Here is a 576,716-nt window from a genome sequence, read left to right as displayed (position 1 = left end):
ATAACATCTAAAGAGATAGCATATATTAAAGTGCTTTGTTTATCGCAAATAGTAATGAAGCATTTCCTTGATTCTGAAACAGTATCAGAGAAAATATGATTGAGTTAATATGTTTCTTAAGGGGGAAAAAGATAAATTGCATACCTGATTTCTTAAGATAAGTATCGATTATTAAATTTTCAGAATGAAAAGAAAAATATATTTTTTTGATAATTGAGGAAATAAGTAGTTATAGCCGCCAATTAAATTATCTTCTTGAAGAACAGGAATTTGTTTTACTCATCTTTGAATTCTCATCATTTATCTTTGGTCTTCATACAGCAGAGACTTAAAAATGAAATAAATATAGTGAATGGAAATAGTTTCACACTGTCTAACACTGACACCAAAACAATACTCTACTATGGCTCAAATAAACACACAATATGATCCATATCCTGATGTTTCTACTGTCCAGGAACCATGGAGAACTGTGGTAAATCACTCTGGTGCCCCAATTTGTCAGCATATACTAGTTACATAACACATCCTGTAAATGCAGATTAGTCATCCTGAATTCTTTTTTTTTTATATATTTTTATTTATTTATTCATGAGCGAGTGTGTGTGAGAGAGGGAGAGAGAGGGAGGGCTGGGGAGGGAGAAGCAGGCTCTCTGCAGGGAGCCTGACGTGGGACTGGATCCCCAATCTCCAGGATCAGGCCCTGGGCTGAAGGCAGCGCCAAACCGCTGGGCCTCCTGGGCTGCCCAGTCATCCTGAATTCTAATGTGTTTTCTAAATAATTTTTATTTCTGATTTCTGGGTGAGATCAGCTGCTTCTATAGAAATGTATCTAATATGAATTAGATCAAATACAGTTTTAATTTTTCACTCTAACCTGTTGATTCAAGATTACTATCACTAGTACTGTAAGAGATATAATGTATATACAATATTGATCAGAAGGAGAATGTGTATTATTGGTGTGGGGAAAGAATCAGTGTTAATGAGTAGAAAAAATCAAATATGAAATAATGTATGAAATTGGGAGAATGTGTTAAGGTTACCAAGACCTTGTAATAAAGAAACAAAATAAGCAGTGCAAGAACTGCAGCAACTGTACATTATTATAATAACATGGGATGAGAATGCAAGCAGGGTTTTCATAAGCATTTATTTAGATTCTAGATAATGTGATGCTGTCACACCTGGTTGCCATGGCAATAGGGTTCCTACCACATAGTAATAGTATTATAAGGAAAACCACATGCAAATTTAGTAAGTAATATTTAGAGATAAATCTATGTGCTGTCCTACTTCTATCATGGGGAAAAATCTGGAGGGAAACCTGACATGGGGGATGCCTGGGTGGCTCAGTGGTTGAGCGTCTGTCTTTGGCTCAGGGCATGATCCCAGGTCTAGGGATTGAGTCCCGCTTTGGGCTCCCTGTGAGCAACCTGCTTCTCCTTCTGCCTATGTCTCTGCCTCTCTGTGTGTGTCTTTCATGAATAAATTTTTTAAAAAATTTTTAAAGAAGAAGAAAAAAGAAATCTGACATGGATTATTGTAAGAAAAGAGTAGGATATGATGGTATTAATCTGAAATATTTATAAAAGATTAGGAAATTAGGTTTAGTTTTACGGAGGAGTCTCTTGCTATGGCACAACCTGTTTCTCCTACTCACAGTAGTCAAGGTCATTGCAGATAATTAAGAATGTAGCTGCAGATCCATTGTGTGTAACCAATTCTATCAACTGACAACAATGCTTAGAAGGAAACATAGACTTAATCACAAAAATACAATGTCCTTATGATCTGTGCCAACTGGCATGTAATCAGAGCAACAGTATTAGATGCTTACTAAAATTGCACTCCTACTCCTAAACTCCAGGAGAATTGCGTGCACCAGAAGGAATGTGTGGAGAGCGTAGGAAGCAATCAGTTTTGAGGATTTGCATAAAATTAGGACATTTTGAACAACATTATCATATATATGCTATCCTCATTTTTTTTTTTTAGGTTAGAATTTATTTATTTATTTATTTATTTATTTATTTATTTTAATTTATTTTTTATTGGTGTTCAATTTACTAACATACAGAATAACCCCCAGTGCCCGTCACCCATTCACTCCCACCCCCCGCCCTTCTCCCCTTCCACCACCCTAGTTCGTTTCCCAGAGTTAGCAGGCTTTACGTTCTGTCTCCCTTTCTGATATTTCTGATATTTCCCACACATTTCTTCTCCCTTCCCTTATATTCCCTTTCACTATTATTTATATTCCCCAAATGAATGAGAACATATAATGTTTATCCTTCTCCGACTGACTTACTTCACTCAGCATAATACCCTCCAGTTCCATCCACGTTGAAGCAAATGGTGGGTATTTGTCATTTCTAATAGCTGAGTAATATTCCATTGTATACATAAACCACATCTTCTTTATCCATTCATCTTTCGTTGGACACCGAGGCTCCTTCCACAGTTTGGCTATCGTGGCCATTGCTGCTATAAACATCAGGGTGCAGGTGTCCCGGCGTTTCATTGCATCTGTATCTTTGGGGTAAATCCCCAACAGTGCAATTGCTGGGTCGTAGGGCAGGTCTATTTTTAACTGTTTGAGGAACCTCCACACAGTTTTCCAGAGTGGCTGCACCAGTTCACATTCCCACCAACAGTGTATGAGGGTTCCCTTTTCTCCGCATCCTCTCCAACATTTGTTGTTTCCTGCCTTGTTAATTTTCCCCATTCTCACTGGTATGAGGTGGTATCTCATTGTGGTTTTGATTTGTATTTCCCTGATGGCAAGTGATGCAGAGCATTTTCTCATGTGCATGTTGGCCATGTCTATGTCTTCCTCTGTGAGATTTCTGTTCATGTCTTTTGCCCATTTCATGATTGGATTGTTTGTTTCTTTGGTGTTGAGTTTAAGAAGTTCTTTATAGATCTTGGAAACTAGCCCTTTATCTGATACGTCATTTGCAAATATCTTCTCCCATTCTGTAGGTTGTCTTTTAGTTTTGTTGACTGTATCCTTTGCTGTGCAAAAGCTTCTTATCTTGATGAAGTCCCAATAGTTCATTTTTGCTTTTGTTTCTTTTGCCTTCGTGGATGTATCTTGCAAGAAGTTACTATGGCCGAGTTCAAAAAGGGTGTTGCCTGTGTTCTTCTCTAGGATTTGGATGGAATCTTGTCTCACATTTAGATCTTTCATCCATTTTGAGTTTATCTTTGTGTATGGTGAAAGAGAGTGGTCTAGTTTCATTCTCCTGCATGTGGATGTCCAATTTTCCCAGCACCATTTATTGAAGAGACTGTCTTTCTTCCAATGGATAGTCTTTCCTCCTTTATCGAATATTAGTTGCCCATAAAGTTGAGGGTCCACTTCTGGATTCTCTATTCTGTTCCACTGATCTATGTGTCTGTTTTTGTGCCAGTACCACACTGTCTTGATGACCACAGCTTTGTAGTACAACCTGAAATCTGGCATTGTGATGCCCCCAGATATGGTTTTCTTTTTTAAAATTCCCCTGGCTATTCGGGGTCTTTTCTGATTCCACACAAATCTTAAAATAATTTGTTCTAACTCTCTGAAGAAAGTCCATGGTATTTTGATAGGGATTGCATTAAACGTGTATATTGCCCTGGGTAACATTGACATTTTCACAATATTAATTCTGCCAATCCATGAGCATGGAATATTTTTCCATCTCTTTGTGTCTTCCTCAATTTCTTTCAGAAGTGTTCTATAGTTTTGAGGGTATAGATCCTTTACCTCTTTGGTTAGGTTTATTCCTAGGTATCTTATGCTTTTGGGTGCAATTGTAAATGGGATTGACTCCTTAATTTCTCTTTCTTCAGTCTCATTGTTAGTGTATAGAAATGCCACTGACTTCTGGGCATTGATTTTGTATCCTGCCACGCTACCGAATTGCTGTATGAGTTCTAGCAATCTTGGGGTGGAGACTTTTGGGTTTTCTATGTAGAGTATCATGTCATCGGCGAAGAGGGAGAGTTTGACTTCTTCTTTGCCAATTTGAATGCCTTTAATGTCTTTTTGTTGTCTGATTGCTGAGGCTAGGTCCAGTACTATGTTGAACAGCAGTGGTGAGAGTGGACATCCCTGTCTTGTTCCTGATCTTAGGGGAAAGGCTCCCAGTGCTTCCCCATTGAGAATGATATTTGCTGTGGGCTTTTCATAGATGGCTTTTAAGATGTCGAGGAATGTTCCCTCTATCCTTACACTCTGAAGAGTTTTGATCAGGAATGGATGCTGTATTTTGTCAAATGCTTTCTCTGCATCCAATGAGAGGATCATATGGTTCTTGGTTTTTCTCTTGCTGATATGATGAATCACACTGATTGTTTTACGGGTGTTGAACCAGCCTTGTGTCCCAGGGATACATCCTACTTGGTCATGGTGAATAATTTTCTTAATGTATTGTTGGATCCTATTGGCCAGTATCTTGTTGAGAATTTTTGCATCCATGTTCATCAGGGATATTGGTCTGTAATTCTCCTTTTTGGTGGGGCTTTGTCTGGTTTTGGAATTAAGGTGATGCTGGCCTCATAGAACGAATTTGGAAGTACTCCATCTCTTTCTATCTTTCCAAACAGCTTTAGGAGAATAGGTATGGTTTCTTCTTTAAACGTTTGATAAAATTCCCCTGGGAAGCCATCTGGCTCTGGACTCTTGTGTCTTGGGAGGTTTTTGATGACTGCTTCAATTTCCTCCCTGGTTATTGGTCTGTTCAGGTTTTCTATTTCTTCCTGTTCCAGTTTTGGTAGTTTGTGGCTTTCCAGGAATGCATCCATTTCTTCTAGATTGCCTAATTTATTGGCGTATAGCTGTTCATAATATGTTTTTAAAATCGTTTGTATTTCCTTGGTGTTGGTAGTGATCTCTCCTTTCTCATTCATGATTTTATTAATTTGAGTCTTCTCTCTCTTCTTTTTAATAAGGCTCGCTAATGGTTTATCTATCTTATTAATTCTTTCAAAGAACCAACTCCTGGTTCTGTTGATCTGTTCCACAGTTCTTCTGGTCTCGATTTCGTTGAGTTCTGCTCGAATCTTTATTAACTCCCTTCTTCTCTTGGGTGTAGGATCTATTTGCTGTTTTTTCTCTAGCTCCTTTATGTGTAAGGTTAGCTTTTGTATTTGAGTTCTTTCCAGTTTTTGAATGGATGCTTGTATTGCGATGTATTTCCCCCTTAGGACTGCTTTTGCTGCATCCCAAAGATTTTGAACGGTTGTATCTTCATTCTCATTAGTTTCCATGAATCTTTTTAATTCTTCCTTAATTTCCTGGTTGACCCTTTTATCTTTTAGCAGGATGGTCCTTAACCTGCTATCCTCATTTAATGCTTAGATGTATTCAGTGATACTCTGAAGTCATGGTATGTTTTTCTGTCCTAGGTATTTGGATTATACATCTTAAGATATAATATACTCTTCTGAATTGAGATGTCCAGTTCATACTCATTAAGTGTCACACAATAATTTAAAAGCACTCTAAGTCAAATATTTCAAGATGTCAACAACTACAGTAGAGAAGTGCTTATGTGTCTTTCACATATCAAGTGGAATAAGCATGGGCTTGGAACTCAGGTAATCCTCCCTGGAGTCACTCTTTTCAGTGGAATGACTTTTACTTTTTTATTCCTGAATAATGCCATCATTGTCTTCCTTATCTCATTGCCAATTTTAATTTAAAAATTATAGATATTAAGGCATTTTACATTTTGAAAACATTGTTGTGAGTGTGGCATTCTAACCATTATGTGGTATATTTTGCTTTTCTCTCCTGAGTGGATGTGCAGGACTTATGAGAGGAAGAATAGGAGATATACTTAATTGGGTTCCAGGCAACAGTGTTGTGACACCCAATGTGGGACTTGAACTCATGACCCTGAAGACAAGACCTGAGCTGAGATCAAGAGTCAGATACTTAACCAACTGAGCCACTCAGGCACCCTCATTTTTATAAAGGAGCTAAACAAACTCCTGACCAAGAATGTGGGGGTGGGGGTGGGGTGTGTGTGTGTATCATATATGTGTAGTAAAGAAACTGACAACTCGTTGATAGGGTAGGTGAAGATCACATTTTGAGAAGCAACACATTAGATCTTTGATACAGTCATGTTAGTAGTTCCCTGTTCCCATATGCAGCAAGAAAGACAATCATAAGTACAGCCCTACAATCACATGACAGTACTCAGTTGCAAAGCGCTCATCCTGGGGATTCAGAATGCTTACAATACTCTTTTACTTAGTGTAAATGTCAAAAATGAAAATAAACAAGTAAATCCTTACAGAAAATTCTGAGGCACCTCAGAAAAAAGATCCATAGATGAAGAAAGATTACAAGACCCAGCTAAGCTTTCATGTTCTTGCATTGTTTAACTCTTAATGTAATGTTAGGACCAGCATGAAAGTCAAACTAGAGGATCCAGACCCTCGATTCCCTAGTAATATCAATAATAACAAGATCCAGAATATGGCAGAGACATTTGCACCCAATTATGGTATCTTATTAAAATTCTTTTCTTTTATACATGTATACAACAGAGAGAGGAAGAAGGGAAAGTGCATCAATTACAAAAAACAAAAGTATGTTCTTGAAAGTAACGAATACTCTCTCAAGTGTGGGACCATGTATAATAATTTATGTTTGTGATTGCAAGATACTTGACTTAACCTTTGAATTTCATTATTTAATCACATCTGTATGTAGGATAAAAATTCAAATTCATTGGAAAATTTTAGATGTGTACAACATTTATTATGTCTCTTAGCTAATCTTTCAAGTAGCTCATTAAAATTATGTTTGTATTGGAGGGAATAAAATCACAAGTCAGAAGAAAATACTGATTTATCCTAATCATGTATTTACACAGCCAATCTATCCCCCCCAAAAATGCTCATTGGTATGTTTTCACATATCCCCCCAAAATTGGACAATTATAAAGTCACTGTAAAATGCCTCTTCCTATAAAGAACTAGAAAACACAACAATGAGTTAGTGCTGTAAGGTTGGCCTAACCCATCTAGCCCTAAGAGCCAAGATCTTTTCTGGTTTGCTTCAGAACTCAAAAACTGAAAGGATAGCAGAAATTCACAATCCAACCTTCCAGTATTACTTTTTTTGTTTCTAATCATATTTCTTCAGACTCCGATTGCCCCACTGTGATCTTACCACTAAAATGAACAAGTCTTATTCCTTTTTTTTTTTTTATTTGTATTTATTCATGATAGTCACACACAGAGAGGAGAGAGAGAGAGAGAGAGAGAGGCAGAGACATAAGCAGAGGGAGAAGCAGGCTCCATGCAGGGAGCCCGATGTGGGATTTGATCCCGGGTCTCCAGGATCATGCCCTGGGCCAAAGGCAGGCGCTAAACCGCTGCGCCACCCAGGGATCCCGTCTTATTCCTTTTTTTCCCTATTCATAAACACTCTCTAAAGTCTTCCACTGTCAAAACCCCGACAGCCTGCAGAGGTTCACAACAGTTCTTTTTCTGACTTGGATCACCGTCTTTACTTCCCTGAACCCATTTTTATTTTTTAGCTGTAAAGTGAACATTCTCTCTATTATCTTTTAATTTTGAAAGCACTTGTGTTCATCACAGGTCCTGAACACAAATCTAAGAGCTCTGTTGCTTAACAGTATATATTTTATAAAACATATCTAAATAATAGGTCTTACAATGCTTATGAAAAAAGTGACCCTCGATTCTTTCAGTAGCTCATGATATTGAGCCATGTAAGCTCATTTGCTATGTTTATTAACACATCATATGTCAAACTCATGGGAATATGCATATATATGTGTGTGTGCTTGAGTGTACGTCTGAAGTGCATAAGCCTAAATGTATATGCATACATATGCACATGTGTAATATAGGTAGTGTGTCATTGATTTTAAAGCATTTTCATATCAATGTCGTATCATCATTATTATTACTATATTACAGATAAGGAAACCAAGACTCACAGTAATTAATATTTTGCCTAAGGTCACAAAAGCTGTAAATGACAGAGACTGAGACTCATTTGGAATGACTCCAAATCTGCACATTTTTTTCTACAATATTTTTGTCTCTCCTAAACAATCCTGTAAGAACCGCTTTAGATTTTCCCATCTCATTGGTGGGTTTTATATCCATCTGATCCTATTGTTTTCTGATACTGGGGCTCTAGTCCAAGAACTAATTACCTCATCTCTTTGATAATCATCTTTTAAGGTTAATTGACTCCACCTCACTTCCGTGTTTTTACATAGCTGTCAGTTAAAATTGTTTTAATGTCCTTGCTTGCTAATTCTAACAGCTGTTGACAGTTTTGGGTGCATTCCAATTGATTGATTCTTCTTCTCACAATAGGTCATGTTTTTGTATGCCTGACAATCTTTGAATGGATACCAGAAGTTGTGAATTTTACATTTTAGGTGCTGAATATTTTTTGTATTCTTAAAAACACTCTTCAGCTTCATTCTAGGGTGTAGTTAAGTTGCTCTGGGATGGTTTGACTATCTCAGGTCTTGCTTTTATGATATGTTAAGGGAAGGTTCCTGCAGTCCCCAGTCTAGAGCTAATTAATCTCTCTGTAATTGCCTCAAATGGTTCTTTCCCTTGCCCCCAGGCCTTAGCCAGACTGGAAAATTTCATAATTCACAGGGCAGTGGGTAGAATTCTTAAAAGGCAGTTTCTCAATATTAGGGAATGATTAGCTATAGACTACTAAGTGCTACTCTGGTCAAACTGTTCTTCCATTAGTCAGTGTAAAAGAGGTTTAAATTTCCCTATTTCATATTGATTCATTGATTAACCCTAAATTTTATATTAGTCTTACTTCCTTCAAGCACATTTCCTTCTTATTCCTCATCAAACTTTAGATTTTTCATCTGTAAAACAAGAAAAATAATACTCATACACACAGTCATTGTGAAGGAAAAAAATATGAGACAAAGCATATGAAGCCTTTAACCCTTTCCTGGCATGGAGCACTCATAGATTTTAGCCATTGTTATTATTACTGAGTGCAGCTGGAATTCTTGTATGACTTTAAGGTTAAGTAGAATCTAATTTTGCACCCTCCTCCCTACCTAATTTATTAGTTTTGGTCTTATAATCAAATTCTCTAGTTTCAATTCTTCATTCTATTTGTGATTTATAAACACCCCCATGACTTCCAACCCTCTGCCTTATTTCTCCCATTATTACTGGAGCTTGGAAGTTCTCATAATGTCCATCCATTTAGATCCTTCTAACCCTTTGTACCTGGCTCGAGTCACTATCTCCAAACCCTCTCTGATCTCTCCAATTCTCATGATCCCATCTCCTTTAAATTCCTACATAGGCCATGTGACATGATTTAGCAATTAATTTGAAAGTATTTTTCACCACTGACTTTTCACCAAACAGACATATTCCTTAGTAGTTATTTTATTAACCTTTTCCCCCCATAACTATCACCCTGCTTCTCACAAGTGATTAGCAATACTTAGTAATTTATTCATTGATATTTTTCACAGAGAATTGTTTTAATATTATTTTAATCTTTTTTCACTTTTCAAAATATAGAAAAATTTACATTTAAGAAAGAGATATTCAGATTTGCATAGCCTACATATCATATTGCATACTCTGTTGCCAATATGTATAAAATTATTTTACAACAGGGCTAATAGCATAAGCATATTACATGGGTCACTTATAGTTAATATAGTTCTTTCTCATTATTCACAGATTTTGTTTTTGTGAATTAGCCTCTTCATTAAAACTTATTTGTAACCTCCAAATCCATACTCATGGCATTTTCACAGTCTTTCATGGACACACATAGAGTAGGAAATAATCTGAGTCACCCAAACACACACATTCCCAACTGAGATCGAACAAGGAGACATTTGCAACAACATGGATGAAACTTGAGGGCATTATACTAAGTGAAATAACTAAAAAAGAAAAAATAAATAAATACTATATGATTTTACTTATATGTGGAATCTAAAAACAAAAACACCAGCTCATGGAGAATACACTGTTGGTAATCCAAGGCAAGTTGGAGGAGAAGGGGTGAGTAAAATGGGTGAAGAAGCAAAATCAGTCAGAGAAAGACAAATACCATACAATTTCACTCACATGTGGAATTTTTTAAAGAATATTTATTTATTCATGAGAGACAGAGAGAGAGAGAGAGAGGCAGAGACATAGGCAGAGGGAGAAGTAGGCTCCATGCAGGGAGCCTGATGTAGGACTGATCCCCGGATTCCAGGATCATGCCCTGAGTGGAAGACTGACACTTAACTGCTGAGCCATCCAGGCGTCCCTCATACATGGCATTTAAGAAACAAAACAGATGAACACGGTGGTGGTGGGGGGAGAGAGGCAAAACATAAAACAGACTCTTAACTATATAGAACAAATTGAGAGATGCTGGAGGGGAGGTGGGCTGTGGGATGGGTGAAATTGGTGGTGGGGATGAAGGAGGGCACCTGTCATGATGAGCACCAAGTGATGTATAAAATTGTTGAATCACCATACTGTACACCTGACACTAATAAAATACTGTATGTTAACTAATTATAATTAAAATAAAAACTAAAAAAAAAACAACAACACAGCAAACAAACAAGAGGGTCAAAAAATCAAAACAAAACAAGGAAACATGGCTTTCTTGGTTCAGCTCTCACACTGAAAACAGGTGTCCTTTTCAGTCTATTCAGTATTGTTTTTTTTTTTTTTTTTTTTTTGCATTTTCGTGCTTTCTGTTGGGGCTTTCTCTGTTTAAGCTGGCTCCTGAACATAGGGCTAAAGTGCCCTCTAGTGTTCCTAAGCATGAGAAAGCTGTGATGTGCCCTGTGGGGAAAATAGGCACATTAGATAAGCTTTATTCAGACATGAGTTAAATGTTGTCATCCCTAAGTTCAATATTAATGAACCAACAATTTATATTGAATAAGATACTTTCAAAAAAAAACACACATAAAATAGGTAATATTGATCAGTTAATGAAAGTATTGTAACCAGATGCCCACAGGAACCTAACCCTGTATTTCTTCTAGGAGCAATGGTATAGTATTGGCTAATTTAGAATTTGCAGTGACTGTATAGAACAAATTTATTGTGAAAAATGAGAACTGACTGTAGTTAGCGTCTTACCTTTACATTAAAGAAAATGTATAACAAAAAGAAAAGAAAATGTATGAAACTACCTCAGTGAAAGAAATGGAAGGAAAAGGCACTGACCTAAGTAACCGTAAAATGTGTGAAGTCCCTGAGAGTGAAGGCAAAGAAACTTCACCTAACCGTACTCTAGTTGATTAAGTTGTTTCCCATGGCATATGGGTTAAGACTTGAGATCCTGCTATTCATGTATATTGCAAGTAAAAAAATAAGTAAATGTATGGCAGATGAGGGAACCAGGTATCTCACAGTAGGAGTGGAAATTTATAAATATGCAAGAGAGGAGGTTAGAATGAACCATGTAGTAATGGATTAGGGTTGGAGACATTAGTATAAACTCATGTTTAGTTTAATAGAGTTAATGATGGTCACATTTAGAAATATTTATAAATATATGTATATACATGGGTTAGCATACACATATATATTTCCTTGCTTTGACAGCTGAGAAGGCCTGATACCCCAGTAGGAGCATAACTAGAGGCCAGATCCTAATACTCTTCTCCAGCAAAAAGGAACTAGCTTCCTAGGATAAGTGATTGGTTCTAAGAGATATATTTTCCCAGAAAAGAAAATATACCATAAGGATTTATAGAATCTTAGGGATCCAGAAAGTGAGGAGGTTTTCAATAAAAAAAAAAAAAAAAAAAAAAAAAAAACAACTGATAGGAATATGTCGAAGGGGCATTGGAGCCAACTAAAAGAGCTCCCAGTGGCCAAAGCTTAAACAACTTGAACAAAGAAATTAATGAAATAAAGTAATATTGGATTGTAGCCCAAAGTACAAAATAAATATACATGAATCCATACAAACATAAATGACTGAATAAGAAGATGAAGGAGAAGAGATAAATCTCCTTTACCTAAAAATTCCAAATAATTTAGATATTCTGTCTACAAGGAGAGGGAGCATAAATGTCTACTCTCTAAGTGTAAGTGGTGCATAGTGACTTCCTTCGAAAGAGTTTAGTAAAGGAAAATGGGGGGAAAATAACCCTACAGGGGAGGAAAACTGACCGTCACCACCTCAGCCAGTCAATATCAGCCATGACTAATCATGCTGATAGTATATTCTCATGCCACAGTGTGATAGAAATAGCACTGTACCTCTGTGCTCTTCCTCCCAAATACAACCCCATCTACTCATGAGATAATTTTCAGTAGAGAGATGTCCTACAAAATACTTGACCAGTACTCCTCAAAACCATCAAGGTCATCAAAAACAAGGAAAATATGAGAAGCTGTCACAGCTAACAAGAGCTTAAGGAGACATGGCAACTAAAAGTAACATGGCGTCTGTGCAGAAACAAAACTGAGGACACCGTAAGCCACAAACACGGCCAAATGTCCTCTTTTCCTAACATGAGTGATTGTTGATTCTTAACTAATCACGGCTTTAGTCTTTATCCTTTCCCTCTATCTCCTAGATTGAAAAAAAAAAAAGTCTTTAATGTACTCAAGCCTATATTTAGCCTACTTTCTGCCAGAACCCAAAGCAGAGCAAGCCTCCTGCTTTCTTAATAAACCTTCCTTCAATTTATTTAACAGAAATCAACCAGTCTCTTCTTAAACTTCCTCGGTGAGATGTCCTATCATCACCCACATTGTTCCTTACTGTAATACTAAGAAACCAAATTTTGTTTGACTATAGCTATGTTCCTGGAGGCCATGGTCTGGTGGGCATTGACCAAATGAGACACACGAGGGCCAGGGCCATAACACAAGATTACAGGCTGTGTTACGCAGTTTCAGCTTAATCCTGTAAGCAAAGGGGAGACTGACAGAAGAATTTTATAGGTGGAATAATATGCCTGAGGCTGCATTTAAATTGTCACGATTAACACATAAACAATGATTGGGAGCCATAAAAGAGTGTACCACCATCCAAGCCTGGATCGAAGGACAAAGTAAGAATGGAGGGGAAAGTGATGGATTGGAAAAATGTTTAGTAGGCAAAATCTATAGTCTGTAGTAATTGGTAGTGAGAATACAGTGGGAATAAACCCTCAGTCAAGGATATTGATTACTGGTTGACCACATTATTATCTCACAATTGATTGTCTCTATAGAGGTGCCCACACTGCAGACTGGTATAGGAATGGCAGCAAGAGAACAGAATGGATAAGGCACTCACGATTAATGATTTGGATTCAAATACAGGGCAGATGGCTGTTTCCACACTTAAAATTCTACCATGGTAATATAGTACCAGTGTTCTTAGATTAGAGGCATTTTGAATTCAAGGGATGTACAGTATATGCTTGATCAAAAGGGACAAAAATAAAAAACTGTATATTTGATTTTTTTTGCTTACAAGAAAGACCAAGAGTTGACAGTCTCCCTGAGAAAACAAAAATGCCCTCTGATGAAATAAAGATAACCTCAGAATATTATCAGTTCCACCTGAATGAAAACTTCACAAGGGCAGGCAGTGTGCCTGTCATGTCTATCATGCTATTCTTAACACTCATCATCATTCCCCCTGGTATATAATAAGTGCTCAGGGATTAGTTAATTAGTAGAGAACATGGCCCTAACAGAGCCCAACGACACCAAGGACTGGTTGTAGAAAGAGCTCTTTAACAAAGCAGCAGCATGGACGACTGGGTGGTTCAGCAGTTGAGTGTCTGCCTCTGGCTCAGGTCTTGATCCCAGGGTCCTGGGATCGAGTCCCGCATCGGGCTCCCTGCATGGAACCTGCTTCTCCCTCTGCCTGTGTCTCTGCCTCTCTCTCTGTATCTCTCATGAATAAATAAACAAAATCTTTAAAAAGAAAAACAGAGCAGCACATGAAATAGAAAGCTACCTGCAGACCTAAAACATGAAAGTCAGAGAGCAGCAGCAGAAGAACCAGGTTGAGCGAGCACAACAATTTATGCTAAAAGGGAGTGTTCTTACCTTGGGTTCCCAGGCAGAAGAGATGCAAGGCTGCAACAGCTCAGAGAAGAGTAAGGAGAGGAGATCTGTGTCTATAGATTTTTGGTGAGGATAATAGAGTCATCATACAGGGTACAGTACTGGGCACTGGGTGTTGAGTGAGCTGCAATAATTTCTCCATCCAAAACAGGTGTGGCCAGGAAGGTGAGGCATTATTGGCTGGGATGTGTTCACACTGTCATTCCATCCCTAATCTAGATTCTGGCAAATACGATGAGATTATGTAAAACACAGGACGGAGAAATCTGAGAGAGCCCTTTACAAAATCATAGGGCAAATGGAGAGACAATGACAGTGGAGTAAGAGGAAAAGCAATGACACCCAAAGTTAAGAAAGTCCAGTTGGAATAACAGCCAGGACTCAGTGAAAATGGAGTGCTGGTCAAAATTAAACCCAAGCAGTTCTGTGTAAGTATTCCTCTATATCTAATGTAACTGCCAAATACATACATTTTTCATTTATCTGTAATATAAATAACCTTCGATTAACTTAAAAGTGAAAACATGTGGTTAAAGTCTTAAAAAATACTTTTCATTTTAATAAGAAATATCTAAATTTGAATAGACTCTAGCCAGGGCAACCTCAGAAGTCCAAGCAATAAATGTATATGGTGCATCTCCTCCTCCCAAACCCACAAACTATCTTACATAATGAAAAATTATACACACGTATTCTAAAATAAGTTCGCTGAGGCTGACTTTTTATTCTTTCCCTCCTTCCCTCTCTTTCTCTTCTGTGCATCACTTTGTGACTCTTTTTCTGCTGATCCTAAAATGTGTTTGGTCTGTCAGCATGATATCTCTCCACTGACTTGCTAACTGCTAGACTACAAAGGCAGAGGTGAGTTTTCCTTAATGCTTTTTTCTTTCTTTCCTTTTCTTTCTTTCTTTCTTTCTTTCTTTCTTTCTTTCTTTCTTTCTTTCTTTCTTTCTTTCTTCTTTCTTTCTTTCTTTCTTTCTTTCTTTCTTTTCTTTTTCTCTTTCTTTCTTTCTTTCTTTCTTTCTTCCTTTCTTTTTCTTTCTTCTTTCTTTCTCTTTCTTTCTTTCTTTCTTTCTTTCTTTCTTTCTTTCTTTCTTTCTTTCTTTTTTCTTTCTTTCTTTCTTTCTTTCTTTCTTTCTTTCTTTCTTTCTCTCTTTCTTTCTTTTTTTTGACACTCACCATGCAGAGAGGACAAACAAGACTGGATTCCCAAAAATTAGTTATAATGAAATTTAATATGTAAAATGATATAAAATAAAATGACAATTTTGGGAGGTGCCTGGGTGGCCCAGTCAGTTAAGCTTCTGCCTTTGGCTCAGGTCATGATCCCAGGGTCCTGGGATCAACCCCAGATGGTTGGACTCTCTGCTCAGAAGGGAGTCTGCTTCTCCCTCTCCCTCTGCCTACTGCTCCTCTGCTAGTGCTCTCTCTGTCAAATAAATAAATAAAATCTTTTTAAAAAAATGACAGTTTTTGTAGATAATTAAGAAAGCTACAATTTCAGTCAGCAACCAATTAGCTGACCACTAAGCAAAGAGTGCTTGATTTTTAATCTGGTAGGACATTTCTGTTTTCACATGGACATCATCTGGCATATTTAGAGACCCATGGCTTACGCAAAATAAACTGGAGCTGCTTCCCAGCAACATCATTTTAAATGAATGTAATGTGTCCAAAAATTTAACATTATTAAACACTCTACTAATTTGTCTGTTAGGTTTTTTGCATCAGTTTAATTTTTTCTCTAGCCCAAGTCAGTCCATGCCTTTCCTTACAAAAGTTTACTAAATATTGCTTATTTGTTGCATGGCTGCAAGTGAAATGTAATCCTTTGAAACAAACAAAAAACAAAGAAAAACCAAAATAAGCAAAAGGTTTATCTGAGAACAAAAAATTCCTTCATCGGAACTAATGAAAGCTCATGTTACCATGAATATGATAATTTTTTATCATAGAATACTTTGAAATAGAATTTTCAAAGTGATAGATGTAGAAGAATCAACAGGATACATGACTGTGGGTGGCAGGCTCTTCGTAGTGCCAGGCTAAATCTTTTCCTGATGTGCGTGTGTGAATGCAGCCGTGTGTACATATTGGCGTGAACTTCCATCCAATGTGCTGGAGGGTAAGTAAAGGTTAGCAGTTATTAGACATTTTCAACTAAAGAAATGGAGGCATGGTGACAGTTCACAAAAATCTAAATTAAGTATGGATCTCATTGACTGTTTTGCTAAAAACTTTATACTTACACATGGTACTACATGCCATCTATTATAGGCAAATACAGGAATTGTGCATTTCTGTAGAGTATTTAATTTTGGCAAGACCATAGATCCACTGAGAATTTGATAAAAATCTATGGATACCATCCCTAGAAATTTACAGTTAAACCTGACTCTAGCATGGACTTTCAAAGAGTTCATATAGGAAGAAGCCATTGTACATACCCCAATTTCCATCAATCTCATACTTTAAAATCCGTTTCTAAAAAATGTGTTGATGGCAAGTGGGATAATAGGGAAAGCCCTCTGACCAGGGCAATGAAAAGAGTAGATCCTTCCAGACCTAGACTGTAGGGAAACAACGCTGTGTTGACTCTTCTCTAAGAGAAATACTGTAGGACAAGTGGAATGAGGGGAACCAAGCCATGAATATGCTGATTGCGCTGCAGAGGGAGTTTACCTCTCAAGCCATTTAGTTAATTGGATGTTAACTGAGAGAGATATTTTAATGACTTCTACTCAGTATAATTAACAATGAGAGACATTCTAAATCAGGCTCTGAGAGAAAAGAAAAAAAAAAAAAAAACTTGGAAGGAAAAATAAAAAAGATAACATTTTTTGAATAAGGTGAAGAAAACTGAAAAGAATGCTGGCCGACCTTATCAGAAATAAAGGATTTGCGCAGTCCAGTGTCGTTAATAAAACCAAAATTACGAATGAACGTAACTTGAAACATTAGCATGCATATTCTTTCTGAGATGGGGAAGAAGATACTTGATAGTTTTAAAATGATAGGAGGAAATTTACCATTCTGCAGAGCTAGTTTTGGCTGGAGACCCTAATCGAAAAGAATATAGATAGCCTTGCCTAGTTAATAAACCATTAATGGAAAAGAGTAGCGAATAGCTTAACTGACCTTCTGGATCTTGTCAGGATCCTGTCAAGGAGGTGACAGTAGAAGAGTGACAGAGAATCAGTGACTAAATGACAATGGCTGGTGAGACTGATGTTAATGAAATACATCTTTGAGAAACTGATACAGAACAGATGTGCTTAGAGTTTTTAAGCAACACTTGGAATTCTATTGCGCTATTTGCTCATCTGCAGTTGTCAGTATGTCCAGGTGCTTGCAAATCTAGCAAGGAGAGAAAGAGCAACGTGTATGCGCATGGAGGGTGAGGGTCCCTCCCATCTGCCCTGCTCTCCATCACCCACATTACCTCCCTCCAAAACCGGAAAGCCTCTGTGGACCTTACTAGTGAATAGTATGTCATTTTTGCCACACTTGCCAATGCTGTCACTTGATCAGTGTCCTAAGCATATCCTTATTTTGGTGTTTTATTTTAACAATTTTTTAAATTTATTTATTTGAGAAAGAAAGAGAGAGTGCTCATGCGTCCTATGAGTAAGGAGGGGTTTAAGGGGAGGGAGAAAGAACCTGAAGTAGACTTGACTCATTTTAAAGTAGATAGACAGGGTCTATCTCATGACCCTGAGATCACAACTGGAGCTGAAATCAAGGGTCAGAGACGTAACTGACTGAGCCAGACACCCTTTCTATTTTGGTGTTGAACATTTCTAGGTGCAGATACCCCCTGAGTTCATACAAATATATACATAGTATTGAGTGATAGAATTCCTTTATTATTTCATTTATGTAAATTGTATTGTTTTTATTTTGTTACTATTTTTATATTATGTCAAATATATAATTATAATATATAACATATATACAACATAATTACGTTATAATACATATAAACAGCAAAGATTTGGCAAAAGTTATATTGCAGGATGGCTTGATCACAGCGAAGTTTAAAATTTTGGTAGTCAAAATAATTAAGTGCTCAGCATTACAGACTAACTAACTGTTTTTTCCCTCCAAATTCATATGTTTAGCCCCTGATCCCCAGTGTGATGGCATAAGACTAGGGCACCTTTGACAGGTAATAGGTCATAATGGTGAAGCCCTCATGTGGGATTAGGGCTTTTTAAGAAGAGAAGGAAACAGATTTTGTTCTTTCTCCCCCCACATGAGGGTACAGTAAGGCTTTCATCTGTAACCAGAAAGAGACCCTGTACCAGAACCTGACCATGCTGGCAGGAAGTCTAGTGACTGTATGTCTGGAAGTCTAGACACTTCTAGCCTCCAATACTGTAAAAAAAAAAAAAAAAAATTTCCATTGTTTAATCCACCAGCCTGGATTTCTGCTATTGCCACTCACACTGACTAAGAAACTCAGATGAAAGTCAAGAAGTAAAAAGATACTGTGGTGTCACTGAAATGGCCTTCTCAAAGACAGATGTAGTTCGAGCATTTCTTAGTGCTCTTATTGTGTTATGAAGGGCTCTAAGACCTTCTTTCAGGTCTTATTGACTCTTCCTTGTAAACAATTCTAACTTTTGGGTTTTTAACAATTTTTAAAACTGTTGCTTTTAGATATCAGTCTTAGAGCTCAGCCTAGATACCTGCATATAGTAACCACTACGTTTGCTGAATTATAATAAACAATCTCATTATTTCCCATGCTATAAGAAATCAATGTTTTGTATTTCTTACTCATGTTGATAACTTTCCTTCACCAGTAAGACCTATTCAAGTCCATTAATCACCAAGGGGCTGGAGAGAGGCTAACAGGGTGTTCCCAAAGCTGGTGCTAGTTTTAGGTGAGGCATCAGGAAGGATGCCAGTCAGCCCCTGTGTGACATCTGCAAATCCACAACAGTCCCAGCACCAAAACCACATTTACTACCAAGTCTTCTCCCAAGCCTCATGGGCCATTTAATTCTACCCACAACTGTTTGGTCACTTGTCAGAATTGCAGCCACTTCTTTTTCTTAACTCGTCCTTCTCTTGTACCATACAGTTTGCTCTCTCCTCTGATATTTTCTATCCCCACCCAACACAAATCTGCCCTCAGAATATAAAGTCAGCAAATTTCCCTCACATCTTCATTTCTTTTCACAGAATGTTCCCATTCCCCAGTCCTTGTGGGTACCTACATTCTCCTCCAGGACCTAGCACTCCTAGGATTTTCTAAGGCCTGATACTCCAACCTCAGTTCCCACTGTCTCAGCACATGGAGAGGAAAGAAAACAAGAGCAGATGAATCAGAACTCTCACAGTATCATTCTTCATTTTCCAATCTCATAGGGAAACTCCCCATCTTTTACCCCTGGTACCCAGCTATATCAGCTTCTACCCACTGTTAGCAACCAGGTAGAAAATTCTACTTTATTTTTTGAGACTTTTGTTCTTAGTTCAAAGTCTTCACCTACATTATAATTCTATTCATTGTAATCACTGACCCATCAATAGATTTCCTTCTATTTGAGTTCCCAAGGTCATAGATACAGCATATAAAAGATTAGATGTCTCAAAAAATTCTATGTGTGGAAAGGTAGAAAGCAAGTTATCTATTAGTTTTCTCTTCCATATGCTTCCTTGATTTCTCTTGTCCTTTCCAATAATTTTAGATCTTTCAACCATTTATGTGATTTTCTCTTAACACCATGTACTTTGTCCACATTTTTGTAAGGAGTAGCAAGCAAAACTAGCCCTTATGTCCTGAAGCTTTCCTTCCTTCCTTCCATCTTTCCTAAACTATTGCAAAAGAGAACTTAAGGCAACTGATAATAATATTAAGTTTAATGACATAAGATTAAAGAAGCAAAGTATTTGTGGCAGTGGAAAATTAGAGTTTGAGTATTAAACAGGAATTGTAATAGAACAAAACCTTTTGTACAAATTTTTAAAATGAGATCAGTAGTAAAAGCAAATGGAGAAGAATAATCTCCAATAATCCCCCATTCATTTATATAAATATGAATTCCCCAGACAATTTATGAAAAATGAAGGGTCCTTGGAGATAATGAGGCAGTAGGCCTTTGATGGGTCTCACAAATCTGCAGTTTTGTTTTGTTTGTTTGCCACCTATACCCAAAATGGTTATTAGCAATTGATCCTTGAACCCCGAATTAAAAAACACTGATCCAACATAATAAATAGGCTGCTTATTCTTTGGGAAAACTTTCACAAATTTATTTCTCACACACAGTTTTGAATAAAAATTGGCTGCAGAGAACATAAAATCATCATTTCTGATAAGTTTCTGGAGAACCAACATTCTTTTTGATTGATTAATACTGAAATCAATGGAAAAAATAAAGCTTTCCTCTTTTTAGTCATATTTTACAATAAAATGAAATACCTAATCAAAATAGGTACCTGGAAAGAAAAAGATTTTAGAGTGAGGGCAAAACTTTTTTCAGAAAACAACTTGGATTATCCCAAAACAAAACAAATGATTCTAAAAAAATTGTCTATGAATTTAAAAAAAAAAAAAAAGGTGGATGAAATGATGGAATCTCTCAAATTTCAGCAGCTTCTTTGCAAAGATTTTTAGCCAGGACAACTCATAGAAAAGGTGTCACTAACTATCCATAAAAAATGTATGTTTAAATACACATATATAGTTAGTATATATAGTTTTATATATATTATATCTTTCATAATAATATATCCAAATCATATACATACATTAAAAATAATTATATATAAAATTTAATAAAAAAATTTAAATCCCAACAGTATTTTGATAACATTTAAAGAAAAAGGGAAATAAAATCTGATTCATCTCTCATTTATGAAATAAATTGGCCTGCTTATGTTGTTGCCTTAAACGCTGATGCATTTCAGTTGCGATCATCTTGGTTTTAGAATTGTTGACATGAAAACATTCTCATATTTTCCTGACAGTTACATATACCAGACTATATTAACATGTTCAATATCACTGCCCATTTGTTTTCTGTTTGTTTCATTCCTTTTTCTTCTTAACCATCCTTATTCTTCTCATTGTGTGCAGGATTCTCCTTACACTTTGGCCATCTGAACAAATGCCAAAAACATTTAAATTGCCTGTGCCCTCAGCTTAGCTCTGCCATCACTATAACCATCAAACTAGGTATTTTTAAGAGGAGCTTGCTCCTGTTATCCATTGCCACATACAAACATCCCCAAACTTTGTGACAGTAACTGATATAATAAGCTCTCACAAATTAGATGCCACAGTGGGGGTGGCTTGTCATTGTTACAGTCAGATGCCTTAGGGAGGGGAAGGATGACCAATGGCTGAGGGCAAGAATCAGACAGAGGCTTTTTCTCTCACCTGTCCTGTACTGGGCCACGGTCACCCAAAACACCTGCACTCGCAGCAAGGTTACCTCAGAGATGTTTGACTTGTTCCATGGTGGTTCAGGGTTCTAGGGATGAGTGTTCCAGCAAACAGGGTAGAAGCTGTAAAGTCCCTATGACCTAGCTTTGGGACTTTACAAAGTGTCACTTCTTTAAAACCACAGTGCAATATAACAGGTTAACTATGTGCCGGGAGAAAAACAAATCATGTCTAAAGATAAGGGAGGTGGAAAAAATGGATACAATAGTAATAGCTAAGGATGCCTGGATGGCTCAGCAGTTGAGCATCTGCCTTCAGCCCAGGGTGGGATCCTGGGGTTCTGGAATCAAGTCCCACATCAGGCTCCCTGCATGGAGCCTGTTTCTCCCTCTGCCTGTGTCTCTGCCCCTCTCTCTGTGTCTCTCCTGAATAAAAAAAAATCTAAAAAAAAAATTAAAAAGAAGAAAAATAATTAAGTCTTGTACATATTTTAGGTTTTATTTTTATAAAGTACTTAAAATACACAGGCAAGTATGTATAATAATAAACTGCAAAATAATGTATATAATAATGTCTAGTCTCTGCCCAGCAGGGAGCCTGATGTGGGGTTGGAACCCGGGACCCTGAGACACTTAACCAAATGAACCACCCAGGTGCCCCCAGAGACACTTTTTAAAATCCTAGAACAGAATAGAGTTGAAGCATCCTGTATAAATTTCTTAATCGCATTTGTCTTCTTACCTCCCCAGAATTAACAACTACAACTGATTTGGAGTCTATTACTACATATTTCCAAATGCTATTATTATACAAATATATAGCCATAAAAATACATAGTAATTCTTTGTAGTGTTTTAAACTTTCTATACACAAAAACAGATTGAGCAATTGCTCTGTACCAGATGCTGTTCTAAATATTTTACATTTTTAATTTAGGTAAGATAATAATTTCCTATGGACAGAAAACACCACACACACACACCCTTTTATTCTACCGAGGAGAAAAATAAATCAGGCAAAGACACATTTGCAAACAACTGTGAAGGTCTGAGATTTTATCCCACTTACAGGCCAATAAGTTAGGCTGCCGAAGATTCGGGGATACTCGCAGAAGACAGGAGACTCTTAGGTCAAATGAAATATAATTTATTGCTCATAGCAACAGCAGGAGCCAGAGTATCAACATTTATTGCTCTGGCTCCCCAAACCCACTTACCACAGGGCTTCAGCAGGAGGGTTAGATGAGATCTGCACATGCAGTGGATTGCTTTATAGAAGAGGGACAGCAAGCTTAGGGGACCTTTAATAATGTGTTGTAAGCATGCCTGTTCTTTGCTCCAGCAGGAGACACTACCTCTATCTTCAAAGAGTGTTTACCATACAAATATTCTTGAAAAGATAATTGTAAACAAAGTGTGGTCAGTGCTTCACTCACAAGACCTGCAGAAATGTATGACCCATGGAGATTTGTTTCACAGCAAGATAAAGTAACTTGCTCAAGGCACATGACTATAAGGATTATTAAAGAGTTTGAAACAAGCAAGTGACTCCAGAACCCATGCCCCTAACTGTTGTGTTATCCAACATCTTCACCGGCAGATAAGAATTTCTGCTTCTCATTAATTAGAAGGATTAATGTCCTTCTAATTTCTTGAAGGACATTAATATGTCCTTTTTAAAAAAATCTTCTATGGGTGTGAAATGATACGCTGATTGGTAAAATTAGTGATGAGTTTGAGCATAATGTGTTTATTGGTCATTTAGTTTACTGTAAATTGTTTATAGCTTTTGCAATTGACTGCTATTAGCTTTTTTCTTTTTTTTTTAGATTTTATTTATTTATTTATTTATTTATTTATTTATTTATCCATGAGGGACACACAGAGAGAGGCAGAGACATAGGGAGAGGAGAAGCAGACTCCCTGTGGGGAGCTCAATGCAGGCGGGATCATGACCCGAGCCAAAGGCAGATGCTCAACCACTGAGCCAACCAGTTGTCCCTCTATTTTTTTTTTCCCCTTTGATTTATAGAAACTTTTGTAAATTCTGGATTACAGAACCTCATTGGTCATGTGCTTTGGAAATATTTTTTCATCTGTAGCGTGTCCTTTTATTTATAGGATCTTATATTGCATAAATACAAATAAATATGAAAAAACTTTTTATTTTAGGCAAATAATCAGTGTTTTCCTCTGTGACTTGTGCTTTCTCTTTTTATACAAATCACTTTAAAGAAATATTTTATTTCATTAGGTCTATAAACTTATAGATATTTCTTATAACTATTTAAAATTTTTGCTTTCCAAAAGTAGGTCTTCAGTCCTTAGTGATCTCTGTAAGGGATAACTGTTCTGTTATGTATATTAAATATTTACTTTAAATTATTCAAAGTTTTACACACCATGAATGACATCTTATCTCTGTTAGCAGCTGTCAGTCTTAGCTCAAAAATAGAAAAGAAGAAAAAGAAAAAGGACCTCTAGGATAACCTCTAAGCCTCAAACAGAGTTTCTAAACATATTTTTTGAGCTATTAAGACTTATATCCCCAGGGGAGTAGTAAGCATGATTATACAGTAAGAAGAGTAACTGGAAAGTTAGATAAAAGTAAATAGTTACAATGTAGAGTTTTAGGATTCTTGTTGTACCTATAGGGCAATCTTTTAAAACAAACAAGAAAATAAAGCTAATTCATTTAAAACCCATTCACATGTCAAAATAAGTGTGAGAGTTCTAGTGTGATACTGATTGCAAATGTCATAGTTTTTCTATACTCATGCTGTTTAATCACTTCATCAAAAGAAATTAATACTCAACAGCAATTATATGTCTAAAAAACTGAAAATTTATCTATCACCAAATCTTTTCACTTTCTTTTCCCCTCACAAATTTTCAGCTAGAGAAGACAGCGTGGCACATGCTAACCTTTTCATTTTGATTTGTTTGGACTTGACTCTTAATCTAACATTTCAGAAATGCATGCTATTCTTTTTTTCTTACAAGCTAATCATCTACATTGAATATAAGTGCTTATAAAACAGTGGGCATCAACTAATTACAGACCGATCTGGCTATATATGACATAATTTATTCCTGCACTTTTTCTCTTATGGAGTAGCATACTAACTTCAGCTTTTGCTTTTTAGAAGGAAAGAAAAACAGTGACCGTCACATAAAACACCATCATATAAAACAACCTGAAATTGGAACCATTATGCTTGAGATGTTTTGCTTTTTCAAATGTAAGAATAGCAGTAAAAATATACAGCCTTATTAGTTTGAGTCTGGAAAATCTATACCTAGCTGTACAGATTAAAGGTGGCTTTAATTTTTATATTCATACATTTTTTTACTATTTTTCTAGATTTTATACAGTTATTTATATTATTTCAGTAAGAGTGGTAATATTCATAGAGAAAGTACATTTAGTTTGAAAAATAAATGTTGATTAATTGATTTACCATCTATGGAGATATATGTGGAGAGAGATAACATTCAATAGTGATGTGATTTAACATAGAAAAAAATAACAGTTGCCCTAAATTAATCTACAAATTCCATACTGTCACAGTTCAAATTTCAGCTGGAAAACATATTGCTCCATATAAAATACATGCAAAAAAGTCTATAAAAAGTGAATTCAACCCAAAAATAAAAAATGAAAAGAGTAACAGAGATACATTCTTTATACTAGATAGTAAGCCATAATGGAAAGACCAAGTGATAGAGATATTAGAGAATACCACAGAAAGAAACAAATGGAATTTTTATTTTTTAGAAAAGGAAAAAAATAAAAAAAAGGAAAGGAAAAAATAGTAGAAGGACTTCACTTAAGAGTAGATCAGGTTTATTTAAAAAGATCTCCAAAGCACAGAATCTAGGGCAAAAGAAAAAGATTTGATATTATCAAAATTAAGGATTTCTGTTCAACCATAAAGTTTAAAAAGACACTAAAAATAAGAGAAAATATTTTCAACATCTAAAAATGGTGAGATTAATATCTAAAAAATACCACTCCCTCCTCCCTCCAAGAAATACCCAAGAGAATTATAGGAAATTAGTAGAAAATAGGAGTAGAAAGATAAATAGAAATTTCACAGAACAACTAAACAGGGAGCAAAGTAAGTAAAGAGATCTTAAATCTCATCCATCATCAGAGTAATAAACAGTAAACAATGAAAAAGTATATTATGTCTATAAAGTAGAAAATTAATATTATCTAGTGTTGGCAACAATACAGATGGTCAATAATCCCTGTGCAGTAAAAATAGACACATAGAAAATGGAACAGAATAGAAAACCCAGATATAAACTCACAAGTACTTCATCAACTAACCTTCAACAAAGCAGGAAAGAATATCCAATGGAAAAAAGACAGTCTCTTCAGCAAATGATGTTGGGAAAACTGGACAGCCACATGCAGAAGAATGAAACTGGACCAGTTTCATACGGCACACACAAAAATAAATTCAAAATGGATTAAAGACCTAAATATGAGACCTGAAACTATAAAAAATCCTAGAAGAGAATGCTGGCAGTAACTTCTTTGACATTGGCTGTAGCAACTTTTTTCTAGATTTATCTCCTGAGGCAAGGGAAACAAAAGCAAAAATAAACTATTGGGACTTCATCAAAATAAAGAGCTTCTGTGTAACGAAGGAAACAATCAACAAAATTAGGTGGCAACCTTTGGAATAGGAGAAAATATTTGCAAATAACATATCTGGTAAAGGGTTAGTACCCCAAATATATAAAGAACTTATAAAACTCAACGCCCAAAAAACAAATAATCCAATTAAAAAATAATTAGAAGACATGAACTGACATTTCTCTAAAGAAGACATACAGATGGCCAACAGACATGTGAAAAGATCCTCTGCATCATTTACCATAGGGAAATGCAAAACAAAACAATGAAATATCACCTCACACCTGTCAGAATGATTAAAATCAACAACACGAGAAACAACGGGTGTTGGTGAGGATGTGGAGCAAAAGGAATCCTCTTGCCCTGTTGGTGAAAATGCAAACTAGTGCAGTCACTATGGAAAATAGTATGGAGGTTTTTCAAAAAGTTAAAAATAGAACTACCCTACAATTCAGCAATCACACTACTATTTACCCAAAGAATAAAAAACACTAATTCAAAGGAATTTCTGCATCCCTATGCTTATAGCAGCACTATCTACAATAGCCAAGACATGGGAGCTGCCCAGGTGTCCAATGATTAGTGAATGGATAAAGATGTGAGATATACATATATATACATATATATACATATATACATATATATACCTATACATATATATAGACATATACACATATGTGTACATACATAATGGAAAATTATTCAACCACATAAAAGAATGTAATCTCGCCATTTGAAATGACATGGATATAGCTGAGAGTAAAATAAGTTAGAGGAAAGCAAATAGTATATGATTTCACTCATATAAGGAATTTAAGAAACAATACAAATGAGCAAAGGGAAAAAAAATGAGAGCGAGAAGACAGAACTCTTAATAATAGAGAACAAACTGATGGTTACCAGAGGGGAGGTGGATGGGGGAATGGGTGAAATAGGTGACGAGGATTAAGAAGGGCATTTGCTGTGATGAGCGCTGGGTGTTGTATAGAAGTAGTGAATCACCATATTGTACACCTGAAACTAATATTACACTATGCATTAACTAACTGGAATTAAAATAAAAACTTTTAACAAGAAGAATTCCTGGGCAGTAACTGAGGGTATAAATTGGTATAGATATTCTGCAAGGCAATGTGGAAGATTATACTGAAATTAAATGTAAGTGCATCCTAAGACTCTGAGGTATATATTGTGTGTACACAACCAAAGAATCTTCTTCCTAGGATCGGGATGGGAACCTGTGCTGTGAGGATTTATTCCAATAGTCCATCCGGTGGATGTAGCCTGAGATGATTTACTATAGCTTGAGCATGGCACTGACCCCAGCCAAGGCATTAAACATTTGACTTAATGATGTTGCTTTGTAACCATGAGACTGAAGACGTCTGGAGTAACTTAGTTCACCAGCATTGTTATTGGTATTAGAGAGATTTAAGGATTTGAACAGAGTCTCCGTGAAGTATTCCCTTGGAGAGCTTTGCGGTTAAATCTGATTAGGTAGTTGCTTTATTCATCTCTTATTGACTGGATTGTATTATCATGGTTTATATTTCTGTTTGTTGCAAAGAAGAGCTCATGAATGCTCTATTCCATGTGTTTGTATATACTGTGAAATATGTCTATCACCAAGAACTTTTGTAGGATTAGTTCCACTGCCTTCTCACATTGAATGTTGTTGCAGAGATTTTTCTTCTTTTTATGTGATTTGTTTTTTGGCCCGCATACCCCTGTAGAAATCTTTAAAGTCCGTAAAAATCAACAAGGTATATGTATCAGTGCTGAATGCACCTCAGTCAACTGTTTATAATACCTAATAGGAGAAAAGGCTTTTTTTTTTTTTCCGTAAACTTTAATCCACTTTCCAATATTTCCTTTGGAGACTAGTTATGCTTACTCCAATCTTCTTTTTCTTCCACAATTATTATTTCCTCCATTTCATTTTGCTTAATTTTCTCATGTCTATACTGAGTGTCCCTGTTTTCAGCATTGTTCATTCTTTATTCAGATTCCAAATTGACTCTATGATTCTGTTTTTCCATTTATTCTAACATATTCCAGGTCATTTTTCATCTCTTTCTAGGCCTTGATCCTCTTCTTTTAGTCTTTATCGCCAGATTTCTGGTAGGCAGGCCCTGAAGAACATAAGGGTGGAAATCCATTGTAAGTATCTGGTGTCCATTTGGACTGGTCACCAACCCCTGTTAATTGCTTGCCATCCTTCTCATTTGCTTGGTTTAAAAATTATCCTGGTGCATGACTTTCATCTCTGTTTTGGTTGTCATGTTCATCTCCTTTTTTTGTTTGTTTCAGTTTTTCTTAGGTCCATGGCTAGTTGTTTTGTGGTTATTGGTCATTTTGTAGTGCAGGTTTCTCAAGTCATTTTTTGGTTGACAGTATTGGAGAAAATGGTAAGTTGACCTGGTTGTTAGTAAGACCTTATACGTTACAAGTCCTATATACCATGATCTAATATTCACTTCTACTTAGAGGACAACTTTTTAGCATTGGAACTGATTAATACCTACACCTAGTTTTCTGCCTTCAACCTGCCAAGTTGATAAGGAAGTTTCCTTCCTAAACCTCTTTCCCTGTGCTGTCCTCTGATATGACAGTGTTAACTGGAGAACTCCCACATGCTTACCATGGACGATGGAGAAAGCAACTATTTTGAATCTGTTCCATATTGTTTATCATTCTGACCATGTACTGATATTATATTTAATTCTCTTCTTAATTTCAAGAAACATGACCTGAGTAGGAGGGCTAAGGTTCCTGTTAGGGATACCTATTTTTTCTGCCTAAGTAGCATCCATTTCCCATTCTTCTAAGATTGTGTACTGCTAAAAGATACATTCAAGTCCTGACCTGCTTGTACATGCCTTATTTGAAATAGGGTCTTGGCAGATGTAATCAAGGCAAAATTAAGTCATCAGACTAAGGTGGCTCCTAATCCAATATGACCAATGTCCTATAAGATACAAAGAGATGCAGACTGAGACATACAGAGATAATACCATGTTATGACAGAGGCAAATATTGGAGTGATGTGTATATAAGTTAAGGAACACCAAAGAATGCCAGGAGCACTGAAAGCTAAGAGAAAGGCAGGGAACAGATCTTCTCCTAGTGTCTTCAGAGAGATTTTGAACTTCTAGTCTCAATAACTGCAAGGTAATAAATTACCACTTTTTAAAGTTACCTAGCTTGGTGATTTTTTATGCTATCCCTAGGAAATTAATACAGAGAGCAACATGCTAACTGGACAACTACCAACCTGCTATTCACATGCAACTTTTATGGTTTAAAAACTGTCTATGCTTCCTTTGCTTGGCAATTCATCAAGAATAGGAAACTATTCCATGAATTATTTTATAAATAATTATTAGAAAGAAATGTATATTATTTATACATATTAGATTGAAGATAGTGACCAAAATGTTATTTACAATAAATCCATAGAGCAGTCCCATCATGAAACTCTTAATCTTGGGGCCATGAGTTTGAGCCCTATATTGGTAAAGATGACTTAAAAATAAAATCTTAAAAATAATTAAAAAAGAAAAACAAAAAATAAAATCCATTGAGACATAAGCTTGTATTTCATTCATTATTGCTAGGTGACTTTATATTCTATTTCACTGCCATTTATTACTTAAAATATTTCCATGCAAATTTGGTTGCATAATTCTTTTGTTTTCAAAAACATTAAATGTTTTCTTAAGCAGACGTTATTATATAAACTTGTTCCAACTAAAGAAGAATTTGGAGAAAGGATATAGGAAATTCACACAGAACCCAAGAACAAGAAGTAAAACTGGGCTTTCCATAGGAAGAGACCCAGGAAGTAGAAAAACAATAACTACAACATATTTTCTTTTAATTTCCCTCTTAATTTTTCCTGTGAGGTTGAATGTTCTATCACTCCTGCTTTCCTTGCTTCCCTGCTTCACTCTTGCACATTAGAGTTCTCTGCTTATTCAGTCATTTGCACACTGTTTTTAGTGGCCACCCCAAAACTGCCATCTCAACTCCTGAGTCTGCTTGAACTTAACAGGCTTTTTCCAGAACTTTGAACTCAGTATCTATGCTCTAAATCAAAATTCCTGGTAGAGAGAAACTGATAGGATCGGTGTAAGTTAGGGATGCCTGGGTGGCTCAGCTGTTGGGCACTTGCCTTTGACTCAGGGCATGATCCCAGAGTCCTGGGATCAAGTCCCACATTGGGCCCCCTGCATGGAGCCTGCTTGTCCCTCTGCTTGTGTCTCTGCCTCTCTCTCCATGACTCTCGTAAATAAATACATAAAATTCTAAAAAAAAAAAAAAAAAAAAAAGAATTGGTGTAAGTTAGATACCAATCTCTGATCGTACAAACTATGGTCAAAGGCCTGAGTTTATATGGAACATAGGGCTGTGAACTCTAAGATTATGGGAAATATAGGGTCTTTAAGAAAGGAGCGTGAGAACAAGAAAGGAATGTTCAGTATTTCTAACACAAAATCTTCTTTTTTAAAAATGATTTATTTATTAATGAGAAAGAGAGCAAGCATGCAAGCAGAAAAAGGGGCAGAGGAAGAGGGAGAGAGAGAATCCTCAAGCAGATTCCCCACACAAAGCAGAGCTCATCTCAGGACCCTGAGATCATGATGTTGAGGGCTGATATCAAGAGTTGGCCACTTAACTAATTTAGTCACCCAGGCACCTCTACCACAAAATCTTAAAGCTTTATAGATTTCAAAGGTGATTGCTTTATTAAAAGCTCATTATGATAAACTTATTCTACTTTTTATTTTTTTCATTTTAATTTTTAAAAAAATTAGTTTCAAATTTGATTTAAGTATCAAAATCTAGGTAATGCTTCATAACTGTTTGAATTGGTAACTATAGTCATGCAACATAGTTAAAAAAAAAGTAAATGTGATTTGAAACTAGAAAATCTTAAGACCAAGCCCACTGTGACTCCTCAGTCACAACATCCTGGGCAAGTCATGCAAACTCTTTCACCCTCACATTGTTATCTATAAAATGCAGATAAAAATAAAAATATATATATACTTAAGTGGTAAATGTGAAGACCAAAAAAAGGTTCGTGTATAGGTAAGGACCTCAAAAAAGTGTAAGTGCTAAAAAAGCTGAAAACAATGTCATGTTACTTTGTTGGAACTCCCATAACAATATACATATAGCTCTGTATTTGATGCTTGGATGCCACCTGTCCATTGACCAATGCCTATCTCTGTTATAACGGTCTTTCTCCTACTATCATGTACTAAATTGTTTTAGTTGCATGTAACAACAATAACAACAAAAGATTCTTGCTAAGTGAAAGCATGTAAAGGAACTATATTTAAATAAAAACTTAAAAAATATATAGGATCCAAGTCTTAACCAAGTACCAGGATGAGCAGGACCCACGCTGGCACTGGGGACCTTGGCAGGTTCAAGGAACTTCCACTGGAGAGTACGTACTATGGCCATATACACTTGAGACTATCACTCTGTTCAATAGTTCCACATTTCTTCAAGAGAAAACTGGATTTACCTATGTTGGCTAAAATGTCTAACTCAAGCCTGTCAGCATCCCATGATCAAAAAAATATATAGTTCTTGAGGCTCCATCTTGATACTGATAGCAGGTTCAATAAGGCAAAATTAGTATGAGATAGGGCATCATCACAAGAAATATCTGCTATAATTGAACGGCAAATGCTTTTATCAATCAGTTATATAAATGCTATTTTCCCCATAGCCAATGCTCATTTTTTCTATCTTGAATTTTGATTTAACATGGATAATTTGCCTGCATATGTAGGTAAAACCATATCTTTTCCCCCTGATTCTATATGTTCTCTCATCACTGTATCTTTTTGTAGATACAGTGCATGGTTTAATTCTATTGTATATTTATTGATCACATTTTTTTTTTGTCTCAGCCTACACATGCCTGCTCCAACTCAAGTTCAAGCAACAAACCAAGCACTAAGAAATGTCTCTGAAACCCAAATTCAAATTCCTGGGAGAGCTGAGAAAGATTCTGATTTGATCCAACCTGGTCGCAATGTCTATTCAGCTATGACTGGGAGACAAGTCACAATGCCAGCTACCTACTCAGCAGTGCTGCTGGAGCTGTCCTAGGGTGGGTGGATGGGGGGTCAGAGTAGGAGTTGCAGGTGATTATTTTCCTTTAAGAAAGGAATGAGCTGGGCAGACACACAGAAGGTATAGATGATTAGCTCTAACCCATCCATTGAATACCAGAAATATTTATAGACATCTTCATCTGTATATACCATGAACACTTTAAATAGAGTATATCCAAGAGTGAGTTCATCATCTGTAGCTCAACCTCTGGTCCTCCATATTTGTACTGAATGCATTGCCATTCTTCTGATTTGTCCCCCCTTTTTTTTTTACACTATGACAATCTATTTTAACTTATTGTCTCTATTAACCCAATCACCACTTCCAATCATTTAACAGGTAAGTCATTTTTACATATACAGTGCCTCTCAATTCTGTTTGCTCCTTCATTTACCTATTGATACCACTCTGTTTCAGATTCTTATTACCCAACCAGTATATGCAACATTATATGTAAAGAAAAAAATCTTTGTCTCCAGTATCTGTTCTTTACATCCTATCCACAAACTGATGTCAGAAAAAGTTATTCCCCAAAGATCAGCCTCTAGCTCAGAAATATTCAATGTTTGAAGAATTCCAAAGGCAATATTTAAAATAATACCTGGAATGTGTTCCTATCTGACTTCTTTGATCCCAAACTGCCTCCTCTCCATGTAGGAAAAATATGACCTTTAATGCATTCTCTGTTCTGATGACTTATCAACGCATGTAGGACTTCCTCTAGATAAACTGGACCTCTTCTCTTTCTTGCTACCACTATTTTGCTCATATCATTGTTTTACCAGAGAATTCTAGCTTGCTATCCAGACTGATCAGAATTTTATGGATCAGTTTAGAAAAAAAAAAAAAAAAAAACAAGATAAGCAACAAACAAAAACAAACAAATGAAACTCCTTTGCTTAAATATCCCTTTTCTTGTACCCTCCTTACCACAAAATATGGAAATAATCTTTTTTAAAAAATCATCTATCTTAATATAAACAGTCAGTACAAATTTTCTGTATCTTTCCTATATTACATGTCACATTCTGATATTGATATGTTTCCAATGTTTTTCATCATACTTTTCCCTCCTCTCCATCAAAAGAGAGAGAGAGAGAGAGAAAAGAAAGGAGGGAAGAAAAGAGAAAAAGAGGTAGGATTATAAACTCCTTGAAGAAATTCTTTGAGGGCTCTGAGTCATTTTTCCTTTCCTCCAGACCACCAAAATACACAGAGAGTATAAATAAGGGTCCTTATAATATTAAGATGGAATAGTGTTCAGGAGCGCCCACAGATTATTTGAACCCTGCTTTGGCTCTCTCTCTCATAAAGAATTCATACATGCAATGCATAATAGAGAAAATAAGTTCCTACCCTCCAATAGAAAAACAAACAAACAAACAAAACAAAACAAAAAACAGAGCCAGGGCCTCATTTGGATACAAGATTGCATTTTCAAAAGCCAAATGACACTATAGTCATAACTAAAAAGCAAGTCAGTGATTGTGACCTAATTTGGATTCTTTACTCTGATCACTTATTTCTGCAACTTCCCTTTTCTCTACATATTAGCAGGTGAGTGTCAGACACACAATAAAGAGAGGCAGGGAAGCTGAGGTTCAGAAGTGCTCCCATCTCTCACCCATAGGACATAGTTTCCTCCATTTCTGGTAAGATTTAATAAATATTAAGAGCTAAAAATTAATTTGGAATTCAGATGATATAATTTGTAGCCTTCTAGTGGTAATCATTCTATATATCATCTAATATATATATGTATATATATATATATGATTATCCTAAGAAATTTTTCAAAAATCAAATATTTTGACCATAGATTTTTTACCTTCAAGATCCTCTATGACCTAGTGCCTGGTTTCCTCTGAAACCAAATTTTCTGTCATAAATACAGTGGCGTATATGGGAAATAAAAAAATTTATGGAAATTGAAATGTTGAAATTTACTCCTTTTATCAATAACTAAAACATAATACAAAAAAAATATGTTACAGGTTTACTAAACACTCTAAATGTCCTAATTTCCCAAAGGACATGTGGTAACTTTCAACTTGTTCTATTTTTTTCTTTTGTGCAGTGTAAATTATATGAAAATAGCAAATTGCATGATTTTTTTTTTACTTATGGATGAAAAAAATAGCACTAGCTTAGAAAAATCCCTGGAGGCTTTGTTGGACCATTCTTCTATGAGGAGTGACAATTATTCTGCTTTTGGCAGATGCTATCTCATGCTGAGGGAATACAAGTACAGTAATAAAAAAAATCCTATGAAGAATGGCACAGAGATATTGTTTTAGTATATTCAGTGTTAAGGATATTTTACTTTGAAACATTTGGGGTTTGAAAAAATCATACAGTGGTAACATATATTAGAACTCACCTTGCACAGGCAATATATCTGATGTGCAATATAAAATCCTATTGCTAAACTCTAACAGAATGGCTGAAAAAAATAGAAATATCTTCTTCAGATATCTATCTGTAAGGTTAACCCCACTGTGGGATATTAATCCATTTTTATAATTAAACTAAAATAACAGTTTTATGTACATTATTCATGGTTGAAAAGTCTGCCAATGCAATATCACTCTCAGCAAATGTTTTGTTTCTCATACTCATGTGGCCAAAAACTTGGCATTAAGAATACTTAATAAAGTCACTTTGTTATATTTTAATCCTAGTGATCCTGATCTGCCAAGAGAATTAAAGTGTTCCTGAGGAAATAAAGCCTCCCTATAAGCCTTGAAATTAAGTTTCTGTTTCAATGTTTATAATCTAAAAGTCATAAGGGGTAGTTAAATGTATATAAGACAGCAGGTCAGAAAGAAAACGTAGGCTGTCTACATATAATCACTGACTAAGTTGTTTTGATCCAAACCTTTATTTTTGGCAAACAACCACCTACACAAGAAGAATAAAATAATAATCAACCACTGAAGAAGCAAATAGCTTCTAACATCGACTAGGGAGGAAGTTGGCATGTGGAGGAAAATAAAACAAAATTTTACCATGGAACAGAGTGAGCAACCATAGACAAAAGGTCTTAGCATAATTTGGAGTCAGCTTTAAATACTGCAATGAACCTAGAAAATCACATTTTCCCACCTAAAGTCATTTGTAGTACTCATTCCAGGAACACAGATTTTTATGAGGGCATTTTCTGATAGCATTTTTATAGATGACATTAGAAGAGGCAGTTAGGATAGTTAAAGCTCCTGAATGTGTACAGACTTTTGAAATATCAAGTAAAACAAACACAATAATTCACCACCACAACAAAAATAACACTTTTCTAGCCATTCGAGGTGAGACATTATAAGAAGAGACATTATAAGAAGACAAAAAATTAAGTAACAGTATTATTATGATGACCTCACCACAAAAACATTCTAAGGTACTTCTAGGATGTTTATTTATTCAGCATATTTATTAAGCTCCTACTAAGTTCCAGGCACAGTAGATACAGCAATGAATAAACTAAGTAAACATCTCTGCTCTCAGATATCTTAGGATCTAGCAAAGAAGATCAAATTAGACAAGTATAATCAAGCAATTCATTATTTATTTTATCACTATGAAACATATCATGAAGGAATATAGGATGCTCTCAAAGTACATTATGGATTTTGAGTCTTGGGAGAAATCTTTGGGGCAGGTCTCCAAAGTGGTTTCCAAAGATATTCATCATCTCTTTGACTTCCCACCTGACATTTATCCTCATTGACCATCTACTCAGCTGACAGCTCTTGGTGTTTTGGCTTCACTGTGGTGATGTGTGAGATGAGAGTTCTCATGTATGGGGGTGATGATTCAGAAGATCAGAGAGGTCAGATATTAATGATACTAGAGAAGACTTCTATCTTTCTGTGACTCTATTACTTCATTTTGAATCTTTGCTATTTCCTGATACTTCTCTATTACCATATTTTCCGCAACCAGTAGCAATCACCTATTGAGTTGTTTTCATCATCTTCTCATGATGATATGAGAATACATGTCTTATGACATTTTCAATGAGTTGGATGCCATTATTGCTATATTAACACAAAAATACTAAGACTCAGAACTCATTACTTGAATGAGCAAGCAAAATCCATCAAAGACTTAGGTGATGATGTAGCCAACCTATGCAAGCTGTGTGCTCCCAAATCTGCCATTGCAGTACCTCTTTGACAAACACACTTTGGGAAACAGTGATAATGAGAGCCAAGCCTTAGGCTATCTTCCCAAAGCTGCAAGAGTGACTTCCCTGGTCACCAAGGCAATGCACGCATGTTGGAGTCATCTTTACCTTTTCTGTAAGTTGTACCAAAACACCTACTTAGCTTCTTTCACTAGTACCATTTCCTTCAAATAAAGAAATTTGGTACTCCCCAACCTCACCAATAATATTCAGAGAAGTTAAGCCTAAATGAGTTGTCATGCAAGATGAATTGCTACTGTACATCCGTCAGCAGTAAATACATCCTGAGGTATATTGTGCTGGGACCAAGTCCGAGAAAAGTGGAGGATAGATGTGCTCCATCCTTTTTTTGTCTGTTGCAATTTTGGCATTCTATTTTAAGTGTCTAGATCTTATGCCTAAAGCAGAATTTTTTGTGCATAAACATTGTGTATTACATATCTGGGCAAATGAGCTATTTTCAGGCTCTTCTATGGACCAGGACTAGGACTAGTCTTCAGAAGCTCTATAATTTTCCAAAAAGGCTAATACTGGGAAGCAAACAATGAGAATCTAATCCTTTTTTCCCAGCCAAGATGTCAGTTTTGTTATAGATTATACGTAAGAAGGAAAATAGAGAATCACCTTGGGTGTTTTTATTTGACTTGTTCATACTTTCCTGGGAATTTAGTATCTGATTAAGACAATCTTTAAAAAAAAGACAATCTTGGGATCCCTGGGTGGCGCAGCGGTTTGGCGCCTGCCTTTGGCCCAGGGCGCGATCCTGGAGACCCGGGATCGATTCCCACGTCGGGCTCCCGGTGCATGGAGCCTGCTTCTCCCTCTGCCTGTGTCTCTGCCTCTCTCTCCCTCTGTGACTATCATAAATAAATAAAAATTAAAAAAAATATATTTAAAAAAAAGACAATCTTTTAGTGAATTGGACATATTTCAGTGAACTGGTTTCATAATGTGAATTCACACATTATAAATTATTATTTTAGTCAGCACCGCAGTATCTCAAGTTAAGGAACACTTTCAGTTTTTAAGAGTCCTTACCCAAGCGGAAGGATCCTATTTACTTCTGTTATGAAAATTCCAGTGCCCAAATTAGGCTGTGCAACTAAGCAGAACAGTCCCCCCTCCCCACCCCCTGCCGACCCCCAGTCAGACATGAACCTTCCTTACAAGTTGAAGAAACTCAGCAGTTCTCCAGCCTGGCTGCACATAGTCACATAAGATAAAAAGATGTCTTTTTCTTACCTTCAGATATTATGAATTATTTGACTCATGTGGAGCCCAGACATTGGTTTTGTTTTTTGAAACCACTTCTCAAAGTGATTCTAATGTCTATCCAGGGTTGAAAATCAATGAGCTCTGTTGGCAGAATAAAAATAGAGTAATCTCATCAAACTTAAATCTAAGTAAACTTGAAGAGAGAAAGAGGAGAACATTTTAGTGCTTCATTGTGGCCACAGCAGAGTTGATGGTAGAGGCAGTGATAGAGTGGTTGCAGGTTTGTTTGTATGTGTTTTTGAAGAGAGGCTGCTGAGAATCACATAGCTAGACTGTCTGTGGGTAGATGAGATGGGTGTTGTACCTTCAGTGGATAAACATGATTAGAAATGCATTTCTATGAGAAAAAAAGGGGCTTCTGAGTTTAAATTAATCCAGTGGTGAGTTTTAGAGAAAATATACAAGGGCCAGTTTACTAAATTTGCGTGTAAAACTCAGGATGTCAGTGCAACAAAAGATGGGACAGCTCCAGTGTGAGCACAGGACATGAAAAGCCGTCCAATTAGATTAGTATTGCCACTTTCTCTTTTGCTGTGTGTGTTCCTCACAATAATAATGATTTACTGACTAATCAGAGGCCATTATTTAAATAGCATTCATTTTCTCAACAAAGGTGAAAATGGGCATATTTCTTGTCTTTCTCTCAATGTCTAATGGTGAATGCTTCTGTTAGTAAATTATCACAGAAGGGATGAAGCAAGATAGAATAATAAAACCCTTCCTGGTTTACTTTGAATCAAGGTTCACAGTTTTGGGACAATCAGCTGAAATGCCCACATATTCTCTGCCTTTTGCTTTTTAGTTCATTTTTTTCCGTGTGATTTTGTGCTGAGGAGACTGTTTTACTGTGATTATTTACCTTTGACCAGGATACTTAACCTCACACAATGTAGATTTTCCATTGCTATAATTATGAGCTTACACAGTACAGATTTTCCATCTCCTTTGGCTAGTATATCTTCTGGAATACAACAATGATTTCACTTTCCTTCCCACACAAATTTATATCTTATTTTTATTTAAATCACATACTGCTTTATTTTTACCTAAACCACAAAATCAGATAAGGTAAGGTGGATTATGTAGGGAAAGTGCTGCTTATGGAAGTGGTTACATTATCACTGATGCAAGCAAATTCAGAGAATATATATTAGGCTTCTGCTACATGTCAGGTATTATGGGATCAGTGGCTCTCAAACTTTCCTGTATATCAGAATCAGCTAGTAGACTTCTTAATACACAGATCACTGGGTCCCACTTCCACAGTTTTTGAATTAGTGGGTATGAGATGGGCACAAGAATTTGTATAAAATACTATATGATGGTACTGCAAATCTATCCCCTATTTCATGTTCAGTATCAGAAATGGCCATGGTAGGAGTATTTATACCACATATACCCCCAAAACCTACAAATCAGTGATTCTCCTTCTTCCTCCCTCTTTTTTCTATGACACACTTTTGAAACACTCATCAGCATACCACTGAGGACATTGGTTTTGGTTAGCTAGCCCCCTTCTGGTTCATGTATTTAATTAGTGTTGAGAATCAATTCTTTATGGGGAAGTTCTAGTAAGGAAGACAGATGAAAACATAGTACTTGGTGTGGTAATATATGGTGTCATTTATTGTCAGGGGGAATGAGAAGGAGTGATTGAGTCTCTTTGGGGGAAAGAACTAATGGAGGAACCATGGTTTGAGCTTGGATTTGAATGCCATATAAGACTAAAACCAGAAAGCCAGCAAAAAGCATTTAAAGAGAAAAAGGACATTTCTGTTGAGAACAAAGCCAGCAAAAAGCATTTAAAGAGAAAAAGGACATTTCTGTTGAGAACAATGACAAGAACATGTCTGGGGAACATATTAATTTTGGATTAATTTCATTAAAGCCAATATACATTATTGAAATCAGAGCACGTACTTAATCTGTCTGACTGGACTTACAGGCCCCACAAGGGTAAGGATTTTGCCTGCCATCGTATATCCAGCCCTGATACAGTATCTGATACACAGTAGGTACATAATAAATGTTTATGTATAAATAAAAGGACAACTAAATAGCATAAAAGTGAAATACAGGGGAGGCATTATTTACAGGGACTGGATCTATAATATGAAATTAAGTCCTGCTGGATAAGCAGTTTACAGTTACATAGGAAAAAAGAGTTGGTAGTTAACCATGCCTAAGAAGGAACAAAGATTTGTGGAAAAAAACAAATGAACAATGATTGGTGGAGAAAAGATAGGAACCATGCTATCTTAAGACACCACAAAATCTGGAAATTTTTAGGGAAAAAAAATGTAAAGACCAATGAAATTATATTTGTTATACATTTTTAAAATGTAAAATACTTATTGGGCCTTACTATTTAGGTGACAAATGCAGCTGTTAGAAGCAGATATCATTAACCCATGAGGGGAGATTACTACAAATCCCATGAACATCAAGAAGATGATACAGAAATACTACAAACAACTCTCTGCCCCTAAATTTGACAGCCTAGATGAAATGAACCAAATCTTTGAAAGACACAATATGTCAAAACTCACATGAGAATCAACAATTTGAAAAACCCTGCATTTACTAAGGATATCAAATCAATTATTAAGCCTTGCAAAACAGAAAACATCAAGCCCAAATGGGTTCACTGGTAAATTATACCAAATATTTAAAGAAGAAAGTATACCAATTTTTGCAACCTCTTCTGAAATATAGAAGCAAAATGAATACTTAACCCATCTCTGAGGTTAAGAATTACCTTAATACCAGCACCAGATAAATGTTGTTTACTACAGACCAGTATGTCCCCGTGAGCATGAAAATCCTCAACAAAATCTTAGCAAATTGAATTCAACAATGTATAAAAAAGGATTAATACCATGACCATATTGGATGTATCCCAGGTATGCAAAGCTGGTTCAACATTCAAAAGCCAATTAATGTAATCCATCACATCAAGAGGCAAAAAATCTGGTAGCTTATAATGCTTAATGGTGAGAAGCTCTTAGCTTTCCTAGTAAGATTAAGAGAAAACCAAGGATATCCCCTCTTCACTGTTTTTCTACATCATACCGAAGTTCTAGTTAATGCAGTAGACAGAAAAGGAAAGAAAACATATACAGATTGAGAAAGAAGAAATCAAATGACATAATTGTTTATGAAGAAAATCTAAAAAAAAATTACCAGAAAATCTTCCTTGAATAAGAGAATAGCAAAGTTGCAGGATACAAATATTGCACAAAACTCAATCACTATCTTATATTTTCAGAGCCAATTAAATCTAATCTTAAATGTTTCAAGAGAACTAAAAAAAAAAAATTAAATGTATTAATTTTAAAGTATTTTTATGCCAAAATTATATAAGTATTCAATGAAAACAAAAAAAAATCACAGGCTAATCTCACTTATGAGAATAAATGCAAAATTCCAAACATAATATTGATAAATTGAATTTAATAATTCAATAACAATATTGAATTAATAATATTTCTGTTATGGCTAAACTGAGCTTATCTTGGGATTTTAATGATAATATAACACTACAAAATCAATCAAATAATTGATCATATTAAATGATTATGGGAGAATAGCCTCATAATCAGCTCAACATTTAAAATTGCTGAAAATTACTGTCCACTTATGGTTTTTTAAAGATTTTTTTTTAGCAATCTAAAAGTTGACAATTTTTTTTAAATAAAAAACCTAAACCTCTCATACTTACTGGTGAAATGTTAGGAGAATTTACTTTAAAATAAAAAATATATATAGATATTCCCTATCACTTCTCTTAATATTGTGCTAAAAACTTGACAAATGAGAGAAGTAGTATTGAGGATTAGTATGGTGTTCAATAAATGATGTTACAGTAATCGGTTATCTACAGGAAAGTGTAAAATTGGTTTACTACTACCACCAAACTTGAAACAGAAGTTTAGGTAAATAAGAGTAAACATAATTTTTAAAAAAGTATATAAAAATAAAATATTTCTTCACAATTATATATAGAATACTATAAAATATCTTAATGAACTTGGAGTAAAAATGGATGTTAAACAAGTCATAGAAAGCATATCACAAAAAACGATTAATAAACTCAACTGCCTTGCCATTGAATATTTTATGCATGCACATACAAATAATAGGTATCATGACAAGACAAACCACATTCTACTAGTGTGAAAAATATAGATTAAAAACATAATGACAGATGGTAGTTACATTTGTGGGGAGCATAACAAAGTATAGAGAAGTTGAATCACTAGGCTGTACACCTGAAACTAATGTGACATCGTGTATCAAATATACACAAGTAACTTTTTAAAAAAACCACAGTGAGATGACTTTTCTTATTTATCCAATTGTTAACAAGTTATAATTGGGATAATTCCTAAAATTTTTGATAAAAGAACTGAAATTCTCATTCGCAGCTGATAGTACTACAAGCAGTGTTAAAATCACTTTGGAGATTACAGAAACATTATCTAGTAAAAAGAAGTTGCTTATATCTTATGACTCATAATTTTTACTTCTGGATGAATTGCATAGAAAAATCCTTGTAGAGAAATAGACAAGATTTCATAATGATGTCCATGGTAGGAATGCACAGTACTGAAAAATTAGAAATGATTTAAAGGTCCATCAACAGAATTATGTTGTCATCAAATGACAGGATACCATACAACAGTTAAAATGAATAAACTAAAGTTACTTATATATCAACATAGAAAAATATCATTTACTAAGCAAAAAAACAGAGTGCAGAAAATATATACACTTGTTATCAAATTTTAAACATTACAAAATTATATTATGATTTAGTAACACATACCTATGAAAGTTAAAATAAAAAGGTCATCATGATAAACACAAACATTAAATTTATCTGTGCAGAAAAAAAACCCGGAATTAGGGAAATAAATTTATAAACTTTTTTTAAATGTAGAAATTAAATTCTTAAATTATTTTCATTTTGCATCATCTGGGGACAGGTACATACTTTTATTAAAAAAACTACATTTAGAAATTTATCTACGTCTACCTTCATGTCATACATGGCCTTGCCAATACTATAGGAACACCTAATGTCCATATGTCCATAGGTAAATTAAATAAGGCCATGAGTTCATTAATCCTCTTGTTATAGAGAATTGTTATCTGTCTCCTTCCTCTTGAATCTGGACAGGTTCTGCATCTGCATTTTATAACAGAATACATCAGAAGTGATGTGAATCCAGTTTTGGAGTTTTGCTCTGAAGAGATGGGCAGCTTTTCCTTTCTGTCCCTGGGAGCCCTGAGCAGCCTTCTGAGAAAGCTGACTGTGCTGGGAGCACATACAGGTACTCTGGCTCACAGTTTCAGCTGGACTCAGCCATCCAATGGTCTCTGCCAAGAAACTAGGCTTGTCAGTGAAGCCATCTGGGACCTTCCAGCCCAGCCATTCATCAGCTAGGTACATAAAGTGACCTTAGTAAACTTCATAGAGAGCAGAAAAATCATGCGTCTAATACCTACAGGAATTCCTGACTCTAAAATTGTGCTAAAATAAAATGGTTGTTTCAAGTTATAACATTTGGGAGTAGTTCAATAGATAACTGAAGGAAATCCTTTGAAAATGCTTCTAAACTCTGTTTTAAACTTTGGTTAAGCCATAGACAAACAGTTTTTCTAGTGTCCTCCAGATGATCCTTTCATGCCAAAAAGCAAGGCATTATTTTGAATTTTTTAAATAGGAATTACTTGCTAGAAAACATTTTCTCTCTCATTTTATTTTGCCTATATTCTATCCACGAGTCATTGACAACCATGTTAATTTATCCTGTGTCTGCCATATAGGTTCCAGTTATTGTATTTCTGTGCTTCACCTCACACGTTTCCATTATTTAGCATAGGCTGAACTATTTTAATAAATCCTGAAAGCATTTTTGGGAACAAATGGGAATTCTAAGGTTGATATGCCATGTAAAGGGACTAGCAAATGCAAAGCCCCTAAATAGAAACAAGTTCAATGTGAAGAACAAATGAAATGCAAAAAGCACATGGGTTTGTGGTAAAAGAAGAGAGACATGTAGGACACATAGCCCACTGAGTATGTTAAGTAGTTTGCATTTTATTAAAAGCAATGGAGAATCTTTGGAGGGTTTAAAGCACGAGCATGATATTGATGTTTTGTTTTATAAGAATCCCTTTGGCATCTGAGGAGGACGGATTTGAAGAGGATCCAACATCCCCTATTTCCTCGTTGCCAGCCCTGGTTCCTAGAGCTGGATCTGGTTCTCATTTTGCTCAGCCTCATCTTCATTGGACTCTCTGATGATCTCACCATGCCTGTAAGGCTCTAATCATCTTCTTTATCCTCATAAGGCTGGGCACTCACACTGCTACTTTAGTATATTATGCTTGATTATAAATAGGGCTAGAACAGAATAGCGATATTCTGATGTTCATCTGATCCCGCTCTGAAGCACCACTTCAATATTTATCTTGTGTTATGTTCTAATCTTCCTGCTGAGAGTGAATAATTTTCCAAATCCTCAAATCTAGCTGCACACAAGCAGACCTTATAACATTATTCCATATAATCCACATTTGGTTCCTAAAACTATTAGTTCTAGGCAAGGACATACTACTTCATTATTATCCCAAACAATTGGTAGGATCAACTAGATGTATGCACCTTGACCTTTGTGCTGAAGCCAAAGTTTATGGGATGTCATTTTATTTAGGATATTAGTGAAATTTTTACCTCTAAGGGAAAAAAAGTAAAATTTAAAGATTCTATAAAGTTTAAAGATTAGTTATCAGTTTCAAATAAAAATTGATTTAAAAATTAATTTTGAGGGGCATGTGGATGGCTCAGTGGTTGAGCATCTATCTACCTTTGGCTCAGGTCATGATCCTGGGGTATTGGGATCAAGTCCCACACTGGGCTCCCCACAGAGAGTCTGCCTCTCCCTCTGTTTATGTTTCTGTCTCTCTCTGTGTGTCTCATGAATAAACAAAATCTTAAAAAAATAATAATTTTGAAAAATAAAACCCAAAGTTGTGAAATCATAATGAGTAAGGTATGTTTTCAAATATAAACAAGTTTGTGTGTGTACATATGCCTATACATATATACCAATAAACACATTAATTTCCTAAAATTATCTTCCTTTTTATGTAATGGAGTAGTTTGCTGAAACACACGTGTGCACACACACACACAATAATAAGGTTTTCTGAAAATTTTTTGGAATCAATAAAGGCATGTGCTTCCATTGACTGGATGACTGAAGTTTGTGTGCTTATTGGGACTTGAATAGGTAGATAGGATAGATCACCTTACATTTAAGGGAAAGAACTTAGAAATGTCATAAGTAATCCCACTGTCTAGGAAATGGTATAATATGGCTTCATTTTATAAGAAGATTATTAAGATTAAGAGAAATTTGCTGAATCCCTAGTCAGGAAGAAAGAATAGGAGAGCTAGGTCTATGAGGGGTCAGAATCTAGAGATTACCTAACTTCATGCTCCTGAACCAGTGTGCAGCCTGGGAGATGACCATGAAAGATAATCAAATAATCTGACCACTGAGGGCTACAATCTTAAGAAGATACAAATGGGACTGTCCAGCACAGAGGAGGGGAAATGTCCTCTCACTAGGAGCCACAGGAGCCAATGCTGGCCTCTGGAAAAGGAGAACATCATCATAGTAGTGGTCACTCATGGTTTTTATACTGTGTTGGCAAATCTTCCACAAGGACTCGGGTCACTGAGGAAAGAAATGGTCACAATAAACTGATTAGATTCCAGCTACACTCTTCTTGAGCATGGATTTTAGTCTGATACTTTTCAGACCATGAAAAACTCCAATACTACCCAGCAATTTAAAAGAGAAAAATAGCCTTAAGTGAGAATTACTGAATATCCTGAGGATGAGGCAGTGGGAAGTCAAAAAGGTTGTTTGAAAAAATTAAATGTCTGTGACCAGATTTGTTTGTTGATTTGGTAAAGCAGTTTATGTAAGTTATATCAGAAGAAAAGTTCTGAATAGAAGAAGGAGAAGGAGAAGGTGAGGAGAAGGAGAAGAAGAGAAAGAGAGAGAAAGAGAAAGAGAAAGAGTAAGAGAAAGACAGGAAGGAAGGAAGGAAGGAAGGAAGGAAGGAAGGAAGAGGGAGGAGGAGAAAAAGAGAAAAACGCAACATTCTATAAGGCCTAAATATATCCCTTGTATAAAGCAATTAGTAAGAAATAGCTTAAAGTGCTATAGATAAAAGGCAACTTCCTAAGGAAAAATATTATTATTTAAAGATTCATGTTATAATAAGAACAAATGAACACAAATATGCTTTATTCTTTCTCTCTAACCTCCATTATTATATGTCATCTTGCCTCCTGAACTGTGAAGCTAATACATGAAATATATTTTTAGAACTAACATGTAGAATGCTTTAAATTCACCCAGAAAAATAGTGAATTTTATTCATCAGCAGAACAAGTTGATATTTGTCGCTCTATATTCAAAGTATACTATAGCTTCTTGTCATTAGTAGAAACAAACCACTCAAATTATAAAATTCACATTTTTATTTATTTTTTATTTTTTTATCTTTTATTTATGATAGTCACAGAGAGAGAGAGAGAGAGAGGCAGAGACACAGGCAGAGGGAGAAGCAGGCTCCATGCACCGGGAGCCTGACGTGGGATTCAGTCCCGGGTCTCCAGGATTGCGCCCTGGGCCAAAGGCAGGTGCTAAACTGCTGCGCCACCCAGGGATCCCAAATTCACATTTTTAAAGTGCTTACCAGTGCCAGTTACTATTTAAGTGCTTTCATGAATTACTTTATTCCTTACACACAAATGCACAAGTCCATGATTATCCCATTTGAGGTGATATTAAGTTACTGTACATCTAGTAATTATCAAGAGCAGGATATGAACTCAGCCAGGCTGTCTCCAGGTCACACATGTGTAACTATTCACCTGTGCTACCTTTTGTTAAATAATATCAGATATCTAAAGAGAGTCAAAATGGGCAATCTTGCACTATCTTTATGGACACTGGGTTTTTGTGAAGAATTTGTTTCAGCTTCATGGTTTACAATAATTCTAGAGTAGAAATTATATTGTTTACTACTAAGTTAAGGACAAAAATTTCATAACTGTAATATAAGCAACGTCTATAAGACCTCCCTCACCATCAAGGTTAATCAATAGCCTAAATTATCCTAGCTCCTGAAAGTTTTTCACACGAATTCACCATTTTCCATTCCTAATCCCTCTAATTCAAACCTTTAAAATCTCTTGCCTTGACATTGCAGCCAAATTTAATAGTCCCCAATTTTCTAACATTCATATTTCATCACACTAATTTTATCTAAAATTACTTAACATTTTCCCATTTGATGCAGAATAATCTCATAACAACTCAGAGTGATGTTCAGTTGTCTACAGTTGATTCTCTTTATTCATAAAAATGTTCTTTCTATAAAGTTGCCTCAAACACTGAATTACCGAATGAGGAACTTTTGCTCCTAGTGGAAATATAGGGCTGTGTTCCTACAAGCCTCTGGTAACATCTTTATTGTCATAACTTTATTCTATGCCTGTTCTGGTTTGAAGAAATCTTGTTTAATATAGGTTTCTTAGAACTAAATAATTGAATGGCCTTGAAATGATTAAAGCTAGGGGCTTTGGAAGCCACTTGCCTTATATCTATTTGTTCTCTAATGTCCTTGTAAAACAAGACACTCTCATGCTCATCAACCTACTCTTCTACAGAACTATTTTCCTGCATTACATTCAGCAGGTTTACAGGATGAGAGCTGAAACAAGAAGGCAGAACTTTGTCTTGTTTGTCCTCAGCTGGGAACATGTGCATCCAGCAACTCAAATTTTTCACTGCTCTGCTCATGACTGCAAGTGACTGTGTAAGCATTGCAAGGATTGATTTTGGGGTTACAAATAAATTTTAGCAACCAGGTGAATACTTAAATATAGATTCTGCAAACAATGAGGATCAACTGTATCTCTATTTACAGCCTTCAATCTCACTAAAGCTTTGGTCTTCACCTATAATATCTTTAGCTTTTGCTAATTTTTAAAATTTATTTATTCATGAGAGACACAGAGAGAGAGGCAGAGACATAGGCAGAGGGAGAACCAGCTTCCCTGTGGGGAGCCCAATGTGGGACTCCATCTCAGGACCCTGGGATCCCACCTTGAGCTGAAGGCAGATGCTCAACCACTGAGCCACTCAGATGTCCTTAGCACTAACTACATTTGAATCACTCTTTCAAATTCTTCATTGTTGAATCTTTTTTAAAGATATATTCATTGTCCTAATTGCCTTTATCTGACTTAATGTGCATCAAGTTCCACACTTCAAAGGCTCAGTTCATTAATAATTCAGCCTCAATTCTCTGTTTAGGCTTTTTCTTCCTAAGAGATTCTTTCAGCATTTTTTTTTTTTTTGATCACTCTGGTAGGCAGAATAATGCCCTCCCACCAAAGATGTCTATGCTTTAATCTCTGAGACCTGTGAATATGTTACCTACACAACAAGAAGGATTTTGCTAATGCAATTATGATCATAGACCTAAAATGAGTAGGGTACTGGATTATATGAGTTGGCCACAAGGGTCCTTAAAATAGAAGAGGAAGACAGAGGGGTGGTCAGAGAAATTTGAGGCTAGAAAAAGAGGAAGGAGAAATGCAACACATAAGAGAGACTTGATCTGCCATTGCTGTTTTTGAAGACAGAGGAAGAGTCACAAGCCAAGGAATATAGCAGCCTATGGATGCTGGGAACAGCCCAGAGCTGACAGCTTCAAGATGAGAACCTTAGTCCTACAAACACAGAAACTGAATTGTGCCAACAACCTAAAGAGTAAGAAATATATTTACCTTAGAGACTCCAGAAAAAAAAAAAAAAAAAGCAATTCTGCAGACACCTTGATTTTAGTCTGTGGAGACACATCCCAGATTCCTGACCTAGCGTCCTATAAAATAATTATATTGGGAAAAAGACATTGCAGCATATGTGATCATTTTGTGAGTTTATCTTCTACTTAGTAAATAGTTTTTTTAAGAAAGAAAAGCTGTTATTAAGAAACTCTATATACTGCTTACATTTTAGCTATTTTAATACTTGATTCAACTCATAGTTCACATCTATACTGTGTTGTAGTATGTTCCAGATGAGTAAGCTAAATCTCCACCCTAAGAGGAACTTACTGTTCAGTGAAAATCCCAATTACTAAGATGAAACATTTGTGGTTTTCCTAAGAACAGCTGGTCATCCAGTTAGTTCCAAGTATAGGGTATGGAAAGAAGAGATAAATCTTAACATCTTATTTGAAATTTCATTATTAATGACCAGAATAAGAGAAATATGCATTTAACTTGCATTTAGCAAGGAATGGAGATACAGAGATACTGTTGCTTTGTTGTTTTTGTTTGTTTGCGGGGAGGGGAGGTTGTTTTTTTTTTTTCTTTTTTTTTTTCCTGAGGACACAGTGGTATAATCAAATCTTACTTTGGGAGAATTAATCAGGAAGTTAGTATAAAAGATAAAAGATATACTGCCAAAACAGAAGGAGATTATAAGAATAAATCCTAGGAATTTATTGAAATAGTTCAGGGCATATGTGGTGGGAATTTTAACAGGAATGGAAAAATGAATCTAATAACAAAATTGCACAGAAGTTAGATAGACAAAACTTGCTGATAAATTTGATAGGAGAGTGAAAGGAATAGATAATTAAAGCGAAATTTCCTGATTATGAATATGAATGACATAAACATTAGTGACATTTCCAACAGAAATTTGGAAGTCATAAGATTAATGTGTTTTTAAAAAGGAAAAATGATCAGTTTGCCTTTGGGCCCAATACCAACTATCTGAATGAGAATAAAATAATTTACCTAAATATTTGGATGTTTTCACTCTTATAAAGTGTGGACCTAGTGTTCCTACATGTGGTTACTTTATGATGTAGCATTAACACTAAGCTTTAGGTATATGACAACATGACCTTGGTTACTCAGATTCATCCTCTAAATACTTAGCCAAATAATTTATCAGGACTGAGACACTAAATGAGATTGCTAATTGAATCTGCAGATATCTTAACATAGACGCTAATGCTTAATGGTTTTGACAGTGAACATGTTTAAACTGTCTAGGAAAAATAATATTGTAAGACATTTTAGGAAAGTGACAGCTGTAGTGAAAAAGGCTGCAAGTATTTATACAGCATGACATCCAGTACCCTAAATGTGCCTAAATGGGCAACAATCTTGATGACATGAGTCGATCCCAATCTGCCAAGACTGACAGTGCACACATACTGGATTGGCTGTTGAATTTGTGATTTGATAACTACAGAGTTACACTGTTTTGTGAGAGGATCATAGCTATCGAAACTCACAATGAGGCTTGACATTGCTTTATCTGGTCACATATAAATAATGTTCTGTAACTTTTTAGGATAATAACTTTTTTATAGTTTGGAAATATAGAATATCAGAAAACTGACATTTCAAGTTAAATTTATTCTTTTTTCTTGATACTGTCATTTCTCTCTAATTTAAAAAAAAATGAGATTGAAGTCCTAATATATGAGAAATAAAAAGGCAGGCAGCATTTTCTTTGGCTAATCTGTTTTCAGTTTTGAGAGAACTGCCTCATGCCAAAAAGAGGCATAGAAAGGCAGCAGGCAATCTCTCAAACATTCCAAATTGCTCCTAAATTAGAATACTTTTATGATTGCTTTGATGTATTATTTTATATTTGCTTGACCCCTGGGGTGGACATTTACTTGAGTGCAAGAAAGATAGCATCATCATCAACTAAAGTATGTTTCTCAACAGGGGAAAGAAATCAAAGCCTTTCCTTTCCTTAATCATTAATTTCTAGTTTACTTCTGCTGATGCTATTTGTTTATGTGAAAATCTGAAAAATAAAAGTAAGAATTCAAATGCTTACTGTTCATTAGATGGACACTGTCACGATGGATTACAGAATGCACTGCAATGTAAAGTAATAATTCTGATTCAAGTGCTATTTAATAATATTTAAATAATCAAATGGATATAAATCTTTTTAAACTTGAAGATGCAACTATATGAAGATATTGGCTATATTTTATAGGTTAGTGCTAACTGGAAACAAGAAATATTGTTTTTATAAGTACTTCTTAATTCATTGTTCAGTGTATCTCAAATCTACATCACACTTGAGAATGCCTTACCATAGGTAGGGACATACAGCCTAAAAATTAAAATTAAGTCTTATTCTATGGACATATTTTCCGTTTTGAGTTATCATTGCAAAAGAGAAATTTTGTTTTTATGACTCAAAAGATAGTTCATCAATTTTTAGGATATAAACAGCATGATTTTATTAATTTTCTGTTAAGACAATATTCTTAAACCCCAGCTTGAAAATATAAGCTTAATCATTGCCTAAAAATCTAGTGCTCACATTAAGCCAATATGGAAAATCCAAGTCATCATTCTGGAGAGTGGGTGGGAGAGAAATCAGCATGATATGAGGCCCATTAGTATTCCAGGAGTATTCTATTTTCAGTTCATGAAAATTATGGCCTAAAATGTTTACTGTTGAAGAGGCACTTTGTTAAGTTATATGAAGCATTCAAATTAAAAGATTCACTCTCAAGAACTAACACAGGGCACAAGCTCCCAATGTGTGCAGTATTAGATAACAGTGAAAGAGTTAATATGATTGTTATTTTAATTCAGCCCAGCCAAGTCAGCAATAAATATCAAAAGCCTTAAAAATTTGTAACCCCACGGATCACTCTCTCTCTAAAATAAAAAATAAAATAAAATAAAATAAAATAAAATAAAATAAAATAAAATAATAAAATAAAATAAATAGAAACAACACTTTGTATAACTTTTGATCTAATCCTTTCATTCTAAGAATTTCTCTTGAAGATATAAGGGTTTAACTGAACAAAAATTTAGAAAAACTTTTTTCATAAGAATGTTGTTCACCCTGGCAAATAATCTGAAAAATCTAATATAGAACTCTAGAGTACTGATTAAATATGTATGTAATAGCCACAAAATGAAATGCTAACCTATATAAAATGAAAAAATTATGTTACATAAGAAAGTTAAAAAAATATTGTTAAGTTGAAAATACCAGGTTTTTTACTTTTAGATATGAATGGATTGCTAGAGATAGGTAGAGGGAGAAAGACAAAATATAGATACATAGATGATAGGAAGACAGATATATAGACAGATTATTAAAATGTTGACAATGAATATCTCTGGGTAGTGGTAACAACATACCTGATTTTCCTTTTTCCTTCTTTACTTTTGTACCTGTGGCTTTGAATTTTTTTTGCCAGGAGCATGTATTTAATTTCTAACAAGGAAAAGGCAATTCTTAAAAAAGAAATAAACATTATAATTGAGTCAACCTAGACATTACATGAAAATGTCATGCACGGTAAATTTTTTAATTAACTGCTCTGAGATATATTCCTCATGATTCTATACTAAAAATAATAATATGAGTTTAGTTGCTCACAGAGGAGTGATTGGTATCTGAGTACGTAGAAAACTGGGAAATACATTCTAAATTGGATGGAATTCTACTATAAAATGACAGAGATTGAAAGGACACAGGTTTATTTCATAATAGTGAGCAAAGTAGTGGCGTATGGTGGAAGTTCAATCAGATAAGAAGACTGTGGCCATTTATGGAGGGTCCTAAATGCCTGACTGGAGACATAGGTTTTATCAAACAGAATATGGTCCCTCTCTATTCTCTACAACCTCAGCCTACATCACTTTCCTCATTAACCCACTCTTTTTACCTAGATTTACCTCCTTTCTGCTCTCTGTCTCAACCCTATCCTACCTCAGGGTTTTATGCCACCTGCTCATCTCTGTCTCTGAAATTTCCTTCCCCTTGATCATCGCATGGCTGGCTGGCTCGTTTAGGCACTCAAATCTCAGCTGGCACTTCCCCTCCACTAAGGAAGCCTGGACTGACTTTCCACTTTAACTAGTCATACACCACCACAGAGCACTTATTAGTAACTGTATTTCATGTGTTTACTCTCTCTCTTTGGAATGTAGTCTCCTTGCAAACAGAAAATTTGTCATGTTGTTTGCTACTATATCCCCCAGGACCTAGAGAAGTGTCCATAAAATATCTTTTGGGTAAAGAAATGAATAAATAAACACTGATATGTCCCTGACTGAGGGAATTAAGAGATATTTCCAAAACAGAACTCAGAAAGATAACAGTACCTAAATCAACCCTAAGAGTTAAGTTTATAGACCTCAAAAAGATAATCCATATTATTTTTACATTGCTATACTATTTTTCTAGATTCCCTTAAATATGTTATGAATATTATTAGTTCAACATTTAATTATCTCTTTTTTCACTTAAATTGTAAATTATTGCGAAGTAAGCATTCAAACTGTGTCCATTTCTCAATACCACAAACACTCTCCCCATCCCCAACACACATACCCCATATACACAATACCAAGATACCAGAAATAGGAGTAAATAGCATTTGTTCCTAGACATTCAGGGACAAAAGGCTATCAAAATAATGAAGGTCAATCATACATAACCAACACATAAAATTAAATCTGAAAAATACTCTGAAAAATACGTATATTTTAGGATCAGCTTGCAAAAATATTACATGAAAAATTGCCAGATTAATTTCCAAGCATATTCAGAAGATAATTATATCAATAATTAGTAGATTTAAATTTTATGTGAATGAATCTTAAAAATAACTCACAAACCTAGTTAAAATGATCAATGTCAGACAATGTCAAAGACATTTTCGTTTTCCAAGTATGAAGCATGAGCTCTGGGCTCATGTTAGATATTTTTGATGCTTGAGCTATAAACAACCAACATTATGCTTTTTGTATGCTGTATTTATTCACTGCCTGACAAAGGCAGAAGTCAGACCACTGAAGAATTATACGTTTATAGAAGAATTTCTATCAAGCCATCACTTTTGTCCTCCTGCAATATCTTATTTTCTAGAACATGATTAGAATCCTTTCAATTCTAAAAGGATTCCCTCAGAGACATTGTTCTGAGAAATTATTATTATACCTGACAAAAAGTTATGCATCTCTGGAAATATACAGAACACTGTATTAACATATTTTAGGGCCATATTTATTCTTTGTATATATAATTAATTAAGATGATAAAGTGTTATTAGTGTTATTGAATTAGAATATTTAGATCTAAAGGTACTACTAAAAAAGCATTCTAAATCATCTTTTTTTGCCATTAATAACATGTTCCAATTTTCCTGATATTATATGTATATATACTTATATATTATACATGGAAGCAAAATGATGCAGAAATTGGTAAGTTTCTAAATGGCAATAATAACTCAATTTAAAAAAAAAGTATATCTATGAATTTGCCTATTCTTTATACCTCATTCAGAAAGTATAATAGCGGTTACTAGTGCTCTGAGGAGAGAAGTAAAAAGTAGTTCTTGTTTAATGGGTACCACGCATCTATTTGGGGTGAAGAAAAGTTTTGGAAATGGATAGTGGTGACAGTTGCACAACACTGTGAATGCAGTAATGCTGCTGAATTGCACACCTCAAAATGGGAACAATGGTAAATTTTATATTATGTGTATTTTGCCACAATAAAAAAGAAAAGAGCAAAAGTCTATTTTGTGTTGAGCAATATTTACAAGGATAGAGAGGCAAACCTGAAAACAGAAGGGACCTCAGGCATCATCCAGCCCCTCACTGTCTCCTTAACAGTAAGAACAAAAGGCCCAAGTTGATTTTCTGAAATTCAGACAGTAGCAAAATTCAGTCTGAATTCAATTACATCCCAATCCACCTCCTCTTCAATAAACGACACGATCAACCAGATGAGTATCTCAGCAACACCACACACTGAACACATTAGAAACTGAACAAATAATCATTTCTCCAAATCAGCTCTTTATTCAGTATTCTCAAATTTGACTAAAGACACCCTCCTCTCCTGAAGCACGTATTGCCTCCCACAGCCAATGACCCACAAGTCCTATCCCTTGAATCTTCTCCAAGTCTCTGTACTTTTGCCACTTAGTTTTCTTTTCCTGACCCTGCCTAAAGTCACAAGGCTGCATTTGTTCCTCACCTCCTGACATTAGGAAGACAACTGACATCTGGCCTTCTTAGATTACATCATTATTTGACATGACATGAAACATACTGTATTCTTCCTATTTTATTCCAAAGTCATTTTCTTTCTTTGCCTATGGAAATCTTACACATTCTTTGAACCTAGCTGTAACACTCCAAACACTTTTTCTTCTCATATTTTTATGCAAAAATTGTTGACTGAATGCCAAGCATGCTACACCATGTTAGGTTCCAGGAGATCCAACGGTAAGCCAGACGGATCAACCAATCCTCTCCTTATGTACTTTATAGACATGTAAAACAGACTAATACTAATCAAACACTGGTAAACAACTCAAGTATTCTCTCAATTAAAGCAAGTGTTAGATGCTAAGTTTCAAGCAAAACTCAGTCATGAGGATAAACCTAAGATTCTGGATCTTATGTGGGAGGCAGACATTCATGTGAGTATGCAAAGCTTGAGAAAGCCTACAAACTCATCATTCCCAAGATGAACCAGACCAACTCTCTTAGGAATGACTAGCAACAGCTTCCATGGTAGAACAATCTCATACAGAGCTTCCACTTCTCCACTCATCACTGGGAAGGGTCACGGCATGCTAAGGACTGAATGAATGTTGGTGTCCTCTGAAAATTCATGTTGAGGCCCTAATCCTCAGTGTGACAGTATTTGGAGGTGGAGCCTTTAGAAGTAATTAGAGTTAGTTTAGTCATGAGGTGGAGTCCTCATGGTGGGATTAATGTCCTTATAAAAAGAAAAAAGAGACATGAGAACACTGTCTCCACCGTGTGTAAAGGCAGCCAGAAGGCACCCATCTCCAAGTCAGGACTAGACACTCAGCAGACACCGAATCTTCCTGGCACTTTACTCTTAGACTTCACAGCCTCAAGAACTGTGAAAAACAAATATTTATTGTTTAAGCAATTCAATCTGTGGTATCTTGCTATAGCCACTCGAACAAACTAAGACAGTGACAAAAAATTAATAAATAAAAATAAAATAATAAAATAAATAAAATAAAATAAAAACCTTAAGAAAAGCCTATTATACACAGATTTAAAACACTGAGAAATCTAAGTGGTCACAGTTTAAAAATCATATTTTAGCTGTCACAAAATTTCCAGTTGCTTGAGTATGTGCACTGGGAGAGAAATACATGCCACATTTAATCATTTATGTAAACTAGATCTTTTAACTTATTTCTCAGAATGAGAAAGCACGTGTGGCATAACTTTTTCTTCACATTTTAAACACATATTACCATATGATTTAGGGAAATTATGGTGAGCAGAATCTACTCCATTTTATAATGTAAGTATGATAATTGAGGTACAAAATTAATGTATAAACAAAAGATATAAAACTTCCAGTTACAAAATAAATAAGTTGTGGTATGTAACTTATAGCCTGGTGCTATAGCTAAAATACTGTATTGCATATTCGAAAGTTTCTAAAAGTGTAGATTTTAAAAGTTCTCATCATAAGAAAAATTATTTTTTAGCTATGTGTGGTGACAGATACTGACTAGATTTATTGTGGTGATCATTTTGTGATATATGCAAAGATTGAATCATTATGTTATATGCCAAAAACTAATAGTATTGTATGTCAGTTATATGTCAGTTATACCGCAGGTGTAGTAGGGTGGCTCAGTCAGTTGAGTACCCAACCCTTGGTTTGGCTCAGGTCATGATCTCAGGGTTGTGAGTTCAAGCCTCACGTGGGGGGCTCTGAGCCCTATGTCAGACTCCATGCTTGAGGCAGAGTCTGCTTGAGATGCTTTCCCTTCCCCTCTGCCCTGCCCCCTGCTCTTGCTCTCATTCTCTAAAATAAATAAATAAATAAATAAATAAATAAATAAATAAATAATTTAATAAGAATTATACCTTAATAAAATGTTTCAAATGACTTCATATGAAACTTGAGTCTGAAGACACTGAAGTCAAGATAAAATTTTAAGAAGCTGTTCAAATCTATTTGAGTGTTTATTTTTAAAAATCTTGATTGGGATCCCTGGGTGGCGCAGCGGTTTGGCGCCTGCCTTTGGCCCAGGGCGCGATCCTGGAGACCCGGGATCGAATCCCACGTCGGGCTCCCGGTGCATGGAGCCTGCTTCTCCCTCTGCCTGTGTCTCTGCCTCTCTCTCTCTCTCTCTCTCTGTGACTATCATAAATAAATAAAAAAATTTAAAATAAATAAATAAATAAATAAATAAATAAATAAATAAATAAAAATCTTGATTAATTCATTCATTATAGAAGTATCTGTTTGAAATAGATTCATAATAAGTATTTCAATTATCAAGAGTATGATGAAATATTTTTTTCCTTTCCTTAGTAAAGCAAAAAAGAATCAAATTATTAGGAAAATGAGAAAGAAAATAGAATGATCCCATTCTGTTAAAAAGGGGATACAGAAGAAAGTGAAATTTCCAGGATCAGCTTAAATTCTGAGAAGAAGAAAAAAAAAAAAAAAGCCACCTATAGTTTCTAAATTTCTAGAAGTTTTTACAATTCCTTGGATTGCCATGTTTGTTACCTCTGGCAGCTTGCCGGAAAAGATTTGTTGTAAATTCTAAAATGGAAAAGGATTGTGAATGGGCTAAGGGTAGGTATCAACCCAGAAACTCACTCTTCCCACCCTCCTCTACATGGCCAGGTCCTGGAAGCCTTCCAGCTGAATTCCTCATACACAAGGCTTCCAAGGTTTCAACGGCATTCTGCCGATAAGAAGCAATAGCTGGAGAATGAATAGAGGATAAAAGGAAAGGAGATGCCACTTTTTCTGCTTCTAATTCCTGGAGCAGCATCAGGGAGCAATTGTGTGCTAGGAGAGGTGTCTATGAGTCCCAATAGAGTGGGGATGGGCAAGACAATGGTAGCAGTAGGTTACTGAGATTGCCCACAGAGGACTGAAGGTCCCAGCAGCATAAGCAGCAAACAGCATTGTCAGTGGGACTGGGGGGTCCTGGCTCCCTGCCCTGCACTGGGGATACCAGCTCCATAGCAGCAAGGGCAGTAACATCACTCTAGGAGCCTCAGCGACAAGTGTAATTGCAGGCTCTGGATTACACTACCGTTCCCTCTTGCAATCTGCTTTACTAATCAATTTCCTATATTAAATGTCTAAATTTATCAATATGATTAACTTCCCAACGTCCCTCTATTCAATATGTTTGTTTCAGCTGTTGGCAGTGGCTTTAACAATAATTGGTTGGTTGACTAGGACCTGGACTTGAAACTGATTTATATCAAATGAGCGTGAGATGCCTGAACTTGCCAATTAGGATACAGAGGAAAACTCCAAAGCATAAGGACATGTGCATATTGGAGAACACAATTGTATTATGTGCGACCCACCCACCAGCCACCCTGCCATCATCTCTCAAACTTGAGATGTACACTAATGGAGGGGGAATTCCTACATTCTTACAAATTTCCATGGTTGTTCTCTGCAGGTCAGAGATAAAGGTGGGAGCCATTACCACTGAAATGTGAATTTCCTGGCTGGTAGAGGCCCCGTGGCAGCACCTTACTCCTGAGCCAGGGTAGTCACAGTCACTATAAAAGTAGTCAGAATATTTTGACCCGCAGACATCTTTAGCTATGGTTAATTTATTAATAGAAATAAAATAAAGGTCATCCTTCTAAATAATTCATCAATATGTAAGCACAGGGAAACACTAGGACTTGTGAGCACCATCATCACAATGAAGAGTCCCACCTCCTCACCACGTTTCCATCTGGAGCTAGGTCACAGACCATGGATCCTTTGGATGAAAGAGAGGCCAGGTCTACTTAAAGAAGGACCCTAAAAGGCCATGGCAGGAATGTTCTATAAATCTTCCTTAAATGTTCCCTGATGGGATCCCTTTGGCCATTTATCAGGGAAGCTAGATACACACACCAGGAAAAAAAAACAAAGCAAAACAAAACACAGACCATTCAGAGATTGAAAGACAGTGATAGTGATTTTATTTCATCTAGGGACCCAAAATACCGTCGGGATCAATTGGTTAAAGTTGAGGCTTATGGGAATTAGGTGATAAATGGAGTCATGACCTGAGTCTATCTCTCAAAGAACCCAATGGATTTGACAATGCAACTTTGGGTAATTTCCCAAGTTCCTGAAAGCATAATTGAAATAAATGAGCCAGTGGAAACCCTTAGAACTTCTGCTCTCTACCAAAACTATAACCAAAGGCAATAACATACAAAGGGAGGATAAGTGGGATGCCCGAGCCATATAAGAAAATGCATTAAAGAGAACTGGACCTTGAGACCCTTATCCCTACCCTTATCTCTATCTTAGAGATGGAAACTAGACTCACAGGAAATAAGAGATTGTCAGTCATATGGAGAAAGTAGCACAGGCTAAATTAATGAGACCTGTAAGAACAAAGGTAAGCCCAGTCTGCTGGTGAAAGAACAAGAAGTGGATCTATGGATGTGGCTGGAAGGAGATCATGGGAGGTTCTCCCACAGGCAGACCTACTTCATTATTAGCTTTAAACATCAACATAGTCTCCATAGACAATTCTCCAAATAGCTACTTTAACAACATTTGACAAAAGTGATAAGTCTATTTTGCCAAAAGCCCCTCTTGGGCAATATTTTATTTCCATTACTACTACAATATTTTATTTCCATTACTGTTTTTTCCTCTATTTTTCCTCAAGCTGCATTTAATTTCCTTGAATAAGCTCATTGTGGTCACTGCAAAGACAATCCCATGACATTAACAAATGAAAATAGCATAAAAGGACATATGTCTTGTTAGCTGCATTCCCTCAAAAGACTTCAGGGCCTAAGATAGAACCCAGAGTATTATTTTGATTAGATGAAAACCACTCAGAGGAGAAAACCAATTTTAAAATGTCGCTCAAGCCATCCCTGTTGGTTTCAACTGCCCAGAAATTCAGTTGTATAAAGTTGTGGCATATAGTTTTGCATCCCATAGTGCTGATGTCATAAGCATCAGTCAATACATAAGCATCAGTCAATACATCAACAAACAACAACAACATTCCAATTACTTCAATGATATCAGTAAATATTGTGAAATAATAAATTATTGCATCTACAGTGTAGCATTTAGTTGTAATATGTTGTCTAATTACACCAGATTTAAACATTTATTGATGGTTTTAATACTAAGTACATTTTACATATATATTGATATATAAGTACATTTTACATATATATAGATAGATATATGATATATATATCATAAGCCTTTTATAGTATATCTTTGGCTGCTTAATATCAAAAATCAAAATAAATTTCCTGTTGGACTTATGCAGAATCTTCAAAGAATTAGATAGGGAAATAAAAATTCAGAAAGAAAGCTACAAGTTCAACCAACTACATAAAACGTGAACTCCTTGGATAATGATAATGAAACACTTCAGGAAGTTTAAAGTGTATATTATAATATGTGTATACATATAGCTACTTCATCTCTGTTGAGTTTTTCTTCTTGCTCAAAATTGAAATATATTATTACAGAAAATATCTGGACCCTTGAAAACGATGAAGCGTTTAATGAATCATTTAAAATATATAATAAAATTTGCTATTAATTCTTAAATATATATTATTGATCATATACTTATTATTGATATATATATTTTGGTACTAACTTTACAAGCATCTTATATAATAGCCTGTCTAATCATAACAACCCGATGAGGCAAGTATTATTTTCATATTTTTACAACTAATGTTTTAAGCCTGAGAAAAATATAGGAGACTTAAGTAACTTGCTTGAGAAATCTCCATAGAAGAGACATATATGGACTCATTTCTTCAAAAGTGCTGTTTATACAAGTTTGTACAATTACTTCCTTTTTCACCTTTAAATTCTGAAACACATACATACACACAAAGTGTTGCACGAACCATTTCATATATTTCTACACACGTTTTTAAATCTCCTTGAAATGTATCTCCCATAATTAATTACATTATTAACTATTCATAGGTCATTAACATATAGTTCAGATAGATGATTTCTTTAAAGCAATAGTTCCTGAGTATAGCTATTAAAATATGTGCATTATCCAATTTAAATATCTCATACAATGCTGCATGTTAACAATTACTCCTTTGTTAAGTAGAACTAAAAATAGTCAATTACTAAAACTTTTAGTTTTAATATACTGAAGTATATTAATATATTCTGGAATTTACTAGGATGGCAACAGTGAATCCTGTGATATTTTGTACCTTGTTTGTACCTTGTACAGGTACAAAATACCACAAAATATTTCTTAAATAAAGACTCCTCACTTTAAGTAGAATTATGGCTCAAACACATGTCATATACAAAAAGTCAATAACACAGGTATAGTTCATTATAGTCCTTTTTGGAGGATTTGAGATTTTGATTAGCAGCTACAAAATGGAACAGAAGTTTTTAATATATTCATGAAATGAAACTATACCTCTATTAATACCACTACCACCACCTATTTCTTGTCTTCTCTCCATTACATATTTTCTATCTTAATCATTTTTGGGAAGACACATAAGCATGCAGACAAAAAAAAAAAAAGAGTTTGGTCAATGACATCATCAAATTGGAAACATTTTCTTGACATAAAAGAAAACCTGAAATAAATTCAGGTGACAAGAGACATCTAACAAAAGATATTCTCTGGAATTCACATATAGATATGATGTTGGTTCAAGACCTGCCAAGTTGATCTGGGAAATGACGTTTATGAATTGTCAGGTATCTCCTTCTTATCCCCATTTTTGTGCGTGTGTTTTGTTTTGTTTTTGTTTTTACTGACTGATTGGATTATTTTAGAAGGCCTCTGTTAGTGCTCTTTTCCCTTCTGCTTTGGCCAGGGTATAGAAACAGAACTGGCTGACTTAAGATAACCAACTCGTCACAACCACACCCAGTTTGCAAGTAGAATATTTTTATTACTTTATGAGAACAAATGCCTTATCAGGAAACAGATCATCTGGAAAACGCTCCTTGAAATACTGCTGGGATGTCTTTTAATTTTTTTTTATTTTTCTTATTTTTTAAAGATTTTATTTACTTATTCATGAGAGACACAGAGAGGGAGAGAGAGGCAGAGACACAGGCAGAGGGAGAAGCAGGCTCCATTCAGGGAGCCCAACGTGGGACTCGATCCCGGGTCTCCAGGATCAGGCCCTGGGCTGAAGGCAGCACTAAACCGCTGAGCCACCTGGGCTGCCCTGGGATGTCTTTTAAAGAAAAGTTTCCTGCTCTGTTACTTCCAGCCACTATTGTGTTCATCAGCAGGCTAGATTTTAAGTCTCTTAAAAGATGACCTCATAAGAAATGAATTAAAATTTTAGAACACATTTAAAATCATAAACACCTTGAACTCTACATATGACACAAAGTAATATTACTTCACTAGAGCAGTATATAAGAAATATAATTTTAATATACTACATAAATATTAAATTACTGTCAATAATAAGCTTATCAGATCTGAACTTGCTGCTTTGTTATGCATAGGCTGCTGTTTTATTGCTTTGATTGCTTTTCCAAAGATGATCTTCACATAAATGATAATATCAAGTGCCATTAGTTACAAGCAGCACATAATAAATAAATACTCATTATACTGCATGAATATCTGTCATTACCCTTTGTTAAGCTATTAGCAGTGTATAGTCCCTTGTCACCAGAGTATGTTTCTACTGTTCATCACAGGGGCAGTTTCAAACTGTGCATTCTCAGTGGGTGTTGTGATAGTGGAAGCTTCTCAGCTCTGTGGCAGGATAAGGTTTACTGCATAGTGGCAGGGAATGAAAGAAGTTTGGTTAGTCAAGATCTGCCCTTGCAGCTTGTCAGCTGTTATATTTGAAAATAGGGTGCTTCAGATCAGGTGCTGAATGTCACATGGGCTTGGGACACATAATTAATGAAAAAAAATCAATGGCCAGTTGTTTTTGAAATGTCAGGGAGAACTAAGAAAATATCTGAAATGTCAAAATGCACTTGAAATAGGATATAGTGATCCAAAGGCACTGAAGTAATTTAGGGTTTCATACACAAAAGCCCTGAAGCAGGGCAGTGGAAGTCCTTCAGCAATCTGTAGGTCTGTAGTCTATGAACTACTGCATTTGGTTCAATACCAAAAAATTCTTAAGGAAATGGAAAGGCTTTAAAAGAGAAGAGGCAGAAATAATCACAGTGGAATGACCAGCAGTCTGGAATAAGACAAGAAAGAAAGTAATTATGCCTGAAACAATAAAACTCCTGGAAGAAATCATAGGTGGTGAGTTGTTTAACATCTTGGCAATGATTTTTTTTTGGATTTGACACCAAAAGCAAAGGCAACAAAAGCAAAAATAAACAAGAGAGACTATATCAAATCAAAAAGCTTCTGAACAGGCAAAGAAAAACAAGGACAAGATAAAAGGTCAGCCTACTGAGTGGTAGAAAATATTTGCAAACCATATAATTGATAAGGAGTTAATATCCAAAATATATAAAGAACTCATGCAACTTAACAGCAAGAAAATAAACAAGCCAATTTTAAAAATGGGCAACAGATCTGAATAGATACTTTCTAAAGAAAACATACAGATGGCCAACAAGCACATGAAAAGATTCTCAATATCACTCATCTTCAGGGAAATGCAGATCAAAACCACAATGAGGGATCACCTCACATCTGTCAGAATGGCTATTATCAAAAAGATAAGAAATAAAACATGTTGGTGAGGATGTGGAGAAACAAGTGTTCTGCATTCATTGGTGGGAACATAAATTGGTGCAGTCACTGGAAAACAGTATAGAGGCTCCTCAAAAAGTTAGAAATAGAACTACCAGATGGTCCAGCAATTCTACTTCTGGTATTTATCCAAAAAAAAAAAAAAAAAAAAAAAAAAAAACAAAAACCCAAAACATAACAATAACTCAAAAAGATATATGCACCTCCATGTTCATTACAGCATTATTAATAACCACAAAAAGCAACCTAAATGCCCACCGATGAGTGAATGAATAAAGAAAATGTTATTATGTATATGACCAACATTTATAAACAATTTCATCAAACTCAAACGTTGGAGTCTGGGTGGATTTACAGCTTAGCTACCTGGTCCTCCTAAGATTCCTCCAGAAGAGTTTCCCAGCAACTCAGAGAATCCTGTTCATTCCAGACCCTCAATTGCAATTGCCAGAATTTTCTTTCTTGTATTGCTTTTCTTCAATGAAATCATCGACTTTATGAAATGGGCAAAAGACATAAGCAGAAATCTCACAGAGGAAGACATAGACATGGCCAACATGCACATGAGAAAATGCTCTGTATCACTTGCCATCAGGGAAATACAAATCAAAACCACAATGAGATACCACCTCACACCAGTGAGAATGGGGCAAATTAACAAGGCAGGAAACCACAAATGTTGGAGAGGATGCGGAGAAAAGGGAACCCTCTTACACTGTTGGTGGGAATGTGAACTGGTGCAGCCACTCTGGAAAACTGTGTGGAGGTTCCTCAAAGAGTTAAAAATAGACCTGCCCTACGACCCAGCAATTGCACTATTGGGGATTTACCCCAAAGATACAGATGCAATGAAACGCCAGGACACCTGCACCCCGATGTTTCTAGCAGCAATGGCCACAATAGCCAAACTGTGGAAGGAGCCTCGGTGTCCAATGAAAGATGAATGGATAAAGAAGATGTGGTCTATGTATACAATGGAATATTCCTCAGCCATTAGAAATGACAAATACCCACCATTTGCTTCAACGTGGATGGAACTGGAGGGTATTATGCTGAGTGAAATAAGTCAATCAGAGAAGGACAAACATATGTTCTCATTCATTTGGGGAATATAAATAATAGTGAAAGGGAATAGAAGGGAAGGGAGAAGAAATGTGTGGGAAATATCAGAAAGGGAGACAGAACGTAAAGACTGCTAACTCTGGGAAATGAACTAGGGGTGGTAGAAGGGGAGGAGGGAGGGGTGGGTGTGAATGGGTGACGGGCACTGGGGGTTATTCTGTATGTTGGTAAATTGAACACCAATAAAAAATAAATTAAAAAAATAAAAATAAAATAAAATAATAAAAAAAAAGAAATCATCGACTTTAACCTAAAACACAGCACATCTGGCATATCAGCTTCAACTGGAAGCTGATTTTTGTACCCGAACCCCAACAGTCTCAGAGTGCAAGCAACCAGTAGAAATGGCTTCATATAGAAGTTTCATATAGTTGTTTTCATCTTGAATCATCTGCTTCCAGTCAGGCACCCCTACAAAGGAGCGTACTGGTGACCTCAATGTTCTTATAAGCTACAAGGAGTAACCAAGAAATAATGGTAAACATCCCAGCCTGACATTTTTCTAAATCCCCTCAATTCCTTTCCCTAAGAAGTTGTGTGTTCTAGATTCTAAAATTTTGTGTTCACTGTTTTTCTTTTACAAATCCATGAACAAACAGCTTTATTCCTGGAAAAAAGGGATTCTACATGCCTTCTTCCCAGACATGACACTTTAACAAGTCTTGCAAATTCTCTAGACCCCATTGCTTGCAACCACATTCAGAGCTAATTTTTTTTTTCGAGCACAGAATCTTTGAATATAAGGAACAAAACTCCCTCTAAACTTTGATGAAATGAAAGCTAAGGTTTTTGTGTGTGTGAAAGCAGATATCTAAGACAATCGGAAAAGTATGGAAATGCCAAGCCTGCTGCAAATTGAACTTAATAGGAACATCATTGAAAAGTGAGAGCAATCCTGTCCATGCTCAGGAAGAAGGCCACATGGTGTCTTGTCACATTAGTGTGTGTCTATGTGTGTTTACTGCTTTGGAGTGTCTGTCCCCCCTCCCTCCACCCCCCACCTCCACCCCGCCCCCGTGGACTAGCTCACTTAGCTTTTTTTGTTTTGCAAATGCTCTGTGGCCTTCTGGACCGAGCTCCTGCTGCTTACTCTAGTCTCCGAATCTAGCTCTCATTTGCTGAAGACATGATGGGATGGTGAGATCAATCTGCTGGGATGACAGATTTACTCAGGGTAGCCCAAACATGGACTCCTCTTATGTCAGCTTTCCACTTTGAATCAATCTGCTACAATAAATCTTGTTTGTTTGTCTTAACAGGGCTTGGAAACTTAAGGAAGGGTGATATATTTTGCCAGAGAAAGTTGCTGAAAGTCACCATCAAAGACCAGACAGAGGATGAGGGAATCCAAAGGTCAAGACAGCTCTGATTTATCACTTTGTTCACCTGTTTATGAACTATTCATTTGAATGACAAATTCTACAGTTAATAATAAGAGTTTGAAGAAATCTAGTCTCACCCTGTTCCACATGAAAGTGTCTTCCCTTTAAACAGTGGTGCTTCGGGACAATTTGTGGAAGGCCATGGCTATCCTTTTTATTCCTCTCATAAACTGCTATTGGCACTCATCCATAAATCTAATTTCTTCTTTAATATATTTTACATGTTTAGCCTGATAATATTCCTTCTCAGTTTTCTTTCTTTCCAGCAATATAATTCAAGCATAGATAAACCACGGAGTCCCTGGAGGGCGTTTTCTATTTGGTTTCCAATTTTGTTGCTGATGAGAGAGGACTGGCCTTTAATTGAGCAATTTATTAATTTTACAAGATTAGTTTCTTTCTCTATTTCCTGGCCAGCCCCTTTTTTTTTAAAAAAGAAAAAAATTTATTTATTCATGAGAGACACACACAGAGAGAGGCAGAGACATAGGCAGAGGGAGAAGCAGGCTCCCTGCAGGGAGCCCAATGTGGGACTCCATCTCGGGTCTCCACGATCATTCTCTGAGCTGAAGGCAGTTGCTCAACTGTTGAGCCACCCGGGTGTCTCTGGCCAGGCTTTTAAAAATGAATCCAATAGAAAGAAATTTCTACTATTCCAAATTCTTGGTGAAATGCCCTTAGTACATATTAAATTCTACTATTTAATCTGGGATGATTAAATTTATGTATCAAGTTAAGTGGACCATAGGGTGCCTAGGTATTTGGCTAAATACTATTTAGGATGCATGTGTGAGGGTGCTTCTAGATGAGATTAACATTTGAACTGGTAGACTCAGTAAAGCAGATGGCCCTCTCCAGTGTGGGTGGGTACTATCCAATCCATTGAGGGCTTAAAAGAAACAAATAAACTGAAGGAATGGGGAATAGGCCCTTTTCGCCTGAATAGTTGAGCTCAGACATTGATGATCTCCTAGCCTCAGACCAGTATTTACGCCATTAGCAACACTGGTCCTTAAACCTTTGGAGTCAGATTGAATTACACCATCCGTTTCACTGGGCCTCCACCTTGCACATGGCAGATCCTGGGACTTTTCAGCCTTTATAATCATGTGAGTCAACAAATCAATTGATAGATTAATATATATATATATACATATATATATATATATATCATATAATTATATGATATATATGTGTGTGTGTATATATATATATATATATATATATATATATATCTCCTATTGGATTCTACTTCTCTGAAAATCCTTTACTAATACAATATCATTACAAGCCAAACACAATGGTAGCATAAAGAAATTAAAATTAAAATCATGGAGAGTTGGTGAAGACACCATGGAAGAGACAGTTTGGAGTTATACCACTAAGAATGTGGAGGGCTTCAAGAGACAGGAAAGGTGGAAAATGGGCCTTTGAGACATAGGTGATAGAAAAAAAATGAAGGTAAGGGTAGAGAAAAGTCTAATGTGTATAGAGCGCAGTTCATCAAAATGGAAGAAAATATGAAAAGATTAGAGGGGTACACAATGGGAGTAAACACTAAAAAGAAGATGGAATGCCTGTCAATGAGGTTATAAATGACAATTGTAAAGAAAAACAAATAATTGCCATTTACTAATTAGTTACTATGTCACTACTATTTGCTATGTAATTGGTATCTAAAGCTTTTATTTAATTCTCAAGTATGAAAATACAAGTATCATTATCCCTGCTTTGCAGAAGACTGAGGGCCTTACTAATAAGCAGTAGATGTGGGATATTAACACTGGCTAATTTGATTATAAAACACTGCTAAATTCTGTAATTTTATAAGAATAATTAGAACTATTCTACTTGTGATATAATAGTCACCTTTTATTTGCATTTTAATGTATCTTTCACTATCCGCTTACTCAAAGAGAGCTTCTTTAATAATCCAGGAAGGAAATAATCCATGATTTTATTTTTATGGACCCTCGAAACATAAAAAAAAAATATATATATGTATTCAAAATGAAGCCAAATAACAAGCAAGTCAGGTTTAGGGAAAGAGCCAGGAGCACTTTTTAAGGACTTGCCCTCGTGGGCCTGTGCACAGGGGTGTGTGCATAGTCCATGCAGAGACACTCAGAACACACACATCATCACTGCCTTTACCCAAAAAGTGGCATCAAATCAAGTCATTTACTCCCATCGCTGCAAAGGGATATAGGGAGCTGATGAAATGATGAAATAGGGCCAAGGATGACAACATTCTAGACAGTTTAGAAAAAGACAGTGGGTTACAGAATTTTTTTTTAATGCACACAGATTTTACTACGGCAGTTCACTTTTTTATAATTCAAGTAGAATAATCAAATTAAAGTAATAACCTATCTCATCTAGAATGGTTCAGGGCAGACATCATCAGACCAGAGCAAGTCTTATCAGTGAAAGTTCTCTTTGACTACTGGCTTAGGAAGAATGTCAAATATAGTGAGATCTGTGATAAAATGCAGGAAAGAACATCACTAAAACACTGAATAGTTTTTGGGGTGCCTGGTGGCCTCAGTTGATAGAGCACAGGACTCTTGATCTCAGGGTTGGGAGTTTAAGTCCCATGATGGGTATAGAGCTTACTAAACAAAAAACAAACAAACAAACAAAAAAAACAAAAAACCCAAAACAGAATAGTTTCTCCCAGGGGCTAAGTTTTCTATTTATCTGACATCACAATCAAATTTAAATTGAAATTATGAGTATACAAGCACAGACTCACTCAACTTGCTTATCTTCCATTATAATCTCAAGATCATAACAATACACTTATTTTGACTATTAACACTCATTTACTAGCCTTTGTTATGTATGACGAAACTCTGTATGTATCTCTGTCCTATGTACACACACACGTGGGTTTTTTTTCTAGAAATAACCACATTTTTGTTTTAGCGGACCTATACTGATGTATTTTTTTTCCAGTCCAACACCCCTATTCCTTTGGGAAGCTTCTCCTCCTCGTTTTTACTCGAATCCCATAAGCAACCCTTCCTCTATTTCAGATGTTAGCCTTATCGAAATGGTGACCCACATAGAAGGACACTTTTTACCTTGGCAACATTTTTTGTTGCTCCCATGGAGAATCGATACAGCTAGCATTTTTATTGGAATCAGACTGCTATGGTCTAATCTTGGCTCTGTCACTTATTACATATGTGACTTTAATCTCTCTGTGTCTCAACTCCCTCAAGGGAGGAATAGGAAGGAGAGATAATAATAGTGTACCGTCTTAGAGTTTTTATGAGGACTAATGAGCTAATGTTTCTAACACTTGAAGTATAGTATGTAATATGCTGTATAAATATTTGTTAAATAAACACGGGTTTAAAATCATGCAAAAGTATTCAGTATTCTACTCAGAATGGATGTGTGGGAAGAAAAGTGTTTTTTGTTGTTGTTGTTTTTTTTTTTTTTTACTATAGTTGCTAAGCTAAGTCGAAATGGAGATGAAGGGAATAGAGAGGTGTCTTGGTCTGTTCAGGCTGCTGTAACGAAATAGCCCAGGTTTCTATAACAGACTGAGAGCTTGTAAACAAAGACATTTCTCTCTCGTGTTTCTGGAGCCTGGAAGTCATAGCTTGGGGTAACTGTACCATCAGGTTTAGGTCTGGGGAGGCTGACTTCCTAATTCTTAGAAGGCATCTTTTCAGGGGAGCATTGTCAGGCAGCTTTTATAAGGGGCAATGACACTATTCAGGAGGACTCTGTTCTGATGACCCAGTTGCCTCCCAAAGGCCCCACCTCTTAGGATTACCTTGGGGGTTAGGGGTGAATTCAACACATGAATTTGGGGGACACCCAAACATTCAGACCATAGCAAGAGATACACTTAAGGAGTCAGAAACCTTCTTTGTTACTACATGCAGAAACTGAGAAATGAAGTCAGTAACACAATTGGCAGCAGAATCAAACCATGCAGAAAGACAATATACTAAAAATACTACGAGTCCTTGCGCCTAAATGTGGCTAATAATAGCATGACCCTTAGAATTCTTAAAGAAGTCAATAAATTCCTCCTTTTAATTTTTTTTTTCTTTTCCTAAAGCTTTTTTGTAATGGGTTTCTGTTGCTTATCACCAAGGACTCCCAATAAAAACCTTAAGATTTCAAAATGTCTTTAAAGGAATTTTTGTAAGTCTACTCGTGTCCTTTAAAGAACCACCTCAACTTATGACTGTCAAAAGAAACACTTGATTTATTTTAGCCTCCAAATAAGTCCCTACTACCACTTGCTAATATATCTTCAGAATTTCATTTGGTTGAATATCAAGCCATTTCAGTTTTTTCACAGCTAAACTTTATTTCCTCTTAAATATTTATTGAGCAAGAATCAATTTCAGTCTGCTAATTAGTTTGCTACCATGTCTTCTTGTCACCATAGCTCAAATCACAATATATTAAAGAGGTGTTAATTGTCTAATGCTATTACTATGTTGCACCAGAGCCCATATGCCAGGAAAACAAGTGGTTTTATGAGGGTTATCTAAAAGAACTTGGAATAGACCATATTATTTTTCTCTAATCCCAGAAGCAACCCTTCCTCTATTTCAGATGTTAGCCTTATCGAAATGGTGACCCAAATAGAAGGACACTTTTACCCTGGCAACATTTTTTCTTGCTCCCATGGAGAATCGATACAGCTAGCATTTTTATTGGAGTCAGTTTAGTTTATAAAGTTTATATAAACTATATTGCTTGGGAAAATGATCTTAAATGTGAACGATCTCAATGAGGTTTAAGAAAAAAAGTGAGAAATAAATAAATAAATAAATCCTAATATTTTATAATTGAAATCATTTATAAGAAGAAACAAGAGATATTCAAAGGGTAAAGAATATCAAGTCCAAAAAATATAAGGTTCAAATCCTGGCTCACGTTTGGGAAATTTACTTAACCTCTTTGATCCATATTTTCTCATTCCTAAAATGAGTGAATATAATGTCTATCACTCAGGTCTGTAATGGGATTTGTATAATGTGTGAAATCACATAGCATCATGCCAGGCACAAAACAGTAATATTAGCAATAAGAAAGGAACAATTAAATATATGAACAAAGATTATGAAGATTCTCAACATTATTGCGCAGATACGTGTTGTTGCACTATAGACATTTCTGGATGAGAATGCATTTGTAATGCAAAGAATTAGTTACTTACAAAACCATGGAAAGGACAAGAGAATCAAGGATCAGTGAAAAATTTTCAGAGGAAAAGAAAGTTTCAGGAATTACAATAAAGCATCCCTGATACCTCAGTTGTCTGTAGCACCAAAGCAGGAATGTTGCTACGAGTTTCTTTGATTCCTTCCTGTTTATAGAAAAATGTTTGTTTGCTCAAGACACTATACTTCCATCAGTTGTAAAATGACCATAATACAAAGATTTTGTTAGAATAGTAAATTTAATTATACCTGCTAAATTTCTTTAATTACATCTGCTAATTACAAGTTGTAATGAAGCGCATGTCCATCTGCCATATAAAGGCTGATCCCTTAGAACTCCCCGTATGCAGTATATAACAGGACTGTAACTGGCTTAACTTATTTCCCTCTTTATGAGACTATAGTTTTTACTTCTCTAATAAATAAGAACTATTACACTATAATAATAGTGTCAAGCACCAAGAGGCTCTATTTCTTCACTACTTCATCCTAACTAGTAAAATGGGAATTTTATAATAATTTTGCATATGATTTTAATTCTCAATTCTATATTTTGCATTTATGAATTCACAAGGGCTCATGACTTTTTTCTTCCACTTATTTCTTTATTCCTATATTGAGATCTGTGTTCTAACTCATTTTTAGCTTGGTGAGACACTTTTTTTTTTTTGAGAGAGAGTTTTCCTCATATTGGATACTCATGTGATATAGTCTCTAGATGGCTATATATCTGCAAATATATATGTTTGGCCTTAACAGCTGAATGTTATCTTGACTGATTTCTGATTATTATTTTTTCGATGACCTATGTGTGATACAGATGAGAACTACAACCCCTTCCTGATTCCTTTCTTCTCCTTTTAAGCTACATTATTTTGTTGTAGAAGATCATGTGATTTCTGTTTATTCCCCTAGTCTAACATTATTTTAGGATATACTTTTATATTACTTTTCTAGTCAGTCTTGCCTAAAACTTAGTGCAGATTTTCAATCTGCTTTTCCAGTCTGTTCAGTTTTTATTCTGTTATATTTTAACTAGTGTCCCAAGCTCAATTATTCCTATTTCTCCTTCCTTAGCAAGTTATTTCCAAATTTATTCTAGATCTTCCAATTCTTATTTTTTTCTCTCATAATCTCCATCACTGTTTTTGCTCTGTATTTTGAGATACTTCTCCCACCTTCCTTGACCACATATTCAAATTTCAAGAGTGAATATCCTCATCATTTTATCCACTGGATCTTAAATCTAAAAATTGATTCTTTTTATGTGGGTTAATTTTTGTTCATATTGGTATTAGTTCCCTTCAAAATGTCATTTTGTTGAATTCTATCTTTTGATAATTAAGTTGTTCTGATAATATGTGAAATTCTCATTCATTCTCATTCTCTCCCTTTGTCTCTGTGTCTCTCTCATCTTCTAGGGCACACATCTTCGTGCTGTGCTTCTTCTGTTGCTTATTCATCACTTTGTTTAACTTGGTATAGGACCAATAGTTGTGATGGTTTACATGGTGGCAATATTGTTAGTATACTATATCATTAGTATTATTCATGACAACCTGTCCTGTTGAGTGTACAGTAGATAGGCATGTTTCCAGGCTTCAATGAAGAAACAACCAGGAAAAGTTCAGGTTGTCCCTGACATCTGGTAATATCAAGAGATCCCACTGGAACTGGATCCCACTGGTCATTAAGCCATTTTATGGCTTAAAAATGGCACCTGATTTTCATAGGGCAAGCTTTCTCCATGAATCCCTGATAGGTAGACACTTCTAACAGAAATCAGAAGAATGATAGATTATATGAGGGCAGACTGACCTAAAGGAAATATGAGACAAATTTATGGTATGAAGGAAATGTCCTATATCTTGACTATAGGATATATACATTTCTCAAAACTCATGAAATTTTACCCCTAATGTCTGTGGATAATGCCATAAATAAATTCTCACTTGAAATATATATATATTTTTTGAAGACACTAGAAGAAAACTCTTTTTTGTTTATTTCTAGCCATCCTATCCATCCCTCTGTGTATGAACACTACCGATGCCTTGAATGCATTGAATGTTTTTTTTTTTTATGAGCACTTGGGATTTTTAAAAATTTATTTTTCATGGTTGTGTGTGTTTGTGTGTGAGAAAGATACAGAGACAGAGGTAAGACAAAAAGAGAAAGAATCTTAAACTTCTTTTTCAGTTTGAAGTGAATTGACAAAAGTATGTCTTTTTTTGAGGGCCTTTATTTGATAAGGCATATCATTCAGGGGCTCCCCCTTCCCTGAATGCATACTTGCTTGTGTTAGCAGCTTTCTTTTTATACATAATATTTTTCTCTTCTAAAATTTTCATTTTTTAACATCTTCCTTGTCAATGGGAAGGAAAGTGGCCTATTTCAGATACTCTTTTAAGAATTGCTTCTGAATTGTGCTGCCTCACATTTTTCCTGGCATTTTATAGAATTCATTAACATGAATTGGCTGTCTCCTTACATCACTGTGGCTTATATTTGTAGACACAACTTGTTCATATTGTAGATAAAACTGTATTTTAACCAAGAAAAATAAATGTGCAAAGAAACCAATTTCTGATTAGAGGCCCCAGGAACTGTTTAGCTATAATGTGATTACTTTGTTCTAAAACTTTTGACCTCAGAGTATCTTGTTAGGACATAAGATGAAGTAACAATAATAATAAAGTTTATACTTTGTTGGCTTATGTTTATTTTTGTTTTGTATTTATCCTGGCTTTGGAAAAATTCTTACTTCTTACTGTCATTTTGAGTGTGAATAAATTTTGTATTTATGAAAGACAAACTTCTCTTTATGGCCACGAACACTTTCTCAAAATGATGAGCATCCAAAAAGGCTCTGACAGACTCATATCTTTGATTTGAATGATTTAAGAGTTTTTTTCCTAGATCAGAAATTATAAATAGTTTAAATAGTTGATAAGGCAATCTATTTTTGTGTCAATTTCCCATTAAAGATTCACTCTAACTACAACATTTTAGTTGGAAACATTTAGATGAAAAACTCTAAGGAAGTCATTGGCAAATGATGCTGATAAGTTTTCAAATATTGATTCAACTATTTATCCACAATCTGCTCCTACTCATTTAAAAGAAAGGAGAATGCTTTGCACCTTACAAAATCTCTCTCCATTTTACTAACTTCCATTAGTAAAATATTATTGTCTTCTGCAAATGCTGTGTAGCACTACAGGCCAAAAGCTAAGAGTATGAAAGCATTACCATAGAAAAGCTGATGCTATATTTATCACAGAGATTATACAGAAGTCAAGTGTAGTGGTGTTGGGTCTAAATAGATTTTTTTTAAATCTGTTTTTCACTTCTCTGTTAGCATTATAATGTTATAAGAAAAAAAGGACTCTGACAGCTACATTATGGATTTATGCAAATTACTTACCACAAACTAAGAAAAATAACAGATACCTTTTTTTTGTTTGTTTGTTTGTTTTTTTTTTGTTTTGTTTTTTTTTATTGGTGTTCAATTTACTAACATACAGAATAACACCCAGTGCCCGTCACCCATTCACTCCCACCCCCCGCCCTCCTCCCCTTCTACCACCCCTAGTTCGTTTCCCAGAGTTAGCAGTCTTTACGTTCTGTCTCCCTTTCTGATATTTCCCACAAATTTCTTCTCCCTTCCCTTATTTTCCCTTTCACTATTATTTATTCTCCCCAAATGAATGAGAACATATAATGTTTGTCCTTCTCCGACTGACTTACTTCACTCAGCAACAGATACCTTTATACAAGGGGAAAATGTTCCTAAACAGGTGCACTAGAATTCTTTCATGACTGTCAAAAACCAAGCCCTATGAACTCTTTCTTGAATCAATTTAGAATAATTTCCTCCAAATATAGAAGTCTTCATTTAGACTATAACTCATAGTGGCTTTCTAAATGTCAAGTAAACATTCTTTATTATATTTCCTATCTGATTGTATGCAAACAATTAACTGAAAAGAAATTTCTTCCATAGTGTGTTTCAAAAATTTTTAGTGTTAGCTATTTAACAATATTTGAGTTTTATTTGTTTTGTCCCTTCAATCACTATTTATGTTATCCCACACTCATGTATTTAAAAAAAAGTTAATATCTACTTCTGATTTATTGCCTTCCTTTTCAGAATGCTCCCTGGTCTCATATGATACAGAATAAATTAGATTTCATTGATTTCCGTTGTAATCATAGCTATTGTGAAGCCTTCATCATTACATCTGTCATTTGCTTTCTATTCCCTCGTAGGTAAATAATGACAATATTTCCAATTGTTTTTTTTTTTCTTCATAACTTCTCAACAAAGGGTAACCTTGTGCTTTTTGATAGGCCTATTCGCTTCTCAACTTGTTTAACCAATCCTTTAAAAGTTAATTTAAATAAACTTGACTGTTACATTCAAGATTAAACATACTCTATCCAGGATTTTGACTGCTTTTTCATTCTGTCAGTGAGATTGAAGATTGATCACTGCTCATTAAAAACTGATAGTAGAAACATGAATATTTGAGATTGTGCTATATGGATTTTCCTTCTCCAGAAAGTAAGAGCCCAACAAGTACTTTATAGTATCAAAAAGAAAGCCTAAATTTAAAGTAGGTATGGAGAAAGCTGGCTTAATTCAAGGGGAGAATATGTAAATTTAACAATTATTTAATTAATTACATCTTACATTGTTAGATAGGTAATGTGACTGGAAACCTACTTTAGTTTCCTATCATATATATTTAAATTAACAAAATAGTTTTCAGAAACTGAACTGTTAAATCCTAAAAACAAATCAAATGTTAAGAAATTAAGAATCCAAGTTTTAAAAGATCCTATGAATGTCCTTAGTGTATAAGACTATTTGTTTAACCCTCTAAAACTTCTCAGTATGTTTTGTAGGAAAAAAAAAAATCTATCATTTGTACTAATATAGAAGACAGTACTGTCATGCACATTATTTTCCAGTAGAAAGATCCTCCAAATCAAATTAGTGAATGAAGCCAGATATTTGAAAACTAATTTGGACAAAAATGAAATAGTACCTAGTCTATTACTATTAATTGCAACTGATGTTTTAATATCTTTTCTTTTCAGTTGTGACTTTATTTTATAATAGTTGCTTGTAAAAAAAAATAAGTGAATATTTAGAGAAGTATAAGTACAGATGACTAAGAAATGTGTTGTTAAATGTTCAACATTGGGATCCCTGGGTGGCGCAGCGGTTTGGCGCCTGCCTTTGGCCCAGGGCGCGATCCTGGAGATCCAGGATCGAATCCCACGTCAGGCTCCCGGTGCATGGAGCCTGCTTCTCCCTCTGCCTATGCCTCTGCCTCTCTCTCTCTCTCTCTGTGACTATCATAAATAAATTAAAAAAAAAAAATTAAAAAAAAAATGTTCAACATTAATAGTATTAAGTCAAGACAACCAAAATTCACTTTTCTCTTAGCAAATTAATAAATCATTGTAAATATCAATTTCTCATATACATTGTTGTGGGAGGGTATGTACATCATTACAGACCTGAAGGACAGTATGGACTATCATGTAATATACATCAAAGTCCGTTACAATGTGCACATGAGGCAATCTCACTTCTAGAAATTTATGTCAAGGAAATAATAGTCATAGCATTTTTGTTTCTTACAGTAAAATATGGAGTCATATTTTTAAAAATCTGCCAATCGGTTTATTAAACTGTGGTACATGCACAAAATCAAAAACAGTGTAGCCATTAAATATGAAAAATATTTAATTATATTGAAAGATGTTCATATATTAAAAATTAAATACAAAACAATCAGCAACACAGTATGAAACTGGGCAGAAAGAGTTAACATAGCAGGTACCTGTTATTCTTTGAAAGGCTTATATATATATAAAGTTGTCTCTTGACTGACATCTGAGAATTTATATTTCAGGAGAGTTACCAACACCATTAATGGTGAAAAAGTGTTCATTGTACATAAACTATGCAAAAAATAAGGTTTATACTGAACACCTGCTTTTCTTCTGGGAATCTGAAATTTGGTTATATGCCCACAGAGGGTACCTATGTGATCAACATCCAATAAAAACCCTGGGAACTGAGTCTGTTACACACTTGCCTGATTGGCAACCTCTCACATGTGCTATCACAATTCACCATTGAAGAAATTCAGTATGCTTTACAGGACTCTACTAGGCAGGATTCTTGAAGCTTGCACTTGGATTCTCCAGATTTTCCCTATATGCCATTTCCCTTTGCTGATTTTGCTTTGTATCCTTTCATTGAAATAATCATAGTCTTGAGCATGACCATATGTTGAGTCATCAGAGTTCTAGTGAGTTATCAAATGTGGGGGTGGTTGGTATCACTTCCACTGAAATATATATTTTTGAATATATAAATACTTACAAATGAATAAGGAAAACAAAATATACTAATTATATGAGTGGTGAATCATAATTTTTCTTAGTCTTCAGTCTTGCTATCTTGTCTACAAAGGGTTTGTCTTACTCTTGTAATAATTTTTAGGAAATACATGGTAATTTAAATGATTGAATTATTTCTTTCTTATTCTCAGAATTAAAATAACAACCCTAGAATAAAGACAACAACTGCTTATATTTACAAAAAAAAAGTACTAAATAAAATAAAATGAGAACCGAAAGACAAATCTAATATTTCTGTAAGTTACAATATAATTGGAAGTAACAAAATGGATGGTAGATACTAAATATGTAGAAACAAGGTCTGGAGTAACTTTCATTATTGTGACAAACACCTAAGATACTATTAATTTCATCATTGCTTTCATAACGTGTCATGATATTCCAGTATATACAAAATTATCATACCATTAGCTTGCTACTTACCACGTTCTCAAACCAAACTAAATTTCGAACAAAAGCCAACCTACTTTTGTGTTCAGCACCTAGAATATTTTGTTTTGCAGCATGCATTTTACATTTTTATAATTTAGCTTCCTCAGGGCACTAGTTTTCTCAACAAGAGTAATGTCTGTTGAGGTTTGAAATGTTACTGATTTGTGTAATTGTGATTTACTCATCTTCCTATATGTAAGGTATACAATGTAGCAAAACCTTAGGAAATAATTAAATGGACACACAACTGAGATTAACAAATATTGGTTAATTTATTTCTAATGAAAACTGCAGAATAAAAAAAATAAAATACTGTGTTTAATTTATTTACAACAAGCTGCTAGTCTATATGGATATTGATTTCTCCAACATGTCACCTAACAAGAAAATACAATTGTTTCCATTTCAAGTGAATAAGCTGTAGTACTAAAGTCTATATTTTTGTTCTTTGGCCAAGAATTCAGAAATTTCAAGTCATTAAAATATTTCACCTACAAATTTTGTTGTTGTTATTTTTGTGTATCAAAATAAGGGAGTTAGGGAACGCAGGTTTAAATTTAATTTAATTTGGCTCTCGGTGCAAGTGGGAAAAATATGCGAATGTGTATGTTCAGAGATATAGAAAGATTCTCAAAAATTTAAGAGCTCAAATTTTAAAAGTCCTCATTAATGCAGATCTTTTCCTTTGTAAAATGATTGCATAATGCTTCAGATATCACGAAGTAGAAATTTAGGAAAGAGAACATTCCAGTTAGGCATCTATATTTCATAATTAAAAAAATTAAATAAAATCTGACTATATTTATCCTTTCTTTAACTAGAGGATTGCATTCTTTTTCAAATATCCATGCATAACTAACCTGAATGAGCTACTTTGCATTTCAAAGTATGACTTTTTGCATGTTAAAATGCAGTTCTTATCTGGTACATAGTCAAAAGATTACCATTGTTACTGTTATTTATTTGAGGTTGTTAAGGTTTTCTGGTTTTGATGGGATACTTGGAGGGGAAACTAGAGAGAATGTTTTCCTTTGTTTAGAGCTGTCATTGAGGTTTCCTACCCCATTTCACTTAATAGAAATTTCTGGGGCACTCTATTGTTTAAGGTCTCTGGCGAAATCACACACTCTTCAGTGTTTGACTGTTTATTCGGTTTGGCTGCCACTGTGGGAACAATTTAGACTGCTTGAAGAATGTGCTCAAAATAATGAGAATGATTGACAGCTGAGTGAGATTAAAAATCCCATAAAAGTAAAAGAAAGGTGAAACGTAGTTTTCTTATAACTGTAGACTTCCTTTTTTTTCTTTTTCTTTTTTTCTTTATTTTGAACTGTTATATACTGAATTCTCATTTAGTTATTAATCAGAGAGATTCTCACTTTAGGTAAGAATAGCCAAATTTCAAAGAAACATTTATGTCTTCTTATCCTTGTTTTAATAGCTAAGTATTGATGGTTTTTTATTCTAATACTAATGCACCAAATAGTTTTTTTATCAATTTCTTTCTAAAAATGCTATATATACATTTCAACAAATAAATCTTATATTTTCCAGATAATTTATTGTTCTTCAACATCCTTTATCTTTTTATTGGTAACAGGATTTCACAATGAGGCTTCTAGAATTTTTATATTATGATTTAGTCTGATGTTAAAGAAGAATCCAGATCTCTTTCACTATTATAGAGGTTCTATCCCCAATATCCCACCCCCTCAAAAATATGCAACAATAAATCACAGTGAAGCATGGTGAAAATAATTTGTCCACACTTCATAATAAAGCCAGGACAACATGGGATTATGAAGGATAATTGTGCCTAAGTTCCAGCTAAATTTATAAAATAGTTTTTTTTTACCAAATTTTGTCTTCTAACAACATGTTTCCTTTGGAAATATTGTTAAGAATAAATAAAGGTACTTAAAAATAATATTTAGGTGTTAAATCTCCAGAACCAATTTAATAAATCTCTCATCTCTCCTTTCACTGTTTCCCACTTCTTAAGTCATATCTGCTCTCTATAGGAGGGCAACATGTTCTGAGCTGAAGTTCCCTTCTAACCAACTGCATGGCTGTGAATGATCATAACTCCCAACACCAAAAAGACAGCCCTCAATCTCTATGTCGTCCTTTGGAAAGGACCAAAGTAAACATGGCCGTGTCAAAAAAATCCAAAAGTCAAGATAATTTTTGAGTACTGTCACTTTTTGACCTGGAAAGAGACAATAAGTCACTGATTCTTCCTAGCTCATACATCTTCAGAACTACTTTAAATCAAATTAAAGGAAATTAATGTTAGACTTACTGATTAATACAACGTTTGAATCAAGTTTTATAAAATTCTTAAGGACAGACAACTTAAAAAAATATTTTATTTATTTATTTGAGAGATACAGAAATAGCAACAGAGATAGAGAGAATATGGGTGGGGAGAAGAGAGAGAAGCAGGCTCCCCATGGACCAGGGAGCCCAACTCAGGGCTTGAGGACCCTAAGATCATGACTTGAGCCAAAGCCAGATGCTTAACTGACTGAGCCACCCAGGCACCCCAACACAGAACAACTTTTATGAAGAATTTTTAAGACATCTGTCCATATTACAGGTGAGATATGCCAATCTTCAAATAAAATAAATGTCCCATATGAACCTGCAGTTTATTTCTAAGCTGAGTTTTGGAGAGACAAAGCTTTCCAAACATATATATCAAGACTTCTATATGAATTTACAAGTTAGATTATGGCATCTAAATTTGATGTGTTCAAGAAATGGAAAAAACATGAGGAAAAATCCCAAAATAAGTTGAACCTTCTACCTGAACAAAAGCAATGACTAGGAGAGTCTGGCATACATATTTACATAAGTAGGGGGAAAAAAAACTGTTACTATGCCCTTGGATTGGTAACGTAAGCATACGTGTTTTTGAATGAACTGACAAGTTAAGATTTTCATCGGTCCCAATATATTAATTTCAAAATATATAATACCGTTTATGACAGCAAAAGATAAAAATCAAGTAGATTTTAAAAAATGCTCTAACTAGGAGAAATCAAGAAAATGACCCCACTTAAAGTTGCACAAAAGTAAAATAAATATACAGGAATAAATTTAACCAAGGAGATAAAAGACCTATACTCTGAAAAAACTAAACATTGATGAATGACATTAAAGATAATACCAACACTTGGAAAGATATTCCATGCTCATGGACTGGAAGAAGAAATATTATTAAAATAAACATACTAGCAAAAGAAATCTACAGATTTAATGCAATCTCTATCAAAATACCAACAGTATTTTTCATAGAACTAGAACAAATAATACTAAAATTTGTATGGAACCACAAAAAAAAATTCTGAATAGTGAAAGCAATCTTGAAAAGCAAGAACAAGGTGGGAGGTATCACAATCCCAGATTTCAAAATATACTACAAACCTATATTAATTAAAATAGTAGTGTATTGGCAAAAAAATAAAAATAAACACAAAGACCAGTGGAACTGAACAGACAGCCCAGAAATAAACCCATGATTATATGGTCAGTTAATCAATGACAAAGAAGGTAAGAATACACAATGGGGCAAGGACAGTCTCCTGGGAAAATTGGACAACTACAATGCAAAAGAATGAAACTTCTTTACACCGAATGGATTAAATACCTAAATTTGAGATGTGAAACCATAAATTCCTAGAAGAAAACATAGGGATTATTATTTTTTTTTTTTTACATTGGCCATAGCAGTATTTTTCTAGATATTTCTACTAGGGCAAGGAAAACAAAAGCAAACTAATCTAGTGGACTATACCAAAATAAAAAGCTCTTTAACAGTGAAGGAAACCATTAACAAAGTGGCAAGGGGACCTACTGAATGGGAAAAGATATTTGCAAATGATATGTCCAATGAGGGGTTAATATCCAACATATATAAAGAACTCATAAAACTTAATAGTAAACAAAAACAAAAAGAAAACAAAAAAACATCCCAATAATCCAATTAAAAAATGGGCAGAAGACATGTACAGACATTTTTCCAAAGAAGACATACAGATGATCAATAGACCCATGAAAAGATGCTCACTATCACTAATCAGGAAAATGCAAATCAAAACCACAATGAGATATCACCTCTTAACTATCAGAATGGCTAAAATAAAAACAATAAGAAATAACAAGTGTTGGTGAGAATATGGAAAAAAAGTAATCTTCATGCAATGTTGTGGGAATGCAAACTGGTATAGTCATTGTGGAAAATAACATGAAGGTTCCTCAAAAAATGAAAACAGAAATACCATATAGTCCAGTAAGTCTACTACTGGGAATTTAGCCAAAGAAAACAAAAACACTAATTCAAAAAGATATATGGACCCCTATGTTTATTGCAGTATTATTTACGATAGCCAAGATATGGAAGGAATCCAAGTGTCCATCCATAGATGAATGGATAAAGAAGATATGGTATATATGTACAATGGAATATTACTCGGTCATCAAAAAGAATGAAATCTTGCCATTTGCAACCATGTGAATGGAGCTAAAGTGTATTATGCTTAAGTGAAATAAGTCAAAGAAAGACAAATGCCATATGATTTCACTTATATGTGGAATTTAAGAAACAAAGCTGAGGAACACAGGGAAAAAAGTGGAGTGGGGAAACCAGGAATCAGACTCTTAACTATAGAGAACAAACTGAAGGCTTCTGGAGGGGAGGTGGGCCAGGGGATGGGTGGGTTAAATAGGCGAGGAGGATTAAGGAGGGCACTTGCTGTGGTGAGCACCGCGTGTTATACGTAAGCGATGAATACACTAATTCTATACCTGAAACTAGTACTACACTCTATGTTAACTACAATTTAAATAAAAACTTGAAGAAAAAAAAGTAAAAATGAGATCTTGACATTTGCCATAAGGATGGACCTACAGTGTATAATGCTAAGTGAAATAAGTCAGTCAGAGAAAGATAAATACCATATGATTTCACCCATATGTGGAATTTAAGAAACAATAAATGAATGGGGAAAAAAGAGACAAACAAAACCATAATTTCAAATACAGAGAACGAACTAATGGTTTCCAGAGGGAGGTTAGGGACAGGGGTTGAAATAAAAGAGATTAAGAATATACTTATGGCGATGAGTGCTGAGAAATGTATAGAATTGTTGAATCATTATACTGTATACCTGAAACTAATATAACACCATATGCTAGTTATACCTCAATTAAAAAAAAATCCAGTGGCTCAAAGTCCTCCTTTATTCATATGTATATGCAGAAACCTGAAAATCATTCTTTAACTTGTCCCTCTCTGTGATAGTCCTAATTAATCCTAAACTCTGACAATTCTCTCTAAATTTCTTCTGAAATCCAGTACATTTTTCCCATTCCTAGTAGTCTTATTCTAGTTTAAAGTATGATACTCTCTTATCTGTTTTACAGCATCAGACAGTCTCTCTCTTTGATTCCACATTTTTTACTTTACAGTTCATGTCCCACACCACACTAGATCAGCGTTCTTACAAACATATACCCAGTCTTCTCCATCCATTTAGGATGTAGAAAGCAGCAAAGAATGTTACTCCTACTGTAACACTAAGAAAAAGTTGGATACACAAGATTACAATTTTATTGAGCCAATCAGAGAATTAGAATCATAAAGCAACTAGTAATCTGAATTTCAAGGGGAGAAAACCCTTTGAGGAGAAACAGGACGGTGAGCAGAGCTAACATACAAGAGGGTAAGAAGAAACTAAGCAATATGTTCAAGATCAAATCTGGGTTAATTTTTAGTCTAGAATACCCTGGAGCCCCAGACACAAGGAGAATTCTTGTACTTTTGTAACATCTTTTCCTTGGGCTTCCACTGAATGCTCAGAAGAAAGATTAAGGACAGGGAACAAAGATCAGAGTGAGCCTACCTTCCTGATACAGGCACATTGGAGAATATCAGTCGGCAAGAAGGACATGGTTGATGGTAAGGACATGGTAAGATGTAAACTTTGGGGTGGGGGACAGCAAACCCTTTGTTGGTCTTCCTATCAAATTTAACTTCTTTCAATTGCTTGCATGTCCCATATGGTCTCTTACGGTAAGACTTTTGTAGATGCCATTTCCTCTGCCTGGGAGATTCTTACCCACTCTTTTTTCCTGGGTAATTCGTTTGTTAATTCTTTAAATATAGACTTAATTTTGATGGTACTTTCCATTAGCTAAGTCTTCAGTGCCTAACCCCATCGTTCTGTAGGGGAAAAAAGCTAACTTCCCCCTACCCTTCTAGGTTCTTGGCTGAAACCCTCTTGTAGTAAAAAGAGTAGCAGGAGACAAACAAATTTAACTATGTGTTTACTAGAGAGTCGCACAAGATATGAGATTCAAAGAAAAAAACAAAGTAGGAAGCTTTTATACATTTAATGTTTTTTTAAAAAGATTTTATTTATTTATTCATGAGAGACACAGAGAAAGAGGCAAAGACATAGGCAGAGGAAGAAGCAGGCTCCCCTTAGGGAGCCAGATGAGGGACTCGATCCCAGGACCCCAGGATCATGACCTGAGCCAAAGGCAGACGCCCAACTGCTGGGCCACACAGGCATCCCACATTTTATGTTTTATACATTTATACATTGAGCTTTTATACATTTAATATAATTAAACAGAAATTAAGAAATTTGTGAAGAATTGTTGACAAGACAAAGGGGTTTAGGTTAGGGATAGTAAAATGAAATAAGGTTTATACAGCCTTTTTGCTTCTAAATTCTCACTTTCTGGTGATAAGGATGTCTTCTATACTCCTGGTACAGGGAAGCCTGGCCTATAAGATTTATCTCATACATTCAGGAGGACAAAGATGGGTCAGACTACTCTTCTTGTACTGGCTATTTCTCAAGCACCTTTAATGCAAAATAATCAATATTCCAACATGACATAAGTTGAGGTGACATTTTTCAAACCCCTATATTTCCTATGCAAAGATTTAATTGTGTGACTCGGATACTTAATTTATCATACTACTTTATACACAGTGCCATGTTTACTCATATTGACTGTTCCTTCTGGACTCTAAGCTTCCTGAAAACAGAGACCATCTCCATCTTGCACAAATTTGTATAACTAGGACCCAGCACAGAAAAAAAATGTTGAATGTGTACTACTACTGAATAAATAAAAAGCCAATACAGTTTTTTGTGGAAAAATTACATGCATATACTCTAATGTTACACACATTGTGTTCTTGCTGAGCCTTATATCTAGCTACAATGACTTTATTTTCTACATCATTTCTGGGCTTTTGCAGAGTCTTAAAACATACCCTGCCTATTAAGTGTATTTTGTAATAAAAAATACTGTATTTTAAAATAAATATTCAGCAATAACCCTTCTGAAGTCTTTAATTGCCAACCTAAATAGCAAGCAAACATAAATCCTGGCTATAGACATTGGTACCCCTGTTTCCCACGAAGACTTTCATTTATGATGGCAGCTTACATTGGAGAATGCTAGCCAACAGTTGAGGACACATATTTGATCAAATGTATTAGCAAAAACAAATATTGAAGAAGAAATGCAAGGCATTTTAAATTGGGAAGAGAAATTAACTACCAACTTGAAAAACTGAAATAGTCGAATTTCATCTATCATCATAGTTGTATTATGTTTAATGAACTATATCTATAAAATAAAAATTGATGATTCTTTCCAAGATAAAGCACATTTAACAGCCTACCCTTAATACTTTTTAAAAGTATAACAAATTACAGATCCTTGGGATTGGGGCCTGGAGAGGGCAGATATATGTATTTTTATACTTTTATTGTGACATATAACCCATCTTAAGAGAAAAGTGAAAGATTATACATACATTTGATATATTCCAGTATTAATTTGATTAGTTTCTTTTTCTACATCTATTCAAATGAGTCAGTAGAATATAAATATTGTTTTCTTTAACTGTCTGTGCTAGTTTAATCATTGTTGTTAATCTTTCTACCATGTTTCTTTTCCTGTTGCTACTGCACAATAGGATGAAATGTAGAACATATCTAACAACTCCAAGTACTTTTTGCAGTAACCCCTTAGGTGATGTCCTTATTTTGGTTAGAAGAACAACTATTTAGAGACTCTCTGAGTTCCAGGATCAAAATGGAGGGCAAAGCTCTAAGTTAGAAGCATCTTCCTTATGACTCAAATAATCTTTCCTACTTTCCTAGTTTCTTACTAGAAGTCCTACTGATATCTGAAAATTGAAGAGACTACTGACATTTAAAGTGTCAAGCTTTATTGACAGATAAAGATATGAATGACATGACAGATATGAATAAGAAAGCTTGTTTCATAACAGATCAGTCTTCCAACTCACCGAAGTCTACATTTACTAATTATGTTACCTTTAATATTATTGATCAATTTTTTTCAGTATTTCATTTGTAACCAAGTCAACTTAAACATTGCTATAGCCAAGATTGTTTATAATATAAGAGCAGCTAGTTGATACAAAATTGGTCTTTTTAAGGTCTTTATAGCCTCCCCAAAATTACTCGAATTATTTCTTATATGGGAGCATACATGCTTTTTGTTTTATTACAATTTCATTTCACATTCAGATGATAGCTTTGATCTTGAAAGAATTCTAGCATTGCTGTTTGCTGAGATTCAACTTATACTTTATCCTTTGGACAATATTATTTCCTTCAAAAAATTTTTTAGTTTCCTATTCCTCATGTTAATTATCAACAGAGGACAATTTTCAAGACAAAAGGCTTTATAGGTTTTTCATTTTAAGAGAAACATTTGTGTTTTAAAAAAAATAAATCAGAGTGCTGGCCATATTAACTGCAAAAAGACTGTTAACATTTCTGAAACTTATATCAACCTGGAGGCTATTCAGCATATGGAGATGGTCCATTCTTCCATTTATATTAAGGTATTTGATAGCAAATATAAAGTTTAATGTCTTGAGAGCATTTTTTACTTAGAGTAAAAAAGACTAATAATAAAATCATATACCCAATGTTGGTAGAATTAAATAAAACACCTTTTTTAAATTTTTTTAAGATTTTATTTATCAGAGAGCACACATGCAAGAGAGAGAGAGCACATGTGCGAGAGAGAATGTGCGAGAGAGAGAGCAGGAGCAGGGGCAGAAGCAGAGGGAGAAGCAGCAGCAGACTCTCCAATGAGCAGGGAGCCTGCTGCAGGGCTCCATTCCCGGACCCTGGGATCATGACCTGAGCTGCTTAACCGATGGAGCCACCCAGGTGCCCCATTAAACACTAATTTAAAAAAAATAGTCATAGAATTAGACTGTTTTTATAAAAATATCTCCAACTTTAATATGATAATATGACAATGGTTTGCTTTTTAATTTGGCTTTGTGCTGTCCTTTACTGTTCTCAAGAACTTGAATACAGGCTTGTCTTTGATAGTTATCAAGAAAATGTCTCAAAGATTACTGTTTAAGATGTTTTTCAAAATGTCCCTAGTTAAAACAAAAGGACAACAAAAAAAGTAGAAATGACAGCTTGATGTTCTATGTATATCACTTCTTCATATCTTCAATGACAGAATGAATCAGTTTATTTACTAGTGCAGAGCATTCTTTTCCATACTTCAAGGTCAAGTGCATTTTTGTAAACGAAAAATATGTTTCTCATGCTGCATCACTTTGAATTAGTAGCAATAAAATCTTCAGAAAAGAATATGTTGTCTCTTACTTGTGGAGAAAATGATCAACTAACAAGAAAATGTCAATGGAGACAAAATGCTAAAGCTAAATAGGGTAAAAGAAAAGTTGCTAAAGCATCTCTAATTTGTTGTCAACATACATCTGCATGGTTGAGATCTGTGATATGGAGGCATCTCACACTTCCCATAATGACATTTATATACTTTAGTAACCAACACATATAAAGTAAAATGAATTTTTTTAAAGAGATATTCATTGCATTGTGGGCAGGTATAAATAAGAGACATTAGGAGTTTATGAAATATATTCTTTAAATAGAGTCCTTAATTATCCTTTTCTACCTCCTTGGTGGCCCTCAGACCTAAATTCCTAGAGCTTTACATAACCATACTATTACAGGTACTTTGAGAGTCCTTCTCTGGAGTATGTATTTATCCCTGGGTCCAGACATTTATCTTTCTAGCCACATAGATTTTATATAGTTCATTCCATCTGTTTCATCATTTTATGTACTCTTTTTTTTTTTTTTAATTTTCATGGCACTTTGAGAAACCCTGCTATAACCTTCGTGAGATGACCCCCTCTTGCTTGAATCCTGCTTTCACCCCTCTGTAAATTCATGCTGGATGTATGCCTTCCACAGGGACTTTCCTCTTCTCATGCCTTCTTTTCTCTGACTTCTCCCCAACTCTTGCCTCTACCTCATAGACTTCATTTATTTCTGAATCATCAAACAGAATGAGATTAAACTTAGTGGATCTATTCAGAGGTAGGCCAGTTCAAGGTAGATTTCTTAATTTGTCTGCAATCTCTGTCGCTCAGTTTTGGGAAACTGTTTACTTTTCTCCATTCCAGGGGCCACAGAATTAATGAGTCTTCAATGGTGGTACTAGATTATAATACCATTTTTGATATATTTTATACTATATTCTTTTCATTTTGATGCATTTGCTCATCTTTTTAATAATGGAAATCATATTTTATTATTTAGGAATTATGAATCATTTCAGAAAAAGTGATAACAGTTTGGGCAGATTAAGGACTCCAAATTTCAATTTTCCAAGATTTCAAGTTATATAAGTAATTTTAAAGAAGAAAAAAGCAAAAAAAAAGAACTTGAAAATATTAAGTATTATAATATTGTCACAGATATAATAAACACTATTCTTTTTTTCTGAGTAGTCTTTCATTTGCACTATTCAAATTAGTCTTTTATATTCCTGGTCAAAGAGAGTGCATTTACTGATCTTGAAAAAGTTTATTCAATTATCATATAATTTACTAATTATCCACTCTTTACCAGAAACTAATTAATTTTAATAGCACTCTATTGGGATCCCTGGGTGGCGCAGCGGTTTGGCACCTGCTTTTGGCCCAGGGTGCGATCCTGGAGACCCAGGATTGAATCCCACATCGGGCTCCCGGTGCATGGAGCCTGCTTCTCCCTCTGCCTGTGTCTCTGCCTCTCTCTCTCTCTCTCTCTCTCTCTCTGTGACTATCATAAATAAATAAAAATTAAAAAAAGAAAATAATTAAAAAAAATAGCACTCTACCATACAGGAACTAGCCATTTTGTCTCTTTACATAAAAGAAGTTCAATATTCAGAAAATTCAGTAGCTAAAGATATCAAGACTTCTTAAAGGCATTATGTATAACTAGAAACAGAGAAAATTTCATAAAATACACTGAGGTAAATTTCTCAAATTTTAAAGAATTTTCAGATACACAATGGCTGATTGAAAGCAACAGTAAGCTCAACTTTTGCAAATACATTTCAATTCTGAATGTAAATCACTTGCTACACATTTTTCAAGTGGATGAAGTTTTGTAGTGGGAAATTTATCTTTATTACAAGATAGAGCAGTGATTTCAAACCCACCTATGAGGAGTTCCAACAGCAAAGCAGATGGTGTCATTAAAACCTGCTTGTATGGGAGTTGTACTCTGTGTTGCAATCAGTGCAGACATGTATTTGTATTCCAAACAACATTTTTTTTCAAAGGTACTTTGAAATTTATTTGGCAGATGACTACTGCCAATAATAAAAGAGGGAAGCAGATCGATAACACTGCTCCTAAGAGGAGGTATGCTTACAGGAAAAAGAGCACAGTTTGAAGGAGACCCCTGAGTTCAAATCCCCAAATGGCCATCAATGGGTTATGTGATAGGCAATTATTTAATCTTCCCTTTTCTTAGATTTTCCATATTCTTAGAATATGAGCCATAAAAATGAACTCACTAAGTATGTAAGAGGATTATATGAAGTGCCATATGAAGTGCTTGACAACTAATTCATTTCTAATGCCTATTAGTTTTCTTCCTTTCAAGATCCATTTCTAAAGATATTAACTTAGATCATAAAGAAAAGATAAATATGAAAGTTACAAAGACATCAAAATATCACTTCTGGATACATTTTATGTGGGATGAGAAATATTGCAGAAACTTCATGTGCGGCACAAAACAATTTCTCTTCAATTTGGAAAGACAAAGGAAGAATCTGAAGAGATGTAGACTCCAGTCAACTGAAGTGAAGCAGGATATATGGTAACACTACTGTAACAATTCTACCCCCAATCATCCATTTTTAAAAGTGTACACTGTGATAAGGCGATTTTAGACAACATCATAAAGAAAAGAAACATATATTGGAATGTGCACATTTTTTAAGTTTCTTAAAAATTCATTTAAATGCCCAAATAATAATGGACCTATCAGCTGCTTTCTCATGCTGATACCTTCTCTTCCTTTTTATTTATTTTTTTTTTTTTCTAAGATTTTATTTGTTCGTGAAGGACACAGAGAGAGAGAGAGAGAGAGAGAGGCAGAGACATAGCAGAGGGAGAAGCAGGCTCCATGCAGGGAGCCCAACGTGGGACTCCATCCCTGGTCTCCAGGATCAGGCCCTGGACTGAAGGTGGCGCTAAACCGCTGAGCCACCCGGGCTGCCCTTCTCTTCCTTTTTAAAGTATTTATTTATTTTTCCAGCTTTATTGAAGTATGATTGACAGCAAAGAAAAATTATATATGCTTAGGCTGTACACCTTAAAAGAAATCATACTGATATCTTTATCTATGGCTACACAATTTTCAGTTGAAGATTCTCATGCTGGCTATAAGAAAATCTAACTTTCCTCATCTGTTCTCTTGATATACTGTAAGTTATATTCTTTATTAAAAAAAAAATGTATTTGGGGCCCACCTGATACTTCCTATTGAAGACTGTGTTCCAAGGAAGGAAACAGTAATGCCCCAAACTCCACTTGTAGAGGCCAAGCAGTAGAGCGTCATAGTCATGAATTTAGACCCTATGGTTCCTATACCTGGATTGAAGTCCTGGATCTGCTACTTCTGAGCTGCCTAATTTATAGAAGTTACTCTGCCTCATGTTTTACTTTCTCAATTTTCTCATCTGTAAGATGAGGATCATTACAGTGTCTACCATCAGGAGAGCTATGAGGATTAAATAAATGTGTTTAAAAACATTGACTAGTTTTTTGGAATGAAACCAAGTATTTCGTTAATGTTAGCTATGGTTATTAATATTATTATTTACTATGAGTGAATGTATGAAAAAAGACTCAAAATGAATGAGTAGCTCATTTAAGATACAACATACAAACATTGGAGCTTGAATATTGTATTGATTTTTTTTTTTTTTTACTGCAGTATAAAAAATCACCACAAATTAGTGGCTTGAAACAACACATAAGTATTGCTTCATATATCTGTACTTCATATAGATAACAGAAATATGGGGGGAGGGGTCCTGATTTCCAGATACAGGTTATCTAGGTTCCTGCTAAGGGCTGCAAAAGGCTACAACTGACATGTCAAAAAAAAAAAACAAAAAACAAAAAACAAAAAACAAAAAACTCAGTCCCATACTGTAGCTAAGCATTCTTTTATAAGCCTCTGTAGTTGTGGACAGAATTCAGTGTCTCGTGCTGTAGAACTGAGGCTCCAGTACGCTTGCTTGCTGGTAGTCTCTCAGCAAGGAGGTGCCACCCACTGTTATTTCTCACAATTCCACTTTAGTATTGGTCATCTCTGACACTAAGTGCCTGAGTGTCAATCCTGGCACAGTCATTTCTAGCTGGGCAAGTTACTTAACATCTTCACATCTCAAATTTCCTATAAAATGGGGATGATAATAGTACTTTCTACCCAAAGCTGTTGTGAGGATTAAATTAATTATTATATGTAAAGCACATAAAACCCAGGGTAATTATAAGTGTTGACTATTATTATCATCCTAGTTAATTTTGATAATCATTTACTTATAGTCAATAATTAGAAAAGCCCAGTTCAAAAAAAAGAGAGAGAGAACATTGGGAAAATGGTAAATAGCTAAAACTTTCTCCAGAGAACATCTTTTCTTTTTTCTTTTTTAAATGCATTGGATAAAATAGTTTGTTGTTCTCAAGGAATTATAATTTAAGCAGCATGTGTGGTATATTACTCATAGCTGGCTACCTAATATCCATTGTCACCCATATATCTTTATTTTGCTGGGAGCATCAATGTATCAAGCTCCAGGAGTTGTATTAAGATTGTTTTAAGACATTCATTGTCCTATTTTTTGCTTCTTCAGCACTCCTTGCTGCTGGGGTTCCCATGGGATTCAGTTCTAGGCAATGAGATGAAGGCAGAAGCCTGCCAAGAGATTTCTAGGAAAGGTTTTACTTTCCTGCTAAGTAACAACAGCAGCTCTGGCACTGACTTTTCCCCTTATGCCTGGAGATGTAGCAGCCACCTTGACAAGAAATAAAATGCTGACTCATATGATAATGGAACAGAGGGGCAGCAGCATGACTCCTTAAGCTATTGCAGGAATGCCAGTAACCAACCAAACTCTCTCTAGTTTTCTTACTCTAAGAAATAAATAAACACCAATTGTAAGAGACACTTGAAGTGTCTTTTCAGTCTAGCCCAGTGATGTTAGATTTTCACTGATTTTTGTCTTTTTTGACCGCAGGCTTGTTTTTTTGTTTTTGTTTTTGTTTTGTTTTGTTTTGCCTTTTTTTTAAATTTCAAGTCATTCACTCAAGCTTTCTTTCATATATTATAAATATTGTATTAGTTTGTATCTACTTAAAGGCAGTGGGAACCACTACTGAAAGGGTTTTTTTATATGAATGATTAAGACAATAGATGGGTGAAAATAAGAGTTTGCCTTGCATTAAATTATTGTCTTCTATGTATACAATGGAATATTATTCAGCCATTAGAAACGACAACTACCCACCATTTGCTTTGATGTGGATGGAACTGGAGGGTATTATGCTGAGTGAAATAAGTCAATCAGAGAAGGACAAACATTATATGGTCTATTTCATTCGGGGAATATAAAAAATTAGTGAAAGGGAATAAAGGGGAGAGGAGAAAAAAATGAGTGGGAAATATCAGAAAGGGAGACAGAATATGAGAGACTCCTAACTCTGGGAAACAAACTAGGTGGTAGAAAGGGAAGTGGGTGGGGGGTGGGGGTGACTGGGTGATGGGCACTGAGGGGGGCACTTGATGGGATGAGCACTGGGTGTTATTCTATATGTTGGCAAATTGAACACCAAAAAAAATAAATTTATAAAAAAATTAAAAATAAATAAATAAATAAATTACTGTCTTCTTTGACTTGACTAAATCTACTATTTGCTTTAACTTGGAACAGATACAGCCTTGAAATAAACTTCAGAATCCCTTTATCAAATTCTCTGTGATGATGGAAATCTTGCATCTAGTTTTTTCAAAGATTTTATTTATTTATTTATTTGAGAGAGTGAGAGAGAGCATGAGTGGGAGGAGGAGCAGAGGGAGAGGAAGGAGCAGACACTCCACTGAGCAGGGAGTCCACTCTTGGCTTGATCCCAGGACTCCAGGATCATGGTCAGATGGAGTTGAAGACAGATACTTAAGGGAGTGAGCCACCCAGGTGTCCTGCAATTTTGCATTTATAAGAATAAAACCACCCACCTCCCCCTAAAAAAAAAAAAAAGAAAAAAAAAAGAAAAAAAAGAGATGTTGAAAAGAGAGAAGTCAATATTAAAAAAAAAAACAAAAAAAAAAAACACCGACTCAGTGCTCTGGAATCTTATATGTTCTCTTTACCTATCATAAACTATAAGACCTTACAACCCACTTCCTGACCTCACCTCTACTCCCACCAGTGTCTATCATTCAAATTGACCCCTTCTGCCTTCTTTTAAGTACTACTGCCTGTTTCAAATTATTTTGTTATTTCTCTTTCCTTTTTTTGTTTTGTTTTGTTTTGGTTTGGTTTACTGGTTTGTCTCCCCTCCTCACAACTGAAATATCAGCTCTATTACAGCACAGACTTTTCCTTATGAAAACTCAAATCTAAAAACCTAGATATATTCCCTAAATATTGGAGACAGTAAATAAGTGATGAGCGAATTAAGAATATTAGAAAGATGAATGAATGATAGACAAATGTCCTTACTGAGAGCTGAATATCTTATGCTTAATGAGCATCAAATGAATGTTAAAGAAAAAAATAGGAAAACATTCGTATACTCATGCTGTTGAAATACTGCAAATTCATTTGCAGTCCAGTGCAGGTTTTCTCCAGGATCAGAATCATTTCTACAGTATCATTAGTTTCCATTATAAATATGCAGCTAATTTATTAGTAGAATCACAACAGCATTTTACTATTTCTTTTTTTTTACTTTTTTTTTTGCATTTTACTATTTCTAAACCTCAATTTTATAGGAACTAGGAGTCAATGCTAACTCCTCATAAAACAAAGGCTTAGGTTGAATTAGTAAAAATACTACGCTATGAAAATCATAGAGTGTCTGTAGCTTTTTCCAATTCTGAACCATCTTCAGAGTTGTACCTTCAGTTACCAGCTGCAACTGTAGATGAAACAACATTCTAAAACCAGGGAAAAGAAACCTCATATGATAGGTTTTAAGTCTCCTGGTTTCTTTCTCTTATCATTTTTGTACGTCTTAATGAATCTTCCTTTGATTTTTTAAAACTCACACAAATGCATTGTTTAAATGCACACATAACTTCTTACACATATGGATGCAAATTTAACACTTTTCTGTTGTCTTTGTGCTTACAACTTCTTAATTTACTTGGCAGCATATCCTAGAGCCCTAACTCATTGAGCAGTTCCACTATACGGCTTCACCCCTTTTTGATGATCATTCAGGATGTGTTCAGATATTGCTATATCACAAAGCTATAATGAACATGTGTGTGCATACATCTGTGAAAATTGCACAATGGATGTCAGGGAAATTCAAATGAATATTAAAAAACTCCCACAACATTTGTTACACCACAGTACATTTTGTCGACAATGCATGAAAGAGCCTGTTTTTCTACAACCTCTCCACCACTGTATATAGTTGAAATTTTTTCTGACAGGCTGAAAAGTGGGAAATACTATTTAATTGCTGTTTTAATTTGCATGGCTTACAATATGAAGTAGCTCAATAGGAGGGACTTTGACATCTTCTGATCTACTTATAAACCATTAGTATATGTCCCTCCATATATTGCCAGTCCATGCTCCTCCTTCTTATCTTCCTCCCTTCCTTTACATGGATTTGGTATTTATATTATTGGTTGGTAATTGATTGTGAATTAGCCCTTGTCATAACTAATATAAATTATATTTAATTATTATCTATTTTTATTTAAGTTTTTTGTCATCTGGAGGACTTTACATTTAAGACAGTAAAATTTGTCATTCTACACCTTTTGACATCTAGGTAATCTGTCTTAAATAGTGTGGTGAAATAATATCTTCAAATGTTGATATTTTTAATTCTCTTTTCTCACTGCCATGTTTAAGACCATATTCCTAGTCAGCCAGAATCATCTACATAATGCAGATAAGTCTTTTGGGTAGACATAGAAAAAGAAAGAAAGTTAAATGTTCAGGCCCCTCACCCCATGAGTTCTTCCACATTAAAAGGGAAGCAGCAAAGGGAACCTAGAGTAGATCTTGTGTCACTATAATAAATTGGAGAGGAAATGAAGGGAGCTGTAAACACCATCTGCTCCTAACATGGTCTTAAGGAGGCATGGATCTTACAGTCTTCACAAAATCGAACTTGAAATGTATCACAGACCTAAATGTAAAATGCCAAACTATAAAACTCCAAGAAGATAACATAGGAGAAAACCTAGATGACTCTGGATATAGTGATGCCTTTTTAGATAAAGCTTCAAAGACATCATCCATGAAAGAAATAATTGATCAGCTGGACTTCATTAAAATTAAAAACTTCTGCTCTGCAAAAGACAATACTGAGATAGTGAGGAGAAAAGCCACACACTGGGAGAAAATGTTTGCAAAAGACACATCTGACAAAAGACTGTCATTAAAAACATATAGAGAACTGTTAAAACTCAACAGTAAGAAATCAAGCAACTCAATTAAAAAAAATAGGCCAAGGACCTTAACAGACCAAAAAATACACAGATGGCAAATAAGCATGTGAACAGATGCTCCACATCGTGTCTCATCAGGGAAAGGCAAGTTAAAGCAGCAAAGTACCACTAGACACCTATGAGAATGGCCAAAATTCAAAATACTATAATACAAAATACCAACAAAGATGTGGAGCAATAGGAACTCTCATTCATTGCTAGTGGGAATGCAGTGTGGTACAGCCACATTGAAAGACAGCTTGGCAGCTTCTTATGAAACTACACATACTCTTACCATATGATCTAGCAATTGTGCTCCTTAGTCTTTATTCACAGGAATTGAAAATACACGTCCACCCAAAAATGTGCACATGGATGTTTACACCAACTTTATTCAGAATCATCAACATTTGGAAGCAACCAAGATGTCTCTCAGTAGGTGAATGGATAAATAAACTATAGTACATCCAAACAATGGAATATTTTCAGTGCTAAAAAAAAAATGAGCTATCGAGCAATGAAAAGACATGGAACAAATTTAAATGCATATTGCTAAGTGAAAGAAGCCAATCTGAAAAGGCTGAATACTCTATGATTCTAATTCTGTGACATTCTGGAAAAGGCAAAACTATGGAAACACTGGAAAGATAGTGATTGGCAAGAGTTCGGGAAAAGAGGCATGGATAAGTAGCAGAAGCACAGAGGATTTTTAGGGCAGTGAAAATACTCTGTAGGATATCGTGATGAATACATGTTATGATACATTTATCCAAATCCTTAAAATATACGCTACCAATAGTAAACCTTACCTAAATTATGGACTCAGGATGATCATGATGTATCGGTATAGGCTTGTCCTCGGTAACAGATACATCATTTCTGATAAGTGATGCTGACAATGGGGGAGGCCAGGCTAGTGTATCAAAAATCTCTCACCTCCTCTCAATTTTGTTGGGAACGTAAAACTTCTCTAAAAAAATAGTCTTAAAAAAAAAAAAAAAAAAAAAAAGAACCAGAAGAGGAAGGCAAAAGAGAAAGCCAGAGAAACTGGAGCATGGGAAGCATTCAAGACCTTTGAAGATGAAGGAGTCTATGTACGAGGATTCTCCAAGGGCCAAAGGAAGCCGTGATCAAAGCCCACAAGGAAACAGGGACTTCAGTCCTACAGCTGCAAGCAACTTAATAAGCTGAATGTTTTTAGAGGTAGATTCTTCCTTAGAGCCACCAGATCAAAGCCTAGGCCAGCCAGCACCTTGATTTAGGTTTCATGAGCCCTGAACAGAAAGTTCAGCCATACCATTCCAAACTTCTGACTTATAAAACTATTAGATTAAAAAAAAAAAAAAAAAAAAAAAAACAGGTGTTGATTTCAGTCACCAAATTTGTGTTCATTTGTTATTCAGTAGTACAAAATCAACACACAGCTCCTGGCAATTTCAAAATAAATAATGTATACGTATACAATATACACGTAAATGTGAGCCTTCTAACATACTTGTCTAGCAGTTCCTTGACCTTCTCTCTTTCAATGACCTTGATCTCCAGTTCACCTTAGCCACTCATAATCCATGGTCATGCACTATAATTACCACACTGATTTTTTTTTATGAATTTAAATTAATGATCCCACTCTGTGACCTCCTAGTTTATGAATTTATTTTCTCTAATATCTTGACTGTAACAATCATTTGATTATACCCAGCTAACAATCTATTGATATCAACCCGTCCTTTCTTTGTAATTCTTCTTCCTTGTATACTACTTTCTTTTTGGAATCTTCTATTCCTTGATGAAGCATTCTAATCACTCCTTGAAAAACATCTTCGACTCAATTTCTTTTTTTTGTTTGTTTGTTTGTTTCTTTGTACTCACTTAAATGAGAACCATGGGTTAAAGACAGCTCTCCCCCAGTACGTGGCCGCACCTGAGTATCTGAGCATGGTTAGAGAAAAATGCCACAGTGATGCTGCTTCTAGATTATGATCACTTGCCCCTAGTGGTCCCTCAATGCTATGAGCAAACCTACTGCACTGTCTATTCTAGTTCTCTCACTCTCAAATTCTTAGACTAAGGGACATCTTTTTTGTTTTTTCTTTTTAAATCCTAAACAGTTTAAGACTATTGTGTCCTACTCAACTATTTTTAGGATTGCATTTAAATTTTTTCCATCACATTTAAATTGTTGGGATCTTATTAATAGGAAAGGAAAATATTAAATAATTTGTTAGATAAATGAGGAGTGCTTTTACATGGGAAAAATCCTTTATATATGATATGATAATATTAAAAATTGAATAAAGCACAAAGACAGTGAAAGAGAGCACATAAAATTTTGCCTGTGGATTTTATCAAATGTATCCCATTTTCCCCAAGTTTGAGTCTTACAAAACACTGCTGTTATAGATAAACATTCAGTGCTACTAATTCATCTTGTTTTATTTTTCTGAATTTCAGAGGATACCACCATGGGCCAAAATATTCCCATTTCTAATAATAATAAACTCCATACCATTTCTTGTCGATCAATGACCCATTTTCTAATCTCACTCCGCTTCATCATCTAGGTAAGTAGCAATTCCATCCATCTAGTTTTTCAAGTCAAAATCCTTAGAGCCATCCTTGCCTTACTTTTCTTACTCCACATTAAATTCATCAGCATGTCCAACTGACTCTACCTTCAAAATATATCCAGAATTAGACTATGTGTCTGTCTCTGCTGCTATAATTCTTATTCAAGGCATTATCTCTTGCCTGGACTTTCACAGGTTTTCAACATGGTTGAAACCTCCATCCCTCTGGTCGAAACCTCCATCCCTCTGTCCCTGTCCACCTTCATTCATTCTCCACACAGCGGCCAGAGTGAAACCATTAAAATGTCAAACTCTTTCACTCCTTTGTTCAAGGACCTCCAAAGACTTCCCATCTCAGTGAGAGTATAAGCCAACATTTTCTTTTTATGACTTATTAGGCCCATATGACCTACAACCCACCCAGCCACCCCAACTTCCATTCTCACCACATCTCATCATGTTCCCTTTCTCATTCAAGTTCAAGGTCATATTTGCTGCTTCTCAAATAGGCCAAGCACAGTCTTGCCTTGGGGCTTAGGCCTTTACATTTGTTTTTTTGTTGTTGTTGTTGTTGTTGTTGTTGTTTTTCCCTGCTTGTATTGCCCTTCCTCCCAGACACCCATAAGGCTTCAAATTTCATCTACTTCCCACCTTATCCAAATGACACTGTATGACAGAACTGTATTAAATATGGTAACTGTGTAGTCAAAACACATTCCTGAATTTTTCCTTTACTCACACACGATACTTCACCGTTGACAATTCTGGTCAACAAACATGTGAGGTTTTCACACACCAAGCAATCCTCCATGCCATCAGCTATATGCCCCCAAATTTAACTCAATTCTGACAGATTCTGAGCAGATTTCCTCTTTTCCACTTCAGATGTCAACTGCAGGTCACAGATGGTCAACTTCCAGCCACTTCCCTCTCCAATTCATTCTCTGTGTTGCTGCCTATATTATGTATCTACAAATTTGAATCTGAGTTTTCCTCAAATACACGTACCTTCCTCTTGTCTAGAGAACAGCCCTGGAAACCAGCCTATCTTTTTAGCTGGACAGATCATCTTACTTCTGACCAACTCTAAGTTGGGGTTTCCAGGACCCCTCTCCTTGGTTTTAATAATGTGTAGAATGGTACATGAACTCAGGAAAATACTTACTTATATTTACCAGTCTATTATAAAAGTATATGATAAAGGACACAGATGGACATCCAGATAGAAGAGATGGGGTATGCAGATCTTCTATACCTTCACCAGGTACCCCATCCTCCTGGTGTTTCAGCAACCCTGAAGCTCTCCAAATTCTATACTTTTGGGATTTTTTTGGAGGTGTCATCACATAGGCATCATGGATCATTAACTCCATTTCCAGCCTCTTTCCTCTTCCTGGAAGATGGGATGGAGGTTCCAAGCTCTTAATCATGGCTTGTTTTATCTGATGACCAGCCCCATTCAGGGGCTATTTAGGAGTCGCCTTATTAGAGCAAAAGATGGTCCTATCACCCAGGAAATTCCAAGGGATTCAGGAGTCCTGTACCAGGAGCTGGGGTCAAAGACCAAATATTATAACAAAAGATGATCTTAATATTCTTTTCACTTAGGAAACTACAAGGGTTTTAGGAGTTCTATGCCAGGAATTAGGAACAGAGACCAGCATATATTTTTTCTACTTTTTACAATAACACATTTCAACATTTGGAGAAAGTAGATCCATCATCCTTCTCCTTTTATATTATTATACATGTTTATTTTTTCATATGAACATTTTTTTGCATATGAGCTTTAGAGTTCTATTGTTACCTTCATAGGTATCACACTGGGTCTCAAGATTAATTGATAAATTAAAAATATGCTGTTATCCCAAGAAAGAATAAAGCTCTTATTTTGATGAGTTCAAGTTATTTTACTGTCCTTCAGTAAAGCGTCATCATTACATTCATATACATTTGGTTAATGCCTTATTCAGCTTACATCTAGGTGTTTTACTTTTGTGGTTGTTGTTGGAAACACGCTTATTTCTCCTATTGTATACTTTGGATAATAATAACTCATAGGTAGGAAAACATTTTTGTTTTCTTTACTTTAGTTCAAAAGCCACAACTTCATGGATCTTTTTTTTTAATTTCAATTGCAAATTTTAGAGTTTCAAGGTATCGAATTGTTTAATCTGCTATTATTAGTATTTTCTGTTTCATATAAAGTTTAAAGCCTCTCATTTTTTTTTTTCCTTCTTACTTCATTGGCTAGTACTTCAGGAACAAAGTTAACTAATCAAAGTAGTAGAAATCTTCCTAGGTGATTATTGATGATAGTGGGAATGAATGCCTCTTGTGTTGCACAACTAACTTGACTGTAGCTTTTGTTGAGTGCACAGTTTTATTATGGTAAGAATTATATATAGATATAAATATAGATATATATATCTTCATATATATATATATATATATTTACCTATATAATTTCTATTTGGTTAAGAGACCTGTTATTACTATTGGATAAGGATGTAAAACTATATGAAGTGAGTCTTCAACATTTAGGGCAGGAAGACACATTTTTTTTCTATTTAACTTATTAGCTTGTTGAATTACCAAAAGTTTATTTTTTAAAAGATTTTATTTATTTATTTGAGAGAGAAAGCATAAGAGAGAGAGATATCACAAGCAGGAGAGAGGGCTGGAGGGAGAAGCTGATTCCCCACTAAGCAAGGAGCCCGACGCGGGGCTCAGTCCCAGGACCCTGGGATCATGACCTGAACCGAAGGCAGACGCTTATCCCATTGAGCCAGCCAGGTGCCCTCCAAAAGCTCTTAATATAAGTCAATCCCTTTATGGAATAAGTTTAACTGAAGTAGACTACATATCGCTTGGTTATATTTTAGATTCAATAATAGGTCTCAATTTAATAGCGACCTATTTTGGACTCAATGATATTAATTTCATTCTGCTTTTGTCTATAATAGATTTTTACTAAATATTTAATTAAATAATTTCTTTTTTATATGCTCTTGCATCTTTTTCCCCCTAAGAGCAGAGTATTACATCTGCTCCTTGTATATCTAATGGCTAACTATATAATTTTTAATAAATTTTATAGTGCTTCTTTAGGGTGAACAAATAATGCTGAGTTGGTTTCCAGTTATGAACTAGTTCCCACATGAATATTTATTGAAAGCCCCTGATGAAGATGCCTCTTAATAAGGTAGAAACATGACATACTCCCCTGTTTCAGGCAGCGTCCTCCTCAGCTCACATTAGCATTTACTCAATAGACTCAAGAACAGAGGGCCTATGTTAAGAGAAATGGAGGCTATGCATCAGCTCGGTGACATGAACCCTTCTGACCAAGTTAGACTCTCTGCAACTATTGCTGGTGAGCCTATTTTGCCAGTGCCGTAACATACTATGGACTACTATATCTTAGGCACCAGCTAGCTATTTTGGTAGCATATGGATTGCATTTGATCCCTTTCAACACAAAAGGATTAATTCCTTCCCCTCACTGGAATATAGACTTACTTAGGATTTGAATTTGCTACTCTTACTCATTATGTGTCTGTATACATCATCTCTCCATTTACTAAATGCTGTGGTATCCCACATGGCATTACTTCTTTCATCGATAGTATCTTTAGACAAAAATAGAAAAGTTTACACACTGATGAAAATGTCTTACAATGCCAACTACTGACAATATGCGATACATACTCTGAACCCATGACCTATATATGGTACTATTTTCCCCATAAATTGAACACCTGAATTTGTAAATTGAGAGTTCATCACATCTCATTACTTAAACCAAATGATTCTTTCATCAAAAATAAATTTCTTCCCAATGATTCCAGACCCTGCAAACTTGGTTGTGGTAAACAACAGAACACCCCCTCTAAAAAGGTATAAAACCATGCACATATTACATGCAATTGATTATTATTTTCTTTCTTCTTTTCTTATCAACTTGTAGTATGTAGGGGGAATGTTAATTAATTAACTTTACAGATTAACACATAGATTGAAAAATATTAATAATGGAACAAACTTGAGCCAGAAAATAAATGGACATCAACCAGAGATTCTAAACTTGGAGATGTCCACAGAAAATCCTGATAATTTGAGTATCTCCCATTAGGAATGGTTTCAGCACATTTTGCACACAGCACATATAAAGAAAAGTCCCATTATGTTAGATGGGAGATTTTCCCTTTTTTGAAGTAAAAGAACAGGGCAAACATATATGTGCATGTTCTTAAACTTATTTACGTATACACACAGGACAAAGAGTTTAAAAGAAACAGAAACATGCTATGTGTTTACTTAGCATACAAACAACCTTCCTAATTTGTGAAATTCCACCACTGTGTATGGTTGATGGCAGTCAGGAAGTCAAGAAGGCAGATGACTTCTCTACTCTGGAGTGGAGAATATGGAAACATGAACTAGGATGTGCCACTTATGAGTCTTACCTTGAGGAAGCAATGCACAGCCAGATGTTAATCGTGGTGGCAACAAAAACGTCAAGAGTTCAGCAGTGTGTTCCTGTAATAGAAACAAGTGAAAATGAGTGTACTATAATGGAGGCAGCAACAGTAGCATCCTAACCAGTTGTTTCTTATCTGCAAAGCCCATTCTGGCTCAAGCTCATTATCTACACAGAGGCTCCCGCATTCCTACTGATTCTTTTAGATACCATATATCTTTCCAATCATTTCTGTTACTTGTGACCAAGAAGGTTAACTGGTAAAATAGGTAAGAAGTGCTGTGTATGTTACATTTATTACAGCACCCAAATAAGACAGAAGAGTTGGAGGGAAAGAGATGGAAGGATGGAGGGAGAGACAGAAATAAAAAGAGAAAGTGAGGTGGAGGAGAAAGAGGAAAAACATATTCTTTCCCTTCTAAATATAAAGAAATAATCTTGCAGTGCTAAACATCTATCCCAGCATTTAAAATAGTATAGAGATTCCTCAAAAAGTTAAAAATAGAACTACCCTATGATGCAAGAATTGCCCTACTAGATATTTACCTAAAAGATACAAAAATACAGATTTGAAGGAAAACATGTACCCCGATGTTTATAGCAGCATTATCAACAATATCCATATTATGGAAAGAGCTGAAATGCCCACCTACTGATGAAGAAAGAAGATGTGGTATATATAGATATATACAATGGAATATTACTCAGCCATCAAAAGAATGAAATCTTGCTATTTCCAATGACATGGATGGACTAGAATTTATTATGCTAAGTGAAACAAGTTACAGAAAGACAAACACCATATGATTTTGCTCATATGTGGAATTTAAGAAACAAAACAGATGAATATAGGAGAAGAGAGAGGAAGCAACCAGAAGAGAGTCTTAACTACAGAGAACCAACTGAGGGTTCTGGAGGGGAAGTAAGCAGGAGAATGGGTTAAATAGGTGATGGGGATTAAGGAGGGCACTTAATGTGATGAATCACTAAATTCTACTCCTGAAACCAATGTTACACAATATGTTAGTTAGATAGTGAAATAAAAACTTGTAACAAACAAGTAAAAAGAAGTAGTGGCATTTCATCAGCAGTTTTTAGGAGCAAGGAAGAATACAGTAGAGGTAAAGTAAAAGTAAACAACATTAATGTATTCCTTAGAAATCATAGAATAATTGAGAAATAAAGAATGAGCTATCAAATAAATCTGAATGCTGAGTGAAGTAAGTCAATCGGAGCAGGACAATCATCACATGGTTTCACTCATAGGGAATATAAAAAATAGTGAAAGGGATTATAAGGGAAAGGAAGGAAAATGAGTGAGAAAAATTAGAGAGAGTGACAAAACATGAGAGACTCCTAACTCTGGGAAATGAACAAAGGGTAGTGGAAGGGGAGGCAGCCAGTGGGGGGGGGGTATAGGTTAACTGGGTGATGGGCACTGAGGAGGGCACTTGATGGGATGAGCACTGGGTATTATACTATATGTTGGCAAATCGAATTTCAATAAAAAAATAAAAATTTAAAATTTAAAAATCCGGATGGGTCAAACTCTTCTAGTAAAATGCAATCATTTATTTATGCAGTAAAAAAATAGAGAGTATTAAGGATTATAAAAACACCAGGAAGCAAAAATTTCAAAGTAAAGAGATAGTTGAAATACATATACCACTTTTACAGATGGCATTTTTGGATATGTAGCCAATAAAACTAGAAGTAAAATACTTAGAAATTCTTTTTTTTTCCTAAATAATACCTAGATCAAAATAAAAATAGAACTGAAATCTCCAACCATACACAATGTAATTAAAAGCAGAATAGTTCACCCTAAAGCTTATGTTATATAACTAAGGAAACTATATAGGAATGAATGCTATAATTAAAGTGTAAAAAGGTGAAAGGAGAGTAGGTGGGTGGGAGGGAATGAGGAAGGAAAAACAATCTTCATTTAATGCAAAGAAATTAGGATAAAAAAATACACTCTAAGAAAGAAGAAGACTGAACTGTAGTTTTTAAATGAACAGAAAAAAAAGGAAAAAAATACCAAAAAAGGGAAAATATTACTAAAATAAAGTGTTGGGTCTTTCAAAGAAGAGTAAAATGGATCTAAATACTTCTATAAAGACTGACTGGGGACAAAGGAAAGAATGCAGATTGTACATGAAAAACAAGAAAATATAAAAACATGAGCAAATTCAAAGTACAACTCAGAAAAAAAAAACTTTGAAAGACTAAGGGAAATGATTTATTTTCTAATAAAATATAATATACTGAAAATCATGTTTTTAAGGTGAAAGAAAAAACCATTCAACAGATGCCTGGCCATACATACATGCTATTGGAGAAGAAATTCTAATGAGGCTAATCTTGTGTAATTGTATGTATGTGGAGAAAGGCAGGCTGGCCAGAGCCCTGCCTCACCAGCCATGATGTCAATACCAAAGACCATGCAGGCATCACTCATGGTCCCCAGAGCTCAGGAGAACACCATTTGTGGCCACTGCTGGGGATGACGAACAGTCCCTGGGCAATTCTGAGTAGTAAAGCATCCTTTGCAGTATGCATGCCCAATCTCTCCCAGGTGATAAGAACAGCAAGTGAGATGGAGAGAGGAGAGCTACAACGTGCAGAGTGGACACTGATGCTGTGGAGACATGATACAAGCCTGAGGTGGGGCAACAGGACAACAGATAGGGATGGAGACTCAGGGACAGACAGGAGAAATATTTTAAAGATAGAACTAACAATAGCAGGTGACAGATTGGATGGTGTAGTTAAGTGACATAAAGGCTTCTAGAATTGGTTCCAGTTCTAGGTCATGCACAGCTGGGAGGCATGCTAGATAAGGAGAACAGAAAAAAGAAAGAAGAAAAGAAGAAGAAGAAAGAAGAAGAAAGAAGGAAGAAGGAAGAAAAGAAGAAGAAGAAGAAGAAGAAGAAGAAGAAGAAGAAGAAGAAAAGAAGAAGAAGAAGAAGAAGAGAAGGAGGAGGAGGAGGAGGAGGAGGAGGAGGAGGAGGAGGAGATTTATAGCAGGCGGTGGGAAGGGTGTGAGAAATGAACAAAGGGGCAAAACCCACTTATCTCATGTTCACCCCTGAAAATTAGGTGTATCTTTCTGAGCCATTATATAATATAATATAGTGAGTGTTTGCTATGGTGAACCAGCTCCGAGCACAGATATGCAAACACAAAGTGAAGAGTTGGGAATTACCAATGCAAACTATTCTAGAGCAAAAGAGTTTAAAAAGTGCAGTTTGTACTGTGAAAAGTAGCAGCTTATAGTCTTCAAAATTAAGTTTATCTAAAAGCTACAGAAAACTAAAAATGAACACTGGTTTAAAAAATACAGAAATTCATTTACTCCTTACATAACCAGAGCAGTCTTGTCTGAGTTTAGCAATCCCATGTTTGTCCAGGACCACAGCATTTTTTAGCTTGTCCCATCATCCCCAACAGCTTCTACTTTGTTGTCCACACTAGTCCATTGCCAGTCTATATGTCTATTTCCTGACTCAAAGAGATAGGAACAGAAAGGCATGTGTCTTTCCTTTAGGCATACTTTTCAAAAGTTATCCACACCATTTCTCTTGAATCTCTTATATTCCATGGACACTTGGTCTTGTTTAACTAAAAGGAAGCCTGAGTAACCTAGTTTCTATTTTCAGTAGCCACATGCCCACACCAAATTAAAAGGTGGTATTTTTACATAAGAAATAGAGATGGGATTTTGGTGTAGAACCACACAATCAATAATAAAAAAAATATTTACATTCTGGGGTGCCTGAGTGGTGCAGTTGGTTAGTTAAGCTTCCGACCCTTGGTTTTGGCTCAGATTTGATCTCAGGGTGGTGACATCAAACCCTGCATGAAGCTCCCTGGTCAGTGGGGAGTCAGCTTGAGAGTCTCTCTTTCTCCTCCACTTTCCCTTCTCCCCTTCTCTCTCTCTCTCTCTCAACTAAAAATAAATAAATATTTTTAAAACATGTTTTACAATCTAATATATGGATAAATAACATTATGCCTTGCTAGTGTGATAGAAACTCTTCAGGAATGCTATCTTTGCATAGAAATATTTAGATCTAGATTTCTTGAGTTGACTAATTCACTTTATTCCTGTAATACCAATTATTGGTTTTCCACCTTCATGACTCCCTGTTTTATAAAGACACTGGCATAGAAGTGATGCTTTTAGATTTTCTTGGCATCTTTTTAGTTCCTATCTATGAATAATAGATGTATCAAAGCCTTTTATTGCTTGTTGTGCTGTACTGCAAATTTGAGCAAAGGATTTAAATGACAATCACACAGGTTCTAAGAGCATAGGCAGAAAATCTGTAACCAAAGACATGGCAAATGAAATAAAGGAGGACTTTGAAGGCCAACGGCACAAAGCCAAGAAACGGAAAAGCATAAATCAAGCTTCTGGAAGAGGAGAAAATATAAGAGTTTTCTCTTAAGGAAGAAAAATATAAGAAATAATATATTGGAGAAGTTAGAAAACATAAGAACGATCCTCAAAACCCAAATTATGTCATTAAAGTAGGGTTTTAACTGCACCAAATCCTCTCTAATCAAAATAGTTTTAGTAATTTTATATAATATATGAACATAAGCCTAGAAATACCTCTGGAGATAATGGAGCTAGGTCTAAAAATGTCCCGGCTAATCATTCTGCCAATCTCTTAGGTTAATTGATTTGTTTTATTGCCCAGACAACTTAGTCAAAATAGTCCCATCAGACTGATCATATATGAATTTTGGAATACTTCAATCGATACCCACCAAGCCCCTGGGGGTGAAATAAAGAGATAAAATACTAAGATTAGTTCTTTTAGGCTTAATTCTCCCACAACTTTCTTGATTCTACATATCTCTTTATTCCAAGCACGTGAAATTTAAAAAGAACATTGCTCGATGAATCCTGGCTTCCTGTGGAACTAAATAAAGGAATGATTCATTATCATTAACATTTATTTTGGAGATAGTGATATCAGTTTAATTAGATTTTCACATGTAAAAATGAGTGATACATAATGCAAGTAGTATTTACTTCAAGAAAAACGTAATATATCCAAATATATTTTTCAACATCTAAAAGTTGCAATTCAGGAAGAAGTCTCTTGCATAGACACAATAATTATAATTCCTCCTTTTGAAAAGAAAATTATAAATAAGACTAGAAACAACATTTAATTAAAATCAGAGATTTTCTCCAATAAAATTTCCAAGAAGAAGAAAACATATAATTTGGACACACATTTTAAAAAACAGCTGCAGAAACAGGCTTCAACAATGAAGTTTCTTGACTGGAGAGTATCTATATAAAAAGACCAAAATGAAACAAGAAGGTGACCAGGGGGAAAATGAGTTGGGGTCAGCAGATCTTGCCCTCTACCTAGTGGAGCACACGGTACCTAAATTCAGCATCTTCACATTTACCGCACACAACTCTATCATTCTTTGATACTGATGAGAATTGCTTTGACCTTTGAGAAGTCTTGTATTTTGTACATTGACGCTGTGAGACATGTTTACAGAACTGCAGATGTCAATATTTCCCACATTATGAGCTAAGCAAGCTTCTAAAGAAATATTTGATACATACTCTGATATTTCCTAGCCACACACACAAAAATAAAGAGTCAGAATTACATGTACATGCTAAAAGATGATAAAGGGTAGAGAAACTTTATGCCAGAGAAAAGTACATAACAAAATTCAAACATGACCACATTTTTAAAGATGAGATTAAGGTGGAGATATAAAGTTTGTGTCAAAATATGCCATAAGAAATAAAGAAATTAATAGCTATAATCCTATTTTAGGTGCTATTTTTTTTTAAAGGTCAATTTTTCAATTGGCATATTAAGCCTTCACTTCATTGAAGGGCCTCAGGCCCTAAAACTATCTTCATTTTGGAGGTCTCTAAAAATATCTTTATTTTGTTCTGGTGTAAGTCTTAAGATTTGATTAAATTAATAAACCTATTTTTTTTTTCTGAACAAAACATATTTGTAAGTGATAAATAAGAAACTTATATTTGTGGGGGCAATGAAGAATCACTGTTCAACAGTTTAAACAAATAATCCATAAAGAGCATGTATTCACATTTTGATTAATTACTGGCAAAGATAATTTACTAATATTTTCTCATGTCACATAATTACTGCCCAGCTTGGATGATGTTCGTACTATAATGCAGATTACTCATGAACCCTGACATTCATGGATTTAACATTTGTAATTTCAGCAATTCCCAAGGGAATCAGTGATCCATAGCTTATAGCAATTTAAAATTTTGCTGACATACCCATTTATATGTGCTAATTGTGAGCGGAAATGGCACTGGAACTAGAAAAGTCCTGGGTAAAAGTCATAAGTGAGGATCAATTGAATCATTTCAGAATCACTCAATCATGTCCTTTTGCTTAACCTTATTTAAAGTTCACATCTTAATAGACCCACAAGGCAATGATTTTTGTAATAACTAATTAATATGTAACCATATCATCTACACTGAAGTTTGGTTTATCCTTTTTTGACTTATGACTAAAGTAAACAGTTCCACATGTATGATCAGCAATAGTATATTTTACATTAGTATCAATGCAATGTTATTAATTACATTAATCAGTGTAATATTAATACAATGCAATGTTAATATTTCAATACCAAGCCCTGCCTAATTCAACAAATTCCATAGATGGAATATCCTAAATCATGTGTCCCTTAAAAGTTAATGCTAAAAAAATAAATTCACATTTACATGCATAATTTTATATAGGCTACATCTGTGAACTAAGTAGTAGAAGCTATCTCTTGTGTGAATTCCACGGTAAAAGAGTGCATTCAACTAGAAAAATAGTTACTGAAGCCAGGTATGAGATTTTACATATCCAGGAGACTAAGAGACCTTTGAATTCAATAAAATGCAGTGATGTTGGAATCAAACTGCCAGGGTCTGAGTCCTGGCTCCTCCATTTTCAGAACTTCGGCAAGTTATATCTTAGCATAGTATTGTTTTTTTTCCCCCTTCAGTTACTATATAATCTCATCTAATCAACTGACAAGAACTGATTTACTTTCTTATTATGAGGCAAATAAGAAAATTATATTTTAGAGACAGTTCTAGCCAGAATAAGAGAAAATAGAAACAGAGATAGGTAGGAGAGAAAGGGAGGCTGAAACAGAGACAATGACAGATGACAGATCATTAGACAGGTAGATCAAGGGGTACCCAGGTGGCTCAGTGGTTGAGTGTCTGCCTTTGGCTCAGGTCATGATCCCGGGGTCCTGAGATCAATTCCTGTATTCCTTTCTTGCAGGAAGCCTGCTTTTCCCTCTGCCTATCTCTCTACCTCTCTCTGTGTGTCTCTCATGAATAAATAAATAAAATATTTTTAAAAGTCAGTAGGTAGGTATATAGACAGATACAGATGATAGATGGACAGAAAGACAGATGAAACATAGATGATACAGTTTTTGTTAACATTCCAGTTAGGAGGTAATGCAAATTTTGTGAGGAAAGAGCCCTAAGAATAAAGAATAGGTTAATTTAATGAAAATAGTATTGATAAATTGAAAATTGGCCCCAAAACTGAAATGCTTAATGTGGAAGTTTCTCCAGCATAAGCATATAATTTATAAGCTTAGTTCTGTTTCTGATTTGTACATAGTCGCACTATGATATTAGTTGCCTAATTATATTGGCTCTGCACTTAGAAATATAAATAGCTATGATTCAATAAACTATTCCTTCAACTATAGAAAGTGAAATTCAGTGTGGGAGATCTCTCTTCATGTCTGTCCCTCCTTTCCTCTCTCCTTTTATTTATTTATTATTTCTGTGTATGACTTCCATTTAATAGCCTAGCAGCATCTGAAAAACAATTTAAACTAATATTTACTTAGAAATGTAACACTGCTTCAACTATTCCCAAGGCTCTGGACTTTTGAAAAGGTTATGAATAGTGTCATCTTTAACTTTAAAAATAGGAATTAAAATACTAATATTTTGAATGACTTATAGTAGTCTTGAATGACTTACAGTAACTTTGCGTACAAGATAAAAACAGAAAGAAAATCTTAAGTCCTTCCGAACCTGAAAGATAATAAAATATCTAGGGAAGTATTTCCTTTCCTAGCCTTTTCTCCCTTTATGACTTCCTTTTATTTTTTTAATTATTTTATTTTATTTTTAAAGATTTTTATTTATTTATTTATGAGAGACAGAGACAGAGAGAGAGAAGCAGAGACACAGTCAGAGGGAGAAGCAGGCTTCATGCAGGGAGCCCAACCTGGGACTTGATCCCAGGTTTCCAGGATCAGGCCCTGGGCTGAAGGTGGTGCTAAACAGCTGAGCCACCCAGGCTTCCCTATAATTTCCTTTTAAGTTGAGGAGTGCCTGCATGACACAATAAAATCCTCTGCTTCAAAGTCTGTCCCTAGAACACTGTTTCCAGTTCTGCAATTGCACTTACTACATTTCATAGTCTGTCTAGGTGCCTTTGTCTCCCTCATCATCATGCTGTCAAATCCTAAAAGATGTTGACTGTAAGTTCATCATGCTTGTGACTCCCATTCTCAACCTCACATTTCCTACCATATAGGTGCTCGAAATATTTTTAATAAATGAAGAGAAAAATTATTAAGGCATATGAGTAGACTTCATGAGTCTTTGATCATAAAGATACCAACAACTGCAAAACAAGTATAAAACACAGTTGAGAAACAGGATGCTTTGACCAATGAACTAAATATTTAATATTGGAACTAGTCTATACCAAATGGTAATGCAAAAGGATTAGCTTACTTTCAAGTAATGAAGATGAGGGATGAACATACAACTTGAGCTCATGGTTCCTCATGATAACTCTTTCATAGCATTTAAATACTCAGAACTCCATAAGAAGTCTTCTCCCTCTTCTACTCTCTACTCCTTCGTGAAGGATTTCCTGAATTTGAAGGATGCTCAAGAGAGATTGACAGAAGAAAATACTTGGAATGTGGAAGACTTAAAACTCTTTCTTTTCATTCCCTTCAGCCTATACTTTCCCTTCTGCTATAAAACAATAGCTTCATTATGAGGGAAAAAAGAGTGGGCAGTTTTTAGTTTTTTCAAGGATGAGAACAATTAAAATGTTGCTTAAAGCTGTCTCCCTGACAACTTCATGTCATGGATTTGAGGGAGTTCTGACTTCAACAAAAGCTCAGAAACCAATAAGTTTTTTTCTTTCTTTCTTTCTTTCTTTCTTTCTTTCTTTCTTTCTTTCTTTCTTTCTTTCTTCTTCTTCTTTTTTTTTTTTTGTCTTTCTCAGAGCATTCAATCAATCAATAATGGACAATCCTGAACTGAATAATTCCCTTTTTCAATTAGGATAAAAATTCTAAACCATTATGCTCTTAAAAGTTGTAAGACAGGGATGCCTGGGTGGCTCAGTGGTTTGGCGCCTGCCTTCTTCCCAGGGAGTGATTCCAGAGTCCCAGGATCTAGTCCCCTCATTGGGCTCCCTGCAGGGAGCCTGCTTCTCCCTCTGCCTGTATCTCTGACCCTCTCTCTCTCTTTCTCTTGCTCTTTCTGTGTCTCTCATGAATAAATAAATAACTTACAGGGATCCCCAATATTTAAGAAATGTTTTAAACACTAACATACACACTTAAAGTAGGAGAAAGGAAAGAAAAATGCATAATAAAAATATATGAGGAGTAAGTTGTGAAATCATGAAATGATCATATGTTTACTTATAGACAAAGCAGGAAGATAAAATTTAGTTTCTATGTTCTTTTTAAAAACTCTCAGGATGCCTGGGTGGCTCAGCGGTTGAGCGTCTGCCTTTGGCCCAGGGCGTCATCCGGGAGACGCGGGATCGAGTCCCACATCGGGCTCCCTGCGAGAAGCCTGCTCCTCCCTCTGCCTGTCTCTCTCTCTCTCTCTCTCTCTCTGTGTCTCTCATGAATAAATAAATAAAATCTTAAAAAATAAATAAAGTAAAAACTCTCGAATATATACCAATTAAATTCTCAGCATTAAAATTAAATACATTAACTTTATACTTTGTTTACCTTTGATTTAAAAATAACAACAGTGTATAGAAAATATCTTAAAATCGATGAATAAAAACTAATTATGTAAAATTCAAGTAATATGGCTTTTGATAGCAGATTTTTAGAAGGGACACTGGGCATTTTATGAGACATTTTTATACTAGTGTAAGTGGTTTACTATTTAAAAAACAAGAGATCACAAGTTTTTTAAAGTAATTTTTAAAATAGACATTGCCAACCACAGTCACAGATATCAAGGGAAAGTCACTATGTCACGAAGCATTCGTTCTTCTACAAATCAAGATGAAAGCATTAAGGCAGTAGAGTCCTTAAAACTGTAAAGTGTAAGTCATTTAATTTATCAAACCTGTATCTACTTTCCCAGACTCAATATTGTAGGACCACAACACTCCAATTTGAATTGATATAGCTAAAAATAATTAGTGAACTTACAACTTTTTCTGTGATAGCCATAAGAAGGGAGGGTTCCTGAACAAAAAAAAAAAAAAAAAGAAAAAAGAAACTTCTAGAAAGATATTTAACTACTGTAAAAATGAGAGAAGGGGAGTTGATCAGTGAAAGTTTCTCAGATGAAAGGTAGTTTCCTTCTGCTCTATATATCTCTGTAGGCCTAACTACTCCATTAAAAACAAAAAAGGAAAACTAAAATTTATTTTGTTTTTATAATTTTAAGTCTGTGAGCTCTAGAGGCATTTTTTTTCTTTTAAAAATTCCTCATCAAAATATAAACTCCCTCTGGAATGGCCATTACCCTAATACTTTTTTTCCCTTAAAGCCAAATGTGGCCTCCAAAGTTTTGTAAACACAGCACCCCAAGGAACTACAACTAAATGCTGATCGTTGCCATCTACTTGTTTGTGATCTGTGTCTTATAGCATTTTCAGTTAACAAGATAGCATGAAAATTAACATTTTGCCCACAGAAGTAGGATGGGATATAGACTAGACAAAGGAAGCAAGAATCCATTGGAAGGCAGAATAGGATCTCATATGAATTTCTACAGACTCAATGACTTGACCTAGGGCCCTTGGCTGAGTCCATACTAGAGATGACCATTTATCACTGGATGCTCTGACAATAAATCTACCTCCATAGGTATGAAAAAGAGGACATGTTGCCAGGACAAAAACACACAACGTAGGGCCGGACTCCAGGATGAGAAGTTCTAGATGAGAAGATTGGTGATGTATAAATGAAGTCTTCTTAATGCATTAGCATGTCCCAATCCACAGCAAAAGTAGAATTTCCTTTTGCTTTGTCAACTGCAAAACCTTGGATTTGTAGCTCCCCAGTCTGAAACAGCTATTGAATTTAAGGGTATTAGAATTAATGAGGTTTTAAGCAGTCAACACATGGCCTTTGTGAAATAAAAAGATGTTTATAACTGAGAAAGTAATGGACTATGGTTGAAGTGGCTAGACCACCCAATTCATCTCATTAAGGAGCACACACTAGAATTCAGTCAGGAAGTCTAATTGAAAAGAGAAAATGATGTGTTCCTCCCTTAAGCTACTAATGTCATCTGCAATACTGTGTTTTCATGGTTCTCAACATTTTAAGGTGGATAGTTTATGTTTTAAAAGTGAATCAATAGTCTGTTACTCAGTTTTGCCCAATTCGGTTTATCTTCTACATACACACGTAAGTAAAGTGTTGTTCAATGAACTGAGGTAAATAGAGTGGTTGATTGATTTCCCCATTTTGTGGTGATACATATAGGTGTTTAGGGATAGATGCTAATTCTATGAAAAGCTGAATTGGCTAAAATGAAAAATAGCTTTAGTAAAATACAGAAGCAAATGCAGTCAACAGCCCACTACAGCAGTATTTTTCACACATCTTTTGACTACTTAGTTCAGTTAAATTCATGATCCATAAAGCACAGAGCAATAAAATCCGTTTCTTGTTCTTGTGTTGAATTAAAATATTATCAACCGTGCTTGAAATAAACCACTGTTTCTGTAAAGACGGCGCAAGCCCAGTTAAAAGACTAAATAACTACAGGCATTTTTCCATTTTATCAGGCAATCAATGGAGACAGTATTTTCAATCTTCTTTTAAAATTCTTCAAAATAATAAAAAGGGGATTTTGTCATCAATACCACTATTCTGATCAAATGCCACCTGGAAATGTCTAGAGACATTTCCATACTCATTCACATAATGCTTCTCATATCTATTTGCTTTCTGAGGATATGTTGATCCATAGATTTAACATAGGAAAATGCTAATTTGGGATTAGTGTTAGCATGTTAACAATTTTCTCTCCTAACTTATATGAAAGTAATTGTTCTTTAAAATAAACTTAATATATACTAAAAGACACTTTAATGAAATATAGTAACTACAGAATTATATTTTGCCTAATTCACCTTCCTCTATACATATTAAATACCCACGTAGATCAAAATGAAAATGAATTGGTAAACACTTATGTAACTGTTTATCATAGAGTATTAGGACTTCACTTTTTAAATTATACTTTCTCAGCTATATCTTATCTTAAAAAGCTATCGCTAGAGGGTCATCAAAAATTATGAATTTAGCAAAACATTAGAAGATGTTCCCAAATTCATTTAACACCTACTATAATATTTTGAAAATTTATTTGGGGGCTCTAAATGGAAATATGACAAGAAATTTAAATTTGTTTGGGGGCTTTAATGGAAATATGACAAGAAAATTATTAATTCCATGTCAGTTTAATGTAGCTTCTCCAAAAAATTAAAAATTTATATTCAAATAAATAACTATTAGTGTTACTCTACAATTGATATTTGGTGTGGTGATGTATATGCAATGGACTATTTTCATTGGCATTTCAAGGATGAGACAACTAGAAACAAGTTGATGAACAATTCATCACAAAGACTGAAGGTCAGATATCAATGGAATATGGTGATCAGGTGGCCCTTAAGTTTCTCAAGCCACAATTCACAAAGGTGAAAGCAGTTCCTCTTTTAGTCCCTTTGTGGGGATCTGCCAGGTAAAGAGCCCCATTTCTAACTTCAAGCTTCTTTTCAGAAGAAAAAATGGTATAATAACAATGCGATTTGACATTATTGAGCACAAGCTATTTGCTAGATGCTATTCAAAATGTCTATTGACTCAAGTACTCCACGGCCCTATAGGCAGGTGATAATATGATACTTATTTTACAAATGAAAAGAATAGAGTAGATCATTCACAATAGGACTAATAAACTGTCTAGTAACAGAGGTAGAATACAGTGCAAGGGCCCTAGTTTTTATCTAAGCTATGAATATTAATGAAACTCAGATGTGCCTCACTTTGGTGAGCTGGTTGCTTCAGAAATTCTTTGTATTAAAAGCGAGAATTATCTTGAGAAAGGACTATTCCTGAAGAAATAGGGACCCTGTTTTAACCAACCTGAGCTAGACACAAAGTGTAGGCATTAGGAGGTAATGGACACACAATTCTGATCATATCAAAAAATCTGTTATTCAGATTTGTCTCCTGGTCCAGCCCCAGTGAATATGGAGGCTTACAGAGACAGGTTATAGCTACACTCAACTGACAGAATGAATTGTTTCTCTAGAAACTCTGTAAGGCCTTGGGATGCTGTAGGTGAGCATAGTACAACTAAAGTATGTGATATAGAAATAATACACAGCAGGAAGTTTAGTCACTTAACTTCAGAAACAGCACTTCTCTAAGAACTTTAGATCACTCTGAATTTTCCAGTCTAAATTACCTGTGAGGGTTTTTATTTTGTCTATTATATCCTGAGAAAATGCGAGATGTGGCTGCTAAACTTACCCATCTAAATCCCCAATTCATTACCCCCATCCAAAAGAAATATGAGAAGGAAATTTTTTAAATAAAAAAATTTAAAAAAATCTATGAGACAGTGTGCTATATACACTTAGCAAAGTGACCAAGCAATCCAATTCCCAAATGTTACCCTAGATAAATGAAAACTTACATTGAGGACAGCCCAGGTGGCTCAGAGGTTTAGCACCGCCTTCAGCCCAGGGTATGATCCTGGGGACCCGGGATCGAGTCCCACATCGGGCTCCCTGCATGGAGCCTGCTTCTCCCTCTGCCTGTGTCTCTGTCTGTCTGTCTCTCTCTCTCTCTCTCTCATGAATAAATAAATAAAATCTTAAAAAAAAAGAAAACTTACATTGACACAAAAAACATACATGAACATTCATAGCAACTCTATCAATAAACATCAAAAAGTGAAATAGCCCAAATGTCCTTCAACAGGTGAACTGGAATATAAACACTGGTGTATCCATTCCGTGGAATATTACTCAGAATAATATTACTCAGAATAAAAAAGAATAAATCAGTGATACATAAAGTTTCAATGAATCTCAAAGGCATTATATGTAGTAAAATAAACTAATCTCAAAAAGTTACATGCTGAATAATATATTTATCTGACATTCTCCAAAGACAATACCATTGTGATAGAGAAGAGATCAGTGGTTGTCAAGGGTTATGGTGGTGGTGGGGTTGGGGGGAGTGCCCCTAAAGGATAGCATGAGAGAATTTTTTGAATTAATAGAACCATTCTGCACCCTGATTATAGTGGTGGTTAGACAAATATAAATGTGTTAAAAATTCATAGAACCAAACACCAAAGAAAAACTGCTAATTTTACTAAACAATACCTTTAAAAATTATGAGCAAACAAAAATACCCATCGATGACCTCAACATCTAGTATCGATACCAACATGTGGTATCAATAAACTATTTCAATTTAGATAAGTGTTTTTAAAAAGCTGAAAATTAGCAAGAATTGCAAACTACACATCTCAGCATCAGCGACCGGCTGCAAGTCAATCTCATATTAAGAACAGAGTAGAAGGGCAGCCCGGGTGGCTCTGGCCCAGGGCAGGATCCTGGAGACCCGTGATCAAGTCCCATGTCAGGCTCCCTGTATGGAGCCTGCTTCTCCCTCTGCCTCTCTCTTTCTCTCTGTCTCTCATGAATAAATTAATAAAATCTTTAAGAGTAGAAAATAGATGTAACTACTAAGACTTCTATTTTAGAACACCTTCTATTTTAGTTCAGCTCAGCAAATAAAGTGTTGAGTTCCTAGTGCATAGGCAAGTCCTGGGTGGCAGTAGAAATACTTTCACAAAAAAACCTCACTAAGTTTAGTGGAAATTTCACTAAATTAGTGGATTCAGTTAGGTTACTAGGACAACACATGGTTCAGCAGATGCAACAGTTATAAGTTGTCTATAAAGATTTTGTGTTCTTTGGCTGAATCCCATTGTGAGGCACTAGGATGAGTGTGGTATTTTTATTCTTCTCTTTGTTTATTTGGCTCCCCTGTCCTATTAGACGGAGCAACTTTAAAGCCAAAGACCATGCATGCTGTAGACCTTTATGCTTGACCCTGCTCTGTACATTACACATAGAAGATGTTCATAAGTGACTACAGAATTTAAAGTGGGTAGGAAAGAGTTTCATTATAGGTTTTCTTTCTTCCACTGAAAGCAGGCATTTTGCTTTTAAAAAACAAAACAAAACAAAAAAACAAAAAACCTCATTCTATAAAGCCATCTACATATTTTCATTTTTAGAGAAATCAAATTGTAAAAACAAGATTTACTTGTTGATAACCCTAGGAAACTGCCTTTGATGAATTTCACAGCTTCTTAAACTGCTTTGGAAAGTCTCATGTAATTATATCTGGATAAGCATAGAGTAGGATGGGTTTCCATTTAAAAAAGATTCAAGGAGAGCCTACAAGTGTTTTGTGTACATGTGTGCTCGTTTTTATCACTTCAAATCTATTCTTACCCTTAACCCTCTATTTCTGTGGCAGAGATCATGATTTAGCTCATCTGTTCCCTTTCTTTCTTCATCTTATTCCTAACCCCCCCTCCCCATCCCTGGAAGAAAATTTAAGTTATTCTCCAGTTACAATAATTACAATTATTGTTGGTATAATCTCCAACCTAGTGGGATATTAAACTACAATCAAGTGCTCCTGATCTCTTCTTAAGCAAATCCTAAACGATCCATTTACATTGACAAACAGAATCACTGCTTCCAATAGCACCTTCCCCCCACCCCGCCCCAATCTGGGTGCCATTTTAAAAGAAAGCACTTCCTTAAGTCATGTACCTGTAGTTTCCTCACTTGCTTTACCAACTCCTCAAAAAGGCAATGAAGGAGAAGGCATCAGGAGCCTAGAAATCTTTATTTGTTAGATGGACAGGGAGGACTTCCAGTTTGATGGGTGCACTTTCAGGCAGACCAGAAAGAAGCAAAGTTAATGGAGTCCCAAATCCTTCATGATTTCACAGATGCTAAGCATGTCTTGTTCTATATTAAGGTCAATGGCAGTGGCTTTAGTACACCTTTGGCTGTCTGAGTTGAGAAAGAAACACTTGGCAAACTAATTGCTTTTTAATTTTCTGTAAGGACTAAAAATATGCACTAATGTGATTTTTTAACCAAAAGCAGGTCTCCAGTGTTCATCAATCACTCTTTAAATAAGGGCAGCTTTTTTTCTCGCTATCCTAATCCGGTAAGAATTCAAGACAGCATCCTTTAAACTAGAGAAGCTTGGCTCCCTGTGGTTCTATTAATTCATGTCCCTCATTTGGGCATTAACATGAAAGAGGCCACCAGCTGACCCCATGATATCCCTGGCACTAACACTTCAGTGGAGTGTAAATGGAAGGTAACTACTTATCCATGAGCAAAAGTGAAGTGATGAATTGAGTAAAAGGATGATGGATGGACTAACAGGCCAGACAGGCAGTGCTTAGAAATGGCTTTGAACTAGAGTGGCTGAAAAATATTCTCTTGTTTTTCACCCTTCCTTGCTTCAAAGCTTTAATTCATCACTCTTTATCTCCAGCAAAATAAAACAGAATGTACCATGCCATAGCCAGTAATTTGATAGAAAAGACTGTGCAGACCACAAAAGATTTAGAAAAAAACATCATGCAGTCCCTGCCATCCCTCCACCTTTTCCCGGGGTCTCGAGGACCTGTGCCATGATAACAGTTGACTAATGCACAAAAGCTATTTTCTGGGGACGAGGTGTGCTTGCTCGGAGCAGCTTACCACTGGAGTGGCTTTCTCTGTGTTTCAGAGAGGGAGCTTTCAGTTTTTCCATCAAAAGGTCTTGCAGTTTGAACTGTTTCCACACAAAGCCTCTGCTTTCAGAGCAGTTTTCTGTCAGCTACAGGTACTAACCAATTTACTTCACAGGTCACAATAGACAAATAATTGCAAATAATTTTTTTCTTTTTTTTCTTGTCTAAAAAGCAAAGAGGAGGTGATAAACATCCCCTTATTAGCACTTCATCATCACTGCTTGAGATTAATTTCACACACTTTTCTCCGATTTCCAATTGTCCTAACCACATATTTTATTTTCTGAATTTTGATGCTTTGCCGTCTTGGAGCCTCACTAACCCCGAAGAGACCATCCCACTCAGGGTTAGCCATCTTTTTAGGGACAGTAAATAATTTGTGAGCACACCTTTTATATTCAGACCAGTCAATCTAAAGCCCATACAGTTAACCCCCAGCTACTAGGACCTCACTTCAGGCTGCTATCCACCTGTTCTAATCACCCCAGGGCCAGGTAGCAGACAACCAGCTTTGTGCCCCAGAGCCTGCTGCAATTACTGAAATGAATTAATCCTAAACCTTTTTACCTTGTCTTGCTGGTTGTTTCCTGAGGAAACTACAGGAAAGACTCTTGTGACAGGGCATCTGGGTGGCTTAGTGGTTGGGCATTTGCCTTTGGCCCAGGTTGTGATCCTGGGATCTTGGGGTCCTGGGATTGAGTCCCACATCAGGCTCCTTGCATGGAGCCTGTTTCTCTCTCTGCCTGTGTCTCTGCCTCTCTCTGTGTCTCTCATGAATAAATAAATAAAAATCTTAAAAAAAAATAAAGGCTCTTGTGTCTATTTTTTCTTGCTTTCTCTGCCTGATGGCCAATTCCAGTGCCCCTTTATATGGCTCCCTTGTGTGGTATGCCATGCCTCCTACTTCTTGGGAACTGATAAACTTTCTTCTCAACTTCAGGGTCTGTGTATCTTACCATTCCTGATAAAAACGTATCCTGAATACCATTAAAAGATTAGTTAAACCTTGTACATTTTTCTTGCCTTTCTTATTCTTGAAAGACGATTATCAATCAAATGTTTTCTAAGTGTAACCATCATTAAGTCAACCATTCAAATCAATTAATTTAAATTACCAAGACTCATACATTAGTGAGATGCTTTGGTGGAAAAGCCACCACATTCATAATTGTCTTCCTGTTTTAAATGCATCTCTACTCTTTTGTTAATCTCTATTACTTAACCACTAATGCTTCAGTGTCCTAATTTGTAAAATCACATCACTTATTCTATCATTCAATACATTCATATGAGATGTATATTACATGTCAAGAAATGTGTTGCAGTTACAAAGATGACATAGCTGTGCCCTTTAAAGAACTGGGAGAGCTGAAAAGAGAGGAATTCACTTTAGAATTATCAGTGAAGTACATAGAGAAGGGAATGTAAATGAATCTGCATTGAGTGGAGAAGAGCAGTTATTCAATACAGCTACAAAGATACCAGAACTTGAACCATCATGGGATTTACTTAGAATAGTGAAGGTTCTAGAGTGGCTGGAATAACTGTCATGGAGGCTAGAAAGGTAGGTTGTGACTGAGTAAAGAGTCTTACCTTGTGGCACTAAGGGGTCAAAGCAGGAGAGTATTATAATTAGATTTCTATTTTAGATTGATAATGTTGTTAGCAACTTGAAGGGTTGATTAGAGGAGAAATAAACCAAAAGGATTGATGTGGTTTGGTAAACTATCACTATCGTCCAACTGGGAAATGTTGGAATGTTAACCCTAGATAGGGCACAGAGAAAAAAAGAAATAGTTTGAAATTATATTTAGAAGATTAAATCAAGGGGTGTCTGGGTGGCTTAGTTGGTTAAGCATCTGCCTTTGGCTCCGGCAATGATCTCACAGTCCTGGGATCAAGCCCCACGTGGGGGGTCTGCTTCTCCCTCCCTTTCTGCCCCTCTCTCCTGCTTGTGCTTACTTTCTCTCAAATAAGTTTTTTTTTTTTAATCACTTAAAAAAAGAAGATTAAGTTAAAAAAAGAATAAGGATAATTTAATATGGGAAGTGAGAAGAGGAAAGTCTAAAAGATTTCCCACGGCTCTTACATAGATAAGTGGTAATACTATTAATGAGATGAAGAACAAAGAAAAAGTTGAAGCGCAACTCTACAGATTCCATCTTTTCATGCTAAACAAGTTATATTAACTAAAAGACTATTAGAAATTTCAACTATACTGAAATCTTGGTATAGGCCAAAAATATCTTTTGGAAACTAGTATAAAAAGGAATAATTTCAGAAAACACAAGGTATGTATTGCATTTTAAATTTACACGAAAAATTATAATTGCTCTTCAAAAATTACTTGTAACAAAAGATAAAATCTATTCAATAATCATTTTGAAATGCTTTTAGATAAGATACTAATTTTAAACCAAACTTTTAGATTATACTGCCTTATATTTTTATCTGCTCAAGTTTCAATAATAAAAATTATTGAGTCACACTCAGTCCACATTACTTCACCAACACCTCCCACAACTCAATTACTTTTAGAAAGTACATTCAAAGGCAGGTTTAACACTCATATAAACAATTATATAACATTTTTGAGTCCCTAAATGTTAATATTATAAAGAATTCTAACCCACTAATTGTCAAATATCTGAATGACTATTTATGCCAAAATTGAAAGTAAATAGCAGGTATATATGGGAGTATATGATACTCACATCTCATCCCTACCAAATAAAATGAAACAAAATGCACTGCCTAAAACACGTTTTATCCCAAGAAGCTCTGAAAAATCAAAAGTATAACCTCAGAATCATAGATGATATCAGAAATATTATAGCACATCATTGAATACTGGAAACAGTTTGTTTTAATATGATTATATAGACTTTATAGATAACTGCCATCAATTGCTTGTAGTACAGACAGCATCTTTTTATAGGGAATGATCTTATAAGGAAAAATAAATTCTTTAGGAAACAAAATTCCAATATGGAAAAGTGACCTATCAGCTGAATGCCAGTGACTCTTTAGTAGGAGCCACTGGATCAGTGTCAGAGAAAAATCACACACAGCACACCTCAGAGCTCTGCAAGCCTGGAGACAATGGCGAATGTACCTCAGTAATATCAACACACACACATACATGCACGCATACACACACTACTCTTTATTAAGAAAATATGTAGTATTGTATATAAGACACAGAATTTGAAATAAGCTTACTCTTTAACACTCTGAAAAGAAAAATGGATGTATAGTTTCTTTAGAAAATGAGTAAATAGTTATCAAATACATGAGTCTAGGCTTATATCATGCCTAGAATTTTTGTTTCTTTGTTTATCTAAAAATTAAGTTGTCAAAAGGCCAAAGGTATTTATATTTCAATTTAGGAAAGCTTCACATAATATATTCCAGGGAAAAATCTTTTTTCTAACAGATCATTTTCAATGTATTTTATATGAAAAAATTCTTAAAATTTGAAGGTATATTACTGTGTTTTATCCTATTTTCATACTCCACTTTGTATTTTTAATGGCATAAAACTCTTTTCTATGATGGAGTCTAATATACTGTTCTATTTTTTTTAAAGATTTCACGTTAAAGGCTTACCATACTACTCTCGTCTAAAACCAACGAGTTAATAAGTCATGGTGTGCATGTGTTCGTGTGTGTGTGTGTGTGTGTGTGTGTGTGTGTCTTTAAGAAGTATTTTAGAATGGCTAAAGTAAAAAAAACAAAAAACAAACAAAAAAACAAAAACACCGACAAGCCAAGTGTTGGCAAGGATGCGGAGCAACTAAACTCTAATATCTTGCTTAGGGGGTGTGAAATGATTCAGCCAGCCAGGAAAACAGTTTAGCAGTTTCTGGAAGAAGTTAAACATACAACTACCATAAACACAGACACCCTGCTCTTGGGTATTTACCTTAGAGAAATAGAAGCATATTTCCATATAAAACCTATACGTGAATGATTATAGCAGCCCCATTAATAACTACTAAACACTGGAAATGACCCTGATGTCCTTTTCTGAGTAAACTGATAAACACATTGTGGTACATCCACACAATGGAATCCCATTAAGCAATGAAAATAAATTAACTATTGATAAATGCAACAATTTGGATGAATCTCAAATGCATTACACTAAGTGGAAGAATTCAGTCTCAAAAGGTTACATACTGTAAGAGTACATTTCTATAACACTCTTAAAAACTATAATGATGGGATGCAGATTAGTGGTTGTCAGAGATGAAGGGGGTGATGACAAAGGGGTAGCATAAGACTGTTCTTTGCGGTGATCTAATGTTCTGTGCCTAACTGTGCTGGTAGTTATATGACTCTATCCACAGGTTAAATTCATAGAACTGTATGTTTAAAAAATCAATTTTACTGAATGATACTATTAAAATCAAAAATAGAACAAAATAATGAAGGGAACATGATCCCTTTTCTTTTCTGTGAACAAAAATCAAAACTTCTCTGCTCCCTTCCATTCTTTAAAGAGAAAATACCTAATGAGAACAGCGGGATAAGACTCTCTAACTACATCTTCATTCTTATATATTTATATGAATATATTATTTTTCAGAAAAAAAATTATGACATTTCACTCCCTCAAATTGAGCATTCACAATTTTCTCTTGGTTATTATTTCCACAGTTCTTATCTTTCCATTATTAATTAAAATAATACCTATAAAAACAGTCCCAAAGGGGAAAATATTTTATGTATAATTAAGGAGATACACCCTACTTATGATTTATACAACATACTAAGTGAAAAGCCCTGGATTTCAGTTCACGTGGGCTTTCAGAATTATGTTGTTGAAGCAGGTACTTTATATGCAAATATTTTTCAAAGATCAATCTTCTGTCTCACAGATTATAAACTGTCATATTTCACTCAGTTTGAATCTGGCATATGTTAAAGTATTCCCTGTCGTGCTTTTATCGTCACGAACAGTAAACTATTCAAAGCTCAGAGGAATGGAACTAACAGCATGTTTATGGAGTTTCATCAAAAACAGTTAGAGAGAATACAAATTAGTTAATTCATCAGTTTCATATGTCGGGGTAATTGACTCTACTTTTGGAACCTACAACCATAAGATTTTGAAAGGCTAAATACAATGGTTTGGGAAAGGTGTGATACAAGATTTGCTCATTTCATTTTACAATAAATGGTGATGCTGACAAATTGCACGTCATAATTTTGTCCCTAAGACTTGGGTCTCTAAAAAGCTGAGCTACTTTGCTTTGTGTTTTAATGACTATCAGCTAGTGAATAAAAGGGAAATGTTACAGTTTTATTCTATGTCATTTAATGTCTAGTCCTTGTGCCTAGCAAATAAATTCAAAATCATTATCCCTAATTCCATCAGTAGCTACTTTAGAGAACTCCAACCAATATGTCCTACTTCCTTCATCAAAATTGTATTTAACTATTCAGAGATGGAGGTTTTCTTTTTTGTTTGGTGTATGTAGAAACAGAAATCATTTTAAAATAATGAACTACCACAGAATCTGCATAATCAGATCACTTTTTAAAAATCTAAACAAGAAAACTATTTTACATCAGACAGTAAAATATTATTTAGGACAAAGCATATCCTCCAGTAAGAAACTATGGCTGTTCCTTACTTTAATTTTAAATGTCACTGAATATTCTAAGAAAGGGAATCTTTTGTTTTTTTCAAAGTTTTTTTTTTTTAATTCTAGTTAGTTAACATACAGTGTAATGTTGGTTTCAGGAGTAGAATTTAGTGATTCATCACTTACATATGCACGCAGTGCTCATCATAACAAGTGCCCTCCTTAATACCCAGCACCCATTTAGCCCATTCCCCACCTACAACCCTCCAACACCCCTTAGTTTGTTCTCCATCATTAAGAGCCCTAAGAGTGGGAATTTTAAAGTGCACCTAATTCAGTCCCAAAATGAGCTGCAGAGGAAAAAAGCTATTATCTGTTTTGTACAGTAGTCTTTTTTTAACTGTCTAGCAATTATATATTGCATAAATTAATTAACCACCTCATTTTACAAATGAAGACAACCTAGCCTCAATAAAATAAAGAGAACAGGTTATGGTAGATGGGGTTTCTAACAATGGTCACAACAGTATTTCCTATGACATAATGCTCATTTGCAAAGTGCCTTTGCCAGTCCCCTATCAAGAAACAGAGTCTAGTTCCTCTCCCATTAGACCTAGATTGATCTTGTGGTTTGTTTTGTCTGATAGGACACAGTCAAAATGACGTTTTGCAACTTCTGAGCCTGGGCCTAAAAAGCTTTGCAATTTTGTTTCTGCTGTTTAGAATGTTTGATACTAGGAGCTGCCCAAGTAAGGAAGCCCCAGGCAGGCCACATAGAAAAAAGCCACATAGAGAGAAAGGACCTGTTCCGCCTCCAACACCATCCTTGCTGAGGCACCTGACAAGCAAAGCCATACTGGTTATTCAGGCCCAGCTTCCATGTTACTACAACCACTTGAGAGATTGGTGCAGTGGAAAAACCCACCCACATTCTCCCTGAATGTTAGCAAAGACAGTGGCCGCTGCTTTAAACACTAAGTTTTGAAATAGATAGCAACAGAATACTAAAGCATAAATCACATACTTAGTTTTGGTGGAATCAGGAACCAAGGCTTTTTTCCCCCCTCTGCAAATCCAAAACATAGTATTCTAACATTTGCTTTTTGGTTGACAAGATTTATATCTCTAGTCTTAATTTTAAAAATAATGGATAGGACACAATACGGGCAGTTTATTTCTAGAGTTAATCTTAATTATCTGTGACTTATTAAAAAGAAACACAATAATACTTCCAGAACACTTAACAAGTTGTGATACTTGAATAATTAGCACCTGTACACATAATAAAGATTCTAAAACTAGAATCAAAATGTGGGCACAAGGAATTCCAAATACTTTTAAGATTAAATACATTTATATTTTCCAGTACATATGATGAAAATAGGAAAAAGTGCCCGAAGCATTGCCTCTGGATAAAGAAAGAGGGCTGCCAATTCCCATAAATTTAAAATAAGTTGAAATCCAAACAACTTTGCTGAACAAATTTTCTACAGCTCAGCATTCTTTGTGAAGCAGAACATTATCAGTCTGTAAGTTTCAGCAATTCAATCTTTTCAAATGGTTTATAAGTAAATATATTATTAGTGTGCTGAAGTTACAAAATTTGAGCAGTAAGTTATAAAAGTTGGATATGAAATACGAAGAAATGAAATTAAGGACCCCAAAACCTTCCATGTTTGATTGTAAACATGATCCAAAGTTTTCATCAACCATAAAAACCTAACTGATTAAAACAATTTCATTCACATTTATGCATATTTTTAAGAATGTATGAGTATTTATTAACCAGAATGTTATGTTCAGTGCTAGAAACTCTAAAGCAAAGGAAGAAAGAAAGGAATGGAGGGAGGAAAGGGAGACAAGGAGGAAGTGCTGGATTATTTCATCGAGAAATTTACAGTAGAAATAGAAAGTTCAATGTGAAAAGGAACAAATGTAAGAACACAAACTTCCATAACTACAATCTCAAATGCACAATCTGTGAACGGTTTTTATACCGCCCCTCTGCACTTCCCTTCTCCTGTGAATATAGCTCTTTCTAATTCTGTGAGTCACATTCAATCCTCAACCCTATAGAAATGAGGACTCCTAGAGTAATGCCCCACTAGAATGCAAATTAATTATTGTAGTACTTAGATGACCCGAGCTCTGTGAAACATGTGACAGTGGTATGGCACATTGTCTCAATTCCCTTTGCTAGCTCGCCTTCATTATTTTACCAATTTTAGTCTAACCTAGGGTTCACCTCACCTTATATAGGTAGAAGGATTTTTGTAAACCTAAAATTTGTTGTCTAGTAAGGACTGCCAGCTTAGACATCAAATAACAAAAGGTAGTCAAGTTCCACATGAGTTTCATCAATATGTTAAGTTCTAAAAAGGAAATTATGTCCGCAGCAGGCTTTAAATCATTCAATTCAACATTAGGTGTTCTTAATCTTGCTTTGAAGTCCATTTGTTCCCAGTTTCAATGACAGAAATGGAGAGGGGCAAATTGGGATTCACCTGAAATGTACATAGGCTCCTGGCGCCTCCACTCCATCTGCCCCATTGCAGGTCTTAAGTTGTCTCTGATTTGTCAAATATGTGTGTCTTGATAACAGCTTTAAAGTATTTCATATATCAAAACAGAGATTTTTATTGATGCACATATGACAAGGAATGGGAGCCCTCAGATACCTGAGCCCCTCAAGAGTGTATGCTTTTCATTCTTGACAGTCTTTCTGAGTAATTGTATCTATTTCCATTCTGATGACTTAACAAACCTACATGCTCAGCCCAGATCTTTCCTCTAAGGCCCAGACAGGTATATCCAGTATCCTATTTTATATGACCACTTTCTGGATGCACAGCAGCCTCTAAATTAGCATTTATATAAAAGAATTTATTGTATCCATCATCCAAACCATTTCTTGTCCTTGCTAGCTTATCTTGGCTAATGCACCATCTGGTTATCTAAGCAGAAATATCTAGGTATCATCTTTGGGCTCCTCTCCTCCCTCAAGCATTGAATCCACTAAGTTACAAAATCCTATTTTACCTGAAAGAATACTTGTACAAAAAGGACCCTTCTCACCTCGCATACTAAAATAGATACTTAACTTTATCCCCTGACTGTTTCTTCTATCCTCGATCCATTTTCCTCTATTCCACAGGGTAGTATTTTGAATACACAAATGTGATCGTGGTACCTTAGTGATTAAATCCTTCAAGACTGCCATTTCAATTACAAGATACACTCAAACCCCATTTCAAGTCATAAAGGTCCTTGTCTACCCTATTAGTCTCATTGTATGTTTTCCCCATTCCTAACCTAATAATTCAATCATACCACAGCATCTGCAGTTCCCTGATATGTCTTCTCTGCTCATTAGTATCTGCTATTTCTTCTGTCTAGAAATATATATCTCATTTATTAGCCTGTTAAATACCCCATTCTTCACAAGCCTGTGGGCACTCCTTTCTATAAAGTCTTCACTAAATTTCACACACCTCAACTCCCACATCCACCCACAATGGATAGATTGCTATTGTCCTCATATCATACAAATAACAAAAAAATTTGCTTCAATATCTGGCTTCCCTATTAGGCTCTAGACTCCGTCTGAAAAACCATGTTCACTCTTGATCTTTAGTACCTGACAAGTGTCTTTCATGTGCTAGGAACACAGCAATTACTTGAAAAATACTTAAATGAACAAATGCACAAAATAATCATTAGTATGATCTTCAGGTATTTTCTTAGGCTAACTTTCTCGGTCTGTAAGAATAGAAGATAATGTGTAAATCCCTGAAAGCTCAACTCTATGAACTATGAAAGCAAAGAAGAACAAAGACAATGCATAAAATGCAAAGTTTGGGGACCAGAGAATATCAGTGCTATAGAAATGTTTCCCAAAGGAGCTGGAAGACTTATAGAAGAGCAAGTATTTAAGCTTAGTCTTGATGGATACATCATATATGGACAATAGAGAGGAGGGCAGAGTGTGAATATTTCACATGAGAACAAAATGAGTAAAATGATTGAAGTCAAATCCAGAGCAATGCTTGTTGGAAGCTGCCTGGACCAATCAATGATTGGGCATCTTTGTGAGGTTGTGGGACATAACATAGAATAGACAAAGTGAGGCTATTCGAATATTTTATCCCCTTAGAAGGTACCAGTTATCATCATCAGGATATTTAAAAATAATTCGCTACAAAATTGGAGTAATTAAAAGAAATAACTAGATCTTGAATTTCTAATAATGATCATACTTTTCAAAATGACCTGTCAAGGCTGATACAGTTTTTTACAATTAAACAGTGAATCTATTTATTGACTTTCATTCTAACACACAAAAAGTATCTGCATGCCTTGCTACAATCTTTCATGTTCCATCCCTTGTAGTTCTGAGAACAATCATTCAAGGTTCCAGTAAAAACTTATTTTTTTAACTATTCCTTGAATTTAACTTTTTCATTCCTCTTAACTTTGGTTATGTTCTGTGCCTTCCCTAAAATACTCGTATCTATTTTCTATTTTACAAATCCCTATTCATGTATCAAGACAAAATGCAAAGGTCGTCTCTTCCATGAGTTTCTCCCATAATACAAGCCAGAACCTAGGGTTAAAAAGCAACTTTTAACTCCTATGGTAGTAATCATGCAAAATCTTTATTGCTATCATATAGCTTTCTATCTAGGCTCCAGAAGCACCAAACTTGGCCTTATATATCTTGACCTAAAGAACTTTGAGGAATTTCTGGCAAATAGAATGAGCTCATTAAAGGTTAAGATAATTAATAAATATTGGTCAGATAATATTATATTGAGAGCTTTCAATTGCCAATAATCTAATAATTTTATTTATGTTTTCATATATAGTATCCTGTTAAAAAATACCTGACAAAAAGAACAAAAATTTTTTGCTTCTCAAGTAAATCAATATTTTTTTTTGAGAGAGAGGGAGAGAGCACACATTCAAGTAGGGCAGGAGGTGGTGAGGGGCAGAGGGAAGGAGAGAGAGAGAGAATCTTAAGCATCCCTATGCAGGGATGCAGGGCTTGATCTCAAGACCCTGAGGTCATGTCCTGAGCTGAAATCAAGAGTTGGCCACTTAACCAACTGAGCCATATAGGCACCCCAAGAAAACAACAGTAGTATAGGAAAAGTAGTAGTAAAAAAGATACTTTCATATGCTGCTAATGGAAGTATAAATCCCTGAAAGCAGTTTGGCAATATTTATGAAAATTTGAATCAGTAAAAATTGCTTCTAGCAACATTTCTTAAGGAAAAGTTAAAAAATCATTAAGAAAATACACATTTAAAAGATAAAATATTATGTAATCATTGTATTTGTGTTTTCAAATATAATATAAAAATTGGGCAAAATTATCTTTAATACTTATTTTGAAATCTTGCTTCTCCCTCATACTAGCTAAATAATTTTGGCCAAGTTTCTTATATTCTCCATGCTGTAATTTTCACATCTACACATTGAGCATAATAATAGTATTTCCTAGGGTTCCTGTGAGAAATAATGAGAGAAAAAAATGTGAAAAAAATCAGAATTAGTGGTCACCAATGTAATTTATTATACCAATGACAATAACAATGATGGAAGTGGCTCATAAAAAAACAAATCAGGACTTATTTTAGCAGAAATGCCTATAATCCCAAGATGAAGCATTTCATTTTGATACAGTTGAACTGCTAGGATGGCATTTGATAATGAACTGTAGATTCAGAGACATAGAGAACAACATTTTCTTTATACGTATTTTTGGTAAAAATACAGAATCCTATTTTTGGTTATCATTATTCTGGGTATAGTAGTGCTGGATCTCACGGATTTCATTATTAGGATGGATATTTTAGAGTTTCTTTTCAGATATTTAAAAATACTTTATTTTTGACAAGATAATTTTACCACCTTGCTAACTAATCATCTCAGAGCCTACACAATTATTTACATTGTGCCATTAATGTCCCATTTCTTTTTTAAAGCTCAGGCAATCATTGTGACAGTAACAAGTCAGGATTTTATAATTATTTGAGCTGCCTGTCTCCTTTGTTCTTCCTTAAAAGAGATGTCACTCAAATCCACGTCTGATTGGTACTTCCCAAAGAACAAGGAGGAAAATTTGCACTTGTCATGAAGTCATTTATAATGATGTTAGAAAAGAAAAGATTGAAACATTTATAAATTTCTTCAGAGGTACTTGCTATGCAAATGTGCTGAGTGGGATGTTTTTAAGAAAAAAAAAAAACTTCTTTAAAATCTTATCTGTTTGAGGATCATTTTAAGACCCCAATTAATTGTAGGGAGAGTGTTAGAAGTCACGTGACGACTGCAAATAATTTTAATGTGACTGCTATATTTCAATCATTTTTATGCCAAAACATTTACTTTGAAAGTATTTAGAATGAGATTCCCCATCCAGTTAAAATTGTAACTTTAACAAAATAAAGATTAAATCAATATATAATTATCTTTGGGAAAGGGATAAAAATGTGCAGGAATAGAGAATAATGAAGCATGATTTATCTAAAATCACAGAAGCACAAAGAGAAACTTAAGCAATGATGAACCATTTTCATTGTTGACTAGATTTATCTCTTTTGTTCTATATATGCAAGTGCATGTGGTATTTGGACAGGTAGTGGACATATGTGTGAAATTCCCATAGAATATATATGCATATATCTATATGGATAATCCTTGCAAGCACATACTTCTTGTGGTACCTCTAACAAATAAATTCTGTGGGGTATTATTTGTGTATTACTGTTAATCTCAAACCATGTAGCTTGTTTTATAAATCATTAGCACTTGCTTCTATGTGAAATCTATTTCTCTCAGTTCTTTTTGTGTAACGTGAGAAGATACTAGATATACTCTATGCAGGCACAGAGTGAAAATGTAATCTTTGTGTGACTCAAACATGGAGTCTTTGAAGTGACAAATAATTCTGGTTCTTGCCAGTTGAAGCACCAACCACTCTTTAAAAGAAAATTATTTAAGTTGGAAAGAAAATAAAAGGCCTTCTTTCCAAAGTTCTTATGACCTGGGAAGCTTTCCCAGGCTTGTGGATGAAGATTTAGATGGTAACATGAAAATTGGACTTTGAGAAAATTCCAAAAACTTATACAAACTGGATGATCTTTGTATAAATCACTTTTCCTAACTGAGTTACTTTTTTACTGCCTCTGCCCTGAGAGTTACAAAATGATGGTGTGTTGCTGGTCTCTATGTTTTAGCTCTACAACCTTCTGAAGACCGTAAAGGGACAGAAGAAGGTCCTTGTCCAAAGACAATGTACCGTTTGTAACTAACTTAAAGGAAATCACCAAAAAGGATGAAATTATTTGTGCCTGGTTAAGGATATAGTGCAGGTTGTTGGTACAATGGAGAGATGAAGAGGGTTTCCGAGGCCTGAAAATGCAGAGAAGAGAGAGAAAAGGTGAATGTGGCATTCACTGATAAAAGTGGGGCTGCCTTATCCTTCCCAGCTGGAAAACACCATGATTAATGGAAAATTAAAAAAAAAAAAAAAAAAACAGAATATAGAAAATCAGTCAATGAACCAATAGGAGAATCCAAAAAGAACAATAAACAGATGCTTAGGAAAGATGATTTTGAATAAAAGCAAACAAAACCTTAGAACTAGAACAACAGCAAAAAGATCTAATGACTTCTGTAATCATAAATGGAAATTAAAACAATAACTTAGTCTGGGACTGGAATAAAATCAAATACAATAAAAACCTTGGTAAAATAAGTTAATATAAATAATAACTACTATATACTAAGTGCATAGTGTACTCCAGGCACTGCACTAAGACTCTACATAGAATTTTCTGAAACTAGCAACTTGAATTTAGGAATCTCCTCAGTCATTCCCAGTTGGATTCAAACAAGCAAAGCTCCAAAAGAAGAAGGCATAATTTGGATCATTTCTAGAGAATAGACAGACCTGGCAAATATGTTGTGCAAGATTTTGGAGGACATGGGGGCAAAATCTGGAGTTCTGTTTTATCCTCAACACAAAGTCTTTCTGCCTGGTAAGTTGTAGGCAATTAATTCACCTAACAGTGTTACCCACAAAATCAAATCCATTTCTCCTCAGGTCAGTTATATTGGCAATTCTAAAGAAAAACAAAAACAACTTAAGATATGAGAAGCTCCTAAGGGGAATCATCCCACCCAGTTTGAAGGTAAATAATAATAATAATAATAATAATAATAATAATAATAATAATAATAGAATAGCCTTGAATAACAGATTTTTTGCAAGTTTTAATTTAAAAAAATAAAAACCAGAAAGTAACATAAAATTTTTAAAAATACTTTATTTGAGAGAGAGAGAGAGAGAGCATGAGCAGGGAGGAGAGAGAGAAGCAAGTTCCCCACGAATAGGGAGCCCCATACAGCAGGGCTAGATACTAGGACCCTGGGATCATGACCTGAGCCAAAGGCAGATGCTTAATAGACTGAGCCACCCAGGCATCCCAAAATATTTTTAATATCCTAAACATACAAGAATATAGTACTAAAAAAAGAAAGACATATTGTATTTAAGACAAATACACCACCAAATATGATTTATTTTAGGAAATAAATTATAGAAGGATTTAGCCTTTTGCCCTTAATAAAATACATAAACACTATGGAACAAAAACTGAAACATAAAACAGAGTACTGAGATCAAAAGAGCTGAACCTACCTACCTAAAGGCAGGTAGATGTTAAGAAGTAATAGAAACATACCAGAAGAAAATATATAACAAAATATAAATGTGAATGTATTTATGTAAAGATAAGGTTCTCAGGCATATTCAAGAGTAAATTCTTCAGGAAAAAAAGTGGAATAAACTGGAATGAATATATACATACATAGATACATACACACATATACACATAATTATTTTCACTGATGAGGAGATGTTTGATAAAGTCAAAAACTACTCTTTATTTTAAAACAATTAATAAAGTAGGAATAGAAACAAAATCTATAAACATCCAAACTCAGTATCATGTCTCATGAAAAAATAATATTCTCACTCAGATTAAGAAAACGAAAATCAAGGCCACATTCATTGCCTTCTTTAACATTGTCCCAAACGTTATCAGCCATTGTAACTAGAGAAAGAAATATGATGTGTAAAAATTAAAAAGGTAAGGAGCTCCTGGGCAGCTCAGTAGGTTAAGCAGACAACTCTTGATTTCAGCTTAGGTCATGATCTCAGGGTCATGTCATGGGTTTGAGCCATAGCAATTGGACAACAAAAAGAAATCAAAGACCCATTTATAGATTACAAACCTGAAAACTCTGAAAATCAAGTGGAAAAACTACTGACAGCAAAGTAATTCAGTGAAATAATGGAATACAACATTAATATGAAGAAATCAATATCTTTTACATTTAGAAGAAAAAAGAAAATACAGCATTTTCTTTAGCAATAACTATAAATAATGAAAATTAAAATATACTGGACAAATGCATCAAGAAATATATAGAATTTTATTAGATTTTTTAAAAAACTATAAAGAATACACAAAAGAATTAACAAATGCCCTTTGATTTGGGTTCTTTTGTGGTTGTGTACAATTTTAAGATTATTTGTTCTGGTTCTGTATGAAATACTCTTGGTATATTGATAGTGATTGCGTTAAATCTGATTGATTTGGGAAGTATGGACATTTTGACAATATTTGTTCTTCCATTTAATGATCATGGAATCTTTCTATTTGTGTCATCTTTGACTTCTTTCATCAGTGTTTTAGAAATATAGGTCTTTCAATTCCCTCATTAGGTTTATTCCTAAGTATTTTATTATTCTTGGTGTAATTGTAAATAGGATTGTTTTATTAATTTCTCTTTCTGCTACTTCGTTATTAGTGGATAGAAATGACCTGGATTTCTGTACATTGATTTTTTTATCCTACAACCTTACTGAATTTTTTTTTTAATTTTTTTTTAATTTTTTTTTAATTTTTATTTATTTATGATAGTCACAGAGAGAGAGAGAGAGAGAGAGGCAGAGACATAGGCAGAGGGAGAAGCAGGCTCCATGCACCGGGAGCCCGACGTGGGATTCGATCCCGGGTCTCCAGGATCGCGCCCTGGGCCAAAGGCAGGCGCCAAACCGCTGCGCCACCCAGGGATCCCAGCCTTACTGAATTCACTTATCTGTTCTAGTAGCTTTTTGGTGGAGTCTTTCAAGTTTTCTATATGTAGTATTTCATCACTTGCAAAATACCAAAAGTTTTACTTCTTTCTTACCAATCTGGATGCCTTTGATTTCTTTTTGTTGTCCAATCGCTGTGGCTAGGACTCCCAGTACTATGCTGAATACCAATAGTGACAGTGAACATCATTGTCTTATTCCTAATCTTAGAGGAAAGGCTCTCAGTTTTTCACCATTGAGAATGATGTTAGCTGTGGGTTTTTCATATATGGTTTTTATTATGTTGAGGTATATTCCCCCTAAACTTATTTTGCTGAGGATTTTTATCATAAATAGATGTTGTACTTTATCAAATGCTTTTTCAGTATCTATTGCAATGATCATATGGTTTTATGCTTTCTCTTGATATGATCATGCTAATTGATTTGAACCACACTTGCATGCTGGTAGTCAATTCCACTTGATTGTGGTGAATGATTTTTTTTAATGTATTGTCGGATTCAGTTTACTAATATAGTAGATTTTTGCATCTATGTTCTTCAGAGAAATTGGCTTATAGTTCTCTTTATTGTAGTGTCTTTATCTGGTTTTGGTATCAGAGTAATACTGGCCTCATGGAATGAACTTGGAAGTTTTCCTTCCTTTTCTACTTTTTGTGAGAGTTTGAGAAGAATAGATATTAATTCTTCTTCAAACATTTGGTAGACTTCATCTCTAGTACCATCTGGTCCTAGACTCTTGTTTATTGGGAATTTTTTGATTACTGATTCAATTTCATTGCTACTAACCAATCTGTTCAAATTTTCTGTTCCTTCCTGATTCAGTTTTGGGAGGTTATATGTTAGGGACTTATCCATTTCTTCTAGGTTGTCCTATTATATGTAATAGGTTGCATATAATTTTTCATGATATTCTTTTATAATTCTTTGTATTTCTATGGTGTCAGTTTTTTTTACTCCCCTTTCATTTTTTATTTTGTTTACTTGAGTCCTCTCTCTCTCTCTCTCTCTCTCTCTATTTTAATGAGTCTGGCTAAAGGCTTATCAATTTTGTTCATCTTTTAAAAAAAAACAGTTCCTGGTTTGATCTGTTCCACTTGTCTTTTTAGTTTCTATTTTGTTTATTTTTTCTCTAATCTTTATTATTTCCTTCTACTGCCTTTAGGTTTTGTATCTTATTTTTCTACCTCCTTTAGTTATAAAGTTTGGTTGATTTTTTGAGATCTATCTTGCTTCTTGAGGTAGACCTATACTGTTATACACTTCCCTCTTAGAACCACTATTGCTGCATCCCAAAGATTTTGATCTGTTGTGTTTTTATTCTCATTTGCCTCCATGTATTTTTTTTTATTTCCTCTGATTTCTTGGTTGATGCATTCATTGTTCAGTAGCATGTCATCTAACCTCCATATTTTTGTGCTCTTTCCAGATTTTTTTCTTGTGATTCATTTCTAGTTTCATAGCATAATGGCCAGAGAAGATGCATGATATGACTTCAATCGTTTTGAATGTGTTGAGACTTGTTTTGTGGCCTAATATATGATCTATTCTGGAAAATATTGTGTGTATATTTGAAAAGAATGTGTATTCTTCTGTTTTAGGATGGAATTTTCTGTTTACATTGATTAGATCCATGTGGTAAAATGCATCACTCACAGCTATTGTTTCTTTGTTTATTTTCTGTTGGGATAATCTATCCATTGATATAAGTGGTTAAAGTCCCCTACTAATTTAACCGCATCACTATTGATTACTTCCCTCTTCTGCGTCAGAATCTACATATTTGGGTGCTCTATGTTGGGTGAATAAGTATTTATAATTGTATCTTTTTGGATTGTTCCCTTATGATTATATAGTAGTCTGCTTTGTTTCTTTTTACAGTCTTTGTTTTAAAGTCTATTTTGTCCAATATAAATATTGCTATCCCAACTTTCTTTTCACTTTCATTTTCAATATGCATGTGTCTTTAGATCTGAAATGAGTCTCTTGTAGGTAGCATATAAATAGGTCTTTGTTTTTTTAACCATTTGGTCGTCTGCCTTTTTATAGAGAGTTTTAGCCCATTTACAATGAAAGTAATTATTGATAGATATCTACTGATTGCCATTTTATCACTCACTTTATGATAGTTTTTGTAGTTCTTCTCTATTCCTTTTGTCTCTTGCTCTCTTCTCACATTTTGCAGGCTTTCTTTAGTGATATACTTAGATTCCTTTCTCTTCATTCTTTTGCAAATCTGTTACCAGTTTTCTATTTGTGCTATAAAACCCAAAGTCTGCTCCTGGGCCACTGGTGGGACAGCAGTTGGACTAGTATGTGGTTATCTTTTTCTCTCTCTGAGGGAGGATTCACTTTGGAGTGGTGCTGGCCCCTGTTGGGGCTTCTTGCATACCGCTAATCTTATGGCACAACTTTGGATAGCTCTGGCCAAGGGCATGGAGGGGGCAGTTCTGCAGAAGTTGTTGGAGGGAAGCTGGATTGTGCAGGAAAACTCCGGCCCAGACCTGGATGGAAAGGTTGGAGCTGCAGAAGAGTGTGAGGGTAGGGCATGCTATTAACAAGCTAAGTGGAGAGTGCGTGTGATGTTCTGCTTCCTGTGGGTGTTCATGTATCTAAGCTGTGGGGTGACAGGGGATGGAAATGGCATGAACCAGCTCTTCTTTCTTGGAGAAGTCTCCCAAAGACCCCTGTCCTTCTAGTACATGCTCTGAGATTAATAAATAAATCTCCTTCCATATACCTTCAGCATTTTTCAAATTGCTACTTCTATACTGTATCTCCACAGAGCTATTTGTGCTATCACTTAAGGGCAGAGTCTCTGCCCTCCCAAGCTCCTCCAGAGCTGAGCCTGTTGATTTTTAAAACTCACTCCTTGTTAGGCCCTTTTGGTTTTCAAAGCCAAATGTTATTGGGATTCGTCTTCCTCATGTGGGTGCCTTTGTCTGGAGTGTCTGGTGTGGGGTCTGGTCTGCTCCCCTCTATGAACCTCCCATGTTCTTCTCTCCCACAGACAGTCCCACATGTCTGTTTGGCTCCTGACCACATCTCTGCCCTTTCCACCCTCTATGATGTGGTCTCTACATTTAGCTGTGGGGACCCTGTTCTGTCAGTCTTCAGGTCATTTTCTAGGTCATTCACATTGTTGTGGATATTGTTATCTAGTTGTATTTGTGAAATGAGTGAGCTTAAGATCCTCCAGCTCTGCCATTTTCCTTGGAAGTCCTTGCCCATTTAATTTGCTATTTTGTTAGAAAACACATTATTTCTGAGAGCATTTAAGATGATTGCCATAACACAAAGATAATGTAAATGTCTTTGTAAATGTTTTATGGCTTAGGCTCTAATAGTAAACAGGTCAACAAAATCACAATGAGACAGTGAGATAGCTATCATTTCATACCTATTTGTATGGGTGAAATAAAACAAAACACAATACAATGTTGGCAAGAATGTGGAAAAACCAGAATCTTTGTGTACTTCTGGTGGGATTGTAAAATTCTACAGTCACTATGGAAGATACTATGGTGAATCTTCAAAAAAAATAAATAAACAAAATTAGTATGTGAGGCGGATGAGGTAAGATGATGGAAGGGTAGGGGTCCTTGATTCATCTGGTCCCTACACTTACCTAGATAACTTTCAAAACATCCTGAACACCTATGAATTCAACCTGATATGTAAAGAAAGTATAACTGAAATGCTACAGAGATAAAAGTGATCACCTTTGATAAGGTAGGAAGGCAGAGAAGAGGAAAGGGGGGAAGGGGATCCCCAGAAAACTGTGGCAAGAAAGCAACACAGTGGATAGTTGGGAACTTTAGAAATCTATGCCTGAAAGAGTCTTCCTTGACTGAAAAGTGTTCAGTGGAGAAATAGGGAAGAATTGCAGGAGGGGCAGTGAAGTCTCAATATTTCTAGAGACACAGTAAAAATGCCTGGAAGAAAGCTCATCACAAACCTCCATTGGATGGTGATCAAGGGCTGAAACACTGCAACCCTCCCAGGGCATCTCGGAGAAGCTGGTCAGGTACACAGGTGGGCATCAGAGCTCTCCTTACCCTAGAGACCAGCAACAGACAGAGGCAGGCTGTCCCCCATTCCCTTTGGAAGAGGCAGATCCCAGGAGTGTGGGTCCAGCAGCACAGGACCCTCAGATAGCACCCCAGTGGACAAAGCCAACTATCTCCCTTCCCCCTGGGAAAGATGGAAACAGGGAGGGCATGGATCAGTGAGAACTCTCCTGCTGCTGGCCACCCTTCAATTTGTGTAGATCATTGCCCCTGTGCCTGCCCCTAGGAGGATCTAGGCCAGTGTGCACTGAGAGACTGCGATTGGGTACTCATGGGGAGCTCTTGGCTCCAGGGCTGGAGATCTGGCTGCCACCATTTTTTTTTTTCTTTTCACCTTTCATCTGGGAGAGGCATGACCTCTAGGGAACAAAGGCCTCACAGGATAAACAGCTCACATGAGCCCGGCCACATGGCAAGGTGCGGGACATCCCCACACAGGAATAGACACCTGAGAATCAGCACAGCAGACCCCCCACTCCCAAAAGTACTGCTGGAAGAATAAAGGAAGAGCAAGTTTACCAACCAAGCAGCACTGGAAAGCTCCAGGACTGAGGGAAAACAGTATATAGAACTTAAAGTTTTTTCCTTGCAATTCCTTTATCCTTCCAGTTAAAATTTTCCAATATTTTTCTCTTTTCCTACCTGAACTACAATATTTTACCATCTCTTTGTTTTTAAGCTTTTTCCTTTTGGCTTTCATATTTCTACAATTACATGTCTTAGATATATTATTCATTTTTGGGTTCCTTTCAATGTATTCAATTTAATTCTGGTAGATATATGAGTTATGGCCTTTTGTTTTTTGTTTTTTTTTTTGTCTATTTATTATTTTTACATTTTTAAATTTAAATTCGATTTGCCAACATATAGTATAACACTCAGTGCTCATCCTATCAAGTGCCCTCCTCACTGTGTCTTGTTTTCATTTATAATGGTAGAAATTAGTACCTTCTAACACACAGCCCAAAATATACGCCAGAACAAAGTGGAACACCATGTTGGTTCATTCTGTGAGACTATATTCTCTCTCTACCTCCACATACTTCCCACTTTTTCTTTTATATTTATCATTTTTTAAGTTTGTTTTTCACTTTTGTGGTCCTTTTGTTTTACTTTCTGGTCTCTGACCTCTTCAGAATTGTCTAGGGTGTATTTTACTTACATTGTGGTTGATATTTTTTACTCTGCTCTATCATACAGCCATTCTGCCCTGGACAAAATGATTAAGAGGAAGAGTTCACCACAAAATAAAGCACCAGAAGTAATACTTTCTGCCCCAGGTCTGCTAGATATGGATTTAAGTACAATGTCACAGCTACAATTCAGAAGTACAATTACAAAATTACTAGTGGCTCTGGAAAAAAAGCATAAAGGACTCTAGAGATTCTCTTATTGCAGAATTGAGATCTAATCAGGCCAAAATTAAAAATGCTTTAACTGAGATGCATTCTAAACTGAATGCTCTAACTGCTAGGGTTAATGAGGTAAAAGACAGTGAGTGACAAAAGACAGTTGATGGAAAGGAAAGAAGCTGAGGAAAAAAAGAAAAAAAAAATTTAGAACCCACGAGGAACGTCTTCAGGAAATAAATGATAGCTTGAGAAGGAATAATATTCATCTTATCGAGATTCCAGAAGATAGAGGGAGAGAGGACCACAAAGTACATTTGAACAAATCATAGCTGAGAACTTCCCTAATCTGGAGAAGGAAACAGGCATTCAGATGCAAGAGATAGAGAAGACCCCCCCAACCCCAAAAATCAACAAAAACTGATCAACACTCTGACATATAATAGTGAATCTTGCAAATTTCAAAGATAAAGAGAAAATTTTAAAAGCAGCTCAAGACAAGAGATTCTTAACTTATTTGAGGAGAACTATCAGATTAATAGCAGACCTCTCCACAGAGACCTGGCAGGCCAGAAAGGGCTGGCATGATATATTCAGGATACTAAATGAGAAAAACATTCAGCAAGGTTGTCATTCAGAATAGAAGGAAAGATAAAGAACTTCCAGAATAGACAGAAACTGAAAGAATATGTGACCACCAAACCATCTCCACAAGAAATATTAAGGGGGACCCTATAAGAAAAGGAGGGAGCCCAAAGAAACAATCTGAAAAAATAGAGACTGTATAGGTAATACTATGACACTAAATTCATATCATTCAATAGTTACTCTGAATATGAATGGGCTAAATGATCCCATCAAAAGATGCAGGGTAGAGAACTGGATAAAAAAGCAAGACACATCTGTGTGCTGTCTACAAGAGAATCATTTTAGACCTAAGGACACCTCCAGACTGAAAATGCAGGAGTGAAGAACCATTTACCATTCAAATGGTCCTCAATAGAAAGCTAGGGTAGCAGTCCTCATATCAGATAAACTAGATTTTATACCAAAGACTGTAATGAGAGATGAAGAGGGACACTATATCATACTTAAAGAGTCTATTCAAAAAGAAGACCTAACAATTATGAATATTTATGCCCCTGATGTGGGAATAGCCAAGTATATCAATAAATTAATAACCAAAGTAAAGAATACATAAATAATAATACATCAATAGTAGGAGACTTTGACATTGCACTCTCAGCAAAAGACAGATCTTCTAATCAGAACATCACCAAAGAAACGAGGGTCTTGAATGATACATTGGACCAAATGGATTTCACAGATATATACAGAACATCTCATCCTAATGCAACTAAATACATATTCTTCTGAAGTGCACATGGAACTTTCTCCAGAATAGACCACATATGGGGTCACAAATCAAGTCTCAACTGGTACCCAAAGATTGGGATTATCCCCTGCATATTTTCAGACCACAATGCTTTGAAACTAGAACTCAATCACAAGAAGAAACTCTGAAGGAACTAAAATGCTTGGAGGTTAAAGAGTATCCTATTAAAAGATGTATGGGTCAATCAGGAAAATAGAGAAAAATTTAAAAGATTCATGGAAACTAAGGAAAATGAAAGTACAACTGTTCAAAACTTTGAGATACAGCTAAGGTGATCCTAAGAGGGAAATACATGGCAATACAAGCTTCCCTCAAAAAATTGAAAAAATCTCAAATACACAAGCTAACTTTGCACCTAAAGGAACTAGAGAAAGAACAGCAAATAAAGCCTAAATCAATTAGAAGAAAAGAGATAATAAAGATTAGAGCAGAACTCAATGAAATAGAGACCAGAAGAACTGTAGAACAGATCAATGAAACCAGGAGCTGGTTCTCTGAAAGAATTAATAAGATAGATAAACCTCTAGCCAGTCTTATTAAAAAGAAAAGAGAAAAGACTCAAATTAATAAAATCATGAACAAAAGAGGAGAGATCACAACCAATACCAAGGAAATACAATTTTAAAAACGTATTATAAACAACTATATGACAACAAATTAGACAACCTGGAAGAAATCGATGCATTTCTGGAAACGTACAAGTTACCAAAACTGAAACAGGAAGAAATAGAAAACCTGAACAGACCAATAACCAGCAAGGAAATTGAAGCAGTCAAAAACCTCCCAAGGCACAAAAGTCCAGGACCAGATGGCTTCCCAGGAGAATTCTACCAAACATTTAAAGAAGAAATAATACCTATTCTACTAAACTGCTTCAAAGGGTAGAAATGGAGGGAATACTTCTGAATTTGTTCTATGAGACCAGTATTACCTTGATCTCAAAACTCCACCAAAAATAATTACAGACCAATATCCCTGATGAGCATGGATGCAAAAATTCTCACCAAGATACTAGTCAATAGGATCCAACAGTACATTAAAAGGATTATTCACCATGACCAAGTGGGATTTATCCTCATGAAGCAAGGGTGGTTCAACATTCGTAAAACAATCAATATGATAGATCACATCAATAAGAGAAAAGACAATAACCATATGATCCTCTCAATAGATGTAGAGAAAGCATTTGACAAAATACTCCATCCATTCCTGACTAAAACTCTTGAAAGTGTAGGGATAGAGGGAATATATCTCAATATCATGAAAGCTGTTTATGAAAAGCCCACAGTGAATATCATTCTCAATGGGGAGAAATTGAGAGCCTTTCCTGTAAGATCAGAAACATGACAGGGATGTCCACTCTCACCACTGTTATTCTACGTAGTACTAGAAGTCCTTGCCTCAGCAATCAGACAACAAAAAGAAATAAGCATTCAAATTGGCAAAGAAGTCAAACTCTCCTTCTTCACAGATAACATGATACTATATGTAGAAAATCCGAAAGACTCCACCCCAAGATTGCTAGAACTCATACAGCAATTCGGCAGTGTGGTAGGGTACAAAATCAATGCCCTGAAATCAGTGGCATTTTTATACACTAACAATGAGAGAGAAAAAAGAGAAATTAAGGAATCAATCCCATTCACAACTGCACCCAAAATCATAAGATACCTAGAAATAAACCTAACCGAAGAGGTAAAGGATCTATACTCTAAAAACTACAGAACATTTATGAAAGAAATCAAGGAAGATGTAAAGAGATGGAAAAATATTCCATGCTCATGGATTAGAAGAATAAATATAGTGAAAATATTTATGCTACCCAGAGCAATTTATACATTCAATGCAATACCTATCAAAATATCAGGGACTTTCTCACAGAGTTGGAAAAAAAAAATCTTAAGATTTATATGGAACCAGAAAAGACCCTGAATAGCCAGAGGAATGTTGAAAAAGGAAACCAAAGCTGGGGGCATCATAATGCCTGACTTCAAGCTGTATTACAAAGCTGTGATCATCAAGACAATGTGGTACTGGCACAAAAATAGACACACAGATCAATGGAACAGAATAGAGAATCCAGAAGTGGACCCTCAACTCCATGATCAACTTATCTATGATAAACCAGAAAGACTATCCAGTGGAACAAGGACAGTCTGTTCACCAAATGGTATTGGGAAAATTGGACAGCAACATGCAGAAGAATGAAACTGGACCATTCTCTTACACCATACACAAAGATAAACTCAAAATGGATGAAAGATCTAAATGTGAGACAAGAATCCATCAAAACCCTAGAGGAGAACACAGGCAACAATCTTTTTGAACTTAGCCACAGGAACTTCTTACAAGACACATCTATGAAGGCAAAGGAAACAAAAGCAAAAATGAACTATTGGGACTTCATCAAGATAAAAAGCTTCTGCACAGCAAAAGAAACAGTCAACAAAACTAAAAGACAACCTACAGAATGGGAGAAGATATTCACAAATGACCAATCAGACAAAGGGCTAGTATCCAAGATGTATAAAGAATTTATCAAACTCAACACCCAAGAAACAAACAATCCAGTCATGAAATGGGCAGAAGACATGAACAGACATTTCTCCAAAGAAGACCTACACATGGCCAACAGGCACATGAAAAAATGCTCCACATCACCTGCCATCAGGGAAAAAAAAATCAAAACCACAATGAGAAACCACCTCACACCATTGAGAATGGCTAAAATTAGCAAGATAGTAAACAACAAATGTTGGAGAGGATGTGGAGAGAGGGGAACCCTCCTATACTGTTGGTGGGAATGCAAGCTGGTGAATCCACTCTGTAAAATAGTGTGGAAGTTCCTCAAGAATTAAAAAAAGAGCTATCCTATGACCTATCAATTGCACTACTGGATATTTACTCAAACATACTGAAGTAGTGAAACACTGGGACACCTGCACCCCAATGCTCATAGCAGCAATTTCCATCCACAATAGCCAAACTGTGGAAGGAACCACGATGTCCTTCAACAGATGAATGGATAAAAAAGACAGGAAAATATATATATCACTGAATATTACTCAGCCATCAGAAAAGATGAGTACCTGCTTGGACATGGATGCAACTGGAGGGCATTAGGTTGAGTGAAATAAGTCAACTAGAGAAGGACAATTCTCATATGGTTTTATTCATACGTGGAATATAAAAAATAGTGAAAGAGACTATAACAGAAAGGAGGGAAACTGAGTGGGGAAAAATTAGAGAGGAAGACAAACTATGAGAGACTCCTAACTCTGGGAAACAAACAAAGGGATGTTGAAGGAAGGTGGGCAGGGGATTGGGGTGCCTGGGTGACAGGCACTAAGGAGGGCACTTGATGGGATGAGCACTGCATGTTATACTATATGTTGGCAAATTGAATTTAAATACAAAATTTTTTTAAAGAATTATCATGAAATTAAGCAATTCTACTTTTGGGTAGATAGCCAAAAGAAGTTAAACAAGGACTTGAACATATATCTATACACCAATGTTCACAACAGCATTATTCACAACAATCGAAATATGGAAGTAACCAGATGTCCATAGACAGATGAATAGATATACATACAGTAGAATATCATTCTTCTTTAAAAAGAGGAAATTCTGACTCATGGTACAACAGGATTCACATTAATGATATTTGGCCAAGGGAAATAAACAAAAAGACGAATGCTGTATGATTTCACTTAATATGAAATACCTTGTGTAGTCAATTCCTAGAAACAAAGTAGAGTGGTGGTTTTCAGGGTTGAGAAACGGGGGCACAAGGAATTGTTAAAGGAGTAGAGAGTTTCCACTTTGCAAGATGAAAGAGTTCTGGTGATTGGTTACACAACCATGTGAATGTACTTAATATCACAAACTACACACTTAAAAATGGTTAAAATTGTAAATTTTATGTATGGATGTTTCATCATAAAGGATAGAATCAAAGGCCAAAATCTTTAGTTACAAAATCAAGTGACAACCTCTCTAAACAGTTCATAAAGAAGTAAGGCCACTTACTGGGCTCTGTTCTACAGTCCCCTAAATCCTCCTTTTCTGTCTCCTTTATACCGGCATCTTAAAACACTTCTCCCTAGCTCCATTACTCCACAACAGATCACTTTGAATTTTGGGTAATAGAAAGTACTGTTGTCTCTAGTCAACTGCAGGCATGTTTCCTCATCTCACCCTTTCCATCCCCTTTTCCTTAAAGTTTAACAATTCTTGTTAATTTTACCCTTGGTAAATGGGCAACCCTGGAAATTTTTGACACTATGTCACCTAGTATTCAAGTATATCTGAATTTATATCATGTTTTTACACTCTGGATTAGATTTCTAGGATCTCAACACTTGTCTAGAGCTTGACTGAATTTTTTTATGCACCTACCTAATGTGACTTTTACTTCTTGTGAACAGAACAGTGGTTGATGAGTTCATGATTCTAGCTCCCTTCACTTCCAGTTTGTTTCATGGTCTGCCTGACTGGGCAGTGCTTTTTAACAGGCTTCCAGGATCCTAAAGTCAGGAGCATCTAGAATTGGAGTAGGTACAAGCCAAAGAAAAGGATATCTCTTATATGGCAAAAACAAAAGAAAAGAGTTTTTATCAAGTTTTAATATGAAATAATACTGGTAAGTAAGGTACAGTGAGATTCCTTTTTGTACTCTAATAACCACTACAATTTTTGCTCAAAGATTTCATTCATCTATGAGTCACTAGTGCAGAAAAGTGAATTAATTTAAATTAGAGAAAATAGGTCTTTCAACTTCCTACATCATAAAGCCAAATCTGTCATTTATTCATAACAGTAATCTTTAATCTAAGCAATTATCTTTTAACGTTTACTCAAATAAAAGTGCCAGAAGTTGAAAACAGAATGGTTAATACCTGAGCCTTGATGTTAAGTCTATCCTTGCAGATTCCTGAGGATGACCACCTGGAGACAAGTAAGAGCAAAGCCCTCAGGTTAGGGATGGCCAACAGTCTGACAGCAGGTGGTCCTCCTAGCCCTTGTGGGGAAGGGATGCTGAGACTCAGCAGGGAAGGGAAGGCAGAAAAACAGGCAGGTCTGAAATGAAGACCACATGGAAATAATTAACCAGCTGGGCAGCTGTGTCACAGTTAGAAACCAGAGAGTGCTCAGGAAATGAAAAATATAAAACAATACAAAATAATTACTTTTTTTTTTTTTTTGTAAGGTTAAATTGAGACCTCAGGTATCAAAAAAACACAGGAGCTAAGAGAAGATTCTATGGTTGACTGAGAAAATCAAAGTGATTGAGTATATGAAGAAAGGCCCCTTTGAGGCATTTCCGTGTTTCTCTTAACCTAAAACAAACTTACTCCTATTCCTTAGATGCCATTTGAATCCTGATTAAATGACATTTCTGGAGCAGGAACAGATCCACACAATAATTCTCATTTGCCAGGGTCACTTGCAAACAGTCTAACAGTCTTCTTTTTTTCTTTTTCTAATGCTGACTTAAAAAAAAAATAAGTAAAGTAAAATAAATTAAACCCTAGGAGGCAAATTCTTCCTTATGGGAAATAATTGATAGAAATTTCTCAGAAGATAGAGCTTGTGAAAAGCAAAATAAAACAAGAAGCATTTAACATTATGATTCTGAAATCACACTGCCTAGGTCCAAATTCTAGCTCTATCCCTTACTAGTATGTGTGTGACCTTGTACCATTGACTCGTCTTCTCTGGTCTTCAGTTTCTTATTTATAAAATAGTGATGATGTCTATGCTGTAATAAGGTCATTGTGAGGTTAGAGCAAATATATGTGAAGCACTTAAACTAGTACCTAGTAGATAAGAAAGCATTATGCTTTTGGTATCAGAAAGGTTTTTAAAAAGAACAAAAAGTTTAAAAAAAAAAACAAAACAATTAGAACCAAAGAAGGAAGGAAAAAAGAAATACTATCATTTTCTTGGGTGTTCCCATGGTTAATTTTACAAATCATAATTAGACATTAAACAAAAAATCAATAATGTATTATTCAAACAGGAGAATGGAAAAGGAATAGGTACTTATATAAGTGAATTAAATCCTCATTATTACAGAAAATAGTTATTAACTAAAGTTGGTAAATGCCAAATATGTGAAAGTAATACTAAAAGAAACAACTAAAATAACCAAAAGTCTGGAAACTGGAACTTAATGGCAGGAAGGTACTCCTTGATGTTTTAACCAGACGCATGTGCCACTTTGATAAACTATACGTATGTATTTAGTACTATGTATGCATAAACTAGTAAAAATGTATACATTATTGACATACACAAATTTTAACTGTGTTTCAAAAAAACAAGTGTTTAAACATGTGGAATCACACTAAAATTTGGTCTGCTATATCACAGTGTATAATTTTTTTTTTTTTTTAATTGGTGTTCAATTTACTAACATACAGAATAACACCCAGTGCCCGTCACCCATTCACTCCCACCCCCCGCCCTCCTCCCCTTCTACCACCCCTAGTTCGTTTCCCAGAGTTAGCAGTCTTTATGTTCTGTCTCCCTTTCTGATATTTCCCACACATTTCTTCTCCCTTCCCTTATTTTCCCTTTCACTATTATTTATATTCCCCAAATGAATGAGAACATATAATGTTTGTCCTTCTCCGACTGACTTACTTCACTCAGCATAATACCCTCCAGTTCCATCCACGTTGAAGCAAATGGTGGGTATTTGTCATTTCTAATAGCTGAGTAATATTCCATTGTATACATAAACCACATCTTCTTTATCCATTCATCTTTCGTTGGACACCGAGGCTCCTTCCACAGTTTGGCTATCGTGGCCATTGCTGCTAGAAACATCGGGGTGCAGGTGTCCCAGCGTTTCATTGCATTTGTATCTTTGGGGTAAATCCCCAACAGTGCAATTGCTGGGTCGTAGGGCAGGTATACTTTTAACTGTTTGAGGAACCTCCACACAGTTTTCCACAGTGGCTGCACCAGTTCACATTCCCACCAACAGTGTAAGAGGGTTCCCTTTTCTCCACATCCTCTCCAACATTTGTTGTTTCCTGCCTTGTTAATTTTTCCCATTCTCACTGGTGTGAGGTGGTATCTCATTGTGGTTTTGATTTGTATTTCCCTGATGGCAAGTGATGCAGAGCATTTTCTCATGTGCATGTTGGCCATGTCTATGTCTTCTTCTGTGAGATTTCTGTTCATGTCTTTTGCCCATTTCATGATTGGATTGTTTGTTTCTTTGCTGTTGAGTTTAAGAAGTTCTTTATAGATCTTGGAAACTAGCCCTTTATCTGATATGTCATTTGCAAATATCTTCTCCCATTCTGTAGGTTGTCTTTGAGTTTTGTTGACTGTATCCTTTGCTGTGCAAAAGCTTCTTATCTTGATGAAGTCCCAATAGTTCATTTTTGCTTTTGTTTCTTTTGCCTTCGTGGATGTATCTTGCAAGAAGTTACTATGGCCGAGTTCAAAAAGGGTGTTGCCTGTGTTCTTCCCTAGGATTTTGATGGAATCTTGTCTCACATTTAGATCTTTCATCCATTTTGAGTTTATCTTTGTGTATGGTGAAAGAGAGTGGTCTAGTTTCATTCTTCTGCATGTGGATGTCCAATTTTCCCAGCACCATTTATTGAAGAGACTGTCTTTCTTCCAATGGATAGTCTTTCCTCCTTTATCGAATATTAGTTGCCCATAAAGTTCAGGGTCCACTTCTGGATTCTCTATTCTGTTCCACTGATCTATGTGTCTGTTTTTGTGCCAGTACCACACTGTCTTGATGACCACAGCTTTGTAGTACAACCTGAAATCTGGCATTGTGATGCCCCCAGATATGGTTTTCTTTTTTAAAATTCCCCTGGCTATTCGGGGTCTTTTCTGATTCCACACAAATCTTAAAATAATTTGTTCTAACTCTCTGAAGAAAGTCCATGGTATTTTGATAGGGATTGCATTAAACGTGTATATTGCCCTGGGTAACATTGACATTTTCACAATATTAATTCTGCCAATCCATGAGCATGGAATATTTTTCCATCTCTTTGTGTCTTCCTCAATTTCTTTCAGAAGTGTTCTATAGTTTTGAGGGTATAGATCCTTTACATCTTTGGTGAGGTTTATTCCTAGGTATCTTATGCTTTTGGGTGCAATTGTAAATGGGATTGACTCCTTAATTTCTCTTTCTTCAGTCTCATTGTTAGTGTATAGAAATGCCACTGACTTCTGGGCATTGATTTTGTATCCTGCCACGCTACCGAATTGCTGTATGAGTTCTAGCAATCTTGGGGTGGAGACTTTTGGGTTTTCTATGTAGAGTATCATGTCATCGGCGAAGAGGGAGAGTTTGACTTCTTCTTTGCCAATTTGAATGCCTTTAATGTCTTTTTGTTGTCTGATTGCTGAGGCTAGGACTTCCAGTACTATGTTGAATAGCAGTGGTGAGAGTGGACATCCCTGTCTTGTTCCTGATCTTAGGGGAAAGGCTCCCAGTGCTTCCCCATTGAGAATGATATTTGCTGTGGGCTTTTCATAGATGGCTTTTAAGATGTCGAGGAATGTTCCCTCTATCCCTACACTCTGAAGAGTTTTGATCAGGAATGGATGCTGTATTTTATCAAATGCTTTCTCTGCATCCAATGAGAGGATCATATGGTTCTTGGTTTTTCTCTTGCTGATATGATGAATCACATTGATTGTTTTACGGGTGTTGAACCAGCCTTGTGTCCCAGGGATAAATCCTACTTGGTCATGGTGAATAATTTTCTTAATGTACTGTTGGATCCTATTGGCCAGTATCTTGTTGAGAATTTTTGCATCCATGTTCATCAGGGATATTGGTCTGTAATTCTCCTTTTTGGCGGGGTCTTTGTCTGGCTTTGGAATTAAGGTGATGCTGGCTTCATAGAACGAATTTGGAAGTACTCCATCTCTTTCTATCTTTCCAAACAGCTTTAGGAGAATAGGTATGATTTCTTCTTTAAACGTTTGATAAAATTCTCCTGGGAAGCCATCTGGCCCTGGACTCTTGTGTCTTGGGAGGTTTTTGATGACTGCTTCAATTTCCTCCCTGGTTATTGGCCTGTTCAGGTTTTCTATTTCTTCCTGTTCCAGTTTTGGTAGTTTGTGGCTTTCCAGGAATGCGTCCATTTCTTCTAGATTGCCTAATTTATTGGCGTATAGCTGTTCATAATAGGTTTTTAAAATCGTTTGTATTTCCTTGGTGTTGGTAGTGATCTCTCCTTTCTCATTCATGATTTTATTAATTTGAGTCTTCTCTCTCTTCTTTTTAATAAGGTTGGCTAATGGTTTATCTATCTTATTAATTCTTTCAAAGAACCAACTCCTGGTTCTGTTGATCTGTTCCACAGTTCTTCTGGTCTCGATTTCGTTGAGTTCTGCTCGAATCTTTATTAACTCCCTTCTTCTCTTGGGTGTAGGATCTATTTGCTGTTTTTTCTCTAGCTCCTTTATGTGTAAGGTTAGCTTTTGTATTTGAGTTCTTTCCAGTTTTTGAATGGATGCTTGTATTGCGATGTATTTCCCCCTTAGGACTGCTTTTGCTGCATCCCAAAGATTTTGAACGGTTGTATCTTCATTCTCATTAGTTTCCATGAATCTTTTTAATTCTTCCTTAATTTCCTGGTTGACCCTTTTATCTTTTAGCAGGATGGTCCTTAACCTCCATGTGTTTGAGGTCCTTCCAAACTTCTTGTTGTGATTTAGTTCTAATTTCAAGGCATTATGGTCCGAGAATATGCAGGGGACAATCCCAATCTTTTGGTATCGGTTCAGACCCGATTTGTGACCCAATATGTGGTCTATTCTGGAGAAAGTTCCATGTGCGCTTGAGAAGAATGTGTATTCAGTTGAGTTTGGATGTAAAGTTCTGTAGATATCTGTGAAATCCATCTGGTCCAGTGTATCATTTAAAGCTCTCGTTTCTTTGGAGATGTTTTGCTTAGAAGACCTATCGAGTATAGAAAGAGCTAGATTGAAGTCACCAAGTATAAGTGTATTATTATCTAAGTATTTCTTCACTTTGGTTAATAATTGATTTATATATTTGGCAGCTCCCACATTTGGAGCATATATATTGAGGATTGTTAAGTCCTCTTGTTGAATAGATCCTTTAAGTATGATATAGTGTCCCTCTTCATCTCTCACTACAGTCTTTGGGGTAAATTTTAGTTTATCTGATATAAGGATGGCTACCCCTGCTTTCTTTTGAGGACCATTCGAATGGTAAATGGTTCTCCAACCTTTTATTTTCAGGCTGTAGGTGTCCTTCTGTCTAAAATGAGTCTCTTGTAGACAGCAAATAGATGGGTCCTGCTTTTTTATCCAGTCTGAAACCCTGCGCCTTTTGATGGGGTCATTAAGCCCGTTCACATTCAGAGTTACTATTGAGAGATATGAGTTTAGTGTCATCATGATATCTATTCAGTCTTTGTTTTTGTGGACTGTTCCACTGAACTTCTTCTTAAAGGGGAATTTTAAGAGGCCCCCTTAAAATTTCTTGCAGAGCTGGTTTGGAGGTCACATATTCTTTTAGTTGCTGCCTGTCTTGGAAGCTCTTTATCTCTCCTTCCATTTTGAATGAGAGCCTTGCTGGATAAAGTATTCTTGGTTGCATGTTCTTTTCATTTAGGACCCTGAATATATCCTGCCAGCCCTTTCTGGCCTGCCAGGTCTCTGTGGAGAGGTCTGCTGTTACCCTAATACTCCTCCCCATAAAAGTCAGGGATTTCTTGTCTCTTGCTGCTTTAAGGATCTTCTCCTTATCTTTGGAATTTGCAAGCTTCACAATTAAATGTCGAGGTGTTGAACGGTTTTTATTGATTTTAGGGGGGGATCTCTCTATTTCCTGGATCTGAATGCCTGTTTCCCTTCCCAGATTAGGAAAGTTTTCAGCTAGAATTTGTTCAAATACATATTCTGGCCCTCTGTCCCTTTCGGCGCCCTCGGGAACCCCAATTAAACGTAGGTTTTTCTTCCTCAGGCTGTCGTTTATTTCCCTTAATCTATCTTCATGGTCTTTTGTTTGTCTCTTTTTTCCTCAGTTTCCCTCTTTGCTGTCAACTTGTCTTCTATGTCACTCACTCGTTCTTCCACCTCGTTAACCCTCGTCGTTAGGACTTCTAGTTTGGATTGCATCTCATTCAATTGATTTTTAATTTCTGCCTGATTAGCTCTAAATTCTGCAGTCATGAAGTCTCTTGAGTCCTTTATACTTTTTTCTAGAGCCACCAGTAGCTGTATAATAGTGCTTCTGAATTGGCTTTCTGACATTGAATTGTAATCCAGATTTTGTAACTCTGTGGGAGAGAGGACTGTTTCTGATTCTTTCTTCTGAGGTGAGGTTTTCCTTCTAGTCATTTTGCTCAGTGCAGAGTGGCCAAAAGCAAGTTGTATTGGGAAAAAGAGAAAAAGAGAGGAGAGAAAGAAGGAAAGAAAAGAGAAAGAGAAAAAAAAAGGGAAGAAAAAGAAAAAAAAAACGAAAAAAAAAAAAAAAGAAGAAAAAGAGAAAGAAAAAGAAAGGAGAAAAAAAGGGGGTGGGGGAAGGAAACAAATCAAAAAGCAAAACAAAACAAAAACAAAAACAAACAAACAAACAAAAAAAGAACCACCGGGGAGTATCTTCTGATTCTGTGTACTTTAAGTCCCTTGGCTTCTCCTGGAAGTTGTCCGTCTAGCTGGTCTTCTGGGGGAGGGGCCTGTTGTGCTGATTTTCAGGTGTGAGCAGTTGGGGGAGCTGCTGTGCCCCTGCCTGGTGCAGGGCTCGGTGGGGGTTGTTTACCCCGTGAGGCCGCAGGAGGAACAGCCCCAGTGGCGGGGCAGCTCTGGAAACCTGGATTCAGCTCCGGCAGGAACTCCGTCTGCAGGGCCTGGAGGCTCCGGGCGGGGCCGCTGATCTGCTCAGCTGGGGCAGGAGCGTCCTCGCTGTCCTGGGCCCTCCCGGCCTCTGCCTGTCCCGGGGGAGGCGGGATCCTGGGCTGTGTCCCGGCGCCCTGTGCTCCGGAGCCTGCGCTGGTGGACTCGCGCTCCCGGGCCGCGCAACCCCCTCCGCGGAGCTGCCGCCCGAGCCCCTCCGAGCTGCTCCTGGAACCGCGCAGCCCCCTCCGCACGGAGCCTCTTCCTCTGCCCGAGCCCCTCCGAGCTGCTCCCGGGGCCGCGCAGCCCCCTCCGCGGAGCCGCCCCCGAGCCCCTTCAGCTGCTCCGGGTCCCGCCGTGCGCGCTGCAGCCCTTAGGGAGCTCGGCGCACTCTCCTGGGCGCGCAGTTGCTGTTACTGTCCCGGGGAGCCCGAGGGCATCCCCGCCCTCCTGGGTCCTGCTCCACCTCCCCGCGAGCCCCTTTCCCCCGGGAAGGTCGGTGCAGCTCCTGCGTCTCCGGGACGGGGCTCTCCTGTCCTGGGGACACTCGCCCCGGCCTCAGCCCGGCTCCTCGCGGGGCCCCTCCCCCTTGGAGGCCTTTGTTCCTTTATTTCTTTTTCCCCGTCTTCCTACCTTGATAGAAGCGCGAACTCTTCTCACTGTAGCGTTCCAGCTGGTCTCTCTTTAAATCTCAGGCCGAATTCATAGATTTTCAGGATAATTTGAAGGTTTTCTAGGTAGTTTGGTGGAGGCAGGTGATTTGGAGACCCTACTCCTCCGCCATCTTGCTCCTCCCCCCTAGGGTTAGTCACAGTGTATAATTTGCATAAAATTTAAAAGGCTAGAAACAGAGGCATCTGGCTTAAAGTATCATGAACCATTATGCCCTAAGTTGTTTTTAAAAGCAGCTAACTGGAACACATAATTTAAATGATGAACAAATTTGGCTTGGGGACCAAAGTCACATCGTGGTCAATTTCTACTGGAATGTGGACTAGTTACCATCACTTCCTAGCTGCTTCTGAGAGTTTCTGCCACAATGAAAATTGGAGACAGGTGAAATTTTTCTCTATTTCTTTCTTTTTAAAAGGATTTTACGTATTTATTCATAAGAGACAGAGAGAGAGAGAGAGAGAGAGAGAGAGAGAGAGGCAGAGACACAGGCAGAGGGAGAAGCAGGCTCCATGCCGGGAGCTGGATCCCGGGACTCTGCAATCATGCTCCTAGTCAAAAGCAGACGCTCAACCACTGAGCCACCCAGGCATCCCCTCTCTATTTCTCATTGAAGACAACAACATGTGGAAAATATTCCTTCCTTTACTGCCATATATTAGAGAGAAAGCGTCACTTCACAGCCACACTGCTGTTCAAGAATTGCCCTCTCTTCACATATTTGAATTTCTTGGCACTTTCGCTCTCCCTCTCCCTCTCTACCCCCATTATCTTTAAATAAGTGCTTTTTTTTTTTTTCAGACAATTAAGTCATTCTCAATGCCCTGCTTAAAAAAGAAAGAGAACTAGCCATGTGACCTTGAGCAAGTTTGAATTATCTGAACAGCAATTTTCTCACTTCTGAGATAAAAGGGGGTGAAATTAGATCCCCAAGGGCCCTTCTACAAATTGAGTCTAGGATTTCTCACATTTTACCCAATAGGAATATCTTTTCTTGCCAGGGAATGTTACACTCTTCTTCATCAGGTATTACATAGATAATAATGGTGCTGACACAGCCAGACATAACATGGTCTACTAACTTGGTTCTCTTCCACTTTGATGAGTATACAAATTGATAATCATATTTACAGTGGACTTCTGCATCCTTCAAGTAACCTGGGGAGTCCTCTCAGACACCAAACATTAGTAGAAACCACACCTCCTCTTAGTTGAACTTTTAGTTTCATTATTAATAAAGCCTGAGGAAAGTTTCCCATTTGTACTAGAAACGGATAGAGAAAAGGGGAGACAAGTGAAAGCAAATATAATTCAAATGCAAAAAGGTGAAAATAATAATTGTTCTTACAATACTATGAAAATTCTCTGTTGCTCATAATTTTTTAACTGCAAAGCAATATGAGTATTGATTTATTTAAATTATCCAGCTATATTCAAGAAATACTTTTCTCTGAGACAAATTCTATACTTTTACAGTGTCATTCTTTCTTCTACTTCTTTGTCTATAACTTTAATTTTTTTATGATTTTTTTGCTGGAATTTGAGAAATTTCACTTCTTAACATTTTGGAGCAGATTGTATTACTTTTTTATTTTTTTTTTTAAAGAATATGAATGAAGACTATGTTAATTAGAATGCTGGCATTTTAGTGAAAACGAAGTCACCCAAGTAATTTGAGGAAACACAAGAAAGAAATAATCCAGCATTTAAACAAACCACAGATCAGTGAGTCTGAGCCTCCTGTTATTAATTTTTTGGTAAATGTTTGAAATCATAACTTCATTAAAAATTAAAAGGTGATTTTATTCATGTAATTATTCTCTAAGCAAATAAATTAATTCCCCTTTCTCTAATTACCTTTCAACTGCTTCCAATAATACTTTTCCCTATAATAATTGGCCACAAAACATCCAACTTTCTTACAAAGCATACATGCAGTCAAAACTAATGATCCTGAAACAATTTTCCAAATTTGGAAGACTCAATTGCCTAATCATTTATCAATTGCATACAGATCTACAACATATAAATTTTTGCGTGTTTCATGGGGTTTTGTGTTTCTATGCAAGTATTCTTGGTGGGAGATAAAATGGAAGTGATTTTGGTTTGAAGTTATACATTCTTAAATTTGATTCACAGCGCACTATTTTATTAGCTGAAGTATTATTGTTGTAAGGAAAAAAGAAATAGGAACACCAATAGATTTACATGTTCAGTTCCCCATCTCTTGCTTTTCTGAGAATAATACCTTTTCCATATGGATGAAGGAAGAGCAGTCATGTTTGTACAAAGTGACATGATTGTACCCAGGGCCACAGTTTTACTGGTTCAGGAAGGGTGAGGAAGGCAAGCTGAACCTATCAAAGCCCTTTCTTAGAAACCGGAATTGGGAATGTGATATCAGCTACCATCCCTCAACCTTCTATATATATAAACAGCCTCTTTTAGCTTATCAGCCCAGACATATAACTCCTATTTTCCTTTTGTCCTCTAAAGGATCCAATCACAAAAATGCATTAGAGGAAGTGTTCATTTTGCTTAAGACCTGTTATAAGGAAGATGTTAAAGAACATTTATTTCACACCAAACACAGCTAACAAATTAAAAACTACTCAAGAAGTACTTCTGATCTCCAAAGCCCTTTTTGCTGAATGGTTTTGTTTTCTTCTGACCCTCCTTTACTTTGGACTCTATCTCATAATCTTCTTTAAATTCTTCTCTTTTCTAATATGTGAAATAATGCAGCTTTGTTCTAGTTTCTACTCCTAAACTGTAGATCCAAGTTCAATTCCAGGTGTAGCAAAACAAAGGTATACACGCTTGTCTGGACATGCTCTCTAAAGAAAATACTAGTATCATTGTTTATTACATGGGCATAGCCTCTGGGGTCCTTCTTCCCCTACTTTGTCAACATATATGTTTCCCAAGAAAATTTTAGAGGATAAAATATCCATGTATTTATATCATTTAGTATACATGGAAGGTTTTGCAGCTAAAAGGCATGACTTAATGGGCCAGGTAGAGAAGCAAAATCTCTTATTTCCTTTGTGAAAATGGTAGTAGGAGCACAATAGAGGACGAGGAGGCAGTAATGAGGAATTGGGGCAGAGACAGATAAAGGGAACCAATCATGGGTGACATTTCCCTTTTGTCATGACAGTAGTCTTCTTTAATTCAGAGACATTGGAAAAGGAATCCTATGTAGTAGCTGATCAACAAAAGCTAACTCTCAGGCTGATCTCCATGTTCTATTTCCTTCCATAGACCTAAATACTAGAACGTTTCCTTATAAAGCTTTCTCCACCCATATTTTCCACTGAAGTTCCTCTTTTCTTGTTCTCTTTTCACTGCCCTTAAAGTAAGAACAAAAATCCTATATTTTCAAGAGTTCTATAATAAAATGAAAATTAAAAAAAAAAGATACAAGAGTAGCAAACAGGAAGAAGCAAACTTTTACAAAACTTACCAAAATCTAACAGCAGTTATTTCACATGTTGCTAAACACTTTTCTTATGTGGTGGTGCCACTGCCTTGATTCTTTCCAAGGAGTATCAGCAGTTTATTTACTGTTGTGTTCACATTTTCATTGGAAATGTCAACACAGTGGATTCATTCATTCATTCATTCATTCATTCCAAAAATAACTTGACATGTAGATATCCTCAAAGGGTCTTAGGAACCCACTAAGACCCCTAACTTTGACAAATGCTAAACCCTGAATTTCTCTTCTCCTCCAGCTTGAAGTACAAACCTGTGAAACATAAGGCTGAGGGTTTTTGCACATGACGATCCATAACATATACAGTCCAGATTATATAAAATGTTTTCTTATAAGAAAATATAGATTCTGAAGTCATTGCAATTAGCCTGACTAAAATGTCATTTTAGTTGTCTAAAATTTTCATACCCTAAAGTTGTATATAGTTCTATGAGTACTTTGATAAATAACACAAGCATAAGTTTAAATTATATTTAAGTATCTTAGGTAAGTACAAACCCCAAGGATATCACAAATAATTTATAAAATTTAAAAGAAAACAAAGAATTTTGTAGCAATTCAAGATTTGGTACCCACTCATTTCATAAAAGCTAGTATGATAAATATTTGGAAAGTTCTATTCATTCTTGCAAATAGAATTACAATAAGAATTGCAACTGAAGAAAGAACTATTTTAATGGTGCAACACTATGTATATATAACCTCCTTGGTAGGTGGCTTTTACTTTAACTATATGTATTATAATTTATTTATATCAATTTCTATATTTCTCCAAGATAACAGCATAGAAATAAAATTGAGTTACTCAAGATCATTTTCAGCACCCATTTAAACATGTTCAGAAGTGTTGCTGAATATTTAAGTGAAGTATCTTCAGAAGGCCCACAATTATTCATAAGCCAATACTACTTTCCCAATAGTGAATTTTTTCCTTGAGAATGCACAGAGACAAATTTTCTACTTTTTGACTTCATCAAAGTCTCATTGAATGAATGAATATCTAATGTACCAGAATACAATACACTGAATAAAATTGTCTCTACAACTATAAGTATAAAACTCTGGCAAAAATCTTACCTGACTCTAAAAAGCTCAGTTCCCATGAAATGCAAAAATCTAAATAGTATACTACTTGTCTATTTTTAAGATCATTTAAGAGTTGATATGTCTTCTTTTAGTTCACAGAATCAATATACCTACTCTAACTTATAAGGCTTTCTCAGGATCTGGCTCTTCTGCTTCCTAAAAATGTAATACTGAAAAATTATTTAACCTGAGTCTTAATAGTCTCACTTCTAAAATACTGTAAGCTCATAAGATTGAAGTTAGTTTTGTACAGGCTCTTGTATTTGAAGAAAAAAATAACTCTACAGCAAAAGTAAACCTATGGCAATAAATACAGTCATAACAGCTACTATTTTAATTATAGCATAGTATTGGGCTCTAAACTAGGTTCTATTTTGAGATAAACACATTTTAAAGGAATTTATATATGCGGTAAATGATCTACCAGAACACGGGTGGGTAAACTACAGCCCTCGGGGCAAATTTAATCTGCCTGTTTTTAGAAATAAACCTTTATAGAAGCACAGACACACTCATTTGTTTGCTTGTTGTCTGTGGCTGCTTTTGTTTTACCAGGGCAGAATTGAGTAGGTGCAGCAGAAATCATATGGCCTACAAAGCCTAAATCTTAAGACTACAATTGTTATCAAATCATTTTTCTAAGAATTAAGTTGAAGTTATTTCTTTCACTAATACCTTTACATTAATACCACAGGAACCAGATCAAGTGGGACTATGGATAAAACCCAAGAAACCAGAACTTTTAAGCTATTATAGATAATACAGCACAGTGTTTCTCAAAATGTGTCCTGCCTGCCAGTATCAGAATCAGTCAGAAAAAAAAAAAAAAAAAATCAGTCAGAAATCTTGTAAAAAATATTCCAATGTGGTACTTTAGGACATTTCTTAAGCAGATATCAAAGAAAGCCTCCAATGACTGGCACCTTGACACTCCAAGTATGATCTATGGACCAGCAACATCAATATCACCTATAACTCATTACAAATGCAGCAACTCAAGCTCTACAGACTGAATCAGAATGTGCATTTTTAAAATACCCCTAGTATGCATAATAAATTTTGAAAAGCCATGATTTGAAACATAAAATTTTATATTCAATATCTACCTGGAGCAGTCAGGCAAAAATAAAAGCACTTGAAAAGTCTCAGTGAAAAGATTTACCACAACAGTTACCAAAATTAGGGTCACATGATACAAGAGGGTAATCCTGGCTGGCAAATTTTGGTTTATTCCTAATCTTAACCAAAATCTCTATTTATGAGAAATATGCAGAATATGAATTGCAACGGGACCACTGTTTCTGGGGGTTTGCAACTGACCTAAACACAGAGTGATGGTTGTCACCACTGGGATTCATGAAACAGAATTCAGAAGGAGCTTGTATTTGGGCAAGTCTCATGTACGGAAGAGCTACAATTGTATATTCACAAAAGTAAACATTAGGATATAAAAAGTGACTTTAATATACATCAACAAAAGAAAGAGGAAAACACCTTACCTCATACCAATTCGACCTGGCAAGTACTATTTGTTATTTTCTTTTTTCTTTAACAAACAAAGATTTATTTCTTATAGTTCTGGAAGCTAGAAGTCCAAGATCAGGTGGCACCACAACCAAGTTCTAGTGAAGGCAGGGAGCCTACCAACTTCTCCTGGTATCCTAGGGTAGTAGAAGAGGCTAAGAGGCTCTCCGGGGGGCCTTTTTTTTTTTTTTTAAGAACACTAATCCCATTCATGAGGGATCCACTTTCATGACCTAATTACCTTTCGAAGGCCCTACCTCCTAAGATCATCACCTTGGGTATTAGGTTTTTAATACATGTAGCGGGGGGGGGGGGGGCAAAAACTTTCAGGCCATAGTAATCATCAACTTGGAGATCGCCTCTTCTTTGATTTTTAAACATTAGGATAAAAGCTGTCCTGCCCGCAGTCTGTTTGTAAACACTTTCTCAGTTATCTTCAAAATAAAATACCTTCTGGCTGGGAAATAAAAAAAATGCATCCTTTTGTTCAGCCTGGCAAAGCTTTATGGAGAGATAGTTCAATACTATTCAGAGTTTCATCTAGTTTCTTTTATTTCTGAAGGAGATTTATTATTGAAATTTTTTATCACTTGAGGAAATCTGAAACTTTCTGCTCTCTACTTCCATCAGTTTGGGGAGAATGTTTTTTATTTCCTACTTCAATGTATTTATTTTATCTAAATCAGGACACACAGTAGTAGTATAGCAATGTTATGAGGTTTTATTTTAAAAAGACCTTCTCCTGGTCCAGGTAACCCTTACCCAGACACTTTCGACTCTTACTCGAGAATTACTCATTTACCTTGATTTTCACATCTATATTAACTTTTATAAATTTCAAGATTATTAAGTAGTTAGCATTTCATAACTATACATCCCACATAACTAACACAGTATTTTTATTACAATCTGTACAAATGCTGTTTAGAATAAAAATAAAGAATGTCTGGCAGGCTAAATGTTACATGCAATTAGTTTCATAAATTAATTATATACAAAATCAGAGAATAAAATCAGTTTTGTTCCTTAATTAACAAGTTTTCCTGATTATTTTAGCTATTGATTTTCAATTTAATTATAGTTAAACTAAATCTTCAGTAAATTAAAGCTAGGACCAATTAGTACTTCCAATTCTGGCACTGTGGATAAATACTATTTTTTTCTTTTTTTGCCATAAGCACTAAAAAGAGAAATGATTTGAAGCCATATATTTTTAATATTACTTTGCCTCTAATTAAAAGCAGTTAATTAATATTTCTAATTAAATTCATTTATTAATATATAGTTTACTGGTTATTTTGTTTTCCTTAACAGAACCTTTCTAAATCTCAGAACTTACATTTAGCTCATGCAAACTGGATTGTAACTTTGGCCAGGAAATATTCTCTTCTTTAATGTCGAGCTACTATGGTTGTATGTGAACTACAGGAAAAATTTTCCAAGCAAAATCTTATGCAGAATCTCAGCAAAAAGGGCTTAATAAGGCAGTGTTGCTCTTTTTCATGTATGTGTATGTGTATGGTGGGGAATGATCCATCTATAAATCACTCTAATGTCTCCCCCCCAATGCCTAGAGATGCCCCTAAAGAACCTCAAAGGATAAAGTGAGCATATTGGAGCCCTATCATCTGTTAGGTTCTATGCATTTCTGTATTCCCAGCAGCATAAGATTCCTTGACTATGAGGATGTCTGGATGGCTCAGTGGATGAGCATCTGCCTTTGGCTCAGGGCATGATCTCGGGGTCCCGGGATCAAGTCTCACACCAGGCTCCCCACAAGGAGCCTGCGTCTCCCTCTGCCTATGCCTCTGCCTCTCTCTGTGTATTTCTCATGAATAAATAAATAAAATCTTTAAAAAAAAAAAAAAAGATTCCTTGACTACAGAAAGGAGAAAACAAATCTTCCCCTTGGAATGGAGAGCATGTATATATTTAGACTTCATTTTTTACCAAAAAGAAGCAATGTAAATTCCAAGTTCCCATTTATGTAATGGATATGACATGAGTAAATGTAAATTTAACCTAATTCCTTGTGGATATGGATAACTAGAGTGTGGGAGAGAAGAATTATAGATAAGAACAAATAAAAATAAGCCTATCCTAGTTATGTATGACAAGTATGCTAGTTGGATCTGTGTCAAGAGAAGACTATTGCCATTCATCTGACTGTCAGGAGTAAAAATGTGGAGAACTGATCTCTTGAACAGAGCTCAGTTGCATTGATCAATATAGGAAAAACATGGGTTGGTACATGAAACTGTCATGTAGTTTTATGGGGCTTGTAAATTTTTAGCATAATTGGCCATCCCTCTCATTCAAACTGGACCTCACCCTCCTTGCCCAGTGGAAAGGGAAGGCCCCTCAGAAATACAAAGAGAACTAAAAAGTATTACTCCTGGAATTTCAACATCCAAGAGACAGGTCCTGGCATAAAGAACAGAACAGAAAGAATAATTTGCTAACCAGATCTCCGCCCCTACCATAAAATGAAGCAATAAAATTATCTCTTTGGAGCAGAGTGTGACAGTATTTACTTATAAAGAAAGAGTTACATGTGATTATGAGAGAGTTCTGGTATATCCAGAACACCAGGGTTTGTATCTTTATTCTTTGGGTGTGTTTGTTGTGGGGAGCCAGATTAGAACAGCTTTATGTGAGGCGTTCAGGTAATGGTCTCAGAAATCCAGGGGATCCTGGTGAGCCAGAAGCAAGACATACTTCTGAGCTAAACTCAGAAATTAGCAGGAAAAGGAAAGTATTGTCATGGTTGGAGCAAGAGGATTCTACAGCAAAGAATGATGCTTACATGCCTCCTCCAGCCTATGACTGGATTGGCAAAGTACCATTTCTGAAAATGTCAGTGCAGAGATGTAAACAACTTAGGACCAACCAGTCAGGGTGAGCAGGAAATGGTGAGTCCAGATACTGATAAAGGACTAGATATTGTCTTCTCAGATCTGTGACATTAGGTGTGACTCTACTGAACCCAGAAGCCACTGAAGAAAAGGAGGGAAGACGAAATCCTAAAATGGATTTAAATCCAAGATAATAAGACTGAGGAAAATCATTTAAATGATTATGTGACCAGATCAAGTTTTCTGTATAGAAGCTGGAAATAGAAATTAATCCCAGTTATAAGATAAACAAGAAAGGTTACATTTTTGCATGCCCGAGTGTATGGTAGTAAATGTATCCTAATTTATCAGTAAAACAATCTTAACCCTCTGATATCTTTTTTCACTCCTCAGTTGGAGAGACAGCCTAGAGCTCCAGACCTAGTACCTCTTTGATCCACAAAATAGTGACAGTAACCTGTGACTGAGCGCTGAATGAGACTACTCTGCTCATCTATTTGTTATTGGCACGCACATTATTTTGTGTCCAGTGGAGGCATCTGAGATTTGAGTCAGGTCTGAGCCTGTATCTTGTAAGTCAGAAATTACTTCTTTTAAGGCCCCCACTCACCTGCATAGGCACAGAGATTTAGGGCATCAAGATCTTGCTTCTTGACCTTGGGAAGTAGGATACTGTCAGGTCAGGAAGCTCACTACCTCGGTTGCATGCAAAACTGGGAGAGGTGGTCTATGTGGATCAGTCCACAAATCCTCCTCTGCCTTTACTTTTTTTTTTTTTTTTTAAGATTTTATTTATTCATGATAGAGAGAGAGAAAGAGAGGCAGAGACACAGGCAGAGGGAGAAGCAGGCTCCATGCAGGGATCCCGTCGTGGGACTCGATCCCTGGTCTCCAGGACCACACCCTGGGCTGCAAGCGGCGCTAAACCTCTGAGCCACCCGGGCTGCCCTGGCCTATGCCTTTAAAATTTATTTTATTGTTCTTAATTTCTGAATAACAAAAGTCCTCCTATCCCATTATTCTTCATATTTTATCCCAGGGATATCCCAAGGGATAAACTCACACCAAAGATAGGCTACTCCAGTACTTAGCAAGTCGGCAACCCTGCAAAACAAGCTTTGTTAAGGAGAAAAAAAATACAATTTCTAAACTTATCTCCAGAGACTATCGTATCTAAAAAAAAAAATTACCCTGGTGATACTATCATAGAGTTTAATAAAAGTGCTTTCTAACAAAGAGGAAGAGGAGAATATAGCTCACATTTATAGGCCTAAGGAGTTATGAGAACATGAGAAATAGAAATGGATCAAGGAAATTGGAAGCCAAGGATTTTGACAACACCTCTGTTTTAGGGGACAGGTTAAGTTTCTATAATGGAGACACTTCAAAATAAAATAGGAACAGATGTCTCATTCACATAATAACTATTAAATGTGAGTCACCCAAAGGGGCTGGGGTAGCCCTTCTGGGCTGACTAAATGGCTTCCACCTTTGGATCTGAAATGACTGCTCCAAGTGTCATCACTTCCCAGCTCATGGGAGGGGGGAGAGAGATAAGGAAGGGTAAGCTAACTATCACCCAGAAGTTCCACAAGTCATTATCACTCACTTACCATTGTTCAGAATGTAGTCTGCATAGCCACAGAGAGCCGCAAGGGAACTGAAAAATGATTTGACTTTGTTACCACATGCCCAATAAATCTCTCCTCTTTTAGAAAAAGGTGAGTATGGCTTTTGTGGAACAGATAACAAAACGGCAGTCTCTCTATCCCTCTCTCTCTCTTCCTCACTCTCCCATACACACACAAGCACATGCGTGTGCGCATGCTCACACACACACGTCAAATGAAATTTCTAGAAATATGGATATTTTAATAGGATGACCAACTGGTCCCAGTTTATGGAGACTTTTCTCTCACAAAACCCATCCCGGGAAAGTCACCCATCCTGGGAACCCCCTGAGTCCCTCAGCAAACTGGATCATTTGGGATCCTATTGATATTAATAACGATTTCCATAAAAGCAATATATAATATTAGAAATGACTCCTGGCCCACTCCACCCTATAACTTTTATAATCCGTTAGTATTTATTTTAAATGTATTTCAGGGTGCTTAGAGTCTAACAATTCTTTCGACTTGGAAATAAAAATCGCTGATGCAATTTATTGAAAGATTGAAAGGAAGCAAGGAATACCCGGAATAGTCTCCAAGAGAACATATTAAACATACTTCAGGGAACATTACTAAGAAATTCATTAAATTTAAATGTTCCCTAAGCCAATTTTTTATTCATTTATCAATTATTTATCTCCACTGAAAACATAAAATATAATAATAAATACTAATATAGGAGTGAGGGTGCTCATGTTACAACTTCAGTTAGCAGAATCATGGAAGCCCACATTCACATTGTTGCCTAGCATCTTAATTTTGAGTTATCTACTCTGCAATTATCTCTTGTAAAAAAAAATTCAGTTGTAATTAGCGTGGTAGAACCCAGAGGAGAGGGCAGCCCAGTGGCCCAGTGGTTGGTTTAGCACCACCTTCGGCCCACGGCATGATCCTGGGGACCTGGGATCGAGTCCCATGTTGGGCTCCCTGCATGGAGCCTGCTTCCCCCTCTGCCTGTGTCTCTGCCTCTCTCTCTCTCTCTCTCTCTCTGTGTGTCTCTCATGAATAAATAAATAAAATCTTAAAAAAAAAAAAAAAAAAAGAACCCAGAAGAGAGATATTCATCTTTTTGGAAATAAGACCTCCAGAAAACCAGGTAGCTGAGAAGGATCACCTGAGTTACCTAAATAAATGCCTTCACAGAATTGCAATTTCACATTATACTTTTGAACTCTTTAAGAGTCTGTAAAACAAATGCTTGCAAAGAAGAGTGACCATTCTTCTCAGCCTCCACTGGACTCTTGCTTGCTTTTCCAATGGCTCCACAGGGTGCCATCACCCACCTTCATCTCTCTTTTTACTCCATACTTTTCCCTGCTTTTCTCATTTACTGTTATGATTTTAACCTCTCCTGCCCCCCCCACATGACTGACTTCCAAATCATTATATCATATCTACACTTTTGCTGAGACCTCAGTTCATATATCCCCTTGTCCAACTGCATGATAAAAATTTATTCCTGGGGTACCTGGGTGGCTCAGTCAGTTAAGCATCTGCCTTGGGCTCAGGTCATGATCCTGGGGTCCTGGGATGGAGTCCCACACTGGGGGGGGGGCAATCCCCGCTCAGCGGGGAGTCCGCGTCTCCTTCTCCCTCTGCTCCTCCTCCCCACTCATGCTCTCTCTCTCAAATAAACAAAATCTTTTTAAAAAAATTATTCCTGAAAACTCTATACATATCCTAAAACTCAATGTGCCCATATTACTCCTTCTCCTTCTTCTCCTGTATATCTACTTTTGGTTAATGTTAAAATTGTTTTTCATTCATTTGTATCCCACAATTTTAATAAGATTCTAGTTTTCACACTTACTCCTGCTATTTCTGGAATTCTTCTTCCCTATCCACCACCACTGATTGAATTTGGGTCCCTTTCATCTACTGATACGCCCAGTAATTTTACTAAAATACCCAGAAGAGTTACTCGGGGAACATGTTAAATATGCAGATTCTTGGATATTTCCACTGAGGAGCTGAGCTTGGAGACAGCTGAACTGAGCTGCTAGGTGCCAGGGTACCTGGTACCTTAGCTGATTAAGACAGGCCAAAATGAAAGTAACAATCAAGGCTTTAATCACTTACTGCAATAGTATAAACCAGAGGCAAAAGAGAAGAAACCAACTGACCACCCTCTCCACTCCATTCTGTGTTTCTTCATGGAAGAGCACCAATGGAAGGACAAGTGGATTGACACAGACATCTGGCTTCTGCAGTTTTATGGCCCAGAGGGCTTGGGAGTAGAAAAAAAGAATTGGGAGGAGAAACATATTGAGTACTGTTTCAGAGGCGAGAAAAGTGTTCTCAAGGCCTCTCTCCTCCTACTGATAAAGAAGTCTTTGCAAAAGGCACCTGGGAAGGCCGCTACCAAAGACTCTCAAAAAAGAGTCCCCCAGATGGAGGCTACGAATGTAGGTACGTGTAAGAGCATGGTCTGCCAAAGTGGGGTTGGAGGGATACCTAGTCCTGAAAGTCCTGAAATAAGTTTTGGACTTAGTTCTTGACTATAATGCTCTGGCTGTGCACCAGTGTAGGAAGGGCAATCCTCCCAGGAGGCCTGCCAGGTAAACTTTTTGTAACTGCTTGTGGTCAGGTACCTGAAAAATCACACTTCGGTTTCTGGCCAGGAGACAGATATGTCATTGCAGTAGATGATTTTGTTGTAGGCAACTTTGGTCCATATTTTGAGTGCATGGCTGAGATTTTGGAATAGATTTTTAACTGGCCTTCCTTATTTCAATTTCAGCTTTTGTCCAAATGATCCTTCACATATTTCCACAGTGAAATTATTTTAAAAATTCCATTTCAAACATGGCTTTTATTAACATAAAACTTCTGAGAAGAAATCATCACTTGCATGAAAGAGTAGAGTCTAAGGTCCTTACAAGGCATTTGAGTTGCTGCCTACAAAATACTGTCATCTTCTTCTTCTGCCTTTAACACTGAACAACACTAAATTACTGGTTTTGAGGGCAAGATCATGCTACATATTTTTTCTTTGTCTCAATTCCTAACCTACTGTGAAAATTTATATCAAGAAATATTTATTAAATTCAACTGAATCCAATTCCTCTATGAAGCATCTATTTAAAATACAGTTCATTGTAAGCAAATATGTTTACTTACAACCTAGCACAGTACATTTGTCTCTAAGTTCAGACCTACCAATATGCTTATTGATCCTGAATAGCTTTAATTTGCTCTTCTTTCACTACAGATATAACCAATAGTGCTTTTCTTTTAATATTTTTTCTTTTAACCCAGGAATTAAATTTTGTGTCAAATTTTACTAAACCTAACCCATGTTTTAATTGTATTGTGTTTGTATCTTTTAATGTGTGATGCCTCAAATGGATGTGGAAGTATGCATTACCTAAGTAATAGATAATGTAAATACACGCACACACTTCTCCTCCACCTGTTTGATTCACAGTCTTTTGAAAGCAAAATAACATTTTTGCACTTAGTTACCTAACACTACAAATAGTTTTTAAATTATATTTGCAGGGGAATAATGAATCAAGAGTGTAGGATCTTGAGTTACAATAGATACTATATGTGCTTTACAACCACAGCAGACATATTGGTCTTTAACATATCTTTTTTTTTTTAATATTTTATTTATTTATGACAGATAGAGAGAGAGAGGCAGAGACACAGGCAGAGGGAGAAGCAGGCTCCATGCACCGGGAGCCCGATGTGGGATTCGATCGTGGGTCTCCAGGATCACGCCCTGGGCCAAAGGCAGGCGCCAAACCTCTGCGCCACCCAGGGATCCCGGTCTTTAACATATCTTAATGGCACATGACTCTTGGCTTTAAACCCTAAATTAGAATGCTTGAAGTTTTCCTGATTTAATAATTCAAGATATATTTGAATATGAAATCATGAGATATAAAAAACAATACTAAAGTTCTGAGCTTAGTAGGATATAGCATAACATATTAAATATATGCCTCTGTGCTATAATCAGAACTTAAAATTTTAAAAATTCTCACTCTTTCTGCCAGCTGATATTTTTGTGCCTTCACAGAAAGTTGGGTGTGTATGTGTGTATATGTATATATGTGTGTGTATATATAAATAACATTTTAGTTATAAAAATACTTTTTTTCCTAATTTTATCAGACTCATTTCTCATTCAAATGTCTTATTAGTATTTCTCAAGCTAAGACTTGCCATAGCACAGGCTTATAAGTAAACTTACAAGTAAACTGCATTATGTTTTTACTTTTATTTATAAACAATTTTCACAAACCTGTTTTGTAATGTTTAGCACAAAGAAGGGAAGTAGAGTTTGTCTTTATCTCACACTCCACATCTAAGCCATCAGAAAATCCTACAGATTCACTTCAAGATAGATTCTGAATCTGAGCTTGGCTTACTACCTACCTGTCCTGTTAATATCCTGGCCCACTTTTGCCTGGATTCTTGCAATAGCCTTGCAAGAGCTGACTGGTCCCCTTTGTCTGCCCTGATCCCCTTGTAAAGTTCATTCTCAACAGAGAAGCCTGAGTGAGCCCTTCAAAATGGGAGTTAGAACATGTCACTCCTCTGTTCAAAATCTTCCAACAGGTCCTCACATCACTCAGAGTAAAAGCAGAAATTCTTACAGTAGATTAGAAGCCCCAGCTCAGGACGCCAGTGACCATCCCTCCCATTGCATCATCAGCCTCCACTCCTCACTCTGCTCAAGCACAATGGCCTCCCAGATGTTCTTTAGAACATAAACACTAGGTACCTCCAACTCAGGGTCTTTATACTCACTCTTTTCTCTTCCTATAATCCTCTGCCCACAATTATTTGTGCAGCTTACTTTCATCTGTGTAGAAGTTTTGCTCAAATGTCACCACAGTGAAGAATTAGCAGACTAACTTATTTAGAATTACATACTCTTTCCTTCCTACAACCTTTCCCTTTCCCCAATGTATTTTTTTCTCCATAGCATTTATCATATATGAGTGTGTATATGTAAAATTTATATACACATATTATGCATAGCTATAATATATACATAAAATTATATATTTAGTATGACTTTTATGTTTGTTGACAATCTTTTCCTACAAAGATGTAAGTTTTTACAAGGGTCAGACTTGTTGAACATTTTGTTCACTGTCAGCCTAGAATAAAATCTTGCATACAACATTCAATAAATATTTGTTGAGTAAACAAATACTTAAAACAATCAGAAAGTACATCATAGGGTTAGCAGACATCTTCTGGGGACTTGGGAAAAATAGATGGAATGTTGCTCTGTTTCCCTCCTTTGTTAGGAAAAACTCTGAAGTTGGTAATATAGAGAGATTATAATGTCCCCATGCATTATAGAATGCTCTTTAAGGATTTTTAACATAATTCTATAAACTGCTTCCTGAGATGCCACTCAGAGATTGTTACAATTGTTTTCATCATCTGAAATCATTGTAGGAGAGAATAAAGAATATTCTTACAGTAAGTAAAAAAATCAAAATTGATTCAATAGAGTTGAATTTATGAAGGTGCAATTTTAACTAGTACCTGAAAGTTTGAATTTACTTAAAGACATTTATGTGTTTCTACTTGTAAAACTTGGTACCAGTCAGAAGTTATCGATGATCTGTACCAGTGTCTTTCAACTGTGCCTCATACACACAACCCCATTATTACTCCCCAAAGATGACTCTGGGCATCAACCTAGATGCTTCAATTGGATGCTTCAACCCAGACAGCCAGGGATTTTACAAGGTAGCTTCAGTGTGACATTTCTTCCATAAACAAGTAAACAAAACCCCACAAAAATGTGTAAACAACATTAATATTTTTAGTTTAAGAAAGAATTATGAATTTAGTAGAAAAATATAGTATACTCAAGTTGTTTTCTATTTTCTTTTACTCTGAGACCAAAAATAGTCTACACACTTAGCCTATGCACTAATTAAGAGCTTATCTATGTCTCTGGGAGCAGCTCCCAAAATAGGAGACTTAATTTTTAGTATAAGTTATAAAATTTTGATACATTAATTGCTCCAAAAACATTAACAGGAAATGTGCTGATGTTCTTTACAATATCTTCCATTGTATATGCTGTACTTGTGATTAATAATTAACATAAGAACATTAATGATGGCATTATAATTTCTCAGTACAATATAGTGAATGTTTATGTTTCCAACAAACTATCATACTTCAAACCAATTTTCCAAAAAAAAAATTCTGGTTGGCATTGAATGATAAATTGTGTTTTCACATAAAGATTTTGATTAGTATATTTTAATTTATAATCTACAACTTAGTCTTCACTCACATATGACTAAGTTGCCCCAAGACTAAAAAAAAAATTAACAATAGGTCATGACATGAACACATAACATATGTATTTCACTTTATTAGAAAAAAATGAGCTCTAAAATAGATTTTGAGGGATCCCTGGGTGGCGCAGTGGTTTGGCGCCTGCCTTTGGCCCAGGGCGTGATCCTGGAGACCCGGGATCGAATCCCACATCGGGCTCCCGGTGCATGGAGCCTGCTTCTCCCTCTGCCTATGTCTCTGCCTCTCTCTCTCTGTGACTATCAGAAATAAAAAAAAATAAAAAATAAAAAAATAAAATAGATTTTGAATTTCATCTAGAAAAATATTTAAGCATACAGTTTATGAAATACATAGATTAATGCATTTGCTAATAAAATTTCATTTTTAAAACAAGACAATGAAGGGAAATATTCAATTCAAAATTGGAAAAGGTAAATCTTCTTCTGGCAAACTGAAACCAGTGATTTTCTAAGCAGAATATTAATGTGTGACTCATTGTAGTCATAAACTGAAAACTAGTTTCTTAAATGCTAAAAGGCAATTAGAATTCTTTGAATTTTATGAAATATTTGAGGATAAGTAGGAAACTGTCAATACAGAGTTAGACATTTTTAAGCAAACTGACCAACAGAAGACAAATTCTAACTGCTCAGATTCTCACATTGAAATATCTCAGTGCATTCCTCAGCTCAAGTCTCTTCTTAGCACAAATCTAATTATATTATTCTTCAAGGTTCAATAAAAGTATAAAGTGTAGCACTGCTTCTGCTTTTGCTTCCCTGAGCTCACGAAGTGGTAATGAAACGATTCAGTGAGAGAACCAAGAGCAAGAATGGTTTGGATGGCTTCTTGACTGCTGGATAGGCAGGGTCTGGCTTAGAAGGCATTTCCTTACTATTATTGTTGGTGATCTTGTGAATTTAGACTGAGGCACCATTAGAACTGGATGAAAGTTTTGAATAATAAATCTGTTAGGAAACCTAATGAATCTATGGGTGTTTACCTGAAAATATGACTATGCCTACACATCCATTCACAAAATTGTCGGTTATTCAAAGACTTCAGGACACACCATCACAGACCAAAGACCATGTTCTAGCAATTCCCACAAAATGGAAAACAGTTTCCATTCATTCATTGTAGTAATATATTTTTTACCTACGTTGAGCCACATATTGTATTATTCCAAGAGGATGAGGACAGAGAGAGAGAAAGAGAGACTGAGGAAAGAAAAGAAAAATATTTCACATGCAAAAATTTCACAGTCTATTAAGGAAGAGAGGCAATTAAACAATATGAACAGTATAATGGCAGAGAATAAAAATAAAATGAACTTCTATGGGAATGGTTTATACAGCAAACTCTGGGAAGAGAGATAAAAGATCAGCTTCATTCTATCTGTAATATGATTTTCCTGAAGGGGTCAGGGAGACTTCACAGACAAAGTGGCTTTTAGATTGAGTCTTGAAGGATGAAAAACAATTTAGCCAGGTAAATGACAGAGGGACATTATAAGCAGAAGAAACCACAAGTGACAGCTGTAAAAGGAATGGCAAGTAGTTCTAGTGATTCCATGTGAGCTAATAACTTGTCACATATGGGGAAGGATGACTAACACTAATAAAAAGGGGGTGGGCATGGGTCAGCTCATGGAGGGACTTGGGAGTCTCTATGAAGAGGTTTCCATGTACCCTGTAGCATGCCTTTAAAGGATTTAAAATGCTGAGTAAGATTTGCTTTACAGAAAAATCATCCTGGCAGAGGTGTGAAAAACAGTGCTGGGATGAGAAGCAGAATTTGTGGGAACTGAGAGAGAGAGACAGAGAGAGAGAGAGAGAGAGAGAGAGAGAGAGGATTAATGCCAGTGGCCATAGTTACCAATCTGTAATAATACAGGTAATAAAGATCCTTGCAGGCCTGGGAAATATTTACCAAAAAAGAATTAGCAGGACTTGGTAAGGACCAACAAAATTAAGTAACTTGCTCAAGGCCACACTTAATTAGGAGCAGAGATGTGTCTAGAATTAAGTTTCTTGACTCCCAGCCTGTTTCACTCTCTATAGTCCTTCATTTCTTATTGTTTGATTAATTCAAATAGAGACTTCAAATTAGGGATTGAAAATTGCCTATTAATGTTGATGACTTCCCTCAAAACCTTCCATTTTTCTTTTAAACAAGCAAATTTGGCTAAACACATTGTTATTGGTTTCCTTTTAACAAAAGTTTTATGTAATTAAACTTGATCATTATTTTCCTCCTTACAGATAAATGAAGTTCACTAATGTCAAGATTAAATTTTGCCTTCGGTTACCAGCTGAGCCAACGGTCTGCTGCATGACATGAATGTGTGAGTGAGTGTGTGTGTATGTGTGTGTCTGTGTGTGTGTTTGTGTGTGAGCAGGTATGCATTAGAATTTTGTCAATTAAATTATTTTAAGATAAAAAATTTCCCAGTGAATATAATCTCCTTCATCTATGCCTTTTTTTAAAAGATGTTATTGCTCCTACATTTCATATGGGACAACAGAACCACTAGGGTTTTGTGGGGTTTTTTAAAGAATTATACAGATATCACTGAATGTAGTTTACATATGACAGGCCCTCTTTGCTCAGATATCAGTAGGACTTTGGTTGGGAAAAGGCATCTTATTGAAAAGGGCATGTATTGAAAGGTCAAGAATTGGAAGAATCTAAAAGGCCACTGTTTATTCATTTCTTCTTTTTCTTAAAAATACAAAATTACATTCTGTCTTATTTAAAATCAAAATGTTTTTTTTTCGCTTTTTATGATAAATTGACATGTCTATTTTTGGTAAGTGAAAACAAATGAATCACTGAATTAAATTATTCTGTTGAATGAGGATATTTTTTAACTTAAGAAGAAACACACTATTTTCAAAATGTATGTCATAAAGGAATTAGAAGCCAATATAAAATCAGAACACTAATAAGAAAGGAAAGCTGTACTCTTATGGTATTTTATATATTTTTTATTTACCAAAATAATTATAGATTACTTAAACAAAAGAGTTTTCAACAGCTTCTACTCTGTGCAAAGTGCTGTGCTAGACAATGAAGAGAAAAAAATCCCTCAATCCCATGCCAGTTCTCACAGAGCTCACAGTTGTTGGAAAAACACAGTCAAAGAAACAAGACAATTGCAATAGAGTTTGATATGTGACATAATAGGGGTATTGTGCAATATCGCTTTTCAATAATTCAAGTGATGGTATGGAAATAAAATTGAAACAGACAAGAGTCTAGGCAACAATGGGTGATGATTTCTATTCTCTGTTAAAGCCATGAGTAGGATTTAATTATACTGTCATGTTGTTGTTGTTGTTGTTGTTTTTTTTTTTTAACTCAGGTCTTTTAGACTGCAGCATTTGACTCCTAGAAATCCTTATCTTTTGTAAAGAGAGCAAATCAATCTTCACCAAAGAGTAAAGGATCTAGTGATTAAGGATGGTGAACTGTACGGTGTTAGCTGCACTGCATGAATAATTGTTCCTTGTTTATTTGAACACAGCTGAAACGCCTTCTTGTAAAACTGGCTAATGATGCCTAGCCTCCTTGGTTATCTCAGGAATTTCAGTGGTTACCTTCCTGATAATTATAAATTGAGGATTACTGAATAGCTAGCCTTCTCAAAAATATTCCTGGTGGGCTTATCAACTGACAGTGGAGATATATTCTTTTTTTTAAATATCTCCAGAAGGTATCATTAAAATACAAACATCAACTGTATGATCATCCTTAATGACCCTAAGGATGAAAAGATGGGGAAATTATGATGACATGTGGAGAAAGCAAAGATAGAGAGAATGGGGGTTACACCCATCAGAGACTACTTGATCTGGCTACCAAGGTGAGACCTCTGACAGGATTATCTAGAAAGAATCTCATTTTATATTTCTGCATGTTACTTAAAGCAATAATACTCTTTCTTAAAGGAACTGGATTTGGATTTAGAAAACTTAGCTTCAGTCTTGTGCTCTATTGCTAACTAGCCAACTGGTCTACGGTGTCTATGTCATTTTGGTTGATCAGACTTCATCTTCTCAATCAGTAAATAAGGGAACATCACCAACAAACTTTCAAAGCCCCTTCCAACTCTGAGTTTTGAGTAACATGAACATTATAATGAAGAAATGGGAAAGCAAAGAGCTGTTGAAAATGGACACATGGAAGTGGGAATAGCTGCAAAGGAGCTTAAGTCATTCAAATCTGCCTAGGTCCAGGCTCTCATCAAGATGATTACTTCATTATTTCTAATAATTCCACAGAACTGTGTTTTTCCCTGTTTAATACGTATGAATACATAAGATTTATGATATATGTAATATACAATAGATATTTTAAAAATACCAGGTTAAAGTAATTATGCAAAGTCATTTCTATTCTAATTACAGAAACTTCATTTGTATTCTAATCACAGAAACTTCTGCTCTCCTGTTTCTAATCAATCCGATTTTTTTACTCATACCAGTAACTATAGATTTGTTGTTGTGGTTATTTATCTTAAATATTTTTTAAAGCTAATGCTTTTATAACACTTAAAGCTCAGACCAGAGGAGAAAAACGGAATCATGCTTATTTAAAAGAAAGAAGAACATTATGGAAGTTTTAAGATTATCACCAACTCCTAGAACTGGTTTGTCTTCATTTCGTAAAACTTCCTTTTACGTTCCATTTAATGCATTTAGGAGTAAATTATTCAGGAAGTTGATAAAGATTCATTACTTAACTACAGGGAAGTCTAAAAGAGCAGTTAGCAGCAGCTGTGTAGATTTGCTGCTCGTTTACTCCATATATAGGGCATAATGGATTTCCAGCAATTTGGGTAATGTAACATTATCTGTGTTGATTGTAGATATTACAGCAAGATATTATGCTCTTTAAGAGTGCTTTAAAATGAAACAACTACATGATGGGTAAGGAGACGGTCCCAATCTAGGAGTAAAGTTTCTTTAGAAGACCTCCAAATGCAAGCAGAAATAAGAGTTCAGAAATATCTTCCTCAAGGAGGAGGACCATGTAGTGGATTGGCAGGACCCAATGACACATTTTCCAAATAAAATACGCTACTTTCACCTCCACAAAGGATAAATGTGGAAGCAGCCAGATGTTGTGCATACCAAATTGACAGCCTGTGTTGATTTTGACTCAGAAGTAGCTATGGTGTTGGACAAGGTGGTAAACGTGGGGGAAATGTTTATATGAAGGCGTGGAAAGATGTTCATGTTGCCAAAGAATGGATAATTATCATAAGAGATGAAAATCTAGCTTAATATTTGCATTTCTTCCACCGTACAAGAGAATATGCGCTCTCATTTAAAATAAACATCAGGTGAATTTTGCAGTCTATAATGAATTTCGATTTAAGACTTAAAACATGGTGACTACAACAAAAATCTAAATTTGGGCCAATAACTACCACTGACAATTTACAGTAAATCAGCTGGGATAGCTTTGTTTTGTTTTGTTTTTTTCTTGAAAATTTTAAAATTGAGTTCTAAGGAGTGCTAATGCTTTTGTGCCAATACTAACTGACACCTACTAAGTATTTACTAAGTGCTGTTTCACAACTCTGTGAGGGAAGTACTATTATTAAATTATCCTCACAGATAAGGACACTGAGGAAGAGATTAAAGAAATTGACCAAGTACGCAGCTGGTGAGTGTCAGAGTTGAGATTAGAACCCAGGCAAACTGACTTTACAGCCACTTCCAGTAATGCCTTTGACTTCCCTCATTTGATAAGCATTCAATAAACCCCTCCAAGTTGAAGGCATGACAGTCATCAGTCATGCTGGTGTCACAAAGGAACAGGAATAAATTTTAGATAGCTCTTACTCTCAGATTGCTCACAGCAACAACACAGAAGAGCAGTACGTTACCACTGTGTCTTATGGTGGCAGATGCTGTTGTTAGCCTGTCCCCTACCAATCCCAGAGTTCATCTTCAGCGACTATCGCAGTAGTGGACATTTGCATTTGTGACAGTTACCCAAGATACAGAAACCCAGACACTACTGCTAAAGGACTCTAAAGAACAATGTCACAAGAGGAAGAAAATGTGTCTTCCTGCCTCCTAAGCTGTATCTCCTAAACTTCTCATATTCCTATTTCATGTTGGTTTTTACTCTTCTAGAGCCTCATTTGTGAGTACCATGATGTTACTGAAATAAAAATTTTCCATGAAATAACCTAAAGTTCAGAAGAATCTACTGGGAGGAAACTAAGAAGAGCTGCGGGGATTTTGCCCTACTGAAGTATGTTTTACAGTGAGGAAGAGAGCTAAGAGAAGTAGAATTCCCACTGGATTAAATACAAGTTTATAAATTAGTCTGTCACAGACCCATGGTTCCTGAAAGAAGACATGAGTTTCCTGGACCAGACACAAAGGAGTTTATTAATCACAACAACAACAACAACAAAAAATCAGTAGCAGGCATCTCAGCGTATTTCTGCTGTTTCCCTTTGCCCTGAAGTCCATGAGCAAACATAACGGGCTCAGATGAATGGCTGTGCAAGAAGAGGACTGCACTACAATTTAGGATCTCTGAGCTTAAAAACGCTGCCATTTTTTATAACAAGCACTAAAATAATCTGTTCTTTGTCCAAAATGAGCCCGAGTCCTGTGCAGGACTATGAGATGCATTCCTCTGAAGCATTTTCTTTCTTTTGCAGAATTCCCAGCTGCAGAAACCATCCAGACAAGTGACAGGATAGAAAGAATGGTCAGGATCTGGAGGGTTTGGAATACTTAACAAGACATGTAGGAACATAAGAAGCCCACAGCAGACTGCCTCCCAGTAATACTCAGGGCACATTAGATGGGAAATGTGGTTTTGTAAATGAGCCTAGATGTCTTAAAAGGGCACATGCAAAAATTTAAACAAAAATCTTAGAAGCTTTTAAACAACTTCTCTGTGATTTGGGAATGACCTGATTCTCTTTTATTCACACACACACACACACACACACACACACACACAAGGGGTTTAATATTTTATGAAATTGCAAGTGAGGGGATGCTTTTATTTGACCCTAAATTGGAACTACTGTGATCCATGCAAACATCTTTCAGGCAGCCTATTCTTTGAAGGTAATCTCACGGCTGGAGGATATTTTGTCTTAGATGGTAGAGAGACAGGGTTAGGAGTTCTGTGCCTGCCATTGTGCTCACACTCAAAAAAGCAGGTAAATGTTTCTTTTATTGCTGGTTCTCCCTACTTGGCCATGACCTGAAGAAAGTCAATTAACTTCTATGTGCCTGTACAATGAGGATAACACTACTCGGTTACACACCTCTGAATGGCACTGTAAGGAAAAACAAGATAATGGTTATAATGCATTTGCAGAAAGTTCAAAAGAAACATAGAATGAGAGTACAATGCATTCTTAAATGTGAAAAATGGTCTAATTCAAATTCTTTGACAAGCCTAGGCTAATAGAGAGAGGCATTTTTAACACTGTGCTAAACACAATTTGCTCCTGAGCATAAGTCATAAATATTCTCCATGACCATATGAAGCTTCTCAAGCTGTACTCAGCTCCCTCAAATCAATAATATAGTGCCACTCAGCCACACAAGTGCACAAAATTTGTGCTAGTAGATGAGAAAAGGCTTTCTTATCTGCCCCATCAGTGCAAGAGAAAACCGAAAACAAAGCAGTTTAATCATACTGCTCAAAACAGTTCAGTTTTTCCACTTCTCATTCAATAAGAATGGTTCTTAAGGCCCTACTGTGTATCAGGAAGAAAGCCAGGTGTTGTGCTAACATAGACAAGGAATGGAAACCTTCTTACTACAAACTTCCAGAATTTCTTAGCGCAAATAAATATTAGCAGCCTGTACTTTAGTATTTATTCTGCAGTACTCTGTACTTGCAAAGAGCCAAATCCTCCAGTGGTGGTCCAGAGCCTATTTGAGAGCTGATTAAAGATATAAAGGAATCTCAGAAAAATTCCTTTCCAAGGAAGAATACTAAACATCGTAGAAAACAAATACCTGTGAAAAACTGTCAAGAGGATCTCTAGGACTTAGTACACAGACTGTAATAAGGAATGCAAAAAAAAAAAAAAAAAAAGGAAAAAGAAAAAAGGAATGCATGGTTTCTAAACCCCCTAAATGAAAACTCCTATCATCATAGCAACCTTTGGAAGTTTTATAGGCCAGTGCTACTCCAAAACTAGTCCACAGACCTGAAGTAAATATCCTAATATTACACTATATGTTAACTAACTGGAATTTAAATGAAAACTTAAACTAGGAAAAAAAGGTCCATAGCCAGACAGCATCAAAATTGCCTGAGATCTTATTAGAAATGCAAATTATGGAGCCTCAACTCAGATCTACTAAATCAAGAGCTACTAGACCACAGGAATCCCTGTCAACAAGCTCTCTAGGTGACTACAAGTTCCCCTAAATTTCATATGCTTTGACTTAAACTATCTTGATCAATTCCAATTAGATGATAATTATTTAAACATGTAAATTTCTTTAGTGTAAGTTTACATCAACGGAATGTGCCACAAATGAAACACACAAATGAAAAAAGGCTAATGAACTCGGTCGGTTTGGTGATTTACAAGCAGTCTGTTGCAATTCTCATTTATGGTTCATATGAAGTTAGCACACAATCTCTTAACACAAGGCGCTTATAATGAGAGAAAAAGCATAGTGCATTTTCCTAGTGTTTCAGCTGCACTTAGATCTTTCTTTCCTATTCAGAACGAGCTAGAAAAGTTAGATCTTAAAAAGACATCTTAACCAGATGGTTAAAATGCCAAACAGCAATCCTGATCTTGGCTTGTTCGTAGTGCTTTCTATCACAGTAGGATGTGTTTCTCTACTAAGGGTGTAACATGTGGGAAGGGAGAGAGAGGATAAGACGTTAAAACTTCAGGATTCAATTTCTTCTAACAATGCAGAAGATTCTGATTGCTATTGAATCATCTTCTCTGTTTCCTTAGCAAATAAAATAGCCATAGTGAGTGGCTCACAACACGGCCTCTGGAGTTGGTGCCTGGGTTTCAGCATAGTTCCTCCATTACTAGTTGGGTGATCTTGTGCAAGTTACCACACTTGTCTAAGCCTCAACTGCTTCATCTTTAAGATTGTAAGGATGGTCATATTAACTTACAGGGTTGTTTATGAAGAAAATACAACTTCTAAGAATTTCGAACAGTGCTGGGCACAGAAAAGGTATAGGTATACAATTCGAAATAATTAGACTATTCTAGGTCATGCAATACAATGTTATCTCTGGTTCATTTTTAAAATTTTCCTTTTCATTTTCTAAACTTTGAATATTACTACAACTTATGTTTCTGTTCTGCCAAGGGTGGAGTGATGGTATAGACTATTTCCTTAACTGTGGTACAATTCTTCCCGTATGTGCAGAGACCTACTTTAGCTTTTATATTTCAATCCCTAAGGTAATTTTTAAAAAGCATTTAAAGAAATGTGCTACTCAATAAAATATTATAATGATTATTTACTTCAAAGATGTGTCCATAATTCATGTTCCTGCCTTCAAATCACAAATATAACTCTACCTGGACACTGAAAATGATACATTTATAAAAGATGATATACTTATCCCTTTGTCTGATCATTGTTGTCACGTGTTCAATCAAGCAAATTTTTAAGAAAGGTCAAATGAAAAGTAAGGGAGGCAAGCTGGCCCTTCAAGGGATTGGGAATGCTCTGGCAAAAATAGGTTCAGAGAGTGACAACTACAAAAAAGATGTGGTTCTCGCTTGCAGGAGATCTTTTCTCACTGCTATTGAGCTGGGCTCCTGTGTCAGCACAAGAGCCGAATATCTCACTGCAGATTATCCCACTGTGGGTTGCACTGGGTTGATACATTCAGACATTTGGTTATGGGAGGCAAAGGATGCTCACCATGTGTCACTGTAGCTGCAAGGGCCACTTACCAAACAAGGGTCACTCTCTTCCTGAATATTCTTTTCCAAAGTATGGGACAATTCTTGAAAGAGGAGCCAAATAGGACAATCCATTTTGAGGTGGAAAAAAACACACAATTGTATTTTATTTTGCAAAATGGCAGACAGTGTGTGCAAGTAGTGTGTAAATCTAATTTTGTAAATGAAATCAGTCCCTATGACTTTCATTGTGACAACAGGAATAATAATATTCCAAGGAGGGAAAAATCTTTATAACATCACAGAAGTACATACAAGTACCTAGGTCACAGGATGGGAATTAACAGAATGGAAAATAGAGTCAAGAGGCCAGATCAATGTGATTAGCTGTAGGACTTTGGGTAAAACTCAGATGATCTGAGCTTCTATCTTCACTATGTAAAATAAAAGATGAATGATTCCTGGAATTTTCTTTTTACCTACCAATGTCATAGGTTTACATAAGAATAACCTTTTCTTGGGGATCCCTGGGTGGCTCAGCAGTTTAGCACCTGCCTTTGGCCCAGGGTGTGATCCTGGAGTCCCAGTCCCTCTGTTTCTTTCTCTCTGTGTCTCTCATGAATAAATAAATAAAATCTTAAAAAAAAAAAAAAAAACTTTTCTCAATGATTTTTTAAAAACCTTAATAATCACAATAAGTGAACTAAGCAGAAAACACATAAAATTCCATCCTATATTCAAAATAATCTATAGTTGCTATAGGTATATTGGAGAAAGAAAATATGCCCACCTTTACACAGGAACATTCGGTGTTTTTGCGCTGCGTATTGAAAGAGAAAAAAAAAATATCTCTAAAGAGCAGGATCTTGGACTCTTAATTCTTCCTAGAGTTTTCTCTCTTGTTTCAGGCATCACGTAAATATCCCAGATATTGATGCTGCTCTGCTCTTAATACCAGGCAATGTATTTACATAGCTCCTAGCAATGCATTTACAATAAGGAAGTTCTTCCACTTTAATAAGCTAGGATAACATTACAGCTGAGCAGAGATTTGCACTCTGGGCAAAGCAAAGCATCCCCCAAGGAAAATTAAAGATGTAGGAAATCTGGACAAATTTTCATCATTCAACAAATATTTAAAGCATCTATTCATCAAAATGCTGGGTTCTTTGGTTGTACCAAAGAACAAGATGATTCTTTTCCTCAGTAAGCTTTTGATGTTTTGGGTAAACAGACAAGCAAGCTCACTTAAGAGGATCCCGCAGCATGTATCTTCTCTGGGGAGATTCGGATGGGCAGCAGAGAAAGTAAAGTGTATGGACTCCTGACAGTCTCTCTCTGTAAAGGGCATCACACAACATGAGGCCAAGGATGTGGAGGAGGAACAGGAAGAAGAGAGAAATAATATGGGGATCAAACATTGAAAAAGATTGGAGACTTTTAAACATTTCATGAAAGAAAACCTGTACTGTATTAGTGAACGAATTTTTTTTTTTTTAAATCTAGTTGAGAGGTTGAGCATCTGCCTTTGCCTCAGGGCGTGATCCTGGGGTTCCACAGGGAGCCTGCCTCTCCCTCTGCCTATGTCTCTGCCTCTCTCTGAGTCTCTCATGAATAAATAAATAAAATCTTTTAAAAAAATCTAGTTGAATACTTTCCTTTTACAAATAAGCTTCAGGAAGAGTCCATGAGTTTCTCATAGCTATTCAGTGAGTTATGGAGAGAATTTGATTTAGAACTCCCATTTCTAGGCATGCCTCAACCATCCACCATCTTTTTTTGTTTCATCTGAGAACAAGAAAGGGAAGGACAAGATATCTAAAAGATAAAAGCACGGCCTATTTATTTCATCAATATACAACCCACTCTTTTACTATCCTTCATTTTGTAATGGGTAGTAAAAGTCTAAAAAGTTATAAGAAGGATTTAAACTGTCATAGACAGTTGCACAGATACTCTGCTGTAGGAAATAGTAACAGCTATATGTCTGAGCCATCAATTACACAATGACTAGAACCACAGCTTTTAGTTAATCAATTAGATGATATATCTAACAGGGTAAATTCTTAACTTCACAGACTGATCAGCAATATTCATTTCCAAAAATAAAATAATGCAAAGTTGTTTAAATATATATGACCCTAGTTGAAGAAATTTACATAGCATAATAAGGAGAGCCTGTACTAAAACCCCATGAGCTCATAATCTCTTTATTTTGTGCACTGTTCCTGCGAGATGATTTTTGAGATTGCTTTCTATCAATATAGAAATGCTACAGTTACGTAATGACTTGTGAATAAGTGAGAGAATTAAAATATGTTCATCACAGTGGACAAAAAAAATTCTCACACCCAATTTAGTTTCCAGTAACAATATCATTTAAAAATAATTTCATTTATGTACTCAAACCATAATCATGAATATAAAATACCAACTCTGGATCTACACAAATGGAGATGTAGATAAAACAAAATGGTAGATAATTCAAAAGTAATTTAAATTCAATGTTTGGATTTTTTTAATTACATTTATATATGGCCAGAACAAATGTTCTTGGAAGGGACTCAAGTAATGATATCTACTGAGAAACTATATTGAGCTTTCTCATGTTAATTTGTGATTAATTCATCAATATAACATATGCGTTGTGGGGAATAGGAAACATATCTTTGGACAATTGATGCCAGTACTTGTTAAGTAGAAATGAACTGACTAAAAGCAACTTTCCTGGAAAGGGAGCAGTGTTTGCATATGATGCTTTATAATTGGTGAAATTATATATGAAGCTGAAATCTGTGAATTGGGTCATTTTAATGGAATCCTAATTGAACATATTTATGTTTTTATCCAGACATCCATTCAATAACTACGTATCAAGAACTTACTTTATGTCAGACATGATGCCAGGTGTTGGAGTATCAGGATTTGGGAATTTTCCAGTGTTCTCTGGTGCATTTTTGCCACCACAAAATGTAAAATGGAGAATATGCATATGGAGCATTTAATCTATGTACACCGTCTGGTGAAATTGGACTCATATTTTAACTGATCATACTCAGAAATGCTTTAAAAATTGCTTTTCCATAATTTTCTTGTTTGTTGTTGTTTTATCATTTTCTATTATCTGCAAAATTGTCTTAGGTTCTGCGTATGAGTTATAGCTATAGTAAATGGATTTCCAGCATTGAGGACTAGCAGGTGCAATGTCAGCAGTGGCGGGAAATAGTCTGAATGAATGAAAGAACAAACAAACTAATGTTGCAATCCTCATTTTCTGAAAAATGTGTTTTCTGTTTGTATTCCTGTTTGCACAACATTTTATTTGGTGATAGCTTATGTGTGATTTGTCTTTATATCATTATTTGAATTACATTCTTATGACATCCTTGAATGACTGCTTCATCTATCATTACTATCTTAAGAACGCCATGAAAGAAAAATTGCCATGTATCTATGCATGAGTGCTAATGAAAAGCTATCTAAAATTCTAAGTAAATCCTTTTGTTAGTGTCATAAAATACATGTCTATCTCCAGAAGCAATGGTAAGACTGTGGTCTTTGGGCCAACAGTGTACAAAAAGGTTCCCACATTTTGTGGTTTATTCTCACACATAGGAGAAACCACATTCCATATTCTTTGTTTCTCCTGTAGTTAACCTACATGAATAATATTTGAACAGAGAACCAAGGGAAACATAACTCCTTACAAAAGAGCAGAGAAAACTATTTACAAGTCTGGGTTTGAAAAGTATTCACAGTGTATCACAGCTAATGGAGAACTGAAAGTAAGCAGAAAGAATTCATGGGATGTAGACATGAACTTATTTGCCATGTTTTCACCAGACCAGCCCCTTGCACATTGCAGGCACCAGATACACACAGAAAAACAAAAGTGCAAAATTGTTATAGGTGCCAAAACTGCAACAGTCATTAATCCTCATACCCAAGTTCAGGCAATCCAGGCAAATTTCAGAGATTACAATTGTAAAGTCAATTTATTTTCTCCTTGATACCAAATAACATCCAATCACTTATTAAGACCCTCAAATGTGACAAATGAATAGAGAAGATCTCCACAAAGCAAGGAATCAAGGAGAGGATGACTGGTGCCACTTGTCAATAAACCACTAAGCACAGATTTGTTACAGAAATTTTTGCTAATTGATATTTGACTGAATGCATACTCAGTGCAAGTTGGCTGGAAAAAAAATGTGCAAAGAGCCAATCAGATTGAATCATAAGGGGCTTTTCGTGCCACCTGAAGTGAATAGGATTGGGACAATAAAGCAGTACTGCAGTCATTAATCACCTACTGCTGTAGAGAAAAAGCCCAAGGAACAGCAAGTGTAAAGTGGTAACTAAGTAAAAACATCCTGTTCAAAGAAAGAAAGAAAAAAAAAATCTTTCTCACCATGATGATTATTTTCTGATAACTATCTGGGCTTTCCTTCAGGCTAAAGGTCTACTCCATTAATGACAAAATTCTATTCTACTGAAACTATCTAGTTGTGGGGACGATTAAATTTAACTTTTTTAAAACGCCATTTAATTTGCACACATTAATTAGCATAAACGTAAGAGAATAACAATCAATTCTGAAATGTGTAGCCATACCATTTTGATAATGAAAAAAATGGGACTAATTTACAGAATTGTTACTCCTTTTTATTTTTATGCAAAGAAACTTTCAGATGCCAAATCATTCATTTTGATTTGCATCCCAAATTATCAGTCTCAAATGCAGAACCATACATACAAACAATTTGAATGTAGATTGCATACACCATTTCCTATGATAATCATCATGGGAGGCAAAATGTCGGCACTAAAAAAAGCTACCCAAACTCTTGGCAATTTTTCTCTTGAGGAAAATGCAAACAAGCATGTGAGTCACCTTAATTTCTGCTTGTAAATAGTCACTCAAGTACTTTCTTCTGAAATGGAAGTAAAGGAAAGTGATGTCATTCATCATAGTAATGTGCACTCAAAATAGCAATAACCTTAAAAATATTGGTAGGGAGGAAAATGATAAATGTTTTACACCTTACTTGGAAAAGATGTTATTGTATCTGACCTTCAAAATTCATTTAATCTACTTTATGATTAACCTGTATTTACTGAAAGTATCATTCATTTAAGGCCAAAGGAGACAGTAATTAGATGCTATCCCCTAAAATTCCAACTGAAAATTTATCTTTTGAAAATCGTGATCTTATTTTAAGAACCCAATGATTTTAAATGATTCAATGACAATACACAAGTGACTATCTGTCTATAAAAAGATAATCATACTTCATCAAACATTTGTTTTAAATAAGATATAAATCTTCATAATAGCATCATGTCACTAAAGTTTAGTCTAGATTAAGAAAGAATTAATTTGAAAAAAGGCTTACATTTATTTTAGATGATCCTCAGTGATAATTTTTATTTCATTGACAATAATGCAGAGTCATCGCATGAAAAAAAGAATTAAAGAAAGAAAAATATATATACTTATATATGACATATAATCATATAAAAGTTCTGAGTTGTTCCTTCATATTCTTCTGAAAAAACACAAAAATTGAAGTATAGGTAATAATTACTATTATAATAACACTATTACAGTATGAAGATTTTTAAACTATACATACATATACACTTATATAATTTTAACTATACATATATATGCATATTTTTAATTTCCATATAATAATGTTGTCACTATAACCCTCATATTAATCTCTGTATATCTATCTCCAAAACATTCCTCCAGATAAGAGTAAGTCTGTACATATCTACTAAATTCTTCCATTTGACCTGCCATACACTTGGGCATTTATTTATTTATTTATTTATTTATTTATTTATTTATTATTTATTTTAAAGATTTTATTTATTTATTCATGAGAGACACAGAGAGAGAGAAAGGCAGAGACACAGGCAGAGGAAGAAGCAGGCTCCATGCAGGGAGCCCAACGTGGGACTCAATCCTGGGTCTCCAGGATCACAACCTGAGTTAAAGGCAGGCGCTAAACTGCTGAGCCACCCAGGGATCCCCGACTTGGGCTTTTAAATGACATCTTGGAGACATGAAGGAGCCTTGGAAAATCAGGACAGCAATTTAATATGTTAAATATTTTAAACTAAGGAGGTACTCATGATCCCTCAAACCGGGAACATCCTTTACTGACCTCATCCTTCCAAAACCTCACCACTTCTCACTACCTCCACCATGGCCCCCTAGATTAACCGCCATCACTCCAGGCTACCGCTGCCACCTCAAAACACCTTTACCTGCATCTACCTGGTCCATCAGATCAAGAGAGTCTATTTTCCATAAAGCTTTCTTTTCACTTACCTCTCAAAACTGTGCTATTGTCCCACGTATACATGCACATATGCACATATGAAGCACTACAAAGTTCCCTCCCTAATTCATTCAGATCTCAGCATAGGGGCCATCTTGACCACTGCATCTAGAAAGTATCCTGCTATACCCACTTTCTGTCTTGTTTTTGTGGCTTATCTTCTCTCATCTGGTTTTATCTTCTCACTTATTGTCACCTAATATATTATTGATTTTCTACTTGCCAACACTTGAATGATATATCAGTGAGATAAGGGATTTCGTCTGTTTTGTTTACTACTATGTATCCAGTGCTTAGAACAGTGTCAAGCACATTATGGGTGCTCAGTAAAAATTTATTGAATGAAATAATTCCTCCTTTTGGGATTCAAATTCAGCAAGGATAGTTGAGTAGCAGAGTTCTCTTCTTTTGTGATTATAATATGGGGGCCTCTTTATTTGTGTGGACTACTGCTGCATTTCTCTCTTAGAAAAAAAATTGAAATACTAAAAACCAAAAAAAAAAAAAAAAAGGATATTACAATCTTCATGAATACTACTCAGATATAAACAGTATTCCTATACCTATATTAAAGAATAGCTTTCTAAACTTTGTTTTCCTGTGTAAATTCTGCCACTAATTTTAAGTGTATTTATAATAAAATCCTCTTAATTTGTTGTTGTTGTTTTTTTTTTTTAATTTACAGTGACCCAGGTTTATTCTCTAACTATGCAGGTTGAGGAAAGTGTTTTTTAAGCTCTAAAAGCTTCTTCCAGAAGCAAGAAAATATTTCAAAATGTTCTTAGTGCTAATCACTAGCCCCAAAATTATTCAAGTCCCAATTATATATGTACACACCTCCAAGATATTTCCCCCCTCTTCTTTCTTTTAATTTGGACCACCTTGTTCAAACGTATTTGCTAAAATAAAAAAAAAAATTAAGATGATCAGTTTCCCTACCTTAAATCTGTAATGTACAATACAAAACTATTAGGATATGTTAATTTTATTACTGTTTTAATTGAAAGACATTTTTATATAAAACTGTAATTTCTCATTAAAAAAATGTTAAAACACTAAAAAATTTCATATTGCTCTCTCTAGTGTGGCAGACTTTAAGTTAATTGCTACATACAGGATTCAAACAAAGATGGTGAGACAAGAGGATTGGTAAAATGTAATATTTTTATTCTAAGGCATAATAATCTTAAAGTGAACATAACACAATAATGAAAAGCATATACACTTAAGGTAGGAATTTACAATATCGGCTTGGCTCATCTTGTTCTCAAAATGGCCAGAGATTTTAAAAATATTTTTTTTATTTTTAGACCAAAGTCTTCTCAACATTCTTTCCAATTCTCCTGATGCTGGATGTAGCCGATTTTGTACCTGCTTAAGCTGTATGCACTCAGTCTTTGGGGAAAACGTCCCGTTCCTCTACATCCACCTCAGCCCCCTCCAGCAGCATTTGCTGTAGGCTGTGGTGCAGAGGTGATTTCTTTAGAGATTTAAAGAATGCACAGAACAGTTGAACATGAAAGTGTGACAAAAGAATAAAGAAAAAAGGGGGAGAGGATAACAAAGAACTATTTTTGTCTTTAAAAGGTCACTGTGAAATTTGTATTAAAAGCTGTGAGTGGTAGCAAATAGCCATAGAGCTCCACAGGAAAAGGCTTTACACCCGCAGAGTCTGGATCTCTACTACCTTAATGGGAACTTCACATTAGTATCACTTCTTGAGAGGCATCTTTGGGAAGTGATTTGTATTTTCCTTATCAAGTGATTTCCTGGTGCTAGGACATGATTAATGCGAAAACAGATCCAGCAATTAAAAAATTCTTTTTTTTTTTTGAAGGTGAACTCTACGTTGTAATACTAGTGAATTGTCTTTAATTACAACTAATTAATGTGAAAAAAAACCATGAATGATACACAATTCATCCCCTGATAGAATTAGGCCCCAATACCTCACCTTCCTCAGGGCTTCTTGATTTTAGAAGAAAATTTTTTTTCATTTTTTTTCCTAAAGATTTTATTTACTTATTCATGAGAGACACACAGAGAGAGGCAAAGACACAGGCAAAGGGAGAAGCAGGCCTCATGCAGGGAGCCCCATGTGGGACTCCATTCCTGGACTCCAGGATCACTCCCTGGGCCGAAGGGGGGATGCTCAACCACTGAGCCACCCAGGTGTCCTTAATCTACCTTTCAAAGAGGAGTTTTATCCTTTCAAGAGCATTGCAATTCACCATATGATGAATTATATAACCGATTCTAAGAAATATCCAGGTTTCACATTAAAATATTTGTTAAAAAATTCTTTGTATTTTATATTTCAAAGTACTATGTACTTTATTATAATTTTTTCTTTCTCTACTTAGTAGGGACAAGTATCTAATTTTGAGTGTCAATACATCATAGTGATACAGTGCACAGACTCTGGAGCTAGGTTGTCTGGGTTTGAACTCATATGCTGCCTCTATTGATTACACAAGTTTGGGCAACTTATTTCATCTCTATGGCCCTCAGTTTCTTTCACTGCAAAATGGTGATTATTAAGTACCTATCTAAAAATCATTTTTGTGAATATTTAATAAATAACTCTATGTCAGGATATAAGACATTTACTATTATTTCAGGATTATTTTTATTACTTATGTTATTATGATCATTATTTTTAACCTCCTTTTGTACTTAGTCAATACAATTTTTTGTACTTCCTCAATATATTTTTTTCTCTCTTCTACTTCATTATTTTGTGTTTTCCTTAAATTGATTTTATTTTTATTATGTTAGATGCTAAATTTATTTTAATTTTAACTTATTCTTCCTTAAAAATATCACTATTCTAGATTAAAATTTTTCCTTCTTCCATCACTAATTTGCCTATGTAGCTGAAAGTGTGATGCATAATGTTTCACTATTGATTTTTTTTTCTAACTACTGCACAATAATGATTTTTTTTTTTTCCTTTGGACCCAAGAATACATATGATGATAAAAATAATTTTACTTCAACTGGAGATGTCAGACAGGTAGATAAGACAAATAACTGGCATAATAAATAAAAAGTTGAATAATTAAAAACTAAAATAATTAAGTCACAAGAATATAAGGCATAGCATAGGCAATCTAGTCAATTACACTATAACAGGTGCCAGATGGTAGCTATACTTATAGTGAGCACAGTATGGTGTATAGAGTTTGGAAGCACTATGCTGTGCACCCAAAACTAATAGAACATTGTGTGTCAACTGTACTTCAAAATAAATAAGTAAATAAAAGTGTTTTTTAAAAAGAAAATTAATTGCTACCATTTACATGAAATATGATTTATGCTAAAAATCACAGTATGTACCTTGAAAATCCAAAAATTTTGCATGGAAAAAAATACCCTAAAGCCACGCAATAAACTAAAGAGATTTTTATAAAGAATAAGAGAATTTAGTTCAGTGCCTGGATACAAGATTAACTTGTAAAAATCAATAAACTTCCTTAACACAACTATTAACTAATTAGAGGACATAATGAAAGAAAATACTAAAGATGGATAAAATGCTTAGAAATAGCTTAAAAAATACAAGAAAGTTCTAAGAAAATTGTAAAAGCACTACTGAATAGAAGAAGAAATGAAAAGGTGTACCACATTTCTTGACTGGAAGAAACACTATCATAAAGACAGTAATCTTTTTGTCAATTAGTGAATCAAATATTTTAATAGACTCACAATAAAAATTCCATTAGGAGTTTTTATTTTCTCTAGACCAGCTGACCCTACATTTTATGTGAAAAAAATAAACAGGCAAGATTACCAGAAAGACTTTTGAGGGGTAATGAAGGGGAACTAGCCCTACCAGATATTAAAGCACATCATTAAGCTATAACCACAAATGCATTCAAGTTATGCAATATGGAGACATACACATCAAATTCAACAGAACATGATGTGCAGAAGTAAACTCAAATGTATACTTAAGTAAAACAAGGTTGGAATATCAAATCGGGTAGAAAAGATGTATTGCTTTATAACTGGTGTCCAGACATTTATAGTGTCATAGCCATTTGGAAAACTTAAATAAATTGTGAAATTTAACTCATTCCTTGAACTCAAATAAATCATATGTAGATCGAGATTCAAACCAAAAGAATAAAACCACAAAAGTTATACATTGAAATTTGAGGGATTTGGGCAACCCCAGTGGCCCAGAGGTTTGGCGCCACCTTCAGCCCAGGGTGTGATCCTGGAGACCAGGGATCAAGTCCCACATGGGACTCCCTGCATGGAGTCTGCTTCTCCCTCTGTCTCTCTCATGAATAAATAGATAAAATCTTTGAAAAAAAAAAAAAAAAGAAATTTGAGGTTTTGTTCTGTGCTTGTTTCTCTTTACAGAGAGGAATGCTTTTTCAAATATAACTCAGGTGCCAAAACTTGTAGGAAAAATCAATAATTAAACTACATAAAGGGTTTTTTATCTATGTCAAAAAAAAAGTCTACCATAAAGTTGAAAGAAGAATTTTTAAAGTAATGAAAATAATTTACCACAAAGTATTAATTTCCAAATTATACAAATGGCTTTATAAATCAAAAGGTAAAAGGCTAAAACCCAATTAAAAGGGAATAAACTGACAGCTTATAGGAAAAAGAAAAGAATCTTAAACATATACAAAGATGCTTGAGCTATTAATAACAAAAAATTAAAACTTACATTGTTACCACTTTTACCCACTATATTTTTTATTTAAATTCAATTTAAATATATTTAAACTGAAAAAATATTTTCAGATATTTGTTTTTAGATGACACCACATTATAAAAGACACAGGGAAACAGGTCTGCTTACAGATTGCTGCAGTAAATATTTATAATCTCTGTGCAGGATATTTACCAAATATCCTGATATTTATCAAATTTTAAAATATCTATAAACTTCCCCTAGAAATTAAACTTCAAGGAATTCATGCCACAGATATATTCACACAAGTACAAATGATATAACAGCAAAGATATTCATTTGACCCAATATTATTTGTAACAGCAAAGGACTGGAAATGTCTTCATCTATAATGGAAAATATGTCCATCAGCATGAGACTACATAACTTTTGATATATCACTATAAACCAAATATCACATAGCATTAAAAAGAAAGAGGCAGTTTTATAAAATAATATTCAATAAAATGAAAAAAGTAAATATAAAACTATGTCATATATTCATTGGCACATGTGAAAAATTTTATGTATATATTCTGTGTAAGCATAAAATAAATACTGAAGAATTCACAGCTAATTGTGTGCCTTAATGGTTCATGAATAAAGTCTTACTTTTAACTACTTAAAAGACAAGCATATAATATTTAAAAATGAATATAATCATTACTTTAAAAAGAAAAGCAGTGAACCAAGTCATTAATCACAAGATATACAAATGAAATTTCCAATTTATTAATTAATAATGAGGAGAATTCATTATCATTCCAGTTACTCTGTCTTCTGGCAACAAATAGAATGGATAAACTTGCGAAATTATACAGTGAAATACTGTGCAGTAATAAAAAGAATCAATTTATGAAGGTGGTGTCAGCAATATTGCAGAACCGGGAAGCTCCAGACGTCTTACCCCACAAAGACATCAACTTGACAACAACACAGGGACAAGTTCTCTTTGTTAGGAATTCAAAAACCAGTTCAGGGGCTCCTACCACCTAGGGGAGCACCAAACTAGCTACATGGAAGATAATAGTAAAATTCATGGCAATGGCTTGCAATCCATCCACCTCCCAGTTTACTGTGACACAACTGGGGAAAAACATCTCACATCCTGGCTTCTCACTGGAAAGGAAGAAAAGATTGAAATACACATCAAACCTACAGACCCTTTGAGGGCTGCCTGAGGGACTTGTTTCTGTTTTGCCTCAATCTAAGCACTGACAGAAAAGGACAACAGGTTAGGGGCTGCTAAGAATAAAGGCAATCATTTGAACAACCAAGCACTGATTCACCAGAGCTCTACCCCCTGGGCAGAACAAGGGGCAGAAAACCCCCAAGTCTCAGCTTCTGTCTAAGGAGGAAAAAAAGCTGGAGTTGCCTGAGGGACTGCTTTATAAATTCTGGCTATAAATTCTGCAGGTATCCTAGTATTCTGGAATTCTAGGGGCAACTGAAAATAAAAAAAAATAAAAAAAAAATTGAGTAGCTTTCAGCAAGTGCAAAGAACCTGCCATGCCCAGACAGACACTGAAAGGTACAAGAAATTATGAGCTGCTGATAAAATCAACTAATCAATCCCTTTAATTGGGGATTTACATGCATGAATTCAATGAAGATAGATACATCCACAGAGTTTGAGAGTCCACTCAGAATATTTAACTGACTGGTAAAGATCTTCCCCAGGTCAAGACAGTCTGTAAAGCCTGGGAGAGGTGGCTGTTTATGTGATTTTTTTTCGAAGTGTTCAGATCCTGGCACAAAATTACAGTGACACAACACAGGGAAATATGACCCAATAAAAGGAATAAAAAATTCTCTAGAAACCAATCCTAAGAAAACAGGTATATGAATTATCTGACAAGAATTCAAAATAAACATCATAAAGACACTCAATGAGCTCAAGAAACCAATGTATGAAAAAAATGAGGATATCAGCAAAGAGAAAATATTTTAAAAGAATCAAAAAAAAATTTTGGAGCTAAAGAATATAATAACTGAACTGAAAAAAAAAATCCCTGGGGTGAGGGGAGAGGGAGTTTGACCACAGATTTGACCAGGTTAAGGTTTTTTTTTTTTTTAAGATTTTATTTTTTTATTCATGAGAGACAGAGAGAGAGAGAGAGAGAGAGAGAGAGGCAGAGACGCAGGCAGAGGGAGAAGCAGGCTCCATGAGGGAGCCCGATGTGGGACTCGATCCCGGGTCTCCAGGATCTCATCCCGGGCTGAAGGCCACGCTAAACTGCTGAGCCACCGGGGCTGCCCCAGGTTAAGGAATTAACAAACTCAGAGGCAAATCATTTGAAATCATTCAGTCAGAGAAACAAAAAGAAAAAAATAAGAAAAAAGAGTTAAGAACACCAAAAGGATTTCTGAAATATTATCAACAGATGAATATATGCATTGTGGGATGACCAGAAGAAGAGAGAGAAAGGAAAAGATAACTTAATTGAATAATTAATGCTTGAAGACTTCTCAATGTGAGGAAGGAAACAGACACCTAGATTCAAGAAACCTAACTTCTATTATGATAAACCCAAAGAAGTTTACACATACAGCAAAAAGGCAATGTATGGAATGTGAGAAAATACTTGCAAATCCTGTCTCTAAGGTGGTAATATCCAAACCACAAAAGAAACCCTATAATTCAATAGCAAAAAAAACAATAACACAATCAAAAACAAGCAAAGGACTTGAATAAACATTTATCCAAAGATAACATACAAATGGCCAACAGGAATATGAAAAGCTGTGCAACATCACTAAACATCAGGGAGATGCAAATCAAAACCACAATAAGATACAACCTCATACATGTTAAGTTGGCCATTATCAAAATAACAGAAAATAACAAGTGTTGGTGAGGATGTGGAGAAATTGGAACCCTTGTGCATTGTTGGTGGAAATGTAAGATGGCATAGCCACCATGGAGAACAGTATGGAGGTTCCTCAAAAAAATGGAAACTAGGTCTACCATATGATCCAGAAATCCCATCCAGGGTCTTTAGCCAAAAGAATTGAAATTAGGATTTTTAAGTATTTGTCACCTCATGTTCACTGCAACACTATTCACAATAGCCAAGCATTGGAGAAAACTGAAATATTTATGGACAGATGAATAAAGAAAATATGGTGCATAGAATGGAATATTACTCAGCCTTTACAAAGAAGGAAATTCTATCATCTATTACGACATGGATTCTCTGAGGATGTTATACTAAGTGAAATAAGCCAGTCATGGAGGACAAGTATTATGTTTGCATATATCCAAGGTATCTAACATAGTCAAATTCCTAGAAGCAGAAAGTATAATGGTGGTTGTCAGGGGTTGGGGATGGGAAAAATGATAATGTGTCTGTAATTAACAATACTGCACTAGATACCTACAAATTGCTAGAAGGGTAGATTTCACGTTACTTATGTTTTACCACAACAAAAAATAAAAAGGATGAATTAATTCTGTACATAATAACACGGTTGAATATGATAGACATACTAAAAGCCAAATGACAAAAGAGTAAATAATATATGATTTCCATTATTTAAAGGTCAAAAATAAGTCAAGATAATTCATGGCGATAAGGTAAGAATAGTGTAATCTTTGGAAAGCAGTGACAGAGAAGGATGCATGTGGGAGCTTCTTGGTGCTGGGAGTATTCTTTAGCTTGATCTGATTGGTGTTTGCATGGGGTGTGACCAAAGTTGCAGACTTAATATTTTTGCACTTTACTGTATGCATGGTATACTTAAATAAACTTAATACAGAAGCTTTGGGAATACAATGTGCCTAAAATAAAGGGAAGTGTATCAACAGACCTTTAAGCTATTTATTTCAAATCAAAGAGCTTGACTCAGAGATGACATACCATTTATGATTTCTGTTGATGATGTACCAGTTGGAACATTCTGCTTTATGGTTTGAGTACTTTGATACAATGTCTTTTTATTTTATTTTATTTTATTTTATTTTATTTATTTTTTCAATGTCTTTTTAGTGCAAGTGAATTTCTAATCATGGAAAAAACAAACATTTAACTAAAATTTTTTTAGTTTTTGGCAGGAGGTTTGGCACCATACAAATATGCATTTGGCAATGTCCTATTTACGCAGGATCATCTGTGTCTTCAGTGACAATTCTTGGTGATGCACACTCTTTCAGATGAACCAGGGTTAGCCTGTCAGTTTCTGGCATTTTAGCATTCTCTTGACCCTACAATGTAGTTTACCAAGGACACTTGTAGCAAAAAACAGAAGAGTGGCCAGAATGTACCTTGACTCTAAACAGATCTCTCAAAACTATCCTGGATGACAATTTCATTCTTCTGAATACATATCTGAGGGGCTCCCATTCACAGAGTAATAGACGCTGATTTGTGCAGATGTATAACACGTAAGGTAAGTGGCCAACAGGAAGTCCCTATACCAGTTTTAGCTTTGAAGAAACGATCAGCTCTTGCTAGGACAAGAAAGACAAAGTGTGAGCCACACAACCAAAGGCTTCAGGTTATCAGCGTTGACAAGAAGCTCAATAATTATCCTATTTATGGTCAGTCTAAAGGTGAGAATGCTCAAAGGATAATGATCTGAAAACCTAATTATAATCTAAAACAAGCCTGTCTGAAAACAGGCTGAAAGTAAAAATCCGGATAAAAGACAAATTGCCCTTCTAGGTGAAGGTGCCTGGGAGGAGAATGAAAATCACAACTCTCTCAACAGCCAGAATTGGAAAAGAGCTCTTTTTGCATCGACACAGGGAACTAGATAGAGCATTTATCTGCTGGCATGTGTGTGAGTTCTCCAGAACAGAGACATAATATCCTAGAAGGAGTTCTATTTCCCCCAATAGGCAACCTAATGTTAGGGCACAAGCTTAAAAAGTTATAGTTTTAGGGAACACAATCATAATTTTATAATCAGATATCTAGACAGTTGGTATTATAATTTCAACATACGTGGAAAGTTTGCATCATTTTGAAAATAAAAATTTTCAGGGCACCCAGGTGGCTCCGTGGTTGAGCCTCTGCCTTTGGCTCAGGTCATGATCTTGGGGTCCTGGGATAGAGTCCCACATCAGGCTTCCTAGGCTAGGCATCTGCTTCTTTCTCCCTCTGCCTGTGTCTCTGCCTCTCTCTGTGTGTCTCTCATGATTAAATAAATAAAAACTTAAAAAAAAAAAAAAGGAGTCAGTTCAGACCAGGAGTCAGCAAACCATGGTTCACAGGCCAAATCTAGCCAACTGCTTGTTTCTGTAAATACAGTTAGTGGACAGAGCCATACACATATGTTTTTGTATTGTATTGTCGGTGGCTGCTTTCTCCCTCCCAAGGCAAGAGTTGAGTAGTTATAAGAGAGTGTATGATCCACAAAGTCTAAAATAGTAAAGGGCCCTTTATATGAAAATTTGGTAACATTTGGTAAGTCTTTCTATTGAGCAAGGGATTTAACTGTAAATGCAAGATTTCATAAGGGGCCAAGCCTACAAGTGGCCTGTACCCCTTAGGCCTATAGGCTATTGGTCATACTTCAATATCATGGCTACCTAATTATAGGCAAAACCAGGCCATGTCATATGCTCTGTGCCCAAAAAGAAAAGGGAAACAGAGCTAACATGACTCTGCCAAATATATATGAAATGAAAATAGAGAAATAGGATGTAAATTTATGTTTTCAGATACCATGTTTTCATTTATGATCCTCTTTCCCCGACAGCATCCTTATGATTTGGATGTGATCATCTCTATTGTGCAGAAAACTGAAGCTCAAGGAAGTTCAATGAATTGTGCAAAATTATAGTGAGTGGTATCGTCAAGAGAATGATTTTCCTTAACTCTAAACCGTGTCCTCAAATGAAGCTGGGGACTGCTCCTAAGAAAGGGGTGGGCACATCTCCACTGCATCTCATGGTTGTAACAGCTAGGACTTCCATTTCAATAGAGGAGATGATGAACTGCTTCAGCTCCTTACCATAGTGGACTTTTCCTTCAAGATATTTCTTTAAAAGTCTCTAAGGAAAGTATGCTTCTTGGGAGAACACAAAGATAATAAAGTTAATATTTTAAAAGAAGTATTTTAGCTTAATTTATATAAAAATGGTTAAAAGCCCGAGAAAATCCTCTCTTCTTCAGAAACTTTCCCTTCCTAAATATGATTCATTTTAATTTTCCATGAACAGAAATTCCTTGGGAATCTTCCTTCCCTTCTAGCCCAGCTAATTACTTTGAGACTGCCTTCTAGGGAAAACCTCACCTTACGAAATTCTGCTATCAACTTTTCCAATATTCTTTCAAATGTCCTAGGTTCTGTTAATACCCACCATGTGAGCTGTAAAAGGGTTCACTGCCCTCTGGGTGGTCCAGCCTGGTAGGCAGAGAAAGGCCTGGATTCTCAGTCCTCAGCTATCCCCTTGGCCGGTCACTCTTGAGTAATGTAGTGAGCCCAGGGATGGGCTTCCCAAATCTCTAGCCCAAATCTCTTGAATTTGTGAATGTTATTATCCATGGAAGAGGCTTTGCAGATGTAGTTACATTAGAGATTTTGAAATGAGAAATTCTCCTGGATTATCCAGGCAGACGCTGATTGCATCTTATGTATCCTAATGAGCGGAAGACAGATGAACACAAGCCAGATCCAGACCTTCTCTTCTACAGAGAAGGCAACACGAAGGAGGCAGGGGCTGCAGTGATGTGGTCACAAGGACCAGGAAGGCCAGCAGCCAGCAGAAGCCAGAAGAGGAAAGGAACAGATTCTCTCTGACAGCCTTCCAGGCGAACGCAGCCTTACTGACACATCTACTGATGTTTCAAGCCACCAGATTTGTGGTAATTCACTACAGCAGCCACTAATACAGGTAGTATGTCAATAATCCCAACTGGGGAACAATTGCCACTCTGTAAAGAACAGTGTAAGAGAGAAAAACATTCTCTCTCTTCAGAATGTGTCATTTATTCTTGAAAAATATATTCACTTTCTTAATCTATGCTCTCAGCCATTATTTCAATGCTTTCCTTAGTCTAGTTTCTCTTTACTACTTTGCACAATTTCTCTTTACTACGGTGAATAAAACAGCATTGTTTCTTCTATGCTACCACCTATTGTTTATACACTTTGTGCAAACCCATTCAACCGTCAAACTGGTTTTTTGAGTATTGCGTTTATTCATTCCATTTACCTTCCCCAATCTTTTATTTCTGTCCTTGCCATGTCATCTATTTTCCTTAGGCCCACTGACCAAGTTTCTAAATCTTAATTCTAAGCTTTATTTCTGAAATCCCTTAGGCTTAGAAAAGGCTTCTTCACAAAATACTCCAAATGTAAACCCCAGCCTACGTTTCTAAGGTGGTTTCTTCTAAACGAATAAAGCCAATTTCACATCTAGACAGATCGAGGTCTCCAGGTAAAACCAGAAATATCTGTGTGGGGGAGAATAAGCATTATCAAGGGTAGAAAGTTGTGGGGTTAGAAAGAATCCACCTAAACTTTTTCTCTAAATGGCATCTTAAGTTGCAATTCAGTGTCAGCATGTAGAAGACAGCATCAAGAGCCATGAGAAGATAGAAAAGAGGGGATTCGACCTCTAATCTGTCTCTCAGTTTCTCCTTTCTATCTCTCCATCGTTCTTTCACTGTGTTTTCTCCTGTCCGTGCAGCCCTTATCACAATGACTCTCCTTAGGATGAACAAAGAGAAAAACTAGGCCACTTAAAAATACAAAGATATCAGAGACGTAGAGAGAACAGGGAGGAAGGAAGGAAGCCAGGATCCAGTATTTATCTTCTATTGCTTTTTTTTTCCCCCCTTCAGTATCAGATCCACTTCTCTTCCATTAAAAAAATCACATCCCAAAGAATTAATGCTTAAATCTTAAATCTGGATCTCTAGTTATCTATATATCTACACATGCATAATGTAGACATATTTTGTTTCACAAAGTAATACACACTGTACACAATCCTGATGTAATCTGAAAAACAGAAAATGAGAGAATTTATTCATGTAAGAATTGCTACAGAAATATAAAAACAGTAAGTCCTGTGCTATTGCTATAGGTACTGAGCAAATTTAGGTCTAAACGTAGGTCAAAAAAATAAATAAATAAATAAATAAATAAATAAATAAATAAATAAATAAATAAATAAACGTAGGTCAAGAAATATGAAGGGCCTGGGATTTCAACCCTGCTTACAAACTCATGAGTTAGAACTCCACAACGTATGAAGACATACGTTGTCTTCCTACGTCAACGTAGGAAGACATAGCATAGTAAGCAGCATGAACTTCACATTAGCCCTAGTTCCTCTTGCCCCCCATGTCCCGTATAGCAATCCAGAGAGAGCTAAGCAAATGTGTGGGGTGGGTTACAATGCAGTGAGTCCTTTTGCTCATAGTTGAGGAATGTCAACCTCCCAAAGTTATAGTAGGCAGCTAGCAAACTCACCCAGAGGGAGACATTATCTTTTCTATAACAGACAAGAAAAAAAAAACCTAACCCCTGCTTCAAAGAAGACACTCTTATTCACCCAGACTGTTTGCTACAAAAACATCCTAGAAAACATAGTCCAGAACAAAGATGGTCAGGGCGCCTGCTCACAAGATACATGAAATGGGAGAGACCATGGAAAAATGTCTTCCAACTGCTTCTCTGACATAATATTGAGGGAAATACATTAGATTGTGAGATCCATAATTGAAATGTGAATTAATAAAAAGATCTTATTAAGCAAATATGCTCAGCATTTCAAACTTATTTGATATATTTCAGAGCTTCTGAGCTATAAATTTGGCTATTGGAATCTATCTTCTATTGTCTGCTGATGAAATTAAAATGAAACACACCAATTAAAAAGTAACACAAGCTAGAGAATCTGTATGTCAGTGCTAAGTTAATCCAGTCATATATGGTGCACACTTAATATGAGGGTAGTGTATTTTGTGCTACTCATCACCTTGCCCTAGTAACCTATTTTGATGTATGCATTATAAAGATAAAGGAGCTCATTATTCAGATGTAATACTCCATTCTATGACTTTTATATTTTGCCAATATTACAGAGATTTCACATTAGAATATTTAGTCTATATTAGCTGTCTCCAAGCCTGCATGGTAGCATCAGTAATGCTATCACCTTGAGGCAAGTCCAAATGCTGGTGGCTCCAATAGACTCCAACATGTCACAGGAAAAAAATGAAGGGAAATTCAATATCAAGTTCAACTGAGCCAGCAAGTAGAAAGGGATAGTATTCAGAAAAGAGAGTAATTGCTTAAACCTTAATTCAACAGTTTTTCCATTTTGTTTTCAAGTGCAGTAGGCCATTGTTTCAATTTAATCAGTGATACTTAACTATTAATATCTTGGATTCTGTTGCACTATGGTCTCATGCCTAAACATATAAAAGATATGAACAGCAAGAGCCACAAACCTACTACTTTCCACAGTGTCTACTGAAACTTTAGTTCTTGGAACCTGAAAACTGATACAAGCTATTGTCAGGTCAGGCAGCCTGGTGGCTGTTCTGACATCTAAATGGCTACACACCACTGCAAACATTTGCAGTGAAAAATTCACACTTTTACTGCACATTATTTTGTTTCTGTAAAATCAATAAAAATTCTTTACATAAAAGAAAAAAGGAACTATCTCCTTTTATTACATTTTCTATATGTATTTTGTTGCATCTTCTCTCAATCTTACATTTCTAGACATGTAAATATACATATCAGTATTCTTTTCTCTTATAGTAGTCACTTCCAATAATTTCATAATGCTCTAGCCACTGACTATATTGTGATATACTTCAATATTTCCCTGTTTTTAAACATACATATTTTTATTTTTATTACTATTATCATAATTGTAAAAAAAATTATGTAAATGACAAAGGACATCTTGTTGTATATAGCTGTTTCATTTTTTTTTTAAAGATTTTATTTATTTATTCATGAGAGACACAGAGAGAGAGAAGCAGAGACATAGGCAGAGGGAGAAGCAGGCTCCATGTAGGGAGCCTGATGTGGGACTCGATTCCGGTACTCCAGGATCACACCGTGAGCTGAAGGCAGATGCTCAAGCACTGAGCCACCCAGGTGTCCCTAGCTATTTCATTTTTACAATTATTCCTTGGGATAAAATTTCAGAGAGGAGATTACTATGTCAAAGTCAATAAAAAATATAAAATTATCAAAAGTTGCCCACTATATTTCTTCTTTTTCCTCTAGACATATCACCCATCTAATTTTTCCTAGGGTCTGTCATACATAAAGATCAAGAAAGATACAGTCTCTATTACTAGTTAGCTGGAAGAAATCATTCAAATAATGAGTTCTTGAGGAGTTTTTTCAATTTGTTGAGTTAATTTCCAGGATTGATACTTAATGCTTTATGTTAGCTATATTTGTTAAGCTCCATAAAAATACACTAAAAGGAAGTAATATAAACTGCATTTTACAGATAATGAACTTATGTCTCAGGAAGATTAGGTATCCAAGGTCATAACTAGTAAGTGGCAGAGCTAGAATTCAAACCCAGATCTGATATTCAATTACACTACACCCTTTACCAAAATATTGAAGGCACAATGCACAGCCCTTCCATGGGTGAACTTTTAGGAACTTATAAAAGAGGTATTTTTTTTGTGAGGACAGTCTTTACTAGTAAGCTTCAAATATCACCTCTACACAATCATTTTGTTTGGTGAATTATAATGCTGGGACTGTTGAAAATTTTAGTGATGAGTAAATCATACTCCAAAGAGTCTCTTACTCCAAGGTTAGCATGGCATGGACCTATTTAATTTAACTCATTCTTACATCTTTACAGATGAATCCACTTTAAAGTTTCTGCAGATTTCTTATTTAACTATATTTAAAAGCATATTTTCCCAAATTTTGTTCAGTTATATTACATAGAGCATTTCCAACTTGCCTCTTATTATCTATTCATTTTCACTTTAGCCAAAAGGGGTATTAAAGGCATGATAGTCTTTTCTATGTATACTGAACTATATTTTCTTGAAAAACTTTCCAAAAAACATTCTGGTGAGAACATATTTTAAAATATTGGTTTAATATTTACTAATTTTCTTGGAGAAGAATGCCCTGAATTTGGCTATGTATAGTCAATCTCGATGATTAGTGTATGTCAATGGCTCCAGAAGATTTAACACAAGAATGATAGAGACACAATTGTGTGACCCATACCAGTTCATCTTTAAATAATTAATAGATTTGTTTCCATGAACTCAGTCTAATTTTAGCTCCTTCTTTTCATAATTTATACCTGGTAAATCACAAGGTTTCTTCTTGCGCATCTGAATCCGGTGAGGAAAACAACAAATATGGTGCTCGTTTATTTATCTGCTCCCTTATATTCATTACTCTGCCTAAAATAAAACTCACTGAAAATCCCCTACAAAAGAGATATTAAAATGCAAAAAAAAAAATGTAATCTTAAAAATCTACCAAAAATTATATCTTAGTATTATAAATTTATAGTTAAAATTTATAACTGTAGACATTGAATAAATTCTAATCAAAATATAGAGGTCTCAGTACACAAAAATCAAGTTGTGTGGACATTATGTTTCTTACTCCTAGAAATCAACTACTTCACATATTAGGTTTGTAAACTCCTCAAGAAACAAGTTACTGTTAATATCAAATTTTTACCTCTAGGGAGTAACTTGCTCAAACATAGTCCAGAACATTATCCTAGTACCCATTTATGGCAGTATAGATTAATACCTAAAGTTTATAATAGTAGTTAAGATTTGAGGAGGACTATGTGTATTTACTTTGCAATAATCCTATGAGATTATTGTTGTTGTTATCTCCATGTTATAGTTAAAAAGAAACTGAGACAAAGAGGTTTTAATATAATTCTATGTTAAATAATAAAATGTATGATGACTCAAGACAGAATTTCCTCTTCATTCACAAAAAAATCTACTTCCATGGTGACTTTCCCAAAATCAAGTTTCAGAGAACCACTTAAAGTCAAACCTTGATGACTCTTCTACATCAAGTTCCCAGAAGGAGGGGAAGACCAGAGGATCAAAAGGGAAGCTTCTCACTGGCTCTGCCTAGAAATTGTGCTCACATTGCATTGTCCAGAACTTCATCACAAAGCCTTACCAACCTGTGAGGGAGACCAAGAAATGTGGACTTTCTGTATTCCTACAAAGAAGAGGTGGGTTTGGTGTCAGTAGTCAGTCTCAATCTCCAAAATCAATGCATGTGTAGTTAGTATGTATAATGAGTCCTTTAATCTGATTATTAAATCAATATGTGTTGAAAATTAGAAAATACAAAAGAATATAAAAGGGCATTTAAAACCATCTGGAACCATCACTTGGAGAAAATCACCACTAGCATAGTTTATGTGTCCTTATATACTATACTTTCTATTGCATATATGGATATAAATTCCATTTTTATATTTGCTTAAAGAAAATACACCAATATGAGTATATCATATCCCATTCTTTATCCCATATCATATCCATATTCTTGCTTTGGGAATAATCCCATCATATTTATCAATACATTTCTAAAATTCTATTATTTTCTTATGGTAGATTTGCTTAATTTTGAGAACTAAGTCTTACAGTATAAAAATTTTACAATTGTATGTCCCAAAGAATTTTAGAACCTCACCACCTGGAGTGACAGTTCTATCTTGCAAGTCTGTCAACAGAGAGTATTTTTCATTCTAGGTAAGCAGATTTTGCTAATTTGATAAATAAAAGAGAAAGTATAGTATTTCTTAATTAAAATATTTTATTGCTAATGAGGTAATCAAACATTTTTCAGAATGTGAAGGTTTTATGCCTATTTTTTCCTTTATATGTTTGATTCATTGTCTCAATATTGCAGGACTATAGAGTTGTAGGCTTTTAACTTTCTTGAGCCCTGAAAAATGAAAACTATGCAAATCTCAACTCTATAATATCTTAACCAACCCCACCAAAGTAATCTCAATTTCTTTAACTACAGCAGTTGGGATAACACCTGTCACCCAAATAATCATTAGACTATGGAAACAGTTCACATGAAGACTCCAACATAATACATAGCTGGCAACAAATATTATTTTCCTTTCCTTCTTAGAAAAAATGCACAAGCATACAGTCTGTTTGCCAAAAGATGACTCATATGGTTATCATCAACTTCCCACTAACACACCTATTAATAAGCTCTACCTACAAGCTCATTAGGCAGCCAGTCAAATATATTAGTTCATATAAAAAATAAAAATGAAACTAGCAATCAGTTTGGTTACCTTAATGTGACTATAAAATTATAGAATGGTCAATTTTTTTCAAAAATTAATTCATTTTAAATGAAATTATTGGGGTGCCTGGGTGGTTCAGTTAAGATGGTTAAGTTTCTGCCTTTGGCTCAGGTCATGATCTCTGGGTCCTGGGATCAAGCCCCACATCAGGCTTCCTGCTCAGCACCAATTCTGCTTCTTTCTCTGTCTCTGTCACTGTCTCTGTCTCTGTCTCACTCTGCCACTCCTCACCTCTTGTTCTCTCTCTGTCTCAAATAAATAAATAAAACCTTAAAAAATGTTAAATTACTAAACAGCACTTTCTTTACTCACTTCCAAGTTAACCTACAGCCACTCTAAAATATATTGGTAACTATCAAACTATAGATTAGACAAAATAGTAACAGGATGCTCTAATAAAACAAGTACAAATATTTGATTCTTGCCTTGACTATTTACCTACTCTGTTGTACTAGGCAATTTTCTGCTCTGAACTTTGGTTTCCTCATCTCAGTATGAGATTATACCTGTATAAAGCCTGACTTCTAAAAAAAAACTCACTTTAAAAGACTGTCATGGTCAAAGCAATATTAGTCCATCTAGAAAAATAATTTAATTTTTTTTTTAGAGACAGAGCATGCATAAGCAGGAGGAGGAGAAGAAGGGAAAGGGGAGAGGAAGAGGCAGAGACAAATCTTAAGCAGAGTCCAGTGAGTGAGGGGCCCCACGCTGGGCTCTATTTCAGGACTCTGAGATCAGGACTTGAACCAAAACAGAGTCTGACACTACTAACTATGCCACCTAGGCGTCTCTAGAAAAATAATTTTAAAACAATTAATCTCCCAGCGGCAAAAGATGGAATAAGAGGGGCAACAAAAAAGTATAATTGTAATAAAAATAAGCATATAATCTATGTTAAAATCAAGCACTTGGAGTCTTTTGATTCTCATAAGAGAGTATCAGATTTACCATCCCAGTAAAAATAACTAAAAGAGCTAGAAAAAATACATAAAACAATTCTTACAGATACTATGTAACAATCAAGGTAGGGGTACAACCTTTGAGAAAAGAGAAGCATACAAAATAAGCTCTGTGGCCATGCTGACATTTTTTTCCTGATGGCATGTCTAAATCATGACACAGGGAAATAAATCCCAACCAGGGGGTGTCTAGCTGACTAATATTTAGGGGGAAAAATGCAGAATAAATTCCCTCAAAAATATGTGAAAAACTTTCCTTTGGTCCTTGGCAACTTCTAATTACTAAGTAAGACTTGAGGAGTTCTAAAAGAACAAGAGCCACTGGGAACCAAGAGAGTTTTACAGAGATTTGAGAGGCTCCTCAGGAGTGGTATCAGTACTGACCTAAAATTTAGGTCTGAGTTAAAGGTCATAATTAACATCTTGGTCTTTTTTTTTTTTTTTTTTTTTTTAAGATTTTGTTTATTCATGAGAGACACAGAGAGAGAGAGAGAGGGAGAGGCAGAGACACAGCAGAGGGAGAAGCAGGCTCCATGCAGGGAGCCCGAAGTGGGACTCAATACTGGGTCTCCAGGATCACAATCTGGGCTGAAGGCAGCGCTAAACCACTGAGCCATCTGGGCTGCCCAACATCTTGGTCTTTTAATTCATACCATACCCTCAGAAACTCTGAGAGTAACACACCACAGGAGTAAGAATCAAGCCTCACTAAGTGTGAGGGCTAGTCCCTAGGAATAAGGGCAAAACTATACTCACTGGCTTAATAAAACCAAAAAGTGTGCCTCATTAGTATCAAGGAGATCCACTTGTAATGATTCTATTTACCAAAAAAAGCTTTATACTCTTTATAAGATAGTAACATAACCAAGAGTCTTTACTATGTATTAATCAAAATACCCACTATGTAATCAAAACTACTAGATATGTGAAGATGAAGTAAAAAAGTGATTAATAATAAAAAAATAAAATAGATAAAAAACAAGACCACAGCAGTGGTCCAGATACTGGAGTTAGTGGGAGAGAGTAACTGTTAAAAAAAACTATACAAATTTTTGCTATGGTTTGAGTGTACATGTCCCTCCCAAATTCACATGTTATAATCCAAACACCCAATGTGATAGTGTTAGGGTGGGGGGAGGGGGGCTGAAATGTGAGTAGGTCATGAGGGTGGAGCCCTAATGAATGGGATTAGGGTTCTAATCCATGGAGTTCCCTGACCCCTTGCACAGAGAAGGACAGAGAAGTCAGCAGTCAGCCAACTGGAAAAGGACTTTCACCAGACTGTGCGGGCACTCTGATCCTGGACTTTCAATTTCCAGAACTGTGAGGAATAAATGTCTGTTATTCATAAGTCATCCAATCTATAATATTTTATTATAGCAGCCCAAATGGACTAAGACCATTATTATGTTAAAGAGAATATATTTTATTTTTATTATATAGGAAAAAACACTCATTCTAAAACAGTAAGTTAAAGAATCTGAAATTAGGAGCTCATTCAGTGAGTTTAACCTCAGACTGGATTCAGCAGAAGATGATATTACTAAATTTCAGTAAAAAATATCCAACCTGGAATTCAGAGAGGGAAAAAAAAAAAGGCAAAGCATAAGTAACATGTAGGATATGTTCAGAATTCTTATGTGTGTCCATTTGAAGTCTGAAAAAGTGGGAAGAGAGAGAAAAAGTAAAAAAAAAAAAAAAACTTTATTTGAGGAAATGTAAATATGAGAATATGTATATCTTCTGAAAGATTACAAACCTCAAATTTAATGCAGTTAGCAAAAGCAAGAAGAATAGATAGGAAGAAAATCACAGTCTAGCACATCATAGGCAAAGCAAGAGATCTACTAATGTCAAGAGAGCAAAGATGAGAACAGCAGGTAATTTTTCAAAATAAGTGTGGAAGCTAGAAGACAGTGAAAAGAGATTTTTAAAGCAATGAAAGAAAAAGAAACAACACAGATTTCTGTACCTAGGCACAATTATCTGACCAAAAAATAGTGTCAAAATTAAAATATTTTCAGAAAGGAAAACTTGAAAGAATTTATTCTCAGAAGACCCGCAAAAAATGTCACAGACAATTCTTTAATGTGAAGTAAAATCATCCCAGCAGGAATGAAAAGTACTAGGTAGGGTAAATACATAACGCAAAAATATTTTAAAAAGACAAAAGACAGGATGGTATAAATGGAAGAAACTATCAAAAGTGTTTTTATATTTTGAGAATTGAAAAAGTATTACTTGACATATATGGGAGATTATATTAATAAATTATACCTCAAAAATCTGAGTACTTTACGATTTAACGAGAGAATAAGAGAATTAAGAACATCAAAAATCTTTAGATACACATACCGAGATATATACAAATTAAATATAACAGATTTTGTCGAACTAGCTAAGGAGAGGGAAGGTTATTGTTTGAGCTGGGTAATAGGTACTTGGGGGCACATGGGTCTTTTCTATCTCTGTGTAAGGAATTAATCTTTTCTGTGGCAATTTGAAAAATGGCATCGATATCACATTTGTAAAGTACACACTACTTTTCAAAATGACAGCTGTCTCCTCCATATATATATATATATATTTCTCTGTGAAAATATACATGGACTCTCCCTTATGAATATCTAATTTTTTCTCCTGTCTGTTGTATCTCTCTGCCTTTTCCAATGGAAATCCAAATGGTCTCAGAGTTTCCCAGTTTCTCCACATTTTCAAATTCTGTTCATAAAACACAATACCAAGAAGAAGCAAGGTTAGCAGAACCCCTCATAGAATGAGGACACTTGGGAGAAGAAGGAAAAGGGCAGTACTCTCTGAGGTGGAAGAAAAAAATGGAGAGAGTAGAATTGCTCGTTGTTCATTTGTTCTTAGGTTTCTTAACATACCCCCTCTAGGTTTGCTATGAAATTATGGGTTTCATATGAAGAACATCCAACACAGAACCTGGTAAGTACCAAATTCTTAACTCCTAGTGTCATCCTTCCCACTGTCACATATATTTTTCACATATATTGTTTCATCGTGTCATGTGATTACAAAATATAAATAATAGGGAGAGTTGAATCAAAGCAACAGGAAAACATACCCCAAATGTGGGCCCTCATAGGTTAATAACTCTAGACCAAGGTTATCATGTAAGTGAACAGTAAGAAGGAACATGATACTCATGCCCTGCCTGCTGACTGATGAATGAACTAAAACCATCACCCTCACTTCACTGACACCAGACTACTTGTCCTTCCCCAAACTCTCTAGGAGACTTAACAATACTTTATTTTCCCTTTTGTGGGTGTCTCTGCTGGCGCTCTGAAGGGATTTACAAAGTTTCTTTTAAGAACTTGGAAGTAAAAGAAACACCATTATCCTTGGAGGATAAAATAGTAAAAGCAATTCCACATCAAAATAAGTGGCCAAATACAATTTTCTGTGAAAAAAAAAAAAAAAATTGCATACAATAGTAAATTCTAGATCAAAGGAAAACAAGATTTTGGAGATTTGACTGTTATGTATGTATGTGCAACATTTTTGCCAAATGAAATGTTTATATATGAAATACATAGACATATATATACATATATACATGTATATATATACATGTACTCTACGTGTGTACATATCTCACATATATATATGAGATTTATTATAAGGAATTATAAGAAATTGGCCCATGTGATTGTGTGGACTGAGGAGTTCCACCGCCTGCTGTGGACTGAGAAGCTCTACAACCTGGCTGTCTGCAAGCTGGTGCCACTGGAAAGCCAGTGGTGCAGTTTGAAGGGCTGGGGCTGGAAAGCCAATGGTATTGATTCTGGTCTGAGCATGAGGACCTGAGAACCAGGTATTCCAAGGGCAGTTGAGGATCCATGTGTAGCTCATACAGTCAGGCAAAGAGCAAGTCCCCCCCTTCTTCCACCTTTTTTGTCTATTCCAGTCCTCAGTAGATTAGATGACACCCATATATACATTGGGGAAGTGGATTCAGTTTACTCAGCCTATTAAGTTAAATATTAATCTCTTCCAAAAAGCACCCTCACAGGCATACCCAGGAAAAAAAAAAAAAAAAAAGTTTAATCAGCTCTCTGGGCATCCCATGATTCACTCACAATTTTGACACAAAACTATCACAATAAACATCACATGGGTCTCAGCTTGATGTCTATCAGTGTTCACCACTGAAATCAAAACATATCTGAATATGAGGGGTGGACTTGGGAAGTCTCCCCACCAGGTGTTTCTTTGCATGAAAATGACTTCCTGGGACAAAGTGTAGGAACAGAGCTAAGCACTCAGATACTCCCAAGAGTGATGCCTCTGTCCTTGAACGAAAAATCATATTCTGATAACCATACAGTATTTGTTACTCATTATTTGTTCCAGTTTCTTATGGAGTCTCATTTAAACTCTTGGAGGAAGAGTATCTTAAGGATGAAGAGGTACATGACTCATTTCTTTGAAATTTCTTCCAAGACTTTGAGAAATAAGACAATTCACATAACAGAGTCTAACTCTGCTTAAGAGGGAGACATTCTTTTCAACACAGCTGACAGCACAGTTTTGGCACATCGCAGGCTGCAAAATAACAAAAGGGCAGCCGTTGGCCTCAACTGTACCACTGTGGGGGAATCTCAGGAAGAGATTCCTGCTGCAGGAATAGGAACCCTGCATAAAAACTGTGGGAACAAGATCCAGTACCTATGGCTTCACAGGCAGCACAGGCCACAAAAGGAGAGATTGTACATGGAGGCCAAAATAGGACAGGGGAACCTGCCAAAGGACACCTGGAAATTGTAAGAATTTGACCATGAATTCAAGAGAATATTCTGAAAAAAAAAAAAAAAAACATGAAATGCTATCTGTGTCCTTGTAGCAAAAACCCTGACAGGTTAGCTTGCTTGCTTGCTTGTTTCCATCCTTCCTTCCTTCCTTCCTTTTTTTTTTTTTTTTTTTTTTCTTGTGTAATACAAATGCCTGTCTCAAAGAAACACATCAACATATCCCCATCCTCATGACTAGGTGACGAACCAGGCCAGCCCCCCTTCCCCTACCACCCAGGCACCTTTGTTTTCCAGATATTGGCTGATTTCAATAACTGAACATTTGGCCACTTTTATTTTTCTCTTTCTGTGCATTAAGTCCCCAATCTTATGTTTAAATTAAAAAAAAAAGTGAGCCTAGGCCCCCATCATCGACCCCAAGCCCACACAGTTTTCATTCTCTCTACCTGAGACTGCTGTGTAGGCCCAACTGTGCCATGTAATTTCTAGGAGAAATTAAGTAATAAATCTTAAGTAATAAATCTTTTTTTTTTTTTTTTTAAGTTCCTGATGGTCGTTGCTGAAGGGCATACTGCAGTCATAATAAAAACCACAAGGGCTGGTCCAGCCACAACATTAGTTATCAATAGGCTGAGACTGGCACAAAACAGTCCTGTTATAGCAGAAAACCTGAGTGACATGAATTGTGAACAATAGCTAGTGAAGTTTGCCACTGGTAGGGGGCATCGCAGGAACCCAAACGTGGTAGAAGGGCCTAGACCCAGAGAACTACTTATCGCAAATCCATCTTTAGTGCACATTAGGAATGGAATGGAGAAATATGTGAATGGTGCTGTTTAAGCTTAAAAACTATAATTTCTTCTCTAATGTGGATGAGTATGGAAGAAATAAACTAAAAAATATACCCATAAGCAGAGCAAGAAGACTGATGACTCTTCTCTGTATTACTGTTATGGAAAACAGCAGGTAGAGTACAAAATAAAGTAATGGTAAATTCATGGTGCTTTCATGGTAAAGTACAAAGGCTCCGAAGCAGGCAATCCCAAGCCTAAATCTCAATTCTGCTATTCACTTAACAGTGTGGCCTTGGACAAATTATAGACCTAAATCTCTGTTTCCTGTCCCATAAAATAAAAACAATTATGCCAAACTCCTGGACAGTTGAATAAATTAAATGTAATAATATACCTAAAGTGTTTAGCACAGAGTCTGGTACACCTCAGTAATTCAATGGGTATACACATCTTTATTATCTTCATATTTCTATTTTTACACAACTACATATAAACAAGTTCTACATAAAGATATTTGTCATTGTAATAGAGGACTATTAAATTATCTGCGAAGCATTCTGTTGCTGTACATTCTGATAATACCTTTGCCTACTATATTGGTCAAGAAAAATTAACGTAAGCACACACACACAGGCTCTTACACAATTCCAAGGCTGGCAATAATGAGCAGGATCATTTCATGCCCTGTTTTGTAACTGGGCCAGCAGCTTGGATATTATTCCATGTACAATTATTTTAGCACCTCCTTAACTTCTTTATCCAATTAATTAGAATGCTAATAATGGTACTTAGTGCAAAGGGTAAAGAATCATTAGTTAATATTTGTAAGGCATTCTGAAATACTTTTAAAGGCTTTCCTAGCCTCAGGAGGAGACAACTTAATTGTGTTGACTTCTGCATTTTCTCATGCTCTTTCACTTTATTCTTCTTAGCTTTTTTGTTTCTTTGGGGTCAGCCAGTCAAGGAAGTAGCATGTTATAACTGTTTTCATTCTTTGAAGTGTCGATACCTTGCTCCTAACCATTAGCTACTGGTCACAACAGAGACAAATGGACAACTGCTTGAATTTTAGCACACAGTATGTGATGTTATAATGAATGGTAGTATCCTAAATAGGCCTGTGACTTTTACCTTAGGTGGGTAAGTAAAAAGTCAGGAATAGTATTCCCAAAGCTAAGAAGAACTTTGTCAGAAACCAGCAGTTTTACCACTATTTAAAGAGAAAAAACTATATTTTCTATTTACTAGTTTTATGCACAATCATAGCACACTGGTTCAAAAGTTCACTGGTTATCAAGAGAATTAAATATAAGTTTTGTAAGAGCAGCTTCCCTCTATCTACGTGACTTAGACTTGGGTACTTGTACAGGAAAGGATATTTTCTCAACCATGACAATTTGATTAACTCATGTTTCTTTTACTGAGGTTTTTTTTTTTTTTTTTTTTGAATGGAGCCTTTTATCCTCAGCTTCCTCCATCATTTCACGAGAGAACTTCCCTGTCTCCCACTGGATTTCAGCAGAGGTGAAAAGTGGTAACTTAAATGTATTTAAATTGACTGTCAAACATGATTTGGTAAAAATCCATTAAAATAATCTCCCAAATGCCCTGATGCATTAAACATTTGCAGGTACACGTATATTGCAGGCAGGGAATGTGTTTATCTCCATTTTACGAAGAGTCTTCAAAGGAAAAAAGGGAACCCAGAAATTGACAGCTGGTCCAGACAGGATTTCCACACATAGAGTGTATGCTTGCACAAAGCTTTTATTCTGTTTGTATAGATAATAATGTGGCTCTTTAATTAGTTCTGGAAGGCATATAGTATAAGCTGAATGTTACCTGGCAAGCATTCAAAAGATGCAAGTTTACATTTTATTTTTCTCTTCCAAGGGAATATTGTTTAAGAAATGAATTTCATATATTAGCAAAAACTATTTTCTTCATAAGATATTAAAGAATGCAACAATGAAATTTCTTTTCTGCCATTCTGTTTAATTAAAATCTAGCTGCAGAAAGCTCAAGTACATATAACTTAGAGCCAGTATGAAACTGCTAATAGGCAAGCTGAAAAGTACCAAGTAAAACAATATAGCAAGAACCACTAATAACCTAGGCTTCAGCAGGTGGGACCCATTAAAATGTTTAATTGTGTATTATGAATACCTCCCAGCATCATTATGAATATTTTCACATAATGTGATTTCTACATCTGATATCTGATAAAAGAGTTGTTGAAATAATTTTAAAAGATCACTGGTTTTATTAGACTCATTTACCAATTCTAACAAATAAAAACCAACATTCTCTAATCCTTTGAGTCTTTATGGTACCATTAAATTGCCATATCTAACAAAGGTACACAAAACTTACTGACTTTTTATATTATGCATAATACACTCAAAAATATTTATATAGCATCCAGTGTATTTGTTATAGTCTTATTAGGTCTTATAGGAGTTGCAAACATAAATATAGATTCTAATACCATCACTGACCCTTTATTAGAATATATGGCCACTAGAAGGACCCTTGAAGGGGACAAGAATTCTTGCTCCCTGACAGAGTATAATATTGTGAGTTTTAAGAAATATATAGTTGATCTTTTAGATAGCCATATATTAAGTCTTCATCCAACGTTCTTGGCATACAGCTCCCAAAGCCCTGGGAATTTCCTGAATGATAATAACAATGGGAACATCCTTTGCCATATTTGTTCTCAGTTCCTGAAAACTCTTTTTTTTTTTTTTTTAGATTTATTTATTTGAGAGAAAGAGAAATATTATGTACCCATGAGCAGAGTGTGGGGCACAAGGAATGGGAAAGAGAAAATCTCAATCTCCACTGAGTGAGGAGCCCAATGCAGACTCTATCTTATGACCCTGAGATCATGGCCTGAGCTGATATCAACAGTTAGATGCTTCACCAACTGAGCCACCCAGGTATCCTTGTATGTTTATCTTTTTTTTTTTTTTTAAAGAGCAATATAATATTCTTGGTTGTAGCTCTCTCTTCTCCAAATTCATTGCTTTTCATTACTTTCCTATTTATGTTCCTCATTTCTCAATTCTGCTGATTCCCCGGCTACTTCAGGGTGATATGATAGGACCTGGATTACTCACTGTAATGGTTAATTTTATGTGTCAACCTGACTGGTCACAGGTTTTCCAGAGTAAATATTTCTTCTGGGTGTGCCTGTGAGGGTACTTATGGCTAAGATAAGCATTTGAATCTGCAGACTCAGTGAAACAGACTGACCTCCCCAGTGTGAATGGGGGTATCTTGAGGGCCTAAATATAACAAAAGAGAGAGAAAGAAGGAATTTACCTTTTTCTGACTCTTTGCTTGAGCTGGGACATCTCATTTTCTCTTGCTCTTAGACTCAATTTGATTCTACCATCTGCTTTCCTGGTGGGACTTCTCATTCTCCATAATCATGGCAGCCAATTCCTCATAATCTCTCTCTCTCTCTCTCTCTCTCGATTCATGCACACAAAATCAGTTCTATTTCTCTGGAGAATCCTCACTAATTCACTCACATTTCAGATATGTTCACATTCAGACATGCTCTAGCTCTACAACTATAGTCACTGATCATTTTATGAACAATATTAAGTGACGCTTGGTCTTACTGAAATTCCAGAGCAACTCTCAAGTAATGTATTTCCCCATAGTAGTTTTTAGGGATCAACTAAATGAGAGGAAGGTACGTATAAAGGCCTTGTAAAACATAAGGTACGCGCACATACACATCTGCTCTAGGTAAAAATTAGAGCTTAAAAGAGCTAAGATCAATATGGCAAGAGCAATATAAAAAAGAAAAAAAGTTCCCAAATATCACTATAAATTATACACATTAATACTAAATGGGTTGCCTAGAATCCCCTAAATGCCCATTAGACAGTAAGAATTACCAAACTGGGTCTAATCTTTGATTGTAGCACTAAGAGGAGGTTGTGAGAAGTCATGCTTATTTTCTTTTGTGTCAACTATGAACTAAATATGAATATATTAAATATGACTATATTTAAATAATCATTGTAGATATTCAGCTTAGCTAACCTCCAGAGATAATTATTCCCAACTTTTCCATTAAATATGTAAAATAGCACTGAAAAAGTCTTGTCTTAAATTTACTAGAACTGCTACACTTGAAAATTGTGAAACATTTCTGGTCACATCATGGGAAATTTCTTTGCCCATCCTATAGAAAATGATTTTATAGTGACTCTTGAGGTATTTTAGGCCCAATAAACTTTTGTAGATATAAATTACATCACATTTTTTTCATCTGTGGGTGTCTTGGCTCTAAGTATGCATTGAAGTGAGGTGTGACTTTTTTAAAAAAAAAAAAAAACAGAAGAAACCTTTAAAAAATTATTTTCATGGGACATCTGGGTGGCTCAATGGTTGAGCATCTGCCTTTGGCTCAGGGCGGCTCCTGGGGTCTGGGAATCAAATCTCACATTAGGGTCCCTGTGAGGAGCCTGCTTCTCCGCCTGCCTATGTCTCCGCCTCTATGTGTCTCTCATGAATAAACAAAATCTTTTAAAAATAAAAAATAAATAAATAAAAGATTATTTCCCTTTATATTTATCCTCACATCCCTGCTTATCCCAGAAATTGCTTCCATAAAACCTTCCCTTTCTCTATTGGGAATCTCCCAACCTGACTAACCTTCTTCTTCAGAAATTCCTCCTTTTTCACCCTTGATCCTTCCTTCCTATCTTCTTTAGAAATAAATATGCAGGGTTCCTGGATGCCTCAGTCAGTTAAGAGTCTGCCTTCAGCTCAGGTCACGATTCCAGCGTCCTGGGGTTGAGCCCCTCATCAGGCTCCCTGCTCTGCTTCTTCCTCTCCCTCTGCTGCTCCACCTGCTTGTGCTTTCTTTCTCTCAAATAAATAAATAAGTTATTTTTCAAAAATAAAAAAGAAATAAACATGCAGAAAAGTTTGAAGATTAATGAATACCCATAAACCTACCTAGTAATTTACAATGGTGCTTTATACTTTCTTATTTAAAAAAAATAAGGCATTGCAGTTACTGGCAAAGCCCCCTGTCTAACTCTGACTATTCCTATTGTCTTTCTTTGCAACTGCCCATACTTTTCTCAGGAGTAAACACTACCTGCAATATGGGGATTATTATCCTTATGAAATTTTATAAGCTACCACTGACTATGTGTCTATTAATAAATAATACATAGAATTGCTTTGCATACTTTCCAACCATAAATGGTATGATGTTGATTCCATTCTGCAACCTTCTCATTTCCCTTAACAATTTATTCATCTTAAGTACTGGATCACATTCCACTATATTCACATGCCCCAAATTATTCTCATTACTTTGTTGATGAACACATAAGTCATTTCCATCTTTTCTCTATTATGCAGTTTGCTGCAGTAAGCATTCTCACTGATGTAGAGAGTTTTAGAATAGTGCCTCATGCAGCTTAGCCTTCAAATGTAACCTATCATAACAGGATGAGCTGGGAATAAGTGGCATTGGCATTAGGAATGCCGAATCTCAAGACCTACTGTATCTCTAGACCTACTGTATCAGAATATGAATTCAACAGGAGACCCCATGGTTTACATGTAAATTAAATTCTCAAAAGCACGGATTTATCCCACTCCTCACTGCAGGCTCTGCTATTACTAGTGATGCACAGCTGCCACAGTTGTTATGTATCCTTCGAATGGGTAAGAATTTCTCTATAAGCAAAAGATTTAGGATATGTGTACTTTTAATACTCCCAAATGCTGTTCTACAAAGAGAATATACCTATTTACACAGAAAATAGCAATGTTTAAGAGTCCTCAGTCTTCCACATCCTCAACAGCAATTAACATTGTCATGTTTTCAATTTTCTTTTTTTTCAATTTTCTAACAGAATTTAATTGAAATACTTTGTGGTTTTACTTCAAATTTCCCTGATCACCATAAAGTTGAACATTGGTAAGGTTTATTGGTCATTCACTTTCCTTCTTCAGTGAGATACCTGTTTATATATGTGCTCATTTTCTATTGAGATGTTTACCAGTTTTTAGAAGTTGTTTCTACGTTTGGAGTACTATGTTTTCTCTCAATGTACTAGAAATATCTTCTCCCATCAGTGGATTTTTTATTGCTCGCTTTCTTTCATTTACTTATAGCATCTACTTCTCCATTTAGAATAATACAGGGAAGTCAAATGTGCTATCATTTCCCTTTTATGCTGAGATATTTTGTTATTTTTAAAGAAATATTTCTATGTTTCAAAACCACTGCCTCAATACCTATTACTGAAAAATCCATTCTTTCTCTCATATTGCTACGCCACCTTTTCTATATGATATATCTCTGCATATGTGTGGTCTGTGTAGTCTCCTGATGCTTTCAAATACTGTTTTTCTATTCCTACACTTTTAAAACTGCCATACATTTATAACATGTAGTAATTTATGATAGGACTGGGCCATTTTTTCCTCATGACTTTGACAGGTAGAGCTTAATATATTTTAAGGCTATGTTGTTAAATGCATACAAGTTCATGCTGCCTACATCTTGTGTTTTTTTTTAATTTATTAATATATAGTCTATTTTGATTTAATTGGGTTCTATTTTAACCAATAAGATTTAAAAAATAAATAAATAACCAAAATGTTTGTTCCATGAGCTTCCTATTGGTAAGAATTTACACAATTTATCTTTTAATACAGCAAAAATATCAATCTTTTGGTATGTTTTAGTTTTAGTTTTAAAAGTATTTCTTATAAGCAGCAGATAAGTATAAAGAGCAATTATGGACATTTCTTTTAAAGGGCTAGTGTTTTCTAGGCATCCAAATTGGTAAGAAAGAATTAAAGCTGTCACAGATGGCATGATATTATACATGGAAAAACCTAAAAACACCAATACAAGTAATAAATGAACTCAGTAAAATTACAGGACACAAAACTAATGTGCAGAAACCTATTGTGTTTCTATACATTAATATCAAAGTAACAGGAAGAGAAATTAAGAAAAAAATGTCATTTAAAATTGTTCCAAAAAGCATAAAATATCTAGGACTATATTTAATCAAGGAAATAAAAGACCTATGCTCTGAAAACTATAAAATCCTGATGCAAGAAATTGAAGATGACACAAACAAATGGAAAGATACTCCATGCTCATAAACTGTAAGAATTAATACTGTTTAAATGTCCATACTGCCCAAAGCATTCTATAGATTCAGTTCAATTCCTATATCAAAATACCAATGGCATTCCCCACAGAACTATAACAAATAATACTAAAATTGTATGAAACCATGAAAGATCCCAAATAATCAAGGCAATCTTGAGAAAGAAGAACAAAGCTGGAGGTTTACAATCCCAGATTTTATGTAATACTATAAACGTATAATAATCAAACGAGTGTGTACTAATATCAAAATAGATACATAAGTCAGTGGAACAGAATAGCAACATTTTTCTAGATTTGCCTTCTCAGGCAAGAGAAACAAAAGGAAAAATAAACTATTGGGACTACATCAAAATAAAAAATGTTTGAACAGTGAAGGAAACAATCAACAAAATGAAAAGGCAACCTACTGAATGGAAGAAAATATTTGCAAATGATATATCTGATAAGGGGTTAATATCCAAAATATTAAAGAACTTATGCAACTTAACACCAAAAAAAAAAAAAAAAAAAAGGAAAAGAATCTGATTAAAAATGGGCAGAGAACCTGAATAGACATTCTTCAAAAAAAAAAAAAAGACATCCAGATAGTCAAGAGACACATGAAAAAGATATTCAACATCACAAATCATCAGGAAAAATGCAAATAATAAATCACAAAATACTGCCCTACACCTGTCAGAATGGCTAGAGTGAAAAAGGCAAAAAAACAACAGTTGCTTACAAGTATATGGAGACAAAGGAACCTTTATGCACTGTTGGTGGAAACGCAAACTGGTACAGGCACCATGGATTACAGTATGGAGTTTCCTCAAAAAAATAAAACTAGAAATACCATGCAATCCAGTAATCCCACTCTCATGTATTTACCCAAAGAAAACGAAAACATGGATTCAAAAAGGTATATACATATGTTTATTGCAGCATTATTTGTAACACCTAGGATATGGAAGCAACCCAAGTGTCCATCAATAGATGGATAAAAAGTAATTGTACATATACATACACACATATAAACACACACAATGGAATATTACTCAACCATTAAAAAGAATAAACTCTTGTCATTTGTAATGAAATGGATGGACTAGAGGGTATCGTGCTGAATAAAATAAGTCAGAAAAAGAAGTACTAAATGATGTCACTTGTGTATGGAATTTTAAAACCAAACAAAAGAAGAAAAGACCCATAAATACAGAGAAGCAGCTAGTAGTTTCCAGGGGGAGGAAGGAGGATCAAGGACAAAAATGGGAAAAGGCCAATGGGAAGTGCAGGCCTCAAGTTTTGGAATGAATAAGTGACAGGAATGAAAGGTACAGCATAAGGAATATAGTCAATGCTACTATAATAGTGTTGTGTGATGACAGATGGGAGCCACACTTGTGGTGAGTGTAGCATGATGTAGAAATGCTGAACACTATGTTGTATACTTGAAGCTAATATAAAATTGTGCATCAATTTTAATTTTTAAAAAACCTTTGTTTTCTGTCTACATTTAAATTTTTCATTATCACGATATACTTTTTATTAAAATTTAAGATTTTAGTTTAACCTTTTAAATATTAAAAAACATAATAATAAAGGATTTCTATCATCCTGATAATTGTTTTTAACTGTGATATTAAACCTTAGTCTTTCTAAGCTTAAACCTATAGTATTCTTTTTATTTTTTTTTTTTTTGTTTGTTTGTTCCTACTCTAAAATACAGTTTAGCTGGGGATAAAACTCTAAGTTTGGCAACTATTTTCCTTTAATACTTTGAAAATATTCATATTTTTTCTAGTCTCTATAGTCGTTGAAGAAATACCTAAAACCAATTTCAATAGTATTCCTTTATAAGAAATATGTCTTTCTATCTGGGAAATATTTAAAGTAATTCCATTTTATTGTCACAATTTGAAGTCTGACAATGATATGTTAAGTTGGGTGTTTATATTTTTATTTGACACGGTATCCAAAGAGTTCTTTTATACAGAGATACTAGTCATTTTTTTTTCAATTCTGGGAAAGAAAACTGCTATTTTCTCCTCAATTATTACTTCACTAATCTTATTTCTATTTTTTGCAAATAGATTCCAATCAGAGTTGTTTGGAGCCTCTCTGTTTTCCATCTCTTTTATATTCTTTCCACATTCTATTATATTTGTCTCCTTATTTTCTCTTTTACATAAATTCTTTAAAACTAATTTCCAGTTCATAAAATTTTTCTTTAATAGTGTCTAATCTAGAGTTTAATTTTTCTTTATTTATTCTTCAGTTTCCAAATACCATTAATCTTATTCTATAGACATGAATACACACACACACACATACATATATACCTATCCGTAAATGTGTGTATACAAACACACACACACACACACACACACAGACACACACATATTTTTGGCCTTTTTGTGTCTATTTTTCTACCTAAGAAAAAATAACATTGTACTTACCCTTGTGGATATTCTAAACATTTCACATTTTTTGCTCACTTTACTGTAAAATAAAATTACTTTCAACTGAAATGAATTCAAATACTAGTTATTCATTTTGTTGATAAAATCTTACTATTGGACATTTTTATGCATTTTGGAATTTGGAGTTGCAGATCCAAATTCCAATATTTATGTGAGGTTTTTTGTCTTTTACATCTTTTTATTTAATAATAATTTAGTTTTACCTCTTTCTGCAAGTCAGTTTTGTAGCTTTATTGTATAATGCTATTCTGCATTTATTTTTTCACAATACTGTACAGAATATCTCAGCTGCTGGGAGTAAAGGGAGAAGGGCTGCAGTTAGTACCTAGATGCAGATCCTCAATTGCCTATAAAGATGTAGCCCTAGCCAACAAGTCAATGCATTCTTGAGTCACCATTCTACAGGTTTCCAACCAATTCCTCAAAGTCAGTAGTCAAATTGGCTGTGGTTTGGAGTCTCAGAAATATCTCATATTAATGCTCTTTCCTCTTAAAGAGTAGGTTTCTCACCTACTTTCTTCTGGACTCAGATCCCGACAAGCCTGTGGCTTCTGTCCACTCAATTTTTTGTGATCCTGTTCTGTTTCTAGTCCATAGAAATGTTTATCTTGGTTTGTCAGTTATGTTCTTATTTTTATATTTTATCTATTGTTGCTATGTGTTTATAGTATAGAGAACTAAATCGAGTATGAACTAACTAAGCCACCTTGTACAGAAGATATGCTGTCTTGGTTTTGTTTTTTGTTTTTTGTTTTTTTTCCATTTTAAACAGGACAGTTCATAAACAAAACAACAAACAGAAGGATATTCTCTCCTTATAAGGCAAGGGGAAGGAGAGAGATATGAACACTTTCCCTTTACTATTTCTGTCCAAATACATCATATTATTAATAGGCATTATACTTCATAGAGTTGTTGTGAGAGAAAATGTGACAATGTAGAAAAAAGTCTAGCATAGGCCTGATGCAGAGTAAACCCTCAATAAAGTTAGGTCATTATTACTAATCTTTATCTTAAAAAATTATTTATTTATTCATGAGAGACACAAAGAGAGCAAGGCAGAGACATAGGCAGAGAGAGAAGCATTACTCATCTTTTTTTTTTTTCATTACTCATCTTTAAACCTGATTTGCCTATGGCTCAAAACATTATCAGTGCTTTTTACAAATAGATAACAAACATCCCACTGTCTAATAAAAACACAATTCGGGAGTTAAGAATCTTTCAAATGCTCAGTAACAATAAAAGAAAATAAAGTCACTCATTCTTCTGGTCTGGCACTTTATTACTACAGCTATTTTACAAACTGTTATTGGCAATGACTTTTCTTTCTTTCACTCACAGAAATGTAAATACTCAGCAGAATTTTAAAGATCATCTATTTGTACCCTCTCAGTTTGCAGCTAAGGTTAGTCCTCAAAGAATAAACTACTTTGGTCCAGTTTATCTGGCTAATAATTATCATAAGTCTCAAATTCTGGTTTGTTGTCCCTAATCTTCTAATTTTCTTTTTCGTTACCTTAAAAAAAAATTATACCTCTCACTAAACCCCATTGTAGACCAAGGAGCCATCTACAACAAAGATCTGGAATAGATATTTTTTATCAGACTAGCTGGATACAAAATGATACCACATTTTTCCCATTGCCCTAGTCCAAATTTCCAACTTCAGCATTAATTTCTTTTTTTTAAATTTTTATTTATTTATGATAGTCACACAGAGAGAGAGAGAGAGGCAGAGACACAGGCAGAGGGAGAAGCAGGCTCCATGCACCGGGAGCCCGACGTGGGATTCGATCCCGGGTCTCCAGGATCACGCTCTGGGCCAAAGGCAGGCGCTAAACTGCTGCGCCACCCAGGGATCCCCAGCATTAATTTCTTGTTGTATAAATGGAAAGCTTGTTTCCTACTTTTTAACTACCTTCATATTTTCACATACATTTTAAATTTCATGCTATTACGAAAAATGAAGGACAATGAAATTCCACCCAAACTTATTATGAGCCACAAATAGATCATTTTCAAGTCTTCCAGAAGTTATTACGTGCCCAATGATCAAAGTCATATTGCAAAATACTTAAATGTTATGTGAGAGGGAACCTGGAAGATGTATTTTCATTTACTAATGTCTCTCCCCTCATGTTCCAACTCTGCCTAATAAAGGAAAACCACATGGGGCACATGCTGCCAATGAATGAGTGTACAGTGGCTACCATACTATAATGGATGTGAACATACTGCATGTATCTAATATAGGTATTTTTCATTTTACATAGACCTAAATTTATTAGTCCATTTTTTAAGGCAACAGAATCTCTAATAGCTCCTTCCCCAGGAGAGCTCTTCCTGTTGACTGGCACTAATTATTATAATCATCTTACATAAAAGGCACGACACTGCTGCCATTATGCTCCCTCCTTTTCACAAACAAGCAGGTCCCGATTTTAGAACTGAGCATTCAACAGAAAACTGTCTCAAGGAAGCTCATAAAACTTCAACAAACAAAAGTGATTTGACTTTTCCTATTTCTACAGATACTATAAGATATTTTAAAGCCTAAATTTTCTCAGTTCTAAAGTCTAGAGATGTAAACAGAAAAATCTCACCTGCCCATAAGAAGTATTTACCTTCAAAGCTGAAGGATGGCTTGATGGACATCTAAAAGAGAATTTATGTAGGCACATAAATTCTAACTCTATATATCCTAAACTCTCACCCTCAGAAATCCATTCAGGTCATGGCTGAGTTTAGGAAATTGCGTAGGAAAGTGATAATGCTGTCTTTGCAATATTCAGCCTTGCTTTCTAGGGCTTTCCCTCATTTCAAGGCCCCAATTTCCTGTGAAACCAAGAATTCAATTCACAGCCCAAAACTTCTCTCCTCCAATCCCAGCAGCCATGGCTATGTAGGATTTCTTATAACTGTGGAGGAAGTGGGAATAACTCTTAAAAAATAGTCAAAAAACAAATTTTATTAGCCAGGTAACCTGGAAGAAGTTACTTTGCTTCTTAGATTCCTAACCTATGAAACATAGGTAAGACTCACTAGGTTATTATGAAGGTTTTTGTAGGTGATACATATAATCAAGTATTACAAACAGTAAAGTAGTATGACATTATGTTAGTCATGTATACATCAGTACAGGTTTTAATTAGTGCACTATCTCTGCACATTGAGTATTTTCTCTAATTATCAGTGTCCAAATTTTTTTAAGTGTCTAAGACTAACAGGGCAGTTTGGGGGCTCGGAGAGCCTTTCTTCTTGCCACGGAAATTGGCAGCTGCCTTCTACATCTGGATGTCTGACATTGTCTCTAAGCCAACTCCGGTATAAAGAACTCCACAGTTGGCAGAGCAGGATGTTTTTCGGTGTTAGGCTGATGAATTTTCATATTTACATTGTTACCTAGAACCCAGAGCTACTTGCTCTAAATCATGGAGTTGTCTAGGAATCACCACAGTTACCCTGTAAAATAGGTACATGAAATAGCGAGAATTTTTTCAACAAGTGGAGAAACCCAACTGAAACTGGCTTAAGCACATAGAAATTCCTCAGCCAAGACATAAATTGGCTTCAGGCATGGATGAACCAATGTACTCAAATGATGTCAGAAATCTGCCTTTTTCCGTCTCTTGTTTAGCTTGCCTCTGTGTTGGCTTCTTTCTCAGGAATGGTCTCCCCACGTGGCGAAATGATTGCCAAGCTTTCATCCCTTGAGATCAGCCACCCCAACAGAATGAACACTTTCATTTTCCAGCAGTTTCCAAAAAATCCCCAGGGAGAATGCACATTAAAAAGGTTTGAGAGGTCTGGCTTAGATTTGAGGCAAAATGGAATTTAAAACAGAGAATAGTTGTTATGAGAAGAATGAATAGTGGATACTGGTCAGGCAAAAACAACAGATGTCCACTACATCCCTCAGTCTCCATCATTCAAAACATCCTGGGCATAGACCACTGAAGTTTTATCCCTCTAGGGCCCACTTTGTATTTGTTTTCAAAAATCATATTTGTTGGCCAAGTATACAATTACTTTCATAGTCCATTCAGAGGACTATATTAAACAATTTATACAGCAGCAGTGTTGTGTATCATGAAGAGAAGAAACAAACCCTACAGACGGAATCTGACCTTGCCAGATCCCACAGGAAAAGAAACTCGCTTTATGTACAGCTAAGGTTGAGCTGCTGGATAATAACGTGTCATACAATTGCACGTGAACTGTGCTAAATGCCAGGTTCTACAGAAATCAGTGTGATATTTCTCCTAGAAATGAAGTCAACAATTATTTTCAAATTTAGTGCTAGTTAAAACTGATTGTTATAGAACAATTTCTTTGTACAGTTCTGGAAAGAAATGGGTTTTCTTGATAAAAATCATACTACATAAAGCCAGAGTGTCTGCTATATTTTCAAGTAATCTTCTGTGGGGAAATAACTTTCTAGAATTTAGGGAAATGCAGATTAATATAAAATCCCCAAGGTACCACTTGAAAATTCTATAACCTTGGCAAAATTTCTCCATCACCAAAGCCTCAGTGGTCTTACCTGCAAAACAGGAACATCATGTAATTGTTTGAATGTAGGAGAATAAACTAAAAGAGCTTTGAACATTTTTTATGAGCAAAGCGAAGAGATACAAAATGCAAAATAAAGCCAAGAGTATAAAAAGATCTACATACTCAAAGAAAACTTTGATGAAATAACATTTTACATAAATATTAAAACAAGGTATTATAGAGAAATACTGACTTTTATTATTCGTATGTAAATGTTTTAGAATAAAGTATTTTTCTATAAGCCAACGAGTTATCACAATGGGTTAGATGGCAAAGACTGTTTAGAATTTTTTCTAAAAATAGAATAATAAAATATATATAGACCAAAGCCAAGAATATTAGGCCTTAGTCTTGGCTTTCTCTCCAACTTTTTAGAAAACTTGAAAAGTAATTTGGATTCTATATGCTACTAAAGACAGTACTCCTTGTGTTCTCATAGGACATTCAGACAACAGGAAAATCACTGGTAATTATATAAAATTCTATAAACTAAACATAGAGGGAAAATCCATTATAAATACAAGGGAAAATTTTTTTGGTGGTGAGGGAGAGTTCCTTAGAAATCTATTTTTTTGTTAATTCCATGAGTCTTGCCAAACTAGAGATTCAAGCTTTCCCCTCAGTCCATACTTTGCCTTCTGCTCTGGAGTTCATTTATATTAAATCTAGTAAAGTGGCTAAGGACACAGACTCTGTTATCAGGTAAACCTGAATTTCAATCCCAAAGACATCACTTCTTAAGTGTGAGGCTCTAGATAGATTAAATAGACATTCTACTTCTGCTTCCTCATCTGGGAAAGGAGGATAATATTTTTATCTCCCTCACAGAATTCTTATAGGAATGAAATAAGGTAGCACATTTAAAGAGATTTTCAAAGAGCTTTCCCCCAAAATAACCTCATGATAAATGTTACATTATGGATATTATTCCTATTTATTATAAGAAGCATTATTTTAGTGCTTAGCTGAGACAGTAAGTCCAAGAAATCAATCTCATGTAGAAACTCATCATTTAGTAGCAAATGCCATCACTAAGTAGATGCAGATTTACGCAACACGGAATAAAGATAAAGTGAACCTTAACTTTCACTTCAAGGTGCAAGCTGCCCATGGATAAAATGTACATTTTTCTCCTATTGAGGAAAACAAGATCACATTTCTTAGCCACACTGAAATGCAAGAAAAATCACTAATATTTTGTTCTCCCAGCATTCACGGGTCCCATCAGTAAGCAAGCCTGGAAGGACGGACAGTCGTTTCTGTGATGAAATGTTGACCCTTCAGATCTTCTCTCCTGCCATCACCACGTACTCCTTTGAATGTTCTACCTTGTGAAGGTCTTTGTTAGAGGACTTACCACACTATCTTGCAATTTTTTTGGTTTCGTGTCTGTCTCCCTTATTTGTCAGAGAACCCTTTTAAAGGTATCTCAATGGGACTCATCTTGTGTTTCCAGAGCTTCACACGCTGCCTGGTAAATCATAGGCATGCAATAAAAGTTTATCAAATTTAATTTAATTCCTACAGGGCCTTTTCAAAGCTCCTTTAACTTATGTATGAATGATTTCTTTGGAAACATAACATTCTAGCCATTATTGCAAGCAGATATTCTCCTCCTTTAGGTGGTAAATGAGCAATGTCATCGTCTCCTACATGAAGCATGTAAACATAGGAGAAAAACACTGATTTTAAAGTCACCCTATAAAAAAAATAAAAATAAATAAATAAAGTCACCCTATATTTTTTCAAGTTGTTTTCAGGCCATGTCATTCAAGAATACAAAAAACTAATTTTACTGCTTTACTCAAACTCAAAACAGCAGGATTTTAAGTAGCCTGTGAGTCATTTGTATTAGTAAATTAGTTATCACTTTGCATATGAATGAAACTCATGGACCACCTTTTAGATCTTATCTGACACCCATGTAATCTGTTTATGGATGCATTCATCTAGATTTCTCTTTGAGCTTAATATTGTATATTAAAATATTAAATATAGTCCTTAATATATATATATATATATTTCTTAATGTGGGTTTAAAAATTTAACTTAAAAATATTTTTTTAGCATGTCCTCTAAAATTTTAACGAGGCTACACAACTATATGATCTCTCTTCATTATGCTTCTAATATTCTGGCAGAAATATTTTGTGACTCTTCACATCTGATACTGTCCTGGGATTTCCCACTTGAACTATTTTCATCACATTTTCTAAATTCTAATAAATGAAATAAAAATATGTATCCCTTTAAGCTGATGGAAAGTTAAAGCTTAAGCATTTAAGTGTGACTTTTCTTTCAACCTCAAAATAGGTCTTTTCTTCTTTGAAAAGTGATAGTTCTCTTTCCCTAATTTTAAGTGTTAGTCATTTTTAGTCTTATAGTTTTGAAAGTATTCTAACATTTTAACCCATACAATACCATTTCAGAGCTAACATGCTTCCTCTACGGGTTAGTATAAGGAAAAAGAAATAAGCCAAGGGAACAGAAAACCTGAGTTGTTTCTGCAGCCTCATTTTAGTAGCTAGATCATAACTTGCCTGCTCTCAGGACAAATTTGCCCACCCTCTGCTGCTCACTACTACAGTTCTCACTTTCTCAAGGACACCAGTGATCTTTCTTTGGGACCATCCAGTATTGGCCTATAAGACAAGAGTAAAAGCCAATTATAGTAGATCCACAGAGTCACATTCTTGTGGAAGCTATCACACATTTTCTTTATGCCAAATGTCTAATTTTACTAATTTATTTGCTACACTTCCAAAGTAGCCCTAATATGCCGGCATCATATTTAATACCCTATGAATTAAAAAATAAATAAAAATAAAAAATAAAACTCTATGAATTGCAACAACACTCACTCAGAATTTATTAAGAGAAAAATGACAAAATCTATAAGAAAATATATTTGAACAGGCATTATTCAGGCTGTAATTCATACACACTGTTCATGGACATTAGAGATCAAAGAGGCTCCAAGCTTCGGCACATGCTTATGGGGTTCTAATCTGCTTGCTTGGCCTGTTATCTTTCTGACTGCCAATGCTATGGATTCAGCCTTGCTCAGCCAAGCACCCAGCTCTTTGCTAATAATCTCTAACAACAATTATAGTTATTGTTCTAATACACACTGAGGCTATAAAGATTTGATAACTCAACACATTCATGTTACCAATGTCTACATTTTTTTAAAAGTCCACCAGGGGAAAATTTTATAAATAACACATTATTAAATTAGTTCACAAAACTGGTAATTAAAAAGAAATAATGAGCTAGATGTGTTGGAGCAGATATTCAACTTTCTTGGATTTTACATTCTTACATTCAACTACTTGCAAGTGTCTTTTAAGACCCAAGAACTATAGTAATTTATAATTTTGTTTCAGTACACATTTAACCACTTCACTGACGAGTCTGCCCAAACAAAATAGCGTGTCAATCAAACAAAAATCACATTACAAAGCATCTTCATCATGGTCTACTTGTAAGAAAGAAAATGATGTGGGCTCAAGTATTTGGTGACACTGTATAACATTGTGAGACCATAACATTGAGATTTCTTAAAGTATCTTATAATTTATCCCTTTCAAATGTAAAACATCTAAATGTTCTTTAGGTTTTGTTTGTAATCTTTTGGCTTATGGTTGGTTTTGCTAAGAGCTACATTTTGTTAATGGGATATAACATGACTATCTTCTCTTTTTAAGATTTTATTTATCTACTGGAGAGAGAGGTGACGGAGAGAGCAAGGGAGAGAGAGCAGAACAGGGAGGAGGAGCAGAAGAAAAGGAGAAACAGGCTTCCTGCTGAGCAGGGAGCCAAATGTGGGGCTCAATCCCAGGACCCTGGGCTCATGACCTGAGCCAAAGGCAGATGCTTAACCCACTGAGCCACCCAGGTGCCCCAACATGACTATCTTTTGATAATGAAAGTTTTAGATCATTGAAGTGATTATAAACATTTGATGGACACTTTTCTTCATCATGCCCAATTTGTCAACACCTAGGTTTCTCCAGATTTGGAAACCTAGAGAAATAACTTGCATACTTTTTTTGTTCAATTTATTTAAACTACATCATCATATTTTTAGCTCCCTGACTTAAAGTTGAAAATCTTATATTATGGATGAAATATGTCTGTAGTAGGAGTGGAGGAGGGAGACAGAAACACAGGTGCAAGGAGACAGATTTGAAAAAGAGAGAGAGCAAGTGAGCAAGCGAGAGCCTATCCTTTTCTTTCCAGAGTGGGGGAAAAAACACAGCTTTTTCCTCTAATAGATACAAATACTTTTTGTTTTCATTTATTTTCTTGTATATAAAATAAATCAACAGTGTCATTTTCCTAACATTCTAACATTCTGTACACACTGCTATAAAAGCAGTACAAGGTCTCCTCTGGTACTTTCTGGGAAGTTGGCTGGAGAAAGTATCACCTAATAAAAAAAGGACCAACATTTAAAGTCCCAGTGTCTAGCCTCAGCTCTGTCTCTCACTAACAAAATGATGACCACCTGAGCCTATTTTCTTATCCCAAATGCTTATCACAAAAGATTTTCAGGATGGTAAGAGAAAATAAGCCATATAAAATTTACAGAACCACTAGAAAATCTTACGAATAAGTGTTAAATGAAATTTTGTTTTTTCTTTCTCCATGTTTCATAAACACTAAGAATCATTTTTAAGAGATAATTTCTTTCTCTTTCTCCACTGCCTGCCCCCAATTTTATATTGAGATGTCTCACCAAAAAACAAAAAAACCTCTTTGTTCTCAGACAGCAGCAACTCACTGCTGTTTAGAGTTTCCAACTCCGTTTCTGACAGAGTCCAAGCGTGCGGAATACACTGATGGCTTCTTTCTTGCCCTTCCAAAGGCCTCTTTAAAATTCTCATCTTTCTTGACCTCTTCGTCGGATGTGACACTGCTAAATCCGCTGCTATTCTTGAGACGTTTTATTCCTGTGGCTTCTACCATAGCATTTCCTCCTTATATTTCCTAGTAGAGCTCTGGCTGTCTCTTTCTTTATTAACAGTTCCTCTTCCTATGCCTACCACCCAAGTCATGAGTTCCCCGTGGTTGACTCAGTCTCCTCTCTCCACTTACCTATTTGACACAAATTGGTGTTTTCTTCCCTTTTGAGATTTAAAAAGGATATACAGTATTTTTGCCTTTCCCCCCAGCTTTACTGAGGTATAATTGACAAGTAAAATGGTATATATTTCAAGTGTACAATGTGATGACTTGATATACACGTATGTTGCAAAAGGGCTCCCACAATTAACACATCCATCCCTTCACAATTATATATTTTTTTTTAATTTTTGTGGTGACAGTGCTTAAAATTTAATCTCTTAAAATTCCAAGTATGTAATACAGTATTATTAACTACAGTAACCATGATATACATTAGATCTTAAAGATGTATTCATCTTATAACTAAAAGTTTATAGGCTTTGGCCTATGTCTTTCCATTTCCTCCAGCCCCTGGCAACCATTGCTGTATTCCTCGTTTCTGTGAGTTCACTTTTTTTTTTTTTTTAAGATACCATGAAGTACATGAAGTATTTGTCAATTTTTATCCAAATTATTTTACTTAGCATAATGCCTTTCAGGTTCATCCACGTTGTCTCAAATGGCAGGATTTCCTTCTTTATTAGGATATACAGATATATCTTGATATATATAATTTATATATTTATATATATGAAATTTATATGAAATACCTGTATTTCACATATGACATTTTCTTTATCCTTTCATCTACTGACAGACACTTAGGTTGTCCACATCTTAGCTACTATGAATAATGCTCAGTGAACTTGGGAGTGCAGATATCTATTTGAGACACTGATTTCACTTTCTTTAGATATATAACCAAAAGTAGAAAAGCTGGATCATATGATAGTTCACTTTTTTTTAATTTTAGGAAGCTCCATACTGTTTTTGCATGATAGCTGTACCAATTTAACATTTCCATCAATGGTATAAAAGGGTTGTGCTTTCTCCATATCCTTGCTGACATTCATTTGCTTGCTTTCTCTCTCTCTCTCTCTCTTTTTTTTTTTTTTTTTAGTTTTCCTGTTGTTGTGATAATAGTCATCCTGCCAAGTGTGAGGTGATACCTCATCATAGTTTCGATTTGCATTTCCCTGATGAATAGTATGTTGAGCACCTTTTCATGTACTTGCTGGCCATTTGTATGTGTTTGGAAAAATGTCTATTTGGACTCTTTACCTATTTTTAAGTGAATTATTTATTTTTTGCAACTGAGTTGTACATGTTTCATATATTTTTAAATATCAATCTCTTACTGTATGTATGGTTTGTAAATATTCTCTGTCATTCCATAGGCTATCTTTCCATTTTTTTGTTTCTTTTGCTGTGCATACTTTTACTTTGTTGCCATCTTAGGTATTTATTTTTCCTTTATCACTTGTGTTTCTGATATCATTTCCAAAAAAACCTGTCAAAACCAAATTCAAGGAGATTTTCCCCTGTGTTTTCTTCTCTTACAGTTCTAGGTATTACATTTAAGTCATAATACATTTTGAATTAATTTTGTCAGTGGTATGAGACAGGTGTCTAGTTCTATTCTTTTGCATAGAAATATCCAAATTTCCCAATACCATTTATTGCAGAGACTATCAATTCCCTATGTGCATTCTTTGTGTCCTTGTCAAATATTAATTGACCATATATACATGAGGTTCTGTTCCATTTTTCCATGTGCCAATTGTTACATCAGTGCCATACTATTTTTGATAGCTATAGCTTTGTAGTGTAGTTTGAAAAAAACTCCAGCTTTGCTCTTCTTTCTCAAGATTGCTTTGGCTATTCACACTACTGAAAGGTCATCTCATGTTGCTCTGCCTACTGGCTAATCAACTATTAGTGTTTTATACACACCACAAACTCAGTATTCAAAATTACATTCATCATGCTTTCCTGGTAACACTATCATCAATCATCTTCTTCCAGACTAAATGTCTATGTTTTTCATGCTTCTGTGAGCATTTCTCATAAGTATACATTCTGTATCTCTATTTTGAGTTTGCTATTATTCCTTTTTTTGAGTTTGCCATTATTCCTAAAGCAATTATTAACTCATTGACTCAAGTTTTATTTTCTTTTAGATATTTTCTTCCTTGTGTTTTTTCCTGTCTCTTCCATGAGCCTGCTGCCGTTTGTCTATCTTAGCCTGTTTTCCTGTTATATCATCTATTTTATCACTTCATAAAATATGTTTTTAATTCATTTTCTTAAGGTATAAACTCACTCTGAAATTTACTCCTGTTTCGTGTAGTTAAAAAAAAAATTATGCTCTTCTTCTCCCTCATGAATGCTATGTCTATTTTCTTTTGTTGCCGCAACTTTGAGTAGGCTCTATGTAGGAGGAAACCATTATTCATTCTTGAATAAGAATTTATTCAGAGCTGGCATTTGCCCAAAACTAGTGTGGGTGGATTATCACTGACTCCCTTCATTGTTCACTTAAACTCATTGGAAGTTCTTCTCAGATCTAAAGCAGAGGCAATTTGAATTTTTGCAATAGCAAGGGTAGAAATGCAGTGTTCTATGGGGAGTGGAGAATGTGCTGCCACCATGAAAATTTTTGTATTAGACAGTCTCCTCTGAAAAGTTTTTATTTTCCCCAAGTTTGATTAAATTGCTTGGGCAAAAGGGTGGCCTTTCTTAGCCAGTTTTGGCTCACCTTCACCAAAAACCTACTATGGCAATACCCAACTTCTTTTCTGATTCTACTCCTTCTGACATTAAGAACAATTCTGTCTGTTGCTGCACAATAAAGATACTTTAGGGGGGATCCCTAGGCCCTGCAGATTTTCTATTCATGCAGCTATGGTCACCCTTGGGCACGTCATCCTAGAACAATAACTTTATACTGAAAAATAAAACGGGGTCCTGTGTATCTGTCCCATAGCACAAAGCTCTAAATATTTGGTGACATTTAAATGGCACATCATTTTCTAAAACTCCCTCTCTCTGTAAAAATAGATGGATAGACAGAGTTATACTGCTCTTTTCTGAACATTGTCAAACCTGTATGCCTTTTCTCTAACCAGAACACCCTCTCCTATAATGTAAGGAACTTTTATAAAGATAGTTGAATATAAGTGTCTAACTTAATCTCCTCTCCAATATAAACACAAATAGAGAGATACAAGGGATGGAAAAAATGTGCTAAAAATAGTTTTAAAAATGTGCTATAAGTGCCTTTATATACAGCGAATGCTACAATGGGCACTATACAATGAGAACTAAGCTGTCCCTTTAAACAGACACAGCCAATATTCCTGAAAACATGTCTAATCTACAGCATTTCTCTACCCAAAGCAAAACATAGAATGAAAAGACGCAATTTTCTTTTTTTTTTAAGATTATTTATTTATTTATTAGAGAGAGAGACAGAGACAGAGACAGAGACCGAAAGAGAGAAGCAGGCTCCATGCAGGGAGCCTGATGTGGGACTTGATCCCGGGTCTCCAAGATCACACCCCGGGCTGAAGGCAGCGCTAAAGCACTAAGCCACCGGGGCTACTCAATTTTCAATTCAATATAAGCTTACTTTCTAATGTGTTTATTTTAATAAGATCATAATCAACTAGAAACAAACTAAATGATCTTCCATGTTTTAAGAAATTTCTCACTCTTAATCAGTGATGGATCATGTGTTAAAAGCTTTTTTGTCTATTTCAAGATGGAAAATATCTGGCAATATTTCAGAAATAATAATGTATGATTGCTGAGAAAGTAGAAGGGAATATGAATAAGAGACAGAGAAACTGGTGTTAGCAGAGAGAAAGGAATTTAGGCATGAGTGTGGTTACACATAATTCTAATACTTGGCATCTGGATGTCTATGACATTCTAGATCAGAGAATCTCATACTTGGTTGCAACTTTGGAATTGAAGTGAGTTTTAAAAATCTATACCCATCTTGAATATGCTGATTTATTTTTTCTGGAACATGATAAGACTTTGGAATATTTTTAATTTCCTCAAGTGATTCTAATGTGCCACAAGGTTGAAAACCACTCTTTTAAGAGGTATTAAAAGAAAGATGACCACCGAGAAAAAGAGGAGGGCTGAAAACAGATTGTGAAGAAGTTTTTGAAGAAGCTAAGCAAAATGCTAGAAAGTGAGTTTCTACCTAGAGATAAAAATCAGGCAGTAGTGTATGCTCAACTAAGAGGGGGACTGACTTTGTAGTTGTGCCAATCTATTCTATTTGAGTCTTTCCCAAAGGCTCACCTACAATCTTGGAACTCAAACGTTCTTCTATCATCCCACCTGGGAACTTATTAAAAAATACAGGCCCACCCCAGGTCTCTGGAACCAGACTTTGCATTTTAACAAGATCCCAAGGTATTTTGAACTCAGATACAAAAACAATATATCTGAGTTCCTCAAGTGCCTTCTTCTGAGAGAGTAAAACAAAAGGACAGGAAGCTAAGGAATTTGGAGTGTTATCACAACTGGTCTGCATTATGAACATGAGCTGGGTAGGTGTAGGAGTGCAGAAAGGAGAGGGCAGATGGTTAGGGAGAAATGATCGGAATCAATATGCTGGAGAGTTGATATGGTGAAAGTTCAGTGAAGGCTGGAGGACTCTTGCAGGTGTTCTAACTAACAATGAAAGGATATTAAATCATGGGAATATGGGAAGATCTGGTTTTCACTTTAGGAGTTAGCTAAGGAAAACAGGTAAGGGACCACATAGTTAGTCCTGAAAGATTCCTGAAGAACAGTGAACACTCAAGGTTGATAGTCTGGTAGCTTTAGTGCAGAGACCAATATTCTCTTCAGGTTTTAGAAATTTAGTGTCTGTGGCAAGTACAACAACATCTGGTAGTTAAAAAAAAAAAAAAAACTGAAAAGGAGGAATTAGACTTTCATGGATGTGTATACATGCAAATATGTGAGCATGTGGTATGTGTGTATATGGGCAGAAACCGTCAAAAAGAGACTGCGGGCAGAAGCAAATCTTTCATAGACTGGAACTATTTTTATAGAAGTCAGCCATCTTAGCATACAAGTTTATGGTAGAGTCAGGTTTATCTGGGCCTGTGTAATTTCAGGTGCTGATAAACCAAGGATTACTTCCTGGTCTGATCCCCAGTTCTTTGATACTGAAAATACACTCTTTGGGGAGTTACAACAATGCATGAAATTGAACTTGTTTGATGCTAATGTTCCTAGGGACAGAAAGTATAGCCCCTTTAAGGACAAGTGGGCAAACCTATGGACAATGCTTGCTGTATAATTTCTGTGGAATTACTCATGCTAAATTACTATAATGACACTAGGAGAACATGGTATAGGAAAAGTAAGACTGTGGATTGTAAAAAGACAACTTGTATAGGTTATAATAAAAAGGGAAACAAATAGATGTTCCACTCTCCAGCCTTTATCTTGCATGATGTCCTACAATTTCTTGCTTATAGTTACTTTGCAATACCTTTGTTGGAGATCAGAAGCAGCCTACACAGAGTACCCTAACATGAATGACAAAGTCATAACTGGATGTCATGGCTCTCTATAATTTTAGAGTATTATAGGATGAGGAAGGACCAAGTCATATTTATACATCCTTGACCATGGACTCTCCTCTTAAGATACAATAGAAGTAAGGATAGAAGAAAACATCCCTAATTTTCTCCTCAACCTTTGAAACAGTTCCATAGAGAGAAACTTCTAAAAAGAAACTGCAACCAAAGTGTCTTTCTACTTAATGTAATCTTTAATTTAAAATACATACACATTTTGATAAAGTCCCAATAGTTTATTTTTGTTTTTGTTTCCCTTCCCTCAGAAGATATATCTAATAAGAAGCTACTATGACTTATGTCAAGAGGGCTACTTCCTAGTCTCCTCTAGGATTTTAATGGTTTCATGACTCACATTTAAGTCCTTAAACCATTTTGAATTTATTTTTGTGTATGGTGCAACAAGGTGGTCCAGTTTTCCCAACATTTGTTGAAGAGACTGTCTTTTCCCCAATGGATTTTCTTTCTTACTTTATCAAACATTAACTGACCATATAGTTGTGGGTTCATTTCTGGGTTTCTTATTCTATTCCAATGATCATTGTGTCTATTTTTAAGCCAGTATCATACTGTTTTGGTCACCACAACTTTACAATATAACTTGAAGTCCAGAATTGCACTGACACCAACTCTGCTTTTCCAACATTGCTTTGGTATCAAAAGAAAAAGCTTCTGCATAATAAAGGAAACAATCAACAAAACCAAAGGACTACCTATAGAATAGGAGAATATATTTGCAAATGATATTTTCCTCAAATATCTGATAAAGAGTTAGTATACAAATATATAAAGAATTTATAAAATACCCCAAAACCAAGTAATGTAATTAAAAATGGGCAGAAGACATGAATAAATATTTTTTCCAAAGAAGATATACAGATAGCCAATAGACACATGAAACGATCTCATCATCACTGATTATCAGGGAATTATACAGCAAAACCACAATGAGATGTCACCTCACACCTGTCAGAATGGCTAAAATCAACAGCACAAGAAACAACAGGTGTCAGTGAGGATGTGGGGAAGGGAGAAACCTCCTGCACTATTGCTGAGAATGCAAAGTGGTACAGCCACTCTGGAAAACATTATGGAGGGTCCTCAAAAAGTTAAATGATCCAGCAATTGCACTACTAAGAATTTACCCAAAGAACACAAAAATACTAATTCAAGGAATACATGCACCCCAAAGCTTATAGTAGTGTTGTCTATAGTAGCCAAACTATGGAAACAACCCAAGTGTCCATTGACTGATGAATGGCTAAAGATGTGGTATGTATGTGTGTGTGTGTGTGTGTGTGTGTGTATAACATAATATAATATAATATATTTATATATAATTTATATATTATAAATTATAATTACATTATAAATAAATTATATATTTATATACAATTTATATTATATATAATATATACAATTTATATTATATATACAAATATTAGCCATAAAAAAGAATGAAATCTTATCATTTACAATGAGATGGATGGAGCTAGAGAGTATTATGCTAAGCAAAATAAGTGAGTCAAAGAAAGACAAATACCATGTGATTTCATTTATAGGTGGAATTTAAGAAACAAAAATGAGCATAGGGAGAAAGGAGAGAGAGAGGTAAACCAAGAACCAGATTCTTAACTATAGAGAACAAACAAATGATTACCAGAGGAGGGTTGGGGGTGGGGGGAGGTTCAAAAAGATGTGGAGGTTAAGGAGTGCACTTGCTGTGATGAGCACTGGTTGTTATATGGAACTATTGGATCACTAAATTGTACACCTGAAACTAATATTATACTGCATGTTAAACTAATTGGAATTTAAATAAAAACCTAAAAATAAATCACAGAAAAAAATGATAAAATACACATACACACAAAAGGACACACACACACACACACACGTATATGAGGAAACTAGATTTTAAAAATCTAAAAAAAAAAAAAAAAAAAAAAAATCTGATTTATAGGTCTGCCTTGAACCTCTGAATGCTTCACTTACTAATTGATGATGATAACCTATATATTTTTGAGGTTCTATATCCAAATTCATCTAAAACAGTAGCCCTAAAAAATAATAATAATAAAATAAGTAAATAAATAAATAAAACTGTAGCCCTTTTCTTGATGACAATAAGCAAAAAAGAAAAAAGTTGCATGATCTGCCAAATGCACTTTTCTTAAAAGGGGCTATTAGGTTAGGGTTATAATTGTACTTGTTTATTTTAACAACTTGATTGCAAGACAACTCATGTACCATACAGTTCACCAGTTGAAATGGCACGACTCAATGGTTTTCAATATATTTGCAGAATTATGCAAATATCACTATAATTTTAGAACATTTTTATAATTCCAAAAAGAAAACCCACATAGATTAGCATCCACTTCCCATTTTCCCAAACTCCACTCCTACCTGCTAGCCCTAAATCTACTTTCTGTCTCTTTCTAATCTACTTTCTGTCTCTATAGATTGGCCTACACTGAATATTTCAAATAAATAGAATAGCATAATATATATTCTTTTGTAACCAGTTTCCTTCCCCTCATGTGTGTTTTCAAGGTTCATCAGTTTTTGTGTTCAAATTACACTCCTCTCTGTATGAATATACCACATTTCGTTTACCTACTGACGGATGGATGTTTAGGTTGTTTCCATTTGAGGGATATTATGAATCATGTTGATATAAACATTCATGTACAAATTTTTGTATAAACATGCATTTTCAGTTCTCTGAGGTGTATATCTAGGAGTGGAATTTTTAGGTCACATGGTAACTCTTTAACTTTTGAAAACTCTCAAACTGTTTTCCACAATGGTTGTGCCATTTTTACATTTCCACCAGCAATGTAAGTATATGGGTTCCAATTTCTCCACATCCTTACTGACACTTGTTATTGTCTGACTTCTTGATTCTAGACATGTAAGTTAGTAAAAAGTGGTATCTCTTTGTGGTCTTGATTTGCAATCCACTTAGGACCACTGTTCTTGAGCATCTTTTCAAGTGCTGATTGTCCACTGTATATATTCTTTGGAGAAATTGTATTCAGATTATGGGCCCATGTTTTAATTAGGCTGTCTTTATTATTCTGTTATAAAATTTATTTATTCTAGATTCTAGTACCTTATTAGATGCCTAAATTAGAAATATTTTCTCTCATTCTAGGGTTGTCATTTTCACTTTCTTGATGGTATCCTTTGAAACATATACATTTTTAATTTTAAAGATTCTCCATTCATTTTTTCATTGTCACTTGTATTTTGGTGTCACATCTATGAAGCCATGACCTATCCCAGGGTCATAAAGATTTACTATGATGTTTTCTTCACATGATTTTATAGTCTTAGCTCTTACATTTAGTTCTATAATTCATTTTGAACTACTTTGTGTACATGATATGAGGTAGGCTACAAAATGGTTATCTCAGAATCATTTTTTGAAAATATTATTTTTTCCCTACTGCAACCACGTGAGAATTTTTATCTAAAAGCAATTGACCTTGAATGTAAGAGTTTATTTTTAGATTTCCAAATCTATTCCATTGATACATGCCCCTAACTTCATATTAGTACCATACTATCTTGAATACTGTAGCTTTATAGTAAACACTGAAATCAAGAAGTATATTTGTTTTTTTTCTGAAGACTGTTTTGGCTTTTCTGTGTCTATTGCATTTCTGTATGTGTATTAAGATCAGTTTGTCAATTTCTGAATATAACAAAACAAAAGGCAGACAATATTTTAATAGGGATTGTGCTGAATCTGTAACAACATTTGGGGAATGTGTTTGTTCCTTATATATTCTGTAACAAATTACCAAAAACTTGGTGGCTTTACACTGCACAAATTCTATTCTCATAGTGTCACCAGGGTCACACTCTGGAGGCTCCTGAAAAAATCTGTTCTTTATTTCCTCCAGCTTCTGGTAGCTGTGAGCATTCTTTTACTCATTGGTCTGTCTTGAAACTCTGTATGCTTACCAATTTATGATAATAAGTTAACAGTCATCACTCCAATCTCTGCCTCTGTGGTCACAATGTACCTTCTTTCATCTGTATCAAGTCTTCTGCCTCATTCTTATAAAAACAATTGTCACTGGATTTGTAAGCCAACCTGGATAGGTCAAATCCAGGATGACCTCCTCATTTCAAAATCTTTCACATAATCACTGATGGAAAGACTCTTCTTCCAAGTAAGGTAACATTCAGAGATTTCAAGAGTTAAGAAGAGGACATGCCTCTTGAGGGGGGTCACAATTTAATGCACTACAAGAACTATGGCCATCTTAACAATATCACCTTCTAATCCATGAACACAGATGTCTTTCCAATTCTTTTTATAGTTCTGTAGTTTTAAGGGCATAAAAATTGCACTTCTTTTTAACTCATTCCTATTTTTTGCTGCTTTGAAAAATGGAATCATTTTATTTTGGGGATATTCATTTTTATATAATATCTACAAATACAAGTGATTTTGCATATTGATCTTGTGCCTTGAAATTTTGCTGAACTCATTTCGTAGTTGTAATATCTTTTTAATAAATTCTATAGAATGTTCTATAGATAAGATTGTTTTATCTGCAAACAGTGTCATCTGCAAAACTAAAACTCAATTGTTTTATTTCTTCAATTCTAATCTGGTTGCCTCTTACTTTTTGGTCTTGCCTAATTGCCCTAGCTAGAACCTTCAGTACAATGTTGAATACAAATGGCAAAAGCAGATATCCATGCCTTGTTCTTGATCTGAGAAATAAGTATTCACTGTTTTTCACCATGGACTATGATATTTAACTATGGTTTTTTCATTGATATACCCTATCAGGTTAGGAAGTTTCCTTCTATACCTAGTTTTTGTTTTGTTTTTTCTTTAAAGAGTGTTTAATTTTTTCAAATGCTTTTTCTACATCTCTTGTGATAATAAACATGAAATTTTTGTCTTTTATTGATATGGTATACTACATCAATTGATTTTTGGATGCTAACCCAGCTTGTATTCCTATGATAAATCCCACTTGGTTATATTGTATAATCTTTTTTATATAAGACTAGATTAAGCTTTCTGGTATTTTGTTAAAGATTTAAGCATCTATACAGACACTATTTGTACGTGTTCTTTCTGTAGGGGTGAATTTCTTTGTCTCACACTTTTCAAGAACTAAAGAGTTCTTTTAAAGAATCACCCTGCTTATAATTATTCTATAAATTTTCTTAATGTTTCTCAACATTTCTCATGAACCATAGTGTAGAAGACACTTACCTCCTTCTCACTCCTAAGTATGATTTAAATCATATCAGGTCACATCCTGACCATTCTTTTTCTTTATTCTTATACTGATGCTTAAAATTTCATTACAACTGCCTTCCTTAGAGTTAAGATAAAAGTCTCCAACAAGGAGGTTCCTATCCCCTGGCTATTTCGATACTGATTACTGCTTTCAGAACTGAGTTCCATAGGTTATAGTGATTCTCAGCATGAATGAGGAAAAATAGAGCTAGCAGTATTGCTCCTTTTTCCACTCAGTTCAGGTAACTTGCAGTCTCTACAACTTAACACATCTCCAGGGCTCGCAATGACTTCTCTCTCTTAGAAGCCATGCCTAGGGAATATATGCCATATCTCCTCATACAAAACTCAATGGGTAGAGGATATAAACTCATATATAAAAATAGAGATAATCTGCCATTACCTAACTATATGGCTTTAGGCAAGTTACCTATTTGACATCAGTTTCATGGAATAACTGTTAACGTTAAATAAAAGAGTATGTGTGTGTGTATGTGTGTGTATCAAGTGTCAACACTGTGCCAGAAACTTAGTTAACATGTAATAAACAGCATCCTTTTGTTATTAAAGGTGGGTGAGGATTAATGGAAAATATTTAGCAAAGTACTTAGAACATATGAAAGATTGATAACTACCCAAAATATTTTGGTATTGTTGTTGCTGTGATGATGATAATGTGTTTAAAAGTCAAAATAATCTCTCATTGCAATAACACCTAGAAATAAAGCATTAGAAAGTGCTTTGGACAATAATTTTAAAACCCAAATTTTATCTGGAGATATCTATACAGCAGGTTTTTTTTTTTTTTTTTTATACAGCAGCTTTTAAAAAAAGAGAGAAAGAAATGTAAGGTGGAGGTCAAAGAGCTCCAGCTGTTATGGAAAATGATAAAGATGGAGTGGATTACGGTCAAAAAAACAAAATCTTTCTGGTTCTATCCCTTTGCAAAATAAAATCTTCATTAAGATATAGGCAAAATGCCCAGCCTAAACCCCTAAGTAGCATCTTAACTCTTTCTGTAAACAGGAAATCCCAGGGAATAGGTTTGGACCCATGGCTACCTAACAACTTCTCAACAGTAGAGCAGCAATGCTTTTCAGAAGCAACTTCTCAACAAATAACAAAGATAGAATGAGCCCTGCATGTCCCCAAGCAAATCATTTAACTCCATTGAGCCTCATTTTTTCCATTAGCAAAATAATACTACCCCCTATCTACCTTTAACGTGTTGTCAAGATAAAGGAGTGGATTCTCCAAAGCACAGGGAGTTCCTGAGATTAAACAAGCTCAATGAACACAAAGTGCAATCACTTAATAATTTACAAGTTCTTGTGTTTTTGTTTTGATTTTGATATTGAGATCTGGAGTGATTATTTTGCAGAAACTTTTTTTCCCCTGTTCTATCTTTTCACTTATTAGGAAAGAGCTGCCTAAATGAAAGGTCTTGCTACAACTTCAGAGTCAACAGTACACATGATAGCATATCTTGGGAAATTCTCTGAAGTATCTATCATAGCTAGAGACTGAAATTTTTCTTCCTCATTTGATAGGTTTATAAGATTTGTATCCATTCAACATTTATTCAGCCTAGACTCTCTGCCAGAAAATGGACAAGCCCTGAAAATAATAAAAAGAGCAGGTCCCATCCTAGGGACAATCTAATTAGGAAAACAAATGCACAAACCCAAAGTCAAAATGTGAAATTGTTACAATTGACTATTTTCAAGTTATTATTGGAACGTGAGAGTGGAAGTGGCTAATTTGTTGTTTGTTTTGTTTTAATTGATAAGAGTCACATAGACCAATTACAGCTGCTGGAGGCTCCTTGGAGCATTTAACAACCAGCATCTGGGTAGTGGAAAAATCAAGAATATGAGCCTAGAAGTTAGAAATCCTAAACCCTGGACCGATTTCTACTTTTTTTTTTTAGTTGAGTGAACCTTAATTTCATCATCTGCAAAATGAATTGGTTTGCTATTTATGAAACTTTTCTAATATTATATTTCTTGCAAGTTTATCTTTTCCTCCATCCCCTCAGTCCTAGGTCTCCAAATCTGAAGTTAAGAGAAATGTATTATTTATTTTCTTTTTTGGTGGAAAACCAACACTATTATCAGGTAATATGGGAAGTTCATAGACCACTGTTCAGAAATTAAGATTTCAAACTGACCCTTTGTAAACCAGCAAAAACCTGCCCACATTTGTGCTTTTCTGCTTTCTGGAAGACGCTTCCACCGTGTCAAATGTTTTTATAAGGTTAAGAAACAGATTAGTGTATGTGGAATGACAGTGCCAACAACATTACAGTATGTAAATGAAGAGCCATAACAGAGCTTCCTGAAGGAAAATGATGAAGAAGTTGGCTACATCGGCTACGTATGAAAAATTGATCAACAAAATACAAAATAATGAACAGCCCTAGGATATTACCACTGCTTAAGAAAACATTATCTTTCATTTCAAAATCTCTGTCACTGACACTGAAAATACTTAAGCCTCTATGACCCTGCAGAATTTTCGAGTCGGGACTCACTAGCAGAACAGACCCCACAATAAGATAGTTCAGACTGCCAGGAAAGGGCTGGGAAACTGACAAGAAACAAACTGCCTGCTGGGTTGAGAACTGTCAAAACCTCACGCGCACACACACACACACACACACACACACACACACACATGGGTATTTTAAAGAAGCCATTATTTGAGGGTGGCAAGGGAAAAGGGGAATACTTGGGTTCCTCCTTACCCTGAACTTCAACTCTGGATTTTGGAGGAGTTAAAGGAAGCTTTATTTAGAATAATAGTTTAATCAAAGCCCACATTTCTGTGAGCTCATGTCACTCTTTCCTTGCAGCCAGCTTAGCTTCCTAGCATGCCAGGAACAAAAGCTCTGCTGGCAGAGGAACAATCCTGACACAGTGTATATGCTGCTCTTCCAAGGCATATTGTAAAACCCCACCTCCTGGACCAGGGATGCTGGTACCCCCAAACCCCACATGCCTTCACAAGCCATCAGATAAGGGCACTCCACTCCCATGGGATTTTTCCCCTCTTGTCATGGAATTATTGTGTTGCTTCTGATTTTCCTTTCAAAGATTTTTAATTGACATTTCAAGTAACATCAGACACAAACTCGGTTTGTCAGCATGGATGTGCTTTGTCTCTCCTTTTAAAAGAAAGGCTTCAAGCTCAGTAATTAAAATGCTGATTAACTTTTAAATACTGAAGTGTTTTATTCTGCTTTTGAGAGCTTCATGCTTCAAGCTGTGATTCTTTATATGGGTCTGAGGGGTGTTTCTTCTTATTTTCAAATGTGGAGTCTTGAGAAAAAGGGCAAGCAAAGCTCAGTTGAATGCACCAGGGATGTTAGGAACACAAATGAATCCCAAGGAGGAGTGTTAGTTCTGTGGAACATTAACCTTTGCAAATGCCAGTGGCTGGGAGGGTTTGGAGCACTGACCTTCAGGGATGGTGACGGGGAGAAGATATAGGGAGGAGACTGGAGAAGTAGGAAAGAGCCGAATCACAGGAATGAGCTGATTTAATCCCAAGTAATAGGAAGAGAGCCAACATTATTAAATAGAGGTCTAATCTGTTTTTTTTTTTTAGTGTTTTAAAATTGTTAATTACCTATCCATGTGTATGTGTGCATATGATAGCTGGCACACAGAATGATTATGTGCCAGATAATATTCTAAGGGCTTTACATCGTACCCTAGGAGGTGGTATGATCGCTGTCCCTCTGAGCTGAGGCACAGAAAGTTAAGTAACTTGCCCAAGGCAACACACCTTGCAAGGGGCAGAGCCGTGGTTTATACCCATGGAATATGATGGAAGCACTTGTGCTTTTTAGCCACTGTGGTATATAATACTAAATCAATGACTAGTCGGTCTAAGGTTACTGAGAGTACCCCAGGCCCACAACACAAATTCTGTTCCAAAGAATTCATATAGAATCTACTCCACTTTTTAGTCTTCTAGGTAGACAACATTAAGTACAATGAATTCCGGACTATTTTCCATTTTCCCAGTAAATGAGAGATTTCACATATTCAGGGTAAGCGTGCTCTAGTTGCCTTACTTAAATTTTCCTTGGGGTAATGATGATGACAATAACAACAAGTAACAGACATAAGGCAAAAAAACTGTTACCCTCAAATGTTTCCTTTCAGTTTTCTGCTTTAATTGACACACAGGTACTCCCTGAGGGTACTTCTTTCTTTTTGGCCATTGTCACTATCATATTCTGTCCTGGGGGTAGAAGTGGTATCTACCTGGATCCTCTAAGTCACAAATCATTCAGACAAAATTTCTTTCCTTCTCCCTCAAATCACACGTGCTATTCCTCCTGGAATCATCTAGTGACCTTCAGGAAACACCTTGCCTAGTGACTCCACCACCTTTCTACGAGCACTGGCTCCTTGTCTTCCCTCCTCACCCACATTAGATTCCATGACTCATCATCACAATCCTGCTCCTATAAATACCTCCTGTGATCCTCCCTCTCTCCATCACTCTTGACTAGCAAAACCTCTAACTAAACTCAACAATTTGCTTTTTCCGTGCCTGATTATTAAAACTAGAGAAGAGCTTCAGCACTTTAAATGTGGGACTGCCAACTTCAATTGCACTTCCAATTCCACTTGGCGCGCCTGCCCTAACCCCAGGTAAATTATTTGGAAAATTTAAAGATGCCTGGGCCCTACCCCAAAGCAATTAAACCAACCTCTAGAGTTTAGACAGAGTTTAAAGTGTCTTTGAAGTGCTCGAATGATTCTAATGTGCAAAGTTAAATCACTCTCCCCAATCTTATTTCAGACTTCTGTGAGACTCAAATAGAAGCCATTAGGTAAGAATTTCTTCACTTTTTCTACAGCAGATCCACAAAACACTGCCAATTCTATCTCCATATTATGGAGTTATGCCACAAATCTGTCCACATCTCACCATCTCCACTGCTACAAACCCGGCCCAAGCCACCATACCTGAGCTCTGGAGCTTCTCATTGCCTCCCTAATTCTATTCCCTATAAACCATTCTCCACCTATCATCTATACTATTTTTTTAAATGTTAAAAACATTCTATGACTTCTCATCTAATTTAATCCAAGCTCTTTACCAAGTCCTTCAACACTTGTGTGATTTATCCCGTTTAATTACAAAATTTTGTTCATTATATGTGTCTCCTCTCCTCTCACAGTATAATTCAGACAATAGCCTCCTTCATTCCACAAATCAGGAGACTTCCATAGCTGCTGCTTATAGCACAACCTCTAGCCTACCCTCATCCCTGCCTACACTTTTAACATGGTTAACTCCTCCTACTCATATCCAGGCTTTCCATCTAAGTATCTCTTTCATGGAGAGAACTTCTCTATTTCCCAATAAAACTTTGTTCCCTCTTCACTTCCTTTTTCATAACATCCTGAGTTTTCCTTCACAATACATCTCATTTTTTAACTATGTATATCTCAAGTTTATTTTTAGATATTTAATGGATATAAGGTCAGAAACCACAATAGAATTGGTCTCTACTACGTACAAAATGACTGGCTTAATGCTTGTCACATGGTAGAATAGCAGTCTGCTGATCTGCTATCTGCTGATCATCTGCTATATTGAAAAAGTAATTTTTAATTGCCTTGAGTTTGTTTTCTAGGGAATCTTGGGAATTGCTTGCTATAATTTTTAAAAATTAATCCAATTCCCTTATTATAATTATACTATATTATACTATTATCAAAAAATACTAGAAGTACTTAAAATTTGATTATATTATTAATCGGGTCATAAGTTGACTGTTCTTTCTTCAACAATTCATGTGTAATGTTTTCTGATACCCAGATGATAGTCTACTCTGCAATTACAAGACATCCAAGACTAAACAAACATCATTATATGTTTCCATCTGATAAAAAAAATTAACTTTACCTATTATTTTTTACTGTATCACTTTGACCAAATGAAATAGTTAAACACTAATTCAATTTTTTTCATCAGTTCAAAGGGCCATCTTCTAGATAAACCAATCTTTTTATTGACTATATTTTTTATTTAATTTACTCTCATCTGTGAATTTCATTCTATCTTCTTTGATTTGGCCTTTTATTAATTTTCAAGTTGAATGTTGAGCTCATTAATTTCTAGCCATTCTCCTTTTCAACTAGAAAAATGAAGACTATATGTATGTATGTGTGTGTGTGTGTGTGTATGTGTGTGTATATATATATATATATATATATACACATATATCCCTCTAAATCAGAGATTGGCACACTCTGCCTAGAGGCCAAATCTATCCATGTTCTATGCCCCTGAATGTAAAATGGTTTTTATATTTTTTAAAGGGTTTTAAGCACAAAATAAAAAGTATATGTGACAAAGACCACATGTAGTTCACAAACCCTAAAATATTTGTTCTCTGGGCCTTACAGAAGAAAAAAAAATCTAATCCTGATTGATAGACTGTTTTAGCTGTATCCTATAATTTTGTTATATAGTATTTCCATTATTATTTCATTGTAAATATTTCTATTTCCCATTATAATTTCATTTTGACCTATATGTTATTTAGAGGTGTATTTTTTGATATTCCAATAAGTGACATTTTGTATTTTGTTTCATTGTTTAAGCAAACTTAGTTTCTTTTTGGTAAGATCAGTTGCTTTATGACTTACCCCATGATCAACATTTTTGCATGATCTATGTGTGCTTGGAAAGAATCTCTACTTTTTAAATGTTAGTTGTATGATTGTATTCACATCCATTAGATCTAGTTATTTAATCAGTTTGCTCAAATCATCTACATCTTTACTGACATTGTGTTAATTGATCTAGTAACCACTAAAAAAGGTGAGCTCCCATAACACTGGTAAATTTGTCAATTTGTCCTTGCACTTCTAATTATTTTGCTTTATGTATCTTGAAACTATATTATCAGTTGCATATAAGTTTAATATTTCTGTATCTTTTGGTGACTTGACTAAGTAATATAGATAGACATGATTAGCAATGCTTTTGACTTCAAAATATCATATACCTATATCAATATTCATCTATGTAGTATTTTTTGGTTCATCTTTTTACATTACTTTCAAACTTACTGAATCACTATAAATGGAAGTTAATTGAACTATTATAAATATATGTAGACCTGCCAGTCTTTTAACTGGAAGGTGTATTTTATTAAATTTATTTTGATTACTGATATATTTAGATTCCTTTCTATCATCTTATTTTGCATCTTGTTTTTCTACTATTTCTGCTTAATTTTTCCTTTACTTCAAACTTAGTTTTAATTCTCATTCCATTTTTTTTTCTAGGAGAAAAGAAGTAATGCACTATAATTCCATGGAAATATTCAAATGTGTATTTGACAAAATTTATGGTTAATCAGTTTATTGATAACAAGGACACTACAGTGATTAAACTGCAATTATTTCCTTTATATGCCACAAATTGACAATAATTTACTTTGTCTTGCTTATATTCCTTCAAATTAGACAATATTAATCTCATACATATTCATTTTTGCTTAATCTAAATGTTTACCATGTCTTCCTGCTTAAGTAGTCTTTATATGGTCAATTCTCCTATTTGTAGTTTCTAAATTTGTGAATTTACCTACTTATTAAATTGTGTAACCCCAAACTTAGCCATTGTAGCACTTTTGCAGTCATTTGCACACATACACATGCTCACAACAGCAAAAAATTTGAGTAATTTAATGCATGCACTCCTAGCTGAAGTTGAACAAGGTGACAGTTCTTTTAGTTCTCATTCTATAAACATGTATCCTTTTTGTGGCCTATTTAGTGTTGTGTTTTCTCATATTTCTTGGTGATTTCACTGTTTAAGTATAACCAAGCATAGTGCTGAGGTTTTGCCTAGTATTCTTGAATACAAAGAAGCTGTGATATCTCTTCCAAAGAAAATACATATGCTAGATAAGCTTTGCTGATGCGTGAGTTATGGTGATGTTAGTCAGGAGTTCAATGTTAATGAATCAACAATATATATTAAATAAGGTATCTTTAATACTCATTAAACAGTCATAAAACTTATATCTTGATTGGCTAGCAAAAATGTTATGATCAGAGACTCAAAGAATTTTGACTATTTCCACTAGGAGAAATAGTTTAGTATTTGCTAATTCAGTGTTCACAGCAACTTAATAGAACATAACTGCAACAAATAATAAGAATCAACTGTGTTATCACTTTCCTTCCTCTGGAATACATTCTTTAGAGATATCCTAATGGGGTTCTACTGGTTGTAAATATATTCAGCTTTCATTTCTGTAAGTATATCTTTAATTTATCTTCATTCTTAAAAGATAATTTTACTAAGCAAAGAATATTAAATTGATAATTACTTTTTTTAACACACTGATAATGTTTTTCCATTGTTTTCTGCATTCCATTATTCCTACTGAGAAATCAGCTAGCAGACTAATTAATTGTTCCTTCTTAAGTAATCTCTTTTTTTTATGATTACCTTTAGACATTCTCTTTACTTTGCTGTTCTGAAATCTGTTAAGCTTTTTGATTGGTTCTTCATCAGTTCTGGAAATTGTGCATTGATTTTTTTCCCCTTTTGGATATTATATCTCCTCCATTTTCCCTTTCTGGGACATTTAAGAGATGTACATTTTCCCTTTCTGGGACATTTTAGAACTTGTCAATCTGTCTTCCACCTATCTAACATTTTCTATTTTTTTGATTGTGCTTACCGTGAATATTTTTTTTTCATTTTAGTTTTCAAATCACTAATAGTCTCTTCATCAGTGCCATCCTGAATTTTAACTATCCATTTATTTCCTAAGTTCAATTATATGTACACTTTTTTTCCAATATTAAAGTTTTATTTTATTTTATTATTTTTCTTAAGTCTGTCTTGTCCATTTTTATATGTTTGCATTTGGTTCTTCCAGGCTTCTAGACCTAAGACCAATTGCCACTAAATTTTCAGCTAAATTCATACAGTATGAATTCTTACCTTAGGCTAGAAATGCTTTGGAGTGACATTTTCTTTTCTTACTCTATTCTAAGCCAAGAATGATACAGACACAATTGAATCCATACTCCTTGCAAGGGAATTATTTCTGTAATTCATCAATTGCTTATCATATCAGAGAATCCTGATTTATGCAAGGTGAAAGGGTGTTTCTAAATCCATCTGAATAGGAAAAGGTCCTCTACGATCAACAGAGATCCTCAGGATATACATTAAACTCAGTACTTTCAGTACTCAGTACTTTTCTGAATTCAAAATTACTTATTTTTATGCTCTCCCAAAATACATTTAAAACGTCCTTAAAATATTTCATTTTGTACATCTCTTCTGCCATACAGCCAAAAAGGGGTTTCTAAATCAATGTTTCTAATAGAAACAAAAATATTTTTATTATGATTACAGTTAAAATAATGATCAAATTCTTTTAGCTGCCTTCTCAAACTAATAAAATAAAAAATAAAAAGTAGGTAGATAGATAATGTATATATTTCAACCTTACTATAATGCATTACTACATACAGGGCAATGTTGCTACAGTAAGGAAATAGTGATAATAAAAAATATGATACATATGTTATGGACTGAATTGTGTTCCCCCCAAAATAATATGTTGAAGTGCTCTCCCCTAATGTGACTATTTTTGGAGATAGGACCTTTAGGAAGAAGATAATTAAGGTTTAAAGAGGTCAGTAGGATGGGGCCCTAATCAACAGAACTGGTATCTTTCTAAAGAGAGACACCAGAAGAATCTACACAGAGAAAAGACCATGTTGAGGATGCAGTGAGAAGGTGGCCTTCTACAAGCCAGAGGAAAAGAAGCCCAGCAGAAACTGAACCTGCCAGCACCTAGATATTAGCCTCCAGTACTGTAAGAAAATAAATTGCTGTTGTTTAAACCACCCAGTCTGTGGTATTTTGATATGGTGACCCTAGCAGACTAATACTATATATGCACAGACATTTAAAAATATTAAGTTTTAAAAAGTACACATTCATAACAGAAAGATATAGTTGCAATATCATGATGACTGCCTTATAAAATTTAATGGAAGTGTTTTCCAAAACAATATAGAGCAAAGCAAAACAAAACAAAACTTCCTGATGTGAGTAAAACTCTACTGACAAGTCAAAAATGTCAATAATTGATATTATACTGCTTAACATTTTTTATGCCTCATAATAAAATGTTTCACTGACATCTCATCTAGAAAATAACAAGGATTATACCAAAAAACTAAATTTGTTCAAGCAAGAAAACATATCTTACAAGCAATGCTATTTTTAATACTTTGTCAAATACATGAAGAAAGACAGGAAGTAAAACTAAGATCATTTTCAAGTAGAAAATGGAAACAAATTTTTAAATTATTTTAACTCAAAGGACAATGAATATAAAACATATTGAGAATTGTGAGATGCCATCAAGGCAGTGCTGATAGAAAAATTTATGTATTTAAGTGCATATATAAGAAAAGAGGAAAAGCTAAAAACTCCAAGATCTAAGCTTCCATTTCAAGAAGCTAGAATAAGACAGCAAATCAAAACTTAAAAAACAGAAGAAATGAAATACATGTTAAAAGCAGAAATCAATGAAATTACTAATAGGTAATGAATATAAAATCAATGAAATTACTAATAGGTAATGAAATTACTAATAGGTAATGAATATAATGAATAAAAACTTTTAAAACCATAGTGCCTCTTTAAAAAGATTAATAAACTTTACAAACTACTAGTAAGATTAAGCAAAAAAAAAAAAAAAATGCACACAAATTACCAACTAAAGAAGACAAAGGGAACTATAGACATTAAAAGGAAGTAAACAGATATTCATAATTTTATACTAACAAATTTTCAAATTTGGACAAAATAGACAAATTCCTTTAAAAGATACAACTTAGTAAAAAATTAAATTTTTAAAAATATGGTTTAGTAAAGTAGACCAAAGATAAAACAGAAAATCAAACTACCTAGTTGAATCCATTATTTAAAACCTTCCCAAAAATATAACTCCAAGCCCACATACCCTCATCCATGAATTCTTCCTAACCGATCTAACAGAAACACTTTTATATAATAGAGAAAAGAAAGAAAGAAGAAAGAAAGAAAGAAAGAAAGAAAGAAAGAAAGAAAGAAAGAAAAGAAGAAAGAAAGAGAGAGAGAAAGAAAGAAAGAAAGAAAGAAAGAAAGAAAGGAAGAAAGAGAGAGAGAGAGAAAGAAAGAAAGAAAGAGAAAGAAAGAGAGAGAGAGAGAGAGAGAAAGAAAGAAAGAAAGAAAGAAGAAAGAAAGAAAGAAGAAAGAAAGAAAGAAAGAAAGAAAGAAAGAAAGAAAGAAAGAAAGAAAGAAATTGTCCCAATATTTTGGTAGGAACTAGCACAATCTCGATAGCAGAAGCTGATGAGGACCAAAGAAACTAGAATTATAAACCAGTCTCTCTCAAAAACATTTCTAAAACTCCTAAACAAGATATTATTAAATAGAACTCAGCAACACCTAGTAGGAATCACACAACATGTCCAAGTGAAGTTTATTCCAACATTTGGAATTACGATGTTTACAATGTAATTTTTTCTAAAATCTTAAAAATCTCTTTTTCTGAACCAACCTAAACTGTATTGATAAAAGCCAAACAAATTAAAATACCATGGCATAACAGTATTTCTGAAATATTCTCAAAGTATATTTATATAAAATTCTTAACTCAAAACTTACACTAACAACTAAAACCTAGGTCTAACTTGATGCTGCAGTTGCATTTTATCTCAAGAAACAAAAGTAGCTAATGTTATTCCCAAGAAATCTTCTATGCTTTCTCTACAATGCATCTTTTCTTATAAATCCAATGATTTACACATCATCCTTATAAATAAAATTTATAAGTGAATTACAACACTATTTTAGCCTATTGCACACAAAAAGAATGTTTGCACTTTCACATTACCTGAGAGCAATATAACTACTTTTTGTCCAGTGTTAGTAAATAATCAAAATATCATCAACTTCTTACCGTACAGCCAGAATTTCATATCTATCAAAATGACAACACCAAATTTAAACCTGCTAGCATCAGGTAGCTTATACATTTCTGCCCCTAGAAATATGCTGAGTTTATATTTCAAGCAAATATGGTATGAAATTAATTAAGCTATATGCTCAATTTCATTACTTTCAAAAAGGACTACTTCTCTAATAAAAGAAACTTCATCTCTCTTGAGTTAATTAATTAAATGATATATAATATAATCAAATTTTAGCATAGTCACTAAAATTTTCCAGTAGGTTATTTCAAAATAATATGAGTCTTCAAAATCTTACTCAAAGCAATAAATTACAGTTAAGATCAATTTAATACTATATCCCATTAAGGTTTTGAATGAACTATTATTTGCAACTTTGCAACTAACCAACTGAGGGTTTTATGGCTACATATACTGTTGTTAATCAAGTTTTATTTTCTTTATTGGTCATAATAAAGCATTAAGACTGCTCCTTAAAATGTTCATAAACCTAATTCATATTTTTCACTTGAATCATTTGTTCAATCATCTCAGGAAAGTCCCAGACACTTAAATAGATTTAAGTATCATATTTTTCTAGTTACCTAAAAAAATTAAAAGTTTAAAGTTAGGATAATGTATTATTAAGTAGAGAAAGACAATATTTGTAACCAAGATACTATATTCTTGAATACCAATAAAAATTTTGGAAAGTTATCTATCGAATGCTTACTGCCAGTCAATTCTGTACCCATGTAATTTTGCTTTATGTAGAAGGGATAAGTTAAGAGATATTTACTTGGAGAGATAAATAATTGAAGAATAAGTTCTTCAATAGTTTTTAGAGAGCATGAATTCATTTATATGGATGCTGCCATTATAAGATGTCAGAAGACATCATAAAAAAAGATTTAGGTTAAAGTCAAAGCCCTCAAAGAAAAGGTGGACTTCTTGTGAGTTCAAAAGAAAACAGTAACCAGAGGAGCACTGAGTTGACCATCAGGTAGCATATACCTGAGAGCAGAACAGTATAAAAGTGACAACAAAATTGGACAGCCATATGCAGAAGAATGAAACTAGACCATTCTCTTACACCATACACAAAGATAAACTCAGAAGGGATGAAAGATCTAAATTTGAGAGAAGAATCCATCAAAATCCTGAGGAAAACACAGGCAACACCCTTTTTGAACTTGGCCACAGCAACTTCTTGCAAGATACATCTATGAAGGCAAGGGAAACAGAAGCAAAAATGAACTATTCAGACTTCGTCAAGATAAAAAGTTTCTGCACAGCAAAAGAAACAGTCAACAAAACTAAAAGACAACCTACAGAATGGGAGAAGAAATTTGCAAATGATGTACCAGATAAGGGGCTAGTATCCAAGATCTATAAAGAACTTATTAAACTCAACAGCAAAGAAACAAACAATCCAACCATGAAATGGGCAAAAGACAGAAATTTCACAGAGAAAGACATAGACATGGCCAACAAAAACATGAGAAAATGCTCCACATCACTTGCCATCCAGGGAAATACAAATCAAAACCACAATGAGATACCACCTCATGCCAGTGAGGATGGTGAAAATTAACAAGACGGAAAACAACAAATGCTGGAGAGGATGTGGAGAGAGGGGAACCCTCTTGCACTGTTGGTGGGAATGTGAACTGGTGCAGCCACTCTGGAAAACTGTGTGGAGGTTCCTCAAAGAGTTAAAAATAGAGCTACCCCTATGGCCCAACAATTGCACTGCTGGGGATTTACCCCAAGGATACAGATGCAGTGAAATGGCAGAACACCTGCATCCCGATGTTTGTAGCAGCAATGTCCACAATAGCCAAACTGTGGAAGGAGCCTCAGTGTCCATAGAAAGATGAGTGGATAAAGAAGATGTGGTCTATGTATACAGTGGAATATTACTCAGCCATTAGAAACAACAAATACCCATTTGCTTCAACATGGATGGAACTGGAGGGTATTATGCTGAGTGAAGTAAGTCAATCGGAGAAGGACAAACATTATATGGTCTCATTCATTTGGGGGAATATAAGAAATAGTGAAAGGGAATAAAGGGGAAAGGAAAGAAAATGAGTAGGAAATATCAGAGAGGGAGACAGAACATGAGAGACACCTAACTCTGGGAAATGAACAAGGGGTGGTGGAAAGGGAGGTGGACGGGGGGATGGGGTGACAGGGTGATGGGCACTGAGGGGGGGACTTGGCGGGATGAGCACTGGATGTTATGCTATATGTTGGCAAATTGAACTCCAATAAAAAAATACAAAAAATTTAAAAAAGAAATAGAGAAAAAAAATAAGAGTGACAACAAGAGCAAGGAGAACATCAAAAGCAAAACCTAATTCAGTATCTGACAAAGATTACATGCTCATTATATATTTGCTGAATAAATGTTTGCTGAACAGATATTTGTTGAACAAGTAAATTAAAAAATAAGTCGATAAAAGTATTAAGACCATTTCTGCTTCTTAATGTATCTGGGTATGGGAGAGTAAGATTATACTCAAGAAAAGAAAAGGGTGGAAAAAAAAGACAAGAAGAAGGAAGGAAGGAAGGAAGGAAGGAAGGAAGGAAGGAAGGAAAAGAAAGTAAATCCCTCAAAGAAGAGTTTGGCATTTATTAAGTCAGGGAAATAATGGGACATTCTAAAAAGGAGACATTTAAGAATGAGAGAAAGGATTCCTCAAGAAGTTAAAAATAGAGTTATCCTACAGGCCAGCAATTACACTACTAGGTATTTACCCCAAAGATACAAATGTATTGATCCAAAGGGGCCCCTGTACCCCAATTTTTATAGCGGCAATGTCCACAATAGCCAAACTATAGAAGGAACCCAGATGTTCAGCAACAGATGAATGGATAAAGGAGATGTGGTATATATGTGCAATGGAATATTACTCAGCCATAGGAATGGATGAAATTATACCACTTACATAAACATGGGTGGAACTAGAGGATATTATGCTGAGTGAAATAAGTTAACCAGAAAAAGACAATTATATAGTTTCATTCATTTGAGGAATATAAGTGCAAAGGATCATAGGAGAAGGGAGGGAAAATGGATCGGAAAGAAATCAGAAAAGGGGACAAACCATGAGAGACTCTTAACTATGGGAAAGAAACTGAGGATTGCTGGAGGGGTGGTGGGTGGGAGGATAGGGTAACTAGGTGACAGGCACTACGGAGGTCATGTGATGTGATGAGCGCTGGGTGTTATATGCAACTGATGAATTATTGAACTCTACATCTGAAACTAATGATGTACTATATATTGGCTGACAGTATTTAAGTTTAAAAAAATGAGAGAGGAGATATAGAACAGAAGGAAAGGAGGCAGATCATCAGTGCCTAGAATAGTGACACTATTCTCAATTGATGCTCAAAAGTGCCTATTAATAGGATTAATGGAATCCAGGAGAAAATGACTATGGAAGCACAAGTACATCACTCTTCGGGGAAATATTTCATACTACATACACCCTTAACACCCTTCAAAAACAAGTATACGGTATGTTTTATGATTAATGAAACCATGTTTAGCATTTCACCACTTGTCCCCAGTACCAACTATGGTGTATGATACATGTAGGAATATGTATCAGATATGAATGAAAACAGAAGGAAAGAAGGGAAAAAGAGAGAGAGGGAATGAAGGAGGAAAATGAGATGAAGGGAGAAAGAAGGGGGAAATGATGGATAATGGGGGACAATGAGGTTTGAAAACAAAGCCAACCACTCTTTTCCTTAAATTTTATTCCATGAGGCAAATTTCCAAGAATGTAGATGCAAAACTCCTCAAAAAAATATTAGCAAGCTGAATTGAACAATGCATTAAAAGAATCATATACTAGCTACAATCGAGTAGGCTTTATTCCAGGGACGCAAGGACAGTTGAACATCTTCAAATTAATTGTGACATATTACATTAACAAAATGAGGAATAAAAATAATATCTATCTCTATAGATCCATAAAAAGCATCTGACAAAATTCAACACCCATTCATGATAAAACCTTGACAGCCTTGGTACAGAGGGATCACACTTCAAAAGAAAAGTCCATATATGACAAACCCACAGCTAACATCATACTTCCTGATCCTACAGGAAGAAGAAAAGGATTATCACTTTTGCCACTTTTATTTAACATAATCCTGGAAGTCCTAGCCAGAACAATTAGCCAAGAAAAAGAAAGAAAAGACATTCAAATTGGAAAAGAAGTAAAACTGTCATTTGCAGATAACATGATATAACACATAGAAAATCCTAAAGACTATCAAAAAACTATTAGGCCTAAAAAATAAATTCAGTAAAGTTGTAGGATACAAAATCAATTAATTAAAAATCAAGTGTGTTGGGATGCCTGGGTGGCTCAACAGTTGAGCGTCTGCCTTTGGCTCAGGGCCTGATCCGGGGTCCGGGATTGAGTCCCACATTGGGCTCCCTGCATGGAGCCTGCTTCTCCCTCTGCCTATATCTCTGCCTCTGTGTGTCTCTCATGAATAAATAAATAAAATCTTTTAAAAAATCAAGTGTGTTTCTATACACTAATAATAATACTATAGAAAGTGAATTTAAGAAAGCAATCCTATGTACAACTGTATCAAAAAGAATAAAATACCTAGAACTAGATTTAACCAAGGAGGTGAGATTTGTACACTAAAAAATATGACACTGATTAAAGAAATTAAGGAAGACACAAATAAATGGAAAGATATTCCATGTTCATGAGTTAGAAAAATCAATGTTGTTAAAATGTCCATAGTCCCCACAGTGACTTACTGATTCGATGCACTGCTTTTTAAAATTTTGATGGTATTTTTCACAGATATAGGAAAAGCAATAATAAAATTTGTGTAAAACCACAAAAGACCCCCAATAGCCAAAGCAATTGAGAGAGAGAAGAAAAAGCTAGAAGTATCACATGGCCTATTTCAAACTACACTGTAAAGCTATAGTAATCAAAACAGTGTGGTATCAGCATAAAAACAGACATAGATCATTGGAACAAAATTAAGAACTCAGAAATACACCCGTGCATATGTGATCACAATTAATTTATGACCAAAAAAGCCAAAAAATACAAGATGGGAAAATGAAACTCTGCAATAAAAGGTGCTGGGAAAACTGGACAATCATATGCAAAAGAAAAAACTGGACCACTCTTACATTATACACAAAAATCAACTCAGAGTGGATGAGAGATTTGAATGATAATCTGAAACCATGAAACTCTGGAATAAAACAAGCAGAAAGCTCCTTAACATCTGTCTTGGCAATGATTTTTTGGGTCATAACAAAAGCAAAGGCAACAAAAGCAAAAGTAAACAACTGGGAATAAACCAAGCTAAAAAGCTCTTTAAAGTAAAAGAAACCATCAACAAAATAAAAAAGGAAATCTACGGAATGGGGGGAAATGTTTGAAAACATATATATGATAAGAAGCTAACAGTCAAAATACATAAAGAATTCATACAACTCAACAGTGAAACAACAAAAATCTGGTTAAAAACCAGTCAGAGGGATCTGAATAGATATTTTTCAAAAGAATATATACAGATGGCCAAGAGTACAACAAGATACTCAACATCATTAATTATCAAGGAAATGCAAACAAAACCACAGTGAAATATTACCTCATACCTGTTCAGATGGCCCCTATCAAAAAGACATAACAAGTGCTGGCAAGCATATGTTGCAAAAGGAACCCTTGTGCACTACTGGTGAGAATGTAAATTGATTTAGTCACTATGGAAAACAGTATTAAAGTTCCTCAAAAAATCAAAATAAAAATACCCTATAATCCATCAATCCCACCTCTGGGTATATATCTGAAAGAAACAAAGTCACAATCCCAAAGAGATATCTGTACCCCTAATTCACTGCAGCATTGTTTATAGAAAGTGAGGTATGGAAATCTAAGTGTCTATCAAGGATGAATGGATAAATAATATATGTATAATATGTGGCCATGAAGAAAGGAGGAAATGCTGTCATTTACAACAACACAGATAGGCCTTGAAAGCATTATGCTAAGTGAAATAAGTCAGATAAGGAAAGACAAATTACATGATCTCAATTTTATATGAAATCTGAAAAACAAACAAACAAACAAAAAACACAACTCATTGAAACAGCATAGATTGGTGGTTACCAAAGGTGAGGTTTGGGAGAAGGGAAATGGGCGAAAGTAGCCAAAAGGTATAAACTTGCAGATATAATAAGTTCTGGAAATGTAATATACACAGCATGGTCACTACAGTTAACACCACTGTATTATATATTTGAAGATTGCTAATAAGTGGATCTTAAGTGTTCTCATAAGAAGAAAGATAATTATGTGAAGTGATGGATGTAAACTAAATTTATTATGGTAATTATTCCACAGTACCTATGTATATGAAATCAAAATGTTGTAAACCTTAAACTAAAACATTGTATGTCAGGTGTATCTCAATAAAACTGCAAGAAAAAATAGATAAACTAATTCCTTGAATCATTGTCTAGGTTTTGGCAAAACACAATCTCACCATCTTAATTCTAGACAATGCCAAGTGTAATAAGTGTGTTTTCAAGTTTCCAGATCAGTATGATTTTAAATTTTGTCCCATTTTTATCATAAAAATGATAAATTTGACAAATTTGGTATCTCAGTTAAAGTTCAGAAACTTATGATCAATATTCTAATTTAAGACCATGAATTTTGCTGAGTGAAGTAAGTCAGTCGGAGAAGGACAAACATTATATGTTCTCATTCATTTGGGGAATATAAATAATAGTGAAAGGGAATATAAGGGAAGGGAGAAGAAATGTGTGGGAAATATCAGAAAGGGAGACAGAACGTAAAGACTGCTAACTCTGGGAAACGAACTGGGGGGGGGGGTAGAAGGGGAGGAGAGTGGGGGGTGGGAGTGAATGGGTGACGGGCACTGGGGGTTATTCTGTATGTTAGTAAATTGAACACCAATAAAAAATAAATTAAAAAAAACCATGAATTTTATTAATTTTATTTATACTATATGACCTTTAAAGTTATACTGTCCTACATTTGAGAAGAACCTCAAATCATTTTCTCTCCTAAACAAAGAGACCTTCCCAACATGCTTAAGAACTAAAACTTTTGCTGAAACCCCTGAACCTCTAGGAAGCTTAGAAACCTCATAAGACAGCCTTTCCCTTTTCAGCCACTTGTTCTACTTGGCAGACCAGTCATCATCAATTACCAATTTCCTATGATAGTTCTCTCTTGCCAATCTCCTTTGAGAGATTGTAAAAGTAATGAAATACTCTTTAATTGTAAAAGTAATGAAAACCTTATTGTTTAAAAAAAATATTTAAAGAATGCAGGTAACGACACACAGATCCCTTTGATCACACAACTTAACGGTCTTTAAAATCTCATTCTTCATCTAACTTGAGACCTAAGTGCATATATCCTAATGTCTTTCTTGCTAACAAACAGTATCACTTTTCTCCCTAGAGTTTCCTAAGGACTTTTAAACTAAATCTAAAGACTTTGAAAGAAGCTCTAGCAAAGTTAACATCTATCATCTATCCATCCATTTAGTAATTTATTTTTAGAAAGTTATTTATTCAGTGACTATTTTGTTTGGGACCCTGTGAAGTATCCTAAAGATATCACACACATTCCCTGTCTTAAGAGCTTACTACTTGGTATAAGAGGCGGGTACAGAATGCTAACTTATGTGTCCCATGCAATTATCTCAGTCAAATTCAGATTTGCCACATCTGCATGTGGACAAGTCTTCCTCATTTATGTTGTTCCTAATTTATTTTGCTGGAAATATCCAAGTATAAATTTTGCTAGAAACATCCACAAGCTGAGAATGAAGCACCCCAGGGAACATCATACCATGAATCTTTAGAGCCAGAGCCAAAAAACACCACATTTCTTATTTCATATGGCATGGAAGGTTAGGGTTTTTTTGGCAGGTGGGGTGGGGGGGAGGGTCCTGCTGCAACTAAAATGCTTCCTTTCGAAAATACATCAATTATTGAATCTTAGAAATGGAAGGAACCCTGGAGATTATCTGGTCCATTTGCCCATTGCAAAAATTGCTTCTCCAACATAAGTAGTGTATTTTTGTATCTCCAGGGATAAGAAATCTACAAACTTATGAGGAAATCGTTTCCATTATTAAACGAATCTTAGTTTCTAAATTGAATGGAAATATGTTTCCATATAACTTCTATTCACTTTTCCCATTTCTAATATTTGAATCCATACACACCAAATCTGCCTCCCTTCTACTAATATTCTTCAGACTCTTAAATATGTCAGGGAAACAAAACTAGATGAATGTGTTCATGTTTTGACATAGTCAGAGTTTATTGAGCAAATATTACTGGAACTTGGGTTAAAAGATGTATGAATGGCAAACAAGTCTTGAAAGTTAATGACAGAGGTATCTCCCCTGGAGCTATTTATTTATGGTTCAAAAGGTAATAGACCCAGGGATCAGCAGCTTTTCTTCTTCCCAAAGATGATTTATATTGTTTATGTTACAGAGCAAAGCACTGTCTCATTCCTCCTCCCTCCCTTCCTCGGTCTCTGTCTCTCTCTCTCTATCCTCCCAGAGGTGAAGAATAACAGCTGTGCCATCAACCCCTAAATAAGCTCCGAGATTCATAATTCTGGAGTTCCTGTCCTCCACTGTATGTGCAGATGACATCTTTCCTCATTATGTCAGCCCATGGGGGTTTGGGAGGTAGGGAACTGATTAAAATGTGAGTAATTAAGAGTCTGTCTCTGAGCCAGAAACCTCTCATTTCCTGTCAGAATAAAATAAATAAATACAGATATAACAATTTAGCAAAAAATAGCTATTATTAAGGTTTCTCTTCTTCAGGCTGAACATCTTGAGATTCCTTAAGCCTCAAGCCAATTATCAATCTCCTCAGCACATTGATAGCTATTCTCCATTAGCATGCCAATGTCATCCATAAAACAGGTCCCTAAAATAAAATAATAACTAAAAGATAAGAAATTATGTATCAGTCTTTCTAATCCAACTTTATATGTTTTTATTAGTATATGCTAATGAGTCTTACTCTATGTCTTTGTGTTGATGAGGCATAACGTTAGTCTTTCTTAGGCTACATTAACTTGAAAACCTATCCCCAGCTTTCTGCAGTTCTGACTGTATATGTCTCCGATTATATTCCTTGGCAGTCTTGGAATCCTGCCTATAGACTACTAGAAGAGGCCCATAGCATTTTGAGTCACAGCAGTGTCTCAGGAGAGTGAAAGTAGGTCCTAACAACTGCTTTCAAGTAGTCTTCAAATATGATTACATGAAATAAACTGAATTATGAATTCAACTTTTAAGTAAAGTTATATATTTGTGCAAGGTGAACTCTTTACACTAAAGTGAATGTTAAGGTGGGAAGAGAGGTTGCTTAAGAACACTCGTCCTTATTTAACATAAGGACAATAAAGCCAAAGTAAAAGTTTGCCTAAAACCTCATAGTATGTGATAGGATGGCTTTAAACACGGATTCTTGGGCAGCCCTGGTGGCTCAGCGGTTTAGCACCCCCTTCATCCCAGGGTGTGATCCTGGGGACCTGGGATTGAGTCCCATGTTCGGCTCCCTGCATGGAGCCTGCTTTTCCCTCTGCCTGTGTCTCTGCCTCTCTTTCTGTGTGTGTGTGTGTGTGTGTGTGTGTGTGTGTGTGTCATGAATAAATAAATAAAATCTTTAAAAATATATAAAAAAATTTATAAAATAAACATGGATTCTTGAAGACTCAGAATTTGGACTGAGCACAGTATCAAAATGTTTGGCCAAATATTGCATGTAATAATCATTCTTGATAAACTTTTATTCATTTAATGTGATTATTTTTTTATGTCTCCTAGAAACACCGGAGGACATTTCGTGATCTGACACATCAGGTGCTATCTCTAACACATTTACAGCTCTGAAAGAGAGACAATTTACTCAATAGTCCTGTATTGTCTGCAGTAAAGAGAAACTTGAATAAGTAAAAAGCCATTTTTTTAAAATAGATCTCTTATTAGAAAAATGTACCCATTTGTGACATGATCTTTTGCCTACATGACCAGCATGACCCCCATATTTTCTTTCAAAAGATCTCCACTATATACTATAAACAACCTAGCCAATAAACTTTCCAGGTTAGGATTAAGCATCTTCTACAAAGCAGCTACAATCCTAGAACTCATGTTTTTAATCATTGTCCAAGTCAATTTGAAATTTCAAAGTAATTAATTCTCCTCCTTTAACAATAATTATCAGCAAGGATTAATTTATATAATTACTACAAAATAAAACACAGAGGATCACTTTTTCTTTTTCCTTTTTTTTTTCAAAGATACAGACACTCAAAGCAATGCATCTTTAGTCCTCATCCCCAAATTCCTCACACTCTATAGCCTGGCTTTATTCTAAACAAATGGAACAATTTTATTACTGTAACTGACAATATTCCTCTTAGCTTTGCCCATATTCATTATTTTGAGTCTGGTGTTCTTTTATCGAAGTTTGCATCCGGGGTTGAGCAGCTTTCCTAAGGAGAAATTTTGTGTCTGAACAGTGGGCCCCTGTCTTTAATGCCAGAGTTGACAAGGTACAAGAGTACTCAAAGGGGGTTTACCTAGCAAACGTGCGTATTGAAATTGGCAACAGTCCATACTTCAAATGCCAGCAACTCCCAGTGTGCCTTGGTCTGTCAGCTAATTTCAGCTACAAAATGATTCCTATGGTGGCTTTCTTCCATTAATTATGCTTAAGAAGCAGCTAATTGTAGGCATGGTGTTAAAAATAACTTTTTCCAAATGTTTTCAGGTTGTATTAAGGCCCCTTTGCACTTCATTGTCACTGAAAAATGGTGATACTCACGCCTTTGAGGTGCTCAGCAGTGGGTCATGTCTCTTGTCTCCCGTGGCAGCTGATCCATGCGCTCAAGTGACAAGACTGTGCAGCAAGCCCAGCCTTTCTAAGAACCATCCTGCTTGATGTCTTTCTATTTTTTCAAGATGAGGCTCTATAGAGGGAAAATATTGGGTGAGACGATTATCATTATTATTATCATTATCACCATTATCAATCTCTGAAAATCAGGCCATATGTGTTTTCCTGAGATCACTCTTGCTCCCCGAAAACAAGCCAACAAAAATAAACAAGACAAACAAAAATAAAACAGTGGCTTAGCATTCACATCAGCACTTTTAATATAGCCCAAATTAGTTTAGCTATAGCTCAAAAAACACTTCATTGTTTCAGGTTGTTAACCACAATGTCTTATAAAATGAAGCATGTTTACTGTCATTTTGCAAAAGTCATTTCTTCCTTTATGAATTTGGCAACGAAGAATTTCAAAGATACCAACGTGGGATTGTTATCGTGCACCAGCCAAAGCTGTCAGGCCTCATTACCTCCAAGACAAAAATTACAGACTAATGCATTAAATGCTTGAATAGAAACACACCGCGCACCACCTCCGTTCTGCGGTAATAGGATGACACCAGCAGCCCACAAGCTGAACTACAGCCCTCTCCCCTCCCCCCTCCGCATCGCAGTGCACAGAAGTGCAGAGATGATAAACATCCCAGTCAAAATCCAATTGCTGGATTTATTGCCAGCAGGCCCCAGCAGCGCTGCTGTTCCTGTGAATGCAGTGCATTCATTTTTAACAAACCCCATTTCAAGGGGTCTGTCATGAAGAAAACACACTTCTTATCTGGCTGAGTATTAGCATAGCAGCTCCCAGCCCCAACTTCTCTCTTAAAAAGGGAACTAGAAGTCAATTTGAGGGGTTTGTTCTGATTCTATAGAACAAATCGATTTCAGTGATTGCATAATGATGTCATCCCGACTGAAGTGGATTGATTTTTTTTTAATATTTTTAATTTTCCAGTCACTTCTTCAAAATGCACTTTTGTTTCTCTACAAGGTTCATACTTTCAGACTTTACAGATAAGTCCTTGAACACATTTTGCATCCCTAAAACAGACTGGTGAGGTCATAGTTTAAAATCCATCACGCTGACCATGACTGTGAACTTTCCCTCTTCCACCTTGTTCATCTATCGGATGCACCTGGCCAACAAAGAACTCCAAGTGAACTCCTCCTGCCTGAATGTGAGCTGTGAAGTCTAGCCTTAGCTTCCTAAATCGTTAATGTTTATGGTGGACACCTGCAAGATGGGGGCTGGCAAAAAAGAAAGTGATGGAGCTTAAATTACAACAGATAAATATGTTGATCTGCCCATGGTGCATAGAGAATCTGAGCCTCATCCTAAGCTGGAAGGAGTCATTCTCTCGTCCTGACCAGGCACATGTATAAGCATACCTCTCATATTTCTAATGTGGAAATTTCCAAAACTGTCAAACCGTGGAAAACTTGCAGGAAAGACCACTCGGGAGTAAGGTAAAATAGGAAGACACGTGGTTGGGAGTGAGACTGACCTAGATGGGAAGCGTGGCTTTAGTACTTACCAGCTGGTGACCCTGGGCAAGTTCCCTGACCTCAGTTTTCCTTTCTGTAAAATGAAAGGCAATAATGCCTACTTCATAGGGTTGTTGGGATGAGTAAGAACTATAATGTATGAAATTCACTTAAAATAGAGGGCACACTATGGGGTACCGGGGCAGTTCAGTCATTTAAGCACCTGACTCTTGATTTCAGCTCAGGCCTTGATCTCAGGGACGTGAGCTCAAGCCCTACAATGGACTCCACCATGGAGCCTACTTTTAAAAGGGGGGCTGGGCTACAATGGAAAAAAAATCAATGGTGGTTAAAGGTTATTACCTTGATTTTGAATAATTATTTTAATTCATTTATTAGGTATTTTCATTTGCCAAAATGTTATGAGCTTTATGGTTATGTCATAAAAATCCAGGCTATTATACTTTCTGAGCAATGTTTTCTAGGCAATTACCTCTCTCTCTCTCTTACCCCCCATTTTTTACAATGTTGATCAACAACATTTAATGTCTACTCAGCTGTGAACAGCTTTCAAGTATTAACTCTGAAGCTTTGGGTGAGTATGTGACATTGAATGCACATGGACATGTGGACATAGCTTCACTCTTAAGTCCACACCCCACATTCTACTCTCCCCCACCCCATAGCTCAAAAATCAATCAGACTGCAAATACTCTATTGTGCATTCATGTTTTAGTTCAATATTTTGCTTCTGCTCTCATAGTATAGTACACATTAGTGGCTTCAGAACATAAGTTAACCTAACACTTATTTTCTTAATTGAGTAACTATGATGACCAATGTAGCATATATGAGGTGCTGAAACAGGTCACCAGAACATAGCATCTTCCCTCCAGGCCAGTGCATTCATTTCAGGAGGAAATAAAATGACACCCAAATGGCTAAAATAGAAGGTGAAATGGCACAAGTGCCATGTGAGAAAAATAAAATCCCAAGGAAATTTCACATACTAAAGGGACCAGAAATGGCTTCTATGAGGTCACATGTAGCATAAGCTTTTGTGTATTCTTAGGCTTTCTTTAAGTTGAAAAATAATGGGGTGGGTTAGGGGAAGAACAGGTGCAAAAGAAAGGACAACAATTGAAGAAGAGGAATATTTATTTAGGAGGAATAATAAATGTAGTTCCTATTGTAGAGGATTCTCAAATGCTTTGGTAAACTTTGGCCCTAAAATTGTAAGCAATGGTTAAACACTAAACATGTTTGAATGAGGAAATTATGGGATTTTTTAAATTGCTTTAAAAAGATGAACCTAGTAGCAATGTGAAGGTAATATGATAATAAAAGAGAGCAAAGAGATCTTGGGACATCAGTGGCATCCTATTTCGGGAAATTATTAACAAAGGCCCAAACCATAAGCCCCTGGGTGAGCCAACATAGTTCACCTGGTACAGTACCTATTACAAAGCTTTGTTCAATTAGGTACTTATCAATTCTGAAGGGGATAGATGCATTCATGTTAAATAGCCAGGCCATCCCCTTTTTATGAACAGCAACTCCTCATCACATTCTCTTTTCCACATAGCCATGGAAAAGCCTAAGATGGCTTTACCGTAAAACACGGTATACATGTTCTTCACCTAGTTAATTTTTATAAAGATACTCTTTGGGTAAGGTAAAATAATAATTGGAAATAAATCAGAGAAATGAAGGAAATAAAGGTAATAAGTGGATAAATACCAGGGGGAAATGATTTTGCAAAGAGGGAGAACTTGCCTGTCGCCTCTGTAGTGTTAGGAAGAAGGCACTCCACCTTCCTGCATTACAGAGTTAACCATGATCAAAGAGCAGGCCCGTAACTAACTCCATTTCCAGAGTCCTGTTTCAGAGATGCCATTATAGGCCATAGGTGGCCGTGAAATAGCTCCTTTTCTTCATTCCTGGGAAAATAACTAAAATTTTCTCCTTTTATAAAGCATTTTTTTCTTCAATGGACTCAACGTGTTCTTTTAATAATTCTTTCTTTTTTAACGATTTTATTTGAGAGTGAGAGAGAGAAAGAGAGAGTGAGTGAGTGAGAGAGAGCATGAGCAGGGGAGGGAGAGGGAGAAGCAGATTCCTCTGCTGAGCAAGGGAGCCCAACACAACATGGGGCTCGATGGCGGGATGCTGGAGGACCTGAGCTGAAAGGAGAGGCTTAACTCACTGAGCCACCCAGGCACCCCTTAACAATTCTTTTAAACAGCCCTCTGAAGGAAAATATTGTGCAAGAATTATCATTCTATCTTTACATATGAGGAAAACAGAGGCAGGGAGATTGAGTGTTTTGTCTGAGGCCACATAGAAAGTCCATCTTAGAGCCAGGAACAGTCATCTTCACTGTGTCTCCAGAGCTTTGGCACAATACTATTTCATGGTGAAGTACGTTCCTTGTGAGCCATGTAAGTGACAGCAAACATTACAACGATGCTCACATTCTAGGTGCTGATAAATATACACCAATGTAATGAATGCCACAAGTGAGAACTAAGCTTTCTGAGAGGAAGGATATTAGTTTTACGCCCTCTCTCCCTCTTCTTCACATATATAACTGCTTTATAAACTTCTAGTGTAGTCTATACTTAGCCTTTAAGTTTTTATTTACTTTCTCTAGTTTCTCACCAAAGGTGAAGTCTAAACAGTATACGATTTTTCCCAATGGGATAGCATGCTTCTCGGAAACACATAATCCATTTTTTTCTTATTTTATGGCTCTCACAATGAAAAACAATACAAAAGTGTTGTAAGTTCCAGGTATGTTATTGAATGCATTCAGTTCTTATATCAGAGATGATCTAGGCTGTAAATAACAGAAAACCCAACCACCAAGGACTTAAATGATAATTATAGTTTATTTAGTAAGAAGTGTGGAGGTTAGGGATCCCTGGGTGGCGCAGTGGTTTAGCGCCTGCCTTTGGCCCAGGGCGCGATCCTGGAGACCCGGGATCGAATCCCACGACAGGCTCCCGGTGCATGGAGCCTGCTTCTCCCTCTGCCTGTGTCTCTGCCTCTCTCTCTCTCTCTCTGTGTGACTATCATAAATAAATAAAAATTAAAAAAAAAAATTAAAAAAAAAAAAAAGAAGTGTGGAGGTTAGATGAGCTCCGAAGTGATTCAGCAATATAATGCTGTCATCAAATGCTCGGGCTCCCATACTGTTGTGTTTTCAATAATGACTCTTTTTGTTACCTCACAGTGGTAAGAAGCCTGCTGTAGGTCATGCATCAAATCCTTGTTCAAGAAGGGAAGAAAAAAGTGGGAAGTGGCAGTACCAGGAAGCAACCTTTAGGTGCTTCTCTTTTATTAGGAAACAAGAATCTTTACCAGAAGCTTTCTAGAATCTTGTTTGTATCTCAGTGACTAGAACTGGATTATGAGGCCATTTTAGCTTAAAGTCAAGCCATCTTAGCTTTACAAGCAAGAGAAAGAAAAGGAGAATAGGGTGAGAACCCAGCATCAACCACAGCTCTCATGTCAATCAGTGGAGATTCGTAAAACATGGTACATGTTCTTCACCTAAGTAATTTTTATAAAGATACTCTTTGGGTAAGGTAAAATAATAATTGGAAATAAATCAGAGAAATGAAGGAAATAAAGGTAATAAATGGATAAATGCCAGGGGGAAATGATTTTGCAAAGAGGGAGAACTTTGATATGACTGGATAAACTAAAAGATATTCTTTATAAGAAAAATCCCTATATGCTTTTGAAATATGCTGTGACAATCATGCAGAGAAATTCAGCTTATCTGGGCTCACATTTGGAGTTCTTAACTTTTTACTCCTCCTTTATTGATAATATCACAGCCAGGATTATTTTACAAAGATAGTTTCACATGGCACGATTTATACCCTTTGAGGAAAACAATTCTTAACTTTCTAATCATCCCGAAAAACACTGGAAACAGTGCTCAAGTATACCTCAGAGATTCTTGATGGGTCTGCACAACTAGGGCCGCCTATAGACCTTGGGCGTCAGAAATTTTCCTCTGGCTGGCCCTAGCTAGAGAAATGACCAAACCATCAGGATTCAACAAAACTCCAATTGGCAAACATGCAAGGCAGAGCAAGAAAGCCTTTTATTTTATTTATTTATTTTTTTTAAGAAAGCCTTTTAAATGGCACCTCAAACCTGAGAACGTTAACAACTTCCAATTGCTACTGCCACTGTTGTATGCATTTTAAATAAAGGTATTTTCATTTTCAGCTATACCCTGAGGCACATCAATCCAGAGTGGCACCAAGTTATAAATTTAATAAATAAAAGAATGTTGTCCATTGTGATATCTTAATGCCAGGCATGGGAAAGGCCTTTTCTCCTCAGATTCCTGAGCTTCAGTAAATACTAAGCGTTCTCATTGGTAAAGAGAGAAGTTGGGCTGAACTGCTGGTTCTCTACACAGCTGGTGTTTACTCCCCTGAAGATAACAGGATCAGCAACAGCATGGTAAAAAACGTCTATGGAGCAATTAGAATGTGTCAACCCCTGTGCTAAAGGCATGATGCGCCTCTTCATTTACTCCTGACAATTACTCAGTGAGGCAGACAATGTTATCCCATTTTACAGATACAGAAACTGAGGGTAAGTGATATCAAGTAACTTATCTAGGATAATACATCTTAAGTCATTTGTCAGAGGGCTACCATGAGGACCAGTTATAAAATCCAATGATTTCTTTTTTAAGATTTTATTTATTTATTCATGAGAGATACACAGAGAGAGAGAGAGAGAGGGAGGGAGACACAGGCAGAGGGAGAAGCAGGCTCCATTCAGGGAGTCCAATGTGGGACTCGATCCCGGGTCTCCAGGATCATGCCCTGGACTGAAGGTGGCGCTAAACCGCTGAGCCACCGGGGCTGCTCCAGTAACTTCTTCTAAAGCCACTGCAATTCATAGCAATGCTTGGTAAGAAATCCTTCTCTTTATATTCTGGCATTCTGGGACCACTAGAAACCTCTCAACCCAGTAGATAAAAGCATTTCTAATGTAAGAGTATATTTCAGACAGTATAGTGCCATAGTGCAGATTCTTAATAGACGGTAATTAAATTGAAATGCACTGTTTAGCCGCTTGTGTACCTTTCTTTTCCAAGAAGCATTGCCTTATTAAAATAAAAGTGAATACAACAGAATGGAGCAACAAAGCGTTTCAAGTTATTGCCACCAGAAGCCTTTATATACCATCAGCCATGAGGCATATTCTCTAATAATGCAGGCCCAGTAGTTACAGGCAACCAAGTGGAGTCAAACAGTTCAGAGCTTAATTGCCTTCTAAGTTTTTACAACACCAAGAAAAGGCTTGACCCTACCAAGCAAGCTGGCAGGAAAATATGTCTTCTTAAAGCCTTCTGACCTTGAAGCAGTCATCTCAAAAAACTTCTTCCACCCATAGGCAGATACGTTTATCCATCATCTTGTGTGTGAAAGAAAATGAGTCTACAGAGACAAGTTTCACTAAAAGAATTATAGATTAAAAAAAAAAAAAAAAAAAAAACACTTGGGTGCATTTGCAGCCCATTTCTCATTTCCAAAGGAATCTCATGGGTAATGCCACAGTGAGAATATTTCCAGAGCTGAACTCCCTAACTATCTACACATCTAAGGGATAGCTGGCTTCGGAGGATTATCTGCATACCAAACAGCAATTAACACTCATTTACAAAATAGCATAGTTTCAGCAAATATGGACTCGGTTTTACCTAAATAATACTAAGTTATTAAGGTACCTATTCATTATTTTTTATAGGATTTGGTCTCTCTTGTCCTTCACCTTTAAAAAATCCTTTTAATGCTATGCCCCTCGATACCACCTTCCAAACACACACACACACACACACACACACACACACACACACACACAGATGTCTTGTGGTTAAAAGAGCAATATTTTGGAAGCTCTAGTTGCGAGATTGCTTAGGATATGATCTCTTGCCCGACACCATTTACCTGATTTTACTGTTTCCTCTTGTGTAAAAGACATAACAGGGCAGCCCGGGTGGCTCAGCAGTTTACTGCCTGCCTTCCGCCCAGGGTGTAATCCTGGAGTTCAGGGATCAAGTCCTGCATCGGGCTCTCTGCATGGAGCCTGCTTCTCCTTCTGCCTGTGTCTCTGTCTCTGTCTCTGTCTCTCTCTCTCTCTCTCTCTCTACTCTCATGAATAAATAAATAAATCTTAAAAAAAAGGACAGTAAAATCTGCATTTAATTGTCATTATGTGCAGTAGATATATTCTACAAACTTGTCACAAACACTGAATGAGCAAATACTTAACAATTACTCTTAGGGAAAATGCAGGGTTGGGTTCCTGCAAGTCTCTGGTCACATTTCCATCAGTCAATGAATATTTACCTTTGTTATGTATGTCTGTTTTAAGGAATCTTTTATAATATATATTGATTATTCATTAGCATTGAACTTATGGTCAACAGGACTGTAACTCATCTTGAAAGAAGTTTCGTAACACACATATTTTTTTCCTCTCTGTAAGGTACATCACAACCTTCTCACAGTTAGGAGCATTAGACAACACTTGAGCCTTGTGCTTGGGACCATATTAAAGGGCAAAATCACCAACAAAACATACAACACTGAAAGTAGGGACCCAAAACCCACTGGACTACAAAAGGGACATGTTTCAGTATATGAGAGCTGAAACAAGAAAGCAGGACAAAGCCTTGTTCACATACCATGCTTCAGCTGGGAACATCAGCATTGGGCAACTCAAATTTCCACTCGCTTTTGTGTGTCTGGCTTGAAGGTGCTGAGAGTATTGATTTCGGGAATGCAAATAAATTCTAGCAAATAGGTAAACACGCAAATACAGAATTGGCCAATAGCAAGGATATCCTTGGGAATATTAAAAGTTAAATTCTGTTTCTCTTAGATATAATTCTTTAGATTAAATAGAAGTCCTGGAACTTATTTGTCCTTAACATACCCAGGGAGTGTAGACCTCCTGCTCCAACTTTTGCATGACCTTAGGTGTCAGAAGATGAAGAGAAGGCAGTGCTCCAACAAAGATTCATGAAGGTGCCAATTTGCAAGAGCCCAAGGAGCCAAAGCAAGAAGGCAAAAGCTGTTTCTGAATTGTTCACGTCACACTGCTTCTAAATGACTTCCACTCATTCATTTGTTTAGCTAACAATTTAATATCACAGGAATTTGGCCAGGCAGCAGGGACACAAAGAAGGCAAGATGGCCACTCTTTTCCAGGGCTGTTCTAAGCTTTTTGGGGAATGTACACAGGCCAGACTTCTAGCTCTATCTGCTTACGTAGGAAATGGCAACACAAGCTTGTGTTTGCTTCCGTGTGTATCTTGTCAGACTAGACTGTACTCCTGGACAGATCACATTGGGAAAATGGGGTGAAGATTAAAGCAAAGTAACAACTACCCCCCATTCCCTAAGGGTTAGTAAAAGGCTATAATGCATGTGAGAGCAAGATGGAAATTGTCAAGAATATATTCAGGTTAACCCACTATTATTATTGATGATGGGAACAAAGCTTTACTTTCAGCATAAGTCACCAGCCTCGTAAGGTGGTTGTTTGTTTTCCCTGAATGAATGACTATTTTGAAGAAGCACCACAGATTGATTTTTAGAAGGCGAATGTTTTTTAAGACATGCTGAAAGCTACTGGTATGTGCTTCTCCCCTGTGGTTTAAGGATTTTCAGACCATCAATATAACTATGTAACAAAGCATTTATCATGCCTCTGCTAACAGAATGTAAGTTGAAATTCAATGCTGGTACAAATAATTTATATTCCTGGAATTGAATTTTTAACATATAAAATTAAGAAACAGCAACACAAGTTCATTTATAGATGATCTGTGTCTGAACCTACTGCATTGAAAGTTATTCCCATCTTCTCGAACTCCCTTTGTCAATGATGGTAGCGTCATCAATCATTCCAGTCAGTATGTGACAGAAAAGAGTTTTAAATCATATCTTAAAGTCAGTTTTTCATCATCCTTTTCTTAACCCTAACTATCCAATTCTCAGGAGTTGGATATTGTGCATATTTTTATCCTCATTTTTACTGTGCTCTACTATTTAATAGGCAGCAATGAACATCCTAGAAACTATCATAAATTCCATCTTTTCTGTTTGATTATATAAAAAATGTGAGTTGGTAAGAGAAGAGGTAATTGTACCATTTCTTCTTTGTTAATAGAGTGCCAGAGTATTTATAAAGGGTGTTGGCACATCAAGGCAATGGCATTTCCTACTTTTATAAATATTACAATTCTGAGTAGAAGAATTTGACCATAGTAAGATATGCATAATCATGTGACTATCACTTATCTTGGTATTACCATTAGCACAATTGTTTATCTACACATATCTTATTGATTTACTCATACTTCACTAGTAATCATTGTTTAAGTAATCTAATTTACTCATGCTTCAACTGTCCACCCAAACTAGCTAAATTAGATTCGCATGGAAAGAATAGTACCCAAACCCCCTCTTTTTAAAATTGTTCTTTAAATATCTTTTGCACATTCCAGTGAGCTGTTGCTATTATTTAGGGTGTTATTCCTCATTACTCCTGAGGAGGCCACAAGAGAAAGAACCCACTGAAGGAAATAAGATTCAGAAATAGAACACGACCCAGTCAATAAGAGTCTGGGTACAGTTCTGCACAACAAAAAAATTATCAATTTTTCTCAATTTGCAGAAAACTAATGGCAGATGTGAGAGTGGCAAATTATTACCTAGAATGTGGTTATGGGACAAAAATGATGTTGAAAAATTTTAAATAATAAATATCATCATCTAAGCAGTCTTTGATGAATATCAAATGGTGGCATAAATCTGAAATGAGCTTTTGCCTTAACAGTTGTATATTAAAATATTTTTAGAGTCTTTCTACAACCCCTAAGGTGTTTCTGTGTTTTTGCTTTTTTAAATTAACTTCAGGCATTTTTCTACATGCATAACTATAGAAAGATACTCGCACAAGACAAGGTTGATGGGTTTTCTATGGGATGTCTCTACTGAAATATAAGGTAATGTAGCCTCCTGTGGATTTTGAGACCTGGGAAATGGTCAGTTGTCAGATGAACCTGCCTAATCCTAAAGCATGCTCCCAAAGAGCCAAGACCAGTCATCCGTTCAGTGTTTAGATGCTTATTGAGGGTCTACTACTTGCTAGGTTCTGTTCTGAAATAATGCTGGTAATGGGAATCAATTTGATCATATTGCCTAATTTGAATGAAAATTCAAGTAGGATTTCATCCTGTGCCCAGTGATTAATACTGTCACATATTACTCTGTCTTTTAATTAAAGAATGGAAAGCAGAGTCACACTGAATGCTATGTGTTGGGTAACATACCAAAAGCTTTTGTTTTGTTTTGCTTTGTTTTATAAGTGACCTCATTTAATCCTCTTTTAACCCTGAAAGAAGTTCATCTAACTGTTACACATGAAAAAACTGAGTCTCAAAATGCCTGAACACATTACTCCAGTGACACGCAATCTGGAAATGGCAGAAGTAAAAACAAAATCCAGTTAATCTGAGATATTCCATACCACTCTTCTTTAGTCTTCAGAGTTATAAAGACTTTTCTATCTTCAGGAATCTAACTGTACTAAAGCAGACACCCTTAAGGAGATCATACCCCATGTTCCTATCAGGGAATAGATGCCTTCCTTTCCAGTCAGTGCTTCAGGAAAAATCTACTATCACCTGTACACTAGAATAAAAGCCAAGAATGGCATTATAGCTGGAGAAGAGATCAAGAGCCTAGAGAAAAGCAAAGAGGGAAAAAAAATTTAAAGTTCTATTTCAAGTCTTACCAAGGGCCAGCCTAGTCTATGTAATTCTTCTTTGATATTTTGTTACAGTGGATTTACCAGAAACAGATACATTCTTAAGCTACATAAACCTACAAAATCCCTAGGAGAAAAATGGGGTTTCCCCCTTTTGGGATTCTGATATATACAACTCCCAAAGTCCCTGGGAAATAATAGGTGATCTTAGTTCTTACATTTTTGTGTTTCTTTTGTTTCATTGATTGCAAATGGCTTTGAGTATAGACTCCCCAATGTGTTTTCCAAGTGTTTTTCTTCTGCATAAAACATGAAATTGTCAAGTGTGGAGGACTACACAGTTCACTGCAGCCACCAGAAGTCATTGATTCCCGAATTTATTTTTTTCCGGATTTCAAATCTATTTTTCATGCTGCTTGTCATATAGGGTTGACATGTGTCACAGGATGCTGCTACATACTGAAGTGATGCATAACCATCAGGCAAAATTTTCGAAGAATAATGCATTTTAAATGCCTCTCTATTGGATCTGATACTCAGACAATTGCCAAAAATCAACATCTAGGGAGTAATATAATATATAATAAAGATATTTCTCAACTGACTTCTAAAAGCTAATAAACAAAAATCAAAGAGAGAGACAGTCTTCAGCTTCATTATTTGCTGACTTTAAATGCATAGAATTAACAATGTTTATTAAAATGTCATTGAAAGGTTAGTCGATGATAACTTTCCATGTCTCTTCTTGATACTTAGAGTCTTGGATTTCGGATTCTCATTTAATTGTGGCACTGATTTTCTCTGAGTTATCTGCAGATCCCTTCGTTTACTAAGGATCAACTTTTCTCATCTTTTAAATCCTGCCTCTTCTCTGGAAATTATTATGAGTCAAAGGAAATGAGGACTATAAGAGGAAAGTCATTTTTATTCTATAACATGACATTTATCCAAGGATTCCTATAATAAGGTGAATATATATATTCTACATTTATAGATAAAGCAGTATCACTGTGTTAGGTCAATAGAATAACATTGATGACAAGGTAGGTGGTGGGCCTTGCCATGGTCCGTGCAGGAAATTTAGATAGATTACAGATCAAGAGAATGAAGTCACCATCTCTGCTTCACTGTGAAATATATAAAGCAAAAATATTCATCAAGCCACACTGCCTTCTATATCCTAACACATACAGATGCATGTACATACCGTTATCTGGACTCATGTCCCATAGAGAAGCAGAGTCAAAATGCTGGCACAATCTTCTCAATGATCAAGTTTCTTTGTGCAGAGTGCGCACAGTGAAGTAAGGTTGAAGTGAGTTAAATATGAATATGGTGGGAAAATACAGTATACCTGCTAACGACTTATTAGATACTATTTTTCCATATTAGTAGTATTCCTACTTGACACTTTGAGTTTTTCAGAAAGAAAGCAAGGTAATTCATCCATTCCACATGGCTTACGTGGCTGTGTATTTGGTACCCACTTATCTCTTCTGTCTCAACTCTTGTCACTTGTTCTCATTATTTTCACTGCACAATTACTCATATATTAGGTTGAACTACATGGAATTGCCAGTATTGAACCTTTTAGACTATAAAAACATAACTTTAGTTTACTAGTCTCACCATGTTACATCTCTCTGGACTCCAGCCTTTATTCAGTTAGCTCTTCTTCACTTGCTTCTCCATACCCAGCCCCTTCCTACCTTGGCTTGGCTAATTCTGACTCATCTTTTAGGCATCTATTCCTCTTTCTGTAGAAAATTTTTCATTGGAAAACAAGGAGGGGTTCCATGCTCTTCCTAATCAGAAAATACAAAGGATCTAACCTTTGCTGTTCTCACATACAGCTATCTACAGAATCCATTCTTTGAAACATAGCTCCATTGAATTGCTTTATCTGATTTATTATTCTGTTTTTGACAATTTATACCACACTAGAAATACTTGCATAGGTTGGGAATTTATTCATTTTTCATGGTAATTAAAAATTATTTTGATGACGCTCACCTTCCTCAGCCAAATAAGCAATCACAAATACCTGCAGCACATGTGTTATTCTCTAAATTGCATGAATTCCCCAACCTCCATACTTTTTGCTCACCAGCTTTTTATACAGACAATAATCTCTATTATAGTCACAGAGAAAGCTATGTTTTCACCTGATTAGTCATCAGTACAATTTCAGGTGCTGCCAGTCCCTAATCTGATTCGTACCGATATAGACTGATTATCTGTTCTGACACTAGGATGCTTCAGGGAAAGAGCTCTACAAGATGCTATTATACACCCAAATATTACTCCTACTGTAGCCTGAGCTTGAATCCTGCAAAATGGATAAAACTTCCCAAACTCAACAAAAATCTATTATAGAGGATGTTTCTAATACATTCCCAGTAGATTGACAATAGCATAGACCCGAGTTTTTATTTTTATTTCCAGGAAAAGGGATCACTATAGGATTACAGCAATCACTGAGGTAGAAGAAAAAGACAATCTAAAGGTTCTTCCAGTAAAAAAAAAAAAAAAAATAGGTAAACCTCTTGACACAACCTTTAATTATTATCAAACTAGAGCTACACTATAAAGCATAGATACAAGGAAATACTGAAATTTGGACAACAAAACCATTTGGACCACCAACATCAGTGATCATGTCAGGGTTACTTAAGGAAATTTCTGAAGAACATTTATGGATGAAAAAACTTCTAAACTTAATACAGTTATAAACAAAGCTAAAAAATATAAATAAACAAAGCACCCAGAAAAGAGTAAAATAAAGTCTTATAAACACTATCTTTTCCTGAAATATGCTCATAGACATATCAAAAGGATAAAGAAATGAACTCTAGGACTATATGTTTTACATGAAAATCAACCTGATTAAACAATCTACTGAGTGAAATGTGTTTATTTCATTTAATGACTATGTAGCAATATTTATCAAGTACCCGCTGCTCTACTGAGCACTAAGAAAACAAAATCAATTAACAGAAATTGACACTCAGAAGCTTTCAGTATAATACAGAATAAGAATAAACAAACAAAAAGGAAAATGTATCTAACAAGCACCATGATTCATAACTCTATGTATGGAAACACATGGCAAGAGATCACAAGGATATATGCCTGTAGGACCTTAGCAGAACTCACAAATTCATAGGACAGTCTTTTTTTTAATTTTTTTTATTTTTATTTATTTATGATAGTCACAGAGAGAGAGAGAGAGAGAGAGAGAGAGATAGGCAGAGGGAGAAGCAGGCTCCATGCACCGGGAGCCTGACGTGGGATTCGATCCCGGGTCTCCAGGATCGCGCCCTGGGCCAAAGGCAGGCGCTAAACTGCTGCGCCACCCAGGGATCCCCATAGGACAGTCTTAACAATATCTCTCACCACACTGATTTGGTTCCAGCAACCAACATATTCTGCCAACAGGCAAATAGTTAAGAGAACGATTTCAGCTACATTTGGCCAGGTCAGAGAGTTCAGGTATTTTCTGGTTGTTCTTGTCGCTGCTTAATGGCTTTTGATTAATTAGCCACAGAGACATACTATGGTGGACAACTATTACTTAGATTTATGCTCATAATAATTTTCTATGCCTCTTGTTTCTGAAATGTCATAGCAGTTTTCAATCTGTCCAACCCCAACAACCCCCCCACACACACTCAAAGAGTTTAAAATTAAAAGGCCTTTCATGTGGTGACAAATAACAACAATAATGATCAAATCACCTCACTATCCAGAAGAGATCATTAAAAAGGATTATTGTACTATAACATAACAAAGAAAACAGCAGGCAGAGAAAAATGAATAGAGAACTTTAGGTATATATTTTAATCAAAGTCAGGACTGATTGATTTTTTTTTTCTTTTTCTGGAAGTAAAGCTTTTGAGATGAGCTTAATTCTTACACAGAAAAACTCAGGCTGAAAAAGAGGCTTCTTAAGTCAGGAAGGAACATATCTTTGTCAGGTGGCCTTTGAACTTGTTGAGCTGAATCTATCAATAGGGTCAATTTCATTGCACCTTTTAACCAGATACAGATAGTTTTTCAATTTAAAATGAGCACCTACCTTTAACACCAAGAGCCATCAATAATGTAGAATGTGATTTTGCCCAAAGGGTGAAAAAAAGAAATTCTAAATCTTATATACTTTGAAAACCTACTTATGTCATCTACTGAGCATTTTTAGGGCTGGTTATGTGTGTACACCTTATTTTTTTCTAAAAAATAAAAATACATAAGATCATTACCTAGAGAAGAAGCAAAGCACTTGCCAACAGTACCAAAATAAAACAACGTTTCACGTGCCCGATGATCCTGATTGAAGTACTAAATTGCTACACTTTGAAAATTTAACATATGGACTTCCTCTTCCGCCAAATGGAGTCACAGGAAACAGTTTTACTTTCCTGACTCAAACTATTTAAAATCTAGAATCTTTGAAAAAATGGTTTTTAAACATTGTCCATTAGGCAGTGCAGAACTATGATTCCTGAGAGAAAGAAACAAAGCCCTATAATTGCCCAATTTACGTCCTTGAAAAAGTTTCCAAACTGTAGCAGCTGGTGGGGGACCAGAGAGAGCCTGCCTATCTCACTGAATGAGGAGACAGAGCTGGAGTCCAAGGAGGACAAAGAGTCTCCAAAGGGCAGAGAATTGGAAAGGAGAGAGCTGCACAGAGAGAAAAGTTCCAAGATCTGTCAGGCTCCCAAATCTAGTCTTAGACTGATTAATTCATGCTTGTGAGGGAACTATGTGAGGCCCAGATAAGGATCCCTAGAATAGATTAGGGATAACAATCCTCAGAGTTTACACAGGACTGGAAATAATTTGTGCTGCCACCAGCTAGAGTGACAAAATGTCTTGTAGTTCACAAGATATTATTAGGTACAGTAACCACAATGAGCTACAGAATGCTTCATTAGTGGAGAAAATCCAGATTAGACCTAACAGAGATGTGTACCCCACTCAAAATAACAGACCCAAAAGGATGAAAACTTAAGTGGGCCTCTGAACAAAGCTCATGAATATTTATCAGGATACAAAAATAGCCAGCATCCAACAAAGTAAAATTTAATTTTGATATCCAAGGGTATCCAATCAAAAATTAATAGCATGCAAAGAAGCAGGAAAATAAAACCTATAACAAGTAGAAAAATAAATTCATAGAAACAGACCCAGAAATCACATGGATGATAGAATCTGCAGACAAGAACATTCAACTGGTTATGAAACAGTTATTGAAACTATATTACATATATCTCTAGATGGTAGATGAAGATTGAGTATGTTAAGTGGAGACACACACTCAAGTCAAACTTCCAGGAATAAAAACTACAGTTTCTGAAAGGAAAAACACATAGGATTAACAGCAGATTAAACCTTGAAGAAGATTATTTAACCTTAAGATATAGGAATAGACACTATTGAAAATGAAATATAAATAGAAAAAAAGTGCAGGAGAAAAGGGAATATTATATCCTGAGCAGTGAGACAACTTCAGGCAGCCTACTATCATGCAGTTATAATCTACAAAGGAGAAGAGAGAGAAAAGTGGGAGAAAAAATATTTAAGAAATAATAGACAATTTTTTTTCCTAGTTTTATATAAACTATAAACTCACTGCTCCAAAAACCTCAACAAACCTCTAATACTTGAAACATCAAGAAAACCACCCAAGCTTAACATAATCAAATGGCTTAAAAAAGTGACAGAAAAACTTAAAAGCACACTTTTTGTACAAAGGAAGAATAACTGTGTTTCTCATTTGAAAGAATGCAATCCAAAATAAGTGAAGTAATATCTATAAAGTAGTGAAAAAAAAATATATCGCCCCAGACTTCTATACCTAGCCTTATTATTTTTCAAAAATGAAAAAAAAATGAAAGAAAAATTATTACTTTTTCAATCATCACAATGTTGGAAGAATTAATCACCAGCAGATCTGCACCTCAATTAATGTTAAAGGAAGTCCTTCTGAGTGAAAGAAAATGATACCAAATTGAAATATCGATTTATGCAAAGAAATGAAGAACACAAGAAGGAGGATAAACTCTCACTATGTAAAAGGATGCTAAAAATTGAGACCCAATATGATAGATACTAAAGACTAGACAGATTGCCATGTGCAAAATTTAGAATAGAGAAGGTCAAGAACTACCTTGGTGACTTCTACTCCCTCAGCCAGGTAAGACATGAAGTGGTCAGAGGCTTAGGAGGGAGGATTTGTTGCCAACTTCTTTTCGGAGTGTTGCCAACTAGGTTCCCACCATCTTCTTTGGTAGGGGATGTGGAGTACTTTCCCTTTATCCCAAGCTTGAGGAAAGGGATGCATCCAGAAACACTGGGAGAACTTATAGTTGGAGTCATGGAAGGATTGTCCCTATGTTACATCTGAGAAAATTTAAGTCACTTAATGCTGCAGAATAGAAATGAATGTATAGTTTTTGCTAACTCCCAAGTTTCTAAGAGCAAGGGGTATGAGGATACTTCCCACTGACTACAGGAGAGAGGGCCAGTATGACATGATCTTAGGTGCTCTCATATAGAACAACCTAGAGGATGTTCAGATGACAGTAGCCAGTACGTGGATGTGGAAGTGAACACCAGATTCCAGAAAAAGGTATGGTAAGCAACTATCTGGAAGAAAGAAGCATCTGCCCAGGTCAGGAGAATTGCAGAAAAGTGATCCTCAGTGCAGCAGTGAGAATTCATGTAAGTGCCCCAAATGTCATCCTTAACCATCTGTTAAACTAAAAGAAATGCAAAGTCACTCAGCCAAGAATCACCTTAAATTTTTTGCCTCTCTCATCAACCTTTTTCATGTTATAATTTATCAGGGTACAAAACAACAGCTATCACAGGTGGGGCAGGAGTTCTTTAGATGGGAGAAAGCAAAAATCAACCACAATCCCTCATGGAAGGCAAAAAGCCACCAGCTACAGTTCACAACACAGGCAGGGGAAGAAGATGTACTTTTGAAGAAAGATTATGTTGAATTTTCCAAAATCAACAAATACTTGTTTAAAACGAAAAGAGCTATGTTTATTAAGAAGAAAAATCATGTTTATGTCATTTTTTAAAGATTATCTTGAAATCTGTTGAGTTTTGAAAGAAAACATGCACATTATTCTATTTGTAGGTATGCAGACAATTTGCGAAGGTACACACCAGGAAATGGTAAGTAATTATTACTTCTAGAAGACCAAACGTTGAGGATAGGAGAGAGCTTTCCTTTTGTATCTTTTATACTATTGAATCTTTTTGTTTCCTCACCAGGTACCTCATGGCAGCACTGGCAATGGCTACCCAATACCTACACCCCTTCCTACCAAAGAACCCTGATTTTGTTCAGGACAGCAATGTACCTAGCCCCAAGAGATGGATCTCAAATAATCTACACTAGGTCCCCTGTGAAATGAGCTGTATTTCACTTCTGAAACAGAAAGTCACCAGTAAATACATTGTATGGCATTGACTTTTCACTTTGTCTTCTCATTCTGCCATGAATGCAGACTGATGCCTGGAGCTGGAGCAAACATCCTACACCACTGAGACACGGAAAAATAAATCACAGACTCTGATCTTGACCTTGGGGAACTAGTAAATCAAAGTTACAACCTCCCAATCTCTTGTTATCTAGGAGTGTAGGTATGTTCTTACCAGTGTTAGCAGCATCACTTGATAGCTTCTTAGAAATGCAGAAGCTCGGGCCTCACCCTAGACCTAATGAATCTGAAACAGCCTGTTGAGGAGCTCCCCAGGTGAGTCACAGATACGTCAGAGAGTGAGAATCACTGCTCTGCAAAAATATAACTTCCTACTGAAGTCGTGGTCAGGTATGATGTTAATTGGAGCTGAAATTATTTAAATCATATGGGTGTGTATTGCATTCTCAATTGAAAAAAAAGAACTATTTGAAAATATAAATTATAGTATAATAAAAAATATTTACATAAGCTTTTAAAAATGTTTAGGAGTTATTTATTTCTCTTTAGCATAGGTACAAAAGAGAAAAACAAAAAAACAAAACAAACAAACAAAAAACCTACCACAGTAAATGAGGTTTCTATTCCTTTCAGAATGAAAAAAAAAATTCAAATTCCAAATGCTAAGGACGCCTGGGTGGCTCAGCGGTTGAATGTCTGCCTCTGGCTCAGGGTGTGATCCCCGAGTTCTGGGATCAGGTCCCACATCGGGCTCCCTGCAGACAGCCTGTGTCTCCCTCTGCCTAGGTCTCTACCTCTCTATCTGTGTCTCTCATGAACAAATAAAATCTTTAAAACAGAAAGCTATGGCTTAACATTAAAAAGGCTTATCTAATTTTGCGATGATATAGATTTAGGTATATAGATACAGTCAACTTTTAAAAATTTTGTTAAATTGTTCTTGTTTACCCTAGATTTGAATTTCATCAAATGTAAGCTCTGCAATATTTTTATCAAAGTCAACTCTCTGTGTAATTTTTTTTTTCTGATGTTTCAACCCCAGATGGCGACTTAAAGCACAGGCTGAAATCACCTGCACTTGGTAAAAACTCCCACCACCAGCATTTCTTACGTCTGCTGGCTGCTCAATTGAACTTTTTAAGTGTCCTGGCTCTACTGTAAGAAAATTTGGGGTTCAAATCCCAGGACTGATTCCATTGCAACAGGACTATCAATGGTACAGCTTTCCTTCCTTCTACATTTATTTAACCCAAAGATTTGAAGTCTCAGTCACCAAAACTTTTGCACTAACAAAAATTTCACAGGGTAACTAAGAGAAGCAGAAAGAGATGACTGAATCAATCAGTTGTATTCCCATATTCTCAACATATTCACAGAATAGAAAATGAATCTATTTGATAACCCAAAAAGCTATACAGTGTATTCTATAACTATATTTTTAAATGTGCATGCAAGGTGGAAGTGGAACAAGACTCAGGGAAATAACTTATGCATGTAATCTGCATCAAATAGGTAACAGCATCACTGCCATTGAGATTTCATAACCACGTTTTACATAAAGAAGAAAGGAAAAGGATATTAAAGTGACTAAGCCTTGGTTTCACACTGATGCTGAAAATATCAGAATGATTAGAACTTCATAAAAATCCCATCAAACCGATTGTGTGTTGAAAAAGTGTGTTCTTTTTTATTTTTATTTATGACTACCTTCAATACCTACTTCCAGTGGCTATTTTTCACCAGGTAAAGTCTGAAGGATATTGTTCATCTGACAGCACTCTATTTCTCTCCACTTTCCATACATATGTATCTCTGTCTCCTACTTGCCTCTGAGCCCCATCCCCAGGATTATGCGTGGCTCCTCGTAAGTACTCCATCTTTGTTCTCTATTTAGTTCTGTGTTAGCCTCACTCTGCTTCCAGTACTCATAAAAATACAGGTGTTCTGATGTGCTTATGCTGTTCCATTTTATTCATTGGATGCCCTAGAATTTTCTTGCTTGCCTCTGAGAGACGGTTTTTAGAGATGGAAATCAGAACTGAATTGGTGGAGTTTCCTTCCACAGGGATGGGGGTGAATGGTGAAAATATGAGAACTTAAAAATACGTATATATGAGAACTTGGATTCCTTTCTGACAATTATTTCATAGATTTTGGGTAAATCTCCTAACCTCTCTGGGTTTCATGTTCTCTGTAAAGTGAGGGGTTTGCTCTAGATTCGGTGATCTTCAGAGTCCCATCATCTTCCACCTTTTAAGCCCTCTGCTTGTCCAATCTTCCAACACCAGACACAAGACTCAACACCCTCATTGCCAGGCACAGAACTAAGAAATTAAGTTTAGATGGAGCCACTCAGAGTTCATGGCTCATAACACTCAAAATCCAACTGCAAAGGCCTTTGTATCATGATTGTGTTTTAAACTACAGGTAAAAGGTAGAAGCCCAAGTACAACTTTAAATGAGTAGACACCAAACTGTCCTACCTTTAAGCTATGCTCCAATTCAGAAACAGGTTTCTCCTCCAAGATTAATTACTGCTGTCTGACACTATTACCCATTGAAATGTTCTATAAGACCACAATACCAAGAGTTTCAAAAAGTGTCACACACCAGCAGTTCCTATTACTGGAAACACGAATATGACAACTGAATATAAAGTGGGAGGGGGAAGCTGCCCCCAGGTGTTTTTCCCAGGCCTCGCTTGTACTTGCACAGGGGCTGATGAAAGCGGGCACTGACCTTGGCAGAACTACCCAGGACATCTTTCTAGTAGGTTAAGGTTTCTTCTAAAATGCTCTGGAAGGGAGGAAATAAAGAGGAATTCTGTTGTCAACAACCAAATGTGCCTCTTTGTGTCACCTTTTCAGTTTCATGACACACATATCTGCATAGCAATTGCTAGAGAAAAATCTCTTTTTTCCCATCTAATTGGATTGAATTGCTCCTAGATCTTTCTTCTAGTCCCGAAAGTGATCATAAGGGGGTGGAATATCTTAAGCTAAAAGGTAGAATTATTTAAAGTGCTCACAAACAGATTCCAATGCCACTGTAGGTGTTTCCTCCCTCCCTCCCTCCCTCTCTCTTTTTCTCTCTTTCCCCCCTCCCTCCTCCTTCTTTCCTCCTTTCTTCCCTCCTTTCTTCTTTTTTTTAAAGATTTTTTTTGAGAGAAAGATGATTAGAGAGTGAGTAAGGATGGGGATGAGGAGGAACAGAGGCAGAGAGAGACACAGAGTCCCCACTGAGCAGGGAGCCAGATGCAGGGCTAATTCCAGGACCCTGAGATCATGACCTGAGCTGAAGGGACAGGCACCTAACCGACTGAGCTACCCAGTCACCCTTCTTTTCACTTTTAATGAGTTTCCTTGGTTATATTTTTCCTTATGAACATCCAATTATTTTGTTTTCATTTTGCCTTTGGGTGCATGACTGCTCACGTGTGGCACTGAGCTGTGCTAAGGTATAAGTCAGTAGGAGCCCCTACATTAGGAGAAAATTGCTGTAGTTTTTGGAAGCCTTTACTTGGGCTATACAACCCTCGGTGTGGAGAGGAGAAAGGAAGAAAACTGCCTTGAGGCTAAACCCGTTCTTGGGAATTTGAGGAAGCCTTTCTCAGGGTGCTTCACATGGCTTTCTAGACCTTTTCTACTTTTTCCCTCTTCTTTCCCTCCCTCTTCTCCCTCTAAGAATGCCAAAAAAGAGATCATCCCTAATGAGGATATATGCAAAATGATAAGGTCTAGCTGAAAACCAATGAAGGAAATGGATAAGATCTTAAAAGGGCACATGTCATATACTCAGAGGGTGTTTCAAGGGAATGGGAAGAAAATCATTGTGGACAGGTACCAGCACTTTACATTTTTTGTCTCCCTCACCACAAATAAAACTACCATCCACAAAGGAGGAGTTCAATAAAAAAAACAAGCACAGCAATTGAGAAAGGTCAGAAAGAGACAAATTTGACAGAGGATTCTGAAATGGGTTGGAGGAGGCAACTCTTCATTTAATCTCAATATACTTCTTATACTTTATCTTCACAGAGGACTCAGGGAGGGTGCTTTGGGTAACCTGAAGGAGTACAACTCATTTATTGATCTCTAGTTGAGATGATGACCACTGTTCCCTTAACAATTTGAGAGGATATCAGGGAATAAATCCGAGGAAAACTTGAGTTTCAAGGAAACTATTATAATGTAGGGGCCAAGGGCAGCCCACTCATGACAAGTCACTTTGGCATAAAGATTATTTGGAGTTAAAGAGCAATCAAAACCCAACAGATTTAGGAAAAGCTCTTCACCTCCCCCCAGAACTACCTAAAAAGAATTTAGATCAAGAAGATGCTCCAGGAAGGAACTGTTATCATAGATTTAATTCCATTTGGAAATGAATTAGATATGGTAGACAGGTAGGAATCTAACAAGAGCTGTTTGATCAAAGTCCTCCTCCTCTGTGTCCCATAGATTCTCAGCAGCCCAGTAAACATTTGTTTACCAAACATTTACTCTTCTGCATTCTTCCTGAAGATTGCATTCCTTCTCTTTAAAGACCCAGACCCCTACCCCCATCTCCTTAATTCAGAATGACATATATACCTTATTTTGCCTGTTTTTGGAATTGCTATGTCCATGCAAACTCCTCACATATATGCTATTAAATTTGATTTTCTCCTGTTAATCTGTCTCATGTCAATCTGATTCTTCGTTTGGCTAGAAGGACCTTGAAAGGAATTCTTGCTCCTCAATAATTAATTTTATTATAGATCATGTTAATGAAATGAATACATCTTATATTCTAAGATTTAAAAAGAAACACGTAAAAAAAAAATAAAAAAATAAAAAGAAACACGTGCTTCCCTTCATTTAATTTCTCAATTATTCATTTACCATAAAATATCAGTAAGTTAAATATTTTTAAATAAAATCAAATTGCCACTTCCCTTCAGTTGAGGTTTTCATTTTAATATTTCACTAGAAAGTTTATACTTTCACTCACGGCTGCTATTAGAGCAATAGGTGAGATAATGGCATTCCAGGACAAGTAGCCTGATAGACTCTACTTTCCTTGAAAGAAATGTTGAAAGTAGCAATTTCTTTAAAGATAAAATCTATTTGTTAGCTTCTTTAAATATTCTACTCATTCTTAAGAAGAAAAATTAGTTTTTAATACAGAATAGTTTTCTTATCTCGAGCATATACATTTTCTGTATACTCTCATTAAAATCCAACATATTATCCAATACCTACTAAAAGTAAAATTAAACACACACACACACTCATGTGTAGGCCACCACATATGTACACCAGCATAGAACAAGCTGTATATGGTTAAGCTCTCTACTACCAACTAGATCATTCTTCCTTCCTCCAGATTGCAATATGGATTACTGGCCAAGACAAATTTGTCACCATTGACCATGGTGTTGGGATGGAAATGAGAAGTATTATTCACCAAATCATCAGAGATTTTATTTAGAACCATAGGTCACTAATTTCACTTACAGCCAGTGCTCATTTTTTCCTCCTCTATCTCTATTCCATATATTATATTAGTTTCTTCTCCTACTATATCCCAGCCTCCTTCTCATGAATATTTTTTATCTTCTCTTCTCCTTGAAGTATTTGGCATGTGTGTTCATAGTAGATGATTAATAAATAATGCATTGTTTACCGTGTGTGTGTGCGCGCGCGCACCAAGGCGCATTTAAGTTGAGGGTAATTTCATATAATGTGATCAGAAAACTAGAATGACCAAACCTCATTACTATATAGGCTTTTAAGAGCAGGTTTATTAGTTTAGATGTGATGCAGTAAGTGCCAGGTTGCTACTCTGAGTAATGATGCTTGGTATCAAACACACTTTGCCAAAGATGTTTCCTACAAGAGACCATACATGTATTTTTCCTTTTAAAATATTTTCAGAAACTCATGACAACAAAAGATGGTCCCTCTAATTATTTCCTTGCCCAGGAGTCAATCACCACCCTAAATTCCTAAAGCTGGTAACATCCAACCAATAACATCAATGAGAGGTCGCTACCAACCAATAGATGTTTGGGTTGCCTGTCTTGACTCTCCTACCCCCACCCCATGCACACACCTACCCTCACCACAACACCCCAGGAGGCCAACAGAGCAAATGTTCAGTCATGCATGCAGAATACTAATTCAGGGGTTTCAGTTTCTCTACCAGAAACATATCCCAATGGGATGCAAAATGACCAAAAATGAAAAGAAGCAAAAGCAATCCTGCTTTAGAGGGGCTATTCAGATAGAACTTTCTGAGGTAAGATTTTTTTTTTTTTTTACTTTGGATTCGACATACTGTTTTTATTCATTGCTCAGAAGAAAGCTTCAAAAAGAAAAGAAGAAGATACAATATGGCATGTGTGTGCCTAGGAAAGAAATTTCCTCTTAATAATAACATACCATTTCTTATAAAAACCACTGTATCAGGAAAACAAATGTTAGGGACTGTTGTATAAGAAAGAATTTGTCTGGTGTCCATCCTGAGTTCCTGGAAGGAAGCCTCTGAGCCCTTGGAATTTACATCCAAGTTCCACATTTGGGACTGTCTGAGGCTTCATCCTCTATGTCTCTTCATTAGTCCTGATCTGTATCCTTTATGATAGAACTGTCATCATAAGTATAGCACTTTCTTGAGTTCTGGGTTATTCTAGCAAATTATGGGACCTGAAGGGTTGGTGGGAGACCCTGAATTTATAGCCTAGGAACCCTGGAGCTTACAGCTCACGTCTGAAGTGAGGGGAGTTTTGTGGAGGACTGTGACATCAACCCACATGGTTTGCACTAACTCCAAGTAGTTAGTACCCAAAGGGTAAATAACAAATTGAGGGGAAAAAATATTAGAATCTTAATTATTAATTCCCATTCATGAAATATTTAATTAAGCTTTTTAAAATCATCCAGCTAAGAACATTTTAACTGGATCATTTATTCTATTTCCATGTGTCATGTCAGGTTGTATTATTCATGTAGCTTTATTTTTTATCTTCTCTTGCCTCCCCATGAAAATGGAATAAATACCTCAAACAATCTGGATTACAGTCATTTTGTGATAAGATATACTGATAAATGTGATTGTGAGCACTGACCATTTACAATAATAACAATAATACTAAAATAATAAATTGTCAGCCTGACCTAGGCCACAGAAAAGAAAGAAAAAAAATTTTAACCCATAATTCTTGATCTTCCCACTCCTCTGTTGAAAAGGAGCAATCCTCTATTTGCTTGGAAACCCTTTTCAATGGCCCTGTGATTATATTTCATTTACTCAATAAACCCAGTTTCCATTATAAAGCTACCTGAAACTAACTTCTGCATAAGTAAGCAGGTGTCAGCATTCCTAGATCTTTAGGCCACTACCTATGTGTATTATATGCACTGCCTAAAATTGGGGTGATCAATACAATTTTCATAATTCTATTGACATTTCCATAAAAGAATACAATGCCTTTCTCCCTCAATTAGTAATGATCCAAATTAACAATAACCCAAACCAAACTATAATTTTATTCCATTTTCATTATAAGTAAACATCTACACTAACTTTTCACTTAATATAATTTACCAACAATGATTAATCAGTATGTAACACAAATTTCTCTTGATGTAATTTCTCCTAATATAATCCTGTTCTCTTAATATAATTCCGATTAAAGTTTTCTTCCTGTAACAAATCTTTAACTTGTCATCTTTCAAAATCTCACCAATTCTATTTGTGTGTATATGTTCATGCACACATGAACACACACACAAACACACACACATCAGTCCTCTCTAAGCCATATACTTCTATAGCACTTGAATGTACAAGGGGTTGGGGGAGCTCAAAACAAATCTTTTAAGTTACTAATGTGACAAAGTCCCCCACACTTAATTCCAGATCCCTATAGCAACAACAACAAATAAGACAACAACAAAGGTCCTCTTTAATACCCCATATACTGGGTTTAAAATGTAATCAGAATTACCAGAATTACTGACTGATTAATTCTGGTAAGAACACTGTCACTTACCAAGGATTCCTGACAACTGACTTTCTCGTTATTGGCATTCCCTAGGCTACCCTGATTCAGAGAAGTAACCTTTACATGATAGCTAATGACTTTCTAAATATTCTTCTTTAAATATTTTAGCTATAGTACGTTCTTCATAGAACTACTCTGACTCAGTGACTCTTACGTACAAACTTCTTTTCCATCACAGTAGTAGCAAGGACTTGAAGGCAGAGGCAAGTTGTATGGTATATGTGAGACCAGGGAGTACCCAGAGACAAAAGCCAACTTTGGGAGAATGTGATTGCAAGAAAGCCTAAGGAATTATCTGTTACAGCAGAGCAATGATGGGAGACATCAAGCCCAGACAACAGCATATTCTTTCTTTTAAGCCTCAGTTTAAAAATAATTCCCATCAGTAGTCAAGAGGAAGGAACAGACATAAGTATATAAGAAACTGAAATAATATTTTGATATTTCCCTTATTTATATGCTGAAAATATTATTAGCCAACTCCCATAACATTATGCATTGCACTATCTATGGAGATGAGAGCCTTATGAGACTTTGACTCTAAAAGTCTTAGAGTGAACTACTTATGCAAAGTTTTGGAAATTCTCAGTTAAAATAAAATGAACATCAGACACATAAAAACACTAAATGGGGGATCCCTGGGTGGCTCAGCAGTTTAGTGCCTGCCTTCGGCCCAGGGCGTGATCCCAGAGTCCCGGGATCAGGTCCCACATCAGGCTCCCTACATGGAGCCTGCTTCTCCCTCTGCCTGTGTCTGCCTCTCTCTGTGTCTCTCATGAATAAATAAATAAAAATCTTTTTAAAAAAATACTAAATGAATTTGCACATAGTGGTAACATCAAAACTTTTAACTTTACCACTATGTAAAACCATTGTATACTGACTATATGAAAGCCCATAATATTGAGAAACTCTAGTTATTTGGACTGATTTACAGGCCATTCTGATTTAGGAAAAAAACTGAGATTATAAACTACCATTTTAAAGCTAGATGGTTACAATAAATACTAGGGTAAGGAAATGCTTTCTCTTCTAGGTCCCTGGAAGGCCTGTTGTAATAAATCACCAGCACAAAGTTAGTCCCAAGATCACCCTCACTTCTGACACCAACTGCAATTTCCAGTTTCCCAAGACCACCCTCAGGTTTAATAATTTTCTAGGAGGACTCAAATCATTGAAAGCTGTTATGTTCATTGTTACAGCTTATAATATGGAAGGATACAGATTAAAATCAGCCAAGAGAAGAGACAGATGGAACAGAGTCCAGAAAAGTCACACACACAGAGCTTCCAGGTGTCCTTTTCCACTGGAGTTGTGGGAAATGCTCATTTCTCCCAGCAATGATGTGTGATAACATGCATAGAGAATTGCCAACCAGGGAAGCTCTCCTGAACTCGGGTGTACAGAGTTTTTATTAGGGCTCTAACATGTAAACATGTGGCAGACCTGTAGTCTCCTATAGGGCTCATATTGTGTGACCCAAGTCCTCACAATAAATCATATTGTTAGACTATCTAGTGTGGATCCAGGACCCCACGTAAACAAAGGCACTCTCATTTAAAGACTTAGAGATCACTTCCTTTGCTGAGGGCAAAAGTCCAGAATTTTTAGGGGGATAAGGTTTATTCTTTATTACACAAGTAGGAATAATTTTTTATGGTCCAGATGTTAATCTTGCCTTAAAAAGTTTTAGAGGAAATTTAAATTGCTCCTTACTTATTTTAAGATTGATTGATTGATTGATTGATAGTATAAGTGAACAGGGGGAAAAGCAGAGGAAGAGAGAGAGGAATCTCAACCAGATGCCCTGCTGAGCACAGAGCCTGATGGGGGTTCAATCTCACACCTGAGATCACAATCAGATACTTAACCAACTAAGCCACCCACATGCTCCACTACTTATTTTTTTAAAAGCATTCTTCAGTTTTCAATTATATATACCTACTATAAATGAAGAAAAAAATTATCAAGGTATCATTCATTTTTCTATCTTATTTTTCATGTACTATAAATTAGTGACACCCATATCGAATAAGCTTATATTTTAAAATGAGATTATTATATTTATAATTCCAAACATCCCTTCAAACAGTGTATCTGTCTCCTATGGAGATAATATAATGACTGCGTAGTGAAGAGGCAGAACTATGATTTTATACTTTTTCACCAAAAAAGGAAAGATACATTGTAGAGAATGCATTTTTTTCATGCCATAAGTTTATTTACAAACATATTGAGTATGTTGTTGTTTCCCCTATTGTGGAGAATATAAAACACTCATTCTCTTAAAAGGCACTGGTGGCTCTTAATAGAATATATTATAAGAAACTATTCCATATGAATCCACATTTATCATAATGAATTTATGAATGAAATTGGATCAAAACGATAACATATTTTTACTCATATACACAAATTTGATGTTTCAATATATACTAATTCCTTTTTTTTTTTTAAATATTCCTTTTCTAGAAAAGAATGCTACATATACGAGTTCCTAATACAGCAAATCTATAGCCATGGCAACTGCTACCCCTCTCCCCCCAAAACAACTATGTATTTCTGTGCCTGCTAATAGAACATTCATTGAAAAACTAAATATAATATGAAGTAAGAGCAACTCCAATCAAAAGAAATCAAGAACCAGAGACACTGATGCATCAACTCCTTTGCCAGAATAAGCCAGAAAGGAAGTATCATTATCATTGCAACACTGTGTTCCTCATACATATTTTATGAACTAAGTTTTTCACACGCTTTAGAGGTTAGCAGTGCATTACATTTTTGTCTGCTGCTTGATTTAACAGAATGAAATGCCCTAAAGGCATTTATTAAAACCAGAGGAGGAAAAAAATGCGATTACTGTTAACCTCTGCCTATAACTTATAAAGGCTTTCATGAAACAAGTATCAAAGTGCACTCCAATCACAAAGTGAAATATGAGCTGCTCTGTCACTTAACACTCACTGAGATTTAGCATTTGCACACTAACGTTCAATAGGTTTTTATTAGCTTAAACCATGGCATCTGTGCTCCAATTTCCAACTTCCAGAGTCCAAATGCATTGATATTTTGTAATTACTAAAACTTGTAAAGGTTGATCTTTTAGCATATACTGAGTTACTTGCTTGCTTGTTCTTCTAACTGAACTTATGGAGCATCAACTATGTGCAAAGTGCTATGGAATACTGGCTCCCCAAGTATCACCAGCACCTCTCTTGAAATGACAGTTCTGAGTTCTGCTCACTGTGGTAAAGACTGACAAAGATTTCTGTGACTCAGAGGGGAAAAGACAAGGTCAGGATTAATTGAGAATTTGAAGTTTGGTTTCACTGAGTCTTTCAATGTGAGGGAATGATTAGGGTTCCTTGTAGACAGATTGTAGTATCAGTTTAGAATTGCTAGAAACAGCAGGATAAGGATTTTAAGGCCAAAGGTCTGGGAGTCTGGGGGCTTCAACAGTTGGTGCTTCCCACTGAAGAATGGCTAGGTCTTTCTGGAAGTTTCCCTTATCCAAAGACTCCTAGAATGAAAAGGTTATGCTAATGAAGGCAATAGGATAGTAAAATCACATTAAGTAGACAGTAAACAGCATCATGAGGAGATAGTTTTGTCTTTGGTGTCCTGCTAGTTGCTGAAGGAAGGACAAAACTATAATTTCCCTGTCTTTAAAGTGGAACTATAGCATAAAAAAAAATTATCTCTGGATATAACCAACTTAAACAGATATACAAGATGAAAACCGAGACCTATATAATGGTCAATTAGGCAAGGGTTTCTAATTTTCATAATACATGCATATGTATAAATGTATTCAGAGTCGAATTATATTTATTAACCAATGTCTTTGTGCTTTTAAAATAGAATCTGATTAAATCACTTTGTTTTGTACAAAGGATTATATAAATTACATAAAATGATATAATAATGATATTATTATATTTGAAATACCCTGCTCTAGAGAAATATATGAAAAAGAGAGGAAAAATTCACTGGCATTGTTGGATAAAGAAACTGGATGTTAAGGAAGAGTTTTGGAAATAAAGTGGGGAATGTATCTTTAAAAGTACAAGTAGCTAACATATAGCATGTGACACAAAAGTTTTTGACCAGAAAGAAAAAGCAGACGCCAGAGTAGGACTGAAGAATATTTGTATGTGAGAAGGAGGCAATCAGGAGATCGATGTTTTGAATTGGACAGACAGCCGTTCAAGGGGCCTAATAATGCAAAAGCTGCAACAGAAAGAAATCTTTGCAGACTCTCCCATCTGCTGAAGAAGATTCTTTCTCAGGACCACTTAGCTTATTTTTGGTGCAGAATAAGTGAATAAAATGATTGAGAAAATGGCCAACTTGTGAATGTATTTACACAAGAAAAGGAATAAAGGTATGCATACAGGAGGAAAGAAAAGATCCTAAAGGCAGGAAGAGAATTATTGATCAAGGCACAGGTGAGAGAGAGGGCAAAGGAGAAAGGAAAAATAGAGAAGGAGAGAGAATCAGAAAGAAATTGAAAGGAGCTTAGAGAGAGAGCAGCAGTGGGCTGAAGGCTCAGAAGGGTTGGTAAAGAACCACTGCCAGGATACATGTGCCAGTCGGAGAGGCCTAGTCTGGATTTTAGGCAGTTTTGCTATGTGATATGCCCCTGTGCTAACCCCAGCACATACAGGGCATGCATACCAGCACCAAGACAGGTCTTTCTTAAAGAGAGGACAGTGTCCATGCAACTGACTGTAAAGGGCAAGGCAAATCCCAATCAACTACTATTGAGCTGTTAAGGAAAATGTGATCTGCACTAAAACAAAACGCAAAATTCTCCATGGTTTGGGCAAAGAAGAGCTTCTGAAAAGGCATCGCTAGATGATAAAGCTGGGAGGGAAGGGGAAAAGAACTCATCCACTGAGTGTATGGTGGGTGTCAAACACATCATGTTTTCCATTCCATTTTACTGTTTTCTCAGGGCCACGAAGTGAGTTTCAGTCTTCCCATATTAGAGATGAGGAAACCAAGACTCCTTAGTCCCTTAGGCACAACATTATGCTACCCCAACTTGTCTCTAGTGGATGAACTTCTCATAGAGACTTTGCCCAAAGACAAAGACAGGGGAGTAGCAGTCACTCTTCCTTTGAATCTTTAATGCACTACCCTCAGTCTGTGAGAATGTGTCAACCATCTGAGTACAGTATATCTGTCTTACCTGCAAGCAACTTCTCTCGCTAAAAGCCATGAGTAGCAGATGAGAAGGGGGCAATTGGTAAACTGAAAGAGAGAAGCTTTAGTCTGGAGGGGGGAGGTCACGTCCAGTTTTAATCTCCCAGCTTCTTCCCTATACCCTCCTCCCCAGTTTCAGCCCCGCCACCCTCAGCTGGCAGCAAACACTGCAAGGCAGTGTTCATCCAGGACACTGACAACACGTCGACGCAAGGAAGAACATCTCGGGGAGGAAGAAAATGCAGAGGTCACACTGAACCACAGTTTGAAAAGAGATTGTGCTGACAAGGAGTTCTAGAAAATGAAAAACCTCACTAGTGATCACAAATCAAAAGGTATTAGGATAAGGTAGAAAGAGCATTCAATTTTCATAATGTAATACAGCCTGGGGTAAATTTGACAGAATTATATACATTAGTGGGACTTATAAATGTACTCATTATGGAGAAAAAAGTAAAGGTCACACTTTATTAAATTTAGTCATGACCCAATTTGTCATCCAGGTAAATAACACAAATAAATATACAAGTTAAGTGAAGTGCATGGCATTTGTTTTTTGTTTTTTTGTTTTTGTTTTTGTTTTAGAAAAAAATAACATACAAACACTAGAATGATCACTAATTTCTTAAGTCACCTATATAGCACTGCTTCACAATGCTTCACATGGCCTCCTATCACCTGAAGTAGGAAAAGCTGTTTAAGGAAATAAGGAAAGAGAAAAGGCAGCATGGCTAAATCATAGGAATAAAAGGAAACTGAGATTATTCCTGAAGACCTGAGAGTATTGGCAGGGATCATATTATGCAGGGTCTTGTGAGCTACTCTAAGGACGTGGGACTTTATCACAATTGTAACAGAGAGGCACTGTAGAGTTCTAAGCAAAAGAATAACAATATTAGTTTTGTCTTTTGAAAAGATCATTCTGGCTGCTTAATGAATAATGAATCACAAAGTGGTAAGAGTCTGCTCTTGGTGGAAAGCATTTAGGGGACAACCGCAGAGTGCCAGACAGCAGTGACATTGGCTTAAACTAGAAATTTGCCAAAGATGGAGAAAAAACAAGACCTGAGAAAACTGATGAGAGGTTAGAATTTCCTAGATTTGGTGGTTTCGTGGATGCATGGGGTAAGAGAGGTGCTGAGAATGAATCTCAGGCTTCTGGCAGGCGCAGTTGGATGGTCAGCGCGACAATATGCTGAGTAAGGAAATACTGACAGGAGGTCATTAGTTCCACTTTGAGGATGTTCAGTTTGAGGTACTTGAAAGGCATCCAAGTACAGCTCTAAGGTAATACACAAGATCTTGTGTTGGGGGGGGGGAGGCGGTAGACTAAATATAGGAACTTGGAAACCATCCTCATATGCACAGAAAATGAACCCATGTCAATAGATGAGAGAAGCAGGGAGACAAGAATGATAGAAAAGGTTATGGATAAGTGTGGGAAAATCTAACATTTGGACTTTGGGTAGAAGAGATTTGGGCAAATATGATTATGAAAAAGGATCCAGAGGCAGCAAGAAAAAACCAGAATCACTGAAACCACTGTGACATGTACTGTGGGTATTTTTTGCATGTTGTTTCTAATCTTTCTATCAGCTGTGTAAGATTAAAAGGAAGAAGGGATGAATGAAACCTCATAAAAATATCCACCCTGGAGAGTTAAGCCTAAGAATTTCCTATACAGTGAATTTACCTTTAAGGTACTCCATGCCACCTTACATTCCCCCCAAAGCCTGTGGACAGCACAGCACCAGTCACTACTACATTATAGAACTATGGAACCAATTCATTGCTAAAAACATTAATTTTAATAGAACAACATGATATGGACTTTTAATTAAATATACTGAAAAGAGAATGCTTCTGGGGAATTTTTTTTTTTTTTACTTTACTTTCTTTTCTCCTATTTCAAAGCTAAAAGTAATGCCTAAAACATTTAAATTATAGGGTGCCTAAGTGGCTCAGTCAGTTAAACATCTGCCTTCAGCTTAGGTCATGATCCCAAGGTCCTGGGATCAGATCAAGCCCTGTGTTGGCTCTGTGCTCAGTGGGAATCTGCTCGTACCTCTCACTCTGCGCCCCCTGCCCCTGCCCCAACTTGTGCTCCCTTTCTCTCACTTGCCTTCTCTCTACAATAAATAAAATCTTTTTAAAAAATTTAAATTGTGGTGTTTAAACATTTCAATTATTTTCCATAGGTAGATTTAATAATTTTCAAAATCTTGCTTGAGGATGAGCATAGTGAAATCTATAAAAGCATGATAATGGAAGGAAAATAAGAAAACGCCACCAGAACTAGGTGCTGTAACTCTGAGCAAGCAAAATGCTGTCTTTATATAATTAGAGAAAATAGATCTTGAGGAGTTAGGACTAGATGACAGATAATAATGAGTCTTCATCTTGGTTTATCTGTAAATCGGAAGTAATATCACCTTTATATAGGTGATAGGGTTCAGAGGGTCAAAATAAATGATATTGGTAAAACTGCAGTCGGTACCAAGCTCACAGAAAGCATTCAATAAATATTCATTCTTGGAAAATCAAATTCAAATGGAAAAAAAAAAAAAAGATTATCACACCAGCAAATAGAGAAAACAATGAATGAAGAGTTCGGTCTTTTAAAATTCAAACAAACTATGTTGGAGATCTTTGTGAAGACAATCTTATATGGTGACTAAGACCCACACCACCAACACCAGACTGCCAAATTTCAAACCCACCTCTACCACCTAACAGTGTGCAACCTGGCTAAGTAGGTCAACCTTTCCCCACCTGAATTTTCTTTTTCTTTCTTTCTTTTCTTTTTTAGATTTTATTTATTTATTCATGAGAGAGGCAGAGACATGGGCAGAGACATAGGCAGAGGGAGAAGCAGACTCCTGCAGGGAACCCAATGTGGGACTCCATCCCCAGACTCCGGGATCACGCCCTGAGCTGAAGACAAAGGCTCAACCACTGAGCCAACCAGGTGTCCCCAGTTTTCTTATTTATAAAATGTTAACAATAGTATCTATCTATTTCACTGGCTTCTTGTAAAAATTAAATGAATTAAGACGTGTAATGTAAATATATATTAATATACATAAAGCTCTAAACACATTCCTACACAGGGCAAGTGCTCAAAAAGGGTAACCTTTTATTATTTACAGATATGAAACAGTAATTCTATGGCAGGATATGAGATATTAATTTCTACCCTGGTCTTGCTGGTACAGGAGAGAAAAAATAACAAATTTTCTCTTTTACTTTCCTCTTAGAAGAACAGCTAAGCCTTCTGTCCAAGGTCTAAGTTCCTTATTATCTATGTCTTTGAGACAAGTTTTTAGCTGCCTTGAGATTCATAGGCATAACTGGAGGAAAAAAACCCACTAAGTTCTTGAATCATAAGATCAAGCACACAAATGTCCATTAACAGGTCAATCCATAAAGAAGATGTGGTATATATAGATACAATGGAATAGTAATCAGTCATAAAAAAGAATGAAATATTGCCATTTGCAACCATGCAGATGGAGCTAGAGTAATTATGCTAAGCAAAACAAGAGAAATTTAAACACAATATGAATTCTTTCATATGTGGAATTTAAGAAACAAAACAGATGAATAAAAAGGAAAGAAAAGAAAAAGAGAGGGAGGCAAAAGATAAAATAGACCCTTAACTATAGAGAACAAACTGAGGGTTCCTGGAGGGGAAGGTGGGCAGGGGGATGGGCTAAATGGGTGATGGCTACTAAGGAGGGCACCTGTGATAAGTACCAGGTGTTATAAATAAGTGACCAATCACTAAAATCTATACCTGAAACTAATATTGTATGTCAACTAACTGGGCCTTAAATAAAACATTTTATTTTTTTAAAATTTTTTTATTATTTTTTTAAATTTATTTATGATAGGCAGTGAGAGAGAGAGAGGCAGAGACACAGGCAGAGGGAGAAGCAGGCTCCAGGCACTGGGAGCCCAACGTGGGATTTGATCCCGGGTCTCCAGGATCGCGCCCTGGGCCAAAGGCAGGCGCTAAACCTAAACCACTGCACCACCCAGGGATCTCAAATAAAACATTTTAAAAAGTAAGCTAGGTGTCTCTAGAAAGAGATGAGAAAGTGCCTAATTGTGGATACCTATGAAAGAGTGATATGGCTCAGAGACCAAGATTCCTGAAGACCTGAAAAACAGAGGCAAGTCCTACAAAATCCACAGATTTATGTCCTCAACACATGCAGAAACCTGGATAGGGAGTGAGTTGCTGGAAGCTTTGGATTCTGAACAAAATAGCAAGTGTTTCCATCTAATCAAGCTTGTTGTACATCCCAACTATCCATGCCTGGTATATGTCTACGGCCAGATATGAATATATCAATGTCATACAAATTTCAGAAGGCCGATATTCAATTGTGGCAATGGTAATAAAAATAGTAATTAACGTGGCTATTGCCATTGTGGTGCCCCTAAGGCCCAAGATATCCTTACAGACTAATGAAGATAAAGAAGGAGCCAATATTAAGTAATATATAATTTCCTATCAACACTGTTGTGTGGGGACTTGAAACCAGCTTTATCTTTAAAAAAAAAATTAATGACCTTTACTGTATCTGAATTTTGTGGGTTGCATTCAACCAAATAAGAGTTCTGTTATCTGAATGTAGAGTATCTATTATGTTGATCTAGCTGAGGTTGTTCTAACCTTGTTCTAAACTAAGTAGACATTGACTGTTTTATAATCCTTTTGGAAGTTGCACCTAAGGATATAATGAGTTTAATAAAAATGGTGCAATGTCACACACTTTCTGAGAGGGCATTTCTTTTTATCTAAGTACATGACATAAAAAGGAGGAGATAACACATAACTATTAAAATAAATATGTCTTATGAGTTAAGTTGGGTATGAAAATCACTTTAAGGAACAAGGCTATAATATATATTCTGATATCTATATTGAGTTTTAAGAGACATATGGACCTTCAAATATAAAATTAACAGATAAACTCTATTTTGCACTAAGTTTTGCTAAAATTCAATAATCCAAGTCTTATTTAAAAACTTAGAATAATGCCTTCTGGAAATCTTCAAATAGTTGTAATGATTGAGAACATTTACTCTATTTGCATACTTCATATTCCCACAGGTCCATTTTAAAAAGAATATTAAGAAAAAAGTTTTCCTTATTTTCTTGTCATTTGTATTAACACAGTTTTAATGTAAAAGTAGTGATTTGGCTTCTGGGTCAAAAAGGTACATTTTAAAAGCTCCCTCTTGGGACACCTGGGTGACTCAGTGCTTGAGCATCTGCCTTTTGCTCAGGGCATGATCCTGAGGTCCTGGGATGGAGTCTCATATCTCCCTTGCAGGAAGCTGTTTCTCCCTCTGCCTATGTCTATGTCTGTCTCCCTCTCTCTTTCTCTCTCTCTCTGTCTCTCTCTCTCTGTCTCTGTCTCTCATGAATAAATAAATAAAATCTTTAAAAATAAATAAATACTCCTTCTTTCTGTATAAACCCAGAAATGATAAACAATAAAAAAAGTCTTTTGATTTTTTTTAAATACCTACCTCTGCTTAGAAGGAAAAAAGAAAAACTCCATAGTTTAAAAAAGGTTGATATATTTCCTTTAAAAAAGAGAGAGAGGGATAATGTGAGGAAACAAAGGAAAGGGGAAAATGATCAGAGAAAGGAAATAGATAGAGTGAAAAAGAGAAAGAGAGGCAAACCACAAGCATTTCACACAGCAATTGTCCCAACCCAAGGCACACCAAAGAGAAATCTTTTTTTGAAGTTGATTTCCTAAGGTATAATAATGATGTTTAGAGAAACACCTACACTGCGAAACTTGGTATTCAATGTCTACAAATTAGAGGTTTTCCATCTAAGAAAACAAAGATAAAAGAAATCTGTAGAGAGCTTAAAGGTATGCACCTCTGAAAATCCTCATAAATAAAGGCACAAGTAGCATCCACAAATTAAAATGGAAAGTTGTAAAATACTAGAGTATTAACTAAGTAGAGTCAAATATTTAAAAGGCCAACTTAGAAAGAAAGTAAATGTTTATTAACACTTTAAACAGAAAAGATATCCTAAATTGTTGAATTAACAAAACCAAAGAGTAAACAGGAAAATCAAAGAGAAAGCAGAATGATAACAAGATAAAATGCTTTAAAAATTGAGGAAATAGAGAAATAGACAATTTAAACATAATAAAACTTCAGGAAGAGTGACCAAAGAGAGTGGTGAGTAAAGAGATATGATGGCAGAAAATTTCCCAGGACCGAAAAAAAAGGCTTGAGTCCTTATTTTAAAAAGCCCCTATGTATTCAGTAAGACAATGAAGACAGACAAAATGAAATACCCAAGCACACATGCACATGCCCACATGCTTCACAAACCTCATGAAATATCAGAAGATAACGACATGCTGGAAAAGCATCATCAACAACTTCAAAAGCTAATAGTAATTTTAAGAGTATCCCAAAGGCAATGATTTAATGTATGTAGTTACAAAATGTGCACTTAGGTGTCACTCTGTAAATGATGACTTTTCACTAATATCAAATGATTGTTCTTTAACATTTATTTTACTGATGTTTTATGCCAAGTTTTCTTATGCAAATACAATATGTGACAGTTTAACTGTAAGTCTGTTGACTATTAGCAGAAAAACCAAAACTCTACAAATATATCAAAAATCGAAGTAGATGGGTGCCTGGGTGGCTCAGCTGGTTAAGCACCAACTCTTGATTTTGGGTCAGGTCATGATCTCAGGGTCCAAAGATCAAGGTCTGCATTGGGCCCAGCAGGGAGTCTGCTCACGATTTTTATCTCTCTCACTCTCCCCTGTCCCTCCCACATACACACTCTGTCTCTCTCTAAAAGAGTAAATAAATAAATCTTCTTAAAAAAATAAAGATAGAAATTAGACAAGATTTAAAACTGAATAGTAATATATAAATATCAAGACTAAAGCAACACTCAAAGGAGAATTTATAAACTTAAATGTACACACTAGGAAATCAAAAGTGCCCCCACAATTTAAAAGTTTAAAGAAAATAAAGCAAAAGAAGAAATAATAAAAAGAAGAAATAAATTAAATGGAAAAAAATACAGCCATAAACTAATAGACTAGTAGACAAACCTCTGATAAAATTAAAGCAAAAGTAAAGAAGGTGCACACAAACAATATGTACATATAAAAATATGTATTTTAACCATAATTTTATGAACTTTTCATATTAAACTTGAAAACTTAGAAAAAATAAATACCTTTCTAGAAAGCATAACTCACCAAAACAGACTTAAGGAGAAACAGAAAATGTCAAAAAAAAAAAACTTTCAAACATTACCAAAAAATCAAATTGTAGTTAAAATTCTATGTGTACATAAACTTACATGCACAATCCACCAGATTCGGATGGTTTCAGAGGTATGTAATGCAAAAGATGTAATGAACATAAAGCCAATAGATTTTATAATCTGCTACAGAGAATGAATAAATAAATTAATTAAATACCTATTTATCATTTCTCCAATTTGGTGAGGCTGATATAACCTTTATACAAAAAGACATAAGGATGGAATGTAAATAGAAATCATAAGGCAATTTGACTCATGAGCACAAAGCCAAATACACATACAGACACACACACAACCCACAACTATATGGTCAACTAATCTTCAACAAAGCAGGAAAGGATATCCAGTAGGAAAAAAAGATGGTCTTTTCAGCAAATGGTGTTGGGAAAACTGAACAGCAACATGCAAAAGAATGAAACTAGATCACTCTCTTAAACCAAATACAAAAATAAATTCAAAATGGATGAAAGACCTAAATGTGAGAGACGAAACCATTAAAATCCTAGAGAAGAGCGAAATAAACTCTTGGAATTTCATCAAACTAAAAAGCTTCTACACAGCGAAGGAAACAATCAACAGAACTGAAAGGCAATCAACTGATGGAATAAGAGAAGATATTTGCAAATGACATACCTGATAAAGGGTTAGTATCCAAAACAAATAAAGAACTTATAAAATTCAACCCCAAAAACAAATAATCCAGTTAAGAAATGGGCAGAAGACACGAATAGATATTTTTCCAAAGAAGGCATACAGATGGGCTAACAGACACATAAAAAGATATGCAACACTGTTTTTCAGGGAAATGCAAATCAAAACCAAAATAGATAAGACCTCACATCTGCCAGAATGGCTAAAATCAACAACATAAGAAACACAGGTGTTGGCAAGGATGTGGAGAAAGGGGAACCCTCTTGTACTATTGGGGGGTATGCAAACAGGTGCAGCCACTCTGAGAAACAGTATGGAGTCAAAAATAGAACTACCTTACGATCCAGCAATTGCACTACTCAAAAAGTCAAAAATAGAACTACCTTACGATCCAGCAATTGCACTACTAGGTACTTACCTGAAGAATACAAAAATAGTAATTCAAAAGGATTTACATGCACCCTGATGTTTATACCAGCTTTATCTATAATAGCCAATAATGGAAACAGCCCAAGTGTCCACTGACTGATGAGTGGATAAAGAAGAAGTGGGATATATAATATTACTGAGACATAAAAAGAAATGAAATCTTGTCATCTGCAATGACATAGATGGAGCTAAAGAGTATTATGCTAAGTGAAACAAGTCAGACAGAGAAGGAAAAATACCATATGATTTCACTCACATATGGAATTTAAAAAACAAAACAAATGAGCAAAGTGGGGGAGGGGGCAGTGGGAGAAAGAGGCAAATCAAGAAACAGACTTTTAACTATAGAGAACAAACTGATGGTTACCAGCGGGGAAGGGGGTTAGTTGGGAGGATGGGTGAAATAGGTGATAGGGATTAAGGAGGTGATTTGTGATGAGCACCGGGTGTTGTATAGACATAGTATCACTATACTGTACACCTGAAACTAATATTATACTGTATGGTATACTGGAATATAAATAAAAATTTATATATATATATATATATATATATATATATCCACAAATAATACATATTATTGCTATCAGCCCAACTGTTGTAATCTAATTGTTGTAACCCAATGGAGTTAACCCAAGAAACACAATGATAATACTATTTACAAATATTTTTAAACACACAAAATAGTAGCATTTATGGAGACATATGTATATATAATAAAAATAGACAAACTTTCATGGGAATAACACAGGACAATTTCAGGAAGGTGGTTAACCCTGGAGTGGAAGGAATTGAGAATAAAGGTGATACCACTTTCACAGTATCTAATTTATTCTTAAAGAGGAGACTTTGAAGCTAATATGGCAAAGACTAGCATTTTTAAAAAATCTTAGTAATAAAAAAAAAAAATCTTAGTAATATTCGTGGATGTGTGCTATTTACTCCAGTTTTTTATTTGCTTGGAATTTTAATAATTATCACATGCTTTTTTATTTTAAACCTGTTCACAGGCACTCAAAATTATGGGGACTGTTGAGCTCCACTGGTACAAGGTGTGTAAGAGAGTCCCAAATACCGCTCTCTGCGTGTCTGTTTCAGAGGATTCAGTTTCTCCAAACCTCCAATCTCCTGCCTGGGGGATTTATCCAGCTGCAAGCCAGCCACCTGTTTCAGCAGAATACCTCCACCTCTCCCTTTTACATGTCTGGGCCTAAAGAGTCCAGAGTACGATGCTCCTGAAAACAAATAGCCAGTGGTCTTGAGGACAGAGCTAGGCTAATCAACTTACTGTGTGGAATAGGAATGGGTATCCAGGTATTTTAATTTGTCCCTTAAGCTCTTCTAAAAATCTCGCCCTCCCCAGTTTTCATCACATCCTTCACTTCATCTTTCTAGTTCCCTGGTTCCTGAGTTTCTGAGTTATTTTGGCAGGTGAATCAACTGGCACTGGTTAGCAGCCCCCATATTTTTTTAGATTTTAGCCTCTTTCACTCTACTAACTTTCCACCCAACTGTCCACTTCGTCTCTTCAAAAAATGTGAGGCCCTACCAACACTCACCCACTGTTACCTGCTCCCTCCTTTCCCTTTGCTCTACGGACATGTAATTTCTTTTTAAAAATGTAATGACTGTTACTTTAGAGAAATTTGCAAAGGAGTAGAGATAAATATGTGTTCTCATCATTTTCAATCAAAAGTCACTTACTTCTCCAATTAAAAAAACAGCATAAAACAAATGTAGCTTTCATTTTTAATGTAAAGATTTCCCATGTAGTACTTACTAGATCCAAAGCTAAAGGAATGATCTGAGATAAACCTAATAGTAGGATATTACAACTCCGAAAAAGGTTGAAGTCCTTGCTGAAGACCAAACAGTGCTTCGAAATACTATATGCAGGTGCTTTGAAGAGGTAATTTACTCCAGTAGGCAAATTTTAAAATCTTTACAAGAAGTACTCACTTTTAAACCCATTTCCTTTCATACTATGGGAATATCAGAGTGTCTTTTCACCACGAGTTTCAAACTAGTGGCTTACACACCTAAGCAGTCGTATTAGGCTTAAGCATATAAAATCAATTTGAGGCTCAGCAGTTGAGCATCTGCCTTTGGCTCGGAGTACGATTCCAGGGTCCTGGCATCCAGTCCCACATCGAGCTTCCTGCATGGAGCCTGCATCTCTCTCTGCCTGTGTCTCTGCCTCTCTCTCTCGTTCTCTCTGTCTCTCATGAATAAATAAATAAATAAAATCTTTAAAAAAATTTTTTGAATCTATTTAAGCATGCATTTAGGTTAGGCCGACACTGGCCTGTTTGAGATAGGTCTCATATTCCCTATTTTCTCACCTCTCTTCTTGATTTATGTATTTACATTATCTCCCTGGACCCTGTAGGTAATTGGGGTTAATAATCTTTGCATGGAATTCTCAGCAAACTAAAGCCAGAGCCTCTCCCATGACCCCAACTCTTAACAAAGACAGAACAAGTGTTAGGCATCAGCGTTATAAAGAAATCTGAAATGATACCTTCCTTTCACAGACTCTAACAAAATATAAAAGAAAAAAACATGGGTTCTGTAAGTCACAACAGAGCTGCTTTTTATGAGTACCACTTTGGACATTTTCAGAGAAACACAGAGCAATCCCTAACTCCCTTTGTTCTTAATCCAGATTAGTTAATGAGTCAGCTTCAAATATTTATAAGGAAAACGCTGTATGTTTTATGTTGCTTGGGGAGTAGCCTAAGAGTTTCAGTTACAAATTGATGCTTTCACCTTGAAATGTCTGCTACCTCAACTTGCAACAGCTGGGGGGCCAGTGTTCTGAGGAAAAAAAAAAAAGCCTGGCTAACCGAGCAAAGCCTAGCGAACACCCCATCTAGAGTTTTATGACTTCTTAATGGCTTGAATCACTTGTAGGTGTTTTTAATACCTGCTGTCAGTTTGGAAATGTTTCTCACTTGGCAACTGGATAAGGACAATAAACTTGTCAAGCAGGCAACTAACTATTCAATCTATTATTAAAAACATAAAATCCAAAGAAATGGAAAAGCTGTTTAGGTCTATAGCTTCTCACTAACACTTTTCATCCATAATGTCTTTTAAAAGCACTTTCCTGAAGTTTATTCCCTTATTAAGAGAATTATCAGAGAATAAATTATGTGGTAATAATCTAGTGCTCTTTCTAAATAACAAAAAGGAGCAATAAATATGAGAAGATATTTATATTATGTGCTTTTAATAACTGCTGGTAGTCACAAACACATCATTTTAATTAAGGAAAGGCTTAGCAGAAATCAGTTATGGAAAGTATCTGTGGCTAACCCTTTTCTTTCCGGAAAAAAAATACAAAGATAAAAATAATTTTTTGCTTCTGGAGAGAATAAATTCATTGAGCACACAATTATAATTCCCAGACTCGGGTTTTATTTTGTTGCCCCTGAAATAAACTTCCAAACTCTCCTTTTCACCTACTCAGATATGTATTTTCAAAATAATTGATATCCATTGAGTAATAAAATGGTGCCTGGTGTTACTGTAAAAATTTCAATTAATAAGGCCTCTCCTTTATCATTCAGGAATAGACTTAAGATACTTGAGAGAAAATAACTCAACAGAATCCATCTGTGGATATTAATTAAGACCCCAGTTTCCAAAACCACTAGTAGGAAAACTTCCAATCTCTGGATTTTGAGAGAGTTCGATCAGATGCATTTTATCAAAATTACTTATTGCACATGGACTATTTCAATATGAACAAACACCTTATTCATTCTGACCAGTAATCCATTGGTTACCAGTAAACAGTTACTTATCTGTAACAGGTTTATTAAGGGGGGGGGGAGGTCACAGTTCAATGGATTATAAACATGAAATGATTTCATTTTTCCCATATCCACTCTAGGCGTTACAGACTTTTAGCTACTAAACTTAAGTAGTACTTTGTTTGGGCTGGAGAGTTTAATATAAGAGTGATTTGGGGGCACCTGGGTGGCTCAGTGGTTGAGCATCTGCCTTTGGCTCAGGGCATGATCCCAGGGTCCTGGAATGGAGCCTGCTTCTCCCTCTGCCTGTGTCTGTGCCTCTCATGAATGAATGAATGAATGAATGAGAGTGATTTTGAATTTAAGTGAAGCATGCACCTCCTTCCCTGTCACTGTCCTCCATACTCTCTGTGGTAGGTGGAATTCAGTTTTAAGATGGCCCCTGCATCCTCACCCCCTGGGGCACACCCATGCATAATAACCTTCCTCGGGACTGTGGCCAGGACCTGTGAATATGACTGATGCCCCTCCTGCAGGTAAATCACGATACATTGCAAAGGTGAAGGTACTTTCCAGATTCAAGGAAGGCTCCTTATCAGTTGACCTTAAGCTATTCTGAAGGACAGTATCCTGGTGGCCTTGACCTACTCATCGGTGCGCATTCAGAGTGTCTTGGCCCTTCCTGAGGCAGCAGAGATGCTTTCTGGCCGGCCTTGAAGAAGCAGACAGACGTGCTGTGAACTGCTCATGGAGAAGGGCAGCTGAGGGCCTGAATTCCACAATTGTAAGGAACTGAATTCTTCCAACGAGCTCCAGAATTGGATCCTGAGCTCCAGAGGAGAATGCAGCCTGTCTGACTCCCTGATTGCCATCTTGTGAGACCTTGAGCTGAGGACCCAGCTAAGTCATTCCCACACCTCGGATTCTCTGAAAACCATGAGATAATAAACATGCACCACTTGAAGCCACAAAATTGGTAAAGATTTATAAATCAGGCACAGAGCCCTCACCTTGATTCACACATATCCTCTTTCCCATCTTTTTTACATCCTAGAGTTTCATTAGTGATCTCAACTGTTTTGGTTACTAAAATTTAGTCCTATCCAGTTCACAGTTTTAATGTCATTATCAATTTAAAGATCCTCCTCTTACTCAGTACAAGTCATAGCTGTGACACCTGTCTGCTTGGAGTAACGTGGGTAAAGTTCTGTCTTTCCCACTCTTTCAGGGTCTAGATTTCTGTGTTGGGTTCTGTCAAGAGGAAAAGGAGACCCAGAAGTAACATTATATTGGTATATGTGGTGGGAGGTTTGATCAACTTGGTCTGATTTTACTGTCTACAGAAGTGGCACTAATGTCTTTCTCAAGGATGTTCAGCTTCACTCCAGGCCCCCTCTGTGGCTGAGGGTTCCCCCTAGAGTAGGGCAGTCAGACCTCCCCTGGTCTCCTGCCAGTAGCCTACACCCAAAATGTCTTTCCAATTTGACATAATGACTCCTTGTCACTGAACCTGTCTGAAACCCATGGTCCCTCCTCTGACCTCACTCTCTCCCTCAGGGGATACCTGCATACGTCGAGGTTCTCTTCTCTGATTTCTGAGGATTGTGGAGAACTGGAAAGGGATGAGGTTGCCCCCAGCACCTGGCATGTTATGCTACAATACCTTCAAGCCCTGCAGGAAAGCTCCTTTAATTCTCCCACCTTCGGAAATGTGTTAAGAGGGAACTAGTCTTTTTTTTTGGGGGGGGGGGAGGGGGACTAGTCTCTAAATTCATTAATGCTCTCCACTTTCAGGGAACCCATATCAGGCTCTCTCACAAAACCAAAGAACAGGACCAGGTTTGGTTTGGTCTACATAGACCTTAGTTCAGTAATCATCGCGCCAAAGAATAAAAAGAAAGATTCCTTTTTTGGATCCAAACACTGTATATTATTGGTACCTTCCATTAGAATTTAGAGTACAAGAGACTTTTCCCTCAAATTTGAGCATTAGCTAAACTTCCTGGACAATAGGAAAAGTCTCGCATCTGGTCGCATAGTTAATTTATCCAAGACAGCAAAATCAGCTATGTAAGGAGAGAAAACTATAAAGCTCTAAAGACTAAAGCGCCATCTACACTCCTCCTCCTCCCTACAAATAAATATATGCTTATTCACCATTCATAGAGCAAGCTGTCAAAAAATTTCCATCAGTTTTTCCCTCCGACAATCTTCACCAAAAATAGAAAAGATACCCAGGCTCTAGGTTTGAATTTCCATACAGAGGATTCTCAATAAACAGCAACAGTTAGACTGAGACCCATTCACAAAAAAAAAGCAAAAGCTTACTTCAGGTATTGTGGATGTACCACCTTACTGATGTCAGGGCTCGGCCCACTTTCTGACTGTGAGAACTCCTAGAAAAGTCTCTGGTATGGGATGCCTGAGTGGCTCAGCAGTTGAGCATCTGCCTTTGGCTCAGGGTGTGATCCTGGGATCCGGGATCGAATCCCACATCAGGCTCCCTGCTTGGAGCCTGCTTCTCCCTCTGCCTATGTCTCTTTTTCTATCTGTGTGTGTCTCTCGTGAATAAATAAATAAAATCTTAGGCAATAAATAAATAAATAAAAAAAATCTTTTTTTTTTTTTTTTTTTTAACAACATGATTTTTTTTAAAAGTCTCTGGTACAATCGCTTCTCGGCCTTTTGGCTAAGATCAAGTGTAAAAGTCTCTGGTACACAAGACATCTGCCCCAGTTGGATATGAAACAAACATTAACCCTGCAAAGCTGCATATCCGCTCAGGAAAGCATACATCTTCAGTGTCATCTTTTTTTAAATTTATGAACTTTATTTTCTTAGAGAAATTTTAGGTTCACAGCAAAATTTAGCAAAAAATCCAGAGAGTTTCCATATACCCTCATCTACCTCACTGACACACAACTACTGTATTACCAACATCCGCCACCGCATGTGCACGTGTTACAACTGATAAACATACACTGGCACATCATTATCACCCAAAGTCCACAATTTGCATTAGACTTTAGTCTTGGGTGTTGTAACATTCTGCAGGGTTTAACAAAAGTACAATGATATATATCCATCGTTATGGTATGGACTGTAATAGTTTAAATGCCATAAAAACCTATGTTGACACAAAAGTGCACAATGATACATAGTTTATCATAGAGTCCATTCTCGATTATGCATATTCTAGGGCTTGGACAAATATACGTCATATATCCATCATTAAAATGTACAGAATAGGGATCCCTGGGTGGCGCAGCGGTTTGGCGCCTGCCTTTGGCCCAGGGCGCGATCCTGGAGACCCGGGATCGAATCCCATGTCGGGCTACCGGTGCATGGAGCCTGCTTCTCCCTCTGCCTGTGTCTCTGCCTCTCTCTCTCTCTCTGTGTGTGACTATCATAAATAAATAAAAATTTAAAAAAATAAAAATAAAACAAAAAATAAAATGTACAGAATATTTTCACTGCCCTAAAAATCCTCTGTGCTCTAGCCATCCACCCTGCCCCCATCCCAGCAACCACTGATCTTTTTTACCATCTCCAGTTTTGCCTTTTGCAGAATGTCCTATGGCTGGATTCCTATAGTATGTAGCCTTTTCAGATTGGCTTCTTTCACTCAGCAGTATGCATTTAAGATTCCTCTACATTTTCTCATGGCTCGATAGCTCATTTCTTTCTAGTGCTGAGTAACAGTCCATTGTTTGGGTCTACCATAGTTATCCATTCACCTACTGAAGAACATCTTGGTTGCTTCCAACTTTTGGCACTTAAGAATCAAGCTACTGGAGACATCTGTGTGCAAGTCTTTGTGTGAACATAAGTTTTCAATTCATCTGGGTAAGTACCCCGGAGCAGGACTGCTAGATCTTACGGTAAGGCAATGTTAGTTTCATAACAAATTGCAAACTCTCTTCCTAAGTGGATGCACTGTGTTTTATTTCCACCAATAATGAATGAGAGTTCCCATTGTTCCACATCCTTGCCAGCATTTTGTGTCGTCAATGTTTGGAATTTTTACCATTCTAATACATATATAGTGGTATCTCATTGTTATTTTAATTTGCATTTCCCTGATGACAGATGATGTGAAGCATCTTGTCATATGCTCACATGCCATCCGTATATCCTCTTTGGTGAGGTGTCTGTGAAGCTATTTGACCCAGTTTTTAATCAGATTGTTTTCTTATCCTTGACTTCTAAGAGTTCTGTGTATATATTTTGCAAATATACATATATGTGTATATATTAGATGTATTAGATGGGTCTTTGTCATATTTTCTCTCAGTCTGTAGCATGCCTTCAAATTCTCTTGACTGCCTTTCACAGAGCAGATGTTTTTAATTTTAATAGACTAATTAATTTATCAATTCTTTCTTTCATAGATGGTGCCTTTGATATTGTATCCAAAAAGTCATTACCATACCCAAAGTCATTAGCATACCCATACCCAAGTCATTACCATGACCCAAGGTCATCTAGACCTTTTCCTGTTATCTTCTAGGAGATTTATACAGGTTGGTGGCTTTATTTGTCAATTACTAAAATAACACCTAGTACATGGTATACACTTAAATTTTTTTTTTACACTTGAATTTTTACTAAATCAATGTACTTGTTTATTTGGTATCCCTGCATGCAGTATAATAAAGAATTTGTTTTCTTGCTTTAGGTTTCTGACAAGGAATATCAAAAACCCTTACAAATTCCTAAGTGAAATGAGTCTTTGCAATGTTAAATAGGTGACTACTGTGGACCTCTAGGTAGCTTCAGGATGGAGCTGGTCACAAGAAAGACCAACCAAATAATTATAGGTTTGATTTTTTTAGCCCTCTCAACCTCCAGGGAGTGGAGGGAGACTACAGATAGAGCTTAATGCCTTGACCATTGATTTAATTAATTGTGCCTTTATAGTGAGAAACTCCGCCATACTTTTTCCTGATTGGTGATCACATGGTTATGCTGGGAGCATGAACCACTCCAATTCTTCAGATAGAAGGCATGGAAACTCAGTATTCAAGATCCTCTCCAACTCTGCTCTTTATGCGTGCCCTATTAAAACAACAACAGCAACAAATAAGTCTAGTGCTTTCCTGATTTAAGCTGTTTGAATAATCAAACTTGCTCTGGGTTGCGGGAACTCCCTAATTGGTAGTTGGTCAGAAATGTGAGTGCCTTCAGGATCCCCCAGACTGGCTTCTACAGTAAGGGCATCTGGATGAGGACTCTCTCCTTAAACCTATGGATCCTCATCATAACTGGGTCGTTCACATCAAACCCTTAATTGCATTTCCACAAGTGTGTACATGGTATTTGCCTGGTACCTACAACCAAAGCTCAGTCTCAGTCAAACTGCAAATTCTCACAATTAATGCATGCAGTAATTTTTAAACTAACTGTACGATAAAATGACAAAAAGGAGTCTAATCAGTGCATTGATTTTTTTCCATGCTGCTGAATGTTTGCCCTTCTTTACTTTTTAGCCAGTGACCTATATATATATTTGTTTCTCTGAGAAGTATCATTAAGGAAAATTTTATGGACATAAAAATAAAATTGAGATGCCAGGAACTACAGCTTTGAAATGAATTGATTAAGGTAAATCAAGCCATCATTAACAGGAGCTGAAATATATTGTCACTACATCAGTTCAAATGGGACACTCATTAATTTTATGTGTTCCATGAAGAGTATATTCAAATAACTTCTAGGTTAGAAGGGGTAAGTAAATTAGGCAAAACATTAGGCAGGCATTAGAAAAGCAGGTGATTCCTATTACACAGGTTTTTCATAAGCTGAGATAAGGATCTACAATAGCGGCAATCAATTATTTCAAAAGAAATTCAAATTCAAAAATCAATAACAGGCTTGCTTTGTGCAAGGGGAATATCTAATAGCAGCAATCAGTAACTAGGGCAACTTCTAACCTGATACATTTAGCCAAAATGATTTCAATTTCTATCTCCAAGTATGTTTTAGTGCTTCTATTCCATCTTATTACTTTGAAAATTTTCATTAGAGATTCAAGGCTTTTCAGAACTGAAAGTCACCATAGAAATCATTATGAGAGAACATCTGCTGGAGACACCTTATGAAGTTAAATTTGAATTTGGTTTAAATATGTAATAAGGGTGATTGTTATATTACACTAATCCTCTTGCTTAATGAAAGCAAAGTGAATAAATATAGGTGTTGTGTTTCACTTGTAAGTAAGGACTACAAGAATTTAGGATATTTTAGAAGTGCTGGGCAGATTTTATCTTTATCCGTCAAATATAAAATATAAAATTTGTTAGCAAATCAATAGTGCAAAGGAAGAAAATGTTTCTTCTACTGGAGAGTAAAGGACAACCACTGTTTCAATCACCACTTTAACAGCAGTGTTTACATTCAAACAATAAACTGTTAATTACAAATGATCGTTATCCATTTGTAAAAAAAAACAACTTCTCAAAGATATATATAGCCGCCACTTCCTCCTCGAAAGCCACCATCAAAATATCTCGGTGCCCTAGAACCCAACAAACCTAAATTACATTTTTAAAATAGTCTATAAATTTGATTCCTTATAAAGTTAGATTACCCTCTTGGCCACTCCAAATTAAAGGATTTTTTCAACGTGTGCAAAGAACGAACTAGCTGAAAATATCAACTACAATTCTTCCAGGGGAAGAACTTAAAGGACGCTTTTTTTGTTTTTTTCTTTTTTTACAGAATCCAGAAATGAGCCCAAACCAATTAATCCCAGTCCCAACAATATATTTAAAATTCTATATCTTTCTACCTTTTCAGTAAAGATCATTGAAAAAAAAGTTCAGAAAATCAATACATTAATAAATGATGAATACATACATTAAATAATTATAATTGCCAAATATAGATGCTACCTATTTAAAAAAGCAGATTTTTAAACTATTCTTGTGTGTAACAGGATTTCTCAACCTCAGCACTATGGACATTTTGGGCTGGATAAACGCTTTGTCATGGAAGGCTGTCCTGTGCACCATACTATGTTTAGTACCATCTCTGGTCTCTGCCTACAACATGCCAGCAATACCCACCCCTACCTCAGTTGTAACAACCAAAGATATTTGCAAACATTGCCAAATGTCCCCTGGGGGTGGGGACAGTTTGTTGAATCCCATCCTCCAGGAATTCTTCCCTGCACCCACGCCCCACCACAGCAATTCTGATTCAGCAAGTCTGAGAGATCTTCATTTTTTTTTTTTACAACCTCTCTGCATGTTTCTTATGCGGGTTTTCCCAAACCCCATTTTTGAGAGGCACTACAGTTACTTGCAAGCTACATCGTAGGGAGGGGAGAGGTATTCACAAAAGGCTGAACACTTGTTCAGTAATTTGACCTCAACAGCCTTTCTGACTGTCCAAAGCTGGGAGCCAGAGAAGAACCACAAATGTCCTCTTATTAATAAGAAACCCATGCCTCTTTTCAAGCCCCACAGAATATAGAATGTTTTCAGGAGCTCTGGATTCTCCCAACAACCCTCTGAGGGGGAGATAGGAAAGCTATTTTACAAACAGGTTTCCATAACCATTTCTATCTCATTAGGATTTATATTTCTAGTTTCTGTAATCATGAATAACAGCACAACAAAACCTAATCAACTCCTTTAACTGCATGGCACCCCTAGAGGAAACAGATTCAGGCTTGTCTTATTTAAAATTATACACCTAAAATCCACCAGAATTCAAAGCTTAGGATTTTTCATTATGTAAAAGATTTTTTTCCCATGATCCACATACCTCTTTCCTTCAGCTGGTATAACTAGATCAAACAGATCAGTTCCCTATAAATTGGGCATTACTATATGTTGGCAAATTGGACTCCAATAAAAAAGAAAATAATTAAATAAATAAATAAATAAATAAATAAATAAATAAATAAATAGGGCATTAAGTTCTATACTCTTACCTACACGTAGTACTAAAATTATATGTGAACATGTGCAAAGTTTTTTTTAATGGATTTTTGGATTTTTTTTTCCATCAAGTAATTTACAAATACAATAGTCATTTCAGTCAATGTCCCATCTTCTCTGCAAGCTGAATTATACATTTTTGTTGTTGTTTAGCAGTCATATGGCTCCTTATTCAGCTTCTGGTCAAATAAATTATCCTTTCCCATGGTCTACTATCAAACCTATCCTGCACTGTGCAACTGACTTTTATGAACTAAATACAAGAGTGCACAGTTATTGCTGTAAAATTTATCTTCTTGATTCAAACCAAATGTCCATTCTATATAAACCAAATAATCAAACTGGTGATAAGGCTAGATGTAAATTCTTGTATAAGCCTGATATAACCACTATCTTTCCTTTTAATCTTTCTCCCGACCATTATGAAGAGATATTTATACTTCTGAGATCCTCAGAGCAAGATGAAATCATAAGGACATGTCAGGTAAATGGAACAACCCCATAAATAACCAAGTGGATCAGCCCAGAGTGCATTGGCTTTCAACAGCCCACTAAATAATGTCCGACGACACGGTATTTGAGTAGCTCACTACCAGCTTTCAACCTCTCTTTTTAGGCTCACTTCACCTTGATCTTCATCCTCTATGCTATAGTATAAGCCAACAGGACTGTATCTATTAATTGAATTCACAGGATATTGTACCTCAAATCCTCTACTCACTCTCTCTCGAGTCATCCATTCATGAGATTCTAACTTTGCCTGCTAATCCTTTTTACTGTCCAACACAACTATCTCCTCCATAAAACCTACCATCATTACCACCTTCATTATACGACGTTTTTGGAAACAAATTCCTCCTACCGAATTCTCATGGTAATATATGAATATATAAGCCTTAAGGTACTCATCAATTGCTAATTCCCTATTTGTACATCACACCTACCTAATACCTAACACAATGTTTTTCACTTGGGGATTTTTTATTGGTTAGATTAAATGAATTAATATTATACCTCAAACTTGAAACTTCTATGTGAAAGCTAGAAAAAGGTGGCAGCTAAAGTTGGCACAAATTAGGAAGAGGCTTAAAAGTAAAAATAAGAGTGAATAAGAAAATATGTCAAAAAAGAAAATATTTCATAAACAATCCTGCATTGAAAAGGAATAGCAATAAAAATGTGTCTTCTAACCCAAATTTTAAAAATGAGATTAATCAGTCTAATGGGTTTCCATAACCATATCTAGATCCTTAGGATTTTAATTTCTGGTTACTGTGATCATGAATAACAACCTAACAAAAGCTAATCAACTCTTTCAACTATAGAGCATCACAAGGGGAAATGGAGTCGGATTTCAGAAAGAGCACTTCAGAAATGATGCAAAACATATAGTGGCCACAGGTGCCAAAGTAGGTTTGGGCCAAAATAAAAAATTACGTAGCAAGTCTTTGGGTCACTAATTCCTTTTAAAATGATTTGACCTGGAGTAAGCCTGGTAACCCTAACTCTACCTGCACTAGATAAAAACTACTTGGAGTAGGCAATGGATTCCCCCAAAGGACTCCAATAAAAAACAACTTAAGTTAGAGAAAAGAAAAGAAGAAGCTAAGAGCTTGAGCTACAAATTATTTATGTATTTCAATCATGACTGCTGAAATAGAATTTAAGTTGGAAAAAACTTACAAGTGAAAACTTAGATTTTTTTCCTGGAACCAATATCTTAAATTTACTTGACTTCATCAATTTAATAGAATAAAGCAATACCAAATAGATTTTAACAAACACTATTACTGCAAAAAAAAAAAAAAAAAAAAAAAAAAAAAAAAACACAAAATTTTGCTTAAGTAACTTAATCATATGTTCTTCTTAAGCAACAACCAAATGACAAAATTCCAGTATGAACAAGAGTTTCTTAAAACCTTCTACATTCACTTCAATAGAATAATATATATTTTATCAAAATTAGTTGACATAAATATGCATTACAAAATAGATATAGTAACAATTTCCCACCAACATAGTTCATTATTACACATGTCTAAATATACAAACATATATATGTGTATATATATACATATATATATATATATATATATATATACTAATGTCAATGTGATATGATATAAATAACACATGCTTGAGAGCCCAGAGATCTGATTTCAAGTTCATCATTTTGACTTTAATTCACTTTACGCCTTATGGTCACTCTACCTTTATAGAATTTATTTCAGATGTAGAAAAGACAGATGCTTGGACTACATGAACTTTGGACTATGTGGGCTTCCAGTATTAACAGTCTATGCCTTTATGATTTTGTATGATGAAGGTGTATAGTGCTGAGATAATCTACACATTAACCACAAGGCTGTTAAATCTATTCTTCTTGGTACCAGTAATTTAATAAAATAAGAAAAAAAATGATGTCCAAACAATAAAATAAGATTTCCCTACACCCTACCAGGCTTCTGGTGTTCTAGTACTCATTCTTTCAAAAGCACAAAAAATTAAGCATTTGTTTATTCATTGAACACATCATTTTGGATCATCACTTTTATGCCAGGGACTTCCTAGGCAGTGGGAATGCAGTAATAAACAATATAGACAAGCTATTATAAATATCACAGATCTTATAACTAGTAGGGGAGACAGATAATAAATAAGGTAAGATAGTTATGGAGTATGGTAAAAGGTGTGGAGGTACCTAAGATATAGCTGGATGATCAAGAAAGTCCTTTTTAAAGAGTTGAAATTTTGAGCTGACGTCTGAGAATAAGCCATAAGCCAACAATGTAAAGAGATGGGAAATGTGCATTCTCAGCAGAGCGATGTAAAGGCAAGGACAGGTCACCTAAAATGTGCCACTTGACAATACTGATGATTTTTTAAATGAAAGTTACTTAAGAGACAGCCTGTGCAGGGACTCTCAGACCCTACTCTGTCCCCCTGACTACAAGAAATAATTCTTCTTCAAGAAGAGTACCCTACTTACACTAAAGAGTAAAAAGACATCCTTATCACTAGAGGTAGGGGTGTTAAAGCCAAGAAAGTTGTATAAAGAAAGCTTGTTACTTTTTACTAATCTACTACCTCAGCCCAAATTCCACCTGGAATTCCTTGCTTATTGAAGATCCCAAAGTTAACTTTTATTTGTCCTTTCAATTCCTCACAGATTTATTGTCAGTCTACAAAGTATAAAAACTGCCTGCCTTGGTCATTTCTTTAGTCATCATTATTTGGTCTCCATGCATATGTAATAGAACTTGGCAGGTTTTTTTTTTTCCTGTTAATCTGTCTCATGTAAAATTAGTTCTTAGTCCAGCTAGAAGACTCCTGGGTATAGGAAAATTTCTTCCTCCCCTGCAGGGACCAACAGAGACAAAGGCCCAAGGAGGAGAAAGGCATGGCTGTGTTGGTCATGAGAATCCACTTTAAGAAAGAACATGGAGCACTGGTTTAAAACTTATGTAAAGGGTTATTATGAGTCATTTTTTGGATATGACAAGAAAAACAGTCTAGGCTTTTGGAGGAGTTCTTGACTCCTATTGTCATCCCACTGGCCACAACCAGTTGATCACGAAGTCGTATTAATTTAAATCATGATAACCTACATACACTAAGCGCTTAAAAGTGCCAGTCAGCCATCTAAGAGTTTTATATTTATTAACTCATTTAATCCTCACAACCTCCCTACTTTGTAGGCACATAACTATTATTATCCTCATTTTATATTTGACCCAATAAGAGATATATGGATTGAGTAACTTGCAAGAAACACAACTGGAAAGGCATAAAGCCAAGATTCTAAGCATGTCTGGCTGCAGAGCCCATATCTTTCTCCATTACATTTCACCATCCCCTAACTATCTGTCAATTCTGTATCCTCCTTACTATCCCACTGCTTTGGCTTTATTTAATTCAAGGACTCATATTCCCTGGACTGGATTCTTGCAAGGCCTCTAATTATTATCCCTAACTCCACCATCTTCCCTTCCCAGAACAATGCCTTTTCCACATTGATGCCACTGTGGCATTGAACACGTAGCTATTAGATATACAAAATGTGTCTGGGCCAAATGGAGATGGGCTCTAAGTACAGCATACACACCAGATTTCAAAGACTTAATAAGAAAAAAAAAAGAATGCAAAATATCTCCATAATTTTCCCTTTGATTACATATTACTGTGCCTTGTTGCTGAGGTCCAAATGAGCTAGCCAAATCCGCAAACGTTTCAAGCCCTCTAAAGATGATATCTGCCAGTATTTTGTGAGAAAGCCCCTAAACAAAGAAGGTAAGACACCTACAACCAAAGCACCCAAGATTCAGCATCTTGTTACTCCACACATCCTGCAACACAAATGTTGGCGTAGTCCTCTAAAGAAACAGCATACTGAGAAAAATAGGAAAGAAGCTGGAGACTATGATAAACTTTTGGTCAGGAGAATAAGTAAGGCCAAAGAAAAGCATCAGAACAGATTTCTGAGACCCTGAGGTTGTCCTTTCTGAGAGCTTCCACCTTTAAATTTGACTCTAGTCAAAAATGCGATTTTCTAAGAGTAGCAAATAAAACTAGATATTAAATAATTAAAAAATAACAACACATGAAGAGATAGAATCCAAAAAATATAAGCAGGAGACAAGAAGGGCTATTTTCTAGAGAAAACATATACATTTTAAAAAGGCTGCATTAAAGTTTTTGACCTACTACTTCTCCAGGTCTTGAATGTAGTGTTAATGTGCATACACAGGGCATGCTTTGCAGGCCCCCACTCCCTCTGTGGACAAAAGAAAGAGGCTGTTTGTATGCAGAGTGAACACATCTAGAGACACACCTGCACCCATCACCTTGGGCTCTTCTGTGTTCCTATTCACACATGCTCTTACTAACTCAGCATAGACTCTTTCCCAGGAGAAGGCCCCTATTCTCAACAACCTGCGTAAGTGTCTGAAAAATACAAGAGAGCCCCTGGGTCTCCATTCCTAAAAAATGTTTAAACTTTGAAATTATAATATTTGAATATATTGGGTTAAATAAAATATATTATTAAAATTTACTTTACTTGTGTGATAAAGATGAGAGGGAGGAAATATGCCCTGATGAGGAGCAAAATAGTGAAAGGAAGTACAGGAAGTCTGTTTCCCAAGGATAATTGGTACTGAGAAAAATCACTTAAAGTGAATCCACAGAAAATGAAAACCCAAAACTTCATAACTATTTTTAAATGTTTAATGCAGATTTTTATATTGAACAAGAATTATCAAAAATACCATTTTTTAAAAGATTTTTTACTTATTTATTCATGAGGGACACAGAGAGAGAGAGAGAGAGGCAGAGACACAGGCAGAGGGAGAAGCAGGCTCCATGCAGGAAGCCTGACGTGGGACTCGATCCTGGGTCTCCAGAATCATGCCCTGGGCTAAAGGCTGTGCTACTGCTGAGCCACCCAGGCCACCCCAAAAATACCATGTTAATTTTTATCTTGTAAAAGATAAATGTTTTAAAAGATTTATATTACAATTTAAACTACCCTGATTTCTTAAACTATGAATATACCAATGGGGCAGGGCTGATTTTGTTTAATTGATTGTACCACAGAACTTCCCTCCACATTTAACTCACATAGCATGACTATAAATAAGAGTCAGTTTCACAGATCTATTCAAGAGTTTCATTAATTTCCCTAAGGTCCTCTTTATAATATTTTCAAAATCAAACCATCCTTTTTAAAATAATTATCTTGTTCTCATCTTTGTCAATTTTTATCATATTGTTTTCTGGTTTAACTTCCAAATCCTTGCTTATCAATGGCTTTATTCTGATTTAAGTAATTTGCCAGTATTACTTGCAAGTGCTTTATCCAGTAATTCTTAAGAAAATTATAATTTTTACTTTATAATCCTGTACTTTTCATTCACTGTTGTACTGTCCTAAGTTCTAACAAGAAAGTGATCTTCGAAGATATTGGAACAATGGACCAGAGACACTAGCATTGAGCCAAAGGGGGCATTTGAGTGAGAACTAATTTTTATAATAAAGCTTATCAGTTCATACTAAATAATCTCTGGTTACAATAACTTTATTTTCCATAAAATGTTGTGATTTCAGGGATACAGAGAACAAAAATATATTTATAGGAGACATGTGCTAAGTAGAAAAGCAAAATTAAAATTATAGTCAAGACAGTACACCATTACATAGAAATATATAAGAACTCCAAATATAGAACCTAATGTATTGAGCAAAAGTCTTCATTTAGTAATTAGAAAAGTGGTCTTTCAACTTTATAGAGGGAAACTTTCTGAGGAGAAGGAAGCCTCTGAGAAGGGAAAAGAGCCAGAGAGCGTACCCTACAGCCCTACTTAAAATGAGAGTGGCTCTGTTGTTCTATGCACTAAACTAGGTCCTCTAAGCAAGAGAGTCAAAACTATGTCATTATTCTATAGGATGCACAGAAATCGGTCAAAAATTCAAATCATGTATAAGGCCTGAAGCTGAGAAAAAAAAATGTTCTGTTTTAGACTTATAAAATATCCAATCTGAGCAGACTGTGTGGGAGGGGCAACTGGGAGCATAGTTCACTGATGTCCAGATGAACATCAATATCACTAATAATGTTTTTTTTCCTTCTACAAAAGTTTTCTCTGCCTCAGGCTACGTAGGCTTCTAGCCCAAGGTGACACTGAAGTTGGAGAAGCCAGTTATAATCAGAGCTGTCAAGGATTTGCTGTTGGAGTTGACATAGCCTCAGTAACTAACCATCTTTGTAAAGAGTTATTGATAACTTTAAAAATCATAGCTAAAAATCCAATCTCAGTGTTCTTCCAGAACTCATAGTTCAACCATACTTATTCAGTATATAAAAAACAAAGAATTTATGAAATATACACAAAACAGCACATAAGTGTTTGAGAGTGAGCTATCTCTATAAACATAAGATATGTTCACTTCTCTTTGGTTGAGTCCACCTTCAGGCACTTAGCAAATGCTGACTCTGAGCCTGAAAAGTGTCAGGCACCATGCGAGGAGCTGGGCAGCATGGATGAAAAAGGTTCAGTGTCTTCTTCATACAACTCAGCAGATGTATAAACTAGTTTGAGCAGATTGCCAAGCTAGTAGAACGCACAGTTTGATTGTTGCTCTATTGATTTGGGATTGGTTTTATATTGATTTGGCAGACAAATTCTGTAGCACGGTCTGCATGACTCCCAATCCCATATGCTCTACCTTGGCATGTGCAATACCCAACCACCACCTATAGACTGAGTTGTTTCCCAATACCTGAATGAATAAAGGGCCCAATTAAATTAGTTCCCTCAAGTCAGCCTTCCATTGACTTACTGTTTCGTAAGTGCTGTTCTCCTGAGACTCACTTCCCCTCACCTCTCGTTCAGCTACCTATTCTTTGTTTCCTATCACTCAACCATCTGGACAAGCCATAGACCCCCACAATCATTCAGCAATTTGAAGTCTGTGGTCAAAGAATGCCTGCATCAGAATCACTTGGTTGCTGGGTCCCATCTAGACCAGCAGAATCAAAGTGTCAGGGGGGTAGGTAGTGAGGGAGAGAGAGAAAGAATGAATTTTAGGGTAGAATGTCAGAGTCTGAATTTCAGGAAGTGCCCTCAAGGTGATTTTTACATCTTACAGGGTTCCAAATTCTCCTGGTTTTTCTCTTACCTCAACTGTTCATCCTTCGCCAGTCTTGTTTGCTGGTTCTTTTTTTTATCTGCTGACTAGTAAGTCACTGTAAATACCACAGGACTCAGACCTTAAAATTCCTCTCTTTCTATCTACATTTATTTCCCTGAAGTCTCATGATTTTAAATACCATCTGGTTATCTCCAAATTTATAGCTCCAGCTTGGACAGCACCCTTGAAATTCAACTGCCTACTTGACATCTCCACTGAATGTCTATTAGGCATCCAACACATAACATATCAAAACTGAGTTCCTGAGCTTCATCTTCAAACATACTCCTTCTTCAGTCTTTTCCAATCTCAGCAATGGCAACCTGACAACCCAGTTACTTGAGCCCAGATTTGGTATCATCTTTTACTTCTAATTCCCTCCCTCTCCTGTACTCTCTATACTTTTCTTTGTTATATTTTCTTATCATTACAGAATTCAATATATTTTACCTATTTATTCTGCTATTTGTCACCCACAGTCACATTAGAAAGATAAAGACTCTTGTCTAATTTTTTTTCCTTATTACTACAACCTCATTTTCCAGAATAATGCTTGGTACATAGTAGGCACTCAGTAAACTTGTGTTGAATAAACAAAGCAGTGCCTACCACACAGTAGGCACTTAATATTTGGTGACAAATAATGAATTTTTATTTAATAATCCTTAAAATAAATTCCTTTGCAATCTTCCAAATTTCTGAGCAGTGTCACCATCCTGCAGTTCCAGGATTACCTCCAGACTATTTTATTTGTTTTCCAAGTCCCAGTTAGGCTACAGTGTGGAAATCTATAAAAGAGCAAATACGAACATGACCTGAGTCTACCTGCCAGGCAACAAGAGAAATAGATATTCTTTCCTATTATTGTTCCTAAGTCCATCAAATAATTGATTACCAATATTAACAAACATTATTAGCATCCTTACTACCATCATTATCAAGGTGTTAATACCTAGTTTGGAAAATTTTTGCCATAACCAATTCTGTGTGTACAGCCCAAGGGCACAATGTCTTATTAACTCCAAAAGAAGATCTATTTAAACTGGAAGATTTTTAGTCTAAGCAATAAGCTCAAAATTGATAGACCTCAGACTACATACATATTTGTTTGGCCTACAGGGTCTTTTAATTCTTTACATGCAATGCCAATATTTAAATATTAGGAGATGGCATGTAAAAATCCAAATTACCAGTTTATTCTCAACGATGGAGAGATCAGATGGTGCTGGGCCTGCATTTCTGCACAAGAGGGGAGCCTATCGATCACCTGCTCCCTCCTGACAGCTGATGCTCTCTCCAGTTGCCACAATTGCTATCCTGTTAGATTCGTCAATTCACACTGCCTTCCTGGTCTCTGTGACCACTTAAATTGGCAACTGTGACTCAAAAGTCCAGACTCTTGCAAAGAGATCTAATACTTAAGACCCAGATTGCTTAGTGTGGTGAAACAGAGAAGGAAATACAGAGGCTGAACCACTAGCTACTCCTCAGGGGGAAATCAACCAGATAAATCCTCTCTCGAGTTTGGGGCTTACAATTTTTGTAACCAAACCAAATAAAAATGCTCTCCAGTATTCTAATGATCTTTCACTGGTGACATTCTGTGAGAAAAGAAACAAAAATACTTTTGTTTTTATCCAAAGCAATGAGCGAGGACTCAAAAGGCAAGAGGATGCATCCCATTACTTTCAAAGGAGTTTGAAGGGAAAAATCCCATTTCTCTTACATTCAGCACACAGCATGCATTTGGTGACAGATGGTCATTCCAAGTGCCGTGGTCTGTCTCAGTATATAATGAAAAATATATAAACCTTCTGTTGCACAGCATAGGCGTGAGGCTTAAACACCTGTTTCAAATTATTCTGATACTATAAACATTGTTGGAAATTGGAAAGCCTTGTGTTTTAAGAAAGTGAGAGGTGCCATAGCCAACTACACTAAATTGAGTAGGCTTGGGTCCAGTGAGCATTAAAAAAAGAAAATTATGCCTGCAGCTACTGGCAACCAACTGATGGTAATAATATTACTGAGTGGGAATACAGTTAAAATCTATTGCAGTAGAAATCTTGTATATTCCCCAAGGTGTAGTTAAACTAATGCTATATGTTTTATTTTCCATCTCCTTTCTTTTCAGTGCATTACTTCTAGCATGATCCTTGGGGGATATATTTTGAGGTGGTGATGTTTTGATGCTCTAATTAATAGCAAGATTAGTGACATTCTCTACTATGATTCCTTCCTATGTCCATCAAATGATCGATTACGAATATTATGCCCAAGAAACTGAACTTCTGGAATTTCGGCTCATCTAGCAATTCCACCTAAAGAAGATATCTGAGTTTTTGTCAGTCTACAATAAAGTTGTCACTGTACTTCCCTGATTCCTTCAGGGAAACATCTGCCTACTTGAATCGCTCATAATGAAGCACTGTCGGATTACTGACGGACCGCACATCATCTAACAGCTAACCTGGAAAGATCACTTGCCAGTGGCACCTCGCCACGACAAACAGATGTTGTCTCTGTTACTCATCTGAAAAAGAGGTCAAATGTTCCCAAACCAACACATTCTGCTCTCTGCCTTGTGGGTATATATTTACTCATCTAAGAAGCTTTTCATTTTGCACTATATGAAAATCAGAGGTAGTTTTCAGTTCATTGATTGACATATTAGATCATTTTAAAAGCAGACTTATCTTGAGAGTGATTATGCAATTGAATCTGACTTCAAGATTGGAGGGCTGCAAATAGCTTGTCAGAACTCACGTCAATTGGCACTGCCTTTTACATTCATGACAGAGTTATGTGAACACTGTAATCAGTCTTGCCAAAATACATAAAAATAAATTTAATATTAATAAATAAACATTTGAAACCCACCTTATACTCAGGGTTAGATTATTATCATGGATCAAACTGAACAAATTCTTTCAATCCTGAATCACTGGGCAGATACTTGATGAAGAAATAACACTTGCTAGGCCAATAGCAATCTCAATGAGAACAGTATTTACTAAAATATATTGGGACCAAAAAACACTGCACTTGACCAGAAATACAATTTCTGGTCTTATAGACATTACTTCTAAGTAAATATAGAGATTATATTTAGGAATTAAACCTCTTTAGAGGCTTATTAGTTAAAACTTGAGCCCAGAGCAGCCTGGGTGGCTCAGCGGTTTAACACCACCTTCAGTCCAGGACCTTCAGTCCAGGACATGATCCTGGGGACCCAGGATGGAGTCCCATGTCGGGCTCCCTGCATGGAGCCTGCTTCTCCCTCTGCCTGTGTCTCTGCCTCTCTCTCTCTCTCTCTCTCTCTCTCATGAATAAATAAAATCTTAAAAAAAAATTGAGCCCATAGAGTAAACATTTGTTTCAACATTAAAGAGGAAAATACTTCCTTCTTTTTTACTCAGTTTTTTGTTTAAAAAAAATTTGTGTGTGTGGGTTTAAAAAAAAAATCAGCAATCAAAAGATGTAAAATGAAATAACAGTATTCTCCTCAGGTCCTCATTCTCACTCCTCAGAGATATGCAGTGAACACTGTGTGTCCCTCTCCAGAAATTTTCATGTCTACCTTATGAATGATACCATACTCACTGTGTGCACCTTGCTATTTTTAAGTATATATTTTGGAAAGCTTTTTATATTTTCATGTGAGGATAGATTTTCATTCTGCTTAGCTGATGTATATGCGTATTCCGTAATTTATTTAAATATTCTCTAATGGATGCTCATTTCGTTTCCGGTTTTTAGCTGCGGCAACAATGCTGTAACGAACAAAAGAGTGACTTTCTAATAGCATTTATTTAAAAATGGAATGTGTTTCTTTGAGAAATTGAGGAAATTACCCAAGTGCCTGCAAGTGAGGAGGGTCAGAAGAACTTCTAGTTTCATTATTACTTCAATCAGCCTCACTCCTAGCAAAAAAGACAGGCTTGTAAAAATTTGTCCCAAATGTTCATTTATGCCCTGTCTTTGAGGTCTCATCGTAGTCAGTTACATCTATGAATTAGGGAATTTCATGGCTATTTAAGGCAAGAGTATATGAAGGTTCATAGGGCTTCTCTCTTTGCGTGTATCCCCCTGTGTCTCTATATGTGAGCATATATGTCTGTCTCCCTCTCTCTCTTTTCTCTCTCTCTTTCCATATGTAGATAGACAGATATATAGGTAGACAGATATAGAGGAAAATATATTTATATTCACACATATTCAGATAGACTTATGTTATATTTTTATTACGCTTATAATACATATTTTTTTGTCCCAAATCCTCTTGTACATCCCTTTGATGCTGGGAAAGCCTAAAAGAAGACAAAAAGTAGTCTGGCTCACAGAATATTTGGAGATACTGAAGTTCTCAAGACATCAGGGATATGAGAGCGTGGATACGATACACCCAGCCCAGTCCCAAAATCAACATTTAATTAAAAATGTAAAAATATCTTTCTAAAAAATAAAAATTAAAAAATAAAAATAAAAATATCTTTCTTCAATTTCACGATGCCCCTTCAATTTATAAGCCTTTTGTCCAACCAAAAATTTCTGAGATTTATAGTAGAAACATTTTAAGGGGATATTGAGGAAAATTAGCTGGCCATTGTTTTTAACTCAGTGTTGTTGTTTTTTTTTTTTATAAATTTATTTTTTATTGGAGTTCAATTTGTCAACATATAGAATAACACCCAGTGCTCATCCTGTCAAGTGCCCACCTCAGTGCCCATCACCCAGTCACCCCCACCCCCCACCCCACCCCCTTCCACCACCCCTAGTTCATTTCCCAGAGTTAGGAGTTTTTCATGTTCTGTCTCCTTTTCTGATATTTCCCACTTATTTTTTCTCCTTTCCCCTTTTTAATTCAATGACTTTTGTCTTGAAAATTCCTCTCCTCATCTCTTTATATTCTTCAGGCGTCTTAGGACACTCAACTTGTGCCCCTCCCAAATTTCCAATGTCAGTGGACAAATTCATTGAAAGAAGGCACCCCTCACTCCTGTGAACTCTCCATCTACTAATCAAAGGGCAATAGCATTCCTGCATTGTAAATAAGCATTCGCTGGAGTCATCTGGTTACTATGAGCCTAAATTTGAGCTGCCTGCTAATACGCAAATGGCTTACTGAGTCATAGCAACTTTTCCTTCCCAAATGCACTACATTTAAAAGCCTTTAGAAAACATCTATAAACTTTTAAATATCAGGATAATTGATAATTTATTGTTTTGGGCCATTTTCTTTCATATATATTATGATTTTATTATATATACTTAAAATCATAAAATCTATGCTGCTACATACATCTTTTCCCACTTACTGATGGTTCCTTTAGGCAAATATCAGATGTGAATTATTTTTGGTAATCTCATAAACATTACTATTCATCTGTTTATCTTTCAGTTATTTTTCTTTACTCTCCAAACCTCTGAACTTACTTTAATATCTCCTTTTGTAATATCTGCTTGGTATTTAAGAGAGTGTAGATTCTTTGTTTTGCCTTCATCATGACCTACTGCCTGCCCTGAGTGTGAAGTAGAGCGTATCTCCTGGGATCCTGTCAGTTTCCCCCAACAAAGTGCATACCAACTGCTTAACCCAGTGACTTTGGGCTGGAGGGGAAATGAATAGGAGCTTTCATGGAAGCTAGGACTCTGAAAGAAAAAGCAAAATACCATGACACTTTGGATACACAACCCTGAGATAAAAAGTAATAAGTATATGTTGGATGATAAGTAGGATACTGCCTATTACAACCTTTCAGACCTCAGCTTATTAGCCTGACCTGCATATTAAAATCATATGTTGAGTTCTTTTCTAATTCTGATGTTAGAATATACTTCAGACTAAGTCAGATTGGTCAGACAGGAGCATTAGTAGCTCGTAAAACTGCCCCAGGTGATTCCAATGAGCAGCTACACTTGAGAACCAGTATTTTGGGGTACAGTAAAGCAGCCACCTGATATTAAAGTCTCAAACCTTTGGAGACAAAGGCTGTGCCCATGGTTAATTAATCCAGACCTTTCAATAAGGAAGGTAGAACTGCATCAGTATTGGTTGAACACTAGACTGTAACAGAATCTGAAGATACAGTGTTCCACTGGATCCTACTTAAGTCTTTGAGATAGATTTCAGGTCTCCATTTTAAGATGAAAAAGCCAAGGCTCCCATAATTCACCCAAAGCTGACCAAACTAAGATTCTACCCCAGGACCATACATGGCAATACATGATGCCTCTGCTGCACGGCAAAACAGAGGTAACACCTATCACCACCGCCAATCCTGTCTCGTTTCAGGCTCCCTGTCATTGGATTTCATATCTGGCTCCTGGAAATTCTCTAGGAAGGGAAATGAAGAAGTGAAGGAGTCCTAAATACACACAGAATTCAATTTTACTCAGAACAGCCATTCAATCAAGCAGGCTCTGTGTCTCTGACATTCTGATAACAGAAAATAATTCCTTTCTTTTGCAGGCTCCCTGGCACATCAGTACCAAGTTTCTCATGTCACGTCCACTTCAATTTCAATTTTACCCTAGGACACATGCACCTCAGCATGGTCAGCTCAGCAGCATATCAATGATGGCAAAATTTAACAGCCTTTAAAAGAGAGCTGGATGAAAAGGATTCCTAAATGCTTTTCGGTGCACCCATGAATCATCTGCTTTCAATGGAGTGATATTTTAGAATCGCCCACTCAAGTTGACACCAATTCTGAATGGCGAGGTCTCACCCTTCTTACAAAGATAAGTTCCAGTGCCATTAGTCTCTTTAATGCAGACTTAGTACCAATGAAACTATTTCTGCTGCTGCCTGGAATGGAAAGATAGAAGAGTATTTTCCTTGGAAAATACTCATTTTAAAGCTTTAGCCCCATAGTTTAACAAAGCCCAGTAAGCTCTATATCTTGACTATATCACTCTGGCTTCTTGCAGAACTGTTTTTGCAGATCTAAGATGTAAAATTACTTGTTCAATATTCAGTAAGAGCCAATCAAGATCTACCAAGAATCCATTGTCCTTTCATTATTTGTACATTGGGGAGAGAATTACAATATATTTCACAGATTTACTGTACAGGTTAAAATGAGGAATGAGAGAAATTAAGGGCAGCTTAATAAATTATATGGAATTTAGTAAAATTCGATACTTATTAGCATTAGTCCCTTAATTATTTATAAGCTACTAAAGTTCCCTTATTTAAAGAGCCTAAGAACAAATTCCATTCAGGAAAAGATTTCAGGAAAGCTTCCTCTTCTTATAAACTGGATACTCACTTTTGCTAAACAATGGAAGTTGTGCAATCTAATGCACTTCCCTCTTTATCCTAGCTACCAGAAATCTCAGTGTTGTTTCTGCTACATTGCTCTTCCTTGAATCAAATAGAGGTTATTTTATTTTTTTTATTCATTTAAGTATGTCTACCTCTCTTTTCAAAGCAATATAAGCAGCATACTACAGAAGCATGTTAATAGAAAATAATCTATACAAAATAAATACAATTTGAAAAAAAAGGAATTTCTTGTCCTCAAACTCTGAGAGAGAGAGAGCCAGTAGGGTGTTAATCTCATAGGAATTGAGCCTTGACTAGTCTGTTATGCAGATAAGATGGATAGATGATTGGGTGGCTAGATGAATACATATAGTTCCCTCTTCCTGTCTCCCCTTTGCTACTTGGCTTTTGTCTTTAATTTATCATTAAGTATTTGATTTATAATGTTAATAACTCATTGTAAACTGCCTAATTTCTTTTGTAGAAATATAATATAAAAATACAGAGATATATGCACTACAAAAGTGTTATCTCTCTCTTTCTCTCTCCTCCCTCCTTTATTTTTATTTCAACATCATTGAGTAAAAACCAAAGCCATTCCATTTGTTCAGTAAATATTACATTCCAGGCTTTATCCTGGGAAGAAGGATTACAATAGTAAAGAAGACAGGCAAAGTCTCCTGAGAATGACATTTTAGAGTAGATCTTTCCTTTCCAGTTTAGGGTACACCAATGAAGCTAGAGTTGTACCTCTCAGTCTTTGGGTGGTTAGGGTTAAGCCTGGGCAGGGGAATACTGAACTCTAGAATCACATACCCAGTTTCATAGTAGACATCATTACTTGGTGTATAGTAAGCATGTAAACCACTAGTACCTTTAACCCCATATTCCAAATGCAATCCACCCGCATTATTCAATAATTCTAGATTTGTGAATTTTCCTACTCACCAAAATTTATTCTAACACCAGAGTCAATGCTCCTAGCTTTTAACAGTCATTCATAAACATGTGCAGAGCAGTCAATATTTTCAGTTATGTGACATGAACATTCCAGGCTAAAGCTGAGCAAAGTGATAGTCTCTTTTTTCTTTAGCTCATACTGTAAACAAGTGCCATTTCTATAGTTTTAGTGCCACATCTTCCACACTTTTGCACTTTTTGTTGGTGATTCACTGTTTAATATGGCTTCTGAGCACAGTCTCATAGTGCTGCCTAATGTACTGCATTATGCTTTACAGAGGGGAGAAAAAGAATGTATTAGAAAAGCTTCATTCAGGCATTATTATAGTGCTGCTGGGCATGAGTTGAACATTATAAATCAACAATATATTTTAAATATGGTTCTTCAAACAGAAACAAATAAAATAAGGCTGTGTATTGATGGGTTGACAATGGTGTGACCAGAGGTTCACAGGAACCTAACCCTATATTTTCTTTAGGATCAGTGGGTCAGTATTCAATATGTCAGTGTTCACAGTGGCTTTACTAAACATAACTTCCATGAATAACAAAAGTCAACTGCATTGTTTCCTAGGTATGCCACCATGTAAAAAATGTTGTGAAGAATAGTTTGAAATGAAAAAGATACATGGCAGGGCATTAGGTGGCTCAGTCAGTTAAGCAGCGAACTCTTGACTTCGGCTCATGTCATGATCTCAGGGTCCTGGGAGCGAGCTTCATGTCAGGCTCTGCACTCAATGGGCAGTCTGCTTAAGGATTCTCTCTCCCTCTCCCTCTGTCTCTCTTCTTTCTCTTTTCTCTCTCTCAAATAAAGAAATAAATCTTTTTTTTTAAAGACATAAACAAGCAAATAAAAGCTTAATAAACAGGGTGGTTTCAAATATTAAATTCTATGAAGAAAATTAAGTGCAGGGGCATCTGGGTGGCTCAGTGGTCGAGCATCTCCCTTCAGCTCAAGTCATGATCCTGGGGTCCTGGGATCAAGTCCTGCATCAGGCTTCCTGTAAGGAGCCTGTTTCTCCCTCTGCCTATGTCTCTGCCTCTCTCTGTGTGTGTGTCTCTTGTGAATAAATAAATAAAATCTTAAAAAAGAAAAAGAAAATTAAGTGCAATAAAAAGAAAGAATATGACTGGGAGGAATGAGACCACTTAGGATTAAATGGTCAAAAAGGTCCTCTTGGATGCAGTAACATGTGCTGAGCCCTGAATATCCAGAAGCCAGACATGAAAAAATAGAAGCAGCAGAGGATTCCAGGCAGAGACAGTAAGCATAAAATCCTTAAGGAAAGATTAGGCTTAATGTATTCTAAGAGAAGAAAAGGCCAGTGTGGATGGAACATTGTTCAGTGGTGGGGGAGGAGGAAGGCAGCGGTTTGGGACCCTGGTAGGAAATTTGTACTTTAAACGGAAGCCATATGAAAACTCTGAGAGAGTAAATGATATGATCTAACATACATTTTTAACCTCCCTTTGGCAGTGATGTGAGGAATGAATTGCAGCCAGGCCAAGAAGAAAACAGAAAGAGCTGGTAAGAGGTGATGGGAAGATCCAGAGGAGAGATGGTGGTGGCACAAGACTATAGCCCTGGGGATGGAGTGACACAAGTTGATTCCAGATGCTGACAGCACTTGTGAAGGGCAAGCAAAAGGAGGGATTTGGGGATACATCTTAAGTAGCTTGAGCCATTTGACAGAGAGTTATACTAGAAGAAAAAGAGTTCTAGGTGAAAGAAATGAATTCTGCTGGAGAGGTCTAGAATGCAGTTTGAGAGAGGACTCTACAGAGTTCAGTAAGAAAATTAGAGGTAGAAATATCAATTTGGGCATCACTGGCATATAACTGGCATTTAAAGTCTTGGTACTGACCCAATAAACTAGCATGAGGAGCAAAGAACTGAACAACATCTGGAATAGAACAACATTAAGGACAAATATAGGAGAAGGAAAAGTCAGCAAAGAAAACCAAGAATGAATCTCCAGATGAAGCAAAAAGGAAATCAGGGCTTAAAAATAACTTTTACAAGAGTGCTAGAATGATGTAAATGTGGTTGTCTGTATTAGGAAAGTTCTAGTATAAAATAGAACGACCACTCTGTTGGCATATTACTATTCTTGTTATTATCATTATTTGCTTAATCAATAACAACTGATATTTAGCATTTGGCTCTTTTAATGTGAAATATTTGTTCTTAGATTATACAAATCTACAAAATGAAGAGTTTTTTTTCCTGCAGATAAATCATTCACTGCCGTAGGTTTCAGGAGACTTTTAACTCTCAGGCAGTGAAAAGAAACATAGCAACTAAGGTCACTCTCTAGGATGCACGGCTATGGCCCATATGCTATGTTTGGTCCCTCTACACTCAACATTCTCAATTGTTTTTGGCAGCTGAGGTTACCTATTTCTAAATTAAGCAATAAAATGCTGAAATATGGCCACAGTTACAGATGGGCCAGTACAATAAACTTAATGATAATTTTAGTGTGGGTTTTTGTTGTTGTTGTCTTTGTTGTTGTTGTTGTTGTTGCTGTTGTTATCGTCTTACAACAGAACTTAAGGAATTTTTATTCATTTTTAAATCATGTGTTTTTATAAAATATAGAAAACTAGGCTTGTTGCCACCAATTTCAGGAATAGCTCAGAGCTTGATAAAGATGAATGTAATGCCCTCACACAGCATCATTCTACTCCATGTTGAAATCAACCTGAACCTGGGCTGACTACCTTTTGAAAGGAAAATGTCCCCCACCCTGACCCTATGTGTGTACCAGCACCCTACATGATCTCACCTTGCCACCCGCCTTCACCCCACAAAAACTCAGCTTTATGTTCAGAAGCTTTGCATTCTCTTTGTTCTCATTCTTTTCATTTATATCAAGGACTGTGTCCAATTTATCTCTCTGTCCTTAGCACCCAGCAAAGTAGCTAAAAAATTACAGATTCTCAATAAATGTTAAAATTATATCCTCAGTATGCTGCTGCCCTGCTTTCTAATTTTTTTTTGTTTTAATGCAGAATCTCTAACTCTTTCAGTATCATTAGTTAATTCTCATGATTTGTGTTTTTTTTGCTTTTTAAAAACTCATCCTGTAGCATCTACTATAGACAAGACCTTTAAGTTTAAAACAAGATCTTTAGTAGCTGTTATAAAAATCCTACCTTTGAGGAATCGACAGGTTAATTATTGAAAATATAATTTGAAAATATCCAAAAGAGTGCCAAATATATATTAAAAATATCAAAGTAGTTCAAAGCAAAGAGAGATTAGCAAGTGTGAGAGTCACTGGAGAACATTTCTTAGAAAAGACAGAATTTAAGCTAAATATCAAGGCGAGGACAGAAATAAGGGCCGGGAATATCTTGCTATAATAACAAATATGAGCTAGGGTCCAGAACCAAAAATGTATGGCAAGTTTCAAGGACTAATAAGAAGAACAATTTGTGAAAGTAAAAGATCAGTGCCCAAGAAAAAAAATGAAAAAGGCAAAATGAGAAAGAGAAGTCAGGCCCTTGTCCTAGAAGATAGCTATTTTTAATACTTAGGATACTTAGGTTCAGAATCTCTTTTAAAGCAGCAGGGAGCAACTGTGAGTTTTGTAATTATTAAAGAGAAGAAAGATCAATTTGTAAGAAGGTTTTAAGATTGCTCTCAAGAAAAGAGACACTACAGAGGGCAGTGAATCCAGTGAGAATATGGGTAACATAATATAAGGATTAGGAATGGTAATGAAAACTAGCACAATATATTGACTGATTAAATATGGCTGAAGAAGAAAGACATGAAAGACAGCACTGAGGCTTCCAGCTGGGGCAGCTGGAGCAATGAGGATATTATTGACAGATATGAGGATGTCAGGACAGATCAGAGGGAAGCTGTTTTAGGAAGGGAAGAATTCAAATTTAGACTTATTGACTCTGGGGTGCTTTTAGAGCACCTCAATAAAGCTGTTAAGGAAAATAAAGTACTTTGTAGAATCATCTATCAAGAAGGTAGAGGGATAGGATTGGACATTAGAACAGAAACCTTTCCAGCCTCCATGGAAGATAAAGGCTACCATTTTTGGCTTCATATTATATCTATATATTGAGTACAGACCTGGTTTTCAGCATTTAACACGTTTATAACATTTTGAATTAATCGCTAAGATGAATCCATATGAGTTCCTTTGAATCAAAGAAAAATAGACACATTTCTGAGCTCTAAAATACCCTTAAGGACCATTATTTCAATGAATATTTACCCATAAGAACCATTTAAAACAGCTACCAATAAATGGGAAGTGTGGTTCCAGAGAGAACACTAAACTAAAGAAGACATAGGTATTTGTAGCAGTGCTCATTAGCTGTGTCTTCGTAGGCAACTCACAAGTTGCCGAGTCTTTGTTCCCTACCTGGGAAACAGCAACACAAGGCCAGATAATCTAGAACATTTCTTCTATTGCTCATTCTTGTTTCTATCAAATTCCACTGTACTAAAGCAACAATGCCATAACTTATGAAGAAAAGTATAAAAAAACAACGCAGAGAAAGTTGAGAGGCTCTTCACTTGAAGAGCTACTTGTCCATCAGGGCAATGCCTCCCTTGCATTGCTTAGGCTTGTTCAAAAAGCATTTTCTCTGTCTCTGATGACTAGTTAAGGTAATTAAAGGGCTGCTTAGATATGCAACAACATGGATGGAGGGAGAATTCTAATAGAAATGAGTATTAACATTATGTTTTAGTACATGTGCATTTAATGAGTAAAAGCCCATACATTAATTTTTCTTCTTAATGTGACTGATTCTTCCAGAGGGAACTCAATGCACTCTGTATTTTTACTGCACTGATCAGAGAGTAACCAGGAGAGGGGAACCAATATCCACTGCTACTATTTAGTGTTCCTTGTGCTTTACACAGCATAAGCTCACTGAATCCATCCAAAATCCATCCAAAATCCAAAACAGCCATCTAAGATAAATACCATTTTGATATTAGACATTTTATAACAAAAGCAGCTAAGACTGAGTTAGAGTAACTTATTCAACTGTCACTTGATTAGTACATGCGAGAAGCAAGATTTGAATGCAAATTTTATTCCAAAAACCCTTTGCTTCCTATACCTCTACCCTTACTCACACTTAAAAAACTTAATTCTAAAATGTTCCATAAGAGGCACTCATTTAGAGGGCACCATTTCAACTGCATGACCCAGAGTAAGTCACTCAACCTCACTATATCTCAGTTATAATGGGGATGATGGCAATGCCTATACCATAAGGCTATCTTGAGGGTTCTATATGTTTGTAAAAGTAAAATATTTACCTCACTGTGCCCAGTCATGCAAATACTAGCTACTATTATACCAGGCACCGACCTAGATGTTTTATAGTCATTACTTTATCTAGTGTTTATAGCCAGCTCATGAGATCAGGAATATTATTATCCCCATTTTACTGATGAGAAAACAGAAGCTCAAAGAAACCAAAGAACTGGCTGAAGATCACACCATAGTAAATAGCAAAGCTTGGATTTTCATCTGAATTCTCTGAGGTCCAAAGTCTCCATTCTTTTCTATTCCATATTTAAAACAGATGTATCAGGGCAATTAATGATAGGCACCACAAAGGAAAAAAAGAATTGCAGGGACTTAAGTAGAGGTTTGTTGCCATTGTACAGCCCAATCAGATCTGATATAAAACAGGTGTCCCTCCTCCAGTCTGAAACTATACCAAATGGAATACGTGGACTCCACAGTCGCTGTGGCCAGGGGCAAGAGAGAGAGAGAAGGTGCATAGCTACTCAATGACTCAGTCAGAGTCACACAAACACATCCAAATAAAACCCACTAGTCCAAAATAGTCACATGACCCTAATTTATTTGCAAGGGAGGCTGGGGATCTCAGGGAAACAAATAGATATTTCATAAACTTTGTCTATGTCAAACTAAACCATTGCTTAATATTTAAATTCTTTGATGTCTTCTATCAAGTAAAGAGTTTTGTGTTTTGGGGAAGCACATTACCAAATTTTAATGGCAAATATGTTATAATAGACATGTATCATTTGATCTACTCAATCAAACTTCCTTCCCTCCCTAGAAATTCTCACTAAAACAGTGAGAAAATCAATATTTGTCCAACAACAGCTTATACATGTGAGCTTCTCCAGCTGTCAGTAGCCATTGGGACTCAGCCACTCTTCATTGGGAAGGAAATGCAGGGACACAGATGTAATATAAGACAATAGACAGAAGCAGTCTGTCAATGTCTAGAGTTCTATTTCCAGTGGTTCCTGGAGCATGAGTTAATTAATATTCAGTATGGCCTTACCACGTGTTGATGATTCAGCCCTAAACAGATTGAATCAGTATCCATACTGATTGGTAAGCATCTGTTTTCTGCTACAATCTAATAGCTTTAATATTAATCCTACCTGGGGCCAATTTGCAGTCTTGGTTGGATCCCTTGACCAAACCTCATTTGCCTTTTAGTTTGAATTAGATTTCTCTTCTTTCCAAGCAAAAGTATTTAATTGATTCACTTAATAAATACTTTTTAAGCACTTACAATGGACTAAACAATACTTTAAACGTTGGGCATGGGGTGGTGCACAAAATAGACTGTTGCTATGGAACTTACAGAAAAGCATGATTTCTGTGAAAACATCATAAATCCACCAGTTTATACTATGTAAAGTGATTCCCACCTATTCTTCAGTATTTGAGATTCCAGAGTAAAATGTAGTGTTGAATAGCTGAGTGCATAACTCTCACTATATAATGACCTCAAGAAACACAGAGCTAATACTTTTATGTGGGTTTGGGTAGATAGAATTAGAGTCATGTACTGATTAAAAGAGAATAAAACAGCCATGTCACATAAAATACACACACACATAATCCCTGACTGACAAAAGCAAAACATAATATTCCATAGTTCTCTACAACACTGGCAGTAAAATGTTTATATTCCTTTTTAACAGGTAGATTGCCTGCAGTGATTATTACCAGCACTGTGCTCAAGTCCCAAGATGGGGTAGAGGTTGAGGGAGGGTGGCTCAAGAAGGGTGCCGGTCATGCGTTCTTCTCTCCCGTATTATTTCTTTTATATAATGAAGCATTAACATTTTCCTAAATAGCTGGATTAAAGTCCTCAGGAGTAAAGAATTACCTTGTGTGTCTATGAATATAAAGAAAGCCCCTAGAGATGTGAAGGTATGAAAACTCTCAAGTCAGCAGTTGAAGGATATATTAGTTCAATTAAAAGTAAAATAATGTTTTGCCACATTTAAAATATACTTAAATATCACATTTTAAAATATTATTTCTTTTATTCATTTTTTTTCTAGAAAAATCCCAGTATTTGTTTTAAGATAGAAAGCTCTGGAGGATTTAAAAATAAAAGTATGTCTTGGGCATCGAAGTGTTTTATGCAAAATACATATTTAAATTACATAAGCCTTAATGAATAAGATATGAATTCAATCTCTGTTAAATTATATGTTACTTCAAAAATTATGCTGATGATGTTAGATAAACATTTCTAAAAATAAAGTATCCAATACTCAATGAATCCTAAGTTTATGGCCCATCTCTAGGATTAATGACAGGCCAGGATTTTTACCTTCTTTTCACTCAGCCATAAAGGTTGAGTTTATAAGTTCTTATTTTTGTGCCAAGAGATTCACATTTAGAGAATTTCTTTTCACTGTGCTGGAGCATCTTGTCTTAAACTGTCATTATGCACCACTCATCACTATCAACGTCAAATGTAATAGCACCAGCTGCTCCTGCCTCAGGGAAAAATTCTCCAGCTTCAGAGTTTAGATGCTGACCATCCTATAATTTCTGTACTACTTATTAGACTGTCAGTTTGATTAGTAATGAGAATTTCCAGCTGGACTTAAATAACAATACCCCTTTATTTTGTAAGTATGGGCTGGAATGGCAGCTCCACTAGTTCTTCAGCAACTCTCTCCATCCCTGCCAGCTCTCTCCCCCATCTCTTAAATAAATCCCCCATTCACTTAGTCCAAGATGACAGCCAGAACTCCAGGCACCCTATCCTTATTCCAGGTCTCAGAGGGTCTCCCTCTTTAAGATTTTCCAAATGTCACATACCATACTTTCACCTAAAACCCAAATGCTAAAATCTTGTCACATGCCTGAGCTTGGATTGCAGAACCAGATAGGGAGTATAGACACTTACCTCACTGACAATACGCCCAACTAAAAAAAGAGGCTATTTCTAAGGAAGAAAAAAAAAGAAAAAGAGAATGGATAGTGGGAGATAGCTAGAACACCAAGCAGACGTTTGTATAAAATTTTACGCTTTTTAAAAAGCACACACTATCACATGTGAAGAAGAAAGAGCAAATATTTTTTTTCCATTTTATTGACAGAATTGGATGGAGTCCTAGGAAAAGTTGTCAGTGGGAACCTGGTTGGTAATCAGTATTATCCATATAAAGAGAAAGCTGGTCCACGGTGAAACAAAGAGGAGGGGGGAAAGGGAGCAGAGATAAAAGAGTGATAACCTTACCTTTCCTTGAGCTAATTTAATGTACTTCTGTTCTTAGCTACCAAAAAGACATTGAGCCAAATAAACTATAAGGAACACAAAAAGAGGGAGAAAAGAGCTGATATTTTCTTCCAATATTTGCTTTGTGTTAAGTATTATGTCAGTATATTTATGCCTTAAAGTGTATACAGAGACATCATCTATTGAGTCATTAGTAAGAAAAGCAATGGGTGTGTGAATGTAACCTATTTCCAAAAACAATGAAACCAATTTCTTTCATTTTGGATTCCACATCAGTACAATGAGGACAAACCCACCTGACTTGCACCAACCCCCACTAATTATTTTGTCCTATGAAAATCAACAACACTTGGGTTGTGTGGTCAAAGTAGTAATCTGCTCATTCAAACCTTATTTCCAATCAGTTTTTTCAATTGCTGTCCTCCAAGAACCTGGAAAGCTAAACATTTAATTTCACTTTCACTCAACAGTAGTCAAGTCACAGTTGGCAGTCCTGGACAGTTCTGGAAGTATAGGTCTCTTGAAAGAGCATCTTTCTTTGAATTAAAGAAAAGGGGGGGACTTTGGAAGAGAATAAGTTTTGCTTTTCTGTATTTTGACTTTCCAGAACCTTAATGCAAGGTCTACGGGCTAAGCAGCCATTTTGAAACCATAAGGAGAAAAAAATCACCAATTAAGAATGTCTAGGTAAAGAATAGAAAATACCTAGGTTCCCTGATGACACTTTGAATAGCTATGTCAACCTCTCTGACTACCTATTTTGGAATTCTTATTATATTAAAAAAAATAAAGATTTAGTATTCAAGTTACTCTTTGTCATCATCTTCTGTGTAGCTTGTGGCTACTTTCTTAAATGAACAAGGAGTTACCTGGCTCCAAAAGCTCTTCTGGCTACTATGTCAACCCCAGGATCTACTAAAATCATTGTGCTCTGTTTGTTCCAGAGACTGCTTCTCCACGTCACCTCCTCTTTCTCAGGCGACCCTCAAAGCTGCTTCTCCCTTCCCCACCACAGTGGCCACCATCAGAGTTGCCATGAGCTGATCTGTTGTTCTGGTATCAGCAGGTTTTTGCTAAAAAGAGTGATGCTCAAATACTGGTAGAAATGTGGTAGATGTGTAGAAAAACACATCTTTACCTCTTCAGAAATTGTGACATTTATTGCTGCTTTCCTCTTCTGTGTGAATCAAGTAACATAGGAAACCAGACACTTGTCTACCATAGTTTCTATGTGAGGGATACCCTTCTCTACCTCAGAAGGTAACTGCCACTTCTATGGAAACACATACACACACACACGCATATCCGCCAAGTTATTTAGAGATGCTACATCCACGTTTATTTTGAGGTCCTCTCTAAATTTAAAATCCATTGTTTAATCACACAAAAATCTTGTAGGATTTGAATTGTTATCCCTATTTTTAAAAATAACAACATACCTAAATTCAAACAGCTGGTAATTGGAGAAGATAGATTAAATGTCATATGTGACCCAAAACACTCTATTTTTCCACTTTATTTCATTTCCTCTATTGACTGGCATACTAACTAAATCTGCTTCTAACTAAATTACAATTTAAAAGAAAAAAAATAACAGGAAGAGTTAAATGACTTTTAATGCAGCAAAATAAGTGCCAAATGAGTGACACAATAAGTTACCCTAGGAACTCAGAGGAAGAATAAATGTCAAAAGGAAGATTGTTTCAATACTTAACAATCACCAATAAAATGAGTCATAATTACTTTCCTGAAGAAATTCCAGCTGTTTGTCATGGCTTATGTTGTCCTTTGAGTGGTTCTCTAGTGAGCATCACGGTCACAGAACAAACAGATTATTCAACTCTTTCCTGGCTGAGACTGATTTACAGGAGAAGATCATTCAAGCTGCAAAAACCCAAGGGAGAGCAGAGTTCCTGGACAAGTTGGAAACAGTGTGCCTCCATGATCTTTTACCTGTGGTTGTTTGCATAGCACTTATCTCAATGTGATCTGTGTTACATCTTACAACAAAAGGCTCTGAAATTTGTGGCAGCATGCTTCACAAAATGAATGACATCTATTAAATCAATGCAAATAATTAAGAATTAAACTTGCTCAGGATACAGTATATTCCAGTGTGAAAGATTGTGAACATGGTACTAGATTTGTTTCTTCATTCAATAAATGCTGTCCTTTATTTTATTATATTTAAATTCAATCATTTAACATATAGTGTATTATTAGTTTCAGAGGTATAATTCAGTTATTCATCCACTGCATAGAATCCCCAGTGCTCATTATATCACATGCCCTCCTTAATACCCATCACCCAGTTACCCCATCCCCCTGCCCACTTCCCCTCTGGCAATCCCAGTTTGTTTGCTATAAAGAATCTCTTATGGTTTGCTCCCTCTCTGATTTCATCTTCTTTTATTTTTTTCCCTCCCTTACCCTATGATCTTCTGTTTTGTTTCTTAATTTCCACAGAGTGGCTCAGTCAGTTAAATGTCTGCCTTTGGCTCAGGTCATATCAGGGTCCTGGAATAAAACCTCCTGTTAGGCTTCCTGCTCAGTGGGGAGTTTGCTTTTCCCTCTCCATCTGCCCCTCTCCATCACTCATGCTCTCTCTCAAAAAATCTTTTTTTTTTTTAAAGATTTATTTATTTTATTTATTTATGATAGACATAGAGAGAGAGAGACAGAGAGGTGCAGAGACACAGGAGGAGGGAGAAGCAGGCTCCATGCCGGGAGCCCGATGTGGGACTCGATCCCAGGACTCCAGGATCGCGCCCTGGGCCAAAGGCAGGCGCCAAACCGCTGAGCCACCCAGGGATCCCCTCTCTCAAAAAATCTTTAAAACATAAAACACTGTCTTTTACAGGAGACACTGTGCTAAGATCTGGGCATTCAGAGATAATTTCCTTTGGGGAAAAAAAAGAAAAAATGAAAAGGATGAGGAAAGAGAAATGAAGGAAAGAGGGAGGGAAAGGAGAAGGAATGGAAGAAGGGGATGAAGGAGAAAGAAGAGAGAAGGAAGGGAAAAAGAGAGAAAGGAAAGAGAAAAAGTGAGAGACAAAAATATTTCATATGAACAAATATAAATGAATGATCAACTCTATCCAGACTTTTTTATGGTGGGGAGTGAATTAATTTGTTAATTTATATTTTCAACAGACACATGAAAAGATGCTCAACATATACCTGAAATTACTATGGAACTGTATGTTAACTAACTGGAATTTAAATAAAAACTTGAACAAGAAAAAATAGATGCTCAACATCATTCATCATCAGAGAAATGCAAATCAAAACCATTTTGAGATATCACCGCATACCTGACACGATGGCTAAAATCAGTGAGACAAGAAATAACAAGCATTGGAAGAGTAGAGAGAAAAAGGAACCCTCATGAACTGTTGGTGGAAATATAAATTAGTGCAACCACTGTGGATAACAGTATGGAAGTTCCTCAAAAAGTTACAAATAGAATTACCATAAGATCCAGTAATTCCACTACTAGGTATTCACCTAAAGAAAAGAAAAGCACTATGTGAAAAGCTATATGCATCCCTATAGTTTGTTGCAGCATGATCTATAACAGCCAAGATATGGAAGCAACTCATGTCCACCAATAGATAAAGAAGATGTGTGTGTGATGGAATATTACTCAGCCATAAAAAAGAATGAGACCTTGCCATTTGTGACAACTTGGAAGGACCTAGAAGATATTATGCTAAGTGAAATAAGTCAGTCAGAAAAAGACAAATGCCATATGATTTCATTTATATGTGGAATATAAAAGGAAAAACCAATAAATAGCAAGCAGGAACAGACTAATAAATACGGAGAACTACAGTTGCCAGATGAGAGGCGTGGGAGGGGGTGGTGGGAAAATAGGTAAAGGAGAGTGGAAGATACAGGCTTCTGGTTATTAAATAAATAAGTCATAGGAATAAAAGGCTCAGCAATGGGAATATAGTCAATGGCAGTGTAATAGCAGATGATAGCTGTACATGTGGTGAATACAGCATAACATAGAGTTGTCAAATCATCATGTTGTATACCTGAAACTAATGCAACAACTATTATGTGTCAACTCTATTTCAATAAAAAATAAAGTAAAATAAAAATGTTTTAAAATTAGGCAGGATCTCACTCCTGGTGGAGTTTATGATCTAGTAAAAGGAGGACGGAGTCAAGAATGTCTTAATGAGCATGCCCCTTTTATTGGTTTTTCGTATGTTGAATCTGGTATCTAAAGCAGGTCATTTAATTGCCTGGACTTCAGTTTCTGGATATGTAAAAGTAGCAGCTTTCCCTGCCTTTCCAAACTTGCCAGATTTTTTTAAATAACAGAAGAAATGGTGTTTTTGAAATGATTTGGGGGGGATTGTAAAACATTTTACAAATAGAAATGGAATATTTTTTCCACTTGGCCATCCTTCAACCAATGGAATTTAGCATTGAACAAGAAAATTACATGCTAGAAAGGGTGAGATCAGCACTGTAAACTCACTGTCAACACCAAGAAAATCAGAGAGAATAAATGTAAAAAGCAAGCTTTTCTAGCTTCTGGCTGATGGCAGTTTATCTTCCAAGCCTTTGCCATAACATATCAAAACAAAAAACACCCATCATGACATCCATATAATAAACCATCTGCCTACTTTCCTATAGATGACTACATGAAGGTTTACCCTCAAACCTCCTAAAAATATACCCCATTAGGCTTGAAATGCGGTAGCTGTGCCAAAGCACATAGCAAAGACGATTAAATGGCACATTTCTATGATTAGACACACAAACTTCCTGGAAGATTTATCATCCTCTAGACTTAAGATTCATTGTCTCCAGATAAAACTCCATCACTTGCAAAAAAAAAAAAAAGTGATTTAAAAAAAAATTTTTTTTTAATTACCACTGTGCATATCCTGCAATTAATTTCTTATTAGATTGCCTAAACTTTGCCAGTAAAGCCTCTTCTCCTAACCCAGGAGCAAACATTCCCAGGAAGACATATAGACACGATTATCGTAAAGCACTTAAGCGGTCCCAGTGCCTCTTTCAATCATCTCAATTGAAGGCAATATTATCTCAAATACTCATATAGAAACTTAAAAAACCCAGCAATTTAATAGGTTTTATTTTAAAATTATTTCTAATTGTTAAGGACTGAAAGATTTTTTTTAAAATTTTCTATCAAATTAATAAGGGTACAGGGGGCTCAACACATGCTTTTTTCTCTTAAAATGCCACTGGGCAAGTTATTGAATCTATTGATGCTTAGTGACATCACCTATTAAATCTGATTCAGGGTGTAATTCCCATTTTTCTGAGTGACCCATCTTTCTAATTTTTCTCAGCTTCTTGCCCTCATCCACTGGTAAATTTGAAGTGGAAGCAATAATATTCAGCTTGTCAAGTAGGAGAAGAGCAGGTGGAAAGCTGGGTGGAAGACATTTTCTGAAAGAAGTCATGGGAAAGGACAAAAGGAGCATAATGCTCAGCCTGGGGTAAATAACTTTTAACTGTCAAGAAGGAGATGAAGATTAATAATATCTATCAAGGAGGAATGGAGTAACAGCAATTAAAGGTCAGAAAATATGGGGTGAGAAATGCAGATATGTAAGTAGCTTGATGCAGGAGACCGGCAAGTAGAAAAATCCTAGTTGATCTGGCTACTGAGACACTTACTCTATGTCCTTGACTTTCTTGTGATACTTCTTGCCTAAGGTGGAAAGAATAGGGAAAAAAAGAGTCAAGAGAATATAGATAAGTGGGAGAAGCAGCCACAGCAAGAAAGAGGAGAAACTTATTTTGTAATGATTAGTATTCAATTCACTTTTATTTATCTTTGTTTTGATTTATCTTTGTACTTGGGTCTACTGTGATGCTACCGATGACCCTGAGGACAATAGCTATATGTAGTCTTTACCATCCATTCAACAAATCAATACTGAATACTGAATGACTATCATATTCATAGAACTGGAATGGAATCTATTCCAAAATACGCAAGAGTGTCTTGCTCACCAAGTGTCTTAGAATCTAATAAGGAAGATATCACTTATATTCAAATAACTTCTAATTAAATGAGGATTAAAGAGCAACCAAAATGCTGTAAGAATTCAGAGGGGATGGAGCATAGCCCAGCTGAGATACTAGATGCCTGCCCCAAGGAATCAGAACTGAAACTGCATAAAGGACGGGTAAGATTTCAGTAGGTAGAAATGAATGAATAAATAAGATGAATAAAAAAAAAAAAAAAGAACGTGCAAAGGTAAAGACAAAAACTCTAAGAATTATTTGTGGAAGCAATACAGAGTAAATAAACTCCTTAAAGAAGAAATTGGAAGGTGAGATTGAAAATCAAGGTCCCTAATAAATTCCAGTTAAAATAAGAAGTCTGATTCTGATTAAGAAAATGAAGAGCTTAGCACGGGTCTAAATGTGAATTGGTGCAGATCAGTTCCTTAATTCCACTATAATTAGAACATCTCTGTAGAGTTTATTAAACACAAACCATGAAATGGACATTGCACTACACATTTAGAGAAACTAAGTATTTTCAGGACAAAGGAACATCTCATTGCTTGCACAAAATGATTTGACAATACAAACACAATTGCACCCAGTTGTCCAGTAGTAATATTGCTAAAATCTTCCAAGAATATTTTATACATTGATCTCTCACAGTAGAGAGGTGCTGATGATCTGATTTTGTAACATATGGGGTGACACCTGCCTATTCCCCTCAGTCTACACATGCAGAAATTATATAGGACATGCACATGAGACTTTAAATTCCTTGTCACCCAGTTTTGGTGTTGCAATAAATTAAAAACTGTCCTACAAACTGATTTTGAAAATGAATTTATGTAAAGATTGAGTACCGAAAGTAGTGAGGTGGATACAGCAGTAAAACATGGCAGGTATGCAGGCAGCTGCAGGAAAAATCCAGAAAACGGGTCAGATATATCTTCGCTTCCTGCACTGGGTATGGAAAGATGTGAGAAGAGGGTATGGCAAAGCCAGAGGAGGTCTATTATTGTCATATTTGCATGAAGTTATAAAAAACAGAACTAAAACAACATTGTGTTGTGGAAAGAGGCTTTGAGAGATTCTCTTGGATAAATCTGGAAACTCTTTATAATTGGGATAGACAGAATAAAAATTACCCATAAATTTTGAGGTGATTTCAGTTTCCTTCCCACATCTCATACACAGGAATACTGTGATTTTCTGAGACCATAATGAGACCCAGAAGGCACAAGTCAATAATGTAAAGTCATAATCACTCTTTACCATTTTATCATGGTCAAAGCAAAATCATGCTTAGTGAATAAGATAGATATAGGGAAACCATATAGAGATATAGCAATCGGAAGGCTATTTTGACAGTAGCATAACCTAATTTCTGAATTATTTGGGTATTACTACTTTACATTATTATTGAAAACTAACCTGTGACATCTGGTTTGCCATTGCAACATCAACATTTTACATTGATAAAAGATTTCCCAAGTCCATATATGATTTTTACAGTTATTATGAAAGGACAGTCTACTGATTTATTACTTGTGTTTAATTCTCCTTGCATTTTTCCCTTCCATTCCATTAAAAAAATAAATAGCTGGGGTTTGAACTCTGTAGTTGTCTGAAGAACAATCTCTATTCTTTTGTTTCTGAAAATAAAGGTTTTTAAAGGAAGCATGTGAAATTATCCCACCGGGAAGAAAGACAGGAAAGTACCTGAGGTGAAGACAAGTGTTACACATTAGCTCCTAGGCTAGAGAGAGGAGACTGTCTTAGAGTTTTGAAAATATCATTACCAAAGCTCTCTGCTTTCCCAGAGGTGAGAACTGGCAGTGTCTCAGAAGGAAATGCCTGTTCAACAAATCTAGGGAGTTTGGATGCCAGTTATCAAAGGCCTCAGCCTCAGCAAAGGTTGCCTTCAAGACACCCTGTGGGCTTAGATCCATGACTACAATCCACAGTGACTGAAATACCTCACTCTGCATCAGATCCTCCCAACCTTTCCAAGACCTGGAGTCTACAAGACTACTCCGGGAGGAAAAAGGCCCAGTAATGACTGAGACTGAATTTCCCATCAATCCCATGACAGCTTAATGAGAGCTTAAAAATCAGATTCTATTTTATAAACACACACAAACACACACACACACACACACACAACTATATATATAGTACTGTGATACTTCTTGTACATTTACTTCTTCGGTACAATTTGTACCCTCAAAGAGGGTACATGCATCATGTAGCACAAATGTACTACTATATTCATAACTGAATATAATAATTTTAATCTGGAGTTGTAGCACTTTGGAGCTGTAAGATTTTGAAATAGTACATTGGCATTTATCTCTCATCTAACATTTGGGAACCAAAATATTTAAAAATCTCTTTTTCCTAAAAATAATGACTTCTACTTTGCAAATTCTGCCCCATAAAAATGTATTTAGTTATGTCTTTGTTCTTTCTACTACCCATCCTCACTTGCAACAGACGGAGGCAAGAAACCCCGATTTGTCATCTTTAGCCATTCTTGGAATTAGTATTTATTATTATTCTGATAAGTCAAGGAAAAGTTCCTTTTTAAAGGCACAGTGAAATAGATTTCATTTAAGTGGTCATGGATTTCCACTAAGAAATCCACAACGCTCTGCAGAAACTACTGGGAGGAGCCAATTCAAATTTAGAAATCTATGCTGCACACTGAGACTCTTCTGGTCTAAGATCACTGTTACACGCAGCTTCATTAGTTAGTTCTACTTGGTTAGTTCCCTAGGAGATGCATTTATTTTTCCCAGGCCTTGAGCAAGTACTCTGATGCATTTGCTTATGCTATTCAAATTGACAAATGAGTTAATAGAAGAAAGACATATTGCTAGTTATTAGGAAAGAACCATTTACTCACTAACTTGCCATGAGATCTAGGCAAGATGCAATGTCCTGATCTCAGTTCTCCCCGCTATACCAAAAGTGAATATATACTAATATCCCTTCCAGATTTCATACTCAAAATCTCTGATTATATAGTAAACAAACAAACCCATCTACCATCAAAGGTTCTGCAAAAGAAGTCTTAGAAAGTGAGGATAAAGTGAAGTCTGTTCATCGTATGACATGAGAATACGTTTATTCTCCAATATGTGAGTGATCCTCCAAAGAATCTGAGGAGCTCAAGATTATTTCTATTTTTTAAATAACTTTGTTTCCCCAAGTGATACATTCACCTACATTTTTTTTATCTGAAAGTATTAAAGGATAGAAATGTGGTAGCAAAAATTATCCAAAAGTTGGAAATAAAGTAGAATAATGAGTATGGTGATTTTTTTTTTTAATATGAGAGCACTTCCTAATAATCCCATTTTATTAATTACTTTTATTCCCTTCGGGAAACATAACTTTGTATCACATACTATCTAGAAGTGGTTCACACCTAAGCATTTTACAACCCCATGAAGTCAGGAGTCAGTTTATATAAAACTGATAAGGGATGATCTTTTTCCTTTGCCTGGTAGAGATAGCAACCCCAAAGTTATGGTCGCATTGTCCTATTGGACATAAACCTTATTTCATCATTTCTTTCCTCCAAGACTATAAGTCTCCAACTATAAAACACCTTCAAATCAATTCTGGCTTTTCTGCTTGTGATCTAATTAATGAGCTAAATAAAACTTTAACCCATGCTGGTTATCTATTTGTACAAGACTATGTTTTTAACAGTTTGAAAACTGCGCTTTCAGAAGTGGGATACAGTACTGGACAGAGAAACTTCTTCCTTTAGGGAAGCACTGTCAGAGACCTCTCTAGGCCAGTTCTCTACATTTCAAAGCTCCACCTTATTAAAACAAATTTAATAGGAGGCGCTGATTACATTTCCATGTACTCCGTATCTAAGCAATTTAATTTCTCCCTCTACTTACTTCTCTTATATGTATAAATAAGTCTTTTAATTCCTGTCAGATTGGCTGTTCCTTTTCCCCTTAGCTTAAACTGAAACAAAGAGAAAATCTTGACAATTCACCCATTATAATAGTATCTCTCTGTATTTTTTTTTTTATTTAACAGAAAACAGCTTGTCTTCTTAATGGTAAAGAAGAAAGTGACAGAAAATAAATGAGTTTCTAAATTTAAAGCAAGCATTTTGTTGCCAAAGCAACCAGAATCTACAATTATACAATGCAGATAATCTCTTATCATAAGAACACAACCAAACATATGCTGGATATGAACTGATCTTAGAAATTATAATTATTGAAAGAAATTAAAAAATGACATTTTTCAGTTTACTGAAGAGTACAGTAACATCTTAAAGTGATAATCTGTTCTTATTTTTATCCTCATGAAAACTAAAACGAAATTTTTTTCACAACATGCCTTTAGACACAGAAGAGATGAATGTGAAATCATAGGATTCCCCAGAAGGCTATCACAAATACTTGAAGTGCTATCACATGGCCAAAGTTTCTATGGCATCTATGAGATTCATTGCCAATCAAGTGGACCTTGGCCTTCATTTTATTTTAAACTTTAGGTACATGAAACACATACAATAGCCACGATTCAAACAACTGGAAATACATTCATGAGTACACAAATATAACATCAAAACTATAAAGAAATTAATGACTAGCAATGACATTTTCAATTGAGATTCATCTTACACTCATTACAATTTGTTCGTGTTATGTGAGGATTGCTTTTATCGTCAGCTGTTTTTTAGCTACCTTTTCTTCAATATTTTTATTCCTTTTTAAAATAGTCCTTTTTTTTGTTTTAATGTTAAATTCAATGGACAAACTCAAGTCCACAGTTACAGAAAAACTATACTAAAAGCTATACATTCTAGTCTCTTAATGAGTCCCATAAAATTGTAAAGAACTAAGTATATTATGTTATTCATTTCAACTATTTTGAACTATTTTCCCTCCAATTCCCCTATTAGTATTAGTATCTCCTGTTGAGATATATGACTTGGCATTGGGACATTTTAGAAATTGTTCAAGATCAAAAGATTAAAGTAAAAACTCAAGTTTGTACTTGATATCAATTGTCTAATATTCATGCATCATTTTCAGGGGAAAAGTTGATATAATGGGAACTATTTTGTTTAATGTTTCTTTACAAATGATTCACTGATTATATTAAGAGTACTAACTTGTAGCTATATAGGAAAATGTTCTGGGGCACCTGGGTGGCTCAGTGATTAAGCATCTGTCTTTGGCTCAGGTCATGATCCCTGAATCCTGGGACCTAGTCCTGCATCATTCTCCCCATAGGGAACCTGCTTCTCCCTCTGCCTGTGTCTCTGCCTCTCTCAATATCTCTCATGAATAAATAAATAGAATCTTTTTTAAAAAAATTTAAAAAAGGAAAAGGTTCTGCTGTTTGATTTTATGGAAATATTTGTGAGCCTTCCAGTTGGGAAGTTAAATATACTGAATTCATGTAAGAAAGAATTTAGAAACAGCGCAAATCTCTTCTTCCTCTTTCTTTGTTTCATGAACAATGTAAGGCCAGACCAATAGATGGGGTCAAGCAACATGGACATTCACACCTGGAAAGGGAGAGGAATGCAGCCACAGTGACCTGGAGTAGGGTTAAGAGCTGAAGGCTGTGAGCAGACAATCGACCTACTCAGAGGCCCTGAGTGGGACCAATAGAGCCCAGAAAGGGCAAAGGAAGGCTTCTGCATAGGAGGGTAGCTCAACACTAAGTTTTAGAGATTAAGCAGGTGAAGAGGTTATCAAACAAGTCAGGGTGAACCAATCTGAGATGTCAGAGCCAAAACAAGGTGAGGAAAGCATTCAGTTAAAGTAGGAGGGGTAAACCGGTGGAATTATCAGAGTCCTAGCTGGATGGGGACAGCCTCCACCAGGGGCATTCCTGGAGTCAGGTAGGGAGGGCTACTGTCCAGGTGAAGGTGTGGTGGTAGAAATAGGAGATGGAATAGATATACAGTTGATCAAATAAGTTAGTATATTAAACATAATGGAAGCAAGTTTCTCATTGTTGGAAAAGACAGTTACAAATATGGAAAAGGAGAAATTCAGAATGAACTCTGTGCTATTAAAATGGAATTGGATACGTTGATTAGAACTCATGGCTTTTAATATACAATCATATATATAGAAATATAGGTGTAAATGTGTATGTATATATATATATATTTGTGTGTGTACATATATGTATATGCATTCATGTGTGTGTGTTAATTTTTCCCTGTCTAGTTCTGTGAGCAATGAGACTCCAAAAGCAACAAACAACTCAATATTTAAACACCATTTTCCACTAAAATGAAATCAGTGCTCCTTGGAAAAAAGACTGATCCTAGCTGGATTAAAAAAAAAAAAAAAAAATACAAAAGGACTACCATGTTGTGCCAAAAAGCAGGAAAGTGCTCCAACAACTAAGGGGACATATCCATAAGACCAAAAAAGTCCAATTTGAAGGAACACGCAACTGGCCAAATTAGGTCAATTTTTGCTTCAAAATACATGATGATAGTAACAGATTATAAACCATTGATTGATTAAAATAGAACTCATTCATTCATATTAACAGGTTGTTTCATAACAAAGAGAATATTTATATAGTTTCAAAGTACTTCTCTACACAATATATAATTACAAAGGGGAGAAGGGATAATTTTGCAGAGGAGAATCAAAACAGACATCACTGTAATCAAATATAAAAGTAAACATCATCAGTAATAGGACAAATGGAAATTGTGCATCCTTTGATGGATGCCGTAAGAATACAGTATCACTTCTAAAATGTTCCTGCCAAAATGTATAACCTGAATCTAATTGTCTGAAAGTCAGACAAACCCAAATTTGCAGAACATTCCATAAAATAACTGGACATACACTTCAAAAGTATCAAGGTCATGAAAGTCAAAGAAAGTCTGAGAGACTGTTCTAGAGAAAAGGAGAAGACTATAGTACAAAGTGTGATTCTGGACTGCATCATTTTCTTAGTGGGGATGATTACTGGAATTTGAACAGGGTCTGACAGCTAAGTGGCATCACATATCAATCCTAGTATGCTTATTTTGGTGGTTTTATTGCAATATGTAGGCAAATGTCTTCATAGGAAATACTAAAATCATGTCAGCAACTTAGTCAAAATGGTTCCAGAGAAAAAAGTTCCTTTGTACTGTACTCACAGCTTGTCTGAAAACTTGAGATTTTCAAGATTACCAACATTGTACTTTAAAAATTTCAAAATGAAAAAGAGCAATACCTCTTACCCTCTTTCCTTAAGTCCTCCCCCCCCACCCTATTCCCATCACCAAAATTCTAACTCTGTAGAAGTGTTGCATCTTAGCTTCATGACAGGAAAAATGCTTTAATTTTCTAGCTATGAGATTGAAGTTTAAGATTTTAAGTTAATTTCCTTTATCTTTTGATTTTTTAGTGTTATAAACTGTGTTATTTTCACATGGCCTCTTAAAACTCTTAGAAAAATGTTTTAAAAATATGGAAGCCATTGAAACAAAATATGGTACAGAGCTTCCTCGGAGAAAATGTGCACCAATACAATACTATGTTTTTATTGATCCTACAAATAGAATTTATCATAATTGACCTTCTTGCAATATTTTTAACAAACCTACTTGAAGGAAGAAATCTAATGCCAGGGTGAAAATGCTTTGAAACAGTCAACCATTTCTGTGGAATCAAGGCAACTCTCGAGACCACTATGCAAAATGCAGAAAGGGCTTGACTCATATTTGTGAAGATAGATTTATGATAAGTTGGACTTTTTTAAGCATAAAGGTTAATTAGAATTACATGCAGTTCAAAAGGTGCACCAAGATTAACTTCTTAAAACTAATTTAACATAAGGTTAGACAATCTATTATCACAATCAGTTTTTGCTGTATCATTTCTTATTAGAAAGTTAGCTTTTTTATACCATGTATTTTATAACCTGTTTTTGTGTCGATATATCTATTTTTATTATTCAATAATTGAAAACCACTATAAAAAATCTTCTAAGATTCAGGTTTTAGTTAATAAAATTAATAATTTTTTTTTATAAACTTGACCTTAAATTTTTAATAGTTTTACCTTAGAGAAAAAATTGCAACAATATTCCAAATTTCAAATTATAAGAAAAGTACATTTGTCCATTTTCAACATAAAAACTATGATGCTCACTTCCATCATTCAACATAATTACAGCATGAAAACTCTACGTACACTGAGGTGGGTCAATTCAGTTCAACATGCAGGGTGGAAATATGTGTTCTGCCCACAGCCTTTACTTACAATAAAAAGCACAACACATAAAAATAAAAATACAGGGATCCCTGAGTGGCGCAGCGGTTTAGCGCCTGACTTGGGCCCAGGGCGCGATCCTGGGGATCCAGGATCGAATCCCACGTCGGGCTCCCGGTGCATGGAGTCTGCTTCTCCCTCTGCCTGTGTCTCTGCCTCTCTCTCTCTCTCTGTGTGTGTGACTATCATAAATAAATAAAAACTTAAAAAAATAAAAATAAAAATACAATGTACAAATATTGCTATCCAAAGAGGATGCCCCATGTTGTCACAGATTGTAGAATTTTCTTTTTTAAGACTGAATAGTGTTCCACTATATGTATATGCCACATTTTTGGTGAACCTTGAGGACATTATGCAAAGTGACATAAACTCGTCACAGAAGGAGAAATATTGTGTGATTCCAGTTATACAAGGGATTTAAAATAGCCAAATTCATAGAATCAAAGCATGGAATGGGGTTTTCTCAGGGCTAAGGAGAAGGGGAAGCAGGGAGTTACTAATCAACAGGCATACAATTTCACTTAAGCAACATGAATAAGCTCTAGAGATCGGCTGTACCGACAGTCAACAGTACTGTATTATATACTTAATTTGTTAAGAGGCTAAATTTTATGTCATGTGTTCTTACTACAAGGAAAATATTTGTTTAAAAAGAGAAAAAACAATAAGCATTGTACTAATTCTATAGGTAGAATTTTTCCAAAAATATTTTTCCAAACATAACTTGCTATTTGGTATGAACAAATTTAAGTTTGTTAGGGTCCTGCTTAGATGGTAAACAAAACAAACCAGATTGGTTTTAAGCCACTCACTGCTAATATTCCAGATGTGTATGAGTGTGTGTATGTGTGTGTATGTTAGGAGGCAGAGGGAAGGGTAATTCTTCAAACACAATATTTCTGAAGTTATTTTGTTAGTGAACATGTCAAAGCTTCACCTTTTTCCCTAATATCATCGGATAGTTGATCATTCATTTGCTTATGCTGAGTATTAAAGAATGGTAGCTATTATCTATCAAGAAGTATCTGGACAAGAACTCGAGAATAAAGAACTTGCTGAAACCAAAAGTTTATAAGTGCAATAATACTGTACACAAAAGTAGTTGCCTCCCGAGTGAGTTGAGATTAACACAAACATAAAAGAATCGCCTCTTGCCAACTTTATTTGGAGCACCCAGCCAGCCATGTGTGATGGAATAAATTTTAAAGTCCAGATGATGCAAGAGATACTTGGAAAAGACGGGCCAGGGCATTCAGTTAGCTTTCAAATTTATTTCCTCACACATGGATGACCATTCAGTTTAAATGAAAACAGAGAAGCACTACTCATCTACAAATATGTCCAAGAAATGTTTGGTTTAGTTTCAGAAAATTTTGTCTTTGGCTCAACTGATTTGCCTGGCATGCTTTAAAAGAAGTACTCAGTTGTCTCAATTTTACAGCAGCAGATCAGATATTAGATCGTCTGAAATTGGATTCACATAGGACGACAGTACAACATCTGAATCTTGATTTTAAAGTGGCAGACATAGAAAAGAATTACACACCAGGAAATAGTAAAAGAAACTACAGGTCAAATTATTATTGAACAGAATCCATAAAAGCGATGAGAATAAACTAAAAATGTAGAAATTTTTATCCTAAAACTAACTAATGGTAAAAGCTAGTCTTACATGTCATGAAAATATATGCCCTAACTTCTATATGCCCTCAACTGCAACAAAGAATTTCTCTCCATTTCCACTAAAATTTATTTATTCTTTATCTCCACATAAGTTAGAAAATAAAAACATCCACAGTTTATTTAAAAAGGGAAACGAGCCTCAAAAACATGCTGCATTGAACAGAGATTGACACAGAAGAGGTGCACAAAGGGAATGAGTCTTTTAGTTAAATTGGATCAACAGAGAAATCCATTAGGAATAACACAGACCTGAAAAACAACAGCATTTTTAAATGCACTGCTTGCTTCGTAGTTCATTTGTTGTATATTAAATGTTTATTACTGTAAATAAAAGAGAAACTTCCTTTTTCCTTACCCCCAATTAAAACATAGACCAGTATGAAGAAAAAAAAAGAAATAAATGCAAAAGGAATATAGATAAAAACATGTCGTTTTTACTAATAGAGTACACAATAAAAAAAATCAAGTAAAAACAAAAACATCGATCTTCCTCTAACCACTTATCGATAGTGTGTTTCTTTGAAGTCATTTCTACATCCTTATGTTATTGAAATAGTTCTACTATAGAGTACAAATATATTTACGTCCTTTATCACTCAAGATTTCAAGCAGATTTTATTATCAATCTATTATCAATTGATAATAATCTATTATCAATTTAATGGCTACCTAATTCAAGAATGTGTGTTTAATTAGCCATATCCCTATCAATGGACATTTAGGTTAAAGAACATAATTTCTAAAATGATGAGGGAATTTTGATTCCCCAAACAAATATTACTTTGCCAATGTTGAAATGTCCCAGACAGGGCCATATACCTAGATGAAAGTACTTTACATATGTAATAGGATTAATGTGAAAATACTTGATAATATGTCATTTAATCAACAAGCACTTATCTACTACACTTCACGGTATTTTTCTAATCTAGAAATATCCTTGGAGTACTTAGAGAATAAAGCAGACTGGAGCCTACTTTCTAGGCATAGATAACCACAGGTCCATTGGGTATGAAGTGGAGTTCATTATTAGGACTCAAGGTTGTGATACAGAAGGTGCCATCACACAAATTCACTATGCACCAAGAGCATTTAGAGATAAGGTACAGACATTCCTCACATTTTCAAAATGTAGATAGAAGATTCAAGAGCTAGACTGGGAATCAAGACATCTAATATCTGGTCCCAATTTTCTATTTTTTAATTCTCTGACTACCCAAAAATCATTTGGATTCTCTGAACCACAGCTTTTTCATCTCTAAGATAAAAACAGCAATAGCTGTAAGCATTGAGAGAAGTAAAATCCAAAATATGTATGTACAAGCATACAGTAATTTATGACAGCTGGCTAATGAAAACTCAATTCAACTCTGCTTTACACATAGCAATGTAAGATTGTTGAAGGAAAGCTTAGATTATTACATCAGGCCTATGTATGAAATTCTACTCAAAATCTAATTACTAAAAACTTCTTATATGTGAACAAAGCTCCCAGATTTAAAATATGCAGATCTACTTTTAAGATCTCTATGTCCAGCTGGAAGTAGGAGAAGCTTCTGAAAGATTCTACTCTCTCTTTCGAATCATCTCCACTTTCAAAATCTGTGCCTGATCCATTTTAATGTTATCATAAAAGTTGTGTTTTTAAAAGGTACAATTATAGTCAAAGAATTTTACTTTCACTCAGCAAGGGCCTTCTCTTTATATTGAATCTGCTGGATTATGTCTATTTAATTTTTTTCTTCCTAACATCTAAATAATTTTGAATTTATATCCTCCTTTCAGGTAGAGAGAATTTCACATGTAAGACGATGCATGACTAAGGAAGCACGGCCACTAGGTTTTATCATTAATCAGTCTCTTTTGAAAACACAAGCTCCTTGATTTAGAATAGCTTATTTTGTGTCTGTTTCTGCTATTGTTTTTCTTATTTCTTATGAGCTGGACTTATGCCTTTTAAAAAAATGTTTTTGTTCCTAATGCTTCCTTAAATAGTTCTTGAAAAAAATTTAAAAAAATTTCATTTAAAAAAGAGAATCATATGGGGCATCTGGGTGGTTCAGGGGGTTAAGCATCTGACTCTTGATTTCAGCTGGGGTCATGATATTTAGGTCATGGGATCAAGCCTCATGTCAGGCTGAGCATGGAACCTGCTTAAGATTCTCTCTCCTTCTCTCTCTGCTCCTCCCCACTCACACTGTCACTCACTATCTCTAAAAAAAGAGAGAGAATTCTGAGAGTAATGATAAATATTCTGCTCAAAATAGTTATGCCCTGCAATGAGTATAAGATGGGAAATATGACTGCCATCTCTGCTTACCTTTAAAAGTATGAGCATCTCTCAGAACAGAGGGCTATTCTAGTCCAAAATCTATGTTTTTTGTCATAATATGGTCCCTAAATGTAAGCATTAGCTAAGATAATATTATGTATTTATGATATCAGGGATCTTCCTGAGTAGATGGTAAGACTACATCTCCCAAATCTTACTGCATACAAATAGAATTATGTGACTGAATTCTGGACAATGTAATCTGAGTGAAAGGGATGAAGGCTGATTCCAGGCCTGACTTCAGAAACAATCCCCTCAAGATTGTGTGCTCTATTTCTTCTCCCATTCTGCTAAAAGGATAATGCCCCAGTGACCTGGATACCACAATATAGCAAGATGGGATGGCCACAGGATGGATGTAATCTGGTTCACCTGAGTGATCACTCACAATACAGCCAACAACCCAACTTTGGCACAAAAGCACAAGCAAAAGATAAACTTTTATTACATAAAGGCACTAGGATCTGAAGGCCATTTGTTATGGCCTTTCCAACAAAAAAATAGATGGTCTTGTCTAATTCAATGTCTATTGAATAAACTGGAGCTCCCCAAAAGAAACAACCCAGTGTTTCAATGCTGAAAAAAAAAAACTTTAAAAGTTTTTTTTTAAGTTTTTTCCTATGAGATTTTAAAGGATAGCTTTTAATTTTTTTAATAATGATAAATTTATTTTTTATTGGTGTTCAATTTGCCAACATACAGAATAACACCCAGTGCTCATCCCGTCAAGTGCTTTTAATTTTTTCCTCACTAACCAACTTAGCACCTGCCTAAGACCTTACTCCACTGTAATGATAGAGGCTTTCCCTTCAGCTCTGCCATACACTGTCTCCACTTCTCTAAGACTCCGTTACCTCATTTATTGAAATGAAAAGCTTGTGCATGATAATCTCTAATGTCATTCTGAGTCCATAATAATAAGCCTATAAATCTAAAATATTATAATCTGGACTTTCTGTAGGTAATAGAATTCATTAAAACTAAATAAACCAAGAAATTTGAAAACCCTTACCAAGAAAAATAAGTCAAGTTACAATTCATGTTTTGAAATAATTATATGAAGCTCTTAATATGAAAATATTGGTGTCAAGGATTTAATCAAGTTAATATTACACAACAATTTTGAACACTAACTTGCTGTGGGAATTAATATAAGCCTTCCCCCCAAATAGGCTATTAATATTGGTTACACTCATTCAAGTGCACTATCTAATATGTTCTAAATCATAGAAATCATGAAAAATATGTCTTGCAGCAGGGGAAAAGAAAGAATACAATGTAGTTAAGGGACTAGAGTATGGTTGTAGACTGAATTTGACTCTCTCTACTTGACTCTACCAGTGGTGTGACCTTGGCCAAGCTACTTTCCCTCACTGTGCCTTACCATCCACAACTGCAAACGAAGAAGATTAATAATATCTGCTTCATGGGGCAGCTGTTACGAGTGTTAAGTAAGTGAACATATGTAAAGAACTTGGAACAATGCCTGCATTTAGTTAGTGCAATATAAGTTTGCTATTATTATGCACTGAATTTGTATTAAAAGTAAATTCCTTCTCTTTCCAATTCAGATAGCTTTGATATACAGCATAGCTATAAAATTAGATTTAAAAAAATTTGCCTTAATGTTATTTTTTAGTACTGTCAAAAGCTATAAATTATGCATCATGAAATAATAGTTTAATTCTTTTTAACTGACCCTTTGTAAGTCTCTCTAGCTAAATACATTAACAACATTAATTCAAATTAAGATCCTCTCATTAAAACTGTTATACTTTGGCATAAAACAAGAGTTATTAATATGAATATTTCCAAGAAGAGATAAAAGTCAACAACTTGAACTCATTGCTTAATATAGCAGAGAAACACTTTCAGGGAAGAACTAAGATATTTGCATAGGTCAAAACTTATGATCATATCAAATTATTAATTTAAAATAATTCATGTCAAGGACTAGGCACACACATGACAGAAGGTCAAGAACTTTATAAGATATCGAAACAATATGTATAAATAAACATAAAACCAAAGAATCCAGAATTGAAATGAAATTGAACAAAAATAAATTGTAAAGTGTTAAGACTATTTTAAAAAGAGAACACACAAACGTTTCTGGAGTGCTAGACTTGAGGCTAACAGCATTAACTGTCTTCAAAGATATCAAGATTACAATTATTTCTTACTATATGGCAAACTAAATAGCCAAAAAAACTCCTTCTATCAAAAAACCTGGAAATACTGGTTAAAGTATAAAAAGCATGCTTGGAAAAGTGAAGCTCAAAAGGAAGGAAAATTCACAGAGCCCCAACCAAGTCAAGTAGAAGCTGAACACTAGAACAAAGTTGGAATTTAGGTATTTTGGATGCCCTGAGAGTAATGAGGTTTGAGTTTAAATACTACAAAAAAAGAGATGACTAAATTAAGGGCCTTTGGAAAGAAGGAAGTGAGGTGCAAATTGCTACTCTACGTGAGGAACCCAAAGGGCGACATATGCAGTGAGAGGATGGAAAAAAATAAACTGATCAATAAACAGAAAACAGAAGAACGTTTACATCAGGATCAGCATTTTCCGAGTGAAAATGCAGAAAGGAAGAAAAAGGGAGAAAAGGAAAAAGAGAGGGAAAGGAAAAGAAAAGAAAGAGAGAGAGACGCCACAGAGAATTAATAAGCAGAGAAGTACCATCATATAGGTTTAGGGGTTCAGACTTCTATAACTCACCTTGTCCTAGAAGCCCCAAGCTGAAAATGGTCATTAAAATGTTTCCTGAGAAGACATACAAATGACCAACTGGTACACGAAAAGGTGCTCAACACCACTCATCATCAGAGAAATGCAAATCCTAATCACAATGAGATTACACTTGTCAGAACAGCTATTAGCAAAAAGCAAGAAATAACAAATGTTGGAAAGAATGTGGAGAAAAGAGAACCCTTGTGTACTGCTGATGGGAATAAATTGGGGCAACCACTGTAGAAAACAGCATGGAGGTTGCTTAAAAATTTTAAAACAGAACTACCTTATGACACAGGATTTCCACTTCTGGGTATTTGTCCAAAGGAAAATAAAAAACTAAATTGAAAAGAGATATGCACCTTAATGTTCCCTGCAGCACTATTTACTACAGCCAAGATATGGAAACAACCTAAGTGTCCACCATCAATTGAATGAAGAAAATATAGTATATAGAGAATATTATCCAGCCATTAAAAAGGAAATCATACCATCTGGTGACAACATGGATGGACCTTGAGGGCATTATGCTAAGTGAAATAAGTCAGAGAATGACAAATATATGTGGAATCAAAAAACAAAAACAGATACAGAAAACAAATTGATGGTTGCTGGAGACAGGGGGTAGAAGGCAAGCAAATGGATGCAAAGGACCAAAAGGTAAAATAAATGAATCCTGTGGCTGTAATATACAGCATGGTGACTATCATTAGCAATACTGTATTGTGTATTTGAAAGCTGATAAGAGTAGATCTTAAAAATTCTCATTACAAGAAAAAAAAATTGTGATTTTGTGGTGTGTAGTGTTGGATATTAACTAGACTTATTATGGTGATCATTTCACAATATATGCAAATAGTATGTCATTATGTCATACACCTGAAACTAGTATGTCAAATATATCTCAAAAAGACTCTAGAAAAAAAATTGCCCTGATTGGTAACATTTTTGAGGTCCTAGAGAAAACAAAAACAAAATCTCTCTGAGAAAATACAAGAATAATTTAATCTTAGAAACTAGATTAATGTATTTCACGAAGTTAAATCAAATGAAGAACAATATATAATTATCTCAGTAGATAAAATGTATTTAATAAAATTTCAACACATTCCTGAAAAAAATAAATTATAAAAAGGGAACTTTCTTAACATGAGAAAAGTTAAGTTGAAAAAGGCAACCACAAGCAGCATATTTACAGTGAAGCTTTAGAAATATTCCCATTAAAGTCAGGAGTAACATATGATTCCTTCTATATTTTGCCTCTTCTAGTTAAGATTGTATCAGAGGTCCTAGCTTGTATAATGGTACAAGGAAAAATAATCTAAGTTATAAGGATTAACACAAAAGAAATAATATCAGCCTGCATATACTATGATTGTCAATATCCCAAGAGAATCTACAAATAAATTACAAACATGCTCCTGTACTACACGAATGTTAAAAATAAAATATTAAAAGGAAGCTATCATTTAGAATAGTAGCAATAATTGTAAGGTATTTGGAATAAATTCAACACATGTGAGCCTTAATAAAGAAAATTACAAAACCACTGACATTAAACATTTATATAAACAAAAAGATTTCCTATGTTCACAATTGCAAAGTTCCAATGTATAAAGCAGTTAATTTTTCCTCAAGTTGTTACGTAGAATCAAAGCAAGTCTAATGAATACCCCGAGATTAATTTTTATTAAGCTTAATAAAATTATTCTAAAACTTATAAAAGAAAAGCACAGAAATAAGATGAGTGAAGACATTCTAAAGAAGACTAGGTATGTAGATTTACTATACCTTGTAAATAAAGGTTCTAGAAACTGGCCCATATACGTATGGGAACTGATAACATTCCGTATCACTAAAGAAAAATCAACTGTTCAGTAAATGGTGCTGAAGAATTTATGATCTACATTGAAAAAATATAATCGGATCCCTACCTCATATATATCGGAATTCTTTGTTCTTTAGAGATTTAAATTGAATTTTTAATGTTAAATGAAAGTCTTATGGCCCAATGACAAGGAATAATACAATTTTACCCTTAAATAAAAATTAATTTGATAATACACCCCTGTGATAAAGAAATTTTATCAAAACCATATCCAGTCTATTTTTCCTCCCATTTAAATTCTCAGATAAGCTTATTTTCCTTTACAAGTCATGTGATAAAAAAAAACAAGTCATGTGATAAATTGGTTTATGTGTATTTCTGCTAAGATTATGTACTTTCTCATGCATCACTTGAGTCTCTTGTATATCCAAAGTCGTATCATCAATTCCTGTATGCTTCATCAATTCTTGTGTATATACAAACTATTTCTTATTATATAAATAACAAAATATATACACACTGTTAAGCTTTTTTCTACATATTTGAGATGGTTTAATATCAATGTATTAAATAAGTAAAATAATTCCTCATTTTAAAAAGGCTACACACTTATTCCACACAATAGCCAAGATACAGAAACAATCTGAACGTCCATTCATGGATAATGAAGATGTGATTTATATATACAATGGAATCTTATTCAGTCATAGTAAGAAAATCCTGCCTTTTGTGGCAACATGGATGACTTCAGGGCATTCTGCTAGTGAAATAAGTCGAGAAAGACAAGTATTACATGAGTTACATGAGTTACATGTGAAATCTTAAGAAAAAAAAAAAAAAAAGCTAAACTCGTATAGAATAGAGAAGTAGTTGCCAGGGGTTGAGGGTGGGGGGTGGGAGGGATCAGTAGAGGTTGATAAAAAGGCACAAAATTTCAGCTGTAAAATGAATAAGGTCAGAAGATCTAATGTAAAATGTGATTATAGTTGCTAACATTGTCCTGTGTAATTGAAATTGGCTAAGAGAACAGAATTTAAATATTCTCACCAATTCTATAGATGGACTGAAAGAGGAAGAGAGAAATATTAGTCAACTACATGAGAACACTTTCACAATATATAGATATATCAAATCATCAGGATGTATACTTTAAATATCTTACAATTTTATCACTTCTACCTCAATAAAGCTGGGGAAAAAAACTACATACAATTCCTTTATATATATATATAATATATGTAATATATATTATATATATATATATAAATTCCAAAATGTATTCACTCCACTACCGACAGGATCCAGTCTGTTTCCAATCCTTTTGTATAATCGGACTATAGATACATAGTTGTGATAGAAATTTTGATAAATATTTCAAATTTCCTTTAGAGTCTGTATCAAGTCACACTTCCTTAAGTTTAATATGAGAGTGTTGTTCCACATTTTCACCAACTGGATGTTATCATACTCTGATATACGCCAACGGTTTCTCTCATGAGACTAAGGATCTTTTTCATTTAAGAACATTTTCTATTTTCTTTTCTAAGAATTGTCTGTTTCTTTACTCATTGTTCTATGGTGTCATTGTCTTTTCAATGCAGATTCTTCTTTACTGGGCAAATTAGTACACCATGGTATTGATACATAAATTGCAAGTATTTTCCCTATTTATTCTTTGGTTTTGATTTATGATAGCTTTCTCATGCTGAATTTTTATATTTTATGTAATCTAACTCATCAGTCTTTTGTGCTTTCTGGGTTTTGTGAGGTACTAGGAAAGTATATTACTTTTTTTTTTTAATTCTCACAGTTTAGCCAAATTTAAGTGTATCTTTTTTTAAAACTATGATCTTTCATTACTATTAATTTAATTTGGTATAAGTTATGAAGTATGAATCCAACTTTCACTTTTTTTTTACATGATTATCCACTTGCCCCAAAAGTTATCCTAAATATTACATCTCTCTTTACCTCTGTTAGTTTGAAATGCTACTTCAGTATAAAGTAAATCTATTCTATTTCTGTTCTTTTTTAGGTTTCATCGATATATCTCTCTTTTCGTATGCCAGTACTATATTAACATCCAATAAAGCTAGTTCCCTCTCATTATCCTTTTTTAACACTTTTTATAATTCTTGAATTTTTAATATAATCTTAAAGTCAGTTTTGTTATTTTCATTATCTTTATCTTATAAATTACATAAAATATGTAGGTTACCTTTGGAGAACTGACATCTTTATGATGTTTGATGTTCTATTTTGACATTACATTCATTAGTTCAATCATTTTGACTCCTTCTGGAGGATATAAAGGTCTTCATCTCAATTCTGTACACTTCTCATTGAGCATATGCCTAATATTATACCTCTGCTATTGTTGAAATTATTGTAAATTGGTCTTTTTCAAATTTATATTCTAATTTATGTTTGCTTACATTAAGAAATTTTTGTATAAAAATTACATACCTAGATATTTACTGAATTTTTGAAATAGTTTTCTTACTCATGTTCTTGAGCTTCCTAAATACAGAATCATAACATCTGCAAATACCAAATTACACACATTTCTTCAAATTTTGTACCTTCAATTTCCCCTTTCTAATTATATTATCTAGATCAGTATATATAATCATCATCATACAGGAGAGCTGTTATTCCCATTGAGCGGGAATATCTCTAAATATGCCTTAGCATATATATGTACAAATTTATATATTTAGCATGTTGTCTGTATCTATATATCCATGTATATTTATGTATGTAGTAAAAGAACACTACGCATGGTGCTAAAAGTTATATTCAAATGTAGAGTTGTACAGAGAAAGATGTATCTGTACATATCAAATTCATAATAAACCATTTTTACCCATAACATTTACATTTGTGTTAGGCTTAGATTTGTAGTTAAGTAGATTTTTAATGATCCACATTAGTCCTTTTACCTCAGTTCTGTCATTTATCTTTTGGTTAGATCAAGTTCTTTATCTAAATTCATTAAGAACTTTTAACAGCAGGGATCCCTGGGTGGCGCAGCAGTTTGGCGCCTGCCTTTGGCCCAGGGCGCGATCCTGGAGACCCGGGATCGAATCCCACGTCGGGCTCCCGGTGCATGGAGCCTGCTTCTCCCTCTGCCTGTGTCTCTGCCTCTCTCTCTCTCTCTGTGACTATCATAAATAAATAAAAATTTAAAAAAATTAAAAAAAAAAAAAAGAACTTTTAACAGCAATAGTGCCTCTCCTGGTAACAGACAAAAATGTTTGTCTGTTACTCTTATCTTTGAACAAGAGTTCAGAATAAAATTCTAGGATCATTCCGTCTCTGAGTACCTTATAGAAATTACTCCATTGTCTTTTAGAACTGAACATAATTATGGCAACATCTGAGGCCAGCAAGATACCTTTTTCTCTTATAATTTAACTTGCCATGATGTCCAAATTGTTCTTTAGTTCTTTTCAAAGTTCGTCTTTATTAGGCTATGTGAGTTTTTCCTCAGATATATCATGTCTTTTTAATCCTTAAATTAATATCTTGATTTGCTTCTGGAAAGTTTTAATGTAGGCACGCCTTAGAATTATTAGTGGTTCAGCTCCAGACCACTGCAATAAAGCAAGTGAAGCAAGTCCAGTGAATTTTTTGGTTTCCCAATGCATATAAAAGTTATGTTTACACTACAAATGAAAAAGTCTGAAATATTGAGAGAATTACCCAAATATGACACAGAGACAAAGTTAGCAAATGCAGTTGGAAAAGAGGCACTGATAGACTTGATTGAAGCAGGGCTGCCACAAACCCTTAACTTAAAAAAAAAAAATAAAAAGCACAGCATCTGTGGAGCACAATAAAGTAAAGCACAAGAAAATGAGGAATGCCTGTAAATAATTGTTATATTCCATTATCATCTTCTCTCAGGATCAAATTATCTATTTCTTTGTCTTCCTTGCCTCATCTTCAATATCATTTTCTTTTCAATCCATTCTATGATAGCTTTCTCTTTTTCTCATTCTCTATGCTCTCTTCCAGTTGTAAAGCAACCAATTTTTCTATTTTTGTAATTATTCAATTTCTTTACTTTTACTTTCACCTGAATTTTGCCAACTCATATTCTATCTTTTCTGTTATCTCATCATCGATTTCCTTTATACCTACTAAAAGTTTTCATTTCATAGACTCAATTGTTTCATATATGTAATTTTTTAATCCCTAAGAAGTGTATGACCACACTTTCTATTTGTGCAATAGCAACATTTTTCTATGGCATTTACTTTTCATTTATCTAACGTTACTGTTAACTCTTTCTTCATTTGTCCTTATATCTTTGAATGTATCCTGTGCCAATTCATTTTTTATTACTCAACATTTTAGGAGTAAAATTTTGTAATCAAAATGTTGATTACTCAACATTTCCTGTCAAGTCATCTATATTTGTTTTTTTTTTATTTTTTAGATTTATTTTTTATTGGTGTTCAATTTACTAACATACAGAATAACCCCCAGTGCCCGTCACCCATTCACTCCCACCCCCCGCCCTCCTCCCCTTCTACCACCCCTAGTTCGTTTCCCAGAGTTAGCAGTCTTTACGTTCTGTCTCCCTTTCTGATATTTCCCACACATTTCTTCTCCCTTCCCTTATATTCCCTTTCACTATTTCTTATATTCCCCAAATGAATGAGAACATATAATGTTTGTCCTTCTCTGACTGACTTACTTCACTCAGCATAATACCCTCCAGTTCCATCCACGTTGAAGCAAATGGTGCGTATTTGTCGTTTCTAACGGCTGAGAAATATTCCATTGTATACATAAACCACATCTTCTTTATCCATTCATCTTTCGTTGGACACCGAGGCTCCTTCCACAGTTTGGCTATCGTGGCCATTGCTGCTATAAACATCGGGGTGCAGGTGTCCCGGCGTTTCATTGCATCTGTATCTTTGGGGTAAATGCCCAGCAGTGCAATTGCTGGGTCGTAGGGCAGGTCTATTTTTAACTGTTTGAGGAACCTCCACACAGTTTTCCAGAGTGGCTGCACCAGTTCACATTCCCACCAACAGTGTAAGAGGGTTCCCTTTTTATCTGATTCATGAAGTGGAGTAGATCTCCCTTTGCTTTTGGTCGGAATTCCCACTATGACAACTTTGTGTATGTTTTTTCAATCTTTATTTCTTCCCAGACTACAAAGTATCTTTCCTTGCCCTTGCTATTGATATACTATTTCCTAAAAACATAACTAGTCTTTGTTACTCCTTTTTCAGCCACAGTTAGGTATAGGGAAACTCTCAACATCCAGTTCCCACCCACCTTACAAAGAGAGCTTTAAACACTGAATCTTGTCCTCTTGCTTAAAATGTTTTCCTTGTGTCTTCTTTTTGCAATCAGGGGTGTTTCCTCTCTGCTACTTCTCACACCTCCTGCTTGATAGTCATCATTATTTGATACCATTTTGAACTCTATTTTGATTCACGTTTAAGTTTTGCTCCAGTTTCACTGAATCAAGTAGAAAAAAAAAAAATGTTTCTTGGTATCCTGCATATTTTTCAGGAGAAAGAGTAAAAGTTGAGTCCATGCCCAATCATTGAACCTCAATGATGAACTTCAATGATGGGTGGGCACCTGGGTGGCTCAGTGGTTGAGCATCTCCCTTTAACTCAGGTCATGATCCCAGATTCCTGGGAGCAAGTCCCACATCAGGCTCCTCATAGGGAGCCTGCTTCTTCTTCTGCCTATGTTTCTGACTCTGTGTCTCTCCTGAATAAAAAAATTTAAATAAAAAAGCAAAACCAGAACTTCTGTAAATGGATTTCTTAAGGAAGTTGTCCAACAGAAAATTTAACACTAGACATATTAAGTACTATTTTAAAAAACAGTGAAAACACGCCACAGACCTTGTATATATTCTTAGAATATAGAATATAAAGAATGTATGTAAATAATAACAAAAGGACAACAACCCAATAGAAACAGCCTGTATAAAAGACAATTTCTGGAAGAAATTCAAATGACCAAATAAACGTAATAAAAGATGCTTAACTCCAATAGTAGTCAGGTGGACAAAAATTCTTAAAGCTAACATTATTAAACATGCAATAGGAAGTGAGAGATAAATTCATACTCTTAAGTGAGCATAATTTTGTGTAAATACTTTAGAAAACAACTTGACAATTATCAGATTAAAGACCTAGCAATTACATTCTCACCTATATACTTTAGAAAACACTTGCCCAAGACACAAGTTTTTAGGAGCAGTTTTATAACAGTAAAAACTTGGAAACAATATAAACAATGGCCACAGAGGAATGGATAAACATTTGTAGCATCCTTTAACAATGAAACACTATAAAACTACCAACATGAATTTCATATATAAAATTATATATATTTCAAAAAACACCATAAAATTAAGCATAAAATATATAATATGAAATAATTTACCTAAATTTTATGATGTATAATGAAATGCCATATATTATTGAAAATTGAATTCCTTCGCAATAAAAATATAAAGAAAAGCATGGGAATGGTAAGTACTAAATGCATGATTTACATTCTAAGAATCCCTATAAATATTTGGGGAAAGTGAACCAAGTATAAGGGCAGACTTTATGCAATAAGGATTTAGATTTTAATCAAATGAACATTGAAAACAAAGTGGTAAGTAATAGGTGACATCTAGGGCATTTGATTGCTAATATATAACCCAGAGTAGCCAGATGAAAATATTCCTGAGAAACTCATTTGAACCACTCACAAACATTTCTATCTCTATTTCTTTTCCATTTTACTCCCCTGCAGCATTTCAAAAATATAAGCTTAAATATCAAATGAGACTGGTAAATATGTCTAAATATGTATAGATATAGACAAACACATACAGTATTAAAATAATTAGCCAAAGACATTCCATTCTGTAGAAGAGACAGTACAATGAAGCCACTGTTATTCTTTCAGGCTGAGCAGCCATTTTCAGGGTTCTTGTAACAAATTTCCATAGAATAATTGATGACAGACTTATCTGTCTCCTGCAAAAATGAGGCCAGACCACACTGGATATGAACCAGACAATCATATTATTTTGTATCTTTATTTTTTCTTTATTTCCTTTTATCTTCTAAATTTTATTATAAAGATCTCAAGATATCAAATCAAGGACTTCAACTTTATAACCACTTACAAAAATATCACGAACCTAGCCAATTATTTCTAATTAAAATTAGTATTTGTTTCAATATAAAGAAAGAAAATTGAATTATACACTGGTTTTCTACTCTGCAGGGGAAATTGATTAAGCCTGTAACTGCTCATCATCTTTCCATAGTAATATTGAACCTTGCCAACCTGCACAGTATTCAGAGGCAAATGAGCAAATGATCAGAAATCACATACACATTAGACCTTCTTCGAGGGCATTTTTTAATAAGACTCACAAAGATAGTAGGAGGAGAGTTGTTTCCCTATCACTCTTAACACTCTAGAGTAGTTCACTAGGATTTAGCAAGGACAGCCATCAAATTTACAAAGGTTTTTGGTACGTGGGCCAAAGGCATTCAAGCTGTACCAGGAAGGGGAGCAACCCATCCCCTGGTACAAGAAAGGCCACACAAGCCTTGTGGAAACAACATTAACCAGGCTCCCAGATCTTACCACCTCAGCTCTCTACCAAGGATAATTGCCTTAAGCAATGAGCTGTTGCCAGCTTCATAGAGCAATGTTTAGTTTCTAAATCATCTACCAGAAAAGAGGTAAATTCCCTTTCTGGGGGACCAGCCCACAGGAAGTTTGTCTTAGACAATTAACCCCACCTCTCACTACCAAAGTTAGAAGCTGGAACTTATTTCCTTGCCATCTTTACAGACAGGACACTGGCATGTGACTTCAGCAAGGCTAATCAGATACATCAGCCAGAAACTTCAATTTGGAAATGAGCAACATGAGGACACAGCCCTGATAGGGGATTCATATTCTGCCCAGAATGGTGAGAGAAAAATCAGGCATGAACAGAGTTTCTGCTGTCTAATGCCTAATGTCTATAGCACAAGCAGAGCACTCTGTCCCCATGGCACCAGCTGTGATGCAGTTGCTGAGACGGTATTCCCAGTACTGCTTATACATTTTCTCTGGCTCTGCAGCTTCTAAGCCTAGATTGTTAACCCTCCCAAAGTTTATAGAATTTACCTAATGTGTTTTAACAATTTATTTTCCTGTTTTTTTAAAGATGTTACTTATTTGAGAGAGGGAATGAAAAAGAGCACACAAAAGGGGTGAGGGGCAGAGGGGGAAGCAGGCTCCCCATGGAGCAAGGAGCCCAAACCCAGCTCAATCCCACTGGAATCATGACTTGAGCCAAAGGCAGACACTTAATTGACTAAGCTACCCAGGCGCCCCTTCTTTTTCTGTTTTAACAAGCTAAGTAGATTCTTTTGTTTCCAACCGGAACGCTGACAGATACTGAAATAGCTGTAGGCATGAGTACAGACACCATATCCTTAAAAAAAATAGAAATCTGAGATTGGTTATATGGACAGGTTGGGTTTAGAGGTAGTAAGGATCCAGCCTCTGGCAGCCCATGGATAATAGTGATTGAAAATTTAATTAAATTATCACCTACAGTTACCTGCAATGCTGAGCTAATTGAAGGCTGGTTTCTGAGTACTGAGAAGCTACTGCCACACAACAGTATAAAGGACATAAAGATTACAATCCCTATAGGGTAAATGGTCTACTTCTACTTATACTAGAGAATTAAGAAAAAGAAAAGAAAAGACTCTAATCTCAAAATCCCAAATTCTCAGCTCAGAGTACAGTGAGAGAACCAGAAACTTTCCATGACTATCTTAAGAGAACTCTCTTCTCTCATGTAGTCACATGGCTAAGGTAAGCAAATAATTTTGTCAAATGACATCATCTGAATATTCATCCTCACCAGGTCTCTTAGGTGAAATTCAGACCACTGACTAGGAAAGAGTAGAACCCTGAAAATTGACACGGGGGTCACACTAGAGGATTCAAATAGTATCTAAGTTCTCTCAATTTCCAAACCCTACTGAGCTTCCTTTACCAATGGAAGCGGTTTCCCCTCTTTTTCTAAGCACTTGTTCACTATATAAACATCTGTCAATGTCCTGGACTATGATCTTGGCCTTGTGAAAGAAGGCCTGTGATGTATCATCTGTTTATCCTGTTGGGTAGAGGTAGGGGGAGCAACCTATATGTTTGACTTCAGATCGAAAAACTTTACTCCACACACACACACACACACACACACACAAAAGTAAAATTTTGCTAATGTGTATTAATAAAATCCTGGAAAATATGTGCAGGTATAGATCAGGCCTAGTAAGAAAGAAACTTTTAAAATAAACTAAATTTCTCGTTACAGGTGCATTTAGCAGAGAGTCACCATATTTACTTAAGCAACTAAAAATGAGCCAAAATATTGCCAGATTAGTTGGCTAAAACCAGAATTCACAGTGGTAAATAAAGTTAAAGGGTAAGAAATTCTTGGTCTAACATAGAAGGAACCCAATATCTTGGGAGTTACAATAACTGAAGTGGATTTATAATGAGTAGACTGATATCCACTCCCCCGGTATCTTCAGAACCTCAAATCATGTATGTTCCTTAAAAGAGCCCCTAATAAAATCTTTTCATAATAGTACTGAGAATAGCATTTCAGAGCACCATGGGTATAGTGCTTTTGAAATGGGCTTTCTATTGCAAGGGTGATAGTTGACTTCTTGAGTGACACAAGTGGCTTGTAAACAGAAGAGACAATGCAGGCATGGTTACGTTAACAAACAACAGAGTCAGCATGGCTCACAGAATGATCTGACCTGCAGAGATCTTGTGTGGTAGAGGTCTGATCACTAGGTTCTTAGGACTTAAGTAAATGCATATTTCACTTGAGTCAGTTCACAGAGTTGTTGTGTCTTTTATAAGAAGAAAACCTTTTATAATTGAGGAGTATCTTATAAATCAAAAGAACCTACTGTAAGTCTTTCCTTACAGCTTTCTCAAATGGGCCTAAAGTCAATAACCAGGCTAAATTATACTAGGGAAAGGGACATAGCAAAATACTTCAGAGATTATTAGATTATTACTAGCTTTAAACTCACAGTCCCTGAAGGCACAGAATATTTTCCTCTACTGGTAAGAATGGGGTTTTAGTTGTTGTTGTTTAAATAGAGTTGTGACCAGAGACCACGTCAAGTGGGTCTTATGGCACTCTAATCCCATCTGTTACACTTACAAATTATTCCAAAACTTAGTGGATTTTTACAATGCTTATTGTGCTTGTAAATTTACCACTTGGGCAGGACTTGGCAGAAAACCTTCATCTCCGTTTTGTTCAACATCAACTGGGAGCTAGAGTCATCTGTAGACTCCTTTGCTCACGTCTCACAGTTGATGCTGGCTGTCAGCCAGAGCACTTTGAAGTTTTAGCTGAGGCTGTTTGCCAGAGCACCTACAAGTGGCCACTGGATGTGGTCTGGACCTCCTGAAAACATGGTGATTGTGTTCCAACAACCCTAAGCATCAAGAGGGAGGGAGAGGAAAGAGGAAGAAGCTGTATCTCCTTTGGTAATGAAGCCTTGGAAACAGGCTGTGTCATTTTTGCCATATTCTATTCACCAAAGTAGTAATAAAGATCTGAGAGTATTCAGGGGGCAGTAACATAGACTTTTGCTCTTGATGAGGGAATCACAGGGTTCTGGAAAATTATATGAAACCAGAAAAAAATCATGGAAGTCATTGTAAAACAATGTTTCCCATTATTCTTACATTATTTATCTGGTTCCAAAGTATATAGTTGGAATGGATGCACTCAGTAACTGGAAAACATCTCCACACTCGCTCCCAAATGAACGAATCTTTTTCAGTGACAAAGATTATGATATACTTAATTAGGCAATTTCTCCCATTGCAGCAGTTTCCAAAATTTGGTCTCATTTGGGGAGCAAATGAGCACTGCCCCTGCTTGCCTGCTGGTTTATAAATACTGATCTGACAATTAAAAAAAAAATTTTTTTGCTATCATCACAGAAGTAGAAAATATAAGCAGCAGTTTGTTATTCTGGGGCAGGCCAATGGCACACTTACACTGTCCCGTCTCTGGGACAAGTCTACTATTTGGCACTCTGTCATAATTTAATATAAAAGGCTTTGATTTCCCCATCTCACAGAATACCACGCTGTTCGTTATATTGATAACATCATATGTCCAGGTCCTGACGAAGAGAAAAGTCAGTACTTTAAATGCCATGGTAACACATGGGTATTAGTGGCTGGAAAAAAAAATAATTCCAGAAAATTTCAGAAGCCTGTCACTCCATGTATTTTTGGAACACAGTAGCCTGGGGATAAAGACTAGTTGCTATACCATGTAATTCTAACCTCCAAGAAAAGGACACAACACTTAAATTTTAAGGGAAAAAAAATCCACATAAAACCATATTTTATGTGCCACTGGAAGCCATTTACTAAATGACCTGGAGTGTTAACTTGAAACAGGGCCTTAGTGAGGGATGGTTCTCCAGCTAGTCCAGACTACAAGGCAAGCAGATCTTTCTCTTCACTCATATGACCCAAAGGAACCAATGGTGCTTAGAGTGTCTGTGGCAACCCAGACTGCTTTGCGGAAATTAAGTCCTAATAAGAAATCTACAAACCAGGTGTGAAAGAGAAATTATGCCCTCTTTAGCTAGGATTAGTCTCTGTTGGCTTTATATTGGTCTGACTGAACACCAGACAATGAAGCCTGAGCTACCCATTACACAGTGAACATCTATCTAAGGTAAGCTGGGCAGGCCTATCAACGTTCCATCAACAAATGTAGTTTCTGAGGTCACAAAAAGTAGTCATCACCAAGTAGCTCAATTTCCTGTGTGCTTATAACTACGATAGTGTCATTGCTTCCTCAACCCATTTCCACAACCACATGGGAAGTTTGTACTACTTGATCACAGGGAAATTTCTCTGATTCACAGAGAATTCTACCCAATATGCGCATTAGTTTAAAATGGACTGGTGTGCCCTGACAGCTTCACTTTAGGTATCCCTAAGGGATAGAAGGATGGATATTCCTCCCATGATCCACTTGTCCTAGGAGGAGAGGTTGCATGAGGAACAATTCAAAGACAACGACTAATGGCTTGACCAGATGGTCTGGGACAAAGAGGTTCAGATAAACCTCTCAGAATTAACTCAGAGTTAGAGAATATTTTTGTATGCAAATGTCCAGCAAAAAGTTCCTAATAAAGAAGAGTCCCAATAATTAGGGGGACAAGTTGTTCAAACATGTGGATGCCTACCAGTCTCCTGTCCCAATAGTGTTTACTCAACAGGTTCATTTTAAAAGTGGTCATGGTGGCATAAGGAGATTTTGAATAGGCTCAACATATGGACCTCCCCTTACCAAAGCTAACTTGGCTCTCATCACAACTGAGTGCCATGTTTTCCAGCAGCTGTCCCGGAGCCCCTGAGAGATGCCCATATCCTGAGGAGACCAGATAGCCACTTGGCAGCAAATTGATTATTTTGGAACCTTCTCCGTAGCGGATTTTTCCTTATTGGAATAAACACTGATTCTGGGTTTGGATTTGACTACTCTGCTTGCCATGCTTTGCCAGCAACACCATCTGTTGACTTACTGAATGTCTAGTCATCATCAACTTAAACCAAACAATATCATTTCCGACTAAAAAAGCTCAATTTACAATGGAAAAAGTAAAAGGGTGGGTTGATATTCACGTAATTGGGTAGTCTTGTACCCCAGAAACAATTGGCCTTATGGAGTATTGGAACGGTCTTTTGAAGACTCAGTAGCAGTATTAACTGAAAGACAATCCTTTGTGAGATTTAGATCTTATCCTATAATTTACAGCCTACTTTTTGATGCTGTCCTCTCAGCCAGAAAACAAGAAATTTGTTTTCCCTTTGTCCAAGGGATTGGTTTATTTCTCAGAATGTGACTAACAACAATATCTATTTCAACTGAAGAGTTATATCCCTATACTTTAAGGTGTATTTATTGAGATAAATGAATTTAATCTCATGATTTTCAATTAAGATAAGTTGTTCTCAAAACATATAACTAGTGGCTTTAAGTTATTTATCCACATACTTTACCTAATTCAGACGTAAGAACATTTAAAAGTAATTCACCTAAGAGAATTCTTCTGTTTAGTAGTCATAAAATACCTGCTATGTAGTAGGTTCTTAATATATATTTGTGGAATACTCATTATACTGTGGTATACTTACTTAGCTAACTCGTTCAGTGAATTTAGTATCCACCATAAATATTTAGTTTGCATATAACTTGTTAGAAACATACCTAGTATATTAAAATATTGTTACTCAACAGTTCCTGCTTTATTCTTTTTGTTGAAGTATTTTTAGATCATTTCTACCAGTCTAATATTAACCAAAACTTGTATTGCTATAAACAATAGACTTTTCAGCCCATAGCCTACGGAACTAACTATATCTGATAAATATTTATTTTTCCTAGTCATAACATTACTTTCTGTCTAAATTAAAACAAGTTAGCACCAACAAGGAAACATATGACAATTTCTATGAAAAGAAATGCTAGTCTAAGGAAATAAATATGTTTTATTGCTTTTCTCATAGATAGTAATTTAAATATGTTTGCCCTCTTTACAACTATGAAAAATCTCTACTTTGTTCCTGGATTTTATTTTTAAGGGTTTGAACCTGTGAAGTAAATAAGGCTATCTTTTTCTTTCTGCTGTAGACATTTTTAATCCAATTCCTTTAATAGTGAAACTGTGGGAATCTCAAACAGATAGGAGGTTACTTTTAACAGGCGCTGATCTCATGAGATTAGATTTTTGATTTCCCACCTGGCTACCAGAGAGAAAAATAAAAATTAAAAAATAAAAAAGTAGACCTAAACTCTGCATGTAAATTTCTATCAACTCTTCAGAGATCTACTAATTCCATGCAACAAAAACAAAACCTGTGCATTAAACCAGCTTCTTACCAGAAGTGGAAATACATATTAAAATATTTGTCCTGAGGCTCAAATACCCATTTTTGTAATGTTCCAAAAAATTCCAAGTCACTGGATTACAAAAGTATCAAAAGCAGAAGTCATAGGGATCCCTGGGTGGCGCAGCGGTTTGGCGCCTGCCTTTGGCCCAGGGCGCGATCCTGGAGACCCGGGATCGAATCCCACATCAGGCTCCCGGTGCATGGAGCCTGCTTCTCCCTCTGCCTATGTCTCTGCCTCTCTCTCTCTCTCTCTCTCTGTGACTATCATAAATAAATTAAAATTTAAAAAAAAATTTTGAAAAAAAGCAGAAGTCATGTAAAAGGTGTTAAATTACTTAAGAATGAAATATTTCCCATTTTATGTATTAAAGTATGAGAGGAAAAACAGGTTACATACAAAATTATCAGGTATCCCAAACAAAATAGCTCTTGGTACAGTGTATCAGTCATAATTCAGTTAAAATTCTCTTCCATTTCTATTAGGACTAATACCAAAAAAAAAAAAAAAAGAAAAAATCCTCATAGTTAAGAGCCAGCCATCAAAAATCCCTTTCTTACTTCAAATCAACATTGCTTTGTAATCCAAACATTATGACATCTTCAGAATTTGAGTTATTCTGATGGTGTAAATTAAATATGTATATGATGCAACTCTATCATTCACAGATTTTTATTCTCTTACTAGACAGGGATCATATTTATGTCATTCATTGTGTCCACATGCTAAATCAAAGCACTAGGAAGCACTATTAGAAATGCAGATATTTTCCTCCAGGCTGGAAGAGAAGACAGATGTGTAAATTAATAAGAATAATGTAAGAATGAATGAAGTATATGTGCAATAAAGTTATAAGTCAAGTGCTATGGGAACTAATCAATATATTCTAGTTTGAATTTTAAAGAATGTTCCAAAACAGGTAGCAATTTTTAAGTCCAATTCTAAAGCTGTTATGCATCACGATATGTCCCAAAATGTCTGCAGCAGCTTCTTGCATGTGATGGTTACTCAACAAATGGTTATTGAATGCATTTTTGTTGTTGTTGTTGAAAACTGTAGTACACAAATAATGAACTTTCTTTTATTTTTTTAAAAAGATTTTATTTATTTATTCATGAGAGGTACAGAGAGAGGCAGAGACATAGGCAGAGGGAGAAGCAGGCTCCCTGCAGGGAGTCTGATGTGGGACTCCTTCCCAGGACTCCAGGATCAGACCCTGAGCCAAAGGCAGATACTCACCCACTGAGCTACTGAGGCATCCCCAAAAAATGAACTTTCATAAACAAAATCAGCTTGTCTGACGTAACTGCTTACGAGCGATGTTAATAACTGATGGTAATTAACCCCACAATAATATAATCTTGCTATGCAAAGATTAAGGGTCTTTCCTCAAGGGGAACACAATTTGATCTGAAAGGCTGTATCAATCCAGAGAACAGTAACTTTATTCTTAACAGTGTGAATAGCACTCTTAATTTAATATCTTCCAGTTTAAGCTCATCAGAAATATTTACAATATGTGTTTATATCTGATCACTGCACCGGAAAATAGCTTTTCTGGGTTAAAAAAAAAAAAAGATTAATACAGGTCAAAGGAATCCACTCTGGCTATTGTGGGACTTTTGTAGCTATCATAGTCTGGTAACAGATCACCTTCCTTACAGGGACCTCTTGTCTTTAAGCAAACATTTTTGTAAAAGTATGACTTAAGAAATTTGGTCCAGGCAGAGACTAATGAGCAGGGTAGATAAAGAATCTCTGCTTTCAAAAACTAAATGTTCTCCACCAAGTATATATTTTATCACACCAGATTGTCAACATCTCCTCATTTGACCTTTCAAATTTTCAGAAAGGCAAAGGGACAAGCTATCCCTAATAATCTCCCAATCTCACTGCATCTGCTGAAACATCTTGGTATCCACCATTAGTGAGATGGATGATGGAAGGGGAAAATCAGTAGCTCATCTGAGAAGGGTCGCATTCACTCCCCTGGTGATGGATGAAAGCTATTTCTTTGTTAGCAGCAATCTTCCTTTATTGTCATGCAAGTCCTGCAGTGGGAACCAGTTTACTCAAGTGAAGTGACACATCCATTCCACCCTGAATAGATTACTGCAGGAACTACTCTATGTCCCTAAAAATTGTATTTCTATGTGTTGTGGAATCTCCCTCATGCCACCTCCAACTGAACTGAAAGACTGACTTTCCTTTAAAATCTAGAAAGCATTATAAATACCTAAACTGGTAAGCAGGAGAATTGGATTGTAGCTGCATGAGTCTCTAATTAGGTAATTTTGTGAAAGTAATTTGGTCCTGCTATGACTCTGTTTCTCTACATATCTGCTTTAAAGGCTTTTTGAAAGAAGTATAAAATGTATAGCGTATATAAAGGTGTGAGAAGTAAAACAAAAATAAAAACAATTATTCAACTAGAAGTTGGAAAAAAGATCCTAGTTCAGCTTTTAAAAAGAAGAGAATGTTTGTTGAAACCAATCTTGGAAATTAGTCAATGTGACTGACCTAAAACTATTAAAATCAACAGCTTCAAAAGAGGGACTAGACACTGCTGAAGAAGCAGATGATGTGCAGCAGAGCTCTCAGATTTGCCCTCTACCTTATCTAATCTATCTTTGGTAATAACTCATCTTTTTTTTTTTATAACTCATCTTAATATACTTAAGTCAATATTTTATATGCCACTTCATTGTTAATAACATTCTGCATAGAAAATACAACAAAAATCTCAAAAGGGGGCATACAATCTAACCCCTACCCACTACTATTGTTTTATGCCTCCTCGCTACATTAACAGACTGATCAAAGGAATTCCATTCCTAATCAAGAACTTTATAAGAAAGACACCTCTCCTTCTCTTCCAACTACCACTAAGGTCCAAATCAAGATCATTCTTTCTTAATGACTTTAGAGATCATCCCAAGTCTCAGGGACCTCTCCATCCTCTGTAACCAATAACTTATAACTGGTTTGGGCACTGAAGAAATGAATATAAGAAACTGTACACATGATAAAGAAAGGTCTTAGAGATAATATGAAAAAGGAGCTAAAGAGAAAAAGAACTAGAAGGTAACCCTAATGAGGACCTTTAGGACTAGATATGGAAACTAAGATTAAGACGGATCACACAGCGAAAGGAATATATGGAGCTATCCAGCAAGAGCTAACTTTGAAATAAATAGAAACTTTTCCTTCTGTGATTCTTCATTATTTATTCTTTCTCATGTTTTGCTTAATTTTTTCATGTCTGCAAAACAGGGGCAGAAATAAATAGAAAAAATCTTAAAATATAAATGAAGTCTATAATCCCTAAAACTATGCCTAGTATAGGGAGAATACAGAATTAGAAAGCATGGTCTGCACCAGAAAGTAATTTATAAACCAATTTGAAGCCATTTAAGCAAGCAATGATGATAAATTTAATATTAAAATTTAAATTATATGGTATAGATTTCACGTATTCCTCTTTCACCAAAGGGCCAGGGTACTGTGCAGAAGATAAGCAGTGGCTTTATAGAGAAGGTGGGATTAACCCATACTAAAAGAATTGGGAACAGAAAGAGAAGAAGGAGAAAGGAAAGAGGACATTCAAATTCAGGGATAGTTTGAACAAAAGCTAAACCTGAAAACATAGGACACTGTGCATAGAACTAACTATAAGGGGCACGTAGAAGATAAAAGTCCCAGTAGAGGGATAAGACTTCCATTTCATTTCATATCATATCCAGAAAAGAGTACTGAAACAAAAGGATAAGCAATGATTTCTACTGAGCAAGTTGTTTCTATTCAATGGCTACATCTATAATTGGGGGGAAGGAGTATTATACAGGGAAAGATATCTAGCTTTCCAATATTATGAAAATAGAAATAATGTGGCTAAAGCACCAAGGTCAGGGCCATGAATACATGGTAAATAGCTGTTAACTTTAGATATTTTTTTCAGAACAATCAAAGCAATTACTTCCAAACAACTTAGGGCTGTCCATCAACAGAAGAGACCAACTCACTGAGGAATCACCTCTTTATCACTGGACATGTTTATATACATCCTGAGCCAATATTTTTTTTTCCCCAAAATGAGTTGTGTATAAAATGATCCGCTAAGAGAAAATTATTTTTGTCATTCTTTTTTAAATTTTAATATAATTTACAATGTACATACTATATTAGTACAGGTGTACATGTTCATTATTTTACAATAAGTATATGTAATGTTCTCAAAAGTTACTGAGAGAAGAAAGTAATCCAAAAATAATGTGATTGTTATTTATCGAGGAGTTATAGAAGGAAGTGTAAACAAGCTGAAGAATAAAATAGAAATAAAGCTAGATTGGTATGAAGGGTTTGGGTTACGAAAGACTTTGAAAGTCGAGCCAGGTATTTACCCTGTGTGGCTTATGCATGTTTACAAGTTGGATCTTTATATGCATTTCATTATTATGCTTACAGAAATTGGTTATAAAATGTGTTAACAGAAAATGCCAGCCAGAATAATTTATTAGAGGGAAAATAAATATAAATTTCTTTTGAATCTGTGTGTTCGAATTCAAAAACATAAAAGTACCAGATTTGAGATAAAATTCTAGTTGGTAGCAAATATTTATTGAGTCTTCATCGATTTTAGTCACTATTCTAAGGACTTTATAGGAATTATCTCCTTTTTTTTCTTAACAAACTTGTGAGGTAGATATTGATGTCATAAGTCAAATTATGTAAGTTACCTATGGTAACACAGCTAGTAGGGAGCAGAGTTAGGATTTGAACTCAGGAAAGTCAGTTCTAGGGTCTGCATTATTTGTGTTTATATAATGCTGCCTTTCAAGGTGACTTTCAAGAAATTGTTTCTTCCTTTGCCTAATGGAATGATATCTAATCTTTACCACCCTGGACTTCTGTCAAAGAAGATAATTTTTAAACCCAAAGAAACAGTTTGAAAGGGGCCAACCAGGGACGCCTGTATGGCTCAGTGGTTGGCATCTGCCTTTGGCTCAGGGTGTGATCCTGGAGTCCCAGGATCAAGTCCCACATTGGGCTCCCTGCATGGAGCCTGCTTCTCCTATGCCTATGTCTCTGCCTCTCTGTGTTTTTCATGAATAAATAAATAAAATCTTAAAAAGGGGCCATTTATCCAAAGATAAAGGGCAGATGTTGCAATTTTGTCACATATTTTCTGTCTTTCATGCCCATTTGTCCAGGTGTCTGTCTATTCATTCCTGCCTAAGCCATACTCACACTAGACAAATGGAGGAGTAAGATGTCCCAGGAGAAAGAAAATAATAATCAAGTCTGAAGCAGGTAAACAGAAGAAATTACAGAGAAAGAGAAGGAGGGAAAAAGAATGCTTATTGAATCACCATCGTCTTAATACACCCAATCTTTCACTTAAAGCTTCTGCTCACAATGTTTCCTTTAATCACAATTATTTTTGTTGTCTCTCTGATAAAAGAGTATCATAACTGTATGTACATTGAGTGAGCACACATCCCTTATTTACTAAACTGCCTAGAATTTCCAAACCCACACATTGCTTTAACTCCCAGTGTCTACACACATGCATTCTGCAACCATTTCCCTTACTTGCTGAGTTTCTATAAATATTTCAAAACCAACCCAAGAATAACTTGTAGGTCTTCCTGACCTCCTCAGAATTAATCACTCTTCCCTCTGTGTTACGTCTGCCCCTTGTTTCATAGAAACTTCTACCAATTTGGCACTTTGTAATTAATGGACAGACACATTTTTCTCTTTAATTGGATTCTGGGCTGCCTTGAGTTATCTTGTATTTGATTCATCTATTACCAGTGAATAGTACAGTGCTTAGTACACAGTCAGCACTCAGTAAGTATTTTTTGAATTAACTCTGTGCAAGGCATGATATTCAGAGGAGATAGATATACACAAGATATAATTGCACCATTCAGGAGGCCAGAGTCCAGCGAATCAACTGAACAATGTATAAGTGCTGTCATAAAGGAAAGCACTACTATCACAGGGAAGAATGCCAAGAAATGGAGCCCTGATCTGGAACTTAAAAAGTTCACTCGGCAGACAAGAGACAGAAGGAATTTCTAAGAGGACATTTAAAAAAAAACTCATAAAATAACAAAGTCTGGGAAAATTTATGAAGTTCAAAATGGGTAGAGCATTTGAGGCACACACAGAAATATGGCTGGAGATAATAAGGCTGGAAGAGTGAGTAGACCCAGATCATCAAAGGCCATCAAGACTATCCATGTACAGTCTATGCCTTCATTGAAGCAAAACGCTGTCATTTCATACATCCCAAATTTGGAATCACCTCAACATATTAAGAATGGAAGTACATGCACACACACCAACAAATGGATCCCAAAGAAATAAATAATTTTTATTTTTTTAATTTTATAAAGTATCTTACTGAAGATTGTGTGGGAAACATGCTTAAATATGTCATAAGCTATTTTGTAAATATTCATTTTAAAAACTCTCTAAGAAATAACTATCATCTAAACAAAGACATGTGAATAATTTCCCTAGATCAATATTCATATTCCAGAACTGTCCAGGTAGACCAGGAATATTTTATCACCCTATGCCTTTAAGCATTGCTATCTCCAAACTTTCTCCCTGTGTACTGATGATCACTTGTCATTTCTGTCCCCCAACCTCCTGATCACACTTTTCAAGTCATCTTTTCTATCAACCCAACCTTCCTTATCACTTTCCTTTCCTAACCACCTCTTCTTCTACCACCTGTCTCATTATTTCATTATGCCTCTTTTTAAAGAGTGAGGCATGTAGTCTTCTCGATTTCTCCCATTTATATCATTGTATTCAGCATCCCCTTACTGAAGAAAGGACCCTCCTTAAGATATATTTTCCTTAGAAGGCACAAACTATCAATAAAAAGTTCCTTCATTACAGATTCTTTTCTTGACACCTATGCAAAGGAAGAAGGCCCTATCATTAGGACATTCATGATGAATAAGAAACAAAAAATATTCAACTTGAACTGTAATTTGAAAATTATACAAAATCAAAATTTGAAAGATTTTGCTAATGATAATATTTGGCATTGGGCAGAGCATGAAGAACCCAATATTCAAATACTTCTAGTGACGTACAAATTAGTGCAAACTTTCTAAGGATAATTTGGAAATATTATTTTAAAATATAAAAAGTATTTAATTCAGTCCAAGAATTCTGCTTCTAGAAATGAAATTAACAATTATGAATGAGTACAAATAGTACTCATATTAACCATGTGATATTGTTTATCACAACGTTTATAATAGAGAAGTCAAGAAACCACCTAAATATTTAAAATAGAAAATTATCTTCAGGGACACCTGGGTGGCTCAGTCAGTTAAACATCTGCCTTCAACGCAGGTCAAGATCCCGAGGTCCTGGGATAGAGCCCTACATTGGGCTTCTTGCTCAACAGGGAACCTGCTTCTCCCTCTCCCTCTGCCTCTCTTGTGCTCTCTTGCTGTCTGTGTCAAATACATAAATAAAATCTTTAAAAGAAAAGAAAGAAAATTGTCTTCATAATTTTTACCTACACACAGGATGAAGCTATTTAAAATGATGCTGTAGATTAGGATTTTCCAGCCCTTTCAGCAATAAAATCATTTTATCAAAAAACCTCCTATGCATAGCTAGAGTATAAAAAACAGACACAAGTGGAGCTCCTCTGTTTGAAATTGCGTGAAGAGGCCCAGCAAACTGACCCCTGACCTTATGGCATTATGACTTAAGAGTCTGTGATAAAGCTTGCTGCATGTGAGAATATTAATAGGACAAATTTCACACCAGAACCTAAGTAGCAAAAGACAGTCACAAAAGGAGTATACACAAATTTGTTCCATAAAGTCAGTGGGTGAAGGACAATATAGTCAGAATCCATTACCAGAAACACAGTCCTTTTAGTAGCTGATAAGGATCCATTGGATAGTGCAGTCTTAATTCTGTACTTTCCGTGCCACCTGAATGATGTTCCAGCCTTCAGAAAACCTTCATTCCTAGCTCCATCCAGGAGTGCAATTATTGCTCCTTATAGTGCTGTTTATAGATTCTTAAGAATAAAACAGTCTTACTATTGGTGATGTCTTTCAAGATCAAATCTAATAAAGCATCAAGTTTGATGCTTTATTAGATTTTTTAAAAAAGAAAAATCCTTCTACCATCCAACATACATCAGGGCTAAAGATGAATTCAGGTCTGGGATTCCATCTCAATCACTTTGTTCTTTTTTTTTCTTTTCCTAACACCCTCCCACACTGAGTCAGGTCAGGTGTAACCAACAGAATATAGCAGAAGTGTTGGTCTAGGACATCTGAGACCAGGTCCTAAAAAGCATTCAAGCTTCCACCTTGCTCTCTTAGATTGCTTGTTTTGGGAAAGCCAGTTGTCTTTCCCTAAGAACATTTAACTAAAAAAAAAAAGTCCACATGGAGAGGAAGTAAGGGTCCTGCACAATGTAAAACACTAACTTGCCAGCCATGTGAGTGAACCCTGTTGGCAGTGGACCCTCCAACCCCAGTTAAGCCTTCAGATGATTGCAGCCCCAGCATAGATCTAACTATTAGCTCATGTGATATCCTGAGAACTGATAAACACAGCCCTCCCCAATCTTGACTACAGACACTATAATCAATGCTGGTTATTTTAACAATCAAGATTTGTTGTGATTTATTGTGGAACAATAGACAATGAAAATACTCTTGTCCAAAATTACCGAGACAAGGGACATCTCCCTGATTCTCAGAGTTCTAAATGAGCTGAGCAGGACTATTCATTACTACTACTAGCATTCATTTGATATTCACCCCTTTTGCACTATCCTAGAAAAAGAAATTCTGTTTTCATTATAAAACTAGAAGATCTTTCTAAGGCAAATATTTAAGAAATTAATTTTCAGTTCTGACCATTTCTGTCCTTCCAGCTATGTCAACCACCAATATTTAAAAGACACTCAAAGAGAGAAAAAAATAGAAAGAAAGAAGCAACCATCTAGATAAAGAGAAGAATCATTATTTTCTAAACATATGAAGTACCTCTAAAATGTAAGGATGTATAAGTGACTAAGAAACAGATTTTTATTTTTCCATTGGACTGTGAGATTAGGAAACTCATGTAGGTGGCCTTTTGCTTAGGAAACTGGTTGTAGTTCTTCATAGCTGGTTGTCTTCTGCTGCTCCTTTCCTAGCATCACAACAAAACTATTTAAAATGTATTGCTATTTAAAAAAAATAAAAATAAAATGTATTGCTATTTTCAGGGACCATTTGTCTAATTAGGACATCAGTTCAATAGACAAAATGGAGTGCCTCAAAATTAGAGTGTTTTCAACAGCTATTTCTCACAATAAAAAGTCTAACAATGCTGCTTTTCTCTGTAAAGGTCTCAGGATCTAGGCTCCTTCCTTTATGTTTTTGCCATCACGAAGGTACTGTCCTTGTCTACATAGTCCACAATGGAGTATAGGGTGATGAGAGGGAGGGAAGAAAATATTGATTCTTTTCACATTCCATCACCTGCAACATAGTTACTGGGATGTGAATATTGCAAAAAGACTAAGAATTTATTATGATCTCACTCAGTATTTATCCCTCTGTGACATATGTCACACATGTATATGAGAGTCTCCAATGGCTCTATATAAGTTTTCAAAATCCCTCTGTGTAGTCTAGAAAAAATTTCTTCAACTTTTTTTATTCTACATCCCTTTTGCTTAATATTAAAATCTCAGTCAGCTCCCCTCACTCTCCACCCCAACCAGGTATTGAGAATCGCTGAATCAGACAATGCTGGTACAATCCATTCCAACAATCACTATTAAACTATTAGAACTATGTCTAGGCTACATGGATGGGTGATTTATCAAGCAAGAAGTGTTTTTCTTCCCACACGAAAGCTTCATAAAACAACATAATGACCATTTCATTGCCAAATAACTTGAGTGATGATTTTCTCCATCTGTAAAATTCATATTACACAACCTGAGTCATGTTATTTTAAAATTGCAAATGATAATTAAATGATCCAATTACAAAGAGTGTGTCACTCTTTATCTCATCTTTCTTCTTGGATCTGTTAATGGTTCTTGGGATAAATATCTGTAACAATCAGTCTACATAGTAGGATGTAATAAAAACACAAATTTAGCACAACAAATATGAACAGCACTCACCATGTGATGGGCAGGGTATCTGGTAGTTAGGAAATAACCACTCCATCTACAGCCATACCACCCTGAACACACTCAATCTCATCTGATCCTGTGAGCAAAGCAGGGTTGGGCCTGATTAGGACTTCGATGGGAGGAAAAAACCACTCCCACCCGGAAAGCATTTGAATCAAAACTTGAATAAAGAAGATTTAAACAAGCAAATATAGGCAATACAGGCAAGGCAATCCGCCCAAGGCAATATTTTACCAAAGATCTAGAAGAAAGAAAATGGCACAAATACACTATGTACAGATCATAAAGGAAGAAAGATGGGCAAGGCTGAAGCTGGAGATGGAGTCATCAACTGCATCATGAAGAAGCTTTGGGGATTTTATTCCAAGGTCAACTGAAAGTCACCAAAGAATATTAGGTAGGGGACTGAAATAAGTAAATGTTTTGTGGAAGAAATCACTTGGTCTCTCATGAGAAGCATATGATGGTAAAAACAAAAACTGGGCAACAAGGATGGGCCAGACTGCTTGTAGATAAAGTAATTTAGGAAGCAACTGTAATAATCCAAGCAAAGGTCAGAGACTAAAGTGGCTTAAACTAGTGGTATGGGAAAAGAAAGAAAACATGAATGGACCTTAAACACTGTTTAGCAGACAGAACTGACAGGATTTGGCATAGGAAAAAAAAACAAAAAAAGAAACTCTGGAAAAAAAGATGTTAATTTATTGAGTCATTTCATGTAATAGTATTCTAGGCAACTTTAATTGTGATCCTTATTCTCTGCATAAGTACTATCAGAAAAACTGACCTAATAGGAATGTGCAATTTTGTTTATATTCTATGATACCAATAAGGTAAATAATATAAGCAAATAATCTTTCAGGGTTCACAAAAAAATTTTATCAATGGTGTGATAGAATTGCTTTTTTTCTTCCTCTTTGGTAATGTTTGCAAATATCCTATAATTTATCATTTATTCATTCAATCATTCAGTCAACAGATCCCTATTCAACACTCACACTCTGCCAGTCACTCTAATAGACATGGGATATAGCAGCAGCAAAATACCTAACAACCTTTGCCTTCATGAAGTTCATATTCGGGCAGGGGGGAAATAGAAGGAAATAAAATTAAATGGTCATAAAATTGATAGGGGGACTTCCTTTTTTATTTTTTTAATTATTTTTTGCTGGTTGATTTTTTTAATTTAAATTCAATTAACATAATGAACGATTGGTTTGAGAGTTAGAGGTCAGTGATTCATCAGTCTTATATAATACCCAGTGCTCATTACATCACAGTCCCTCCTTAATGTCCATCACCCACTTACCCCATCCCACATCCATCTTCCCTCCAGTGACCCTATTTGTTGCCTATGATTAAGAGTCTCCTATAGTTTGTCTCCCTCTCTGATTTCATCTTATTTTTTCCTCTCTTCCCCTATGATCTTGTTTTGTTTCTGAAATTCCACATATGAGTGAGATCATATGATAATTGTCTTTATCTGATTGACTTATTTCACTTACCACAATATTCCCCAAGTTCCATTCACATTGTTGCAAATGTCAAGATTTCATTTTTTTGATGGCTGAGTAGTATTCTATTGTGTATATATGTACCACCTCTTCTTTATCCATTCATCTGTCAGTGAACATCTGGCTCTTTCCATAGTTTCACTATTGTGGACATTGCTGCTCTAAGCATTGGGGTGCAGGTGCCCCTTTGGATCACTACATGTATATCTTTGGGGGTAAATACCTAGTAGTGCAGTTGCTGGGTCATAGAGTAGCTCTATTTTCAACTTTTTTGAGGGACCTCCATACTTTTCTCCAGAGTGGCTGTAACCAGCTTGCATTCCCACCAACAGTGTACGAGGGTTTCCCCTTTCTCCGCATCCTCATCAACATCTGTCATTTCCTGATGTATTCATTTTAGCCATTTTGATGAGTGTGAGGTGGTATCTCATTGCAGTTTTGATTTGTATTTCCCTGATGCCAAGTGATGTGGAGCATTTTTTCATGTGTAGGTTGGCCATTTGTATACCTTCTTTGGAGAAATATCTGTTCATATCTTCTGCCCATTTCTTGATTGGATTATTTGTTCTTTGAGTGTTGAGTTTGACAGGTTATTTACATATCTTGGATACTAGCCCTTTATCTGATATGTCATTTGCAAATATCTTCTACCATTCTGTCAGTTGTCTTTTGGTTTTGTCTACTGCTTCCTTCACTGTGCAAAAGCTTTTATCTTGATGAAGTAGCAATAGTTCATTTTTGGCTTGTTTCCTTGCCTTTGGAGACATGTCTATCTGGAAGCTCCCCAACCCTGGTCACAAAGGTTGCTGCCTGTGTTCTCCACTAGAATTTTGATGAATTACTGTCTTACATTTTGGTCTTTCATCCATTTTGAGTCTATTATTGTGTATAGTATGAGAAAATGGTCCAGTTTCATTCTTCTGCATGTGGCTGTCCAATTTTCCCAGCACCATTTGTTGAAGAGACTTTTTTTCCCTTTGGAAATTCTTTCCCACTTGTCAAAGGTTAGTTGACAATAGAGTTAAGGGTTCATTTCTGAGTTGTTTACTCTGTTTCATTGATCTATGTGTCGGTTTTTGTGCCAGTAACATACTATCTTGACGATTATAGGTTTGGAATAGAGCTTGAGGGATTTCCTTTTTTAATTACCAAAATAAACTTTTTCAAATACAAATAAGGAAGAAGTGGGATAGTAATAAGAGTACCAAATGAAGTTCTAACAGACTCATGGGCTTTCTCCTCATTCTTTTTGTTCCTTCTTTCCAATGATCCAGCTTCCACCTCTACTCACTGACCTCAAGGGACTCTGCTTATTTAGTTCTATAGCACTTATCGGCTTATATTAGAATTGTTGAACATATTTGTATTCCTCTTTTCAATCCTAGACTTATAAATAAAGTTTGGAGCCAGTGGTAGAGAGACAAGCGCTGTTCTTACGTTTTTATAGTAAATGTATCAAATGAACCTCATTTCATGTGTAAAGATGATGTGTTAGCAATACCCATCTCTTATGTGTAAAGATACTGTATTAGCAATATCCATCTCTTATTAATTAGGAAATACCCATTATAAACCCTATTTTTCAAAGAATACATGGTTGTAATTAGAGATTTCTATTTTGAAAATGTACTATCATAAACATTATCTCTTAAGTCTCACATACTTAATGATACCTGCATCTGCGTGGTTTCAAATTTTATTTGGGAGATATCTCCCAAATGGATAGAATTTATTTGTACACAAGACCCACAAGTTACTCTGCACCCCTCTGACAAACACTCACATTGCAATCTCTGAGGCTCAGAACAGCCAAGAATTGCTCATTTGGGGCAAAGAATAGTCAACAATCGATGTCAGCAGAAAAAAATCAGTCAGGCTAAACTTTTTGAATGATTTGAGATTTTTAGGTGAATTATCTTGTGGTTAAGTGGAAGAAACCATGTATATTACCCTGTCTTTTATACTGTGAAGATGAAGCTTCTATCTTATCTACAAATTAATGCGCTTTTTTAAATGATAGAATAAATGTGCTCACTTAATATTCATGATCCATTTGGTAATGCATCTTAAAAATTAATAGCATGCATAACGTTGTGTTTTTTAATGAAAAAATTTGAACATTCCTTAGAATGTGCAATGACTAAGTTTATTTTATATAATGAAAGTAATTCACCAAGTACAGTATGATTAGCTGTTAGCTGCAATGGGTACTCACAAATCCCCATGCTAGAAGAATTATGATTTGGGGGTAAGCTATTTCAAACCTCAATAACTTTGTTCCCTTTGGGTTATGGTAGGAATACGGTTTATTGATTTTTCTCAAAACATCCAGTGCTTTTCAATGAGGCAAAAGTTTCAAGTATCTTCATGCAGTAATTTCAAAACTCTCCTCCAATTATAAACAAAGGTTTTTTTTTCTCCTATATAGTTTAGTGAATATTAAGCAATACATATTATAATGAGGATCAGGCTCTCTATGACAGCAAAAAGGAAATGTAATTATAGATAAAAATCATCATCCAAAGTAATACCTTTCCCGAAGAGGCAGGAACATGCTTCTATAGCACATGGTATTTAACCCTTCCTAAACAAGATATGCACAAAAAAAAAAAAAAAAAAAAAAAAAACCGTAAGTCCATACTGTATTCAGGAGGATTAAAAGAAATAGAGTATACTTCATCTAACAGTAAAGTCCTTACATAATAATTATAATGACCTTACTAACTAAAATGAAGAATAAGCTACTCCAAAATAGAAAATTTGTCAAGTATTTGTTAAACAATGTAGTGGATTATTTTCAACTGCAAAGAAAATGAACTATGGCAGTGTTTTTAAATAGACATTTTTAAAGCTCTTCTTCAATTAATAGTACTTATAGTTAATCACTCACTATATAAATACTTTAGATATCGTGAAACAGGGACTAAGTGGAGACTGAGATTTAGATGATTTTTGCTTTTTCCTTTTTACATCTTTTGGGATACCAGATAGAACTTGCATTTCTAAAAAGTACAATCTTTTAAGATATTATATAAACATTATATTTCTTTGTTAACTAAACTTTATGGCACAAACCTCTCATCTGCAACCAAATTATCATTAATTTCAAGTTATTGGTATCCATTTTAATTGTATATTCTTGTTTTATATAAACATTATTTATAAATATGTAATATTAGTAAACTATCTTTTACCATGCATGTATGTTGTATCAGACAACACATTTGTTATTTTTAATCAACCAAGAAATCCTATGAAGTGAGTAATATGATCATACTTTACAAACAAGAAACTGGAACCCAGATGGACTTTTTCCCTAGAGTTGCACAGCTTATAAGTTATGATTTCAGTCCTTGTGTGGAGAATCCAATCTGGTGCTCTTTTAATTTCACTTCAGTGCAAGATTGAGACCTGGACATCATAAGGATTTAAAATAAGCAGAAAACATCTGCTCTATCATAAATTATTTTACCATCTTCCTTCAGGGAAGATACAAGAATCCATTAGTTGATAATATCCTTAACATTCATTTTTCATGTACTGTGCTGAACACTTCACATGAATGATGTCCATTATACCCACAACTGTCATCTGACAAGTTTCTGCCTAAATGCCACCTTCTCCAAGAAGTGTTCTTTGGCCTCCTCACCTCTACTGGACCCCCATGTAATAGGCTTATCATAAGCTACCCTATTCCTTCATGCTAACCCCCTTCCAGTTTTAGATTCTCTACTTATTGGATGAAAAGTTCCATGAAGGAAATGATACTGGCTCTTCTTGCTCTGACTTCTTCTATAATGTGTTGATCACATTTTAAAAAGTCACTAGGCAGAGAAAAAAAATTGAAAACTAGTATTAATCTTCCCTAAGTCATTCAAAATAAAGAAATTATCTACTCATAATCCACAATAAAGTATCTAAAAAACTTTGATCTCACTTTTTCTCTCTCTTTCACTCAATATCTCACTGGCAGCATAGTTGTCACCAAAAGTTCTCTTTCTCTCCTAACTCTGCAAAACTCCCTCTCAAAGCCCATTTCTGCTGCACCTTTCCTCACTCTCTATCCTCTCTCACCTAGTAGAGCTCTCAAGTTCCAGAGCCGGGTTCCTTTCAATTCCTTGGCTCTAGTGATTATTCTAAGTCTTCTCAACAAAGTTTCAGAGGCAGAAGTAAAAAAGACAGATTGAACAAAGGACATCTATCTTGCATGTCTGTTTAAATCATGTTAGTTAATCCTATGTGTGAGGTAGGACATGAAAGATTTTTGAGCAATGTCATGGTGATAGCAACTGTAAGAAAATTATGTAGATGATATTTTGTAGAATGAATTGGAGAAAAGGAAAGGGATTTGAGACTAAGGGCTCTATTAGAACGTTGTGGTAAGGACATAAGAATGAGGTACTGGTTTTTGAGTGGTACTTGTTTTCTATTTGTAATAATGGAAACAAATGTATGGATTTAAAAATCTACAGGAAAGAAATTTAAAAGAATGGCTGACTGTCTACAAGTGGTGAAGGGGAGGGAAGAATCAAGGATGATTCCAGTTTAAAGGCTAACTGAACAGAACAATACAGATGAAAAGGAAGTCCTGAGTTACGATCTCCATCTAGCTTTGACTTTAGAAAATAAAGTTATTCTTACTAAAAATGCTTAAGTATAATTCAGTATACTTATAATGCCTTGTTATAAATGTGCTGCTGTGCTAATGCATTTTCATCAGTGTTCAATCACTCAGTAGCAAAGTACATAATAACAAAGCAGTGCAGAAAAAAATATAGATTTATTCCAAAGTAAGTGAAGAAACTGAGAAGAAAAAGACTAATAGGGGATCACTGAGTGACTCAGCAGTTTAGCACCTGCCTTTGGCCCAGAGCGTGATCCTGGAGTCCCAGGATCGAGTCCCACATCAGGGTCCCTGCATGGAGCTTGCTTCTCCCTCTACCTGTGTTTCTGCCCTCTCTCTCTCTCTCTCTCTGTCATGAATAAAAAAAAATCTTAAAAAAAAAAAACAAAAAAGACTAATGAAATGGCTGCTTTTTCACCTGCAACTCTATTTAGTAAGAAGCAGGGGAAAATACGGAATCTTACTGTTATTAATCTTACCAGAGGTTTCAATCCAGTTATTGTCCAGAGCACGATAAAATGGAATTACTGGGAACAATGTAATAACTACCTCTCATCCAAAGAGGAAGTCTTATTTGCCCGAAGGAAGTGCTGTTATTTTGAAAGAAACTCTTAAAATGCCTGCCATCTTAAGCATGTAAGCATGACAGGTTCCATGGGGTTTGGTCTTATTTCATCTCCATCTTAACTTATATAGTGATATTTGTGAATAAAGAGTAATATGTGCAAAGTTTTTATGCACACCATTTAACACTGGTAAGAGAGACCTTGGAAACCAAAGTGAAGAGGAGAAAAGAGGGAGGAAGATTCAACAGCAGATTTCTGATACCAAAAAGATATCAGGAATTTACCTGGCAAACTGAGTGGGAAAAGTTTCTTCCATCCTCTCAACTCCATTTTTGCTTGGTCATCAAAAATGAACTATTTTTGGTAATGGATATTACATTCCTACTCTTCAAATATCAAGAATTTAGCAAAGATGTCACATAAATCAACATAGTAAGTCTGCTCAAAAAAAAGAAAAAAAATCTCTTAGAGGGACAAAATATACCCCAGAACATTAAGACCAGAGTGGACTCTGACTAAAGAAATTATTACCTTATCAAAGAATGTGATGATTTAGAGAGAGAAAAAAAAAAAAAAAAAAAAAACAATGCCTATAGTGAAAGGGAAAAAGGTGAATCAAAGAGGCCTATCTTTCATTGGCTTTGAAAATGCAGTTTCCAAGAACACTTTAGAATGCTTGGCAGAGATACACACGTGTGTATGGGTGGAAATGTATGTCCAGTATGAAGGTATATCAGTAATCAGATAATCAAAATTTGATACGATTTAATATCCTGATTATGTATTATCTCTGGTTACAAATTTATGCTCATTAAACAGATTTTTTAAAATCTGACATCAAGAGAGAATAAACTGTAGTGACTTTATAATGTGCCAGAGTAGCTAAGCTAAACCATATTTGTCAGAATTCTCTTTTCTGTATGTTTCCAGTTACAGTAAAGTGACCATAGTAGAGATTCTCACTGGGGAAACTTAGGGTAGAATTTAAGCAGGAGTCATTTTGTTGCTCATTCATATGACTTATCTTCTTTTAAGATTTTTTATTTTTTTATTCTTGAGAGACACGGGGAGAGAGGCAGAGACACAGGCAGAGGGAGAAGCAGGCTCCCTACAGGGAGCCTGATGCAAAACTCGATCGCAGGAGCCTGGGATCATGACCTGAGCCAAAGGCAGATGCACAACCATTGAGCCACCCGGGTGCCCCATATGACTTATCTTCTAACTCATGATATGGACATGAGACTGGATCCAGGCCTACAGTTGCTGTACTTTGCCCTTGGTTCTCCTTCAGCACTACCAACTCCTAAGCCAGGCATGTGTACTCAACAACAGCACAACAGAACCTTTAATTTAAGCAGAATATGCATACCATCCAAGTCAGAAGCAACAAGAACAGGTACTTCAGTCAGTCTCCATGGACTCTAGTTTGTAAAATCCAGCTTGCACTATTCTCTCCCAATTTATATCTATCTTTCCTTCTGAACTACTCATCCTGTGGACTTTAAGCTCCAGTATCACATCATATGTGAAAAAAAATGAGCAACACAGAGATGATTTAATTCCAGAATTGCATAACATAGAATTCATGAGTCTGTATCCTAGTGGTTCTAGGATAATTCATTCTAATAATTCATTCATTTAACCAAAAATTATTTATCAGTATGTGTCAAATATTATTCTAGGTGCCAGACACATGGATAGAGCAAGACATCCTTTCTTTATGGATTGCATAGTAATTGGGAAGATGAAAATTAGGGTACAAATAAGCAAGCATAAAGTTTTTAGATAAGGTGTTAGGTTCCTATTGCTGTTGTAACAAACTTAGTGGTCAGAAGTCTAAAAGGATCTTGAAGAATCTATGGGAGAATCCATTTCTCTTGCCTTTTCTGGCATCTAGAAGCACCTGCATTTCTTGGTTTGTCTCCCCGTCTCCATCTTCATAGGACTTCAATCCAACCTCTGCTACCATTGCCACATCTCTTCTTTCTGATGCTGGCCCTCCTTTTTCCCACTTATAAGGACCTTGTGATTACACTGGGCTCACACAGGTAATCGAAGATCATCTCTCCATATCAAGATTCTCAACTGCATCTGCAAAATCCCTATTATCATGTCATATAACATTCACAGATTCCTAGGCATTATTCAACCTATCACATGTTTATTTTCTGAACACAAATGACTAAGATCAGGGGATATTTTATATTGTACAGTCAGAGAGATCCTTAGATCATTTCTTTTGAGCAGAAACTTCAATGGTGAGGAGTATTCTAATCTAGACAGACAGACAAGGAAGTGTTAAAACCCCAAGGTAGAAAAAGTTGGATCTGTTCAAGGAAGAGAAAAACCACTTTGGATAGGGAATACTGAATAAGATGTGGAGTGGCGGACTCCAAAGAGATTTGAGACCAGATCTTATAAGGCCTTGTGCTAAGCAAATTGGGTTTTATTCAAAGTATAATGGAAAGCCAAGAAGATAAAGAGTACTGACACAGGAAGATACACGATCTGATATCCTTTAGGACATCACTCTGGCTAAATAAAAAAATAGACTGAAGGGGATTAAAGACAAATTGTTCTCTATTCTCTTATCCTGTTTGATGTTATCCATAGTTCAATTATTATCTGAAATTTTTAATACATATTTATATTCTAGTGAGGGCCATTGACCAACAGCACTCATATTGCCTGGGAGTTTGTAAGAAATACAGAATCTCAGGCCATATCCATGATTAAGCCAGAATCTGCATTTAATATTCCCAGATGATTCACAGGGATAATTTTGTGAAGCACAGTTTTAAGAAAAATTGCAGTAGTCCTAGAAAGAAAAAATAGTTGTGTGGCCTAGGGCAGAGACAATGGGGATTGTGAAAAGTAATCATTTTCAGAATTTATTTTGAAAGTAGAGGCTGATAAGAACTGCTGTCAGCTTGGTTACAGATGAGAAGAGACGGGAGAGAAAATCTACAAGGATAACAAATGTGGGGCCTGAGTCATCAGAGCTGATTGTGATACTATTTACTGAGATGAAGAAGATTGAGAGAAGAATGAAGGTTTTATAAACCTGTTATGAGATGCCTATTAGACATCCAAGTGGCAAGGTAGGTCATTCAATTAGCCACATTAGCATTAGAGCCATAGTAGGGCATATGTGATCAAGAGCAAATACTTCATTTCAAGTGACTCGTGACAGTCAACAATGAGCAGTAAGCCTATGAGCACCTATCAAGAAAAATGTCAAGCAAGCAGAACATTTCCCAGGACTCTTGCCCTATAAAGAACCAATGTTATCAAAATCTAGATTATCCAGTCTAATTCTGGGCAAGTGGCTAGCTTAATTTATATCCCACACAATGTATGCCATCCAAGTAAGGTAACACCAGCTTAGCTGGGCACATCATTCATAATCCTCTGCTTTAGTCTGCATATTTCAGGTCTAAGGGTAGTGCTGATTAACATGAAATTCAGAGATGAAGCTAGGACTAAGGATATAAACTTGGAAGACATGAAGGTACAGCTGATATTTAAAGTCATGGAGACTGTAGAAAATCCTTTTGTGAGAAAAGGTAGAAGAGGCAATAAATGATCCCAGGAGCACACTACCATGTAGAAGCAGGAGAGAGGAAAGAGAACCATCAAAGGTATCTGAGACCAAGTGGCCAGTGAGGCTATTTGGAAGCCCAGAAGGCTAGGGAAGAAAATGTCACATAATCAACCATGCCAAATGCTCTTAAGAAGATAAGTGTAAAAAAAAAAAAAAAAAGAAGAAGCTGAGTAAAGTGAGAAGAATTTTAACATTGAATTTGGCAATGAGGCCGCTGTTGATCTTGACTAAAATGAATAACAGAACAGGAAATGACTGACCTTGGCTCACGGCTAATTAGTGACTAAGCAAAGGTTTTAATGCTGTGGCACTCTATAGGAGATTCTTTGCCTAAGGCAAAGATGAACCACATTCTGAAGTGAGCTAATAAGACCAATATTCCACAAACATGTGGGCTTTATTTCATGTCACTGACTTTTTTTTTAAGATTTTATTTACTTATTCATGGGAGACACAGAGAGGCAGAGACAAAGGCAGAGGGAGAAGCAGGCTCCCTGCAGGGAGCCTGATGCAGGACTCAATCCCAGGACCCCAGGATCATGACCTGAGCCAAAGGCAAACACTCAACCACTGAGCCACGCAGCCATCCCCATGTAACTGACTCTTAAAGGAGATCTGTATGTATCATGAGTCACAAGAATAGCATAAATATCTATACTCCACACCACTTTTCTAACTGACTGGTTAGCAAGCTACATCTCTCCAAGTAGCTCTTAGCAAACAGAAGAAGCTTAGAGAAAGAATCTTGACTGAATTTCTGTATATTTGAACCGGCCAATTTATTGAAAAGGTAATGACCTTTTCTCCTTCAAATACTATTTGAAAAAGAGAGTTTTATAAATATAGGTTTCTGAGGAGAAGACATGCCATTCACAATGCTGAATCTTTTTATTTTCGTGTGTCTCTATTCTATTGTGTTCTAGTGGAATGGGGAAGGGGAAATCCTATTTGAAGTGGGTTGAAGAGTGAATAGGAAGTAGAGAAGTGGAGACAAGTATTGTGTATCACTTCTATGAGGAGCAACACCTCCTGGAAAAAGAATCAGACAAATGAGGTGGTACCTGGAGGGGATTATAAGATCTAAAGAGGGTTTCTGTCAACATGGGAGATATTATACAGTATGCTTACAGATGACAGAATAATGAGGGAAAATTTATTGATGGAGTAGAAAGCAAGAGAATTGCAGAAGCCAAGTTCTTAAAGTCAGTAAGAAAGAGCAGGATACATGAGCAACTGCCTGCTTTAGCCTTGGAGAAGAGCAAGGACAGTTCAAATTGAAAGTCATATTTCTCATTAACTAAAAGATTGACATTCTGTTTTTGTACCTTGGTCTCCTGTGAGTTTTGTTAGCAGAAAACAGCCTCCTAAATCTGAGTACTTCAAGACACTGACAAGACTGAGTTTCTAAGTCTTTAGGGCTGACAGCATCATACTGAACTATGGCAAATCCACTGACGCAAAGGCCATCCCATAGGGGAACTGTCTAGAAGGACAGCCTGCTTTTCCCTGGTGACAAGCCTTCCCTCTCTGTAAGCCAAGTTCATTATCTTTAGATCTCAATCCATACCAGCCAGTTTTTTTTTTTCCAAGTGTACCTTTAGCAAATAATAATTATATACAATTGATATTCTGAATCAACTAGCATGAAAGCTGCCGGGTTTCCCCCACCACCCCCCCCCCATACTTGCGTGAGAATTTTCCAAGTATAAGAATTAGCAAATGAGAAAAAAAAAAAAAAGAATTAGCAAATGAAAACCAGATGGTAGAAAACATAACAAGATGGTTTCTGTGGTTCCATACTACTGCATAAAGATGTTGTGTTACCAATCATATTACTGGAGTTAATGCAAATATTTATTTGGTGTTCCACTTTGTTACTGATTTCCGTGCTTAATTGGTAATTGACTTACACACTTCTCAAAAAAAGGAGTGAATAAATCTAAGAATGCACTAAGGCATTGCAAACCTAAGTTCTGTTTTAGAAGGAAGCTGGAGAAAAAAAAAAGAATTGTGGGTGGTATTGATGCTGTTGGTTATGCAAATTAGAAAAGCACAAGAAGTAAGAGTTATATCATTTCCATGATGGATAGAAATGGGCTTAGGGTTGACAGGCAATCTAAAAATTACTATTACCTCTCATTATATCCTTCCGAGCATCTCCGTTTATGCCGAATGGGATTTTAAACATCTTGATCAAGCAACAGGAATCTGCCTCCTCTCCTGACACTGATGATCATCTAGCGGGGCAATATTGTTGCTCTAACTGGCATCCTGATGCTGTTATGAAACTGCATGAGGCATTACTCAAGAAGTGGGTTGTGATTGGAAATAGCCAGCAGAAATTTAAAGGTAAGTATCATTTTATAACTCATGTAATGATCAAAGGCTTCACACAGAGTTATGCCTATGAGGGCTGGGATATGGTATAAGATTCACTCTGATACCCTAATTTCCAGATGTAAATTTGAATATCTTCAGCCATCTTAAATTCAGAGAGTTGTAGGACATTACAAACCGTCCAGTTTCAAATGTTCAAATAAGGAAACGGAAACAACGGTAGTACTACAACACCTACATTATCACAGGGCAACTGTTGGCTGCAGACATCAGTGATAATGACTCACAGACCATCGCTCCTTCTAGCTCATAATTTTACAGCAAAAATATAATAGGTATTTCTTTGACCTGAAAAGTCAAACTTCTACAGTTTTAAAAATTATTTGGAGATAATTTATCTAAAACACTTGAGGCCTTCTAGCAATAAAGTCCTATCAATCACAAAGTAGATCTGGGAAGAGTAAGGGTAGCAACAACTCTCTCAGCCTCTTCAAGCTTCAGTTTCCTTGCCCATAAAATATGGAAACGAATGTCTAGCCCCACACTGTTTAAAAGGATTAATTGTATTATAATCATAAAATGTTGAGTTTGAAGTTTAGCATACAGTGACCACTCAAAAAAAAAAAAAAATGATGATAGTCATCATCATCATTATTCTCTTTGTCCAAAAACAAAAAAGCCATGTTTTATCATAGACTCAAATGCCTGAAAGAAACTTGCAAAAGATATGTATTCATCTTTCTTGGTTTGTGGACCTGGGTTAAAATTCCACTTATCCACACTGACTCTTCCCTCAAATGATTCTAAGAAAGAAGATGACACTTCTTAGTGGATTGTTAGGACTATGTAAATAATGTTGTTTAATTGTTATTGTTATGTGTGGTCGTTTTCCTGTAAGACATTTCTGCAATTCTAAACCACAGCAGCTGACAGCTTCTGAGGACAGTATCTTAATTAAGGATTATTGTGGAGAAAGCTTTTCTCTGACTAGGAAGGGGGAGAGAGGCTGTTAGGAGGCAGGCAGAAATGTATTAGAGAAGTCCAGAGAGCAAAGGGCCTTTGTGAGCTTAAGGGGTCTCCTCTTTGCCTAAGAAAGCTCTCTGATTAGACAGAAACTGTCACAGGAGCATAAAAGCCATTTTTAGCACCATGTAAGGCTCTCCTTTTTTTTCTTCATTTTTTTTTTTCTTTTTTACTAGACCAGGGAAATGAGAACGACATCTCTCCAGTTGCAGCTGCCAATTATTTGAGAAGAGGCAAAACTCAAGAAAGTCAGGAACAAGTCTCAAACATAAAATGATAAAGTTGGAAACAGAAGTGGCTACAGCTTATGGATGGTTTCACGGTTGTTCAGTAAGACTAGTCTGGAAGCAGGCAGAAGATAATAAACTCTGACTTTACTTAATTAGAGGTAGATGCCTCAATATGGGCAAGACAGTATTATTTGAAATTAGCTTTTGCCAGGAAGCAAGAGGCAAAAGTCACTATCTCTCATCCACATTGGGAATGGAGAACCTAATAAATGAAAAGTGGTGCTTTTTAAGGAAAAATGAAGAATCAGACTCAGAAGGCAGACAAGAGTTTCCAAAAGATCCTAAGCACAGAACAGAAAGATAAATCTAATCAAAACATTCAGAAAGAGACCCTATTCCCAGGACCATCCCTATTTAAACTGTAATAGAGGATTATATCCAAGATGCCCTACGGGCTTTAGATTATGTGTTCACATTTGACGTCTGGTCTAAACAGGTATAGAGGATACTTGACTGGCATTCTAAAAGCTTATTAGGAAATACTTTAATTACTGACAATATGACAAATATTTATAAAATGCCCCGTGCAGACCAGGCATTGTGCCAGGCCCAGAGTTACACAGGAGAAAAAAGTATACAGCCCCTGACCCTAAGGACCTTAAAATCCAGTGAGGAAATTGGCTATTTAACAAGACAGACAGCTTGTGCCATTTAAGCACATGATGAAAAGGAACCCTCTTTCAACTGAAGAAGTAGAATCAAGCTCTAACCTGAGGGACTAGTAACAGCCAACAAAGAGTAGGAAAATAAATGTTTTGAAGCAAAGGCCTTGGGGTAAAGAGGAAGAGAGGAAGAGAGGTTGGATCAGCTGTACAATGAATAGGCTGCCAGCGAGACTAGTGTTGACCAACTCAAGGGAAGTGAAAAAAGACACACAGCTGGAGCATACAGGCCAAGCAGGGAATTCCTAATTAACTTAATCCTAAATTCAATGGGAGTACCCATGAATGTTCTGAGCGGAGGGAGTGAAGTCATTAGATTTCCATTTCATAAAGAAGTTGGCACAGTCCTGTACAGAGTACATCAGCACATAAGGGTATATGCAGGGATGAGGTAGTAGGGAACTGCAGTAGTCTGAGGCATGGCAGTGGCTTAGACAGACAAGAGATATAGAAAAAAGGGGATGCACTGAAGACCTATTCTTAAAAAGGCCACTGTAGGCCTGGCGATAGAGATGCTGGATGTGTCTGAGCGTGAGGAGTCAGTCTCTCTGGTTTCAGGTTGGAATTACAAAGTACAGTATGGTGCCATTTATGGAAATGAAAATTACAACAAAGGCAGAGCTGGAGGAGAGTGAAGAGAAGAAGAGTAACAATTCAGTAGGAAAGCACTTCATCATAGGCTAAAAAGGGGAAATAGTGAATAGTAGTTCCAGGAAGTATTAGAATCTTTGGAGTGGAGAATAATTTGAAATAGTATATCTTATTTTTAAAATTATTTGTATATCTGTATATCCTTTGAAATATAAGCCACAAATCTCAGAAGTCTTTTATTTATTTATTTATTTTTGTATATTTTTTATTTTTTTATTTTTATTTATTTTTTTATTTATTTAAAATTTTTTTTTGGCTAATGAGAACAGCATGACTCCCTAGGGCAATGAATCTGAACTACCAGTGGCTGTTGGTTATCAGAAGAGGACATGAAATGAAAGAGATTAGAAACTACAAATGAGAAAGAACTCAAGACCAAACAAATAATCAAAATCAATTTTAAAGTTTAACAAGAAATAGAGACAGTTGAAATATGAATATGTATTGAAGGAAAGCAGAAACATGCACAAGAAATAAACTAATGAAGACACCATTGTCAAAGATGGTTACCTTCAATGAAATATATAAGGAGAAAAGAACTTTGTGATTATAACTCTTGAAACAAGCATGTGGCAACCAGGGGCACCTGGGTGGTTCAGTGGCTGAATATCTGCCTTTGGTTCAGGGCATCATCCTCAGGTCCTGGGATTGAGTCCCTCAACAGGCTCCCCACAGGGAGCCTGCTTCTCCCTCTGCTGTGTCTCTGCCTCTCTCTCTGTGTCTCTCATGAATAAATAAATAAAATCTTTTTTTTTATTTTTTTTATTTATTTATGATAGTCACAGAGAGAGAGAGAGAGAGAGAGAGAGGCAGAAACATAGGCAGAGAGAGAAGCAGGCTCCATGCACCAGGAGCCCGACGTGGGATTCGATCCCGGTCTCCAGGATCGCGCCCCGGGCCAAAGGCAGGTGCTAAACCGCTGTGTCACCCAGGGATCCCAATAAATAAAATCTTAAAAAAAAAAAAAATAACGTGGCAACCATAGAAAATCAGCATAAAATGAGGAGATGTGGGACACAAGGAAAAGATGCTCATTAGGTCCCCAGAACCAATGCAGGACAACTAAGGTCTCCCACAGGGACCCTACAGGTAAGGATTATCACCAGTCCCAGAGTTCTAAAATTGGTTTCAGAAACAACTGTTTGTCTTTATCAAGTGTTTTATAAAAGTATAGCTAGTGAAGCATATATAGTTCTCATTACAGAGTACGGGTTCAATCAATCTCCACAAAACCTTTCTCTGCATAAAGTGCAAAGTTAAGGAATTCCTCTGTATGTTGTTTTTAAAGATATGTGGTCTGAGCAGATACTACCTGGTTCTTTCCATCAAAACTTACATGCCTGAATGGTAAAATTCATATAAATAGCAGCCTTTACAACATTTAACAGGTAGTCAAACTACCTGTTATGATGGCCCAAGAAGAAGCCAATGCATTATAAACTCTAGAGTTCCAGTGCTATATAAACTCTAGTGCTCTAGGGCTTCACAATCCCTACATTTCCTTACTTATCATTTGAAGGGCTCTACCATGAAATCCCTTGTTTCAACCTCAGTGGAAATGGTTATCCTTCTCTGTAAAAATAACCTAAAGGCTTTTGTATGGAATCTATATATATCAATTTCCTACATCCTTTCTTCACAAGCTTCTGGTTTCAAATTCATTCATCATTTTCATTATTCTTCTCTAAAATCCCTCCATACATTCCCCTCTGTTCTCCATAGTCACAAAGCCCAAAATCAGTCCCATTAGTGCTTGGCTAGTAATAGGTCTAGGGAGATGATATTTTCATGTATCCTGCACATATGAGATAACAATTCATGAAGAAGTGATGTGATGTCAGGATCTCAGAAATGGCCTTCAAGCACTATCTAAATCCTCACTGAAAATATATAAGCTAACACCATAAAGTAACTATTTCAAACAACCAAACTCCAAATTAATACCTGAAGTTCTAGGGTGCCAACCACCACCTTGCTTCTGCCAACACACATACACGCACACACACACTACCACCACCACCCCCTCTTTATTTTTATCTAATTTATGTGGATATAAAAAATATAAATCGAATGAAAGAGCAGAGAGATGACACCAGAAATGACTAGTAATTAGAATATAACATTCAGAGGCAAAGGCTGAGTATATTCAACATAAACCATAGAGGACTTACCAAGGAAAAGAAAAAGAAGCTAGTCTGGTTAAGAGCATAACTCTGGTTCCAGAATTCCAAATTCTGACTTTACCACTTACCAGTAGTTTGACATTCGCTAAGTTACTCAGCCTCTTAGCTTCAGATTCCTCATCTGAAAAAGGAGGCTAATGATGGTATTACATTATAGAGTTTAACAATCAGATGAGCTAAATATCTGTAAATGTCTACTAGATCTGAAGCACAGTCATATTATAATTCATATATACTTTTCCATCATTTTAAAAAAGAAGAGTATTTGTTACCTTGATTAAAATAAGCATACAAGAAGAGCAACTTAGACCATCTTTGCTGTCAAATTATTGAAAGAAAATCCCAGGTAATTGTCAGTTCTCCAGTTTGTATACAAATTTTTGACCAACATAGTGGCCATTGCCATTGACATCAAGTTTGCAGTTAATATAAAACAATTCAATACACATTATAGGCAGTTGGGAGAAATAACAAGCACATAGGACAGAAAACAAATGGCAGGGACAGCTGGGTGGCTCAGAGGTTGAGTGTCTGCCTTCGGCTCAGGTCAAGATCCTGGGATCCAAGATCCAGTCCCACATCAGACTTCTTGCAGGAAGCCTGCTTCTCCCCTGGCCTGTGTCTCTGCCTGGGTGTGTGTGTGTGTGTGTGTGTGTGTGTGTGTGATGAATAAATAAATAAAATCTTAAGAAAGAAAGAAAGAAAGAAAGAAAGAAAGAAAGAAAGAAAGAAAGAAAGAAAGAAAAAAAGAAAAGAAAGAAAAGAAAAGAAAAGAAAAAAGAAAAGAAAAGAAAAGAAAAGAAAAGAAAAGAAAAGAAAAGAAAAGAAAAGAAAAGAAAAGAAAAGAAAAGAAAAGAAAAGAAAAGAAAAAGAAAACAAATGGCAGACTCCCTGGCCCGGTCCTGTCAGCCAATGTTCCAACTGGCATTATTAATTTAACCTGTACCTTCACTGAAGTCATTTCTTTTCTTCTAGGGACTAAAAACTAAGTTAAATGTTCATAAGTATTTGGAATTTCAAGCTTTCCACAGAAGGTTATTTTGTAGAGAAAACACAGGCTCACTCAGCATTTTTACATATGAACACTTACACACAAGACACTTCTCACTTAAGCTCATAAATGATTACCCTCCAAATTAGTAGTATATGCTGGACCAGGTATTTATGGTTTCAACATCAGTGCTCTCAGCTGGAGTTGTCAGTATTTACAGATCTTAATTTTTTTAATTAAAATTTGGCTTTTTCCACTCTTCTTGTGACTTAATTAAAATAGAAAAACACAAATAAATATACATTTCATGATTCCATATAAATTTCTAGAAAATGCAAACTAATCTTTAGTAATGAAAAGCATGCCAGTGGTTGCCTAGGACAGGCAGGAGGGAGGAGGACTGTAAAAGGCCACAAGAAAATTTCAAGGTGATGGAAATAATCTGTTTGTTTATTGTGGTGATAATGTCATGGTATACAACTGTCAAACCTTACCAAATTGTACAATCTTAAATACAGTTTATTCTACATAAATTTATCTCAATAAAGTTGACTTGAATAATAAATGTCACAGGAAAATGTTTAGAACCACATGCAAAATATAAATGAAATTCATCAAGAGTTTTAAAAAAATGTTTCTAGCTTAAGATCAAGTTTAGTTCTATTCAACTATCTAAAATACAGAAATATGATTTTTACTAGCACAAATTAAATTAAAACTGGCATCTTAAAAAGGGTTGTAGAGCCAGGATGTCATCTATGAAAAGATGAAAGTCTGTGTTTTTATAAACCTAGCACGATGGGGAATAAAACAAGGAAATGAAGACAAGTTGGAGGTGCCTGTCTCTTCACAGAAAATGAAATGGGCTATTGCATGCAGAGTTGTCAGGAATATTACAGTTACTGATGGTTCAACCTGAAAATTTTATGGAATCAGATGTTAAAACCCTTCTCAAAACTCTTAGTGGAACTCACATAAAGGATATTTGCTCGGCATTTTCCTTGTACTTCATAAAATCCTCCAACCCACATCACAATTTTAGAGTCCACATTATAATTAATTATGCCTATGAGAATGTTGGCACACGCAAGAGGGTCATAGAGAAGCCTTTATGTCTCATGTAAAACACCATCACAGGATTACAACATACTATCACACTCATAACAATTTACCACGAGCCTGACAACATAATCAAATTCACTGGATTAAAACTAAATTATTTCCCTAGTTTAAGTAGTAAAGCCTGCTTCACAAACTCAAAGTTCAATTATGGCTATATTTCTTTACTCTCTTCCAGTCCCTCACCCAATTCATCATACACCAAATACCTGCAAGTCTAAGGTCTTTCACTTAAAGTTTCTCCCTCCCCCCAAATTATTGGGAGAGGGGAATTGGCTACAGCAGTCAAGGAGCAGGGCAAGGAGTACGCAACCCAGGTTACCACAGGGTCCCCATGAGTCCACCATGGTCATTGTTTTTTGCTGCCACCCATGGTCACCACAGTGCATGGTGACCAGTTCATTTCATAAACACACGTTTCATTGGGGATGGTAAACCCTTCTCAGGCCTGGGATCCCTTTAGAGCGGAAACCCTTATGTTCAGGCATTGCTCCCCAAAGCTCGAGCCTGTGCCACAGTGACAGAGTCTAAGAGGACTTTCAGGAGTAGGTATGTTTTCTGCCAAAAGCTGCCTCCTTCATTCAATGCAAAGCCTTTGTCTGGAACCAGACACCAACCTAAAATCTCTCTCAAGCTAATTCTACTCAAGACAGTTGTATTTCAAGAGTCACACAGCCCTTTACATCTGAGCCTTGTCCAGAGGAACTCTCTAGTCCAGCTTTAACAGGTTTTCCTGGCTTCATTCCTGGAAAATGAAAGTTGAAGTACAGATTTCTTCCCTCCTACAGGGCCCAATGACCTTCACATAGCATAACCCATCTCATCTCCAAAACCTTCACATACCAGGAATCTCAAGGGAATCTAAGCCCTAATCACAAGAGAATGAGCATCCACCATAACAGATGCTGCTGGTGTCCTATTGATATCCTCTTGGCAGTCACCATTTTTGGATACACCTGCCTTTCTTCTTTCCACCTGCAAGCACTTTGCCTGAGGGCTTTTTCTGAACACTGGTATATACTCTGCCCTTAGATTGAACAGGCCAGAAGTGCTAGGAGTTACCACACCCTAGGAATAGCCCTCAACAGACACTGAGTGAGGCTTGTTGGATGCATAACTCTTGCCCTTCAACTGGTGTATCCGAAGGAATGTTCTACAGTATTTCCCAGAGTTACCCCCAAAGAATTGGGGTCTGGTTGCCCACAACGATCATTTACTTGGAAACTCACTTTCATTAGCTTTCCTCCCTTAGTTCCTTCTATACTTCCTACCAATGTTTCCTGAGATCACTTCCCAGTAAACTACTTGCATTCAAATCCTTCTTTCAGAATCTGTCTGGAAGAACACAAACTAAGACACCCACTTAATAGTTCAGCATAACCAAGAGGGACAAGGCTGGAGAACAGTCAGAAAAAAAAAAAAAAAAATGTCAGACATACAATCACAGAAGATGGAGGTCTCTTGGGGAAATAAGAGCCCAAAAACCAAAGCAGGGACGTTCTAGGACAAGAAAGCCAAACAAGTAGTCAAGAAGCTCTGGTTATAAACAAAGGAGTTAAGAGAAGGGCAGCGCAGAGAGAGGAGGCGTTGGGGGAGGAATTCATGCATAAATGCTCTGGGCTGTTAGCACTATCCCCAGCCACCAGGTAAAAAAGGAAGCTTTAGGGAAGAGTGCACAAGTTCCTTGATCCCTGCTTTTGTGCTTTTCAGAGCACCAGTAATAAGACCCCATCACAGCAGGAGCAAGTGCTGCAACACATGTATCCGAATCACTTCTCCATATCACCAAAGTGTATGCTGTCGTATGGTCCCAAGAGACCTCTGAAAAGAAATCTAGTCTTCCCAGTAAGATTATACATTTAAATAGACTATACTAAGTAAGCATAGTCTAGGGAATCCAACAAAATTAAAAAGGACATAAAAATAGCTTGAATGTTTATGTGGATACCTGTGTATGTAAACACATCCCAAATAGCAGCAATTGTACTGCTTTATCATTTACAGATGATCATGCACATTCTTTAACCCTCAGAGCCACTTTGCAAGGCAGGTAAGGATGTCTTTTCCATTCTTGAAGGAAGTATAATGTCTGTGGATTTCCATGTGGGTGTCTGGAGTTACTATATACAAATTGAATCACTCAGAATCCCTGGAATCGCAGAAGTCTGGTAGTAAATTCCAGCCTGAATTATAAATGCCAATATTCCTTCTCTGATACTGACTGTCAGCAATGCCAACTTCTGGACTCTGAAATACACCTCTGGCTCAGAATAAAGGTATTATAAAATTAATTATATTTTTGGAATTTTACAATAAACCAAGTCTTTCCTTCCTTTATTCCCTCTACTTTCTCCTAAAGATAGAATTTGTTTTGTCAAGAAAACAGACACGAGTATTCTTTAGAAAAATTGTTCTATTGAGTTTATTTTTCTACCTCAGGATAGCATGATCACTAGACATGTTTGATATGAATGTGTCACCAGCCAGGGACTATTGGATTAAGAAATATAAAAATCTGGTCCAGATAATTTTTTATAGATATGAAAAATTTAAGATGCTTGAAAACTAAGAAAAAGATTGGATCAGTTGCTTACATGATATTTATCTCCAAATAATAGGAAGCAACAACTATTATCACAAATATTACCACGTTCAGCTTCTAACCCCAATTCTGTTAGATTAGATTACACTTTAGTATATGCTGGTTATTCACTACAGGAATAGAACTAAGTGCTTTTCTTCATTTGGTGGGGCAGGAGGGGAGGAGTATGAAAGATGAATGTACATGTATATGGCTTAGAGAAAAAATTTTGAGCTAGACAAACCTTTGAGCAATTTGGTCAAGTTATTTAACCTTCTTGCAATGCAATTATTTAGATAAAGTACTAATACCTAATAATAGCTCCAGGGTTTTTTTCATTAGAGTTAAAGAAAATGATTTTTTGAAGTTTGGCATTGGGCCTGACCCAGTATGTATTTATTGGGATTTAGTGAAGAGTGGCCCTTTTTTTTTTTTTTTTTTTTTGAAATAGGCTCCACTGCCAACATGAAGTATGGCACGGGGCTTAAACTTACAACTCTGTGATCAAGACCTGAGCTGAGATCAAGTGTTGGACATTTAACTGACTGAGCCACCCAGGCACCCCAAATAGTGCCTCTTTTTAATAGGAAATAGTTAAGACACATAAACAATCATAAAGTTAAAAAAAAAGTGGTATTCTATAGGATTCAATGAAAAAGAATTTTATTATTTTCCCTCACTCTACCTTTAAACTCAGTATTTGGGCTCACTTCCTGGTCCTTTTAAAGATGTTGGCCCTACTTCGAAAAATTTCTATTCAGTCGTAGGAAACATTTTAATCTCCTGGGCATATCTAGTGATACAAATACTCTTGTATCAGTACTAAAAAAAATGTTTTAGTACTATGTAATAGTCAAAATTCCAATCCTCATTTACAGTTCAACTCTTCTGCTTCTCAATTTGGGTCAGTTTCAGCTGAAAGTTTGTAGGGGCAAACTACTCTACCTTGAGATTATCCTCCTCACCCTACTCAAACATTTCTAGCCATGGTTCTGAGCCTGACTTTTGCCCCAGTGATAATGAGGTTAAAATGAAATCTTTGGGGTAGGTCCTAATACACTGGGACAGTTGTCCTTATAAAGAGGGGAGGGGCAGCATTTAGATATAGCGACCGATACCCACACAGGGAGAACACCTTGTGAACACGATGGCAAGATGGAATGACACTTCCATTAGCCAAGGAATGCCAAACTACTAGCAAAGCACCCGAAGCCAGGGCACTTGCGCACAACAGATGCTCCCTCACAGCCCTCTAGAGGAATCAACTCTGCCAACACCTTGATTTCAGGCTTCAGCCTCTAAAACTGTGAGACAGCAAGTTGCTGTTGTTTCAAGCCTCCCAGTTTGTGGTATTTGTTACAGCAGCCCTACCAAACTCACTAGTATTTTACCAGTTACATGCACACTAGTTTACATATAAATACCTAAGAATATTTACACAAATATGTGTCTAATATATAAATTATGTATATAAAATGAAAAAAAAAACCTACTTCCAACCTTTTTGAATACTTCTTTTTGTGAATAGCCTAGGAATGTTGTTTTCTTATGTTTACCTCAATTTTTCTCATTCAATACTTTTATTTTTTTTTAATTTATTTTTTATTGGTGTTCAATTTACTAACATACAGAATAACCCTCAGTGCCCGTCACCCATTCACTCCCACCCCCCGCCCTCCTCCCCTTCCACCACCCCTAGTTCGTTTCCCAGAGTTAGCAGTCTTTACGTTCTGTCTCCCTTTCTGATATTTCCCACACATTTCTTCTCCCTTCCCTTATATTCCCTTTCACTATTATTTATATTCCCCAAATGAATGAGAACATATAATGTTTGTCCTTCTCCGACTGACTTACTTCACTCAGCATAATACCCTCCAGTTCCATCCACGTTGAAGCAAATGGTGGGTATTTGTCATTTCTAATAGCTGAGTAATATTCCATTGTATACATAAACCACATCTTCTTTATCCATTCATCTTTCGTTGGACACCGAGGCTCCTTCCACAGTTTGGCTATCGTGGCCATTGCTGCTAGAAACATCGGGGTGCAGGTGTCCCGGGGTTTCATTGCATGTGTATCTTTGGGGTAAATCCCCAGCAGTGCAATTGCTGGGTCGTAGGGCAGGTCTATTTTTAACTGTTTGAGGAACCTCCACACAGTTTTCCAGAGTGGCTGCACCAGTTCACATTCCCACCAACAGTGTAAGAGGGTTCCTTTTTCTCCGCATCCTCTCCAACATTTGTTGTTTCCTGCCTTGTTAATTTTCCCCATTCTCACTGGTGTGAGGTGGTATCTCATTGTGGTTTTCATTTGTATTTCCCTGATGGCAAGTGATGCGGAGCATTTTCTCATGTGCATGTTGGCCATGTCTATGTCTTCCTCTGTGAGATTTCTGTTCATGTCTTTTGCCCATTTCATGATCGGATTGTTTGTTTCTTTGGTGTTGAGTTTAAGAAGTTCTTTATAGATCTTGGAAACTAGCCCTTTATCTGATAGGTCATTTGCAAATATCTTCTCCCATTCTGTAGGTTGTCTTTGAGTTTTGTTGACTGTATCCTTTGCTGTGCAAAAGCTTCTTATCTTGATGAAGTCCCAATAGTTCATTTTTGCTTTTGTTTCTTTTGCCTTCGTGGATGTATCTTGCAAGAAGTTACTATGGCCGAGTTCAAAAAGGGTGTTGCCTGTGTTCTCCTCTAGGATTTTGATGGCATCTTGTCTCACATTTAGATCTTTCATCCATTTTGAGTTTATCTTTGTGTATGGTGCAAGAGAGTGGTCTAGTTTCATTCTTCTGCATGTGGATGTCCAATTTTCCCAGCACCATTTATTGAAGAGACTGTCTTTCTTCCAATGGATAGTCTTTCCTCCTTTATCGAATATTAGTTGACCATAAAGTTCAGGGTCCACTTCTGGGTTCTCTATTCTGTTCCACTGATCTATGTGTCTGTTTTTGTGCCAGTACCACACTGTCTTGATGACCACAGCTTTGTAGTACAACCTGAAATCTGGCATTGTGATGCCCCCAGATATGGTTTTCTTTTTTAAAATTCCCCTGGCTATTCGGGGTCTTTTCTGATTCCACACAAATCTTAAAATAATTTGTTCTAACTCTCTGAAGAAAGTCCATGGTATTTTGATAGGGATTGCATTAAACGTGTATATTGCCCTGGGTAACATTGACATTTTCACAATATTAATTCTGCCAATCCATGAGCATGGAATATTTTTCCATCTCTTTGTGTCTTCCTCAATTTCTTTCAGAAGTGTTCTATAGTTTTTAGGGTATAGATCCTTTACCTCTTTGGTTAGGTTTATTCCTAGGTATCTTAAGCTTTTGGGTACAATTGTAAATGGGATTGACTTCTTAATTTCTCTTTCTTCAGTCTCATTGTTAGTGTATAGAAATGCCATTGATTTCTGGGCATTGATTTTGTATCCTGCCACGCTACCGAATTGCTGTATGAGTTCTAGCAATCTTGGGGTGGAGACTTTTGGGTTTTCTATGTAGATTATCATGTCATCTGCGAAGAGGGAGAGTTTGACTTCTTCTTTGCCAATTTGAATGCCTTAAATGTCTTTTTGTTGTCTGATTGCTGAGGCTAGGACTTCCAGTACTATGTTGAACAGCAGTGGTGAGAGTGGACATCCCTGTCTTGTTCCTGATCTTGGGGGAAAGGCTCCCAGTGCTTCCCCATTGAGAATGATATTTGCTGTGGGCTTTTCATAGATGGCTTTTAAGATGTCAAGGAATGTTCCCTCTATCCCTACACTCTGAAGAGTTTTGATCAGGAATGGATGCTGTATTTTGTCAAATGCTTTCTCTGCATCTAATGAGAGGATCATATGGTTCTTGGTTTTTCTCTTGCTGATATGATGAATCACATTGATTGTTTTACGGGTGTTGAACCAGCCTTGTGTCCCAGGGATAAATCCTACTTGGTCATGGTGAATAATTTTCTTAATATACTGTTGGATCCTATTGGCCAGTATCTTGTTGAGAATTTTTGCATCCATGTTCATCAGGGATATTGGTCTGTAATTCTCCTTTTGGTGGGGTCTTTGTCTGGTTTTGGAATTAAGGTGATGCTGGCCTCATAGAACGAATTTGGAAGTACTCCATCTCTTTCTATCTTTCCAAACAGCTTTAGGAGAATAGGTATGGTTTCTTCTTTAAACGTTTGATAAAATTCCCCAGGGAAGCCATCTGGCCCTGGACTTTTGTGTCTGCTGCTTCAATTTCCTCCCTGGTTATTGGCCTGTTCAGGTTTTCTATTTCTTCCTGTTCCAGTTTTGGTAGTTTGTGGCTTTCCAGGAATGCGTCCATTTCTTCTAGATTGCCTAATTTATTGGCATATAGCTGTTCATAATATGTTTTTAAAATCGTTTGTATTTCCTTGGTGTTGGTAGTGATCTCTCCTTTCTCATTCATGAGTTTATTAATTTGAGTCTTCTCTCTCTTCTTTTTAATAAGGCTGGCTAATGGTTTATCTATCTTATTAATTCTTTCAAAGAACCAACTCCTGGTTCTGTTGATCTGTTCCACAGTTCTTCTGGTCTCGATTTTGTTGAGTTCTGCTTGAATCTTTATTAACTCCCTTCTTCTCTTGGGTGTAGGATCTATTTGCTGTTTTTTCTCTAGCTCCTTTGTGTGTAAGGTTAGCTTTTGTATTTGAGTTCTTTCCAGTTTTTGAATGGATGCTTGTATTGCGATGTATTTTCCCCTTAGGACTGCTTTTGCTGCATCCCAAAGATTTTGGATGGTTGTATCTTCATTCTCATTAGTTTCCATGAATGTTTTTAATTCTTCCTTAATTTCCTGGTTGACCCTTTCATCTTTTAGCAGGATGGTCCTTAACCTCCACGTGTTTGAGGTCCTTACAAACTTCTTGTTGTGATTTAGTTCTAATTTCAAGGCATTATGGTCTGAGAATATGCAGGGGACGATCCCAATCTTTTGGTATCGGTTCAGACCCGATTTGTGACCCAATATGTGGTCTCTTCTGGAGAAAGTTCCATGTGCACTTGAGAAGAATGTGTATTCAGTTGAGTTTGGATGTAAAGTTCTGTAGATATCTGTGAAATCCATCTGGTCCAGTGTATCATTTAAAGCTCTCGTTTCTTTGGAGATGTTGTGCTTAGAAGACCTATCGAGTATAGAAAGAGCTAGATTGAAGTCACCAAGTATAAGTGTATTATTATCTAAGTATTTCTTCACTTTGGTTAATAATTGATTTATATATTTGGCAGCTCCCACATTCGGGGCATATATATTGAGGATTGTTAAGTCCTCTTGTTGAACAGATCCTTTTAGTATGATATAGTGTCCCTCTTCCTCTCACTACAGTCTTTGGGGTAAATTTTAGTTTATCTGATATAAGGATGGCTACCCCTGCTTTCTTTTGAGGACCATTCGAATGGCAAATGGTTCTCCAACCTTTTATTTTCAGGCTGTAGGTGTCCTTCTGTCTAAAATGAGTCTCTTGTAGACAGCAAATAGATGGGTCCTGCTTTTTTATCCAGTCTGAAACCCTGCGCCTTTTGATGGGGTCATTAAGCCCGTTCACATTCAGAGTTACTATTGAGAGATATGAATTTAGTGTCATCATGATAACTATTCAGTCCTTGCTTTTGTGGAATGTTCCACTGAACTTCTTCTTAAAGAGGAATTTTAAGAGTCCCCCTTAAAATTTCTTGCAGAGCTGGTTTGGAGGTCACATATTCTTTTAGTTGCTGCCTGTCTTGGAAGCTCTTTATCTCTCCTTCCATTTTGAATGAGAGCCTTGCTGGATAAAGTATTCTTGGTTGCATGTTCTTCTCATTTAGGACCCTGAATATATCCTGCCAGCCCTTTCTGGCCTGCCAGGTCTCTGTGGAGAGGTCTGCTATTACCCTAATACCCCTCCCCATAAAAGCCAGGGATTTCTTGTCTCTTGCTGCTTTAAGGATCTTCTCTTTACCTTTGGAATTTGCAAGCTTCACTATTAAATGTCGAGGTGTTGAACGGTTTTTATTGATTTTGGGGGGGGGATCTCTCTATTTCCTGGATCTGAATGCCTGTTTCCCTTTCCAGATTAGGAAAGTTTTCAGCTATGATTTATTCAAATACATATTCTGGACCTCTGTTCCTTTCGGCGCCCTCAGGAACCCCAATTAAACGTAGGTTTTTCTTCCTCAGGCTGTCATTTATTTCCCTTAATCTATCCTCATGGTCTTTTGTCTCTTTTGTCCTCAGTTTCCCTCTTTGCCATCAACTGGTCTTCTATGTCACTCTTGTTCTTCCACCTCGTTAACCCTCGTTGTTAGGACTTCTAGTTTGGATTGCATCTCATTCAATTGATTTTTAATTTCTGCCTGATTAGATCTAAATTCTGCAGTCATGAAGTCTCTTGAGTCCTTTATGCTTTTTTCTAGAGCCACCAGTAGCTGTATAATAGTGCTTCTAAATTGGCTTTCTGACATTGAATTGTAATCCAGATTTTGTAACTCTGTGGGAGAGAGGATTGTTTCTGATTCTTTCTTTTGAGGTGAGGTTTTGCTTCTAGTCATTTTGCTCAGTGCAGAGTGGCCAAAAGCAAGTTGTACTGGGAAAAGGAGAAAAAGAGGAGAGAAAGAAGGAAAGAAAAGAGAAAGAGAAAAAAAAAGGAAGAAAAAAACGAAAAAAAAAAAAAGAAAAAGAAAAAGAAAGAAAGGAGAAAAAAGGGGGGTGGGGGAAGGAAACAAATCAAAAAGCAAAACAAAAAAAAAGAAAAAAAAAAGAAAAAAAAAGAAAAAAAAAAAGAACCACGGGGGAGTATCTTCTGATTCTGTGTACTTTAAGTCCCTTGGCTTCCCCTGGAAGTTGTCAGTCAGTCTAGCTGGTGTTCTGGGGGAGGGGCCTGCTGTGCTGATTTTCAGGTGTTAGCACCTGGGGGAGCTGCTCTGCCCCCCTGCCTGGTGCAGGGCTCAGTGGGGGTTGTTTACCCCGTGAGGCCGCAGGAGGAACAGCCCCAGTGGCGGGGCAGCTCTGGAAACCTGGATTCAGCTCCGGCAGGAACTCCGTCTGCAGGGCCTGGAGGCTCCGGGCGGGGCCGCTGATCTGCTCAGCTGGGGCAGGAGCGTCCTCGCTGTCCTGGGCCCTCCCGGCCTCTGCCTGTCCCGGGGGAGGCCGGATCCTGGGCTGTGTCCCGGCGCCCTGTGCTCCGGAGCCTGCGCTGGTGGATTCGCTCCCGCCCCGCAGCCCCCTCCGCGGAGCCGCCGCCCGAGCCCCTCCGACCTGCTCCTGGAACCGCGCAGCCCCCTCCGCACGGAGCCTCTTCCTCTGTCCGAGACCCCCCGGCCCCGAGCTGCTCCCGCCCCGCAGCCCCCTCCGCGGAGCCGCCGCCCGAGCCCCTCCAGCTGCTCCGGGTCCCGCCGTGCGCGCTGCAGCCCTTAGGGAGCTCGGCGCACTCTCCTGGGGCGCAGGTGCCTGTTACTGTCCCGGGGAGCCCGAGGGCATCCCCGCCCTCCTGGGTCCTGCTCCACCTCCCCGCGAGCCCCTTTCCCCCGGGAAGGTCGGTGCAGCTCCTGCTCCTCCGGGACGGGGCTCTCCTGTCCTGGGGACACTCGCCCCGGCCTCAGCCCGGCTCCTCGCGGGGCCCCTCCCCCTTGGAGGCCTTTTGTTTCTTTATTTCTTTTTCCCCGTCTTCCTACCTTGATAGAAGCGCGAACTCTTCTCACTGTAGCATTCCAGCTGGTCTCCCTTTAAATCTCAGGCCGAATTCGTATATTTTCAGGATGATTTGAGGGTTATTTAGGTAATTTGGTGGGGACAGGTGATTTGGAGACCCTACTCTTCCGCCGTCTTGCCCCTCCCTCTCAATACTTTTAAATTGTTGTAAAGACAGTCAAATTCTAGAGGCAGTTTGTTATTTCCTAAGTTACTTATCACTTCTTATGTCAAAGCTGTTAATTTTCCTTCCAGATGAAAGCTATACTTTAAAATGGGAGTAGCAGATATTAAAGTTTGATGACATAAAACATTTTCTTCCATCTTGACAATTCAATATCACCAAATGCTTAGAAGACTATGGTTAAGACACAATTTTTTTTTAAGATTTTACCTATTTATTCATGAAAGACAGAGAGAGGCAAAGACACAGGCAGAGGGAGGAACAGGCTCCTCTAAGGGAGCCCGATACGGGACTGGATTCCCAGACAATGGGATCACTCCCTGAGCCCAAGGCAGACACACAACCACTGAGCCACCCAGGTGCCCCAAGACACAATTCTTAAATCAAAATTTACTCCAGTTAGTCAGAGCTACCTGGTCTATAATTTAAGAATAGAATTAATATTTAAGGAAATAAAATAATGGAATTACTAATTTCAAAGAGCAACTGAGTTGAATTTTTTCCCTTTTATTCAAGCATTTCCTGTTAATGCAGGGAACATCTTCTTACCAAAATGTGGCCAAGAGCCAAATTAGGTATAATAGGGTTTTTGGATAGTCCAAAAGTATCTCTCTTCTTATAGAACCCTAATCAGGTAAGATTAGGCATTCTAAAAGGTGACTTTTTGGGAGGCAGTTTTATTTTTCTTCTCTAAGTAACATCAGTCAGTTATCTTTCCTCATTTGGCACACATTATCTTTCCAAGAAAGACAAAGAATTAACTTCTTACTCATTTAGACATCCACTCTAATTGTTTTGAACTTTCTTGGTCATTTTTCTGGTCTTAAAATAAGCCAGTAGCATTTTTCCCCAAAAGTAGAATTAATTCAGACCACAAAAGGGATGTACTACAGTTCAAGGGAATGTGTGAATTAATTAGTGTTAGAAGAAAAATCCTTTTTCTTATTCACATACCTTTTGTTTTGGTTCTTCCAAACAATAACTGCTTCTGTGCAGTATTTGAAAGAAATGGGGTACATTTTTCAGGCATGTTTGGCACAGAGAAAGAGAGACAACATCACACCTCTCAGAAGAATTTCTATATGTTTGATTTAATAACTTTCTCAACACATCAATCAATTTGAACTCCAGTCAATCAAAACTTAAATTAAAAACCAATTCTGATAAATCAATAATGAAACTTAACAGAAGTCTTTCAGGCTGTCCTGACAATACCAGCCCAGCCTCATTGAAACAATCAAGTCCTAGAGTTCTATTCTGGGTTTTGTTTTGGGAATGTTTTGTTTTGTCTTCGTTTGGTGTTTTGTTGTTGATTTTTGCTTTAAGATTAAGGAGTGGGCATAAAGTAATGAAATCAAGCAAGAAAATTTGGGACACTTCAAATTGAAAGGCTTCAACAAATTGTCAATATGACATTGAAAACTAAATGTGGCTTTAGTTTTCTGCAAGGTGCTAACAAAGTTTAAAAGTTGTAAAACTATGTCATTTTCATGCTAAGTCATTTAAGAGTATCCGAAAACCAGTTTTTGAGTATGGCATGTGAATGGGAATTAATCATATAATACCTTGAAGGCTCTAAGTAGGCTCTAAACCAGGGAGAGTTAGTAGTAGCTCCTTCCTCAGGGAGAAACCACACCGCAATGCAGAGGCAATGGACTGCATTTCCAGGGCAGGACCTATGCTATTTGTAAGGTTTAACCCAGGATTATACCACTTCCAGGTGAGTCAGTGGATGAATCAATCATTACTTAGGTCAACCACCCTAATTTCAGCTACTCCTTCATTGAGCCAGGATAGGTCTACAGAAAATAATGTTTCCCTAATAAAGTTAAGAAACATTGACTTTTTATGGCCAGTTATTTATATCCAGTCCTTCAAAAGGCAACAGAGTAGAATGATAATTCCCAACATTTGCTGCTTATTAGAATCACCTTTAAAACTTCCACTGCTCAGAGGCACCTGAGTGGCTCAGTGGGTTAGTGTCTGCCTTCAGCTCAGGTCGTGATCCCAAGGGCCTAGGATTGAGACCTGTATCAGACTCCCTGCTCAGTGGGGGGTATGCTTCTCCCTCTGCCCCTCTCCCTACTCCTGCTCCTTCTTTCTCTCTCAAATAAATAAATAAAATCTTTATAACAAAACAAAACACCTCCCACTGCTCAGATCCCACCCCCTACCTAGTAAATCAGAATGCCAGAGAGTAGGAGCCAGGCATCAGGAATTTTTTAAGACTTTCTGGTGATTCCAATGTGCAGCAAACTTTGGGATCCAATGAAATAGAATTTTAAAGGAAGTTAATGTGAGAAATGCAGACAAGGGATAAGGAAGAAAAGGAACTTGATTACTCTACCTAGAAACCATAGGCTCAAATATCTGGATGTGTTTTCTTTTGAAATGGAGAATGAGCATGCATTAAGAATATGATGCACACATGTATGCCCCCACACACCAGTGAGTGCTAAGTAAATGTCCATTTGTAATTCTATGAGAGTAATCATAAATGCACACTGCTTGAGCACACATTTGATAGTGTGTCAAAATGCTACAAGGAATATAAAAGTATTGACTGATAAATCAATAAGTGACTGACCTAGAATACATGACCTTGCACACTTTATTAGTTCAAAAAGTTGCAGCAGACTTTAAGATCAACTAATAGTTTTCCCCTTCTGCGCTCTCCCTGTGAGGAAATCTCCTTAAAAGGATTTTTTTTTTCTTTTTTTTTTATGATAGTCACACAGAGAGAGAGAGAGAGGCAGAGAAACAGGCAGAGGGAGAAGCAGGCTGCATGCACCGGGAGCCCGACGTGGGATCCGACCCCGGGCCTCCAGGATCGCACCCTGGGCCAAAGGCAGGCGCTAAACCACTGCGCCACCCAGGAATCCCTTGAAAGGACTTTAAAAGCTCATTTGAGCACAACTGCAATCAATAGATTGATTTCCAAATATAACCAGGGGTGAGGCTAGTTTTCACAGAATATTGGGGAGGAAAGAGGAAGAGGAATTTCACCCAAAGAACATGTTTGTCCTTCTTAGGAATTATCTTGAGATCTTTCTCTACTCTCTATAAGGAAAGGCAGGAAGCATAGTGCACATCAAAGTAAACCATTCACAATCTTATTTCAAGGTAGAGCAAAAAAATAAATTTGACAAATAATGTCATGGCAAAGAAATAGTTGAAACCAAAATCACATGCAAAAAACTCATACCATTGGTTACCAACCTAGTTTTCCAAATTGGTTTATAAAGTCTTTAGAGTTACTGATCTACCTAACAAAGGCTGGCCTGCAGTGAGATAAAGAAGCTCTGACTATGCCCCCATGTTAGCATACCCCGAAACATTTGCTCTCTTTCTCAGGCTTTGGTCATGCAGAAAACACCAATGTCCCTGTGTCATGTCCAGAGGCACCTCCACTTTGATTGCTTCTTAGAACACCCAAACAACACTTACCCAGGAAAATATTTGACTGCTCCTAGAATCCTTTAGGGTCTCACGGGGTCCCATGAAATTTCCTCAGGACTTTCTGCCTACACCCAATGAAATACCCTGAAGCAGAGCTCTCTATCCCTCAGGTTTCAGAGAAGAAGCAGGGAACAGGTTCCTGCTACTCTTCAAACTTATTTTTTCCTTGTCAACTAATTCCATTGACAGCTTCCATCTCTATCTGCTCCCCTAGATGGTCTCACATATCATAGGTGGAAGGACTGCTAAGGGCAAGCTCTGCCCCACTTGCTTACCTGACAACCAGTCCTTTTGGTGACATTGATGCTGGAGAAGTGCATCAGTATCACTAATGACTGGGCCAGTGAGGGCACTCCCAGATTCCCAAGCACATTTAAATTCACATATTTTACATCCCTAAAACCTCTTCCTTTCAGGATCTTTTTCTTAACTCTATTCAGAATTTCTACCCACTACTTGCCTTGGGGTCACCTGTTTGACCCTCTAGGTAATGCCATAGTGCTACTACCATACAGTACAAGTACTTTCAGTTCCTGCTTTGCCACTTTTATATAATGAACATTGGTGTGGTGTCCTAAGCAAACATGGCCAATCCTTATGCAGTCCTTTATTGATGATAATCATAATGCTAGTTATTTTTTTCCCATATTATAGGTTACATAATACACTTCTATGACCCAAAGTTTGGCAAAATATCAATATTTACTTTTTGATGTGTCTTATATTCATCCACTAGTATTAAAATAGACTTAATTGTTTCATATTCTTATACTTCTTCCTTTATTTTTTTCTGGAGAATCTGTTTTTCTTCAGGTGGTAAATCTACTGGTTTCCAAAATTTGGTGATTTTGACCATCTTGACATATTTTATGTAAAATTTACCTTTTTTTTTAAATTTCACAACTTAACAAATACATATTGAGCATCTTATATTTTCCAGGAAAGGTATCTATCTAGAGATATAAATTTAGAAATCACCAGCATACAAATGATGATTCTTTCCCAGGGGCTAGAAGGTGTCACCTAAGAAAATAGTATTGAAAGAGCAGAATAGATTTTTAAAGTTTGGACACCAAGACATTGTAGTGTTTAGAGATCAGAAAAACAAACAGACTCTATCAAAGGGAATTGAGATAGAAGGATGACCAAGAGATAATAGTATCCTGGAAGTCAAATCTAAGAAAAATTTCCAGGGAAGCTGGAGTAATCGACTATACAAAATATGCTGATAAATTGAGTAAAAGGAGGACTGAGAATTTGCCATTAGATTCAATAATACAGTGCCACTGGTGACCCTGTTAAGTACAATTTATATGATGGTAGAGAAAGTACGATTTTTCTAAGTCTTGAACATACAGAAGCAATGCAGTAGTGTCTCTCCCTTTCCCAACTTCTCACCCCCAGTCTGTGATATACCTGATATTGGATGAAAAATATAATGGCCAGCTCTAAGAAGTAGCCTATTTTTATTAACTCTGAATGAATCATCCCCTGCTATAGATACTTTAAACATAGGTTCTTATCTAGATGGGTTCATCTCCAAATAAGCAAAGACCATGTCTAATGCTTTGCAATCCTTATTTTCCCAACTTCTGGCAATACATAAGACCCCAATGTGCAAAGGCCAAAGCACGAAAGAAGACAGGTGCTCTACTTTTGTCATCATCCAGACCATAAAGTTGGACACCAAAAAAAGTGCTTAAAATTATTATGACAAACCATCTGCCCTTGGTGACAACAGGAAACTGATTTAAAGAGACTACTTCAGAATGTGAGAAATAATATCTTTCCCTATCAATATGATTGGGAATTATTCCTCTAAATTGGTCACATTTTGTAATGCTCTAGATCCACATTATACAATGATACATAATCTGTTGTCAGAATCAGGAGCCAAGAACTCCAGCCCTGCTTTTACCACTAAATTACTGAGTGACATTGAGCAGGTCATGGAATCGTCCTCTGACTTCATTTCCTTATCTATAAATGGAACTGTAATGATACTGGCCTTACCTTCTTCATAGAATAATTGTGATGATGCACAGATAAAATTAATGTGAAAGATCCTGTAAAAGCATATATTGCTATATAAAAGCAAAGTGGTATAATAAGATTATGATTAGATCCAAAACCATTAAAACTAGAGACAAAAGATTATTAAAAAATTACAATCTATAAATTCCTCCCTGTGTAGCTACAAATCTTTCAAGTTATAGGCAATGCAAAATGAAAAAAAATTCTCCAACATCAAATTTGTATGTCCATATGGGCTAAATATATTTGTTCTATTGTAAGTTTTTGACAAGCTTCAAATAAGAATATATAATGAGTTTAATACTGTAAAATGAGGAAAATTCAAGAAAAAGTCTAGGTAAAAATGAAAACCTAATAGATAAAACATATATTAGGGATGGAAATTTTTGGTTAAATAAAAACATATAGGGATCCCTGGGTGGCGCAGCAGTTTGGCGCCTGCCCAGGGCGTGATCCCGGAGACCCGGGATCGAATCCCACATCGGGCTCCCGGTGCATGGAGCCTGCTTCTCCCTCTGCCTGTGTCTCTGCCTCCCTCTCTCTCTCTCTGTAACTATCATAAATAAATAAAAAAAATTAAAAAAAAATAAAATAAAAACATATCTGGGTGTTGAAGAAATATTTGTACTCTTGTTTCAACTAATATAACACTGAATATTGGATTTTTAATTTATGGATGAGTTCTGTGTTTATATGCTTTTTTATTTTATTATACAAAGCCTTGAGGTGCTCGCATGAGAAGGTACCCCATAAATTATGCTGTGTAACTTCATACAGCATAGCCATTAATCACAAGCGTTAAATTTTTCTTTTCTTTTCTTTTGGCATTGAACAAAGAAATGTTGGAAACATAAAGGAAACAGGTCAGGATAAGCTGCCATAACTATTTATTTCACTTTAAAGAGTTGCCTCGGAGCAGGAAGACTGTGTTCGATTTGTCATTTCCGACTTCACTAACCTTCCTAGGTTTGGGCAAGTTTTTTAAAACATTCCCCCCCTCAAAAATATTATTCGTTGCATGAGATTTTCAGCATTCAACCTAGGATAATCTTTAAGAATTTTTTCTAAAGAAAGCTTTTTAGCTACCCTTCTACTCTCATAATGTTTTAGGACATAGAAAATTAAAATCTTACAAAATTGTTGAAATTTCTTATTGAAATTTTAATTCTTATGAAAATAACAGACCCAGAATGTTAATTTCTCATGGACCAGATTTTTAATTGATACACAAGGGTATCTAAGTCTCTTAAGATCATCACACATCATTTATGCTTTACTTATAAATGAAATAGCACCATCCTTCCACTAACAAGGAAAGGAATTAAATTTCTGATACCTAGAGTGTTTCAAACAGACTACTTGACATATTGCCTTTTTGATAACCCCTGGAGAGGGTATTACATGTTGTAAATCCTCATTTCAGAATATATGCAGCAGAAAATATTGTTTGTTAAGATACAGATAAAAGGGAACCCTTGTGGACTGTTGGTGGGGATATAAAATGGTATAACTGCTACGCAAAACAATATTGTGGTTCCTCACAAAATTAAAAATACCGTGTGATTCAGGAGTTCCACTACTAGATATATATCCAAAAGAACTTAAAGCAGATTTTCAAAGAGGTATCTATATATCTATGTTCATTACAGCATTATTTAAAATACCCAAGAAGTGGAAGGAACCCAAATGCCCATCAATGAATGAATGGGTAAGTGAAATGTGGTGTATGCATACAATGGAATATTTTCAGCCATAAGAAGTTAGTAAACCCTATCATATGCTATAACATAAATGAAACTTGAGGGCATGATGCTAAATGAAATAAGCCAGTCACAAAAAAGAATAATACTATATGATTCCATTTACATAGAGTATCTAAAGTAGTCAAATTCATAAAACAGAAAGTAGATTGGTAATTACCAGGGGCTTAGGGAAGAGGGAAAGTGAGACTTATTTTCTAATAAGTATAGAGTATCCATTTTGTAAGATAAAAAATTCCTAGAGATCCATTACACAATAATGTTAATATACTTAATACTACCATACACTTAAAAATGTTAAGACAGGGCAGCCCCAGTGGCGCAGCGGTTTAGCGCCGCCTGCAGCCCGGGGTGTGATCCTGGAGACCCGGGATCGAGTCCCACATCAGGCTCCCTGCATAGTGCCTGCTTCTCCCTCTGCCTGTGTCTCTGCCTCTCTCTCTCTAGCTGTGTCTCTATGAATAAATAAATAAAATCTTTAAAAAAAAAAAAAATGTTAAGACAATAAATTTTATATTCTATGTTCTTTACTACAATAAAAACAGGAATATATTAGCAGCTATCATTTGCTATTTCATCTCCAAATATTATCATATATGAATCTCTTAAATCTATAATAAGAATCCGAAAATAAACAATAAATATAAATAACTGTTAAAATTACCCAAGAAAAGGATAGGCTTGATAAGCAAGGAATAGAAGCTGTGGAAGGAGAACATTATTGAGGTGATGGATAGTAGCAAACATTTTAGAATAGTCAATGCCTTAGGCTTTATAAGAATGGAACTATATTCTAGTGGCAGTGCTAAAGACAGCAACCATGTGATTTTTATATATAATTTTAATTATTTGGTGGTGAAACCAAAAAAATTGATTTTAGTAGGTTGTGATATTATAGTTTAGATAATTTCCTAATGAAACATTGTGCAATTTCTTAGTAGGTTATTTAATTTGCATGTATATATATATAGAGAGAGATATAGAATACATTTTTGGTCATTTGTTCTATTATACATATATATAATGATAAACATGTTAGGAAACAAATTTTAATTACTTTGTGATGTTTCTTTGGTTCCTTTATTGCTTGCTGTATTGTTTAATAAATAAAACATTACCAAGAAAAAGAAAATTCTTCTGCCCTAAGGTGCCAGGCTTGATTATTAACACATCAACAATAACTGCAGAGTATCCATAGAGAATGAGGGAACTGTGACATAAAACTTTTTTGGAGATATATTTTAAGGAAAAGTACAATGGGGAGAAAGTTAATCTTCTTTTATGAGAGAAAGTGCTGAGGCAGGAACTTTTGTATAAGATATCCTGTATAAGGTATTTTACAGTTAAAAGATAATTAACAGATGACGTAAAGATGTAATAGCATATAAAATATACAGAAGTTGGAAGGCCTAAAAAGTTTTCAGAGAAGAAGATATATGGTAAGAGCCAAAATGAAAGGAAATCTGGCATGTTTTGTAAAATGCTAACTTTTGAAAATATAAGGGAAACACCAGAGTAGAATATCATAGGAAAGAAAGAAAAAGAAGGAGCGAAAAGAGTAAGCCAAAATCATGCAGACAACTCCTTTCAATTACAAAATTGCTATACGATTTACTCCAAATGAAAATAAAGGGTATTTTTTGTAATGAATAAGGCAATCATATGTAAAACAAAAAACGTTAGAGGATGTGTGAAGATGGAAGTGCCCATATGTGGTCCCTAATTGAATTTCCCCACATCCAGTGCGTGGCAACTCTGTGATTGAGAAAGACATGCTGTTCTCCAGGGATGCCTAACTGCTGATGGCCTCTCTTCCTGACTTTTCCCCCATCAACAACCCCCAGGAAATACACCCATTTAAGATTCCTTTCATCAAGGGATCATGTGGATGTTTTTGGTGGCTCCTCTTCCAGCCTGGATTCCACTCTATAATTGCACAGAAAGGTTCCTAGATATGTGGCTCACTTGTAGATAATAATGCTGCTTTGTTCCTTGATGTTAATCTTATTTCAAACATCTTAGTGAGCTTGCAGAATAAATTCAGATAGATAATACCTTCCGCTCAAACAGCCCAGGGCCAGGAAGTAAATGCAGAAGATCCCTTCTGAATAATTAATTGCCTGACTGTTCTAGCCCTAACCTCTAGGGGTGCACCTATTCCTTCCTTAGGTAGGTTTGCTTGAGAAAGTTCCCTTTCCTCTCCTCCCCCTAGAGAGAAGATAAAAGCCATATTCACCCTAAGGCCAAGAAAAAGAAAAGAACAAAAACAAAACAAAACCTACAGCAATCACATGTTCAACTCTGATTGGATACAATGAAACTCCATGACTCATTTTTCTTGACCAGCATTTCTCAGCTGCAAGGAGCTGACAGTAATTGCATGACTCTGGGTCTCATTTTTTCACTCTTCTCATATTTTCAAAGTGTCAATAGAGAAAATTGAGATAATTTGCTTACAACAGCTATGGGTTGGAAACACTATTCTCAACCATTTGACTGTTACTATAATGACTTTCACAATTCTTTGACACAACAAAACATTAATCAGGATCAGAAACATGATTTGTCCTTTCAGTCTATATCCTAATGCAAACATCTTAAGTAAATATGTGTCTGTACCTGAATCTCTGTTGGCTATAGATATTGCTATATTCTGACATTTTACCACATTATACTGTGCTCATAGGCTTCTAGATTTTCTCATACTTGACCGCCAAGTCCTTGGAACTTCTCTCTTCAACACCTGGCATGGTTGTATATACTTCAGCATAGTGGCTAAAGGAACAGACTTTGAAGATGAAGTGACTTTGTTTGGAATTCCAGTTCTGTCACTTCTTAGCTTTATAATTTGCTTAGTTGTGTCTTTTAAAATTTTTTAAGTGAGATCCAGTTTTCTCATGTGTAAAATAGAGGAAATAATATCTACTTCACATATTTCTTTTATATATCAAATAAGTGGGCAGCCCCGGTAGCACAGCGGTGTAGCTCCGCCTGAAGCCCGGGGTGTGATCCTGGAGAGCCGGGATCGAGTCCCACGTCAAGCTCCTTGCATGGAGCCTGCTTCTCCCTCTGCCTCTGTCTGTGTCTCTGTCTCTCTCTCTCTGTGTGTCTCTCATGAATAAATAAATAAAATTCTTTACAAAAAAATAAATATATATATATATATCAAATAAGTATGTACCAGGAATGCAATAAATAATAGATGTCATTATTTCATGTATCAAAAATGCAGAAACAGCTATTATTCATAGTGTGGCCATTGAGTCAAAGCAAGATTTTGAACTGTCTTTTAAATTATTAAAAAATAATGAAATTAATTTCAAATTAGAATTAAATACTTTAAATACTTCCTTTCTTGCTTTTTCTTTATTTAGCAATCCTGATAAATCAGATTAAATAATTTCCAGCAAGCCAAAGTACTTGAAAAATTGAAGTAAATGTTTATCCAACCACACAAGCATATATTTATTAATTAAATATCTTCCTCTGCTTATTCATGAATAATGGTTGTTATAATTTTTAATTATAAAAGCTCAATTCTTCAAATATTTTTCAAATGTAATATTCCTATATTTATATTCCCAGATATTAACAAGAAAGTCTTGTCAATTTATGGGACAGGGGTGAAAATGGGAAAAAATAGAGAAAGAGAGTGAAATTATAGAATTTTAGAATTAAAAGGTACCATAAAGGTCCTATTTTCCTACATTAAATGTAGTATGCTTATATCTAACCAGAGGAAGTTTTTATGTGGTTTTAAAAAACAAAACAAAACCTCATGATGAAAATCAGGTGCTTTGTTTTGAATTCCAGGTAACTAAAAGTTTGCTAATAGATGTTAATAAGATTGTTAGAGGATAAATTGTATCCCCCAAGATTCATATGCTAAAGTCCTAACCCAGTACCTCAGAAGGTGACTCTATCTGGAGATACAAGTTTATATTTAGAGCGCCTTTAAAGCAGTAAAGTTAAAGTGAGGTCATTGGGGCAGACCCTAATCCAACATGACTGGTGTCCTCATATGAAGAGGCAATCCAGATGTCTTTCTTTCACAGAGGAAAGACCATGCGAAGAAACAGGGAAAAGGCAACCATCTATAAGCCAAAGAGAAAGGTCTCAGAAAAAACCAAGCCTATCGACACCTCGATCTCTGACTTCTAGCTTCCAGAAGCTCTTCTCTAGAAGAGAAGCTAGATCTCTCTTCTAGCTCTGAGAAAATAAATTTCTATTGTTTAAACCACCCAGTCTGTAGTACTATGTTATGGCAGCTCCAATAAAATAAGATACAACCTTAAAAAAATTTAAATTAAACCTGTAGACTTTTTATGAGATATTAACTTACATCAAAGGTCAAGATACATATACAAAGAGGTAAAACTCACAAATTTATGGAGTTCAGCTAACTCCAGGCGTGTGTGAACTAGAAAGACTTTAACCCAGATGGAGGAGGTCAAGTAAAAGCAAACTATTAAGGGTAAAAACTGGTGTGATAGAAATCTTTATAAGGTACTATCCTATAATGAAAAGTTAAAAATATAGATAGTTCTAGAGAACAGTAAGTCATAGCTACAAAGTCTCGTGTCAACTCTAAACAATATTTTAGGTATTGTTAATATACACTAACAAAAAGCAACCAAAATTAACTGGTATTAAAATTTTGTCCCTGGATACAGGACAAAATGATTCATTCCAACTAGTATGGAATTAAATATATTTTAAATGCATTAACTTTTAACCTCAAATATTTACCTGAACTCCAGTCCTCATTTACAGTTAAATTTTACCAGTTAATTTTTCTCAATTCTCTCCAACAGACATCACACAGATAATGCTTCAAGGAGCATCTATGATGTCTGTGTTGCTGTTGACATCCTACTCAGCTCGTCAGAAATCGCCAGCAAAATGAATCATTCTGTATATATGTCATGCTAACTGTTCTGTTTCAGCTCTGCCCTTTTCTTTATAGATGTGCAAAAGCTAAATGAAGAAAGAAATGCTAATTTTGAAAGATTTTAGTTTTACCTTTATTTACAGTATAGATATGAAAAATATTTTTTAAATCTTTTATTTTACCAACACTAGGCAACTTCACACGGACTTCCGACTTATTTGTCACACACATATGTATACTCACACTCATACTAATACATACTCAGAAGTTTGGAATTAGCACACTCATTTTGTTTTCACATAAATAATGTAGCCTTATTTTAAACAAGGACACAAAATTGATTCTGAGACCAAAGAAATAGATGGGAGACATCTTACAAAAGATCCAAGTCTCCTGGTGTTTAGATGATACATAAGTCTTACCTACTGTGCCCACCCTGAATACCAATTGGGTATCCTCCAATTTAACTCATGTTGACACTTACTGTCTGGAGTTAGTGCAGACCTCACAGCTAATTCTTTTCCCAGAAATTGTCCTTGGCAGAAAGGAACTGCTTCACCCCAGGTGTAATGCTGTAACATAATAAGGACTGTATATTTGGTCCTTGTCCCTGGTTCTCAGCACAAAGCTACTAAAACCTTTATAATTCCCTGAGGGATAGGAGAACTAGGAGCATCATTTGTTCTAATAATTGGTCTTTGACCCCTATTCCTGACACAGAGCTCCTAAATCCCTTGACATTTTCTGGTGATGACTGTCTTGTTTTCATGAGGTGAATCTTGGGGGGCTCCTGGATAGCTTTAGGACAGAAGCTGGTCACTAGAAAAACTAAGCCATGATTAGAAGCTTGAAACTGTCAGCTTATGTAAGAATTTTGATCTAAAATGGAACCAGAAGATATAAAATGTAAAATCTCATGCATGTACCCTCAGAAAAACAAAACCTAAGGACTGAGACTGATTTCCTATGAATGCCTGACTTACAGAAAGCTGAAAATATTGGGATTTTCTTAAGTGATAGAGAGTTGGTCAGAAATTGTCTCAAAACAAAATTGGGAAGATTTACCTTTTTTTAAAGATCTATTTATTCATGAGAGACACACACAGAGGGAGGCAGAGACACAGGCAGAGGGAGAAGCAGGCTTCTCACAGGGAGCCTAATGTGGGATTTGATCCCAGATCCAGGAATCACGCCCTGAGCTGAAGGCAGACGCTCAACCGCTGAGCCACCCAGACGTCCCAGAAGATTTACTTATGATTCCCAAAGGCATGACCAAGGAATGATCCAGTTTGGGCTGGTCTCGCAAAATAAGCTGAATGGAGTTTTGTTTGTATGTCTGGACTGGTTTTGTCTGCTTAAAGAATTTTCAAAGCTGGTCTGTTTTTGTTTTTGTTTTACTGACTCTAACTGAACTGTCCCCTCTTTACATTCCCTGCCCATAAATACAGCTATCCCAAACGTACAATGGATTTGCCTGTAGAGTGCTACAATTTGTGTGTCTCAAATTACAATTCCTCCGCTATTCCAGAATGAACTCATCTTTTTGACAATTTTGAGTTTGACTCAGTTTACTTCTTTATTTAATTGGGCAAATCCCACTGCCCATCCTCTAGGGAGGGAAGAAGATCTAGAGATTGATTTCAATTCACCAGTGGCCAATTATTTAGTCAATCCTGCCTACAAAATGGAACCTCCTTAAGAAATCCTAACCAATGGAGTTTGGACAGCTTCCAGGTTGGTGAACAAATGGAGGTACTGGTAGAGTTTGCACCCTCAGAAGTGATGGAAGTTCTGTGACTCTTTCCCATCCTTTGTCCTATACATCTTGTCCACTTGGCTGTTCTTGAGTTTGTATCTTTTATGGGTCACAGTAAAGAAAACACTTTTCTAAGTTCTGTGAGCCATTCTAACAAATTATTCAACAAAAGAAGGTAGTCATGGAAACCCCCAGTGTAGCTTATCCCTCAAAATATGAGAGGCCCAGACTCACAATTGGCACCCAAAGTGAGGGGGCAGCTTGTAGGACTGAGCCCTTAACCTGATGCTCTGTACTAACTCTAGACAGTTATTGTAAATATGAGTGACATTGGAAGGTACTCAACTAGATACCCATTGAGAATTTAAAAATTACTTGGTGTGGGAAAATCCTACATGTCTGGTACCTGAATTGGAGAATAGCAGGGAAAGTGTTTTCCCTTACAAGGTCATATCTCTTCCTGAGAGAAGCTAATCCAGTACCCAATTGCTAGTTGACACAGGAGTACAAAGGCCTAGCTCTATTTCAACACGTGATAACGGGGCTCCAGAGCTCCCTCACTGAATTGGTTGAGGTCTTTGTAGTGTCCTTATAACAGTTCAATTTCTCCCACTGTCCTGCCTTCTTTCCTTGTTCCTTCATACTGTGTTCCACTTAATTTCGTGCACACAAATCCCATTCTGAGTCTCTTTTCTGGGGAATCTAACCTAGGATACTTGTAATCCTAATTTTGTAAAAATAAGCATATAGGTGTTTAACTTAATATAGATTTTTTAAATTTGACTATGTATATGTTAATATGTGTTGACAAAGAATTACATGTGATATGGCCCTTAATATGTTAATGTAGGATTTGACAATGAGGTGGGATTTTAAGTGACCTTGTTTCCTTCCATATACTTCTACTGTGTTTTTTTTCAATTTTGCAATGACCATATTTTATTCTTACACTCAGAAAATATATACTTATTATAAAGAGTTGTACAAGTAATCAATAGAATAAACTAAAATCATATTGTTCTTCAAAAATGAGAGGAAAATGAAAATAGGAAATAATACCTTACCTTTCATAGACATTTGTAAGATTCTATGTAAAGATTATTAATCACAAAGTGGTGAATGAGTACATTATTTTTTGAAAGATTTACTTATTTGAGAGAGTGAGTTGGGAGTAGGGGGAGAGGGGGAGAGACTTTTAAGCAGACTCTGCACTGAGTAGGCAGCCCAGTGCAGGCAGCCAGACATGGGCAGCAGAGTGCAGGCAGCCTGACATGGAAAGCTGGACGTGGGGCTCAATTTTAGAACCCTGAGATCATGACCTGAACTAAAACCAAGAGTCAGACTCTTAACCAACTGTGCCACCCAGGTGCCCCAGTGTGTTATTTTAAAGTTTTTAAGATAATCTTTAGAAGAAGCAAAAACTAAAATTGTTAAAAATTATTATTTCTAGAATGTAAAGCTTAAGGTAAGAAGGGTGAGTAGGCATAGTTCCATTTGATTTTCATTTATGTTTTTCAGTACTGTTTAAATTTATTTAATCATATGTGTTACCACTCTGTTAACATTTTCTTAATTCCTTTGAGGAAAAATAGCACACATTAAAATGGGCCACAAATAAAATTTTACAAATTAAAATAGTGATATTAGAGATAATAGGATTGTGGGTCATTTATAGCTTTACTGTCAACCTATACCTTATTGTTATTTTCCATAATTTATATAAATACATAAAATTTCAAATCAGCCTTTGCCATCTACTAGATATGGAATCTTGGAAAAATTATTTAGCCTCTGTAAACTATATTTTTCTTACTTAGAATATGGCTATAACCATAACTACTCCACATGAGACTATGAATTAAGTGAGATAATCCATAAATAGTGCTTAATAGAGTCTCTGCCACATAGAAGCATTTGATAAATGCTAACTGAAATAAAGGCCTAATTTTTCAACTTCCTCACCAATTTCAGGTATCCATGTAGATTTATCAGTAGGTACCATATGTCCTAGTTAATACCTATCATTCCAGAATAATTATTAATAGTACCACTTTCACTTTTCAAAGTGTCCCAATTAAGTTAATAAGTTATATGGTTACTCATCAATAATAGCACTAACATAAAAGAGAAAGAAATCAGATGTTTTTTTCAAGTTCATAACGCACTTGTCTCCACCTACCACTTAGCTAATATATGGTGGATGGTGAGTAAAGAATGTCCGTTATAGAGTATAGATATTTCACACACAAGACATACAATTATTGAAAAGCATCTTTGAGCAATCAAAAATGGCAACACCACTATTAAAATTTTATAACGATACAAATAAATTATTTCACATTTGAGTTTACTGTCCACAATTCTAGAAAAGGTTAAATGGAGCAATCATCCTTACTTTTCCCATCCAAGAACATTTTAGGTCACCCTAAGTAAAGAAAATATAATCACTAGACTAATGCAAGATAGAATCCTGTTATTTCTATCCTCCTCACCCTCCCTAAGCAGCTCACTGTGTCTTTAAAACACATTTCAAGTTACTGGGATACAAAAATATAAAATTAACTTTTTAAAATTATGATGAAGCCACATGTGAACACAGGACTGTATGAATTAACTCACTTCTCATTTCAAATAAGCTGTACCTTTTGAAAGATTTTATTATCAATGTCTTATTTTTTAAAATCAGGCACATTATCTACTAGAATTACAATGATTGAACAGAGAAAAATAGAGTTTTACCTGTGCATTTTTACATGACCTATCTGTACTGTCTAATCACCTCAGACAAAGATATTATGTTCCAACAAACTTGTACTTAGCAGAGACTCTGCAATGCTAGTCTTAGTAATTAGGACTCAATCTTCCAGCCATAATGCTCACAACTACCAGTGACCCAGAAAACTCCTGCTGACCTTGGAGGAATATAATGAATGCATAATAGGTCATTCCCAATCTATCCTCTTTTCAGATTCGGTATGTTCTCTTCCTAACACACACTTTCTTCTACCTAAATAAAAACATCAAATGCTAAAATACATACCACAGGCATAAGGAAAATAAAATTATAAGTAGACAATGAGTCTAAATGGTCAATACTACTTCCATGGCTCTGGAGTACAACTTTGTAGTGTGAGCAGCATTAAAGAACCTCTCTTCCATTCCAACATCCCTAGTCATCTTTAATTTCTCTTGATCCCTAAGAGAAATCTCTTACAGGTAAGCCAATCCTTTCACTGCCCCTCAAATATGTATCCTGCCCCTACACCTTTACATTTGATGTTTCCTCCGATAGGAATACATTCATCCACAACTTCTATATATCAACTCTGTACCTTATCCTCATCCAATCCTATTTGGTGTCTTTCCTAATCCATATCATAATTGGTATCTCTTGCCAAGCATTTCCCCAGCCACATCACAGGCTGAGCTCTTCATTTGTATTTCTGGCACTATCACCTATGATCTATACTGTCTCAGGGCTTCTGTTTACCTATGTGTCAGTCTGCATGCTTACAAAGACACAACTGTGGCAGAGACTGGCCAGCTACTCATTACACTCATTTCCTTTTCTTCCTAGGCTTATAGCTCTACCACGTTTTCCAGGCTTCCTTGCAGTTACATGTGACCATATGATCGAGTTGTAGCCAATCAAATCTAAGTGGAAGTGATGTGTGCCATTTTGGCCCAAGCCATAAAAAACCTCCCAATACAATTATTTATGTTCTCTTTCTATTTCCCCCAGCTTGGGTTAAACAATCATATCAATCTTGAAAGGCAAACATTAAAGATAGTGAACCATGATATGGATTCACCTTGTAGAAAAAGATACTCTATAACTGAAATGCCAGCTTGGGACTGTTATATGAGTGTAATATAAATGTGTGATGTGTTAATCCACTGGTATTTTGTAATTCTTGGGTCAACAGTAGTCAATCCCAAATTAATACAGAAATTAGAATCAGACATGGCATTTGTGGTGAGGCAGTCAATAGCATAGGAATTGATATTGGAAGCTGAAAAGATAGAGATCTATGTTACACAAGAGCAAAATGTTTAGTGGAATGGTCACCTGAAATAACCTAGGGAGTACAAATAATATGCCTATTGAGGCTGTATCCCTAAGGAAATAGTTGTAAAAAGTTAAGAGTGTGTATTACATTTCCTTTCTGCTTTTTTTTGCAAGGGACTAATGGTTTGCATGTTTCTGTACCCCTTCCAGATTCATAAGTCTAAGGTCTAACCTCCAATGTACTGGCATTAAGAGGTGGGTCTTTGGCAGGCAGTTAAATCAAGATGAGGTCATGAGGGTAAAGGCCTCATGATAGGATTAGAATCCTTGTAAAAGGAGTAAGAAACAAGAGCCCTGTTTCTCTGCTAAGTGAGCACACAGCAAGAAGATGGCCATCTGCAAGTCAGGAAGAAAATTCCCACCAGAACTTTACCATGCCAGCACCCTGATCTTGAATTTCCTAGCCTCCAGAACTATGGGAAATAAATATCTGCTGCTTAATCCATCTAATCTATGTTTTATTTTGTGATGGCAGTCCAAACAGACTAAGTCACAAGATATAAAAATAAAGAGTTATGCTAAGAATTAGATGGCTTAAAGGAAAAATAAAGAGGAATAGACCAGAAATGTAGGGCCTTGAAGGATTGGAAAATTAGAAACTCAACTACAAGAATAAATGACTGAAAATTATTTTGAAAGACAAAAGCTCACAATGGTTGTTCAATTAAGCAGTGTCACAACCTCAAGCAAATCAAGTTTAGAATGTCTCCTTCCACGCAAGCCTTTTGTACTTTAGGTGTCCTAAAGATAATCCAATTAAATAGAGAAATGTAGGCAAGAGGTATCAGCACCCTCTCTCATACACTACCAGGAAAACATATTGATCAAGTAAAGATAGGTTTATTAAACCTATTACAATAAGGAAGAATATCTTCTTGACAAAGTCAGTAGTATCTCAAATTACAAATTCTGGAAATTAGGAAATGATAGAAAAATTTTAGGGCCCAGATCAAGTAAGTTTAAAGTAGATGTTGCAAGGCAGAAATCGGCTTTAGAATGGCCAGATTATGACCTACTAGCTTTGGGTTTGTGTGCAAAGTAGGACAATGGCCTTGAAGCAGCCTTGATAAGCAAGCTGTCCTTAATGAGCATGTTAGGGCACCTAGGTAGCTCAGTGGTTGAGCATCTGCTTTTGGCTCAGGTTGTAAGCCCAAGTCCCACATCGGGATCCCCTTAAGGAGCCTGCGTCTCCCTCTGCCTATGTTTCTGTCTCTCTCTCTCTCTCTGTCTCTCGTGAATAAATAAATAAAATCTTTTTTAAAAATGAGTATGCTTTATAGTCTAATATTCCAGAAAAAAAAGTATTTTTGGGAGAAAGTAATTAACTTGTGCTTGGTCTCAGTACTATTTAAATAAGGACAGGATATATTCCAATTTCCATCATTAGTTAATTCAGAGAAAAGAAATTATATTCACAGATAGAGAAAGTATGTTTAAGCTTTACTATGGCACTAATAGTTAACAATGGCTAATAATGCCTATTCCACATGAATTCAAGGGCTGTCCATCTTTGATATATCCTCCAGAAAAGCAACTCTCCACATTTTAAGTTATTTGAAGGTTGTTAAAAGGATGTTAAAGAAAAGCTTCCTGTACCTGGTGATGATAAGACTGAATGCGCTACATAAATCCCATGCAGTTTTTGGCCATGTCTGCTTCCAATGGGACAGAGTCTAGGATTAAAGGTAATATTCCTAAATTCATGAATCAGCCTGTTTCTAATCCATTACAAAAAAGACAATGAACATAAAAGAGTCAATCTCATTAACATTAAGGTCAATGGAAATACATTAGACCATAGAAGTTCAAAGGACTCAGATCTTTGAAAATTTTTATTTTAAAATTCCATTTGTGCTTTTCCCTTTCTCAAACACTGAGAGTTTTAGAGACTATGAAGTTTCTCAATAACTAACAAGTCCTTGAAAATCTCTTGAATGAAAGCTCCAGCAAAATGGATGCTTCATCACTGGAGAGATAGTGAACAAAAATCAAGCAGTTGTTTCACCACCATCACAGCTTAGCTCTCTGGCTAGAAAAGTTCCAATCAATCCTGAGAAGAAACAATGACCAAGACATATTTAAATTTTATTTTAGGTGTTGCTAAATAAAATGCGTTTTGAGACCATCAAAGCTTTGGATTGTTGGGCACAGCAAGTAAGGGCCTTGATGAGCAAGCTGTGAAATGTGGCTGATTTAGTTGTTTCATAATATTATCTCTCAAGAGCAAGAATGTCATGGAACAAACAGCTGAATTATTTTTTGCTTGGTCTCAATACTGTGTAACATAGCAATAGGAAAGTAGGCTTGGTCTCAGTAATGTATACTATAGGGACAGGAAATTATGTTGGTTTCCATTTTCAAGAGCAAAGGAGTAAAAGTAACCAAACTAGAGATCTAGGTAAGAACTTTGGGCATGGTTCCTGATATTAGAACCTACTAGAAACAGATAGATCAGAAGCCTAGTATATCTCTAAGATGAATACATTGCCAGTGAAACTCTGGACTAGGGTTTTAAAAATGCTTTGATTTCTTTAAGCCTTAAAACACCCTTTGGGCAAAGTAAAATTTTACTAGCACATAGTAATTATGAAAGTTGCACCTCCCAGGGAGCATATACTCCCCAAGTTCTACTTCTGTTGTGGCTGTGGAGAATAATGGACGATGAAGAATCTTTCACCTGATGAAACAAAGAGCTATAGAAAATGCTAGACAAGAGAGTCCCTGTCAGAGAACAGAATCAAAATCTAATAAATAAACTTCCTCCACAGGCCAGATCGAGGATCTTCTGTATGGATGCCATTAGAAATTGTTAACATAAAACAGAGACAACTGTGTCCTTCTTGATATTCTGTTTTGGTAATGGGAGTTTTTAGCATGTTATTTTGTCTTTGTTTTACTCTTGTCCATGGGGCCTATGTGGAACCACAGGTATGAGGTGGGAAGAGTAAATAGTTTGTTCTAGTTTTTCTTTTTAGTTCATAGACCACCAGAAAACATGGACTCACATCCAGAGCTAAAAAAAAAAAAAAAAAAAAAAAAAGAAGAGGATGCTATCCAACAAGAGATTCTACCTTGGAGCTAGATACTAGATGCTACCTTAGGTTGATTCCTTTGGGAGCTGTAAAGACAGTTTCCTGACCTGTGTTAAAAAAAACACTATTTTGCTTTGCAAAATTAACTTAGCTTCTTGCTCTGGGACAGAGTTATTCCTAAAATATAAGATTGTGAAACAGCTATCAATTGATATAGGTATACAGAGATATAGGTGTAGATATAGATGCAGACATAGGTGATGTATGACCAGAAGAGCAATGTGGCAGAGTAGCCAGCTGCTCACCAGACCATCCCCTCTTCTTCCCAAGCGCACAGCCAGACCACATTTCCTACCCTCACCTGAGGTTAGATGTGGCATTTCACCAAATACAGGCCAACAGAGCACAAGCAGAAATGAAGTGTGCCTACACCTTTATACCTTCATACACAAGACCTTCCATGTTCTCTTCCCCTATGTGGATTGAGGTATACAACCACATGATATTGGAAATAATTTGGTGAAAATGACTGAATCACCAAATGCAAGAAGCTTCAGTCCCAGAAGCACAACCTGAAGGAAAGCTACCTGCCGACCAGAAATAAAAATTGTAGATCGGTTTGTCAACTAGAAATAAACATTCTGTTGAGCCACTGAAATTTTGGAAAGTGGTTGTTACAAAAGCTAGCACCATTCTGGTTAATAGATTAGTTAACTGTCCTTTGAGACAGATTTAGATTCAAAGGCACCTGGTTCAGTAAGAAGAACAAAAGCAGGGATTTCCTCCCTACCTGGGCTCAGCCCCTTACACTGGGTACTCTGAACAACTATACAGAGTGGCATTTACTGTCTTCTTTACTTGCCATTTTTTTTAAAATGGACTATTTAAGCCCATAGGGCAGAAATTGTATTTTACATCTCTTTTTATAATCTGCCCAGCAAAGCACGTGGTGGGTACTCAGTAATATCCATTGAATCCAATGTAATTTCTTGATCCTTACATTCAAACCAAACTGCTTCTCTGTAGTAGTTTGAGGCCTCTCAAAATTTTTTTCAGCAAAGACCCTACTCACTGAAGTTCTTCTACTTTGGAGGAAAGCATGAATTCAATTAATTTTCTAGTAGAGAAGAAAGAAAACCTTACCAGGAAAACAAGGTTTTCAAATGACAGGTCAGTACTAAACTGTCAAAATCTACCAAGCAGTTAAGAAAAATCCTTACCTATAATAAGTTCTGTAAATAGGTGTCACTCTCAGGTCAGGATACTCTGTTCACACTGCCCTGAAAGTGGATGTGCATGAAGAATATCTGTGTGATCACAGGAAATTCTACATAGAAAATCAAAAACTTTTTTAATTAAAAATCAATAAACATAGTCACCTATATGTAATCTAAAAGCCTGGATCTTTTATTTCTAACACATTTGCCATTTCTTCATAAGTAGTTTGAAAAAAAAAAAAAAAACTGGCACATTGAAAGTTACCAAGCAGAATCCAAAATTTGTACCAGATAATTGGCTCTGGTTTAGTCCTAATAATAGGAAAATCTAGCAAAAACACTTCTATAATTAGCTAGCCATTTCGTTAGAAGTATGATGCCTCTAGAGTTAGCCAGAACGCTTTTCCTTTTTTTTTTTTTGTAGTTTACTAGCAACCAAAAATCCAAGAAAACAAAACTATTTGAGTCAGAATATTTCATTCTACTTCTGCTTTGTATATCAACCACAGAATCTAAGCAAACCACGCATTGTACCAGTGTTCTAGGGAAAGCAACAGAGAAATATCAAAGACTTTTGTAGCTTTAACTTTAGCACATTAGCCAAGAATAATTAGCAATAGTCTGAAAGGAATTGGTTTTTTTTTTTTAAGGCAACAATTCACACTTCAGCATTTATGCAAATTTGGGTAATTTAAATGTATGAGATGATTAAGAAAGAATCTTCTCTTTAATTCCCCAAGAGTGCGCATGTTCTTTTCTCCTTATGCAAATTTCTAGGATAGTCTCTTCTTTGATTCTTTTCTTAGATCACCACATTGCTTAAAATAAAACATTGTAGATATACACAATAGAATCAGAATCTTGCCTATGGCTTCATGGGAGACTATGTAAACACTGGCAAGAGTGACATTTTAACTATTTTTGAATTGTGACATGCTTATGTGGCAAATTGGTAATGGAGGAAAATATAATGGCAAATATCTATGGAAACTCTTCAGGATAATTTGTCAAGTCTGATAAATGTAGTGCCCACATCCAAACCCTTAAGTGCCTACTGCTTTGTGCCCTTGCATCAATTAACATTTAATTTGACTTTTTAACAACCTCACTTATCACTAGTTTTTTCATGACTGTGAAGCTAACAAATGTTAGCTTTTGAAAGCTGACAGTTTATGATTACTTATAACCAACACAATTTCAGAGTAATACAATAAGAGATTAATGGACCACGGGGATGATGCAGCCACAGGGCTTGCTATTAAAAGAGAGATGAACTACAATCCTAGTGAATGCCTCTTTTGAATAAATATATTTGAAAACCATCTACACCAATGTCAAGAGGGAAAACTTCAACCTAATTATATTAACAGCACTTCTAATTGTACACTTCAGAAGTGATTTAAAGCCCCTGTTTATAAAAATTCTTTCCTTAAATAACATATCTGGTATAGGAGGTGAAGTGAAAAATACGTCAAGGAAGTTTGATTAAACAGCATGAAGAAAGCAATAATTTTAGACTCAAGTTAATAAAACAGTATCACTATTTTGCTATAGGAAAAAGGAATAGATTTGAAATATATATACAATATGGCCTTGGTATTTAGGAAACATACTGAGGTGGTAACTGCATTAAACAGAAAAACAATTGCAGTCCCAAATTAATTAGCACCTGAGAGAAGTCACTGAGCTCCCTTTTCAAGAATGCTCATATCATTTTACATTTCAAAAGGAGATTCCTTGAATAGAGGACCAATGTGAAGAAGAAGAAGAAGAACAACAACAACAACAACAACTAGGAGATGATTCATGTAGGTATTTGGGTATCACCCAAATAGATAGATATAGATCATATTTATAAATATATGAATAGCATCACTTTATAGGAAATCAGTAAACTTGATATCACCACATGTTCAAGCTCTTCCTATCCTTCAAGATTCATCCAATAAATATTAGATTTTCAGTGCCTTTTCACTGTCCCTCTCTCCAAAATCCCCAGAGCTTTTATCCATTCTTTGTACATTTTAATATCCTTTATAATTATTTGTGTAGAAGTTTTCTCCCATTTTTACATTATAAGCTCCTTTTGACAGAGCCAACAATAGTAATTGCTTTATGCATAGCAACTGATCAATTCATTTTTGTTAAATGAAAGAAGTATATATATTTGAAATATATCTGAAATATATATGATTGTATACTCATGGATATGTAATTGAACAACCTAAATGAGGATAATAAAGCTTAAAAAATACATACACTAAGGGAAAAATAGTAAAAACCAATTCAAAAAACATGGTTTGATTTAAATAATCTGAATAGATTTGCTTTAACGGTATATCTCACATATAGGTTATATAAAACATTACACATAGTCTTTGAAAACCATGACAGAAACAAAGGCAGTTGCTTTCAAATTAGACATACGTTCAATGTCTATTATCAGGCACTGTGCTGAGTGCTAGATCTAAAGATATAGAAGACAAACTGCCCACCATCAAGGAGTATTGTTTAATTAGAAAGGTAGACATTGATTTATATAACTGATCAATCTACCTATCTAATTGGCCCTCCCCCAAAAAGCCAAACTTCACCTTGGGAAAACTAGGGAAAATGTCACCTAAAGATAAAAAGTGTGTAATTTCCAAAAGCTCTATTGTGAATATAGAAAAAAGTAAAGAAAGCAATAATCTTGAATAGAAAAGCACCTTGGTATAATGGTTAGAGACTCAAGTGCTGGGATCAAATGATCTGTGTTCAAATCCTACCTCTCTTACTCATCAGTTATTATCTTGAACAAATTCTTCACCTTCTTTTTGCCTCTTATTTCTCATCTGTAAAATAGTATCATTACAATACTAATTAACTTCAGCTAGGAAGCCGAGTACATTACTGTAAAAGTAAATAATTCCCATCATGCCTTTCAAATAGTAAGTCCTTATATTATGACAGATGATATTATTATTATATACTAGTATTTTATTATTATAATTTCTTTGAGAAAAATAATGTCTTCCAAAAGAATATATCTTCCCAAAAGAACACTAGCATTGCCCCCAAATCAAGGAGGTAGTGGTCTAGAAAAGGAGTACAAGAGGGGGTGTTGGAAACTGTGACAAATAAGAGCACATGCTATATCTGAGGGACAGGCATGACTTAGTTCTGGCCAGTCATTTCCACTCAGCAATAGAGGCTTCGATTTGCTAGAGCGTCATACTTTCTAAGAAAAAAAATTGAAATCTATAATTTCACATAAAATTTCCAAGTTTTTGCTACAGTGATTGGTTTGTGGCCTCTGTTCTAAAGGAAAATTGACTATGTTGTGATGGGGTTCAGGACACATTACCCCCAAATGTGGCACCTTGGCATATTGAATATTTCAGCTGAAAGAAGTTGAGAAAACAGCAAGAGCAGGAGTATCTCCCTGAAGCAGGTCAAAAGACCCTCACATGAGATGTGCCCTCTTATACTTGGAGAAAAAAAAAATCATCTTTAACTCTAAGATGGAGGAATGCCAAGAAGCATCTGAATCAACAGGCCTTAGTAAGTTTCCCCTAGTCTACTCCACTTACTTAATACTCTTCATCCTGTTATATTTCTCCATATATTTCTACTCTTCAACAAACCTAGTATAAACACATACAGGTTTAACATTTCCTTGGGCCTGTATTCCTTATGAAAGCTCCCACATCATGTAAAATTCACATTAGGGGGATCCCTGGGTGGCTCAGCAGTTTGGCACCTGCCTTTGGCCCAGGGCGTGATTCTGGAGTCCAGGGATGGAGTCCCACATCCCTGCATGGAGTCCCTGCATAGAGCCTTCTTCTCCCTCTGCCTGTGTCTCTGCCTTTCTCTCTCTCTCTCCCCCTCCACCTCCCTCCCTCATGAATAAATAAATAAATAAAATCTTAAAAAAATAAAAATAAAATAAATCCACATTAAATCGTGTGTATGTTTTTGTCTTGTTAATCCATGATGGTCATTTTAATTTTTGGAACCCACTATGGACTTTAACGATATTAAAAAGAATTCTTTCCTCCTCTACAACTCCAAGAATTTCCACAATCCTCACACTCATCTAAATCTGCTTTCACTCCCAAAAGAATAGAATTTTCACTGGGGCTGTAGAAATATACACGAGCTATTAGGCTCTCAGTAATAAGCAAATCCTCATCTATATAAACAAACAACCAAGAATCATTAAAATTTGAAGGAAAGCAACAGGTGGTACTAAGCCCCACAAAGGGAAAAGGTAACTTAGGAAAAAAAATTTATTTTTTCAGAAAAGTAACTGATAAGTATAATGAAAATATTCAGAAATTTGGAAATATTACAAAGAATGAAAAGGAGGAACAGAAGGAAGAGAGAAAGGAGGATGAAGAAAAGAAAGAGAAGAGGCAAAGGAGAAAAAGGTGAAGAAACTGCTATGAGAAACAAGAAATTAGAATTTTTGAAAATTATATATTTTATTTTCAAAGTCAATAGATAAATAGACCAAATAGTAGAAAAATCAAAGCTAGAAATATATCAGCTGATGAAGCCAACAAAGGAATAATCATTGAACATAATACAAAAGAATAAAAAGTTGGAAATTTTAAAGTAATGTAATTATATCTAGGAAGTCTGATAAAACTAATAGAAGCTTGAGAAGAAGGGGAAAAAATAGACCTGGGGAAAAAATGTCCCTGTTGTAAAAATAAAAAAGATTTCAGATGAAAAGAGCCTTTTGAGTAATTAAGTAAAAATTTATCTGGATAGTACATGAAAAGTAGCAGCATGTATCACTCCAAAATACATATTTTTGGCATAGGGATTATTGTGAGCTGATCACACTGAGAAATAGCAGATACAAGAAAAACTCTGAGAGCAGAGTAGAAGTTATCCTTCTGTAAGGGAAATTTACATTTATCACAGAAATTTCCATTTGCTCCCTCTGTATACTAGGAAGAGAAGGATTTCTCCAAATCACACACACACAGCGTACATACACATACATATACACACACACACACTCACCTATCTTATCAATGGAGAGGCACTAATTTATATCTGCATAACAAACCTCACCTTTGTTTGCCATACTTCTCCTGGTACGCTTCTATAATTGGCTTCTCTCACACCTTCTTTTTATTTTTAGCTGATGACAGTATTTAAGCCAGAGTTCTAAGTCACCTCTAAGAGTTAAACATTTTTCCCTGTGTTATCTCCCATGTACACATAAGGTATGAATGTGAATGGGTTTTTGGTTTTCTCTTGTTAATCTTTTATTACAGCATCTCAGCCAAGAATTTAGAAGGATAAAAGAAAAATTATTATTTCTCCCCTACAGAGATCCTTGTAAAATTTCTATATTCCAATGATAAGAGAAAATTCTAATATAATCCATGAAGATAAAAGAGGTTTTTCTAAAAAATGACATATTTTTAAGAATACTAAACATATAATAGAAATATATCATCAGAATTCAACTGTGAGAAAAATTTAAAGACATTTTTAGAAAGTTCATTGTATATTAACATTTCTGAAATAACCCTCAGGAATTTACTCAATATTGTATTTCATCAAAATAACTAGATAAAAAATAAAACATCAATCAAGAATATAGAGATATTAAAAATATTAATGCAATCTACCAAAAATATTCACAAATAGTTATATATCTTTATGGAACAAAAAATGTTAATATCAAAACATACCACAAAATTATAAAAGTGTAATGAGAAGTTTATGAACTAATTGTCATAGCAACAAACTTCTATACATGTCTCTAAAAATGGTCAGATGAAATACATAAGAATTACAAGAGGATTCAAATAAGGTAGCTAATAAACATAAGTTAAAATTTAAAAACTTCACCAATTAAACAGAATGAATATTTCTATGTAGGAATAGAACTTTCAAATATTGTTCACAAAACATTTAAAATTTTATAAGTCACAGAAAACTATAATTTCTTACCAAGTATAATAAAACTGGAAACTAAAAATTAAAAGATGAACTACAATATCTACGCATTTGTAAATTTTAGGTTACTCTTCTTATTTTTGATCATCTAACATTTACTTTATTAAATCATAGGAAATGCTTAGGATTTGAAAAAAAATCTATTGGCAAGGAGTCTCAACACCTTGGGAATATTAAAAATAAAAAAAACTTATACCCCATGGGGTGCCAGGGTGCCTCCGTTGCTTGGCCAACTCTTGGAATCAGCTCAGGTCATGATCTCAGAGTATTGAGATGCAGCTCAGTGCTGGCTGTACACTGGGCATGGAACCTGCTTAAGATTTTCTCCTCTCCTTCTGCCTGCCTCCTCCCCATCTCACCCAACCCCATGTCCATGTGCATTCTCTCTCAAAAAAAAAAAAAAATGTTTAAAGCTTAGGTTCCACTCTCTGAGGAGCAATATTTCAAAGTTTCTTGGAGGAGGTTCCTCCAAGTTGGCAGAGGAGTAGATTTTAGTTTCATTTGGTCCCAGGAATTCAGCTAGATAGATATCAAATCATTCTGTACACCTGCAAACTCAACTGGAGATCTAAGAAAAGAATAGCTGAAATTCTACAAATAGAAAAGTGACCAGTTTCTGTAAGAATGACTAGACAGAAAAATTCACCTCAAAAAAGGAGAACAAGAAGCAATACTGACAGCCAAGGACCTAAACATTATGTACATAAGTAAGATGTCAGAACTAGGGTTCAGAATAGTGATTATAAAGATACTAGCTGGCTTTAAAAAAAGCATAGAAGACACTAGAGAATCCCTTTCTGGAGAAAAAAAAAAACATCTAATCAAATAGAAATCAAAAAGGCTATCAATGAGATGCAATAAAAAATAGAGGCTCTAACTGTGAGGATAAATAAGGCAGAAGAGAGAAAAGAAGAAAATCCCAAAAGCAGCTCAGGGATAAGAGGTCCATAACCTACAAAGATAGAAATGTTAGACTGACAGGAGACTTTTACACAAAGACCTGGCAGGCCAGAAAGGATGGCATGATACATTCAGGGTGCTAAATGAGAAAAATAAGCAGTCAAGAATACTTTATCCAGCAAAAATGTCATTCAAAATAGAAGGAGAAAGAAAAGTTTTCCAGGACAAAGAGCAACCAAAATAATTTGTGATCACTAAACCATCCCTGCAAGAAATATTAAAGGGGATCCTTTAAGTGAAGAAAGAGTCCAATGTAACAGAGACCAGAAAGGAACAGAGACAACATACAGAAACAGTGACTTTACAGGTAATACAATGGCACTAAATTCATATCTTTCAGTAATTACTCTGAATGTAAATGGGCTAAATGCCCAAATCAAAAGACAGCAGGTATCAGATTGGATTTAAAAAAAGCAAGACCCATCCAAATGCTGTCTGTAAGAGACTCATTTTAGACCCAAAGACATCTACCTTCACATTGAAAATGAGGGTGTAGAAAACCATTTATGCTAATGGGCATCAAAAAATAAAAATAAAAAAGCTAGGGTAGCAATCCTTATCAGACAAATTAGAATTTAGACCAAAGACTGTAATAATACATGAAGAGGGACATTATATCATACTTAGAGGTCTATCCAACAAGATCTAACAGTTATAAATATTTATGCTCCTAACTTGGGAGCAGTCAATTATAGAAACAAATAACAAAATTAAAGAAACACATTGATAATAATACAATAATAGTAGAGGACTTTAACACTCCACTTATAGCAATGGACAGATCATCTAAGCCGAAGATCAACAAGAAAGCAAAGGGTTTGAACAACACACTGGACCAGATGGACTTCACAGATATATTCAGAACATTCCATTCTAAAGCAACAGAATACATATTTTTCTCAAGTGCACATTGAATATTCTGCAAAATAGATCACATACTGGGTCACAAATCAGGTCTCAACAGGCACCGAAAGATTGGGATCATTCCCTGCCTATTTTCAAACTACAATGCTTCAAAACTTGAACACAATCACAAGAGGAAATTTGGAAAGAACTTATATACATGGAGGCTAAAGAACATCTTACTAAATAATGAATGGATCAACTAAAAAATTAAAGGATTTTAAAAATTCATGGAAACAAATGAAAATGAAAATACAACTGTTCAAAATCTTTGGGATGCAGCAAAGGTGATCCTAAGAGGGAAGCACATAGCAATACAAACCTTTCTCAAAGAACAAGAAAGGTCTCAAACACACAACCTAACCTTACACCTAAAGCAGCTGGAGAAAGAATAGCAAATCAAGCCTAACCCTAGCAGAAGAGTGTTAATAATGATTAGTGCAGAAATCAATAAAATAGAAAAGATAAATGAAACTAGAAGCTGATTATTTGAAAGAATTAATAAGATTTTTTGATAAACCCATGGCCAGATTTATCAACAAGAGGAAGGATCCAAATAAATAAAATCATGAACAAAGGAGGAGAGTTCATAACCAAGACTAAGAAAATACAATTATAAAAACATATTATGAGCAACTATATGACAACAAATTAGGCAATCTGGAAGAAATGGATGCATTCCTTGAGGTGTCTAAACTACCAAAACTGAAACAGGAAGAAATAGAAAACCTGAACAGACCTATAACCAGCAAGGAAATTGAAGTAATAATCAAAAATCTCCCAACAAACAAGAGTCCAAGGCCAGATGGCTTCCCAGGGGAATTCTACCAAACGTTTAAAGAAAATTAATCCCTATTCTTCTGAAGCTATTTTCAAAAATGGAAATAGAAGGAAAACTTCCAAACTCTATGAGGCCCAGCATCACCTTGATCCCAAAACCAGACAAAAACCCCACTGAAAAGGAAAATTACAGACCAATATTCTTGATGAACATGGATACAAAAATTCTCACCAAGAAACTAGCCAATAGGATCCAAGACTATTTAAAAGAATTATCCACCACAACCAAGTGGGATTTATTCCCGGACTGCAAGCACAGTTCAGCATCCACAAATCAACCAATGTGATAGACCACATTAATAAAAGAAAGGACAAGAGCCATATGATCCTCTCAATAGATGCAAAAAAGCGTTTGACAAAGTACAGCATCCTTTCTTGATTAAAACTCTTCACAGTGTAGGGATAGAGGAGACATACCTCAATATCATAAAAGCCATATACGGAAAGCTCAAGTGAATATCATTGTCAATGGCGAAAAACTGAGAGCTTTTCCCCTAAGGTCAGGAACATGGCAGAGATATCCACTCTCACCACTACTGTTCAACATAGTACTAGAAGTCCTAGCCTCAGAAATCAGACACACACAAAAAAGGCATCAGAATCAGCAAAGAAGAAATCAAACTCTCACTCTTTACAGATGATATGATACTTTATGTGGAAAACCCAAAAAACTCTACCCCAAAATTGCTAGAACTCATACAGGAATTTAGCAAAGTGGCAGGATATAAAAAATCAATGCCCAGAAATCAGTGGCATTTCTATACACTAACAATGAAACAGAAGAAAGAGAAATTAAGGAGTCGATCCCATTTACAATTGCACCAAACACCAGAAGATATCTAGGAATAAACCTAACCAAAGAGGCAAAAGGTCTATACTCACAAAGCTATAGAATACTCATGAAAGAAATTGAGGAAGACACAAAGAAATGGAAAAATATTTCATATCATGGATTAGAAGGAAAATATTGTTAAAATGTCTATGATACCTAGAGCAATCTATACATTCAATGCAATCTCTAACAACAACAACAAAAAAAAAATCAGCTTTTCACAGAGCTGGAACAAAGAATCCTAAAATTTGTATGGAAACAGAAAAGACCCTGAATAGCCAAAGGAATATTGAAAAACAAAACCAAAGCTGGTGGCATCACAATCCCAGACTTCAGGCTCTATTACAAAGCTGTAGTCATCAAGATGGCATTGTACCAGCACAAAAACAGACACACAGATCAATGGAACAGAATAGAAAACCCAGAAATAGACCCTCAACTCTATGGTCAACTAACCTTTCACAAAGCAGGAAAGAATATTCAATGGAAAAAAACACAGTCTCTTCAACAAATGGTGCTGGGAAAATTAGACAGCCACATGCAAAAGAATAAAACCAGATCATTTCCTTATACCATGCACAAAAATAGACTCAAAATGCAAGACCAAAATGTAAGACAAGAAACTGTAAAATCCTAGAGGAGAACACAGGCAGCAACCCTTGTGATCTCAGCCACAGAAACTTCTTACTAGACACATCTCCAAAGGCAAGGGAAACAAGCCAAAAATGAACTATTGGTATTTCAAGATAAAAAGCTTTTGTACAGAAAACAATGGACAAAACCAAAAGACAGCCAACAGAATGGGAGAAAATATTTGCAAATGATAAATCAGATAAAGGGCTAGTATCCGAGATCCACAAATAATCTATCAAACTCAACACCCAAAGATTGGATTATTTAATCCAATCAAGAAATAGGCAGAAGACACGAATAGGCATTTCTCTAAAGACCTACAAATGGCCAAAAGACATATGAAAAAAATGTTCCATATCACTTGGCATCAGGGAACTACAAATCAAAACTTCAAAGAGATATCATCTCACACTAGTCAGAATGGCTGAGATTGACAAGTCAGGAAATGACAGATGTTGGTGAAGATGTGAAGGGGAACCCTCATAAACTTCTGGTGGGAATGCAAGCTGGTTACAGCCACTCTGGAGAAGAGTATGGAGGTTCCTCAAAAAAGTTGAAAATAGAGCTACCCCATGACCCAGCAATTGCCGAAGGGGCACCTGCACCCCAATGCTTATAGCAGCAATGTCCACAACAGTGAAACTATGGAAAGAACCAGATGTCCAAAAAAAAAAAAAAAAAAGAACCAGATGTCCACTGACAGATGAATGGATAAAGAAGAGGTGGTACATATATACACAATGGAATACTACTCAGCCATCAAAAAAATGAAATCTTGACATTTGCAACAATGTGAATGGAACTTGGGGAATATTGTGGTAAGTGAAATAAGTCAATCGGAGAAAGATAATTATCATATGATCTCACTCATGTGGAATTTCAGAAACAGAACAAGATCATAGGGGAAGAGAGGAAAAAATAAAACAAGATGAAATCAGAGAGGGAGACAAACTACAGGAGACTCTTAATCATAGGAAACAAATAGGGTCACTGGAGGGAAGATGGATGTGGGATGGGGTAAGTGGGTGATGGACATTAAGGAGGGACTGTGATGTAATGAGCACTGGGTATTATATAAGACTGATGAATCACTGGCCTTTACCCTTGAAGCTAATAATACTTATATGTTAAATAATTGAACTTAAATTTAAAAATTAAATTTTTTTAAAAAAGAGAAAGGGTTTGGGAGGCATCTGGGTGGCTCTGTAAGTTGAGCATCTGCCTTTGACTCAAGTCAGTATCCCAGGGTCCTGGGACTGAGTCTCAGTCCCATCATCCATCTGATCCCTGCTCACTGGGGAGCTTGCTTCTCCTTTTCCCTGTGCCCGTCCTCCTTGCTCATATGTGCTCTCTCTCTCTTTTTTTTTTTCTCTCTCTCTCTCAAAATAGATAAATAAAATCTTAAAAAAATAAAAAGTTTTCTGGGTGATTCTAAAATGCAGAGGGTTTGGAGAAGCAGTAGTCTATGTAATAGCCACTAGATGTTTTGCCATGTGCGGATAAAGCTTTGGGGAAAGGCTGAGAAGTCACAGATTTGGGAACTGGGAAGAGCAAGTCAGATACTAAGGGCTGAATTCATCTAGCAGATCATTTTATTTGGCCGAACAGATTGGGTTTCTTTTCCCCTTAAGTATAACTTTAGATATCCTAGTCACTTCCAGTGTGCCACAGACCCCATCATTTCCTATTTCTCAAACCAATCCAATTCACATATTTAGTTGTCTGCCTGCCTCTTGCTATTCAGGGTAGTTAAAATCATGAGAGTATGTAAGATGATTCAGAGCAAAGAAGAAGGCCAGAGAGCCCTGCCACTACTTTGAATAGATAGGCTCTGGAAATGACCCAGAGAAAGAAAATCAGAAGGGAAGGTAAGAGAGGTAAGAGGAGAAATCAAGAAAAGGACACAATTCAGTATATAAATTTAGTATGGATCAATGCCTGTATATGCAATGAAAAAAAAATAATTTAGTCCTTAATTTACCATTCTCAGCAACACCATCAGGGGCCAGAAATGTTGAAAGGGAATTTTTTTTTTTTTTTAGTTTTTATAAAATCATATCTTTTTTTAAAGATTTTATTTATTTATTCATGAGGGACACAGAGAGAGAGAGAGAGAGAGAGAGGCAGAGACAGGTAGAGGAAGAAGCAGGCTCCATGCAGGGAGCCCAATGCAGGACTGGATCCTGGGTCTCGAGCATCACACCCTGGGCTGAAGGCGGCGCTAAACCGCTGAGCCACCTGGGCTGCCCTATAAAATCATATTTTATGTATATATGTATTTGCAAAGTCATGAATTGAGTCCATGGTGAACCTTTGGCTAAACGCTCTACAACTAACAAGAAAGATCTCTAAGTTTCTACTTAAAAATAAAGTTATTTGGCGAGGTGTAACTTTTACCAACTTCATCCTGCCCTCAACTGCAACGACCACCTGCTGGATCGGATGATAAGGAAACACTCTCTTTTTCACATCTAATTAGTGCTGTCTTGCATAAAGATTGCTAAAGAGAGTGCCAATTAGTGTCACCAACCAGCAACTAAATTTTCACACAGTTTTAGACACCATAGAAAATCAGGCATGTCCTGGAACACAATTCTTGTTTGATCCAACTCTTTCTTCAATTTATAATAATTAAGAAAATAATCACACATCCCTAAACACTTGTAAACTTTTACACAATCATTCTAAGGAGAAAATACAAGATGCAAGAAGACTATGAACTCAAATACACAGCAGAATAGATATATACTTTCTCTTTAAGAGATTTAAGAGATCAGTCCTTTAAGGTCAAGGACTGGTCATCTTTGTGTCTGTACTGCTTATATAACTTAAGACGTCTATTGTGTTAAAGGCTAGCAAGAACTATCTTTCTGGTTTTAACTCGTTCTTGTTCAAATTTTATGTTTCTTCTACCAAAACATTCCAATCCTACCAGCAACCATTCTACCATTATCTTCTTCACCATAAAAGAGGTAGTCCCTCTTTTAAAGACTAAAATTGACAGACACTTGTTTTTCCATCTTCACTTGCTCAACCATGAGTATATAATGCCATCCTCTCCTGTCACTCTTGCTGGGAAGTTTATGGGGATATTTCTTGTTAATATTTCCTCCTTCATAAGAGATTGTCAAGAAGAAGTGTCTAATCCCTTTTCACATTTTAATGCTGTGTGAAGATGCAAACTTGGAGCTACAGCAGCCATTTTGTGATCATGAGTAGAAATCTAACTGAAGTAGAGAAAAGCTGACCAACATCCCTGACGCCTTTGAGCAGTTGACACCAATATTGTAATCACCTGTCTTACTCTGTACTTGTTAAGTGAGCAAAATAAAATCCTAAATTTAAACCATTTTTAGTTGGATGTTATTTTGTTGTAGGTGAAAGAATTTTACCTGAAATACTCATCTGATAGGGTTGTTATGAGAATTCAATGAAAAAAATTATGTAAAGTGCTTAGCACAGTGTCTGCTACAAAATAAGTACCAGAAAACTTTTGCCAATGTGATTAGTTTTAGTAAGTATATATTATAAAGTCTGCTCAGACCTTTTCCTTCTTCTGGTACATCAGTCTCTTTATTTTGAGGAGCTACCCTCCCACCCCTTTCAAACTTCCATCACATACTCGGATGAGAACTGCCTTCTTCTAACAAGATCCAGATTTACAGGTTACACTCTTGGTCCTGGAGTGGAAATTAGTACCAAGCTGAGCTAAGCATCATGCTTTATCACATTGGTTATATTCATTGCTTCAGTAAGTGATATATGTATATCTATAATCTCTAGGCATTCATGATTTTAGGTTCATGGGGAAATCCTGCCTGAGAAGATGAAGCCAACACAGAAAAATAGAGGTAGAGAAAATGAAAATAGCCTGATTGTACTGAGCCCCTGGTTTTAGTGTCTCAGTTCCCATTGCTGCCCTGGTTACTGCCTTTCTGTAGAATTCATATATACCCTTCACTCTGTGAACTAGCCTCATATTATCTTAGCATATTAGTCAGAACTGAGCTCCAGTCACTTGATCCATTAAAGTTCTGATTAACACATTGTTCTTTGCCTTACCAAAATGCATTTATCCTTTCTTAAATGTCAACTCTATTCATTCAACAAACAGCAATATAGTATCTACAATATTTCAGGCACTATCACAGCATATGACAAAGATATACTCTTTGCTGTCAAGTTGCTTAACCCTCACTGACATACATGGATGAGTCAAGAACATTACCAAAGAGGATATTAAGTACTTGAAAGATCTATGGAAATGGAGTGAGGGAAGCAGGTAAGAAGGCCATTTACTCTAGCTGAGGATGAAGATCCAGGAGCTAAGGAACAGTTACCCAAATGGGATAACAACTGAGAGTCTGAAAGGATGAGTAGAATTTGACCAGAGATATTTCAATCCGGGAAGTAACTGGACCAGCTATGTGCTGAATCTCCAGGACTCAGTGATCAATTAAGCAGCCAGACTGAAATAAACTCTGCTTTTAGAGTTTGGGTTGACTCGACTTCCTCACTAAGTTAGGAACTATAAAGAGAAGAGAAGTAGCTTGTGGGAGAAAAGAAGATAAATTATGGACACAATGAGTTTCAAGTACCTTTGAGAAATTCAAATGGAGATAGTAGGAACTTTGATATATGTGCTGAAACTAAATTTTTTAAAAGTATCTTGACCTACATATAAATTAAGGAGTTATCAGCATATATATGACAATTGGAGTCATGAAAGTGAATGACATTGTGGGAAGAAAATGTGGAGGAGAGAGGAGGTATGAAAATGGAACCCTAGGGAGCACAGCATGCCTTGAAAACCAACAGAGGAGAATGTCAAGAAGAGAGTAGTCAATAATTCACACCAAGAGAGGGAGAGAGTAAAGTAAGACTAGTACTAAAATATGTCCTTTGATTTCAGCAACAACCTTGACAACAGTGGGTTCGGTTTGTGGAATATGTTCATACGGATTGAATAATAAATATGGGATGTGCTAGTGTTGGTGGGCTATAAATTATTGTTGCTCTTTTGAGAGGCCTGGTTATCAAAGGCAGGAGAAAGATCGGGTCATACCTAAAGTCTTTATTTTTGGCCTTTATTTAATTATAGGATGGACACTGGAGCATGCTTATATGCTTAGAGGAAGATCCATTAAATAAAATAAAAGATGAGTCAAATAAAACAGGGAAAGAATAATGAGGATGAAGATGATGTCAATAGGAATCAGATCAAGCCAGATTTGGCCGTTTTTCCACCTTAAACCTTCCATGGTCTACAAGGCCCTACATTACTTTGTCTCCAAATAGCTCTCCAGTCATACATGTCCTATATTGCCCATTGTTCACTGCACTATAGACACACTAGTCTCAGTTGTTCTCAAACTTGCCAACGTACTCCAGCCTCTAAGCTTGTACTTTCTCTTTACAGCTCGTAGAAAGTCCTTCTCACAAAATAAGCATGGCTCGTTGCTTAATTTCCTTCAAGTCTTAATTTCCTTTGTCTCTGACCTCATTAGTGAGGCCTTCCATGAAAACTCCAGTATGTAAAGTGGCAATAACTCTCTTGTCCTCACATTCTGTAGCCCTCTTCACTTGCTTTAGATTTTTCCATAGTTCTTAACACATTCCGACATATTACACATCCTTTTTATTTGCTTATTTTCTTCTTTCCCTAATATGTAAACTCCATACTGAAAGTCCAATTTATTTTCAATACTATATTACTTTCAGTGTCTAAACAATAATTGGCACTTGATAGGTGCTCAAATAGTGGTTAAACTAGTGAATAAATTAATGAAAAGGATATTTCAGAGAGTATAGCTAAATTAGAAGAAAGCAAAGCCACAAGAGGGTGCCAGATGGGGAGGAGAAGAGGGAATAGTGAGGCTAAAAAGCAGACTCGCAAAAGTAAGAGCTCTAACAAAGCAGATATTAGGGGTTATGGTCAAAGCTTAGAGTACATGGGATTAGGATCTCAGAATGCATGCAGTCTCGGGGATGCCAACATCCAGAGTGGGCCCTGAGGAGTGATGAAAGGGAAGCTCTTTGGAGTTCAGAGAACCAGAGCTTCTTTTGCTAAGGTATTGGATGTGTCATGGTCATAATAGCAGAAGTTTCCTGGGGTAGTGGCAGGAAGTGGTATACAGAAGCAGACAATGAAAGAGTACTACTCTTTAGTGAACTAGGGATCTCCAAGGAACAAGTTTTGATGGCAAGAGGTGAGGTGGAGGATGGGAGCAGAGAGTGTTAGAATGAAACCACACAGGACAGATTTGAAGCAGGGTGACAGTGGTTTGGCCTACATTCTCTAGAAAAACACAACCTGGGATATAAACAGATAGAGGGCTGATAAGACTAAAAGCTTTTTTGTTTTGTTTTATGATGGTGAGCTGTCTCAAACCTTTTAAGTTTCAAATAAAAGAAAAATGATGACATCCCTATAGAATAGAATCCCGAGGAACCTCACTATAATAAAGAGTCTGACTCTACCTTTGATATTTAACTGACAGGTCTTGACTTCCCTCCTGCCCTTAAGATCCTCATCTGGGCAAACTCATAAGAAAGCTCTTTCCTTTGGTGTCAGGAGGAAGCTCAATCCAAGCAAGCCTTTGACCATGTAAGGCAACCCTCAGTCTAGCCCCTGTCTGCTTAACCACAGTGAAAATCCAATGCCCGTCTTCTTCTTTCTCTCACAACCCATTTTCAGATCAGCTTGGGAAGCCTACCCTGCTGTGCCCCCAAAAGCCTTGTTATGTAACTAATAACCTTTTTTTAAATATATATATATATTTAAATATATATATTTATATATATATAATATATATATATATATCCTCTGTGTGTGTGGCATTCTCATCCTGATCCTGGATCCAAATTCTAGGTAAGGGTCCATTCAGTTTCTGCAATGTACCCACAGAACCCAACTCCTAAGGAGACTTTCAGCAAAGCCCTCATCTATCTCATCAGCAGAATTAGTCACTCCTTACCTTATGCTCTCATCTATGTTTATTTATATCTTTAGTGCTCACTAAAGTCTAATATTTATTATAATTGTGCACATATCTATTACTCTCATTAAGATTCTTGAGGATAAAAAAACTGTATCTTATTTATCTCTGTATTCCCTGGAACCTTATGTAAGAATGCTTAATAAATATTTGATTTATTGAAATTTTCAGAAGGTACAAGGGCAGAGTGCCATACCCTTGGGGGATTGGAAGTTTCAGTTTTGATCTGTAGCTTTAAAAATACCCCCCGAATGTATACTGTCTCTCCTGGGCTCTGAGAGTTCATGATATAGTTCAAATCATGATATAAAAACAGCAAAGCACAATATAAAGACCACTTTAAAAAGATCAATTCCTTCTAAGCTGTTTCCATGCTCCTTATGGAATTACTAAACAGAAGGCTTAGTGGAAGATCCCTGAAAGTTCATTTATTTTCTGTAAGAGCTATGAGAATGCTCATAAAACCAGTTTTGAATAGGAACCCACCCATATGGTTTATGCTGTTTTTCAGGCAGTTAGCCTAATTAAGCCTCCTAGGCAGGTTAGAGTCCCCCTGCGGAAACTAAATTGAGTTTAAATACAGAATTATCTCAAAATCTATGAGCTTTTGATTGATGCCCCAGTTAATTTTGACAGTTGAAGTGGCTTCCTGCTTATCTTCACTTTAGGAAGATGAATAATTATGGAAATGACCTCATTAACTCTTTGATGCCAGTCAATGGAATTTATAGAAGTTATTATTTCTAAACTCGAGACTGAGGAGAGAAAAATAATCAGTCTATTAGGCACATTTGCTTCAAATTTTTATCTTGTTCCACTTGATTGTCATACCCATAGGCACTGCCAAAAAGGTTACATAAGAGGAGATTAAGAGAAAAAAAAGTCTCCAGTCAGATGAGCATGATGCTTACTACTACCAGGACTCCTATGTCTTAAATATTTTACCTCAGTTTGGCAAAATATTTCATCCTGTGTGCCTTCATGTCATCTCAGTTTGGATAGGCAAGCACTGAATCACCCTAACATAATCCTAACTACGAAGAGTACATGACGAGAAGTCAAAAAGAAAACAATAAATGCAATTTGGCATGCAACAAAATATTTCTTGGAGCTAATTATCTAGTCCTAAAAGGGGGACATTAGATTAGGAATTTAAACTACATGGTGCAACTTAGGTTATACCACTAACATTTTCTAGGCTCATCAAGGCTACATTGCTAATAGTGCTCCATACATTTTCATTCATCCTTAACCCTTTACAAATAAAAAGTTCACTCACTTTATGAGAAAGGAAGGTGTATTGAAAGTGAAAATGACTTAAATAAGAATTTTCACACATCCCATGTTATCCTCAATTTCCTCATCTAGAACATAATGTCAACAATAATACTATTCCAGAGAGGTCCAGAAATGATCTCAGGTGATTTTAGTGCATGTGAAAGTACTTTTTAAATGGGAAATTACTAAATCAATGTGTGATGTGTAGCACAAACACTAGGCAGATTTGTCCATTAAATGCTTGGATCCCTGAAAGTACAACCTAGAAAAGAAAAAAGAAAAGAATTCTAAAATGGGATTTAAAAGATTTAGATCTTTAAGACTTCATTCTAAGAGCAATCACTTAACTTCTCTGAGCCTCATCTCTAAAGAGAAACCAGGTGGCTATGATCACTGTGGTAAACGACAAAAATGGTCCATTTTTTTTCTACTCCTTATATTCATGCCTTTTGTCTTGGTGGTGCTTTCCCATTTAAACTCTGGGGTTTTGTGCTGTAGGGCTTGATATGGCCAATTGAATGACCCAGATAATGATGTGCTTGTCCTGAGCCCAGTTCTCTAGAGGCCTTACATACCTCCATTTGTTCTCATGCACTCGTGTCATCACTCTGAGAATATACCCAGATTGGCCTGCTGAAGGATGAGAAACGTGTCACAGAATCCAGTTGTCCAACTTGCCCCAGCCCAGTCCATCCTAGCTCGGCCTACAGCTAACCAACACCCAGTCATGTGAACAACCCCAGCTAAAATCAACAGAGCTGTCTATTGGACTTAGATTCACAAGCAAGAAATGGTTATTATTTGCCACTGAAATTTTGTGGCTAGTTAATATTGTGGTGATAGATAACTGATACAGTCACCAACTTCACAGACAAAATCATAGCACTACTGCATATCTCAAATAAAATCATATAAGTAAAAACTGTTTTAATATTATAAAACCCTTTTCAAGTAAGTGCATGATTGATAGAGTTACGAGGATGATATATCACCTTACAAATCTAGGTAAAAGTCTGTTTATACTTCCCTAGTATATATAGGGTAGATGTTTTCTCAATATTTCGTAGCGTGGTTTCATACAATTTATTCACTTATTTGTTCATGTATGAAAAGTCCAGGAATATTTCAATTTCAGAATTCCAGTAAAAGTATAATAAAATTACCTATAAAATTATTTTATGGGACTGTTACAGTTTTTGGATTGGAAATAAAATACAATAATCCTAGAGAATGAGTATGTCCATTTTATACAGCCTTAGCCAGAATACATGTAAATCATTCCAGACACTTGTCTGTCATTCTCTTCTAAAATCTTCTAGGAATGGAGTATGCCTCTACTTGTTACTGTTATCAGGTTTTGACAATCCTATCTTTCAGAAATATCACCTAACTTACAACTTACATTTCTTCTGAATTCATCTAAGATACCTAACTTTTAATTGCAGTCAAAGTAGAAATTAAAAAGATTAATTGTATTCTCACTATAATCCTTTTGCATACACTTCAGGACAATTAAGCCTTTTTGTCTTTAGGCTTACCAGTAACTGATTTTATTTTAATTATGAGAACATGTAGTCTAACATAGATACTTACTAAGCTTTTTAATATTTCTACCATATAATCTCACATTTCCAGTTCTAGGGTTTTTTATCTATAAAATGGAGATACAATACTACCAACCTCAGAAAGATTTCCCCCAGGGACACAGACACCCCAATATGTCCCTAAGCATACTGAGTCTTTCATGTCCAGTCAGCTTTCTAAGCACAGTACCTGGTCTGACAATTAGAGTGCGTGAAATTCTCTAAACTCAAGTGAGAAAAAAAAATGCGCATACCCACTAGGAATTTGCTGGAAATTCTGGAGCAGTGCTAGTGGCCAAACAGCAAAATTCAAGCCCCCTTCCACAATCATGATTCATGGATCACCATCAGTTTACATGAGCATAGGAATGAACTATGTTCCATTTCCGGGCCCTCTCCCCTCACCCACTCCCACCAGCTCTGAATCTCCCCTCTGTACTTTCGAGGCTGGTTATTGCTTGTTACAACCCCCAAGGACCATCTTTCTAGGAGGTTATCCACTACACTCAATCAGAGACATTGCCTAATGAAGGCAAGGAGGGTTAAATAGAATATTCATCTGTTTTCAGTGCTGAGCGGAGTTCTCTGCCGAGCAGAATCTTAACAGCAGAATGTAAAACAATTGTGTTGAACTGGAATTGTATTTAAGATTTTATTCAACTGGCTAAATGTCTTGTCTTATGTAAAACAAAGTACCTCTAAGAAATACCGGCGAGGATTGTGTTTTCACAAAAATATTTAACTTGCTTTGGGCAACAGTACAAGAATTCATAGAAGTAGCAGAATTATGCTTTAATGAACCATACAGAACATCAAAATTGCTTCATCGCATTAGAATTTCACTTAAGCAGAGAATTACAACTGCTAATGTACAGAAAAGGATGCTCTTCTGGAGTTTGGATTGTTGGTTTCTCTTTCTTATTTTTGCTAAAATACACAAGGAAACTCTTTCCCACCCCATCTCTTCTCCCTGCCTGAGTACTCCAGGAGGTATTTTTAATCAAATTCTGTTATGTGCCCTGTATTATCAGAAAAAGAGCAATGCCAGTTTCTATAACATTTGTCAAGGTTCAAGATTCATATCTACATCAACACTCCTTAATCTCTTTTAAGTTCCAAACCTATATTTTCAAATGTCTGCCTTTGCCACTGACTAAAAATGTGTTTGATGATGAGGATATTTACCTTCCTGGGCCTTAGTTTCCTCATGCGTAAAGTAAAGCATTACATGATGGAGTAACCTTTATGATCCCACACAACTTTAATGGTTTGTGATTCTAGCACCACCTCAATCTGGTCATACCTCAAATGGCCAAAAACTAAAGGTAGATGGTTTATAAACCTGATCATTCTCAGGTGTTTACAACTTTGATAGCAGTCAGGGATCACTCAGGGTTAAACTCTCAGAGTAATGGTTGCTTTCTTATCCTGTTGTCAATTCTAAGCTACGATGTCCCTCAAATGCCACTTCTCTCCTTTCCTTCTTTGGAGAAGCCACATCTTCATTACCTTTCCTGAATTGGTGAAATGGTCTCCTGACTGATCTATCTGCTAGCAGTTTCTTCTACTTCTAAACCACCTGTCACCTCAATATCAAAGTCACCTCCTTCAATCACAGAATTGATGAAGCCGCTCTTACTACAAATGGTTCTTCTTGTCCTTCAGGAATAAGTTCACATTTCTTATCATGGCAAGAAAGTTGTTCCAAAATATAAAACTACATTGACATTTTTTTTCTATTTACTCTCCACCTTATATAGGTTACCATTCCTCAAACAGGGGGATGATGAAACATCTACTTTTGCATGTGCTTTTGAAGATCAAATGAGATAATGCATGTAACACAGGTTTAGAACAATATCTAGTACAAAAAGAGTGTTCGGTTAGTATTAAGTATTGTTAAAATTACTCTCATTATGCCCTAAACTTTCCACACCTGCCTTCTTTCCCTGCCTCATTGCTCCCCTGGAAGAACTCTTCCCATCAAATGCAACTCTACCTCTCCTTTTATAACTAATTCAAACACCTTCTCCTCTGTGAAGTCTTCCTCACGATTTATCAAAATTAATCTCGCTTGCACTATGTTTCCAGAGCATTCCCCTTAAAAATTTCTCGGATTAATTTTCAGCATGTCTCAAACTGCAGACTATTCATCCATGTATTCATTCATTAAATGAATATATTTTGAGTGCCTACTGTTAGCCAGCATTGTGCAGTGTTTAGATATAAAGAAGTAAACAGCAAAAAATGTGCTTTCTGCTTTCATCAAGCCCACATTCTAATGGGGCGAGAGAGATAATAAAAAAATAATTGTGTCATACAACAGATTTTATGAAGTGTCCAGGGCAGAAGCAGGAGAACTGACTCCATCAACTCGATCATTTCCTCTATCCTGGAAGTTCCTCATGTCCTGAAATCATCTCATTCTCCTTTTCTGCTCCTCATCACAACACCATTTGCTGTCGTGTATAATGAATGTGTGTCGGTTGAATTCGACTTTGTAATGAAAACAACATTTTAAGCAAAATGCTTAAACTTTCTGTTTCAATTGCCTCCTCTGAAAAGGAAATTAGCAATACTTATTTACATGTTATTAGGGAGAGAAAATGAGAGGTCTATAAAATACTGGTATTTTATACTGGCAATAAAGAGGCTCTATCAGATGTCATTGTTACTGTTTTTCACAAACATTTTTCAAAGTCTTGTAATAGTTAACTCATAAGAATATTCATTTTAAGGACTATTTTGAGAATTTTTAATAGAATTCAGTAAAATATCATTATCCTGGGCCACCTGTGGAGATGTGGAAATGGACTTATTATATCAAACTAGACATTTTTATGGTGTTCATTAAAACCAGGTTACACTCAGAAAATATTTAAACATTTCTAGCATATTTTAAGACCAAAAGGAATTAAGATAATTACTTTCTGAATGAGTTATTTAAAAATAATAATAACCACGTTCAGGAATAGCTATAGATATTCACGTAAGTAGTCATAGAAAAGCCATCAACCCATCTCAAGGGTTATTTATGATGAAAGAGACCTTAAAAATATTTTGCTCTAACCCTTTATTTTAGAAATGATATTCATAAAGGACAAGTGACTTGCCAAATATACCACAAAGAATTGGCAGAGCAAGCACCAAGCTTCAACTTCCAGCAGTCCCCATCAAAGAAAAGAAAAGGAAAAAAAAAAAAAAAGCTCTGCTTTTTTCTCCCTTCTGACTAGAAAGGTGCTTGTTGCCTCGCAAAGTAAAATTATTTCAGTCCACCACACTCCACAAAATTCTGCTGAAGTATGTGCACGGATACTTCCATAGTTTTCCTATGACATTGAAGAGTGACTTTCTTATTATTACACAAGTGATCTGTTTAAAGGTTTCCTTGAACTTTATTCTTACATGGGAGCATGGTGAACAGTCTTCCTGGCCAGCCCTTTATGCAGTATTCTAGCACATGTTAATAAACTCTAAACACTCTTTATTATTGCAGCGTTGCTAGAGACTGCCTCCCCAAAACAGCAGAAAATCAGCACTAAAGAACATAAGCCTTTTTTCCACATAAAGTCTTGAGAAGGAGCAGAGAAGCAAATGGAGTTTAATATAAACACTGAATCACAGATGAAAGAATCCAATCAAATGCTGACAAAAGAAAAACATTGGAACGGGGTAGGTAAGCAATAACCTGCATAAAACACCATAAACACCCTGACAACCAGGCATTCACACCTACTCTGGGGAAATTCAACACCCCATTAGAGGGGCAGGATGCAGACATCCTGAAGAAAACTCTGTAACCAGCGAAGACAAGTTGATGAGACATTTTCAGAATCATCATTGTACACATGACACCCAAGATGTTTACACTCCTTTCTCTTCTGAGTTGTTTGGGGGATTTATAATGAGGAAATATGAGAAATCAAAAAAAGTAATAAGCTCACTCCCATATAGCTGTGAGAAGAATAAAATAAGGCCCCTTCATAAAATTTCTCCTTTATGATATTTCCCTTTTGAGAATGCCAAAGCACTTCTTCAAAAATAGTATTTTGGGAAAGGTTAACCTGCATGTGTGTTGCTTTGACTGAAATAAAAGTTGTTTTAATGCTAACAATGTTAGTAATAATTATAAGCTAAAATAAATAACACCAATAATGATAATATTTGCAATCAGACAGTCTCAGCATCTTCTCTGCACCACCCAGTCCTTGCTACCATCATTCACCTCATTTTTTGAAAAAGGATCCGAAATGCTCTCCCTGGTTCCAAACTTGCCCTGCTACTGATTGAGCTTTTAAATGAAAAATCAGATTATTTCTTATCTCTTTACATTCTATATGGCTCCTTGTTTTCAGAAGAAAACCCAGCATTTTCTCCTTAGGTAGGCAGGCCCTAATTGATCTGTTCTCTGCTTGTCTTTCTAATCCCCTTCCTTCCTCTTTTGCTTCCCACTCTCCTGCTCCTTTGGGCACTTTACTGCACACATGCCAAGCTTCCTCCCATCTCAGAGCCTTACCCTTACTGTTCCCTCTGCCTAGAACACTTTTCATTGCAGGGCTTTGCACCCCTCTCTCTATTCCAGTCTCTATGAAATGTCAGCTCCTTGTGAAGGCCACCCCTCTTCATCCTTTCCAAATCCACCACCCAATTACTCTCCTTGCCTCACCCTGCCCTTAACATCTCATCTGGGCTTTCCATCTTCATTGCACTCATCACTGATGTAAGACTATGTATGCATGAGTTCACTAATTTATCATGCGTCTTTCCTCATCCGAAGGTAGGCAGCAAGGGACCTGTCTTATTCAAAACCATGTCACCAAAGTCCAGAATAGACACTCTATAAATAATTACAAAAATAAACTGATGAACAATAAAAATTTGCTAAGTACTATGTGCTGACTACTGTATTTATATGATCTCTAATCCTAAATGCAAAACACTCTGCCAGATAAAGAGTATTTCCATTTTTTTATCTAAGGAGAAAAGAGTTCAAAGAGTTTGAGTAACCTTCCCAAAGTCCTACAAATAACAAATGCAGAGCCAGGATTTCAACCCAGATCTCCTTGATTCAAAAGTCTATTTTATTAAAAAAAAAAAAAAAAGAAAGAAAAAAGTCTATTTCCTTCCCATTACACCACACACAATGTTTTGAAGATATTAACAAAGTTAATACTAATAATAGCAAATATTTATAAGGTACTTACCAAGTGCCAGACACTGTTTTAAGTACTTTATATGTATCCACTCATTTAAAGCTCATGATAACCCAATGATATTGATCCTTTGATACTGATATCTCATCTCAGATAAAGAAAGGACCTCCTAGAGATTAAGTTGTTTGCCCAGAATAACAAAGGCAGTGAGTGGAAGAATGGGGATTCCAGTCTAGGCCACAGAGTTTTAGAATCTGTACTTCTAACTTCTGTGCTACAAGTGAGAGATGATGTTTCCTTTGTGTTATTTCTAAAGCAAAACAGTTGAGGCCCAAAATGGTGTAACGTCTCCATAAAGGTTGCTCTGTGACAACCTTGCAACAGCACCTCTGCCTGCCAGCATCCAGGACCCAGAGCACACACAAGAGCAGGGGACTGCTTGGAAAAGGCATGGTCTACTGTGCTGGGAGCCACTAATAACTAAACAAATAGTATTTTGTAGAGCATTTCAATTTATAGTTTACAAAGCACCTTAGCATAAACTTCCTTAACTAATTTTAGAAAGGTATTCATTTTAAATAAAATTGTCCTGCCAACTAACCTATTACATACCAAAGTGCCTGAATTACCCTTTGTGCCGAAAGACTGGTAGCTGGATTCCAAACCCATTTTCCAAGTGAGGAAATTGAGAATCAGGGAAATGAGTGGACAAACATCAAATATGCCTTCAGGAATCAAAACTAGATTATTGGTTCCAAACCAATCCATAACCAAAGCAGAAAAGTTTGCAGGAAAGAGCAAACACGATTGCGCTTGAGGCTGTTATCTTTAGAAGGCTTTGCTTTTCAAGATTGGCCTTTGACTGGCACCCAGGCACTTAGCTTTTAAAACATTCACTACGTGGTGAGGTCTGGTGGCTCTGCCAGCTTTCCTGGACTCTTTATACAAACATGGGTTTAGGTTTTTGTTGTTTACGATGAGCACCCTCTTCAGAATCTTACAGTCTGGAACTCTGGTGGGCATGGGTGCCTCTGTGATCAGCTTCCAACTGAAACCCTGAACCCTGAACTACAAACAAGCCTCCCTGGGCACACATTACATGGGTGTTGATGTATTTTTACTGCTGGAAAGAGACTGTGTAGTGTGTGACCCCTCACAGGAGGGAACGGGCATAGGAAGCCAGCGCAGGAATTTCTCCAGACTCTTCCTGATGTGTTTTTCAGATGTATTTTAACTACCATAGCTGTATATCCCTACTGTGTTGCTGTAATGAATCTTAACTACAAGTATGATGCTGAAATCTAGGAATCCTAGCAAATCACCGAATGTGTTGGTGGTCTCGGAGGTCTACAAAACAGAAAGGAGAAAGGGGAGCCCCTGACAAAAGTAATGGCGACAAAGGAGAATGGAGGCATCTCTGGGAATAGACCCTGAAAGCCCAGAGATTCACTGGGGTTGCACAGACCTTGTAACTGCCCCCCAGGGAGGAAGCCTGCACCCATTGCTATGAAATTCACTGATGCAAAGAGCAGGGCTGTGCCTCTAATAAAGAATTGCTAATGCAGCATTCTCCTCTTGTCCATGATTTTGGTTTCCAGCAGTTTCAGTTACCTATGTTCAGCTATGGTGCAGAAACAGATGACCCTGTTTTGTTTGTTTGTTTGTTTTAATTTTTTGAATTTGAGTATAGTTGACACAAATGTTACATTAGTTTCAAGTGTACAACAGTGATTGCACAACTCTATGTTACACTGTGCTCACCACAAGTGCAGCTACTCTTTCCCCTATTAGGAGTCTCTAGGCAGGGAGGAAAAAAAGGATACATATTTGTTCACGCCAACATCACTACCCATTTTTAGTACATAAAGATTTTTGATCGGCCCTGTTTGCAGGGACCCAGATCTTTCCCTCCTCCCTCCCCAAGAGTGTCTGCATCAGGGACGTGACCTGGTAAGAAGACTAAGGAGGGAAGTGGAAAAGCCGAATTTCTGAACAAACTTCTCATCTGGGTTATTGAAATGGCCGTAGAGAAGCCACACAGGAGGATGTTCAACCTTTGGTCTCATCTGTGAAAATGCATGAAATTTCCTTTCTGTGCTACACTACATACAAATCACCAAATCACAGATTAACCCTTTATGATCCTTGTTGTAATGAATGGTTTCTTTGAGGCTTTCTCTCTCTGGGAAGTGAGAGGGGAAAACCAAATGTCATCCTGCCCTTCACTTGTATTTTGGTCCCAAAATATAAATACATTTTTCTATGATACTTTTTTTTTTTAGATTTTATTTATCTATTCATGAGAGATACACAGAGAGAGAGGCAGAGACACAGGCAGAGGGAGAAACAGGCTACATGCAGGGAGTCTGATGTGGGACTCGATCCTGGGTCTCCAGGATCACACCCTGGGCTGAAGGCAACGCTAAACCACTGAGCTACCTGGGCTACCCACTATGTTACTTTTTTGTGGTAAGTACCAAGAAGAATATTCTAACTAGATACATTATACGAAAAGGAAGGAAAATTCCATATCTAAGTAAAAAAAAAAAAAAACCTAAAAAACTGCTATTACATCATTAACTATATTCTCAATGGTGTATCTTTTATCCCCATGACTTATTCATTCCATAACTAGAAGCTAAATTTCCCTCCCCTCTAACCTATTTTGCACGTTCTCCCAACCCCTTCCCTCTGACAATTATCAGTCTGTTCTCTATTTATAGTTCTGGTTCTGCTTTTCACCTACACTCATTTTTTTCTTTTAGATACCACATAAGAGTGAAATCATATGGCACTTGTCTTGCTCTGACTGACTTCACTTGGCATTATAGCCTCTAGGTCCATCCATATTGTCACAAATAACAAGATCTCATCCTTTGTATGGCTATGTAATATTCCATTATATACACCCCATCTTCCTTATCCATGCATCTGTCATAGATACTTGGGTTATATCCATATCTTGGCTATTTTTGATAATGCTGCAATAAACATAGTGGTGCATATAGCTTTTCAAATTAGTACTTTTGTTTTCTTTGGGTAAAAGCCCAGTGATATTTACTAGAATTACTGGATCATAGGCTTTTTCTATTTTTTATTTTTTTAAGATTTTATTTATTTATTTGAGAGAGACAGAGTGAGTGAGCACTAGCAGGGGAAGGGGCAGAGGGAGAGAGAGAGAAGCAGCTTACTGCTGAGCGGGAAGCCCAGCTCAGGGCTCAGTCCCAAGAGTACTAAGTTCCTTTTTTTCCACATCCTTGCCAACACTTGTTATTTGTTCTGATTTTCCCCCATCTGATGGGTGTGAGGTGATTTCTCATTGTGGTTTTAATTTGCATTTCCCTGCTGATTAATGATATTGAGCATCTTTTCATGTGTCTGTTGGCCAGAAAATGATCCTTCTCAGGTACCTTCAGAACATCAATAGTAGCTGAACACTGCATCACAGCGCCTATGACATTCACCTTACTTCATCTCATCATATTGGCATTTTGTCATCTCACATTACCATAAGAAGAAGGATGAGTACAAGATAATATTTAGGGGAGCACATCACATAACCTTTATTACAGTATATTAATTGTTCTACATTTTATTATTAGTTATCATTAATTTCTTACTATGGCTAACTAATAAAATTAAATTTTATCATAGCTACACATGTATAGGAAAAAACATAATATATAGTAGATTTCAGTGCTATCCATAGTTTCAGATGTCTAGTGAGGGTCTTGGAACATATCCCCCATGGATTAGGGAAGACTACTGACTTTATTAATCATCAGTTAAAAGGAGGAGAGGAGGCTCCCTGAACAATTGAATACAAACCCCAACACTTTCCAGGAGAGTTGAAATATAGGAGAGAAATTGGGTTTTTTTGGCTGAAAAAAAAAAAACTGCATACTGATTACCAGCCCAAAGAGGGAAATTTATTCAAATCTGCCTCCCTAAAACAAATGTCATCTTTCCCAGGGGAATAAAATGGTGTGGAACTATATATAGGGTACACCATTTAAAATTCCATTTTCAGGAAAATTCCTCTACATACTCCTTCACATTAGATGTATATGAAACCTGGATAAAAGCTGAACCTCATTTCAAAAGTGATGGCTAACTAATCCCTTGGGTCTCATCCTGATATTATGTTGTGTAATTGATCCATGCACTGTGCAATTTATGTTGTATAGTCTCTTAATAGATGTCTCTTTGATGGCAAATTCATTTTGGTATTTTAATAATCAAGCTCATTTCTAGTACAAGACATACCAGCTTTTTATAAAATACCTCCCCTATGTTAAGCTTTTTCATAAAGTAATTGAACCCCCCCCCCCATATACTTACACACATATACACACAGGTACAAATCCCTTCTATAAGGAAAAACTTGAAATTAGAAAGCCCTTAAATAGAGCTGGCACCGCCCATCTCAAATGGCTAAGTGAGAGCCAGTTAGAGTTAGAATGGTGACTCCTGTAATATAAAAAGGCTTAAAAGTCCAATGTTCCTACCACAATACTTACAAGGTTCTTATTTCACAAAGGGCAGGGCTAAAGTCATACCAACAGGGGAAATATCCTTTTAATATATTAGAGTAGACTGGTTTTTCTTGGGGGAAAAAATAAATGAAAAAATGTGCTCTCTTCTTAGACAGCCGTGAGGAAAAGTGAATGCAATTAAGATCACACTATCACTCCTACCCACAGTACTAAACCTACCAACACCCTAGCCCACTTTTGAAATCATCAAACCCTGTGCTATATAGATTGCATGTGTCCCCTCAAAATTCAGATATTAAATTCCTAACCTCCAACGTGATGGTACTGGGAGGTAGGACCATTGGGAGGTGATTGGTCATGAGGATGAAGCCCTCATGAGTAGGATTGGTGCCCTTACAAGAAGAGACATGAGAGCTTTCTTCTACTTTGCTGTCTGCCATATAGACCCAACAAGATGGTGGCCATCTATAAGTTCAGAAGCATGCCTTGCCAGATACCAGATCTGCCAGTGCCTGATCTTGGACTTTTTAGGCTCCAGAAATGTGATAAATAAATGACTGTTGTTTAAGTCACTCAGTCAATAGTATTTTGTTATAGCAGCCCAAGCTGACTAAGGCACCCTAATTATAAAAGGAGTATCCGTCTCTTCAGTTCACAACCTACTAGAATGTTCAGAAAGAGACAGAAGCTCCTTTAGTGAGAAGTGAAACTTCCTGAGATGGCAGGCTACGAGATTCCATGACTGAAAACAGGGCTCTAGAGAAAGAAGGGAGAATTGAGAAGAGAGGGAAGTCAGAACGGAAAGCATATGCACGGGGCTCACACTTCTGTAAAAGATCTGCCTTCAGAATGCCTCCTTCTCATTATGCATCTTTATCAGTGCAGTATAATTGGTTCTGAGGAAAACTAGTGAGTGTGGACATCAATTGGAAAGAAATGCTGAGAACTTCCCAAGCATCTTATGAAGATTTTGTAGGTAAGAACTGGAAGGATTTTTCCCTGCTGGGATTACTAAGGGCATTACTATAACAGCATAGGTCTCCAGTATCAGAAAGAATCCCTCCTGGAACACAGACACAGTAAGACAAGTCTGTCCAGATTAGAAGTTTCCAGGAGTCAGAAATCATGTGTACTCATTTTAGGGTGCCATTTCTTCCCCCTAGCAAGTGAGCCATAGATGCTTAACAATTTGTTATTGAAGAATAAAAAAAGTTGATTACTATATATAAAAATCCTTCCATCTTTAGCTCTGTATCCATCTTGACTATCCTCAGCAACATTTTCTCTAAGCCTTTGGCTACACCCAGTTTCTTTCTTCTTAGAACGCCCATTGCACTCCATTATTTTGCTGGCAGTTATCTTAGGTTTGAAATAAAGACAACTGTTTATTTTATACCCATCCTTTTCTCTACCCTACTCCATCCCTGATCCCATATACTATAAACGCTTTGACAATCATATACAGCTTTCTGTCCATAGACCCTTCTGTTATGGTACAAAGCAGAATGTGTTACCTATTGGGAGTTCGGATCTCAATTTGATTTTGTACAAATGCAAAATGGTCTGTAGGTTATTTTTTTCTGCTTCCACTCCACATTTGCAGATTTATCTTTAAATAACATAGCAATCAATATACATTCCTGATCTTATTTTGCAAAACAAGTAATTTTTGTTATGCACATTACATAGTTATATCACACATTTTTCTGTTCCTTCCCACTAACAACTAAAATCTCTTCATTTATGAACATTTTGACTGTTTTTAGAAAGATCTATTTCTTCCAGACTGTGCTGGATGGATATGCTCATTTCATCTACTCACCTGATGTTACACCTCAGATTGAACTGGATATACTCTGCAGGGATCCCGAGGATAAAGTTTGACTCACTAGATGAGTAGTTAATCCACAACGGCCAGAACACTTCTGACTTCTCATTTGTAAAATGAGATTTAAAAACCTTTATCATTATTTATTAAGCACACGCTATACCCAGGGAATCTAATAAAAGAGACTGCACTCAAAGAGCTTAAAAATAAGACCTCCACTTGCAGTAGGGGAACTTGGTGGGGACTTGCATCTGAGGTCATTTCATTTCGAGTGCTTTACATATTAAAAGGTTCCGATAGCATATGGGTTCAGATATACAATTTGTAAGAAGGCTAGAAAATGATTCCTAGGGGAGAGATTTCATCCTAGGGGCAGAGAAGTGCCAGGATTAGATACCCCACAGCTAGAGCAGCCTAATGACAGAGAGAGAAAAGCAGAAAATATTAGAGGTTAATTCAGAGTGATAAAAGTTTTACAGGGAGAATAAGGCCTTTTCCTTTGCAGAAATATGAACAAGGTGTACACATTATCAGAAATAATCTAAATACTAATGTTATCTATAGGTGGATCCATTTAGTTTATAAACCACACTGAGTAGAATAACCATCAACTATTTATTCAGGTCACAAAATTCTACCTAAAACAAATCATGACCAGACTCCTAAACAGATATTTTTAAATATCTTAATCTGTCTACTTTTCACTCCAGAAAATGAGGCAGATCCTGTCTACCCTTAGCTGCCTTATATTAGATCAAGTCAGAGAGTGTCAGCTTTATTTACAAAACTGATTCATCAAAATATCTCTCTTAGAATTGAGAATTCATTTTTATCTCTGGCCTTATTCCCTCTGTTTCCACTTATGTGAATGGAGTATGTCTTGTTTTATCTTGCTGTGGAATTAATTAATTAAACCCAAGGTAATTGTTTTCATGCAATCGACACCAGTAATTCAAGCACTAAATAATTCTAATAAGCAGCATCTATGGTGAAGTCAGTTTTTTAATGAACAACTCTTTTTTCAGTTTCCTTTTCAATCTATACTTAAAGAAGATCAATTATTTTTATTGTTTCCACCTATTTGTTTCATAGTAGTAGGACTTAGACTTCAAGGGAATTTTGGAGATCATATAATCCAATTCATTCATTTTACAGGTAAGAAAAAGTAAGACATTTAATAGCAGGGCCAGGTCTCGTGATCCCAGACCTGGTTCTTCATCCCTTTATTGCATTTCTTCCCTGCTCTGTAGTGTTCCTACGGGGGAAATCTTAAGCTTTATTTCCAACTCCCATTTGGAGTGTAGCTTCCAAAGACAACTATGAATAGAAGCCTCTAATAAATCATGTCTGGATGATTTGGAATGTGCCAATGGAGCATCACAAAGAACATTTACTTCTAAGTCCATATTCAGTAGTTAGTGTTTCCTAGGAAAAAAAAAAAAAATCCCTTACTGAGCAATTAATCCTGATTATCAACATCTAACTCTCAAGCATTGAAATCACACTTATCCAAGAGATTTAACTTAGGTAAATGATTTCCTGTTATTTCCTAAATGCATCTACATGTCTATAGGAAAAAAATAATAAAGTTTTAGTTAAAACTCCAGGAAAGCAAGTGGTATTTGAAAAACAGCTTCTGATGAAATGTTATTCTCTATTTTCTCAAATATAATTTGCAGCTGTATATAAACAAACTTTCTAATTGCTGTAAAAAGTCTAATTTTCTTCATCTCTTTAAATATAATTCAGAGTATGAAGCAAACAGCTAAACGGAGATATATTTTTTTATTTATTGATTTGAGAGAGAGAGAGAACACAAGTAGGAGAAGGGGCAAAGGGAGAGGGAGAAGCAGACTCCTCACTGAGCAGAAAGCCTGACAGGGGGCTCAATCCCAGGACTCTGAGATCATGACCTGAGCCAAAGGCAGACGTTTAACCAACTGAGCTACCAAGGTACCCCAAAGGAGATGTATTTAAAAGATGTAAAATTCTATTCTGTTCTTCTAATACTTTTCTCAAAATGAAGCATCTTGTGAAGTATCTGGGTGATGCAGTCAGTTAAGCATCTGACTCCTCATTTCAACTGAGATGGTGATCTCAGGGTTATGATCTCAGGGTTGTGAGATTGAGCCCTGCAGAATCTGCTTAAGATTCTCTTCTCCCTGTGCCCTCCCCCCCAACCTGCCCCACTTGTGCTCACTCTCTCCCTCTCAAATAAATAAATCTTTTTAAAAAGAATAAAGCATCTTGTGCCAACTCAAGAATTAGCACTAACTTTAAAATGGCATTGCTTCATTGTTGAGTTGTGTTCTAGAAAGAAATAAAATCATCTGATAAGTATAATAAAGGCAATTTAGAATTAGCATCAAAAACTGTAAAAAAAAATGCTCTACATGATAGAAATATTTTCCTGCTTTTTTTTTTGTTGAGTTAAAATGAAAATAATTTCCATTCTTAACTGTCATATAAATAGTAGACACATTTATTTATGAGATATTATTTCAGAATAATTAGCTTTGTGCTATATTTTACTGGTATACATTAAATATAATGAAGGGTAGCAGAATATGACAACCCAAAATGTGCCACTTGGTCATTTTGAGCTGAAGGTAATTAAAAAGAAGCAAATGCAAAGAAAATGCTCTCTGTCCTTCCTCCATTTGCCTACAAGCAGGACATAAAATTTGTAAAGATGTCCCTTCCTGCCTTTCTACCAGGAAGACAGAAGTTAATCGCTGGAGACAACTCTAGATCCTTATCAGCCCAGAGACAGCACTGCGGAAACTACATAACAATCCTTATGAACTAGCCCTTATATTTCATTTGTTCTCTCACATGTTTATCTTCACACAATTTGCCACTGTAGAAACGCAAGGTTCTTTTCCTTTGTCTTATCACTTGTCTCAAAATGTATTATTCTTTAAGATGCTCCATAAGCCAAAGTTTTAGCCAGCCCTTTTACTCATCACTGAGTACTCCCACATATATGTATGATACACATGTTAATACACTTCTGTTTGTTTTTCTCTTATTAATCTGTCTCTGTCACTCTAATTTACTGGGCCTCAGCTGGAGAACCTAATATGGATAAAGGAAAAAGAAAAAGTTTTCCTCCCCTACAATAAATTCATAAATATTTATAATACAATGCTAGAAATGTAGTTTAAGCCTCTTGAGGTCAAAGTCCATGTTTGTCATTCTTCATATTTCCAGGATCTAGCCCAGTACCCAACACACAGTAAGTACTTAATAAAAAATCTCAGTGAATTTGTAAGTGTCTGATAGAATTCTCAATGATTAACCACAAAATACATGAGTAAATTTTTAAGCAGAAATGAGATCTATTGAATGACATTAGGTAACTTCCACAACCCCCAAGAGAAATTGAAGGTCGGGCTTTAAGGCTTTACAGCCAGAAACAACCCTCAAATCACAGTTGGGACTATTCCAGGGAAGAACCCTCGGCCACTTTCATTAGATGTAAACACTGTAGTTTGCACTGCTGATATTGGGTAGCACTGGCCCATGAACGTGTAGCAAAAGTATTTCTTTTGTGCTATTTCTTTTTTTTTAATATTTTATTTATTTACTCATGAGAGACAGAGAGACATGGGCAGAGGGAGAAGCAGACTCCCTGCAGGAAGCCTGCAGTGGGACTCAATCCCAGGATCACGCCCTGAGCCAAAGGCAGATGCTCAACCGCTGAGCCACCCAGGCGTCCCACTTTCGTGCTATTTCTTACCAATGCAATCAACACATAGAGCTCACATTCTTCTTTCTAAACTTTTCCCCTAATGCAAGAATCCCTAAGTACATGATCTGCTTCCTAGCTGAGAATATTGCCAAATATTTCCTTCTCAAATATGACAGATCACCATGCTTTCAGCTTCTTGTTTCCTGATCACTAATCCACTGATCATTAAACCGATACTACATAATTTAGGGCTTTGTGATAGCAGCATCCCATTCTGGCTACAAATTTCAATACCAGTCAGGATGGATGATGTCAGGCTGCAACAACAAAAAGAGCCAAAAATAACAATTGCCTAACAACAGGATTCAATTTTCATCTTTATTGCATATCCAACTTCAATATGGAGACTCTGCCTATTATAATCACTTAGGGATCCAGACTGATAGGAACCTTTTTGTACCATATTTTTTTTTAATGTTAGGAGCCACATAAAGATGAATATGGCAGATTAAATGGGCAATGAAAGCTTTCATGTGCATTTCCTTGATCAAAGGAAGTCACATGATGATACCTACAAGTCACATGATAAAACCCAATTCAAAAAGAAGTAGGTAAGTGCAGTTCTACTATTGCCTTAATAGAAAATCAGACATAGTTAGTGTATAGCACTTATGACTAAACATCTTGATGATGTAGGATTAATAATGTAAGATATTTCTGAAATGTTAAAAAAAAATGTTCTAAAGATTCTGTATGGATACCAAAAAAAAAAGACATTGTTTCTCTCAAATATATACCATCAATAGTTCTTAGAAAATAATGTTTCCATTTCTTAACGTAGTTTAAATTGAAAATAGGAAACTATATAGGATTTAATAAATCACATTTGATTTAGTCATTTCAGGCTGTGGCAGATACAATTGACTGTCTCCCAGTAATTCCCACTTTCTTGTGTCCACATCTTTGTATAATTCCCTTCCTTAGGGCTTAAATGGGACCTATAACTTGTTTCCAACTAATAGAATATGGCAAAGGGGACGGAATGGTATTCCCCTGATTATGCTGTTACATAAGAGTCCACCTAAGCAGACTGGAGTAAGACATTCTTCTGCAGGCATGCTTTGAACTACCTGTAGAGGACCACCTGCAAGGAAATTGTGGACACGTTTGGGGATCAGCCTTCAGCTAATAGCCAGTAAAAAGCTGAGACTCTCAGTCATATAATCACAAGGAAATGGATTCTGTCAACAAATTTAATAAGCTTGGAAGTAGGTTCTTCCCCAGTCAAGCCTCCAAATGAAAATGCAGCCCAGCCAATATCTTTATTATAACCTTGTGAGATACTGAACTAAGCTGTACTTAGAATTCTCTCCCATGGAAACCATGAAATAATAAATGTATGTGTTGTTTAAAGCTGATAATTTTGTGATCATTTGTTACACAGCAATAGAAACTAATACACCTGTTTATTACAATTTAACTTTACTGCCCACATTTATCTTTTGCATTTTTTCTTCACTTTTTTCTGAAAATTTTATTGATTAAACCCATAGAAAAGTTGCAAAAATACTGCAAGAAAATCTTATATAACCTATATCTAGATTCATCAATTGTTTATATTTGGTTCATTTGCTTTATCATTCTCTTTTTCTCATATGTATGTGTGAATGTATGTGCTTATAAAATTTGTCTTAGAGTCATTGGAGGTTAAATTGGAGAAATACTTCCTCTTGAAAACTTTCAGTGTGTTTTTCCTTTAAAAATATTTTATTGCATAACAATATAACTATGAAAAACAGGAAATATACATTTAATGTTCTAATCCAAGTTGGTATACAAATATCATAAATTATATCAATGAAGTGTTTTGCAGCCAGGTTTTTTTCTTCTCTCAGACCAGTATTCACTTTGGCTTGTGTCATAACACTATAATTTTCCTTTTATTAGAATTATTTCTTAGCCTATCTCTGGCACTCTTGACCTGAGATTTTTAAAGCAATAAATATCAATATTTTTTTAAGGTTTCCTCATTATTGAATTCAACATATGCATTTTGGGCAGGATTACCAAGAAGTGATGTTGTGTCCTCATTGCATTATACTTTTTTAAAGATTTTATTTATTTATTCATGACAGACACACACACACACAGAGAGAGAGAGAGAGAGAGGCAGAGACACAGGCAGAGGGAGAAGCAGGCTCCACACAGGGACCCCGACGTGGGACTCCATCCAGGGTCTCCAGGATCAGGCCCTGGACTGAAGGTGGCGCTAAACCACTGGGCCACCGGGGCTGCCCCCTCATTGCATTATATTAGGAGCCACTTGATGTTTGTTATGTCTCAATACAAGTGACATTAACTCTGATAACTTAATAAAGGTGGTATGCCACAGTCTCTTCCTAGCAAAATTATCATTGCACTGCTTTTAATGGGTCTGCAATTTGTAAGAGAATCTTTTTTTTATTTTTTTAAGATTTTATTTATTTATTCATGAGAGACACAGAGAGAGAGGCAGAGACATAGGCAGAGGGAAAGACATAGGTTTTGTAGGGAGCCTGATTCGGGCCTCAATCCCAGTACTCCAGGATCATGACCTGAGTCAAAGGTGGATGCTCAACCACTGGGCTACCCAGGCGCTCCTGTAGGAGAATCTTTAAATAATGTAAATTTTCTGTTCTTCATAAAACTTCACCTACTAATTTCAACACCTATTGATGATCTCCTAACTCCAAAATCCTTCTATATTTGTCTGTTGACATTCTATTTTAAGGAAGAGCTTTTTCCGCTCCTTATTTATGTACATTATAGATTCTATTCAATTAAAAAAAATCCATTAGAATCATTTTGAGAAGTCTCATTTGTCCCAGGGGGGAGCCTCTTCAGGTTGCCTCTTGTGTCCTTTTAACAAGTCCTCATTATTGTCTAAGCACTTCCTTACTTTCCAGCATAACAAGATAGCTCAAACTTATCTTGTTCTCTCCACATTGGCTCTGGATATCAACCATTTTTCTAAAGGGCAGAATAGTTAGAGAATAGTAGGTTAGAGAATAGTATTTAGTAACCAAGATCTGGGCTGCTCATTGCTACTAGAGTAGCATTGTTTCTAAGCCTCTTCAATGTGGAAAAGTAGTAAATATATGTATATGTACACAAACGCACCCTTACACACACACATAATGAGTTCATTGTAATACCTCCAAATCAAACTCAAAGCCATACGGTGAATTCTAGTCTTCTGTCTTTCTATATTTGTAACTCCCATCTGCAGCATTCAGAAACCCACTTTCATTATCCTTAATATGTTTACTCATTGTGTCAAGCCTACAATACATTAAAAATAATGCCAGAGCCTTTAACTTATACCACTGTGCCAAGCAAACCTACTATTAGAATTCAATAACAGGTTATTTTTTGGTTTTGTTTTTGTTTTTTTGAGAAACAGTGTAAATTTTACATTCAGTAAAGTGTACAAAATTTAAGTATACAGAACAGCAAATTTTGGCTAATAGAAATACCCATTAATCCACACTCCTATCAAGACAGAAAATATTTTCACAATTCCAGAAAGTTCACTGATACCCCTTCTCAGTCAATCCCTCTACTTTTTTTTTTTAAATCATGGATTAGTTTTGCCTATTCTAGAATTTCAAATAAGTTTAATTACATAGTAAATAGGTATGCCTTTGTTCACAGCTTCTTCCACTCAACAAAATGTCTGAAATTTATTCATATTTTCATGTATATCAATAGTTTGCTTTTTCCTATTGCAGAATAATATACCATTGTATGAATATGCCACATGTTGTTTTCCTGTTGATGAACATGGAGCTTGTTTCTGGTATTAGAGTATAATGAACTGTATGCTATGAACATCTTTGCACAAGACATTTAACCAATATGTTTTTGTTTCTCTTGAGAAAATATCTAAGAGTATAATTGTTAGTCATGGGACTCCTATATTTTTAACCTTATAAGAAACTGCCCAATCTTTTTTCAAAAGGTCCCTTTAGGAGTATGCAATTTACACTCCCATCTTCTAGCAGTTCTATCTGTTTATCTACTTGCCAACAGTTTTTCTCGGCCTTTTTAACTGTAGCCATTCTGATAGTATTACAGTGTCACTTCACTTTCATTTTTATTTGTGCTGTTTTAATGTCTGATGATACGGAACTCTTTTTCTTGTGTTCATTGACCATTTGTATCTTCCTTTGTGAAGTATCTAGTTAAGTCTTTTGCCCATTTTTGGCATTGGATTTTTTTTTTTACTGAACTGTAGGAAATCTGTATATATTCTGGACCTAAGTTCTTTACCAAATATATGTTTTGCAAATATTATCTCCAAATATGTGATCTATTAATTTCCCTAGCAAAAAATAATAATAATAATAATTTCCCTAGTAGACATTTGATAAGTATTTTTTTTTTATTTTGATGAAGTCCAACTTATCAATCTTTTCTCTTTTGTTATGACTTTCTGCATTTTTATTTTATTTTCCTGAAAATATTTAAATTTTTTTTCCCGTTCTCTTAAATTATTTTCTAAATAAGAAATAACATTTGGGCTCCTGGGGAGCCCATCAGTTTCACGCCTGCCTTCAGCCCAGTGCATGATCCTGGAGTCCCAGAATCAAGTCTCATGTCAGGCTCCCTGCATAGAGCCTACTTCTCCATCTGCCTATGTCTCTGCCTCTTTTTCTCTCTGTGTCTCTCATGAATAAATAAATATTTTAAAAACAAATAATATTAATTATTTTAATAACACATTTACAATTTAAAATTATTGTACTCTATTTAGCATTCTTTCTTTACACTTTGTCTAATCCAGTAATTCTTTTTAATTTTTTTAAGAGAGGGAGACAGGGGAGAGAGGAGTAGAGAGAGAGACTCTTAAGCAGGCTCCATGACCAACATAGAGCCCAACAGAGAGCTTGATCTCATAACCTTGATATCATGACCTGAGCCGAAATCAAGAGTTAGATGCTTAACCTACTGAGCCCCACAGGTATCTCTAACCCAGTAGATTTCAGTTAAAGGTGATTCTGACCTTTAGAGAATATTTGACAATGTCCAAAGACATTTTATTTGTCACAACTGGAGGAAAGGAGTGCTATTAGCATTTAGTGGGTAGAGGCCAGGAATGCTGCTAAACAACCTGCAATGCACAGGACAGTCTCATACAACAAAAAATTGCATCTCAAGATATTGATAGTGCAAAAGTTGAGAAACATGTGTCTAACCTGAATGGGATAGGGGAAGGAGAAGAGAGAGAGAATACTAAACATACCTTGGTTTTATTAACTTATAACTGAGATGATTAAATGTTTGAGCCAATGAAAAGTTAATAATAACATGACTCAGATGCAAGTATTTAGATTGATCTGCAGTCAATAGCATTTCTTCATCAAATAAATCTAAGCCAATGCTTTCCATGGCTAAAAAAACAAAAATGAGTGCAGATATGCCTCTTATAGAAGGAGTCACATTAGTAAAGGGTTACTGCTCAAGCTAAATTAAAACAAATCAGCGACATTTTTCTCTCCATTATGTGCACAAATCTCCCATAAAAATCAATGAAAGCCACATCTGTGTAACGGAGATTAGAATGCAGCTAATTCCAGCTCTAACTTGCTATCCCTTCCAGGGCTCATAAACCCCACAATAGTTGCTCAGGAACAGGAGGATCATGTGATGAATACAGCAGCTCAAGCCAAATCCTAGATGAATCGTCCAGATCATTCTGTTCTCTGGTTTATTAGGCAGCTGAGAAATCTTTGGGTTCTGGAAGTGATCACAACTGGAGCAGAACTCCAGGGAATAACTTCAAATCAAAGAAGAGCCACTGCACTTATAAACCTTATATTCCAGAGAATAACCTCAAATCAAAGGAAGAGCCACTGTACTTATTGTCTCTTTCAATTATCAATGGGGCCTATATTTCCCATAGACACTTTAAAATATAGAAACTATAAATAAAAACATTATCTATGAAGTCATTATCCAGAACCTATTACTTATTACCTCTTTAGCAAATCACCCTTTAGGTGAAATTCATCTATGTAATTCTTCTTTACCTACTCAAGATTTAACTTTATATACAATTGTGTGTACCCTGGGTCATTACAAAGCATTTTCCCATGTGATTAAGAAAATTTGAAGTATTATTTTGATGTGTACCCAAAGAGTCACCAAGTTTTATAATTTTTTCTTACCAATTGTTTATTTCTTGTTGCACATCTAGGTTGCTTCTAATTTTTTATTATTCCAGATAATGACAGCTATGCAATGACAAAAATGCAATGACAACTATCTTTGTGCAGATATACTTCTCCATATTTTGTATTATTTTCATAGTATGTAATTTCCAAAGTATAATTACAGGACATGATTTATATGCTTTTAATATTCTTTTTACATACTGTCAATTTTTTTTTTCTGGAAAATATTGTATTAATTTACTTTCTTCAGAGCAGCATATTCTCCATTACCTCACTATCAACCAAGCAGATTTTTAACTCTACTAATTATATCAGGTACTTTGATACTGTCTTTTTCATTTTCTCCCTCTCTGTGAGAGACAACAAAAGAAGGGATCACAGCAGGTACAACTGTTAGGATTAATTTACCCTTGAGTTGATAATAATAGATGTTTTGCTGTCAAATGTCATAAGAGGAAACAAAGAATTCTAACAGTTTAGAAAATACTAACTGAAATTATAACAATCTTCCCTCCCTTGGTAAGAGAAGTTTAGGCTTCACATGATTAAAAAAGGTCTCTAAGTACATCTATATATACAGAGTCAAATATAATTCCTTTTAAAAAATCAATCTTTATGTCAATAGAGGTAAATGCAAAAAAATCACCATTACTATTATTATTTCCTGCAGTTCTGCTATTGGGAAATGATCCAACTTTAATTACAGTTAGTGTGCAGAATTCAGCAGTTTCAATGAAAGTCAGAATGGATGTTGAAAACTAAGAAATGATCAAGGTAGAGGAATAATCACTCTTTGATGGCCTGGGGCTGAGTATTCTCACCTGGGAAGAAGCATCAATTCCAGGAAGAAAAATCATTTTGACTACTCTTCTTTTTTCCTCATCTCTTACATTTGACAGGATTATACTGGTCTTGGGAAGTAGAAAATGGATAGAAGACTAGGAAAAGAAAAGTAAGACTGAAAGAAGAAAGATGGACTTCAAAAAGCAAAAAAAAAAAAAAAAAAAAAAAAAAAAGTATCAACATACACTGAGACAAAGAACAAACTTTCCAGGTAGAACAAAAAGCTGACGATCAGGTTTGTCTTGACTAGTGTCCTATAATCTTAAATTCATCTTGTGATTTTCAGACCCATATTGTGGGCAAGTATCATATCTGAAACTTTTTTAGCTCACAGTGAATACCTCAGTCCTTTACTCCTGGTAGATATTCACAATTTTTTTTCTCTTGAGGTAAAAATTATTTAGTAATTCACAAAACATTTATTGAATGCTTACTACATCTGTAGCACTATTCTAAGCAGAGACTGGAAAGAGTCTCTGCCCTCATAGATCTCAGAGTTCACCATGAACTTAAAATTTTATTGACAAAAGCAAGAAGCTCTTTTGCCAATTTCATTTTTTTAATAGTGTATTAATTTCTTTAATTTTGGTATTGTATTAAAATATTATTTATCTTGGTCACTGAAGGGTTTTGGTGCACAATGCAAGTGTTTTATTCACCTTACCCTAGTCCCAACACTACTGAGTTATAACTTTGAAAAGTTGACAAGGCAATTACTAATTGTCTCATTGTAGTTGGAAATTCCTGGGGATGATGTGTCAAAGATATCAGTTTGTCTGGATTACAAAGCTACAACAGCAGCAGCAGTAGCAGCTACTCATCATTGAACAACTCCTCAGAAAAAGAAAATGTACTCAACAACAAGCGTTTATTGAATACCTACTCCATGCCAGGCAATATTCTGGAACTAACAATAATACAGTGATTCTACTGACAGGATTCCTGCCAATGCAGTGTTTATAGTCTAGGTTAGAGTCAAAGACAAGACAATAAACAATGACAAGAAACCATAAGGTAACGTCAGACACTAATAAGTGCTCTAAAGAGAATAAAGCAGCATAATGAGATAGCTTGTAAGTTGGGGGAGGAGCGGCATTATAGTTGGGACATTGACTCTAAGGAGGTAACAACTGAGATGAAACCTGCATAAGGGGAAAGAGAAAACATTAAACATTCTGAAAGGAAGTCATTCAAGATAGAGGAAATAGCAAGCAGAAAAATGCTGAGGTATGAAAAACTATGGTTTTCTCAGAAACTAAAAAGACCTGTGGGGCAGACCAGGTGGCTCAGTGGTTTAGCACCGCTTTCAGCCCAGGGCCTGATCCTGGAGACCAGGGATCGAGTCCCACGTCAGGCTCCCTTCATGGAGACTACTTCTTTTCTGCCTGTTTCCCTGCCTCTCTCTCTCTCTCTCTCTCTCTCTGTCTCTCATGAGTAAATAAATAAAATCTTAAAAAAAAAAAAAAAAGACCTGTGAATCTGGAGTTTGGAAAAAGAGGGAACAAAGAACAGTTCAAGTAAAGTTGAAGAGGTTGGAGATCAAATCATGGGAGATCCTGTAGGCCCTGTGAAGTTTTCTTTTTTTTAATTCCAAGGAAGTCACTGGAGTGTTCCAACTTGACTTCATTAGAAAAAGACTGTTGTAAAATGGTTCAAATAAAAAAAGAGTAGAAGCTAGTTGGAGATCTTGAGAAAGCCCAGCAGGGAGAGGATTGCAACTTAGAGTAGTACATTTTAGCAATGAAGATGGAGATAAGTGGACAAATTCTGGTTAGACACTGGAGGAAGAACCAACCAGCCTTTCTCCTGGGTTGGATCTCAGCTCCACAACTTACTGGGCAAGTTCACACAACCTTTTTATATCTCAGTTTTCTCATCTATAAGATGAAGATACTAACCGTGCCTATTTCACAAAATTGACTCCTTAGAAGAGGTCTCAGTACATACTAAAGTGCTCAATAAATGTTAGTTATCACGATTTTCATCATTCAAACGTGGTGGAAGAGAGGAATTAAAAATGGCTTTTGGGTTTTGTCTGAGCAACTGGGTAGACAGTGTTGCTTTTGAGATGGGATAGACTGGAAAGACATAAGTCTAGGCAAGAAGAAATTCAGAGTTCTCCTTTGGACTTGTTCATTTGAAATGCCTATGAATAATCCAAATGGAGATAACAAGACTGGAATTCAAAAAAAGATAAATGCTACAAATGTGAATTTAGGAGTTATCAGCATACAGATGTATTCAAGCCCAGAGAATTAGAACAGATCACCTAAGGAACTAGTGTAGAAAAAAAAGAGCCATGAGCTGAGTCCTTGAGAACGTGAAATGTGGAGTTAAAGAAGAAAAATGAGCCAACAAAATAAACTTAGAGGAATGGGTAGGGAGACACAAGCAAGCAAAAGTGGTATTGCGGAAACCAGAGAAGGATCCTAGAGTTTTATCCCACATGCATTACTTTATAACGAACGATTATACTTTTCTAATGAAATAAAAGTTAAAAGTACAGAACCAATTTCAACTTCTCTGTACAATGCTCCATGCCAATTTTAAAACCTTGCAGTGAAAAAGTTGAGAAAATACTTTGTAATTTGGTTTGGGATGTGTACTCTTTCCTAGCTTAGAAAGAAATCCTCAGGACAATTTCCCAAGAACTCTGTAATTCACTGGAGTAGAAGATAATAGATGCAATAAATAGAAATTATCATATAAATGCCAACTCCTATTACTATATATGAAATATATTCCCCATGTGACCACAAAGATATGAAAAAACTAAGCATAACTTTATCGTTCAGTTTAGAAAGATCAATACAAGAGATTGATACTATTTTTATTGAAATCTAGTTTCCAACTGATTGTTAGATAATGGAAAACGTTTTCGGGGAATGCATATTACAGAAAAATGAAATAAGATAAACTCATACCTGGCAAGTGATATACAAAGGAAAACTGACACAAAATCCCACTGAGAGCATGGACAACCACCTTTACCTCTAGCCTAGCAGGACCTTCTACATGCTATAGGCATAAGAATTCTTGCTAAGTTAGTGATAAATACTGTTGGGGAAGAAGAATTCCCTCTGCCTTTCAAGTTCCTTCTAGATGAACTAACAATCAAATTGACATAAGACATAGTAACAGGAGAAAATCAAATTTATTAGCATATATATGGGGAATCCACAGGGACATGGAAATTCCAAAGATAGGCAGCAGGAGGCTTATTTGAGCCTAGGAGAGGGCTAGGGGTCTAAAGATACAAAGGGGTAAAAAGTCGTTAGCTGGAAGGTGAGGGGAGATATTTGGAAAACAAAGGTTGATACCCATGTTAGATAAAGGGAAATCTTTGTTAATAGCTCTCTTCCTGGTACAACCAGGCAGTTGAGGAGGAAATAAAGAGATTTTCCTGAATCTGCTGGATTTTGTTTATTTTTAACTTAAAATAATGTTCATGCCAAAGTGGCCCATACTGGGGTGTCCTGCCCCTTCAACTTCACAGATTAAGCAAGGCAAAATCTGGAGTTTCCCAAACAATTTTATTATTGTACTTCTTAATTTTCAGAGTTTTAAGAAAGCACTCTTTATAATCACACCTTTGATTTGTACAGAATCATTTTCTCAGAGTCAAATTTTTCCACGTTTATTTATACCTTGCTTTGTTAAAACACACAGAAAGTGAAGTTATTTAATATTTCATAAAACACAAAAGAATAAATAAATTGAGAATATAGGAGTGAAAGGAATTTAAGGGAAGAAAAATAGCAATTCAACTAGTAAAACTGGAATGCAGAAATCTCAACCATTTTATCACATATAGGCATAAATAGGGGCACAAACTTGGGTTTACATTTCCAAACCATAACAACAAATAGAAAACAAAAATCATCACATTCAGTTTTGATTAAAAAATACAAAAAATAAAAAAGAGTCACAGCTTTGTCTGAGATGAAAGCTTCAAGAAAATTTCTACTGATGTGGGAAACAAAAGCAGAAGAAAAAAATGTTAAATCCCCTTACTACCTACAGCCCATGGACAAATCCCTGAAACAGGCAGAAGGACATTCCTCTACGGACTCAACTGCCTTGATGTTATTACTTTGTTAAGGGCAAAAGGCAATCTTAGCCCAATCCCCAATATCCTGTAAGTCTATTTTAACATACAAAATTCCTTCAGAAATGTCCTTTATCTCTAAACCCTCCAAGATATGTGTTGGCAATCATCCCCCAAGCATATGACCCACCGATATATATCTGGAGGGTCTCATGACTAAGATTTTATTAGATGACAATAAATGACCTTTTCCCAACAATAGTTGCGTCCTCAAAGTCCTGGAAAACTTGCTTCCAAATTCCTTAGAGACTTACACTATCCCTAACCCCCTCCCAACTTGGAAGTATATAATCGGCCACTCCTCACAACCCCAGGGCAGCTCTTTTCTGCCATGGATCCTGTCCCATGCTTTAATAGAATCACCTTTTTACCTCAAAGATGTCTCAAGAATTCTTTCTTGTCGATTGGCTTTGAACCCTAACATCTTTTCCTACATCACTACTAGAAGTCCTTAAATTTCACATGTATTATTTCCTTATTCTCACAAAAATCTTTCTAAAAGGAGGCTTTAATCACTTTAATTGACTACATATTTTTTTAGTCTGTACCTAGATATTTTTAGTATCTTCATATCTTGGAGTAATCTTTGACTATTTCCTCTACCTTATCCTCCCACATCCTATCAATCTCAAATTTTGTTGATTTTTTCTTCCTAAAAATTCTGCAAATTCTTTTAATTTCTCCCTCTCTCCTTACTAATTTCAAATTAATATTCTCACACCTAGACTCCATGGCAACCTTGTAACTGATACTGCACTGCCTACAGGCATTCCTACTATCCACTTTATTTTTTTATTTTTATTTTTTATTTATTCATGAGAGACACAAAAAGAGGCAGAGGTAGAAGCAGGCTCCCTGCAGGGAGCCTGATGCAGGACTCATCTCAGGACTCCGGGATCATGCCCTGAACCAAAGGCAGATAGATGTTCAACAACTGAGCCACCCAGGTGCCCCACTACTATCCATTTTAAGATTTTATTTATTTATTCATGAGAGACAGAGAGAAAGAGAGAGAGAGGCAGAGACACAGGCAGAGGGAGAAGTAGGCTCCATGCAGGGAGCCTAACGTGGGACTCCATCCCGAGTATCCAGGATCAGGCCCTGGGCCAAAGGTGGCGTTAAACCACTGAGCCACCCAGGCTGTCCCTACTATCCATTTTAAAATGCAGTTCCATTCTTTAAAACCTCTTCAATTTTGCTCATTATCTTAAGATGAAATCCAGACCACTTAACATAGTATATAAATTTTTCATGACTGGGCCTTACCCATTTTTTAGACTATATTTCTCATTCTTCCCAACTGCCATTTTCTCTCTCAACAATATTATGAATTGTAAGGTCCTACAATGCACCATGCTCTCCCCATTTCACTATTCACCTTTGAACTGGTCCCTCTAATTGAAATAAAGATCCCACTTTCACCTGACTAACTTCTCCTCAATAATTAGGACAAAGGATATTTCCCTGGAAAGTCTACTTTGACTGAGCTCCCCTCAGACAGATGTTTCAGTATAGCATATTGTACAATGCACTGGGCTTTCTCCTGTCATAGACTTTGTAATTTTTTTATTTAATCACTGGTAGCATCTAAATGTTTGTGTCTCCCCATAAAGTCACATGTTAAAAACCTAATGCCCAAGATGATCTTTGGGAGGCAATTAGGTCATAAGGACAGTGTCCCTATAAATGGGATTAGTGTCTTTATAAATGAGGCTCCAGAGAGCTCCCTTCCTCCATGTGCCATGTGATAATACAATTGTGAACTGAAAGAGGGGCCTTACCTGAGCAGGCTGGTGCCCTGATCTCAGATTCTCCAGAACTGTGAGAAATAAGTTTCTGCTGTTTATAGACTACACATCTGGTATTTTGTTACAGCAGCCCAAATGGACAAGGACTATTTATTTACTGATTACTAAATTGTGTATCTCATTGACTACCCTGTACTCAAGTTTTATTTTTTCAAAGTTTGGTCCTTAGATCACATCTAGGATGCTTGCTTTAAAATGCATATTCCTGGGGGATCCCTTGGTGGCTCAGCGGTTTGGCAACTGCCTTTGGCCCAGGGCGTGGTCCTAGAGTCCCCGGATGGAGTCCCACATCAGGGTTCCTGCATGGAGCCTGCCTCTTCCTCTGCCTGTGTCTCTGCCTTTTTCTCTCTCTGGGTCTCTCATGAATAAATAAATAAATCTTTAAAAAAAATAAAATAAAATGCATATTCCTGGTTACTAATGGGGCAATCCACCCCAAAATGGGCCACTTTAGCATGAACATTATTTTGAGTTAAAAATAATCAAAACCAAGTAGATCCATGAAAATCTCTGTACCCTCTCCTCTGCTTAAACTATTAACAAATAGAACTATTAACAAAGATTCTCTTTTACCTAAGATACTTATCTACATTATAGTGCAACCTTTGTTTTCCAAACATTTCCCCTCACTTTTCTGCTAATGACTTTTTACCCCTTTGTATCTTTAGACCCCCTAGCCCTCTCCTTGGCTCTAATAAGCCTCAAGCTGCCTATCTTTGGAATTTCCATGTCTGTGTGGATTCCCCATATGTATGCTAGTAAACTTGATTTTCTATTACTTTGTTTTATGTTAATGTGATTCTTAGTTCAGCTAGAAGGATCTGAAAGGCAGAGGGAATTTCTCTTTCCCAGCTTTAACCTTAGTCGTGAATCAGAATGTCTGAGAATGAAATATGAAAATATGCTATTTTTTTAAAGATTTTATTTATTTATTCATGAGAGACAGAGAGAGAGAAAGACAGAGACAGAGACACAGGCAGAGGGAGAAGCAGGCTCCATGCAGGGAGCCCGATGTGGGACTCGATCCTGGGACTCCAGGATCATGCCCTGAGCTGAAGGCAGATGCCGAGCTACCCAGGGATCCCAAAAATATGCTATTTTAACAAATACCCTAGACTAGCTCTATCTGATAGAAATATAATGTGAGCCAAAAATATAAGCACCCAATATAATCTTAAATTTTCTAGTAGCCACATTTAAAACAGTAAAAAGAAATAGGTGAGGATCTGACAGGGGAAGATAATGGAATAGGAGGATCCTAAGCTCACTTTGTCCCGTGAATATAACCAGATCACAGCTACATCACTGCAGCTAACCCAAAAAATGAACCAAAGAGTAGCAGAACAGACTCTACTATGTAGAGGAGGAGGTGACATAAAAAATGGTAGGAAGGAAGAGTCCTGGTTGAGAACTGAACTAGCCTATGAGACTAACCACAAATGGGAGGGACCATAAGCATGGACACTTGTGACCCCACACAAGTGATACTCCTGACACAAGACACCTGCACTGGAAATATGTGTCCCCATAACATTTGGTTTGGAAAACCAAAGGGGCTTAACGTTATGAGTTTTTACAGTCAGTGGGGCATCACACCTGGAACTTTAAAAATCAGCAGCCTTAGCTCCCAGACAGCTGGAAGGTATAAGAAACTGAATCCTCACCTTAAAGAGACAGCATAACAAACAACCCCTTCCCACCAAGAAAAAGCTCACAAGGGGAAGCACAAGGAGAGAACCCTGTAGATTGGGTCCTGCAACTCCAACAGACAGACCAGAGGCAGACATTTCATCTGATTGCAGGCCATACCTACCAATGAAAGCCACTCAGGGGACAACACAAAAAGAGTCACCACAGTCCTAGAAAATGGGATAAAGGCATCTGTCCCAAATACAAGCTCAAGGTGGCCTCAGACTGGCCCCTTAACAATACAGAGAATAAACCTGCCCATAACAGGCAAAGAGGGCCATTGCAGCTGACTGGACCGAAGGCAAATGCAAGTCAACCACATCAGTAGGGCATGTGTAATCCACATAGGAGACCCTCTCAAGTGCCTGGTTCTGGTAAATAAGGGACACTGCACTACAGGACACCATAGTACCTCTTCTTCATAGGCCACCATTTTTAAGAGCAGGAGTGGTAGCTGACTTTCCTAACACACAGAAACAGACACAAAGAGACAGACAAAATGAGGAGACAAAGGAATATTTCCCAAATGAAATAATAAAATGACAGCAAAACAGCTAAATGAAACAGAAATAAGCAATATGCCTGATAGAGAATTCAAAGTAATGGTCATAAAGCTATTCACTGGACTTGAGAAAGGAGTGGAGGATCTCAAGGAGACCTTCAACAAAGAAAGAGAAAACTTTTTAAAGAACCAATTAAGAATGAAGAATTGAGTAACTGAAATTAAAAACACACTTGAGGGAATCAATACATTAGAGAAGTCAGAAGAACATATCCACAAGTTGGAAGACAGAGTAATGGAAAGCAATCAAGTTGAACAGAAAAAAGCGGGGAGGTGGGGGCAGAGAAAAAGAAAAGAATAAAAAATGAGAACAAGTTAAGAGAACTGTGACAGCATCAAGCATAGTAAAATTTGCCTTATAGGGATTTCAGGAGGAGAACAGAGAGAAAAGAGGGTAGAAAGTTTATCTGAAGAAACAGTAGCTGAAAATTTCCCCAACCTGGGGAAGGAAAGAGTTATCCAGATCCAGGATGCACAGAAAGCCACAAACAAAAACAACCCAATGAAGTCCACACCAAGATACACAAAAATTAAAATAGCAAAAACTAGTAATAAGAAGAGAACTTTAAAAGCAGGAAGAGAATATAGAAGAGTTACATACAAGGGAAACATCATAAGGCTATCAGCTGATTTTTTTAGTAGAAACTTTATGGTCAGAAGGGAATGACATGATATATTCAAAGTGTTGTGAGGAAAAAAAACCTGCAACCAAGAATATTCTATACAGCAAGGCTATTATTCAGAATAGAAGAGCTAGAGAGTTTTCCAATCAAACAAAAGTTAAAAGATTTCATCACAACTAAACCAGCCTTACAAGAAATGCTAAAGGGAATTGAGTGGAAAGAAAAGGCTACAATTAGGAGTTAGGTAATTATTAAAAGAAAAAAATTCACAGATACATATAAACACAATGAAAGTTATATACGTATTACTTATAAACACCCATACAAAGCTTAAAGCACAAAAGCAGTAAAAAATCAACTATATCTATAAAAATCAATCAGGGGATTCCCAAAATAAAAAGTTGGAAAGAGTATATCATATTCATGAAAATAAGGAATAAAAAGCTAGTGCTTTTAGAATGAGTTCAAACTTAAGCAGCAATCAACTTAATATAGATGTCTGTATGCATAAGATGTTATTTATAAATCTAATGATAACTACAAATCAAAAACCTGTAACAAATATGTAAAACATAAGGGGAAGGAATCCAAGCATATCACTAAAGAAAGTCATCAAACCACAAGGGAATAGAGCAAATTAAGAAAGGGACAGAAGAAGAAATGCAAAACTATAAAACAAGTAAAAACATGGCAAGAAATACATACTTATCAATAATCATTCTGAATATAAAAGGGCTAACTGCTACAATCATAAGACATAAGATGAATTAATGGATAAAAAGCAAGACCTATCTGTATGCTGCCTACAAGAGACTCATTTCAGTTCTAAAGACACATGCAGGTTGAAAGTGAGAGGATGGAAAAACATTTACCATGTGAATAGAAGTGAAAAGAAAGCTGTGATAGCAAAACTTGTATCAAACAAAATAGACTTTAAAGCAAAGAATGTAAAAAGAAACCAACAGGACACTATATAATCAAAAAAGGACAATTATAAAAATTGTAAATATTTGTGCACCCAACATGGGAACACCCAAATACAAAAAGCAACTGTTAGCAGACATAAAGAAAGAAATTGATAATAATACAATAATAGTAGGGGATTTGAACTTACTTACATCATGGAGAAATCATCCAGACAGAAAATCAACAAGGAAACAACGGCTTTGAATGACATATTCAAAATATTTCTTTCAGAAATAACAAAATATACATTCTTCAAGTGTTCATGGAGCATTCTCCAGAGTAATTCACATATTAGGTCACAAAACAAGTCTCAAAAATTTCAAAAAAGATTGAAATTATATCATGCATCTTTTCCAACCACAATGGTATAAAATTAGAAATCACAAGAAAAAAAATCTGAAAACAACCACAAATACCTGGGGGTTAAATAGCATACTACTAAATGATGAATGAGTCACCAAAGAAATCAAAGACAAAATTAAAAAAATATATGGGCACAAATGAAAATGAAAACACAATGGCCCAAAACTTTGGGATGCAACAAAAGTTGTTTTAAGAGGGAAGTTTATAGCAATGCAGGCCTACCCCAAGAAGCAAGAAAAATCTCAAATAAGCAACTTAACCTTATTCTTAAAGAAGCTAAACAAAGGAAAGCAAACAAAGCCCAAAGTCAGTAGAGAGAAGAAAATAATAAAGCATAGAGCAGAAATACATGAAATAAAGACTAAAGAAGACAATAGAACATAACAATAAAACCAGGTGTTGGTTCATTGAAAAGATCAACAAAATTGATAAACCTTAGCCAGACTCATCAAAGACAGAAAGAAAAGACTGAAAAACAAGGTCAGAAAAGAAAGAGGAGAAATAAGAACCATCCTATAGAAATATAACGGATTATAAGAGAATATTATGAAAAATTATATGGCAACAACTTGCACAACCTAGAAGAAATGGATAAATTCCTAGAAACATAAAACCTTCCACAACTGAATCAGGAAGAGATAGAAAATTTGAATAGAACAATTACTAGCAAAGAAATTGAATAAGTAATAAAAAAAAAAAAACTCCCAACAAATAAAAGTCCAGGACCAGATGGCTTAACAGGTGAATTCTACCAAACATCTGAAAGAGTTAATACCTATTTTTCTCAAACTGTTTTGAAAAAGAAGAAGAAGAGCTTCCAAAACCATTCTACAAGGTCAGCATTACCTTGATATGAAAACCAGATAGAAATTGAAGATGACACAAAGAAATGGAAAAACATTCCATGCCCATGGATTGGAATAACAAATATTGCTAAAATGTCTCTATTACCCATAGGAATCTACATATTTAATGCAATCCCTATCAAAATACCACTAGCATTTTTCACAGAGCTAGGGCAAACAATCTTAAAAATTTGTATGGAACCACAAAAGGCCCTGAAGAGCGAAAGCAAACTTGGAAAAGAAAAGCAAAAACAGAGACATCACAATGACAGACTTCAAGTTATATTACAAAGTGGTAATCATCAAAACAGATAAATCAGTGGAACAGAATAGAAAAGCCCAGAAATGAACCTACAACTATATGATCAATTAATCTTTGACAAAACAGGTAAGGATACCCAATTTTTAAAAAAAGTATTTCTTCAACAAATGGCATTGGGAAAACTAGACAGCAACATGCAAAAGAGTGAAACTGTACTACTTGTTTACACCATACACAAAACTAAATTCAATATGGATGAAAGACCTAAATGTGACAGGAAACCATCAAAATCCTAGAGGAGACCACAGGCAACAATCTCTTTGACGTTGGCCATGGCAACTTCCTAAGAAATGTGTCTCTAGAGGCAGGGAAACAAAAGCAAAAATAAACTATTGGGACTTCATTAAAATAAAAAAGCTTCTACCCATTAAAAAAAAATAAAAAAGAAACAATCAACAAGCTAAAAGGCAACCTATAGAATCGGAGGAGATATTTGCAAAAATCAGATATATCTGATTAAGATTTGTGTGGAATCAGAAAAGACCCGGAATAGCCAGGGGAATTTTAAAAAAGAAAACCATATCTGGGGGCATCACAATGCCAGATTTCAGGTTGTACTACAAAGCTGTGGTCATCAAGACAGTGTGGTACTGGCACAAAAACAGACACATAGATCAATGGAACAGAATAGAGAACCCAGAAGTGGACCCTCAACTTTATGGTCAACTAATATTCGATAAAGGAGGAAAGACTATCCACTGGAAGAAAGACAGTCTCTTCAATAAATGGTGCTGGGGAAATTGGACATCCACATGCAGAAGAATGAAACTAGACCACTCTCTTTCACCATACACAAAGATAAACTCAAAATGGATGAAAGATCTAAATGTGAGACAAGATTCTATCAAAATCCTAGAGAAGAACACAGGCAACACCCTTTTTGAACTCGGCCACAGTAACTTCTTGCAAGATACATCCACGAAGGCAAAAGAAACAAAAGCAAAAATGATAAAGGACTAGTATCCAAAATCTATTAAAAAAAAAAAAAAATCAAACTCAACACCCAAAAAACAAATAATCCAATTTAAAAATTGGCAGAAGACTTGAATAGACATTTTTCTAGTATGACAGATAGATGGCTAAAAGACACATGAAAAGATATTTAACATCACTCATCATCAAGGAAACAAAAATCAAAACCACAATGAGATCTCACCTCACACCAATAAGAATGGCTAACATTAGCAACACAGGAAACAACAGGTATTGGTGAGGATGTGGAGAAAGGGAAACCCTCTTACACTGTAGGTGGGAATGCAAACTGATGCAGTCAGTCTGGAAAACAGTATGGAGGTTCCTCAAAAAGGTAAAAATAGAATTACCCTAGGATCAAGCAATTGCACTACTAGGTATTTACCCAAAGAATATAAAAACACTAATTTGAAGGGATACGTGCCTCCTGATGTTTACAGCAGCATTAGCAACAATAGCTAAATTATGGAAAGAGCCCAAATGTCTATCAACTCATGAATGAAGAAGAGGTGGTATGTGTACATATATAAGTACACACGCACACATACACAACAGAATATTAGTCAACCATAAAAAAAGAATGGAATCTCGTCATTTGCAATGACATAGATGAAGCTGGAATGTATTATGCTAAGCGAAATAAGTCAGTCAGAGAAAGACAAATATATGATTTTACTCGTGGTGGAAGTTAAGAAATAAAACAAATGAACATGAGAGGAAAAAGATCAGGCAAACCAAGAAACAGATTCTTAACCCTAGAGAATAAACTAATGTTTACTGAGGGGAGGTAGGTGGGAGTAGGGCAAGCCCAGGATAAATAGGTGATGGGTATCAAGGAGGACATTTGTGATGAGCACCTGGTGTTATATGTAAGTGATGAATCACTAAATTCTACACCTGAAACTAATATGGAATTAAATAAAAACTTGGGAAAAAACGGTGGGAGGAAAATAACAATTTCATACTATGCCTTCAGACACTCATTTCTTTTAATTTTCAGCTTCTTTCTGGTATGCATTGTCCTTCCAAGCCTGTGCTAAATTAATTATAGGCACTTCATTGCTTAAAAAAAAAATTAAAGACACTACAAAAAGCCACAAGCCAATATCCCTAATGAACAGAGATGCAAAAATCCTCAACCAACTATTAGCAAACCAAATCCAACAATACGTTAAAAAAATCATTCACCACAATCAAGTGAGATTTATTCCTGGAATGCAAGAGTGGCTCAATATTCGTAAATCAACCAATGTCATACATCACATTAATAAGAGAAAGGATTAAAACCACATAGTCATCTCAATAGCTGCAGAAAAAGCATTTGACAAAGTACAACGTCCATTCATGATAAAAATTCTCAGCAAAGTAGGTTTAGAAAGAACATACTTCAACATTATAAAGTTCATATATAAAAACCCACAGCTAGCATCATGCTCAATGGTGAAAAACTGAGAGCTTTACTGCTAAGGTCATGAACAAGACAAGGATGTCCACTCTCACCATTTTTATTCAAGATAGTGCTGGAAGTCCTAGCCACAATCCTCAGAAAAGTAAATGAAATAAAAGCCATCCAAATCAATAAGAAGTAAAACTGCCATTATTTGCAGATGGCGTGATACCACCTATCAATATATGGAAATCTGTTGCATTTCTATGCACTAGTAATGAAGTACTAGAAACAGAAATTAAGAAAACAATCCCATTTATTAATGCACCAGAAATAATACAATATGTAGAAATAAACTTAACCAAGGAGGTAAAAGACCTGTTCACTGAAAACAATAAAACACTGATAAAATAAATTGAAGATGATATAAATAGAAAAATATTTCACATTCATGGATTGAAATAATTAATATTAAAATATCCATATTAAAAAATAAAATAAAAAATATCCATATTACCCAAAGCAATAAAGCAATCTTATATTCAATATAACCCCTGTCAAAATATCAATAGCACTTTTCACAGAGCTAGAATGGCTATTCCTAAAATTTACATGGAACCACAAAAGACCCCAAATAGACAAAGCAATCTCAAAAAAGAACAAAACTGGAGATACCACAATGCCAGACCTCAAAACTATAATCATCAAAATAGTATGGCACAAAAACATACTCATACATAGATCAATAGAGCAGAGGGTCAGAAATAAACCCATACTAATATAACCAATTAATGTATGATTAGATTAATTGTAGAGGCAAGAATATGCAAAGGGAAAAAGACAATCTCTTCAACAAATGACGTTGGGAAACTGGACAGCTACACGTAGAACAATGAAGCTGGACCACTTTCTTACATCACACAAAAACAAACTCAAAGACTAAAGACCTAAATATGAGACTTGAAACCATGCAAGTCCTAGAAGAAAACATAAGCAGTAATTTCTTTGACATCAGTCATAGATGTCTCTAGGTATCTCTCTTTTGGCAAAGGAAATAAAAGCAAAATTAAACTATTAGGATTACACCAAAATAAAAACTTTTGCACAGAGGAAAACAGCAACAAAACAAAAAGGCAACCTACTGAATAGGTGAAGATATTTGCAAATGATATATTTGATGAGGGGTTAATACCCAAAATGTCGAAAACACTTAAACAACTCAACATCAAAAGAAAACCAAATAATCCCATTAAAAAGTGGTTAGAGGACATGAATAGACATGTTTCCAAAGAAGATACAGAGATGGCCAACAGAAACATGAAAAGATGCTTAACATCACTAATCATCAGAGAAATGCAAATCTAAACCACAGTGACATATCACCTCACACCTGTCCAAATGGGTAAAATGAAAAACACAAGAAATAACAAGAGTTGGCAAGTATGTGGAGAAAAAGGAACACCATGTGCAGTCCTGGTGGAAATGCAAGCTAGTGTAGCCACTGTGGGAAAGAGTATGGACAGTCCCAAAAATTAAAAAATAAAATAACCGTATTATCCAGTACTGAGTGGTAACCAAAAGAAAACAAAAACACTAATTCATAAAGATATATGCACCCCTATGTTTAGTGCAGCATTTTTTACAATAGCCAAGATATGGAACCAATCCTAGTGTCCGTCCACAGATAAATGGATAAAGAAGAGGTGGTATGTGTACACACATACACACACACACACACACAGCAGAATATTACTCAGCCATAAGAAAGAATGAGATCTTGTCATTCACAACAACATGGATGGATCTAGATGGCATAATGCTAAGTGAAATAAGTCACTCAGAGAAAGACAAATACGGTATGATTTCATTTGCAAGTGGAAACAGACTCTTAACTATATAGAACGAACTAATGGTTACCAGAGGGGAAGTGGGTGTCAGGATGGGTGAAATAGGTGAAGGGGATTAAGAATGCACCGATCATGATGAGTACGGAGTAATGTATAGAAATTGTTCAATCACTATATTGTATACCTGGAACTAATACAACACCGCATGTTAATTATATTGTACTAAAAGATGATAAATCAATTTTAAACTGTAAAAATATCATCATCCATGTATAGACATAAATATTTTTATTAAAATAAAGAATTCAAAAAAATAATAAATAAATAAGGGGAGGAGGGCGGGGGGTGGGAGTGAATGGGTGACGGGCACTGGGTGTTATTCTGTATGTTAGTAAATTGAACACCAATTAAAAAAAAAAAATGGGAAAAAAAAATAAAATAAAACAACTACAAAAAAAGAGGAAAACAAAAAAAAAATAAAGCAACTACAAAAAAAAATAAAATAAAATAAAATAAAATAAAATAAAATAAAATAAAATAAAATAAAAAAATAAAAACCCACTGACAGGTTCATGAAAACCCAATAAAGGATTGTCGGAGTGGCTCAGTCAAAAAAAAAAAAAAAAATAAATAAATAAATAAATAAAATAAAAATAAATAAATAAATAAATAAATAAATAAATAATAAAATAAAATAAAATAAAGAATTCAAAAAACCCCAAAAAAAACAAAATAAAATAAAATAATTCCTTAAAGTATAGCTAAAAAGAAAAAAATAGGTGAAATTAACTTTGCTATTTTTAACCCAATAAAACCAAACCTTATTATTTTAACAGATAATCAATATAAATATTATTAATAAGTATTTTATTTTTTATACTAATATTTCAAAATCCAGTGCATGATCTATGCATAGAGTATATCTCAGTCCAGACTGGCCATATTTCAAGTGCTTATTTGTGCAGAGGCTGCTTTTAGGCAATAGTTTTGAGCAATGGAAACCTGAGTAAGGTAAAATGAGGCTGAATGCAAACAGGCTCATTAGGTGACCCACTTAAAAACAGCCATAGGCCCTAGCTGACCAATGAGCTAACTTAAAACCAGGCACAGTCACCAAAACAGGAAAATTCCATATATTCCCATACCTCTTCACTCCTACACCCCAACTGCTTTCTGGAAGGCTGTTCCCTTGTATCCTCAATGAACTTAACTTCTTTGCTCTGCCTTGGGTGAATTCTTTCAAGTAGGGCACAGGTGGGACTAGGTAGGGAGAAATAGCCACGGGGTTATGGGATCAGGCTCACAAAAATTCCAAAAATGTGGAAGTGAAAGGAAACCAGAGATAAAGAAACAAACCAAAAAAAAAACCTAAAAAAAAAAAAAAAAAAAAAAAAAAGAAACAAACCAGACCATCCTGTCCTAAGTGTCAGAGGTGGGGTCTTATTATAACAGCTACTTGTTTCCAACAAAAAATTATCGATCCCTAAAAAGGAAGTAAGCCATTAAAGGTGTTATCAGCAGTGATATCAATAGAGATACTGAAAGGATTTAGGTTCCCCAGTTGGCTTTTTTTTTTAAATTTTTATTTATTTATGATAGTCACACAGAGAGAGAGAGAGAGAGAGAGAGAGAGAGAGACAGGCAGAGGGAGAAGCAGGCTCCATGCACCGGGAGCCCGATGTGGGATTCGATTCCGGGTCTCCAGGATTGCGCCCTGGGCCAAAGGCAGGCACCAAACCGCTGCGCCACCCAGGGATCCCCCCAGTTGGCTTTCAATAAAAGACCAACCCTACAAGCCCCCAGTGCCTGTCAGGACCCCTCTCACCCCCCAGAGCATTTTCTGTATTCTTGCTTAATAACTTCTATCACTTTACCCTCTCTTTTGTCCATTGAGATTCATTCTTCGACTCCATGAGACAAGGACCTAGCTGTCCCACTTCATTTTCACTGCCCAAACCTCTGGCCTCTGCACAATCAGGTTGCCCCACTATTAGCCCCATGTGCAAGTAGCCTACCATTTAGGAGGAGATAACCCGAATGGCTCTGTTACGGGAGACTGACAACTGAACTCTGATAAGAGACAATGACTGCCTTTCATATCATTTTAACTCCAATATAAATGCCAGGCACATAGTAGACAATCAATAAATACTTGTTTTGTTGTTAAGTATTATACTTTTTGGTTCAAAAAAAAAGACATAAAAAGATCTTGAAAAATCAGGACAAAAAAAAAAAACGTCTTTGAGAGGCTAGTTTGCAATATGGCAAGTTACATCACAGAAAATAAAAATGTGTCCATTTACACAGCCACTTCCATCCTGACCACCACATTGCCCTATTATAATTACCCCGAGCTCAAAGTATCATGGCCACTTAAAGATGCTTTGAGCTGAGAAAAATTGGGAAAAGATGATGGGAAAAGGGCAAGAAGAACCTACAAATAATTGTATCACTAAAGGTTAAAACAAAAACACATTCATCCACATGTATATTTCTGCAGCCTCCAACTTCTAGTCCACAAATCCAGCCTCACTTTTTGTACTGTGGTTCAGCTGCAAGGTTGATGATTATTTCCCCATAAAGAAAAGAAGTGAGGAATTACGATCTAAACACTGAGCCATTAATTATCAGAGTCTGTTAAATTTCATTCTAACCTGGTAAATTTCTGTTTTCTCACTTTCTTGGAAGAAAAAAAAAGCACCAAGCTTATATGATTTATAACAAAGAATCTCATTTTTCCAAATGTCAGCAGATAGTTTTCAAGTCTACCCTGAAAGAGTAACATAGCAACCTTGAGAAAGGGAAGAACTGAAGAATAGAAGCCCAGCTTGACCCTAACTCTGCTTATTTTTAACGTGCAAAACAGCAGTAACAAGTAACACGTAACAAGTAACAATAGATTTTTCTGCATCCTGTTGACTTCAATGTACAGAGGGAAAACTTGTCATTTTCCATATGGTAATCCAATTCATGTGTTGTTAATGCTACTTGGGGATGTGAAACACTTAAAATTAACATCTTCAAAAGTTCCATCAACATTTCCACACTCAAAGGGAGAGACATTTATGTAAAAATGACCTCTGCTGCTTCAAGGATCATGAGAAAAGTGAAAGAACCGAGAAATGTTCTCTCAAAGCAAATTCAGAAAACACTGAAAGTCCAGCTCTGTCTTTAGCTTCTGCTCTCTCACTTCCCTCCTTCTACACTCTGCATTTTGGGGGTGGGAGTGGGGGTGGAAGCGCATGTCTCCTTTCTATCTGAGCAAGAAGTACACAAAAAGCTCCTAACTAGATGAGAAATCTGTTGAGGAATCGAGGATTTCTTCATTATGGTACCTGTCTGCTTTCCCAGAGGTTTCAGCTATCTGCCTGTGTTTCCTAAATTTGGGCCCAGACTTCTGAACTCCCTTCAATGTCCTCCTTGTCCTCCTCTGCCTGATTCCAAGGCATCATTTGGACCCAGAGGCTGGACCCAGCAGTATCTTACACATCTGTTTTGGGCTCCTCTCTCACAACTCTCCTGGTACCAAGAAACTAGACCTCAGAAAAGCACCCACAAGGTGTGATTTCCCAGAAACCCCAGCAACACTACAGATGGAATCATCAGGAGAGCTGTGGAAACAATGCACTCTGAAAAGAGAAAGCTCCTGTGCTAAAAGGACAAAGCATAACCCAGGGCCTGTGTGATAGACAGCTCCAGCCAAAGTTCCAACCTTGCCTCCGCCCCATGCTCCCAGCAAACATGACCTATGGAGGTACACAGAGTGGGGAGATGTGTGGCAATGGGGAGCCAGAATCCTACTTTACTTCATTTCATGAGGATCAGAAACCATGCAGCAAGGATTTTACAGTAACTTAGGTTGTATCTAGGACTGTATATGAATTTTAACTTTCAACTTCATTACTTCTCCTACTGAAAAATATCAACCATTTTTCTCCAATTCCTGTCACTTCAGTATTATTTCAAGCCTTATGAAAATGAAATAATATCTCTCCAAAATGAGACTTATAAAAAAAAAGGCTATATATTCTTAGAGTGGACAATTGATTATAAAGCTTTACTCTCCAAAATGTGGCTGCAAATTGAGACCAATGTGGGAGATAAGGACTGAGAAGTATCCGTTGTATGCGGTAATTATGAAATTACTGGTAACTGAGGGTGCCTTTTGGGAAGAAAGACAGACTGCCACATATTGAAGAGTGAATGGAAAATGTAGGAGCAGACCCAGCAGGTGTTCAGTCTTTCGAGAGCCCTGGTGAGTTAAAGAAGAGGCACTGTATATTTAGAAGAACATCTGGAAGAGTTATAAGAACAGACACCTTAGCGTTATTAGGAACTCGCTGGAAAGATCCAGTTAAGGAATAAATCTACTAAATAATAAAAGTTTTACAGAGTACATTTTAAAGACCTAGTTGATTTTATTAATCGATTCACGTATCAGGTAACATTTCATCTAGCAAGTGGAGGGGAGCTCCAGAGGGCTATGAAAGTGAAGGATCTTTATTTTTTTTTTTTTTTGAGTTGGGGTTTATTTTTATTTCCAAGAAGTTAGGGTGCATCCTTAAGATGACTAAAGAGGATGCTTTTACTTTTTTTTTTTTAATAATAAATTTATTTTTTGTTGGTGTTCAATTTGCCAACATACAGAATAACACCCAGTGCTCATCCCGTCAAGTGCCCCCCTCAGTGCCCGTCACCCATTCACCCCCACCCCCCACCCTTCTCCCCTTCCACCACCCCTAGTTCGTTTCCCAGAGTTAGGAGTCTTTATGTTCTGTCTCCCTTTCTGATATTTCCTACCCATTTCTTCTCCCTTCCCTTCTATTCCCTTTCACTATTATTTATATTCCCCAAATGAATGAGAACATATGTTTGTCCTTCTCTGATTGACTTATTTCACTCAGCATAATACCCTCCAGTTCCATCCACGTTGAAGCAAATGGTGGGTATTTGTCATTTCTAATGGCTGAGTAATAATCCTTGTATACATAAACCACATCTTCTTTATCCATTCATCTTTCGTTGGACACCGAGGCTCTTTCCGCAGTTTGGCTATTGTGGACATTGCTGCTATAAACATTGGGGTGCAGGTGTCCCGGCGTTTCATTGCATCTGCATCTTTGGGGTAAATCCCCAACAGTGCAATTGCTGGGTCGTAGGGCAGGTCTATTTTTAACTCTTTGAGGAACCTCCACACAGTTTTCCAGAGTGGCTGCACCAGTTCACATTCCCACCAACAGTGTAAGAGGGTTCCCTTTTCTCCGCATCCTCTCCAACATTTGTTGTTTCCTGCCTCGTTAATTTTCCCCATTCTCACTGGTGTGAGGTGGTATCTCATTGTGGTTTTGATTTGTATTTCCCTGATGGCAAGTGATGCAGAACATTTTCTCATATGCATGTTGGCCATGTCTATGTCTTCCTCTGTGAGATTTCTGTTCATGTCTTTTGCCCATTTCATGATTGGATTGTTTCTTTGGTGTTGAGTTTAAGAAGTTCTTTATAGATCTTGGAAACTAGCCCTTTATCTGATAGGTCATTTGCAAATATCTTCTCCCATTCTGTAGGTTGTCTTTGAGTTTTGTTGACTGTATCCTTTGCTGTGCAAAAGCTTCTTATCTTGATGAAGTCCCAATAGTTCATTTTTGCTTTTGTTTCTTTTGCCTTCATGGATGTATCTTGCAAGAAGTTACTGTGGCCGAGTTCAAAAAGGGTGTTGCCTGTGTTCTTCTCTAGGATTTTGATGGAATCTTGTCTCACATTTAGATCTTTCATCCATTTTGAGTTGATCTTTGTGTATGGTGCAAGAGAGTGGTCTAGGTTCATTCTTCTGCATGTGGATGTCCAATTTTCCCAGCACCATTTATTGAAGAGACTGTCTTTCTTCCAATGGATAGTCTTTCCTCCTTTATCGAATATTATTTGACCATAGAGTTCGGGGTCCACTTCTGGGTTCTCTATTCTGTTCCACTGATCTATGTGTCTGTTTTTGTGCCAGGACCACACTGTCTTGATGACCACAGCTTTGTAGTACAACCTGAAATCTGGCATTGTGATGCCCCCAGATATGGTTTTCTTTTTTAAAATTCCCCTGGCTATTCGGGGTCTTTTCTGATTCCACACAAATCTTAAAATAATTTGTTCTAACTCTCTGAAGAAAGTCCATGGTATTTTGATAGGGATTGCATTGAACGTGTATATTGCCCTGGGTAACATTGACATTTTCACAATATTAATTCTGCCAATCCATGAGCATGGAATATTTTTCCATCTCTTTGTGTCTTCCTCCATTTCTTTCAGAAGTGTTCTATAGTTTTTAGGGTATAGATCCCTTACCTCTTTGGTTAGGTTGATTCCTAGGTATCTTATGCTTTTGGGTGCAATTGTAAATGGGATTGACTTCTTAATTTCTCTTTCCTCAGTCTCATTGTTAGTGTATAGAAATGCCATTGATTTCTGGCCATTGATTTTGTATCCTGCCACACTGCCAAATTGCTGTATGAGTTCTAGCAATCTTGGGGTGGAGGCTTTTGGGTTTTCTATGTAGAGTATCATATCATCGGCGAAGAGGGAGAGTTTGACTTCTTCTTTGCCAATTTGAATGCCTTTAATGTCTTTTTGTTGTCTGATTGCTGAGGCTAGGACTTCCAGTACTATGTTGAATAGAAGTGGTGAGAGTGGACATCCCTGTCTTGTTCCTGATCTTAGGGGAAACGCTCCCAGTGCTTCCCCATTGAGAATGATATTTGCTGTGGGCTTTTCGTAGATGGCTTTTAAGATGCTGAGGAATGTTCCCTCTATCCCTAACTCTGAAGAGTTTTGATCAGAAATGGATGCTGTATTTTGTCAAATGCTTTCTCTGCATCTAATGAGAGGATCATATGGTTCTTGGTTTTTCTCTTGCTGACCTGATGAATCACATTGATTGTTTTACAAGTGTTGAACCAGCCTTGTGTCCCGGGGATAAATCCTACTTGGTCATGGTGAATAATTTTCTTAATGTATTGTTGGATCCTATTAGCCAGTATCTTGCTGAGAATTTTTGCATCCATGTTCATCAGGGATATTGGCCTGTAATTCTGCTTTTTGGTGGGGTCTTTGGTTTTGGAATTAAGGTGATGCTGGCCTCATAGAATGAATTTGGAAGTACTCCATCTCTTTCTATCTTTCCAAACAGCTTTAGTAGAATAGGTATGGTTTCTTCTCTAAACGTTTGCTAGAATTCCCCTGAGAAGCCATCTGGCCCTGGACTCTTGTGTCTTGGGAGGTTTTTGATGACTGCTTCAATTTCCTCCCTGGTTATTGGCCTGTTCAGGCTTTCCATTTCTTCCTGTTCCAGTTTTGGTAGTTTGTGGCTTTCCAGGAATGCGTCCATTTCTTCTAGATTGCCTAATTTATTGGCGTATAGCTGCTCATAATATGTTTTTAAAATCATTTGTATTTCCTTGGTGTTGGTAGTGATCTCTCCTTTCTCATTCATGATTTTATTAATTTGAGTCTTCTCTCTCTTCTTTTTAATAAGACAGGCTAATGGTTTATCTATCTTATTAATTCTTTCAAAGAACCAACTCCTGGTTCTGTTGATCTGTTCCACAGTTTTTCTGGTTTCGATTTCGTTGAGTTCTGCTCGAATCTTTATTAACTCTCTTCTTCTCCTGGGTGTAGGATCTATTTGCTGTTTTTTCTCTAGCTCCTTTATGTGTAAGGTTAGCTTTTGTATTTGAGTTCTTTCCAGTTTTTGAATGGATGTATGTATTGCGATGTATTTTCCCCTTAGGACTGCTTTTGTTGCATCCCAAAGATTTTGAACGGTTATATCTTCATTCTCATTAGTTTCCACGAATCTTTTTAATTCTTCCTTAATTTCCTGGTTGACCCTTTCCTCTTTTAGCTCGATGGTCCTTAACCTCCACGTGTTTGAGGTCCTTCCAAACTTCTTGTTGTGATTTAGTTCTAATTTCAAGGCATTATGGTCTGAGAATATGCAGGGGACGATCCCAATCTTTTGGTATCAGTTCAGACACGATTTGTGACCCAGTATGTGGTCTATTCTGGAGAAAGTTCCATGTGCACTTGAGAAGAATGTGTATTCAGTTGAGTTTGGATGTAAAGTTCTGTAGATATCTGTGAAATCCATCTGGTCCAGTGTATCATTTAAAGCTCTCGTTTCTTTGGAGATGTTGTGCTTAGAAGACCTATCGAGTATAGAAAGAGCTAGATTGAAGTCACCAAGTGTAAGTGTATTATTATCTAAGTATGTATTAACTTTGGTTATTAATTGGTTTAAATATTTGGCAGCTCCCACATTCAGGGCATATATATTGAGGATTGTTAAGTCCTCTTGTTGGATAGATCCTTTAAGTATCATATACTGTCCCTTTTCATATCTCACTACAGTCTTTGGGACACACTTTAATTTCTCTGATATAAGGATGGCTACCCCTGCTTTCTTTTGAGGACCATTTGAATGGTCCATGGTTCTCCAACCTTTTATTTTCAGGCTGTAGGTGTCCTTATGTCTAAAATGAGTCTCTTGGAGACAGTAAATAGATGGATCTTGCTTTTTTATCCAGTCTGAAACCCTGCACCTTCTGATGGGGTCATTAAGCCCATTCACGTTCAGAGTTACTATTGAAAGATAGGAATTTAGTGTCATCATGATACCTATTCAGTCCCTGTTTTTGTGGATTATTCCCTTGCACTTCCTCTTTCTTTTACAGGGTCCCCCTTATTGTTTCTTATAGAGCTGGTTTGGTGGTCACATATTCTTTCAGTTTCTGCCTATCTTGGAAGCTCTTTATCTCTCCTTCTATTCTGAATGAGAGCCTTGCTGGATAAAGTATTCTTGGTTGCAGGTTCTTCTCATTTAGGACCCTGACTACATCCTGCTGGCACTTTCTCGCCTGCCAGGTCTCTGTGGAGAGGTCTGCTGTTGTCCTAATGCTTCTCCCCATAAAAGTGAGGGATTTCTTGTCTCTTGCTGCTTTAAGGATCTTCTCTTTATCTTTGGAATTTGCAAGCTTCACTATTAAATGTTGAGGTGTTGATGATTTTTATGGATTTTAGGAGGAATCTCTCTATCTCCTGGATCTGAATGCCTGTTTCTCTTCCCAAGTTAGGGAAGTTCTCAGCTATGATTTGTTCAAATACACTTTCTGGTCCTCTGTCCCTTTCGGCGCCCTCGGGAACCCCAATTAAACGTGGATTTTTCCTTCTGAGGCTGTCATTTATTTCCCTTAACCTATCTTCATGGTCATTTAATTGTCTTTCTCTTTTTTCCTCAGTTTCCATCCTTGCCATCCACTTGTCTTCTATGTCACTCACTCATTCTTCTACCTCGTTAAACCTCGTCGTTAGGACCTCTAGTTTGGATTGCATCTCATTTAATTGATTTTTAATTTCGGCCTGATTAGATCTAAATCTGCAGTCATGAAGTCTCTTGAATCCTTTATGCTTTTTTCTAGAGCCACCAGTAGCTTTATAATTGTGCTTCTGAATTGGCTTTCTGACATTGTATTCGAAATTTTGTAACTCTGTGGGAGAGAGGACTGTTTCTCTCTCTGTGAGATCTGTGGGAGATTCTTTGTTTTGAGGTGAGTTTTTCCTTCTAGTCAGTTTGCTCAGTGCAGAGTGGCCAACAACATGTTGTACTGGAAAAAGGAGGAAAACAGAAAAAACAAAGTAAAAAAGAATAAAAAAGGGGGTGGGGAAACAACAGAAACAAACAGGAAAGAAAGAACAAAGGGAGTATCCTCTGATTCTATATACTGTAAATCCCTCGACTTCCCCTGGAACTTTCCAGTGGTGCTTGGTCAATAACTTGCTTTTCCCCTGACCTTCCAACTGGCCTTCTGGGGGAGGGGCCTGCTGTGCTGATTCTCAGGTGTGTGCACCTGGGGGAGCTGCCCAGCCCTCTGCCAGGTCTACAGTTCAGTGGGATTCTTTATCCTGTGAGGCCCCTGCTCAGGCCCAGGTACAGGGTGACACCAGGAGGGACAACCACAGTGGCGGCGGCCAGCTGTCCAGACCTGGAGTCAGCTCCCACAGTAACTACTGCAGCTCCTAGAGCACACGGGACTGGGTGCTCCGGGGTAGGGGCACGATCTGCACAGCTCTGGGCCTGGCTGCAGGAGTGACCCGGCTGTCCTGTGTCCTCCCAGCCTCTGCCTGTCCTGGGGGAGCCCCGGATCCTCGGCTGTGTCCCCTGGTGCCCTGGGCTCCGGGCCTGCAACACTGTGAATGGACCTAAAGTACCATGTTGTGTAATTTAAAAGCATAAGAGTCAATTTTGTGTAAAGTTAACTTATCCTTTATTACAATAAAACTCTATAAGCCATTATACAGGTTAAAGGTTAAAGAAAAACTCAAAATATAGAAACAGTGAAATAAAAGGTGAGGGCAAGCCCCTGTTGGGCTGCAGCCATCACGAGCCCCGCGGTGGGAGCTGGGGCGGGCTCCCGAGGTGGTCAGGGGGCTGCTAACGGGTCAAAGCAGGTTGTTCTGGAGGCAGGTTGCAGGTCTGGCCCTCTGGGGACCCCGATTGCAGGCACCAGGGCCTACTCCTCTGGGGTGGCCATGGGAGCAGGGGGCTCCTCCTCATCGGGGCAGGGAACCATAGGTTCGAACAGCACGTGCACCACCTTCACCTCAGGAACCAGCATCTCTGCCTTGACCAAGTCCTCATCTCCAGCAGCCACTATCCCTTCAGACCCTGAACCTTCCCCAGGCTCCACAGTGGGAGCTGGGGCGAGCTCTTCGGGTGGCTCAACGGGTTGCTCCATCCCCGAGGCCAGTTGCTCCATCGAGTTAGAAGGTGGCTGGGGCACATCCACGACCTCGAGAGCAGGGGGTGGCGCCTGCTCCTCCTCCAGGGCTCCCAGGGGTGCAGGGGACTCCTGCAGGGCAGCAGTGACCACTATCTGCAGGGGCTTTGCCTCCCCAGCAGGCGGCTCATCGCAGGCCAAGCCCTCAGCCCCAGCAGCCAGGCCCCACGGGGCAGCAGGCCCCACGGTCGGAGCTGGGGTGCGCTGCAGAGTGGGTTCAGGGTGTTTTCCTCGGGCCAAAGCTGTAGATCCAAGAAGACAAAGTATCACCACCAGGACGGACTGTCCACGTCCCTCCCAAATCAAGGCCACTCTTCCCACCACTCCCCGTGTGTGAGGGCAAGAGCCCTGGGAGGTGTCCCCAGGCTGCAGCCCGTGGGGTGGGGTGTGAGCCCACCCCTGCTCCCGGCCCAGCTGCACGGAGGCTGCATCCGCGGGCCCCCCCTGTCCCCAGCTCGGCCACCCCCAGTCCTCCTCACCCCCAGCCTCTCGCTCCGCTGCATGGAGGCGTCTGAATTGCCTCAGGTGACGCAGGGCCCGGAGATGCGCATCTGTGCCTGGCATGTGCTGTCTTAGTATTTGGAGGAGTTTTATAAGGGAGGGAAATTCTGGGAACTGATGAAAGTCGTCCCCATAATAATTCAACCATATTTCCATCATGAAGGAGATGGCCCTGGGGAGGGACAGGCGGGCACAGGCGTCAGAAGACAGGGCTCCGTCACATGCAGGTGTCCCGGGGAAGCCCTGCAGGACCCGGGGCCTGGCTTCCCGCGCGGGGTGTCGGAGGCCAGTCCTGCTCCTCGTCCCCCTGCCACCTGGCGGTCCTGCCTGCCACAGGCCTGCTCCCTGAGGAGGGGCTGGGATGCAGCCTCTGTGCGGGGAGCCCAGGCCCAGCGGGGTGACCATCACCATCTCTCCTGGAGAAGCGGGGCTCCCTCCTCAGCCTGGTCCCTGCCCACCTGCCCCTTGAGTCCACCGGCAGGCATCAGGGGACGGGGGGCGTCTGGCCTGTCATTGCCCTCACTGCACACACTGTCGCTCTGGGAAGCTCCAAGGCAGGAGGGCTCGGGCTCTGTGTCCTGCCAGGCCTTGCCAGGAGCCGCCCAGGACCGCCACCTTCCCTCCTGTGGCTCTGGCTGCCTCCCTCCCGAGGGGCCCCCGGGGGTGTCCTTCCACTGACTCTAATCTCCCATCTCCCACGGGGCGGGGGCCGCCTGGTCCGGGAGCCCTCACCAGCCCTCCTGAGCACCTGCTGTGCCCCCGGGTCCAGGTGCCACCAGATTGGGGAGTGCGATGCTCCCCACCCCCTCTGCTCTGGGTCCCAGGTGTGGGGCAGAGAGAGGGTTGGGGGGGATGGAGAAGGTCTCCCTGAGGGGTCCCAGTGCCTCCCACCAAGCCCGCACCCCATCCACCGCTCTCCTTCGCTCTTTTCCAGAAGGGGCATTAGACCTTTTCCCTGTCACAGGAATTGCAGATGTGTGGGGTGAGGGGGCAGCCCCCCACCGCCCCACAGCCCCTTCGCTGCCCTCCAGGAGAGGGAAGGCCCTCCTGCAGGAGCCGGAGTCACTCACAGTTTCCAGCACTGCAGGACCACATCGTTGTTACCCCACGCATCTGCGATGCACCCATACCTAGAGGAGGGCGGGGACATCCCATGAATCGTCCTGTGGATGCAACCTCATCATGGGGGCTGTCACCCTCTGACCCCGACTAGGCCGGAGCCCCGGGGGCCGTCAGCTCTGTGCGTGAGGCCACGGGCAGCTCCCGGAGAAGCGCCCGCACCTGCTGGGGCCTCCTGAAGGCTTGAGCATGAAAGGGTCCGGCCAGGCCCATGGCCCATATCCTAGTGGGCTTGGGGGGTCCCGGGGTTCCCCGGTCTGGCTGCCCCAGGACACAGACCCCCGATGGACTCTCAAACCTCCCTTTCAATGGGGAAACAGGCCGCTCAGGACCCTGGTGATGGGGGGGAGGGGAGGAGGCACAGGCCTGGTCACGGGGAGGAGGACGGCTGCTGAGCACAGGCACAGCCCCTCTGGCCGACCCGCCACAGGCCAGGCCCCGGGGCTGCCCTGCAGGACCCCGCTAGGCCCTGGGGGACCCTGCTCCAGGCGGGGGAGCAGCCCGAGGCCGGGAAGCTCACACCATCCCCAGCCTCCCCAGCAGCAGGTGGCCCAGCCCTGGGCTGCGGAGGGGCAGGTGCTCACTCGGTGAACAGCAGGTCCAGCACCTCGTCCGTGGTGGCGAATGTACGATAGTCCTCTAAAAAGCTGAAGACGTAGATGACGTCCCTGCGCTGCAAGGCGAGCAGCAGTTGTCGGATTTTGTACTCCAGCAGCTCCGTCCGGGTGAGCTTGGTCAGGACGATCCGATGCCCCTGCCCGGCCGCGGCCCCTGCACCCTGAGGTGGGACAGAGGGGACGTGCAGCCTGCAGGGAGCCGCCCGGAGGCCTGGGATCCCGCCCCGGCAGGCCCTGGCTGGGGCCCCGTGGGCTTGAGGAGCTGGGGCTCCCTCTCCCGCTCAAGCTCCCTGCCTGTCTCTTACACAAACAGGACCAACTATGCAACAGAGAAACAATCTCAGAGGATAAATGTTCAAAATATTTGGATCAGTACAAGGACCTCCAGAGACACAGAGAGAGAGACCGAGAGAGGCAGCCGCACAGACAGGGAGAAGCAGCCCGTGCAGGGAGCCCAGGCGAGGCTCGATCCCGGGCCTCGGAGATCAGGCCTGGGGGAAGGCAGGCGCTAACCGCCGGGCGACCAGGCCTCCCCTGAGGGCTCTATTCTGATGTTCCCACACATCTGTGCGCAGGGACTCTGCATCTGGCCCAGGCAGGGGCAGGGCCATGGGGGCAGGTGTGGGGAGGAGGGGATCCAGACTCATGTGGGAGCAGGAGTGTCGGGGGGCCCAGGGGGTAGCAGGCTGGCTTCTGGGACCCGGGGCCCTTCCTGCCGCATCGGGGCCCGGGTGTCGGGGGGCCCAGCCCCTGCACTCACCCTGAGCCCGCGCTGGCCTCCGTTAGCTGCGCAGGGCACCTCCCTGCTCCTGGAGGCGGTGGGGCAGACGACCCCTTCCTCCCGCTCGCGCCCCACGTCCCGGGTGGAGCTCTGTGGAGACAGTGCCCGGCAGCCAGGCAGGAGGCCTCAGCGCCCGGTCTGGCCCCCTCGGCTGGGCCGCACCCCCAGCTGCCTCCACCCAGACACCCCACAGTGCAGGCGGCACCCACCACCCCTGGAGAGAGGAAAGGGATGCGGCTGCAGGGCCTCGGGGTGACTCTGGGGCGGGTAGAGGACCTCAGGAACCCTGTTTCCCCCCTGCCCACCTCGACATCAGGGTGACCCTGAAGGGATCCCCGGGGAACCTGCCACCCTGCAGCGTCCCCCAGCCTGGATGGGACCTGCCCACACATCCCTGGTTCCCTGAACCTGAGGAGGAAGGAATGGGGCTCGCAGGATGGTGGCACAGGGGGCCTGGCCTGGCCTGCGCTGTGTTACCTGACGGCGCCTCCTGATCACCGCCCTGATGCCTTGGTACCTATGCTGGAGCCACTGCCTACAGCATAGGAACAAGCCGCACCCCTGGGGTTCCTGGGAGCCAGAGCCCCCAGAGGTGGGCCGGCAGCAAGAGAACATCCTCCAGTAGCAGATGTCTCCAGCCAAGTGAGCCTGAGCTGGGGCTGCACTGGATGCGGGTGCCTGGTTACGGGGGTTCCGAGTTCTGTTGGGCTCTGTGACACGGCAGTGACCTCACTTCCTGGGACCCCCTCCCTGACCCACTCCTGGAGGAAGCTGCAGGGGCAGCGCTCGTGCTGCCGACGCCCCCCCTCCCTGCAGGCGAAGGCCTGTGCACACAGGGACACAACCACACCCCTGTCCACAGGCCCCAGGGAAGGACTGTGTGCACCCAGGGCCCAACCTGAACACACGCCTGGGTTCAGACACGACTGTCCAGTCTTCCCCGGTTTGACCCTGGAGAAGCTGTTGTGCCCGTCGGGGATGGTCTGCATCTTGCCTGTGGGACAGGGGTATCCTAGCGGGTGCTTCCCCCAGACGTCCCCAGGCCACTGTGGCCTCATATCTATGACCTTGGAGGCGGGTGTCACCTGCAGGACATACCTCCACCCACACGTTCTTCCTTGGTGTGTACATGCGTCCAGGCCCACGAGGTCCTGTGTGCACAGGACTAACACACTAATGTTACCTATATGGCAGGGCTGTTTAGCTGTAAAATACTGCAAAAAACTACTTATTACAATGTCTGCTATTTATTGGTGTCACCAGTGATGTCAATGATAAGAGTCTTTTAAAAAGATACTTTTAAGATTATACTTTATTATACAGCTCTAAAGCCACACATGTTTTAAAATCCTAAATCCACATTGGGCCAGAACAGCTGGCTGATAAATAGATTACATTCCAAATATGTGTCAGTAGACACCATTAGCCAAATTGAAAAAAAAATAATAGAAAAAGAGAGGCACTTTCTAGGGACAGTGTCCTTTACATCTCAAGACTATGTCTTGTTTTTTACATGTGGTATCTTATAGTAGTTGGAATTTTTGGTATTTTAAATAAAGGGATTATTTTCCTCAAACACACACACACACACACACACACACACACACACACACACACACGGGCACCGGTACCCTCATTCTGGAGGCCCAGAAGATGACAGTCCCCCCGGGGCAGGGATGGGCAATAGCTCCCCACGATCCTAGGCTCCTGAATCCAAGGCAAACCCTACAGAAGGTGTCGGGGTCTTGGCCTAGAAGGGGTGAGGCCGTCCTCATCCTGAACCCCTGCCTGTCGTGCGTTCCGGGCCCTTCCCTCGTTTCCCCTGGGTGAGCTGTGGACGGCGGTGCCCCCAGTGGGTCGCCCTGACCTGGGCCCTAGGAAACCTGCCGTCAGTCGCAGAACTGAACGTAGACAGGAGCCTGACTCTCCAGCCTGACCCCGACTGAACTGAAATCATGTGGTGTGTCCACGCACACTGACCGAGAAACAGAGACACGGACACACACGCAGACACATGTGCAGAACCAGGAAGTTGGCAGAGGAGAAGCAACATCATTGAAGATCATTAAATAAAAAAAGAAAGAAAGCTGAATCTCGAATGGAGAAAATGGAGCAATTAAAATAGAATCATGAAAAAATAATTCATCAAACCACAAAGCAGAAAGAGGGATAAAGAGGCAGGAGCACATCGGTGACACAAAGCGGCAAGCCTCGAATGTGAGGATGATCGTGCCTCACGGACTCCACGGAACACAAGTCGAGCAACAAGCAGCACCTTCCAGCAAAGGCCTAAGTGGATTATTTTGTGTTGTTTTGATTTAAAGATTTTTATTTCTTTATTCATGAGAGTGACAGAGAGTGAGAGAGGCAGAGACATAGGCCGAGGGAGAAGCAGGCTCCATGCAGGGAGGCCGACGTGGGACTCGATCCCAGGGCCCCAGGATCAGGCCCTGGGCCGAAGGTGGATACTCAACCCCTGAGTCACTTGGGGGGTCTAGACTAAGCTAATTAAAATTTACAAGTGATTGTGAATACTCTGTTTGTAATGTGGTGAAATTTCTGTTTACTAAGAAAGAGAGGGCACCCTGGGTGGCTCAGCGGTTTAGTGCATCTTCACCTTACACCAAATACAAAAACTAACTCAAAATGGATTAAATCTAAATGCAGGACATAAACTAAAACCTCTTAGAAGAAAACATGCAGATAATCTTTTGACCTTGATTTTCGCATAGAATACTTCAATATGGCACAAAAAGTACTGGACTTCAGTGTTAAATGCTCTTGTTCTTCAAAGGACATAATAATGAAAATAAAAAAGCAATCCATATAATGGGATAAAATGTTTGTAAATCATATACCTAATGAGAAACTTATTTCCAGAATATATGAAAAGCACTGATAAGTCAATAATAAGTACAAAAAGCTCAATTTTAAAAAAATGGGCAAAGGATATATAAATAGACATTTCTCCAAGGAAGATCAGAAATTGCTGATAATTACTTGACAAGATACCCGACACATTTTCAATTTTCATTGTATCCATTACCAAAGCATCTAACCATACCGTGAAATAGACTCCTATATGTACCACACCGTACAGAACAGTGCCGCTTCCTAGATACTTAATGCAGTTGTTCCTCAGGACAATCCTATAAAATAGGTATCATGGTCCCCATTTTATAGATGAGGAAATTGAGGAAAAGGTACCTCATCAGAGTTTTACAAAGAGCAGGACGTAGAACTAGGATTTCATCTCAAACTTTTATTAAGTCCACAAGTCCAAAGATGACTTTTAGAGCTGTAAACTAAGTATTATATTAATGTTTTGGTCTATTCAGAGTTTTTCAACTACAAGGAATCTGAATTTATAAATTGTAAGTTTTCTAGAAATATTTGCTTTTTCTAAATGATCAGAATAATTAACAAAGTTTTATTCTTATATTTTCATAATCTCCTACATATGTAGGTTTATAGATCTACAACCTTTCTCATTATAATAAGGCTTCATTCAAATTTCTGTTCTCCTTCCTTTTTGGTGGATTAAGATTGATGAGATTTGGTGGATTAAGATTTCATTTAGAAATTAATCATTTTATTTTATTAATATTTTATATTTAGAAACATTTTAAATAAATATACTTAACAATGGATTTACTCTACTTTTTATTTTTATCCATTATTTTATTTCTGTTATTATTATTATAAGATGTTTTAAATAACTGGGAAAAGTTTACATTATTTTTATTATTTCTATTCTATTCTATTTTATTTATTTATTTTTAGAGAGAGAGGCAGGGAGAGAGAGAGAGAGAGAGCAACCACAGGAGTTGAGAGGGAGGGGCAGAGGGAGAGAGAAAGAGAGAATTATAAGCAGGAACCACACCCAGTGTGATATGGGACTCCATCTCATGACCCTGAGACATGATCTGAGCCAAAATCAAGAGTAGAATGCTTAACCAACTGAGCCATCCAGGTGCCCCTAATATCTCTATTTTAAAAAGCTTTAGCAAAATTTTTCTAAGTGAATGAATGTGTACTATTCTCTTTTTTTGCCATTATTTTTCATTTATAGGGCAAGGTCAGTTCCCATCTGATGGATGTCAATAACCATAGCTGATGATGATACTTGGTAATACGCTTTGTTTGACTGCACAGTAGTAGAATCCTCTTTGCAGACTTGCGGCTGGCAAGACAATTGTTTCAACCTCCAGTTACCATTAGGCTCGTATCAATCATATTTCTTCTACAGGAAGGGTGGCATCTTTCACTTCATATTCTAGATTCTATATTGTCTCTGTGCAGGGGATGCAACATTATCCCTCTTTGGATGGAATACTAGTAGAAATCACCAGTCTCCTTTCATAAAGGATTGCACTGCACTGTACTGCATATCCCACAATATTCAATCAATTCATTATTAGTTCTATTTTCTCACTATTTTTTTCTGAAACTTAAAGATATTTAAATTGGCATATAAATCCAAAAAAGAACTCCACAGAATATTTTGTGAAAAAGACCTGGATACAGTGCTAGAGATGGTGTCGTCACAGTGCTTCTTCAGAGATACTTGGCACAGTGCAGCAAGAGTTAAATGAAAAATGAGAAACCATTTGAACGGTGACCACATTTAGAAATCTATCCTAAAGAAACCATTAAAGATATTCAGAATGTATATTTAGTATTATTTAGATCAGTAAGATAACAGCTGGAATTACATATTTAAAACAAAGGCATTTAAAAATAATTATGTGTTATATGTGTGATAAAGCATTAAATTCTACCCTTGAAAACAACATTACACTATGCCTTAACTAACAAGAATTAAAATAAAAATTTAAATGAACAAAAATAAAAATACAGGATAAAATAACACTGTTAGAGATTATAAGGAGTTCCCAAAAATCTTTTATTAGTGAAATTCATTAACATGAAAATACTCCAAAGTTAATGTTAAATGAAATAAGGGGTTAAAAACTGAAACAGAATATGTATATTGCAGAGAGATGAAAGATAGCGTTTTGAAGTGACTGTTATTATTCTCCTTATTTTTTCAAGATTTTCCAGGTTTTTTATGATATGTATAAATCACTTCTATCACCTAAAACTTATAATTAAATTATTGTAACAATAAGTTGGAATTAATTTTATTGGTTAATTTTTCTTCATTCTCTGAATTTATTCTGGATACATATTGATGAGCAATCAAAGTTCAGTGTACTCTTGTACATTGTTAACTGTAGACTTTATTTGTTCTCTCATCTTATATGGAAGGCAACAATACAAACTTACTATAATATAATACCACTACCAGTTTCTTTGTATATTATGGTTTGTGTAAATTAAATGAAATTAATTAAATATTAATTATATTAATTATTAAATATTAAATATTATTAAATATGAAAAAGAAGAAAAATCAGAGAAAATCTTTAGAAACAATGACAAAACAATAATAAAATGACAATAAATATTTATCAATAATTATCAAAAGACACAAGATGACAGGCACACCTGGGTAGTTTAGATCATTAAGGGTCTGACTTCATCTCAGATCAGGATCTTGGGGTCCTGGGATTGAGCTCCATGTTGAGCTCCCTGCTCAGCATGGAATCTGCTTTGGATTCTCCCTCCCTCTGCCCTTCCCACTCATGGTCTCTCTCTCTCTAAAAAAAAATAAATAGATATATATTTTCAAAAAGACATAGGGTGACAAAATGGATAAAAAACCAAACCCATCTAAATCCTGCCTATGAGACTTATTTTAGATCTAAAGACACATGCGTATTGAAGTGAGTGGTTAGAGAATCATCCATCATACAAATGGTTGTCATAAGAAAGTCAGAGTAGCAATATTTACATCAGGCAAACTAGACTTTATTTTATTAAGATTTATTTATTTATTTACTTATTTGAGAGCGAGCGAGAGAGAGAGTTGCAGGGAGAGTCAGCGGGAGGAGGAGGAAGAGAATCTCAAGCAGACTTCTTGCTGAGCACGGAGCCAGATATGGCTCCACCCCATGACTCATGAGATCATGGCCTGAGCTGAAACCAAGAGCCAGATGCTTAAATGGTTGAGTCATGCAGGCACCCCAGATAAACTAGACTTTATTTATTTATTTATTTTTAATTTTTTTATTTATTTCTGATAGTCACACAGAGAGAGAGAAAGAGAGAGAGAGAGAGGCAGAGACATAGGCAGAGGAAGAAGCAGGTACCATGCACCGGGAGCCTGACGTGGGATTTGATCCCGGGTCTCCAGGATCGCGCCCTGGGCCAAAGTCAGGGGCTAAACTGCTGCACCACCCAGGGATCCCTAAACTAGACTTTAAAACAAAGATAGTTACAAGTGACAAAGAAGGACACTATATAATAATAAAGGGGACGACACAAGAAGATATAACAACTATAAATATTTATGCACCCAACATAGGAGCATCCAAATACTTAAAACAGTTAATAACAAACATAAGGAAGTAATCAATAATAATACAATAATAGTAGGGGATTTTTATAAGCCATTTACAGCAATGGAACAGATGGATTTAACAGATATATTTAGAGCATTCCATCCTAAAACAGCAGAACACACATTTTATCAAGTACACATGGAACAGTCCCCAGAACAGGTCAGATATTAGCCTGTAAAATAAGCCTTAGCAAATTCAAGAAGATTAAAGTCATATCATGCATCTTTTCTGACCCCAGAAGTACAAAACTAGAAGTCAACTACATGAAAAAAAAGATCTAGAAAGAGCACAAATATAATGAGACTAAATAATGTGTTATTAGACAATGAATGGGCCAACCAGGAAATAAAAGAAAAAATAAAACAGTACACAGAAACAAATGAACATGAACACACAATGCCTCAAAACTTCTGGGTTACAGCAAAAGTGGTTCTAAGAGGAAAGTTTACAGCAATACAGGCCTACCTCAGGAAGCAGGGAAAATCTCAAACACCAATATTATACCTAAAAGAACTAGAAAAAGAGCAATAAACAAGATCTAAAACCAGAAGAATAGATATAATAAAGATCAGACCAGAAATAAATACTATAGAAACTAAAAAAAAAAAAAAAAAAAAAAAAAAAAAACAGATCAATGATAAACAAAATTGCAAATGAGAGAAGAGAAATAACAGCCAACACCACAGAGATATAAACTAATATAAGCATTTCTATACACTAACAATGAGACTGAAGAAAGAGAAATTAAGGAGTCAATCCCATTTACAATTGCACCCAAAAGCATAAGATACCTAGGAATAAACCTAACCAAAGAGGTAAAGGATCTATACCCTCAAAACTATAGAACACTTCTGAAAGAAATGGAGGAAGACACAAAGAGATGGAAAAATATTCCATGCTCATGGATTGGCAGAATTAATATTGTGAAAATGTCAATGTTACCCAGGGCAATATACACGTTTAATGCAATCCCTATCAAAATACCATGGACTTTCTTCAGAGAGTTAGAACAAATTATTTTAAGATTTGTGTGGAATCAGAAAAGACCCCGAATAGCCAGGGGAATTTTAAAAAAGAAAACCATATCTGGGGGCATCACAATGCCAGATTTCAGGTTGTACTACAAAGCTGTGGTCATCAAGACAGTGTGGTACTGGCACAAAAACAGACACATAGATCAGTGGAACAGAATAGAGAATCCAGAAGTGGACCCTGAACTTTATGGGCAACTAATATTCGATAAAGGAGGAAAGACTATCCATTGGAAGAAAGACAGTCTCTTCAATAAATGGTGCTGGAAAAATTGGACATCCACATGCAGAAGAATGAAACTAGACCACTCTCTTTCACCATACACAAAGATAAACTCAAAATGGATGAAAGATCTAAATGTGAGACAAGATTCCATCAAAATCCTAGAGAAGAACACAGGCAACACCCTTTTTGAACTCGGCCATAGTAACTTCTTGCAAGATACATCCACGAAGGCAAAAGAAACAAAAGCAAAAATGAACTATTGGGACTTCATCAAGATAAGAAGCTTTTGCACTGCAAAGGATACAGTCAACAAAACTCAAAGACAACCTACAGAATGGGAGAAGATATTTGCAAATGACATATCAGATAAAGGGCTAGTTTCCAAGATCTATAAAGAACTTCTTAAACTCAACACCAAAGAAACAAACAATCCAATCATGAAATGGGCAAAAGACATGAACAGAAATCTCACAGAGGAAGACATAGACATGGCCAACATGCATATGAGAAAATGCTCTGCATCACTTGCCATCAGGGAAATACAAATGAAAACTACAATGAGATACCACCTCACACCAGTGAGAATGGGGAAAATTAACAAGGCAGGAAACAACAAATGTTGGAGAGGATGCGGAGAAAAGGGAACCCTCTTACACTGTTGGTGGGAATGTGAACTGGTGCAGCCACTCTGGAAAACTGTGTGGAGGTTCCTCAAACAGTTAAAAATAGACCTGCCCTACGACCCAGCAATTGCACTGTTGGGGATTTACCCCAAAGATACAAATGCAATGAAACGCCGGGACACCTGCACCCCGATGTTTCTAGCAGCAATGGCCACGATAGCCAAACTGTGGAAGGAGCCTCGGTGTCCAACGAAAGATGAATGGATAAGGAAGATGTGGTTTATGTATACAATGGAATATTACTCAGCTATTAGAAATGACAAATACCCACCATTTGCTTCAACGTGGATGGAACTGGAGGGTATTATGCTGAGTGAAGTAAGTCAGTCGGAGAAGGACAAACATTATATGTTCTCATTCATTTGGGGAATATAAATAATAGTGAAAGGGAAAATAAGGGAAGGGAGAAGAAATGTGTGGGAAATATCAGAAAGGGAGACAGAACGTAAAGACTGCTAACTCTGGGAAACGAACTAGGGGTGGTAGAAGGGGAGGAGGGCGGGGGGTGGGAGTGAATGGGTGACAGGCACTGGGTGTTATTCTGTATGTTAGTAAATTGAACACCAATAAAAAAAAAAAAGGAAAAAAAAAAAAAGAAAATATTATGAAAAACTACATTTCAACAAATTGGATAACTCAAAAGAAATTAGTAAATTCCTAAAAGCACATAAATTACCACAACTGAAACAGGAATAGAAAATTTGAACAGACTGATAACCAGAAAAGAAATGGAATCAGTAATCAAAAAAACCCTAATAAACCAAAGTCCAGGACTAGAAGGATTCACAAGTGAATTCGATGAAACATTCAAAGAAGAGTTAATGCCTAGTCTTCTCAAAGTATTCCACAAAATACAAAAGGAAGGAAAACTTCCAAATTCAATTCATGAAGCCAGCATTACCCTGACACCAAAATCATATAAAAATACCACAAAAAAAGAGAACTCCAAGATCATACCTTTGATGAACACACACGCAAAAATCCTCAACAAAATGGTAGCAAGGCAAATCTACCAATACATTAAAAAAAAAAAAAATCATTGACCACAATCAAGAGGGATTTATTCCTGGGTTGCAAGGGTGGTTCAATAATTCACAAATCAATCAACATGATACATCACATCAATAAGAGAAATGGATGAGAACCAGATAATCATTTCAATAGATGCAGAGAAAGCATTTGACAAAGTTCAAAATTCATTCATGATAAAAACCCTCAATAAGTGGATTTTAAGAAATAAAACAAATGAACAAAGGAAAAAAGAAAGAGAAAAATCAAGAAACAGATTCTGAACTATAAAGAACAACCTGAGGGGAGGTTGAGGATGAGTTAAGTAGGTAATGGGGATTTTTTTAAGTGGTAATGGGGATTAAGGAGTGCATTTGTGGGGCACCTGAGTGGCTCAGTCAGTTAAGCCTTAGAATCTTGGTTTCCACTCTGGTTATGATCTCAGGGTCCTGAGATCGAGCCCCACTGGGCTGTCGGATCCAGCAGGGAGTCTGCTTGAGGATTCTTTCCCTCTGCCCTCCTCCTTCTTGTGCTTTCTCTTTCTTGTAAATAAGCCCAATACATCTTTAAAAAGAAACAAGAAAAACAAGTGCACTTGTGATGAGAACCTGGTGGTGTATGGACCTGTTGAATCACTATATTGTACACCTGACACTAATAAAACACTGTATGTTTAAAAATATTTTTCTTCAGTTTCTTTTTAAAAATATTTATTTATTTGAGATTCAGAGAGAGAGATCATTGGAGTGGGGAGGGGAGTGGGAGAGGGAGAGAGAGAATCCTCAAGTAGACTCCCCACTGAGCATGGAGCCTGCTGCCCAGGGCTTTACCCAGGACCCTACTAAGATCATGATCTGAGCCAAAGTCAAGAGTTGGACAAGTTACCAACTGGGATGGCCAAGTTACCACCCAGGGATCCCATCCAGCATCTATCAATAAGTAGGGTATATATAATGCAAATAAAAGCATGTTCCATGATATTTCTGAGAATCTGAACTAATTTTTATTCATTTTTAATAGCATGCCTTAAATTATAATTAGGCTGGATTATGTTCTCCTGTAAGAAAGGTAACAGAAATCTACTGTCATTTAGATAACAGTAACAGTGAGATTGTTCTCTCTTGATTTGAAATATTTCTACTTCTCAATCCTTCAATTCCCTAATCAAAAGCTAAAATATTTTATGAGCTAACTCTGTATTTCTTTTTACACATAGGGGTTTTGCAAGCTATAACCACCATCATTCCCTTCAATGACTAGCTGAGCATTTAAGCTAATTCTTATTTCTCAAATAAGAAATTTCATTTTTCTTATTTAAGTTCTTTCAGGAAATAGATGTGATCTAATTCTGTCTTGGCAGATATTCATTGAATATTTTTTGTTGGTGGTGCAATTTACTATCTTAGCATTTTGAGAAGCCCCAGAAATAATGTGGAATAACAAGAGAAGTTTGTAAATACTCTGAGCTGATAATTTTACTGTACTGGATATAAAAGCAGATGGTTTTCTAATACAGCTATAGATATACTAAATCTATTTAACCTACATCAACCAACATAACAGTTCAATAAGAAGGAAAACCAGTTAAAATAGAATACCTTAATCCAAGGTCGGCTACATTATTTTCAAAGATAGATTACCCAATGATTTTGACCCAGTTTGGTTTTAGATTCACATAAATCAATGTTAATCTAAGACAAAATATTCATTTCATATGGTTGATTTAACTGGAGGTAGAAAATCACTATTTAAAAAATTGTAGAGTTCTCTACAATGTTCATTTGTCTCAGCCACTTTTAAAATGCTTTCTTATTGGCAACTATCCAGATTAATAAATATATATCCTTGGATTTTGTGGCATACACATTGTTCAGTTGAAGTTTACTTCTAATACATGATGGCATTATGATTAAAATATGCATACTTTAGAGTTGACTTTAGGGTTTGCTTTAAGTAGATAGGAAAGTTAAACTATGATGCCGTATTTCCTGGATATTATTCATGACCAGGTAAATCTGACAAGCGTCCATACCCTACAGACAACTTTTTCTGATAGCTTCTTATAGTTTATTTTAAAGGGCCCAAGGTACACTATCACATAATTTATAGCCCTGAAGAATATACACTAAGGGATCTGATATAGAAAAATATATTATGAACTTTAATTACATTTTCTGGTAAAGTTATAAATGAATAATGATATAAAAACAAGCATATTTGTGAAGAGAGTATACATTCTAATACCATAGCTGTAATTTCCTGTCTATGGAGAGAAATGATAATCCACACAGGACAAAGAAAATAATGCAAGAGGAGGGTTTTTGTTTTTGTTTTTTTATTAAGCTACCATGTGCTAGACATAATCTCATTTACATGTCTTACAAACCTTGCCAAGCAAGTTGAAACAAAGCAGAAAAAAAAAAAATCAGTCATTTTAAATAAGTTTTGCAATATCACACAGCTCATCTTTGAACCATCCTACATTTCCTCATAGTATTTAAAATGATTCCATTCAATCAATTATTAAGTTAGAGATTGTTACCTAATGTCTTTGTGCTCTGGTGGAAAATAAACTCCATGGCCACTTTATATTCTCCAGAATGTGGGCTTGTATTTGCTTTTAATAAATATTCGTTGTATAAATGAATGGCTCCTTCACAGGGGTGGATAGATGGATCAAAAGCAAATAAGAAAATATGATGGAGAATTTTAGCATCATTTAGTAGGATGGGGCTTTCTCTAATACTTTTTACAAATCCAGGCATCTTAAAAACTTCCTGTATATTCTAATTTGGTCCACGTTAGCTTATGTTCATCCTATATTAGATTCCTGTGGCTGCTCTACTAAGTTATCACAAACCTGATGGGTTAAGACAATAGCAATTTATTCTCCATTAGCTCTGGAGGGCTACATATTCTCTTTCAGTTTTCCTCCAGTCTGAATTCCATGTGTCTGTGCAAGGTTCTGCTCCTGGTCGCCTCTAGCATCCAGCAGCTGATGCCATTCCTTGGCATTCTTGGCTTAGGGCTGTATCCCTTCAATCTGTGTCGATTTTTAAGTGGCCTTCGCTTCTGTGTCTGGGTGTCACAGCTCCTTTGCTACTCTCTCATAAGGATGTTTGTGATGGATTTTGGGATCACCTGGAAAACCCAGAATGATCTTCACATGCCATGATCCTTAACCACACAGCAAAGACTTTTTTGAACCTGAAATCTTTGGGTTACCATTATTCAGCCTACTACTCCTTCCTGACATAACTCATCATTAAGTATTTCAAGGATTTTCCATTTGCAGATCCTGGTTCAAGGGCTTAAGCTTACAAAACGTATGAATTGAAGTTGCTAAGTATAAGTCTGTCCTTGGACCATGCAGAAAATTAAACTCTGTGGACAAATTCATTTCCATTTAAAAGAGTTAAAAATGAGAGTTTGGAAGAGCATGGGGTGTTTTCATTTGTATCAAATGCAGTATGAAATTTCATAGTATCCCTTATCCCATTCATTGTAAAATCGTTAAAAATTTGTGGACTATTAGTAATTACTGTTCATGACTTCCCTTAAACTCATACTTTACTCAAATGTCTCATCTTTATTTATCACTTGTGAAATGATTTTAACTTTTTTAAGATTTTATTTATTTATTCATGAAACACACACACAGAGAGAGAGAGAGAGGCAGAGACATAGAGGGAGAAGCAGGCTCCATACAGCAAGCATGATGTGGGACTTAATCCTGGGACTCCAGGATCACACCTTGAGCTGAAGGCAGACGCTCCACCGCTGAGCCACCCAGGCATCCTTAGGTTTATTCCTAGGTATCTTATGCTTTGGGGTGCAATTGTAAATGGGATTGACTCCTTAATTTCCTTAATTTCTCTTTCTTCAGAAGGATCTTTAAATCGGGACAAGGAAGTCATAAACAAACAAGGGTTATTTTAATGAATTTGGCTCCCTTTGGAGACAAAAGGGTAATGGTAGGTGGGTTAATCTTCCTGTAGGGAAATGAAGAGGGCCTATGTGACAGATTACCCTGTTTTTGCTGCCCAGAAAATTCTTAACTGACAGGTCAAAGGTTATATTCCTGGGTTTGTGAAACTGCAATTAGGTTAGGCATTAAGTCTTGGATTGCCCAGTTGGGGCCTTAACCTAAGTGATGTCATTTTGGGCCTGTGTTCTTCTTTTTTAACAGATCTAAACTATAATAAGTTTTTAAAACATCTGTGAAACACATACCATTGGTTATGTATCTGTGTACAAATGAAATTTTCAACTCTGAAAGATAAAATTTATGAAATCCATATATTCCAACCAAAATATAAGATTCCCCTTCTTCCCTCACTCCTTCCTCCACAAATATCTATCCAATAGGAAATTATAAACCTCATTCGAAATCAAGTTATAAATTTTTTAAATGAATGACAACAAAAGTACTACCTATCAAAACCTATGAGATGTAGTTCAAATAACACCCAGAAAATTGGTGGATTAAAATGAATTTAATAAGAAGGAAGATTTTTTTTCTAACATTTTATTTATTAATTAATGAGAGATACAGAGAGAGAGAGGCAGAGACACAGGCAGAGGGAGAAGCAGGCTCCATGCAGGGAGGCCGACATGGGACTCGATCCCGGGTCTCCAGGATCACGCCCTGGGCAGAAGGCAGGCGCCAAACCGCTGAGCCACTCAGGTGTCCCAAAATAAGAAGATTTAAAAAATACACAAAGAATTCAATTAGAGAAGCCTGATAAAAAGAAAAATCAAATAGGGCTCCTGGGTGGCTCAATCGGCTAAGTGTCTGCCTTCAGCTCAGGTCATGATTCCGGGGTCCTGGGATGGTGTCCCACATAGGCTTCCTGCCTAGTAGGGAGTCTGCTTCTCCCTCTACTCCTCCCCCCTGCTTGTGCTCTCTCTCTCACACGCACTCTCTCTCATGCTCTTTCAAATAAATAAAATCTTTAAAAAAAGAAAAATCAAATAAGCATAAAGTAGAAAAAATTAAGGAACACATCATATTAAATGATGAAATTAAAAGAGGTTTCATTAAATTCAGAAACACCATTATTTAACATTATCCTGAAGATTATAGTCACTGCAAAACAAGACAGGAAAAATATGAGGCATAAACGTTGAAAAGCAAGATAAAACTATTATTTGAGGCTGATATCATTGACTTACTACAATTACAACAGAAAGAAGTTAAAATATTAGCCTTCAATAGGAAAACATTTCTTTAGCTGATACAATGGGGAAGAAGGTAAGAATGTGGCTACAGGAAGCTGAGACAGCGCACCCAGTTGGCCATCATTAGATGGCATTAGAGCTCTGTGAACTAGAGGAGCGTCTCCTAGAAGAAAGCTGGGGGTGGAGTAAAAGATTCAAGAACTTGTGAAAATCTGGAAGAACCACAGGGGATAATACTTGCTGACCAAATTTCAGGAATTCCGACAAATTTGTATAAATTCAATGATAAAGTCAACAAACTTACAGGGTTGCTTGTATTCCTGGGATATTTGGAGTGAGCCTAGAAACTGGTGGAGTGCAAAAAATTTGTCTTTGGGGGCAGCCCAGGTGGCTCAGTGGTTTAGCGCCGCCTTCAGCCCAGGGCGTGATCCTGAAGACCCAGGATCCTGAAGACCCAGGATCCAGTCCTATGTCAGCCTCCCTACATGGGGCCTGCTTCTCCCTCTGCCTGTGTCTCTGCCTCTCTCTCTCTCTCTCTCTCTCTGTCTCTGTCTCTGTGTCTCTCATGAATAAATAAATAAAATCTTTAAAAAATGTCTTTGGGACAAGGGGAATTTTGAAATGAGAGGGGAAAGAAAGTAGAACTGATAAAGAATTTTAACAAGTGCCAAATCATTGACTTGCTTTGTCAGTATCCATCTATGAGAGTTTGCCAAATTATCACAAGAAAGCAAAATGCCCCCATAGTTATATCTTTTTTCCTTGCTCTTTTATTTTCGCCTAATCTGCAAGAGAGATGAGCTATTGAAAATTTACTTAGAATAATACTATTTTGTAACTGCTGAGCTTGTACAATGTGACTCATATACTGGGAACAAAAAGGGTAAATCTACAGTCTTTTAATTCTATATACATGACTCTAAGTAAATGAAGATTTGTTTTATAATCAACAAAGCATTCTTCCTTTTAAATGTGTACATAGAAATGTGTAAATAAAAGCTTTGTTTCTGATTCTATTTTTTGTGAGGATAGGAGATTTTTTTAAATTATCTATTATTCCAGATACAGTTTGACCTTTATGCACCAGCATATGTGTGCACACATGTACCCATACACACAGGCACACACACCCTCTCATGTCTACATGTGAAGGGTACTGAGGAGGCTGCTCACTACATAATTAAATACACTCGCCTTCGCCATCTCTTCAGATCACTAAAATCATTGCAGCATGTCTAGGATATTTCTCTCTCCTTGCAGTACGCTGCAATTCAACATTGGTGAAAATTGTGACAATAGTAGTCATCACTTTCTATTATATTTGAAGGTAGTGGGCATCTGGGTGAATTCATTAGAACAATAACTTCTGAATTTTGATGGAGGATTTATGTGCCAAAATTCTCATTTCTTTTAACTGGATTTGTGCATATAACTCTTCCTGAACTCTTTGATTCTTGACATCGGGAACTGTTTTGCATCAAGGCTAATACCAGCGTATGTGTTGGTGTGAATTTCCCAGATCCATAGTCACAATGAGGACTCAAGAAGCAGCAGCCTCATTGTAATGCATCTGTAATTCAGTCATCTCAGGTGAAACTGTATGCTGTAAATTCAAAAGTGTAATCTGTGCTGGGAATGCTCAAGCTGTACTGTAAATTCAATCTCATGCTCTCTAATGGGAATTTATCCTGGAGATGAGTCCAGTATCTGCTGTCTGGCTGTGTAATTGAATGGGGCAGGGTCTAACTATAAAAAAATCTGCATTTAGATAGCCACACACATATAAGAAGTCAAGATGATAGCGTACTTTTAGAGGGAAGATAATTTTGCATGTGCAGAGAAATGTTTAAATATTAATATTGCTTGTGGTTCCATGTTATGAAAACCAATTCCTCATTTTGTTTTTAAGGCAATAGGAGAACTAACGTCAACACTTGCCTTTGTTTAGAAATTTCAGAGTTCTAATCATCTTGCTTTTAAGAACTATAAAGGCAGCAGCTGTTAAAACTACATTTATAACATATAGCTTATGAGATAGAAGTTTAAGTGATATACTGCATCACGCTGATTGCTTAGAAATCTCAGTTCTCTTATTCACTGATTTTAGCTATTATGATACAGCCTTGAAAGGAGCCTCCACCTTTTGTTGTGGTTATTAATTTTACCTCCTGGGAACAAAGCTGCAAGTCAGCTATTCTTCTTCCTAAGACTGAAGAGAGTGGTCTATATGCTACAGATCTAAGTTTCTCTGAAAATGCACAGAGTGACCAAAACAAACTGGCATCATTACATGGATTATATAACCCAATGTCAGCCAGGGTCATCCTTGAGCTCTAGAAAAGATTAGCTCAGCCACCCATATCATATCCTTCAGTGTTTTGCTACACAAAGCGCACACTAAAGACACAGCATCAACATCATCTGGGAGAAAAAGCAGAAACACAGGCCCCACACCAGCTCTATGGAATCCATATCTGCATTTTAACAAGCTCTCCTAAGATTTATCCACGCATTAAAGTTTGAGAAGCACTGCTGTGAAGTCCTCCCTGAGATTCCAGAAAATTCCCAGAGGGCTTAATGCTCATGGTCACTTTGCTCTGATTTCTTCTTTATACTTAAGATTCTCCCTGCATCTTGCAACTGTTCTTTTATTTCTTTTTAATTAAGAAAAAAGTAGAAATCAACTTCTTTGATTTATACCACACACACACACACACACACACACACTCACACACACACAGTGCAAGGTCTATAATTGTTCTGAAAAACAAAATACACTGGGAAATTTAAAAGATTATTTTATTCAGCCTATTGCAATAGAACATACATCAAAAAAGAATGTCTCAAAGAAAAGGAAGGGGATCTAGAGTTTTATGGAGGTAAACAAAAGAATCATTCTCAAATCTTATGAGCATCATGAGGAGAGCTTCAGGTGGATCTTAATTTGGAATATGCAAAGTCAAGGCGAACCTTTGCACTACACATTTCAGGAACAAAAAAAGGTTGAGGGATATCATTTTGTTTCTTCCAAGATTTTATTTAACTTCAAGTTAGCTAACGTATACTATAGTATTGGTTTCAGGAGTAGCATTTAGTGATTCATCACTTACATGTAACTCCTAGTACTCATCACAGGTGCCGTCCTTAATCCCCATTACTCATCCCTTCCCCTCCAACAACCCTCAGTTTGGTCTCTATTGTGAAGTCTCGTAATCGTTTGCCTCCCTCTCTGTTTTCATCTTATTTTATTTTTCCTTCCCTTCCCCTTTGTTCATCTGTTTTGTTTCTTAAATTCCACATTATAAGTAAAATCATATGGTATTGTCTTTCTCTGACTTATTTTAATATAATACACTCTAATTCCACCCATGTCATTGTAAATAGCAATATTTCAATTTTTTGGTGGCTGAGTAATATTCTATTGTATATATATACTACTTCTTTATCCATTCATCAGTCAATGGACATTTGAGCTCTTTCCATAATTTGGCTATTGTTGATAGTGCTGCTGTAAACATTGGGGTGCATGTGCACCTTCTAATCACTATGTTCGTATCATTTGGATAAACAGCTAGTAGTGCAATTACTGAATTATAGGGTAGTTCTATTTTTAACTTTTTGAGGAATCTCCATAATGTTTTCTGAGTGGCTGCACCAGTTTGTTTCCCACCAACAGTATAAGAGGACTCCCCTTTAAGGATGAAGAATTTCTTAACCCTCACTGATTCTCAGGAACACAGGAGTTCATTTTCATCAATCTCCCCTTTCATCAAGATGAACATCATTAATTGCTGAGCAACCCAGAGGAGATCATAAACCTCCTGAGTAGGACAGAGCAGGGTCTAAGGAATAGTCTCTGGATGACTCTTGTTGGCATCTTTTCTGCAAAACAAGCTGAGCTATTTGTTGAGAAGTAATGGCAAAGGTCAATTGTTTTAGGGTTCCTGGGACCAAACATCTTAAAATTCTTAAAATGAAAAAAAGAGACATATTAATATAAAAGACTGCATTTAGAGAAAAGACCCAACAGTTGAACCCAGAGCTGAGGGTGACCAGTTTATTGGATATATAGGGGCCAAGGGCAGGCTGCCCCAAGATGGGCCACTTTGACAAGAACATTATCTTGAGTTAAAAGCAACCAAACTCAAGACATTCCCCCTCACCTAAGAAACTTATCTACATTATAGGGCAACCTTTGTTTTCCAGACATCTCCTCTCACCTTCCTGCTACTCGTCTTTCTCCCCTTTGTATTCTCCATCCCTACCCCACCCCTCTCAGCTCACATAAGCCTAATGTTGCCTGACGATCTTTGGAATTATGTGTCTGTGCAGATTCTCCATATATATGCTATTAAATTTCATTTTCTGCTGTTAATCTGTCTCATGTCAATTTGATTCTTAGTCCAGCTAGAAGGCCCATAAAGATTGGAAGGAAATTCTTCCTCCCCAGCAGATCCTAAGAGCTCATGGAGTAAAATCTTTCAATTATGCAGCACCACTCATTGAGTTTCATGAAACCCTTAAGGTAGGATGGCAATGTTCTTGGTATTATACACATTCTTGGTGATCACTTATATAAGGATGTGCATGACCAGTATTTTGTCAGACTTACAAAGTTGTCCAGGCAGTGTCTTGTCGAGGGAGAATTCTAAGTTGTGCATGATCTACTGAGATACTGATAATTATATCAAGTTATCAGGCATCAGCTCCAGAGCTTTTTCAGATCCTTTGGAAAAGGGCCAGCTAGTTGACAGGCAACCTAGAGTCCCAGTAGGGATCAGGGCAGTTATCTTTTAGTTTGTGATGATGCCAAACCAGGTAGAAGGGAGACAAATTTTTAAATTTTGGTGAATTTTAGCCATATTTAAAGAAAACTGGAAGAATAAAAAAATTGGTAATAACTGAAAACATGAGCAAGGTAACAGAATCCAATCAATCTACAATTAAGTAGGTACAACTGGTTTTTTTCTTTTTTTTCTTTTTTTTAACAACTGGTTTTTCTATTGATGGAGATGGAATCAACTAAAGCTCTATAGGCAAGGCAGAGTTTGCATGCCCATCATTTAGTCACAGTGTAAATAAGGTGCAAAATAGCTCAGAGGAAATGAACAGCAGTGTGTGCTGTAGAGGATGCATAGTTTTCTACTGAAATACAATAGATAACATAGATAACTTCAAAGAAAGGTTATACTTAATCACAAAATAAAATGGTCTCATTAGATTGAGTCTTGTTATTTACATAGATGCAGCAAGAATGGTAATTTAGCATATAGTCCTTCCTAAATTTGCTTTGCTGGGTATTTTCATACTGGATCTCAGTTTGGATTTATAAAAGCCTCTTGAGTCTAGGAAGTCAAGCCAAAGACTCTCCATGAGATTTTACACGTAGTACTCGTAAATTTTAGAGAATTCTCCTCTTTCTGAGGTTCCCAAAATATTCTAAGTTTTCTGGGTGGTGTTTGGGGTTCCCCGAGACCATTCTGTTTCAATGATTCACTAAAAGGATTCTTAGAACTCAGAATAGTCATTAAACTCACAGTTGTGGTTTATTATGAGAAAAGGATATAAACTAAAAACAGCAAAGAAAAGAAGTACATAGAGCAGAAACCCAGAGACACCAGTTGCAACCTTCCCATTATCTTCTCCCAAGGGAGTCCTGCAAAACAGCACTTAATTTTCCCAGAAATGATGGGTGGCAACATTACAGAATATTATGTTGAATATTATAAAACTTAACAAAACTAAGTTTCAGGGTTTTTTTTTTTTTTTTTTTTTTACTGGAGTCAGTCACATAGTCAGGCCCTCCAGAGGTCAAGTTGATACCACACAGCTCAAGGTACCCATCAGAAGTCTCATTATTAGCAGAGACTATGTGATGTGATCATAGGCCCTCGGAAGGAAAAAGGCACTTATCAGCCAGGATATTCCAAGAGTTTAGATGTTACTGACTAGAAACCAAAGCAAGGAACAAACCTTTCCTTATAATGTGCAGGGTATAGACCCAAATGATGAATTTATCCTTTACCACTCACTAGACCAACCAGGACATGACTTGCTACTCACCAATAAGGATGCAACTCACAAACAGGTACCAGATCAGTTTTTCTTGGAGGAATTTGTAAGATTGGCTTCATAGAGTCAAGCTCTGTTCTTTATAAGTATCTGGTCATATCTGATTAAACCAACATTATCTTTTTTTTTTTTGTATATATATTTTTTACTGGAGTTCAATTTGCCAACATATAACATATCACCCAGTGCTCATCCCACCAAGTGCCCTCCTCAGTGCCCATCACCCAGTCACCCCAATCCCCGCCCACCTCCCCTTCCACTACCCCTTGGTTCGTTTCCCAGAGTTAGGAGCCTCTAATACCCTCACTGATATTTCCCACTCATTTTCTCTTCTTTCCCCTTTTTTTCCTTTCACTATTTTTTATATCCCATATAATGTTTGTCCTTCTCCAATTGACTTACTTCACTCAGCATAATACCCTCCATTTCCATACATGTTGAAGCAAATGGTGGGTATTTGCCGTTTCTAATGACTGAGTAATATTCCATTGTACACATATACCACATCTTCTACAACATTATCAAATATGACATTGCAAGTAAGACCTTGTTTGCATAACCAATAATTTTCATTGTGCCCTGATAAAAACAGATTTTTATTGAGGCTATGCAACTAATTGTATTGGCCTAAAAACAAGAATACTTGTCAGGCAGGGAGAAAAAGATATAACAGACAAATGTTTTATTTCAGTTTACAAGAACATAGTCTACTAAGTAGTTACAACTTATAGATAACTTGAAGAAAAGGAAAAGGGTTTCTTTATATATCCAGAAAATAGGACATTAGCATACCAACAATCATCCTTAATCAGTTCATTTATACCTATGTAGCTAATTCCTAGCCTGCTTGATCTTCAGTTAGCAGTCTCATAAACCCATCAGCTTCTCAGCTAGAATTCTGGAAATCTTGACTGAGCTACTGGCCTCAAAGCTACTTAAATGATGCCACCAGAAGCCTGTGTCCAAAAATATGAAATACAGTGTTTTCCACCACCTCTAAAATTGTCATTTATTGAAAACAAACACTCTGGCTTGTAGCTGATTGCAAGTGCTTTTAGGAAAGTATTAAAGTAAAGCAAAAAACTGTATGCTGATGACAAAAGATTTTAAAAAGCTGTGGTTAATATATTACTGATAATTTTCAAAAAAAGGAAGATCAGATAAAAGTTCATTATAAGAATAATGCAACTGACAAGGAAATTTGGTTGTTTCTATGGCATGTAAAACTAGACAAACGTCAATTTAAAAAGTTTTAGACTACATGTCTATAAACATAACATCCCATTTTCAAAGAAGAATGGTTATTACAGCTAATTTATAAAAATAGGTGAGCATAATCTTTACAAAGAAAAAAATTGTCAAATATAACATATATCAATACTGAGACATAACTTACTATGAACATATCAAGCATGTAGTTAGAATATATAGTGAAATATCAAAATTCCAAATAAAGTGATTGGCTAAGTCTGAAGTACGTTCTAAACATCTATATATTAATAAAACTTCTTAGGTAAGTGATGTAAATCTCCCATTGAAAACTACTGGCATAGGAGATTCCAGATTCCAATTTAAAAGTTTAGACGAAGTTAATTGTTTAAAAAATAGCTGAAATTATAATATGAAAATATGATCACTCTATACTGCTGTTTGATATCAGGGAAAGGAGCACCAGGACTGATACATAGAAACATCTCATGGCCTTACAAATCTCTAGGATTTCCCATACAGCAATTTCAGAAATAGTTGTTTTAATGACACCATAAAAATATAACCTAAGGAAGGTTAAACGTGACTTCTGATTTGACAATGTTTCCCATGCAACTCATCTATAGTGACATATCCCCCAAATTAACCATTTCCAACATCACTCTTTTTACAAGGTGAAAGAAAAATTCCTTTGTAGTTTCTCCAGGGACCCCTCTGGGAAATCTCTAAGAAAACAGTTTTAGGTACAAAAAATTTCACTCAATTTGGAAAAGGAAAACATCAAAAGTAGTCAAGACATCTGAACCCTTAAGACATGAATTCAGTCATGGCTTTTGTAGATAAATAATCATACTTTGCAATTCACATCAGATTAGCAACAAAACAGGGGCACCTGGGTAGCTCAGCTGGTTGAGCTCTGACTCTTGATTTTGGCTCAGGTCTTAATTCAAGGTCATGAATTCAAGCCCCATGTTGGGCTCCATGCTGGGTGTGGAACTTACTCAAAAAAATAGTAGCAACAAAATGTTTAAAAATAAACATAAAAGGTAATATGATTGTAGAGAATTTTAACATGAGAAATCTTTGTTTTCTTAAAATAAGGACATAACAAAGTCAACATAAACCATAGAATATTATTCCAGCAAGACATAGAATCTCTGTTATTTAGATAAATTATGCAGAAGGTAAAGAATAACCCAGGATCATGACCACAGATTCAAGAGCAGACCACTAATCCAAAAAATTTGTGTCATTTTGACAAAAAGAAAACCAAATTCTAGTTTTATATCAGTATAATATTTGATAATAAAATTTATTTTGAAAATCTTATAAATAAATTTATTAAACCTTAGCCAGCTTCTATTCTAACAACATTCCCTTTTGATAAACTTTTACATATGGTTTTGTCCTACATTTCCATTTCTCATTCTGAAGCAACTAGTTAAGTTACTTTAAGACAAAATTATTCTTTTTTCCTTCACAAAAACACATCCTGCCTATCTTAGATACAAAGTTGTTCCTCTTTACCACTATTGCTTTTTTAAAAAATATTTATTTATATGAGAGAGAGAGAGAGAGCGTGCGCATGAGGGTGTGCAGGCAGAAGGAGAGGGAGAAGCAGACTCCCCATTGAGCAGGGAGACTGATGCAGGGCTTGATTCCAGGACCTTGAGATCATGACCTGGGTCAAAGGCAGATGCTTAACAGACTAAGCCATCCATATGCCCTGGGAGAGAGAATCTTAAGCCGACTCCACCGAGCACAGAGTTGACCTGGGGCTCAATCTCATGACCCTGAGATCACAGCCTGAGAGAAAATTAAGAGTCCAATGTTTAACCGACTGCAACACCCAGGTGCCTGCACTATTGCTTCTAGTAGAATTTTGTCCATGTATATTGATTATAACTTTCAACCATAGTAGTTTCTATTTCAGAGAAAAGGAGGAAGACAATAAGGTGAATCATCTGTCACACACCAGCATGTCTCAGCAGAACAGCCAGCATCACGAATACACATCTCACAACCTTCGATAGCCCTTATAATACAACTTCTCAAAATAGCAATAGGGAACACATTTAATAGACTCAAATACAGGTATATAGCCTCTTTGTCACATATAAAACAAGAGACAATATTAAAATTATGCCTATTGATTAATGTTTCAGTACTCTAACTGAAACATTACTTAGAAATGATGTAAGTATCCAATGAATGTTCATTAATTAACTCAACTTGGGATCCCTGGGTGGCTCAGCAGTTTAGCGCCTGCCTTAGGTCCAGGGCGCGATCCTTAGGCCCGGGATTGAGTCCCGTGTCAGGCTCCTGGCATGGAGCCTGCTTCTCCCTCTGCCTGTGTCTCTGCCTCTCTCTCTCTCACTCTCTCTGTCTATCATGAATAAATAAATAAAATCTTTAAAAAAATAAATAATTAACTCAACTTGCTTTAAATCCAAAGAAGAAAACATCCAAGTAGAATAAAAATGTACATTTATATTATACTTGATGCTGATAACTCAAAGACGACATATCTGTTTTTGATTAAATTAAAATTATTAAAGTAGTCATGTTAGCCAAAGATTTACCAATATTACATGAATTTGGATTCTTAAAACATTTCTGAGTTAATTCTAATAAAAAACATCTCTTTTTTTACATTGAAAATACTTGAGGTTCAATTTTCCGGATTTCTGGGAATTTTAGGAATGTTTAAGTATATTTTATTTCTAGGCCAATAGATATAAAGCTCTTTTAAAAATTTATAAATTTATGGGTACCTGGGTGGCTCAGTCTGTTAAGCATCTGCCTTCGGCTAAGGTCATGATCCCAGAGTCCTGGGATCCAGCCCCAGGTGGGGCTCTCTGCTCAGTGGGGAACTAGCTTTTCCCTCTCACCACCCCCCTGCTCACTCTCTCCTTCTCTCTCTCATTCTCTCTCTTTCTCTCTCTCCCCACCCCACTCTCTCTCTCAAGTAAATAAAATATTTTTTTAAAAACTGTGTAAATTTATAATCCACTTTAGCAACACCTGGATTTTTTTTTCTATCTAGAGATAGAAAAACATATATTTTTTTTAAGAGAGGGATAGAGAGATAGGGGGAAAGGCAGAAGAAGAGAGAGAATCTTAAGCAGACTCCATACCCAGTGTGGAGCCCAATGTGGGGTTCAATCTCACAACCCTGAGAGCATGACCAGAGTTGAATTCAAGAGTCAGGTGCTTAACCGACTGAGCTACCCAGGTAGGAAAGAGATAGGAAAATATTATACACTCACACAATGAAACATAAAAGGCCTTTCTAAATCACAGACTTAAAAAACAAACAAATACATAGAGAAAGAAAGCTTGCACATTTAATTCTAAAATTTCAGCCATGGCTCAAGCATAAACACAGAAACAAAAAACTCACAGAAGAGCTGTTATCTTCTCAGTGGGTACAAATTCTCAATTGATTAGACTTCAAAATAGATTAGAAGACAAACAGAAAAGACTAACAAACCAGATTCTCGGTTGCCCTTTACTTAATAGAAATAAGATTTCTTCAAGCCATTATTGTGTTTACAGAGGTCACCAAACGTTCAAATCATAAACTAAAAGAAGCCAGCACCAGAAATGCAGAAGATACTCAAAGAGAATCAAAATCAAATCTCTATCATTTTCCCAGGGGACAAAATCCAGAACATCGAACCAAGAACTAGACTCACTGTTAAGTCCCCCGATGGTCAGTCTGGAACAGAAGATAAAGGGTTGAACAAATAAAAATCTGCCCAGAGGACCAATTGAATCCAAGTCATGGCACAAAAATGATGAAACACAAAAATGCACAGGACAGTTAGTTAGTACCATAACTTTTGTATATTTACAATTCTCTAAAGATGTTGAACATTCCCTAGGTTATATTTGTATGAAATATGATTTTATTCAGGTTACTACAATAGGGTGAGCATTCATTAATGAGAAGCATCTCAAAGAAAAGGAAATGAGTCTGGGGTCTTATAAAGGAGAGTAAACAAAAAAAAAAAAAAACAACAAAAAAAAAAAAAAAAAAAAAAGGAAAAAAGGAGAGTAAACAAAGAATCATCCATGAATCTTGTGGGAATCATGAAGAAGACAGCAGAGGAGCTCATCTTGAAACATGCAAGGGCAAGTTTTTCTTTTGAGATAGCTATTTCCTGGAATACAAAAGAGTGGGAGGATTTCTTAACTTATGCTGCTTTCTGGGCTCAGGGCTCAAGTCAAGTGCAACACTGTGATTGTGGAAGAGTCAATACAAAAGGTTTAAGAAGACAGGAGGCATTCGAGGGGTGCAATCATCTTGGGACAATTGCATTTCCCTTATAGTTCAGATTCTCTGATCATCTCCATTCCCTTGCCAATCAAAACAAACAAAACTGATTGGACTTCCCTGCTCTTAAATGCTTGGTCATTCTGCCGTGCTGTTCAGTCATGTACCTCTCTCCTGGTTCCACCTGATTCCATTCTGTTTTCCACCAGTGTCTTCTCAGGAGAAAAAATAACTTTCCACTTCCTTATGCAGAAAAATTTAGTTGCTTTTTCCAGTACAAACAGCCAACTCAGCTCTGGGCCTCCCTCTGCTGAGCAAAGATTTAGACAAAGCTCCAAAATTATTATTTGACAGATCCTCAATAAACTCTTATACAACATGACACCCTCCACCACCACCCCCATGTTGGGGAGAATAGGAAGATTTCATTCTTCTACCTACAATTCAATAATCACAAAAAAGGAAAAGTATATAAAATATAGGAGTCCCATAGGTAAACAGAGTTTCCAAAAGGAATGGTTTATCATAGGTACCCTTCTACTCCTTTTCATGTTTGTATGTATCCCACTCTTCTGTATCTCTCTAATATTCCTCAATACAGGTAGGTAAACTGCATTTCCATACCCTACTCCATACTTTGATCATCTCATATTCCACCCTATGTGAAAATGTACTGAAGCATATTCTCTTCATCCCCAGATCTTAGAAAACCATCAGCAGGAGAGCATTCTCATAAACTAATTCTGCCAAGGATAGCTCAAAGACAATCTTGGCAAAAGCCAGAAATGTAACAGAATTGCAAAAGTTCTTCTCAGTTAACATTGCCCATGAGAACCATTGAACTTTCCTTGCCCAGGCCTCCATCCATGAACTGTTGTTCCCTGATTGTCACTTATGCAAGGTTCTACCTTTTGGGATATTCTCTCTCTCTCTCTCTCTCTCTCTCTCTGTCTCCCTGTCTCTCTCTCTTTCTCCCTCTGTGTGTCTGTCTGTCTTTCTCTATCTCTGCAATCTGTAGGAAGCACTTGTTCTCCTTTTGGTTTCCACCAACTGTATAGTAAACAGAGACACAGGGATGTAGAACATCCCACTACTGGGGAAGACCTGTAGGTGGTCTGCAAAAGGTCTAGGGCTGGTTGAAATATTTAGACAAGGGGTAGGAATGGGAAGCTCAATTTGGCCTTGGGTCCAAGCAGTGCTCTATAATTCAGCTTCTCCATAGGGATGATCCTCTCCTAGAGTTTAAGAATTCAGAGTGGAAAAGGATGTGATTATTTCACATCCTTAAACCCCAGCAATCACTTCTAAATCCATTCTTGGTACCAGTCCTTACATATTTGTTTTTGGCCAGGTTACTGTGTGCATCCTCCAAAATTTGGCCACCATCGCTTGAAGAAATGTTCATTTTTCCCCATTGGTTTACCACTTTTGTAAATGTTTTTTCCTTTCCTTCTGGTTTCTAACCATGTATACTTAATTTATGAAATCTTCAATTGAATGCCCACTCATAGACCCTCCCTATGGTAACAGTCATTACTATGATCAATTTATACCAAAGTATTAATAACTGATTAGACATAAGATGTTTGTACTTAGAGTTTCATTATAACAGAGGGGTCTTCAAGGTTTTTTTAAAAAATGACTCATTGCAGAAGAAAGCATATCTCTCTAAATGTTCACCTAATATTATATATACATGTGTTGTTTATTGTAACTAACATTAATAACTTATTGAGGAATAATAGGCCAGGCAGTGTGTTAAATATTCTTTGTATATTAATTTAGTATGTCCTGTGTGAAAAGGTATAATTATTTTTTAAAAACCAGGAGACAAAAAATTAAATAATTTCCCACATCCACATAGTAACCGGCATGACCATGCCTCTGATCAAAGTCTTTTCAGCTCCAAAGTCTTTTATTTCTCTCTTCAACTAAGAGTTGCTAACCTAGATGGCATTATTTCCGTACATATCTTTTCCTCAAGAGTGTGAATTTTTTTTCCAGGATCTAAACCTGCACTCTTCTTTTAGAAATAATTAGAAATATTTAGATATGGAAGGAAGAGAAAAAGTCAAGTAAAGGAGAAGAAAGAGGGAAGCTCCACCAGTGAAGGCTTGGGAAGTGAGTGAGTGAGCCCTGTGGACAAGAGATGGAAGATTGTGTCAGTCTGACTTAATGATGAACAAAAATAAAGAGCATGTGTTCATTAAAGAATTTAGAAAATTCCCAACCAGCTATGCCAAATAAATCAAAGTGATTTTTTCTATCTCCAATATCTCAATATTTGGTCTCTGGGATCATGAAAAGACCCAAAAAGTTGAAATTAAAATTGAGTCCTAAATTTCAAAACAAGGAGCATCTGTGTGGCTCAGTGGTTGAGCGTCTGCCTTTGGCTCAGGGTGTGATCCTGGGGTCCTGGGAGGGAGCCAGCTTCTCCCTCTGCCTATGTCTCTTCCTCTCCTTCTGTGTCTCTCATGAATAAATACATAAAATCTTTTAAAATAAATAAATTCCAAAATAAAACTATTAGATGAAGACATGTAGTGCACATGACAATGCCTTCTAGCAGACATATTTTCTGCAACAAAGAAACCCACATATAAAGATCTCATTAAAATCGTGAAGGAAGGAAACTCTATAAATTTCTAGAATAGACAATTGAACAGTTCTGGGTCTTATTTAGTATGTATAAATTACCTATATTGCTCATCTCATTCATTGTCAGATTTATTTCAATTCTAATGGTTAATTATTTATTTTCTTTTTTGGGGCTTTTTTATAGTTGACATACAATATTAATTTCAGGTGTCCAGCAATTACAAGAGTTTTCATTTGTTCACTTGTGATCTTGGTCTCTCTAGCCTCCCTTCCCCTCTGGGAATGTAAATTAATTCATCTTAAATTTTTCTTTATAAGGTTTTGTTTAGAACCTCAGCCTGGTGGTTCGGGAGGGGTTTAATCTATCTGAAGGCTAATTTCCAGTTAAAAAGATGGAACAAAGAACAATTTATTTTTCTTTCTATAGAGTAGAAACTATATAAAAAACACATCCAACATGTGTTTGCAAAAAGCAAGTTTTAATGTCACTTCCCCTAAACCCTTAAGTGCTTAATCCCTTAAACCCTTTCCACAGGGAAGCAAAAAGTAAGGTCTCAATCACTGAAAGGTCTAGGCAGAGACTGGAGCACATGAATGACAAAGGGAAGCATAAACATCATGTAGCAGCCTCCAGAGAGGAATGGCAAATCCTTCAGTGGGTCCTGCATCAAAAGGAGGAATGGGAGGCTGATTGATACTGGGCTGTCCAAAGAAAAGTAGATCAGGGGTCCATGGGCCATGCATCTTTAATCTATACATCCCACTGCCAAAACCAACCATGGTCTTTTCATTCAAATAGAGCAAATTTTATCTGCATACCTATCACATAGAACCTACAAACATCAACTCTCTTTAAGGGATTATAAAGTCAACAGAAGAAATTCTCATTACAAGGTAGCATTTGCTCAGAGGACAAACATTACAAAAGAAGGTTTTCCCATGGACTCTACAATATAAGGGACATTACAGATGAGAGCCTGGAGAACAGGGTGGCAGCCTGGTGTCCTTCCATAGACTGGCGATTCTTTAAACAAAAATCTTAATTCTAAGGTGCTTAGATGAATCACAAGCACTTTCATAATCTTACATAAAAAATGTTTGGGCTACTTACTAAAAACCTATTTATTATTTTTTTTACAAGACTAGAATCTTGTAAATTTTTAATTCAGAATTTTTACAAAACTAGAATCTTATAAATTAATGGTTTGCTAGAAGATTTTTAACGTTTAACTTAAAAATATTAGGTTAAGTATATTGTTGCATAAAATGAAATAGCACTAAAGTTAATAAGTGCTTGATGAATGTAGCTACCATTCTATTCAATTTCTCTATTTTGTTTCTCTCCAGCAATTTGTTTTCATCTACTTAAAACATCTACTTAAAACTTACTTTCTACCAGAAAGTAATAGTTCAACTAGGATGGAGTATGTTGCCTGTGGAATTCTTTTCACCACCTAAGGGACTTCTTATCATTGTCTCAGCTCAAACCCTAAACCCAATCCTTACCTCTCTGGTTAGAAAACTGTCACAATGCTAAACAACATGCTCTATCTATTCTTGCTCTGGAAAATGATTCTATCCAGTTCCATGGTTTTCATATAACCTATAGGCCAAATATCCCTAAATACAGATCTCTAGCCCGGCCTTGCCATTGAGTTCCAGATTGTTACCTTCCACTGGTTGTTTTATAGTTTCCCTTAAATGTCTAATATACTTCTCAAATGTAATATGATCGAAAGGAAACTTGGCATAGTTCCCCCCCCCCCAATATACATTACATATCCAATCTTTCCCTAGTCTTTTTCATTTTGGTAGGTGATTCCATCCAATTCCTAATGCCAAAAACCTAGTAAGATTCCTAGATTTCAGTCTCATCCTGGCCCTCTCTTCTCACAGTTTGTGGTCTGCCCATCACTTCTTACAGTTCTTACTCCAAAAAATAACCCAGATCTACTTGTTCTTTCCCTCTCCATCATTGCCAACCTGATCCAAGCCACCTTCTACTCTTCCCAGGACTGCTACAATGTTCTCATAACTGACTTTCCAATGTCCATGTTTGAGCACCCACTCCTTCACACCCTTCATACTCACACACATGAGCACACACACACATGCAATCTATGTTACCACAACCACTGAGACATCTTTTCAAAATACAAGTAAGATCGTGTCACTGCCCTTAGTATACTCCAGTGACTTATATTACCCTGACAGAAACGAACTCTTGACTTACAAAATTGGACATTGAGCTGATGAGGTTTAGATGAGATTTTGGACTTGAGTTGATGCTATAATGAGTTTAGACTTTGGGAATGAAATAACTATACTTTGCAAGTGGGACAAACATGAATCTTTGGGGGCCAAAGGGCAGACTTGCCTCTCTCTTTACATAGAATATGGTCATCCAAAAATTATCCAGAACCTAGAAATATGTTACCGTACATGGCAAAAAAGGACTTTACTGATGGAACTAAGTTAAGAATCTTGAGATGGCAAGATTATTTTGGACTATCTGGGGGAGTAAAACATAATCGTGTGTTCATAAGAGAAAAGCGGGAGACAGGAGAGTTAGAATTGAAGAAGATGCTGTGACAATGGAAGCAGATATGAGAGAGAGAGGGAGAGACTAGTTTGGAGCTACTACACTACTGCTGGCTTGAAGATTCACTAGCCAAGGAATGCAGGTGACCTCTGGAAGCTAGAAAAGGCAAGAGAATGGAATGTAGACCTGCCAACACCTTGATTTTTTTTTCCCAATGAGAATGATTTTGGACTTCTGAACTTCAGACTGTAAGATAACACATTTGCTTTTAAGACACTGACCTTATGGCAGTTTCCTACCAGCAGTAGGAAACTAGTACAGGTCCTCATAAAGAAGTTATTTGCTGTGTATGTGTGCGTGTGTGTGTGTGTGTGTGTACAAACAAAATTTATTCTTATGATATATTCTTACAAATTTGAGTTTTAAATGGTTTTCTTATTTAATGTATATCTGTTCTTGTTAAGTATTTTGTTGGAATATCTAATGGCCAAAGAGAATAATCACGCCCCTCAACAGTTCCAAAACCAAAACTAGAATTAGCCAGACCATCATTCAAAAAAATTTTTTAATTATCTCTTTTTAGCTAAAGAACTTATATAAATATTTAGTTTTACTCTATAATTCACATTTAAGTTTTAAAACAACATTTTAAATTATATACCATCAGAAAAGTAACTTTCTTATTAACATATACAGAGTCATGTGTATCAATTTTAGAAAATGAGTCAAATTAATAAAAGTGGCATCACCTATCAGATTTAGCCTCCATTTTTTCCTCCTACTTGATATCAGCATATTTTAAAAGCTCATATTTACAGAGGTGCCTGGGTGGCTCAGTTAGTTATATGAATGCTTAACTTTGTGGGCAACTTTATAATGAGAGAAGTAACATGAAAGGGTTGTTTTCCCATATTGTGGAAGGAAATTCTCAAAACTTACTTTTTCTTTTCTGATGAAAGGAGGCATTAAGACAAAATGTAAGGGATAGAAGATGAAAAAGACCTTCGGCTGAGGTCATGATCCTGGGGTCCTGAGATATAGTCCCACATCGGGCTCCCTGCTCTTCAGGGGCCTGTGTCTCCCTCTCCCTCTGTGTGCTCTCTCTCTCTCAGCCCCCATCAACTAAATAAATAAAATCTTTAAAAGCTCATAATTACAAATATGAGACTAAAAATATTTTTTTTCACTGCTAAATGTCAAGTCAATCACAAAGCAGAAAAATCCAGAGGTCCAGAGACTATATGCGATGGAGTATCTGTAAATGTTTAACAACTACCCTCAAAGAAAAGAGGAAATAGTCCTAGTATCACTTTTGCCAATTTCTATGGTATATATATTCCCACCATGGCTGATTTCAAGCTACCAGTGTGATGTCAACAACCTGACAAAAATTTCTAAAAACTATAATTGATTCTTGTGAGCAGAAGCTAGCTCCAACACGCCACCAGTTGTATGGCAGACAATTTTTCAGGTACCAGTAGTAAAAATTTTGATAACTATGTCTACCAAGGAGTCAGGTCGTTCAGGCTCGCTGAATGTTCTTTTGCCTCAGAAAAAAACATTCATGCAATGATATTTTTATCAAAGATGAATAATTATATTCTTTAGTTCATTAATGCTTTGTTTTTAACATGCACAAAATGCACCACCTATCTTTTTTGACTGCCCCTCTGGTGCTGGACATCTAAGTTTATATTCATTAACTCCATTAATTCTCATTACAGCTCTAGGATCTCAAATAACTCATAGTTCTCATAATTAACTGTCTGCATCTAGCTCTCAAATCTCTTTTATTATTGCAGCAAAACAACCTCCACTCAGGATTGTTGATTGTCTGTATTCTATCACATTAAATTAAATGAGTAGCAGATTCGCTTGGTTTCGTCCTCTATCCTTTACATTTTGTCTCCATGCCTCCTTTCACCAGAAAACAAAAAAAAGTTTTGAGAATTTCCTCCCATAATATGGGAAAACAACCCTTTCCTGTTACTTCTCTCATAAAGTTGCCTGCAAGTTAAGCATTTAAATAACTATTTTCCAAAACTGTTAGAATTTTTGTCCTTCCTACCCCTGCCCCAAATCCTGGTTCACAATGCAAAGATCAGGAGGCAGGCTGTTTGAGGTAGGGTGTATTGAAGGTTCCTAAAGCATCCTTTCCTTTTATAGATGTGGCCCATCTGTGCAAATGTCTGGACAGTTTTATTAAAATTTCCTTACTGGAAATGTATTTATCCATGAAGCACTTTACAAAATAACCTCTCTTCATAGACATTGTTATAAATATAGCAAACACAGCCAAATTCTGAAAATAAGTATAACTATTATTATCCATGCTTTTATCCAACCAAGTGAACCCCAGTCTCTCAATCAGTGTTGAAAGCATGCCTTTTGCACACATTAAAATAGGCAATGCTCCATAAGGGAATATTTTTTGTTAGCTTGGCTGCCTGGTTTTGATCCAAGTAGGTTCAGCCATTTCTATCACACAGTGATTTCTATCACAGGAGTGTCACTTTTCAAGGTGAAGCTGAAACTGACTATAAGAATTTTTTAAAGACCGTTATGTTACTATTCGGGTTTTTTTAATAATATTCTTTCTAGTCAAGATATTTCTCCTTTTTCTCCTCTTAGAATATTTTCCTTCCAAATTTTTCTGATTTGTAAATACTACTGCAAGAACAAGAAGCATATATGTTTGCCACTAAAGAGGGCTTTTTTTAATCTTTTTTATAAATAAGAGATACCAGGTCTTAGGCTCATCTGTGTTTCTATTATGATAACCCCATGTTTAAATTGTTAAATACCCTGTACATTTTTATATCTGCCAGCTGATTATGAGGAGTTTTCAGAACAATGTCATATCTGTTTCACCCTTGCTAATTTCTGCTTGCTCTGAATTTTCCACCATTATCTGCATTATTTTTAATGGTTTTAACCTATACTTTAAAGTATTTCTTTTTCACCACTAAATGTCACCAGTTGAAGATTTAACTTCAAACAGTTATATTTTAAGAAGGTGAATGATGAGTGACTTTAAAACCACTGCACACTCACTGACAAGTACAGATCTGAGATATAATTATGTCAATCAGGAATCAACATCAGAAGAGGACCTTTGACAGAGTAGTATAACATGGAGGCAACATGCTTGGGTACAATTACAGCAAGAAGTTGAACCAGTAAGTTTTTAGTGCATATTCAAAATCTTAAAACCCCTGGTTCAAAAGAAGGAGAACATCTATTTCAGAAGTTTTGTAGTATCTATAGACTTCCAGGGAATTCACTCTCCGCCCTTTTACTCCAATAGACAGTATGTAGATCCTGACCGGTATGGCTATTTGGCTCACCTGCAGGGCACCTGTCCTGGAGTGACTGTCTTAGGCACCCAATCTTCCAGCTATTCCTGCCCTTGTAGCATTTTCTTACCCTCTAAGCCATCAAAGCAACTAACAACCAGATTGGTCAATAAGAAAGTTTGCTTTTTACTTACAATCGAACCATTTTTAAAAATGTTTACACATGTTTAACTATATTGAGATCATTTGGTATTATCCAATACCATGTGGTAAAGAGCCAAGATGAAAACAAGTTTGATCATGATCAGGGCCTCCAATTTCAAACCTTCAGAAAAGTTGTAAGAATGGTGCAATATACATAAATATGTCCTTCACCTAGAACAGTGTTTCTCAACCTTTTCTCAATAGCACACTTCTAAGGTGACCTTAGATGCTTTTTCCTAATTCCCAATCCCTACCCCTCAAAATTTTAATACTACAGATATACTGTTTACATACTGTATATAAACTCATACTTTATAAATAAAAGGAGTAAGTGTTTTGGCCTCCCAAAAACCAATCTCCACTCCATTAGAGGCAATATTGTCCCAGTTAGGAATATATTAGCTAGATATATCACTTCTTAACATTCCCACAACTGGTTTTTTGTCTCTACTATTTTTTATACCCACACACATACATGAACATATATATAGATACATACACATAATTATATTAGTTTAAAAATTTATTAAGTATATATTTTTATAATTAATAAATTTAGTTTTTGCCAAGAAAAAATGACACCCCAGAAAAGACCACCATATTCTCCTTGAAGCATATAAGTCTGTGGACAAGCCTAGCCCAGTTAGAGACCTATTCTGTCCCATTAGACCCAACTATAAATACAATATCTACTTCTCAGCAAAGAATTTCCATGGTGGATCTCCAATATGAATTAGTTGCAAATTGTACTCCTATATAATTGAATGATTGGAGCTAATATACAGAATACTTAGAAGATAATGCCATAATTATTCTTTTAGTTTATTTTGGTTGATCTGAGTACACAATTTTCAACCAAAATTAATCAGCCTGACCTCTTCAAAATCAGTAGGTTACCTCAGATCTAAACAGCTTGGGTATATTTTCTTGATAATTAAGATGAGATAAATTGCCTTTCTAGATGTCTGGAGGTTCAACTGGGTCCCTCAGTGTCTTGCTATGATACTTTTGTACGTGAGAACCTCCTCAATGCTAGTTCTGGCAGTGTAGCTCTAGTCCTCCTATAAGGATTTATTTGAGCTTTTTAGAAGTGATAAAGAGTTTGTGATATTCAACTTGATAAGCTCCTAAGTAGTTTCTTCTAAAATCCATTTTTAAAACAAATCTGTTTTATATATATTCAATATGTGCATAAGACTTTTGTTCAAAGAAATATTTCCACAATAAAAATATATTTAAATTTACTATCATATACTGAAAGCTATCTTCTCTTTCATAGTGAGTGCAGATAGGGATATGTTAAATCATGGGTCCCTAAAAGGATGGTTATGTGTTTTACATAGGAAGAAAATTATTACAGGAAGTTAAGAGATAACACTCCCCATTTCTGAAGTTCAGAAGCAGTCCCCTTAAAATGACAGAGAGGAGAGCAGCCAACCCATTTGACTTCTAGGAAAGTGCAATTATTTATTAAAACCAGAAAGGAGAGAGAAAGACTGGTAACAGGAAAAGGAAAAGAAATTAAATAATAATAAATTAAGTAACACTAACTGTTCATACAAATTGTAGATGATATATTAAAATGTGGTAAACCTCACTAATTACAACATAAATGCTAATTAAAACTACAATGAGACACATTCTTTTCTCTATCAGAAAGAAAAAGCCAAAAGTTTGAGACTACTCTATATAGCATGTGGATGTGGTAACAGGTGTTTTTTTTTACATCTTCCTAGGCAGGGATATAAATTGGTACCTACTTTGTAGAGGGCAGTTTGGCAACACTAATAAAAAAATTATTTTTTTAAACATTTTATTTATTTGAGAGAGAGAGAGAGAGAGACCACACGAGCTGGAGGAGGGGCAGAGGAAAAAGGAGAAGCAGACTCTCCACTAAGCAGAGAGCCAAATGCAGGGCTCAATCTTGAGACCCCAAGATCATGATCTGTGCCAAAGGCAGAACCGACTTAGTTACCCAGATGCCCCGACATTTATCAAAAAAACTTAAATCACACATAGACTTGAAGTGTGGAATGCACTTCCAGGCTATCCTAGAAATATATTTGTACATGTTCACAGACATATGTACATGCCCCTGAAAAGTTTGCAAGATTTTATAAAAGGAAAAGCAACTATAAATAAAATGTCCATCAACAAGGTGCTAAATAAATTATAATTAAACAATATTATGGAATACTATTATTTATTATTTTTTAAAGGTAGCTCTATATGTATGATTATGGAAAAATCTCCAAGATCCGTAGTCAAGACTTTTTTAAAAAAGCACATTGCAGAAAAAAAAATATATATGTTAATATATATTTTATATATATATTATTTTGACTCTGATCATATAAGATTAGATAGCATGTTTCTGGAAAGACACAGCAAGAAACAGGTAACATTGGTCTTCCAGAGGGAAACGGGAAGTCAAAGGTAGAAGAGAGGCTGACTTTTCACTGTTTACTCCCTTGTACCTATTAAATTTTACACTATATACATACATTTATCTCCTCTTCAAAAATAGAAAAATACAAAAAAATTTAAATAACCTGAATTTGGCACATCAAAAGTATAATTTTTTTAAGATTATGTATTTATTCATGAGAGACACAGAGAGAGAGAGACAAAGACATAGGCAGAGGGAGAGGTAGGCTCCCTGCCAGTAATCCAATGAGGGACTCGATCCCAGGACCCTGGGACCACACCCTGAGCTGAAGGCAGACATTCAACCACTGAGCCACCTGGGTGTCCCAAAAGTATAATCTTTAGTGGCCAAGTGAATTGCCCTCCAAAAACATCATCAAACTAAGGGACTGGCAAACTTTTTGGTGGGTTCAGAAAGTAAACCTCTGATATTATAGGCCACAGTTCTCTGTAACTTCTCCATTAGCTCTTCCAAAATAGCACAATAAGCACCATAGACAATACTGTAACAAATGAGTGCAGCTATAACCCAATACAACTTGACCAGAACAAGCAGCGAAATGAATTTGGCATCTAAGACGAAAGTCAACTGATCCATAATCTAACTCATCACGGTTACTGTTATAGATGATTTTTTTTTCTCCTCTGCAAGTCCTGGTTGGAGAAATCTGAGAAATAAAGTTGGCTAAGATTTCACCAGCATAAATAAATAACCTGCAAAGGCAAATCGCACATCAGACACAAAAATAATTGTTATGAATCACAAAATCATATCTATTAGATATGGTTCTAGTGGTATGAGTAAACATTTATTTTCTTTAAGGAATCTGTCAGTGATATATATTTAAATGTTGAGTAAACTTACTAGAAAGAATAGACAGGAATAATAAACTCTTACTTTTTTTATTGCAGTGCAGATCATAATTTAAGGACCCTGTTGAAAGCTAATTGCACTAGGCTAATAAAAATATTGCCTTTCAAAATAGTAAATATTGACAAATAAAACCAGAAGAATTTATGAAACTATAAAACATATCCACTCTTTCCACAAACCCTAATGCAGTATATTGAACACATAATAAAAGTTTTGAGTAGATAATAAAAGGTAATGGTTTGTCTTTAATAACTTGCAAGCTACAAGTACCTCAAGTGAGAATTATTTTATTAGCACCAGACTCAGTATTCTTATTAGGTTTTGCTTAGTCATGATCACAGTGATTTTCGCTTCCTTGTACACCAAAACCATTGTCAAGGATTTTTGTGCATCTCAATTGACAAGAGAAATAGTGTTTACTTTGATTTGCTTTCCTTGCAAGTTTGCAGTGTGCATTTAAACAAAGTTACCAACATCCAAGGCTATCTGTAGGTCACATAAAAACACTTAAAACTTAACAGAAACTTCATAATGCTCACTGTTGGTGAAAATGTCAAATGGCAAGCAGCAGGTGTTAAAATTTTAATAGGAATTCAGGGAAATATGTTATTTTTTATAGAATAATTTAGTAGGTAAGTTTGTGCTCCAGAATTCTATGCCAAAAGACATACCTCCAAAAAAGGAAAATGTTTGAATAGCAATGAAGGGAAAAGTTTCACAAGGTAGTGTTAAGGTAACTTCAAATAACAAAAGGATATTGTGTCAAACACTTTGATGGACAAAATGATAGCAAGAAACCACCAAGGTTAAAGCAAGTTCAACAGTTCAAAAGACAGTTTCTAAAAAAAAAAACAGCCTATCATTACAGTGACTCCAAAAACTTTCATTTGCTGCATCTTCGCTTGGCCAATGAAAGATGACAGATAAAAGCTTTGGCACAGATAGATGCCATTTCACACTGATTCAGACTTTCAACAGCATATTTTACTTTTAATCTCTTAGCCTGAAATTGGTGGTGAAGATCTTTCTTTGACTCTACCATTCCAACATCACTGTCCCGTTTAATATATAGTATTTTACCAGGAGGCATTTGGATCATGAAGGTTGTCAACAAATCCATGTTTCCTTACAGAAGAAGTTTTCCAAATACGTTTGAATTAAGCGTACTCGGAATCAGGATGTGGTATGTCTTGAATTCTGAAAAGCACACCAGTTACTTATAAGTTTCTGTGAATTTGCCAAGCTTCATCTGTCAAGGACCCACCTTGGAGCTCTAGCAGGATTTCAAGGACCTCGGATCTATAATTTGAAAACACGTCAGCTGTATTGCTCTATATATCCTTCTGGTAATAAAGGGATGAAAACCAAGTGTTCTCCTTAGGCTGAACTTAAAGTTCTAGGAAATTTGACTTTTCCAAAAAGTAGAAAACTTTTTTATCAAAACATCAGCACAAACAGTAATAATGCATCTTCTACAGCAAAAAAGGTGTGGAAAACAGAACACCAAACCTTAAAGGAAACACTTAAAAATAGTTCAAGTGATTTGACCACATAATAGTTAGAAATAATGCATGCCAGAAAATATATGAAGGCAAAAGACAAGCTGGAAGCATAGGAGATACACACACACACACACATATACATATTACACATATCTATATGATTGGTGCATTTTACAGAGGAAAAGAGAATTTACATAACTTTTCCAAGTTTATCCAGCCAATGAATGGCACAGTTAACTCCAGGTCTTGAACAAAACAGGCTACAGAATAATGGGTCTAGGTATAAAATAGGTATGGGTATACTCATCAGTCTTTGTATAACAAATTATTAGGTTTTTAAAAAAACCTTTAAATTTCTAAATTTCTGTGCCATATACTTCTGAACTATTTGATCGTTTTTCAGATGGGCGCATGTTACTTCTGTAAACAACATTCCTATGTTGAAATAATGTCAAAGTAACAAGATGCCATTTTTCATCTATTGAACTGTTTTCAAAGTATATAATAACCAGCTTGGGTGAAGGTCTTGGAAAATAGTATGTTCATACATAATATGTATGATTATGGATATTTTAACATTGTATTTCTGATTTTCTACTATACATTCAGATTTTATTATTTATTTTTTAAATAAAGTTATAGGAGATAGTATCAACTTAAAGCAAAACAACAAAAACAAAAACAAAAACAAAAAATAGATTCAAGTGCAAAATTAAATACCAAGCTGGCTTGCTTTCTTTTTTCTTTCTTTCTTTCTTTTTTTTTTTTAGATAGAAAATTATTGTTTTACTCTGGATGGGGTTGTACTTTCTTTGAATGTGTGGTACCTTGGGTGTGCGTGGTTCCTGTGGAGCATCAGAGTGAAACGGTCTCTGGCTGATAGGGAAAATGTTCATTATTAGACTTACCACACCTTCAGCACAGCAACCTGTGCCTTCCCAAGGATTTCCTGGCCCACAATTAGATGTGAAGCTAATCCTCTAAGATGCTGTCTCTTAATGCTAATGTTGGGACTTCTTGTATACACTTCAAGAGCCACTGTTTGAAAGTGACACTAAAGACCAGCTTCTTTCCCCCAATAGTGTGTTCCTCTGTTCATTTACCTGATCCAGAGACATGGTCAATAAGCAGTTGCTCTTTCTATGGTGGTAGGCTATGGTAGGTAGGCTTTAGGTGATTTCACCTTTCACTGTGATAAGCGACTAGTGATCTACATATCTACTATTCCAACTCTGTTTGCTGGATCAGGAACATTATTAACACCACCTGCAAGCTGTTTGAAAGGCACAGGGTACATTTCATAACTTCCTTTTCACCTCAGGCCTTAGAACTATGTCTTGAGTCAAGGAAGAATTCTTTTGCTTTGTGCACAACGCCACTTCTAATATGGTGGGGCTTTTTTGTTTCATGTTGTTTTGTTTTTGTCTTTGATCCATGTTAGGTTCAGGAGCGGGAGTCAGCAAACTCTTTGTGAAAGACCAGTGCATAATATTTCAAGATCTGTAGACTCAAGAGTCTCATACTACTCAACTCTGCAGCCATACCAACAGCAAGAAAGCAGCCATAGAGAATGAAATGGACATGGCTGTATTCCAATAAAACTTTATTTACAAAAACAGGCAGCAGGCCAGTTTAGTCAACCACCCCACTCTAGAGGCAACTCCTTTGTTATGCTGTGTATACTGATAACCCCAGGATTAGTGCTTGACGTGCCACCTAGGGATTAAAAGGCAATAGGACCCAGGCTACTGACTTTTTGTATGGCAGCATGCTATGAAGCAGTGGTAATGAACATCTGAATCAAATAACTCTGGCTTTTTAAAAATATCAATGCCAGATCCCACCCAAGAATCATTAAGTCAGATTCTCAGAAAGATGAGACCCAGGAATTTATATTTTGAAAAACCCCCTCTTGTGATATTAATGTGTAGCCAGAACTTCCTATTGTGCCTTGGACTGAGGGGATTCTAGATATCTGGAACTTCCCATCCTAAAACTGGGACAATCCCAAACTAGGCCAATTGGTCTCCCTAGGAGTTGAAAAGCACTGGTACATAGAGAAAAATATGAAGTTGTATCATACATAAAGCTGAGGGGTTTTTTATGGTCTGGAGAAAGTTTAACTTAAAATGTCTTTGTTTCCTCATTTTTAAATGAGGATAAAGCTACCTAACATACAAGGTAGGTTTAAGTATATTGCACAAAACCTAACATGTGGTAGATGCTGAACAAAAACTCTTTCATTTCATTGCCTCTTCTCTGGCTGAATTCCTTTTAAACACAGCCAGAAGTCTTTAGGGCAATTTAAACTTAAGTCTAGTACAGTCTTTTAAAAAACCAATTAAACTTCCAGTGAAGGCTTGAACATGATTTTTTTAAAACAAAAAGAGTGTATGAACCCACGTGGGCAATGAGAACAGAAGTGTAGACTATAGCAGACAAGAATTTTCAATGAAATGGAAGATTCCTAACTGATTCAGGACACCAGAAAAAAGCTATGCCTAAAGCACGTACAGAAGGTACATCAAAGAAGCAAGCCAATTTGCTCCTGGGAGAGTAGTGCCAGTAGTGACACCAATGGATAAAACAGAATTGGCTGACAACTGTGTTTGGAGCAGAAAGACCTCCAGTGTCCCTCACCACCACATAGGGTTGGATAACACCCCCATAAAGGGTGACTTGCACATTCTAATCCACTTTAAACAGGAGCTTGCAACTTTATTCTCAGGAGAAATAAAAAGGAAGGAGTTTGGGACTCAGGGACATCAGTATAGTGAAAAACAACATTACACATGGCATTAAAAGGAAGCCTACATATGAATCATGGGAGCCCCCCATGCCCCGTCCTGCTTCCGAAAAATCCTATAGCCAAGCTATTGATCCCATGAAGAAAATAGAAAAATTCTTTTCTGGAGAAATGAAATGGCCTTAGAGAAAAATACATAAACATATCTTTCCACATTGACAATTAGGAGTCCCCCAGTAAAGTGGTTCCCTGAAGAGCTCCCTGCCACAATGACATACCCCTCAAATATTCAGGAGATAACATTCCACTCTGTAGTGTCTTACTCTTAAATGTGAATGGACAGCCAAGCAAGGATCACTAATAATTGAGGAAAGGTGTCAAAATAAGACAGATAAACAAATCTTAAAAAAAAAAATATCTGTAGAGACAAAACAGCAATGAGAGAATAAAAGTTCTAATCATAAAAAACTAAGAACAGGGGAAAAAAATTAAAAATAAATTTAAAAAATAAGAACGGGGAAAAACTATGAGAGCAGAAACATACCTATAAACAAAGGAATATAAAATTTAGGAAATTTCCCAGATGATAAATTGCCTGAAAATTGCCCAGAAAATAAAATAAGTCCCCCCCCCCCACACACACACACGCACGTGCACACACACACAGATTCTATTTTTTGTGTGTGAAGGAAAGAAATGATAAGTCCTAGAGAGTCAATCAAGGGTGCTAACATTGAATTAATACTTGTAGAAAAGAAGAAAAGTTATTGGAAGAGTGAAAATTGGTAAAGAAACATAAAATTTCCCAGAACTACAGGTTACTAGTCTCTAGACAGAAAGGCCAGAAAACTGCCCTCACAAGAAGATACCAAGGTGCATCACCCTGAATTTTTCACTCATCTGAGATAAAGACATGACTCTAAAAGCTTCCAAGAGATAAATGTAACAGGAGTTGGAAAGTAATAGGGTTTCTTAGTAAACAACACTGGGTACTAGAAGAGTAATTCTATACTCAACAAAACTATCTCTCAAAAATGAAGGCAAAAAAATGTTTTCACACATACAAAAGCTGGAGAAATTTATTACCAGCAGACCCACATTACAAAAACCATTAAAGAAATTCTGTAAGGGAGTAAGAAATGAGCCTAGATGAAAATCTGGAACAAAAGAATGAAGAATACAGGAAATATTAGCTATATGGGTCAATATATAAGACTTAATTGTATATTTAAATCTCTTTTAAAGATAATTAAACATTTAAACAAGAAAAATAATCTATGGTGGAGATTGCAATAAATATAATGGTAAAATATATGGCAATAGCACAAAGGTCAGAGGAGTGAAAAGAAAGTATACTACTGCAAAAGAGTACTATACTATACAGAAGGTGGTATACAATCACTCAACAGTGGACTGCGATATACTATGAACCCAAAAGCAAGCCCTAAAATAATAAAAATTTTCAAAAGAATTATAGTTAATAAGCCAAAAAGGGGAATGAGATGGAATCATGAATAATTCAATTAATTCAAAAGAAGTAATAAAAAGAGAAAAAGGTAACAAAGAATAAGACAATAGAAAACAAATCATAAGATGAGAGACTTAAATCTTACCATATCAATAATCACATTAAATATAAATACCATCAAGCAAAAGTCTCGAGATTGTCCTATTGATGAAATAAGATAAGATCCAAATTAGGTTGCTTATAGGAAGTGTATTTTATAATCAATAAAATTCACAAACCACTAGCAGGACTGATTAGGAAAAGAAAATAAATAATACACAACTTAACCATATCAGAGATGAGAGAAGTAACATCACTGTAAGTTATACTGATATTAGAAGAATGACAGTGGAATATTATGAATAACTTTATGCCAGTAAATTTGAAAACTTACATGAAACTGAAAATTCCCTTGAAGGACACAAACTACCAAAGACCACCAAAAAGAACCAGGTAATGTCAGCCCCAAATCTACTAAAAAAGTTTAATTTCTTAAAATTTTTTCTGACAAAGACAACTCCAGATTCAGATTGCTTCACTGCTGAAATAATTAATTTGAAGACATATTTAAGAACTACTTAAGAGGGGTACCTGGGTGGCTCAGTGGACTGAGCACCTGCCTTTGACTCAGGGCGTGATCCCAGGGTCCTGGGATGGAGTCCTACATTAGGCTCCCTGCAGAGAGCCTGCTTCTCCCTCTGCCTATGTCTCTGCCTCTCTCTCTTGTGTGTCTCTCATGAATAAATAAATAAAATATTTAAAAAAAGAGAACTATTTAAGGAATAAAATGCCTATTCTGCATAAAATGTTCTAGAAAATTTAACATAAGGTAGCACTTTTCAACTAATCCTACCAGACCATCATTATGCTGGTAATGTAATGCCTCTATCTAATAGAGATATTACAAAAAAAAAAAGAAGATCACAGATGAATATTTTTCATGAAAATAGAGGTTTTCATGAATGAAGGTTTAGAAAGTTGAATCAACAGTATCTAAAAAGGATAATTCCCCATAACTAAGTGGAGTTTACACCAAGGATACATGTTCAAGGGCACCTGGGTAGCTCAGTTCATTAAGTGTCTAACTCTTGATTTTGGCTTAAGTCATTATCTCAGGGTCCTGGATCCAGCCCTGCATCGGGTTCCGTGCTCAGCAGGAAATCTGCTAGTCCCTCTCCATCTGTTCCTCCGCCCTACCCCCACATTCTCTCTCTCCCCCTAAAATAAATAATTATTTATAAAAAAATACATGTTTGGTTTAACATTTAAAATTAATCAATGACATGCATATTAAAGAACTGAAAAGAAAAATGGGTATAATTTCAATGGACACAGAGAACACATTTTATAAAATCCAACATCCCGTTCCTCATAATAACTCTAGCATACAAGCAATAGAAGGATACTTCCTCAATCTGATAAAGATGTCTATGAAAAACCCACCACTAAACATACTTAATGATGAAAGACCCAATGCTCCACCCTTAAGATTAGGAACAACACAAGATGTCCACTCTCATTACTTGTGTTCAACATACTAGCTGTTATAGACAGTGTGATAAGGCAAGAAAGAGAAAAGGCCACCCAGATTGGAAATAAAAAACTAAATCTGTATTAATTCACAGTCAACATTATCACCTATGCACTAAATTTAATTAAATTTATTAAAATGCCCTTATTACTCATAAGTGAGTTTAGCAAGTTGTAGGATGCCAGATCAAGATAAGAAAATAAATTGTATTTCTATATACCAGAAGCAAGCAATTAGAAATTAAAATTTTAAAACAGTATCAGTATTAGAGAGAAATCTGACAAAATATGCATAAGATTTTTTACACTGAAAACTATAAAGCAATACCAAGGGAAATTAAAGAAGACATAACTAATGGAGAGACATACTTTGTTTAAGGATTGGAAGAGGGATCCCTGGGTGGCGCAGCGGTTTAGCGCCTGCCTTTGGCCCAGGGCGTGATCCTGGAGACCCGGGATCGAATCCCACGTCGGGCTCCCGGTGCATGGAGCCTGCTTCTCCCTCTGCCTGTGTCTCTGCCTCTCTCTCTCTCTCTCACTGTGTGCCTATCATAAATAAAAAAAAAAAAAAATTAAAAAAAAAAAAAAATTAAAAAAAAAAAAAAAAAAGGATTGGAAGACTAGTGGCACATGGGTGGCTCAGGGCATGATCCTGGGGTCCTGGGATCAAGTCCCGCATTGAATTCCCCCAAGGGAGCCTGCTTCTCTCTCTGCCTGTCTCTTATGAATAAATGAAATCTTTAAAAAAAGGATTAAAAGGATTAAAAGACTGAATATTAAGATGTCAGTGCTCCTCAAACAAATCTATAGATTTAATATAATCCCAAACAAAATTCTAGTTTATGTGCATGTGCACATGTGTGTGTGGCAACTGACAAACTGATTCTAAAATTTATATGGAAATGCAATAAGTGACTTGGAAAAACTGTTGACAGGTTTACAATATCACAGTATCACACAACGCCAGAGAGAATGGCCCTTCCTGGAATTATGCTGCTCCAGGGCCCTAATGGGAAAGCTGATAAAACATTTGAAAAATTAAGGATATTAGGATTTATTAAGAAATAAGTTACTCGATTGCTAACTGCGGGGGGCAAAAAAGAAATTGGATAGTGTTAACTATAGGAAAAGCAGCAGATCCTTGTTTAAGAAAGGAAATAGAATCATAATATACTTTCAGATGATAGCATTTGTAGAGTTTCAGAGGACAACATTTGTAGAGTTACATGAACATAAAGGATCATTGTTTTATCATGATGTAACTGTTGGAAGGTTAAGGGCAGCGATTTGGAGGAGTGGTGAAGGAAGGCTGAATGCTCACTAACCATAACAGAAGTCAAGACATAGAATCTAGAATTGATCAATCAAGAGATAGCAATAAAAACTACTCATTCTTAAAAAATAAATAGCAGGGGGAAAAATTGCTGAATGTTCAAAGCAGTTAGCACTGGGAATTGAGACTTGGCAAACGAGCAGGGGCTGCTGCTGTTGCTATTTTAAATATTGTAAACCTCTTGGTTTTTTAGACCTGTGCATGTATTATGTTGATAAAAATTTAAAACAAAAGAACATCTACCCAAAAAAAATATCTTAAGTAAGATGCACATCCTTAGCTGCTTCTCTGCTTCAGGGACAATTCTAGTTATCATCTCACATCTTGATCCAAGATCCTACTTCAGGAGACCCTCACAAATCCTCCAGTGCTCACACGGCATAAAATGAAACTTATCCTTGAACATGTGGCTCATTATCAAATTGGAGCACTCATGGTGCACTCTCCATCTTTTTTAAAACTGTAAATTTATGTAAATAAATATTGACAATGAAACAAGGTTTTGAGAAAGTTCTGGAGAGCTCTGGCAGAAATCAAAATTGGTGATTAATTTTTCTGCTTTATTAAAATTAGATCGAATTGTTTTTCAGTGGGTAAGTAAATTGCTAACCTGACAGCCTCCCTTAGGAAAAAAAAAAAAAAAAGAGGTGAGTTGAGAGAGGGAGGCAAAGGAGAAATGAGGAGGGGAAAGGAAACTAGGAGAACAAAAGAAACCCATGTGCTTCCCTTTTTATACTGAATTTCATAAAAATAAAAGGACTGTGAAAAGTAAAGCAAGAGATCATATCCCATGTCCACTAACTGCTGTCATGGACTAGTCACTTGGAACTATCTATCATGATCTGAAAAGGAGACCCTAACTGCAAATCAAGACAACCTGGCATTCAAACCAAGGAGCCTCTGCTAAGGACACATTGACTGTTTGCAGCCTTTGAAATGGATTCAGATGTAATCACAAATTTAAGCTAGGAAATAATTACTAAATACTTAAAAGTTAAAAAGTAGTCATTACAGCTAGCATTAATTAAGAGTACCGTTTATTCATTTATTCCACAAATGTGCATTGAATACTTATTAGGCTTTGTTCTAGGTGCTAAGGATTTGGCAGTGAGCCAGACAGGTGAGAGCCCTGCCCTAGCAGAACTTTACATAACAGCGGAAGGAGTCCAGCAATAAAAAATAAATCGATATAAAATATGCCAAGTGAGGAAAAGTGCTATGAATCATAAAGCAGTTTGAGTGAATAGAAAGTTGGAATAGAGTTGCTCTGTTTTATAAAAGATAATCAAGGAAGGCTTTTCTGACAAGAAGGTATTTCAATAGCAATTCACTTGATTCTGACTGATTCTTGCCCAAACACATTCTCTTGGCTTCCATCTTTAAACTACCAGATGACTAATTCCAAGTCCTAAAGCCCAGTAAGTGTCCTTCTCTATGTCCCCCCTTTTGAGATACCCCTGAGACTCTGTCAAGGTGAGATTCTCCTTTGCATTGCAAATTTAATAAACTGGCTTTGTATAATTAGCAGATGTCCCCTGTGGTCTCTGCATAGGAGTTCTGACCAGCACGTAGATGGTATGTGATACAACTGGAGGGGGTCACCTAAGGATCAGGGCAGATGAGGACAGGACGGGGCCTGAGGAGGGAGTCTCGGGGCAGGGCAACGTTGAAGTGTCCATCCCAAAGATGAGGAGGGGCCAGCAAGGGAGACAGAAAAGAGTTGTCAAGGAGACTGAATGAGAAACAAGAGAGAGTGAGTTCCAGAAACTAAGCTTAATCGTGACTTTTATTTTTTTTAGTGTTTATTTTTTTAATAATAAATTTATTTTTTATTGGTGTTCAATTTGCCAACATACAGAATAATACCCAGTGCTCATCCTGTCAAGTGCCCCCCTCAGTGTCCTTCACCCATTCACCCCCACCCCCTGCCTTCCTCCCCTTCCACCACCCCTAGTTCATCTCCCAGAGTTACGAGTCTTTATGTTCTGTCTCCCTTTCTGATATTTCCCACACATTTCTTCTCCCCTCCCTTCTATTCCCTTTCACTATTATTTATATTCCGCAAATGAATGAGAAGATACACTGTTTGTCCTTCTCCAATTGACTTACTTCACTCAGCATAATACCCTCCAGTTCCATCCACGTTGAAGCAAATGGTGGGTATTTGTCATTTCTAATAGCTGAGTAATATTCCATTGTATACATAAACCACATCTTCTTTATCCATTCATCTGTCGATGGACACCGAGGCTCCTTCCACAGTTTGGCTATTGTGGACATTGCTGCTATAAACATCGGGGTGCAGGTGTCCCGGCGTTTCATTGCATCTGTATCTTTGGGGTAAATCCCCAGCAGTGCAATTGCTGGGTCGTAGGGCAGGTCTATTTTTAACTCTTCGAGGAACCTCCACACAGTTTTCCAGAGTGGCTGCACCAGTTCACATTCCCACCAACAGTGCAAGAGGGTTCCCCTCTCTCCACATCCTCTCCAACATTTGTGGTTCCCTGCGTTGTTAATTTTCCCCATTCTCACTGGTGTGAGGTGGTATCTCATTGTGGTGTTGATTTGTATTTCCCTAATGGCAAGTGATGCAGAGCATTTTCTCATGTGTCTATGTCTTCCTCTGTGAGATTTCTGTTCATGTCTAATCGTGACTTTTAAAAAGGAATCAGTTCTAAAAGTTTAACAAGAATAGATTTGAATACAGAGTGGTTGAATTGAGTTCACATATTTGTAATAGAACTTTAGTCAATAAGAGGCATAAAAGAAGCAAAAGGAGACTAAGATGAGCTAAATACCTTTGACCTAGGGTTCTTGACACATAGAAATGGTGTGAGGAAACTCAGGTGAGAGTTAACTCTAAATAAAGAGATAAGTATTGAAATATTTCCTGAATCAAAGGGATTATGAGGTTATGGTTCTCATTCCTCTCTTGCTACTCTCTTGATTATTTTCTCAGCTTCTTTTTATTCTTTTTCATCCTTATCCATCTCCCTCTTTAATCAATCTTCCTTCTCATCAGTATGATCTATTTCCATTCACTTTATGAAGCTGTCAATGATACAGTCAAATTTAAAATAAGCACAAAGCAAGAAACAAATGTAAAACCAAAGAAAGCCCTTAAAAGCTAAAGCCTCAAACCAAAAGGACTGTTTCATGCATGAAACAGAGGACTAAAAGGACTCATCCTGCATGAATTATTTTTAGGCACATGTGATTAAGACAGATGAAAATCATATAATGCTAGAATTGGAAGAGACCACCTAGCTCAAAAACACCAATGTCATTTTAGAAATGAAGAAAATAAATTGCAGATAGATTAACCAATTTGCCTAATGTCATTGAGCCAATTGCAGTTGGATCTGGAACAAGCCTGACTCCCAATCTGATGCTTTTTTTCTGTAAACTGGAATAATGTCAGATGTCTCAGTTTCAAATAAAACAAGAACACATTTTTCCAGTTATTGAAAGTGAAATTAGTTTTCTTATATCAACTAAAAAGATACATGTTGAATTGTTTCCATCCACTTAATGTTTTGCTGTGCATGCTTTCATCAGATTATGGTTCAATTCCTTTCCATTTTGAGGTTGAGAAATATCTCTTACAGTAGTTTCAAAATGTTAAAAAAAAAAAAGGTGTTGCAGTAGTTTCAAGATGTAAAAAAGATGTTGGAGGAGGAACATAGATAATTGTTCAAAAATCCAAGCAAAAGAAATTCAAGGAACAGAACTATCATATTAGCATCTACTTATTAGCATGATGTCTGAATTTAGCAGATTATAGTCTTTAATCCACTTCTGAGTCAAAGGCAAAGACTTAGGTTGCTTGATTTTTTTTCCCAAGCCTGAAAAAAATTTCTCAAGCATAACTTCAGGACGAAATTATTTACAAATTAAAATGAACACCATCTTAATGTTAGATTATGTATATTTTTAAAGTCTTTTATAATGAAATAAGAGTTCTTCCAATCATGTACTAACTGGATAACATCTTTAATATTTTCTAATTTCTGAGTAACATTTCCTGATGTGTCTTTGAGACAATGAATTTTTCATGGATTTTCAAACCTTGAGAAACTTCATAAAATATTTCCCTATTTTACTTTGTATCAAATCCAGTTACCTACCTATTTGATATTTATAAAGTCATAAAAGGGGAAATTCAGGCTTAGTTTAAAGATAAGATTAATCAATATGATTATAATATACTCTTTATAGTCTAAATTGTTCTTAAAAATGATATAAGGCAACTTTTTAAAACACTATGAAATTACATGGTAGTTCAGAGTTAGCAGTAAAGACAATAAAGCAAAGAGAAAGGAGCTTGTTATTTAGTTTTAATAAAAGGGTTTTTTTTTTAATTTTTTGAGGAACCTCCATACTGTTTTCCACAGTGGCTGCACCAGCTTGCGTTCCCACCAACAGTGCACAAGGGTTCCTTTTCCCCCCACATCCTCACCAATACCTGTTATTTCTTGTTTTTTTACTTTAGCCATTCTGAAAGGTATAAAGTGATAGCTCATTGAGGTCTTTGCACTTCTCTGATGATTAATGACTTTCAGCATCTTTTCATGTTTCTGTTGGCCATCTGTATGTGTCCTTTACAAAAATGTTTATTCATGTCCTCTGCCCATTTTTCAATTTGATTATTTGTTTTTTTGGTGTTGAATATAAGTTCTTTTGATATTTTGGATATTAACCCCTTATCGGATATTTCATTCATAAATATCTTCTCCCATTAGGTAGGTTGTCATTTTGTTTTGTTGATGGTTGCCTTCACTGTATAGAAGCTTTTCATTTCGGCATAATCCCAATAGTTCAATTTTGCTTTTATTTCCCTTGCCAAAGGAGACATATCCCGAAAAATGTTTCTATAGCCAGAGTCAAAGAAATTACTGCCTATGTTTTCTTCCAGAATTTTAGGGTTTCAGGTCTCACACTTATATCTTTAACCCATTTTGAATTTATTTTTGTGTATAGTGGAAGAAAGTGGTCTGGTTTCATTTTTTTTTTGCATATAACTATCCAGGTTTTCTAGCACCATTTGTTGAAAAGACTTTTCCTGTTGCATGTTCTTGCCTCCTTTATTGAAGATCAATTGACCATAAGAGCACATAGGTTTATTTCTTGGGTCTCTATTCTCTTACGTTGTGTCTATTTTTGTGCCAGTACCATGCTGCTTTGATTGCTATAGCTTTGTAGCATATATTGAAAGGGATTGTCATACCTCTAGTTTTGTTCTTCTTTCTTGAGATTGCTTTAGCTCTTTGAGGTCTTTTGTAAATCCATAGAAATTTTAGGATTACTTGCTCTAGTTCTGTGAAAAATGTTGTTGGTATTGTGACAGGAATTACATTACATCTGTAGATTTCTTTGGGTGGTAGGGACATTTTAAGAACATTGTTTTTTTTTAAATCCATGAGCATGGGATACCTTCTCTTTGATTTGTGTCATCTTTAATTTCTTTCATCACTGTTTAATAGTTTTTAGAATACAGATCTTTCATCTCCTTGGTTAAGTTTATTCCTAGGCATTCCACTATTTTTTTATATAATTGCAAATGAGATTGTTTTCCTACTTTCTCTTTTTGCTGCTTTATTATTAGTGTATAGAAATGAAACCAATTCCTATATATTAATTTCATATCCTATGATTTTACTGAATTAATTTATCAGTTTCAGAAATTTTTTGGTGGAGTCTCTAGAAGTAATATAGAATTACCTTAGGATCTGGCAATTCCACCACTGGGCATATACCCAAAGAAAACAAAAACACTTATTTGAAAAGATATATGTACCCCTATGTTTGTTGCAGTATCATTTACAATAGGTAACATATGAAAGCAACCCAGTGTCCATCCACAGATGAATAAAGAGTAATATACACACACAATAGAATATTAGTCATAAAATAGGATGAGATCTTGCCATTTGCAACAACATGGATAAATCTAGAGGCTATTACGGTAAGTGAAATAAGTCTGTCCGAGAAAAATAAATACCATATAATTTCACTCATATGTGGAATTTAAGAAAGAAAATAAATGAACAAAGAAAAGAAGAGACAAACAAAAAAAGCAGACCCTTAAATACAGGAAACAAATTGGTGGTTACCAGAGGGGAAGTGAGTAGGTGGATGGATGAAATAGGTGATAGGGGTTAGCAGTACGCTTACCCTGATGAGCACTGAGAAATGTATAAAATTGTTGAATTACTATATCGTACACTTGAAACTAATATAACGTGTATGTTAATTATACTTGAATATAAAATAAAACATTTTTTAAATAAAACATTTTAAAATTATTTTGTTTTCTTAAAGTTCAAAAAAAAACAAGAATGAAGTGAGTACACAAGTGCATGTAATGAAATTAATATGATCACACGTGTGGCTCTGAGTTTTCTATATTCACTAGGGAGAAAGAATATATATGAGTGGTTACATCATTCACAGTGCCACACAAAGAAAAGCCACACAGCTATTGAGTATATACATTTCCATTTCTAATACCAAAGCCACAGAAAATTTCTTTCATGGGTTATCCTGAAGAGATTCTATATAATATATGAACAAATTCCTTAGCATACTTAAAATAAATAGGTCAAAATTTCATGAAGTTCTTTGCTCTGAGCTCCTTAAGCAAAAATTAATCCTATTTAAGTGCTACATGGAAGACAGAAATGGAGACAAGTAAGACACTTGAATTCTTCCCTCTCTCCAACCCCACATATATGAAGTCACAAAATCTTTTAAATCCCACTCTCACAATTCCTCTAACTGGACACTCTTAGTTTCACCTTATGATTTCTCACTGACTCATTTGGCAGCTTCCCTCCACATCTAATTCTCACTTTCCCATCCCTCTGCAAGCCAGCTCCCAGACAAAGCTTTCTTCTGAAGCACTGCTCTGGTTATGTCCCTCCTTTCCTCAAAAATCATTTTCTACCGGGGCTTGGGGGGGAGGGTAGTTAAATGTACTAGTTTGTTCATTCAAGACCCTTGATGATCTGGTCCTCACTTGGTGGGGGGAGGGAGGGAATTTCGAATCCCAACAGAGGTGAAGTGGGCACATAAGCGGGTAAAATGGTCCCGGGCTGGAACAAACAGCAGAGACTATAACCACCTCCTGAAGGGAGCTAACCACTGCCATGGAACAAGGTGGACCCTGTCTTAAGAGAAGTATGAAATCTGTATTTTTATATAGAAACTCCTGATTTTTAAATGCAGGAAACTAATTCAAAAGAAAAGTGCATGCCTTTAAGCCAATGGAAACACGTCCTTAGATGAGATGAGGCCTAAGGAGTAGGAGTTTGGGACGTGTGTCCCCCCTCCATGCTTACAGCTAAACTACATCTTCTAATGTCCCCCTACTTCAATGCCTCTCCTTCTCAATCCCCAGATTTGTAGTTCACCTTCAAAGCCCATTTCAAATATCAATACCACTAATCTTTTTCAGAGCCAGTTGAAAGTGACCTTGTCCTCCAAATTCCTATAATATTTTAATTCTATCTCTTTATGGCATTAAACCCTATTAAACCAAGTTCGGTAATTATTTCCATGTATGCTTTTTTTCTTCAGTTAAATAACCATGGATGCACAGGCCATGTGGGATTCTACTTTGAATAGTCCACAGCAAATACATAATCTTCAACTCAATCAATTTTCAGGTATTTAAGAATTAATTATCCTAAGATTATTAATTGAGGAATTAAAATATTAAGCTATACCCATTATGGTCTAGACTTTTGTTTTCAATCCTTGGAAATTAAGCATTAGACAGATGGCTTTCTTTTCCCCTTCACAGCTTGTATACATATCTTAGATAGAGAACTTTCTAGCATAACATCAATTTCCTTAGCACTGAGTTCTTTATTTTCCCATGAAATGAAGGTTTGCACTCCCTCAAGCACATCCTGAAATATCTTGACTCTGCATGCAATGTTTAGATTGTTTTATAAACCAATTTTTAGGCCTGTGATATATTTGTGCCATTTGTCTGCAAATACAATATTTCCAAATTGGTGTAAGTTGCCCTGAATATTTTCACAAACTGAGCAGTAACATCATTTCAAATTTACCCAGTAACTATTTTATAGTCCTGGATATTTTCATGAATTAGGTTACTTTATATTGAAATATACTTTTCAAAAGATTCATATGTTTTAATCCAGAGATTAAGAAAACAGAGCCTCTTAAAGCCACTTCTATAACCTGGCTTCCCCAGGGGCCCCGCACAATGGTTATGCCAGTCTTCATTTATCAGCTGTCCTGGACACACACCCCACCTCCTGGAAAATTCAGAGCACACTACTAACCTGTTAAGGAAATTTAATTGTAATTCAAACTTTGGAAACAAAGGCAGAAAAACTAGAGGGAAAAAAATGTCGTCTCCAGACTGATGCAAAAACTACACCCTTCTATCCTTCAAGCTGAAGAGTAGGAAGGGCAGAGTTCCCCAAATGTGACATAAAAAAATGGGGATTTGAGCAAAGATGAAATACCATAGGAGTTAAGGCGACTCTGGTTGATATTTGAATTTGAGTAGCTGAAGTTCAAACTGGCATTTGCACAATTTAAGCTGCATATATCAGAAAGAAAAAAAAAAGAAAAAAGAAAAAGCCAAGTGCTGAAAATTGAAATCCTCTCATGAACAGTCACTCTATTTGAAAAATTAGAGACTTGTCAAGGAACAGCCATAACATTTACAAAAATGTAGGGACAGAACAAATTAAATGACAAAACCTGTGAGAAGTAGTTTTTTCGTCCTTCTTGCTAAGTGGAATAGACATACAAATGTGCCGTCATGTACTTATCAAATTTAAGTCTGGCTTAAGAAGCTATAGCTCTAAATCCAAATCCCCATGTGAAGGAGTTAATAGGAACTCGGATATATCAGGCTTGTACAGTTTCTGGAAATGGATAACAACAATAGGAGTTCCCATCAGTTGATGATAGTACATTTCAAACCCCATCCACCTGTATTTAAACTCTCAGTAGAAATTTAAATTCCTGACAGTCTATCTCACAGGTAGCCGGCTGCCAGGTCAGAAGATGATGGGAAGAGATTACAAGTGAAGGTTCATAAAATATACACATATGTGTATAGGTATAATGTTTCAATCAGATCAACATAAGTCTTTCCATTTTAAAGCTGGCACTTAACCAAGAACACTAACAGAATTTTAATTGTATCTATGGCCTCTTACTAATAAATATCATATGGAAGCATCTGTCCTTTTTAGAGGTTAAAATAATGTTGGCGTCAGAAAGTGAAGTAAACAGGTAGGGAATAAAAATAACTTTGTGCTAAGTTTCTCCCGTGAAGCAATAAAAAGCCTGTGCAATGGGAAGCTAAAAACCTTGGAAAGAAAATGTCAAGTTGAGAAATGCTTTGACATAAAGATAATGCACAAATAAAAGGAACGAATACTTGGGGAGAGGAAACAATTGAGAGAAAAACAGTTTATGTGTAATATAGGAGCTTCTGTACACATTTAAGGCATAACGGGGCTGGTAGAGGTTTCAGAAAATGATGAAATATTTTGTTGATTTTCATAGAGAAAAAGAAGAAAACCTCACTGAGAAATCACCATTCAGAATGCCAGATTCAAACCAGCTCCTCACTTTTATGTTACATCAAACTCTTTATAAAAATTTGAGTCTGAAGGCAATTTCCTTCAAGAAGCAGCACAGTGTGGTGAGCAAAATAAGGCCCGACCCAAAGATGACCATGTCCTAGTCCCTAAAACCAGTGGTGTGGTATCTTACATGGCCAACGGGATTCTGCCAAAGCAGTTAAATTAAGGACATTGATATAGGGAGATTATTCTGGATTATCCACCTATCGCTAATCATTTGAGAAGGAAGATGTCACCACAGAAGAAGAGTCAGAGAAATGAATATTTCTGGTGAAGAAGGGGGTCCACGAGCCAAGAAACGTGGGTGGCCTCTAGCAGCTGGGAAAAGCAAGGAAAGGAACTTCCACTAAAACCCCCCAGAAGGGAATGCAGCCCTGCTGACACCTCCATCTTAACCCAGTGAGACCTGGATCAGACTTCTGACCCACAGAACTACAAAAGGATAAATCCACACTATTTGAAGCCACAAAGTTTGCAGTAATTTGTTACAGCAGAAGTAGAAAACAAATATAGTATATGAATTGTAAAGCACAGAATTTCCAAGCTTACGTTTAAAAAACAGCAAAACAGAATTAAGAAATATCTGTCTCAATTTTTCAAGAGGATGGCCTATGATATCACATATAAAACGTGAGATAAAAACAATCTTGTGGAAAGCAATATCTAAAGAAATTTAAATATCTGAGGAAAAGCAGCCCAGATGCCAATCTCCTCTTTAGATGGAGAGCCTAGTGAAAGTGTTTTACTTTGAAAAACCTGCTTGAATTTCATTTGATGGTTCAGATGTTACATTTGTCCATGTCAGTCCCTGCATAAAAGTCCCCAAAGTGTCCCTGTTTTACATGGACTTAAATGCAAACCTCATACCACGGGCTATCAGGGCCCTATGTGATCTGACCCCCTATGATCACATTTTCTAGTCCTCTCCCACTTCTCACCTAGCCTCAGTCACACTGGCCTTTTTCTTGATCTTTAAACATGCAAATCTTATTCCCACCTCACCCTAGAGCCTTTGTACTGCTGATTCTTCTTTTGAAATATGTGGGCAAGCATTGCTTAGGGACCAGAACTAAAGACCCAACACTCTCCAGAAAGAAACCTGCATAATATCAGAACCATCTTGGGCACCATCAAAAGTATGCAGATCCCAGAAGCCCAACCCAACCTGCTGAAGTGACTCTGTATGGGTCCCAGAATCATATTCTTAAATATGCAGATAATAAGTATCACCACCCTGTTGAGATAGAGGTGGTATGAGACACTTGAGTTGGCCCAGCAAAAACAACTGCATTTGAGGTTGGTGTGCTGTTTTTTCACCTATCAGGTAAGAGTAAGTAATCTCGATGGTTAGATTTAGTATTTTGGAGAACCCAATAGTATGGTCTAGTGGTTAGGAGCACAGTAAACCTAGGTACATAGTCCTAGCTCTGCCACTCACAATTGGGCCAAGTCCCTTAACTCCCCAGGGCCTCAGTATCCTCAACTATAAACTGGCAAGGTGTAATATAACAAGGCTATCTCAAAGATTTGTGAGGATTAAATTATTGAATAAACATAAAGTACTTAGAATTGTACTTGCATACTAAATGTTGACCATGATTTGTCAGGGCCATCCTGTTGTTGAGACATGATCTACTTTTCATGGAGTTTTCCTAGGGTTTGAAAATTTCTTCCTTAATGTCTTAACCTACGTATTTTTCATCTTTCAAAGCTATCTCATGAAATAAAATGAAAATAGCTATGCTCTTCCCATTGTCTTCCAAACAGCTTAATCAATGGTATTAGGCATACAGGCCACAGAATCTTTACAACTGTATAAAATGGTTACTGTTTCCGTGCTGATATGTACTGGATTATCTAAAGCCGCACAAAAATAAAATATCAATAAAAATTTCCTTTTTTATTCTCCCAGGATCCCTGCTGACTTCTCCTCTCCTCTGGTGGCTAAACTAAAAGGGCAGAGATTACTGCAAAAGCTGCAGTCTACAAAACAAAACAACAACCAAAAAACACTATTCTGGAATATCTAAATTCAAATGGGATTTTACCACCGCCTGTCCAGTCTTAAATCCATTAAGGATGTGAATAAGTTAGCACTAATACTTTGGCCTTGTCAAACTCAAGAGAGATAAAAAGTTGTTTGAGCCTAGAGAAATTCAAGAAGGGAGGTGTTTGTCCTCACCCATAGAGGATAGCAATCAACTAACCTAGCCATTAAGACGAAGGGTAGGAGTTCGCTAAGGGATAGAACCTGCAGGTCTGTCTTTTGGTGCTGGGCACTAAGAGAATAGAATCCTAAAGAAATGGCAGGGTATTACAAATAGACAGAAAATGTAAGGACAGAAAGGACCCCTGCACTGGCTGCGTCTGACATCTCTCCTTCCATTTCAGATGTAGAAAGTTTCTAGCAGTTTTTTTGTGGCCAGAGAATCCTCTTTAAATGGTAATTGGGACCACGAATAATACAGGTACTCAGCTTCATGAGAAGGTAAAAGAATCATACATTGGCTTTGGCATGGATCTGCTAGATGTATAACTAACAAGGGAGCCAGGTATCCCACAGTTAACTCGAGTGCCCTATGAATATGATAACCAGGAGAGTCATCCTCCAAGGAATTGGCAAGATATGATCTGTACCAAAAACCAAGCAAGGAGCACCTGGGTGCCTTAGTTGGTTGAGCGTCTGACTCTTGATTTGGGTTCAGGTCATGATATCAGGGTAGTGAGATGGAGCCCCACATAGAGCTCCATGCTCAGCGGGGAGTCTGATTGAGATTCTCTCCCTCTCCTTCTGCCCCTCCCCTCTGCATTCTCTCTCTCTCCTCTCTCTCTCCCTCCCTCTCTCCAAAATAAATAAATAAATAAATCTTTAAAAACAAAAATAGGGGCACCTGGGTGGCTCAGTCAATTAAGCATCTGCCCTCAGCTCAGCTCAGGTCATGATCCTGGGATCGAGCCCTGGGTTGGGCTCCTTGCTCAATGAGAAGCCTGCTTCTCCTCTGCCTACGACTCCCCCTGCTTGTGCACTGCAGTCCATCAAATAAATGAATGAATAAAAAAAATCTTTAAAAAAAAAAAAGTCAGGATTTGGACAAGTATGTCCAGCCTGATTCTCCACTGCAGGTGCCTTACTATGACATCATCAACACTACGGGAGAGCAAGGGAAAGCAGGGAAGCTCAGAAGAGAGAGACCTTTCAACTGAACAGTGCTGGGAAACCAACAGTGACTGAGTAAATAATATCCAAACTAGACTATAAAAACATGCTTGAATCCAATGGACCAAATAACAATTACATTTTAAACTGGAGGCGATGGGGATGCCTGGGTGGCTCAGCAGTTGAGCATCTGCCTTTGGCTCAGGGCGTAATCCCAGGATACAGGATGGAGTCCCATGTCGGGCTCCCACAGGGAGCCCCCCTTCTCCCTCTGCCTTTCTCTGCCTCTCTCTCTGTCTCTCATGAATAAATAAATAAAATCTTTAAAAATAAAATAAAATAAACTGGAAGTGATTGGTGGGCACCTAAGTGGCTCAGTGCTTGAGCATCTGCCTTTGACTCAGGTCACGGTCCCAGGGTCCTGGGATCGAGTCCCACATCCGGCTCCCCACAGGGAGTCTGCTTCTCCCTCTGCCTGTGTCTCTGCCTCTCTCTGTGTCTCTCATGAATACATAAATAAAATCTTTCAAAAAAATAAACTGGAAGTTATTTGAATGTATAGAAATTTACAAATTCAATTTTTGACTGATGAGCTGTAATAAAGACTCAAAGGGGAAAATAAGTTACTCGAAAAAGTTCTAGTTTGCACAGATCTGATAAGAAATTACTGAATGTATACATATCACACCATTAAATTCTAACACTTCTTTTTCCTAAACCTCTCATTTTCCAAACAATAGGCCAAAATTCATAAGGGAATTCATGTAAGTCATTGTCAGTTGGGTCAAATTTAACTATCAAGGTTTTTTTTCCATGAAATAAGCACTTTGCACCATATAACTTTGGTCAAGCCATGGTTTCAGTTTTCCCACATGTAAGATTAGGAAATTGGGCCTAATGCTCTAAATTCTTGTCCAACTCAATAATTTAATGACAAGGTAGAAAGTTTCTCCTCAGGTCTTTGTATAGAATCAAGTGCATAATTAAAGCACTTTAGAAATATGGAACTAGTTTCCCTCTGGGAAATTTGACTATCCCGAGGTTTGGAAAGGTCCAAACACTCTCATATTTTACTGCAAGGTGTTTGTAGAATAATTATTCCATATATTGATCTAGGTTTACCTACCAGTGTTTATTTGATCCAGGATTAACTCATAAATCAGACAAGCATAAATGAGCCCTCACCAATGGGCCTTTTAAAAGAATTAAACTTTAGCATGTCATTAGCCAGCTTCTTCAATTGAATGGAATGTTAAAGCAACATTTATACCTTGTACAGTACTTTCCTCCTAGAAGTTAAAATTTCCCACTGGAAAGATAAAAGATGTTATTTATTTTGCTTAATAAAGACTTTAGAGAATAATAACATTTCCCGTATTAGCAAATTTGAAAACTCTATAAATCCCCCAGAGCTGTTCCCCTTTAAGTCTTTTAAATCAGGAGATTCTAAGTCTCTTTCAAATCTCACAGAATATGATTCCTGGTGATTTACTATAAATCCCAATGCAGCTAGGAAATGTTAATGCATTTTGTTCGATAAGACTTTCTTATGAATGCACAGCTATCATGTTTTCCAATATATAATTCTATTCACATCTGCTATAGGGTTCGGAGGAGTGGCAGGCATTGGCAATATTGTCAAGTGTTCTTGAAGCAATAGAAAAGCAAAAAAAAAGTCATAATTTTCTATGGGGATAATTTCTATGCCACACTGACACTTTTAAATGTTTTCAATAGTGTTGATTTATTGGAAAGCTTAGAAAGGTAGTGCTTAGAACCAGCTTTTCCCATAAAATCTCAGTGACAGAGAATAACTTTTACATCTTTCAAACTGTCCATTGTGAAAGATTTTTTCATTACGATGAAGGTGTTTAGAGGGTTTTGATTTAATGTAGAATGATAACTCCCTTGAGTCTCAGACTTCTGGAAAGAACAAACAATGAAACGTATCCTTCCCCTGAGTGAGCTCAATAATGGAATACGTTTGGCTATCCATGGCAACAAAGCACTTCCCTGACTTGCTTGAGTTTTGTAATGTGGAATTCTTATTCTTACAAAATAAAATTTATTTATAAATATAGTACACTTTGACCTTGTGTTTCTGAAACAAGAGAAGCTGCAGCATCTGTCTATTCATCACCGTTATTGCAGTTTCCTGTTTAACTCTTGGAGTGAGCAAACACAAGAAACACCAAAGAAACTCTAGAAGCTTAACATTCTGTAAGATACTCTGATAAGCTAACTCTGGAGTGCTCTTCACATTTTTAAAACTTGAAAGTCCAAAGTTAAGAGAATGCACTAAGAACGTCACACTTAGAGATGGCCATTTTAGTTTTTTTCCAGTGAAATTGGGAGGGTTGCTCAATTAATATAATTAATATTTGGGGAGATTTTTAGTCTTAAAAATACCAATTTATCTTTTTTTTTTTTTTTTTTTTTTTTTTTTTTACACTGCTCTTAACTCCCCTGCTAAAGAATCTTCTGGGCCTCTTTGTTTAACCACCCAATCCCACAGCCCATACTGAGTAGGAAATAAATGTAGAATACAGTGACCAACTGTCCTGTTTTATCCTGGACTGAGGGATTTCAGGGGGGTACAAGACTTTCAAGTGCTCAGACGAGAAAACCAGTTGAGCTGGTCATCCTACAGTGGTTTCCAAACCTTAGAGTGCCTCATAATTACCTGTAGGGCTTGTTAAAATTCAGATTTCTGGGCCCCATAAGCAGAATTTTTTATTCATAAGATCTGTGGTGTGGTCCGAGAATTTGGCATTTCTGACCAATTCTCAGGTGATGCTGATGCTGGTGTCCAAGGGCCAAACTTTGAGAAGCCACCGATATATGACAGTGTTTCTTGGTCATGAGCTGATGAGTGCAGGAGTCCACAGCTGATCTAAGTGTGTTATTAGAATGGCTCTCAAAAGAATTTGACATTGAAGTTCAAGGTTCTTTTATCAATTACCTCAGTTGTGTAGAAAGGGTTTTACATATGACACTAGGTACCTAAAGAAAAGGGGACAGGTAGAGGATTATTTTGGTACCCAACATATTTCTGGTTCCTGATTCCAGCCTTCAGTGAGGTTCAACTTGTGGCCCTCTAGTTCCATGAGGTTTTTTCATTGCCTACTAATAAATTATTGTTTTTGGCTTCAGCCACTTTGAATGTCTTGTGTTACAGAAGCCAACATAACTCAAATTAAGACTGAAATGTTCCAAATTGCAACAAACAGAAAATAATCAAGTCCAATAAAATACTATATTGGTTTGGATCAACTTTAGTCTCATCTATAACTTTCTAAGCTGTCAGAAAAACTACTCTAATCATTCATACTATGACAGAGCTTGAAAATTTGATGCTTCTCTTATAGAAATGCCTCAACTACATGTGGAAACGGCTGTAAGGAAAGAAGTAAAAGGAAGACTCACCACCTCAAGTTCATTAAGGATGCTCAAAGAGGAAATTTCCTCACAGTGCCTGGGCCCATTGAAAT

The 576,716-nt window shown here is 36.2% G+C and overlaps 1 protein-coding gene across 1 annotated transcript; it reads right to left on the bottom strand.

Annotated features, from left to right (window-relative positions):
- Window positions 1–510,271: 510,271 nt before the first annotated feature.
- Window positions 510,272–514,346, bottom strand: LOC144302243 (ral guanine nucleotide dissociation stimulator-like). Its single transcript, XM_077879530.1, has 6 exons — window positions 514,193–514,346; window positions 513,695–513,805; window positions 512,902–513,095; window positions 512,269–512,328; window positions 511,177–511,370; window positions 510,272–510,939 (listed from the first exon to the last, which is right to left on the bottom strand). The coding sequence occupies exons 1-6, from the start codon at window positions 514,328–514,330 to the stop codon at window positions 510,431–510,433; spliced, it is 1,206 nt and encodes a 401-aa protein (XP_077735656.1). The 5' UTR covers window positions 514,331–514,346; the 3' UTR covers window positions 510,272–510,430.
- Between the last annotated feature and the right edge of the window lie 62,370 nt (window positions 514,347–576,716).

Source organism: Canis aureus, chromosome 31, assembly GCF_053574225.1.
Source record: "Canis aureus isolate CA01 chromosome 31, VMU_Caureus_v.1.0, whole genome shotgun sequence".
Lineage (NCBI taxonomy): Eukaryota > Metazoa > Chordata > Mammalia > Carnivora > Canidae > Canis > Canis aureus.
The sequence above is the reverse complement of the archived record's forward strand: the minus strand, read 5'-3'. Positions and strand labels throughout refer to the sequence as shown.

Excerpts from the sequence above, each read along its gene's own strand:
- LOC144302243 (XM_077879530.1), bottom strand. The coding sequence starts at position 514,330 with ATGTTCTCTTGCTGCCGGCCCACCTCTGGGGGCTCTGGCTCCCAGGAA. Across the intron at positions 513,806-514,192 it reads TGATCAGGAGGCGCCGTCAG|AGCTCCACCCGGGACGTGGG; the intron begins GTAACACAGCGC and ends CTGTCTCCACAG. Across the intron at positions 512,329-512,901 it reads CTGGACCTGCTGTTCACCGA|GTATGGGTGCATCGCAGATG; the intron begins GTGAGCACCTGC and ends GCCCTCCTCTAG.